The 576,716-nt window shown below is 39.2% G+C and overlaps 11 protein-coding genes and 1 long non-coding RNA gene across 33 annotated transcripts in view; 7 read left to right on the top strand and 5 right to left on the bottom strand.

The window, feature by feature from the left end:
• DDB1 (damage specific DNA binding protein 1) overlaps window positions 1-6,521 on the bottom strand; it is a 25,521-nt gene extending 19,000 nt beyond the window's left edge. The window contains exons 1-6 of the mRNA XM_034420211.3: window positions 6,363-6,521; window positions 6,053-6,201; window positions 4,921-5,037; window positions 2,204-2,425; window positions 1,111-1,225; window positions 125-222 (exon numbers count right to left, since the gene is read on the bottom strand). Of these exons, the coding sequence (XP_034276102.1) occupies window positions 125-222; window positions 1,111-1,225; window positions 2,204-2,425; window positions 4,921-5,037; window positions 6,053-6,201; window positions 6,363-6,423 (762 nt within the window). The 5' untranslated portion in view covers window positions 6,424-6,521. The remainder of the gene's footprint in view (window positions 1-124; window positions 223-1,110; window positions 1,226-2,203; window positions 2,426-4,920; window positions 5,038-6,052; window positions 6,202-6,362) is intronic.
• Window positions 6,522-6,608: 87 nt separating this feature from the next.
• On the top strand, window positions 6,609-30,122 carry TKFC (triokinase and FMN cyclase). The gene is made up of 17 exons (XM_034420212.3): window positions 6,609-7,161; window positions 11,555-11,744; window positions 11,921-12,031; window positions 12,108-12,289; window positions 14,315-14,393; window positions 15,180-15,269; window positions 15,363-15,397; window positions 15,470-15,554; window positions 16,452-16,541; window positions 19,182-19,298; window positions 19,644-19,763; window positions 20,991-21,128; window positions 22,016-22,122; window positions 22,783-22,886; window positions 23,244-23,277; window positions 26,253-26,342; window positions 28,293-30,122. The coding sequence occupies exons 1-17, from the start codon at window positions 7,156-7,158 to the stop codon at window positions 28,449-28,451; spliced, it is 1,737 nt and encodes a 578-aa protein (XP_034276103.1). The 5' UTR covers window positions 6,609-7,155; the 3' UTR covers window positions 28,452-30,122.
• Window positions 30,123-32,380: 2,258 nt separating this feature from the next.
• CYB561A3 (cytochrome b561 family member A3) lies at window positions 32,381-42,960 on the bottom strand. 4 transcript variants are annotated; one of them, XM_087883428.1, is made up of 7 exons: window positions 41,635-42,960; window positions 37,927-38,018; window positions 36,472-36,678; window positions 36,148-36,356; window positions 34,989-35,143; window positions 34,120-34,276; window positions 32,381-32,706 (listed from the first exon to the last, which is right to left on the bottom strand). In XM_087883428.1, the coding sequence occupies exons 3-7, from the start codon at window positions 36,653-36,655 to the stop codon at window positions 32,683-32,685; spliced, it is 729 nt and encodes a 242-aa protein (XP_087739554.1). In that variant the 5' UTR covers window positions 36,656-36,678; window positions 37,927-38,018; window positions 41,635-42,960; the 3' UTR covers window positions 32,381-32,682. The 4 variants fall into 4 exon arrangements, with proteins under 4 accessions (XP_087739554.1, XP_087739556.1, XP_034276105.2 ...); XM_087883430.1 differs by lacking the exon at window positions 41,635-42,960 and adding an exon at window positions 39,246-39,331; XM_034420214.3 differs by lacking the exon at window positions 37,927-38,018 and having other exon boundaries at window positions 41,635-42,425.
• Window positions 42,700-52,325, top strand: TMEM138 (transmembrane protein 138). The gene is made up of 5 exons (XM_034420216.3): window positions 42,700-42,921; window positions 43,564-43,821; window positions 44,957-45,128; window positions 51,016-51,091; window positions 51,737-52,325. Exons 2-5 carry the CDS (start codon window positions 43,694-43,696, stop codon window positions 51,847-51,849), a joined length of 489 nt encoding a protein of 162 aa, XP_034276107.1. The 5' UTR covers window positions 42,700-42,921; window positions 43,564-43,693; the 3' UTR covers window positions 51,850-52,325.
• A 2,224-nt stretch (window positions 52,326-54,549) lies between these two features.
• TMEM216 (transmembrane protein 216) lies at window positions 54,550-60,000 on the top strand. Of its 2 annotated transcripts, none has more exons than XM_034420209.3 (5): window positions 54,550-54,798; window positions 55,791-55,892; window positions 56,320-56,412; window positions 58,089-58,290; window positions 59,397-60,000. In XM_034420209.3, exons 1-5 carry the CDS (start codon window positions 54,786-54,788, stop codon window positions 59,410-59,412), a joined length of 426 nt encoding a protein of 141 aa, XP_034276100.1. In that variant the 5' UTR covers window positions 54,550-54,785; the 3' UTR covers window positions 59,413-60,000. The 2 variants fall into 2 exon arrangements, with proteins under 2 accessions (XP_034276100.1, XP_034276099.2); XM_034420208.3 differs by lacking the exon at window positions 54,550-54,798 and adding an exon at window positions 54,932-55,286.
• An 898-nt stretch (window positions 60,001-60,898) lies between these two features.
• LOC117667042 (fascin-like) lies at window positions 60,899-74,135 on the bottom strand. Of its 2 annotated transcripts, XM_034420204.2 has the most exons (8): window positions 73,653-74,098; window positions 72,714-72,963; window positions 68,851-68,907; window positions 66,981-67,262; window positions 65,829-65,947; window positions 62,983-63,136; window positions 62,052-62,225; window positions 60,899-61,137 (listed from the first exon to the last, which is right to left on the bottom strand). In XM_034420204.2, the coding sequence occupies exons 1-8, from the start codon at window positions 73,956-73,958 to the stop codon at window positions 60,938-60,940; spliced, it is 1,542 nt and encodes a 513-aa protein (XP_034276095.1). In that variant the 5' UTR covers window positions 73,959-74,098; the 3' UTR covers window positions 60,899-60,937. The 2 variants fall into 2 exon arrangements, with proteins under 2 accessions (XP_034276095.1, XP_034276096.1); XM_034420205.2 differs by lacking the exon at window positions 68,851-68,907 and having other exon boundaries at window positions 73,653-74,135.
• A 545-nt stretch (window positions 74,136-74,680) lies between these two features.
• Window positions 74,681-96,527, bottom strand: CPSF7 (cleavage and polyadenylation specific factor 7). 6 transcript variants are annotated; one of them, XM_034420203.3, is made up of 10 exons: window positions 96,283-96,527; window positions 95,718-95,824; window positions 84,315-84,533; window positions 81,844-81,947; window positions 80,716-80,861; window positions 79,697-80,102; window positions 79,269-79,387; window positions 79,012-79,186; window positions 78,634-78,807; window positions 74,681-76,788 (listed from the first exon to the last, which is right to left on the bottom strand). In XM_034420203.3, the coding sequence occupies exons 2-9, from the start codon at window positions 95,769-95,771 to the stop codon at window positions 78,639-78,641; spliced, it is 1,392 nt and encodes a 463-aa protein (XP_034276094.1). In that variant the 5' UTR covers window positions 95,772-95,824; window positions 96,283-96,527; the 3' UTR covers window positions 74,681-76,788; window positions 78,634-78,638. The 6 variants fall into 6 exon arrangements, with proteins under 6 accessions (XP_034276094.1, XP_034276091.2, XP_034276093.2 ...); XM_034420200.3 differs by having other exon boundaries at window positions 96,237-96,480; XM_034420202.3 differs by having other exon boundaries at window positions 79,269-79,384; window positions 96,237-96,480.
• Window positions 79,362-81,721, top strand: LOC148116516 (uncharacterized). Of its 2 annotated transcripts, none has more exons than XR_015731637.1 (3): window positions 79,362-79,468; window positions 80,792-80,911; window positions 81,332-81,721. It is a non-coding gene; the product is annotated as an uncharacterized LOC148116516 (long non-coding RNA). The 2 variants fall into 2 exon arrangements; XR_015731638.1 differs by having other exon boundaries at window positions 80,792-80,916.
• Window positions 96,474-99,972, top strand: SDHAF2 (succinate dehydrogenase complex assembly factor 2). Of its 2 annotated transcripts, none has more exons than XM_034420207.3 (4): window positions 96,474-96,615; window positions 96,714-96,919; window positions 98,638-98,747; window positions 99,662-99,972. In XM_034420207.3, the coding sequence occupies exons 1-4, from the start codon at window positions 96,595-96,597 to the stop codon at window positions 99,790-99,792; spliced, it is 468 nt and encodes a 155-aa protein (XP_034276098.1). In that variant the 5' UTR covers window positions 96,474-96,594; the 3' UTR covers window positions 99,793-99,972. The 2 variants fall into 2 exon arrangements, with proteins under 2 accessions (XP_034276098.1, XP_034276097.1); XM_034420206.3 differs by having other exon boundaries at window positions 96,714-96,964.
• A 4,885-nt stretch (window positions 99,973-104,857) lies between these two features.
• SAXO4 (stabilizer of axonemal microtubules 4) lies at window positions 104,858-133,675 on the top strand. 5 transcript variants are annotated; one of them, XM_087883423.1, is made up of 14 exons: window positions 104,858-104,971; window positions 109,694-109,804; window positions 110,993-111,110; window positions 113,954-114,107; window positions 116,775-116,903; window positions 120,258-120,321; window positions 122,998-123,092; window positions 125,655-125,714; window positions 125,850-125,936; window positions 126,378-126,488; window positions 126,610-126,704; window positions 127,296-127,460; window positions 127,609-127,696; window positions 133,458-133,675. In XM_087883423.1, the coding sequence occupies exons 2-13, from the start codon at window positions 109,699-109,701 to the stop codon at window positions 127,694-127,696; spliced, it is 1,272 nt and encodes a 423-aa protein (XP_087739549.1). In that variant the 5' UTR covers window positions 104,858-104,971; window positions 109,694-109,698; the 3' UTR covers window positions 133,458-133,675. The 5 variants fall into 5 exon arrangements, with proteins under 5 accessions (XP_087739549.1, XP_034276089.1, XP_087739552.1 ...); XM_034420198.3 differs by lacking the exon at window positions 133,458-133,675 and adding an exon at window positions 128,261-128,412; XM_087883426.1 differs by lacking the exon at window positions 104,858-104,971 and adding an exon at window positions 108,575-108,687.
• Window positions 133,676-134,611: 936 nt separating this feature from the next.
• Window positions 134,612-140,066, top strand: LRRC10B (leucine rich repeat containing 10B). Its single transcript, XM_034420195.2, has one exon. The coding sequence runs from the start codon at window positions 135,780-135,782 to the stop codon at window positions 136,656-136,658; it is 879 nt and encodes a 292-aa protein (XP_034276086.1). The 5' UTR covers window positions 134,612-135,779; the 3' UTR covers window positions 136,659-140,066.
• A 15,045-nt stretch (window positions 140,067-155,111) lies between these two features.
• On the bottom strand, window positions 155,112-412,053 carry SYT7 (synaptotagmin 7). Of its 6 annotated transcripts, none has more exons than XM_034420188.3 (13): window positions 411,551-412,004; window positions 267,166-267,269; window positions 231,304-231,383; window positions 226,824-226,955; window positions 225,521-225,736; window positions 216,958-217,326; window positions 204,135-204,257; window positions 196,000-196,135; window positions 177,891-178,161; window positions 174,645-174,814; window positions 172,829-172,943; window positions 170,485-170,684; window positions 156,177-159,983 (listed from the first exon to the last, which is right to left on the bottom strand). In XM_034420188.3, the coding sequence occupies exons 1-13, from the start codon at window positions 411,576-411,578 to the stop codon at window positions 159,879-159,881; spliced, it is 2,049 nt and encodes a 682-aa protein (XP_034276079.2). In that variant the 5' UTR covers window positions 411,579-412,004; the 3' UTR covers window positions 156,177-159,878. The 6 variants fall into 6 exon arrangements, with proteins under 6 accessions (XP_034276085.2, XP_034276079.2, XP_087739502.1 ...); XM_087883376.1 differs by lacking the exon at window positions 411,551-412,004 and adding an exon at window positions 242,515-242,631 and having other exon boundaries at window positions 267,166-267,182; XM_034420189.3 differs by lacking the exon at window positions 226,824-226,955.
• Between the last annotated feature and the right edge of the window lie 164,663 nt (window positions 412,054-576,716).

Genomic DNA, 576,716 nt, shown 5'->3' with positions numbered 1-576,716 from the left:
ATCAGACATAGTATGAAATATTAGAATGTACCTGCTTACTTACATCCATACTAAACCTACTGTAAATATGAAGCACAGAATTCCAGATTTAAGCAAATATCTTTCCAGGTGTTCTGCTGCTTACCTTAATGATAGGTGGGGCTATAGCCAAGTATTTATCACCATTGTGATAAGTAATGGATTCTTGCCCAATAATGATGGCCCCTCCAAATGGTTCAGGCACTACAAAGAAATTGTTGGAAATATTCATCTCAGATCCATAAAGAATAATCAATACAGGAAAGGAATACGGACCAGTTAAACAAAGTGTATTAAATTAAATTTCAATAGCTGCTGTTTATATTCATAGAATTTCTTGTTCACCAGAAAAAAGCCACTTTTCAATGTAATAAAATAGTTTTATTATGAAAATATACCACTGTTTATTAGGAGTAATTCAGATAGTCAATATCCTAACCATATTTTATTATATACTTTGGAAACAGTTTTCTGTTTCTTTACTCGCTAAAAGCAAGCAAATTAAACAGCCATTTAACTTGATTTTGGGTAGTGGTTACAAATAAATGAATAGTAATAAATCAATAAATTTCAGATTTTCATGAAAGCCGGTCTTTTTCTCACAAAGCTATCTGGTAAACTTAAATATAGATCTGTCTTTAAAATACACAAACTTTTGTGTCTTATAAGTTTCTCTATTCATTTTTTTGTTGTATATTAAATCCTCAATCACCTTGAATATTATAATTCCTAAGTTTTTCCTGCCAGCATAGTTTAGTCCAAAAAGTGCAGCTGTGCAATAATGGATTCTTAAGATTACAAAACAACCTGAGCCTGGCAAGTAGTTATCACTGGGCAGCACTACTTTCATGATAGGTACTACTCAAGTTACATAACTATTCTGGGCCTGAGAACCTGGGGCAATGAAACTTTTATATAATTGCCCCACACCTGTATCCAAAAAAGAACTGGGGTTTTTTTTCTAGGTGCAAGTTTAATACAATGGCTTAAAAACAGTCTAGGGAGTTTTTTTTTTAAATGCTGGTTTTTATGTCTAAATAATTATAATTATATTATTAGCTGGCAGAAGTATTTTTTTAGACACAAACTCACCTGCGATCACCATGGAGGCTTCAGCCTCTACATTTTCCTGTTTCCAAGGTCCCTTGTTAAACTCCTTCTCACGCAAAGACACTTCATATGTTTTGACATGACGGCCCTGTGGATCCTTGAGGGATGGAAAGTAAACTACTAAACACAAACCCATCACTGTTTAGTTATCCCCATTTAACATATGAGAAGAATCATTTTCATATGAATGTTCAAGAATCAAACATTTCCTGAAACATTTCTACTTTTATAACGTTTATGCATTGAAAAAATATATAGATGCACTTTCATTAAAAGCAACTTCAAAACCTAAGAACCACAAAATCTTCTCCCACAAAATAAAGCATTTCCCCAATTCTGAACAATATTGTTGCTGATGGAATTGATAAGTTATATATTTATCCATATATTGTTTCAAATAGTAACTGAAAATCACAGAAAAACAAAAATGTAACAAATCAGGAAAAGTTCTTAACAGCTTTGCACATTAAAGGAAAATTATTTGAATCATTTTAACTTCAAAAACTTGCTTGTAGATTAAAACTATTACAACTGAATCAAATCAGTAACCCTTAAGTCATGGGCTAGTAGAGTTATAGTAATACAAAATCAAAAATGTCAATAAATCAAAATAATGTTTGTGGAAAAGAAAACAATGCTTGAAAATTTTTATTATTCTTTTTACCTAAATGGTAATATAACCTAAAATTGACAACAGTTGTCTATAGAAAGCACATTTGGTCTGCAAGCATCATCCTGAGACTGATTTTAAACGGCAAACCACATCACTGAAATTCCTGATTTAGGTTTTGGATTTTTCTGCTTCTTTCCTATCCCATTTTGTTTGTTTTTGATAACACCTAACTCAATAAGTTCCAAAGTATTCAAATACTTTGGCACCAATTTGGTTTGTTCTAGCAACAAAGAAAAAAAAAAAAATAAATACTACCTTACTAAAGATTCTGGAATTTCTTTTCCCCCACGAACCAACTCACTGATTGTTTATAATTAACAGATAAGTTAAATAATGTTTAGACCCTGTCCCCACTAGCTCAGCAATTTTATTACAACACACATTCAGATCCAATTTGGTTACCTGGTAAACAAAACATATGGTCGGGGCCTGGCAGCCATAGAGGAATTTCACATCAATAACTTGTAGCTCCTCTAGTCGAATGTTAAAAGCCTTTAATTCTTTATTTTCTCGCTCCAAAGGAATCACTTTGAACAAGCCATCATAAAGCCTTAGTCCAATCATTCTGCACTCTGGGTCAATTATGCCAATTATACCTGTTTCCGAGGGGCGACCAATACGATCCTAGAGGACAACACATAAATCAAATATTCTTAGTACAATCTCTTTTGTCACAACCATAAAAACATGCAAGGTTAAGTCTTCTAAAATCCATTAATTTGGCTTTTGTGTATTAGCCAACAGTTGATTCACTCATGATGAATACTGTAATTTATGCTAACGTATGTTGTTCATGTATGCCTAGACTTTCAATTAGCAGCCATTTCTCTTTTTTTGTGTGTCTGTCCATATCTTATAATTACTATGAATCCTTCACTGCCATTTCAAGAACACAGTAAATAAATCATGGATCTCAGTTGACAAATCTATATATTTAAAAATTAAGTTTATGTATTTATATATTTAAATCCGCAACTTTCAATTACATATATTGGATATGTAGTTCCTACATATGTGTATGTAAATCTACTTGGAAAACATGCTAGTTTGATTTTCATACTTTAGCAGAAGTAACTTTAGAGCTTGACAGCTAACAGGGAAAAAATCCAATTTTACAGAAATAATGAATATAGAATTTTTCTTTTCCCCTTTAAAAACTGAACAGGACACATGCTATTTAACAACCCAAGATCAAGATGTTAAAGTTATAAACAAGCAGGACTTATATTACATATGCACATATTAAATTACATTACACATATACATATTACATTATATTATCCTCTCTTGACAACAGCTCTGGTTCGCAACTGTGCTGAAAAACTACCATCAGACTTCACAACTGTCATAACCTTCTCTGGGCTTACGTCACGGATGTCGATCACATCACGTGACATATCACGACATTTTTTGCCTTTGCAGAGTGGGGGTGGACGTGGCCTGCATGGGACCCATCTGGCCTGCAAGCCGCCAGTTTGACAGGCCTGGATTACGTGTTCAAAATCTAGATGCTTCACAACTGACGGGTGATTACAACCATTATAACATCCTGCAGTGACTTGATCACCATTTGCACACTTCACAGCGGCTTCCAATAACAGAATCAAGGAAGAAGCCAGCAGTAAAATTACAAGTCACAGACATGTCTTGCTTAATAACCACCACAGGTGATGTCATAAACTCATCATAGTCATGTGATGTCTCACAACACATTTAACAAATTTAGCAGTTGTCAGTCCCAATTGTGCTAATCAAGCAAGGATTACCTGTACTATAAAGCTTGTATACGTATACTGTTGCTTTTCATTAGGTTTTGAAGCCTTGTGAAATTATGTCTCAAGAACACATATTCTGGCAAGTCTGCAGGTTCTACCTTTTGAAAAATATTCTAAACTAGCTAAAGTACAATTTAGGAGAAAAGGCAATGGTTATTTTTACATGTCAATAGTATTTAAATACTATTTAAATGTAGAATTAAAAAAAATTAGAATAAATGTTCCTAGCCTTTATACAAATCACAAGAGGTTCCTAATACAACTTATAAATATTTAATCACTCTCTGCCAGCTATGATAAGCACATATTTTCTCCAGTCTTGGAGAAAAGGGGGGCTATTACCCTCATAGTCAGTGAATGGTTTCCAGGAATTTAAGAAGGATAATGTAAAATAAGTAATCTCACTTGAATTTGGAACTGGAAGGTGTATGGTGGGATAGGAGTATCTGAAATATAACTATTAATATAATCCCCTCCTTCCTCCAAACATGATAAATGACCATATTTTTAAGTACTACAAACAGACAAGGGCAGTGCAATTATAAAAATAATCCATCCCCCAGTCACATTTGGATGGAGGGGAGAGACAACTGAGGAGTCTGACTGAGTTCCAATTAGTACAATATAGAACTGGGAGAAAAAAAATGAGGACAGATTTGTTCAGTTACTAAAAATAGATCACATTTTTAAATTTTGACCCTGATTTTTCCAAGAAAAAGCCTTTAAATAATAACTGAATGCTTAAAATAAAAGTCCTCTTAGGTTAGATAGAGATCAGATAAATTAAGCTACCCGTTTCACAGTGGTCAATTAGATGTCTTTGGGAAGTGTAAAAAAAGAAACCAAGAAAACTAACCACTCAAATGATTTTTGCTGCATATAAAAATGTCTTGTTTATAAATTGCCTTTATGCAGCATAGTAGAACAAGATTCTAACAACTGAGAGATTGTAAATCTTTTTTTCTTGAAACATATTCAATGAGAGTTTGTAGATCACAAGAACATAAAATAGCTAACTGAACAAACAAGGCTTCTTCGATCTCATAACAATGACAAATGTATTTTTAATTGCACATCACTAGAAGGAAACAAAGACTTAATGGAAAAGTAGGAAAAATTTAATAGTGTCCATCCAATAATTTGATAACAAAAAGACAAGCATGGTCTCAATTCTCAAACTGCACTATTCATTAATTTCAACACACAAAAATTGTATGATTTACATTACTTAACTTGGAATATACATTATCCAAAAGTTCAAACTCGGTTTACAAAACATACAGAAAACTGCTGTGTGGTCCTGAATCACAATGTATCTATTACACTTAATGCATTTTCCTTTACCTGCACATTGCCATGGGCTCTGGTGATGATGTCAATGTTCTCTCCACTTTGTTTATACTCAAGAATGCAAGCATTATATTTTGCTGTCAAAATAAAGAGCAAATCCTTGCTTTCCCCCTGAGGAGGAGAAAAAAAGTTTTAGCTAGAAAAGAAAAAAACACTCCACATTCTGCAACACATTAGCAACAAGATATTATTCCATTTATAAAATGTGTATCTCAAATGAAAAACGTCTGAAATACAGATGCCTTTGCTTATGACAACTTCCTACGGTATTAGTGCTGTATTAAGCATTTTCTTCTGTACCTGCACATCAATAAGCTCCTCCAAAAAGTATTTAATCAGAAAGTATATTAATTAGTTTCATGTGAAACACAACATGAATTCATCAAAGAACATGAGAAGCACCAGAGCTGTTGATGTTCAAGGGAGAATTGCAGCAAACAGATGCAAACATTTTACCTCAAATGTTATTCAAATGGCCAGGCCAGACAGCATAGCTGTTTTTCAGACAGACTTACAAAAGTTGGTTGAGAAGATTACTGTTGAGAACAGCTTAACATACATATGTCTTTTCCTTCAAATATCCCCCTTAAAAAGACCAAGTTCTCAGTTTTATTGATACTCAGCAGCAATGAAGCACAGTAAATTTCAGAGTCCAATCATGGCCGTATCAAAAATGAATCATCCAGAAGAAAATACTCAGTCCACATGACAGGCCCACACAATAAACTCACAACAGACTGGCTGTGTGCAATCATCACAACCTGCTAAATTCCTGCAGGCCACCAGTCCTAAAAAAATTAAGCCTTTCGCATACCTGAACTTTTCAAAAAGGCGTATTTTCTTTCCAGTATAAACAGAATACTGGGCTGAAATGTTAACAAAACCACACCCCTCCACCTGGCTAGCAAGCCGCACGAGGCCAGGTTTCCACCGAGGTCGCATTCCCCAGAGATTCCCCATCCCCAACGACCGGGGTTTTAACCAGCATGAGGATCCGAAACCAACGAAACTTTCCCGCTCGAACCAGAAGCCCAACCCAGATCCGCTGCAGGAATCCCTTTCTGGACAGAGAGCCGTAAAGGCTGCCCAGCGGCCGCGCTGCCCTTCGGGAGGGGGCGATGCTCACCTTGGGGCGGAAGAGCTCCATGACGGCGATCTTGCCGTACATGCCCACCTCCTTGACGGGCCGCAGCCCTTCTGCGGTGACCACATAGATCTCAAGGCGGGTGTTCTTGGCGATCAACAAGTTGAGGTCCTCCGCGGAGGTGAAGTGACCTGCGGCGAAGAGGAAAGGCCCCGGGGTGAGGGCGCTCCGATTGGCAGAAGCCCAAAGCCGGAGGGGCGCAGAGACCCGCGGCCTCCTCCCTTCATTCCTCCCCCGCCGCCCGCTCACCGATCCCGGGAAAGCCCCCCCCCCCTCGTCCCAAGCCCATTACCGGTGACGCAGCTGTTGACGGCCGTGGGCTTCTGTGCGGTGACCACGTAGTTGCACGACATGGCGAGGCCGAGGGCGAGGCGGAAGGCGAGAACCGGCGGTGCCAAGCGCAGCCTTGAGGGCCCACTACCGCCCTCAATGGCACCAGTGAGAAACCGCCAGCACCCAGAGCGCCGGCGTCCCGCTTCGCGCGGTGCACGACGGGGAAACGAGCAGGCCGAGAGGATTGCTGATCTTTTGTAACCGGTGGCGAGAGCGCCCTCTTCCGGCTCGAAGGGAAGAAGCTAATTTTGGAGGACGGGGGGGGGATGTTGCCCTTTTGCCTCCTGCGCGTGCGCGCGCGAGCAGCGAACCAAAGCCCAGGTGGGAAGTGGGAGTTGTCGTGGTGCGCCAGCTGGAGGGGAGAGTGGTGGTAGGGGGGAAAGAGACCCAAAATGCTCCTAATATGTTAGCGCATCTCCCTTTGGGCTCCAGCGCGAGCTCCTCCTTGTTCCCTCCTTAGCGGTGCGTAGTTTATTCCGAGTACGTGCGCGACGCGGCGACCCCCGCGGCCAACTGCCAGAGCTCGCGCTGGGCTCTGCCAATGAGCTTCTTCGTCCCCTCCTTGGCTGGCGGCGCGCGTGTGTTTCAGCCTCTGGTCCAGCGCAGCCTTTGCATTCCTGGCCAAAGTCCGTGGAGGGTCCTCGTGAGCTCAGCTCGGCCTCCTCTTCGATCCGTTCTGTCGGAAAGGTGGTTCTTATTGTGGCGCCCAGGGACTTTGCTGGCTGGCTTTTAGAACTGAACCCTGGGACATCATGCAGGTGAGACCTGATATTTTGGGTTGAGGGAGAAGACTGGGAGGCTCAAAACATACGAAGAATCGGCTGTTTTATTTATTTAGAAAATTTATATTGCTACCTATTCGCACCTAGCGACTCAAGGCAGTTTATAGGAATATAAAACCATCATAAAGAAAAAAAAATAAAACTAATAGAAGAAAATAATCAAATAATAAATTAATAAAATAATATATGTTGTTCTGAGCTCCGAGCTTGGCAATTTGGTTGCAGACCTTTCGTCACCATTTGATGAGACTTCGGCAGTGTGCTTCCAATTAACAATTGAATTAACAATCTGAATTGACAATTTGATAGTTCAAAGGGCATTGAAGATGTTTCCCCCCCCCAATGGTGATGAAATGTTTGCAACAAAATTGCCAAGCTCGGAGCTCAGAACAACCGCCTAACTCCCAACCCAAGCTATTAATATCCAAATACATTTCAACATACAAAGAATGGTTGCAGGAACTGGGTATACCTAGTCTACTGAAAAGGACTGTGGTGACATGATGGCAGTGTTTCAATATTTGAAGGTGGGGGGGTCAACCCATTTTTCAAAGCACCAGAAGAAAAGATGAGAAACAATGGATGGAAATTAATCAAAGAGAGAAGCAACCTAGAACTAAGGATAAATTTCCTAACAGTGAGAGCAATCAATCAGTGGACTGACTTGCCTTCAGAAGTTGTGGGTGCTCCATCACAGGAGGCTTTTAAGAAGAGACTGGACAGGCACTTGTCTGGAATGGTATAGGGTCTTTGCTTGAGCTGGGGATTGAACTAGAAGACCTCTAAGATCCCTTCCAACTCTGTTTATTATTCTATGCTTTAGTCCATGAATTCTCAATCTTTTGCTCATGGCCCCCTTCTGAGCCTCATCACCCCTGTGACCCCTTTCTTAGTGTTAGTATAAAAAAGTCTTCACTATCTGAATTATTTCACATATATTGATTTGGCCCCTAGAAAAATGACATGGCTCCTCTGGATTCATCTGGTCCATGCTGAGAACCACTGTTTTAGCCAGCCTTTCCTTGGAGCAGTGTATAAAGTAAAACACCAGATATATTAGTAATTACTAGAAATCCAGCTCATCTAGTGAAGATGGATGGTACTGGAATTTCTTGCTTTTTCCAATACAGTATTCTGCTTTGTCTGCTGTTCCATTATTAATTAAAATATTTTTGCAGCAGTTATTCTTAACTGTTAACTGCAAAATAATAAGGAAACTGGCAGCAAGAAGCAATATTAAAGGAATCTGAAAATGATGGGTAGAAAACAAATGAGAAGGAGATCTAAGGAGGTAAAATAAAAATGGAATGAAGCAAGGTGGGGCTGACCATACAATGAACAGGAACATATAATATTGCAACAATTTGGGGTCAGGCTCATGTTATGTATAAATGTTAACCAACAATTACAAAACACTTGGAAGATCAGTAACAGAGTACTGTTATCACATCTCAAACACAGTCATTAATCCAAATCGTACATTTGCTTCAATAATAGCATTTTGACCAGTTGTATAAAAGTAACCAAAAGAACACATGCTTCACAAGCCAACTGTTATAAAATTTAGGACACATTTTGGGATTTTATGAACTTCTTGACATTATCAGAATGGAGCTCTATTTCTTTCCTTATTATCAAATTACCAGCCAGCAGGAAAATACTTAACAATTGATCTCCTTAATATGACTAGGAAGGAGATGAGTTTGGAACAATTAGAACACTATGTTTAGCCATCTATCAAATTAGTTCTGGTTTTGTATGGATGCATTCAAAGGACATCTGACTATCATCTGATATTGAGTACAGTAATACTAAACCCATGCCTAAAATGGCCTGATTATTAGTTGGTAAGTAGGCTGCTTTTGGACACAGGTCTGGCACTTTTCCAGAAAAATACTCAAAGCTGTTTTCAAAATCAACCCGACAACTGAAAATGTGAGGAGGATTGTGCCATGAAACAGCCATGAGAGAAAAACAGCACAGGTCATGCAGTTCCTACGCTGATATCACTGGTCAGCTGCTGTTCACATTGATATGCATACTATAAGCCTTTTAAGTTGGCCAAGTCAGGAAAGAGACTCACTAGGACTACTACCGGTATAAAGTCCTTGTGTAACAACAGAATCTTGAAAGCCTGACAAAGATTCCCCCCTCCCATCTTATACCAAAGAGACTCAAGGCAGAGTAAACATGAGTTTTCTTCCTCCCCTTTTCAGACCAACCTAATGTTTATGTGATAGCTGTTAATACTTTCTTCAAAACTGTCTCTGTACTCCTTTATACAGTAGCTATATGCATTGTTTGTGCATAAATTGTGAAACATTTTCTGTACAAAAATGTGTTTCAGACGTTCTGCCAAATAGATCTAAATAGAGAGTAATTCAGTAGAACCAGAACATTTTGACTGCCCTGGATTTTAGTCAAGACAAAATCCAGAGGCGTAAGCAGGGCAAGACTGATGAACCTTGTATCTTACTCTTCAACACAGCCTGTGCATCAGTCAGCCCAACAATTTTCCTAGCTCCTTCATTTTCCAGTCTCCTCTTAGCCATTGTAATCATTGCCTTCAGTTTCAAGTAGGGTAACATTCGTCTCTTCCCAGCTCCCCATCTTTGGATATACTGTGCTTGTAGCTAAAAATATTGGTGGCTAAGGGGCAGAAGAAAAATGCTGGGAAGGCTAATAGGTAGATGGACCAGTTGGATATGCTGTGCTTGAAGCCAAGGACATTGACAGTGATTTTTTCCTATTCTCTGTGAAGCATCTCTACTAGAATATTAGTAATTTCCACTTCCAACACTTGAATTTTAGTTCAAATCAGTTTAGAAACAGATCATCCAATCCTACCTGTTCCATGCACAGAACCCTTTACACATCAGAATTTTTTCCCTTAAAAGCATTTAAGTTAATGTCTAAACCACCAGTTCCCAAACGGGGGTGTGAGATGATATTCTAGGGGGTGATAAAACTTGGGTTTAGAAGTTTCAAAATTATAGTGTATATGCATAATTATATGCATATAATTATTTACTTTTGTAAGGGGTGCGAGAATATATCAGAAGCATTGCAGGGGTGCAGGGTATAGAAAAGGTTGGGAACCCCTGGTCTAAACAAAGCATACTCCTCAACATTGATGCATGTATACTTGACACAATTAGCAAAGAGTTTGATAATGTTTATATAGAGCTGTCATAGAATACTATTAAAAGCAGGCTCAATTTGCTCTAACAGGTAATATGCCTGATTATCTAGAGGGAGTTTATTGACATATGTTAGAAATGCATTTAATTGTTTCAGTTACACAATATATCATGCAATTTTGGCACTGAATGATCTACCACAATCCCAATGGCAATAAGCAATTGTCGCTCCTTCCAATAATCACAGGTTACTCACCAGTCACCAGTTGGTAGGTAGTGGAATACCATCTATGTGGGAGAGCAAGTTCATTGTATTTTAGCTGCTATTGACAACTCAGTAATTTTGAGAGCCTTTGTGGGTGAAAATAGTAAGCAGCTTCCATTTTAATTCCAGCAAAAATATCAAATTGAATTTCATTAGAAAGAATTGAATTAAAATAATTGTGAGATAGAATTCTGTGGGTATCGGTTCACCATATCTCACAGAGCAGGTAAATATAGAGGAAAATGATTGGGAAGTTAAAGTAGGTTTTTCTAAAAGGAAAGATTGCAATGTTTAGGAATATTAGTTTAAAATGAAGATGAATGAGATAAAGATCATGAGTAGTATGGAAAATGGAGATAGAGATAATAGTTTCTCTCTTTCAAAATAATAGAATGCTAAATCATATATTAAAGTGTATGTAGAAAGATCTAGTTATTAATGCAATATTAATTTTAAAAGTGCAGAATTCAATTGTGGAATTTGCTGTACAATACAATACAATTATCTTGAATTTTGGGAAGGGAAGCCTTGTTGGGTATTGATTGATATTAATTATTGTGGAATCCATGTTGACATGAATGTGTGCAGAATCAAATGTCCCTTCTTTATACCATGCCTATGGATAGTCCCTAAGACCCTAAGTCCAAATTCAAGTGATACCTGAAATTCTTCTATCCTGAAATATTTTCCAAGGTTTATATGTGTGTATTAATAAGCAGCTGTGTAATGTTTTGTTTTTAATAGTGCAAAGTAATCATTAAGAGATGCGCTATTCAAGTAGCATATACAATTTGTATATGTCTTTGTAGAGATAACATTTCAGCTCTCATAGGAGAATCATGATTCATTTTGACATCTAAGTAAATGATTTAATCTTTAAAGCTGCTATCCATTTGGAATTGCTTCCTGTGAAAGGGTATATGTACGTATATGTGAACTCTCTTATTATGTCTCCTTATTTTAGGGCTCAAAGAAACTAGTGAACACAATTCTGAGTTGTGCAGATGATTCATTGTCTGGAATAGTAGCTTGCAATCCTAATCTTCAACTTCTAAATGGACATAGAGTGGCACTACGTTCTGACTTAGAGAACATAGAGGGCAAAGTTGCACTTATTTCTGGAGGTGGATCAGGACATGAGCCTGCACATGCAGGTTAGTGGAATGGGCTTCTGGAAAGTTTTTCAGTCTTGAATACAAAGAAGTGAGGACTTGGACTGGGATTTATTTGTCTGATTTATGTTGAGCCTCGATAGAATCATAGAAAAATCAAGGTACAAGATACTCCAAGTGTAGATATGATACCATCCTGTCTTATCATTTTTCCACAGGATACATTGGAAGAGGAATGCTCACTGCAGTGGTCGCTGGTCCAGTATTCACTTCCCCTGCAGTGGGTAGCATTTTAGCAGCAATTCGGACTGTGAAACAAGCTGGAGCAGGTATGGTAGCATTTTTCGTGGACTGATATCCCATCTGGATAAGGAACAGAAGACAATTCAATTCTTTCTTTTATAGTTGGGACATTGCTAATAGTGAAGAACTATACAGGAGACCGCCTGAATTTTGGGCTGGCATTGGAACAGGCACAGTTAGAAGAGATCTCTGTGCAGATGATGATAATTGGTGATGACACTGCCTTTGCCACCAAGAAGAAGACTGGCAGGAGAGGCCTATGTGGCACAGTGCTTGTACATAAGGTAAGAGTCGTCCATCTTTGATCTGAAGGCAAATATTATCATTGGCTATGTTTTCATTGCACAAGAGCAATCTCAAACTACACATCCTATTGAAAAATGTTAGATAATGCCAAGTACTTTGTCTTATTTGTGCTTGCTATTCATTGCATGCAGTCTTTCAGCAACAGTATTTGGTGACTGACCACTAAGTTTAGTTTTGAGACTATGGAGAAAACTTTGTAAACTGTTCTGTGTAGATTTAAAGACAGAGATTATTCAGAAAATATACATAAAACATTTTTAATTTGATTGTTTCTGCTGATGTTTCTTATAGTTACAAGAATTCATACACTTTTAGCAAATCCTCTTATTTTTAATTTATTAAAGCAAAACAGAATAATGACTACAGAAAAAAGAAAAGTAATGTGTAAAGAAATACATTATCAGTAAATATTCAGAGTTTACAATTGTGATATTTAAAATACAGTATTTCAGTAATTGATTATATGTAACTGAGTATATCGTATCATTTTTAATGAATATAACTGCAATTCTCTATAAAACTTTGAACAGGGTATTACTATCACCAACTATTATTACTTTGAGAATAAATACACATAATCATATAAAATTAAAAAAATAAAATTCATGTAGTTTTCTGGTAATGATGTAGTTTTGTATTTCATCTACTTTTTATATGAGCTCTTTTTTGCCTGAATAAAACTTAATTTTTCATATAGTATAGACACACCTATACTGAAAGGAGGAGGTGATAAGTTGCCTGGGAAAGCAAAGGGAAATCATCAAAACCATTAAAAAGTGAAGGTAGAATATTTTGGACATGTGATGCGACATTCGGAAAAATATGCCATACTTCACTTAATCCTCCAGGGAAAGATTGAAGGCAAATGAGGTCCAGGCAGAAGAAGAACATCATGGCTTCAAAATCTAAGGGACTGGTTTGGACAAAACTCAGCAGCACTTTTTTGTGCGGCTGTTGATAAAAATAGGATCACCAACATGATCGCCAACGTCCGATGACGGATATGGCACAAGAAGAAGAATAGACAAACCTATCATACTGTTTCTTTCAACATTATACAAAGCACACAAAAAGAGTAAGAAGTATGGGCCATGAAATTGGAGACAAGATACATTGGAAAATCTAATTTAAAATGTAATTTAATTGCACTAATTTCTTTTTGACATTTTAAAACAACTTTAATCATTATAATGGATTTTTTCCATATACTTTTAAATTACAATTATACACATACGAAATGGGAAATAGTTTTATGAACTTAATGCATTTTTTCTAAGTATAAGGTAAAGGTAAAGGTTCCCCTCGCACATATGTGCTAGTCGTTCCCGACTAGGGGGCAGTGCTCATCTCAGTTTCAAAGCCGAAGAGCCATTACTGTCCGAAGACATCTCCGTGGTCATGTCGCCAGCATGATTAAACGCCAAACGCGCACAGAACGCTGTTACCTTCCCACCAAAGGTGGTCCCTATTTTTCTACTTGCATTTTTTATATTCTTTCAAACTGCTAGGTTGGCAGAAGCTGGGACAAGTAACGGGAGCTCACCCCGTTACGTGTCACTAGGGATTTGAACCGCTGAACTGCCGGCCTTTCAATTGACAAGCTCAGCATCTTAGTCACTGAGCCACCACATCCCCTTATTTCTAAGTATAGGTGAAACTAAATTGAGACAGTCCCATGGGGCGGTATGTGGAAATAAAGCCAGTTTTAAAAATCCATTTTTTAATGAATATAATCCTGAAATGACAGTATTCTATCTTGAAATTATTAAATTTTCAGATTACAAATTATTATACTCTTGGAGAGATAAAGTGTAGAGACTTCAAATAAGTTCTAGTGGATGGTGCTTTCACTGAATCACAGCTTAACACTTTATTCTCAAGCATTTTCCTTCATTTTTAGGAGAGAAGCAACTCATACTCTTTTGGGTACAGTATTGAATTGTGATCTGTTAAAACCATTATGTTAAGGGGTCCATGTAACATTTTTTCCTGTTTATATTTAGTTGGCTGGAGCTTTGGCTGAGGCAGGTGTTGGTCTGAATGAAATTGTTCGTAGAATTACTGCTGTTGTAGGAGCAATGGGTAAATGTTCACTTCCCTTTTCTAGAATAAGCCACTGGACTGAATGTAAATCATTCCTCTGTCTGTCTGTCTCTATATCTATCCATCCATCCATCCATCCAAAACATGAGGGCAATGTGACTTGCCCTCCCCCATTGATTTGTGGAATGCCAACAGGGAAAGTTGCAAATGGCATTCAGATGACCATGGGACACTGCAATTCATAAGTGTAAGCCAGTTGCCAAGCACTTCAATCACAATCACAGGGGCGTGCAACATCCATAATTTCAAGGACAGTACCACTCATTCATCACCATTACAATTTTCAACAGTTGCTGGCCAAATGATTGGTAAGCAAGGATAATGTGTAGTAATAGCAATTGGAATGAGGAAATAACTCACTCCAGATTTTAAATTCCAGTTTCAAATCTTATTAATTAAAATATGACTTTAGGTTAGTCATAATCTCTTAGATTTAGGTTATCTGACAGAGGGTTTATGAGAAAACTGGAATATAAATATTATGCATATATTTTCTTGAAATGAATAGAATAAAGCAACAGTAAGAATAATACATTTTGTTAAAAGATATACTTGATCTTGTAGTATGAATAGTATTTACAGTATTTTATATTCTACTATGGCGTTTCTCCTAATTCCATGCTACACAGTGAAATTTGAGTACTGTTTGAAATTCTGTGCCATATTCCAACACAATAAATATATTTGTTAATCCATTTTCTTACATTAATGCTGAATGCTATCTGGTATAGCTGCATTTTTTTAATATATATTTTATTTGCATAGGCACTCTTGGGATAAGTCTGTCCCCCTGCAGTGTCCCAGGATCCAGACCCACCTTCCAGCTTGCAGATGATGAACTTGAGCTGGGTTTAGGTAAGAATGTGTATATCACTTTTAGAATGGCATGTCATTTTTTTTTAGTTAAAAAAGAAACTAACAACTGAAGATACTTTGCTTTATCTGCAGGAATCCATGGTGAAGCAGGTGTGCGCAGAATGAAGGTAAGTTGACTGTAACCCATCTTACATACCTAGAAGTGTATGCTTGTCCACTAACACGTATCATTTTTACAGATGGCAACAGCGGATCAGATAGTCAACATAATGCTGGATCACATGACCAACCCTTGCAATGCATCTCATGTGCAACTCAGGCCTAGTGAGTAGCTTTGGACTGACATACCTATTATTCCCCAAAGTTCTCAAAGGACACTGGTAACTATTTTAGTGTGATTCCTTTTTTAAAAAATGTAATCAGTGTAATAACATTTTGCACAAACAACAGCATTTTTTGTTGAATTTACTACAGATATCCCTTGACTTACAGGAATTCCGGGGCCTGGAATTTCTTTTATATGTCATTATATCAATAAAGAAGAATATTTGTAGCTCAGGGTTGAAATAAGGGGTCTTTGGTCCTCTCTGAGCTTGCTTGTTTTCTTGCAGACATTTCATTTACCCAAACTAGATAACATCATCAGTGCTCATAAGGAGTTCATATGTCACCATGGTTCCAAGTAAAAGCACCAGCGTGGCTGAACTGATTTTATGACATTTTTTGTGGCAGTTATTAAATGAACACCGTTGTCATTAAGCAAACACTGTGGTCAATAAACAAGCCCATTGTCCATACCTGCTGTTTTCAAATGGAAGTAAAAGCTAGTTTCTGGCAAAAAAAAATGTCATACCCAATGCGTGGGATGCTGCAGGTGGCCATAAATGCGAGCCAGATGTTAAGAGCCCAAATGCGATCACATGATTGCGGGGGGGGGGGGGGAGCATCGGAACTTTGAATTTGAATTGTAAGTACCTTTTGGGGGTTTCACTGTACCTTCAATGGTCTCAAAGTGAACATTCATAAATCGAGGATTACCTGTATGTGATTAGCAATCCTAGGGGTATTTTGACTGTTGTGACTATTTACCATTACTACATGTACAAATCTAGTGTACTTAAATCATCCTTGTGTATTAATATTTGCAGATTATATTTATATTAGGCTTCCAGGCCATTTGAAACACCTTTCAATTATATCAATCTTTGCTTTGGCTTTCAGATTCTTCTGTGGTCTTGGTAGTGAACAACCTGGGTGGATTATCCTATCTTGAGTTGAATATAGTAGCTGGATCTGCTGTTTGTTCTCTTGGTAAGTTTTTTTTTAATTGAAAGTGAGGTAAATGAAAACAAACATCCAGCTACCAGTAAAGTATTCAAGCCTTTGAATGCTTTGCATATGTCCGCTTTAATTACTTGAGATTAAACTCATTGTCATATAAACAGCCAAGATCTTTTGGGTACATTTATTAGCCTAATATGTAAGATTTAATTTAATAAATACACAAATCCTATTTTGAAATAGCTAGACAACATGCTCCATCAGGTCATCATTTCAGAGATATTTCCTTACCAGGTTCCTTAGGACTTCCAGTGAATTCCCTTAATTGGAAATGTTGGGATACATTCAGAGATAGTTTATCTGTCTTGAAAATAGCTCATGTTGAACTACAGTATATTACACAGTCAAATATCAGCACAAGAAATAGCAATAGCACTAGCACCTAGACTTATATACCGCTTCACAGTACTTTACAGCCTTCTCTAAGGAGTTTATAGAGTCAGCATATTGCCCCCAACAATTTGGGTCCTCATTTTACCCACTTCAGAAGGATGGAAGGCTGAGTCAATCTTGAGGCTGGTGAGATTTGAACTGCCAAATTGCAGGCAGCAGGCAGGGAGCAGAATTAGTCTGCAGTATTACACTCTTAACCAGTGCACCACCATGGCTCACTACTTTATGACATTTTATTTATTTATTTTTTTAATTTGATTTATATGCCGCCCTTCTCCGGAGACTCAGGGCGGTTTACAATGTGTTAAGCAATAGCCTTCATACTTTTGTATATTTATACAAAGTCATCTTATTGCCCCCACACACTGGGTCCTCATTTCACCTACCTTAGAAAGGATGGAAGGCTGAGTCAACCTTGAGCCTTGGAGAGATTCGAACCAGCAATAAATTGCAGGCAGCTGTGTTAATAACAGGGTGCTTAGACCACTGTACTATCAAGGCTTTATTACATCATAAACTACTTTATGACAATGTTTATGTCATAAAATGTTTTATAAAATTTGCCAGATTTCAATTCCATGGAAGTCATGGGATTTTGGACATATTCTCTGAGTCAGCTCATTTGAGGCACCTTAGTTCAAAACATTTTGTCCTATGGTTCGTCATTATGCCCAGGTTACAGGAATCACAGTTTTAGTAGCATATAGGTAATGTTGATAGGAATTAAAGCATAACCTGGGCAGAAACTGGGTTTCAGCTGCATCATAAATTAATCCATAATGTTTAAATCAGCATGACAAGCTGTTTCCAGGCAAATAATTGAATATCTATATATCTATATAGAGGAAGGGAGAAAATACAGGAACTGTTATTTTGGCCTAGAGTTAATTATATTACCAAGGCAGCAGTCCTTGGAATGAGCAAAATGTATTCCTCAAACTGCATTTCACAGAAATGCAACTGGATGCTTCCCCACCAAAACTCATATCCTACTAGAATAAAAGTAGGCATTTTCCATTGGTGTGGGGATAGAAACTCATCGTTCCAACTTGCAAAAGTCTATTCAATGATGTGATGATTACCAGGAAGTGGGGGGGAGCTAAATTTTGCTCTGGGTTTTGTTTGGAGGGGGAGGCATTTTAGCTCCATTTGACAGGACTTTAAGACTGAGAAGGGGTAAGGCTTGTGTCCAGTGACTTCATTCCCAATTTTATTTTCATATTTTTGTACTTGAAAATCACACCACCAAATTTCAGGTTTGCCATTGCAAGTTTTCTAGAACTTTTTAAATTTTGAAAATTTTCATAATGTCCAATTTGTAGGCAGTGGTTTGTATAGCTTATACATTACTTTTCTCTTCCATACTACTATGATACTTTTATCAATGATACCATGTTTACTTGTTTTTTGTCTAAAGATACTTTTATGATGATCTGTGTTAATTTGCAATAATCTCTGATAGGAATTTTGTATATTCATAATGAATTGATGTTTATAACTTGAATTCATTCTTCAGAAACAAATAACAAAATTTAAGCATAAGTTCTTCATGTGGGATCTTGGTAGTAGTATTTTTTTTAATGCCAAGATTTCTCAGCTCTGTTGGAAATGCCTTAGTAAATAGATCTGGCATGGATATTGCCTTGCCTCAGGTAGGACTACTACTATTTGGGAAAGGAGGAAAAATTTAGAGGCTCAAGCTCATATGAAATGGGAAAGAATTACTGATGCAGTTCTGATACCTCCAGACTATTTTAGAGGCCCCACAGCCCTCCTCATTTCCTGGAGATGAAGATGAGGGAGGCATTTGTAAAAAAAAATAGTGAAAACATTCCATGATCATAACCATAACCATGTAGTTACATAGTTGGGTAATGAAATGTGTGCAAGAAAACAGCCAAGCTCAGAGAGCACCAAGGACCCCACATTTCATAATCAATTCCATTCATGAGGTCTTTGAATCTTATCAGACCCAAGGATTGAATTTCCTCTTGTAGTGACATCACTTTGGAAATTTTATGGACTGGTTTCTTTCCTTTTCAGTTGCTTATGTAAGATTAACCTTCTCCTGTTTTCCCAAACATTGCATTGTTTTAAATGGATATAATTTTCATTTTTCTTAATCTGGTTCATTCATGACAGTTACTTCTTTTTCCTTCTCATTTTGGTTCTTCACCCTGAAGAATGCTTCAAGTTTTCCTTGCTTCATCATTGCAGAGAGCAGAGGTTTTCGTATTGCCCGGACTTACGTTGGCTCCTTTATGACTGCATTGGAAATGGCAGGTGTCTCCCTTACCCTTCTCCAGGTGGATGAAGAACTCTTGGTCCTCCTTGGTAATTTTCTTAGATGTTGGTTTTGTTCCCACTGTTTTATTGGGAAAATATGAGTTAATTGTGGAACCATCAGTTCAAGATGATATTTTTGACATTCATAATGCATAATGCAGATACATAACTAGCATGTTCAATGGTGTACTTATCTTTTTATTTTAAATAGTATCTTAGCTAGCTCTCTACTTCTATTACGCTGGATTTGATTATTTGGGAATTGTTCACATATATGTTTCTATTTTATACAGAAAAAAACAGTGGGAATTCTCAACAATTCATTTGTTTATGTTCTTTCGTGAATGTGAAACTATCTTCAATTGTTGTCCACAATTATATTTAAATTCCTAGATTCAGATACTACAGCTATTGCCTGGTTAAAACCTGTTGGGAAGTCTGTAACAAGAGAGAAAAGAGAAAGGATAGTACCCAAAGAATGTTCTAAGGAAGAAGAGCCTGACCCAGCAAAAGGTACAGTCTGAAACATCTGTTATAGCTGCAATGGAATTTCTGCTTTGTTGGGTTCATGTCATCAGCTGAGACTGATCCAGACTTCCAGGTAATGGTAGAGACACAGAGTGGGGATAAAAGATTTGAGGCACCATTATATCATGATTAGACAAATAAGACTTAATAAAGGGTACGTGTGCAAGTCACTAAGATTTGCATTGACTTCTGTTCTCTTTTCCATCTCTGCTTGAGCCTAGCCCCCTAATGTTTTTGTGACATAGAATAGATGAATTACATGTATATTAGCTTGTGTGACAATAGATAGTGAATTGCCAGAGTTCTTTTATTGCATCTCTCTAGTTCCAGTTCTGTGGATGAATTATTTTTGTTTTAATACACCACATTTTCCTTTCAAAAGAATTGCAATTCTGTCTGGAGAGCATAAGGCTAATATACAAATCTCTGACTGATGCGCATTCTGAAGAGGGAATTACAATAAAAGGGAAGGGAGAAAAGGTGGTCTGAGATTTTTATCTTCTGTGGGAAGAAGAGAACCAAAAGCAGCTTCAGGTTTGCCAGTGTACTTCAAGTTGCAGACCTTTTATGAGAACTGATTAAAAGAAGGAAACACCCTTTCAGAAATTATAACAAAGCAATCAAATTAATCTTTCCCATTAAAGAATAAGGTTTGCAATTGGGTTTTGGTGTATGGTTCTTTATTTCCAATATATTTCCAATATATAAGAGTTATTTACTAAATTGTAAAATTATTGTTTTGTTTGATATATAGATTAACAGTTATTAAAAATAATATTCATTTTTTGCCTAACTTTTAAGTCCAATGAAATAGTTTTTTTATATGGGGCAGTCACGCAAATTCATTTTATCATTTTAGGTCGCTACAGTATGGCAAAACTTGAGAATTATCATAGAACAAACATGCAGAATATTCAGATTACTTCATTTCGAACCCAAGAATTTTTCAGTGAATTATCACAAACATTCTACTTTTTCATCATTCATCGAGTAAATAACTTATGAGTCATCCAGTACAGACTTGAATTTCTTTAACAACTTTCTGATAAAGTGATTGATTTGGTTAAGTGATCTGTGTAGTTTGATTTTATCTTTTTATACATATATTCACGAAAAACAGGTGAATAGCAGCATTGGTATTTCTGTAAAACAGAGTGCATAAAACTTCACCATTATTGTAAGAAAATAATTAAAAGTTTCCATTCCTTTTAGTGCCATCTTCTCCTCACATGAGATTGATTCTGGAGTGTGTGTGCTCTAAAATGCTTAACCTACAGGAGCAACTCAATGAACTTGACCGTGCTGCGGGTGATGGAGATTGTGGCAACACACATGCACAAGCTGCCATTGGTTAGTTCTCTTATCAAACTTTTAAGCCTTGGAGACAACTTATATCACGTGACATGACAACCTCGGATGACTCCTTTAAAAATCCAGTGTTGAATTCCTTTGAGCTCTTTTGTAAAGTTTTGTTCATTTTTGATTAGCATGAAAGCATGAAATAACCTAACCACAGCTAAGGCTACAGAGGTAGCTGTATTTCAAGTTGTGAAGTATGAACAAAATGTGGCTTTTGTGTGCTTGATAAAAATGAGAGAATTTTTTTTATGATTGCTGTTTTCTCTAAAACGAAAACAATGTGGTGAATATGAGCTGTTGCTCTTCCTCTCTCAGCATTGGAGATTATATATTCTCTGACTTTTGTATTATGGATACATTAAAATTAATAATTTGAAAGTTTGAAAGAAAAGATTTTGAAATTTTTACTGATTCTGGAATCCTTGGTAACTCTTTGAGCTTGATGGTTTGCTTGTAGATGTTTCATCATCTAATTAGATAATATCACTAGGCTGTTACCTAGTTGGTAGTGAAACATCTGGAAGTAAACAACCAAGCTCAGAGACTATCAAAGACTCTACAGTTCAACCCTGAGCTCCATAAATTCTTTTCTGATTCTGTTGCTAAATGAATGAAGAGTGTCAGTGATTGAATATAATCTGGGATGAAAAAGGCAATGGAAAGTTTCCTGCTTCTGGAGTATTTTTGCATCTTTTCTCCTGGTGCTATAAATTACCATACCAAATCATGGATGTCAGGACAGATGTTTTATAAATCTACTGTTTCCTGTTTAATAACACTTTTTGGAACTTGTTGCTTAAAAATAGGGCTTTTTAAAAAATATACAATGGGTGCCAGCTGGAGGATTATCATGTCTAACCATAACTGTTGCTTCACAGCAATCCAGAATTGGCTAGATGCTAAACCTCTGCCTCAGCGACCTTACCAACTGTTCTCGTCACTAGCCAAATTGCTCCTGGAAAAGATGGGAGGCTCTTCAGGAGCGGTGAGTGTTCGCCAAGTGGATTAGTTGTTAGTTGAAAATGAAAGGTAAATAAAACTTCTAGATCTGGAAGAAAGTTAGAAATTGAGAACAACAGTTTCTCAATTATTAGTTTAATTGACAGCACCAGACTAAGTTTTCTCAAAAAAGGAAAAACAACAAAAAGCAAGTTAGGACTTGGGTGGTACGTGAATGTGAGAACCTCCAGGAAATGAATCTCAGTTCATTTGCGAAATTGAAATAATATCTCAAAAGAAGGCAATAGCAAGCCACTCTGTTGTGTACATAGAAGTGTACATAGTTTCCCAAATTACTAGGAATCAAGCTTTAATTTTTATTATTAAGAAATATAATCACATAAACATGAAAATATGCATTTATAATAATGTTATCTTTTAGGAAAACTGGCAGAAGAATGAAACACTCAGATTTATAGTTGAGTCAGATGTCCAGTTAATAGACTGCAATAAAACAACATACTACTTTATAAATTGGAAAAACAGAGAACTTCTTAGATCTGAAGATGTTAGGTGGATGGAAGAATGTACAGAACAAGATACTATATTTTGTAATCATGAAATTTTATATGTGCAATTTCCTATTTTTTAATTTAAGACATGTAGAGATCAGCAAATATTTAGAATATATTTATTTTATTTGCAGCTCTATGGATTATTTTTGACAGCAGCTGCTCAGCCTCTACGGACTGATGATGACTTAGCAGCCTGGTCCTTAGCGATGGATGCTGGAATTAATGCCATGATGCGGTGAGTATAACTCTCATTATAGCTGATGAAGTTTCTTTATTATTTTATAACATTTCATGTGTTTTCACATGTAATAGTGGCATTGTTTTTATAGAAAATAAACCAGGACTACGGTAAGGAAATATCATCATATCGTATATGATGTGATCCCAGTCGCTTTATTTCATCATCTTGTTTTTATGGCTCTCAGCTCCTCTTCTAAACTACAATATTTTCTATCAGTTGTTTAATTGCTTGCATAAGCAAGGCCAGTTTTTAAAAATATGCTAAATGAACTACCCATGGAGTACAAGATTCGTGGAGTTGTATACCCACACATATTGTAGAAACTGTACTATTTAATATTTCCTCTGACAGGTATGGAGGAGCTGTACCAGGAGACAGAACCATGGTAAGAAATTTATCGTATTATCTTTTATTGTCTTTAAGTTTCTTCTGTTAGTGCCATGATGGCAGCCATATTTCTTTCCTTCACTAGCTATATTAATTGCAGATAATAACATATGTGATGTACTTAATGCAAGTAGAGTTATTAATGGGATTATTTACAGTGAGGGGACTTTATTGACATTGGGGAGTGGCGATCACTACTGCAGGATTAGCAATAGCAGTAGTTACTGAAACCTCCTCCCAGAGGGGAGCAACAGAAACAGACCGTGAAGTGGGTGTATGGGGTCTCTAACAATGCTTTGAGCTCTAAGCACATAGTGCTTATAAGCAGTATCCTGAATGACAGGAAGTGAGCTTCCTATAAACTTCTTGGCTGTCCTTACCACTCTCTGAATGGACTTTCTATCCGAGGCACTGCTGCCACCAAACCGAACAGTGATGCAGTTTGTTAAAATGCTCTTAATCGTGTCTCCGTAAAAAGTGATCAGGATAGGAGAAAGATGTGCTCTCCTCATCCGACACAGGAAATGCAGACACTGGTTTGAATGCTTCACTAAGGATAATATATGGAGAGACCAGTTAGTTATCTGCACCCCCAGATACTTAATACTGTTGAGCACCTCTACAACTGCATCCTTGTTACTGAGTGGAGTATGACCATGCTGGCTCTTTCAAAAATCTAAAAGATGAAAGTAGCCCGTTCAGGTGTCCTGAACCTAGAGTAGATCACTTTCCAATTTAACATTTGTAGGGGCAAGACAAAATGAGATATCATATTTTTCGGAGTATAAGATGCACTCCCCCCACCCCAAAATTGGGTGGAAATGTCTGTGCATCTTATACACCAAATGTTGCCGAAGCCCTGCCCACCCACCAGCCCCCACCCTTCAGCTGTTTTTGGCCTCTGCATGCTCCATTTTAGACCTGTTCCAGGCTGCGGGGATTGCCACAGCACATTGCTGCCTCCGCACATCATGTTTTCAGCCTCCGCGCATCACGTTTTTGGCCTCCACACACCCCGTTTGTGGCCTCTGCATGTCGCGTTTTTAGCTGGTTCCAGACAGTCCAAGCTGCCGATCCCCACCGCCTGGAAACGGCCAAAAATGTGATGCATGGAGGCCAGAAACGGGGCATGCCAAGGACGAAAATGTGACACACAGAGGCCGAAAATGCGACATGGAGGTGGTGATGTGCTGTGGCGATCCTGGCAGCCTAGAACGGGTCTAAAACAGAGTGTGCGGAGGCCGAAAACGCGATGCACAGAGGCCAAAAAGGTGATGTGCAGAGGCCAAAAACACGACGTGCGGAGGGGGCAATGGGCTGTAGTAATCCCCACAATCTGGAACAGCTGATTGGCAGTATTACAGGAAGCCAATCCAACTGTCAATCAGCTGCTCGTGCTGAATCAGGCTGCGATAACGTGCTGAAGCTGACCAGGCTGTTTGCTGTAAGGGTGCTAGCCAGATGAATTCCGATGGATGCTTGTAGGCAGAGGCAGCATTTTTTTTTTTCTTGTTCTCCTCTCCAAAAACTAATGTGTGTCTTATACTCCAAAAATACAATATCTTATTCCTCATTGTTAGGACTGTTCCTACAATGTGCAGTTAGCTTTTCAAAAAAGTCATTAATTTAATCCATTAACCACTAAAACAGCAGTTATTCATTTTATAATTGTTGTCACTGTTGGTGGAGGAAAAAAGGGGCATGGAGGTAAAGAATAATTAATTAAACATTGAAAACTAGTTTGGATGTCAGAAATGGATTTCTGCCTACTTAAGTGAGTTTACGGCTGCTTTTGAGATCTTTCTTATAGAAAGCTAAGATTCATGTTTCTAATACGTTATCTCTGTATTCTACAGATGTGCTCTCTTCTTCAGTGCACATGTTGCTTTTAGTCACATTTTCAGGCTCCCAAATTCCTTTTTGTTCTATATAAAAGAACAGCATTTGAGTTATCGGTACTATACATCTCAAATGGTACATTTGAACTATGCAGACCATAATATTTATGCTGGTAATGAGTATTTCAGAGATTTCCCTGCACTGTTTTTTCAGTTACATTTTTTACCAAGATTCTACATAGCAAGACTGTATTAAATATATACTAAATGTTAAATCTCCAGGGGCATATTCTATAGTTTTGTAAGTTTTGCCTCATTTAAGTAATTTTACATATGTACAGGTTGTCCTTGGATTATGATCATTAATTCGGTAATCATTTAAAGTTACAACAGTGCTGAAGGAATGGTAGTTATGACTGGTCCTCAAAGTTCTGTTGCAGTGCTCCCACAGTTAGGTGATCGAAATTGGGCACTTAGCAGCCCACCTGCAATTATGACCATAGCATGTGCTTCAGCTCCCTTCCCATCTTTCTTTCATCTCTGCCCTTCAGGCTGCCCTTCACTCTGCCATCTACCCCTGTCACCCCAGCTGACCTTTAACATCTTCCTTCCACTGCTGCAAGGCGGGCCAAGTTATTTGTGATGTTCCCTATTGGCTTCTACCAAACAAAGTCAATGGGGAAACCAGCAGGGCAGGTCACAAGGCACTCCTGCTTTTTCTCCTGCCCACAGCATTCTCTGGACCCCTGTGCAGCCTTTCCAAGGGCTCCCATGCTTCTTGTCTGGGACTTCCTCTGCTTTCTGCTTGATGACGTACACAGACCTGGGGTTATAACCAAGTGATATGCTCATATGATGTTATGGTTTACAGTTACATTGCTTAGCAATGGCATTCCTGGTCCCACTTGTCATTGTAACCTGAGGACTACCTGTACAGTGTTTTTCTCTGCCCCTTTCCCTTCTGGTTGGCATTTTCCCTGTTTGTCAGAGCAAGCACTTCCAACTGAAAATGTTTGGAATTCTTATCAATTATAGCAAATCCTGGGAATTTCTTTCAAAGGTTCAGTTCCTGTACAATAAAGAATAGCAGATATTGCCATTATTGTTTGTCTAATATTCCTCATTTCTTGCCTAGCTGGATTCACTCTGGGCTGCTGCAAAAGAACTCAAAGCTTTGAAGACCCCGAAGGCTGATCTGATGCAGGTTCTGTCCCAGGCTGTAAATGTAAGTTTATTAGCATACATGCAATTCAAAGTTAGTAACTTTTGCATAGTGAGAGCAGAGATGAGAACATGCAGTTTTCTTTCTGTTTCTTTATCGGAGAAATGCTTCTTCAAGGCACAGGAACAGATATGAGGTTAAGTCTTTGGAGCCTTTTGGAAAGGGGTCCAGGCAGAGGTGAAATGGTCCCGGTTTGGACCGGATCGGCCGATCCGGTAGCGATGATGGCCGGTGGTTCGGAGAACCGGTAGCGATGGCGGCGCAAACCTCTGTCCACCCGCCCAGTCGTCGTTACTTCCTGCTTTTACTTCCAGAGAATTGGTATAAAAAAATGCTTAAAAAGTTTTTAAAAAAGTTCCGACGATCAGCTGAGCAATGCCTGATCATTGGAACTTTTTTTTTTTACTTTTTAAGCATTTTTTTCTACCCGTTCTGGAGAAACAAAGCACTCGTCTGCTCTCCCTTTTCACTCACCCCAAGCTTCCTGCTGTGGATTTTCATGCCTTGCTTCACACGCCCGGGATTGTCACCCTCTTCTTCCTCTTCCTCCTCCTCCTCCTCCTCCTCTTCAAGTGGAAAAACGCCAGGAGCAAATGTAAAAAGAAGCTCTTGCTTGCTCCTGACGTTTTTCCATTTGTAAGGAAGCTTTCGTACCTGTGAAGGCGAGTCTGGCTTCCTGTGCTGCTCGCTAAAAACCTCACCAGTACTGCTGTGCATGCAGTGTGTGTGTGTGTGTGTGTGTGTGTGTGTGTTTTTGCTCCTGGTCTTTCGCAGCAGCCTGTGCCTTCCGTCCCATCCCCGGCTGGTTGAACCAGAGTTGGGGAATTCACCCCTTCAATTCACCCCCGCCTTCATTCCTCTTTTCTTTGGAGGCCAACCTGAAGGAGCCCCAAGTCATTCTAAAGATCTTTTAAAGCCTCTCTGTGTGTGTGTGTGCTGCACTGAATGTCGATGCAGAGGCAGGGAGGGGGAGGGAAATGACCCCTCCAATCCACCCCCTCCTTCATTCAAAGGTCTTTTAAAGCCTCTGTGTATGTGTGTGTTTGCTCCTGGTCTTCACAGCAGCCCATGCCCGACATCCACACACACACATACAAGCCGTGCGCACAGCGGTACTGGTGAGATTTTTAGCGCAGGAAGCCAGACTTGCCTTCACAGGTACGAAAGCTTCCTTACAAATGGAAAAAGGCCAGGAGCAAGCAAACGCTTCTTTTTGCACTTGCTCCTGGCCTTTTTCCACTTGGAGAGGAGGAGGAAGAAGAAGACGAGAGTGACAATCCTGGGCGCGTGAAGCAAGGCATGAAAATCCGCAACAGGAAGGTGAAAGTGAAAAGGGGGAGCAGCCGAGCACTTTGTTTCTCTCTTTTCCCCCCTCCATCATCTCCCAGACTGGGTGGCCGAGGTAGAACGGCTTGCAATCTTTGGGGCTAGGAGGCGTTGGATCTGGCTTGGCGAGGGGGGCCAGGCTGGTCAGGTGCTGATCATTGGAAACTTTTTTTTTTTACTTTTTAAAGCATTTTTTACTAATTAAAAATGCTTTAAAAAAATTTTTTAGAATGGCCACGCCCACCCAGTCACATAACCACCCCCAAGCCACACCCCAAGCCACGCCCACCGAACCGGTGGCAAAAAAAATTAGATTTCACCACCTGGTCCAGGTCAGGCAAGGCATGAATTGGCATTGTTTTTTGCCAGCTCATAAAAGGAGCTGTTTTAAAAGATTCTTCTTGCCTCCAGGGTTATAATCACCTAAAATCCTCCAGCCCTTAAAATCAATGATCAAAAACTATAAATATTAACAGAGTAAAGACTGTAGCAACAAAAAAGAGGTCTAAATTCCAAATGATGTCTCTGTTTACAAATTGATATGAAACATTTGTGTATTATATCTAGTGTTATCTGTATAAAGAACAGGTTTGTAGTATACACATTTATGTTGCTTTTTTTCTCCAGAAAGCAGAGGCTGCTGCTGAATCTACAAAGAATATGGAAGCTTCTGCAGGCAGAGCCAGTTATATCAGCTCTACTCACCTAGAACAGCCCGATCCTGGTGCTGTAGCAACTGCAGCCATTCTCCGGGCAGTGTTGGAAGGGTTACAGGCTAAACCATAGTAACTTCATGATATTCTTCCTTAATATAAATATTTTAATACTAGCTTAAATGTCCCATCACTATTCTATCCCTGCTGTGCAGGACTTACTAAATACTGGTACTTTTGACATGACAAGGCTTATTTTAATTTACAAAGCTTTCTTGCACATCATTTGGTATTGTTCTTGAAAGTCATGCTTGAGAACCGAGTTGTGTTTATATGTTTGTCTGGGGTCTATGTTTTTTTCATGCTTTTTGGATTTTGGCTGTTGCAGGGTCCTCTTTTTAAGTTGTTCAAGTTGTTTTTATGTACTGCATTTCTTCGCTGTATACAAGAGGTGTTTTAAGTTTTGCTGAAGCTATGTAATAGTACATTCAAACAATACTGTAGCAATATAGCTTGAACAACTAAGTAAAATGTATGCAAAGATCTTCTAACTGTAGATACCAGGTGTATAAATATGCCAGAAACATTATAAAATACTTCATAAACCATGATTAATAGTCTAGATATTTTTTTAAAAAACAACTAGAGCTGCTGAAATTAATACATTGACACGATATACCTCTAAAGAGTTGTTGACCAAAGTGATGCTGTTTTTGTTCCTTCGCTGTTGATTTTGCATAGAGATCTCACTGGCCACTGAATGAAACAAGATTCTTGACTAGTTAAATCCATTCCCTGACTCAGGAGCACAGAAAGCCCCATAATTTCGTAAGTGCAATAATCACACTTGTTAAACTACTGCATATTTCTTGCATGCAATATAACTTATATAAATATGGAACACATCAATCTAACTTGGCTTGTATATATGTAGATGCTGAGAAGAATATTGCTGTATATTCATAATTGAAATAATCTGCCTTTTAGCCTTGGCAGTAACTCACCATTCTCATAGTTACAGGAATCCTCTTTGGGTACAAGGGATCGTAAATCTAGATCAGGATTTTTGAACTGCTTACCCTCTGGGCAATATGCTTCAGCTGTTATACAACCATATCCTGCTAGGAATGTTTAGCTAGTACCTAGATAACATGAAAGGAAGTTTGGCAACCAGACCTCTCTTTTGGGAGCTTCATAAATGGGATTATTTACAGATGAGTTTTTCAAGATTGTCTATTTTGCTTCAGATGATAGTAAAGATTCATCTTTATATAATTTAGCATCCTTAAGGCTGGGACTTAAGCACTTTGAGCCAGGATTGGAAATAAGTCAAAAACATTCTTTCAGAATTGTAGAATATAATTACTCAGGTAACATGCTGGTTAACACATTAGATCTTTTATGTGGTGGGAGGTGGGTGTTATTTTCAGGAGCAACTATACAAAAAATGCATTATAGTTTAGATTGAAATAAATTATCAGGTGTATTTCTCTGCCAGCCAAGGATCCATGTTTGTAAAGGTAACTTTTGTCATATGATCTGCCACAAAACCCCAAAGTTATTTCATCCAGGTAACTGCAGGCACCATTTTTAAATATTTTGCTAATTATATGATCAAGAACTCATTTGATATAACCAGAATGAATGCTAGGTGCACAATGATAATTAAGTGAAATTACCTGTATTTAAATTGGAAAAAACCTTAATGCTGTTAAGGAAAATTTTCAAAAGGAATGTAGAAGAATAAATATACGTAAGATTTTATTCATTGTCTGGTTATTTCCAAATAAAGCCTTTAAACTAACTTTGTTTCAAGATATTTTTCAGCTATTTTGGAGCCAAGCATCTTATTTTCAAATGTAAAAGAAAAGGAAAATATCCTATTAAGGTTTAGACAAGGTAAATAATGTATGACTTCTCATTCTAGACAGCATAGATGCAGTTTAAATAAACTAAGTTCAGCATGTGAAAGGCAGAGAGACTTGGGGCAGAGTTGAAAATAGTAAATCAAGAATCATTAGTAAACTCCTAGTAATTCAAAAATGTTAGTGGACCCATAGAACCTAGTTGATACATATTATAACTCCAACTTCTAAAAACTGGATTGCTAAACTTGCAAAAGTTATTTTTTTGAAGCATTTGGGACAATTTTAGATGAGAACTCTATTGAATGAAAGAAAAGCCAGTGTATGTCTAAGATATTACCCAAAGAAAGCATGTGTTTTTGATGTTTGACGTAAGGGTTATGTTCAGCCAGCCATAGAAAGGAATTCCAGAATGTGTAACTGTAAGTAATAAATATCTGCCAGCCTTGAGTTAATACAATGATATGGAGGAGTTAATATTGCAATGCATGTAATTAGCCCATACTAGATACAAGTAGTCCTTGTTTGGTGACTGCCCTCTTTAGCAACCATTTGCAGTTACAACTGTGATGAAAAAATACAACCAGTCCTCACATTTACAACTTTTTGCAGGTCTGTAAAGCAAAGGAAAACTGAAGTTACATCATAAGCAGAAACATGATTAGATTTAGCAAGCACTTGTTGCTAAGACTAAGTTGCTAGTCCCAATTATTGCTAAATGAGGACTGCCTGTTTAGTGGTTTGGTTTTGGTTCTTTAAATAAATGTAGCTTGCAAGTAACACAAATAGGTAACACTATATGCTATAAATAGCTCAACAGAAATATTATTTTAATTATATATCAAGGGCCAGTCCGTGAGTATGTTCAGTTCACGTTGCTTGATTAAGTTCAGGAATTTCTCTATTGTTGATTATGGAGAAAAGCATAATCTTTTATTAGCATTACTAAGAAAGTGATTTAGCACAAATAAGAAGAAAGGGGCTCAATTTCCACATTAGCAAGATAGAAGATAGATATATTAGAAATAAGAAAAGCATCAAGGGTCGATTAATATTTTTTTCTAATAAAATCTAATCCCATGATTTAGCCATATAAGGTGATATATTTTGTTAGACCAGACATGTGATCCAATATAAAGTCTCATAAGCTCTAATGAAAGATGGCTTAAAATAAGGTGATTAGATTATAGCTCTAAGAAAAAAGTAAAGTTAGGTATAGAATCACATTATTGTAATGTTTGAGACATCATTGTAATATATATAATAGCCTGCTCTTCACTCTCACACAAGCACAAAGTCTATTGTTCTGAGAATAAATTTGTAGCAAACACAGGAGGCATTTTAAAGGAGCCTAACTAATGATTATGTTTTGTCAACTGTGAATTTTAATAGCCACACTACTGTTAACACAAAAGTAAGATTATGTTCGACTGACACAAATACAGAAGAACACTGTGGGTGGGAAAAATGTAATTCCGGTTTTTGACCATTTGGAAAAATACTTTTTTAAAAAAAAAATCTTACTTAATTAGCATGTCTGAATACTTAATTACAGCCAGTAATCAAATGAAAAAAGTGCTTGAAAATCCATTGATATCCTATCATTCCATGTAAATAGAAACCATAAAAAGGTAGCAAGGTAGTTGTATCTCCATAATACATTACACCAGCAGTTTTTCAAGTATAGTCAGGGATCCACTAAGTCAAATATCTTAAAATTTCTCAGTTTCAATTTCTAACACAGTAAATATTGATAGGTATAATCCATATAAACCAAAGTTCTTTGGAGTCTTCAATTATTTTTTAAAAAATAAAGTGGTCCCGAGACCAAAAACTATTGCACTGTGCCACATTTGGTTTGCTTATTTGTCCAATCATATGAATCCAGTCAATGTGTTTTATAAACCAAGTGTTAAGATATTATGGGAACCCAGTCATTTTTTTATTTGGTAAACCAGCATTAAATTATGGCTTGATGTGTTATATAAACAGAACTTCTGTAGGTGAACTGGCAAACAATTCGGCTATCTACCTGATGCATTACTGCACAAAATGATTTTTTTTCCCTGAACAGATTCATATAAAAAAAACACAGAAAATTATATCATATGCAATTAGAAAATAACGCAACACTGAGATTACACACAAAGTATCTATTGTAGCACATACTTTCACCCAAGTATCAGAAAAAGGCAGCTTTTCTTTAATTGATTATAGGATTTTAATTGGCTAATGAAAAGCACAAAAATCTCTGAACTTTATGGCACTTTAGCAAACAGATTTGTTCAAATGTGATTGAATGTCCAGCAATCCTTGATAGTACGAACATTTCAAGTTTAAAAATCAGACCCAGAGGAACAAATTCAGATGCCTGTTTCCAGAAAAACCTCTTACTGAATCAGTTCATGGTGTGAGCTGCTGTACTCATGACAACAGCAGCAAGCAAGGCTACAAATTTCAATGAAGAAACCCTTACTGGTAGCACCGCGCAGCTGCTCTTCATCTGGTTTCTTGTAATAGAGGCTGTACAGGAAGTAAATCAGAAGTTGGATTCAATAAAACATGATTTTCCTATGGTGAAAGGGGTGTGGTAGCTTAAGTTATCTTTAAGATTAGTATTCACATGTTAAAATTCTGAGAGTGCATTCCATGAAATCTTAAGTCATTTGTCTCATTTTACAGAAAAATAGAGAGACAGTCTGTATAATGAAAGTTCCTGTGCCCTAAGTCTCGAATAAAGTTGTGCCTAGGTATTGAGAAATGAATGGCTTCAACTATGAGTGATTGATAAGTGGTATTGTTGTTAAGTATTGCTAGGCTAAAATTTCTGACAACTTCAACCAGTATGTACACTGAAAAATAATGGTAGGAATTATTCTTTAATTATTATCTAGAGCAGGGGTGTCAAACTCGCAGTGTCAAGGCGGTGTCACATGACGTATTGGGACTTTTTCCCCCTTCATTAAACCGGGTATGGGCATAGCCAGTGTGTGACGCATCCGGCCCGTGGGCCATGAATTTGACAACCCTGATCCAGAGTCACAAATTCTTATTTCAGTGGTTGTGTAATTAATTCACCTTTCAGTTTTCAAGATGACAATCTGTTTAATTGGCCCATTCCATTTAAACCTAAATTTTGCCTGAAATATACAATATACATTGCAAATGTTTTGTTTCAATAATTTAATGATTATTTGAAAATTCAGGTTTGGGAACTAAATGTCCAGGTTTGAGAATTAAATGCTTTAGATTTAGACTCAATAACTATCTAATTAGCCAGAATGGTGGCTAAATGCATATGGCAGAACAAGATTAATAGGTATAATTTTAGCATTTTGTTTATGTATTAGCAGAATAAAATGAAAATTATGCAGCTATTAGTCTTTAAAATTTTTAGATTGCCAGAACTAATTTTTACCCAAGCAGCATTTACACATTGATGATCCATAGGATAAAGATTGATCAATTAAATATTTAATTCTCACTTTACCAGGTTTATATCTTATCTATGGAATTCTCTCCAGAAGAGTTTGCAATCCCTGCCCAATTCTGTTTTGTATTTCTTTTTGGGTGAAATAGAAAGTTCAGAGTATCAACTTTTAAGGCCCAATGTGGTTTAGAGGTTGAAGCACATTGAAAAAACACTTCTTTCTATTTGATTCCCAACACCACCCCCATTCAACTGAGATTGTCTGAGAAGATTTGTCTACCTTTGCCTTATGGGTGACCTGTAATAAAGCCTTCACTGTGTCTGCCCCAGTTCTTTGGAATGTAGTCGCATCTGAGTTTTGCTATAAGGGGTGTGCGTGTGCGTGCGTGTGTGTGTGTGTGTGTGTGTGTGTGTGTGTTCTGTGTATGTAGCATTCAAAAATACTTTTCATAGCACATAAAAAACCATATTCATTTTCTATAATTCATCATAGCATAATTTCTCACCTGTCTAACGTCTTGTGAATTCACATCCGGACGTTTCCATCCTGGTATGGCAAGACCCAACAACACCAACACTCCAAACACCAAAATCAGCATTCCCAGAACGTTGGCAAACCAAGCCTCTGGGGGAAGCTTGGAATATGGTATTGTTGAATTTTTTCTAAGAAGATAGTCGAACAAAGTGTTTAATGAAAACTAGTTCAATTCACATATTTCTGCAAAAATCCAAAAAGAAGAGAATATTTGGAATACATTAATAAATCTTTTGGGCCATGGGTTCTTCTGTGATCATCTGGGGCTTTATCTACCAACTTTTTTGCTCTTGCAGACTTCCCAATATTTGCTATTGACGTCATAATACAGAACCTAGGCATGCTTATGGTATTTGTTTCCAACAGATCTCCATAGTTGTTCCACATCTTTACTTGCTATGTTGGAAAAACTAAATATACAAATATTTCTATACCAGCTTTCCAGATCCCTGGTTCACCAAGAGGTGTTAAACCCCCCTTTCTGCAACATCTAAGTATGGAAGGCGCAATATTGGTGGAAACTGATGTAGATATTTCAAGAAAAATACTTGCCACAGGGAACTCATTCCTAGCGGCATCCCTGTAGCTGGATTCTGGGTGCCTGATAAATCTTTAGGAAAGTCCCCTTCATATTTAGAAGTATTTTGATTACTGTCAAAATCCATAACAATTTCAGTCCAAATCAGCTTGAGTTTTCTTTCCTTTTTTCTAGATTGAAACTGATAAACCAAATCATTAACTTTTTATAGAGATTACTTGTTACCTCACAGTCAAAAGACAAAAGAACAAGACCCATTTCACTATGTCCCGAACAACCCATAACTAAATTCCATTACTCACAATTTCATGAATAACTTTTCATTAATGCCTGAGATGCAGGATGCAATAGCCAAAACAAGGATGATGGAACCAAAGAAAACATGGACAGGTTTGTAGAGGGCTCGGAACCAGATGGGCGTCCAAGGCCACAAAAAAGAAACAAATCCCATTAACCACTGGAAAGGAGAGACATAAATTAGAAGTCTTACATTATAGTACCTGAATTGTACCTGAGCCTATAAAAATTTACTTGTACATGATTAGCAAAGTGTGATAATGTAGCCAGCGGTTCTTTTTTCCTCTCATCTCTAATTTAAAAAAAATGATAATTTTAGATCTTCAAGCACATATGGACACAACATTTGTGAAAGTATGTTTATTGTATGTGATTCCATCTCTCACAATACATGTTCGGCAGGCAACACATTGCATGTTTTTTAGGTAATATATGATTCATATGCATAATTCTTTGGTTTAATTTCAAAAGAGATGGCCACTTGCCCAGTAGGAGAAAAGTTTATAGAATTTTTATATATTTAATTTTGTTTACAGAATTAATTTCTGGTGACAAGAAACTGAGGACACACAAGATATATAAAAGTACTGTTATAGTCTTGCATTAACTTAGCATATTTTAGCGTATGTTTGATAAAACTTATACCCTGTTTTTCTTCTGGGAAGTCGGGGAGGGGGGTGGGAAGGGGGGGTGGAAGGTTGGGTTTATAAATGTTTAAATATACAAGTGAAAATGTTATTTGTTTGATTATAAAAAATAACTTTTTTTCAAAAAAAAAGATATATAAAAGTACTATCAAGTCTTTCTTTAGAAAAAGCGTAGCAGTATTGGATTGCATATTAAAAGATAAAACTATTCACATCTCTGGCTAACTGGCTATCCCTTAGAGTCCTAGAAGCTGTCTTATAATAAACCAGAGCATTGATTTTTCTCACCCACTACTATCTACATTGACTAGCAATGAGTCTCCAGAGTTTCAGGCAGGATTTCTTAATCCTTTCTGAAGATCAACTATCGGAGGCAGGTTACAATAAAAATAAAAGTTTGGGAGCTACTCTAAATATTGCTGATCTTGTTTGTTTCCAGCCTTTCATCTCTTCTCTGGGAAACTAGTGGGATATATACTTTTAACATAAATCAATCCATTGATATGTTCTTACCTACCTGGCATGAAAAAAATAGCACAGCAGAGAGCCCAAGCCAGCTATGTAGAGAATACATGTTGGGGATCTTCTGCACATTGTGAAACTTGAAGACAGCCTCCAATCCCAGAATGGCAGAGATAAATGCTATCAAAGCAAGTGTTGCATGCAGCACCTTCCAAGGGAGCTTGGAACCCATATGGGATAAGGGCAAACGGTACACTAGTGCTGCTGCAGGGGAAAAGGGGGGAAATCATTAGACCTAGTTGAAGCGCTCTGGCACTATCAACACATACATACCAAAAGGAGGGGGAAAGGACAGAGAAACTGGTGTTTTTTCACTTACCTGCACCATATAAGACCACCATGCCTGTCACCATGAGAACTGGGTGCCAATTAAACATCTTATGAGAACCATCCCAGGCCAAGCCGCCAAGCATGTGCTGACTCCAATATACCGTAAGTCCCAAACACAAGATGCCCAGATTTCCCATAAGGATTGAATATGGTAGAAATGGAATTGTAGGCATCTCAATGCTATCTAGAAGCACACCTGAGAAAATAAATTAAGATACCAGAAACTGAACAAACAGTTCAGGTTATTGATAAGAAATTAAATTCCAAATCTCCGCCAGCTTTCTATTCTTCTTAGCCAATATTGCCTTCACCCAACTCCAAATGGCATTGCTTTCTGCTGTACGGCACATGCACTTCAATTTTACTATTTTTATCATTATCACCCGAGGAGGAGGAGCTAGAGAGAAAGCGCTAGAGAAAATATTTTAATGCGTTTACCCGTTAAAATTCATTGTTCAGAAGACAAAGGCTCTACAATGTCTCTGGGCTGATTCAAGCAGATCATATTCTACCTGGGTGGCAATATGTACAAAGCTCAGTCATTACCATCAGTTTAATTGATAGGATTATTGTCTTTTTTAAGTCCAGAAATGCTATGTACTCATATCACTAAATATAGTTTATAGGGGAACCGATGAGTTTATTGTACAAAGAAGAGAAAAAGCCCTCTATAGATATTGCACCTGGAACCACTGCTTCTTGAGAAAGGCAACTGTTATGACTTCACTTCTGCTTTTCAAGCAGAAGTTGAGGCTGAATAAATAGCAGAAAATGTCCATTAATAGTTCATGATGCTGACCGAAACTTCACTCTTCACAACACACAAGTTCCTTTATAGATGGAGAAAGGAAATGGATGTGCTTTCTCTTTTTGAGTATTTTCTTTAAACCTAGTACTTTCTTCAAATTGCCAGGCAACTTTTCAATACTTTTTCTAAAAATTGAGAGTTATATTGAAATTTGTATTTATAATGTTTGTAGTATCTATACATATATGCATACACCCAACCAAATACATTAGCATCTACATCAACGTCAGAGAGTATAACCCTGAAAGCTTTAATCAGAATAAAAGCTATTTATGAGTGCCTTGTATGACAATTAATTTAGGTAGCAAAATTCTAATGCAGCCAAATTAATCTGGGTCGGCTCCTACACGTTCTCCTACGGGTTCTCTGTGGCCGCACCGACCCTCTGGAATGAGTTACCCACTGGGCTCCAGATGGCCCCTGACCTCCGCTCTTTCCGCAGTGACCTGAAGACATGGCTTTTCCAGCAAATCTTCTGATCTGTTTTGGGAGTTATAGTTTTAATTTGGGGATTTTAATTGGATTTTTAGCATTATTTATTATTTTGTTTTATTGCTGTGAGCTGCCTCGAGTCCTTCGGGAGAAGGGCGGCATATAAATATTATCAAATAAATAAATAAATAAATAAATACACACATTCTGGTTTATGTTTACTGCCTCTCTTCTCCTGATAGAATTATAGATTAATTGAATTGGAAGGAACCACAATAATCCTATAGTCCAGCCATCTGCAAAACACAAAAACACAAACCAAATGTGAGTGGTGGCTGTCCAACTTTTTTTTTGGGGTGGGGGGGGAACCATCATATGCTTCAGTGCTATATAGATTTACTGTCAAGAAATTTTTCCTGTTTTTTTAAAACAAAATCTATGAAGCTGCAACTCAATTAATTACTTCTGATTCTAGTTTCTTGGCAGTACAAGACTTGTCAACCATTTTCTGAATAAAATCTTTTTATATATCTGTGGAGGCCAGAGAGAATGGCCTTGAAAAAGAGAAAGAAGAGTGATTACCAAGGCAATAAGAGGGGCTTGAGCCTGGACAAAGAAAATAATATGAATAATCTTCTCAGAAAGGCCCTTCCCTAGTTCATCCAAAGATAAAGTGAAGGAATAGGGTAAGTACAAAGAGACTTGCAAGATTCTGTTACTATAACTGCTACAATAAAAGTAGTGATGACCTACATGGCATCGGTTTCTCAGCCTGGTCTACCTTGTAGGACTGACAATATCTAAAAACACTTTTTTATATTCCTTCTATCTTCTCTTCATTTGACAGCCTTTCAATATATGTTTGGGGATTTGAAACCTCCCTCCCTAAAACCCTTTCATGGTTTCCTAAGGTTTGGTTATTTGCCAATACCAATAAATCTTTATTTCAATTTATATGGCCACCCATCTCAACAAAACTAATACATGGTGGTGGCGCAGTGGTTAAAATGCAGTACTGCAGGGCTAAATCTCTGCTCAATCCAGGAGTTCGATTCTGACCGGCTCAAGGTTGACTCAGGCTTCCATCGTTCTGAGGCCAATAAAATGAGGACACAGATTGTTGGGGGCAATATGTTGACTCTGTAAACTGCATAGAGAGAGCTGTAAAGCACTGGGAAGTGGTGTATAAATCTAAGTGTTATTGCTCTACATCATAGGTGTCAAACTCGATCGTGTCACGTGATGTCATGTGACATATATTTTTTGCCTTTGCGGAGCCAAGGTGGGAGTGGCCTCCGCATGATGCATCTGGCCTGCAGGCCACCAGTTTGACACCCTTGCTATACATAATTGACACCCATGGTTAAAAAAATCAAAATAACCAGCAAACAAATCATCACAATCATTGCACAGGCGTTGCCATACATCCAGAACCCCAAGCTTAGTGTCACAAACATGTCTTTAAGGCCTTACAGAAGACCAGCAGGGTCACGGCTAATCTGATTTCACAGGCAAGACTCTACCTCTTCTGACTGGTTTGCAGTTGACATGCAAGCTATCCTTTCTGCTAGCTTGCCAGATACTGTCCATGCTCAGGTTGTTACCAATCCAATTGATCTATGTAAAGTTAATTTACAACTAATTAAGTTAATTCTTGACTATATAACGCTATACCATGTCCATTCTTGTACTGCCTGTTCCTCTAAAACAAAGTATGCTTATCAAGATCAATGTTCCACTGTTCCACCGTTTCTGTAATCCCTATTATACCACTTGTCGTTCTGCCTCATGATCCAGATCATCTGTTTTGTTATTAGCATGGAGCAGGCCTGCACAATTTGCAGCCCACCAAGCTGCTTTGTGCCAGTATTTATGGAAAAACAGCCAATCCACTGCTGCCAAACAAAGCTTTTGCAATTAACTTCCACCCCAAAAGACACATTGCAAAGTACCTCCGGGCCTTACAGACATTGCTAGTTGCATCATTGCCACTGTGCTGCCAGCTGTTCCTTTCTGGCCTGCAGTTACTTTAAAAGTATTAATCTACCACTTTTGACTTCCAAGAGTTCTGCAGACCTGGTATAGGGACATTTCAGATAATGGGATAACTTCCCTGTTTTTCCTTTCCCTTTATGTCTACCTTGCTCATTCATTTTATTGGCCTGAAAGACAAGATGTTTGTTGGGTTCCAGAACCACATCTTATTTGCGTCCTTCCAGCGCCTTCAGTTACATCATCAGGTCGACAGTATCAATTTCCAGAAGTGACGCTAAAGAACGTGGTGCGTAAATTCAATAAGTGATTGTTGGAATTTGGCAGTTCATATGAACAGTACGGATTTTGGCTTGGTAACCATATAAGATACCCACTTTAGGCTTGGGAACCTAGGATAATCTGCCCAATTGTCGGCTTGGGATACCCACACAAGACTTTGGAACCTCGAGGAAGAAACCAAACTACAGGCTTGGGATCCTGAACCAAGAAACCCACCCATGGCTGGTATTGCACAGCTGTCAGACATGCCCCCTATGGCGATGGGATTGCTGGTTCAAGTGACTGAACTGGTAGTGACAATGTCACCATGGACCAATGCAATATAATAATAGTAATGATGTCTATATAAAACAAACAAGACGAAAAACTAATATAATGCATGTGACGTTGCCATAGCAACGACCTCAACTTTGTCCCTATTGTTAGGGCTTTATATGCCAGCGATGAAAAACCAAGCTTATTTTTTTAGGGGATTTGAAACATGCTCTTTCTAACGAGAATGATTCAACAGAGCTTCCAGGTCTTTTTTTGTAAAAGCAGGCTGAAAAATACCCTATTTTTGGCATTTTTACAAAAAACCGTCAACTTTACACTCAATTTGTGAACTATTAGAAAGCAGTAGGAGAATGAAATTTTATATTCAAAAACCTTGTGTTGCTAAGTTATTACGCACAGTTTCACATTTATCATACCTGTCCTTCCAGAGATATAAAAAGCCAAACTTTAACCTTTTCTCAAGCTGCATTATTTTTGGCCAACTTTGCTCTAAATTATCTAGATGGCGATCGCTCACGAGAATGTTTTTATTATTTTGTTTAATAGAGCACAAAAAGTTGTACAAGATGGGCAAGTTTTGTTTCTCTCAACAAAATATTGCAGCGGATAGTATGTCTCAAAGTTGCTGGAGCCTCAGAATCCTACTGTAGAAGGCTGTGGTATGGGGGGGTCATACAAATCCCTATATCTCTGCAAGTATTGCATCGGCACACTTAATACTTTACCAATGTTCATTGGGGGCATGTGTGCATGTTAGCACAAAATTTCATCGAAATCCGTGATGGTCGAACAAGGGACCCCCAGACCACTTGACATGGAATGACCCCTAAGCTAAGATTTCAAAGCTGGGCATTATTAAAGGGCTACAAATTTTAGGGTGTTCCTGCTCTGTATTGCTCGAGGGATAAATACCAATCTTAATGAGTTAAACAATAAAATGCATCGCCCTGCTACATTTTGAGAAAAATGCATAGCCGTTTTTGAGATTAACTGGCCTCATGAACATTGTGTTGGTAAAAGTCAGACTAATTACCCACACAAGAACATACAGATTATTATCAATTGTATTAATGGTTTCTAAAGAAGCCGAGCGTGCAAAACCAGATCCAAGAACTAGCAAGCGTGCGGCACTCTCCTGGGGAAAATAAAGGAACTTTGTCGATTCGCCAATGAAAACCACAGGAAGACCGATATGCAGCAGCAACAAAATCTTGAACAAAATATCAGTAGGAGAACATGCTATGCTCCTTTACAAGAATGAGCGTGTGGGTGACTGACAGTCACAATGATTGCCGGTATTAAAGAATATTATAACTCCCTTCCTCAGTCCTATTACAACGAAAACGCAGACCACTCTCATACCTCGCTTCCGCCTAAGTCGCAGAGAGAGTCGGGAAAAGTAGTTCCAGTCCTCAACAGCCCCTTCAATAGGGCCTTCGCCGCTCATTGCGGACGAAGAATTTAAGCCCCTCTGTTCGCCCTTGAGTGGAAACTCCGCCCAATGAAGATTTCCGACTTCTCTGGATGTCTGGGAAATGTAGTTTTCTTATCCACACGTGCGGCTTGGAGCAAATCTTTTTTCTGGGATGAACAAATTTTACGCTGCCTTGCTAATTGCCTGCCATGCTAATGCACCGCATGTTAATGCAAACAAGTAGATAAATCGATGGAAATGTTTTTCAAACACTAATCGAAAGATTAAGGTACCTAGCATGAATTATTAGCTGCCTCATTATGTGCGTTAAGTCCAGAAGCTGAGCTTCCACATTACAGAAGATATAATGTGGTTGGTTTCTTTTGGGTTATATGATAATCCGATAAAGTGAGCTGCGCTTCACAAAAGCCTTTTAATAAAATTTTGTTAGTCGGAAAAGATAGTACCGGTCTTTAATATTAGAAATGGATTACATTTAGACGATTGCATTATTGTTGTTATTAAATTTGTGCATCCTCCGAATTTCCAACCGCTGTGGACGGCATTGTTGCTGTATTGAAATAACAATAACATCAACAAAACATAAACAAAGATAAAAGATGGAAGACGATTTGCACTGGCCAAATATTATTTTCACTGTCCTCGTGGAGAAAACCTATATAATAGCGGTAGGCGTCGAAAATGACTTGATGGTACATAAACAAAGCTAACATTCAATGGGAAGGCTAAATGAAATTCCTATTCCACAGAGCTCATTGTTTTGCTTAATGATGGAGAAAAAGCGGGAAGTTCGTGCCACGCCGTAGCACACACACACACACACACACACACCCCGCTCTTTAGGCTGCTTGAGGATCAAGGCGATGGTTTGTTTGTTTGGTCGGGAAGCGCTCAACCATCCCGAAGTTACTCCTCGGCCTCTAAGGCATCTATGATCTCTGCGGCCCTGGCTGCACTTCCGGGCCTGCTGGCTTCGGCGCCTCCTCCGAGCCGCTGCGCTATCGCCATGGGGACCGAGTGTGGCGGCGCAAAGTAACTGTCCTGCATCGTTTGCTCCTCGTCGGGGGCTGCCCCGCGGCGCAGCGACTGCGCTTCCTCCGGTTTCTCGTGTCTTAACACAACGCGGAGCTGTATTCGATTCCCGAGAAGGTGTAAACTCGACTCCTGTGAGAGATCTCGTAGCCTCCGGTTGAAAGGGGCTTGTTGGAGCACAGGTAAGTCCTGCATTTAGTGAAGTCCTCTATCTTAGAAGTGGGCGTTTCCCCCTTTCCCACGTAAGCGGAGGAGATCGTCAGCTGCCTCCCCCCCCAAACCCCCGTAGTCTCCTGTCCCAAGTCTAGAAATGCGGGTTGATTATAGGCCATGTTTTCGGTTTCAAAAGTAATGCAGTATTCTGTTCCGTACCAAGTATAAACATTCTGTTGGCAATTAAAAAAAAAAGAAAGAGCCAATTTGCTGTAGCTATTAAAGATACCAGGCTAGAAACCGGGAGACCTGTGAGTTTTAGTCCTCGCTTAGCGGCGCTACTTTAGGTCAGTCCCCCTCGACCCTAAAAGCAGGCAAGGGGGACCAACCTCGGAAAAACTTTGCCCAAAAAAATCCTGCAGGGATTAGTCCAGGCAATCACCAAAAGTCAACAATGATTCGAAGGCACAAAAGAAAAGGAAAAAAAAGGGGGGGATTTTCTTTGATTTAGTAAGAGATTTTTTTCCCCCTTCTTCAAGGAATAGTGCTTGATCATTTTTCAGTATTCGGATCTGACCTAAACTATATGCATCTACCATCGCAGCAGTTAATAAGATGTCTGTCTCTAGCTTTCATTGTTACTTTTCTTTCCCTTTACTTTTCCATCCCAGCAAATCTGTCTCGAGGAAGAAGTTCGCCTCTTTCGTGAGGAAGAAGCTCGCCTCTTTTGTAACATGAGTATAAGCTGGTTCTGCTGCCTGGAATGCAGACGCTGAGATCTCAGCATCTTAGGGAAGAAAGATGCTCCAGACCAGCAATTACAGCCTGGTGCTGTCTTTGCAATTCCTCCTCTTGTCCTATGATCTCTTTGTCAACTCCTTCTCAGAATTGCTTCGCATGGCTCCTGTCATCCAGCTTGTGCTTTTCATGTGAGTAGTAAAGACTTGCATATGCTTCTCAGTACATATTCTTTTCAGAATTACTTGGTTTTGTCATAATAACAGCAGCAAAGTGAAAGCAGCCAAAGAGGGTTCTGTAGCTTTTAAAACTCTTTATCAAGACCAAAATGGTCCATGAAGGGAACTGTAGATATTTTTATAAGATTCTCTATGAGATGTTCATAAAGAAATGTTTCAGTCTGTACCAGACTTTTTAATTAATGAATCATATTTATATGGCCGCCCATCTCACAAATATGACTCTAGGTGGTATACAATAAATTAAAAAAAACAAGCCATAAAAACAAGCCATTTGATCCCATATGCATAGGCCTGCAATTTTATGCTAGGAAACAAAATACTTGACAGCCAGTTTGGTATAGTGGCCAAAGCCACCAGGCTGGAAACTAGGTGACTGAGTTCTAGTCCCACCTTAAGCAGTCAAGCGGTGATTTGGAGCTGGTGACTTTCTACTGTTCCTGGGAAGGAGGCAAGCCGACTTTAAAAATATTGCACAGAAAACTGCAACAACTTGTCCAGTTGCCCATTTGCCAGAAATCAAGACTAATTCAGAGCCCCTCCCCCAAACCACTTATCAAAGAACAATGTATCCTGGGTAGATTAGAATGTACTTTGGGGTAAACATTCATAGAATTGTATTTTTAGTTTCTGCTCTTCCTGGGTTACTTTCATTCAGGAAAACAGAGAAAGCCAGACAATAGTTGATTGCTGTGAAGTAATAAAATAAAATATTTTAAAAATCTAATATCGAATTGAATAGATTACTGGTAACCTGTGCTGGTTTGAACAATGTATAAATGTTGCTATATGCATGATGTATTATTCAGATCACCGTGCTTAGGGAGTAGCAGAGAAAAATGGAAGTGATGGCAAGCAGGGAGCTCAATATGACTCTTATTTCCATGGCAGTCTTTTAAACGAGCTTTGGGATCTCCTTTTCTTGTTATTAATGAAACAGTAATATCCCAGTGGAAAAATAGGCAAAAGAGATTTCAGCAGCCCTGTTGCTATATTCTCTACTTGTAAAAAGCAAGCCCATTTTTGTAGGATGTATGCGGCTACGTTCAATCTCTGTTTCATTTTAAAAAAGTCTTTTTCCCTACAGCATTCAAGATATTACCATCCTCTTCAATGTCATCATCATCTTTCTCATGTTCTTCAACACTTTTGTTTTTCAAGCCGGCCTGGTCAATCTTCTGTTTCACAAATTTAAAGGAACTATTGTCCTGTCAGCAGCATACCTTGCTTTGAGCATATCTTTTCACATATGGGTCATGGTAAGAAATGATTATGTTTGGTTCTTAAAGATAAAATATTATCTTGAATATTGGAATTAGATAAAATTTATATTGAAATCCATTGTGTGTGAGTAGTTTATTTTCCCTTCATTGAATTCAATACACATCTGTTCAGTATGCATCTGTTCAATACACACCGATAGGTTGTTGTGTTTTCTTTGCATTAAACCTATAATAATAATTTTATTGGAGGAATGCTGGCAAGAATGAAGGTGGGTAGAAGAATGTGATTTTCCATATGAGCCTGTTAAAGGTAATATATGTTTTCCATTTGTGACTAACTTAGTAAATTTAAAAGTAGAAAAAAAATGAATTGCATCAGTGGTGAAATTCAAATTTTTTTACTACCAGTTCTGTGGGCGTGGCTTGGGTGTGGTGTGGCTTGGTGGGCGTGGCAGGGGAAGGATACTGCAACATCTCCTTTCCCACCCCACTTCAGGGGAAGTATACTGCAAAATCTCCATTCCCACCCCACTCTGGGGCCAGCGCCAGAGATGGCATTTGCCGGTTCTCCGAACTACTCAAAATTTCCGCTACCGTTTCTCTAGAACCTGTCAGAACCTGCTGGATTTCACCACTGAATTGGATACTATAAAATACAGTGCAATGGATAAAAATATGAAATATCTGAAATCCTTTTCAAAATACTGCTGAGAACTTAGTGCATGCCAGTTACCACTTCTGTACATAATCCGGGTATGCATAATTTGTGGAATAGAAACTAATTGTAAATTGGATTAGAGAATTTTCAAGTTTAAATAATTAATTATATGATTTGATTACTGTATTAGGTTATCCTTTCCTTTGTGGATCAGCAGGAACTATGTGTTACTAGTCATGTTATTGTTTTTGTTCTATAGCAAGTGTTAGGTTAGTATCCTCTCTTCAGTTGATCAGTGACATGAAGTCTGATGTGGCATGTGTGTGACTAAGATATGTTAAGATACAAATAGTTAAATTTAGCTAATCCAGGAATTTTCCTTATATTTTTTAAAAATGTAAAGTTTTAAGTTAGAAGAAATTTTACTGCCTTTTTTTACACCATATACTAATCCATGCTTTCCTGAATTAATCCAGGTGGCTAGGTTTCCAAAACACACTGAACCTTAAACTAGCCACTCTATGCTTGCGTGACGCCATGTGCATTTTAGACAAACATGGACAAATCTACCATTTTATTACTATTGACTCAGTTGACATATTTAGTTAGACCCAAGAGGACTTTCAACTGATTTTCCATAGTAAATTTCTATTTAAGATGCTTTTTTTTTTTACAGTTCAGTCTTTCAATTTCATCTCACATAGGTTCATACACATGCATTGGTCAAGTATTTTCTAGTAATTTCAAATAAATAGAACGTTTATTCTTAATGGGTACAATTTATAATGGGGAATGTCTCTCACTTGCCATAGGTATTTATGTTGGTGATTTCTGTGATCCTTAAAATATGTGCTATCTAAGGCAATTGATTGAGAGACCTAGCAGTGGTTGCATATTGTGTCCATAAATGCCCTATTACAGATTGTCAATGTTCCAATATTATGTTTAGTAAATTGGAACATCAAATACTCTTATTGATATACTGCATCCTCTAAGTGAGTTTCTCCCTTGCAGTCTTCATAAATGTTGATTTTTCTAGGCAGTATTGTTGGACATAAAACATGTACAACAAATAGAGCATTCTAATAAAAAAAAATAAAGGTTCTGTACTCCTAAAGTCAGTCTATATTTATTTGAGTTGAGGAAGAATCTATGCTGCTACTTGTATTGTGGCTCTCTAATGACCCTTATTAAGATGTAACAAATCTTAATAACAATGTAACAATTTCATTTACCATTACAGAAACCTGTGGACTTATTTGGTATAGCGGATAATGTGCTGACCTAAAAAGCAAGAGATTGCACGTTTCTAGGCCTGCCTTAGGCATGAAAGCCAGCTCGCTTTGGGCCAGTCATTCTCTCAGCCCAAGCCACCTCACAGGGTTGTCATTATGGGGGACCTCTGGGGGAGGTATGGTGAACTTAAGACATCTTTGCAAAAGTGGAGCTGAGGTCTGCAGCTGTCAAGGAACCAGTGAGTAGACCAATCCGTTTGAATTTCTTCATATAAGGAGTGCATGGGAGGTCATCCACTATGCTCCAAACAAGATCACAGGATAGTGGTTTTCCATGAACGTTGAAAGAAGAGGGGATCAGCCACCTGGCTTGCAACTGCATTGGAACCTTATAAAGGACACTAAGTTTCCAAGTCTCACTTTCTAATCTCTTTTGGAAATCACCTATTAATTATCTTAAAGCTATTAAAGACCTTTGGAATAACAAGTATGGAAAATCATTGGGTGAATTTATCTTCAACTCTGAACAAAAGGAACATTAATTAAAAAGTTAAGAAATTAAAGAATTTGAAATAAACAGCAAAAAGCTAAATAAGATTTTGATTAACAAAGTTATAAATAAATTTCGAATACTGACTTTGCTATAAGATTTTGGAATTAGCTATACCAAGTAAACAACTTCTCATGGGTAATAGATTTATTTTGATTATCCTGGTAATTGCAAGTCATAACAAAATATAAGTGATGATTTTAGAAACTGGATGTTAGAGGGGACTAACTATTTTAAGTACATGAAAAAAAATACAAAACTGTAAGTACTCAGATTTACAGAATGATAAAAAACATAACATTGGAAACATTAAAGAAGTTCTTTAAAGATTGGATCCTGAAGTTAGTAAGTATAATAACAATATTGTAAGTAATGATGTCTGCTTCTATGGATAAACTATGTCTAAAAGATGTTAATGAAGCAATGACAGGTGTGGAACAGATTTTATTTGACAAGACAGAGAAAGTACCAAAAGTGGAACTACAAATAACAGGCCAAAAGAATTATTTGCAAAAGGACACTTTATTGGATATACAAAAGAAACTGGCTGACATTTTTAAAACTAAAAGGAAATATAAATAATCAACCAAGAAAATAATCTGTAAAATATTTTCTTATTGGATCTATAAAGGAGGCTTGTTAGAAAACTGTTATGTGATGAAGAATTGAAGAGAAATCCCTCAACAATATTTGATTGGCGTAAACATTAGAACTATTAGAAGAAAAAGGAAGGAGTATAGTTTATTTGATCAAGCTTAAAAATAAAACCTTTTTTTTAACGTTCTGGCAATCCTTTATGAGCTTTTGCTGACTCCAGGATTGAAAAAGTTGATGTTTTAAAGATTTGCTTATATATAATGAATAGACTATATAATGAAGAGATATCTTGTAAGCAGTGAAGAGTTACTAAATTTGTTTATACTTGTTTGATGTAGGTTAGCAGTCACTTCTTTATATATTTCTTTCTATTTCTTTACTGTTCGTTTTCTTTATTTTTTCTTCCTTTTTTCTTGCACTTTTTATATTTTCTCTTTCTCTAAGTTTAGTTTGTATTAGTAATCAAAAATCTTAGTAAAAAAGTTAGGAAAATAGACTGGAATATAGCAGCATTGACTTCCTTGAGTCACATATATTTATAAGGTAGGATAAAATAATAATAATAACTGCACAACTAACCCATGAGATGACTTTAATATATAAATACTCAACAGCAATTGTATCTTTTCTGTAACTATTATTGAAATTGTTAAAGGGTGTGGCCAATCACATCAGGGACATTATTTTACTTTATAAACATTATAAAGTACACATTAATTGTAAGTACAGAATATATAGATGGCCCAAAAATATGTCTAGTTTTTAATGAAGTATGTCTTATGAGATATCAAAGCCCAGATCTGTGTCTTGTCATCTCCTATTTTCAGCCTTTTATTCTGCATCTTTTATTTGATTGATTTTTATCAATCAAACTATATTGAAACTAATATTTTTCATTGAGTTTGATAAAGCTGTCCCACTTGAAGAGCAGTCTAGGTTCAGTTGCTTAGACTGTTTGGGCCCAAACCTTGCTTAGTCAGGATTTTAAGAGGATTTTATGGGATTTATTGTTGGTAGCTAGAATAAGTCTGACGTGCTTTATAAATCTGATGATCCGATTAACCTTTCTATGTTCCTGGGCTTCTCTCCAGCACTCACACACTTCCCATATGGTATCTGAATGCTTAATCCTTAAAACAGATTTGAAGGAAGGGGTGGTTTTAGTTATTTGTTGTATTTGATTATAACTAAAGTGGAAACATGAGTTCTAGGGCTTCTCAGAGGAAGGAGCAATACAGGTACACAATTTTCCAGTTGATTCAGGTATTTATGAATTAAAGAGAATAATGTAATATACTTTACTTTCTGGCTTTGCATTTTATATTTGCATATATTTTAATTGAAAAAGTGAAGACCTGTTGTATTTTACAGAAGTTCTAGAAAAAAGTTGAGATGTTATAGAGCAAGAAATTGATTTATGTATTTGTTGCAAATATGTCTAGTCTTTTCTCTAAGTTTAGAAACTCAGAGCCTTTTCTGTTCTATTTGTAGATTAGACTGAGATTTCTTCAAAGTCATTTCATGGATGGGGTTGAACTATAGCTGCTACATCACAGCAATATTTACATCAATTATTGGACTGCTGCAATTCTTGCTTGCTGGCAAAGCTTCTCCAGTTCTCTTTAAAAATCTTGAATGTTGTTGCTGGCCTCTTAAATTGGCTTTTGTTCAGAGCTGTTGAGATGATATGGCTTGAAATAGCCTTACAAGATTTCATTTTCCTTCTCTCAATTTAAATGGGATCTTTTGGCATCCCATTTTCTTGCTTTTTTAATGGCTTTTTCTTAGGAATAAGGATTAAATTGGCTATAAACTGTACAGGTATCTACATTCCTGATCTTCCAGAGGGACCGGGAAAATTACTTGGCCAGGTATTACTATCTCCAAGCAATCCAGTTTCTTGAAATCGAGGCAGCTGAAAGATGTTTTCCTTGGAGGGAAATCTGTATGACTATTGCTACAATGGGCACTTAACAAAATTATCTTGAGTGGAACATTAATGCAACATTATCAAAGTTAGTTGTTTCAATTCATATTGTTAGTTGGACATGTGTATCAATTTAAGAGAAAGGATCTTATCCTACGAAATAGACCTCGCTGAGCAAGAATTGCAGACATGTTAAAGCCTAAGACAGAGGATGGCAATCTAGGATTTGAAGTCTACGTGTCAGACCAAATTAGTCCATCAAAATAAATTAATGGGGAAAAAATCTTTATCCCATTTTTATTCATTCCTGTATAACTAATTAAAAAATTAATTCCTCTTTTATGAAACTTAATGCATGGAGTAGGGAATAGTTGGGGAAACTGATATTAAGTGAATGTTAAGTTTTAGCTATAGATTTTCCAAGATTTGAAAAAAATCATTAGAACTATCTGTCAGTTAGTTAACTAATGTCCAGCTGGAAAAATGGTATTGGGAATCAATATTAAAAGATAAATAAAATTGCTGGGTAAAATCAAATTAAATCCTAATTGCATGTTTATATATAAACATGCAAAACTGTTACAATCAAACGAGAATAGATCAGTGTGTAAACGAGTGCATGATTACTTAAAGCAGATGCTATTTTACTGGGACTTATTATGGGTATATGTTTTGGTAACTCTTGATTCTGTCTTTGGCCAAACAGTAGAAATTTGAACAGTTAGCATGAGAAGTGTTTGAAGACAAAGCAATACATGGGGATTAAGTATACATTGAACTATACTGTATGTTTAATTTGTTTAATTAATGGTTTAATTCTGCATGTAGAATGTTTAATTAATTTGATTGTAAACTCTACTGACATCTCAAGAGGAAAACCTTATGCTACTTTCCAATTATGGAAAGATTGGATATAAGATGCTTTATGCTTTTTATGCTTTTCTTTTTTTAAATAGAACTACCGCTGGGAAAATTCAAACATCTTTGTATGGACTAATGGGATGCAGACTCTGTTTGTTTTCCAGAGATTAGGTAAGAATTAAGTTGTATCATTTCCTTTTGTGTCATGACTTTTGAACTTTTTAATGAAGATGGTATAGTCAGCATTTTTTCTATATAAATAAATGGGACAGCATATGAAAAATGTAGGAATTGTGTCAGATATCTACCGTATGTCAGACATTAGATATATGCATAGTCACCAGCCAATGATTCTTTCAGTTTTCAGGCAAGCTTTTCCAAGCCTTCTATGAATATGCTGGCTTTTGCATGCAAACCATCTGCACTTTCACAGATTTGCTAGTAAATACTTGTAGGGGGTTTTGGAATATTCTTCCAAACTAGAAATCCCCTCCGGAGCAATGGTGACATTTTCTTGACTGGAGGAAGCTGGAAAGCCAGTTTGGTATACTAGTTAAAGGCACTGAAGTAAAACACCAGGAGACTGTGAGTTCTAGTCCTGCTTTAGGTATAAAGCCATCTGGGTAAGTCTGAACCAGTCACTCACTCTCAGCCCTAGGAAGAACATAGTGACAAATCACTTCTGAAAAATGATTCCCAGAAAATTACATGGACTTTTCCATAGAGTCATCAGGAATCAAGAATGACTTGAAGACACACAAAAAAGGGAAGGGGGGAATTGTGGACTTTGATAACACAATCCTTTTTTTATTGCAGTGGCTGTGCTATATTACTATTTCTACAAGAGAACAGCTGTTCATCTGGGAGACCCACGTTTCTATCAAGACTCTGTATGGTTACGGAAAGAGTTTGCTCATGCCCGCAGTTGAGAGCTACTTCTAAATTATATGGAGCTGCTGGAATGTTAAAGAGATCTCAATCAGTATCCTGAAGCAAGTTTTCTTCTCATTTTTTTATAGTCTGGATATTAACTTTATATGATGATTTAATCCACAATACTATTCTTCTGTGGAGTCTTTATCACTACATAACTATCAGGCTTCTACTTATCCTCTCGGGTCTGCATACTGCACTTTCAGGAGTTGGTTACAGTTTTTTTGAGGAATATATGAAGTGCCAAATTGGTTTGGCTGAGAACTTTCAAGTAGCAGTACTGCAGTTTATTTTTGCAAATATTCCCTTAATCTGTTTGCTGCCTCTGATTAAAAGGTTCCCTTGTCTTTATTATGAACAATGTGATTAGTTCCAAACCTTCACAGTAGGCAAATGTATTCTCATTGACTTTTTTTCTTTTGTACTTATATTTTATAAGTTATGAGAAAATAAACCTGCCATTTTGCTATAATCATAGTGTGATTCAGGGTTTTTTTTTTTTTGTATGATCTAATACTGGTAATAACAGAAGGCTCATGCAAAGTTAAACTTTGGAGTAATAGAAGCATATTTAACTTGGTTAACTGAATATGCAAAGTCATGATTTATTTAGCCTTGGTTATTTGCATAATATACTAAGCCAAAAATAAAGTGTATATTATCTAAATACTAGTTCAACAAGTTCCAGAGTTGGGTATAATTCAGATTAAGATAGCAAACTTTCTTACATATTAAAACAGAAAACCCAGCTTTCTATTTTAGAATTACAGATTGGAATCCTATGGAGTGTTAGTACTAAGAATCTAAATTAAAACATCTTGGCAGGTAACTATTTAGCCTCTGCTAGAACATACCTAGTGAAAAACAGTCTATTACTCACTTGGTACCCTGTTTCTCCCAAAATAAGACATCCCCTGATAATAAGACCAATCGGGCTTTTGAGCACATGGCAATAAGGCCAAGCGCTTATTTCAGGGTTCAAAAAATATAAGACAGGGTCTTATTTTCAGGGAAACACAGTAGTTGGTTCCATTACTCTTGTCTGTAGCAATTTATTTTCTAACATTTAATTAGAATCTGCCTCCTTGTAACTTAAATCCATTATTCTAGTTCTGCACTATGGAATGAAACAGAACAAATCTTAATCCTCTGTGTGACATTCTTTCAAGGGTTTGAAGGGCACTACTCTATTTGTTGGATCCTTGCTGCTCTCTGAGCTCAGCGGTTTCATTACCAAACTAGGTAATATCATCAGTGCTAAGTATGACACCTGAACTACAAATAGAGTTAGTCCTCGACTTAAATCATTTGTTTAGTGACCGTTCAATATTACAAAGGCACTGAAAAAAATGACTTATGACCATTTTTCACACTTATGACCATTACAGCAGCTCCATGGTCACATGTAAAATGGAGTAAAACTCACTTAACACCTGTCTCAGCAACCGAAATTTTGGGCTCAATTGTGGGAATTCTCTTCTATCGGTATTACAGGTAATCCTCAGTTTACAACAGTTCATTTAGTGACCAAAGTTACAAAGGCACTGAAAAAAGTGACATGAGCATTTTTCACAATTACAACCTTTGCAGCATCCCCATGATCATGTGACCAAAATTCAGATGCTTGGCAACTGGTCCATATTTACGACCGTTGCAGAGTCCCAGGGTCATGTGATCACTTTTTGCCACCTTCTGACAAGCAAAGTCGATGGAGAAGCCAGATTCACTTAACAACCAGGTTGCTAACTTATCAACTGCAGTGATTCACTTAACAGCGGCAGGAAAAGTTGTAAAATGGGGCAAAACTTGAAAAAAAAGAGCCTTGATAGTAAGTGCACCCTGTTATTAACACAGCTGCCTGCAATTTCTGCTGGTTCGAATCTCTCCAAGGCTCAAGGTTGACTCAGCCTTCCATCCTTTCTAAGGTAGGTGAAATGAGGACCCAGTTTGTGGGGGCAATAAGCTGACTTTGTATAAAATATACAAAAGAATGAAGGCTATTGCTTAACGCATTGTAAGCCGCCCTGAGTCTCCGGAGAAGGGCAGTATATAAATCAAATTAAAAAAAAAAAAACTCACTTAACAACATAAATTTTGGGCTCAATTGCGGTCATAAATTGAGGACTACATGTGTTCTCCTGCCCTTCAGCCTTCTTCAGGTCAAACACACGAGCACTCGGCCTCTGCATTGCCTTGCTCCAGGACCAACCCGAGGGTGGGTAAGACTCCTTTGCAGCTCCAGTTATTCAGTGTAGCTCTGGGCATGGTCTAGTCTAGTGAAGAGAAGGCTCAGGGGAGAGGTGATCGTAGTGTTCCAATATTTGAGGGGCTGCCACAGAGAGGAGGGGGTCAAGCTATTTTCCAAGGCACCTGAAGGCCAGACAAGGAATAATGAATGGATGGAAACTGATCAAGGAGAGATTCAACCTGGAAATAAGGAGAAATTTTCTGACAGTGAGAACAATCAACCAGTAGAACAGAAGTTGCCTTCGGAAGTCGTGGGAGCTTCATCACTGGAAGTTTTCAAGAAGAGACTGGACTGTCATCTGTCAGAAATGGTGTAGGGTCTCCTGCTTGGGCGAGGGGGGTATTGGACTAGAATCAGGGGTCTCCAATCTTGGCCACTTGAAGCCTGGAGGACTTCAACTCCCAGAATTCCCCAGCCAGCTTTGCTTTGCTGGCTGGGGAATTCTGGGAGTTGAAGTCCTCCAGGCTTCAAGTGGCCAAGGTTGGAGACCCCTGGACTAGATGACCTACAAGGTCCCTTCCAACTCTTGTTATTCTGTAACTGACGGCGCAAGCTTCCCAGACTGAGCTTGCGTCGGGCGCTGGGAATCATCTGCCCCTTTGACTTCCGTTTCGTGAGCTCGATCGGAAGTGGGACTCTTTTTTTTTTTTTTTTGATGCGTAGCGGTGTCCATGGAGACGGAAGATGGCACCTCGGCGTAAGTGGAGAGCCTGGCGGGTAGACAGGGTGCCGGTAGGAACCGCGAGGTCATGTGACGAACGAAGCGCGGGAGGTGGAAAGTGGGGAGTGGGGGGGGGGGCGCGCGATGCGGTGTCTCGCGCTTCCAGGTTCCAAGTTCGAAGGCTCCGGCCTCGAGCAGGCAGCGATGCAGGGAATGGGGGTGGGGGGGGGGAAATCTGGCCCCGGGGCTCCAGACGCTGCCGTGGCAGGAGATCCTGCATAGCGAAGGGAAAAGGAAAAGGAAAAGGAAGGGGAGCCTGCCGTAAAAGAGCCAGCCAATCCGGCATGCCCCGAAAGCAAGCGGGGTGCACATCTCCTGTTGGGAGCATAACTTTGAAATGTCCCGTTTAATCCCATATTTCAAGGGAAATATGGGATTTTCTCCTTTTTTTTAAATCATCTTTCGGATGTCCCAATCGGGTGTCGGAAGGCTGGCTTCCGATACCCTGCAATTCGCAGCGGAATGTAGGTTTTAATCCGCGTTTCGGTTTGCACCTCTTGAGTATCGTGCCTGTTAAAAGAATATCGAAGTATTTGCACGTGGATCCGCTCTTGAGTCAAAATTTGCAAAGAAGAAGGAGGATGCCTGCCTGGCAATAAGGCAGAAGAGAAAATATTGGGGTGTGGTTATAGTAATTAGTCCTAGTGCTTTGGAATCCCAGATCTGAAAGGCAGCGATCAAGTTGCACAAGCAGAAGAGCAAGACAAAACATTTTGTGCCTTTTTCTAGCCGCATAGTACAGCACCCTTCCTCTAGTAATTGGTGTCACTCTACATATAGATATTTCAGGAGATAATCTTTAGGAATATCAATTTTAAATTTATAACAGAATAGGGATTATTATCGTTAGGTTTGCAGTATGTGAAACTATTCTTTTCAATGTATCATTGAGTAAATTAAATCCATTGCTTTTTGGGGAAAAAAATGAAAAATCACAGACATATTACTGTTTTGGTTGCACCTCTTAGATCGTCAACTTTCCTCTACACCTCTGGAAATTCTGCTGTTCCTCAATGGCTGGTATTATGCCACATACTTTTTGCTGGAGATTTTCATATTTGTCTATAAAGGTGAGTACAGGAAGTTAGTGGAGGGCATACTTTGCATAAACTCCTTTGTTCTTTTTTAGGTATCTGTGACTTACCTGAAGAAAGCTGAACATAGAAAAGAGTCTTTTTATTTCCTCATTAATTCTGTAACTTAACCTGTGATTGTATAGAGTTCAGGGTTTTTGTACAACCATTCTTTATAGTAGAATTATTGAAACCAAACAAAGAAAGATTACATAGATTTCAGACATCCTTTCCAGAAGCCATCAGAGCTTCTCACCTGGTTCCACTTCCTGCTTTGGGGTAATGCTTCCTGCTGCCGTCTTCCTGAAGGTACCTTACCTGGAAGTGTCCGTCCCCCCTCCGATCTTAATGCACCTATACACAATAGTGGAAAGGGCATCTTGCTTTCCCTTCAATTCATATGGCCATTTGTGTATCTTTATAGGTCTCTTACTGCCTTATCCATCTGCTAATCTGGCTTTGGACCTGATTATGCTTTTTCTCTATCTTGGAATTGAAGTCACAAGGATATTTTTTGGTAAGCATTAAAGGATACACAATGATACTTAAATGAATAGTACATGCATTTCAATAGTGGGTTTCAATTTCGGTCGCTACCGGTTCACTCGCGGGTGCGCTTGCGCTCACATGCATGCGCAGAGCCGTCTGGATGGGTGGGCGGACCTTCCTGCCACCACTGCTACCGGTTTGCCCGATCCGGAGTGAACCGGTAGCAACCCATCACTGATTCATTTGTCAATTAAATATGAGCTTCTTTGATGGCAACTTACTAAATGGTCTCCCCTCCACATCTTCAGGCTGTTCACCAAACTGTCAATAAATAAATCCTAGCTCCCTAAGAACAACACATTTACGAGATTTTGACAAAATGATCCTAAGCAGACATAAATATATAGATGCTGACAGCATTCTGTATATTGTGCCCAGGCTTTGTTAATGTTCCTACTCAACTGCGGTAGTGTACTGTAGATGCGGATAGCAGTGAACATCCCTTTGTGTAGTTTGGGTTACAATTATTTGGGAGTAATTAGGAACCATGGTACAATTTGATATATGGGGATAGAACTATAAAGTTGGATCAGTCAGGCTGGCCCTCTTGATCTGTGACCATATGAAACCAGATTCTGAGAATTTGTAAAGTTCAGAACCCATTCTTTCATTTCAGGAGGAGATTATTTCTAATAAGTCATTTTCATGTCATGAAAGTGTATTGGGAGTAGGATATGCAGAACATAGTGCTGTATATGCTTGTTCTGTCCCCCTTCCCCACACAGGCAAACACACAACCAGGCACGCCTGCCAAGATTTTATTAAGCAATCAGATTAGAAACTCTTGCAGATAAAAGTTTTGAAATGCCTGCCAAGTCAGTTTTCACTCACAATAAGCAAGAGAGAGTTTATCCTCAGTCCGGTTCAGTAGCAAAAAGTAATCCACTAAGCAAAAGTTAGCCAAGGTCCAATCCAAAATATTCAGAAGCCAGATTTCAGGTAACGCGGTGTGACTCTCAGGTTTTTAACTTTGACCGTCACAAAGCCTGAAGAGCAATCACACCCACTTTTCTTCCTTGTGGGGTGTGGCTCAGTGACTCAACTCAATCTCTGGCCCTCCCACGCCTCTTTCGTTGCTGCGCACAATTCTCCCTCTGACGCTGCCTGGGATCAAGCCAGGATTCATCATCCTCACTCCCTATCTGTTGTTGTTCCAATATGCTTTCCTCCTGGCATATCCCAGGCTGTTCCTCTTGGCCTTCGGATGGAACCTGAGGCATTGCCAGAGAGGAGGGTCCTGGAGAGAGAGGCCTTATCAGTTCCTCCCCATCACCTTCTGAGTCCTCTTCCTTTGTTAGGACAGGCTCGGGAGTCAGGGTCACAACAATGCTAAACTTCAACACTTGTGTGCCACTCCCCACACTTTCCTCTGTTGAGTGAAATCTGGGAGTCCTGTTTATGTTCAAATGAATATAGGTTGCAGTATCTGAGGCATCATTGACTCAAATAAAACCAGGGGCAGAAAAAATTGTGAGGAGAGATTTAAATTCAAGTTAGCATGCATTGAACTGCCTTTTGGACCTGTAGCTCAATTCTTTCTCTGGTTTGTTCTCTCAAATGAACATCTGAAAAGGTTTACTGGATTGTTTCCGACTTCTGCTGAATGGTCCATGTTTTTTGTGTCCCATATGTTATATCTGACAGGCTCCAAAGGTAACCTTTGCCAGCGGAAAGTGCCACTTGCTGTCAGCCTGGCACTAACCTTTCCAGCAGCAGTGATGGCAGCCTATTACCTACTTCTGCAGACCTATGCCTTGCGTTTGGAAGCCATTCTGAATGCCATTCTGCTTTTCTTCTATGCAATTGAGCTATTACTGGGTATTTTAACGTTAGCCTCCTTTTCCAGGTAATCTTCTTGTAAATCTGGGATTTATTGGGAGAGCCACTTGGTCTAGTGGTTAAGGCACTGGAATAGAAAGCAAGAGACTTTGAATTCAAGTCCTGCCCAGGCCATGGAAGCCAGTTGAGAAACCCTGGGCCAGGCGCTTTCTCTCTCAGCCCAACCATCTCGCAGGATTGTTGTGGGGAAAATAGGAGGAAAACGTGTTGGATAGGTTCACTGCCTTGAGGCATTCGTAAAAATAATAAAGGCAAGGTATAAATAAATAATAAAAGATTAATCATTTTAATTCTTGAAATCAAAGTTTTGGTTGTAGGTTGCCTTTACATTTTAAAGGCAATGATTGGTTTCCCTCCTCACTGAAGAAAATGTAATACTTCCTTATTTAGAATCCAATAAAAATAGTCTCTTTAGATAATTTGGGGGAGAGAAATAAAAGAGCGCAATTATGAAGGAGCAAGGCTACTGGGTATATTGAAATAAGGATAAATGGTTGAGAATAATGAGTGATCAATTCCAGTGGGCAGAATTGACAAGAACAAATGATCAAATAAAGTCCAAGTAAAACCAAATATAAGGGTTACAACCAGAGGTAGGTTTCAGCAGGTTCTGACCAGTTCTGGAGAACCGGTGGTAGAATTTTGAGTAGTTCGGAGAACCGGTAGTAAAAATTCTGACTGGCCCCACCCCCATTTATTCTCTGCCTCCCAAGTCCCAGCTGATCAGGAGGAAATGGGGATTTTGCAGTATCCTTCCCCTGCCATGCCCACCAAGCCACGCCCACCAAGCCATGCCACGCCCACCAAGCCACACCCACAGAACCAGTAGTAAAAAAAATTGAAACCACCACTGGTTACAACCATCTTAGCAGTATATCAAACTTCATCATAACATGTTGAGTCATATCGGAAATGAAGTCTTAGAACTGTTGAGGATTTCTGCACAATGGCAATTGTATTTCACTGTTTTCTTCAGAGCAGTAGCTGCAAACATTTTTGTCAACACAAGAACTAGATTTGGTTCTCATCTATCCAAGGGTAAGGTAAGAAGTGTTTGGTCATGATTAATTTCCTTATGTTACCTCCTTTTGTTTTATTTATTTATCCTTTCAGTTTGGATTCATATTGAGAATCTCTGTGGATTGCACTATGTGAAACACTTTGTGATTAAGGGAAGTTGCATGAAACCATTTCCAAGCCTAGCCCAGGATGAAGTTGACAAGCTGATTTCTTGGGCAAGATGAAAGAAGATATAGTTCCAGTATTTGCTTCAGGCATGTTGAGGTACTGTCCTGAGAGTAGAGTTTCCAATCCTAGACTGGATGGTCTAAGGACATCCTCATCATCATCCTTGTATCCCATCCTAGAGCATAATAATTGACCCACTTGGACTTGGTGGTATTCAAGACTGATTTTTGCAGGTCTCAAGACTGTGGATCGGTGAACTTCAGCCAGTGCATAGATTTTGCCTGCAAATGCTGTTCTCTTCAGATTCTTCAAATGGAAACATTCTAACACTGACTCAAGTCTTTACCATGTGTACAATGACTCTTGTTAGGATGCCTTTGTCAATTCTATTTGTTACAGCCGATGTCCTGCTCTTAAGAGGGATGTCCATTCCCTAGAAATCAGTATTGTTATTGTGATGTATTGGTAATTTGTGATTGATACTTGATTTTTTTCTACAATACCCTTGACATAAATACTTATTTTTCAACTATTGTAATTATGTGATGGTTCTAAGTGATAGAGATATGCTCAGCTATCTCCTATCTTCCATCTACAACCAATGAAAGATGTACACACACAAACACATGTGCTATGGTGGCTGAGACTTTCAGTCATGTGTTTTCAGTTCAAGGAAAATTTTGATTTAACCAGATTTATATGAAGGGGTCCTGAATTGGACCAGCCCCAACAATTTAATTTTGTACCTTTCACACATGACTGGGCAATTTTTTTGTTGTAGGTGTTGATGTCCTACTTCCCTTATTTTGCATTGAGGATGGGAGGAAACAGAGTTATTGTAATAGAGGTAATCTTTGATTTTTGACCACAATTGACCCAAAATATCCATTGCTAAGCGAGACAGTTGTTAAGTGAATTTTGCCCCATTTTACAACCTTAATAGTTGTTAAGTGAATCGCTGCAGTTGTTAAATTAATAAGCTGGTTGTTAAGTGAATCTGTCTCCCCCATTTACTTTGCTTGTCAAAGTCATAAAAGGGATCACATGACCCAGAGTCACTGCAGCTGTCATAAATATGAGTCAGTTGTCAAGCATCTGAATCTTGATCATGTGACCATGGGGTTGTTGCAACGGTCGTAAGTCTGAAAAATGGTCATAAACTGCTTTTTTTCAATGCTATTGTAACTTTGAACAGTCACTAAGTGAAAGATGTAAGTCAAGGACTACCTGTACCATTTCAGACAAATAGCTGTCCAAGGTACTTTGAGTATAGTTTGGTAATAACATTAACTGTTATTGTTGAAGTGCATCTTCAAATTTGTTTTAATTGACTGATTGATTGATCATGTGCCATTAAGTCATTTTCAACCCCTAATGACTACATAGATTTTCTCCATGACAATGTATACTTAGTAGGAGGCATTAAATGAGACACACAACAGAAGTTTAATGGAGGTTACAACCTCTCAATAATGGAACAGAGTTGCATTTGATGCATCAGTAGACCCAGTCCATACTCGGCCTCCTTGATCAGCCACAAGATATTTGTTGTTGGAAGCCTTGATTATAAGACAGCTGGAGGATACAAACTGGAGGCTGAAATTGCTAGGACGGTCACTGGTTACCAGGATTTGCCCATCTTTATCCAAGGCCCAATATCTGCCACCTAGCAGAGTTAGTGGAAGGAAGGTATAAAATGAGGAAAGACAGAGGCAAGACAAATCAAACTGTTCTGTTTTCTTAATTTTTAAGGGTATTCTGATGATTAAAGGAATCGGAGGTTGGAGTCATGTTTCTTGTAGGCACCAAATTTAATCTAAAGATGAGTGGGCAACCTTTTCGGGCCTTATCTCTGGCTAGATTGGGAACTACACTCCCCCCCCCCTTAGCAAGACTTTGCTCTTTATCAGAATTCTTGCTAAGGAACATGACTTCCTACGTGCCACTTTTAATAATCTTACGCAAGGTCGCTGGAAAAAAGTTTGGGAAGCACCAGTTCTGAGAACCGAAAAAGCTTCTTGGATGAGAAGTAAAACATTTTCAAGAAAAAAAAATCAAGAAGGTCCAGTTGCCTTTTGAAAACGCACCTTTGGGACAACCATGAGCTGGATGATTGAGAATTTCCATAGATACTAAGTTTCATCTTTCTGCATTCCCAGCAGTCCTAAAGATTTAACAGGAAGAACATCTAATGCCTAATGCTAAAATTGTGGCTGAAAAATGGGCAGAACCTTAAGAGTCTTCACTGGTATAATTCGAGGACTGTATAATTGGAAAATATGAACAATACTCAGCCAATATTTAAGAAAAACAAGTGGCCCAGAAAATATCTTACTTGGGGGTGGGGGAAGCAAGCATAGTGGCAAGATCATTTCCTTCCTTCAAGTTAGGGTAAAGTAAGTGGGGATATGTTATGGCCCTGATTCCATTTAACTCTATGGAGCTTCCTTCCATAACCTGGCCAGGCTAGAGGGGTGTATGTGCATGAAATAGTAGTACTGTATGTCAGATTTCCCTCATAATGCAGATAATCTGGGGCTCTCTGTTGCAAACGAGCTTAATCAGCTACAGTATACTAACCGATTTGGAAATTATAGTAGCCTTCATCACTGAGTGACAGGCTGCTGAGCACATAGTCAGCGCAGTTCCCTTCCAACCGCTTCATGTCAGAAGTCAGTCCAACATAACCAGCGTCACTGTGCAGGATCAGTAGAGGCCGGTTCACCAGAACTAGCAGAAAATCTTCGCTTTTACCTGTAAGTGAAATATAATCCTCTTGATGTTGTTCATCTTAGTCTGCAACCACCTGCTGCCTTTTATCCACCAGATAAAAATACCCAAAGTACTAGAATGAGTATCCTAGGAAAGCTGACTGTTGGGACTATGTGGTTTGATAGTTCCTTTTCCTGGTCTTCCTAACACAAATCATAATATTGACGCTGGCCCTAGAAAGTCTTTAAACATTGGGTGTCCAGGCACTTGTCCTCAGAACTGTCATCATAATTATTTTTATACATCTAGTGCACTTACTCTATTAAATTAATTGTCGAACAATAACTTGAAAGGTGTTTCTGCTAGAAGTATCTAAACATAGTTTGGGGGGGGGGAGGGAATGTCATACCCCAAGGCTAGCAGACATCTTGTAACCTGCTCCAAAAACAAAGAAGGAACCAGTTAGAGACCCATGTCCTACTGTTCCACAAAGGCCACGCCATAAAAAAAGCACAGGGCTTGGTTTCCTGTGCTACTTTTAAATCTAAGATCAACCTAGGATTGTGATCCATGAACTTGGTTCACTTAATGGATTTAAGAGAGGGAAAGGCATGTTGCTGCTTCTTATTGACAATAGCAATCAGCAGTTTTCTAAGAAGAGCTCTCATTTTATAAGCTCAGCCCTAACATTAATTTTCAGGTGGCCATCTGTGGTTCCTTTTCCACAATTTGCCCATATTTTAATATTGCCCACGCTGAAGCCATGTAATTACAATGAAAGCTACTGACCAACTTATACCTGCAGCTTTGGGGACTGCAAGGAGCTGTCCGTTGGGCCGCATAGACACATACTTGTCTGCCATGTGAAGCAGCACCTTCTGATCCTGATACTGGAGTTCAAACCAAACATTTTTGTCCTGTTTGGTGCTGCTAATGATACAGTCGTTGGGTCCCTGCAGGAGAAAGAGCGGTTTTACTGGAAAAGAAATTCTGCCTTACCCAACCTAGAAAAAACATTCCCAACCCTGAGGTTGAAACTTAACTTTCAGTCCTGGCTGTTTGGCCCTGCATTAAAAATGCTGATTTTACATGTCAGTCTGTCTATATATGGCATGACCCAGCCCCAAATTCAGCTACTGTAAGAGGATTGATGATAATGGCTGTGTTTGCATCACATTAACCTGCAGTGCATTTGATTTACCTACTGTGTTGCCAAATCTAAAACTTCAATCTATTTGAGTGTGACCTTAGTCATGGTTTCCATGATTTCATTGCTATTAGGACATGATCTTGTATAGCTTGACTCAGAGTGTTGTATGAAATACACACAATCACTGGATTTATACCGTGTGCTAATCTATTATATGGTTTGACAGGTTTTTGTTTAACATGTTGCATGAACGCAGAAATTATGGTCTATGTTAGTGTGTTGCATGATCCGGCCTTTGTACTATTGTGCAAACACACACATACTGGTATACACTCTGTGATTACTATCTACAGTATGTATTAGAACTCTCAATCTATAGGGCAGGGTTCCCCAACTCGGGTCCGTGGTCTGGCACTGGTCCGCAGTATGCCAGAAACACGTCCGGGCAAACGAAGCCCCATTTGTGGGCTGTAGGCAACACTTGAATCCACATCCCCTCTGGTCCACAGAAAAACCTCTCTCCATGGAACCAGTCTCTGGTGTCCAGAAAGTTGACATAGGGCATTACTTCCTAATTTAGTTTCAGTTCTGGATGGAAAGACATTTTTGAGAGAAACCTCAAACTCCCGGTCCTAGGAAAACCTCAATCTGTCAGAGTGACAGGTTTTGGAATAAGTAATTAGTACCCACAATATGATACTAGCAGCCACATTGCTTTCAGAATGTACTGTAAAGAAGTCAATCTAAAGTGCAATCTTAATGGAATTTGTTTACACTCTTCTAAAATTAGGTAATAAAAATTAATTTGATTCTCTGTTCAAACATTAAAATAATTTATTTATATTCCACCAGAAATAATAGAGGAGGAAAAAAGAATTTCCAAATCAGAAAAGGGGTTGGGTGTGGCAGCAAAATCAGTAGATCCTTTTGGGAACTTCCTAGATTATTGGGATTAGAGAACCATTAAAGGACATTTATGCCTGTTATGGTGTGCCACATATATGCAAGATTCTGCTCTTATCTCATAATTTCTTGAGGTGGTGGAAATCTAGGAAGTTTTCAATTTTGGGTTTTCATACAGTAGCAATTTTATGATTATTTTCATGAAACTCAGACAAAAATAGCTTAGTCTCCCTATTGACATTTAAATGGAATTCTAAGCTCTGGGATACACAACTGTGTTACTTAATTGAAGTTATAATTGAGCATTAATATGGAGAATTTGAATAGTATAATCTGATGAGCCAATAGTGTGAGTACAGGTAGTCCTTGGCTTATGATTACAATCGGGACTGGAATGTCTGTTGCTAAGTGATGGGGTGGTAAAGCACAACGTAAGGTGACACTTAGCGAAAGCAATCCTGACAGTTCGGTTCCACTTGCCATTTTACTTCCAGATGTGGAGGTCATTAAGCTGGAAGCAGAAGGACTCCCAATAAGGAGTTCATGGGGTCTGCAAGGCGGTGGGCGAGGACCTGGGAGGCCTAGTGCAGGCTATGCATAAATTGAGGGGGTCCTGCAGTATAGCATAAGCACAGGAGGGCAGAGAAAGAATACATTGCAGCTCAAGGATTTCTTGGTATCCTGCAGGCCTGGGGCTGCAAGAAGCTCCTGTGTTGCAGCGCAACATGAAGCTGTGACCAGTCCTAGAAGCCATGGCTGCCCCAGCCAGCTCAGCAGCACAGCACAAAGCTACCGCACCCTGGGAAGTGCAAAACACCAAGGAAGCCCCAGCTTTTTCCTAGCCCAGCCATCTTCACTGCATGGACTCTGCTGCCTTGCACTCCACCACCCCTGTTGACTTCATCCCACTGCTGAGGAGACATGGTCACGCTGGCCCTTTGTGATGCAGCTGTTGCCCACACTGGACCTTCTGCCCAAGGCTGCTGGCACTATTTCCCAAAAGCACATGGCCTTGTCCAAATTACATGCAGCCTTCTTATGAGGCTTTGGAAGGCTTCCAAGCCTTGTGAGAAGGCCAGTCACAATCTGGACAAGGCCGCATACAGTCTCTGGAAGGCCTGATGCAGCCAGCAGCTGCCTGCCAGATAGGGCATGCTTGATTAGCAATGGGAGCAAGAAGACGGTGAAGGTCAGCTAGAGCTGCAGGCGCCGTGGAGCACAGAAGGCCAAATTGCATAGATTGCAGGGAGATGATCAGGTGGGGGAGCTGAAGTGCTCTTGCGGTCAAAACACAGCCCAGGCTGCCAAATGCACAGTTTTTGATCATGTGACCACAGGAGAGCTGCATTGGCCATAACTTCAGGGACCAGTCATTAAGTCCATTTTTTCAGCATTGTTGGAACTCTGAACAGTTGGTGAACGAATGGTTGTAAGTCAAGAATGATCTGTAAAGCAAGGAAGGAAAGACAAACTACTGACAATGTCTACATTTCATTCCAAAAGGGGAAATGTCATGGCACACTTAGGAACAGATTGAAGTAGCTGATCTTTCCCTGTCTATCCCCATTCTTGCATTATGCAGATGGACTCACCAAGGACATGTATGTGCCACTATGGCCACGGAAGCAGACCTTCTTTGTAGCGTCATCATACATCAGTTGGAAGATCTCTGTGTTACTTACTGCCATTGCAGTGGCATAGAGGTCAGCACCTGCAGAACAGTAAAGCAAGTTGAGACTCATTATGGTTTCAGCCCAATAAATTAAGGCTATTGTCCATTGTTGTCAAAAGTCAAGCTAAAACAGTGCTCAACTGTATTGCAAAAGGATAGTAACGAGAACAGGGAAAGAGTATGTAATACTTCCAAAATCCTGTCCTTTTTAGGAAAACCCTAACAATCTGATCTTCATGACCTTCTCTTGGAACCTCTGTTGCTTAAGTTAAGCAAAATTTTAGATGTATCCTTGGATTGATCAAGACATTTTCCTATATATACATTTCTCAGCATGGAACCAGAATGGTGCAATCATAGTACAACTCTCCATGGGCAGCAGAGAGAGGGCATGGATAGGGGAGATTTCTGTCTGCTGCTTTCTCAAACTAATCTACAGTACTCATTAGGGTTAGATCAAATCTGCCTTAAGTCCCTTTTATTTCAGTGGATCACTGAATGTCTAAATCCAACCCAATATTGCTATTATGACAGTAGCTAGATGCTTGGGTTATGTATAGTCAAATCAATTTTTACAGAAACTTAGAACTGTAGAGTTATAAGGAGCCACAAACATCATCTAATCCAGTTTTTTTCAAACTTGGCAATTTTAAGATGTGTGAACTGGGGAATTCTGGGAATTGAAGTCCACACATCTTAATGACACAGTGTTTGAAGAACACTGATCTAATCCAGGCCTTTGCAATGTGCAGGAAAATCTGTTAAAGCATGAGATGTCCCTTTTGTTTTTCATCTTTTCTCTAGCTTTTAAAACTGCCTGGTGACCTAATAACAATACATACTCAACCAATCTTTTCTCTCTTATTTTGGGTCTCCCACCCCCACCCCCAATCGCTTTTGTAAGATCTCCGCATTTTTGCAGATTTAGGACTGTATTTGTTCCCAGGGCAAGTCATTCCACTCACCAGACTAGGCAAAATAATAAGTTACTCTTAGAGGCTATGATTAGAGGTTCAATTGCCATGATTGCCACTCATATCTAGACAGATAATGTTGCTTTCGCTCAACTCACCAGGCTTGCAACAGACGAACTTGTTGGTAGAAGAAGAACGCAGTGAAACCTGGGCAGGGCTTGTTTCCACGCTGAAAAGTTCATCCCGTCCAGGTCTGTCCATCTTTAGGGTTTTCATGTTACCCTCTCGCCCAGTCAAATACTTTCCCTCATCATCCCGGAAGGCAACCAAGCCACCATGGACTTCCAAGGAGTACATGGTTTGTGCAGTAACGTCAGATACCAGTGAACCATTGGAAGCTAAGAGTTTACCTGCCCCATTTCTCAATCCATACTTCTTCACTGGAGATAGAGCAGGAGAAGGGAACAAAAAGAGTTTGACAGGGCTTAGTATTCAATCCTGGAAAATAATCTCAAAATGAATGTCTGCAAAGCAGCGCTGCAACTATTCATTTCATTCTAGAATGACAGCAGAGGTTTTCAACATCTCTGTTCTCATCACCTTCGAATTAGCCCAGTTTCCCAAATCTATAATCTACTATTGCATTCTTATTTTTTTTTCTTTTTAAAATCAGATTTAAAGTCCAAAGTGAACTGTTCTAAGTGAGCTTCTATTCAGGACAAGAGAAGGATTTTTAAACTACTTATACTGGGATTGTGTTCTGTGCAGTACTAAGTAGTTCTCTCTTGGATTGGTTTGCTTCCTAGTTCAATAGCTGAAATTGCCTAGATCTTTTTAAAAGTATAAAACCTGTTCATCTACTTTCTGTTTTCCTTCTACCAAAGAATCTGTGCATCTCATGAGGATTGGAAAGAGTTTTCATTTTAGCAGTTCGAACTCATATTCACCTATTTGTAGAGATACGTTTCTAGAGATGTTTCAAAAACTCTGATTCCAATATACAATATCTCATCCCAACATTATTCTGATGTTATCTAGAGAGCTCCGAATTTTTTCCACCTTGGTTTCCAACTTAGAAATGGATGGTCCTGAATCTAATGCAGAACAGAGATCGGAATACATCTAGCTATAATGAGTCATTTCGCGGTTGGAACATTTCAACCTTGAAATATTTTACATGCCTTTGTTTTTCTCTTCCCAACACTAGAAAGAGCTTTGGCATACCCAAAATAGCCTCTTAAATAATCTACATGCTTGGAGTCTTGGGACCAGTCAATCTAAGAATGGAAACTTGTATAAACATGATATTAAATAACATCTTTGCACATCCCTCCCATTTTTCTTGCTTTCTAAATATCTTGCCTGATAAAGAATGTTTGGAAATATTATGGCTTGCAACTATAATGTACATTCTTCAGTTAGTCTAAGAAAGATGCTGTCTCCTTGGTTTTGGTTTTGTTTTGTGGACAATGTGGCTTGTTTTATTTTTTTTAATATATGTGTTTAGTAAAACTATATTTTTGAAAGAAATTTTTGTTTTAATGCATGGATTTTAGCTTTGCCCCCAGTTTAGGTGTTAAAATTGCATCTGTTTTCTTATCAATCTTATTTTCTTTCCAGTACTGTATTGAGGTTTTTTATGCATAGATTCTTAATATAGCTAAAGACTATGGCCCCCAACTCCAGTAAAATCAGATGCATCAAGGCACATAGTCTGAGTTAGGAACTGGAAATTAATTTGCACATCACTGTTCATGGCTAGCTTGTCCCCATATGTATTATAAAGTAGGACCAGATGGACTGCATTTGATAGAAAGAAGAATCTGAAGTGAAGGTATTTTTGTGTTGTATTACAAAGATGCCATGGAATCCTCCCTGATGAACATATCCCCCTTTTTGGCTTGTGCAGTGCAGTGCTTGTACTACTGTCTAATTGGAATTATCCAAGTTACCTAACAAATGCTGTTAAGGAAATCAAACTTTGCACTATCCATAGTGACTTCCTGGGTAAGCAGAATTTGAATTCACCTGGTATATATGGGGACAATTGCCTTCTGTCAGCATTGTGTGCCTTGGAATCCAGACCTATTGAGGAGATGCAAATGACTCAAGCTTAACTTTTTCACATATTAAAACAGAGGATTATTTTAGGGGTTTGTCTGGCTATCTTAGTAGCTTTTGGGTAAGTTATTAGCAGATATGGCAACGTTATTCAAGCACGATCATCATTCTATCTCTTACCCTTCTTCATTATGATGCTCCCTTGATATGATTGAAATATAATATAATTTCCCCTCTTAATTTTCTTTTCTCCAAGACAAACATATCCAGATTTCTTCCTAACAGAGCTTAGTCTCTACTTCTAGTTTCTAGTCTAGAAAGGAGGTGAATGAGAGGGAACATAATAGAGCTGCACAGAATGATACATGGTATGGATAAAGTGGGCAAGGAGAAGCTATTTTACCTTTTTGAAAATACCAGTCCAGAAGTCATCCAATGAAATTCAATCTTGGAAGAAGTAAGATCAATAAAACTATTTTTTAATGCAACAGGTAATTAAACTTTTGGAATTTGTTGCCATGAGACGTTATGCTGCCTCGGAGATTGGACCAGTTCATAGAAGTTGTGGGGATCAATTAGCCTTGAAGGCACTGTGGTTGCCTCAGAAGCCCAAATAATGGGAGATTAGTGGGCTTTCCTGTGCAGATGATTGGCCACTTTGAGGTCAGACTGATGGATGGGCCAGGGAGGCTATAGGGCACTGCACACCAGAACAACTAGACACAAGGACAGTTTTTTCCCAAATGCCATCACTCTGCTTAATAACTAATTCCCACAACACTGTCAAATAATTTACTAAGACTATATTACTATTATTCTTCTCTTCCTTACTAGTATCTATCTCTTCTCACTTATTACTATAACCATGTCATCTGTATCTTTCAATGTGTATTGTTTTTATTTGTTTCCTAGTACGACTTGATAGCTTATTAGTAACCTTGACTATCACTAAGTGTTGTATTTTTTTATTCTTGATTAATGTATTTTATTCTTCTTATGTACACTGAGAGCATATACACCAAAGACAAATTTCTTGTGTATCCAATTACACTTGGCCAATAAAGAATTCTTCTAAAAATAGGATCCAGTCTACCAGGTTGCTGCTCGTGCTGATATGTTATTATAAGCCTGGCCATCTGAATACTTCTTAAAATATGGGTCTACAACTGGATATAGTACTTCAAATGAAGTTTGAGGTACAGAATCCAATGGAACTATTACTTTACATGATTTGCAAATAATATTTCTACTGATGCATCCTAAATTATTTTGCCTTTCTGACAGCCATATCAGCAGATAATTACAAGATTCTTTCTCCTATGGAAGATTATCAAAGCAGATATTACCTACTCTATATCTATTCATTTGGTTGTTGTTTTTGAAATTGTAATTTGTTTCTGTTCAATTTCATGCAGATTTAGTCCCTCCCTAGCCTACCAGTATTATTTTTTAATTTTCCTTTTTTAGGCTATTGGTTATCTCACATAGGTTTGTTTCAGTTGCAAATCTGATAAGCACAGCGGCTGGTTATTTGAGGGACATCTATCTCCAATAGCTTCTGTCCACCTACTGAGACTGGGCAGAGTGGGCACATTCCAAGTCCGTTCAATTAAACAACAACACCTACTGGAACCTAGAAAGTGTGTCTTTGTTATTGTGGCACCTGCCCTCTGGAATTGCATCCCCTGGAGATTCATAAGGCTCCTAAGCTGCAGCTGTTCCACTGGCCTTGCTTGTGGAACTTGGCTTTGCTCCCACGGCTGCAGTTACGGTAACTCTTGGTCCTCTCTAGTTTTCTATTGGTGTGTTAAGTTTCCTGTTCCCAATGAACCTGTCTTTTTCATTTCATTCTGTTGTTTCCTACTTTTGACATGTAAGCCACCCAGAGATTTTGAAAGTTGGGCAACCTCTAAATCCAATAAATACATAAATACATAAACAAACAAACAAACACATTTGTTCAACTATTCATTAACAGTGAAGATTGTATGATAAACATTTTATAGATGTATATAAATGAGGGTGAAGGTTCGTTCTCCGAGCTTGTGGGTTGGTTTCTGAACATTTCTTTACCAGGCTAGGTAACATCTTCAGTGGAGTTTAGGGGAATCTCTGCAGAAGATCTTACCTAGCCTGGTAATGAAATGTTCGGAAACCAACCTACAAGCTCAGAGAATGAACCTTCACCCTCATCCTACAGCTAGAGCTACAGATATTTGCCACTATTGCAAATGCATATAAATGTAGTTTTTGAGTCAACTACACACATACTTAAAACAGTTTGTTAATCAGAATATAGGGTATTTTCTCCTCAGTTGCTTTGCTGAAATCAACATATATTATAATCATGGTATTCCCACAATCTGCTAATGAAATACCATATAAAAACTGATAAAATTAATCTGACCACAAGTCCCTCCTGATATGCAATAATAACCGCATTATTTTCAAAATGTTTACAAATTCTACAAAACAAATATTCATTTATAGATTTTTAAAGTAATCTACTCTAGAACTTTCCCAATAATCAATACCAGACTGACTGGTCTGTAGTTTCTTGGATCCTCTTTTCTCTCTGTAGTTCCTTCTGTAGTATACTATGATGCAATCTGTCTGTTTCTGAAGATTTTTTCATTCAGGGTCATTAGTTTAGTTAGTTTAGTTTAGTTTATTTGATTTGTATACCGCCCTACTCCCGAAGGACTCAGGGCGGTGAACGGCCAAACAATAAAATACATAGATACAAAAAATTTAAAAATCAGATAAAATCAAATTAAATCATTTTGGCCCAGACAGATTAAAACACCCCGATAATTTAAAAACAGATTAAAATTTACATATTTAAAAAAGGGAAGAGATTAGGCCATGACTTATTTCTATTAGCATCCAGGTGGTATTTTGCTCCTTAATTCTGTTTTTCAAAATTACCCATTATCTACTTGTAGAGAAATTAAAGGGTTGCTTGATAAAACGGGATAAGATCTTGAAGCACCAGGAAGAAAATATAAAGAATCATAAGGGAAAAGAGTAAGGTGAAGAAATGGCCCTACATTTTAAATAAGTTGATGATTGCTTCTAAGATGTACATGATTATTCCTGTGTACAACAACAGCGCAGCTTTTTAAAGTAAACTTGATTCTGAAAAGTTTTCAAAATTATATTGGTAATATTCTAGACAGGAGAGAAATGTTGGATTGCATGTCATCAACAACCACATCACAGAAGAATGTTAATATGGAAGAAATCTTTAAGTAATGAGCAAACTATTATTTTTCTGTAATTTGTTAGAATGTGGCCTAATACAAAAATGTTGAAAATACGTATTTATTTAACACTCAACTTCATGTCCTCAGTGTTTATTTTTATCAGTTTTTTGGAAACTGTTGGAAAGTTAGTCATGAACTGGCCCCAATTCAGCTCATTTTTTTCCAAATTATACCTATTGTATAATCTTATTTTTGTTTATTCAGGCAACTCTTCAACTCAGCAAATGTATTAAGGATTCTACCTTAATCATGGCTTAATTTAGGTTTATGCATGTAGCCTTTATGTTTGATATTGTAAGATTTATTTCATTTTACACCAAACCCTATTAAGAAGTATTCAGTGTGTTTTATCTCAGAATTCAAAGTTGCATCCTGCTTTTTGCGACAGTTTCAAGCGCTAGGATAGCTGCCTATACTGGAAATGAAGCAAAGTTATTCATAGACCAATCCTATCTATGTATCCCACCAGATAGTGAGCCACCTTAAAGAAGAGATATAAAGAAGACTCTGGACTTCCAAAATTCCTTATGCATAATAATTACATCTAAAATCACTTTCCCCCACCTTTGAAATCATAGTAGATACTGATGACTGATTCCGCCCCCCAAGGCACATCACGATCACAGCGCAATACCTCAGCCTTCTCATCGCAACGTACATAACGCTTCCTGTTGGGGTTATAGATTGCAACATTGGGGTGCACTGCCAGGTGCAGAGTCCACTTTTCTGTTTCACTGGAAGCCTGGGCAAAGCATGTAACATTGTCTTCTGCCCCACCCAGGTAACGCTTGGACTGCTCATTTTGCAGAGACACCTGCCAGGAAAGAAACATTACCAAGTCAACCACATCAGACGAGGGAGGTGATGAATGAAACACTCACACTAAGAATGAAAAGCTAGAAAGGCTCTCCAGCTGGATGTCAGCTAGAATTGACCTCTCTAAATGTCAGTGCAGTATCGCATACCATGGGTTAGGGAATTAAACTTGCCCTTCAGCAACTATACATCCTATGGCACATCCTGATCCAGACCCTTCTACTGTAAAGATCCAGATTCTTTTTCTACCAATACACTATAGTTGACCAGCATATTTTAGATAGTAAGAACAAAATATGTATTTGGTCCACTAGCTGTTTTATTAAGGATTATTGGAGGGAAGTGTACTGTATCAGGATACAGTAGGACATTGAAAGCTACCAACTTAATTTATTTTGGTCTAGGTACAAACTGAGAATCAAGTAGTTTCCAAGCACTGCACACATGTAACTTCTGCCACTTATAGAGACCAATGCGTTGCAACCATAAGATCACCACATATGGGCGAACACCAAATGATTTTTTTTTCACAGCAAACAACTCCAATTTTCTTTTTCTTTCTCCCTATCCTTTCCTTCCCACACTTTTATCTCAATCCAGTCCCACCAAATCCACTCATAACTAGGCTGTAATTCTGTGGCTTGGGATATATAATCAATAGGCGTGTTTGGCCCTGAATGACTGCACCTTGCCATCTGGATACTGATGCAGCAGGAAGAACGTCTGAGGCCCCGGTTTATCCTGGTCACAGGTGACTTTGCCGTTTGGGTCAGCTGCTAAGTAGCGTTTCAGGGCACTGATAAGGTGAACTTTCTGGGCAGCCCCTTCTCCTGGGCCAGCTGCTCCAGCTCCATGTGGGGTCACAAATTGCAGCACCCACACCTGGCGAGGCTTTAGTTGCTTGCCTGTGGCTGCCACCTGGAAACGGAAAGGTTCGGCAGTCAGGTATCTGTTTGCAGCATTGACAAGTCCGAACTCCAGGGAGTACGTCATGGTGGAAAGGCTCAAATGGCACCAATTCTTCAGGCCAGCTAACTGCTTGGCCTACTTGAGACTGTGTCTGATGCACAAGATCATAATGGATGCCTAGCAACTAGGTAAACCCAACCTCTTAGAACTAAGCCCCACCCACTGAAGTCCATTACTCAAGCTACCATGTTCTGAAAGCATGACATCATTCAAGCCTCATCACTTATTACTTGCAGTCGGCACCTTTTATGGCAAACCAGAGGCTTAATGGAACACTGTTTACATACAGTAAGACAAATTTTCTTTTAGACATTTGCTTTGGTTTAAAGCCTTCTTGTAAGGCGTTCTACCCTTTGGCAAAGCTTGTTCTCTGGACAACCAGTTGCCCAATTTGATTAGAAATTACTGACAGGGGTCTGTGAGAAGATAGAATCACTCTTTATACAGAGGTAGTGAAGTGCAAACTTTTATGTGGTATGGCAAAATATGTCTTATGCCCAGTTTATAGTGATCCCCCAATAATGTGAATAAAATATAGGAGTGTAGATACATCCCTCGCTCCAGCATGTTTTCCTATGTCTAAGGTAATTAGGTACAAAAAAAATTCATGACCAAAAACTAAGTCCAGGTAAAAACACCTTCCCCCCTCCCATACTGGAAATTATTACGTTTAACCAGAAGCCAATACTCTCAGGGATTTTGTCAGTCTGAAGTATGATTAGTTAAATATAATGATGAGATAGAAGTTTTATCTTTTAAAAAGGCATTTTAATTTTTGTACACAAAGTGGTTTTTGAACTAATTTAGCATTACATAAAGCCATGGTTGTACAAGGGTTAGCACCCAGCTAGAACATGGCACCTGCCTTATTTATACATCTTCACTGACGTATCTAAGTCACATTTAGCCCAATCCCTCCCCTTACAATCTTTTTTTTTAATGGAGATTTCTAAAAAACAACTCACCCTCCCTTTTAAAACTTACAAAAGGAAAAGAAACAATACAATGCAGTATAAAAGATTGACAATATCATCAAGTTTATTACACAATTTCCAACCTATCAGAAAAAGACAAACAAATCAAATCACGAAGAACAGGAGTGGGAGAGTAGAAGGGAACTGAAGTTATGTTTTCTGTTGTCTGTTTTTCTTCTTCTTTTTCTTCCATTATTTCAAAACAAAATAAAAATGTCCCATTAGGTAAAAAGCAACTTTTCCAATCCATATTGTATACTTTACAGTTTAAGCGCTCTCCGCTGGCTTACATTAACTTTTTGTTTTCTCTTTTAAAAAACATTGATCTTAGACCCTCTTGGATCAACAGCACAAAAGGAGGCATCATATCCCTTGGTGATACAGTCATCCTCTTTAATCTATCCAATTGTTCTCTGAGAAAAAGACAGATCTTTCTATGAGGAGGGCTTCGCCATGCAGTTGGATAGTCACAATGTAATAGATGCTTGGTCTTACTAAAGAAATCCAGGGTATGTAACTTGATTTTGTGTAACTGGGGTGCCAGGATGGAGCACTGAAAACTAAAATGCACACCTCAAAAAGTTCCATCACGAAGATGACACTTGAATCAAGATTTCTGCAGCCACTGTTTTTCCATAAGGATCCCCATGTAATGTGTTTCTGGTTTCAATTGGTTGCCAGCCAAAAGGCTCATTGGATCCAGGAATCCTCGTTCTAAGTTTACATAATAAAAATTTAACTTTGTCTTTTCCTAGGCTGGCATGCCAGAGACCACTAAGGTTTTATTATGTCATGAGTGATTCCCACCAAAGGGAAAATTCCAAATGAGAATGGGAGCAAGGGTAGTTTTGGACCTTAATTCAACACTTACATCACACAAAATTTAAAATGCTCAAGGTGTGCTCTAATCAATAATGTCCAGAAGCCTCAGCTTGACTTTGTCCCAATTCCATGTTTCTGTATCTAGTCACAACTCTTCCTCTACAACAAGGAAGGTGATATGCTGGGAAAGAATGGCCTTGAAAACAAATGTTTGTGTAAGAAATTACAATCAGAGCAGCTAATGCATGAAACAAAGCAAGGAATTTGTCAGAGAATCACCTGTGAATAGAGCTCTTGCAATAGTGAAAGGTAGATTTATTTTTTTAAGGGAGACTCAATTTTGTGGGCAAGCTTAACAGCACAGCCCCTCCTAAAAGAAGTTAGGTTAAACTGGTATGACAACTTTCAGGAATTAAGAAGAGGCATGACTGGAAGCAGCAAGTAGCCTGTTCTCATCCCAGAAAAGGAAAACAAAACTTTTCTAAGCTGTGTACAAAGCTGTTAGAGTGCAAGACTGAAGCTGCTTTGGAAAAAGGATCAAAAATTAAGGAGGACTCTATGCACTGATGCCTAAGAAGACAATGCAGTTTGAATTTTGAACATAAGCTCCAGTGAGGCTATGGTAATATACCTTGTGCTGTGCTGAAGCATGAGGTCTTCCTACAGGAGAGAAGTTGGATGTGTTCCTCCCCGGGTGTTTCTATAACGCCATGGAAAGGAAAGAGGTGACAGACCTCTGTGGAAAGCACCATTCTCTTTGGGTCCAAGAATCCATGGATTGAAATTGCCCCCTGGTCACAGTGGCTCAGACAACCCCTCCCAAACTCCAAGTCATTCAGTGTTCCTCCATCAAGCAACAGCAGCAGCAGCACACTTAGGAAGAACTCAAGTCTTAGTGCCATAGTGTGCCAAATGGAGTCCTACAGGCAAAGTCACTTCCAAGGGGTCTGGAAAGAGCAGAGGGCAGCGGGAAGGAGTGGGTGGAGAATCCCCCATCCTTTAGTCTTGATTAAGGACAGGATATAAGTCCATAAAAACACTGTATGCTTCTAGCATCCCTGCAAAAAGAAAAAAAAAGAAACATAAAATATTAGTCAATTTTAAAGGCATTTTTGAGAGCATAGTTTAGAAAAGTGCAATTCCAAGAGTGAATTCCTATATACAAAGGGAATTGAAAATTGTGGGTTGTTTTAGACCATAGTTGACCTGGACTAGGATTTGAAGCCAGATTTATTCTGCCACTGAATTATATAGACCAGGGGTGTCAAACTCGCATCGTCACGTGATGTATCAGGACTTTTTTTTCCTTCGCTAAACTGGGCAGGGGTGTGGCCAGCATGTGACGCCTCCGGCCCGTTTGACACCCTTGATATAGACTAAGCATAATCCAACTACTTTCTTCCCATCACAGAATGGTACCTACCAAAAGAAGACCACCACTTCAGGTCTTATGCAACTATTCAGAAACAGGTAGAAATCAAGTTTGTAGTTTAGTTTTTCTTTTTGAAGTGTCCAATTCCCTTTAACCCAGAGCAGATTACAGTAGAATAAACAGTTAAATTTGAGATTTATTTATTTTTTTTAGAAAAAAATATTTTACTGATATTTCCCCTTCTGAAATAAGATATGAATTTAGGCATATACTTCACCCAGGAAAGAACAAAGCAGATTCTGCACAAATGTACTTCAGGATTTCCTTCTTGTTTAAGTAGTTAAATTAGAAGCTCTGGTCTGATTATCTACAGCAGTGCTGGATAATCCTTTTGGGCCCAGGGGCCACAGTTCGCTTTCCTGCCTTGCCTTGGGGTCACAGGGGGCATGGCCAGCAATGTGGTCATTTTCCCTGAAAAAAAAACAAAACAGGAAAAACCAGCCTAATTTTGGAGAAGGTGCTATTATTTTTAAGTGATGCTATGGTTCCTTACATCCCTGCAAGCTCAAGGTGGGAATTCTCAAATTATGGGTTGTGACTCCCCTGGGGGAATTAACAAGCATAATGAGGAGGATCCTGCTTGCTCCCACTCTATTTGGAAGTGGGCAACTCTGCTGAATTACTGATCCTGCACTATACCATTGAAAGGGTTAGACTCTCCTTCAATCCCCTAAGAGGTGAACTATCAGACCAGGAAAACTTCACCATGAAGCTTTTTCAGCCAACGCTCAGAGATACGACTCTGGAGCTGTCTGAAAACGCCTCATGCCAAAACCCTGCCTCAGCACAGAGGTTTTTCAGCCAGCCTCCAGAGGCAAGAGGAAGTCCTGTCAGCAGGTGACAGCAGCTTGCGACCCTCCCTGCCAGCTTCCCCATAAACCTGCTGGGGAAGCCGGCAAGGAAAACTGCAAATGGTGATCACCTGATTGTGACACACTTGTAGATGGATTGCCAAGCACCCAGATCACAATCATGTGGCTGCAGGACTGCTGCAACACTCGTAACTTTGGGGACCAATCATACTCCCTTTGTTCAGCACTGTGATAACTCTGGATGGTTGCCGAACAAATGGTCATAAGTAGAGGGCTATCTGTTCTTGAAGCTGCTTCATATAAAGAGGAATTGACAATAACAGGAAGAACAGTACTGACAAAGTTATCGATTTTCTAATCCTTCAAGACACCCAAACGTCTGAAACAACTGAACTTTACAAAGCACTGAAAATTAAATGCCCATGAATAAAGAAAAGAAAAAAAAAAAAAAAAGAAAAAAAACTCCAGGATTCAAGTCTTAATTTAAATAGCTTTTCCTGCCTAATGCCTATCACTGATTCTGATGACAACAATATGGACTATGATACCCAATTAGAGGGAAGAGACAGATTGCTTTCCTTTTTTTTAAGGGAGGAAGACATAATAAAAACAGACAGGCATATTAACACTCCTTTGCCCCATCTAAAAAGTGTTCTCACTTCTCTCAATGATGCCGATCTCTTTCTCTGTCCCTGTCTCTGTGTCTCTCGTGCTCCCGGCTTCTTTCTTGGAAATAGTCCTCATGTCGATCTTCATTATGAACCACCTCTCGGTGCCTCCTACTGCTCTCACGTGACCGACTTGGCGACCTATCACGTGACCGATGTCTTTTTCTGGAAAATAAAAAGAAATATCAAGTGTGATTAATAGGTTAAACTTGCTGTCAGTTTGGTTTTTTTTTTTTTTATTTTTATTTACAAAAGGACACATTGCTTATATGGATGTACAAATCCCAAACAAAGAAAAATAGGACTGAGTCATGAATATAATAAATCCAGCCAGATAAAACACAAATAGGTTTGCTTGTTATAACTCACCTTGAGGAACTGCTGCTGCTGCCAGTGCCCATGCTGTAAGACTTGGCTTCAATGCCATGAAGGCAATCCTTAAGTGAAGAGATAAGGACTCGACACCGCTCATCATTTGCTACACGGGACTGTTTAATTACAGCAATGGCTGTAAGCAGGGTCTCAATAGCATCACTGTAATCCCCTGAAGCATAACAATATAAACAAGATGTTAAGACTGAGGCCTGAGCTAGGAAAGAAAGACAGCATTAAGCAACTGCACTTACCTGCACTGGCCCCAGATACAGCCTTAGATATGGCACTGCTGGAAATTGCTCGGTTCCTGTTCATGATATCATCAAATTCTGCTTCGCCAACAGGTGGAGGTAATGGGCCCAACTCCCTGCTGCAATACAGAAGAATGCACCCATCACTCAGCAGAACTACTTTGCCTACCATGCATAAGAGCCTCCCACCAAAAAAGGAAGTGTGTTGCTGAATATGTATCTCTCTCTTATTTTCCACCATAGTAGATATTATAGTAATTGCAAGACTCTTAAGGGATGAAATCTTTCCCTGTGTTTGGAGGCATTTTCTGGTATTTCTGTATTGCCCAACTAAAACACATTTTTATCTTAACAAATAATTTACAAAGTCCCTTTTTGAATTACACCTAGACACCCTTCTTTGTGCTTAAGACTGGACTCGTTCTCACCTGCTGTGATTATATGGTGCAGAAGCCTTGCTGTAGGCATCTGGTGGAGGCCCCATGGCTGCATTTGGGGGTGGGAAGAAAGCTGGATTGAGGTGCAGGGCAGGTGGCACTGACCCTGGAGGTGGCACAGATAAGTGGGGGGGAAGTCGGGGTGGGGGAGGCATGAGATGCTGGTAATGGATACCGGGAGGGGGAGGGGGAACTCCAAAACTTGAAGAAAGTGGTGGAGGGGGTGGTATGGGTGGAGGGGGCAGCCCCATCAGAGGAAGCGCAGAGGGAGGACGGTTGAAGAAAGGTAAAACGGGAGGTTTCTCAATGCGTGGTGGTGGGATAGCATTTTCTGTTGGAGTTGCTCGGCCATCAAGAGAGTCTAAGGAATCCCTTGAGTGAGCCATTGGAGGCACCCCTGTTAAGATATCACAAATGAGGAAAAGTATTAAGCACATGAGTAATACAGGATTTTCGTTTCATACAGCATAAATTTCCAATAAATACTTTTTGTCACATCACTATGACAAAATAAAATAAAAGAAATAAAATCCAATTTTGTTCTAATTTCTGATCGCTTATATTATAAGAAGGATAGATTCTGCTGTTATGCTCACACAGGGCTTAAACTTTGTAGAGAGATCCAGGCATCTGATTCAATGGAAACAGGCATTTTAAATTATTCCAATACTGAAACCTGACCATTGTCTAGGACAAATCACAAAAAGCCACAAAATATAAAAACAGTATATCTATTTATGGATATGGAGCATTCCAGATGACAACAATTTTCAGAGTTAAGCCCATGCAATTTGGAGGGTGGTAAGCAAGAGATTTTGATGAACTTTAATCATATTTAAATGTAACAAAGTCACCTCCCTTCCCTAAAAAGTATTCCTATTTCTGCAAACGCAAATTAATTTGCTTCTAGTCTACAGAGCTCTGCTCAAGATTTTCAAATAAACTAACCAATGCCGCCTCCTCTGCATTGCTACCTATTCAGCTAGCATAATATATCCAGCTAAACTTACGTTTTCGGGCTTGTGCCTCAAACTGTGCAAGGTTTTGCCGGGTAGCCAACTTGACTTCTATTTTATCTCCATTTAGAATCATCCCTGGTAGCAGCTCTAGAAGTTTGTGGACTGAGTTCTCAGAAGCAACAACCACTTCTGCGTATCTGTTCAAAGAGCCACAAAAAAATCATCAGAAGACTATTAGGAAACTCTTGTAAGGTGTACCATCTAAACAAGGGGAAGGGAAGGGAAGAATCAGCCATTCTTGTACAATTGTAAATTCCCAGCTTCCCTCATATTTAATTATAATGGATGGGGGAAGGGGGGGAGCAGCTTCCATCCAAGGGTTTTGCCTCATCATCCCTGCAGAATTCCACCTAACAGTAGCTTCATTTCTTTCCATTGCCCACATCATTTTTTTTAGTGCCAGAAGAGTTAAATATTTTAGATTAAATAACTTGACGCAATTTGTCTAGTTTTCTGATTCTTTTTTTCACTTGGGCTTTCTTTCTCTTAGCTAATTTCAGACATGCATCTCCCCTTTCTATTCCTTTTCAGTCTGAGCTTCCTTTCACACTCCTGATCTCAGAGGTTTGCTTTTCCTGCAAATGAATTCTTTCTTCTTTTCCTTCAGGAATCCTACGCACAGCTGGAGGGTGAAGGTTGAAGGCAAAGACAGGTTTCTTAGAGGCGATACACATAACACATGTAATAGGAGAACAATTCATTAATTTAAAATGCTCTATGTTTGAAGCACTGTTTCTATCCATTTCAAGTCTGAAATATTTTGCATATCCCTGAAGCCAAATTTATAAGCAGTCAAGCAAAACCAATTTTCAAATTAAGTTAATCAGTTCTTATTTCATTCTTTCCTTTATAACTGTCTTATCTTTGGTCTGAAGTGTGACCCAAGAATAGCATTCAAAACAAATGTAAATTTTACCAAAGTAAATTTTTTGTCAGGCAGGCATATTGCAAAATATTCAGTTTGTTCAAAAATAAAGCCAAATTCAAATAGTCAGAATGTTGTGTGCATATATTCATATATATGATGGATCATAAAGTACTCCATATTACTCTGTAGTATCTTCCTTAATGATTACCCTTCATATTTCAATCATTAACAGAGAAGCCTGCATTGCTCACCCTTTAGATTGGCCATTGGCTCTGTTCTCAGCAAATTTCAGCTCCACAACATCATAAACACCTATAGAACGGATTATTCTGGTCAATTGCTGGTCAGTTGTCCACTGTATATGAAGAGACATAAAATCACAGTATTTTATCTTAAACTTTTGTAAGATTTCTATTTGTTAATTAGTAAAACAATGCAATATTGCAATGTTCTTTTGTTGAACTCTTTAGGCTAGACTATTTCCTCTTTTTTGGGGGGGGAGTACAAAATGAAGCAGGGCATAGGCTGGTAGAATTTTGTCAACAGAATACAATGGTCATAGCAAACACTTTTCTAACAACCCAAGACTCTACACATGGACATCACCAGACAGTCAACACAGAAATCGGATTGACCATGTGCTCTGCAGCCAAAGATGGAGAAGCTCTATACAGTCAGTAAAAACAAGACCAGGATCTGACCGTGGCTCAGCTCATGAGCTTCTTGTTGCAAAATTTAGGCTTAAATTGAAGAAAGTAGGAAAAAACACTAGGCCACTCAGTATGAATTAAATCATATCCCTGATGAATATATAGTAGAGGTGACAAATAGATTTAAGGAATTAGATCTGATAGACAGAGTGCCTGAAGAACCATGGACGGAGATTTGCAACAATGTACAAGAGGTAGCAACTAAAACCATCCCAAAGAAAAAGAAATGCAAGAAAGCAAAATGTCTGTCTGAGGAAGCTTTACAAATAGCTGAGGAAAGAAGGGAAGCGAAAGGCAAGGGAGAAAGAGAAAGATACATCCAGTTGAATGCAGCATTCCAGAGAATAGCTAGAAGAGAAAATAATGCCTTCTTAAATGAACAGTGCAAAGAAACAGAAGAAAGTAATAGAATAGGGAGGACCAGAGATCTCTTCAAGAAAATTGGAGATTTGAAGGGAACGTTTCATGCAAAGATGGGCATGATAAAGGACCAAAATGGCAGGGACCTAACAGAGGCAGAAGAGATTAAGAAGAGGTGGCAAAATTACACAGAAGAACTATACAAGAATGACCTTAATGTCCCTGATAACCACGATGGGGTGGTTACTGACCTCGAGTTAGACATCCTAGAATATGAAGTCAAATGGGCCTTAGGAAGTCTGAACAACAACAAAGCTAGTGGAGGTGACAATTAAGATTGCCGGGAGAAATATCAACAAGCTGAGATATGCAAATGATACCACTCTAATGGCAGAATGTGAAGAGGAACTAAAGAGCCTCTTGATGCAGGTGAAGGCAGAGAGTGCAAAAGATGGCTTGAAACTCAACATTAAGAAAACTAAGATTATGGCATCTGGCCCTCTCAATTCCTGGCAAATAAATGGGGAAGAAATGCAGGTAGTGACAGATTTTATTTTCCTGGGCTCCAAGATCACCACAGATGGCGACTTCAGCCAAGAAATTAAAAGACGCTTGCTCCTGGGGAGGAAAGCTATGGCAAATCTAGACAGCATACTAAAAAGCAGAGACATCACCCTGCCAAAGCGCGTATAGTCAAGGCTATGGTTTTCCCAGTTGCAATGTATGGCTGTGAAAGCTGGACCGTAAGGAAGGCTAAGCCCCAAAGAATTGAGGCCTTTGAACTATGGTGCTGGAGAAGACCCTTGAGGCACCATCTATGGTGCCTTGGAGTCCCTTGGACTGCAAGGCAATCGAACCAGTCAGTCCTAGAGATCAACCCTGACTGCTCTTTAGAAGGCCAGATCCTGAAGATGAAACTCAAATACTTTGGCCACCTAATGAGAAGGAAGGACTCACTGGAGAAGAACCTAATGCTGGGAAAGATTGAGAGCAAAAGACGAAGGGGATGACAGAGAATGAGGTGGCTGGATGGAGTCACTGAAGCAGTCGGCGTGGGCTTAAATGGACTCTGGGGGATGGTAGAGGAAAGGAAGGCCTGGAGGAACGTTGTCCATGGGGTCGCGATTGGTCAGACTAACAACAACAATTTCCTCTTACTATAGTATATATATTTACTTCAACAGACGGATTTTTCTCCTTTTTTGGGGGGGAGGGATGGGGAGGACACAGCATATCTGAGTTGCAAAAGTCAACTCTTCCGCTGCTATCTAATAATCATCCAGATTTCTGTATCTTCAAAATAATAATCTTGGTTTAAAAGGCAAAACCTCTAAACCAGCTACATTAATTTTTCATCAAATCTTTGTCCACATGGATGCGAACAGAAATAATAACTATTTTTCTTCTCAGGTATACACCAACAGTGTACCTCTATATATTGTTAAAAAGAACCACCTGTACCAGAAGAAAATTATGTTTTGTAGCATAGAGCAAATGCTTCAATTAATTAGTGCCTCTATGGCTGTTATAGTTTATACCAAATCAAAGTGAACATATGACAAAAGCACATAATGCACCTTTTCTTTGAAATTATGAGTATTTTGTAAAAAGTCAACTTCTATTTATTTCCTCTTCTAATTTAGAATACTTACCCAAGAAAAGCTGCCCACATAAACAGCAGCCCTTTTATTACGCAGTCCACTGTATGTATACAAAATAGCAGGCGATTTGCTGTTTGACTTAGGAGATTGTTCTTGGCGGCTTTCAATTGGTGGCTCAGAGCTGCTAGTGCAACTTTCAGAAGGTTGTGAGCTGGCAGCTAGCACATCATCATATAGATCCATCTGGTCAGTATTACTAAATTCAGAGTCCTAGAAACAGGAAGATACCACTTAGCATTTTCAGGGCTAGAGCTTTTAAAACTTTTACTATATTTGTAAAATACACTTATATAATCTCCTGAAGGGCTATACAGCTTACAATAAAACTGGCTTCAACGATCTTTCTTCCGAATAAACTAAGGAAAAAGTCCAGTGGGATGGATTTATTTACTAATGCACCTAAGTCCCCAGTGTCCCTTTTCAAAGGTAACGAATACTTAGTTGACTGTTGTTACTGTTATAAAGATTTCGGCTTTGTTTCCATGCTCTCCTGTACTATATTTATAAATGTGAAATCAACAGCCTTATTTTTTCTTATTCCTCTGCCAAAAAACAGATAACTCAATCAGGCTCTTTATAAATATTTCCCTGCTGCCTAATCAATGATGGTAATAACTGGATTTAGCAAGAGATTGCAACTAAACAAGAGATGGAAATTTATTTCATAAAAAAATATGGCATTATCTGCCTTGATTCCATTGACAAATTCCTTAAAATGGAATTTGAAACTCAGCAAATTTTACATTAGATGAAAAGTTCTATTTGCTGCTATACTGAGAAACCAAGATCACATCTTGGTTTGTTTGGAAGAACAAATCAAGTATTGATTGGACTAGAATTTAGCTTAAATTCCCTCAAAACATAAGATTTAAAAAATGTCACACTGAATTTAATGAGACCTAATTCATCTGGATCCAACTCACTGCTCATAACACACACACACATGCATGGGCACATACACATATCTTTAAACAGTATATATACTGTTAAAATTATACATTTGCTGATATGGATGTTAAACTTAAGGGAAGAGTCAGGTCTTCAGAGTCTTTTGCAAAGCTAGTGCATTTAGAGCTATAGGAATCTGGGGTGGGAGGGTGGCAGGAAACATAAACAGAGAAGGCACACTTCCTAGACCCCACCAGGCAATGCTCTTTCACTAAAAGAACCTGAGGTACTATGCTGGATCTAGTGGAATGGGCAAAACCACTGGCGATGTCCCAGATTAACCTAACTTCATGCAATGTAGGGATTTAAGAGTAACAACCAATACTTTGAATTGCACTTGGATGCCTAGTGCAGATTATGTTGCATTAGTGTGATGCAGGTCCCCATCACACTGCATGTGCCACTGCACTGGGAATCAGCTGGTTTTCAGCATGCCCTTTTAAGGGAACTCCATATAGGATGCATTGCTATAATCCAGTTGGGAAGTGATTAGTGTGTGAGTAACTGTGAGTGGTGCCTCCAGACAACATGCAACTGACATACAAGATGTATTTCTGCAAATATCCTCCTGGCCATGGCTGCTATCTCAAGCAGGAGCAATGAGTCCAGGAGGATCTCCAGATTCTGCACTAACTCTGAGTGGCATCCCATCTGGAATTAAGAACTGAAAATTGCTAGATTCTATTCAAGTCTTGTCAGGTTTGAGGCATGCTTGTTCTTACTCATTCTGATCCTCACAACCTCATTGGGAAAACAATTCAACAACATCATTTTGATGACTTGGGGCAGTGATATATAACTACCATGGCATACTTATTATACTCAATCCTATACCAGGGGTCAGCAATCTTAAACACTTAAACAGCCATTTGGACCAGTTTCCCACAGAAAACAAAACACCAGGAGCCACAAAACTTTTTGACATCTAAAATGAAGATAACACTGCATGTATCATTTTTTAACTTTATGCTCTGTATAAAAAAACTATAGTGTGTTACAAATCAATGACCTGCTACAGAGAAAACACATTTTTATTTCTGCATGCAACAAAAACATTTTGAACTCCCCCCAAAAAAAAGATGGGTCGAAAAGCTCAATAAATCACGTGCTGGGTGTCGCACATTGTCGGTTGTGACGTATATTTTGAGCAACAGGGAGACGTGGCAGAGGGATGAAAGAGCCACATGTGGCTCCAGAGCCACAGGTTGCAGACCCCTGTCCTATACTAATAGGATTGCAAGCAGATATGTAACAACAATACTCTGTTAATATCATACTGAAATGACACGCAAAATCCATCTATTTGTGATTAGTGACATCACTGCCAATTTATATTCACATATCTATGACTGAACATGGGCAAGATTACATAATGGGGATGATCTTGTGGCAATAAAGATAACAAAATGTCAGTATTTCTTTGCTCTTATTGCTTCCATGAAAGGTTGTCCAGCAGCCCTTCTGAGGGTGGTATGATCACTGCTAGGGAGTGGCATGCTATTAGGTCATCTGCAGGGCTGCTGTGAGGAATATCTGACTATTTGCCAAATAATGAATATCAGATCCAGACTGAATGAATTCCAACTGGGCATATCTGGCCAAGTGCCAGGGGCAAAGTCTTGAGCTATGATCTAGGACAGTGGTTCTCAACCTTCCTAATGCTGCGACCCTTTAATACAGTTCCTCACATTGTGGTGACCCCCAACCATAAAATTATTCCTAAAACCATTGAAAATATGTGTTTTCCGATGGTCTTAGGCGACCCCTGTGAAAGGGTCGTTTGACCTCCAGGTTGAGAACCACTGATCTAGGATGTATCTGAGTTGGGGTTTTGAGGTTCTGTGTAGTTCCTTCAGCAACTTGTTTTCTGGAGTTAGGTCCATTCAGTGATGCTAATCTCCTTGAGGGAGGTGATGGTGGGTCTCCTTCTCATCGTTGAAACCAACTGTTTTAGACAACTATCATATCCTATCTCCAACCTTGTTAAGATGGTTGTCCTGCAATTACAAAAGACTTTGAGGGAAATGGATTATCTAAACACATTTTAGTCATGTTTTAGGCCAGGATTCAGTATTGAGATAGTTTTGGTCATACTTGATGATGACCTGATGTGGAGGTAGGATGGGAGAGTGCATCCATCTTCTGTTTTTTGATTTTTTGATACGGTCAACTACAGTGGTCCTCTGGATCAACTCCAAGAGCTAGGAATTAGGGGCGCTATATTATAGTGATCCTTCAAAATCCTTCAGTTCCAGTTGATGTTGACATGGAAAAGTTGTTCCCTAGGAAACCCCCCTCCCTAGGAAACCATTGCGAGGTGCAACAGGGCCCTACCCTCTTTCTCCTCTTGTTCAACATGTACAGGACCCGATATCATCAGCTAGTCATAATCCATTGTATCTTTCAACATCAAGCCAGCCAAGTAAGGATGTTCAAATACCTGAAGGCAGGCTTAGATGGGGAGGAACCAACTCTTGACTCTCTCTCACCATGATTAAGAAGTCATTATGGTTACCTGGACACCTAATTTTGAGGATTTTGCACTTTCCCATTCAAGAGCAGGGCACAACCCATGAGTTTTCTTAGACTTAGCTCCTACTCAGAGGTGGAAGTTATGGCCAAGGAGACCTTTGCACAACTCCATCTGGTGCACTTACAGTATGTCCTTTTCTGACTTTTGACACTCGACCCGTCGCCTTGTTATCTCACAGCTTGACCGCTGTAATGCTCTGGTCTCCATGGGGCTGCCATTAGAGATTGCTTAGAAGCCTCAACTTGTCCAGAATACAGTGGCATGTTCAATGATGGGCTTCATAATGTACACATATTGCCAGTGTTTTCAGGTACAATTCATGGTGCTGGTTATCACCCATAAAGCCTACACAGCATTTAGGTCATTATTCAAGGAACAGCCTATTCATGTTTTTTGCCTGGCTGAGTGTATGCACTCCAAGTCCCCTTGACTAAACAATGTCATATTCTGGGACCCAGGAATTGTTCCTTCTCGGTATCAGCTCCTACCCTTTGGCATGAAAGTTGTTCAGAGATTTGGATGATTCCCCCTGTTACTGTATTTCAAAAGGACTGGAAATGCTAGCTGTTCTCCTTAGCTTTGGGGTAGGCAGTTGCCTATATTAATGTATTATATGGATTACCAGTTTGTAACTATTTTGTAAATCCTTTTAGGGATTGTTGTATCTTTAGTTACTTGTTTTTATATTCTTTATTTTTGAGCAACCCAGAGTTGGTTGGAATTTGGTAGCATTAAAACTGAACAAATTTTGAACTAATAAATTACACACACATTAGAGAGAAATAATGTAATATAAATCCTCTAAAATGGTATTAAGTTTTCAGAATATATTAAAAATTAACATTTAAAAATACATCTCAATAAAGTGTGGTTGCATATTGATTATTCTATGTTTCATTCACTTACCAGACCTCCATAATCTAGTTAAAAATCCATCAATAAATCTTATTTTGTTAACAATAACCCTAATTTGCATTATTAGCTGTGGTAGGATTTTAATTTTGAATAAGTTGGGATTGAACTAAGTATTACTAAAAATGCCATATTATTGTATCAGTTTTCATGGTGCTAGCATTATATTCCATGCATAGAATAGGGCCATGTTATTTGCAGCTCTTCCTCTTCCTCGTCTATGGTAGTAGTTTAGATGACGGATCTGCATCCAGGTTCCCTCCCTTAAATATTGCCACCTGATGGAACCTCTGATGTGACCCTTTCTGATGGCTGTCCCAACCCTTTACAATACATCCGAGGAATTCCCTTTTACTCTTTTGGAGGGTGGGATGACCTGGGTCTTCTCCCAAGCATTGGACCAGGATTGGGATTGAGTTGGAAGACTGTCTAGTGATTGGGGTGGAGGTGGAGGGGGGGAAGGGTACCTGTTTTTCTTTTTATTCTTATGGACTGTTGTAAGTAACAAATAAATATGTAACACTTCAGTTATATACATCCAGATGCATCCGTCATGTTATTCCCTTTTTTACTATAAGGAACATTATTCACAAAAAAAATAAAAATAAAATAGATGGTCTTCGCTTAGCATCCCTAATTTCCATTGCTAAGCAAAGTGAAACATCACATGACCAGTCTGATTAGCAATGGCAGTTCTGGTAGTCCTGGTTGCAGTCATTAGACAAGAACCGTGCCAATGATACATAGGGGCTTCACCTTTCTGCCCTCATCTCCGCTTCAATGCCCACCAGCCGCCTATCATCACTGTCTGTTCTTTTGGTCAACTTGCACTCCATAACCTGGATCCAATTCTTCCTCAACTGGTGATAAAGCGGAGTCCAGTGCAGCAGACGCGGTGGAGTGCAGGGCAGGTAAGAGTAGACTTGGGAGGGAGATAGGCGGATGGGGGAAGCTGGAGCACACGCTAGTTGTAAATGTGGGTGGGCTGCCAAGCACCCAAATTTTGATTGTGTTGTGGGGGTGCTGCAATGTCTCTAACTTAAAGGACTGGTTGTTACTAACATTTGTTCAGTGCTATCATCGCTGGGGTGGTTGTTAAGTGAGGGCTATCTGTAAGTAGTAGTAAACCAAAGAAATTAAATGAGGCAGGGTGGGGGTGGGAGAAATGCCATTAAACCTAGTAACACCAACACTGTCTTGTCTTCCTCTCCATGCTTTTTTCTTAAATTTGCAACTGAGTCCTGCTTTATCATACTGAAATTGTTTCATGCACTAATCAGTTCTTTAAACTTCTCATCTATCAGCATTCAATAAGCTCAATTCAAATATGCCTTTCTCAATCTTCACTTTCGTCTTCCATTTGCTCTTCCTTCATACATTTGCTGTGATTGTATCCTTATTCATCTTCACTGTATGAACAAATCAAATATTACCTTAAAGATAATTCATTTTTTATTGAATATTTAGATTTTCAAGACATTTCAAGATTTGCTTTTTAGCACTTAGTGGCTACTAGGCAGCCTTAACAGTTGCTTTATCTTTTCAGGCTCATGACATTTTTTTATCATACTCCCAATATCACTTGTTACTCATCATAGCCTTTTCAAGGTAGCTGTGTATTATTTTACTCACAGTCACAAATCCAGGATTCATGCAGCTGCTACTTGCCTGCTTAATGACTCTGTATTTTGCCATATATTTAATGGAATGTAAAAAGTAAAGCCATTAGGTACAATTGATGAACCAAAAGCCATGATTCTATATAATCTTTTAGCAAAAACATGAGCTCTTTGTGGCACAATATCAAATATAAATATACAGTATTTTCAATTTTGAACTTGTATGTTTTTATAGTTTTATAAAGTTTATTTATTCATTCATTCATTTTCTATAGCCACCCATCACAATCAATGACTCTGGATGACTTACAATTCCAAAAGTATAAAACAATAAAATATTTCAAAAACAATAAAAACATCCAAAATAAATATACAGCTGAGATTCTTGGCAAATTAACAGTAAAGGCAAGAAATGAGGGCCCTTAATACTTTCTATTCTGTGCCCAGACTTGGGAACCCAACCAGATTTTGAAACTCCACTAGGGTTGGGGCCATTCTAATCCCCAAGGTGAGAATATTCTACAGAGTAGGGGCTACTGAGAAAGGCTTGTCTTCTAGTCTGTGCTTATCGACACTCCCTGGCAGATGGGGTCTGCAACATGCCTGATCTGCTAGATTGAATTGGACAGATAGAGACTCTTGGAAAAAGGCGCAGTCCCAAGCTATATACTGGTAGGTCTTTAAAGGTGACAACCAGCACCTTGAATTGCATCTGGAAACCCACCAGTAACTAATGCAGCTCATGCATGAGTGCTGCATATTTGGTATCATTTACCACATGCATTCTGTATCAGTTATAGCTCTGTATCTTTTTCCCTTTCAAAAACTAAATAGGTAGGAATGGATTCAGAGTATTGCTTCCACAAATGGACAAGCTCCTTTTATTTGTGGAAAGGAAAGCAGAGTTCCACTGGATAAAAGGATGAGAAAATGTCTTACTCTTCAAGAAAGTATTTGGGGGAAAATAGTGAAAACTGCCTTTTCTCTTTTCTGTGTGACTATTTTATGCTTCTGCTGATAGGAAATCTGAATCCAAGCCATGGCATGTGTTCCCTTACATTTACAATGAAAAGGGGGTGTTAGCATTCTCAGAATATATTTTTCCTTGAACTTCCGAACTTCTGTTCTTTGAATATTTTGAAGAAACAATTTGCTGAAATGCAGACATCTGACTTAATTGCAAAACATATTTAGAAAGTTTAGTGAATTATCTTTACAAGACCCAAGTTCTTTAAATTTACTTGTAACTCATGGTCGAAGTCACTTGTTGTAACTCATCAGAAAATGTACTCTGTCTCTTAAAACAGTAGCTTTGCATCTATATGCATTGCAAAACTGAATGCTGTTTAGGAAAAAAGAAACTGAAACAAGAAAATTATGGACACTGATATCCTATTCACTTTGGAAGAACTACATCTTTACATAAAAAGCATAACATAATCTACCAAAAACTATTCAGAACCATTAGTTACTTTCTCAGTTAAAAATACACACTGGTAATATTAAAGGGCAGTACTAGCATATACAAATTACTTAAGGGATAATTGGGAACCAAGTATTGCAGCAAATTAGAATGCAACAATAATGTATGCATGTTATCTGACAGCATCCACTGTATTTCTAGAACTCACCACAAAAGTGCATCTAAAACAATCCAGGGATCACCTGAAACACGTGTGTGTGTGTGTGTGTGTGTGTGTGTGTGTGTGTGTGTCTGAGAGAGAGAGAGGGGGGGGAGGGGGAGAGAGAGAGAGAGAGAAGGAGGAGGAGAGAGAGACCCTCAACTTGAAACATTAAGATGTTCTAAAGGAGACTGCTTAGACCCTGGAAATGATTCTGCCACTAGATTATTACAAAAATGCATGGAATCTTTACTCTAATCATTCAATATTAGATCGTACCTCTGTAATAGCAATATTACAACTAAAGCATATGGAAATTGGGGGATTCAAATTGAAGAGAAAAAAACCAGGACTCACAAAACAACATATGCAAAACTATATTACAAGCACACAGAACAAATAATTGCCATAGTAATCATTTGGAAGCCTGTAGTGAATACTTCAGAGTTCATAGAAGCATGTAAGTTCTCATTTGCCCATTTACAGAAAGAGCAGTATTGTAATGCTTCAATTTCCAGATTTTCACAGCTTCCCATTCCTTTGCTCGGAGACAACTAAGTTTTCTGCTTATGGGGACCTAGTGCTAAAAGTCAAAGCTCCTTTAAGTCAGGTTCACAGGTAATGACAAGTTCACGTCATTCTTGAAAACAGTCCACAATACTGTCTTTTCCTAATGGCGATATGGAAATGGCTCACCATTCCTTTTTTCCAGAGTACTTTTTTCAATGTTCCACTCTATACTGTCACCCAAATTAAATTCTGATGGTTTCTTATCTAAATATTAATCTGAGCTGACCTTGTTTAATTTTGTTATAATTAGCCAATATTTGTTGGACACTGCCACTTGCTGTAGACAGTTCACTCTTAGTTTATAGGCCAAAATCTGTTCAAGAATCATAGTAGTAAATGATTTACCACAAAAGCAACCAAAATCCTTTGAGGATTTATCTGTATGCCTGTTTATGTACACAAATACAAACACACAAGTTCCTATGATGTGTATATCAAGTAACGCAAATTATAGACAAATGCAAATTGATATACCCACTACTTTTTAAATCAGTCCTATAGAGGAACCCAAAGCAAGACGCACATATGGAAATATATACTGTAGCTTCAAAATGCTGCCTTTCTCCCTCAAAAAAATTGAACTAAGACAAATACATAATTACACTTTAGCAATGAAATGGATGGACGTATTATAAGTAAAATAATATATATAATGCAGGACTCCAAAAATCACAGAACACTTTTGAAGCAATACTTATTTTGTTTGTTTTTCTCTCCAACTTCACCAGGATTTAGAGAAAGAAACATACAAGTAATTCTATATCAGGGAATATATCCAATTAAAACCTGTCCAGAACAGAAGACTTCCATAAATAAATTGATTGTAAAGAACAAATAATTGTCAATTCAGAATACTATGGTAATATGAAAGACGTAATGGACAATAATCATTGATGTAATCCTCTCAGGCACGTATTTTACTTAATAGAGACGTAAAAGTATAAAGAATTAACATATGCATAGGCCAAAGAATGACATGCATTGTTTCCTGACTGTTGTAATCCAACTTTAAAAACAAACGCAAGAAACAAACATCTATGTCATTCTTTTATTATATCTTAATATCACTTCTTGGATCTTTGGAACACCAAATAATAATTAGCACAGCAGATTTTGTAGCATGCCACAAACACTTCTTATAGTACAAACCGCCCAGCCTGCTGGAATAATTACTGAAGTATTCTCCTTTGTCCTAATTGCAAATATGAGATGACTAAAAATATTGCCAGAATGAAAGTGTAAACAATTCTAACTTGAGACTACAACATGGACATCGTTTTAGGCACTTTTGTGACCCTAGAAAGGAAGCTTCAAACTGATGTCTAGATAGCAAATTTTAATTATTCAAAAAGGTTGATGACTGTATCTCAGATACAGATATCCAGAAGCTATCCATCGGGATATTTTGTGGGTTGCTGCTAAGTAAAGTGCAAGACTACCTGGGAGATATAAAGTTGCTTTGCCCTAGGATACAAATCAGAGGCACATTACTTAATAGTGGTAATTGACTTACATCATCTCAACTCAAATACCAAGCAAACATCTCTGAATCCTGTTACAAGAAGCTATTTGAAAGTATGAACCCAGAACCTTACACACACTTTTAACATTTCTAAGAACTTTGCTTAAACTATTAACCTATTCCTTCTAATGCTATCTATAGTAACAGGCATTCTCCAGTTTTAAACACAAGTTTAAGTAATTCTACCAGGAGATATAAGCAATAGAATCTGGCATCTTCTGCTTGTATATCACGAGACATATGATCTCAGATGATCTGAGGTGCTTCCAAAACTAAATGAGTGTTTGTTAGTACTAAGCAATTTTTAATGAAAGATTGGTTCCAAATCTTCTGCCTGCCAAGTTATTATTCCTCTGCTGACTTCCCAATGTTTTATTTAAAATAATGTATAGCTATGTTTGCAACACACTTGCACAGAGATTCAAACTAAACAGGGAATGACAAAGTCTGATCTTTCCTCTTCCAAAGTTTAAAGCAATATACTTCTATCAAATCTAGTAACTCAGATTATAAAGTGTCTCCTGCCTTTTAATTTATTCTTCCTTTATATTTCATATACGCAAATTACCATCTTGTAAAAGTATCAAAAGTTAATTATACTCATTGTGCTATCATCCTATCCCTAAAAATACAGTCTAGTAAATGGTAACTAATATTTGTAAAAATAGCGCTGTAGCATATTAACTGTGTTTTCCTTTTGCTGATGATAAGAGGAGTATGGATTTAATTGCATGGTTGATGGTTTGTCAGTGTTTTATTTAGCTTTATTTTGTTGCTATATCAATATGGCATCAATAGTGAGATAGAGTACAGTCCTCAAGTTACAACCATTCATTTAGCAACTGAGAAAGTTGCACGCACAACTACTGAAGGCAAGCTATTTACTGATTGTTTCTGTCAGGAAATTTCCCATTATTTCTAGGTTGGTTCTCTCCTGGATTAGTTTCCATCCATTGCTTCTTGTCCTGCCTTCACATCTTTGGAGAATAGGTTGATCTCCTCTTCTTTGTGGCAACCCCTTAAATATTGGAACATTGCTATTATGCCACCCTTAATTCTTCTTTTCATTAAACTAGAGATACCCAATTCCTGCAACCCTTCTTCATATGCAACATCCAAGTCTAAAACAAAACAAATATCCAACTGCATTTAATAGATGGAATCCCACAAAAAAGGAAAAGCACACTCAAATACAAACTAAGCTCATTGCAATATTTTTGTGTGTAAATTTGTCACTACAGATAACACATTGTTTTGTTTTCGTTTCCCACTAAAAAGTTTAACATGCACAAATCGGCCTTCCCCATGAAAAATGATGAAGGGTTTCTTCCAAACTGCACTTTTCATTTATACTGATGATTAGTACTTCAAATAAAGGAATACTATTTCTTCTTCCTCGCAGATTAAAAAAAAAAAACATTTTTGAAACCAACTGGGTGAAAAGTTTATTCCTACTCGAATTGCAAATGAAATTTAACAACCGTTACCTGGCAATTCAATCCTCTTCAGAGTTAAAATCTCTTTGGGGAAAAAAATCAGCTGGGTTAAATCAGCGCGCCGTTGCCCCCAAGTACGTAACAAGGTGAAGCTTCAGTAAGACCTGACCTCTTTTTGTGCCCTTTTGCCCTCTTTTCCCTTCTCTCCCAATGAGGCCGCATCAACACTTACCTGGTTAAACTCCTCGTCGGCGTAGATATCAATGAGGTCTACTCCTTCCGACATAGTTTCAGGAGCGCCACGGAGAGAATCGGGGGGAAGGGGGGGGAAGAGCGGCACTGCGGGTCAAAGTAAAGAACCGGGTTAACGCGGACCACACGGATAACCTTTCTGGCGCGGCTACGAACCGGGCTTGGCCCTCCTCCTCCTCCTCCTCCGCCGGCAGCAAGGCGGGCCTAGCACCGCGAAACAACCCCGCCCCCCTTCGCTCCGCGCGCATCTGAGGGCCCCGCAAGAGGAGGAGGAGGAGGAGGGGTCGCGGAGCGAAAAGGTGGGAAACGGAGAACACCCCCCCCCCCCACGTCGGCGCCATAACTGCGGCCGCTCGCTCGCGGCAGCCATCGCCTCCCGCTTTCCCGCGCTGGTGAGAAGAGACCCCGCCATTCCTCCTCCCCGCCCCCCGGAAGGGTCACCACCACACCGCCGGCGAAAAACCTCATCTCTCCCCAATGTTAGGCGTCCCCGTTATACCGCGTAAAGGCCCACAATCCCAAGCAGGCCCAAAACGCGCGCGAACCTCTCTCTCTCTTTCACTCCACCACAGTAAGGGCCTCCTCCGCCCCGCCCCTTCCGGCTTGTCGAATCCCGCCTGTTCCGGTTTTCTAATGCATCTACGCGCAAGAAAGTAACGAAGACCAAAACTTCCTATTTGGTTCCCTTTCCCGGCGGCGTTCGACGGGTGGCCGTTTTCGAACGGGACCGAATTAAGACGCATGCGCGAACGAGCTCTCTATGGCTAGCTGAAGAAAGAAAGCGCATCCTGGTTCGCGTCACCTTGTACGTCTATGGTCGAGAGCGAACGATAGAGTAGCTCGGGGAGAAAGGCAGGATGGCGGCTCTAATGGTTCGGGTGAGTGTGGGAGGCGGACCGGGAGGACCGGGGAAGGGTCGTTATTTCTGAAGGACGGTCGCTCGTATCTCTCTCTCTCTTTCTCTCTTTCCTCGCAGCGCTTCTTGCTGCTGCCCGGCTGTCTCTCCCGCTCGCCCAAGTGTGGCTACCGCGGGGATTCTCCGTCTGATTCTGGGAAGGACCTGCTGGAGATCCCGCTCCCTCCCTGGCAGGCTCGGCCACACGAGCCCCTGGCGAGCAAGCGCGCCAGACTCTTATACGAGAGCCGCAAGAGAGGCATGTTGGAGAACTGCCTGCTGCTCAGGTGGGCGGAGCGGTTTTGCTTCTCTCCTTCCCAGCCGGCGTACAGGTAGTCCTCGACTTACGACAACTCCTTTGGTGACCGCTCAAGACGGCACGGAAAAAAGTGGCTGATGACCGTTTTTCACACTTGCGACCTTTGCGGCGGGCCCCATGGTCACGTGATCGAAATTCAGATGCTTGGCAAGTGGTTCATCCCTTATGACGGTTGCTGTGTCCCAAGGTCATGGGATTCCCCTTTTGGCAAGCAACATCATTGGGGAAGCCAAATTCACTTAGCAGTCGTTGGACTAACTTAACAATTGCAGTGATTCACTTAATAACTGGCAGGAAAGGTCGTAAAACGGGGCACAGTTTGCTTAACAAATGTCTTACTTAACAACAGATATTTTGGGCTCAATTGTGGCCATAAGTTGAGGATTACCTGTACTTAGAATCGCTAGTCCAGGGTTCCCCAATTTTAATTTTTACTACTGTATTATTTAGCTGAGACCCTTTTGGGACAGGCTAAATGCTAATTTTACAATAACTATGTTTGAATATTGTGCTAATCACCACTCTTCATAACTTTTACTGGGACTCCTGCCCTGAGATATTCAGCAGAGTATGGAACAGCACTTAACAAATCGAAAAGTGATAGCAGGGTCAGATGTGGTTAATATTTGGATGGAAGACCACCAGGAAACTAAGCCAGAATAAATCAGAACTGTAAAACAGAATAATTCTGCAATGCCACAATTGCATATACATATTGCTTCTATACGAGCATAGATTAGCAATCAAGTTCAACTTGAGAAGTTTTTTCTTATTTTATTTCCTGCTAAGCAAGCTAAAGTTTTTCTTACCAAGTTTTCTTTCATCAAGTTTACTGTGTGAACTCCCTATTCAGTGACAGCTAACCTTTTCTGGACCGAGTGCCCAAAGTGTGTGCAAATACACACACGCATTCAACACCCCAAAATGGAATGTGCATGTGATCCCCGCGCATGCGCCCTGCCTGCACGCACGCCCCCACGCATGCCCCCCATGCAAGTGTGCACAGCCTACCACAGCCCCCCTGCGCATGTGCACACATCCCCCGCATGCGCCCCATCCCCTGCGCATGCGCGGCAGAGACCCAACAACCAGCTGGCTGATGGGAGGCATGCGCACATGCGCAGCAGAGCTGAACTTGGGCAATGGCTTGCGTGCCCACAGAGGGGGTGCTGCGTGCCACCTGTGGCACGCGTGCCATAAGTTCGCCATCAAGGCCCTAAGTCCTACCCCTGGAGGACTAATTTGTCCTGTAAAGCAATCTAAATTAGTAGCCATTAGTATTTTCCCTGTAAAATTTTGGGATTAAATATGTGCTGTCTGACATAATCTGTTCTTTTGTCTCCTCAAAATCAACACAGAAGCATGCATTGTGCACAAAGACTTCCTTAGTACAGATGTTTTTGTTGTGATTATAGATGCCTCTACAAATATTACTTGGGCATCTTCAGATGAGGTAGATTTGGTCTCTGCCTCTTCGAATGATAATGGACAGATAGAGTTAATTAGAATCTAAGAGAGATAAGAGAGGATTATCTATCCTATAAATATATAGGAAAATTCAGGTTGTTTTCCTGTTGGTATGTTTGAGATGTGTTTTTGATTCTTTTTTCATTTTGTGTATACTGACTTCGTATGAGCTTAGCACTGTTTTGGCATTTTACAGTACTCTTTAATTGTTTTTAATAGTTTATTTGCCAAAGAGAATCTGAATCAAATGAATGAACAACAACTGGACCTTTATGACCGCCTAATAAATGAGCCAAGCAATGATTGGGACATATACTCCTGGGCAACAGGTAATGTAGAACAGTGTGTTTTGGAGCCAGCAGACTACAGCTCTCAACGTATTTCTAATCTCACAATAGTGAGTAAAGCAGTATAGGTAATATTTGAGCCTCTGTTTCTTATCTTTATTCTATATTTCAGGGATCTTAAAGACAGACCTTAAAAAACTAAAAGATATGCATGGGCATTGAAATTTTATGGGAATTTGAAATACAATGTTACCTTGGAGCAGAATAGATACAGCAAAATGGTTAAGAACACCATTTGCTATTTTGACAAGTAAGAGACTATACAATCCTGTGCATATCTATTAAAAAGTACAGTTGTGGAAATAGTTTGTGAGTCCATTAAACTCTCCATATTATTTACAATTCTATTGTGATATACAATATTAACTGCAGGATTATAGATAGAACTGAAAAGTTCACAGATGTTTATCTTTGTAAGGTGCACTGGGTTTATTTAGAGCTTTTTCCAGGTTAAGAGGTCTAGTACTGTAACTAAAAGATTGGATCCTTATTTATGCTTAAAATATCTATCTGCTAAAATAAATACAATTTGGGAGGAGCACAGTTAATTTGCTCTACTAAATTTAGTAGTGGTATTCCTAGCATAACTAAATCAGAATCCAGTTTTATATATGTTAAGTAACCAATATTTTATTCAGTGAGACTTAGTTTCCAAAAGACATATACAGGATTGAACTGCATGATTATTATAAGATTTGCAGTGAAGGTATCCTGAATATATCTTCCCAGAAGATGAAAGTAATATTCTTCAGAAAGCCTTAAAAATGGTAATTATTAGCTGATGTTTCATTTTTTATATTTAGCAAACTAATGCAACTTGTTACCTAAAACTTAACTGAAGTTTGAAAAAAATTATTGGATCTGTGGAAAATCTCACTTTTTTTTTTCTTCTCAAGAAACAAAGCCTGCTCCAGAAATCTTTGAGAATGAAATCCTACAGATGCTTAGAGAGTTTACTAAAAACAAGCACAGAGAGAAGAGACTACGACAACCAGATCTGGAATATCTTGCTGAAGGCTCCCACTGATCTTGTGTGCATTTCCATAAATGCCCAGTTCGGAGAATCCTTTAAAATGTAGAATCATATTTGTGCTTCATGGGCTCCTCTTAAACTATGTTATGCCTAATCTGCGAATTCTCATATAAGTAGCTATTTTTTCTGTATTGTACTGCTCTGAAATAAAGCTGCTTTTTTTCCTCGACAGAAGGGCTGAAACGCAAATTAGGAAATAATGATGAGATCACTACTGCACTTTAGAAATGTCTTCTTATTTATTAGATTTTTAAACCATTGTAATCATGCAGGTCTTGGCAATTTAACAGAAGTTGAAATAGCTGTAATATATTTTTTAAAAATGACCTAAACTGGAACATATATATTTGTGGGTGTTTTTGTGGGTGTAATTTCTAAGACACAATTTTAACTATTGAAAGGGCCCTTTAACCTGGTCCCCAAAGGCCAAAGATGGGACTAAACCTATATCTATTAGGTGGCAGTAATCGTAATGAAGAAGCAAGTCCTCGTTGTAGACCCTGTAGTCCTATCAGAGATTAAGATGAGGAATGTTGGAGACAGTAGCCCTGATGCCTAACCATATAAGACATTAACAGGTTAAAACTAACACTTTAAATTGCATGGACATTTACTGGCATTCAAGGCAGGGTCTATGTGTAGGTGTTCATGGCATCAGTGCCAGTTAGCATACAGGCCATTGTATGTTGTGCCTACTGCAGTTTCAGAGTAGCTTTTACAAGCAAACTCCATGTAGAGCGAATTGCAATTGGCTAATGTGTTGATGACATTACAGTACAACCTCTGTTCACGACCATAATTCATTCCATAACTTTGGTCGCAAGCCGATTTGGTTGTGACCCAAACCTAAATTTGGAAATTTGGCACTTACAAAAGAAAGAAAGAAAGAAAGAAAAAGAAAGAAAGAAAGAAAGAAAGAAAGAAAGAAAGAAAGAAAGAAAGAAAAAGAAAGAAAAAGAAAGAAAGAAAGAAAGAAAGGCTTGGAAGGGGAAATTGGCTGTGAAAAAAAAAGGGAAGTTTTTGGTCAGAACCTGATTTAGTTGTGGTCAGAAGCATTCATGATCAGAGGTTCTACCATGGTACTATCCCCCCCCCACCTCCAGACAGTCACAACTGGTATTCCAGCTGCAACTGGGTTAAGGACCTCCTGGCTGTCACTAGAATGGAATAGAATCAAAGAATCATATGGCTGGAACGAACCTTGGAGATCTAGTCCAACTCCTTCCCAAGGCAGGAGAACTACCTTTTGCCTGCCTAATAGTATCTGCCCAGTACTAGCCATCTAAGTCATGGATTCCCCTTTCAAAGGCAATGGTACCCTTATAGGAGAGAACCCAGAACTGTGGGAGAACCACTTGTGTACAGACAGCAACTCTTTTGCTTGAGTTCAGTTGCGGTCCATTTCGCCCCATCTAGATCCTGAAAGCTATCTGTTGGTGATAGTTGATTCAAGGAATATTTCTGTTAATTCAATTGGGTATCACCAGTTCCAGGCTTTCTGTGCAGAGGTTAATATTGTATGTTGAAGATTTTGCCCCAGAAATATGCAAACTCGATAACCATTATCTTATTGGCATTTATATTAGCTTATCTATATTATCCATTTATTGACAATTGTGGCATTTTTTAACAGGATAGCAACTGATAAGTAATAATGTGCAATGAGATACCATGTGAACAAAATTACATTAATTCAGATATGTCACTGCACAGATTACTCTCTATGCAGCAACTTTATTCCTGGTTGGCCAATTTTTGCCATCTATTTGGCTCAGCTGTTGCTGTCCTAGTTTTTTCAGGAAACTATCGGGTTTTTGAGTGCATGCGCTAAAATAAGTCTCCCTCCTGAAAATAAGCCCTCCCCGAAAATATTTAAACGCAGAGCTGGAAATCCGGTAAGACAGCAAGAGGAGCCCCATCTTGCTTCATGTGCCCCAAAATAATAAGACCTCCCTGAAAATAAGGCCAAACACTTATTTCGGGGTTCAAAAAAATATAAGGCAGGGTCTTATTTTCAGGGAAATACATCAGATTTTTGTAAAGGAAATTTCACAGGCATTTTTTGTTCTTGGCTTCAGATGCTGCTCTGTTCTCGAACCTAGGTAGGGGGATTTAAAAAACAACTTGGGAGTAAGTGATCCATATTGTAATCAAACCGTCCTTCCCTGTCTCAGTGGTCATGAGAGTTTTGCATTAGAGCTCCCATCATCCCTGACTATTTTGCCTGTGATGATTCATAGGCAGAAATAAATTTTCAGAGGAGCTTGTAAATGACAGGTCTCCAAAGGATACAGCAGTGGCTATTAAAACTTTTAGCTTGCTTAATAAAATGTAATCAGAATTAGTATTTATAGGAGATTAGTTGCACTTAACAGACACATTCATTGTTTATCTGGTTACTTTAACAAGTTTGACAGATGCTAAATGTCTGCATTAGCTTTTACACAAGCCCATTTTATACATAAATTTCTTTAGATGATTTGGGCCAGCCATATGGCTTTATCAGACATTATTTTGTACAGAAGATAATCCTGTATTTTTCTTCAGTTGATCACATGCTGTCTAAACAAATTATAAATAACACTTTCAGAAGGTTAGAATTTAATTTTGTTATAGAGGGCAGTTCTAGGCAATAAAACATTGGAGTTACAATTATATACTAAAAACAGCTATTTTATTCTATGTATTTTATGTATAACAGCTTTAAGTTTTTAGTTATTTTCAAATATGGCAATTTAAAAGTTTTATTTTTTCTGAAATTTTAAACATACAGGCCAGGGTTAAAGAAAGAAATTCTTTACTGTACATCCTTTTGTTGCCACAGTATCCCTGTGGCGTTGCCTGGAACTACCACAAGGTGTCATTATATGCATATACAGGTGAAACTCAAAAAATTAGAATATCGTGCAAAAGTTCATTTATTTCAGTAATGCAACTTAAAAGGTGAAAGATAGACTCATTACATGCAAAGCAAGACAGTTCAAGCCTTGATTTGTCATACTTTTGATGATTATGGCTTACAGCTCATGAAAACCCCAAATTCACAATCTCAGAAAATTAGAATATTGTGAAAAGGTTCAATATTCTAGGCTCAAAGTGTCCCACTCTAATCAGCTAATTAAGCCACAACACTGCAAAGGGTTCCTGAGCCTTTAAATCTCAGTCTGGTTCAGTAGGAATCACAATCATGGGAAAGACTGCTGACCTGACAGTTGTGCAGAAAACCATCATTGACACCCTCCATAAGGATGTCAGGTAATTACAAAAGAAGTTGGATGTTCCCAAAGCGCTGTATCAAAGCACATTAATAGAAAGTTATGTGGAAGGGAAAAGTGTGGAAGAAAAAGGTGCACAAGCAGCAGGGATGACCGCAGCCTGGAGAGGATTGTCAGGAAAAGGCCATTAAAAAGTGTTGAGGACTTTCACAAGGAGTGGACTGAGGCTGGAGTCAGTGCATCAAGAGTCACCACACACAGACGGATCCTGGACATGGGCTTCAAATGTCGTATTTCTCTTGTCAAGCCGCTCCTGAACAACAAACAACGTCAGAAACGTCTTACCTGGGCTAAAGAAAAAAAGAACTGGTCTGTTGCTCAGTGGTCCAAAGTCCTCTTTTCTGATGAGAGCAACTTTTGCATCTCATTTGGAAACCAAGGACCCAGAGTCTGGAGGAAGAATGGAGAGGCACACATTGCAAGATGCTTGAAGTCCAGTGTGAAGTTTCCACAGTCTGTTGATTTGGGGAGCCATGTTATCTGCTGGTGTTGGTCCACTGTGCTTCATTAAGTCCAGGGTCAACGCAGCTGTCTACCAGGAGATTTTGGAGCACTTCATGCTTCCTTCCGCAGACGAGTTTTATGAGGATGCTGACTTCATTTTCCAGCAGGACTTGGCACCTGCCCACACTGCCAAAAGTACCAAAACCTGGTTCAATGACCATGGGATTACTGTGCTTGATTGACCAGCAAACTCGCCTGACCTGAACCCCATAGAGAATCTATGGGGCATTGCCAAGAGAAAGATGAGAGACATGCGACCGAACAATGCAGAAGAGCTGAAGGCCGCTATTGAAGCATCCTGGTCTTCCATAACACCTCAGCAGTGCCATAGGCTGATAGCATCCATGCCATGCCACATTGAGGCAGTAATTGATGCAAAAGGGGCCCAAACCAAGTACTGGGTATATATGCATGCTTATACTTTTCAGAAGTCCGATATTGTTCTATGTACAATCCTTGTTTTATTGATTTCATGTAATATTCTAATTTTCTGAGATTGTGAATTTGGGGGTTTTCATGAGCTGTAAGCCATAATCATCAAAATTATGACAAATCAAGGCTTGAACTATCTTGCTTTGCATATAATGAATCTATCTCATATATTAGTTTCACCTTTTAAGTTGCATTATTGAAATAAATGAACTTTTGCACAATATTCTAATTTTTCAAGTTTCACCTGTAGGTGCTACTCTCAATGCTGATGAAAATGAAGATTTTAAATACAGGTTTGATCAAATACACTATGTAGCTTTGTACTGTATCTTACTGTAGTTAGGACTTGCTTAGGAATTTGATCCAGATTTCACAGATTCTTTATTAATTCAACTAATATACAGACCCATGAAGATAGTTTTACATTCTCAAACAGCTATATTATGATACAAAAATCTGCACATGGAATTTGCTGACACTTAAATTTGCAGACTTGTAGAAAGCATTTTGCCTATATATAAATCCATTTTGTGTGATCGGTAATTGCTTCAAGTCTCACAAATGGAATAGCATAACTGTAAAAATCATTATTTCTATGAATCTAGTCTGACACTGGATTGAAACTCATAATTGGAACATTGCTAGGGAAACTCCCATCCCATTTCCCATTACTCTGAAGGTTAACTTTGAACATCTCCACACCTGATAAGAATCTGTAATGCGTCTGCCATGTTAAAAAGCCACCAAACTGATTCCACTGGCTTTTCCGCTGGGTTCTATAAATGTGGCTGTCTTGTGGACAGGTTCTCTGGAGCTGGTTGCTATGAGCTAGTTGCTAAGATACATATTGTTACTTCAGTTCTACACATTCCTCCAAGTTCCTAACTTAAGGGAATAATTTAGTCCTCTGGGACACTACAAGGATTCTGCTCACAGCAGTAAACCAATCAATATCTTGACTGGTAGGTAAGGACATGGTATTGCAAGATGTATCTTGACATTGCTTCATAAAACAAGTTTTCAGGATAGAGAAGCATTTTGCCTCAAATTTGTATGTGGTTTGCCTTCTGTTTGTTATACGAACCAAATTCTATTCAGACTTGTGATGACCACTTTATCATAGATTTGCTAGACATACTATTTGATTCCTTTTAAGGATAATATTGTAGAGACTAAACTTTTATTTGAAATGTGTACTTTGCTACTGAACTTTGAGCACTGAACTGCAAATTCAAAGTAATTTATTGAAGGGTCTAACTTAGTGCATTTGGAAATGTCAGTGCTTACACATCTTTAAATAGAACATCTGTTTAGAAGTGGCTATGTTACTTAAAACCTGATTTAGATCTTGTCCCTTAGCTACGTATATACATTAAAGAATGCCTACACATTTCAGCTGATGAGTTTTCAGAGCAGTAAGTACCTATGTCTATTATCAGTATATCGGATATTTTGGCACTGGAAAGTTCTGTGGTTGAAGTTTTAGATGTTGCTAATGTTTGTGCACAATGGAGAAAAAGATGAAAAAGATGATTCTTTTGGAGGAATCGAGCTCCAACTACAAGTTTGAGTACAAGCTCAAAAAAAGAAGAGGCTTGTCATTACATTAGAGCAAAAATTTGTTGTAATTGAACAACATGAACCTGGTCATAGAAATACTAAAACAGCACAATTGGTTGGAATGCTTTAGTCTATAGGGCACAATATTATAAAAATGCAGGGGAAATAAAAATAAAATTGCATCATCTTTTATGGTTTGCAAATACCGCATTTTAAGGAGATTGAGAGACAATAAATACATTTTTGTTAGTGTAAACTTATCTTTAGGAATGAAATTTAGAAGTTTTTTTGTTTTTATTCTGCTTTCTAAAATTACTCTGACTTGGTTTATTATAAATTTAAATTAGAAATACATTTTTTTCTTTAAATATACATTTAATGTTTTAAATTTTTTTGTTGCTTATTTCGGTTGAATTGAAATTTTCCACAGAAATATTACTTTGAATAGTGCAAATTTGAATAAAAATTCATGGGATTTATTATATAGCACTAATTGAAACCAAGCTATATGTAGTGTTTGAAGCAAGATTATCTAACATTTTCAGTACTTCAAATAATTTCAACATATCTGCTTCAAAGAGATATTCTATAAAACGACAAAAATGATTGTATTAAGTGAGCATCAGTCAACTACTGCCTAACTAGTTGCCACATAGTTAAAACAGATGAACAACAAGAAGGAATAATATACACATACTTATCAATTGGCAGCTATAAATTCTGGGCTATAAATTGTGTGTTTTATTTCTCCAAGCTCAGTAAAATATAAAGAGGCTTGCCTTTATAAAGCTCTTTATTTCAGTTGGGTTCACCCCAGTAATTGCAGTAACAATAAGAAGGTTTCAGTAATATACTCCTGGATTTACCAAGTAACTTCAGGACATGAAGCAGCAGAAGAGATGTTTAGTGGATTCTCTGGATACTAGGTTCGAACCTGGATAGAAACTCCATTAGTAGTACTTAAGGATGTCTTGCAACAGGATCAGGATGGAAGGAGCACAGCCCTTCTGATCCTGTTAGATTCACAGGAATTTCACAGGACCCATTGATAACATCAACCATAGTATCTTCCTGGGTGAGGGTTGGGGATTGAAAGTACATCTTTTACACCGATTCTGCTCTTTCCTAAAGCTGATGGTTTTACTCAGTATTGAGGGGGAAGAAAGATAAAAGTTTTGCATATTCCATGAAGTGCTTGGAACATAGCTTTTTTCACCATCCTATTTAACATCTATTTGAAACCATGAGGAGATGTTACCTGCTGACCTGAGGTAAAATATAATCACTAAAGTATCATCACTATGAGTCTGTAGAGATTCTCAGTCATCCAGGTCATGTTTGTCCCAAAGGTGCTTTTTCAGGAGGCAACTGGATTTTTTTTTTCTTTTGAAGATGGTTTACAGACTTTTAGCTATATAATTTGGGATGAACACCCTTTGAATGATGTGGGAGTAGGAATGGATTTCCAGAGGAAAAATTGCAGACTACAGCAACCATGAGTGCTACTCAGGTGACCCTGAGGACACAGAAAAAACTCCAAGTGCTTCATCGACCCGCTAAAAGGAAGCAAGCTGTCTGCAAGGAATATAAATCCTTCCATTCCCCACTATCCTGTCAGAGCTGAAGAAGCTTTTTGGATGAGAAGTGAAACGTCTTCAAAAGAAAAAACAAGAAAGTCCAGTTGTCTCCTGAAAAAGCACTTTTGGGACTATCATCACTATGCTGATGATACTCAGCCATACTTCTCTAATCTTGGCATGTACAGACAAAACTCAGAGATTTTGTTTTCTAGAATGGGTGAGGTTTTATTCCCTCTCATAAAATAGGTATATCATCTGACAATTCACTTGGACCCTGAGCTTCTGCTGGAATAGCTAGTGAAAACTATGGCCAATAAATTCTTACCTAATTTCAGCTAGTGTGCTGGCTACAACTACTCATGCTCTCATTACCACATACTTGGACTTCGACAATACATACTCTATTTGGTCTTTGAGAGACATTCCAAAATTTCAGCTATTCAATGTGGCTGACAATACATTTCCTCTGGTCATTGTATTGGCTACCTTTAGGTTTTTGGATACAGTTCCAGGTGCTAGTTGTTATCTATAAATCCTTTTATGACTTGGATCTTGGCTACTGAGGAATAATTTGTTCTAGTTTGGATCTACCCTTCCTTTGTTGTGGCTCGCCAGTGGCCTGCGCAGATCGTGGCTGATCCCAACGAGGAGTCTTTAGTCTTAGTCTTTATTTGATTTATATACCGCCCTACTCCTGAAGGACTCAGGGTGGTGAACAGCCAAACAATAAAATACATAAATACAAAATTTAAAAAACAGGATAAAACTGAATTAAACAAATTTGGCCCAGACAGATTTAAAACACCCCAATCATTTAAAAACAGATTAAAATTTACGTATTAAAAGAGAAAAAGGGGAAAAAGATTAGGCCAGGCCCGCCTGGTGGAATAAAAAGGTCTTGAGAGCACGGCGGAAGGTGCGCAGATCCGGGATCCTCCGTATCTCTGGGGAGAGCTCATTCCAGTTAGTAGGTGCCCCCATAGAGAAGGCTCTCCCCCTGGGGGCTGGTGTGGTGTTGTGCCAGCAGCCTGCGCAGCCGGCGCTTGCGTCGGACAGTGAGGAGGCTGAAGAGGATGTGGTGCCAGAGGCAGAGACTCAGCCAGGGCCTTCAGAACCTCCAGAGGCTCCTTCAAGTGGAGAGAGCGAAGTGGAGGAGCCTCTCCTCAATGCTCGAGCATGCAGGGCTGCCAAAAGGCAGGAGTGGCTACTCAGGAGGAGGAGGTCTCCTCAAGAGTAAGGCTTGAGGATAATTGGCCACTCCCTTAGCCTATTTAAGTCACACGCCGTTAGTAAGTTTCTTGCTAGAAACAACTTGTAATTATCATCAGAGCATTTTTGGAAAAGTCTTATCTATCTTGTTTTCTGGGCTGGTTGCCAACCTTTGCCGGACTTTGGTTTATTCTTTCTACTTAATAAATTTGATAAGGACCGTTGGTGTGTGTCAATATCCTCAGGAATCCGGAGCTGGGGCAGAACATCCTTTGTGATTGAAACAGCAAGTAATGCGGTGGGTTCCTGTTCCTCCTGAAGCTAAAGAGGTGGAGATCAGAAAAATATGCCTTTTCTATTACTGCCTCAGGGCTGTGGAATAATGTACCTCTTGAAGTAAATAAACAGAGGGGGTAGACATTTAAGAAGAAACTTTAAATGAATATCTTCTGCAAAGCTGCTTCAGTTTCTTACCCACTGAAAGTTGCTATTCAAATTTATTCACCGGGATTATTTATTAATTGTATTCTATAATTTCTGTTATGTGTTTATGCAGTGGTGAAATCTGAACCAGTTTGCTACTGATTCACTGACTGCACATGCGCAGACCGTGCCAAACACGTGCTGCGTGCGCATATACAATGCATACCAAACGTGCGCTGTGTGCATGCACATACATAGTACGTGCCAAAAGGAGGCTTGGGAAGGTAAGTAGAATAGTGAGGAGGGGATCAGCTGTGCTGCGCAATTTAGCTTCGCTAGAAAGCAGGATTTCTTGCTTTCTAGCAAAGCTAAACTGTGCAGCAGAGCTGATCATCGGAAATACCGGTTCAGAGGAACCGGTAGCTTTTTTAAACAGCGGTAGTTTTTATCACTACCAGTTCACCCAAACTGGAATGAACCAGTAGCATTTCACCCCTGTGTTCATGGCTTTAAATCAGTAATTATTGCAAGCCACCCATCCATACAATTAGGGAGACATAGAAATGATGTTGAATAGTCAAATAAATAAAAGCAGTATTATGCCATATAGTGTCAAACCTGAGTGCTAAGGCCATTTTGTGGTATTATGGTATCTCAATTACAGTCCACTTTAGTTTTATTAAGTTTTTCTTTAAATCTTAAGATTCTATGATGTCACAGAGTTGTGTATGAGCTCACTCTGTTTCCAGGAGATCTAAACAGTCTAAATAAATATCTCTCCAAGCCAAACTGATTTTTCCTTCTGGTACTCAGCAGCTTTCGAGTTCTCCACAATGATCAGTGGCCAGTCTTCTACGATAACTATTTCCCCGGGGAAATCTTGTATCACAAAATCTTTTTCTGTATCCACAGAGAAGATGGGACGTCTCCCCTTAGGTGCCGTTTCTCCCTATGTAAAAACAAGCTCTGGTGGAAGTATGGACCCCATGAAATTCTATTGCACCAGCTATGGGGCAGCTTATGGTAAGACTTTAACCAATATAGAAAAGAATTTATTCTCCTCAATTAATCTAAAAACTAGAATTTGAACCTTGCTTTTTTATTTTGGATTGCAAGAATGTCTAATATATAATTTATCTGTCCAGATGAAAAGTTAGACGTTAGTAACTGTGGCACATGAGCAGAGAGGAAAGGACAAATTTGAGATACTTTAGGATTTGTTCCAAAAAATGTCAACAATATGTTTGGGAATTATATCCAGAAATACACAGAATTAACAGCTAAATCCTAAATATATTTGATCAGGAGTGATTCCCATGGGGTCCAGCTTGTTATATTTGCTTTCTATGCATCATTATTCTTGCTTTACTGTCCAACCTGTGTCCCTTTCTTAGATATATTGCCTCTTATATATCTTTCTGTTATAGGCTGCTCTCCTTTTTCTACATCCATATACTGCAATGCTTGAAATTTGGAAGAAATGGAAAAAATACCAACACTAAGTAATATAATCAAAACTACAGTATATCTATATGAATGTAATAAAACTTATGTATTATATTATATGCAGCAACCATTCCATGTTATATCATATAAATTTATATTTCATATAATAATGTGTAAAATTTTGTATTTAATGATGCTTATTACTATTATCTATTTTCTTGTTTCTTTCCTGGTGCTTTTCCTTAATTAAATGATAATGTTGGGATTTCCTTTCCTTTCCTTTCCTTTCCTTTCCTTTCCTTTCCTTTCCTTTCCTTTCCTTTCCTTTCCTTTCCTTTCCTTTCCTTTCCTTTCCTTTTCCCTCCTCTCCTCCCCCTCCACCCTTCCTCCTTTTTTTTCTTCAGAAAGCAAAGTAGTAATCTGCAATATCTTTATTTCACAAACGTCTGGATCCCAAATATAGTCCCTCCCCCATGCAATCTGTAGACCTGCCCCCAAAACAATAATAGTAAGCTGGAGTCCTAGTTGGCAGAGGGAAATTCACCAAATAAAATGGTCACTCTCAACTAGACTGCCATTTTGTGAGGAAGCAATCAAGCACCCCTGTTTTAACCATTTGAGAAGATATCAAAACATGTTTTCAGCATTTAGAAGTCTTGTTGAGTTGCTGTTTCATATTATAGTTTATTACAGTGCCTTGATGGAAAGGTGATTTGGGCTGGCAGTGTAATAAGAAAAAATATTGACAAACTTTTTTCCCCCCAGGTCAGGAAGGCTTTCATCCTCGGAATGGCTTCCATTTTGGAGCAGGATATAAAAGCAACTACCGGCCTGTTGTCCAATACAACCCAAACCTAGATAAAATAGATAATCCAGCTGTGGGGTCAGTATCTCCTTTTTCAGGCAATTAAGTACAATGTTTCAGACTGAGATAGAAGAGTAACTGGGATGTTTCAGCCACCCTCTCTATAACATGAGTTTAATCTATCTATCTATCTATCTATCTATCTATCTATCTATCTATCTATCTATCTATCCATCCATCCATCCATCCATCCATCCATCCATCCATCCATCCATCCATCTATCTATCTATCTATCTATCTACTGTTTTCCTGAAAATAAGACCCTGTCTTATATTTTTTTGAACTTTGAAATAAGTGCTTGGCCTTATTGCCATGTGCTCAAAAGCCTGATTGGGCTTATTATCAGGGGATGTCTTATTTTGGGGGAAACAGGGTATCTATCTCACCTATCTAATCACTAAGACTTTTGTTATCATGACTTTTAACTGGGTGAAATGGTGCACTATAGGGCAACAATTTTTGAACCAAACTACCTCAAATGGGCTAACTTACAGTATGTGCCCAAAATCTATGAAAATGAAGTTTGGGGAAGTTATGGCTGCTTTGGTGGTATTGACTGTTCCTGCATTTGTGTGAACTTCATTTTCAATGTTTTGTGACAGTTTCCCAGACAGTCTCTTAATCCCTTGCTTGCTCCCCCCCCCCCCACCCAGCAGCAGCCACTTACCTGCCTGCTGGGAAGAGAAGGAAAATTTTCAATGCTCCTTGCCACCTTCTCACAAGGAAATTCAATGGGGAAGGTGGCAGGAAGTTGAAAGTCACTTCTGCTCCCACTGCTTTTTTTTTGTCTTCCCTCATTCTATTCCTCTGTGTAGGCAAGGAAATATATCTGAAACAATGACACAGATTGTCTAGCACTCCCATAATTCTTACTCTTCAGCAGCATGGTTCTTTTTTTCTGAAGAGTCTCTAATGTTGGCAGAAAGTGCAACTACAAAGTCTGCGTCCAGAGAACATCCACAAGCTCAGTGTGCACATCCTCCATTACTTCCCTTTTCCAGACAAATTGATATTGTAGGGTTATGCACATCTTCTAGGGGGTGCTGTCGACTAACATTTTGTACAACATAATCCACACCACTACAAATTATACTATGACAGTGCTTTACAGGATTCAGTTTTTCTGGTTAGTATTTGTTTTGGATTCTCAACTGGATTTTTTCAAGAAGATAAGAGATGTGACACACCCACCTTGTTCAGCATCAACAGCATCAATGTTTGAATCAGTGTCCAAAGTGGCCAGCTCTGGTGCTGCTTAGGTAGACTTCATCACCCGCTTCCGAAACTGATGGCTTCTCTAGCTTGTCTCTAAGAGTGCTCAGACTGATCTGCTTTTGCAGATCCTCTTCAGAAATTCTCCAAAATAATTTTCTGCTCACTTCTGGAGAATCATAATAATTAATAACCATTGTTCCTATAGAATGTGCCATTTGTTAAAAGGGTGCAAATAGCTATGTTTACCAGTAGTGGGTTCCACTTACCTTCACTGGGCGGGTGGGCGGAGCCTCCCGCTGCCGCCACTACCGGTTCGCCCGAACTGAAGCGAACTGGTAGAAACCACTGGTATTTACCCTGCTTTAGGACAAGTGTATTAAATTACCAAGACTAGTAAGAGATGGGTGCTCTCAAAAACAGAAGCAATCTGAGTACAGATACCTGATATGGGGGTATCTGATAACTCTCATTCAGAGCAGCGTGCTGCCTAGGATTTTTACTAAGTTGGCAAAAGAGATCACTCCAAGTTCTAAAAAAGTGAATGTAGTGATGTGTGGTGAACATGAGAAAAACTCTTAAACTGTTCATGTATAGAAAGTGGAATAATATGGACTATTTGCACCTGGACTTCAATGTTGAGGTTAAAAAATCAACTCTTTGTCTCAAGAGGACATCATTAAAGTGGATAATATGAAACCAGAGTGCTTTAGATGATGAAAGTCTGGATTCGGTAGATTGTCTCTCAGTCAATGGGATTCAGAATCCAGAACTGTACAATCAACAGTATTTCTAAACTGAAGTTCTATAAGGTATACTGATTTGTGCTGGAATGCTCAGGCAAAATCATGATAAAGTCAACCACTGCATTTGTCACTAGTCTACAAACTGTGTGAGTACAATCATGGGGGGGGGAGGTTTCCCTAAAAGATTTGTTGCAGAAGACTTTTGTAAAAGATTTTAGTATATTCTTCAAATCCATATTCTTCAAATCCAGGACTGAGTCATCCAGTCCAGGATCTTCACCTGCAGCTTTCTTGACTGAGTGATGAGAAGGATGGTTGTAGAGCGTCTCTATTGGAGACCTGTAGAGACAGTTGAACAGTTGCTAATTGACAACCAAGAATTTTGGAGGTTTCTCTTAGAATTAGAATTCCCTTAGAATTAATGTTGAACAATTGGGTAACTAATATACATTTTTCACATATCCTCTACCACTGGTCAGTTGTCTTTTGGAGATCCTTGATTATTAGTACCCTCAAATTGCTGTTGAACTTAGGAAACACATTGATAGATTTTCCTCCATGACAATAGTCCTTCAGGTCTTCCAATAAAACATTAATCATCACTGTAACTAAGTCCATCCACTCTGCTGTTACAGTAATTGTGCTCTTTTTCTTTCCTTCTACCTTTTTCAGCATTAGAGGCTTCTCCAGAAAGCTAGGTCTTTGTATAATGTATCTGAAATAATTTAAGTCTGGTCTTTTGTTTTAAATGGGAACTCTGGTTTGTTTGCTCGTTTTGTTTGACAGTCCATGATATCTTTAGGAGTCTTCTCCAAATCTGGGATATGAGCAAAATTCATAAAATGCTTTTGGGCTGGAAAGCAGAAATGTTCTTAAGCTGTATATTATCTTCCCTAAACCAGGAAACTCCTACAAGATAACTATGAATCAACAATCAATAAACATTTCCAGCCCCATCAGCTCCCGGATGGGAAGTATCCTCTTCCCTGGAGTGTACATCAGCCAGGCAGTGGGTATGTTCGAGAAAAGCCTCTAACTTTTCCCACAACCAAAACAGTAAGTATCCTAACTTTACATTCTGGCTTTCTCTTGTGGATGTATGTTTTCCTGAGAATGGTAGTAACAATGTCCACTGAGGAATGGGATATACCTAGTTTAATGAAAAGGATTAGGGATGACATGATAGGAGTGTTCCAATATTTGAGGGGCTGCCATAAAGAAGAGGGGGGGGTGTTTCAATCTATTCTCCAAAACACTTGAAGGCAAGACAAGAAGCAATGGATGGAAACTAATCAAGGAGAGAAGCAACCTGGAACTAAGGAGAAATTTCCTGACAATTAGAACAATTAATCAGTGGAATGACTTGCCTCCAGAAGTTATGGTTGCTCCAACACTGGAGTCTTTAAAGAAGAGCTTGGACAACCACTTGTTTGAAATAGTAGAGGGATTCCTGCTTAAGCAGGGGGTTGGACTAGAAGATCTCCAAGGTGCCTTCCACCTCTGTTATTCTGTTATTCTGTTAGGGTTCCCTGCACTGTAAATATGGATCAATGCTGAAAGATAATGTTTGTGTATTGAGAGGAGGAATGTTGAATCTTTGGATAACTGAGCTTCTCTCTACATGGTCACAAGATCTAGTGCACTCTACTGCCAAGCAAGGTGAAGACTGTGGAAGAAAAATTGCTAAATTTATAAGATCAGGTGAGAATGTGTCAGGATTCAGAATGAACAAGGATGACTAAGAGAGTTAAAATCTGATGTTGCAAACGGACCAGCACAAATGACTATGTATAGCACAATTCTATATATATATTATTCAGTTTACTTTTAATGTACAATAGATAAATGGAACAACATTTCAAAAATATCTGAGACTTGTGTAGGTTTGAATGTATGTGTGCGTCTCGGTATATATGGGGAGAAACAGTGTCCATATGTGCATCCTCAAATAACATCTGGAAAACTCATTTACCAAAACTACAATTCTACAGTCTTCCGAGTGGTTCTTCTAAATGGTTCAACAATCATGAATGGGATTCTGGGGAAATCCAATATACCTGCAGAGCACCTGATCGTTGAAAGTGGCCACAGGAGAGTTTCATAAGATTAAATCTTCCGCGAACTTGCTTACTCTTTTTTTAAAGCCAGGATGATATTGCTTCAGATTGTTCTGATTTTTTCAGATCTGGACATAAATTGGGATGCTATGAAAACAGAGTTGTTTATACGGAAGGAGATTTATTTGTTTACTTACTTATCCACCCAAAAGCTGAGTGCGCAGAATGCACTGCCAAACAAAAGTTGGCTAGCTGATTAGTAAGAGACTGCATTGTCCTGCCCCTTCCCCAAGTTCATTCTACATTCCTCCTTCTTTTCAAAATAAATAATATTAAGGCATTAAGGAATCATTCATCCAATGAGAGCTGCTGTATGTATGTGCATGTCAATATAGATAAGATTTCAAGAGAAACTGCTGTAATAGAAGCTATTTGAGTAAGTCTACCTTAATATGACCCCTGAAAACACCCAGACATAATTTTAATAAGAACCCAGCTACCAGTGGTGAAATCCTCTGCCGGTCACCACCGGTTTGCTGCCCACTCATGTGTGGTGCGCACCAGACGCATGCTGGGTGCGTGCATGTATAGTGCACGCAAAACACAAGTTGTGCACACATGCATATTGTGCACCAAATGCACACTTCATGTGGAAAAAGGGGCCATTTGACGGTAAGTAGAACAGTTGGGGGGGAACAGCTGTGCTGCGCGATCAACATTCGCTAGAAAGCAGGATTTCCTGCTTTTTATCACTACTGGTTTGCCCGAACCGGTGTGAACCAGTAGGATTTTACCACTGCCAGCTACCCTTGTGAATACGCAACTGCTTATATTCTACCTAGACAGGAAAAGGCAATGGAATTGATGCCTAGTTTTTCCAAGTACAATGGCTTCATAATTATGGTCTTTACTACATAGTTGCACTAAGAGGAAAATGCAGTTTATCTTTTATATTGTGGGCTTTTAGAAAAACACCATAACCTTATTTTTCAAAATGTTCACTACAGCAGAGATTAAGACGTTTATTCAAAAGGTATATGCTGCAATTCATACTATTTTGTTTAAAGTATATAGGAAAAAGAAAAAGAATGAGACGGAGAGGTATAACATATGTTATTTCAGTGCTTTCTTGTCTTCTGGTACCAAGATCTGGCCATAGATATAATGCAAGTCACAATTTCAGCTAAGGAAACACAGAAAATGATTTCTTGGCATTTCTGCCTTTCTGATTGCTTTCATGACTCGTCCTATCAATGGAGGAAAGCATATGCCCCAGGCAACTGATTTTGGATACAATGAAAGGCAGCAAATAGTTATCTAAATATATTGGTGTTTCTCTATCAGAAAGTGTGCGTTTTCTGCCCCAGGTGCCAAAGGAACTTGAGTAGCTTTTGAATAAGCCATTTGTTTGTTTGTTTGTTTGTTTGTTTGTTTGTTTACTTACTTATTTAAATTTGTGATAGCAGCTTCACACCACATTGTCTTAATACGGACTTTGGATGCCACTGTGTTTTCTGTCATGCAGCAAAATGTCTTGGAATGGTCTACCTTGATCTTCTTCTCTCTTCCTTTCCTAGAACAGGTTCAGCAGCATTTCCATTCCCTTCATCCCATTATGTTTTAGCTCATTGCTCTTCTCAGAGGCCAATTGGGTTTGCTATTACAGGTCAAAAGGGTCCATTTTGATACAGCCAACCAGGGACCTGAAGCTGTGATAGGGCTGGAGCCCAGACATGTCCCTGTGCTCCATAATACATTTGGAAAAGGCTCAGTTGAAGCGGAAAATGCAAGACACGTGAGTCTGTGGGCTCCAATAATTTGAATGAGATGCCATTAGAAGGCAGCAAGGGATCAGGGATTTGATATGTGGTGAAGGTGGTGATACTGAGGGAGAATCACTTATAGGGTTTTCTGCCTCAAATGTCAGAACAATTTGGATAAACCTGGATACTCAACACCTAAATATAAAAAGAGAAGATTGGTTAGGGTAGGCATTTGCTGCTCTGCTCAAACAGGAAAACATTTTGAGTAAGCCCTGGCTTTCTACCACTAAGTGATAACTAGTATTGGACTTGGAAGCTTAACAATAGCTATAAAAATAAAACAATTCCAACTACTTGCTTTGGCTTCCTTACAAGTTGAGAATTAGGCTAAGAGAACCACAGAAAATTTTTATTTATTTATTTATTTTACTTCAAATTTATATACCGCCCTTCTCCCTAGGGACTCAGGGTGGTGTACAGCCAAATAAAAACACATAATAAATACATTAAGAACAGATTAAAAGGAAATATCTCAATTTGGCCCAAAATTTAAAAAGACAAACAAATTTAAAATCATTTAAAGGATTTGTTAGGCCAGCCCGGCTTGTTGGAAAAGGTAAGTTTTAAGGACATGGCGGAAGGCACGGAGGTCTTGGTTCTCCTTATCTCTGGGGTCAGCTGATTCCAGAGGGTGGGAGCCCCCACAGAGAAGGCCCTCCCCCTGGGGGTCACCAGCCTGCATTGCTTGGGTGATGGCACCCCGAGGAGGCCCTCTCTGTGGGAGCGCACGGGTCGATGGGAGGTCGTTGGTGGCAGAAGGTGGTCTCGAAGATAACTAGGTCCTATGCCATGGAGTGCTTTAAAGGTGGTAACCAACACCTTGAAGCGCACCCGGAAGACTACTGGGAGCCAGTGCAGCTCGCACAGGAGCAGTGTTATGCGGGAGCACCATGCAGCTCCCATAATTACCCGCGCGGCCGCATTCTGGACCAGTTGGAGCCTCCGGGTGCTCCTCAAGGGGAGCCCCATGTAGAGAGCATTGCAGTAGTCCAGGCAAGAGGTGACGAGGGCATGAGTGACTGTGCGCACGGAATCCCGATCAAGAAAGGGGCGCAACTGGCGAATCAGGCGAACCTGACAAAAGGTCCCCCTGGCAACAGCCGTCAGATGTTCCTCCAAGGACAGCTGCGTATCCAGGAGGACTCCCAGATTGTGCGCCCTCTCCACGGGGGCCAAAGACTCGCCCCCGATAGTCAGCGATGGAGTCAGCTGACTATATCGGGATGCCGGGAACCACAGCCACTCAGTCTTGGAAGGGTTGAGCTTGAGCTTGTTCCTCCCCATCCAGATCCGTACAGCCTCCAGGCACTGGGCCATCACTTCAAGGGCATCGCTGGGGTGGCCTGAGGTGGAGATGTACAGCTGGGTGTCATCAGCGTACAGGTGGTATCTCACCCCAAAGCCATGGATGATCTCGCCCAGCGGCTTCACATAAATGTTGAACAGAAGGGGCGAGAGGACTGACCCTTGCGGCACTCTACAGATGAGAGGCCTCGAGGTCGACCTCTGCCCCCCTGTCAACACAAACTGCGACCGGTTGGAGAGAAAGGAGGAGAACCACCATAACACGGTGCCCCCCATCCCCAACTCTTCCAACCGGTGCAGCATGATACCATGGTCGATGGTATCAAAAGCCGCTGAGAGATCTAATAGGGCCAGAACAGAGGAGCAACCCCTGTCCCGAGCCCTCCAGAGATCATCAACCAACGCGACCAATGCCGTTTCCGTGCTGTGCCCAGGCCTGAAACCTGACTGGAACGGATCCAGATAGGACGTTTCCTCCAGGAATTGTGGGAACTGTCGTGCGACCACACTCTCAACAACCTTCACCACGAAGCAAAGGTTGGAGACAGGATGGTAGTTAGCCAATACTGCCAGGTCCAGGGAGGGCTTCTTGAGGAGAGGCCTCACCACCGCCTCTTTCAAGGTAGCGGGAAAGTGACCCTCACTCAACGAAGCGTTGATAATTCCCTGGAGCCAGCCACGTGAGACCTCCCGGGAAGCCAGTACTAACCAGGAGGGACACGGGTCCAGTAAACATGTGGTTGCATTAAGTCTCCCCAAAATCCTGTCCACGTCATCCGGAGTCACAAAGTCAAACTCTTCCCAGATAACATTCTCAAGACTATTCCTCGTCAACCTGCCCGGATCTACCCAGTCAGAGTCCAAATCCCGCCGGATCTGAGCGATTTTGTCATACAGATATCGTCCGAAATCCTCAGCCCTGCCCTCCAGAGGGTCCTCCCGCACTCCCGGTTGAAGCAGGGAGCGGGTCACTCTGAACAGGGCCGCCGGACGATTCTCTGATGATCTAATAAGAGCGGAGAAGTAATTGGACTTCGCCGCTTTTATCGCCACTAGGTAGGTCTTAATATGCGACCTTACCAGTGTTCGATCAGATTCGGTGAGACTGGCCCTCCAACCACTCTCCAGGCGTCTTTTCCGGCGCTTCATCTCCCTCAGCTCCTCAGTGAACCAAGGAGCCGTGAGAGATCGGCACTGGGTCAGAGGCCGCAAAGGCACAACTCGATCTAAGGCTCCGCTAGCGGCCTGATCCCAGGCCGCCATCAGGTCCCCGACCGAGTCATGTGCTAGAACCTCAGGAAATGGCCCAAGCTCCATCTGGAATCTATCAGAATCCATCAGGCGCCTGGGGCGGACCCATCTTGTAGGCTCCGCCTCCCTGCGGCGGGGTGTAGCGGTTCGAAGATCTAGGCGAAGGAGCGAGTGGTCAGACCATGACAAGGGTTCCATGTCTATATCCCCTATAACAAGGCCACTCAACCACTGGCCAGAGATTAAAATCAGGTCCAGAGTGTGACCCCCCCTGTGGGTGGGGCCATGAACTAACTGGGTCAGGTCCATGGCCATCATGGAAGCCATGAACTCCCGGGCCATCTCAGACGTCTCACCAACAGATGGCAGGTTGATATCACCCATGACCATAAACCTGGGTGTGTCAACTGCCACCGTGGCTATCACGTCGAGTAGCTCGGGCAGGGCCATTGCCACACGGCAGGGAGCCAGGTACGTGAGCAACAGGTCCATCTGAGCCCCAATATGAGCTTTGAGTAGCGATCTATAGAAAATAGCAGCTGGCATTACAAAGGAATTAGACATGAAATCCAGACATGAAAGGCAGCTGAGGAGAAAGGGCAATGTTTTCTAAAAGAGCAAGAGAACTAGTGAAGTATAGCAAGAATAACTGGTTTACTCACAGAGAGAAAAGTGGATGGGATATAGCTTAGCGAGACTGAAAATATATTGAGAAGATAAGGGTGGGTTAATTCCTGAGAACATGGTCTTCTTCTCTGTTGTATTTGTAGGGACCTCAGTTCATGTCCACGGAGTATGGCTCTAAGTACCACTTCAACATTCCAGGGCAACCAGGTATAATTTCTATGCATGTAATACAACATAATAGTTGCTAGATTTATGCTACTATTATGCATTAAAGCATAATTTGTTTTTTTTGGGGGGGGGGACTTGGATTATCACAACATCTGAAACTACCCTAACCCACGGTGGTTTTTATATCAGTATACCTCTCCCTTTGAAACTCATAAGCCATTCTCTGAATATTAAATTCCTAAATCAATATTTTAAAATGTAAAATTATAGTTTGGATCAGAACTTGTGAAGCTTCCATGGGATAATTTGATTTAATGAAGTCACTCTTTGAAATACTGTAGATCCACGAAACACTATATGTCACATTTAATTCTTGGGTTGCAGTAGCTAAACCATTTTACTTTAGCTGGGTCTTTGGCCCTCCAGGATTGCTTTCACAGGCTTACTCTGCATCAGCTTACTTTGGAACAGCCCCATCTCTCCCCCCTCCCAGATCCTGATTTGCTGCCTTAAAATGGTAAGGCAGGGAAGTACTGAGAGGATAGAATGAGGAACACCAGAAGTATAGAAGAAGAGTGTGTGTACTTTTAGCAGGGTCATCCAAGGTGTAAAGATCATCCCAGCTGATCAACTAAAACAAGCCAGGGATTATATCAGGCACCAATGATATAAGATGTTGGAAGCAATGGTTACTTTAGTGACAACAGCAATGGTGAGGTACTCCTCCATTTTAGCATGCTTACATTTTGCCAAGATAATTCTATGGATAGAAATGATGAAAGCAATTGATAAAAGAGTGCTGGATCTTGGGTCCCTCAAGTCAGATGGCATTCAGGTGTGATGTACTTCAGTTGAAGCCTTTGAGATGTCTATTTGATGATACAGCCATGCAGAAAAAGAAAATCCAAAGCTGTAAAGACCAAATTATGGTCGCAACATGGAATGTAAGTAGCATGAACACAAGAAAGCTTAACACAATGAAATATGAAATGAATCTTAGGCATCAGGCACTTGAAATGTACTGGAAGTAGATGCTTTCAATCAGAAGATAATACAGCAGAAATATTTCTCTTGTAACAAGAGAAGAGAGCAAAGATATTGGAAAGAATCTCAACACAGACTTTCTAACATAGCTGTTAGAAAACGCAAACAGTATTACAACAACATCTGTGAAGACATCAGAGATGGAAACAGATTTAGAAATATAAGGAAAGTCTTCCAAAAATTCTCCAAATTCAGAAGGAATTCACTTGCCATGATATTCTGCATCTACAAAGGTCATAACCAAGCAGGCAATGATTTCCCCATGATACTGTTTGGAAACAAATGTTGGAGTTTGACGAAACAGTACAGAAAAAGTATTGAGGCTTTTGAACTTTGGGGAAGACTTTTCAGAATCCTATGGAGCGCCACAAAAACACATCATTCATAGAATAAATCAATGCGGAGTTCTTACTTGAAGCACAAATTACTAAGTTCAAATTATAATATTTTGGTCCATTATGTTATCTTTGGCCCAAAGATCCAATTTCCTTGAAGAACCCATAATGCTGGTAAAAATGGAAGGAAGAAGAAGACAATCAGTAGCAAGGTCAGTGAGTGAAATATGTACAATAGAAGTGGTATACTATTGGAAGACTTGAAGGGTTAGGTGTGGGCAGATTATCCTGGAAAAGGTCTATCTATGAGGTCACTAAGAGTCAACACCAACTTGATATCACATAACTAATCACTGAGAGCCAAGTAAGAATCTACCAGCCAATACTATTGTTTTCCATAACCAATACAATAATTTCACAACCATTAGAAAGGAACCATTGAGATTACTAAATATACATTTCAATAATTATTTTCTTTCAGTTTTGTTTGGAGAGGGTTGTCTTTTGTTGTTTTTATTTCTTGTCCTATAGCATTTTAATTAGCATTTAATTAGCATTCAATTAGCATTTAAGCCATAAATTTTTTTAAAAAAATAATGGAGTTGCTTACATAATTTAAAATTGGGGATCAGAGAAATTGAGCTGTGCAACACTTTTTAAACATCTCAAGAACCGTGAGGTACTTGGAAAATTCTTGGTTTCCTGGGACAATTTCTCACAGGATGAAAGTTACATACAAATGCTCAAGTCCCCGTCCTGTCTAAAAAATAACTTCACATTACAGGTAGCAGCAATGCAAAATCCATGCATCTATTTTGAGGAACATTGCTGTGTACTCCAGATTTCTGCTATGGAATTTTGCACTTTTTAAAAAAGCATCCTGTTTTATGTAGCTTGCATGTAATATCTGTTATATGGTGTAGCATCTCCCTCTTCCCTTCCTTGATTTCACTGTTGGGTAAGACGAAAGGAGCTTGAGGAAATAGCAAATTATAATGGCTAAGCCTTCCATTATAATATGTTTATATAGAAAATGAAGCAATTTTAATCACAATTGGCTAGGCATCACCTCCAGGATCAGAGAAAAAGTAAAGCTCCGAATAGCAGTTGAAAAGAAAAAGCATCCAGAAAAGGATAGTACTATATAAGCAATTTAAGCCCTTTTAAACTTAATATTCAAAGCTAGGGTTCTCACAAGGTTTTGCATGACTCACTGGTGTTAATTTGTGAGAACTGAACAGATCAGTCCAGCTTCCCAAGATGTTTTTGAAGTCATCTACTGCATATGCTCCTTTTCCCCCCTTCAATGGCCATCTTTATTTTTCTCTCCTCACAGATTTCCTCCAAAAGAAAACAATTGGAGCCAAAGAAGAGTCAGGATTTACTGAAGGCTGCCTTGCTAACCCCATTGTGGAGAAACTAGCATCACAGGTCCTCCCAGTAGCTTTGGTTTCTTCTGCTGTTCTTCCCAAGGAGCAGATGAAGCATCATGTTAAAGATGCTGCAAAGGAGACTTGGCAAAATGGTGCCCTTCTTCTCCAGTTTTTCTTGAGTTTCAACAATTGCTCTCCCTTTATACACGGGCTCCCTTTCTGTCACTGGTGCCTGCAGGGAGGGCTCAAAAAAAAAAATGAAGATGGTGGCCACAACCATGTGATCAAAGTCCACCCTTTTAGATCACAATGCACATAAAAATGCATTAAGGCCTGTCATGGTTATAGCCACCATCTTAACTTTTTAACCATCTCCAGCAAGGACTCCTATTTACTATAGGAGCAGGATAATTTGTGAAACAAAAGAGAAAGGAGGAATCTCACATTCTAACAAAAGAGGTTTTATCAATCCCAACAGATGAATAATGGTGAAAACAAAAAGAGTACAAAAAGGATATTAAAATAACTTGGATAAAACATATATAATATAACAATATTTTTTAAATGGATAATTTGGGTACATTTCAAGTAGTTCAGCAAATATCTAAAAGAGAATACATTCAAGTTAAAGAAAAAAGCTTTTAAATTAGTCTAAAATATCTGTTTATGGAACTCAGATATCAATTTCAAGAATATTGCCTTCACGAGCATAAGAATAATTAGTTACAAAGCAAATCACCATTTTAGAAACATGTAGCAACTGTTTTATCTCTATTGGGAATGAAAGTAAATGAAAAAGAAGACAATTCTCCATTAAAGAAAAAGTAAGGCACAGAATTATTTTACCTTATGGAATTAATCAGAGTGTTTTGCAAAACCAACTGAGGTTGAGAGCAGTTCTTTGATTTGTAGTACAAAAGGGATTGTGAGCTCCAAGGGAAACCTTCTTAAAGAGAGACATGTTTAAATCAAGGGTAAGTACCAAATATCTTCATTTAAACCCTGGGGCAAAGACTATTGAGTAGTAGTATACCATGACATGGTATTCTATTGCCCACAAGCATAAATCTGAGAGGTTGTAACAATTATTCACATGTTCGCTTTGACCTACAAGATAATACATAAACCAGCACAATGACAAAAGAAGACAAGCAAGCAGATATTCTTAGTTTTAGAACTGTGACAAATTTGCTGTGTTCCTGATTGGCTTCCCTTAGAACTTTCTCTTTAAAAGCCAAAAGGTGTGGTGCGGGTGACTTTTTTCTGAAACACATCCTATCATAGCTATATATCATAGCTATATATACACACATCCTATCATAGCTGCCCATTTCACAAACCTGACTTCAGGCAGCAACAATAAACAATAAACAAACAAAATTGACTCTGGGCAGCAAACAACAAATAAGCAGTAAAATAAACAATATTAAAAACAACCCACAATTAAAAAAAATATTATTAAAAGATTAGGAGAGAGCATATTTGATGTTAAGGCAATGAGGCCACCTCTCCTTAAAACAAAGTGCATTAGAATTCTGAAAAAGTAAATAACGTCCATCTTTCTTAACCCATTATCACAATCTTTGTTCCTTATTGTTAGAAAAATTCCAGAATCCCTCTAGGATTATGTTTTTCTTTTCTGATAAATTTTTATAAATGCTCTTGCTTTGTTATACCAATCTGCCTACAGCCCTCCAATGTTGTCTGCTAGCTCCTACTCCAATAGACTTTTTATTACAAATAAATTTCAAATATTTTCATTAAGCAAAAAATAACCGCAGCTCCCAGGATTATCTTGGTTTTCCCCAAATATATATCTTTCCTATATTTCTTCTATGAAAATTGGATGGATGTAGCCTTGGATTATTTTAGAAATATTCCCACCTGCCAGTAATAGGTCCAAGGTATGCTGAGGTACCATACAGGAGCCAAAGCTAGAGGAGGGACAGGTAGCATTCTAATAATTTTATACTTTCTAGCTTGTTATATCTTTCAGGAGCTATTTTTGCTAGCACATTTTTCAAGGGTACAAATCGCAACAAATCAGGACACAAATTCCCAGACTGAAGGTTCCAGAATATTATTTTGTGTAGGGTTCTCCATACAAATAGCAAACTCATTTTCTTTATCCATATGTGGTTAAAAGAGTGCAAGCTTGGGGGAACCTCCAGATTTTAAGACACACAAAAACCATTTATGAAAAAAAAAAAGGAGGAAAGGTCCCAGTTAAGATCAATGGTATTTGAGCAATGCTTATTTGGCTTGAAATCCTGGCTGGGGGAAACAACCTAATGGAATGGAGTACTATGGAAAAGGGTTTCTGGCTGGAAACTGAAATACCCTAAATGCAGTTGTTATAATTACTACTTACGCCCTGCCATCATAATAATGCTACCGTAGTAATAATAACTACTACTTCTTATGCCTTGCCACAGCTGATCCAGATACCACCAGTATTAGTTCAGATAATTAGATAGTATTAGTAGAGTCTCCTACTAACCTGGCTCCTTGGGTTTTTTCCCCCAGCATAGTAAAAGCTATAATAAAATAAGTGTTATATCCAATCTGCTTTTTCTCTCTCTAGGTCTAAGTAGTAGTTTTCATTTGTTTTGCTTTGTAGGACAGCAATCCTGGAATCAGCATTATGAAGGCAGATTATCTACCATCTTCTGTTCCACATGTAAGAAGTGCACCTGCTGGCATGGATGGGGCTGGATGAACAAATATTATTTCCATTTTTATTCTTCAATATCTATCCCTGTATATGTATACTACAGCTATCCACACATCTTTATTCATTTTTTCTTCCTGAAAGGGGGATGAGTTTCTACCAGTCCTTTCCAAAGGCTCTGAGCGGGGCTCTGGATTTAGTCGGCAGAAGGATCTTCGCCTTGGTTCTTCAGTAAGTGACAGCTCTGTGTTGACAGAACAGTTTTTTCCCCCCATTTCATTTTTCTCTGCTTTGAACTTCTGCTTTCGTACACAGGAGAAATGTGTCCAAAATTCTTCACAGCTATTTCTGAATTATCCTTATGTTTGTAGCTCTTCTATCTGCTATGTTTCCTTGCCTGCTTTCATTTCCCCCTTTTGTCTGTTCTTCTACATTTTTCTCTAGTTGTTTTTCCCTAACAGCATCTGCAAACAGATACCTCTCTTTTCTCCACTTCTTCCTTATCAGTTGTGTATGGGCTTCCCAAACTTCCTTACACTTTTTTAGCCATTTGTCTGCTCACCTTCCATTACCTTTCCTATTTTGATTCCTATTTTTTGTTGTTGCTTATTTCTCCTATACTTCACCAACTCCTTTAAATTCCTTTGTTTGTTATGGTCCTCATTTTCACAGGGACCCAATGCAGAAGCATCTGGGCCACTGAGCCATTCTCAGTTCCAAGGCCAACAACGACAGCCTCAAACACAAACCAATCTTGTAGGACGAGAGTATGTGGGCAACAAGGTATGTTAGATATATAATATGGGAGTTATTTGGGGATCTTACAACTGTTTTCATAATCACATATTTCTTGTCTTCTTCTTGAGGCATCCTTAGTTCTGCTTTCATGCCTTTCTCCATATAGGAGCCAACGGGATTCAGCACCAACAACCTTAATTATGTGACACCTGCGTATGACCCAAATCTGCCCAACAGGTTTTTGACTAGCTATAATTCCAAGTGAGTTTGGTAGTAGTTTACCATCCATGTTAGGATAGTAACATTCAGGGAGCCAGTTTGGTCTACTGGTTAAGGCCACAGGCTAGAAACCAGGAGACTGTGAGTTCTAGTTCTGACTTAGGCATGAAAGCCAGCTGGGTGACTTTGGGCCAGTTGTTCTCCCTCTGCTCATTCAATGCCTTCAATTCAATTCAATTGGTTGATCCAATAAAAGCAGCCCCTGAACTTGCAGGAAAATGCTAAGAAGGGGAGGGGGGGAGATAGTAACATTCCTAAGCTATGGTTTTCTCTCAAAGCATATTTTTTCTATCTGTATAGGTGGTTTTGATTCTTTTAGCCATATGGATCAAGTTATTCAAAGCAAGGACTTTGGAGGATGGGTAGTGGGAGCAGAGGGCAGAAAAAAAATAGTGGCCCTGCTATTTGTAGAAAAATAAATATTCATACTCTAGTGTAAACTCTCAAATTGCAGGTCTGCCGTGCCAGAGGCAAGCAGTGCCAGAGTAAAGACATATCTCTGATTTATATTTATTAGAACACAAGAAGCAGTTGCTGAATCTGCCAGGCATTAATCATCTTTCTCTTTATCAGGTTTTATGAAACCATTTCAAAGGGAGTGGACAGGGAGGGCTGGACCCGAGGGGGTATACAGCCTCAGCAAGCAGGTGGCTTTGCTACGAACAACCACGGAACTGACTTAGGAAGTGATCCTAATGCTACAGAGACCTTGAGGACTGTTCATCCCCATGTTGGCAGGTGACATCATGGGGGCAGGGCTGTTTCTTTTTCTTTTGCTCCATCAAGTCATTTCTGGTGCTCCGTTGCCATTTCATCTCCTTCCCTCAGGTGCCTTCTACCCTCTTTAATTTATTTTTTTTCCAATGCTTGCCCTCTGCCATTATAGGACAATTACAACTGTTGACCCATTCTATCGCGATTCTCCCCATGATCGTCGCTTTGCTGCTCTTCATCAGACAACTGTCCCCAATTAAGTAAGTAACTTGGTCCATTGCATTTTAAGGTACTCCAAAAGCAGGGCAAAATATGATGCAGTGGTGGGTTGCCCCTGGTTTGGAGCAGTTCGCAAGAACCGGTAGTAAAACAGGCGGGAGGCTCCACCCACTGACCCTGACGTGCACACGCAGCCCCATTGCGAACTGGTAGTAAAGGTAAGTACAACCCACCCCTGATATGACGGTATTATCAGGTTAAGATACAAAAGATTATAATGATACACTGTATGAATTTAATAATTCAACTACTGTTGAGAAACTAAAGCTAAGTTTAGCGCCTCCTATGTCTACTCAAGATTTTCCAGTTTCAGAAAAAATGCATATATTTGATATTTCTCCCTCTCAACACACAGCAAAACGACACAGAACAATCAAGTCATTTTCCCTTTTCAAGAAATGTTCTAGGAACTTGCTACAGATCAATGTTGCAGGGGTGGGAATCTCACAAGTCATCAGTGGAGACTATTTTCACATTCATGCCATCCTTATTTTTCCTTTCAGCATAAAATCTTACTCTAATTTAATATGTTTGCCTCTTTCCAGCCTCTGTTCAGAAGTGAAAAGCACAATGATGTCTTTAGACTTCAAGGAACCACTCTGCACGCTAAGGAAGGAGCATCACTAATTGTACTGTCATAACGAATCTGTCTTATTTTATGTACTACTGTTTTAAAGAAATTAAGACATATATTCAAGCTATGTCTCCTGTCCTAGATTAGCACCTTGAAACAGGGATTTAAAAAACCTTTGGGATAGTTATGGTTTTTATAGAGTTTCTGCAGCTCTATAGCTGTACAAACTTTGTGACATGATGTGAGTATCTGACTAGCTGAGAGCTTTTTATGTCTCTCTAACCACACAGTAAAGATGTAAGGGCCTGTCCCCATGACACTGCTTTCATTTCATCCTTAATTCACAGTAGAAGCAGCTTAAATTTATATTTAGCTCTTCCAATTTTGAAGTGATACTTTCCACCTTCTGGGACTTTTGTTGTGGCTGTATATTTTCATGCTTTCTCGGTTACGTGGTTGATGGTACAGCTGGGCTGGGATTTGTCCAATTCACTTAGCCACTGCAGGTTACTGTGAACATGGCCCCTTCCCTCTGGTTGCTGGGCATGGCCCTCCATTGACACTTTGATTTGGAACCCAGGACAGACGAGTTTCTGCAGAAGTACCTTAAAGTATGCTAGATCTACAGTTTCCTCCCCCCCAAAAAGCCCAATTGACAGGTCAACGATGCAGCAGAGGAAAGCTTTGTGTACTGGAAAGTAGCACCTTTCAAAAAACAAACAATTGGCAGGGCACAGGCATGGAGCACTTCTATATCTGTGAGCCACCAACCCAGTAACTTTAAAGCTAACTAAACTCTCCATCCACACTTGTCTAAATGCATATTAAGAGGTGATTATGATTGCTTTTCCCGATGGCAAGTTAAGCTTGGTAGGAGAGGAGATGAAGCCAGGGAAAATCTATCAATCCTTTTTTTTTTTTAAACTTTAAGAGCAGTACTTGATCTTGTGATGGAAGCACACTAGGGCTTGGCAGTTGGGGCTGCACAGATTATGCCAGCATATGTTTTGCTAGTTCAAGAACTAGAAAAATGCATGTGAATGCAACCACAAAGAAGAACACTTAGTATGCATATGCCACTTGCAACATGCCTAGATGTCCTGGTTTGGGAAAAATTTTCTTTTCCACTTCCAAACAACTCATCACTATGTTTGTCCAATCTTTTCTAAAATCTGTTAGGGAAGATCAATATCTAAGATAAAAGTGCCACCTATCTGTGACATACTTCCTATATTATTCTTACCCACTATGTTCTGTTTGGTTCAGACTTTATTATTTATAAATTTTGGTCTTTAGTATAGCATGAGTCACAAGCCTAGCCATTGAGTAGGTGATGCTTGTGACCTGGTCATATATGTAAGTGTCACAAAACCAGAAAGAACTGCAGATAGCCAGATTCTCTTTTGGGAGACTTTTCTTATCACCCTTCTTCTATCCTGGAGGCCTTCATTTCTCATCTGTAGTGAAATGGTAGTTCCATTCTGCTAAAAGTGAAAAGTGACGGAATATTAGATCTAATGCAATGTGCCTTTACAAGTTGAACCTACCTAATCTGTGACCCATTGGGCCAGTGTTGAGAGAAAGGTAATGCAGTCCGATGTGACCAGAATGAACATTAAATGCTAAGCCAAACATATTTTTTGACCCCAATGTTGGATGGTCCTGTGATTATCTAAAAAGAGTATACAATTATTTTTCATAAGTAGAAAAATAATTGTAGTGGCAAATGAACTTCACTAATATATCAGTATTTACTAATCTAAACAAATGACCAGAATGACCATGGGTAGGCAAAAAAGCAGTGAGAGCAGGAGTTACTTCCAACTTCCTGCCAACTTCCCCACTGAGTTTCCTTGTGGGAAGCTGGCAGCAAGCATCAGAAATCACAATCACTTGACTGCAGGGATGCTACAACATCCACAATTTTGCAAATAGAACGGGTCTGAATATTGTAGAAATTTCAATTCCACAGGTGAAATGAATCCTGGGTTTTTTTAAACATATTTTTTAAGTTAGCAGATTTTAAATACCTTGATTTAAGAATTGTTGCAGTTTAATGCACTATTTTAGCTAACTTGAGGGAACAAACAGACAAACAGATAAACACAAGAGTTTTAGTACTATATAGATTCATTGAGGTACTAAGGATATAACTCCCTGATCTCAATCATATGCACGTACAGCATACAGAGGTAGAAGGATCTCTTGTTTCCCTGCACTGCAGGGTATGATGAAACATAATTCTTCTCTACTCCTCTTTGTGATACACAAACTGACAAACCTGCCTGTAGAGTTAAGAAGACTTTGTTGATTTCAGATTTGATGTAGTAAACATTCAGAAGTTGCAGAAAGCAAATCTGAAATTAGAATTCCTTCTGGTTTTTTGTGTGATTCTTAGGAAAAATTTACTCCTTGCAGACTTGAAAACTAAAGACACAGAAATGCTAGCCCCACTATCTTGTGTGCTGAATTCCTTTTCAGCATGGAATAGACACTGTGGCTTACTTTACCAGTTAGGTGTAATGCACACCAATTCTTCTTTTGTTCTCAGTTTTCTATCCAGTAATAATAGCTGCCATATTGTACTCTCTTTTTATATTTCCATTTCTCACATTTCTCCCAGTGGATGAGTTTTCACTCTGGTGTATGTTTCACGAGCTGGTAGTATTGCTGCTGCCTTACTGGAAAACATAGACCAGCTATATGTTCAGTGTGGGGTCATCTGGCATTTAATCAATTTTACACTGGACTTTGGATTAAGATAACACATTAATCCAACTGGAGAAAGGAGAAATGGCTTACAATGGTTGTACCCTTTGCCTAGCCAATCCCATGCTCTTGTTTTAGAAGTTATCATTTTTGCATCTCGGTATATGCAAGAGCTGGGTTAGGTTTGGTTTGTATGAGGGCTTCTGAAATTAGGAAAGAAAGCACTGTGAATTTCTATTTAAAACAACCCAGTCTCCATTAAAGTTATGCCTCAGCTGATTTTGTAGTCTCAAAATATGGTTTTTAATATTTCCCTTTTTTAAAGCTTCAGGAACCATTCTTATGACTTTTTGTTTTGTTTTGAATGTTTCTTTAATAATTTTAAGGCTTTGCGATAAGTGTATATTGCTTATTATCTAATTTAATTTTTAATTTTAATTTTTAATTTTATTAGATTTATATACCGCCCTACTCCCAAAGGACTCAGGGCGGTGAACAGCCAAAAAGATAAAACACACAGATTATAAAATTTAAAACAGTATAAAAACATATTAAACAATTTGGCCCGAGACGAATTAAAACATCCCCATATTTAAAAACAGATTTAAAATTACTCATATACTGTTTAAAAGGGAAAGTTAGGCCAGACCAGCCTGTTGGAATAAAAAGGTCTTGAGGGCGTGGCGGAAGGTGCGTAAATCTGGGATCCTCCGTATCTCCGGGGGGAGCTCATTCCCGATAACAGGTGCCCCCACAGATGGGGGCACCTTTCTTAATGAAACTGTACGATAAATTCCACCTGCTGTATCATTATTGCAAGAAAAGGGGAACATTGCTACTCACTTATCATGTGTCAGCTAGCTCATGGCCACACCTTCATCATGTTGACTTTACCATCTTTTCATACACCTTGCAAAAATGTACTCTTGGCTATGCTGTTCTGTCTGAGACATACTCTCTCTGCTTTTTCCCTCCCACTGAATATCTGTGTTTGTATTTTCCCAGATGGATTAGCTGTATTTTCTGAAGATAAGCAGTCCATGCTGTCACTAAATGAGTAGGGGGTTATTGTCTCAAATTGTGTTTTTGTCCACCATGCAGTGAGTAGACAGGCTGGCATGTTTTCCATTTTGGTAAAAGCTTGTATAAGAGTAATATGATGATGCTATGGTTATCTACAGAATGGATATTTGATGTGTGATTATATTGCTGATGGCAATGTTGGAGCCTAAAAAGGAACATAGACATGTGGATCAGCTCTATATTACTAACTGGCAATTGACTCAACAGAGAGATGCAGGCATACAGTATAATTGGGAAAAAGAATCCACATCACCTTTTCCCAACCATCTGGAGTGAAATAAACGCAGAGCGGGTGTCACAATGATGTTACAATGATGTGTGTGTGTGTATGTGTGTGTGTGTGTGTGTGTGTGTGTACCAAAATAACTAGAATACCAGTGGGGATTGGTACCAAAATAACTAGGTGGGGATAGGCGGAAAGCTCCTGGGGATGGGTGAATTGATTGACATAAATATCTCTCTGGATATAGTCTTCTCAGAGTACAATCTATTCTGATACTAAAGTTAATTCAGAAATGAATTAATTGCTCATTTCTGTGGGAACTAATTAAAGATCTTCAGTATTTTTTTCAGTTGCTGAATGTGCATGTGCCATCAATGTTGGCATTCATTTATGGTTATGGTTATGATCTGCTACTATGGCATGTTAGGCAGATGTAAAGATATTTGCTTACATAAAAGATAACATTTTACTTGCTTAAATAAAAGATAACATTTACCCAAAGAAACATCTATTTGGGGTTACTGATTCATTATGTACAACCCTAGGCAAGAAGACATTATAATGAGGCTTCATTATTAATTTGATTTGCTGGGTTATGGTAGTTCCATATCTTTATGTTAGTATAGCAGATACTGTAGACTTTTAGCGACCTCTCTAAATGTTGTAGCAGCAGTAGCTTCACAGCTACAGAAGTAATTTATGTGTTGGTATCTGTGATAAAGTAGTGTTTTCCTGTATTAAGGCAGAAAGACTAGAGGCCAGTGTTTATGTTACACCAGATGGCTCACGCTAAAATCAGAGGAAGAACAATGTCATGCACAGTAGGCTGTAAATATTGCCTTTTTCCAGATTGTTGAAGCAGGTAGAAATGCTTTGTCAGATTGGTTAAGCAGAGTACTTTGTCAAGCCAGTCCATGTGAAAATCTGAATGTGCTCTTGATGGGTGTGTACAACCTCCTTGATGTATTTTTAGAGGGAAGGATGCAGGAGTGTCCACAGGCAGAGTCAAAAAAGTCAAGATGGTGGCCAGAACCATGTAATTGGTTACATGGTTTTATGGTTACATTGCCTTTTTAATGTGTTGTGACATAAGGGGTAGTACGTTGATTGCATAGTTGTGGCCCCATCTTGATTTTTGAACTTCCTCTTGCAGATACCTGGAAGGATAGATCCGTTCTGCAGAGATTCCAGTTACTGTACTGTCACTACAAAACGAAGCAGGTTTCAACTTTGCAGCTAATTGATCTGTTTGAAATGTGGACAGAAAGCTTTCTTACCAAATCGTTTTGAACAATTTGAGGATATGACTTCTCCAATTTCCTTAACTGTATACGATATTCATTATTAAAATGATGTTTCCAGTTGACAAAATATTTCTTGGCTTTTTTCCGCAGACTACTGTCAAGTAGCAGCAAAGAAATCTTTTGAATCTTTAGATACAGGTAATTTTTGTTTTACGACCACAATTGAGGCCAAAATTGCTGCTGTTGTGAAACATTTATTGAGTTTTGCCCCGTTTTACGACCTTTCTTGCCACAATTGTTTAGTGAATCACTGCAGTGGATAAGTTAGTAACATGGTTGTTAAGTGAATCTGGCTTCCCCATTGATTTTGCTTGTCAAAAGGTTGCAAAAGGTGATCACATGACCTTGGGACACATCTGCTGCGCCTTGGTGGCGCAGCAGACTAAAGCGCTGTTAAGTAACACCAGCTGCCTGCAATTACTGCAAGTTCAAATCTCACCAGGCTCAAGGTTGGCTCAGCCTTCCATCCTTTCGAGGTAGGTAAAATGAGGACCCGGTTTGTGGGGGCAATAAGCTGACTTTGTATAAAAAAGAACACCGCTTGGGGGCCCCCCAAAAGCCCTACTAAGCAGGTATATACAAAAGTATGAAGGCTATTGCTTAACGCATTGTAAGCCGCCCTGAGTCTCCGGAAAAGGGCGGCATATAAATCGAACCAATAAATAAATAAAATAAATAAGTATGAACCGGTTGCCAAGCATCTGAATTTTGATCACATGATCATGGGGCTGCTACAAAATTCATAATTATGAAAAACAGTCACAAGTGCTGGTATAACTTTGAACGGTCATTAAATAAACTGTTGTCAGTTGAGAACTACCTGCATTAGATTTCAGTTCTCAACAACTTTGATGAAATGGAAGCAGCGTAGTTGCAGCATTAGGAAATTGTTCTTTATTTTAAAAAAATTACATGTTTTGTTGGTTTATTTTAACAATAATCTGTTAAAAGAAAACTTTGATTGGTGGGGTTGACAGAAGCTGAAATCCAGCCTCTGGAAGGCAAGAGTTGCATCCTGCGGTCTCCTCTCCTATTGGAAACATTTCAAGTGGAGGGAAGAATGAACACTGAAATTGGAAAGTAGAGCGGTCCCCTTGTCCATGTCTTCCGAGGGGCAAAGAAGAACCGAAACTTTGTTTTATGGAGATGCTGCCCTTCTCGCAGCACGTTAAAAGGACGGGATCCCCCACCCGGCTGGGCTGCCTATCCGGATGCAAAAGTAGACTTGGGAAGCTGCTGGAGGCGGCAGAGGCGGCAGAGGCTGAGCCGGGTGGGTCTCCGCATTCGGCGGGAGCGGCGGAGTCCATCGCGGCTCTGCGCGCCACCGAGTAAAGCGGAGCCCGGCCCATTTCGTCGTCTTTTCCTCCGGGAAACTGAAGCCCCCGGTTAAAAAAACAAAAAAGGCGGAGGCGGCGTTTTTGGCGCGTCTTTGTGCTTTTTTTTTTTTGCCTAGCCGGGCTCTAAACCCGTCCTGTCCCCCGGAGGGGGCGTGCCAGGCCGAGAGTAGGAAGCGCGTAGTAGACGAAAGAACGAATTCTTAGTCCCGCCCCGTCCGATCCGCTCGGCTCCGCCATAGGCGGACGATCCCGCGTGGGGGTTTCCATGGAAACGCCGAGTCGCTAGGCGCCCGGCTCATGTGTGGGAGTCTCGCTCAGACCTAGCGGGGACCCGGGAGGGAGAAAGCCCGGGAGGGCGGAGGACCCGCGGGCCGGCCGTCCGCCGTCTAGAGAAACCGGTCCTCTGAAGAGCTTGAGCTGGCGGTTCCTTTCTGAGGCCCCTGGTTATGGACGGCAGCTGGCGCGGTAACCCATCCTTCGAGGTGAAAGGATGGGCTGGTCCTCGGAGGCGGACAGGCAACCGGGCTCTTGGAGCTTAATTCATCCGATGCCCGGCGGGAACGCCCTCCGCGCTCCTCCGGCTCTGGGGTCACAGATGGCGAGTCCAAGAGCCACATCCCGGAGTCCAGCTGATTGGAGGACCCCAGTCTTCCGGTACAGGAAAGGGATTTGAAAGAGGAGCCGGCCTGGCAAGGCTCATCTTCCACCGGAGAATCCTTCCAGGAGGAACCCAGTCTCAAGGGCTGGTGGAGCTTAGCGGGTTGCCATGCCTTGGAGGATTCCCGGTGGAGGTGGTGGCGTTCATCCTGCTCACACCTTTCCTTGTCTCTGAGGATGGGCAGTGGTGGTTCCTCAGGCAGGGAGGAGCGGCTGCCATCAGTGGCTGAAGAACAGCTGAGTGGAGGGGATCAGATGCTAGAGCTCTCTGGGCGCCACCTGAGGAAGCTGCCCACGCCGGTGTGTGCCCTGAGCACTCTGCAAAAGCTCTACATCAGTGGCACAGGGATCACACAGCTGCCTGCCGAGATTGGGGGGCTACAAGAGCTGCGCATCCTGGCCCTGGACTTTAACAAGCTGGAGGAAGTGCCTGAAACCTTGTGCCGCCTTCCCCACTTGACTCGTCTCTATCTGGGCAGCAACCGCCTCTTTGGCCTCCCTGCGGAATTCTGTCAGCTCAAGACTCTCCGTTGCTTGTGGATTGAGAGCAATTATTTGTACCACTTTCCCCAGGTTCTCCTCCAGATGCCCGAACTGCAATCCTTGCAAATGGGAGACAACCGTCTCAAAACCTTACCAAGTGGCCTGCCACGCATGAAGGGTCTTCGAGGACTTTGGTTGTATGGAAACCGTTTTGAGGAGTTTCCAAAACCTTTGCTTCGCATGAGTCAGCTTCATATTCTTGATGTTGACCGTAACAAGCTGACTGAATTCCCTGACTTGAGTCACCTGGGGAGGCTACGACTTTTCTCCTATGACCATAATCCAGTTGAAGCACCGCCCTGTGTGGCTGACACTGTCTTTGTAGTGGGTGAGGGAGCACAGGAATTCATGGAGGCGAGGGAGGAACGTCTCCAGGCTCTTCGACAGCAGAAAGCAGAAGAGCAGGAAGAGAATGAATCTGAAGTTCTACAACCCAATATGAAAAATGATTCCACTGTATTGGAGGAGGAGGGCAGCTTTTCTGCTCTGGAATGCTCTCCTGAGGAGACATGAAATATTAGTAATGGCATGATTGCTGCTAAAGAAATCTAGGAGGTACGGATAGGTTTTCAAATCTGCAACTGGCTTGCAGAAAATTAAGAGCTGGGCACTCCCCCTTGTCTCAGGAGTTGCAGTCAGAGGCAGGATTGTGGGTAGCAGATGACTAAAGTAGTTGATAGTCCCTTGTAAAGAACATTGATCACCTATTCATCAGAAAGCTTGTTGTCTTGTTATTCTGAATGGAATCATGGGCAGCCTCTGCCAAAATGTCTGTAGTGCTCTATGGGTAATTTTGTGTTCTGTCTAATCCTAGGGCACAACTCCCTAATTTGAAGTATCTATAATGACCACATATGGTTGACGGAAACAGAATTTCAGATTGACATTCTATTTGTCTAGCATTGTAAAGTGAATCTCAAAAGCAAGACAGGATAAAGCCATTTTTTTTGGTTTATTCTCCAATCCATCCCCATAATAATTAACTTGCATCATCAAAATTTCATTCCTATAACTGGAATTAGATTTGGAGGGAAACCTATTCTTCAGCTGTTAGGTTTGAGAAGAAGCTCAGGTGAAATCCTTGTTTGTGCATAGAGCTATTTGTCCTGGAAAAGCTTTGCTTCTATTCTTTGTACAGCAGGAAAAAGGGTCATGCATTACTCTGTTGCTTTCCTGGACTTTCTATTCCCTTAAAGGGGCACAGAAGCAAAACGGATATGACCTTGGCCACTGCAGATTTGCATGGATCTAGAACCGAAGAGGGAGGCAGCCACAGGACTTTTTCTTGTATGGGAGTGTGACAGGTTCATTCTCCTGGGGTCCTTCGGGCTAGATTTGTATTAAATCTAAGCAATAAAAGCCCGTTAGAGAAGAGAAGGAGGGAAGGGCACACATTCTCAGGGAGATTGCTACAAAAGCAGGAGACCAAAGGTGCGAGGTATGGCTGTTTTAAAGAGAGTTGTAAACGAAATTACAGTACCTGGTGAATGGAATCATGTTTCTCAGGCATCCTTGTTACATATTTTAGAAATCCTGCTTTTGCTATGTCTGATCATGCACTTTTCTCTGTTTTCCTGCTTCTGAGATGTCTTTATTTCCCCTTTCTGATTTCCTTGCTTCCGTAGTTATCTGCTGCTGTCCTTCCCTGCCTCCCTTTTGAGAACATATTTCTTTGTCAATTATGTTCAGTCTTTCTCTGGACTGATAGCACTTTGCTCAGCCTCAATTTCAATATCTCTGCTGACACAATATGGTAGCCAGCATCAACAAAGTTAAAAGTCTTTTTCTTGGATTAATTTTAGCCATATAATGAACATTTATGCTATATTTTGTCTTATTATAGTTTATTTTTCATTAATTTTTCATTAATATATATATGAAAATATATATCTCCCCCTTCATTCTCACTGTTGTCTTTTTCTGACAGAAAAAAGAAGAAAGACTTTCCTTTCAATGTTGTACAGTGATACTGAGTGCAATTATCAGCTTCACCTTTTTTTCCTTTTTAATTGGTTGCAACCATTTACATGGCATGTTTTCACACCCTTGTTAGGCTAACCACCTAATCACTGTGCTTTTTTTGTGTGAGAAATCTCATACCATGGATGTTCAGTCACACACCTAAGTCATTCATATGCAGCTTCTGCTTCATAGCCACATGGTGCTGTCATAATTGAACTACACAGTAGCAATTTTTGTTGGCTTCCATATCCATTTTTAGCATCGCAGTGTTTACTGCAGTAAGTGATGCCATATGTTTGAAATATTAGTTCAATAGTTGAACTGTTGGAACATTTTGTCAAAGCAGACAATAGATTTGGCATGACATAGGTTGCCACCTGAACTAGGTCAGTATTTACCAAACTGGTGTTTTCCTCTTCTAAGAGGTTCCGTACAGTAATTGTCTCTGTATTCATTACAAGAATTCAAAAGTGAGAAAGAATTCATTTCTCACTTTTAAGTGGATTTTCATCATGGCTGTAACCAACTCTCTAGCTGTGTATTAACCATAAGAACTTGAAAACATTCAGATAATTAATGACAACTTTTTCCTCAGTATTTAAGAAGCAGGGCCTCATAGGCCAAAAAGTTTTGCTGGATTGGTTTTAATCTTCCATGAATGTTTCCTTTCTAGAATGTTATTTAGCATGCCAGAGGAATTGAAAAACATGCTGGCTACAAACTGGTGACGGTTCATAACACGTGTCTTTCAGCATTAAGAAGGCTTCACATTTGGCAAAGTTCTGCTTCCTTGGCAAACACTGAAAAAGTGGTGGGTTGGTTAGCAACTGAAAAATGCAGTAGAGAACGCAAATACTTAAGCCACGGAAAACTAAATTGGCAGGGTCCGTGGTAGAAAAATATTGAGTATGCTGATGATATAATGTAATTATGAGGAATGGGTGGAATTGTGTCATCATCTTTGAAAAACACAATCAGGGCTGTCCCTGTCAGAGACAGAGTGAGGCCTCAGATGATTGATACTGGTAGGAGGAACAGCTGTTCCTCTGCCATTCCCTTTGTTGAAAAACATTTGTACAACTTGGCTTGTTCTTCATTCCTATGCTAGTTTGCTACCCTCAGGTGCTATTCAGTTACCAGTGTTAAAGTTGTATTCATCTGCTAAACGAATTCATACATCTTAACATTTGCCTTGAGTAGCTAAGGCTTGGGTTAGCATCAAACTGAGGTTTTATTGCACTTCAAGCAAATGCATTTTGTCATTAGGACAGGGAATTTTCAAGCCTTGACAGAGGTTGGAGAGGGGTCTTTGCAGCAACCAGCATCCTGCCAGAGTAGAGCAGGTGGCCTACTGTGCAATACACTACAAATTATACAATAATTGTCCAACTGTAGCCCCAGGAAAGGTTGTGAGAGCCACAGTAATCTCTAAGCACGTTTTCTTATTTCAAGTGGCTGTGACCCAGGGCTCTTTAGTAATACTAAAGAACTGGTTCTCTGCAGTTAGCTAGAAGTAGAATTAAATATTGTTTCTTATGGCAGTTAATAGAAGATTGATTAGCAAAAATCCTTCTGTGATACTTCCAATGAGATTCTGATTAACAAAGAATCATTTCTAACTTTAATTAGAAGCTTCCCAGGTGTAGCATCAGTCTCTAATTGTGATCTGTTCATAGCATCCTAACTATCCCTTAATTAATTGCCTTTCCCAACAGGATGGAGCTTTAAGCTGTTGGTTTTTGGTTTCCTTGAAAAAATATTATGCAATCATGTTACTTTTAACTTAAAAATTTAAAGGGAAAATAATTAAAAGAAAATTAGATTCCTGTTAGAAATTAGGGTTGACTAATAAAAAAGCTAAAATCAGTAACACTCTGACCACAATGAACAGGAAATAATTAGTGGCTACAGCTACTAGAAGAAGCTTTTATTTAAAATAAAAATAAATTTATCTTGAAAGATGCGGTGGTGTTTTATTCATTGGAAAAAAATCAGTGTTACTTAATTTTATCGTCATTTTCTGATTTAAAATGCTACTACTTAGACCTGCAGAAGATAGGAAGACAACATAGAGAACATTGGGTTGTAGTGGACTGGCAACAGCATCTGAGTTCACCATTAAAAGAAAGTGGAAGAAGAATATCAATTCTTTTAAATTTTACACATGGTTTTTTTATATTGGTTTTTTTATTGTACACCACTCTGATTCCCGCTGTGAGGAAGATGAGCAGTTCTTCAACATGATAAATAAATAAATCTTCAAATAGCTTAGTTGGAGACATAAAACTGTTATAATAACAAAACCTTACAATTACGAACTTCATTCATTCCTATTTTCCTGATCATTAAAAAATGAGCTAGAATTGATTAATTCTGCCGTAGCAGGATTTTAATTCAGAACTGGCAAATGTTCAGGGAAAGGGTGATCCGGGTTGAAGGTAAATTCATTTCAGTGTATTTGCTGCTTCACTTTGATAAATGAGTAAACTTAAGAGGATGCCTTTAAACAATCCCAACACTTACTAATTTGGGTTATTAATCTTTTTGCTGGAAAATATACATTTACCAGATGAAGTTTTACTTAAATAATTAGGCTAGAGAATGCGATCACTGGCGGTCACATCTAAAATCAGATATCACTTGAATGTGCAAGTAGATCACATTGCTTGTTACACATTGCTAGATCATATATAACTTACAATTGACATGCACATCTATATCTTTCATATGTACTAGTTCTATATCAGTTATCTTCTACCTTTGCTGTATATTTTCCCTACCCTTGGTACTTTAGCAAAGTTTTTGATGAATATGCTATGTCTTCATCAGTGTTTCTCAGTGCTGGTTGGTAAATCACACATCTTGCTATTGCTGAGGTTAAGAAACACCTGATCTACACTATTCCACTGAGCTGCTAAGCAGATAACAAAGAATGATACAAGGTTAGTTTGTCATGATTTGTCTTTGACAAACCCATGCTGGGGTAATTGTAGCATTTCTATTCAAGTGCTCATAAAAATGGTGCTTAATAATCTAAGGACCTTATCCAATAGAGATGTCTAACATCTAGAGCTTCCCACACTCTCATTTCCCTTTTTGGAAACGAGAATGACATTTGATCCAGTGTTCTGGGAACCCATCAATTCTCCACGTGTTCTGAAACATCTAGGATGGTTCTGCTATTACCTGTGCTAATTCCTTCAGACTCCAGGTTGTAATCCATCTAGCTCCAGAGACTTAAATTCATTTCAGTTAGTTCCTTCCTACTACCTCCTTGTGTGTATCCTATGTTTTATTCTCTTACTGACATAACAATGACCACCTAGGGTTCCATTTCTTTTTTGAAGGAAGGCAGATGCAAAATAGATTTTAAAAAATATTACCGCCTTACAGTCACCTCTTTATCACAATGAACTTACAGGTGCAGTTAAAAATCTTGGTATCCTTCCACTTTTTCTTAAAGAAGCCCAATTTGCTGTGAAATAAGTTGGAAGCGACACAAGTTAATGGCATCTGCCATTCTCTATTACATAGTTCATAGGGCAAACACTTTGCTTTTGATGTATGACTTGACATATTCCTGTAATTAACAAAACAAATGAAAATGGCATATGCTTAGGATCTAACTCAAAAATTAGTGGTATTTATGTTGAAACGAGTAATATAAGTTGGCAATTATATAACAATCCTCCATGTGTTTCAAATGCAGCTAATTTAAACTGGCTCTGGTCCAATGAAATCTATTTAAATAGAGTGTTTTGAACATTTGAGACAGCTTTATCAATGTTCTTTGAATGACAACAAAATTGCTATAGAGTAAGCCCAATGCTTTTGCAATCTGTCACAGAGCACGCCTGTGTAGATTATTTTAGATTCAGATAATATTGTTTTATATTCTTTATAAAATATGTGGCTTGTGACTATTCTCAGATGAATAGTACAGGAATAACTATAGGAATAACTACAGGAATAACAAAGGGTAGTCTTGAGCAGGACAACTCCATCCTTTGAAACAATAGAATATTTGGGAAGAAGATGCACTTATGCATTGCTTCCTTAGTCACTTTGTTATACAAGAATACATTTTTACAAATGTATTTGTAAATATGAAACACATTTTTAAAATTTATCCTGCAACCTTCAGCACTGCCTGGGGTTTCCTGGTCACTGAAGCCAGTTTAATTATATCAAAGTTTCAGGAACTACAGAATTCATAGGATTTTGCAATTACTTCTCCAGCAAACCTAATATTCAAATCAATAGTGAAGGTCACAAACTAGATTGACCAGATCTAAGCTGTAAAAATCCAGATGACTAAATAAATGCAGATTAAAAAATTTTTTTTTATATTGCCATCCGGTAGTTGTCTGGATTTTTTGCAACCAAGTTTTGATAGCCCTATTCTCAGCTACCCATTCTTGATAGCCCTATTCTCAACAACTACCCATTCTTCAGTGGAAAAATGAAAAAGCAGCACTTCCTGGTTTTGAACTTCCCAGATTTCACTAAAAGATGTTCTATCTTTTTTTATCCAATAAGTGGGCATGCTTTCCTCCAGTCTTATGTAACAAGTGATTCTTATAATTATGCTTACATTGTTTCTATGTTTAGGTGCCTGCATTTCCTTCACAATATTTGAGATGATGATGTCAAGCACTTGAGGGAGGCAACCCACCAGGATATTTTTGAAAGATATTTATTGCTAGTAAGGTACAGTAACAGAAAACCTGCCAAAGCAATTCTCCAGCTTGATTTATATCTAGTATAAATAAGGAGTAATTATAAGTAAGACTCTTTCTCACATTCTCTTCCTCTGTACCCTGGAATCATTTCTGCAACAGCCCTGCTCCCTCCTAAAATGGCAGTGCTCTCTTCTTGGTCTTCCCAGGTCTGTTAGACATCCCATCACAGGTGAGAATCCTGATGGAGATCTTTTCTCTCCTATCTAAGTGGCATTGTTCTGGCAGCAGAGACTCATGAGACTCATCTCTACTCATGAGATGTTGGAACTGTGTTTGATGCTAATGTGATTTTAAATACGGTGCAGCTCAAATACAATATCAGCCCAGTAAAGATCTACTTTGGGATTTCAATAGATCTCATTCCACCACAATTCATTGTTCTTGTTTTTCTGCTTGCCCTGTTATCTCTCAATATCTCTGTTTCTAAATAATGTTATCCTTTTTAAAATGGTGTTTTCTGCCTTCCAGGTTGTCCCTTGTTTCTTAGAGAGAGAGGTCCTTCTTCTCGTATTAGATCTGTTAAGGGCTGGTTTGTCCTTTTTGCACTTACCTTTGTGGTTTGATATGAATAGGATTTCCTATATGGCTTCAGTAGAATCCTGATACCAGCCAGCCTTTTTACTAACACAGTCATAGCTCTGTGGTAGGTAATACTTTATTACAATCTGTGATCAGCTACAAAACATATGCTACCTAATCTTTAATCAAATAAGAGAAAGAATGTAGTCTTAATATTTTTAATAGTACTTTGAAAAGTAAGTAGTTATTAAACAATGGAAAAGTAGCTATCAGATGTTACATTTCTAATATTTCCTATTTTAAAAATGGAAAGAACGATGTTCAATTTTTTCTAGAGATCAGTATCAAATACCTCTTTTCTGATAGCAGTTTAGAGATTGAATCAAGAATGGAATAAAAAACCCAGTTACACATAATTTCTTCAGTTTTTTTTCCAGGAAGACTTCAATTCATTAAGAAATATTAAAGACACCATGGATCAAAAAAAAATCCATTTGTTTGTATCCAAGCAAGAGACTTGATAGAAATGAGCCTAATTCCAGATCCAGGGAGACCTTTGGAAGATACTTGGGCACCCTAAATGCAGGTCATAAAAATTTTAGCTAGTGGCCAACAGGTCTTATACAGATTTGAGACCCATATAATAACATTTGAACCAATACATTAGTTTCAAATATTCCTTGCTAAATTGCCTCGTTTAGCAACCAAAATTATGATTGTGTAAAAATACCAGCTTTGTGACTAATCCCTGCATTTATGAGTCTTATAGCATCCAATGGTCGTATGATTGCCATTTGGCCCCTTGCGGTTGGCGCATATTTATGACCATTACAGTCTAAGTCATGATCACATGATGTTTCATTTAATGACTTAATGGGAAGTGATCTATCATGGTCACATGATTTTCTGCTTAGTGACTGTGGTGCTTAATGATGGAGCTGCTGGTTCCAATTGTGGTTACTAAATGAGAACTACCTGTAATATCTAAAGATCACCCTTAGTAGGAAAGAAGCTGAGGCTAGGTAGGCCTGGTGCCTTTTTGCGCTATTTTTATTTCAGATTTTTATTGATGTACTCTAAATGCTCAAAGCATAGTAGATGATCCTGACATATTTCAAGGTCTTGACCTATTCAATATTCTATATATATTATGCTACCATTTATGTCTGTGGCTCACAAATCTGAAAAGAAACAACCTTCATTTTTTAGGATTTATGGCGGCTCTTGCCTCAACATGATAAAAAATAGAATGAGAAACATTGAAAAAAATGCCATCTTACCAGCATTTAGAAGCCTGTCTATAGTTACTGACCAACATAAGGTGTGAACCTTGTAAATCATCAAGTTAATATAGATGTTACACAAGTGGAGATGCACAATGCAAGCTGCCTCAACCCCCGTTGGGTTGGAATCTGATCAGTTGCACTGCTTGGATTATTGAGCCTGGCCTGCAAAAAAGTGGTGTTATGGGAGCAACTACCAGAGTAAGTGGCATATCACTCCATCATCTCCCATAGTCTTTCTGTGAATCAAGCCAAATGTCATTGCAAACCTAAAATACTACATACCGTAAAGGCCTCTTTGTAAGATATTCCCAGCACTGCATTCATACACAGGTTGAATTGTATCAGTTTTGCTCCATGTTCACAAGTTCATGAACCTGGTGTAATATCCATTACATATTTACATATCCAGAGATATGGTTGGCTTTGTGCACAAATGGTTATCATTTAGAAGGTTAGCAAATTTGCTTTTATACAATGATACCTAGGCCTGGAAAAAAAAATAATGATTTCCCATTTCTCAGCTCCAATGGAAAAGTGGGAAAGCTGCAGAATGGGTTCTATAACTTTAAAGATCCTCCTTGCTGGAATACAGCTAAGCAGCGCTAGAACTCAAAAATACTACCGGTAGCAGCAGAACAGGTATCAGAAAGAGGTCTGGAAACAAAAAGCTTATTAGGAAACTGAAAGAAATAACATCAGGATAGTTAGGGGCTGCATTGCCTTTTACTATAATTAAACATTGCAGTGCTTATCTTAAAAAATTGTATTTTGCAGACTCTTTCCTTGATGATTTTTTGTGTGTGTGTGGAATGGCCATCTATCCATACCTGAAGAAATAATGATAATACTTATTTACACTTTTATTTTTACATCCTAGTTTTGTGCAGTATCTGACTGAGCCACATTATGCTGGGAGGCAAGCAGTTTCATTGATTAATTGTTCTCACTGACAGAAAATTCCTCTTTATTTCCAACTTGAATCTCCCTCTGATGAGCTTCCACCAATTGCTTCTTGTCCTGCCCTCAGGTGCCATGGAGAATAAATTGACGGAAGGAAGAGTATAGTACACTAGACTTCGTGTTTAGAACATGGCCAAGAGACACACATATTATAAATGTGGGAACAGGAATAAGTGTGGGAAACAAGGTTTGGTGGGTTTTTGTTTTTGTTTTTTTGTTATTGTGGACTGTACCTTTAGTATAGAATTGTAGCTTGGGCTACATTAGCTGTGGTCTAACTTGATCAGTGACTAGAGGTAGCAATGGATTCATAAAGTGAAATGTGATGAACCAGCTGGGAAATTCATGCCATAGTTAATTCCACACAGATATTCATTTTTAAATATCATATCAAGATTTTTAAACATAAGCTACTATAGATAATAATCCCAACTCTGAAAGACCATCCACTATCATAAAAAGAAGGCACAAGAAAGCCCAGGAAAGATGCAAGGAGATGATAGATATGTTATTGAATTCCTTAGACTGGTAGAATTGTTATTTGTTTATATTTTCTACTCATATCTGATGTATCGATGCATTCAGCATTGGAATGAGCATATTGAAATCCTTTAAAAGTTTTTCATTGCATAGGGACTACTAGGCTTCCCTTCACCAATCATATTAAGTATAATGAAAATAGCAAATAGGCTGCTGTTTAAAGTCACTTGTGGATTAGAAACCAGCAGATAGTGGTACCTAATTGTCATTTTCCAGGCTGATATTCAAGGTAGGTCAAGTTAGGAAACTGCAAGAACTAGTGGCACTTTATTTTATTGTCGTGGGGTATAATAACATAATTTTAAAAGTCCATCAGAATGTTTCTCTGTCCTCTTTTCTACCAAAAAACCCCAAAGCTGCATTATCAGGAGTATTTTCCTCATCTTTTTTTCCTTTTCAGGGCTAAGTTGACATTTACTTAATGGTTCTGAAATTCCTTTTTTCAAGGCTATCTCCATACTCTTCTGCACCTAGGAAACCTAGTGAGGTAGGATCTGGATAGCACGAGGATGGGAGTCCTCCAGGGAACACCAAGGGGGTAGGCTAATCATGAAGTCAAAAAGCAACCCAGAAGAAGGCAATTGCCATTTTTTTCTGTTGCCAAAAAACCTGCTTGGACAGCTCCACGAAGTTGCCAAAAAACTGAATGCAATGTGGAGAACTTGCTATTTTACTTTGTCCTGTCCAGAGCACATTAAGTCCAATGGATATTCTACACTTCAATCATTTCCTTTCTGTGCCCTATGGTGGTTATTTTTTTCTGGAAAAATGGCGGTCCCCAAGCGGCCTCAAAAGCTCTCAGGGAGAGTGCCAAGATGAGATGACTGCAAAGAAATACAATCCTTCCAACCCCACCCCACCCATCCTGTCAGAATTAATTCTTCCGTAGATCCCTACCCCATCCTTCCAGAACCGATGAAACTTCTTGGACAAAAAGCGAGAGGTCTTCTTCCTCAAGGAAAAAAAAACCAGTCGCCTTTTGAAAAAGCATCTTTGAGAGAAAAATGGTGGATGCTTTCCATTTTTTTGAGGCAGTTTCCCTAGCTTGATAATTACCTGTTCAGCAGGTATAATTTGACACGGTATTTAGCACTCTCTTGGGGGGGAGATATACCCTAAAACAAGCAGGCTATGTAGTTGATATATGAGTTGAGGATAGAGATGGGTGGCTGCACCTTAACCCAATTATCAGTTTTTCAATCTCAAAGCAAGCTTGGGGGACAGGAGATTTTTGAAGGGGGATGCAGAACGCTGTGGGAGAACAGGGCTACCTCAGCAACTACCAAACGATCTGGGTTTTTTTCTCATGTAGTAGCCTCATGTCCCCAATCAGTCCTTGTTTAGCGACTGCTAAAGTGATCACTAGGGACAGGCTCATCCCTTGCCTCCCCACCCCAGTCACCCAACTGCACTGCAGACAGAATGACTCAGCATGTACAGCAGATTGTTCTTATTTTTAAGCCGCCATTAGTTGCTGTTGTGTAAGTGGAAAACACTGATACAGCTAACCATGAGTTCAGGTTGTCATGCTTCATGAGCTGAGGATGAGTTGAAGGCAGCATCCTTGGGATATAGAGCAAATGAAAAGGTATTTCCGGGAAAGGTTTGTATTGCAATGCAAGTAGGGAAAGCTTTGCCTGCTTTTTTTCACTGCCCAGTGACCTGGACAGGTAGTCCTTGACTGAACAATCATTCATTTAGTGACCATTCAGAATTACAAAGGCCCTGACAAAAGAGACTTGCAACTGATTCTTGTACTTAGAACCATGGCAGTATCCCCATGATCATGTGATCAAAATTCCTGTTCTTGGCAACTAGCATCTATTTATGAAGGTTGCAGTGTCCCTGGGGCATGTGATCACTATTTGTGACCTTCCCAGTCAGTTTCCGACAAGCAATGGGGGAAGCCAGATTTATTTAACAACTCTGTGATTCACTTAACAACCAAAGTGATTTGCTTAACAACTGTGGCAAAAAAAGTCACAAAATCAGGTGCAACTCACTTAAGAAGTGACTTGCTTAGCAGTAGAAATTCTATAGTCTCAATTGTGGTCGCAAGTTGAGGACTACCTATAGTCCACTCCTCAATTTTTTTAAAAAAATGCCTGGCCCTATTCTAAGAGATTTGTATAGGTTTAAATCTAGTAAAGTAACCTTTTTTTTTTGTAGCTGAATTATTGGCAAAATGGATTTCCTTTTCCAGGCTCACATTAAAATTTTACTCTAGTTGATGCTTCTGTTTGAGGCATCATTTGAGGGCATGTGGGGAAGGGGTATTGCCACCATGCGAGCTGGTGTTGAAAAGTCCTTCTTTCTCTTGTTTATTTAGCATTTTTTACATCTTCTGTGATCTGCAACTGAAAAAGCTATTTAACTACCAATGCAAACTTTATAAAGTATGTTTTTGAGTGACTGGGAAATAATATGTTCCGCTAAATAAAACTTTGCTTTTCACTGATGGGCAGTCTACTTCGGTTATTATTTTCTAGTTTACAATTTTCAATCACCATCTATCTTTCTCCACCCCCATCATAATGCTTACCATCTTGTTATATACAGAGGAGAAATATAATATACATGATGATCAAGAATCATTCAAGCAGTACGGTTATGTATTCACATAATCTGAAATATAAACATTGCTAAAACTTATTTCTTGGTGCTTTGGTCTCTATTGGCTTGATTTTGCAGTTCTTGAACAAGAATAAAAAATCAGGAAGGGTCCAATGCCATGTATAACCTATATTTTCACTGTCCACCCCTCAGTGCTTATTAGCAGTGCTTTTGTATTCTAAGTTATCAGTAGTGTTACCCCTTTGAATTTCCAGCTCTGTGTGAGGTGGCTCCATGAAAATTTTCTATACTATAAGCAGCAGCAATCTAACTGGGCCTGTTTTCTGCTTGCTGCTTCCTTTCCATTGCACCTTACCTTTTCGCTTTTGTGTGGTTTGCTCAGGTCAACTTTTTCTCATGGAGACTGACAGAGCACATTAATTCTGGCTCGGATGTATACTCTGCAAATCCTTAAGAAATCACTCTTATTTGTCATCTTACTACATGGTTTTACATATAGTCAGCATAGGGTGTCCCTCTTGCTTTTTAATGAACTGATTTGTATGTTCCGTTAGCAAACCATAAAGCATACATGTTTTTGTCCTTTTTTCCTCACGGGCCATTAGAAGGCTTTGTGTTTAAGACCATTTTCCCCAGAAAAATTCAGCCGCTGTTGACATCGTGACACAGATTTTTGCTGATGCAACACTAGAAAGTGAGCTAATGGTCCCTTCAGTCTGCCTAATTTCTCAGAGAGGTTCTTTACAAATCTTAATATCGGATGCACTGTTTTGCAACTGAACTCACAAGGAAAGGGAAACAATGTGTCATTATCCAGAAAAGTTGGCTCCACACCTTGGGTCTAACATTTGCAGGTGTGGTAGAACTCCTTTGGGTTTTGGGTTAATGTCTTACTTTTGATAGATTTGGATTAGATGAGAAAAAATTAAAACTTCCTGTTGAGCTGCCCCGGGACAGCCTTATGTGTATCTGCTATATGGATGGCTTAGACCCGTGATGGCGAACCTATGGCACGCGTGCCACAGGTGGCACGCGGAGCCATATTAGTGGGCACCCCAGCTCAGCTCTGGGGCGCATGTACGCGCCGGCCAGCTGATTTTCGGGCCTTCTGGGCCCACTAGAAGTAGGGAAACAGACTGTTTCCTGCCTCTGGAGGGCCTGGGTGGGGGGTGGGGAAGGCCCGGTTTTTTTTTTCTTACCTGGCTCCAGATCCTCTCTGTGTATCTGGGAATGGCAAAAACAGCCTTTCCCACTTCCTTGGAGGCCCTACGGAGGCTCAAAGGGCCCATTTCCCCACTCCTGGTGGGACAGGAAGTGACGTTTTTTCCTGTCCCCAGCCTCCAGAGACTCCTAGAGAGGCTCCTAGAGACTCCTAGAGAGGTTCTGGAGGCTGGGGACTGCAAAAAATATCACTTCCTGTCCCACCGGGAGTTGGGAAATGGGCCCTTTCAGCCTCCGTAGGGCCTGCAAGGGAGTGGGAAAGGCTGTTTTCGCCGTTCCCAGATACACAGAGAGGATCTGGAACCAGGTAAGAAAGAAAAACGGGCCTACCAGGCCATCATGTGCCAGGAGCGGGGAGGGGGAGGGGGTTGCACACACATGCATGTGGGCATGTGCGCACGTGACCCTCCCCCGCCCCCCCTCTCCTGGCACGCAATGGCAAAAAGGTTAGCCATCACTGCTCTAGAGGAACAATTCACGCACCTGTTAATTGTAGAAATGCATACGTATCAGCTCATCCAATATGTTTTCCAAACATTCATAGCTCTAACCAGCATGCTGTGAGGCTAAACTTTGTTTGGATATGTCAATGCTACAGGGATGGCAGAATCGAGACAATTAGTACCAGTACTATAAAAATGAGGGAAAATTAAGACTGAAGCCAGAAAACCCCTTTTTGTACTTCAGAAATTGTAAGTCCTGGGGAATAAAATGTATGGTTAACTGAAAGCACCACAAATATTCATCACATTACTTTAATCTATCCTGGTACAAAAGAGTTGCTTTGAAGAGTGCAATGGGCAGCATATAAATTTCCAGTGCAGGACCCATAGCACTTTCTTTGAACTTAGCAATTAAAACTTCCTGTTGGGCTCAATTTAAAGAAATATTCTAAAAGGAAAGGAAACTGGCATTCTGCAAAGCAAAGCACCATCCTACACTCCTGGCTTTAATTCTAAGCATGCTCAAGGCATCACGAGGGCCCCACAGGTCTTTTTCCCTGCCCCCCTCAAAGACTGCAGAGTTAGAGATGATACTAAACATCATGGTGAAATGTAATGGAGTGGAAACAGAGTCAACTGCCCAGGATGGTCCAGTGAAAGGTTGTGATGTGCCAAGTGGAACTGAAACTTTGTGCAATGACCATGTTCTTTTTTAGCCACAGCTAACATGATGTTATTTTCCTCTCTGTTTTTTTTTTTTCTGAGACAGAAGAACGAATGCAAGGATGCTTGGTTTGCTCTCCTTTATTGTTTGGATCAGGGGCCTCTCTACAAAACAAGGGGCCTGGTTCTCCAAAAATAGGGTTCTGCAAAGGAAACGATCCTACCTTGTAGTTATCAGTGCTTTTTAAGTCACACTGGATTAGTAGTTATAGCAATAACAGTAACGTTAGATTTTCCCCGCTCCCCGTTTTTTGTGTGTTTCATCAGTTTTTTTTTTAATTATAAAGCACATCTGCTTCATGAATTTTAACATCTCCAAACACAATAGAAAGAAGGTAGCAAAAGAGCCTAGCTGGATGGCCACCCTCCTTGCTAGTAACAAACTCAGCTACAATGTACTCATATATTTTTTTTTCAATTTTTTTTTCTGTTTGCACATACTATGCTAGATGGATATCATCACATTGAAGAAATACCCGAACAAGATACAGCTAAGAGCTCAAGTTAAAAATAAACACAACTCTTAAAATTTCAATTGTACGAAAAAAACCACTTCTATTTGGGAGGAGGAGTGATTAGTGGTGGCAGGTGAGGGGTAAAGATATTCCGTAGGGAGGCTGGCTGGAGCAGATGCTCAGTTTGTCAAAAGTGATCATAATACTTTGCATGTTGATAGTAGTAGCACCTTTAATCAAAGGCTATTCTAGCATTTGGGAACCAGCTGGAGATAATTTACACAAACTAAAGAAACTTCCTACCCATTAAAGCCTTGTTAAGAAGTGAAGGGATTTTGAGCAGTGAGGTTTTTATTTAACACACTCAGAGCCTTGATAATGGAAGCCTCACGTCGTCATCATCATCCCCTGTGAGATGTAGAAACATTATTCCCATTGTACAGATGGACAAACTGAGGTAATGAGAAGCTTGATAACCTCCCCTCCCCCTCAATTGTCTCCATGGCAGAAATAGAAAGAAGACCCAGTGTCCTGCCAAACTCCACCAACCCATGCAAACACACACATACATACACACAGAGAGAAACATATATACATGTATATATATATACACATACATTTCTTCTTTATATTTGTATGACCCTCAATTCCCCGTTAAGCTACTCCACCCCCATTTTTTAAAAATGCAAGCCTATGAACAAATGATTTATGATGCTGCTTTATGAGATATGGAAAGTTTATGCCCACGCTAGAAGGTGAGCTTCTTTACATAATTCTTGTTATAATTTCATACCATTTCCTTACTCTTCAATAGTCATTTGCTGAAGATAGAATTTTTCATACTGTTGAATGGGGAATTCCTCACTATGACTACCTAGCAGGACTGAGGTTGTGGGGTTCACTGAAGTCTGGAGCTGCTTTCAAACTGGCTGAGGGATTTAGGTGGAAATGCTCCACATGTACAGATGAGTCTGTCAATAGTGTACCAGCTATTTTAAAGTTTACTTTCAAGCTACGGGGCCCACCACAGCCTTTTATTTTGTTAATGTTTGACAGCTAATAAAGTGCTTGATTAATCTCAGACTTGGCTTCTAAAGGCCCTCAAATACAGTATTCGAGAAGCTGCCACATAATCAGCAAATTCTGCCTTCGTGGTGGCTTACAAGTTGTGCAGAACTGACATATATTTCTCTCAATTTATTTAAGAATATCATTACGTCCAAAATGATGGGAACAAAGTACTAGCTTGGAGCAAGCCAAAATTGTTGGCTTTGTTGATTTGGGAAAGCATATATCTGTATGTGCTCTCATGGTCATTGGGTGAGTCTATTTCCACTAATGGAGTCTATCTAACCTTCCCACTTGTGGGTGTCCCGTTTCCATTACTCCTTGGACTTTCCATTGTGGAAAGTAGTGGAGAATCTAAAATGAAAAGCTGTAATGTCATGATAAATGTTATGTTGCTTGGAGCTTACAGTGACATAGAAACTGCAAATCTACAGTCCAGGACTGTATATGACCTCTGAAGAAATGGACAGAGTGTGGTTTAAAATTTTATGTTTCATCTGTGGATTGGATTACCTCCTTTGGTGATGTTGTGGCCTGCGGAGCTGGCAGCAGAGTCGGACAGGGAGGAGGTTGGGAAGGAACTTGGGCCAGCCCTGGGGGGCTAGGGAAAGCTCGGGCGAGGGCTCTGCGTCAGAGGCAGAGAGGGAGCTAGACAGCAGTGAGTCAGAAGAAGAGTTGGAGCCTGTTCCCAGTGTGCTCATGCACAGAGCTGCCAGAAGACAAGAAAAACTAAGAAAGCAGAGTTGACTTGGGAGGAAAGCCACACCTTGGAGGTGATTGGCCCCTCCCATAGGAAACAAGAGGAGCGAATGTGGAGGGGGCTTTTGCAGGAAACAATTCGTTCAGTCGGTTGTTGCCAAAGTGGAAAGTTCTGTTCGTGACTTTAAAAGACTGTGCCAAGTTTTGCCTTGTCTGCGGTTGGAAACTAGTTATCTGGCAGCTCTCCCAGTGAGATAAGGTGTGTTAATAAATATGCCCCTGAAAGACTGTTTGCAAAGCTGTGCTGACTGTGAATGAACATAATTCACAGTCGTGTAAATAAAAGACTCTGCTTCTTGATACTTAAGGAAGCCTAGATCAGAACAGGTGGGCAAGAGGGACCAGGATCTGGGAGATGATCAGTGCTTCCATGCAAAGATTGGTGACACCTGCAGCCTTAAAAAAAAAGCTTGTGGTAACCTTCTTCAAAGGATCTCTTTAGATCCAGCTAATATTTCCTTTTGTGGAAATGCTGTTGAGTGAATTGTAATGAGGCAGCTACAAAGAAGAACAGATGACTTCAGTCTCTTATGGATAAATCTAGCAAATTAATTAAAACTTTGCAATTTCTGTCTGTCTGTAGCAATCCTGGCAACTTCCAATAAAAGCACCTTCCAATAAAAGCACCTTCCAAATGATATCTGAAGTTAGAATATTTTTTTTTGTAAACATATACTGGAACATAGCTTTGTTCCAAACTGAAGCTTTTTAGTGCTTCAGTCAATGGCTTATATTTAGATTATCTTTTTTGCTTGCATTAAATAGCCTGATATGGTCAACTGATGGGAGTTTTGAAGCTCATCCAATATATTTTTATGAATTGTAAAGGAGCAAGATGGAATTAAAGTTATATTGGGCAAAATTGACCAACTATGATGAACATATAATTAATTTAAAAAGTAGCTCAGTGACAAAGATTTTACTTTGAAGTCAGGAAGAAGCTGAGGAAAAAAGTACTGGAAACAGGATTGAAAAAAAAATACCGAAATAGGAAGTTAGCTATGTTCCAGTTCCTTTTTTGATATAAAAATTCTTTTTGTTGTTTCAGTGTCCAACATTTTGTTTTTGCATCTGATTGCATGACAGCTATACAGGTGAGGCAGAAAAATAGAAAAATAAAGCCGTGTCCATTTCAATACTCTCTTTCTCTAGCAAGATATATTAAACAAATGCCAGTTGATGCCTTACTATCACTGCTCCCCCAATAACAGAATAATAAATATATAAAAACGGGGTCTTTGATTTTAAATTCCTGGCCCAGCTAAGAGCATGCCCTCAAAAAAGCCATAGGGTGGAAACTCACTTTACAATTCAAATTTTCCTGGTTCCTGATTTGTCTAAAACCTTCTCTGTTTATTTTGAGTCTTTCTCTTATTTCTGCATGCCTTTATTATTCTTAGCAATGTCTTGATATATGTATAAAAATATGCCTGCCAGAAATACAATTCAAGCATCTGTACAACATACATGGGGAAAATTCAGTAACACACTGACTAAGTCTACAAAATACATACCTATAACTCCATCACAAACATTATGCACATTGTAAAAGTCAGTCTGCTCAAACACCTTGACAAAACAGATCCATGGATTAGCCATCTGATGGAAGAAACTAAACACTGGGACATGTGAAAGGCTGGCTCATGTGTCCTCATGATCAATGGCCAAGACTGGAGAGAGTTATTAAATACTCTACTATAAACTATTGATAATCTTTTTCTATACAAAACTTATCTGAAGAGACTTCAAAGAAGCAAGGTGCTGCAATGCGGTTGGTGATAAACTTTGTATTTGGAGGAGTCTTTTTTTTTTTTTGGAAGGGAAACAGCTGAATAAATTTTGTGTGTGAAGTGAGAGGAATGCGAGGAGAGGACTTAAAAGGACATAAGGTAGTTTAAGAACAGGGGGAGAAGGTGGACAGAGGTGTAGAACAGAGGTGATGGACAACATTGTGGAGAAGAAGCAGGTATTATGAAATTGCAGTAAGATTGTGCAAACTAATTGGCCGGGAAACAACAGAAGAATGTAAGCAGGGCCTTTCTGGATCAGACCACTGGTCTATCTAATCCAGCAGTCTATTCTTACAGTGACCAACCAATTGTACAAGGAAGGTAGCCTTCAGAGGCAGTCATCGTGGCATCAAAATTAATATCGATTGATCCCCATGATTTCCCTAATTTAGTCCAACCAGCCAAGCTGGCAGCTTTAAAACAATTCCTAGCCTTTCAACCAAAATTAATGAGTTAATGAAGACCTAGCCATTTTATATTAAACCAACATCCATTCTTTTCCAAGACCACAATTTTGGGTTTAGTCTATGTCTCTGGCATTAAATCTAGAAAAGTCTAGAAGTTGCCAGAATCCTGATATCCATTGACTTCGGTACTTAGTGCAGGTGTCACCAAGCTGAACATCCTCCTTCTACTACCATCCCTTCTGTTATCATTGATAAATGTTTGTTTTCCTTAGAATTTGATAGCATTGGCAAAATGATCTTGTCATTTGCACATCATGTTTAACTAATTCTGTCAGTTTTGGTGTCTGTCAGAGTCTGTAACAGTGCTACCTTTCCTGTCAGTTTGGGCATTTCTGTCCTCAGGAGAAATGGATTAATATGAGCTAGCAATCTGCCCTCTGGTTCTAATAAAATCATTCAGAAAAATCAAAATAGAACATTGGTGCCACCTAACAAATATTATGCTCCCTTACATTTTCCTAGATTTATCTACATCTCATCTTCCATTGCTCATAGAAGAGCAGAAGGCTTTAAAACTTATTGTTTTTATCTATGTTGCTATCAGCGATAGTCACATGTATTATCTCAAGACTTGGCATCATTTTCAGATAAGGAATGTGGTGAATTAAAAATACCCACAAGCCCATCTTCCCTCATAGGGGACCAGGTGGTGTATTTGTTAAAATTGTGTTATAGGGGAAGCAAATGAAGATTCTGTGATAAGGGTAATGTCTGAGGGAAATGTAATCAAAAGAGACCCTAAGCCTTGAATCTCCCCCATTTGAAGTCACTATTGCCTGGGGTTCCTGCAGAAAAACATGCATTCAGAATCCTTTCTTGCAGCAGAGGTAACTGCTCTTGTGTGCAGAAACGGCTTAAGAAGCATCGTAGGGAACAAATATCAACTAACACTATCATAATAGCAAAAGGTATGATAAAACTTACTGCTTTTTATTGATGCTGCAGATCTACCAGTTGCAGCTGCTTGCCTTGGGTAGGGACCAACCATGGACATTTTAAGGCAGGTTTCTCAAATAGGTTTCATTATAGGGATGCTTTTCAAATTCTAGTAAATAATAGTTTGATGGAGGAAAAGAATGAGAAGCCAAAAGCACCATTTGAATATCCTGAACCAACTAGTCTGTCTCTGTCTAGAGATAGTGGTGTGCTACTTCTGTTGGTTCAAGAGCTATACTGAGGGATAGAGTTGTATGCCAAAAGTGGGCAGAAACTATTACTTGAAGTTAATGCCTTGGGTATCTGCAAAGCTTAAGGTGTCCATTTTGTTCCTTAAGCCTCCCCCCCCAATGCAAAAGAAGATCAAGTTTTGTTTTTTCCCAATCTGGGTTCTTGGACCAGAAAAGAGATGTACATAGAGGGCACATGACCCCAGACTGCACTTTTTGCACCCTTAACTCAATAAAGATAGGAAAGAGGATCTTGTAATAGTTTATCCTAAGTAAATAATTCAAGAATTCTTATGATAACTATCGTCTTTCATTTGAAGCACTGACTCATAACAAAACAGCTTTGTTTTTGTTTGTTGTGCTAGAGAGGAAGATCTGAATCATGGCTTTAAACAATGGAGGAGATTTTAGATGACCACTGGAAAACTCCAAAGAATATAGATAAGTGAGAAGACTGCTTTGGAAGATCATATAATTTCCTCTCATGTAACGTTTAAGAGAAAGTGACCATTAATAAGGGATAAACCAGAAGTAGAATTATTACTCAAGTAAATGAGTGCATGATGATTTTGAGTTTCCTTCCAGCCGTATCATTGCAAACTGAAAAGAGAGTTCCTAGCTCTACTTTTGGAGCTATGGTATTCTATTTCTTTATCTTCTTAGTAGATTTCCTATGATAACAAAAAGCCTGAAAGAACTGGGTGGGGTGGGTGGGGTGGGGAGGAGAAACACATGGAAAAGAGACAAAGGAGACATAATCATTTGGATCTTCCATTCTGCAGGTTAAGTAGTGTGACACTGCATGGTAAAAGTCTTGAGTGGAAGCATCTTGTCATTTGATAGAGCACCTGGCAGTAATCTGGAAATGTTATTTCAGAATTGATTCATGCAATCTTGTCTATGACATATTAAAGCAGAAATTAATTGTCATTCAAGTATAGTTTAATGGATGCTAAAAAATGTTCAACAAGTGCCATCTTTGACCACAAAACTGTTTTGCACATATATCAAGGCATCCATTTTCCATAGCAGCTTAAGTTTTGAACATAACACATCAGTTATGTGAATATGCAGTTAAAAATCACAATGCTGCTCAGTCCCCACTGCACTGCACTCATCAGGAGTTGGGGTGAGGTGGGGTGGATTGCAGTGTTAGCACTGGATGCTTTATGATGAACAATTTTTAGACAATCCTTTTTTTTAAAAAACTGAGCTTTCCTAATATGGGGTGGAAAGTAGGGAAGCTGTCAAACATGTATAAAGTAGTTGTGGACTGTAGCTAGGCTCACTAGGATATGCTAAATTTGTGATGGTGAAAGTGTTGATTTTAATACATTCTATGTTGAGTGGATTAACCAGAAATTAGCTACAGTGATTCATTTTCAGAGTACCTCCATCCCTGCTTCAACACATTTGTCTTATAACTTTTTATGCTGACTACCTGGAAAAATGATAATGATATCAGGAGAAAATATTAGGAGACCATAAGATGTTCTAGAATCTGGGGGGGGGGGAACACAAGTCAAGATCTAAGTAACTAAAGGACACCTAGGGCCTCTGATTAGCAAGCAGGGGTAATTTTAGTATATAAAATAATATCCTGAGATGTACTTAGTGGAGGTGTACATTTCTCTAAAAAGTCATACACTCATGAGTGATGTAAGTTGTTAATGAGGTGTTCATTACGAGGCAATCTATTTTACAATTAGTGGAAAACTGACTGGTTAATAGTATTGCTGCACGCTTGTTCCAGTGGCAAGACTCTGGTCTGGGCAAATGCCAGCCTTGGACACCAAGATGGAGAAAAAAGATGGTGCCAGTGCAGGTTGAAATAGGTAGACTTCTTACGGCTGATTGGATGGAACAAGTTGTGAGGGATCAGTTTGATCTGCTTGCCAGAGAAAATTCAGCAGAATTTAACATGTCTCTTCACCATTAATAGATCAAACTCAAAGGAATAAATAAACATTAGTTTCTCTCTAAGAAACTTTAGTCTGTGACATGTACTTCAAGGCTTCCAGATCTGTGGGCCATCAAAATAGCTTTTTTGCCTCTCACTGTTCTCTTTTCCCTTTGACTCCAAGCCTGGAAATCAACTGCTTTCCTTTCTCACATGGCATAAATTCTTGTTCCTGCGAGGCTGACAATCCATTCTCTTAGAAAAACAATTTCTCTGGGGCTGAGGGAAAGAAAACACAAGGGACACATAAATGCTCTTCATACCTAGTTACAACACACACACACACACACACACACACATTCAGTTACTCACAATCAGTCTCCCTCCTTCACTCCTTCTCTCTCACTCTCTCTCACACACAGACAAAATGCACCCAGAGGGCTATGGGAGCATCATGGCTCCTCTCTGCTTTGCTGAGAGGCCTGGCTAGGATAAAGGTCTAGCCATCCTTGTTATTTATATTATTACTCTTACAAGTTGTATTGAATTATAATGAAGCCATCTCCACTGAAACAGAGCAAGTGATCTTGCCATTCCCCCTCTCAAGTCTGTGCACCCACAGATGAGGGCTAGCTTTCTCATGGCAGGGCAGGCTACCATTCTAATGGGCCTTTGGCTGGAAGAACGCATAGGCAGTCTTGTATGGCGATCACAGATTCCTCTCCTCCCATTATTTCAAAGTCCGTGCCACACTGCATACTCAAACAAACCAGGGCTTCACTTCTCTAGGCTGAAGCCCCTGGAGAGCGGCTCTTCTCTGTTCCATCTCTTTCTCTTGCTTGTTCTTGCTAAGCACGGAGTCTGAAGGACAGGCTAAAGCAGGAGGTTGGGTGGTAACAATGCTCCTCATAGTAGTATGTGCTGCTGAACCAGCATAAGGGGCACTGACATCACTTTCCCACACCCAGAGGTTTTTTTTTTTTTTTTAAAGTACATATTTCAGGTTTACTCTCTTAGCCTCTGTTCATCCATCCCCAAGCTTTTCTCTCACGAGGACACCTCAGTGCAGCCGCTGTGCATAAAGTCGTCATGAGAGTGTAGCCAATAAATGCTGACTTGGTGCACCGAACCCCAGAGCGAGTCCTTGGCTTCTGCCTCTCAAGCCTTCAACTGATGCCACTGTGCCACCGCCTGGCGAGGGTGTGAAATCATATCCTTCCAGTGCTTTACTTCGCCTGGTCCACTCTTCCACGATAGGTAGATCTAATGGGGGCAGGGAAACAAATTAGACGACAGGACTGGTCAAAAGCCACACTATTCATTCTTATCCCCACCTCTTCCCTGAGTTACCGCTCTGTGCACCTCCTCCTCCCGAACAGGTCAGCGTTAGCACATATCTTAGTGCTTGCATAACTGCCTGCTATGAAATTGCTAGCCCTGAGTAGATGAGACAGAAGTGGCTAAATCTATTGTTTCTTTGCTTGGGCATAAAACAAGTGGGGGTTGTGGACACTCATTTTGACAAGAAATGAGGTAGCAGTTGAAAGAAACTACTTCTCCATTGCACAGTGTGCTCTCCCAGGCTAAGGGCACTTTCAGATGATCAGGCTTCTAATTATTCAAGCTGTCTGATTTCATAATGGCATTAAAACAGAAGGGGTGCTCCTCTGTCCTGGTCCTGTTAGATCTCTCAGCGGCTTTTGATACCATTGACCATGGTATCATGCTGCACCGGTTGGAAGAGTTAGGGGTGGGAGGCACTGTGTTGCAGTGGTTCTCCTCCTTTCTCACAGTCTGTGTTGACAGGGGGGCAGAGGTTGACCCCGAGGCCCTTCATATGCGGGGTGCCGCAAGGGTCGGTCCTCTCGCCCCTCCTGTTCAACATTTATGTGAAGCCGCTGGGCAAGATCATCCGTGGTTTCGGGGTGAAGTACCACCAGTATGCTGACGACACCCAGCTGTACATCTCCACCCCAGACCACCCCAACGATGCCCTTGAAGTGATGTCCTGGTGCCTGGAGGCTGTGCGGATCTGGATGGGGAGGAATAGGCTCAGGCTCAACCCATCCAAGACCGAGTGGCTGTGGTTTCCGACGTCCTGATATAGTCAGTTGGTGCCATCACTGACTATTGGGGGCGAATCATTGGCCCCCACGGAGAGGGCGCGCAACTTGGGCATCCTCCTGGATTCACGGCTGTCTTTAGAAGAGCACTTGACGGCCGTGACCGGGAGGATTTTTCATCAGGTTCACCTGATTCGCCAGTTGCATCCCTTTCTGGATTGGGACTCCTTACGCACAGTCACTCATGCCCTCGTCACCTCCCGCCTGGACTATTGTAACACTCTCTACATGGGGCTCTCCTTGAGGAGTACCCGGAGGCTCCAACTGGCGCAGAGTGCGGCCGTGCGGGTGGTAATGGGAGCGACATGGCGTTCCCATGTAACACTCCTCCTGCACGAACTGCACTGGCTCCCGGTGGTCTTCCGGGTGCGTTTCAAGGTTTTGGTTACCACCTTTAAAGCGCTCCATGGCTCAGGACCTGGGTACTTGCGGGACCGCCTACTACCACCAATAGCCTCCCACTGGCCGGTATGCTCCCATAGAGAGGGGCTCCTCCGGGTGCCGTTGGCCAAACAATGCTGACTGGCGGCCCCCAGGGGGAGAGCCTTCTCTGTGGGGGCATCTACTACCTGGAACGAGCTCCCCCCGGAGATACGGAGGATCCCGGATCTGCGCACCTTCCGCCGCGTTTTAAAGACCTTTTTATTTCACCAGGCGGGCCTGGCCTAATTTTCTCCCTCTTTTATAAAAGAATTTTTAATTTTTAATATTTTTTAGTATTTTATATATTCAAATTTTAAAATTGGTTTTAAATTGATTGGGGTTTTAAACTATTTAATTTGATTTTAATTCCACTTTTAAATTTTGTATGTATATATTTTATTGTTTGGCTGTGCACCACCCTGAGTTCTTCGGGAGTAGGGCGGTATAGAAATCAAATAAAATAAATTAAAAAAAAACAGGGCTACAGCAGGCTGTCCTGACTATTTGACATTATTAAGAAGATGTTACTGGGATGGACAGTTTACTTCTCTGTGAGTGTGTGCTATTCACAGGGAACTGGCACGAAGCAAACTTTGTTGCTTTTCTGATTTGGGGCACTCATCAAGATTTCTTGTGGCCCCCTTCCTGATTTCCTGTTACCTGGCTGTCATCAATTTGCTTAAATGTTGCAAGGGCATCCTATCTTGGATTGGCAGACTTCTATTACTTAAAATCAGATAAGAAAAAAAAATACTATAGGGAGGAAAGCAAAAAGAACTTGGACATTAAAATTAGAGCTTCTTCCCAATCAGTACTGCAGAGGTATTGCAGGGTTGCATTAGGGCCAACTGATGGCCTAAGCAGAGCCCAACAATGGTGACCCTTGATGGAAGCAAAATTCTCATGCCAACCCTTTAAATTTTAGTCATTCACCATGATAAAGAAAACTTTTTTTAAACAATGTAAACAATATTATTTTTATTGTTTTTAAAATTGTTTTAATTGTTTTATAATTTTAGAATTGTAAGCTGCCCAGAGTCACTTGGTTAAGTTGGGCAGCTATAGAAATTGAATAAATAAAATAAAATAAAGTTGGACATTTCAGCCAAGGACTATTACAAATTTTTTTATTGAAGTTAGGTGTAGCACTAGAGATAGGAGGAACAACTCGGTGGTGTCCTCCTTCCCTTGGTGCCCTAACCATGTGCTTATTTTGCTTAAAGGGATCTTTTATTCCCAAGGAGGCAGAATATCAGCCTGTCAAGGTAGGACAGGTCAATAAACAAGACCCTGCAGGGATTCTAGGAATGCTAATTCTAGGAATGATTCTTAATTCTAGCCTATGGATGTAGGCTAGAACTACAGAATCTTGAAAACATGTCCAAGTTTCTCTCTCTATCCCATCATATACTAAACAAAATCAAGACAGAGATGTTTTGAGTTGTTTTTCTCCATTCTGTCTCTTGCCTGTTCAACCTGCCCTTTAACAGGTGCTGTCTTCCTCAGCCCCCACCCTAAACACTGCCCAAATGGTTCTTTCACATTTTCTCCAAGGTCAGCTGCATATGCCCAGCTACGTGATTAAAATAGAACCATGGCTCATTCTATGGCATTGGGATGGAAGTTGTGTATAATGTAGAAATGTAAATATCAGCGTGGTCAAGAGGCTTATCTATAGTAAGAATTCCTCTTGGAGTAGGAGGGTTCTGTCCTATGGTATAGAGAATTGGAACACAGAAGAATGGAGCTCTGGAGAGATGGAGTTAATTTTCCTGCAACAGGGCAATGTCTGAGAGGGCCCTCACACTAACTGATCGATATTCCATCTTCTCAAATGTGCAAGAGGGGATACTGAGGCTTGTTTCTGACAAATCAGTATAAAAGAAGTTGAAGAGTGAGAGAAGTAGGCAAAGAAAGCCTGGATTCTGTTTTTCTTTATGCTTAATAAGTTTATTATTTCACACGAGCAATTTAAAGGGTAAGGTTTATTTTTTGTGGTGGTTTATTTTTAAGCAAAGATTATATTTCAACTAGTTGAAGATCTTTTGTTTGGTTGTTTTACATAATAAACTAAATGTAGTCAGAAGTGCCATTTGTTGTGATGCACAGGACTGCAGCTCAGTTATGTAAACCCGGTTTAAGATATGATCAGAGGGTTATTTAGACTGGTTTTCTATATTTTATGACGGCAATGTTAGCTAAAGCATTAATTCATCTGGATATACAAAATAGAAATATGCTGAAAGCAACCCCACAGAATCCAATACAAATGGTTCTTTCGCATACGACCAAAATTGTTGTTTTCATAGGCTCCTACATTTCAAAACATAGTAACAGGAACAACTTTTTTCATTTTTAAAAATTGTGTAAAATCTATACTGTTGTAAAACTTGAACAATACATTATATTATTTCAATGCTGTTTAGTTAGCTTAAACCATTTTTTTAAAAAAAAGAGATGCATTGTATCAATATTATGATATAAAATGTCAGTGTTAATTAGCATAAGATTATTTAGCTTTTTCATCCAAAACTGAATACACCATTAAAAAGCTCCTCCAGATTGTATCACAGTATTTGTTGTAGAGTACAATAAATTTCTGTCTTGAGCTGATTACTTGGCATTAAGGTCTCTATTGTATTGTTATTTAATATTATCTCTGCATGTTGAAGGGGAAAGAGGGGGAAAAATGAACAAAGCAAATTTGATAACAATTAAAATACAGAGGAAAAGAGGAAGAGAAAAAAAGACCATTTGGCTTCTAACTTCCCTCTTTTGTGCTTTTGCTAATTTACAATATTTATAAGCATTTGGACCCCTTAAAAGCCAGACTATACAGTATGTGTTTATACTTGCCATTCTTAAAATGGGTTAAACTTCTGATGTGAATATATACTATTAATTTTGCCATTGTTGCATGTTCTCAAGTTAAGTTCCCAGTCAGATATTGTCAGAATTGTATCTTTCTTCCAGTATTAGACTAAATGTATTCCTGCTGCTGTGAACATGTATCTTATTAAAGTTTCTTATTTATTTACTGTATTTATTTTTTCTGGGATTATACCTATTGGGAAAAAAAGAGTTTTATTTTTCATTTAAATTCCACAATATTCTGCATTGTGCTTTTCTAGAAGTCAGGGAAGAGCATTTTATTTGGTGATATGCATTACTTGGAATTCTTTACCTAGAGAGAATTCTAGGTCCCATCAAAGGGATTGCCATATGGTAGAACCATGAAAAGGCCCTTCTCGGTGGAAAATTATTCCCCTGAGGTATGGTTGGCTCCTAACCTGTTGTTTTTCCAAAAGGTTCTAAAAACACAGTTTTGAGAGATGCGGCCAATCAAGTGCCTGATTTAATTGTGTTGTTACTGCCATTGAGGGAGGGGGGGAGGGGGTGTTTTTTTAAAAAGGGTTTAATCATGTGGTGAGGTTTTTAAATTTTGTAAGCCACCTGTAGTCATCTAGGCATGAGCTATGTGGCTATATACATTTCTTTAATAAATAATAATAATAATAATAATAATAATAATAATAATAATGATCAAGTCTTAAGAACAAATGCGTACAAAGCCAGAATTCAGAAGACAGCAACAGAGAGCAGGGCCACCACCTCTGCAAAGAAGCTGAAGGAACAGTTAGCTGCTCCTAGTTAGCTGCTGCAAGATCACTCAGACTGACCAGAAGTAGTGGCATGACAAAGTAGCAACAATGATGCATTAGAAGACTTGCAAGAAATACCATTTGCCTGCAAGCAAGAACCAGTGGAACCATAAAATAGAGAAAAGAATAAAGAATAAAGAAGCTAAAGTGCTCTGGGATTTTAAAATTTAAACAGAAAGGTTTAAACAGAAAGGTGTCACATAACACCTCAGAACAGCTTACATTCTGCAATGATATCTGTAAAACCATCAAACATCTACATTTGCCTATCCCAGGTCCTTGGGAAGGACTTGGTAGGTAGACAAAAATGCCAAATCCAATCTGAACATCTGGCCAATTGTGTGATGAACAATAATGCCAAATCTAATCTAAACATCTGGCTGACTGTGTTAATAATCATCATAATCTACTAAACTATATTGTTTCCTACTTCGTTTCTACCATTGGATAAAAAATATAAGACATTTTCTTTCTATTACATTCTTGGTTTTGCATACTTTTCTGGGAAAGGAATACTAAAATTATAGAAGACAAGATAAACACAGAAGGTGTACTGATCAGGTGCAGTTGAGTCACAGCTGATTATATTTCCAGTTGTATGCTGACTGTTCAGAATTGTGGGATTTCATCTGAGAGGAAAGGAAAAGAAAGGCTGAATGTGAATTTCTCAACAAAATAGAGTAGTCATGCGAAGCAGCTGCCAGTCTTCAAGAAAAAGACATAAAGATGGATTCTTCCCTTCATGAGACAGCTGCATATAGTATCTTGAGAAGATTGGTCTGCACAGTTGAAAAATGAAGACATTCAACATACAAAGAAATAGCTAGATAGAGTTACTTGGGCTTGGTCATAGAAAACTGAACATCCCTGCTCATAGATCAAATAAGTTAAATAGCCAGCGGGTCTGACGTTTAAAGAAGCATATTTCCTAATAAAATCCCAACCCTAGTAATGCATTTTAGAGAACTGCATGTTATCTGAATGTATTATTGAATACGTAGGAATATATGAACAGTATAAAATATAAATATATGAATGTCAGTGTGTGGTGCTCAGTGGAATTTCAACTGTACGGAAGTATATAGTGGGGTACCTCAAGGTTCTGCCTTGGGAGCAGTGCTCTTCAACATATTCATAAATGACCTAGATGAGGGGATTGAAGGGGCGCTCATCAAGTTCACAGACTACACCAAGCTTGGTGGGGGGTGGAATTGCTAACACTTTGGAAGATAGACTCATGATTCAGAAGGATCTTGACAGACTTGAGTATTGGGTCCTATCCAACAAATGCAGTTCAGTGTTGAGAAAAGTGAAGTTCTGCACGTAGGCAGGAAAAAGCACAGCACAGTTACAGAATAGGCAGTACCTCGCTCAACAGTAGTAATTGTAAGAGGGATCTAGGTAGTAGACCATCACTTAAGTATGAACTAGCAGTGTGCTGCAGCTGCCAAAAAATCCAATGCAGTTCTAGGTTGCATCAACAAAGGGATAGCATCGCAATCACAAGAAGTGATAGTACTGCTCTATATCATACTAATAAGATCATACTTGGAATACTGCATACAGTTCTGATTACCATGATACAAAAAAGATGATGAGGCCCTAGAAAGAGTGCAGAGAAGAGCAACAAAGTTGATAAGGTGTTTGGAGGCTAAACTGTATGAGGAATGTCTAAGGGAACCTTCATTACCCTAATGAGGAGAAGACTTAGGAGTGACATGATAGCCATCTTCGATAGCCAATACTTGAACAGCTGTCATGGGGAAGAGGGGGTTGATTTATTCTCCAAAGAACCTAAGGGCAGGATAAGAAGCAATGGGTGGAAGCTTGTTAGAGAGACACCCAACCTGGAACAAAGGAGAAATTTCTTAACAGTGAGAACAATTAGTCAATGAAATAGCTTGCCCCCATAGTTGTGGGTGCTCTATTGCTGGAGGTTCTTAAGAAAAGATTGGACAACCATTTATCTGGAATAGAATAAGGACTCCTTCCTTGGGCAGGGAGTTGGATTAGAAACCTTTCGAGGTCCCTTCCAGTCCTATGATTCTATTTCTATTATTAATCACTATGGGCCCATTAGAGAACATGAAGTTTCTACAGATCAGTATTTCCTAAACTGGTGGTTTCCCAGTGTTGTGGACTATAACTCCATCTCCCATAGTATCACACCATTTTGCTTGTAAATGATGGGCACATGGGGGAAAAGACACTACGTTAAGAAATATGAATTTCTGGATGGGTGATAGCAAGAATTAAATATGTGAGACAAATTCGTCAGACAAATGCTACAACATATGTATTTGAATTAAAAGTCAGGCTATAAATATATAATGATAACATTGGCATGGTAACATAACCATTATCATTTTGGCATCATTGCTGCAGACACAACAGAACCCAGAGATATATCTCCAGTTTTTACTCCCATGTAACTGCCCCGGGTTTCACATCTTCAGTATGAAGTTAAAGTGTTGTCCTGTTGGCTGGAATTTTTCACCCACACCAGCTACCATCCAGCCTTTATTTCTCTTCTCTTCTGCAAATGTGTTGGAGGTGTCAGAATTAGTTTACATGGCAAAGCTAAGAAGTGTTAATCCCTGTGGTAGATTCAGTTATTTTTATCAACTGGGTTTCTATACTGATGCATGGAGGATTTGTGTGTCATCTTCTCCCCCACAATGACAGCCAAGATCTGTCTTCCAGAATCTCTAATGTAGCTTTCTGACTCTCACTCAAAGCCATGTGATTTCATAACTTGATTGGAGGTTGACAATAGTAATTATTCAGTCACTCATTATTATCACATAGCTTCAGCAGAGGTTGAAGCAGCTGAGCTATTCTAATACTCAAATTGCGTAAGTTTTGTTTTTAGTTGATCTTGATGTTTTATTCCATTTAGTGACCGTGGGTTTCGTAACTGAAACTTAGCTTTAACTTTGTTCAGAATCTCTCCCTTTCTAATCAGAACCTGAATGAAACCCTTCCTTTCCCTACATTTCCCCAAATACCTTTGCAAATATTTGGGAAGATGTTAAGAGGTCTTTATTTAAAGGACCGCCCTGCAGAAAATTAGCACAGAGCACGGTCATTATTTTCCAAGCCTGAAACAGCATTGGTCCAGGCAGTCTATGAACTTCCAGATTTACTGAGGTCATCTAAACAGGTTCTATGAGATAATCTGGGGGTATCTAAAGACCCTGTCCGAGATATACAGGAACTATCACTCAGGCCAAAGCTGCTGAAACATTTTTTTTAAGCCCAGAGAAATGACATAATATTTGGAAATGGATCAGGCAGACACTTTCTTAATTCACTAAACTATTAGGAGGAGGAGGAGGAGGAGGAGGAGGAGGAGGAGGAGGAGGAGGAGGAGGAGGAGGAGGAGGTGATATAGCATAATCAGATTTGTAAGATTCTGTTACTATTGTCGATTGCAATAAAAGTTGTTTTAGCCTTCATGTGGAGTTGATTTCCTGGTCTGGTCTGACAGTAGCTGGTTTTCTACTTACTGAAATTCCATACAGAAACAATTCATGAACGTCAAGAATGGGTATTCTGTGTCTGCTTCCCTTCCTCAGTAAATTGGACTTCACTAAAGAGACTTCTGGGGTCTTGAGCAAAGTTAATAATTTCTCAAGAACCAGATCAAGCTTGCATTACTATACAATTTTGTTATGCTTAAATTGGCATCTTATTGATGTTGAATTCATGTTATGTTGATTTAATTTGATATACACGCCACTTGTTTTAATATCATGCCATATTATGGAATAACTTTCACTCTGTGGCACAAATCAAACATCAAGATTAGGATGTCAATTTATTATTATTCACTAATGAGAACAGAATGATATATATTTAATGTAAATCACATTTAAAGCTAATTAATTTATTTAAAGTGCTGTATATAAGCTTGCATTTTAAAGCAAGAAGTCAGTTCTCCAGCTATAACAAATTTGCATTTAACATTTCCTGAAATTCATTAAGCTAAATTGTTATACAATATATCATTGAATTGCAAAATGCCACAGGATAATTGACCCTGTTGAAAAAAAAATAGTACAAAATGGCATTGGGTAAGGAAGCATGACATATAATTTTGTGATTATGTTGCCAAGCATCTAGCTCGCATTATTCTACTATCCCATACTACAAATTATAAGCTTTGGGTGGATCTATTTGACTAATATTTTCCACAAATTGATTTAAAGCAGAAGTCACAATATAACACTATTTATTAGAATCACTGTGCAGATTCAAATCAGAATGCTAAACTAAGTTGTAACAGAAAGTGCTGGACATGCCAAGGAATTGTGCTAATATGTTGGTTCCGATTTGTTCTTAATTTTATCTCAATACCCAGCTGTGATATCTCTAACAATTAAATTAAGTTGTTGGCAGCACACACATTGTTTGCACATAGAATGCCCAAAGCTCTATATCCAGTTAACTGTTAATTTAAGATTTTTGCTAGAGACTCAGATTCAAGTTTATCCTAAGCAAATTTTCTCTACTCCAGAAGGATGAGGACTGCAGGAATATTTTGAGGCAAATCAAGATATATTTAGTACAAATCTCTTACTGTTCTATTCTTGTAGACATTTGAGACATAGAATTTAAAGTGGGACAAGCTGTAAGCACTACTTGTGCCAGGAAGGCAGGAGCAATGTCTGGCTATAGTAGAGTAAATTTGCTTTCTTTTTATCACATCCCACTTCAATTGTTTGTAATGGAGAGATAATTTAGTTACCTACTCTTCAGATTGGTGTGGTGGAAAAAAAGACTCAGGGCTTTCTAAGAGGACAAACAATTGGATCCAAATCTGTCTTGTATTGCTCCTGACCAAGCCATGAATTATTCCTCGGTCTTCTGCTGGTTTCTATTGCTAGGAACAATAGAAATATACTCAGGACTAAAGTGGTAGGCAGAACAATCCTAATGGACCATCTACCCCATCTGTTCTTTCCTGAAATGGCTGCTCAAGGGAGTTAGGATTGCTCTGAATATTAAACTACAACTGAATGTTTTGGAGAGAAAGTAAGGGTCAAAATGGGAGCTGGAAGCCTTTGGGAGTCAAAACTCTGTTCTTTCCACCTGAAGCACTGCCAAATATTCTGTTAAAAGTCCAGCCATGAAATTTCAATTATAATTCACCCTTTTCTGCTTTTGGCATAATCTTTTAATCCTAACCACTATATGGAACTTGTATCTTCCATTATCATTATAATTAGTTTTCATCCTCTGTTCCTATAGATTGTCTCATCTCTTCTTGTTACCTTCTACCATTGCTATTTAGCTGTGGGAGCAAATTTTCTTTTTGCAAAGTTGCTCTTTCCCAGTGATTTGAAATTGTTTTGGCTTACATTTATCATAAAAGGGGTTTTAATAAAATATATCTGATCAAATACACGTGGAGGGATTTAGCTGGTATAAAGCTGCAAGAAAACTAAAGCACTAATAGTATTTCTGACAGGAAACCATGAGTATTTGAGGAGGAACGCAAACCCTAAATTCTGATAAGCAAGGAGCTTATCCTCAGCCAAAGGGATGACCTACCTTTCCAATGACATCATTTCGGCTCAGCTTGTCCTTATCCATGACCGTAATGATTATGGTGGTCTCCCTCAGCTTCTCTGTGGGGATGTCGAACATGAAGGATTCATTGAACACTGGGTTCAGGCATCGCTTCATCACCACCGTCTTCTTCTTTTCCACCCGCTTATCTTTGTACATCAGCCACACCTTCACATAGGGATCTGATGCAAGGAAAATGGACATGATTGCCAGGATTTAACTGAGAAAACACTGTGAGTTGTAGAGGGAACATGCCAGTACTTATCACCCTTACTGAACCTGCTAAAAATCATTTGTTTCTTACAGTATGATGCACTTAAACGAAATTTGAAAGTACAAGGTTCCATTTTATTTATAGAAAAAGGTCCAATTGTAAATTTAAGTTCTACAGAGAAAAATGAATTGGTGTTAGTCCATTTGGAGCCTGTGGGGGCATGAATGTAGTATTTTTATAGTTCCTTAAAGCAGTCCTGCCATTGCCAAGGGTGCCCATACAATCCCAGAAAAGACACAGCACAGTTGCAAAAAAAGAGAGCTATGTTCAAGTTTGTGAATACTTTGTACCATTAAAAAAAAATCAAATATGAGATGCTGCATAGCAGCATAAAGGTAAAGGTTCCCCTCGCACATATGTGCTAGTTGTTCCTGGCTCTAGGGGGCGATGCTCATCTCTGTTTCAAAGCCGAAGAGCCAGCGCTGTCTGAAGACGTCTCCGTGGTCATGTGACTGGCATGACTAAACACCAAAGGCGCATGGAACGCTGTTACCTTCCCACCAAAGGTGGTCCCTAGTTTTCTACTTGCATTTTTTATGTGCTTTCGAACTGCTAGGTTGGCAGAAGCTGGGACAAGTAATGGGAGCTCACCCTGTTACGCAGCACTAGGGATTCAAACCGCTGAACTGCCAACCTTTCGATTTACAAGCTCAGCATCTTAGCCCCTGAGCCACCACGTCCCTCTCAATATTACAATATTGTAAGTTGTTTCAAGCTAGATGTAGGCAATTGTCAGCTCACCTGTGGCTTTTAACCATTCTTCTGTAGACTGGAAAGCCAAAGACAGCCTTGTCCATTTCCCCCTCTTGGTCAACTTCGTTTATGCATGGGGATGTGCAGCCATCAACCCACCACTCAGTGTCACACTGAATTCTTGAAGCTCAAAAGGTTACTTACCTCTGATATACATGGACATTTTTTCCAGCCTATTTATTTAAATAATTCATTAATTTTGACATTTCCCATTTACAGGCAGTATTCTAAAATGATGCAGAATGAGTCATGCTATTGTTCCAAATGCTTGTTCCAAATATGAGGGACACACACACACACACACACACACACACACTTTTTAATCTATAAAAACCAACCAAACAAAACCACCCTGCTGAAATTTGACGATTTTGCCACCAAATTTCAGCAACATGGTAGTTTTTGAGTCATACGTTCAATATATGGCCTGGTTAAGTTGCTGATTCCTGCAGTGAAAGATTTTGTCCAAAATTCCTATGATTCCTTTAGCCACCTTAGAGGAATTCAGGAAAGAAAGCTTCCTCCCACAAGTGCACAGAAAAATTGGAAACTACTTTTCTGTTCTCTTACAATATTTCTTGTGGTAGGTTGACAATTATTAGAAATGAAAAGAAATACTTTTGAATGTATCCTTTCATCCATGAGCCAACAAAACTCCTTGCAAAGATGGAGCTGATGCATATATCATGGGGAAAGTTCTTTGTTGTTCCCATTGAATGTTCTGAAAGGTTTATATCTACTTTTCTCCTCATAAAAGTAAAAATACTATGCACGGACTTCCCTAGTAGTTTCACCATGATACAGTAATAAGACATAACCTAATTGAAGTTTCAGTAAGGAGGACACATCGGATAATGCCCTGGACCTATTTTTCACTTTAAATTATAGAAACTAAACTAAAGTTGACGTTGTCTTTTCAGACCTTCAAAGGACTCTTCAGCTATGTGGCACCTGTTGTTTTAGGACGACCTTTGTCCTTGTAAATGGAATACTGCCATGGTAATGGTTAGTATTTTTTTCCCTTACACACGGTAAAGGAAAAATCCCTTACACATTTTCTCCTTACTGGATGAGCTAAGACGGCACCATCTCTGTCAGCCGTTGATGTAAAACATAAATAACACACAATTCTTGCACCACAGCTGGAGGAAAAAGGTCTGACCATCAAAGATATTCTGATATTTCACAGTTTTCTACCAGATTTACCACAAATACAAGTGCCCAGGCTTCTGAGGAAAAGGTTAATTTGTGGGTGACTTTTGACTTGGGGTTATTTGCTACTGTTCTGGAACTCGATACCTGATGTTCCCCCAATATCCATGGCTTTAAGATTCCGAGCTTTGATAATATTCACAGTAATGGAGTTAGCAGAAGGATTGTAGCAAAGGGACAGAAGGAGTTCTCCTCGGCTTCCCTAGAAAGAAGAATGAACAGAAATGAGGAAATCTTGTCTGATGTTGGACATCATTGATGCCCCTTCTAAAGGTTCACCATGCTCAGAACTGAAGTCTTCTGAGCATCCCTCAAGAGTTGGTCCATTCATTCTATACAGAATACAGCTTCACATGTTTTCCATCATAAATTTCATCAGGTCAACAGCCACAGCCTGCTTTGTGTGGCATAATGGAGACTGCATTCCTACAGTGAGCAAAGCAAGGGTTGAAACAAGTGTTTTGACTAGGTAGTCCTCGACTTGTGATCATAATGGATTGTAAATTGCGACAGTCATTAAGGGGGTCACCCACACAACCAAAGGGATTTTACAATCTTTTGGTAGTGATTTTGCGACTGTTAAATGAATATCGGGGTTGTTAAGTGAATGCTGTGATCATTAAGCAAACCATTTGACTGGTTTTGTGGAAAACTGGACGTAAATGCCAGTTTTGGGCAAAAATGTGGTCACATGACTATAGGACATTGCAAATGGTCATAAATGTAGTCTGGTTGTTGAGTGCACAGAATGCATTCATGTGACTGTGTGGGGGGAGGGGCACTGGAAGTTCAGAACTTGGTTGTAAGTACCCCCGGGGAGGTCTGACGTAACTTCAAATGGTTGTTAAGTGACTATCTATATACTGCTGACTATCTCTATCTGCTAATCTTAAGGGACTTTTTTGTCCCTTTAGCCCTTCTGCACTGCAGAAATTGGATCAAAGGCACTTATAAAAGAATCTACAGGGGCACAAAAGCATGTTGGTAAGACATTTGCAGCTCCTGAGCTGCTATTTTTGTACCTTTGTGCTAAATGGTAAAAATATTTCCCTGGCATTGGCTGAAATAATTATTTGTATTCATAATCAAGACCAACAATACTTACGGCTGGTAGCTGTGTTCTGGAATGCCAGTTTGGATTATAATAGGATAGTATAAATAAGCATGAGAATTCAAAAGCGAGGCAAGATTAATCATTTTGCTCTTGGATTGAGTAAATTGGAAAAAAAAAAGGAATGCTTGTTAGGAGCATTTATTATTGTCTTTTTTTTAAAAAAAATAATGGAATGCCTTTTCTTTCAGATATAGTTTCTTCATTGTAGCGATACCATCCAGCAAGAAAGATTCCCTTTGTTGTGATTGTGGGTGCTGATGTGCAAACTATTAATTATATTGTGCAAGATTGCCAATGACGTGTGTTCTCTGGTTCCCTAGAAGATTTGCATGAAGCAACTCCAGAGGCAATTGCCTGGATAGCTTAATTGGACATCCAGTTATAAAGCCACTGCCGTACCCCCCCTAGAAGTTTTACTTATAATTATGTGGACTGTGTATATATGTTTACTTCTCTTCTGTCTTGTTCTCATCATAACCTAAATAATAATAATATTAATAATTCAGTGAATATAACCAGCAAACTTCATATGTGTTTTGTGCTGCTGGCAAGTAATTACATTCAGAAGCATTGAAGGTGGGTGTTAGACTTCTCTCACTGACTGTATCTGCCTTACATGGTATCTACAACCATACTTGATATCTTGTAGGTATTAAGGTTTTATGCCCTTATTTAAGGCATTATAAAGAGAAGCAGGAAGGATCTCATCAATAGTACTTTAAAACCTTGATCTCCTCTTGCCATGCTAGGAAAAATGTGCAAAGTTACAAAGCAAAGCTAGTATCTTACACTGCCATCACTGCAGGGCTTTAGATCCTTCCAGAATGTCTGCATCTGAGTCAAGTCCACTTTGTTGAGAGGAATGGAAACTTCCCCAATTGGATCATTACGACTAAACCGATCATAATCCAAGACCTGTAGATACAGCACCCGCTGAACCACTTTCTCATATGGAAAACCTGATGAAAGCAAAGGAGCAGCAGGTGAGAAAGAGACAGAGAGAAATAAAGAAAACGAGAGATGAAATATAGTTAAAGCAGAGTAACAAGAATTTGAAATGTAAAAATGGCTTCATCTGAAGACAGTCATTCCCTTCTACACGGTGGTCTTTTCCATAGTAATATATCAAATCAAAATAAAGATAACAGCAACTATACTTACAGATAATCTTGTAGCTTTGGATAACTTTTTAGTCTTTTAGACTTTTTTTTGTCCTGTGACTTCAAGTCCATCTTGTCTCTGGAGTATGCCTGGACTAGTCTTTGCAATTTTCTGGAAATGGTTTGCCTTTTTCTTAGGGCTAAGAGACAGTGACTGTCCCAAGGTCACCTAGCTGGCTTCGTGCCTAACACAGGACTAGAATGCGTGTCTCTTGGATTCTAGACTGCTGTCTTAACCACTACACCAAACTGGCTCTCATCTTCTAGATTAATGAGTAGCAATAAAGTTTTATTAATCCAACTTGATGCTTCAGAGAACTGACTGTCTGTTCTAAGAGCCAGGACAAATCCTTAATTTGCACTTAGATTACAAGTGAAAAATTTTGTTCTTTCTATGTTAATGCAATACACTGCTGTTTCCCTGGAGAATGGTACTAAATGTAATGGAATAAGGGCATGATCTAACTTGGCAGGAGTTAAGACAATTGGATAAAGTAAAGGAGACAGAAGGTAACACAAACTGACCAGATGAAATAGGTAGACCATGCGATGACTTGATAGAGAATGTAGTATTCCTCAACTCGACATCCTTCAGTACATTGGATTACAATTCCCGTAATACTCAGATGCTATTATATGTGCAACAATTGCAGGCTTATGCCCTCAGTACATGCACATTTCCATATTTAAAATATTAAAGAAGCTTTTTTACTTCAGTTTTCATTAGGAGTGGTCAATAGCTATGGTTTTTTGTTGTTATGTAAAAAAAAAACCCTTTTGTCATAGACCACGTCAATACTGAATTCTTTACAGTTATATGGCACAAAAATGGTATCCCTATTATATTGGGAGAATGAGAACAATCTCACACAGAATCTCCCTACTGGGATATTGCATTACTTTAAACTCAGGTCTGGAGCTTCATGCTCCCTCACCTTCATCTATGTTTGGTAGCTGAGATAATATCCAATTCAACAATCATGTGTTTGAAGTAATAAAAAAGCAGTCTTTCATTTTATCTCAATAAACTCTGAACAGTTTATTAACAGTCTGTTTCTTCACAGGTGGGAAGACTTACCTTTTCTTGTCTCCTGGCCTCTAGGCTTCAGCTAATACAATTCTGTTCATGGGCTCTTAAAAGGGAAGGGTAACTTGATTGTTTCAGAAGCCTTCTTTCACAACAACTGTTCAGAGTTTTTTTTTCTCCTTTCAGCTAGTCAATTACACATTATCGTAATGATTCTATTTTAAAATATTGATGGCATTTACTTGAGCTATTCAGCATTCGAATTACTTGCAAATCCTTGAAAATATTCCCAAATGTTTAGCAGGCAAGGCAAAGGGAGCTAGAGTGAAGTCTGATTTTTGGTGCTTCAAAACCATCTCTTCTACCCAGTCATCTGCTCACCAAAAATCTTCAGTATTTTGTCTTGGTGCCAACTTGTAGGCATTGTTTAGATTTACCATTTCTTTTCCTCCACTACAGCAACATACAGCCATAGTTATAATGTTACTGGAAAAAGCACCTGATTGCAAAATTGCTTGCATGCTATTTTTTCATCATCAATGGTAGTCATAGGCTTTTAATAACAACAAGGGAATGAGAGTTTGGCAGCATTACAGTTCCTCTTTACACTAACTGCTATAATGTTTTTGTGACTGGCAGACAACACACACTCTCTCTCTCTCTCCTGAAATGGAAATTGGGACTAGCAATGCAGTTTTGGAATTTGCTACTAAGAGATGTGAGTGCTGGTTACCAGCTTGGCTGTCTTCAACAAAGGGTTGGACCACTTCAGGGAAGTCATGGGATCAATGGCTGTTAGGTTTTGATGGTAATGTGACTGTCTCTAAAGACCTTCTGCTGGGAGACTAGTGGGCTTCCTTGTGCGATTGGTTGATTACTGTGAGAATGGACTACTGGAAAAGATGGGCCAGTGGTCTGATCCACCATGGCAGTGCTTCTGTTTTTCTTTTCTTCAGTGAACATATTTATGGTTTCACCTCTCCCATGCTAGAACTCTAATATTAGTGAAGATATAAGGAGGTGGTCATTAGGAGAAACATTGGTTGTGTACACTCTAAAGCAGGGCTGTCAAACTCATGGCCCTCAGGTCGGATGAATCATGCACTGGCCACGCCCATACCCAGTTTAGCAAAGGGGGGAAAAGTCCCAATATGTCACGTGATGCCACTGTGACGATGCGATTTGACACCCCTGCTCTAAAGCCTTCAATCATAAGAGCCATGGTGGTGTGGTTAGAATGCAATATTGCAGGCTATTTCTGCTGACTGACAGTTGCCAGCAGTTCGGCAGTTTTACATTTGCCAGCAGTTCAGCAGTTCAGATCTCACCAGCTCAAGGTTGACTCAGCGTTCCATCCTTCCAAGGTTGATAAAATGAGGACCCAGATTTTTGGGGGCAATACTCCGACTCTGTAAACTGCTTAGAGAGGACTGTGAAGTGGTATATAAGTGTAAGAGCTATTGCTATCATGTTTGTGTTCTTCAGAAATATTTACACTAGTCTGATGAAAAAAAAAAAACCCGAAGAAGGGTGATGAACATCATTCACTCTTTCTTTCTGTCCCATTTGGACAAGAGTGGCTCCCCAAATGTTCAACCTTGAAACATTCTTTCTAGGACAAAAGGATTACCACAATTAATCAGTCCTCTTCTGACACACTGTCTATTTCTATTCATAGACAGATTTTCTTCCTGTCAGCAGTTTTCTTTCAACTATGTTGCTAGTCTTTAAGTTCAGGAAATGAAGACCACTACCATATACTTGACAGGTTGAAAACCGAACTATGATTTATTCAGCAAAACCTTGACTTCAGTAATTAGAATCCAGAACTTAGACCTTCTTACCTACCTTCAAAAAGAAAGGTCTCATTCCAATGTGGATTTAAGTTCTTCCTTTTCACCTTGGTCTCCAGTTTATGCTTTTTATCTGGCAGGAGATAGATTTTGACAAAAGGGTCACTTGTGCCACTGAAATCCTTGGCTGGCAGCTCCTGAGCTTTCAATATTTTGACAGTGAGAGTAGATTCCTGGAAATTATAGCCAACACTAAATTGGATGCGGCCCAGATTCTCTCGGCTGGAGCTGTCATGTCCCTCATCATCCTCAGATCCAGGGGAAAGCTATAGTGCAAGAGAAAACAGAAAGACATAGCTGTGAGGGTCTAGTAGGCGATGTTTATCTTCTGTATCCAATTATGTTTTAACACAAGAACCCTCAAAGGTATTTGCTCTGCTAGCTAATAGAGAAGAGCTAGGTTAAACAGGAGCAATTGATAAGAGCATATTTCTCATGGCTTATTACCTTTAATAAGGTAATGATAATGTTATGCTTTATATTTTATTACTCCAAGAGAACATTTTCTTTTACAGTCAGCTTCCTCCTAGCTTTCTCTTAGTCAATGATTCTGAAAAGAGAAGAAATTCCTGCAGCTCTTTGATTCTGAGAGTCTGAGACATTTCCAAGCTGTCTGATGTCCTTAGGTGAGAAACAACACTAAAAAAAACCCCCTCCCTCCAAGTATAAGCAGTGTTGAAAGGGAAAGAGCGTTGGGAAATAAATACAGAAAGGAGATACTGTTAACATGAGCTCTATTTAATCACTGACTTAACTGGGAGTGAGCCTCGGGGACAGGAAAAATTCTATTAAGAACACTGTAACGTGGGTACTCATTAGTAGGGTGTGAAGTTGAAAAGCTCAGAAAGAGTTTGTCCCACTGTCAGCGGCTCCTGTTCTAGCCTCCTTGTGAAATGTCTCACTTTTCACCTCCCATATCATTCATGACTTCATTGTAAGCTCCAGAGGCTGGATCAAGAACAGGAAGGGCTTTCTGTTTACCTGCAGCACTTTCAGTTTGATTTTATTTATTTGCGAGAGCTTCCATAGAATTTTTTTCCTTTAATTTCCCATGGTGCATGAATTGCCAAAAAAGGAATGTGTAGCATAGCTCTCTCTCATAACACACAAACAGATGGTGGTGCTATTTCTCCTGCTTATTATTCACTGGTGCAGACAAATATTTTTAGAACTTGGACTTTAGCTGCCCATTTGTGCATTAGTTTCAGTGACTCGAAGAGCTAAGATTAACTTTTCCCTACCTGTTGAGATTCCATGCTTGGCAACTGCTTTTACATTCCCTGTGGTTAAAATATCAATAAATAAAATACATAAACCCACTGATGAACCTTGTTCAGAGGAAATATTCTGAACATATGCATTTCATATTCAAATTCACTTGAATCATGATACTATCAGAGATACAATGGCGTTTGCTTCAGCTGCTCTGATTCTAAAAACAGTTAGTTTGCAGTAAGTACTATTTTCTTGCAGATGGTACCCTCTATTTAAAAAATTGAAAATAATAGAAAAATTAAGATGTACACGCTCAACTGGCATCCCTTAAACTACAACTTTAATTTAAAAAAAGGGAAAAATTAAAGGAAGGTATGAAGAGCATATGACGGCCGTGGCCAGGGGGGCCTTTTATCAGGTTCGCCTGATTCGCCAGTTGCAGCCCTTTCTGGACCGGGATGCCCTGCGCATGGTCACTCACGCCCTTGTTACCTCCCGGTTGGACTATTGTAATGCTCTCTACATGGGGCTCCCCTTGAAGAGCACTCGGAGGCTCCAACTGGTCCAGAATGCGGCTGCGCGGGTGATTATGGGCGCAACTCGTTGTGCCCACGTGACACCCCTCCTGCGTGAGCTGCACTGGCTCCCAGTGGTCTTCCGGGTGTGATTCAAGGTGCTGGTTACCACCTTTAAAGCGCTCCATGGCATAGGACCCGGGTACTTTCGAGACCGTCTTCTGCCACCAATAGCCTCCCACCGACCAGTCCGCTCCCACAGAGAGGGTCTCCTCAGGGTGCCATCGGCCAAGTTATGTCGTCTGGCGACACCCAGGGGGAGGGCCTTCTCTGTGGGAGCCCCAGCCCTGTGGAATGAACTGCCCCCGGAAATACGTAAGATCTCCGACCTCCGGGTGTTTTGCTGCGCACTGAAGACCCTGTTGTTCTGCCAGGCCGGGCTATCAACATAATAGTTTTAAATTGGGGTATTTTAAATTTCTGGGGTTTTAAATTGAGCCAAATCTATTTAATCATTTTAAATTTTAATCACTGTTTTGTCTTGTGTTTTTAAATAGGCTGTACACCGCCCTGAGTCCTTCGGGAGAAGGGCGGTATAGAAATAAAATTATTATTATTATTATTATTATTATTATTATTATTATTATTATTATTATTATTAAAAGGGACAGGAACAATATTTGTCTGCCAACCAGAATATTGTTGCTGGCTCTATTTACTCATATTACAGATCTTAAGACACCCAAATCTCTTCTTACCTTCAAGGCTGCTGACTCTGTTCTTGAAAGGCCTGTGAGTTTCAGTTCTCTAGCAATTCTGCTCAACTCAACCCATATTTCTTATTCTTGATCATATGCTTGCTGCATTATTGCTAATGTTAATTGAGACATTATTAGTATTTAATTTTTTCATTACATTCAGGCCTCATGTAATTTTCTGCACTAAGGAAATATTCCCATTTTGGTCTTGTGGAAGAACTTTTCTGTCATCTGTCAAAGACAGAATGATTCAAATTGTATGGACAAAGGTAATTTGCAAAGGATTACTACCGATAAAACATCCTACGCTACTGCATTACTGAAATTGATTCCACAAAATAAAGAGTAGACGATGTACTGGATACAGCCCTTGACTAATTTGCAACAGCTGTAGCACGATGGTCAATTTTCACTCAGTATTCTAACTTCTGTATCACCCATGAAACATTCTATAATCCATTTTCCTTATACTGATTTCTATATTCCATTCATCCTCACTCTTTTTATACTAGTAGTTAAGTTAATTATGTGTTAATTTAATTACACACACTCTAATTTAGCATCATGACCTCTTCCTTCTTGGGAAGCCAAGGAAAGCATTAAGGTGGCTTTAAAACTCTAGAAGCTGTTTAGCAATACTTCACCCCTCTTCTTTTTAATTTCAGAGAAGGAACAGGGAGACAGCCAGTTGGGTGTTAATGGCTTAGGCATCAAATTAAAAACTAGGAAAGTGTGAGTGCTAGTTCTGCCTTAGACATGAAGCCAGCTGGGAGACCTTAGGCTAGTCACCCTCTCTCAGCCTTAGGAAGCAGGCAAAGGCAAACCACTCCCCCCTCCCAAAAACAACTTTTAAAGAAAACTACAGGGATTTGCCCAGGCAGTCACCAAAAATCAATATTGAACTGAAGGTAAAAAAAAAAAAAAAGGAAGAGGGAAGACATTTGAAGGGATGTTAAAAAAAGAAGAAGTCCGTGCTTCTTTTTTCCTGGAGTTATTTATCATTACATACATAAATAGATTCTTAAGTGGGAGCAGATAAAATACTCATTTTAAAAGTCACTGGATTGTGACAGCAGCTTCCCCTGCCAAATAAGGACATTTATGTTTTAAAGCCATACCCTTGCATGCTGGTCACAAAGCCTGGATAAATGGACAGGGTTGAGAAAGGCCTGCAACTTAATTTGCAAAAAACTTTGCAAAGAAAATTTTATGGAAAAGCTCTCAAATGATATGGTAGAATCCTTAGGGCAGAAGGTACCCAACAAATATTGGGAAAGAGCAAGGGCCCACAGTAAGTGGTCAAGGCATTAATGATGTGCCTCGACCAAATCTAGCAGGAATCCTGATGCAGCCCCTGATGAAAACAAGGGACTCTGCAGCACCAAGACACTCCAGAAAGCAACATGGAATGTCCAAGGAATAAGGCAGGGTAAATTGGACATAATCAAACAGGAGATAGCCAGGTTGAAAATCAACCTTCTTGGCATCACTGAGCTACATTGAATAGACAATGTAGTGTTAATACCACTTTATAATGCCTTGGTAAGGCCACACTTGGAATATTGCATTCAGTTTTGGTTGCCACGATGTAAAAAAGATGTGGAGACTCTAGAAAGAGTGCAGAGAAGAGCAACAAAGAATGATTAGGGGACTGGAGGCTAAAACATGAAAAACGGTTGCAGGAACTGGGTATGTCTAGTTTAATGAAGAGAAGGACTAGGGAAGACATGATAGCAGTGTTCCAGTATCTCAGGGGTTGTCACAAAGAAGGAGTCAAACTATTCTTCAAAGCACCTGAGGGTAGAACAAGAAGCAATGGATGGAAACTAATCAAGGAGAGAAGCAACTTAGAACTAAGGAGAAATTTCCTGACAGTTAGAACAATTAATAAGTGGAACAACTTGCGTGCAGAAGTTGTGTATACTCCAACACTGGAAATTTTTAAGATGTTGGATAACCATTTGTCTGAAGTGGTTTAGGGTTTCCTGCCTGGGCAGGGGGTTGGAATAGAAGATCTTGAAGGTGCCTTCCAACTATTCTATTCTATTCTATTCTATTCTATTCTATTCTATTCTATTCTATTCTATTCTATTCTATTCTATTCTATTCTATTCTATTCTATTCTATTCTATTCTATCTATCTATCTATCTATCTATCTATCTATCCTATCCTATCCTATCCTATCCTATCCTATCCTATCTATCTATCTATCTATCTATCTATCTATCTATCTATCTATCTATCCTATCCTATCCTATCCTATCCTATCCTATCCTATCCTATCCTATCCTATCCTATCCTATTCTATCCTATCCTATTCTATTCTATTTTATTCTATTCCCAGTCTGATGAATTCGGTCTCTATTACTTGGGACATTATACCAGGACAATGAACGAAGTGGCATTTATCACAAGCAAGAAACTTGTCCAAATAATGGAAAGCTTCTTGACAATAAATATTTGAATCATAACCATTCAAGTTATGTCAAGCACCTCAAAATCACAATTGTCCAAGTCTAGGCCCCAGTAATAAATGCAATGGAACTTGAAATAGAGAATTTCTATGCCAGTATTGAAAATAAGGAAAAGTATCCCCAAAAATCATTGTTTACATACTGGGTGATTTCAATCCAAAAGTTGTCAGCCAAGCAGAAACAGGCATCACTGGCATTTTTGGACTTGGGGACAGAAATGATGGAGGTGATCATTTGATTCAATTTTGCAAAGGGATTTGATTTCAAATCATGGATACCTGATTCAAACAGCACAAGCCTGTTTATACACTTGGACATTGATTAATCTGGGAATAATCTGAGAGCATTCACCTTTCCTCAAAGAGTAAGGTTTAATGACTCCCATTTATTGATAGCTGAAAAAACTTCTCTGTATATTTTATTTATCTTACACATTGCTAACTGGTTTATATCTTTTGGTATATATACATTCAATGGAATACATGGATGACCCTGAGGAAAGAGGGGAGAGATGCTGCCTAGGAAACCATCAGACAAGAGAAGCAGGAGCAGCTAATGGCTTAAAAGTCAGTAACGTATCAATCAATCCTGATTTTACTAAGGAATTTTCAGAGAAAAGAAGGTTTTTTATAAAAGCTCAAAGTCTCACTAGAGTGCCACAACTATAATATTTCATGAGCTTTTCCGCTACATTCTGCATTAATAATCAAGATCAGATTCACAGATTTGGTAACACTGAATGCGAAGGCCTTTATCTTATAACTGAAATCTGCTGATGGATAAGTCTTATTGTGTTTCATTTTATAGCAATTGCTAATAGAAAAGTGTGAGTTTGCCCAAGGAGCAATGTGGAGGGGGGGTGGTATCCTCATTTGAGAACTTTTAAAGTTTTTTTTCCCCTGTCCTCTTGTTAATTTGATGATAATGAGTCTGGGCGTATTGCCAATTTTAATCTTTATCTTCATACTTAGTATCTGAGTTTAAATGATTGGTTTGCAAACTGTTCTGTATATTTATTTGTAATAAGAGAGATGAACTATAGTGCTATCTCACTAAGAAGTCATGCATTTCTTTCTTTCTTTCTATTTATTTATTTGTTTGTTTGTTTGTTTGTTTTTTTTTTAGGGTTCTGTCCATTTTTTATAAGAATGTTACTTTTTAGCAATTCTGTTTTTTTACACATCATCACATTTTTTTCTTTTAAGTAAAGATTCTCCATATGTATAAAACAAGGCTATATGAATATCAATTTGAGTTCCCATGATTCTATGTCTGTAAGCAATATTAGAAAATATGATAAATATTTAAATAAAGTTCATTATTAGAGATATGTTAAATGGCACAGGTTATAAAATAATTTGGTTTTGGGAAAATATTAATAAGTGGGCCAAAAATAAAATTAATGGATGAACTTAGTATTTTACATTATGAGCTATAGGAATCTACGATAAAAAAAATGTAATTTTAGCATATTTACAATAATTAAGTATAGGTATTGCTTATTTACAGAAGACTCCTCTAATGAAACAGTATCTCTCTATTAATGAAGGATTAGTTGGGACAAGTTTATTTCACAGATACTTCGATGGCAGAAAGATGTGACTATTTTGGTTTGAACAGGATTTTCAAGTGATATACAACATATTACTGATATAAATGGATGTTATTTAATTTCATGTGCTAAAATAGCAACAACTGTAATATTGTTATATAATATTGTTATATAACTAATTTAGACTCTCCTTTCACTTTTTATCAAGGTTTTTGACACTTCAATGGGTGCAATTATGATAAAGTGATAACAAGAGGAAATGTTTAATGAAATATTGGATCCTGAGCTAGATAGAAATAGATATACAAAAAAACCCTCAGTCATTAGTAGGGGAACAATTAAGATCTATATGTAAGATTTTAGTAGACCTTTGGCATTTGAGATATCTAACTCAAAGAGAACACAAATTTTATTCAAGTGGCACCAGAATTTTTTTAGGCTTGATTATTTTTTAAAATAACATTGACTTTCTATCATCAAATTCAAGAATGTAATATTGTATTGATGTTTGTTATTTATCAGACTATAGTATAATTATTTTGAACTGTATTTCAGAAACTAATCAAGGTATTGAGTAATTGTTATTTCAAGATTTCCTTATTGAATTATAAAGAATTTGTACAACAAATGTTGGTAGATACATCATTAATAGTTTGATTTGAATTCAGAAACATCTAGGGCTGGATTACATACAATATATTGGCTAGAGGTTCTCTACACATGATGTACATGGTAAACTCACAGGTATGGAGCCTTGTTTAGGGTTTACCCTCAATCAAATGTAATAATAAGCTTAAAGGTATAATAACTTTTTAATATGGGGCAGCTATAATAAGGCTTCTCTGATAGCTCATTCACACCTATTTCTACAATATATATGGATGTAACTAAAACACTCTCTTGGGTTGGATATCTTCAACTGAATTATCTCAAAAGTGCTTCCTACTGTAGATTCTGGAGTGACATACAGGTTTTGAACCACTTCATATGAAACACAATGGCAGCTATTCAGAAACATTGGACCTAGAGGAATTAAGTCATGTCCTTGACAAAAATTCTCTAGGGACATAGCTGGTGACTCATGAAATCATTATCAATGTTAGCATTTCCCCCCATTAGTGCTTCATGAGTTGCCACATTGTTTCTGGGGTGGAGACATAGACAAACCCTTACACAAATAAGTAGCAGAACATATTTTCCCCACAATATACATACTGGGAAGATATGAGACCATAGCAGTTATTTAGATTAATTTTTTCTATATATCATTTGGGATATAAAAGAGTTACGTAGTTCCTATAGACCTGTGATGGCAAACCTATGGTATGTGTGCCACAGGTGGCATGTGGAGCCATACCTGTGGGCATGTGAGCGTTGCGCTACCTCAGCTCCAGCACGCGCACGTTCATGCCAGCCAGCTGATTTTCGGGCCTTCTGGGCCCACCGGAAGTCGGGAAACGAGCCATTTCCAGTCTCCGGAGGGCCTCTTGGGGGGGGGGAAAGCCGTTTTCACCCTCCCCAGGCTCCAAGAAAGCGTCTGGAGCCTGGGGAGGGTGAAAAATGGGCCTACTGGGCCCACTGTGCCATTGTGTGCCAAAAGCAGGGGGAGCACAGGGGGGTCGTGTGCACATGTGTGGGGGCAGGGCACAGGGGGGCATTGAATTATAAATGTGGGCACGCGCATGCAAGAACCCCCTGCGCTCCCCCTGCTTTTGACACGCGATGGCAAAAAGGGTAGCCATCACTGCTATAGACTTTCTCATACAGTTATAAATAGATAAAATGCAGCCAAGGGTTGCAATAATACTCTCTGTTGGATTCTTACATTTCATGCCTTCCCCTAATGTGGAAATCCCTTTCATTTTGAAAAATGGTATCCACCATTTTAAGTGAAGCTATTCTAGGCATTTTTTTTTAATTCTGCAGAAACTTTTCTCCCTTCTATTCTTTTAATGAACCTTTTCTGCTATGCATTTTTACCAAATCTTGCTCCTAGGCTATTTGAGTTATTTTTTTGTGCTTACTCTAAAGATAAATCTCATGAGGTGGTGACAGGACAGAGTTGAACTCTGACATGTCCCACTTAGTAGAAATGAAAAAACAGTTTATTTTGGATTTTTTTGACCATGGTTTTGATTTTGTCCAAGGAGCTTGTCAGTTGGAATGGGGTTGGGGTCCTGGCTCTGAGCCATAGTCTTGCTTCAGGAGTGTTGCGAGAACCAAATAAATAAATCTTCCTGAAAGCCTGCTTCTCATGTTTTCCAAGTAACCTTCTAAAAAAATAATATGGCAGCATAGACACACTTTGTCATGGAATCATCGGAGACAGAAGATGACTAGAACCTGTTACATTGTCTGTCCATGGCAGAAGTGCTATTTCACTTAGTCAGTAAAACTGATGCTAATAAATAGTTTGTAGCACAGAAGGCTAATTAGCCTGATCAGGCTTAGGTAAAGGTTCCCCTCGCACATATGTGCTAGTCGTTCCCGATTCTAGGGGGCGGTGTACATCTCCGTTTCAAAGCTGAAGAGCCAGCTCTGTCTGAAGATGTCTCCGTAGTCATGTAGCCGGCATGACTAAACGCCAAAGGTGTACGGAACGCTGTTACCTTCCCACCAAAGGTGGTCCCTATGTTTTCTACTTACATTTTTATGTGCTTTTGAACTGCTAGGTTGGCAGAAGCTGGGACAAGTAACGGGAGCTCACCCCATTACGCAGTACTAGGGATTCGAACTGCTGAACTGCTGACCTTTTGATCAACAAGCTCAGTGTCTTAGCCACTGAGCTAAAAATTTAATTTAATTTAATTTAATTTAATTTAATTTAATGATTTAAGCTTAAATAGGCTTAAATCAGACTTAAATAGTGTTTCCACTTCACTTGAAAATTCAGATTCTTGAAGCTTTAACCTTTCAACTAGATTTATTTGTGCTTCATCCTCTGATTCCTCCTGCAACCTGGCGTCTGTGATTTTGACTTCAAAATACTTTACCTTGTGATAGTTGTGGTTGATTTGATGGCACTCACACAGCTTTAGATTGGAGGGGATGTAGCATTCAAGATTTCTTTTCTTTTGTTGTTACTTTCACAGCCTGCCCATACTTATTGAAATCTGGGTGATAGCTTTGAAGCTTTGGCTTCAAATAATGGACTAGCTTGTACATTCCTTGGCAGTTACTGTAGTGAGATCTCTAAACTGAGTCCCAGTTTATGTTATTTAACTGCTCATAACCTAGTAGCTGAAAACAAGTCAGTCTTTTTTTTCATCTAGCAAATCGTTCTTGGGGATGTAAAATCTTTACAACGACTATTGACAACCATGGGTAGGATTGTCTGAGCAACTGGACAGTTAATTTATTTTATTGATTTATGGATAATATTTATATGGCAACCCATCTTACAAAATGGGACAATTCAAATTAAATGGGGATGCATAGATTTTAGGCCTAAGATGCAAAACAGCCCAAAATTACTCAGATCCCCAGTGAGATACAATCTCCTTATTCATTACCTTATTATATCTGAAATATTCAGGGCATTTTAAAAGGTCACGATTTGCAATGTCGTAATACAAGTTACACAAGGGGCGAGGAGGAGGTTGGGCTGGAATGAATATAATGTAAATGTAATGTAAAGTATAGAAATTTTGTGATTCGGGGAAAAAATGAGTGAAGAATTTAAGAGATATGAAAACCTAGGAGTAGAGTTAGGATATTTATATATAAGAGAGAGAGAGAGAGAGAGAGAGAGAGAGAGAGAGAGAGAGAGAGAGAGAGAGAGAGAGAGAGAGAGAGAGAGAGAGAGAGAGAGGGAAAGAGAGAGAGAGAGAGGAAGGAAAGAAAGAAAGAGGGAGAGAGGGAGGGAGGGAGGAAGGGATGCAACTTTGCAAAAATCATGGACGTGTCAATTTATAGACAGAGATAAACATTTACCTACTAATAAAACAGACCCATGTCTCTCCATAGTGAGGCGAACTCTCACCTGATAATCTCCACTGATGGGCAACCCGGTTATTGATCACTAACTGAACTTGGACCAGACAGGTCTATAGCTATTCAGGCAGAGGATGCTCTTCTGACAATCCTTAAAAAAAATGAACAGCCTTTGGAAAGCAAGAAATATAGCTACCCTAAAGGCCCTTGTTCTTCACAGCTTTTTTTTTATCAGCCCCGTTAATAGGCTGTAAATCTGGAGGAACAAGAGTTTTTAAAAGGCACGTAAACCTTACTGAAACCACACGGACTAATGAAAAGGAGGTGTGCAACTTCTTTATTACAGAACTACACATTAATTTTATTATAACATGTTTCTGTCCAGAAGTAAGCCCCATTGGATAGGGATGTAACAGATAACCTTGGTGATTTCTTCTATATCAAAATGCTGCGATTTGCCAAAGTACACTCAGTCCCAGTTGTACATTGGAGAACAGCAATAAATGGAATTTAGTGGCATCTTCACTCCCAGCAAGGAATGTTTATGTTTATCAATCAGCAATGCATTTGGAAAGTTATGTATAAAATAATTGTTTATTTAAAACTACTGTATAAATAAAAAGTACCATGCCTCTGGGAAAGGTGCATAAAAAGACAAGCATTTGTGAATTCTGGTTTTGGAAATATAAATCCTATGTACGTAATTAAAATTATTTCTGTGTTGTGATATAGATGGATCCCTTAGCTTTTATGTATCCCCAAGCTCTTGGGCTTCTAAACATCTGCTTATTTGTACTTGCTTGAAAACTTTAAAAGCCTGCTATATTTGCCACTGCAACCTAACACTATGTCCTATCTGATAAAACCAGCCTGCATGATTTGAAACTTCCCCTTTAAAGAATGCTACTTAATATAGACTTGATTAAAATCTACCCACCCTTTTCTGGCATCTATCCAGCTTACTTAAAAAAAAGTCAACTGCCCATAGGAATGTTTCTTGCAAGAAAACTCTTGAAAAGTAATGGATTGTGAGAGGCAGAACAAGGAACAGGCTAATGCATCTCTTTGAAGTTCCTGACTTAGTCTACTTCCACATTAGTGACCTACAGTACTTCCATAGCCCCATCCAGCCATCAAAGATACAACGTCTCTTTTCAATGCTACTATTTTGGCATAATGGCGGTTGAACAGAAGAAGCTACATTTCACTATGGAGGAAACAGGATTAAATTTGCTTAATTTACATCATGGTACATAGGAATTTGCACAGGGCATCCTAGCTCTAGAAGATGAGCATTTGGTTTGTAAAATAGATTTTTAGAAGAATCAAATGCAAGCAAGCAAAACTAAATAAGAAATATTTGTGTTTTACCACCTCTCTGAGTAGTGTTCTTTACTACTTGAGGAAGACTGACTTTAGTAGAACAATGCCTCTTTTGTAATCCACTTGAAAATCAAAATGGCCAGGGCTATTTAGTCCAAGCCACATTCTACCCTCCAGCAGTTGCATTCTGCTCCATTTCCTTTGTATACTCCTGATAGCAGAAACATGGACATTACTATTTACAGCGACCTGAATAATACAAAGCTTCAAGATGAAACATAGATAGGCAGAAGATAAGGAGAGGAAACTACTAACAAGAACAGCAGCTTGTGGGAGGATGCTTTAGGAGTAAGATATTTCACTCAGGCTACTTTATAAAAAGATATGTCAAAGCTCTTAGAAACCGACTAATGCAAGAGAAAGCTATTTAGGGAGCCTGTTGAAATGCATAGGAGACCATTAAATAGCATCTTGTAAGTTTCTAATGGCAGTAAAATGAGGTAGATCTACATACTTTTTCATGGCAATATTTTGCTTGTCTGAAGGTAGTTTGAAAAGCTTCAGCTTTGCGGTTTTTTAACGTGAACGTATTTCTGTTATCCATTTATTTCAATAAATGCAATTTTGTCTGCCATTTGCTCTGCGTTGTATAACTTTTTCACTAATAAATGCATTACAGTGCACCGATCCCTAATATAAACATTTCTAGAATTGAATTTCAGTTCTTGTGTACTCAGTCTTTACTGATGTTGTTAGAAGTAGTGCGAAATAGGTTTTAAAACAACAAAACATAATAAAAAAAAAGAGTTATTTCTCCAAATCTTCTTTCTCAATAATTTATATTTTGCCTCTCTAAAAGGGGCCTTTAGAAGGTTTTTCAACTCATACTATACATTATAGTTCTTGTGCAGTTTCACAAAGTAATGGCTAAACCTTCATTCTGATGTGATCACTAGGTGGCTCAGTGGCTAAGACACTGAGCTTGTCGATCAGAAAGGTTGGCAGTTTGGCGATTCGAATCCCTACTACAGGTCTCCTGCGTAAGCAGGGGGTTGGACTAGATGACCCCCAAGGTCCCTTCCAACTCTGTTACTGTTATTTTTCAAAAGTGCTTTAAATCTTTTTCTTAAAGGTTTAACATTATGATGCTTTGCACTGATGATGTTACCTAGTTTGGGTATTGAAACATCTGCAAGAAACCAACCAAGCTCAGAGATCACCAAGGACCTCTCTGGTTTGAAATGAATAGAATCACCATCACTGACCACGTTGCTCTCCGTGTTATGATACAATTCTTCAGAATACAAATATTTAATCCAATGTCACTAAGTCACTTTTCACTTCTCCCCTCTAAGGTTACCTCTCTTCCACGGCTGCTCTTCTCAATTCCACCGCAAGAGGGGAGCACATGCTATGCATTGCCTATGTTTTATGTGAGGGAAATGTAGCTATTTCTTCAGCCTGATTAAAAACTGTCGGAGGTGTCAGCTGGTAACTCTCACGAGAGAAATTTTCCACAACTTCTCAATTCTAATTGAGGAAAAAGCAATAGAAGCAATAAAAAGATAGTCACAGTCTATGACTTTGTGTAATTGACCTCCATTGCATTTGTAACTCTTGTGGATTCACTTGATTCTCAAAGCTGTTTCACAAATGGATGTATATCACCAGCCAACCAATTTCACTTTGTTTAACCATTGGTGAGATCATTCACAAAATAATTGGCATGTGATCATTCTGAAACTGTAGATCAGCTTTATATTAGAAATTCGCTATATCAGGTAAGGTCTCATTTCCAATCCCAGATTATACGTGTAACATTCTCACCATTTAGAATTGCTTTATGAAGGAGATGGCTGTTGTCTAAATATGTTATATAAATAAATATTCTATGCTCTGTGTCCTAGTGCAAGGGTCCTCAACCCCTTGGCCACAGCCCACTACCGAGCCGCTGCCTGTTCAGAACCAGGCTGCACAAGTGGCGGATGAGTGTGACCATGTGCAAAGCTCCACTCGTGTGAGTGGTGGACATATGTGCCAGATGGAGCTATGCACATGTGCATGCCTGCCACTCACACAAAATCATGTCCTCCCCCCCTTGTGCTGGACCACCACGCCGGAAAACTTGGGACCACTGTCCTAGTGGACAATCACTTAAATATGGGCCAGCAGCATGCTGCAGCCGCCAATAAAGCCAATGCAATGATGTTCTAGTACCACTTTATAAGGGCTTGTTAAGACCATACTTGGATTACTACATCCAGTTTTGGTCACCACGATATAAAAAAGATGTGAGACTCTAGAAAGAGTGCAGAGAAGAGCAACAAAGGTGATTAGAGGGCTGAAGGCTAAAGCATATGAAGAATGGTTGCAGAAATTGGATATGTCTAGTCTAGTGAAACCTCTAGACTAGAAGTGACATGACAGCAGTGTTTCAGTATTTGAGGGGCTGCTACAAAGAAGATGTGGTCAAATTATTTTCCAAAGCACCAGAAGGCAAGACAAGAAGCAATGGATGGGAACTAATCAAGAACAGAAGCAATCTAGAACTAAGGAGAAAATTCTTGACAGTGAGAGCAATCAATCAGTGGAATAGCTTGCCTTCGGAAGTTGTGGATTTTCCATCACTTTCAAATGATGGTTTTTAAGAAGAGACTGGACAGCCATTTGTCTGAATGCTTGAACAGGGGGTTGGACTAGAAGACCTCCAAGGTCTCTTCCAACTCTGATATTCTATGTTTTAAATTTTAAAAAAAGATCACATTATAATTCATGGTTTGATCTGTTCCATTTGTATGTCTTTCCCCCCTCCCCCGTGTGCAATTGACACCTACGTACCCATTGATTCATGTTTCAGGAATGGTATAATTAAGGAAATGACATGTCAATCAACATATAAGTAATATAGTTGTTATACTATAAATGTGTCAATTTTAAAGTATTTGCATCTTCCTATAATGAAGAAAATATAGATTAATGTCATTTTCTGATTTGATCATAAATAGAATGTCAGCCTCTCCAAAAAGAAAGCTTCTAGAATTTAAAAAAAAAAATAACCAGAGTAAAGTATCTTGTTTTCTATAATATCCAAAGAGACGTCTCCAGGAAATTGAAAAACCAATCGTTGATAGTCTCCAGGGTATTATTACCTCTGACTCAGGAGATGGTATATAGGAATCCCAGTAATCACTAATGGCCTTGCCTTCCAAACATTTGCCTAAAGTCCTCTTCAAACATTGTCACAATTTGTGGTAGAGAAATTCATTAATCAAATCCTGTGTGAACTTGGATGGGAGGTTGTATCTGTTGACAATTATTAACTTTCCACTTTCTCCTCAGCTTATAAACCTCTATCAAGTGCCTCTGTGAGGAACAATCACAGATCTTCCACATATGAAGGATGCCCCCATTCTGCTGTTGAGGCTACGTGTCTCCCAGGTTATGGAATTAGCTTCATAGGGAAGTGCATTTGCCTCCTGCTTTCCCAGTATTTAAGATGTTAAAATACATCTTTCCATCGAACTTTTAGTTGCTAATAATTTTAACGACCGCTTTTCATTGTAGTAATTCTGCTTCACCGTATTTTTAATTTCTCTAAACCAATTTGAATATTGGAAATTTGGGCATAAATTCACATTTCACCAATCAGTCAATAAATGTGCTACTGCAGCATTAGTGGCTACACCAACAAAATATATCCTATCCTGCCTGCTTAGACCCGGAAGGGAAAAAAAAACCCCATTCCAAGTTCCTAGTAAAACCCAATAATAAGGAACACTATTAATGGCTACCCTGACATGCTTTGTAAGAAAAGAAACAATGAACTAAGGATATGAAATGCAAGCCTCTAGCATACTGTATATCCCTCTATTCAAATTGCGAGTTTGAGGCTACTATCTCCAAAATGGGTACTACAGTACTACAACTTCCATCACTTTCAATTTCCCAGAAGGACACCAAGGTGGGAAAGGCTGCTCTGCAATGATTTGACAGTATACCTTTTCTGTACTGATGTGCTTCAAGTTCCATTAAAAGAGGTGATGCGACACCCCCCCTCCCAGCTATTATAAAGTATAATAGAAGTTCCAGTATAGAACTTCTCTGTTAGCTTTTTTTCTTAACTGCAAACCAAAGTACAAACTAAACACAGAATTGGATCTTTCAATTTTTAGTCTAACAAAACAGTATGCATAAGAAGAGATAAAACCATACAATAATAACTTTTTAAAAAGCTGATGTATGTGAGAGAGGCGCGGGGGGGGAGAGGGGGGAGGAAGGGAGGGAGATCTCAAAAGGATCAATGTGATAAACAAAAGGTATTTAAAGCAGCTTAGTAACATATTAATATATTGTTTAACATATTACAGTCCTCATACAAATATATTACTTGGTTTAAGCTTGCTATAGGTCAAGTGCATCTGTCTTGCATTCTGTTGGATTTATTAAGAGGAATGACATAAGTGAAGGTTGCCTGTTGATCATGATATAAGGGTCTAAGTTTGTAGCCTTGGGCTCCCTTTCCTCTTCCAGCAACTCCATTAAATCGTTGGATGGGTCATTTAATGGCTCCAGAAGCCAGTTCTTTGCCTGCTGTGCTCTGTTTAGACTAGCTTGTTAATCAATTCCTAGCAAACAGGACCAAGTTAATGGGCTCTTCCTCATGGCTCATTTAAAATATTATTCACCCAGCAGAAAAGTGTATCAGCAGCATAACAACTGCTGCCCCTGTAGCCAATCCTACTTTGCTCTAGGCTTGTGACTGGCAAAAGGTGGTGTCTTCATTTATTGCATGCTGGACATGCTAAAGGACTGGCAGATTCTCCTGTTGCCCTTTCCTCTTACTAAACTTTACTTGTAGGAGGGGAAAATTCCATCCAACCTTATCCTTAACATGGGATGAGATTGGACAGTTTTGACAGATGGCTAGATTGGTGGATTTAGCCAGCCATCAAAATTCAAACCAAACCTGGGTGACAAGTGTCCCAGAGGTCTGCATGGAAAGGAACTATTCTGTTCTATTCGGCAATGTGCATCCTGTTTGAGCCTGTTATTTAGGTTACTAATACACACATGTTTGTCATCATTTCAGAGTATTAAAGTCATGTTCAACAGTAATGACAGGTGATACAGGTGAGGTCTGGGCAGATGAAAGGATAGGGGCCTCTTGTACTGTTTCACCCAACACTCCCATGTATGTCTCTTCCACTAAATCAAGACAGTTTTTAACCAAAGGCCAAACCCTTAGCAATTGATCAATGATGGTGTTGGGGGTATCGCAACAGTGAAGCAAGAGGGAAAATAAGTTTGTACATCCTCACCCAGCCAACTCTCTGGAACAGAATTTTTTGAACTTATATTGAAAAGAATAGCTAATGACTACAATAGCTGCACACTACAGTGTGTGCACGCGTGTGTGTATAGATTTTAATTTTTTCCCTGTGGGTTCTTTAATTTTGGAGTTTTTTCTGTTTTTGTTTAGTGTTTTTGAAGTGTATTCTTTATGATGCTTTATTGTTTGTTTCACTGTTTACCTTTTGTATTTTTGAATTTACTTTAGCAATCCTGCTACAAAATGTAACAATAGGGAGGAGGAAAAAACATTAAAATGGTCAATGAAGTGCAGTACAGTGACCCACAGTAAAGTGCCAAAACTCTTGCCTGATTAACAGGGGAACACTCTTTTAGCAATACAGAAACTGAGGAATAAATTAAGGCTGCCTCAAATGAAAGCAGAAAATTAGATGGGGATATCTGTGCCATGGTTAGTACAATGGGGAAAGGCTCAATGAGGAGATGAAAAAAGACAAGGAATAAAGATGCTACAGTGGAAATAGGGGAAAGAGTCAGATTTTCAAAGATGAGTTTATAGCTGACACAATATATACAGTTTATGTAGTTCTTTTCATGGGGAGAATGTACAGCTAGCATTTAAAACAGTTGAACATCCTTTTCAGGTCCATGTCAATGTTGTGCTAGCTTGTGTAATGACCAACCTTTGCAAAGTTGCTTCAAATGTTGTTGGAAGGCTACATCTCTCAAGATTTTGGTAGTCTCATTGTGAGTTTCTCTGGCAAGTCTTGCATGAATTGCACAATTTCATAAGATTTCATATGAGCTCACTGAAATCTCAAGATCTGGGGATCTTCAAACATTCTGGCCTTTCCTTTGGATTTTGAAAATATGCCATGTTTAATTTGATGGTGACAGGCACCATTTGCTGTGGGGTGGACATAGTTTGAGGAAAAAGAGGTAAAGGGATACAGAGGCCTTTCCTTTCTCCAAGTCATGCATCAACAGATATTATAAAACCAGGGGAAAACTATCAACACTTACCATCAACATCTCACTAGTAAGGGAATTTACAAGGTCTGAGACAGATGAACGGGGCTCTGTTTTGTGATCAGTGTCCTCATGTTGGGTCTGACCTAGCACTGGTGTTGTGTTGACAACTTTCCCTCCAGAGGGTAATCTGTGGGAGAGAAGGGAAACCTTTACATATGTTTTGAATATAATAAAAACTCAATATTTGTAATAGGGAGAAAGAGCATATATTATGGTAGATCCATTCAACAGTAGAAAAGTAACAAAAATTATGCAGTATTATCATTTAAACAACTGGTATATAGTTTTGAATTTATCATGATCTCTTTCATTTGTGGCCCATTTTTTTTCTGATATATACTGTTAAGTGGTATTGCTCAGTATTTTCTGGTAATGATTACTAATGAGAAGGATGATAAAAACAACATATTGTTTTCAGACTTCTATTCTGCTTTTTCTCCAGAAGCTCAAAGTAGTTTTTCAATTTATCACCATACCAAAAACTCTGGTCAGATTTTAGGCTGAACGAAAGAACTGGCTCTAAGTCAACTTGTGATGTTTCCTGGTGAACTTGAATCTGGATTTCTTTAATGCTAGTCCAGCACTTTAACCACTACACCACATTGGCTCTCATTATCTCATGCCAAATCATGAATGCTGGTTGGATTTGCTGTGGAGCTTGCTGCCAATTCCCTTCCTACCTCACAGGCCATTAACCTTCTCCAAACACAAAATCCCCTCTGTCAAAGAGAGAAGTGCTTTTGTTTACTTTCCTTGACAGGCAATTTCTGAGATGACGTACAGCCAGATGGTTTCTCAGCCAGTGTACTCAGAGCACCTAGGGAACCTGAGTGCTGGGTGACAAAGGGATATCTCATAAGGCCTTAAAAAAGGAGCAGAGTCAAAAAGCTAGGATAGATTGTCTGTGACAGATCATATCTCTACTCCAAAACATGACACAACCTGAGTTAAACCTCTCCACTGTAGCCTACATTTTGCCAGATGAATCAAGCTGTTGCAGTATTATCTTATTATCCACTGATTATGCCCCACTGAGCTGTATCAATGATAGTGTATGTAGCAACTGCCTTCCAGCTTACTTCTTTTGCAGCAGAGAGGGAAATTGCTAACCAAAAGCATCTTGGCAAGCCCTGACTTCCTTTGTGTCTCTACAACAGCATAGCTATGGACTCTCAAGTCGAGCTGAGAAGTAACACCTATGGTACAGATAAGAACTTATTTCACCTGTTAATAAAACATTCAGTGTGGATCTCCATATAACATGACTTATTCCACATGTCCAACACACCTAGTCTGAATTATAGATTCACTAAAGCATACTTAAAACCTAGCCTCCTCCTTCTTCCTACCAGGGGATTCAAACATGAAATATGTTTCTCATTGGCTTTTATTTTAATCAGTGGTCCTCTCCTCCTGACAAGCCTTAGCAAACTTAAAAGAATCTAATGTTTTCAGTTAGTCAGGATGGGATGTTATTACATCTGGCATGAGAAAGTTTGGATTTTAGGATAGAGATGTGAGATAGGAAAAAACGAGAGGAACTGGTGGGCATTAGGATGTGAAAAGGGCATCTATAGGGGGAGAGATATAAATATCTTATTGTCTGAAAAACTATTTGGGACAATGGATGCAGAATGAGAGAGCTGGTTACAATTTCCAGAGGCTGGACATTTAACAAAGACATATCGGGATTCACATATGATATACAAAGACATGGAATAGAATTTATGGAACACTTTTTTTGGATAAGTTGAAGAACAAATGCAGTATTTAGTGCCCAGTTAAATAAATAATATTCCTCTTGAGTTTAAATACATTTTACGTTTAAAGGTAGAAAGTTAGAAAACCTGCCCTCTTCCACTCCAATTTTTCTGAATGTGAGGAAAATACTGAACACTGAACAAATCTAGGGTAGATGTCCTTTGTTTGAAGTGTTAAATTTTCATTTGGAGGGACTTGCAGTATGTGTTACTTGGCCAGAAACCTGCTCTTTTGAGGCCCCTTGTGTGGATTTTATGGAAGAGTTTTATATTTTTAAAATATTTATAGCGCTCCCATAATCCACAGTTATTACTGTGTATCATTTGTGATGCTCTATATGTTTCCTCAGAGACAGGGAAAGTGCATCACAGAATGGTAGTATTTCTCTTCACTAACCCCCATGATTGGAAGGAGCAAAATGTTAAAGAAATACCTCTGTGTTGGTTGCCAGAAGTAGAGCAAGTCTATTCCCATAGTGGCATAGGAAGTGCTGGGCCCTGAATGTTAACCAAGGCATAAAAGGTCACCCATCATAAAGCCTAGTGACTGGTGCTGGGAGGAAAATAGGAATGCCACTTTCAATTTCTGAAGTCACAGTTGATAATTAAAAAACATCAGAAGGAGATTTTTGAAAAGCAATGGCTTTTATTACTCTAACATGTGACAATCAATATATCTAGCATAATCAAGAAATAACTACCCACAGGGCTGAATGTGCCCAAGAATGGCCTGGGGTGGTAGGTTTTGTTTGTCCATTCAGGGAAAAATTCTTAAAAAATCATCCAGAACAAATGAATGCCTTGAGGATGATGGGGTTATTTTTCCGTCTAAGGCAATTGCATTTGCTCTGATGGGATGCAACTTTCAGTGGTGTCCGGCAGAGCCTTTCCTACCACTTCCTACTGGGGCCTTCCAAAATAGAAGCCATGCATGCAGTCTTAGTTATAAGAATACATGCTGGGGGCTCTTCCTGCATGTTACACAAGGAGCTCCAAAAAGAGCAGATCTCCCAATGCAGAGAAAGGCTTGTAGAGCAGTAAGTCTAAAGCTGGCTGTTTTCAACCACAACGCCAGGCTTAAATCTTGTCAGCAGAAGAGACTCACTGAAGTTGTCAATCAGAGACATAAAAAGAACCGAAGAAACATATACAGACAAAGTGTTCGGTGACAGACAAATAATATCAGACAGATGCTAAGGGAGAAAACTTCCAAGACCATGATGAGATATGAATCTCTTTCGATGTAACACAAAGTGGCAGATGCACCAATGAACTGTTGCAATGGCTTATCACATGCACATCTGTAGGTATCCAAACATGCAAATGTATCTGTCACACACTCATCCTTCCAGAATCAAAAATACTGCTATCAAGAAATAGAGCAATAAACAAATAACATACAGGGGCAGGTTCAAGCTTGTTAGACATATGCAGGACAGACCAAGCCGTAGGAAATTTCAGCTAGAAAGGTTATGCTCCGAGACAGACTGGACACATGCAAAGAACTAGACATGCTACTGGTGTATACCTGGAATAGAGACTAGCACATGCACACACAGATAAAAGAGACTGAAATAGCTGAAGAAAAAGAAAAGGTTAAAAATAAGTGTGTGTACGGGTGTGTAATATTAGAGAAAGTGTAAGCATATGTGTGAGATCAGTTGTCAGAAGTTATGACAAATCCGAAGTTATTTTTGCAACCACACTATACTGAATCAGCTGCAAAGCTGTCTGGGAGTTCATGAATGCTGCAGTCATAAGAAAAGCAAAGAGACACAAAAAGGCTTAAAAGGAAGAAGGTCTTCTATTACAGGATCTGCATGGTGCCTCCTGATAGAACAGAAATAGAGTGAAAGAAGTGGGTAAGACAGAGAAACACACACACACACACACACACACACACACACACATTCACTCACTCACAAACATTAGTAAGGGAGAAACAGCACACCCACAGGACAAGGCACTGGACTGGAGTTGCCAAAGCTGACAATGGAGGAAAGATCAGGCAGCAACAGTAGAAAGACTAGAAAGAAAAAGAGAAAGTGCCAGAAGGAGATATTATAGAGAGGGGGTGGGGGGGGAGAGAGAGACACACACACAGAGGGCATGAGAAATTCATAGGCTCACTGCAAACAAGATCAGTGGAGAGAGGCTGAAGTCAGATGTGGCTGGAGTGCAACCAGAACCCTCCCAGCAGGCACCCCCACCCCCCAGACTGCATCACAAGGCTTGTTGCAACCACTGGGCAAGATCAGCATTCCAAGGGCCAAGCAGACAGAGAAGAGGAAGGGATGCAAGGCACAAAAGTGAAGAGAGACGCAGGGGAAGGAGCACAGAGGAGTGAAAACAGCATGGTGTGTGTAGGGAAGCAAAGAACAAACTGAACACAGCTGGCAAGGGAACAAGTAGAGACATGTTTCCATGAAACAGGCAGGAAAGAGAACCGAGGGTTTGAAACTGGCATCCGATTCCAATATTATCATGGCTGGTAATATTTGTCCAGTCCACAAGAGCTCCATCGCAGAAGGCTGCAGTTTGCTGGGCCAATTACATTAGTCTCTTCTACACATCAGTATCTAGAGCAGGGGTGTCAAACTCAAGGCCCTCAGGCCAGATCCGGCCCACGGGGTGCTTAGATCTGGCCCGTGGGACCGCCCTGGAAACATGAAGAACCGGCCTGTGGTGCCTCGGGAGGCACTGAACTCGGCACAGAACTCGGGAGGGCTGAGCGTGGCTGTCCCAGGCTCCGTTTTCGGCCGTGACGGCCTCCTGCAGCCCTCTGCCAGTGAAAACGGAGCTTGGGGGAGCTCCATTTTTGCTGGCAGAGCACTGCAGGAGGCCATTGTGGCTGAAAACAGGGACCAGAAGCCAGTTTTCGCTGGCAGAGCACTCGGGCCACCACAGGTGCCCCCGACATGAGTTATATTATGCTGGCCATGGCCCCCATGGCCCCCCGAGGTTAAACATAATCCTGATGCAGTCCTCAATGATATCGAGTTTGACACCACTGATCTAAAGGGAAGGGGGACATGGGTAAAGGACTGACATAATTAGCACGGCCTAATTTTGATCATTGCTGAGGGTATTCTCAGAACAATGTGGGCCGAGTAACATTTGGCCAGAAGGTTTACTGCATACATGGTACTAGTTATGAAAAGATCTCACAGGAAACCAAAGTCAAAGGAAAGGAGTAACCAAATGATTTTTGATTCAGATAACTAATTGTATGAAATTTGTTTCCCATTGTATGGGATTTACTTCAAATATCTGAAACCCCTAAGGCAGTGCTGGCGAACCTTTTAGATACTGAGTGCCCAAACTGCACGGTGCACATGCCCAAACTGAAAGGTGTGCACAAATGTGCATGCGCAGACATGCACGCATGCACAGCAGAGACCCGAAGACCAGCTGGCTGACTGGAGGCGGGGTATCCCAACACCAGTAGCACAGCAAGAGGTAAGATCTTTTTCTTTCGTGAGCTTCTGTTTTGTCGTTTGCAAGGAAACAGAAGCTCAGGAAAGAAACGCCACGGAGATCTGACCTGGGTGACGGCGCACATGCCAGCAGAGAGGGCTCTACATGCCACCTCTGGCATATGTGTCATAGGTTCGTGATCACGGCCCTAAGGTATGTCAGGGTATGGCTTCTAATCCTCTCTTACACCAATGTTACAAGATCTTTGCATCTTTGATTTAGAAGACACATACGCTTCTTGTCCTGATCTATCCCAAAATTTCCAGATGGAAATGTTTGCTCTGGTAACGTTTGCATTTAATCTGACAATGTGAATATTTTCCAGATGAAACTGAAAACACTAGCTTTACTTTTTTTAAATATAGATCATGCAAGATCCTACCAAGGCATATCTAGAGCACTTTTATAAAAAGTCTACTGTACCTGCCTGACATTCATCCTGCTAAAGATGAATTCACACAAAATACAAAGTGTGTACACTGGAATACAGTGAAGCAACTGTATTAGTGGAATATATCTAAATATTTAACCCATAATTATGGCAAGATAGATTTATTTATTAGCCATCCTTAACCCAGCTTTCAAATTACACAATGATATAGAAATTATTAAATGGCCCTAGATCTATGCTGTTACTTTGCATTGTGGATTTTTTAAAAAACATTTTGCTTTATTATATGGTCTTATACTGATTTTTTTTTTACTGTTGTTGAATGCTTAAATAACAGTAATAATTAAATAAATGGGTGCATGTTGAAGCTATCGTAAGTTCTTTCTTTTTTTTTGAGTTTTAACAAAGGAATAAATACTAAAATATGGACTTGCAGAGATACCTGATTGATTATGCAGTGAATAGAAGGACCTTCTTTTCTTAAAGGAAAACTGGCCTTCTGAAGTTGCTATTTGTCTAAGAGATAAGCCGTTAGCTTCCCTTTAGCTTGCAGAAAGGAAGACTTTTCATCAAACAATAAGAGAAAGGTTGGGGAGGATGGTATCTTCCCCCCACTGGCCTGATCTGATTAGGGCTCACTGTAGTGGCTTTCTTTTTGCTTTGTTTTATAAATACAAAAAACACACAAATATGATTTGTGAATGAATGTGGGCCCAAGGTTCTACAATTAAGTAAATTATTAAGATTTCTAAACTTGGAATGTCTTGCACAAGCCGATCTTATAAAACTGGAACTGGTCTTCATAACCAGTTCTAGAAAGATATCCTTCATTGGCTATTGCTTATTAATTGCACAACAAAGAATACTTTCACTAAGTTAAGCTTATCAAGTAAAGATGCATTATGGAATGAACATGAGCCAATGCAGGTTATTTCCTTTCCTAGAGCACTGCAATGATTTGAGAGATAGTTCACCTACTACTACTTACATTATACATTGAAAAAAGCCATGTGAAGCATGCACCTGGACCATTAAATGGGAAGTGGGAAAATACTTAATGAAACAGTGCCTCAACACAGGTAAAAATAGCTGGTAAGTGAGAAATGATGCCAATAAATTAATTCACTGATTTTGTGAAATCTGCTCCTTCACACCATTTCACACCCATGTGAGAACTATTGAGGACCCTGCCTCTAGCTAGCTAGGCAGTTCTTCTTGGACTCCCTATCGTTTAGCTCCTTCTGTGAGTTAAACAACTATATCTTAGTAAATCTCTTTAACTGACTGAGCGGAAGGTAGGGAAGAGGAAAAACAAGGAATGAGAGACTATTTATAGCTTAGCATGGAGTGGCAATACATTTACTACTAGGTAGTTTACTTTAGGTCATCCAAGAGCCAAATAACTATAACAATGTTGTACCTTAATTTGGGCCTAGAATTTATCTATCTAATGGGCTTCATTATGATGGTAATTCATTATGAAGATGGTTTAAGTTCCTCTATAGTTTACTCCAGCAAGACTATCTTTTAAAAAAAACATTTTCTTTGCCACATCTGTAAACATTATATTTTAGTTGGGCAGGTTACTGAGAAGAATTCTCCACCAAGAATTCTCACCATTATGATTGAGGAAAACTTCCTGTCCCCTTAAAATCTAGGTTCATTTTCAAGAAATTTCATTCTGATAACAGGTCATGGCTGTTGACAGGCAATAAATATCAGCTTATTTCTTTATTCTTCAAACCTATTGTTCTTTTTCAGACATTTATAGCATTTGAATATTATGTCCTCTCTATTTTTACAACAAACCTGCTGACCCTGAACTAATTTTATGAAGTAAAATCAACTCATGTCCTTTTTGGTTAAATCTTGGTAAGTAGACAAAAAATACTGTTCTATTTATTCTTATAAATATATTTGGAAGCAATTCCTAGGACATTCAGTAGAAATGTAGTTTTCAGTCAAGGATACACAAAATTCCACTCTATTTCTGAATTTACAGTACATGCAATCATCACATGAAATGGATTTATCTCAAGCCTAGTCTTAAACCCAGGAACTGAGACTTTCTTTTCTTCTTCAGTTTGTGTGTGTGTGTGTGTGTGTGTGTGTGCGTGTGCGCGCGCGCGCACGCTAGTGAAAGATAGATAGATAGATAAATTCTTGTAGTGGGACATATACTCTGTGTTCATATATTTTCAGGGATAGAAGTGAAAGCCTATATGAAATTGGAGAAATGTACTAGGATTTATGTGAGTTACTGTAAATACAAAGTATGCATTTGGGGGGGAAAAATAGCCACGAGATTCCAGTGATTTTCCTAGAGAAACTCAGCAACCAGCAGGGGAACAAGGATGCCAGCAGGATGTCTTAGAGTGGCTCAGTTGAGAATTTCTATTTCCAGAACCAGCCTTCCATTTTTTCGTTGGGCTAGGATGGAAGGCTCTCTTTCCTCTTGCTGGTTCTTGCAGCTGAAAGCCTCTGTCTCCTACTCATACCTCTTGTCCCCCTGAGAATTCTGGTTCTGCTGGTTCCCAGTAGTTTGTAGATCAGGTATATTGGCAAAGTCGTCCTGTTCTGAGAGCCCCAAAACAAGTGATAGCACCACCATACGGCCTTCCCTGTCCAGAGGTGATCCATCCAGGGGAGTGAAGAGGCCCCAGATTCAGTGAGCAGGATGCAGGTAAAAGAGGCAGACAGGAAAGAGAAAAAAGAACAAAGCATAAGACAAGAAACTAGAAAGAACACCAATATTATAAAACTACAGTGAAAAGGAGACTATAATATGTAACTATTGTTCCCACAATACACATTAAATTCTCAATGTTCTTTGACAAGATTCAGAGCAAGAATTAACAGAGGTTAGAAGATACAAAAGAATTTATTAAAAGGGAGTTGCGTAAGACAGAGGCTAAGAAGCAAATTTTCAAGAGAAAAGCATCTTGCTACATTGGCCATTCTTTGGCACAGATAAGAAACTTGATCTATTTCCAGAATCATTGGTTCATTGATTATTTTTACTTAATAGATTTATATTCTGTGCTCAAATAATATTTATGATATTTTCTTCCTCATGTTTTTATCTCCCCAATAATCTGATGAAGTAATTTGGATCGAGAGAATTACTGGTGCAAGCCATTCAGTAAGGTACCACAGATGAAAATGGATTTGGATACCACTGATTGCTGATGGCAGTTTGAAACAATTGTGTTGCATAAATAACTGCACATGTTGCAGTATATTTTACAAAATTGTAGTTTGCTACACAGTTATTAAGAAGCACTAGATATTTTGGCATTATCAACAATGATTATTGTGTGCCACCCAGAGTCACTTCTTGTGAGATGGGTGGCAATAAAAAATTGACAGATAAATAAATAATAGCTGGAAATTAGGTGAAGTCATTGGAATGTAGTTATTGGAACTGCTCTGGGGTCAATAACAATGAAGTACATTGGCAATTATTGCTGCAATTAAAACTGTTTTATTATTCGGGGCTAGGATTTCATATTTTTCCATCTTTTGCAGTGGAGAATATTACTCAAATCCTTGCATATATTTAATCTTATCATGGTCAAATAAAAAATCACAGTAAAGGATGTTATGGCCATCTGAAATCCCAAACAAAAAACAGAGATTTTCCATTTTGATATATAGGCCTTGTAAATTTGTGTCCAATGTGATTTTAAAGCTGATTTCTAAGTTTTAGAGAACTCCAGGCATTTTTGTTCTGAACAAGAATGTTTTGGCTTTTTGTTGGCCAGCAGCTGTGTTATCACCCCAAGGTGCAAAAGACAGTGGTGCATCAAAAACAATGCTGTGACTGCAGTTTCGGTGTTATTCATATATCAAATATGAGGTGTCTGCTCGCTGTCATCCAGACTACCCTGTTTGTCACTCCTTGTGAGACCTTCCACATACAATAGCTGAATTCAGAATGGGTCAAACAATTCTGGAAATAAAAGAGGCTCTGAGTAGGAATTCTGTGATAAAATCTGAAGCTGTCTGAGTGGCAATGTACCAGAGACCAAATAAACATCTGTGAAAGGACATGGAACTAGAAAAGGGAGCAATTATGACAGGCTAAATGTCATGGGGTATTAAAATACATTACAACTGGCCATCATCCTTTGTTCTTTCCTCTTTATCTGAGTTTCAAAGATGTTTAATAAACAGATAATGATGCAGTTTTGGATATGAATTGACATAGAAGCAGGATCTTTAATCAGCAGGATCTTGCTCTGGTTTGGCTCAAATTTTGTGGCCAGCTTAAAATATAACCCAGAGCAAAGTCTAAACCTGTGAGTGTCATATTGGTCTGTTTGTCCTGTAAATAATCAAGGATTTCCATAGAAACTTCAATAGTGAGAAAAATAATCTATGGCAATAAAATTAGAAGTAATGCTAAAGTACTTGTTTAAGTGACACATTATGCAATAAATTGGCTATTTTAAAAATATATTTTATTCATCATTTCTTTTACATCCCCTCCTTATTCTGGATCAGACACACAGGCCTGTCTGGGAAATTTAGTTTTGAGTAATAAGGCTCCTGTTATGTGTTTTATTTAATAGAAAGTTTCATGGACAATAAGCACAGTAAAAATGAACCGATGTTTTGTAACATCAATAAATTTTGCACAGGCTGAGATTATGAACCAGACCATAACATCATCAGGAAAATGCTACCAAAATCAGCTACAAATTCTCTCCAGCCCAATTTCATACAGGTGTATTGCTGAGAATGGATATTTGTGACTTACACTAAAATTTTGCAGTGGAATCCCATGTCATAAGAAGGGTGCTTCTGCTTATGACTCCAGCCTACCTCAAGAAGGGGGAAAAGATGGAGGTTTATATTCATCTTCTGGATGCGTCCCAAATTCTGAGCTTGCTGGAGCAGGAAATATGTTTTTGTGGGTTTGATCCAAGAATAACTTTCTAATATGTAGCAATATTGAATATTGCCATAATAAAGCTTGAACCCTCATTATAAGTAGGTTAGGGAGTGTAATTTTTACTTTCCCGAAGTTTGGCAAGCATCATCTCCTCAGAATGAGAAGCCACATTTGCAAAAGCCACCGTACATTTCTCAGAAATGATTGTATAACTCATGGTTTTTTTTGGGGGGGAGGGGAGGGAAACTCTTCAAATAGTATTAATCTATTTAAAATTTCAGTAAAAACTTTAAAAAGTGGTTTATTTCTCTTCTGTCATTTGGTAGGAAGACATATGAAGCCTAGAAATTCTGAAGGGAGCTTTGTTTGGATCAGAGATGAAGCAGGCAATTCCCAAAATAGCTAGAGGTAAAGCAACCCATTTTCTGAAATGCTAAAGCAAGATTGGGGGCACATTTTTGTTTTGATTCTTAGACTGATTTACCATATGTTTGATGAGATATACATTCAGGAGAGTTCAGTCTGGCAGCCATTTTAAAAATTAATGAAATAATAAGAAGAGTCTGCAGCTGGATGACTGAGATAGTTCATAATATCTAGAAGAACATCTCTGCCAATGATAGTTGTCTATCAGAAAAGGAAATATTTCTATATATATTTTATATATAGACATTTATGCTGTCCTAACTCCTCTCAACCTTCCTCACATTTTTGAGACTTTCTCCGGCTGTTCTATAAAATGCTTCTGTATCTTACATCCACATAGAAGGAAGCAAGGAGAGAGTAGTTCAGGAGACAGGAAAGGCACCTTAACTCTACACTTGTCTTTCAGAATAATTATAATTCACACATTAATGGAATAACATGTAAGGGACAGCTTGCTCTATCTTCAGGGGCCTTCTATGTACTTCAGAATCCAAAGTGATACAAAGGCTAAAGTGCTTGTTCTCACTTTCAATAATAGCTAAAAACAATCACAGACTCACAGACTCTTAGTTTCTCTGTGCCTCACTGTTCCACAACTGCAGTTAAAAATATGTCATATCACAAGCCCAGTCACATTGTTTTAATTAATGATTATTTTAATTCACAAATATATATGGCTCTGCATATCTTCTGCATCCCCTGAGTTTGAAAAACCAGGAGCTTAATTTGAGGAGCTTGTCTTGCTTCCAAACATAACTGTTATAGGGACTATAACAAATAATGATAGGAATGCTCTTTGAAATAAAGAGTTATTAAAAAAGCTTGATGACTTTAAAGGAGAAGATGAGTGCCATGCCGTAGGTTTAGCCATTTTTGGCTCCTGAATCCTTCAAAATGGGAAGTATTTTTTTTTTGTCTTGAGAGTGTCTCTGTGTGTGTGAGGGTTCAAAAAGGAGCATTAAGTCTCTGCTTTGTTATTTATTTTAACAGATGGGGCAATCAGAAATGTATACAGTATTCCAAATGTGGGCACACCATAGAGTTGTACAAAAGCATTGCAATATTGGCACTTTTATTTTCAAGCCCTTCTCTAATGATTTCTAACATGGAATCTATATTTTTCATAGACACCTTACACTGAATTAACATTTTCATGGGGCTTTCCACTATTAATGACCTCAATTTCTTTTTCCTGATGACAAGAGTACTCAGACTCTGTCAGTATATAGGTGAATCTACAGGGTTTTGCCTCAATGAAGTTAAACAGAATTGCATTTGCCATTTGGCTAACCATACACCCAGTTGTCAGAGACGCTTCTGAAGCTCTTTGCAAACATTTTGGTTTTTATCACTTTGAATAAATTTTAGAGGAGTGTTGGACTGGTTTGGACCAAAACCTACCCAATCCAGCATTCTGTTCCCATATTGGCCAAAAAACAAAGAGCAAAGTTGCACAGATGGTAGCTATCACATGGAAACAGGTTTGGCAGTATGAACTGACCATAATGTGTACCCCTGGATCTTAATTACATCTTGATTTATTTCATTCCTAACATCAACTTCCCTTAGGAACCCAAGCACTAACTTAGTGTAAATACATCTTTTCCTTGCAGTTATGATCTAACCTTTAGCTTCATTTCATTTATTTCAATTACAGCCATTTTCATAATAATGATACAAAATAGTTATAGAGAATACAGTAGATCAGTCTTTCCTAAGAAGACTTTCTTAGATATCTTAGACCTCAATGCTCATAATTTTCAGCAACCGTGTTAATTAGGGTCCATCACACTGAGAAGGCATTAGATTAATGGGATAGAAATTGAGACATAGGACACACACTCACTTTCACAACCACAATATTTGCTCTGTAGAATTGATGGGTTGAGAAGTTGGGAGAAAGAGAAAGTCTAGTCATGTAGACATTGCCTCAAAGATCATCCTCTCCGAAAACAATAGTTTTATGAATTGTTGTTTTATTGTACAAACATTACTGGCATGACATACTCAGATCTATTCTTAGGTTTCTGTTTATACATTTCACCACAGGGAATGGAAAAGATATCAGTTTTTCCACCCAAGTTCTGTCAGAATAGAGGATTCTTTGGTATTCATGAATGAACTTTTAATTGTGCCTGATGAATTCATGACCAAGGGCATCTAAAATTCTGCACTGGTTGAGCAACAGGTGGAGAGAGTATAGGGATTAATCACATTCAGCACAACTCAAATTTTCAGATGGCGTCTGCTACATACAATGTATAAACTGATCTATGAGTCTGTTTTACAGATTTCTGTAATAAGAATGTTAGGTTTGATTTATTCGTTCTATGAAGTCATCTCATTCTGCAATCACTAAAACTAAAGGTTTGTTGCTTACAGTTTACTGTCCAGGTTTGAAGCATTTTACCTTATACCTTATTCTATTCTAACATTTAGAATAAGTCTTACTTCCCTTGTCAAGGTTTATTCTACTGTTCCTACCAACTCAAAAGCCAGCTGAAAATAGTATTGTCAATGTTTGAAAATTAATGCCTTATTATATATTTCTAATACTATGGCTGATTTGAACTAATTCTGTACAGATATTATGGATAATAATGCAGTGTTAACCATCATGGTTATGACCCCAAGCAAAATGTCTAGGAATTTAGACCATCTTTAAGATGTGCAATGGTGGATCTTCTAGGTATGTTCAGTTTTCAGCATTGAACTGTACAGTGTGTTTTTTTGTGGAACCTTATTATGTGATGCATTCCTTAATAAACTTTCATAGTAAGTTTGGATCATATGTTAATTAAAAAAAAATACATTGGGAAGTGAGTCAGTTTTCGTTGATTGACCCTGAAGGCTTTTCTACTGAATGGCTTTATTCCATGGATTTGTTTTTGTTTATCCTGCCTTGTATTTTAAACCTCTAAATGAGGGGTGTCAAACTCAAAGCCCAGGGCCCAGATCCAGGTGCTTAGATCTGGCCCGCAGGGTCGCCCTGGAAATAGTGAAGAACTGGCCCGCAGTGCTTCTGCCAGCGAAAATGAAGCTTGGGAGGGCCACATGCGGCCCCCCAAGCACCATTTTCGCTGGCAGATGGTTGCAGGAGGCTGTTGCAGCCAAAAACGGCGCTTGGGAGCCTGTTTTCACTGGCAGAGCACCCGGGCCGCCACAGGCGCCCCTGACATGAGTGATGTCAAACTGGCCACATCCACCTAGGCCACGCCCACTCAACCCCCCAAAGTCAAACATAACCCAGATGCAGCTGTCAATGAAATCGAGTTTGACACCCCTGCTCTAAATTGTCTTAACTGCTGTTTTTTAAAAATTATACTAAGAAACTTATTAAATAAAAGATGTTAGTTGCTAACTATTGTTAGCTGCATAACAGGCTACCAAAATTAAAGGAAAACTGATTTTTAAGCATTTACTGCTTGATTCTGCATCCATTTACGAAAGCTGAAAAGGTTGGCAGCAGAGAGATAGCAAGTTCGCTATTCATTGTATGTGAATCTAAACCATGTCATGTAAATCATGTGAACTTCATTTAGTTCTCAGTGTCTGTTTTTCTCAGTTACTAATTACTACATTTACTACCACATGGGAACAGACTGCATTTTGTTTCAAATGAATTATACATTCAGAAATACCATGTGATATAGACTCCTGGAAGACAATGAAGGGTTACAGTTTTGGAGTTTGAAAACTTTCCGCAGGACTTGAATCCTTCTCCCTACATCAGGGGTGTCAAACTCAATTTCATTGGGGGCCGCATCAGGGCTGTGGTTGACCTCAGGAGGCCAGGCGGGTGTGGCCAACTGGGTGGGCATGGCCAACTTATTGCCATTCACTGGGCGTAGCCAACTGGCTGGACGTGGCCAGTTGACACCACTCCCCAAACTGCTGGCATGTTTCCTCTTCACATTGGGTAGACTGGGCTGAAGCCATGATGGCCCAATGTTCCCTCTTCACATTGGGTAGACTGGGCCAAAGCCATGCTGGACTGAAGTTTCCTCTTCGCATTGGGTAGACTGGGCCGAAGCCACACTGGCCCGATGTTTCCTCTTCGCATTGGGCAGACCGGGCTGAAGTGACTCGGGCCAGCCCCTTACATTTTCCAGGACGGCCCCGTGGGCCGGATCCAACCACGTCCAGTCTGCGGGCCGTGTGTTTGACACCCCTGGCCTACATATTCCCTTATATATTTACACTATGGGATTTTTAAATATTTGGTCTTCTCAATTGGAGTGAGTGATACATGGCTTCTCAAAGGCTGTTAGTCTGCACTTCTTATCTTTTCATATTTGGCTGGGTTGATTAGGAAAGATGGGTCTTGGAGGTAACAGCATCTGGGGTATGGACATATCTTGTAAATACAGAGGGGAAAGAATGCAAATGGAAATACAAAGGCAAATCGCATCAGGATTTGTATTCCACTAAAAAAACCATTGATTTAGCAAACTGCTCACTGTTTCTTGGCTTTAGAATAAAGCCTACTAAGTATTCACTGACAATAGCAAGAGCTGTGAAGACCAAGGAAATATTTGTTATCAATAACTTAAACCAGGGGTGAAATCCAGCAAGTTCTGACAGGTTCTGGAGAACCGGTAGCGGAAATTTTGAGTAGTTCAGAGAACCGGCAAATACCTCTGACTGGCCCCAGAGTGGTGTGGGAATGGAGATTTTGCAATATCCCTCCCCCAGGAGTGGGGTGGGAATGGAGATTTTGCAGTATCCTTCCCCTGGAGTGGGGTGGGAATGGAGATTTTGCAGTATCCTTCCCCTGCCACGCCCACCAAGCCACACCCACAGAACCAGTAGTAAAAAAATTTGGATTTCACCACTGACTTAAACCCTGTTCTTTGCCAGCCACCATGCTCTGATTTCCACCTATCAGGTGACAACATTCATATGACAATGACATTCTTCAGTTGCACATCCTTCAGGTGAGGTGTGGCACATTCAGAATAGCAATTCATTTGCTGATCTCATTCTATGAGTACGCCACCTTTTCCAATTCAAAGTAAGCCAGTTGGCAAGATTTATTGTAAAATACTGAATTTAGAAAAAGAACCTCACTCAACATAAGGGGAAACATGTAACAATGAAGAGGGAAAACTATTCTGACATTTTATGACTCTTGTTAATCTTTCCCCAGATGTCCTGCACCTGCATAAAAAATTAGGATAAAAATGGCAAGGAAAGAGATTCTCCAAAGAGATTCAATTTGCTCATCTAGCTGGAACTATTTATTAATACCATCATATATTAAAATGTACAATATGTACATTCAGATCAAGAATGGCCAATGGCTAAATGGCCTAATGTCCTCCTAGGCTGCATTATATGTTTGATAGGTACTGATCAGAGGGAGATAACGAGTGTCCCTGCCCACTTCTATGTCTGATAACAAGATTAAGTGTTTGTCATTAACTGAGATCCATTCTTTTACTGGAGTTTAAGTATCAGTTTTCTACAAAACGTTCATTAAATTATTATAAAGATTATTCTGTTTCTGGGTACTCTCAATTTCCTTGCTAATTTTAGTGAAATAAGTTTTTATAACTAATCAGCTTTCTAAAGAGAAAAATGTTTAGGGCCAGTTTTTTTTTAAGAGGGGAAAAAAAACACCCAAAGCAAGGGAAGGGGTGGGTCTATGGAACTGCTTGAGATTCATTTGTGACATTTGTGAGATCCTTGTGAAAGAATGGATTAATTAGCCTTTCTCTTGTCCGTTTATATTGAAAAGTTTTGTTTATACCACAGATTTTATAACTGGTGTACTATTTTTAGGGTTGGATGCAGAGGTACTTTGGATTTAAAACTTTGATTGTTGGTCTATTCTGTACAGGGTTCACCAGAGAGCAGCACTTAGGTCTGGTTAGTCCTTGGTTGGGAGATTTTAGGGAATCCCAGTTGTTGGCTAGATTGAATGGTTGAAAAACATCCTTGACAGTAACAGTGGCAAAACATCTCCTTACTGTTGCAAACAAACAAACAAAAACTGTGCCCGAGTGTCATTGACTCAAATGAGGTTTTTAATCTTCATTCTAAATTTGTAACATATAGAACTCTTTTTAAAAGGTGCAGATGTGATCTTTGTCAGAACGAATAATTTGCCTGCTGACTTCAGACATTAAGGCCTTATTATTTCAGCCTCCTTTGGGCCTGGAAAGGATAAATGCATCAACACTGGATACAAGGAAACCCAGATTTCTTTTTAAATATAAACCTAAAGGTATTGGCTTTTCTACTGTTTGGGCTAGGAGAGTGAGAGTATTTAAAAGCTGTAGCTTCTTGAGAAGGAACATCAATTGGACTAAGTAGCTTGTTCTTATTTAGTGGAAGCTTTTTTTCCAATCAATAAGCAAATGATGCTGTGCAGAGAGGACCACAATCCCCCAGAGCTCAAATGAAATTCATCTATAAACCAGGAACAATGTAAATGAAGAGAAAGCTAGAGGCACTTTCTACATAGAGCTTTGGCCTCGTCACTTCTCTTAGGCGATTTGAGATGCTTGGGCAAGATAGACAGATTCCTATTGTCCATCTCTCAGGCTTTACCTCTCTCAATGCCGCAAAGCCTTTGTAGGGATATTCCACCATTTCTCTGGAGTCTCAAAATAGAACAGAGGGCCATTTGGCCATTAATTTATGTAGTGCAGTTGAGCCTTTTAAATAAAGCTCCCCAAGACAACCATGGAAGGAAACAAGAATGGGGAGGGAACCATGCTTTCTTTTTTTGGCACTTCCTCATTAATTGGAGGGGAAGAGTTGCTCAGGCTATTCAGCTGGAATTCTCAAAATTGCTGCCTTAAATGATTGTAGGCTTTTCTCCGATGGTTTTTAGATGTTGAGCTGATTGGTTAGGAAGTAAAAACACTGGCTCTGTAAAATTTTATCTCTATGCCTCTCTCTATATATCACTATGTCTATCTGTAAGACAAGAGAAACAAAAATGAATAAATGAATTTGTTCCACAGTTCTTAAAGGCCCCGTCTGGCACTATCTATCATGCTCTTTCGGTAGCAGACAAACACATTTTACTTTTACTTGTCCTCTTTAAAGTCATTTTTGGACACTTCTTCCTTATCTTTTGTTCTCTTTGACTCTTCTGGATTTCATCATAATCTTATTATATGAATGCTGCATTTTATGATATTCTGTATCTTTATTTTTTAGAATTTCTTTGTAAACCACTCTGAGCTTTTTTTTTTTTGGATAAATATATAATTTTGAAAGCACCACTACCATCACTGTCACTATTGGAGTCCCTCTGTGAGGGAGACAGGAGGTTCCAAATGTGATAAATAAATTAAAAAAATAAAAATAACTGCCTACAATTTAATTAGCATGGATAGAAAAAAAATTCTCCCTAGCTCCAATGATGGAAAACTGTTTAAGGTTGGCATCGATAAAAACCAGCACAAAGAAAACATATTGAGTGGCTTGCCTAAAATTGATTATGTTGTATATACGGGTATCATGACATTGTTGTATTGATAAATCATCATAATGTGCATGTTTCGGCTGAAGACTGGAAACACTGCTATATAAATCAATTAAATATTGGACCCCATTATTGGAAATCTTTGACAAAAGTATTTAGTGCAGCCTCATTTATGCACAACTGAGTTCAATCTCTCTTCAAAATGTCTATTCCCAATTCAAGCTGGACAGATCAATCCATCCAGCTACTTTTTTCTTTGGTAAATAAATGGAAAAATCTAGCCTGGGGGAAAAAGCAAGAGATTGTTGTCTCCTGTTCCAACAAAAATCTATCTTTTAGAGAAAGCATCTATGAAGAATAGCTGCTATCTCTGTTACACTAATAAAGCACTTAAGGAATATTTTAAATGTAATAATTAATTTAAAAAAAGCTAGAAGGAACGTCATTAAACACCAACTTGGATAAGATCCTGCCCTGAAAAATATTTGTCAAGCTGTTCCCTGAAAACTTCAGAACATCAGATATTACTACCAATGTTACATTGCTCAAATGCTGATGTTAAAGTTAAAATATTAAAATATTCTACCAATATTTTGCCAAAATATTTTCTAAAATGAAAAGCCTTTGCACATTACTTTCTTTGATTTCTGTGAGTAATTCTCTCTTCTATTTTACTTCTAAATAATATTTTTCCTTCTTCTTAATCTTCTTCTCACTAAATACATTAATTGCCTCTGATTTTTCATAATGTAATTTACCTTTCAATCCTGCTACCATTCTCATAATCATTATGTTTATTTGCAACAAAGTTTGATAGACATTATACTATCAAGGGTACCTCATCACTGTCTATTAGCTCTATTTGGGAATATATGCATATCTAAAGACAACAGCAATTATTAGTAATTAACACTATTCCTATATAATACATTTATAAGATGGCTCTATGATGGCTCTGTTCTCCTAACACTACAGACACCATTTCTTGCAACAGTGTTTATAAAGCTGATTTACCGAAAGATTTTTAACAAGTTTGGACCTGTTATGCTGTTTTAATTTTATGCACCTTGAAACATAATTATGAGGTAAGGTTCACTAAACAATGTATTGTTGGCTAAACCAATTATCTCTATGTGTATGTGAATCTTTGATCTCAACTATTCCTGACTATCAGTGAAAGAAAGCAGAATATATTAGTGCTAGTAATATATAGATGTGTTTGTGTTTGTATTGTCAGTGATGTGCAGCTAGATGTAAATATGAGTGGAGTGTTCAGCTACTGGAATATAAAATACAACTTACAGATTTTCCAGGTGTGGAAACACACAAGACAAGTACAGACATGTCTATATACTTCATAGTATTTACATACTCCACAACCTCGCTTTGCTATGTCCCATTTAGATCAAAAGATGATAGAGAGAGTATTGTACAGGCAAACCAAACGTAAAGGATAGTTGACGGTACCCCATTCCAAAGAAAATAATGGACTTTGTCACACCTCTTGATAAGGGAAGAGCAAAGCTTCGGATTATTTCTCCGGGCTTGGAATTTAGAAACTGTCATCAACAGGGAAAGTATTGAAAACAGATTAAAAATAACGCACACTTCAAACTGCTCTGACAAATCTTCTTTTACAGCTCACAGCAAGAAGGACAGGCAGGATGTCATGAATAAGAAAACCAACTCTTTGCGAAGGAGAAGGAGGCAGCGAAGCACCCCTTTCAGAGACATTTGCCAGCTCTCCTGTAAAGTCAGTGCACAAAAGAGATTTTTCCTTTAGCCCTTAGTTTTCTTCTTCCCACTCAAGGCAAAATTATTCTAGGGAGAAGAGGCAGTTCAGATCCTTCAAGAGTCAGTGGCATGGCTCTGTCCTTTATCAGCAGAGGTGATCAAACTGCACTCCACAGGCTACTGGCAGACTTGTGGCTGTGGCTTCTTTCTTCTAGCCCCTGAAGCCCCCAATTAGCTTCTGAAAACTTGAGGATGTGATACAATTATACAATTCTACTGCCACCCCCACCCTCCCCCCGTGTTGCTCAAATGATGCAGAAAATTACATTACCCGGACAGAGAATAAATTAGAAGATTGTCTAATTTGACCCTTATTCTGAGACCTTGTTCTCCATATTCTAAACACTTAATGCTGTACTTGTTTTCTGAGAGGACAGCAAAGTCTTTATCTGTGGCTGTTAAGTGAAAAACATCTGAAGATTTTCACTGAGCATTTTAGAAAGGTTAAGAAATGAAACTGCATAAGGACTAGAATGGTTGCAATAGGTAAGAGTAAGGAAAACCTCCTTCTCTGGAATTAGGAAGTGTCTTTTCTGTACTGAGAGAATTGACTCTTCCACATCATGTTGCCAGTTCTGAGGAGTTTAAAGAAAGAAGTTGCTTCTCAACAAAGGACAGACTAATAAGGCAGGCAAATTATTGGCTTGTCTGCAATCAGCTTGAAGCTAACTGCAGCACAGTTATCAAGTGAACGTTCACCAAACTGAACAATAAACAAATGCAAGTCACACAGAAAGAAAGTGAAAAGAGCAAAGAAACTTACAGGAAAGATTTCATATCCAAGCCTCGGTTCCGAATCTGCCCCACCATATGATCCCAGCTCCCAGGGTTGGAGCGGCTACGGCCACCAGCTGTCCTCTGCTTGGAGCCAGCGGAGGTCCCTTGCCGTGACTGCCCACTCCGACAGCCCCGAGGGTTGCCAGTGGCTGAGGTGGAGCTGGTGTGGGACTGCAGGTGACCCAGGCTCTGGCTGGTGGTGGGCTGGCTGTGGCTGGGGTTCTGATGCTGGCTGAGTGGCTGTTGGAGGCTCTGCTGGCGCAAGAGGGTGCGCGGGCGCTGGCATTTCGGGTCTCCTGCTGAGGTGGGGATATACTCAAGGGTAGTGGCTGTGGACATGGTGGAATCCTCAAAACTTACGGAGGTGGAGGGCAAGGAAAAGGAGAAAAAGGAGAAGAAGGTAAAGGGGCAAAATTGGAGGAAGGAAAAGCAGAGTGTTAAAGAGAAGATGCCCCAGCACAGCATTCTCTCAGCCAGGCATGGTTGGAAGCGACAGACTGTCCTTGGGAGCTGTGCCTCTAATTCTGAATCTTTGGCAGCGTAGGTCTCCTGCCTTGTGGCCATTTTGTACCCTTCCATGATCACAAGATCCTTTCCAGTCTTGGGGTTCAGCATGAGAGTGCTCACAAGCCACTTCTCTTTTTCCTTCTCCCAAGCTTGTAAGGAGAGTCAGAATGCCAATCCTCATTTCAAAACTAATTAGACTGCTTTCTGAAGGCAAATTCCCTGGTGCCTGTGCTGGGTTGCTTGTGACATGTGACACTTTCCACAATTGCTTTCCCTATTGGCTCCCTCTGAAGCTGTTCCTTGAAATGGTGGAGATTTTCAGAACTGTCACACACCCTGCTCTGTTTCCCCCACCCCAAGTGAAGTTGCAGCCCCATCTTTCTCTTGAGTAGGTGTAGCACTGTCCTCCAGAGCACATCATAATATTCTTAGGTAATTACATGTAAAAATGGTGTCTATCCTCTTTACTGTCAGCTTTATATGCTTTTGAGAACTGCCTGATAACCAGAAACATACATTCTACAGCTTGTTGGAAAGCCCCAGGAAACAGTGACATCCCTACAACTAAGGCAAGGTTTTTTTATTATTATTACAGGAGTGTTGGGTTTAATGTTGCTGTTCCTGAACACTGTCCTATCTCCTTTTTGAGCAAGGAAACTGAGGCAACAGTGTGAGGGAAGAAGTAGCTTTGCTGCTAGCATGTCTGTTTCTTCAAGCTTCTGTCATTGCCAAAGAGTTGCTAGAATTAAAGGAAGACAAGATGTGTTAGCAGGAGTTTCACCATTTGTTTCCTATTTATGAATGACACTCTTCTGTAGCTACTATCCCCCTGTTCCCATCTGAGCTTAATTTTGGTCAGCTAGGGAAAAAGAAGCCAAGGAAAGGGTTCTGTAGAACTATGAGTATGTATCTATAAGTGTTTCATTTTAGCAGAGGAGTTAATGAAGAGAAGATTTAACTAATTGATTTTGCCCTAGCTCTCTTTGAAATGGACTTTGTTTACTTCTTGACTGTTTGGTAAGGACCAGAGCTTAACACCACAGGTTTCTTGCCATCACATCTTGCTCATCCTCCTAAAGCAACTCAGGAGCACATCATAAGGCAGAAAAATCTGGGCTTAAGCTTTCCTCGTAACTCTTGATAGTAAATAGCCCATTGTCTCTTGTCTGAAAAACAGTGCTACTGTTTTCTGGTGTGGCTCTACCTGACTGGATGACATTTACAGTTTTTGATCATAGGGCTATCTCTATGGATTCAGACAAATTGCAGCCTCCGCCCCCCCATTATGGCCGTTAGTGGATTTGATTTGGAGGTCATTTTGCATCTCACAAAGTTATACATTTTCGTGCAATATTGAGCATATACTCAGTGAAGAATATCTGCAGCCAAGAACAGCTTCTCAATGAGTGCACCTACATGATATACATTTTTAAGCAAATCTCTTAAGAGGCAGGTCTTTTTTGAAAAATGTAATGCTTGGAGTGGCCATTAGGAGTCTAACTACACGTGATATACACACATATCTCTATAGAGAGTGTGAGAGAGGCCCAGGGGTATTTGTCTGAGTAAGAATTACCATTTCAGAAAAGGAAGCTGGGAGTCCAAAAGCAGAGGGAGTGTAAAAGGTCTGCCTTTTAAAAACACAAGGAACCTGGATGAGCCTCTTGGTGAGGCAAATATAATGAAGAAATGGCACACCCATCTTAAAATACTTAAAATAACCTGTATGCGTTGTCAACTGTATTTTCGAAAGAGACTTTTCTAAAGTCATGAAACTAAAATGGTACTGAGACCCTTCTAATAGGTGTCTGCTCTATGTATGAACATTTTCTTGAGCAGTCAGTCCCCCCCAACTCATAAGCCAGCTACCTATACAACAGTCTCTAAATTTCAGAGTGCACTAACTCTAGCATGTTGTAATGCTCTCTTCATAGCAGTTCTGGAGGACCAATACAAAAATGTCCCATATGATCTGAGATTGTGGCCCTATGGAAAAGGGATGATTGAAACCACAACTCATGTCCTGTTATATTGTACCCTCTATGAGGATTCATGGAATCATAATTCCTTACCTGGTAAAATATCTGAGAATTCTGATCTCTTTTATTATTATCAGATCAGTGTAGGATACAGCTTCTTTAATTCTACTATATTATCTGTAAAATTGGGCAGTCTTTGGCTGCCCATTGATGATCTCACCATTAACTGTAATATAGTATTATATTTTGCTTTGTTCTATTTATTTTAATGTTTTAATTTTTAATTCTGGTCTGTGACTGTAATACAGATAGTCCTCAACTTACAACAGTTCATTTAATGACCGTTCAAAATTACAACGGAACTGAAAAAAGTGACTTATGACTGTTTTTCAAAGCTACGCTCTTTGCAGCATCACATGATCAAAATTCAGATATTTGGCAACTACTTCATATTTATGACAATTGCTATGTTCCAAGGTTATGTGATCCCCTTTTGTGACCTTCTGACAAGCAAAGTCAATGGACAAGTCAGGTTCACTTAAGAACTGGGCTACTAACTTATCAACTGCAGTGATTCACTTAACAATTGAGGCAAGAAAGGTCATAAAATGGAGCGAAATTCAGCTAACAAATGTATCACTTAACAACAGAAATGTTGGGCTCAATTGTAGTCATAAGTTGAGGACTACCTGTAAAAGATTGATTGATTGACTCTAATAGATGCATCTGCACATAACGTGTAGTTAGTCGCCTAGTTGGGAAAAAAACCAGGAGGGATAGGAGGGAAAAATATAAGATGGCCACACACCTGTAGATGTGAGTGAACTCGTGTAGGTATGATCTGTAGCCTGTGGACAGTGAAGCACAGGACAGAACGTATAGCTTGAAAGGCAATACAATAAGTACAGAAAGCTGTCACAACTAACCACACAGGACAAGCCATTGAGTAACACAGTGCACAACATAGCTACCCATACAGCCAACAACAAGAGAAAAACAGGCATGGTTGATCATAATGACATAAGACAACGCAGAAGGAAACATGCAGGGATTATAAAGAATTCAAGATCAAGGCTGTTCATTTACTATGCAGCTGCCTTTGCATATTTTGCTAGGAATTAAATATGCTGTGCAAGTTTTAAATTATTGAAATATCGGAAGAATGGTGAGGGTGGATGGGGTGAGGATGTCACCTCATATCAAATAACTTCATCATCTCCATTGATTTGCCTGGGACTCAGACAGGTTTCTTCCTCCAGCCCTACCTGCAGGGCTGAATATGGGAAGGTCTATATACAAAGCTATCTTATACATCTATTCTTGCCTCAAATACTACATCCCCCCCCCCAAAAAAGCTCCAATATCGAGATCAATGGCAGATTGCAAGGACCATTCATCTGCATCGTTTATTTGAAACACAGAATATTTGTTTTGGTAGAATATGTTTCCATTTAGCGTCTTTAAAAAAATAATACTGTGTTTCCCCGAAAATAAGACCCTGTCTTATATTTTTTTTTGAACCCTAAAATAAGCGCTTGGCCTTATTGCCATGTGCTCAAAAGCCCGATTAGTTTTATTATCAGGGGATGTCTTATTTTGGGGGAAACAGGGTAATACTTGAACTCTATTTATAAACAACCATGCTTGCAAGTAAACTGAAAACTGGACTTTTGAACAGGCCAAAAAGAAGTATGGAAAATGCACGACCAAATGTAAAGCAGCAGAATACGACGGAGTGGTTGAATAAGCAAACTGGTGAAATTATTCCGATTAGGAAAGATACTTTTGGGTACAGTATTCCCTGAAAGGCATGGCTAGCCATTTGTCTGAGTATATCACAAAGGCAGCCAATCACTGATACAGGAAGATGAACATGTGAAAGCAGAGAGGAGCACAGTCAGCTGATCACCCACCAGTCTTATTGCTCCTAACGTTTTTTTCTAGAGCAGCCAGATGGGGTGAGTAGTCACAAAATAGTCATATGTCACTTGTGTATAAAATAAAGCCAAACCAGTTCTTAAGTATAACTAAGAATATTCAGAAACTAAGATCTCATAGCAGTTGGGATCTACCCTGTTTTCCCCAAAATAAGACATCCTCTGATAATTATTTATTTATTTATTTATTTATTTATTTGTTTATTTATTTATTTAATTTCTATACCACCCTTCTCCCGAAGGGTGTACACTCAGGGTGGTGTACAGCCTGATTAAAAGCACAAAGACAGACAAAATTTAAAAATAATTAAAATTATTAAATGATAGGCTCAATTTAAAACCCCAAATTTAAAATCCCATTTTTAAAAACCCAATTAAAATCTTTACCTTGATAGCCCAGCCTGGCGGAACAACAAGGTTTTGAGGGCACAGCGAAATACACGGAGATCAGAGATTTTACGAATTTCTGGGGGCAGCTCATTCCAAAGGGCAGGGGCTCCCACAGAGAAGGCCCTCCCCCTGGGTGTCGCCAGCCGACATAATTTGGCCAATGGCACCCTAAGGAGACCCTCTCTGTGGGAGCGGACTGGCCGGTGGGAGGCTACTGGTGGCAGAAGACGGTCTCGAAGGTATCCAGGTCCAATAATAAGCCCAATCGGGCTTTTGAGTGCATGGCAATAAGGCCAAGCGCTTATTTCAGGGTTCAAAAAAAATATAAGACAGGGTCTTATTTTTGGGGAAACACGGTAGCATATTTTGCCTGCTGCTGACCCTGGCCTGAAACCATCTTTACTCAAATCAGCAGAATTGCTTAGGGAAATCATAACAAAATAATGGTTGACTTTTTATAGGGTGAAGATGTGAAGATAGATAGACAGATAGATAGATAGATAGATAGATAGATAGATAGATAGATAGATAGATAGAGGCAGAGAGAGAAAGAAAGAAAGAACTGTGAAAATCTTTGTAAGAAATGAGTTACATCTCTCTCCATTTCTTACTTTGGTCCAGGTTTTAAGTACTTCTGCTTATGTACTGGCTGCCTCTAGCTTAACCTACTCCTGCTTGGCAAAGGCAGAAATCAGCCTTTCTCCTCCCTGTTTGCTCCACATGTAGTGACCTCATTTCTGTTTTTTTTCTTTTTTATTAAATCCTAAATTAGTTCTGCCTCTCAGTCATAGGAAACTAAAATTGGCTCCCCTGAGCTGGGAGTAAGCAGAACACATGCATTTCTATCAAGGTAATGATGGGTAGGAAGAAGCCCCAGTGCTCTAAGGTCTGTACCTGCCACACCCGGCCCTCTGACATATATAACAGATACTTCTGATGGCTCCCATCCAGTTTCTATCACAAGGCCACTGTGCAAGCAGACAGACAGAAGGGCTATATCTCAGACAGACAGACAAAGCACAGTAGCACTCAGTCACAAAAACGCACATGCCAGACACCGAGACAAGAGTCTTCATTAGGAGGGATATATATATCTATATATATCAGGTTGATTTACTCCACAGAAAGTGCTATATGATCAAAAAGCCTCTAGGTCTGGGACTAAATGTCTGGAAAATATGAATATACTGCTTATGTATTCTTTTACACCTTGGATAAATACTCTCTTCCCCAAATATTCATTTACATTTTTGGCATGATAATAAATGGTGACAGAATAGAGGGAACCTGGTTTTTTTTTGCTTTGAAATAGTCCTGGAAGGTATCACAAATCCAATGGTTTTAAAAGATACAGTCTAAGAAAGTAAACTGAGCTACATGTACATTCTGGGTAGCTGTAAGACCAGCAATTGATGGTACTGGTAGTCTTCAGAGTGAATGATTCTGTGGGTACATATATCTCTTAGGACAAATCTTTGCTTCCCGTTATGGGGATGATAAAATATTCTATCACAGGAATAAGAAATCTTCCAACTTAATCTAATCAATCCAAGCCACTTCTGATAGGGACATGTATTTCTGATGATATTACTCTGTTTAGATACCATGATCTTGCAGTTGAGAATAGAGTGGGAAACAGCATTACAAAACAACTTCCCTCACACATTTCTGTATTCATTAACATATATAAAGCTATATCTTGGAAGACCTAGAGATTAGAAGAGCTGCCCAAGGGATGCTGATTCCTTACAATTCCAAAATGATCCCAGGGCACACGTTGTGTAAGTTAAGCAGATCACTGCTTTGAGAGGAAACCACAGAGATCCTATATTGACCATGCTGAAGTCCATGAACTCTATCAAGGAGTTGTCACATATGCTTAAAAACTCTTAAAAGAAAGTTTCCAAATTGTTGGAAATGAAAAAGATCCAGCTTGAGGAACCTTTTGCTGAAACTGGAATTTAGAGACACTAGTCTGATAACGGGTCTGGTGGGGAGGACAGACAGTAGAGCAAGATTTACTGGGTCACTGACAAATGTGTTGGACTCCATGGATCCTGAGAAGAGCCATAATGTAATTGTGCAAGTCATAGAAGCAGCAAGGTGAGCTTGGCTATGGTGTCTCCAAGCTTACAAGCCCTTAATACTGATTTAGCAAAGCACATTTCATTCTCAGTGGGCTAATGAAATATAATCATTTTGAAAATAACGATTGGCAGCCTAGAAATATCCATGATAAAATCATTATCCTATTACTTCGTACAGCATGAGATTTGTATGCTGTTTCCATCAAAGCAGCACATGCTGATATGGAAACTGCCTTTGCCCCAAAATGTGTCTTTGCCTCAGGGGTGGGAACTATGTAGCACAAGATATACCAAAGCTCTTTCATCATGTGCAACTTTCTCCATGTATAACTATTAATAATTTGCACTTCAGGTTTTTAGGAGGTTCTGAGGAAAAGATTCTGGAGTGGCCATCCCTCTCTAGCAAGACCTTTATTTCTGCCTGTTCTCCTTTCTACTAGCTTGATCTTTCTTCTTGGACCCAATCCGTATTGTCACACATAGAGTAAGTGGAGGCTGTTTCTCTTGTCTTCCTTTACTTAATCAAAGCACGTGAACCACAAAGGCAATAAGAGGAGTAGAGTCTGGCAATACTAAAATTGTAAGATGTTGACTACCAGTGGTCAACCAGATGTCTGGTAAATTACAAGTTATCTTAATGATTCCATAAAAGAATCCTTACTAAGAGAAGGTTGGCCATTAGGGTTTAAGTTTATATTTAACACTAGAATTTAATCAGACTCCACTTCCATTGTTTCTTTCTTCCTTGTCAGATGCTTTTTAAAAAAGTGATGAAAATAAGGAAGCAAATGCAATAAATTATGGATAACTGAGATATTTTCCAGTCTCTCAATTTCCCCCCCGTTTAGTTACAAGAAATTTATCTAACATCAAATGTACAACCCCTATTCCAGGTCATCAGTCTTTGGCCTGTGACTAAGAACATAATGCGATAATAGATTTCACAGATAAATTCCTTAGAGGGAGTTCCTTAGGGAATATCTGATACAAAAAGTGCTTTACTAGTCAGTTGTTCCTTCTCTTCTACAACAGCTCACCAGTTTTGAGATATTGCAATGAGATTCTCTTGCAAAAGAGTAAACAATGAAAGCTGGATTCAAGCTAGATTTAGAAATTGATGGATTACATGAACCCTTTTTTTTTTGTTCAAGGTACCGAATGATTTTGTGACTGCAGAAGGATGGGAATAAATCATATGACTAAAGAGTATACTCTAGAATTATGTTGTGGTTCACAGTATATTTACTCTAAAGGACCCAGCAATATAGCTGTTGATGAAAAAGCTGCTGTCTATCGAAAGACTTTTAGATTGACCCAACCAGAGACCAGCTTTTACATGCTTATATATGTGCAATCTATCTCAAAGCATTAAAAAATCAAAAAGCTCTTCTCTCAAGCCTTTAACCACCTTTTTTTTTTTTTTGGGAAGAACACAACCACCTGCCTCAAGATTTATTTATCCCCACCACACTATGATCATTCTGTTATAGTGTCATTATGACAGCCCTTATATTTTTCAGTGCTTGTCTGGGCTTCAGTAGAAAGATCATTATGGGATTTGGACATGTTTATCTTCCATGCTCCTAGCTGCAATGCCTCTGGGGCCAGCAGGACAGGTCATGCCAGGCCTGGGATGCACTCTCACTCACTTGGATAAGCTGAGCTTCCCTGCTGCTAGGTGGCTCTGCACCATTTGCCATCGGCCTCTCCCCGCCTTCCCAATGCTGGGCTCGCTGTGGGCAGACACGCTGCTCTTCATGCCGTCCTCTCGGAGCTGCTGCCTCTCTCCGTGGCATCCTTCTCGCTCTCCTGCCAACCCAGCTGTGGCTGAGGCAGCCAACTTTGCACCTGACAGCAATGAGCCACTATGGTATGTCAGGAAAGAGAGGTGGCAGGTGGCAATGAGAAGGAGGTCACATGAAGAAGAGGAGAACAGACAGAAAGAGAGAGAGAACGAGAAAAGAGAGACAGACAAGGGACAGACAGACAGACAGAGAGAAAGAGAGAGATCAGCACTGCAAAAGAAAGGGCCAATGAGAGCCTTTGTCCCAGTCAAAGGCAGCAGGCAGCCCTGGCTTGTGAAGTTATGATTGCAGCCAAAGTTAATTCCATAGACAACGAAGGGTTGAACAATGGATAAGATCGTTAGGAGAGGCACTGTGCAGGCGAAGGGAGAAAAAAAAGCAATGTTAGTGAGAGAGCTTACCACTACCATCACCACCACCACACAGTGCAGATGCAGAGAATACGCTGAGAGGGTGACCAAAACGGGCAACCCCATCCTGTGCTGCAGAAAAGGAGTGGGTGGGTGAGGGAGAGGAGAGCCAAAGGAACCAGGGTACAGGGAGGGAAGGTGCTAACCTTTCTCAGTGAGTTGCTAGGCATGGTTCTCAAACCACTGGAAGCACCATATAAGCCTAGCAGGGGAAAAGCCTGGGCTAAGACCTTAAGTAAAAAAGGAATGCAATGGCTTTTGAAATGGATTTAAGGGTTTAAGTTGGTATCCAGTGCCAACCCTTTCAGTTGGCTGAAATCATAATGGATTTGTTAGGTCCAAACCCACCTTTTAAATCGGTTGTATGATTGACTACTTCAAATTTTAATGAGTCAATTATTTAATCTGGTTTCAACAAACCTACCAGCACAATATTTTTCCATTTCACTGGGACCAAAATTTGAGCCCCAGGTAATAGGAGAGTTCCTGGAGTAATGGAAACACAAGTCTGATATTCCAAGGGTACCAACCAGTAGTTGTGAACCACTGAAAGAGCAGGATAGAAAGAGAAGGGAGGAGGGGTTGCTCGTCTCCATGGCCATATGTCCATGGGGAGGGAGTAGAGTGCAGGGGAGGGGAAGAAGAGGAGGGGGAAGAGGAAAGCAGGGAGGGGTAAGTGGGAAAGAGGTGTGCATATACTCACTATGTATGATCAAATCAGTTAAAGAGAGACTCACTTGAGGGAAAGTCGTGGATCACCATATGGGGCGTAAGGTGATATGTTTAGTATAAACTCCTTGGGAGGGTAGGAACTCCATTTCTGCTGCACTGTGTTGTCATTGTTATTCCAAAAGTCTCTGTCTAGATCACTAGATCAGCCGGTGAGAGGGGAGAAAAAAAAAACAAAGGGAAATACAAGAGAGAGAATCTAAATTCCTGCAAGGGGAGGAAGGAGAAAAAAAAAATAACCCAAATGAGAGACAGCAAGGTTAGTGTTGACTTCTCCTCCTGTGGAAGGTAAAGCTCTGTGCCTTACACCCATGTGTCCACACAAACACACATACACACTCAGATGATATATAGGTAAGGCAAAGCTGAAAAAAGATAGGAGCAGGCATCTCCAGAGCTGATGGTAAGGGAGAACGAGAAAGAGAGAGAGGGATTCGTGTTAAAGAAACCTCTGTTAAATGATTCTAAGACTGTTCCCTCAGGATTCTACTTTGTCTCTTACCTGTACTCTTCCTTTTGGGGGGACAGGATTTTTGCCTTTCTGTATTTTTTTCCATCCAAAGTGGGTAGTGTGGAAAACAAAGCAGTATCTTGGACAATAACTTTTTATAAAATAGTGGGAACATTAGCTAGAACTATTGCTGTTGTGCAGAGAATGAATCTTTTCCGGTTTCCTGTGCAGAATTTGTGCATCAAACTGGAGAAAAGCACCTCTTTGCCCAATTAGCAAAGATCCTTGAGAATAAGTTAATTGGCAAAGCCCATGAGATAATTTCCAAAAGAAAATTATCTTTAGTAGTTATTTAGATTTCTTTCATCAGATGTATAACAAAGTGATGGTGGAAAAACAGCATCAAGGTTATGGAGAAATCTTAGTCAATGCTCAATTGTCATACTGAATCTAGGATCACTTCCACAAATGGGCTTTGCAGCAGTTGAATCTGTTCTGAATCTAATTGATTTATGATAATAGTTGTATTCCAGATCCAGGTCATTTGCATGTACCTGAAATTGCAGATCAAGCTAGTATTTTTTTTTTTTACCTGGACTGCTACTGCTTTGCATTGACTCCATTCTTCTATTGCCATTCTTCTATTCTCTTTCCTTAACCATTCTCCTGGCTCATATCTCTAACAACCTTCAAATAAGTTCAGAACCTTCAGTGTTGCTCTTGGCCATTTTCAGGTGATAAGCACAAACACAACTGTGGGTTGGCTTCAAATTGTTTCTGAAGGAATGGGGAGGAGCAATAGTGGTCCCTTGAACAGGAAAAAGAAATCTTAATTGAAGCAAGAGGCTGGCTTGGAATGTTCTTCCTGTCCTTGTCATTACAGCTTTGGAACATGGGAAGTGATAAAACTTTAGGTCCTTGTCCTGAAGAAGAGGCCTACACAGCCTGGGGGACGTGGCATTTCCTTGTGTAGATCTTCTGCTCAGCTGTGCAGAAGGAGCAGAAGATCTCCTTCTGCGGAAGGAGGGTGATCTCCCTCAGGCTGGAATTTGTGGGCTCATAGTGCTTGCTAAGTAGGTTATATCACCCATTCTGTAAACAGCTAGAGCCTAACCAACCATCTCCTTCTGAATTTAAGAGTGCCTCCAATGGCAATTGAGTCACAACATATGAGATTTCACAATAGCTTTTGAAGTCAAGTGGTTGTCTAACAAATTCATTAGAGACATCAAAGGCTCTTTGCAGGCTATCTGCTTGCATCCACTTCTCTTACCACTCACCTAGTGTCCTTGCCATTTGCAGGAATTAAAAGCCTTTTGATGGCTTCTTGAGACATGTATAGAGGGAAGATGAAAAGCTTGCTATAAAGGACGGCTGAGTTCATCAAAGAACTCAAGGTCCACCCACAAGATACCAAGAATGGGGGGGGGGGGGCGGGGAATGAAAACTGTTGCAAAAAAGTAGAGAAACCAACCACTCCATTATGCCTGCCTGCCTGCCCGTTTCCTTCATCGTGTGCAAGTGCCTTTGGGCCAGAGTTTTTGTAGAACCTTTCAATATGGAGCTAAGATGTGAACATTTTGCAGCTGCAGAGTGTTGTTAAAAAGAGTGTTTCTATTCACCTTTGTAACTATTTACTGGCAAGTCCCTAGGAAGAAAGGTTTTAGGGCTATTGTTTGTAATGGTCTTGTTCTACCCTCAGCATAATTATCTGTGACCTCCAGATAAGTTACAGAGATCAAAAGCACAAGGGAAATAACTATCAGGTTCACATATTTATAATGACCTTCGAGTATGGCATCCATTGGTCTGATTTAGCTGAGGGACTGGCTAATAGTGTCACCTAGAACCATAAACTACTGATGAGACCATGCATCCAGGAATTAACAAACGACTGTATATATGAGCACATATCTTCAACATACATATATACATATTTTTCACACACACAACCACATAAATAGCTATATATTATACACAATTATAAATATATATATATATGCACAATTACATATAAAGGCATGCACAAACATGAATGCACACAGAGGGACAGAAATTTTATCAACTGATTTTATCAACCCATCTGAAGATGTACAGGCAGAATTGCAGGTGTCCATACTTTTTAAGGTAACACTTCTTTTACCAAATCACCATATCTCCAGGGCCAATAACCAAGGTTCCTTCATCCAGCTTTTCCATTGAACGTCATCAAGCAAATCTCAAAACTCTACAGCGTTCTTTAGTGTAGAAAATTAGATTTGGGAATCCCATAGGCAGATGTCAGAGAAGAACCAAGGGAAAGCTTGTGTGATTATATCAGAAGGTGAAACAGCTATTTTATGGAAATTATTACTTAATCATGCTTTCCAGAGTGTAACATTTTTAACAATTCCTGAAGATGAGATTATATTCAGTTCCACTGCAAGGGAGCTTAGATATAAAAAATTCAAATTATGGGACCATGACAGAGAAATATTATTTCACTGTGATCTGTTGCTATGTGCAATGATCATAAAAAATTAACTCACCTTAAAATATCCTTGCAATATGAAGTAAAATAATTGGGTGAATGATAATCCATTGTCAGATGAGCTATGTTTAGAATTATATTGCTCTATCAAGGAAATAACTGAGATAACCATAAGGGTTTCTAATATCCCACTGTTTGGTACAATAGCATCATATGCCAGAAGAAGATTAGTTACTATTAACATGTCCTTATTTTGTTTTCATATGCAAGGTCTAAAGGATAAGTTTGTTTCTTTTCTGTGTAACTAAACCTGTACATCTAAACCGCTTATTACAGAGGCTTCCATATAAACATCTATGGTTGCATAATAATCTTCTCTATTCCTCTGGATGCTAACTTTGACATTACAGCTGGCCATGAGATTAAGTCCTATTGCAGGAATGGGAACATATGGTTCAAATGTTGCTCAACTACAATTTTTAGCACCCTTCTTTATCAGCCATGTTCCCAGTGCTGCTTGGAGTTGTAGTCTATTAAGATGTGGAGGACCATAAACTGAAAACATCAATTGACTGCTCTTCCAGGTAGAGAATTTATCATTTGTCAAAAGATGGAAGAAACATTAATCTTTTCAACTGACCAGAATGTAACAAGTGAGAATGGCTTACACATTAAATAACATTGGGCATTTCTTAGAAAGCTTGCCATCTGTTAATAATTGGGGAAGAAGATACCATCTGAAAAAGAAGGATGTGTCTAGATGAAAAAGGTTAACCATTTACAAATTGTTTGATAAAACATGCAAAAGAGAAAACAATTTTACAACATTTGCATGTGTTAGTTTTTATATACAAATGAACAGTTTTGAAATGGTGCCTACAAGACATGTTTTACAATAGCAGGAAACACTGTTGGGGTGATTTATGTTCAGCTGATTGTTCATGTCCTAACAGTTAACAGGAAGGTCTCCCTTTTTGGACTATGTTTAAAAAAAGAAGATAGGAGATTATGATATGGGGAAGTGTTAATGGAACAGATAATAATTGTACATGGAATGGACCTGGGCCAGGATGGAAGGCAGATGGATAACAAGAATTAAATAGATTTTGAAATCGTGAGGTACGCAGTAACCCTAAAATAATGAGATATGGGATATTATAAAGGAAGGAAGGCCACTATCTAGGTAAGTCAATATGCTAAGCTAATACAAGGAAAAATATTAGTATGCTGAATAATGAAAGAAAGTTATCTGATAAGGGAGTCAAAGAACAATGTGGTCTTTATGGAAAGAGAGGAACAATTAACCCAAAGTGAACAATATGAATAATGTGCAAGAGTATAAGGAGTATAGCTGCATGTACAGTATATTTGGTATAATAAGGTTGTGGAGCAGATAGGAATGTGATTTTTGGACCACTGGAATCAAAATGACTGGAAATGCCTTGTTTTCAGATACAAGGTAGCTTGAAGGTATAATATTAAACCTATCCTTGTGATGTAGCTTTATGCAATCACCAACTCAAACACCTCAAACCCATTCACTCCAATAGTTCCTACTGGGACTTACTTAATGGCTTTCTTTTCACTCCGGCATCGGCTGGAATCTGGAGTTCCCACAGTCTCCAAAGAGTTTTTATAACGCTTGCCCTAAAATGAAATGAAAAAGAGATGTAGAAAATAAATATTTACTTGAAAGGAGTAATTTGGGAGTGACCTCTAAAAAAGCATTCTTTAAGGGAAGAAAATTCTACCATAAACCCAGTGGTGAAATTTGAACAGGATTACTACTGGTTTGCTGGCTGCGCAAGCGTAGTGCGCACCACGCACCAAATGTGAGGTGTGGGCCCACGCATGCACGCGTACAGTGTACACCAAAAGGAGGCTTGGGAAGGTAAATAGAACAGTATGCGGGGTATGTGTGTGATCAGCTGTGGCGCATGATCATCAGAGGCTTTTAAAAAACTTTTTTAAAGCATTTTTTTACGACCGGCTCACCTGAGTTGTAAAAAAATGCATTTAAAAGGTTAAAAAAAGAAGCTCAGACGATTGTGCAGCACAGCTATGATTGTCAGAGCCTTTTTTTTTCTTTTAAATGCATTTTTTTACTACCGGCTTGGGCGAATAGGTAGTAAAAAAATGCTTTAAAAAAGTATTTTTAAAAAAAGGCTCTGACGATTGTGCGCCACAGCTGTGATCGTTGGAGCCTCTTTTTTATTACTTTTTAAAAGCATTTTTTACTACCTATTCACCCGAACCGGTAGTAAAAAAATGCCTAAAAAGTAAAAAAAAAAAAAAAGTTCTGACAATCAGCTGAGTGACGCACGATTGTCGGAACTTTTTTTTTTTTTACTTTTTAAAGCATTTTTAACTACCAGTTCCGGAGAACCGGTAGTAAAAATTTTTTTTAAAAAAAGTTCTGACGATCGCGCATCGCTCAGCTGATCATCTGAACTTTTTTTTTTTTTTTTACATTTTTTACTACCAGTTCGGCGAACCAGTAGCCTTTTTTACTACCGGTTTGGGCAAACCGGTAGCATTTCACCCCTGCATATACCTGAACGACTGCGCTCAGGGAATCCTGACCCAAGAAAGGCCGCAATTGGCACACAACCCAAAGTTGTGCAAAGGCTCTCCTAGCCATAACTGCCACCTGCTCTTAGAGCAGGAGTCACAAGTCCAGGAGAACCCCCTGGATTGCGGATCCATCTGGGGCAGTGCCACCCCATTCAGAGTCAAAGAAGATAAAGTCCCAGATCCCCCATCCAGGTGCCCACAACCTCCATTTAGGAAGAAACTCAAGACTGCCTTGCCTTGAGTCTTTTTTGTATATGAGGAAGGGAAGGGAAGGGAATCTGTCAAGATTTCAAGATGCTGTTGATATAGCTCATAACAATGAAGTAGAGTTCCAGTAGTTCATAGGATGACTGTTTACTGACCTGGCCTACTTTGAAGGACTAACATTAATCTTCTAGTATGTACTGAAACTTTCTGAGTTACACACTGAATGAAACACGGTTTCTCTTTTTTCCTTTATTTTTATTGCTTCTAAACTAAGACAGAAGCCTGCAGGAGTTCACCTGTCACAGTTCCCTCTGCTGGTCTTCTGGAAACTAGACTGAATCCTATTCACAGTGAGGGATTCCACATGCTACAGAAGAAAGGGAAGTCTCCAAAGACCAAACTTGTTTTCCCTACCATCACACCCACAGTAGGGAAAGAACAAGCCATTTTTGGATTAATTGAACTCTAATTAATTACGTTTGCAGTAACAAAACACATGCCATAAGATAATGAAGTCTGCATTTTCTTCTTAATTAGGTCTTGATTACAAGACCACTTGGTTGTGATTTCTGATGGCAGGTTCAGTGTGCTTCATGATTCTAGGGGCAGATAAGAGACAATTATTGCTAATTAGGAAACCATTAGCAGATGAAAGCACAGGTGTAGAGGGAAAGCAATTCTATGCTACTCTTTGTGCATGTTCTCTGCTGCAAAATGAGTAATATACTTCACTTTATCTTAAGGCATATCAGGCATCAAACTCAAAACATCCTCCTTCTTTGGCTAGGAGGTTTGATATCAAACAGCAATACTTATAACATGAAAGGATGAAGCTTCCAGTGAGGGTTATGGTGGACTATAACATCTCCAGAGGAGCTGAGAGTTGTTATGGGCAAGAATTCTGGCTTGAGGGTAGTTGCTGACCGGTGAAATCTCTCTGGGTCAAAGAGAGACTGTGAGATAACCCACAGTCCTCATGAGTAAACTGCAGAAATGAAAGTTTTTGCAGTTGTTATGGGAGTTGAACAGCTGGACATTATTGGATTCCATCTATGCTCACAGTAATTAATGTACCCTTTGTGGACAAAGAGTCTAGCTATTCACATTTTAAAAACACCTTTGGAAGTAATTAATCTGCAGATAAAGAGAGATTTCCTTTGCAGCAAAGATTTTTTAAAATTTTTTATTGCTGTTTAAATTAATGACAAAAGACAAATTTTAAAAAACCCATAAAAATACATACATTGTCAATTAAATAAAAACACACGTAGAAAATGCTCAAAAAAAGATAAAAAAGGATATATAGTATATTATTTTTGCAGTGAATAGTTACAATTCAATATATAGTTATTTAAAGTAATTATTATTCCAGTATGTACATGTTTTAATACTTTTAAATAGCTATCTTTTTTAAACCTTTCTATTTTGTAAAAATAAGTCCCATATTTCATTATCCCTGCTCCAGATAGACCAGGATATCAGGTTGTACAGGTAATCCTTGACTTACGACCATAATTGAGCCCCAAATTTCTGTTGCTAACCACGACATTAGTTAAGTGAGTTGATGATTTGAAAAAAATAGATAATAGACAAAGAGCTTTTTTTTTGTACCCATAGAGTGAAATATAATTTTGTACTTGTACTTATATTTGCTGCAGAGAAAATCAGAAGCTCTATTTTGCTTCACTCTTTCTTTTTGCATTTTTCTTTTCTTTTCTTTTCCCCTTTCCCTCTTTTCTGCACTTTATATTAGTTAGTTTTTAATCTTATTTTCAAAAGTCTTAATAAACAATTTTACTAAAAAAATATAATAAGAAAGGATGCTAATTTGATAGCAGATAGCTATGTATATAGCAAATCCAAATTTGAAACGGTTGCAAAGGACTACAATATGGAGCAGAATATACTTGTTGGAAGTATAAAACAATTGGAGAAGTATCAGGCTGGTAAGGATAGGTGGTTAGATTATGTTTCTTTTAAATTTGGAGAAAGTCTTGAGAATCACTGGACTCCAAAGCAAAATGTTATACTGTGGTTATTGCATAGCATGTAGCTAAATCTATTTTTGTATTTGGATTTGTATCCCACCTCGATTATTTTTGCAAATAATTCAAGGTGGCGAACATATCCAACACACCTTCCTTCTCCTATTTTCCTTACAACAACTCTGTGAGATGAGTTGGGTTGAGAGAAAGTGACTGGCCCAAGGTCACCCAGCTTGCTTTTATGGCTAAGGCCAGACTAGAACTCACAGTCTCCCACTTTTTACCTTCTATCTTAACCACTAGACCAAACTAGTTCTCTGAATTTCTTTCTTCTATAGGGCCTATAGATCTCTCAAACCACAAGAATACAATTCCCCTCTGTGACTTATAACTTAAAAAAAAATACAATCAACAAATCAAATTCATAACATTAAAATATAAGACCCTTGTAATAACCTTTTCCATACAATGAGTGTCCTACTTACCCGTGTGCCTACCTATGCAGAATATATTTTTGCATTCTGGAGCCAGGAAGAGAAGAGGCAAGTTTTTTCTTTTTATGTGCTATTTTTAGGGTAAGAACTACACCACCACTTTGTGCTTAAAAAGAATGGTTTAGATGTGTGGTGTAATTTATAAGTCTCTATGTAAAAAGTGAATCTTCCAAGATGTCAGGCTCTGTAAAGTTATGAACTTGGTTGAAGCTCTCCAGGGATTTGAACAACACAGTTGGGAATGGAATCTGTATTGTTGCTCAGTTTGTATCTGGGTGTTTTATCCTTGAGGTGGACAAGCTTCTGCCTTAGTGTATTCTGGGGTTTGAAGTGTGCAGGTATGTTGTGTTGGCTGAAGATCCCCCTGAGCTTTTCCAATATTCCTGAGCTTTTCTGATTTGTGACAAATTCCTTGTGTATCCAATCATACTTGGCCAATAAAGAATTCTATTCTATTCTATTCTATTCTATTCTATTCTATTCTATTCTATTCTATTCTATTCTATTCTATTCTATTCTATTCTATTCTATTCTATTCTATTCCATTCCATTCCATTCCATTCCAAATGTTTTGTCAGAGTTGACACTGTATAAAAAACTATTCAGTGAATTGCCCAATTCTGAGATTTTTAAGCACATCAGCAAATATTAGACAGCTATGAAAACAGTGGTTCTCCAGTATGAGACTCAGCACATTGTACATGTTTCTGTGATATGGAACTTAAACAGATATAACCAATTGGCAAATTAATGATGATAATGTGGCCCCACTTATATTTTGTTTTAATTCTGCAGGTAATACTCTTTTTGAATATGAACAATGGGTACTTTTGCCTACCTAGAAAAGCCCCAGGGATTCTAATAGGAGGGAGTGGCAAGAGAGAGAGATTAATCATACCGAAGGTGAAAAGAAGTGCAAGAGGAAAGATTAATCATACTGAAGGAGAAAAGATGGGTGTTGAAAACTTGATTTTGATTATTAGTTTAAAAATAATAAGCAGAGGTTTTAGCTTAAATGTAGTTAAAAAAGGGGGAGGAGGAGGTAGATGTGCCATCATGTAGACCAGTGATAGTTAACCTTTTTGGTGCCGAGTGCCCAAAGCGCGCATGCACGCGAATGCACGCACCCATGCCCAAACCCCCAAAATGCAATGTGCCCTGTTTTGGCTTCCAGGTTGGTGCAGGAGGCTTTCCAGGCCCAAAATGGGGCACGGGGGGGCCCTCACATGCCCCCCACACTCTGTTTTGGGCCTGGAAAGCCTCCTGCCCCAACCTGCAACCCCCCGTGCATGCACCCCACCCCCCGTGCATGTGCACAAGCGCCTCTGCACGCGCCCCACCCCCCACGCATGCACAGCACCCGAAGACCAGCTGGCTGGCAGGAGATACGCGCGCATGCGCGGTGGAGCTGGGCTGGGGTGACGGCTGGAGTGCCCGCAGAGAGGGCTCTGTGTGCCATAGGTTCGCCATCACGGATATAGACTGTATAAGTAGCAGCATTGATAAAAGAGAGGTAAAAGCTTTTTTAAAAAAAAAATTGAGAAGGAAAAAATGAGAAGACATTATCAATGTAACAGATAGAGAGGTATCAGGAAAGGAAAGTCCCAGAAAATCATATGAAAGATTGCATTTATAGTGAGTTCAAGTAATAGTCTCTTAAATCTGACTGGAAGAAAATTTTTAGCAGAGGTTTTAATAGAAAATATGTGAAAAAGGATTGACTCAGGTTGCCTAAGGAAGGGGGGGGGGGGAAAGAACAGAGATCTTTGGGAGTGATGAGGGGAGAGGAACCATTTAAGGCAAAAAATATTGAAAGGGGGGTGTTAGTGATTTGGGGGTTCCGTAGGACATAAAATGAATGGAGATCATACTAAATAAATAAAAGACAGGCACTGGCAATTTATTTATTATTTATTTATTTATTTATTTATTTATTTATTTATTTATTTATTTATTTATTTGTTTGTCATATTTCTATGCCGCCTACTCTCCGAGGACTCTGGGCGGCTTACACCAAAGACAGTATACTAAATAGCATATTGCCCCCAACAATCTGGGTCCTCATTTTACCCACCTTGGAAGGATGGAAGGCTGAGTCAACCTTGAGCCGGTGAGATTTGATCTGCTGATCCGCTGAACTAGCAGTCAGCTGAAGTAGCTTCAGTACTGCACTCTAACCACTGCGCCACCTCGGCTTACCTTGGCTCACTTATCCCATGTACTATAAAGATATGGCATACCTGAGATAGAAAGCAGTTTGGCACCTGGTGCTTACCCGCACCTTAGGAACAAAACCAATTTTGGGTGACCTTGGACCAATTGTTCTTTCTTTCTCAGCCCTAGGAAGCAGGCAATGGCCAACCACTTCTTAAAATTCGCTCTGAAAATGGCAGGGACCCATCCAGGTGACTACCAGGAGTCAACATTGACTTAAAGCAAACTGAGGAGTTTACAACTGAACAAGAAGAGTCCTGTCAGTAAATCATAAGGCAGTAGGGGCACAGTAACATCTACTGTGGAATTAAGGGAGAATGTAAGAAAGACGCAAGTATTAGTGTGAATTCTGTATCTCTTCAATTTCAACTGAAAGAAAAGAGAAGAAGAGTACAACCACCAGCAAAGTGGATGAACTCAATTACAGCAGTGATGGGAGCAGCCATGGAAAATCCTGAAGGAACACGATGGAGGCAGTTCTCCTGGAGAAGTTCCAGCTATGTGGTCACTTCATGATCTCTGTGACTTACTTAACAATTGGGAGTGCTGGAATTCCCATTGCTAAGTGGTGGTGGTGGGGGGTGTCACATGATGTTGTGCTTTACGACGGCATTGCCTAAAAACAGACCCAGTTACCATCATTAACTGAGGACTACCTTCAGCTTTTCTAGGTAAATGGAGAAAGTAAATGTCAAAGGTTTTTAAAATTATGATATATTTTTAGAAATAATATGGGTTTATAATGGATTAGTAATTTTAGCCAACTATTAAGTAATAGTTAAGATTACTAATCCCATTATGAGCCCATATTATTTTTAAAAAATGTATTATAATTTAACAGTAAGAATTGCTGGAAATAGTGAGAGTTGCATTCCAATTAGTATGATAATTTGGAAAGCGTGAGTTAAGATAGTCTTTAATACAATGTATGATTTTATCAAACTTACGTGTGTGAAAGAAATTAGATACATTTTTGTCTGCAACAGCAACCATGATGGTACCTCAACAATCTTATGAATTTTGGGGTTTAGAGGAGGCGCTTTCTCTCCCTATTAGGCTTTTTTTTAAAAAAAAAAATCAGCTCTCTCAAACTGCTATTTTTATTTCAAAGGAATTTTCATTGTTGCAACAATGAAAGCTTCTTTGAAACTCTTACAGTCTGAACTTACATAATTAAACCATTGTTCAGGAATAATTTTTATTTTTTGTCACTCCCATAATAGCTAATTTTTGCTATTAAGCAAGCCTGTATCTTAACATCTCAAATGTCAGCTGAGCAAGACTAGAATTGCTCCTTTAGGCAAAATGCTTGAATTTGGCAAAATCTTGTATAACCAGGAAAAAAAAAAAAAACAATTCTGGAAAGATATTTTGGTATATGAAGATAGCCATTTTGTTAAGAGATACTTCACATTTTGTATGGTGGTTGTGATTTATTAGTGCTCTAACACTGTCTGCAGCAGCAAATCATAAACGTATAAATAGAAATGTGCTTTTTAAACATGAAAGCTGGAGTCACATATCACATGTTCAACAATCATATGATTTGCTCAGTTTGGTCTGACTGTTCCTATGAATCTTGCCTACTATGTTCAATAAACAAAGTTAAACAAACCATAGCTTAATGTGAAACATGAGCCAGCCACAATGAATCCACATCTGAGAACTATTATTGAAGGGTCACTCATGCTTCAGTGGCTGGATATATTTTTGCTGCTGTCTAAAGCAATTTTGTTCTTATTATTTGTTGTACACCGAGTACAAAAAAAACCTTGAAAAAACTGAACAAAAGCAAATGAATATGGCTGCCCTATTGTGCTCCTTTAATCTCCTGATTGTAGCACAATTTCTTGAGCAGCAAGGTTAGATTATTTCTCAAGGGCCCTGTTGCAGAAGGAGATTTGAGCCAAGTTAGGTAATTACATTTCTCACATTCAGGTTCAGAACCCCAGATCCTTCACATAATACTACTGAGGAATAATAGCCATTTTTAAATCTTCCTTTTATTATTATAGCCCGTTGCAGGGTCAGCCAGATGTTTGGACTGGATTTGGCATTTTTGTCTGCCTATTGAGTCCTTCCCAGGGGCCTGGGATGTGTATGTTTGATCGTGTTAACAGATATTGTTGCAGGATGTGAGCTGTTCCGAGTAAAGTTGCCTTTTACAATTGACTAATGCTGAATTTGTCAATGCTGATTGTGTTCAAGTGGTGCTCCAGTTAATTTGAAATTGAACTCAAGGCATCTATGACTATTTGGACTACAGATACCTTCTTTTGCCATATTTCTTCTATTTCTATTTACAGGTCTTTGTATTTTGTTATCTTCTTCAGTCCTTCTCTTTCATTCTGCTGTCTCCAGGTAATGCAATGCCTACTATCCAGATGTTTTTCTTTTTCTTATCAACAACTGTTAAGTCTGGGGCAGTGGTGAAATGTAAAATTTGTTATTACCGGTTCTGTGGGCATGGCTTGGTGGTGGGGGTAATGTGACTGGGTGGGCGTAGCCAACTTTGTTTTTTTACTTTTAAAAGCATTTTTTCTACAACCTTAAGAGGTTGCAGAAAAAAATGCTTTTAAAAGCCTCTGACGATCAGGCAATTCAGCTGGGATCGTCAGAGGCTTTTAAAAGCATTTTTTTCTGCAACCTCTTCGGCTGAAGAGGTTGTAGAAAAAAAATACCTTTAAAAATGCTTTTAAAAGCCTCTGACGATCCCAGCTGAGCTGCACGATCATCAGAGGCTTTTTTTTACTTTTAAAAGTATTTTTTCATCCGAAGAGGTTGTAGAAAAAAATGCTTTTAAAAGTAAAAAAAAAGCCTCTGATGATCACGCATCTCAGCTGGGCATGGGGGGGGGGGAAAGGGATTTTTGCTACCGGTTTTCCGAACTACCTGCCGCCATTGCTACTGGATCGGTGATCCGGTCTGAACCGGGAGCATTTCACCCCTGGTTGAATGTTATGTTGGTCTCATTGAAGAATTCAAACCATTACTTTGAGCAAGTCAAGGTTTTGACTATGGCAACAAAGAACATATACACATCTAATGTGATAATAAAGTTTGCAGAAGATACCATTGTATTGGGTCTTATTACAGGAGGAGACGAATTAGCATACAGAGAAGAAGTCCAGAAGTTATCTACATGGTGCTCAGGAAATAACTTTCATCTAAACACCAGCAAGACAAAGGAGATGGTGTTAGACTTCTGGAGGCAGAGAGAGGAACCTGCCCCACTCTACATCAAGGGGGGCTGTGTGGAGAGGTTCTCCTCTTTCAAATTTCTGGGAGTCCACCTTAGCCAAGATCTCACCTGGAAAAATAAAATGATCCAGGTGGTCAGGAAGGCTCAACAGAGACTCCATTTCCTTAGGGTCTTGCAGAAAAATCAGGTGGAACAACGACTGATGACTTCCTTTTACCGGTCTACGACAGAAAGCGTCCTTACATAGTGTGTTATGGTATGGTTTGCTGGCTTGACAGCCATGGACAGAAAGGCATTACAGAGGGTGATGAGCACAGCAGAAAAAATTATGGGCTGTCGCCTGACACCACTGGATGAAATCATCAGGACCCGCTACCTCAGAAGAGTGAGGAAAATCCTCAGGGATGATTCACATCCTGGTCAGCACTTCTTTACTCTCCTACCATCGGGCAGGAGATATAGAAACATACCCAGCCCAACAAACAGGCTGAAAAATAGCTTTTATCCGTGGGCTGTCAGACTTCTGAATGCAACGTAACACCACAATTAGGTTTAATATGATAGACCTGCAGGGCCAGTGCAACATGCAACACGTTCATACCGATATAATATAATATAATGTTACATACATATAGATATATGGGAATGTGCGTTAGTTATTACTTATTTGGGTTTAGGAATTCTATTTCTTTCATTTATTGAGTTATTAAGATGTATTTTGTGTTTGGGGGTGGGCTGCACCAAGGGAGGCTCATTCAATTTTATTGTACACATGTTGTGAATTGACAATAAAGGTTTGATTTGATTTGATTGATTTGATTTGATCTATAAATAATACTCTTCTCCCTAACTGGTTTTCTAAAGGAAACTGGAACATAGGGGCCTTAAATATCTTCATAAATATGGAACTTCTTACCAATTATTAGAAGTTCTTATGAGTCATTTAAGCTAATATAACTATTTTATAGTACAACTGTATATAGATCATTCTATTTCTACCACTGTTACCAGAATTGGAAACAGTGATAAACATTGTTAATGCCAGAGCTAAGAGTGATTAAGACTGATTTATTTTAGTAGATTTTTAAAAAAATCATGAATCTCTTTGTGTAACTCAAAACATTAAGAAGAAATAAAGGCAAGAATTTAAGTACTTAAGGTGCAAGATAGTATGACAGGAAGAGGAAGTCTTATTTTTAAATACTGGGGGAGGTACAATCAGTTTCTGAAACACAGCCCGTATCTCCTAAAGTCATAGTATGGCACAAGGAGCATTTATATTATTCTTTACCATTCAAACCACAGACAATATATTATTAGCAGAAAGAATCTCACTAGTATTGAGAACATACAATATCCTTACATTCAGAACATATCCCCAATAAGATGTTTAACTGCATACAGCAATAATATTGCAGGGTTTATATTGAGCTACGTACATGTTGGGGGAGGGGTTTACAAAAGACCAGATTAGGGGACCAGGGGACTGAATCAGAAAGGTGAACAAAGAACAAATTTCAGAAGAAGTTGCAATGATGGGCTCCAGAAACAAGACATGTCTTGCAATAACAGCTATATGCCTTGTGTAATCAAATCAGCTCCATAGGAGATCTGGAAGAATCCTGAGGAAAGCAATAGAAGACAAAGAAACTCTTTGATCAGCCAGGCTGACTCAGTCTCTTTTAGATATGCTGATTCAAAATATAAATAGAGACAAACTGCTTGCAAAAATCATGATGTCTTGCAGATTCTCTCCAACTAGGTCAGTAACGCAGAGATATACTCTGTCAGGGCAGCATGATTCACAAAGTCAGAGGCATAGCCTCTTAATATGGGATATACATAGCAATTTTCAAGCAGAAAACCCTTGGTTAGTCACTAATAGCAGTAAAACCCAATCAGCCGGGACATCACCAGCCAGACAATGATTTGAAATGATTTATATGAGAGTATTCAAAACTATGGGATATGGGAATCCCACAATGCTCTCCAGCAAAGAACAATTCATACAGTTGGACAAAGGTGAGGGGAAGCTTATCCCATCACATGCCATCTGTTGCTGCTTCTTATTTCTCTAAATGGTAGTAGATAAAGATGCTCACCTGCTCCTCCCTGTGCATAATTCATTTCTTTCCTAAATGCTTCTGCTCTGTGCCAGCAAATGTCCTTGTCAAATGAGTCCAGTTGGTCTCAGGACATGCATTGGATTAAAATCTGGTCTGCCGTATAGAGACAGAGAGGGGAAAAAAAGTCCTCTGTTTTAGTTCATAGATAAAACAATGACTGTCAATTCTGAAGACAGAAACCTTGTTGGGAACAGCAGGCTCCTCTAATCTCTGTCTCCTCCAAAAATTGTAATGCTGAAGCTAGAACAGGAGGAAGATAGATTCTGATTGAGGACAGGGTGCTTATATTTTATCTGCATTTTGCCATAAGGTGAGAATTTCACCTTCTATTATGCTTCTAAATTTAACCTGACGGAAGAACGTAACTGCCCATTGAAATTCTGTGCTATCAACACCCTATCATATGTGCATATCAATGGACCAAGGTATTCACAACTTATCTTCTTTTCCCAACTTTCCTGACCCCATAGACAGGAGAGATGTCAGCTGCTGGCTTTGGAAAAAAAAATCCTTCTGGGCTTTGAAAGAGCTGTGACCCTTAATGTAGACAAGGGAATAGGAGACTCTTGTCTACGTAGCAGATTGAATATGATCTCCTTCTCTCACAGGTGGACTAAAAAATTACTCTGAGGTGAAATGCAAAACATTTTAAAACAGTTTCTAGACTTCCAGTTTCATCCATCCATCCATCCATCCATCCATCCATCCATCCATCCATCCATCCATTCATCATATTTCTACACCACCCATCTCAGCTAAATGACTCTGGACAGCTTACAATAAAAAACATATTGCAGAATAAAAGCATAAATAAGGACAAAGTCAAAAACAAGATGTAAAAGGTAGGGGTTACAATATTAAAAGTTAAAAAGTTAGGAAGGTGGAGAAAACACCCTCAAAACCAGCACTTCTGGTTTTTGGCAAAAATGCACTGCAGCGAACAATCGGTTCGCTTAATGACTGTTGCATTTGTATTTATGGCTACCCTGTTTGTTTAATAACTGCTGCAAAACAAAGTGATAAAATTGGGTCAGTCATGTGACCAGCATGTTTTACGACTATGATGACTTACAACCATAATGGGCATGCTCCATTTTGGTTATATGTCAATGACTACCTGTATTTCAACTTCATCGCCTTTCACTATTTGTTAAACAAAGATTAAACACTTTAAAAAGTTATTTTAACTAATTTGCTGCGAACCTAAAGTAAAAGCATTTTGTTAAGAGGAAGATGGGAGCCACAAATTTTATGACCTCTTACAATTCATTCTGATGAAACAGTCTGCCATATGACACATCTTATTAGAAGCATAAGTTAGGTAGCCCATTTAAACTTCCTAATGCAGGTGCCTGTCCTGATCCCTTCCTGCAATAAACTTGCAGACTGCTTTCAATTATCTAGCAACTTCTCAGTGACATACATATGGTCTAAAGTACAGCTGGGGATGTGGGGGACAATATATATATTTATACCTTTTCTGTTGAAGTTTTTTTCATCCCTTACTTGCCCTGAAGGAAGATCCTCATCAGCCATTCTTCCCTGCCTGCAGTAAAGGTTGTGTTACAATTTACCACTACTTTTGTACCATTTCAGGGAATATTACCTATAACCTTGCAGACTTAGGGACTCTTCTGTGATTCTTTCTTTGGCAAGGAATCCAGTGTCACTGTTATTTGTGCATACCAATAAAGTACAGTTTGTTGTCTATATCTCCAAACATTTTGGAGTTCCTAATTTAAGTGGGCATTTTCCCCACAATACCATCTTCCCTTTAATAGCACAAATCTGAGGGAAAAAGTGCACCAGCAATAACCTCCATTATTGGCAAAGTCACATACATAGGCCTATGAGAATTCAAAAGTATTTTTATGTCTTGTAAAGAGAGTGAATTCATGCACACGGGGAGGGAGGGAGAGAGAGAGAGAGAGGGAGAGAGAGAGAGGGAGAGAATGAACATTCTTGGATAACTCCTAACAGAATTGTCAGGGTTCCAAGTAACACTCCCAACAAAAGAAGACTCCGAGGCTAGAAGTTCCTCAAAGTTCCATTTTATTAGAGATGTCATATTGGCACATCTGGGAAAACCCGAATCTGAAAGCTTCCAGGTTTTCCCCACCCAAAGAAAGTCCAAGACCCTTCCCCTGCACCCACATGTCCATCACATGGTCCAATCAATGCACTGTCCCAACTGGAGATGCCTCCCAGTCAGGCCACTCGAGGTGCAGGCAAAGTGTCCTTGATTCTCAGAGAAAAGAATGTTATTATGGCTAGATATCTCCCCAACTCCATGCAATCCCCCCTCCCAGTTTTCCACAGCACTAAATGTGGCAGCCCTGAAGATCCAAAGAAAAAGATGGCCTCCAGGGGCAACCCTCTCTCTCCTTTACTTGCTCCTCTCCACAAGATCAAAATGTATTTATATTTAATGCGAGTTACCTACTGCCTCAGTGCAGGCAAAATCTGTCTCATGCTGCTATAGGTCAACAAATCAGCTGGATCTGGTCAGCTAATCATCTTTTTAAAATATAATTATACCGATAGATTTAAAAATAAAAGTAAATTAAAATCAAGCAAGAGGAAGAAAAGAAAAAGGAAGAAATGAAAGAGAAAGTTCAAAAAGAAAAAAAAAGAAAAAGAAAAAAGAAGTAGCCTGAACCTCTTTACAGCTGTCACAAAAACAATTGTAGATTTATCTTTCTCCAAAATTACATTGTGACTCTTTCTATAATATATTCTGTCCAATTATCAGAACCATAGTTCATGTTCATTTTTTTCTGTTTTTTGCAAAATGTCCATATTGCCTCTTTTTCTAACCAAACAGGTCAATTTGGCCATCTCATCAAGTTATATTATCTCAATTAACTATTTCTCCATTGTAGATATTGCCAAATCTTTTCATCTTTGGGTGTACAATAATCTCACTTGATGTTATCATGGACCAATGCCACAATGTTTTTCGAAATGTTTATCCATCATCAGAAAACTTCTGGTTTCAGTTGTATGCTAAATTTAAAATTCTCCGAATTAGTACATGCATTTGAACCCAAAATTTTCTAGCTTTTTTGCATGCCCGCTAAGCATGGTAAAATGACCTTTCTTGCTGTTCACATTTCCAATATAGATTTGAAGTACCTTTATACTTTCTAGATGATTTTTCTGGTGTCATATACCAATGGTACATCATTTGATAAAATACCTCCTTCAGATTATATAACATGTTAATTTCAATCTTTTCAGCCATATACAGTAGTTTCCCTATGTAACCAAATTTTGCCCTATTTATCATACGGTCTTTCATTTGTTCTTCTGTTTCAAATTTCAATAAATGTTTATACATTTTAGCAATCACTTGTTCATCGTTTGTCAACAATTCTGTTTTAAAATCTGTCTTAGAATATTCATTACCATAAATTTTGTCTATTTGGAATTTTCTGATAACTGTAAATAGGATAAGTATTGACAATTATGTCCCTCTGCCATCCACTGTTCTCTTGATTTCATTTTTTATTACCTTTGACAGAATTCTGGTATTTCATGATATCTTAAACATTTATCGTATTTTTCGGAGTATAAGACGCACCTTAGTTTTGGAGGAGGAAAATAAGAAAAAAAAAATCTGCCTCTGCATCCATCGGTATTCATCTGGCTAGCGTCCTTAGCAAACCGCCTGGTCAGCTTCAGCACATTAGCTTGATTCAGCATGAGCAGCTGTTTGGTGGGTAGATCGCCTCCCGGAATACACCCAATCAGCTGTTCCCAGAGATGAACTTTAGCAACAGGTTCGCTGGTTGTGAGCATGCGTGTGCCTCATTGGGGCAGATACCCAGCTTCATAAATGCAGCTGATCATCACAGGGAGCTCCAGTGAGTACAGCAGGGGAAGTGCGGAACTGATCTGACAAGGCTGCAACTGTTCTGGGTTGCCATTGTGGCCTCTGCGCCTCGCTTTTTCACCCTCCGAAAGCTCCGTTTGAGAGACTGCCTTTCCAAAGAGAAGCTCCTTTGCAAACAGACCTTTTGGAGGATGCAAATGAAACCTCTCAAATGGACCTTTTGGAGGCTGTTTGAGAGGACGCACAGAGCCGACGGGTGGGGGCTGGTAGGTGGGCGGGGCTACATTCGGTGTATAAGATGCGCCCAAATTTTCACCCTCTTTTTTTGGGGTGGGAAGTGTGTCTTATACTCCAAAAAATATGGTATTTTGCTTCTTATTTTTTACCTATAAAATGCTTCTTCTGTCGAAAGCCACAAATGTGTTTCTGAGCACAAGCTCGATTAGTATCTATTCCATATTCTCTGTACGGCATATAATAGTGATTTTTAAAATACACTCTAACTTTAACTTTATTGTACCACAAATATCCATGCCACCCAAATCTCAGGTCATGCACTTCTAACTCCAAAAGTCTTCTATTTTTCAGCAACATCCACTTTTCATCCGCATCAAACAGCAACATGCAAAGTACAATTTTAAATCAGGTAAAACAATCTCTACTTTTTTTCATCTTGTAATACCATTTATTTAACTTGTGTTTTTTTTGCCATACAAACTTTGATATATTATTTTGCCATTGTTTAAATGGTGCATCAGTTGCCAAAAAACTAGTATTGTCTGAAACAAAAACATCATTCTAGGCAAAATGTCTGTGGAAATTCTCAGTCATCCAGGTCATAGCTGTCTCCAAGGTATTTTTTTCAAAAGGCAACTGGACTATTTTTTCCTTGAGGAAGAAGAACAAAATGTTTCATTTCTCGCGCAAGAAACTTCATCAGCTGTGATGGCGGAGGTGGGGGGAATGAAAGGATAGGTATAGTTTCTTGGATGAGAAATAAAACGTTTTGTTCTTCTTCCTCAAGGAAAAAAATAATCCAGTTGCCTTTTGAAAAAACACCTTTGAGATTCTAGGCACAGCTGATGAAGTTTTTATCACAGAATTTATCACAGTTTTTAATCTCAGATATTTTAATTTTTTTTTGAATCTTAAAACCAGTTTGCTTCATCAATTCTGCTTGATCCTTTATGTTTATATTTTTTGCTAACATTGTTTTCTGATGGTTAATCTTAAAACCTGCTAGTGTACAAAATTCTTTTAATCTTCCTGTTAATGTTTCCATTTCCCACAGGATCCCTCAGAATCAACAAGTCATCAGCAAATGCCCTTAAAATAAATCTTGTAAGTTTATTTTGTAATATTTACTCCCACAATTCTCTCAATTTATCTTTTATCTCTATTAAATATTTCAAAAATTAATATAAACAAGAGAGGAAACAATGGGCATTCCTATTGTCTCCTTTTTTTTTAATATTTCTTAGGATTTTGTTAAATCTCCATTGAGAATTATTTGTGCTTTCCATGAAGAGTGGATCAATCTTACCTTTAAAAAAATTTGTCTTGAAAATTCACATCTTCCAAGGCTTTAAACAGGAAGCCCCTGTCAAACTGTCAAAGGCCTTCTCTACGTTTAAGAAAAATCAGTGTAGCTTGTTTTTCATTATATTGCTAGAAGTATTCCAAAGTATCCAAAACATTTCTTGTATTATCCTTTAACTGTTTTTTTAGGTAAAAAGTCAAATTGATCCTCATGAATCCCCATTTTTTGAAAATCATTTTCAGCCATTCCCTCAATCATAAACAATTTGCCTTAGGCATGAAAGCCTAAGTAAAATAGAGTTTGTTTTATTCTTGTAAGGCTGTAAAGGTTCATCCTCAATGCATTTATAACAAGAAGCCAGTAACATCTGGTCCATGGACTTTTCCTTTTTTTGACTTTTTGGGGGGTTTCACAAACTTCCCATATTATTGTAGCTTCATTCATAAACTGTTTCTATTTCTCTGTAATCCTTGATAAATAATATTTCTTTAAATATTAATCTATTTTCTTCAGGGACGTTTCTTGTTCCTTAGGTAAATTGGAATAATATTGACAAAATACTTTTGAATAACCACATTATCTGTTATTACAGTATCTCCCTGTTTTCTTTTCTTTTTCTTTGTGTAATTAGTATACCAACCATTTCCCTGGTTTATTTGCAAATTCAGTTCTTTTGTTTAAATAATTCATTTTTGTCTCTATTTCTCTTAATGTTACCATAAGTAATTGTCACTCTAGAAGCTTAATTTATTGATAAATATTTATCTTCTCTGGAAACTTTTTAATTTCTGGTTCTTTTTTATTTCATTCAAAATAGCTTGTTTTCTCTAGCCTCTTCTTTTTGAGTTCACTACAAAGTTGTATAAAGTAACCTCTCATGAAAGCTTTCCTTGTGTCCTAAACCTTTCTTACATTTGTTAATATTATTTTGAAAGAAACTTTTTAAGATTCCTTCCACTATTGCTTCTTTATGTAGCAGCATTTCATTTAACCTCTCTGTGGAAAAACTGGATTTCCTTTAAAAACCAAACTCACTGGATTATGATCTGAAAAGACCTTTGGTAGTATCTCTACGAACCTTAGTAGTCAAATTCTTTGAAATCCAAATCACATTTATTCTTGAAAAAGAGCTGTCTTTCAGAAAAATAGTCTACTCCCCTAAATTGTCATTTTATGTCTCCATGCATCACCATGCTCTAATGTTTAAAGAGTTTAAAGTTTAAAGAGTCTAAACTGTCCATCAAATAAAATATTACCTTGTGTAATTTTAATATTTTTTCTCAAAAGTTCTTTCATTTGTGGGAAGATTACTCTATTCCAACCTCCGATTAAACACCAATTTTCATAAGAAAAGATCATTAGTTTTATTATTGTTTTATCCTCATTTGAAGTATAAAGTCCCAATATCAGAATCTTAACCCTATACAAATTAACTTCTATCCCAACATATCTACCCTACTCATGAGTCTATATAAATTTCTGGTTATAATTGGGGAGCTTGAACATAAAATAATTTCATTTCTTTTCTCCTTTTCGTTTTTAGATTTTAGATTTGCTGAGAAAAATTCTTCACCAAATTTTTTGTAAGTCAAATACTTTATATCTTTTTTCTAATAAGTTTTTTTGTAAGCAAATTATATCTTTTTATTTTTTTTTAAATAACATTGTTCTTTGTTTCGAGCAGCATTTACTCCATTTATATTCCATGTTAAGCACTGATAATCCATAAATCATAAATTTAAAAAGTCTGTATTTATAGTCACAATCACAATCTGGTTAATATTATCTTTAATTTATAAATAAACATTATATTAGTATTAAGGACATAGACAATTGGTCAGTTTTATTTTGTATAACCGAAGCAACTGTCTATCCCTTGAATGCTAAGCAGATAACATTCCCACAAAATTCAAATCTATTTATCTGTTTAATTCCAATATTTTCAAATGCCTTTTCACCAAAATTGAATCTTCCAAATTTACTGACTCCTTTATCCATTTAAAACTTTCTGACATCCCATTTTTGTCAGCTTTTTGCTGAAAATTTAAATCCCCTAAAGCCTTTTTCTCCTTCCTTCTTTAATCCAGAAAGAATGTTGACTCACCAAGTGGATTTATTTTATCCTACCACTCAGAAAATCTCTCTTTAAGTATAAATTGATTACATCCAATAGTGGCTAAAAAAGTAAGGTTTTTGCAAACATTGAGTCCATATAGGCTGCATTCAGGCTATGAGCTTGAATGAAATTCCTTGATCTCTAGCTGCTCAATTCATGAATTGACTGCAAAACCCTCAGTTGTGGTAGTTTCTTCATGAGGAGCAGCTGTCCAGAAGACAAATGGATGACTGCATGATGTCTCTTTGTCTGTACCAGATAAAATTCACCATCTGGCCACCTATCTCTGCTACAATGCTATCCCCATGTCTTTAGGGACATCTAGTCCACAGTAGAACCCCACTTACCTAACTGATTACAATTCCAGTGTAAACTGAGGGAGATCCATGTTCCAATTCCTACTCAGCACTGAAAGGGACGCCCTTTCTGGTGTCCCTTTCTGGATCGGGACTCGTTACGCACGGTCACTCATGCCCTCGTCACCTCCCGCCTGGACTATTGCAATGCTCTCTACATGGGGCTCCCCTTGAGGAGCACCCGGAGGCTCCAACTGGCGCAGAGTGCGGCTGCGCGGGTGGTAATTGGAGCGACATGGCGCTCCCATGTAACACCTCTCCTGCGCGAGCTGCACTGGCTCACGGTGGTCTTCCGGGTGCGCTTCAAGGTTTTGGTTACCACCTTTAAAGCGCTCCATGGCTTAGGACCTGGTTATCTACGGGACCGCCTACTACCACCAATAGCCTTCCACCGGCCAGTACGCTCTCATAGAGAGGGACTCCTCCGGGTGCCGTCAGCCAAACAGTGTCGACTGGCGGCCCCTAGGGGGAGAGCCTTCTCTGTGGGGGCACCTACCATCTGGAATGAGCTCCCCCCGGAGATACGGAGGATCCTGGATCTGCGCACCTTCCGCCGCGCTGTGAAGACCTTCCTATTCCATCAGGCGGGCTTGGCCTAATCTCTTCCCTTTTTAAATATGTAAAATTTTAATCTGTTTTTAAATTATTGGGGTGTTTTAATCTGTCTGGGCCAAATGATTTAATTTGATTTTATTTGGTTTTTAAATTTTTTGTATCTATGTATTTTATTGTTTGGCTGTTCACCGCCCTGAGTCCTTCGGGAGTAGGGCGGTATACAAATCAAATAAACTAAACTAAACTAAATTCTCTCAGAGACCTTGGATCTCTTAATATCTCTCAACAGAGCTTGAAAGAATCACATAGGTAAAGGGAGTGAGGGGAAGCTGCAATGGAAAGAACCATATACTTTAATACTTTAAAGACTTTAATACAGGAGATTCAATCAGTAGAAATAGGGACAAATGATTGGGCCGATCATAACCCATTAATAATAGAATGGAGAGGATGGAGAAAGGGGAAAAGCAGATGGATCATGAATACACAAGTAATGAAAGAAAAAGAATATATTGAAAGAATAGAAGAAGAACTGAAATGGTTCTTCAAGGATAATAAAAGCCAGACATCTTTACAAAATTTGTGGGACACAACAAAAGCCTACATCAGAGGAATAACACTAACCTATAATAGCAAAAGAAAAAAGGGGAGGGAAAAGGAATATAACAAAATTTATAGTGAGATTAAAAATTGCAAAGAGAAATTACAGGACAGACCGGGGGATGAACAGATAAGAGTTAATTGGACGGCTGCTAAACACAAATTGAACATACTTGAACAAGAAAAATATGTCAATGCATTAAAATTTATAAGACAAAATCAATTTGAACAGGCAAATAAACCGGGGAGGTGGATGGCTTATAAATTAAGAAAAGAAAGAGAAAAATGAATAATTCATCAACTCCAGGACAATGAAAGTAAGTTGCATCAGAGCCCAGAAAAAAAAGAAAGAAATAGCAATTCAATTCTTTCAAAACCTATATAAGCAAGAAAAGGTGGAAGTAGAAGAAATAGAGCAATATTTTAAAAAGGAGGAAATGCCCGTGATAACGGAAGAGGAAAAAAAGATGCTAAATAGGGAGATTACAATGGAAGAATTACAGGAAACTATTAGGAAACAAAAAAATAATAAAACCCCGGGAACAGATGGGCTACCAATAGAACTATACAAAGGATTAGGAACATCATTAAATGGAATATTATTAGAGGTTTACAATAAGGCACTAAAAGAAGCAAATCTTGGAAAGAATCTTAGAAAGAAGCACATATTTCATTAATCTACAAAGAAGGGACAGATACAACACAAATTAGTAATTATAGGCCAATTTCCCTATTAAATACCAACTATAAAATTTTTATGAATTTAATGGCGAATAGATTAAAAATAATATTAAATAATAGAATACATCCAGATCAGAATGGATTCTTGCCGACAAGACAAATTAAAAATAATTTAAGAATGGTGATTAATATAATAGGATACTATGAGGTGCATCCAGAGAAGCAAGCAGCGCTTGTTTTTCTGGATGCACAAAAAGCATTCGATCGAGTCAATTGGAAATTCATGACACAACAAATAAAAAATATGAAATTCGGAGAGAAATTTGAAAAGATAATAACACAAGTCAGAAGGCAAGACTATTAGTTAATGGGGAATTAACAGATTTCTTTGAAATAAGTAGAGGAGTAAGACAAGGGTGCCCACTCTCACCCCTGCTTTTTATTTTAACCCCGGGAGAATTTGCTTAGGAGAATTAGACTAAATAAAAATATAAAAGGACTTAAAGTAAAAGGAGAAGAATACAAGGTCCAAGCCTTTGCTGATGACCTTGTATTCTTCACAGAAGACCCATTAGAAACACAATTAAAATTGATGGAGAAAATAGAGAAATTCGGCAGGGTGGCAGGGTTAAAAATTAATAAAAACAAGACTAAAATACTAACCAAAAATCTAACAATAAAACAAATAGAAGAATTGGAACAACAATCAGGATTGCAAGTAGTTAAAAAGATAAAATATTTAGGTATAAATTTGACAACTAGAAATATAGCAATTAAGGATAACAATTATGGAGAACTAATACAACAAATTAAAAAAGACCTAGAGAGATGGGGGAAACTTAAACTATCGCTACTAGGAAGAATCGCGGTGATAAAGATGAATATACTCCCAAGGCTCCTCTACTTGTTTCAAACTATTCCTGTTAAATTAGATTTTTTTTTTTTACAAATTTGAATAAATTAATCACAAAATTTATATGGGAGGGGAAAAAATCGAGGATAAATTTAAAAATACTACAAGACGATAAAACCATAGGAGGCTTTAGCCTACCAGCCTGGGAAAAATATTATAGAGCGGCAAGTCTAATATGGATTAAGGATTGGGTTAATTTGGACAACCAAAGAGTATTGAAATTGGAAGGTCACGATTTATTAAAAGGCTGGCATGCTTACTTGTGGAACATCGGAAACAAAACATACAAACATTTTAAAAACCACATAATAAGAAATTCACTAATTGACACCTGGTTGGAAATTAAACATAAGCACTATATGAAAGTCCCAGGCTGGATATCTACATTAGAGGCAACATTGCACCCCAATACAATGTACCCCAACACACCAGCTACTCAAAAAATAATAACATACAAAGAAATTCTGGATATTAATGGGAGACTCAAATCTCGCCAAGAGCTCAGGGACCAGGGTATAGAATTAGACTGATGGCCATATTTACTAATACAAACTAGATATAAAAAAGACAGTGAAGAAGGAGGAGTTGATATAAAATCCAACCAATTAGATAAATTATTAGAAACTAAAGCAGGAAAATTAATTTCAAAGATCTATAAATACCTACTAGAGTTCGGCCTGGCAGAAAACATAGTCACAGGCCAAATGATAGCTTGGGCTAGGAATATTGGAAGAAGTATACAATTAGGAGAGTGGGAAATGATATGGGAAAATAATTGTAGAATAACAAAGGCAACAACGTATAAAGAGAACCACTATAAGATGTGGTATAGGTGGTACCTAGCCCCTGCTAGATTGGCAAAAATGTACCCAAATTGTAATCCGATATGTTGGAAATGCAGAAAATCACTGGGAACCTTTTATCATCTTTGGTGGCTTTGCCCAAAAATTAAAAAATTTGGATGAAAATTAGAATATGGATAACAGAAATAACAGAAGAAGAGATTGACCTAAAACCTGAAATTTTTTTATTAGGCATATTTAAAAAAAGTAGTAGAAAAGAAATAAAATACATTACATTACATATAATTACGGCGGCTAGATTAACCCTAGCCCAATCCTGGAAATTAGAACAGTTGCCAACAGAACAACAAATAATCCAAAAAATATTCATATGTGAAGAAATGGATAGATTAACTTTAAAATTAAACAACAAGGAAGACTCACAGTATTACAAAATATGGGACAGATGGTATGAATGGATCAATCGATGGAAAAAAAACTAAAGTCAAATATAGTAAGAATTTAAGGGTAACAAATTTACACCGTCATTAAGAAATGAAGGTTAATGTATATATGTATTTACATATTCAAATACAGATAGATAATCCTGTTTGTTAGTTTTAGTATATATGTAATTTAAAATTGTACTTTCTTTTTTAGAGTTAAGAACGTTTTGTACAAGCTTTTATCTTTTTATATTGAATAAAGTTTGTTTTTAAAATTAAAAAAAAAGGAAAGAATCATATACAATGCTTGAAGCTCTCTGGGAAAAGATTGTCCAACCTTGGCAACTTTAAGACTTGTGGACTTCAATTCCCAGAATTCCTCAGCCAGCATGAAGTCTTAAAGTTGCCAAGATTGGACATCCAGGACCGAAAGGCAATTAATATATAAAGAAATAAATTTCTTGTACACAAACAAACATGCCAGGAAACCAATGGGAGACAGCAAAAGAACTACAGGTGATTTGCCAATACCAGAAATGAAGCCACACAAATCAATTCTGGGGAAGATGGCTACCTCACAACTTTTATACCTGTCATTTTTAATCAGCAAGTGTCTGGTTTTCCTTAGCCTCTCATTGTTATCGTTTCCAGCTGGTCAAAGCAAAAGAGTGATTTTGTCTTTTCTATTGGTGTGAAAATTTTTTCAACAATTTATTTGGTGCCATTTTCAGTAATTGGAATGGAACTGAACTAGATAATGTTCTCTCCATTTCTTTTCTCATCTATGAGACCTTTAATTCATCTTGCTCACTCACTGTCAGTTGCTTTTATTAATTCGGCTGCCAAGTGAGGATCTTTACTTATTAATGCTGCAATATCACTGCTTAATGCATGATTGTATTACATAGACAAGCAAGCTCTCTCTTGCGTCATGGGCCAAACAAGCAGATTGAACCAGGAAGTTGCCCTTGGTTCTCCTTAGGAAGGAATGAGACGAAGTCTGGATAGAAGCTGGTTACAATCCTGATAGTAAGTCAGAGTCAGGGCAAAATATGACTCACATCTCAGCATGTAAAGTAACAGTAACAGAGGGATGAGCAAGGCAGCTGGGATGCTGCTAATGTCTGCCCTGGGATAGAGAGTCTCCTTTAAAGTAAGCATCCATCAGCTTTATTCTTTCTACTGCATTACACCTTGCTCCCCTGCTGAGGAAAAGAAAACTTGAAAAAAAAAAAACCTTTATCTTTATTTGTGCATTTTGGTATTGATAAAAGGAAAGAAATAAAGCCACATGTGAAGTAGCTAACCCAGTTCTGAATTCCCAGATCAGTTGCATGAAGGTTAAGTTCAAGGAAAAATGAGCCAGTTTGGCTTGGATAGCATGGACAGGGCAGGTACAGGAAGCAGCACTGAGCCTTTTCAGCTCTTACTTTTTTTTTAAGAGGGGGAAAAAAGCTGCAGACTATTTTTAGCCCTTGAATAGTCTTGCTACAGGAAAGATCTGGGAATGTCCAGTGTCTGTGCATAAATTCCTAAGAAGGGAATGAAATGGCTGGAATGAAAGGAAGGCCACATACATTTAGTTTTGGGTACTATCATGATCAACACAGTACATTAGAAAAAAATGAATGTAATGAACTTTAAATATTTTATTTATTATCCCACCTTTATTATTTTTATAAATAACTCGAGGTGGCAAATATACCTAATACTCCTTCCTCCTGGTATTTTCCTCACAGCAACAACCCTGTGAAGTAGGTTGAGTTGAGAGTGATTGGCCCAAATTGAATTACTTAAAAGCATTTTAGAAAGTGTAAAAGTAATATTCTATTACAATATTTTATAGTACAAGGGGGAGAATGGCACAATTTATTAATAGTAACACAATACTAAATGATTCCTTCATCCCAGCCAGGCAGATTTTTACTTGCACATAGATTATTTTTACCAACAAGCACTTCCACTAAAACATTCAAGTAACATATCTTCTAACAAGCTATAGAAACCAACAATGAAAATAACTCATTCAGCAAGAGTTATTCATTGGTTGTTACATCTTCATTCAATCACAGACCCGGTTCCCCATTACCAAACTTTCACTCTGCCAGAAGGCCAGGATTATATTCTCTATCACAAAGCCTGGATTTTGCAAGGAACTCTTTTATTACTTCATTAACACAACTCTACCCTTACCTCTCTTTTTTCCACATTGAAATGCCAAAGAATTAAGATGCAAGACTCACCACCCACCCTGGACTTCTATTCTTAATCTTTATTCTTGAAACACCTTTGACTCATTTTTCATTTTTCCTTTACAGAAATAGAGACAGTAGGATGCAAAATCATGTCCCTAGATCAGATGCATCTCAAGGGAGGAATGTATTTGATACATCTTGCCATTTGTTCAATATTTGAATGACTTATTTTTTAATTGTATTTGTTGCTTATTTCATGTTGCTAGGCACTTCCAAATGGCAAATTCCTAAGAAAGAGGCAATTGTACAATTATTATTTTGTCTGGATAGAAACATGATGGAAGTAGTGGGAAAGATGGATTTTTTTTAAAAAAAAGGAAGACCACATTATCTTGATTCCCTATAAAATGTTATAAATACAGCAGGATGATTCCTTAGTAAATGCCTTTTGAGTTCTCTGAAACGTGGTTTGCCTGCATCATAAAAGATTGCAAAAATGCTTGCCTTCAAGTCAATGCTGACTCCTGGCTATTGTCTGGATGAGTCCTTGAATTTTTCTTGACAAAGCTTTTCAGAAATGGTTTGCCCTCGCCTCCTCCTTCCTAGGGTTGAGAGAGAATAATTGGCCCAAAGTCACCTAGCTGGCTTTATGCCTAAAACAGGACTAGAACTCAGTCTCCTGATTTCCAGCCTTATGAATTAACTATCACACCAAACTAACTCCTGTTATGTATGTGACTACGTATGCATCCCTATCTATCTATCTATCTATCTATCTATCTATCTATCTATCTATCTATCTATCTATCTATCTATCTGATATATTGCCATCTAGCTTTCTTGCTTTGCCCACAGCATACAATGTTCAATAAAATAAAATAAAAACATGAAAATAAAAATTTAAAAATATAAGGCATTTCCCCCCCAAAATACAAGGTGATTTATGAAAGTGGATGCTTCAGTATTGTAATGGAAACACTATAGCTTTCAAAATATTTTAAGCTTTTTGGTTGTCTCTTTTTTTCACAGTGCTTTTTTTCATTTTGTCTTCAGCCTGCAACTTTTATTTTCACCTTTCAATAGCCTTTGAGCCATTAGGAATGCTCTTCTGGCACCATACCAGACACATGGGGATTACAGGCTATATGAGAAAGCAGCAACAGAACAGAAAGCAGAGACATTACATGGATTTCTTTTTACGTATACAATAGCTTTCTTTGAAAGCCAGTTTGATGTACAGGTAATCCTCGACTAATGACTAAAATTGGGATTGGAAACTTGGATGTTGAGTGAAGCAGTCATTACTGTATTTTTTGGAGTATAAGACAGACCTTCCCCCCAAAAAAGTGGATGAAAATTTAGGTGCGTCTTATAGACCCAATATGGGTGTTTTTGGCCTCCTGAACCCTCCGTGCGTTGCATTTTCGCGCTCCACGGTTCCCACAAGTACTCTGCAGTGCTCCGCTCTCTGTTCTTCATCAAAAATGGGCCCATTTTTGGCAAAAATGGACTTTGGGCTCCCAAGCCCTCTGTGCATCGCATTTTCACCCTCCCAGGCTCCCAGAAGGGCTCTGCAGTGCTCTGCATGGCCCGTTTTCACCAAAAATGGGCCCAGTTTTCGGCTCCCAAGCACTCAGCGCATCACATTTTCGCCTTCCCTAGCCCCCAGAAGCACTCTGCAGGCCAAACATGGCCCCATTTTTGGTGAAAACAGGCTGTGTGGAGCACTGCAGAATGCTTTTGGGGGCCTGAGAGGGCAAAAACATGATGCATAGAGGGCTTCGGAGCCTAAAAACGGGCCCATTTTTGATGAAAATGGGCCATGCGGAACACTGTAGAGTGCTTCTGGGGGCCTGGGAGGGCAACAATTGGATGCACGGAGGCCAAAAACTATTTTTTTCTTGTTTTCCTCCTGTAATTTTAGGTGCGTCTTATAGTCCAGTGCGTCTTATAGTCCGAAAAATATGGTAAGTGTCATGTGACTGCTTTGCTCAACAACTACAATATGGTATGCCTGGTTGCAGTTATTGAAGGATCTTGCAGGTCATTAAATGGATGGAGTCCCAGATAAGTGTGGGGTAGCTCAGGGGAAAGGAAATACTGGGAGGTCCAGGGCAGGCCATGTGCAAACGTTGCTCTCTGTTCAGAAGCTGCAAATTCTCCCTGCCAAAACACAAGCAGAGTTTTCAGCTCCTGAGTGGAAAGATACTTGCATGCAGCCTGTGCTGGGCTTTCCATGGCCTCCCTCATTGCCCTGAGGTTCCCTGCACTCTTTACCTTACCATGCTGTCTCTCCGTTCAGGAGCTGAAAAGCCTGCTCGGATTTCAGCTCCTTTTTGTCTCTGTGAGATGGCTGAAAGAGCTGCCTGCTGAAGGATTTCAACTTTGGTACCTGCTTGGATTGCCAAATTCTTCAGCAAGCAGCTCTTTCATCCAGCTACAGAGACAAGGGGCAGTCCGCTCAGCAGGCGGCAGCAGCAGCTTGTAACCTTCCCTGCCCACTTCCCCACTGACTTTTGGCAGAGAAGATTGCAAACAATGATCACATGATTGTGGGATGGTTGACAACAGATTATATGTGTGAACAGGTTACCAGGCATCCAGATTGCAATCACATGATTATTTTTTTGGGGGGGGGGGAGGCAGTGCAATACTTAGCAAAGGTCAGAAGTGCTTTACAAAGTGGAAAGCACCTTTTCAAGGCTGTTGCTAATTTGCACCATTGTTAAGCAAATGGTCATAAGTCAAGGAGTATGCTAGTGATTAAAGCATTAGGCTAGAAATCAGGAGAGTGTTAGTTCTGGTCCAACTCAGCTGCCATTTAATCCTGATCATATCTAAACAGAACTAGGTCCTGTTGAATGAAATATTTTTTCATTCATGAATGAAATATTTTTTTGCTTACTAATAAGGATGCTTAAGGCCATATCCTTTCATCTCCATTCTAGATGAATGATACTTTCCAGAAGACAGAATTTTATAGGAACTTGCTTGAAAATGCTGAAACTTGTTTCCCTACCATAGAAGATGCTGCATCTGTTGAAAATCTTCCCATTTATACAATTTTTATGACACAAAAAGCTTTGGCAAAACTGCATCTGAGTTAATTTTAGCCAACATTATTTCGTTCTCCTTCTCCTCAAGAGAAAATGCAAGACTTCTAAAAAAATATGTTGCACTTAGTCCAACTGCTCTCTATCATTTCATATAAATATTAAAATGGTCATGATTAAACATTGAAATTGCTGACCTGATTTATCTCAGAAGTTTTTTTCAACCCATATTTCACATCAGCCATATTTTGTGGTATTAGATTACATTAATGCACAGTGCAGTATCGTTAGCGTGAAATACCTTCTGTAAAGGGAATCAATATTGCTGATAACATCACAATTGTGACCATACCAACAGGAGAAGTGAATGATGAGTTTTTGATTCATTACGTCTGACTCCCCACAAACCTTCCCATCTCTCTTTTTATGGAAATAAGTACTTTTCTGAGGCTTCCAGCAGATGTATGGCAAACTGAAAATGGCTCTGTAAAAATGAAGCCAACAACCATGGAAAAAAATATGGAGTCAGTATGTAGACCAGTTCCTTGGAACTTCTCCACATACCTGAGGAACCATCTTACCCTGCCGACCCCATCTGTCAAGGAATTCTGGGTGGTGGGGTCCAGGAGAAGAGCCTTTTCTGCATGGCTCTCACCCTCTAGAACAGGAATGTCAAACTCAATTTCATTGAGGGCTGCATCAGAGTTGTATTTGATCTTGGGGGCTGGGGTGGGCGTGGCTAGCTTGACATCACTTGTGTCAGGGGTGTCTGTGGTGGCCTGAGCACTCTGCTAGCGAAAACGGGCTCCCGAGCTCCATTTTCAGCCGCAATGGCCTTCTGCTGCCCCCTGTTTTTGCTGGTAGAGGGTAGGAGGAGGCCTTTGTGGCTGAAAATGGAGCCTGGGAGGGCTGCACGCAGCCCTCCCAAGCACCATTTTTGCTGGCAGAGGCACCGTGGGTCAGTCCTTTGCTATTTCTAGGGTGGCCCCGCAGGTCAGATCTAAGCACCCCGCGGGCTGGCTCTGGCTCCTGGGCCTTGAGTTTGACACCCCTGCTAGAGTTCCTGAAGGTGAGATCCACTCTTCTGCCCTTTTGGAAGAGCCTTAAAACCCAGCTCTGCTAATTGACCTGGGGTCCCTATGGGAGCATTCCATACTGTAGGCAATGAGTAGATTAAGAAAAGATTCTATCTCTACCCTGCTGTATATTTCTCCTTCCTTAAAATTATTGTTAATTTTAATGGTAATATTTGTTTGAATGTGTTATATTATGATTTTTAACTTCTTGTAAGCAACTTGAGTCACTTGATGGCAAGATGGGTGGCATATAAATTTAATAATAAAAACAAGAGGATGGGAGATCAGCCACATGGATTCTAGATGGCTGCTCCTTGTGAGGAGATAGCAAAACAGTGGTTTTCCATGGGTTTGAATGCTGGGAGATGATGAGATTAGTCATCTGGATATAGGTTTCCTGTTTTGTTTTAATCTGCAGGTTGGAGGAAGATTTATCATCTCACTCTTAGGTGCTATTTTTGGTCTTCCATACTTAGTCTTCTATATGACTGCACACATATAGGGCTGAACACATATATTGGATCCTACCAGGGGTGAAATGCTCCCGGTTAAAACTGGATTGCCCAATCTGGTAGCGATGGCAACGGGTGGTTCGGAGAACCGGTAGCAAAAATCTCTGCCCCCCCCATGTCCAGCTGAGCCACGCAATCATCAGAGTTTTTTTATCATCATTTTTTTTATTTTTAAAAGCATTTTTTCTTCAACTTCTTTGGCTGAAAAAATGCTTTTAAAAGTAAAAAAAAAGCCTCTGATCATCGCAGGGCTCAGCTGGGCCCAGCTGATGATCCCAGCTGAGCCGCATGATCATCAGAGGCTTTTAAAAGCATTTTTTTTACAACCTCTTTGGCTAAAGAGGTTGTAGAAAAAATAGTTTTTAAAGAAAAAAAAAGTTGGCCACGCCCACCCAGTCACATTACCCCTCACCAAGCCACGCCCACAGAACCGATAGTAACAAATTTTACATTTCACCACTGGATCCTACCTAATTTAGCTTAGAACCTTCATTTTGTTGGAGTAGTTCATCCTGCATAGAGGACATATATTTTTCCAGAGAAAGAATAGCACTAGCACTAAAACTACTTCATAGTGCTTTACAGCAGGGGTCCCCAACTCCCGGGCTGTGGCCCGCTAATGGGTTGTCAGCCAATTGGAACCAGCCTGTGGAAGTGGTGGGTGAGCACGTGTGCGTGCACATCCCCTATTGTGCGAGCAGCAGGCAAGCATGCGTGCGCTCCATTTGCATGAGAGATAGGCACCTGCCACTCGCACAAATGGATCTGTGCATATGCTTGTGCCTGCCACTCACACAGAACCATCCCCTCTCCTCCCCTGCCGGTCTGCAAAGGTGGAAAGGTTGGGGAACACTGCTTTACAGCACTCTCTGGGTGGTATACAATGTTAACATATTGCTCCCAATAATCTGGGTCCTCATTTTACCGACCTTCGAAGGATGGTAGGTTGAGTCAACCTTCAGCTGGTCAGGAAGAAACTGATAAATGAGGGAGAGATAAATACCTTCACCAATTTTAGGATTGCATGGTAAACCTACTCATTTATTAAGTGTCACAAATAGCAAGAGAAACATCTCGGCAAAAATTAAATTATCTATTTCTAAACAATATTCTTTTCTGAACATAATTAGAGCTAACAATACACACCCATTTAAAGCCATTACAAATGCTGGAAACCAAATACCATCTGGCTCCTCTACACAGTTGGAATCTTGGTCAGCTGCCTTGATTGCCCGGAGCCTGGGAAAATCTTATGCATTTTTCAAAGCTTATTCAGTTGAATAAAATATAGCTAACTGCTAACTTTGAAAAAGACAGTTAAGGAAACATATTGAAGTAGAACATTATAATGAGTAGATATTGTAGTCAAGTAGATATTGTAGTCAAGGTGATAAGCATCCAAGATGCAGTTACCACAACATAACCCAAGTTGCACAGATATTTCTCTAAAAAAATCTATTATAAAATAGATAATTATAAAAATCTGAGCTATTATAAAATGGAGAGTCAGTTGAGGGTTGGGTATTGTCTACTCTGAATTGAATAAATTGGTTTAATATGAACACTTGGCTCTTTCTTATGTCTTCTGAGAAATAGGATATTTTTGTTGTCATCAACACTGCTTAAAGATGGAGCTCAATAATACTACATAGGTTTAATTTTTAACTATGCTTCCTGAATTCCATTTCCCATTGCCATGTGTATGTGGGGGAGGGGGGGTCTTGACGTGGTGTAATACTTCAAAAATCTAATGAAGTAAAGTCATAAAGTTTATGCTAAATATTTGTGTAGCTTTTATTGGGTTATAAGACATAAGGTGCTGAGAAGCCACATACCATATTACCTTTCTGCTGCTCTGTGAGGTAGCATACTGAGCAAATCTATGTGCACGCTGGATCACAATATCTAATCAAAGGTTTACTTAGATTGCAAATACTGGAGTTAGGTGAAGATTTTGAAATTGTAGAAACATTCAGATTACTATTAAACAATTGCACAACACTGCATCTGAATTACTATGATTTTGCTTTTCCAATCTTCATCTGTAGCCCTAAACATGCATCTCCGAAACATCAGCATCTGCAAAGTTATTTGCAAATACAGATCTTTGAAAATATATAAATTCTTGCTCTTCTCATTATTTGAGTCTCTTATTCCTTTTTCCCCCTTTGTCTTTGTTGAAGAACATGGTGGAGGGAGTTTGAGGGAGTCCACTGTTAAATTGGTGAGGGGCATGTGGGTGTCAGAACAACTTAAGTAAAACCATCTAAATCAGAGGTATCAAATTCAATTTCATTGAGGGCTGCATCAGGGTTGTGTTTGACCCTGGGGGGCCGAGTGAGCATGGCCAGGGTGGGCGTGACCAGCTCGATGTCTTGCAGCCCTCTGCCAGTGAAAATGGGCCAGTACTTCGCTGTTTCCAGGGTGGGCCCGTGGGCAAGATCTAAGCACTCCATGGGCTGGATCTGGCTTGCAGGCCTTGAGCTTGACACCCCTGATCTAAATGCTGAGACAATGTGAAGATAAATTCTGTGGGAGCATCTGCTCACGGCAGTCTGGTCATATTTGCAAGGATAAAGGAAGGAATGCAGGTACCACAAGGGTGGTAGTTCAAACCTATGTAAAGAGATCACCAGCTCGATGTCTTGCAGCCCTCTGCCAGTGAAAATGGGCCAGTACTTCGCTGTTTCCAGGGTGGGCCCGTGGGCAAGATCTAAGCACTCCATGGGCTGGATCTGGCTTGCAGGCCTTGAGCTTGACACCCCTGATCTAAATGCTGAGACAATGTGAAGATAAATTCTGTGGGAGCATCTGCTCACGGCAGTCTGGTCATATTTGCAAGGATAAAGGAAGGAATGCAGGTACCACAAGGGTGGTAGTTCAAACCTATGTAAAGAGATGTCTGGTAGGGGCAGAAAGTGCTGAGTGAGAGTGGGCTGCCTGCATTGTTACCTAATCACACTTCTCTGCCTTGGTTCTTGAAGAATACCAAGAAAGAAAAAGTGAGAAAAACATGTCTTTGTTTTTCTGGACTATCGCATAACAACTTCCATCTCTTCCCCCATCTATGACTGGAGACCCCTTTGTTAATGAAATAGCAGCACCCTTGCTTGTACTGATAATTTTTATCCTGGAATTTAAAGATTTGCCAGCCGCCAGAAAGCTTTACAGCATTTGGAAGAACTGTAAATATTGCCATTATAATTTCTAGCCATCGTGAACAGCTTGCAGAATGGAATTCTAGGAGTTACAACCTAACTTGACTGAGGGATACCTTGCAGGAGAAGAGTGATGTAATAAACATTCAAGAAAAGGCTTAGTAACCTCATTGAGTGACCTAGTGTATCCCACATGGAGGTTGCATGCATCTAGGAGCACCTTGAGCAGAGGTCAATACAAATGTGAGAAATGTGCCACATTATAGCACTTGTGGACAAGGGCACATTAAGTAATGGCCTAGCAGGCAATTCATTCTAAATTTAATGAAAAAGAGAAAGAGATTTTACAGTCTTCTTATACTGGGATAATTCTGTTCCCTTCCTTCTTTTTAATTAAACATAAATGAGGTTAGACATGCATTTCCAATTTTCCTGACTCTTTTAACAATCTTAGGTCAGTGAAATGGTTACATAAAAAATAATAATAATAAATTTCTAATGAAAATGAAGCATAGCAAATAAAATACAAATAAAAGTGGGGGGAATTATCTACTAACGCCTCTTTCTTGAAGTAATATATTGAGACAGTTTCTAATGCCTTTTTAAAAGGACACAAAGCCATAACAGAGAATTTTGCTGGAGAATTCTGTAACTATTGACAAATGCTACATTTAAAGATAGCATTAAGGAAAAAAAATACTGTATATAATTAACGCTAAATAGAGTGGATGTATGATATCTGCTACTAAACATGCCTTCAGCATCAGACCATCAATTCAACATATAGTACAGTCTGTTTAAGACCAAGACCCAGGTCTCGAAAAACTTGACAGCAGCCTTCTCCCAAAAACAGTTAGATCAGGAGAAGGAAATGGTTATGTTAAGGGGAAAAAAAATTAAATTAGATTTAATTTAAAAGAAATTAGATCAATTACTGTTAATATAGTTATCTCTTAGGCATTTAATATGCCTCCCATTCTGTTGCACTGAAAATGGCCATCTGCCAGCATTTCTGGAGTTGCTCTGAGAATTTGGCCTTATGAAGCTTACAGGCACCTGAAGGGGCAGTCTGTATTTTACATCTGTGCTTCCATTGTGACTCCTATGTATTTTAAGTAGCACTCACAACGGCAATAATGAGGCTATCTGCTGCAAAGAAAATGATATGCATAGAGGTGCAAAAGATTGTGGCTGGTGTGCATGAGAACAAAAGAGTCAACCGATAAGCAACTTTGACAAAAGAGACGTGAACTGTCTACAGATTATGTAAAATACCATTATAAGACATTGCCTAGAAAGGACACTTTCAAACAAAGGGGCAGGAGGATGTCTTCAAGACTAAATTAAATTTTCTCCATCTAGCTCCCAAATTTGGATTAAACAAAATACCAAATACTTGATTATTTAGCAGTGGAATCTTTCTTCTGCCACAGAACAGTGAGATTAATGTTATTCTTTTATCTCGGGTTGTTTGACTAATGAACTGTTGAGAACCTTCCTGCTACTTTCTACTATAGATTTTGCTTACTGACTGCCTCACTTAGCGGCCATTTGAAGTTATGATGGTTGAAGAAAGCAACAGCTTCCTGATTAGTCCTTGCATCTATGACTGTTGCAGCATCTTGGGGTCACAAAATTGCCATTCAGACACTTTGCAACCCTGGCGCATATCTATGACTGTTGCAGTGTCCCACAATCATGTGATCATGCTTCACAACTAGCTTCCAACAAGCAGAAATAATGGAGAGCTTTATCCAGCCAATTTACACATGGGAGTTAAGCGGCTTAAGGCTACAGAGCAGAAAAGCCCCAATTAGCTCATTTCTTTTTCCCCTTTCCCTGAATTCCCCTTTTACAATAAAGGAGTTATCCCTCTCCCACCCCACCCTGTCATATAGCCTTGGACTGAGTACAATTTTTCAAGGGAACGTATTAAACAGCTTAAAATTCCACGATGTCCTTATATACACTTCTCAGCCTTGGATACTGTCACTGCATTTGACATAAAAGAAGCGTTAAGGAGAGACACCTCCTTTCATTATTCTTGGCTTAGCATGTGCATCTTCTCCTTTTGTCTTCAGCTATATTAGCAAAAGGGAGGATGCCATCAGATGCCCAGGTTTGATTTCTTCCACAACCTCAATTCATGCTTTTTTTCCAGCATCATCCTCTTGTGTTGAATAAGATTACTATTTTAAGCAGCAGGTGTTAGCATATCATGAAAAGAGAGAATCCCAACAAATAATTATTTATTATTGCTGCATTTTTACTGTAAAATATGAAGATAAGTGCATTCTGGTTCATTTTCCCAAATAACATCGTCTTAATCAACATGCACATTAATTTGGGTGGCAAGATGAAAGAGCACAATGTCCTGCAAGGACTCTGATCTTTTAATCTCACATTGTTCTATCTTTAAAGGACAGATATCCCTGTGATGTTCATCTGTTTGCCTCTTTCCAACTCTGCCTTCTTTCCAATCTAGTGTTTGGTTTCAACTCTTTTTCCTGAAGCTCTTGATCTTCAATTAGTGTCATTAAAATAAATATGCAGCCCCATTGTAATTGGTGGCATTATATCCCATGATCATCATCTTGCTATTACTGGTATTTGCAATTAAACTCCTCCTTTAGTTTCCCCCCCCTTCCACAGAAGGAACTTCTCATAGCTTTTATAGCTTATTTCATAATTTCTGTGGGATCTCCATGCCTTTAAACAAATGGTTTGCCAAGGAAACACAACCGCGTCTTTTCCTACCTCTCTGGGGCTTCCTCCTTTGTGTAGCTGATCATATATAACTACAACTTACCAGTTTGCGCTGACACCACTGGCAAATTCCACACAGGACAATGGTGACACTAAGGCTAATGGTGATGATGACTGAAACCAGGAGGACATCACGGGAAGGTGTCCCTGAGAAGAGAAAGCCCAAAGTTAGCCACGTTAACCTGAAGAATAATTTCTCATCACATCGCCTCATTGTCCTTCAAAATTTTTTTACTTGCTTTTGTCCACATCTCTCAGCAATCCTTACAAAATGGAAGGTCTGCTAGCCAGCAGAACTGATGAACAGTTTCTTCTCTACATATGTGTCAAGTGCCTCAGATCCCTATTTCTCAAGGTCTTTTTGTATTTTGTTAGGATTTCTATTGGGCTTAGTACTTAGTACTATTTTCTGTTAAACTAAACTAAAACAACTGGTTCAATCAATATTTTTTTAATACTTTGTTCTAATTTCACCTTGGTGAAGGAGTGTAAGAAGAAAAAACAGCAATGAATTCTTGGCGGTTCCTTTGCCAAGCAAGATCTCAGACTGCGGAGATCAAACCAGGGATTGAAACTGCTGCTTTGGCTGATAATGGAGAGATTCAGCACATGTCCCTAACATGGACAGGGCAAGCCTTATTGCAATGCAGCACCCAGAACCAACCATAGATTATCATTATTATGCTTTGATTTCATGGCACTCCAGCTGCATGCCTTTCTATAGAACAATTATAGCAGCAAAAGAACATTGCTTTAAAAAAAAAAGTAGAGAGGAACCGCTCCTCTCTAAATTAAAAATAAAGGAAAATAAAAGTAAAGGTTGGGGGGGGGGAGATGGGATTTAAACCTACAATTTTACTCCCTGGATTCATGCTACTTTGCTGTTTTTATTCCAATATTTTATAAACATTGGAGCAAAGGATCCTGAACAAGGGCTGTTGTTTTTCTTCTAGATAATAGTAAAGAGATAAATCTGTTTTTCATTGCTGATAAAGTGGGTAGTAGAGAAAAACATCCCTAAATCACAGGCCAGAGAAAGTATCCTGCTAGGTTGTGGGTTGTCCATGTGTGATCTAGAATTTAAATAGCACAGGTTCTAATTAGAGCTCAAGAGAATGAATTCATATTCTAAAATAGTGGCCTTGATCTAGAAAAGTATGACAATATTAAAACCAGAGCTACTTTAATTGCAATTCATATGGAAGGGTCCCAGTTGTTTAGAGCTAGCTAAGGTAAGTAGATGATTTGGCTACCTCCACAAGATATATATGGGTCAGATGTTTTTGATAGCTAGCCTTAGCACAACTTTAATTCCACATATACGCCCCCACTTAAACATCCATTCCATCAAATGTACATAGTTATACAAGATATCATGACTCAGCCCACATTTAGCAGAGGAAGATAAATGGAAGAAAACAGATAAGTAGTCAGACAAAGCATGTATTGTGTAATGTTTTCTTTAACAGACTATAATTCAACATTTATTTCATTATTATTTTTCTGGTATAAACAACTATGGAAAATTTAGAGCAACCAAGCAATAAATCAACAGAAGATGCTAGAATTCAATAAATTCAAGGTAATACTTGCTGAGAAAATGTAGCACTGTGTCTTAAATAAGCAGTAACCTCTTGTGTAAGAGGGTGAAGTGCTATCATGAAAAATCCAATGGATTTCTTTCATTACAACACGGGAGATGGAAATAAAAGCAGAAGGCTAATCCGAGCATAGGTAATAAGAAATGGTACAGTGTGGCCGCATAGATTAGTGGGGTGGCTATATCAATAAGCAAATATAATGCTCACTCTTCTTGTTTACTCTAGGATCTTGCACTAATAAACAGAATATTTAATTATCTGGGTTGATGATAGAAGATTGCCCATGAAGATATAGTGCAGCTTCTGGAGAAAGAAGAGGCATGACTATTACAAATGAGCCATACAAGCCAATCAGGACTGCCACCCTCCCACTCTTTTTCTATGGATTCCTGGTGCCAGCAAACAAACCAGCAAACAAACTGAGTGAAAAGATAGAGGAACCATGAATGAAAGCAGAACCATGCAACTAAGCAAAAATAGCTCCCCAAACAAGCAGCCAAGACTGATGACAGACAAACAGATCTTTCCCCCTTCCCTTGGCTCTCAGAAAAATACATGGCTTTTATTATATTTAGAGACACCCCCTAGCCTGCTGGCCCCTAGATCCATTAAAACTACCATCAAATTGAAAGCACATCCTGATACAGCAACTCTTCCCAATATAAATAAACTAAATGAAGCCACAGGAAATTTTGCAATAGCATCACATTTTTTAAAAACTTTTCTTTTGTAAATTGTATTGGTTGTACGCTAATAAAGGAAGAGGTCTATTTATTAATTTCACAGAAGCACAGACTATAGGGGCTATATTGATTCATTATCTCCATGTTGTTCACTCTATCACTTCTTAATGTTTTCACCTCACCCATTTCTGAAATTTCAAATATGGTATTTTTATGGGGTGGGGGTGTTGTATCATTTCATTCTCTATTTTGTCATGACTAACCTGAAAAATAGCTTCAGCTCTTTTTTTTTTAATAATCTATCCAAGCTTGGATCAGTGTGAATCTATAATCAGATTGTTAACTGCATCTTTAATTGATGCTAAATCTTGCTGTGGGAAATAATCTAATATTTATTTCATTTCTGTAGCACTTCAAACCAGTGAACTCTAAGCAGATGATCCTATGGAACTCTTGCCATATTAATAAAAATGGCATGGAACAGAATGAATATGGTAGTCATTATTTTCAGCAACTTTTCTGCTCTTGTGATAACAAAAGAATTGTGTCTCTGAAATCGTGGGGGTATTGGGTACAGTTTTTGATTCCTATGTAATGATTTAAATATTATGGAGAATAAAGAAATGTATGAGAAGGCATCAGAAACAGACAGAGATTGCAATCACTTTATATGGGCTGGAATGGAAGAATTATGATAGCTTGAGGATTTAAAATAAAAGAATTGAGATGGGGGGAATTCTGAAAAATAATGAACATTATAAGCAGAACAAACTGAGTGTTCCAACATATTTTGCTGATATGAGTATGAAGAGGCCCAATTAACTGCAATAGAAATGCACATCTAGTAGCAAAAGGTATTTCCAAATCATATCATTAACCTGTGGAGAAACTCCAGGCAAATAGGAAAATCTTGGAGACAGGTGCTTATTAAAATTCAAGCTAGTTTGCTCAGGTATAAAACAATACAAGAAAGAAATGCAAGAAGTCCTTTCTCATTCTTCAGACTCCTCTTTAACTGTTCACTTTTTGTTTTATCACTGATTAGGACAATTCCCATGGGCACATTTCACTGGTATAAGTGATTGGTGTTAGGCTTGGATCTGTCACACAAATTTAATTGCCTGTAAGTAAGGCGTGAGGACAACAGACCTCTCTCCCTGCTAGTCCACAACATACTGCCTTCCCAGTAACCATCATGGCTAGTAGCTGTATCCTCCATAAAGAATTTTTCCACTCTCCCTTAAAGCAATCTAAATTTTTGACAATCACGAGAAACTTAATGGTTTAACACTATGCTGTGTGAAGAAGATCCATCTATCCTACCAAATCCAGCTTCTATAGATGATCCCACTTTTAAAACAGGGAGGGAAAGAGACCAATTTCTTCCTCAGCTTCTGTCAGCCCTTTCAGATGGGCTAGGTCAGGAAACAGACATTACAAGGACCACAAGAATGCTACTTTATTGTTGTAGGACAGGCCTGTACCAACAACATGCAGCCTGCCAAGCCGCCTTGTGAAGCCAGGTGCTTTTTGAAAATTCAATAAATCCATTGCTGTCACCGCCAGGAATGATTTGCCATCACTGCCTGGAAAGACTCCAATACCCGCTTGACATAGTCAGCTTCCTCATTGTCACAAGGCTGCTAGTCACCAAACAATTCAGTGCAATAACTATTCCTTTATGGCTTGCAATTATTTTTAATTTATCAATGTGGCTCTTTCCACCCTGAGTTGTAGAGGTCTGTTGTAGGAGGAGATAACAACAGTCTTCGTTCTTCTTTCTCTTATGCCAATCAGAATCAAAGCCTTCACTTATGTTAAGTTTCTTTCTCACACCTTCCTCTTTCCCAGGTCTGAGTTGTCTTTTATGTCTTTAATAGTTCCTGAGGAGTGCCTTTGTCAGGATTAGATTTGCATTTCTCTACAGCTTCTCCCACACTATGCTACTATACATTATGTATATGTTTTGCTCTTACTCTCTTTTTTTCCAAACTAAAATGGCAAAACATTGAAATATTTCCTTGTACACAATTGTTCCAACCTTTCCGTTACTTCAGCTGCCCATTTCTGGACCACTGCCAGGTCCCTAATATACATTTCAAGGATCTCAGAAATAAAATGGTGCAATCTTAATTCAATAACAAGATAATTTCCCCACATGTGTAGCAGCTGGGCTGCATTTGGAAAGAACATCTGGATTTCCCAAACGATTGAGCATTTATTGCACAATAAATAATGGCCTTTAGACACTCCTCTCTGAAATCTTTAGGGAATGAATCCTCTTTTGTTTACCAAAGAGCCTGGATTTCTAAAAGCTTCCTATTATCTATCAGTTGTAAAAACATCAGGCACACAGCAAATGAAAGAAATGCAAAACAAAAGCCAGATACTGCATACATACAACTGTTCACTATATTAAAACTATCACAATATTAACACGAAGCTTTTTGTTAAATTACTTGGGTTGATAGGTTAGCCAGCATAAAAGGTATTGTACAATAACAGAAATTTGATTGAAATTAAAGGTAATACATAATAAAATATTGCGCATTAGTATGTGCCTTGCCTGATAAGTCGTATTTTCCTTATATAGTATAGGAAAAAAGTACCTTTTTACTTATGAATCACTGTTAGGTTCATATTGCTGCTAACCACACAGCTTAAGATGCCCATCCATTTTGTAACACAGGCCAAAAGCTTCTATTACTTCCCTAACTAGAAATGCCTGGAATTAAATATGGACCCCTTTCTATTGATGGTAGCACTCTATTTTTATTATTCCTTAACATTGTTATAGTTCCTATTTTATGTATGTGTTTATGTCTCAGATCAAGTTAGGAACTAAGCTACAATTTGATAATTGTTTATTAAATATTTTACAATTGCCTGAGTTCATAAAATGTGCTTTAAGCTAAAATCAAACAGTCAGTGAGAGGTACAAATCAGGTCTGTTTGCCTTGTGTGTGTAATCAAAGTATTTGAGGGAGGGGAGCATCATTTTCATTTACCTAAGTAGTATTTGCTAGTGACGCACATTATGCCTTAAAGTTGAGCTAATGTAATTATCAATTATTAAGCTTAATATATCGGTGTGATAGCTCCAGCTAATCCTTCTACCAATTCTTCACCTACTTAAGTTGCTTTATAAGCCAAACATAATTGAATTTCTGTAGGGCAAACAACTATTATACTTCTTATATATGGACCAAACCTCTGGAAATGACTTCTAATACAAAAGAACCACTAAGGTTGGTCATTTCTGGAATGGAAGATATGTAACTGCAATTAAAAGCTGAAGCATGGTTCACACACCCTAGTTAAGTCATAAACCATTATTTTTGCAAACCACAATGGCTCGGTTGTTACAAAACACTAAGCACAAGGCAAAGAAACCACCCTAACATGATCTATGTATATCTGTAGTAAAATAAATGTATTCAGAATTAAACACAAGGAGGGGTTTTATGTCACAGAAAGGTTCCTGGCAAAGAGCACTCATGCATGCATACAGTAACAGAAGAGGAGGAAAAATGTAAGAAATGCACTTAGAGACCAGACCAAAGAATTGTCTACTGTAGTGTCCTATTTCTCACAGCACTCAATGCCTCTGGGAAGCTGAGAAATAGGAGGAAATAATCTCTTCTTGATCCCTCCCCCCCACACCCAGTAACTGGTTTTCATTCAGAGGTTTTGATCCTTGAGGTAACATATATCATCATGATGAGTAGCTTTTCCTCTATAAATTTATCCAAATCCTATTAAAAGATATTCATGTTAGCTAAGCATCATCTCCTCTGGTAGCAGACTCAGTAATTTATTATGAATTTCATTTTGTGTATTCCTCACATCATCTGTGAAGAATTCGGAAGAAGTAAGTGATTCTGTTGTTTCTTAAGGAGGCGCTGCGTTGTTTAATATGATGAAAATCTTCTTTCTCAGGTGCTGATCAGTAGAAAACCACTTAAGGGTATCATTACCTAAAGCAATTTCTGTTACCTTTTGAAATTGTAGCATAAGATTAGATCTCAGAGAATTACTGTAAGGAACTGAGGAAGGAAGAGCAGGAGGGATTTAATGATGACCTGATCAGGCAGCCTGATTTGATTTTATAGTATACTTAGTATTGAATTTAGAGAGCCAGTTTTCTGTAGTGGTTAAGGAGACTTGGTAGCACAGTAGTTAGAATGCAGTATTGCAGGCTAACTCACTGCGAGGAGTTTGAGTCTGACCCAGCCCCTGACCCAGCCTTCCATCCTTCTGAGGTCGGTAAAATGAGGACCCAGATAGTTGGAGGCAATATGATGATTTTGTAAGCCACTTAGAGAGGGCTCTAAGTCTAAGTGCTACTGCTATCATGCCAGAAACCAGCAGACCAGCAGACCATAGGTTTTAGTGCTAAGTGCTATTGCTATCATGCCAGAAACCAGCAGACCATGGGTTTCAGTCCCACCTTAGGCACAAAACCAACTGGGTAACCTTGGGCTGATCACACCCGCTCAGTTCCAGGATGAAGCCTTTGACGCTGTTCCCCAGCGTTGCCTGCTCTTCTCCTATTAAAAAAAAACAAAACAAACTTGCTTCTCTGCATTCTTAAACAACTACTTTTTTCATCCTCTTTGAGATAGATAAATAAAGAATTAATATATTCAAAGAAGACAATGCAGGAGATATACTGAAACCCACAACACTGTTTACTAACTAGGGTGGGGTGCAACAGAGGCCAGGGCTCATCTATCATTATTAGTCATCATGCAGAAAAGGGATTTGGGCAGATTCCAAGTGTCAAGTCCAAGCTGAGAAAAAGCACACTCACCAATTCTTCCTCTTCTATGTAATTTACATTTTTAAGGAAAAATTCTGTCCTACTTGTCTCTTCTGATATCTACGTATGCCTTGGAGACTATACATAAGTCAATTCATCCCAGCATAGACTACACACAGCTGCACGTAAAGGTTGTATTGCTGGAAGGAGAAAATACCTACGTCTAAATGTGCTACACAGCAATACGGATAACTCAAAGGATGTGTGCAATTTGCTTGAATGATGCTTAACAGATCAGATTTTTTTAGGTTCTTGAAGGAAACTATCAGTCTAATTAAATCTGCAGCTTCAGAAAAGTGAGCAAGGAATGCTAAATTTGCTTGCCTTTAAGGTCAAATTCATGCTGGTTTAGATCCAGGGTAAGTTCACTACAATCATTCAAGTGGAAATATTGTTACTGTATTAACTAACTGAACATGGCTTTATAAACAAGTACAAGAAAATCAGCAAGGCAGTTTTTAACCCAGGAGTTACAACAAACTTGCAGCAATTGGTACCGTTGTTGAAAACCCTTCCCTTGTTTCCCACCCCCCCAATTTAATTCTATGGGGCTAAATGGGGGACACCTAAAAGTCAAGAAGCATTTATCATGGGGTCATGAAGGTTCCTGGGAGCAGTGAGAGGTGGACCCTCCAAAACAAAAGCATTGTTGCTGTTGTTCTCAATGTTTTGACATCTTGATTCAACACAAATAGACAACAGGGATTTGATTATTTTTAATCCAAAGATGTACCAGGTCAATTTTATGTTTATTCAGAAGTAACTCCTACTACGTTTATAGGACTTATTCAATAAAACTACCCAACTTATCCAGGAATAAATATCCATGAAGTAATAAACAACATACATTAGTCCTTTTTTGTTGTTTTTTCTGTCCAGAGTTATTCTAATGAAAGCTAAAATTGGTAGAAGTCAGTACGGGGCATATGCGCTGCACTTTTGGAAATAATTAGAAATTGTATTTCAAAACATTCATTTTCGTGGACATGCCTATGGCAAGTGAAAAGTCCCATGGCTAGTTATTAAGATGGGGCATCTGTACTCTAACAAAAGCCAATCTATCATACTACTAACCTCCAAGCAACACATTAGTTTGTTGCCCAAATTTTGGAAGACACAACTGCAACAGTATTTTGTCTTGAAACTGTCTGAAATCAGATCACATTTACTTTCCTACTTATGAATTGTATAATAGCTTTGTAACTCCCCCCCCTTTTAGTATTAGGCTATGTAATAAGCCATTTGAAATATATGCGTGCAATCAATCAACTGAGGAATTATCCAAGATTAGAGGTAACTATAAAGTGTCCTGGTAATTTTTGATGCTGCAATCATTTTTGCATATTCTTGGGCTTAAATTTGTAAACTTATTTTTCTTTCACTGAATTGGCTTATCAACATTTGCAGCCCAAAGACATGGTATAATTTGTTCTAGGTCAGGAAACCAGTTTCTAATGGGGGAGGGGGGGAGAGCTACAGGCTCGTTTGCCTGTTTCCAAGGCTATTTTTATATGTATATATTTTAAAGATGTGACCTGATTTTATTCAAAAAGACCAAATACCCACTACTCTGAATTTCTTCAACTTGTACGTGCATGAAAGCCAGCTCTAACAAGCCTGCCTCCTGCAAGTGAGAAGGTTTTTTTTTTCTTTTTAAATTCTAATGTGAATAATCACAGTGCCACAATAAGGCTTAGGAGGGAGTTGTCATCTTTCTTTCTTCAGCCAAGTGTCTCAGAAGTGTCAACTGGAATTTTATCAAGTTCTGCACACATACATTTTAGACACTTACTCCTGCTTCCAGGAAAAGCTGGACAACTGTCTCCCATCCGGTCATTTCTCTTGGCAACTGTGAATGGAACTGCCTCCTCAGTTATCAGCTTTGTGCCCCTCATAAATCACTGGGGCCAAATGGTATTTTTCCTACAGTTTGGAAGGCTTTCAGGAGCAACGTATCAGGGCCACTAACCGAAAGACACAATTTGTCATGAAGAATAGCTACTTTTCCACAGATGTGCTGGAGAGTAACTTGTACTTATGTGCTTCTCTGAAGAAAATATACTTTTGGCATTACTGACAATTGCAGACTTGTGACATTTATTTCTAGGGTAGCTTGAAAGCAGAGGAAGCTATTAAATCCGAGCTGCCTCACAGTCTCACAACAAATTATTTAGACTAGTGATTAGGAAAAATATGCAGGCTTTAATGCTTCTTTTGAGAAGCTAGGGTGCTTAAGTGTGTAGCCCAAGGCTTAAAATACTGAATTGGAATAACAACGTGATATAAAAATTGAGAAGGGAAGGGGAGAGAATGAAAACATTTTAATTCTATAGAAAAAGCATATAGTTATAGATACAGAAATGCACTAGGTATTTCTGTATTATAAATATTCATCAATATTATGATTAAATAAATCAGAAGATAAATTTGACTTCTTGGCAAATCTGTCTGCCATTAGTCAACTTTTTCGACAGTAACAATGTGCTGCAAAAATGTTATTTTTTAAACTTTTAAAAAATGTTTTACAGTATTATGCATAAATAGTAACATAGGGAAGGATGGCAGAGCAGAAGATGAAGGAGGAAGCCCATGCTTTGAATACACAATGCCCCAAGTTCAATTTTTTCTTTCTCCAAGCAGAATGTAACATACTTCTAAAACTGTCAGTCAGTTCTTCTTGGAACATAATAACTTTAGAAAGCAATTACATGTATTAATTTGAGTTTGAGACAAGGTTTAGTATTTTCAGTGTCCATATTCTTTTGAACTATTACATTGAAATTCACAGCAGGACAATGGAATTGGATTCTCCGTGCCATTCTTATTGCTAAGAGACTAATCCTTTAACAGTGGAAAGATAAATTTATAGACCCAATTCCTCAGTGGATTGAAGATCTGATGTTACTTGTAACTGTATGCATTTTCTTAAAGACTTACATTATATATAGACAATAATAGTGAAAATGGTCATCTATTCCTGCGACTATAGTGTAAAATTTCAGATACATAATTTTGTTGTTCTCATGCATTTTTCCTTCCTTCCCTTCCCTTTTACTATTGTTTTAGTTTTTTCTCTTTATTATTATTATTATTATTATTATTATTATTATTATTATTATTATTATTATTTTAATTTGTATACCGCCCTTCTCCCAGAAGGGACTCAGGGCGGTGAACAGCCAAAATTAAAAAAACATACAAATGCAAAAGTTAAGATAATTAAAAGAATTAAATCATTGGCTACCCAAATTTAAAACCCCAAATCCATAAAATTTAAAATCCCCTCAGGGGGAGCCCCATGTAGAGAGCGTTACAGTAGTCCAGGCGTGACGTAACCAAGGCATGAGTGACTGTGCACAAGGAGTCCCGATCCAGAAAGGGGCGCAACTGGCGTATCAGGCGAACCTGATAAAAAGCCCCCCTGGCCACGGCCGTCATATGCTCTTCTAAAGACAGCCGTGTGTCCAGGAGGACGCCCAAGTTGCGAGCCCCCTCTGTGGGGGTCAGTGACTCGCCCCCAATAGCCAGCGATGGCACCAGCTGGCTATACCGGGATGCCGGCATCCACAGCCACTCGGTCTTGGAATTAAATAAAGGCAAAAAATAAAAACAACCCAACCCACTGCCAGTCTATTTAAACTAGAATACAAAGTTAGAAAAACCAAGGGTGGACTTTGTATACAAAAGCCCTCTGTATTTTGAGTCTATATGGTTAAATTGCCAGATTAGGACTGGAGAGATCTAGATTTAGATCATATTAATGTAAGAAATCAGATCAAACAAAGGGAAGGAAAGTATGTTATTATTATAGAATTATTTCAAATAATACACTTGGTTATTTTAAAATTCTGTTTTAAATGTCTTCAGCAGGTTGTTTATTTCACATATCCTCCTGTCTTAATAATGTAAAGAAATGTATAATGTAGAATTCGGGTCGAGTTTCATTTACCTGCCCTGACTTAATAGGATATGGAATATTTCCATTAGTCCATGCTCCCAAATGAAGGCAAATTAATAACAATCCAATTGGTAGAATAAAAAGCTTACATATGCCCTGTTCAAAATTTGGGACCATTAAGAGGGTTCGCGCTGCCTATCAATAATGTAGAGTTTTGAAAACAGAAAGAGAATGGAAAAGTCAGTAAGAATGATGAGTCTCTGATTTGGACAATTGTTTTTAGAGCAGACCTGTTTTAAGAGACTCCCCTGAGTCTTCGGAGAAAGGTGGCATACAAGTTGAACAAATAAAATAAATAAATAAATACATTGTATAACATTTCTGTGTTTTTCCCCCCCCACGAGCCTTGTGAAATTATTGGATGGAAAGATCGTGCTTATTTCTTCAGATGTACTTGTGTCAAAACATCCACAGGAAAAATGGGCATGGAAGAAAAAAAGAGTAAAAGAAATGAATGGAAATATTACAATTGGTTGTGTATAAGTCATTGTTGTTAATGACTTTTAATGGAACCAGGACAAGGGTAGTGAGATGTCCTACTTGATTTCTCAGTGGCTTTTAAGATCATGGTATCCTTTTGGTGTATCTATTAGGATTAGGAGTGCTCTGGTAGGTTCTCCTCCTTTCGTGGTCGTCAAACCCAGTGGGTTTTGATGGAGGGGACAGAGTTCAAACCAGAGACCCATAGTATTAGGCGTGTCTCAGGCTTTCTTGCCCTTCCTGTTTAATATCTATATCATGGATATTGAGTCATCCATTGGTTTTGGGCATGATATTATTAGCTCAGAATGATGGTAGACACCTTGTGGGATATTTTTATTATTTAAGCTGTGTGAATTTTCTCCAGATTTTCTTGTGGATTATAAAATTCATGTTTTTATTGTTTTTTACTGTTGTATCCTATAAAACAGCTGCCCAAGTTGTAAAGACTAGGGCAGCCTGTAGATTTAATAAATAAATATGGTACAAGTCAATGGTGAAATCTAAAATTTGTTACTACCGGTTCTGTGGGCGTGGCTTGGTGGGGGGGGTAATGTGACTAGGTGGGCGTGGCCAATTTTTTTTTTTTACTTTTAAAACCATTTTTTACATATAAAACCATGTAAAAATGCTTTCAAAAGGCTCTGACGATCCCAGCTGGGATCGTCAGAGCTGGGATCGTCAGAGCCATTTAAAAGAAAAAACTCGCTACCATCTCTACTATCACTACCATCGCCCGAGCCAGTCCTAACCGGGAGCATTTCAACCCTGGTACAAGTGCAGAAAGAATGAAAAAGTAGCAGAAGATAAATTCACCTCCCAAGAGAATGAATGGAGAGTAGACATAAGGAAAAAGAATGTGAAAACTGCTTGGAATAGAGTGCATTTTTTATTCCTTTGCTGAGATCTGTATAACATTGGTTATCTTCAAAAGCTGATGGATATTTACATATGCATGTGTGCACATAGTTGTAGCTGGAATTTTGAAAAGGAATCTGAATAGTGAATAAGAAAGCCAAATGCTCACACCCAATAATGACCTATTATAGGTAACAGAAGGTATCAGAGGAGAATATTTTTCCTGTAATCCTGCTATTCTTTGAACCACTTGAATTGGAAAGTGTTTGTTACAAAAAGGGCAGGAATATGGTCACAATATCACAATTCAAGTCCAGTCTTTTGTGCATTTGTGTGCAGTTGATTCATTGACAACGATGCTGGCTTTGCATTGCAAAGCCACATGTACCATCCCTCACTACCCATTTCTCTCCCTACCTGAGTTATTAGCTCACAATCCCAGAAAGATAGATTTTCCTTCCAGAATGCACCCATGTCAGAAAGTTACTATGCTTACAATATTGGTTTTAATACATCCACACTCACATCCATCACTCCCACTTGTTTTTCTTTCTTCCTTCCATCCTTCCTTCTTTTCCAAAAATTGAATGGGGCTCTACTTGCTCCAACCCTTTATATGCCCAAGGAAGTGAGCCACTGCAGGTAACTGTTGCCAGCTTGTGTTTATGAGTGCTTGGCAAGAGATAATTAACCAAGTTCCAGGAGAGGTGTGATCCTCAAGTACATTGAAAACAATTCTCTTTTCTTTAGTGTGCTAGGCTCCAAAACTATTTTGTAAGCAATACAGATAATTTTCAAGGAAACGGATTAGCACATTGCCTGAAATGCTTGGAAATTAGTAATAGCAAGGCCATGGTTCATTAAGGCTAATAAAATGGGCATAGTTGGCATTGTTGCTTATGTGATAACAATAAATAATAATAATAATAATAATAATAATAATAATAATAATAATAATAATAATAATAATTTTATTTCTATACTGCCCTTCCCCCGAAGGACTCAAGGCGGTATACACCTATTAAAACACAAAAATATACAGATATCAATTAAAAAATAATTAAAATTATTAAATAATTTTGGCCTAAATTAAAACCCAGAAATTTAAAACACCCAATTTAAAATCATTTACTTTGATAGCCCAGCCTGGCAGAACAGCAGGGTCTTGAGGGCACAGCAAAATACACGGAGGTAGGAGATCTTGCGCAATTCCGGGGGCAGTTCATTCCATAGGGCAGGCGCTCCCACAGAGAAGGCCCTCCCACTGGGTGTCACCAGCCGACCTACCTTGGCCAATGGCACCCTGAGGAGCCCCTCTCTGTTGGAGCGAACTGGCTGGTGGGAGGCTACTGGTCACAGAAGTCGGTCTCGAAGGTACCCGGGTCCTACGCCATGGAGCGCTTTAAAGGTGGTAACCAACACCTTGAATTGCACCTGGAAGACCACTGGGAACCAGTGCAGCTCGTGCAGGAGAGGTGTCACGTGGGCACAACGAGTTGCACCCATAACCACCCGCGCGACCGCATTCTGGACCAGTTGGAGCCTGCGAGTGCTCTTCAAGGGGAGCCCCATGTAGAGAGCATTACAATAGTCCAGCCGGGAGGTGACCAGGGCGTGAGTGACCATGTGCAAGGCATCCCGGTCCAGAAAGGTCCGCAACTGGTGAATCAGGCGAACCTGATAAAAAGTCCCCCTGGCCACGGCCATCATAATCTCTTCTAAAGACAGCCGTGCATCCAGGAGGACACCCAGATTACAAGCCCTCTCTGTGGGGGGCAGAGATTCACCCCCAATAGTCAGCGATGGCACCAGCTGACTATATTGGGACGCCGGGAGCCACAGCCACTCGGTCTTGGCAGGGTTGAGTCTGAGCCTATTTCTCCCCATCCAGACCCACACAGCCTCCAGGCAGCGAGACATCACATCAAGGGCATCATTGGGGTGGTCTGGGGTGGAGATGTACAGCTGAGTATCATCAGTGTACTGATGGACTCTCACCCCGAAACCACGGATGATCTCGCCCAGCGGCTTCACATAAATGTTGAACAGAAGGGGCGAGAGGACCGACCCTTGTGGCACTCCCCAAGCGAGGCACCACGAGGTCGACCTCTGCCCCCCTGCCAACACAAACTGCGAGTGGTCGGAGAGGAAGGAGGAGAACCACCGCAGCATGGTGCCCCCTATTCCTAACCCCCTCAACCACTGCAGCATGATATCATGGTCGATGGTATCAAAAGCCGCTGAGAGATCTAATAGGACCAGGACAGAGGAACAACCCCTGTCCCGAACCCTCCAGAGATCATCCACCAATGCAACCAATGCCATTTCAGTCCTGTAACCCTGCCTGAAGCCCGACTGGTATGGGTCCAGATAGGTAGCTTCATCCAGGTACTGGGGAAGCTGTCGTGCCACCACACTCTCAACAACCTTTTCCACAAAACGGTTGGAGACCGGACGATAGTTAGCTAATTCAACCGGATCCAGGGATGGCTTCTTGAAGAGGAGCCTCACCACCGCCTCTTTCAAGGTGGTGGAAAAGGCACCCTCACTCAGAGAAGCATTTATAATCCCCTGGAGCCAGCTTTGTGTGACCTCCCGGGAGGCCAGTACCAACCAGGAGGGACCATGTGATGATACAGAATGTGTGCACTTAAGATCTCTAGTTGTTGAATCACATTCATTGAGTCTCTTTCTACATGTGTTGTGTATGGACATAGATATAGCAATAACAATAACACTTAGACTTATATACTGCTTCACAGTGCTTTATAGTTCTCTCTGTCAGCATATTGCCTCCACCAATCTGAGTCCTCATTTTACTGACCTCAGAAGAATGGAAGGCTGAGTCAACCTTGAGCCAGTGAGACTCAAACTGCTGGCAATTGGCAGTCAGCAAAATTAGCCTGCAATACCGCCATGGCTTAGTGTCTGCTCTGTGGCCAGTAGTATTTCCTGAATTGATCTGTTGATTTTAATTTTGAATTACCTATGCTGTGTGTTCTACATAGCATCAGCCTTTCTCCCTCATTAGAGTATAGGATTTCTCCTGTAAAAAGGTCAACTGGTAATCTTATTTATAAAAACTTTCATTGACTTGTTTAAAATGAATCAGTTTGGTGCTCCAGCTACCTTGGATTTTCTTGACTTGTTAAAGGGTTTGGTCTTCCATTGTATAAAAGCAGCAGGGTATGTTCTGCATCTGACTGAAAAAGTAGTGAGAATAAATTATTTAAATAGCTAAAACATCTGATTCATAGTTTTTGCAAGAACTTTTGGTTGAAATAGGCCTAACACATATCCATAATTGGATCACATCTCCCTACTCCAGTACCAAATGAAATACATGAACAGAATATGCACTTTTTAAAGGTTTTATATACACTCTTAACACAATATCATAAGATAAAAATGAGAACATGTAGTTAACATACCCAAGGGATTTAAATTCAGTGTAATCACAGGCAATCACCATTTCCTGAGACTCCCATCAGCAACACAATTGCGATTTCCCCTTCATCTCTTCTTAAATTATAAGCTTTTCGGAACAGATTCCTGCCCTGTTACATGCATAGTAGTGCCTAATTTTGCTTACAACTGAAAAACACTATAAAAAGCATACACTATAAAAAGCATACACACACTATAAAAACCATGTTACTGTGAATACCTGGTGCAGTGGTTGTCAAACTTTATTCTGTGGTTGACTTAGAGATGCAGCAGGACTTCCTCAAGGAAAGATAAATAATGGAGGACAAGTTTCTCTGAAAGGCAGCTGAACTGCTATTACCAATGTTTTCCTGTGCAGTCATAGGAGAGAGTTAGCCAAGTCACAGTTGGGACAAATCAATGAAGTTAATAATCCTTGGCATAAATCCACTTGGATGCCAGTGTGGGACTTTTAATAAGCTTACTGCAATTGTGCACTTTGTTGACGTATTCTAGACAGACATTATTTATATTTCTCATAATTCCTCAGAATAGCTTTTTGCGAGCTGGGCATCTTCCAATTTTGGACATCAATTCATATAGAAGCCCCAACATGGCTATATTAGTTAGCTATTGTGGGAATTGAAGTCCACAGATCTTGGGAACCCTCACGAGTGAAGGCTGCCTCAGCATAATTCCATGTTGGAAGCACTGTTGGAAACCAATAACAAACTCCAGATACTTTTTTTTAAAAAAAGTAGATGATTATAGATGATAAAATCTACACCCCAAGGGTCAGAAATGCACTAGGAATTCCATGGAAAGAATTCACAGTATTTGCAGTGACTGGTATTGATGTTAATTGGCTGTCTTCTCATAAGATTGTCCTACTTGAATAGTAGAATCAATTTTCATTGGACTTATCTACAAAATATTTATACTGAAGAAAAATTCATTTGCAATTTCAAATCTTGGAGCTCCCTAAGACCTTGGAACATTCCAGTTTCTCATTCACCAGGAAATCCTGCTTTACACTTATTCTCTTCTGATTTCTTTAGTAGGTGCCAGAGGCAACTTCATTAGTGAATCTGAACCCAGTCCTTTTAGTTAACTTTATAATCCATATACAAGAATACTTGATTTTTTTTAAAAAAATTGATTTATATGCCTCCCTTCTCCGGAGACTCAGGGCGGCTTACAATTCACTAAGCAATAGCCTTCATTCTTTTGTATATTTATACAAAGTCATCTTATTGCCCCCATAACTTTGTTTATTTGTTTTACAAGTAGTCCTCAATTTATGACAATTGAGCCCCAAATTTCTGTTGTTAAGTAAAACAGTTATTAAACTGTTAAATGAATTTTGCCCTATTTTACTACCTTTTTTGCCACAATTGTTAAGTGAATCTGGCTTCCCCGTTGACTTTGTTTGTCAGAAGGTGTCACATCACCTTGAAACACTGCAACCCTCACAAATCTGAGCCAATTGCCAAGGATCCCAATTTTGATCACGTGACTGTGTGGACGCTGCAATGGTTATGTGAAAAACGGCCGTGAGTCACTCTTTTTAGTGCCATTGTAACTTTGAACAGTCACTGAATGAAATGTTCTAAGTCAAAGATTACTTGTATATATACTGCTCAAAAAAATAAAGGGAACACAAGCAGAAGACATCCGAGATCTGAATGAATGAAATAGCCTTATTAAATACTTTGTTCTTTACATACAGTAGTTTATACACTGCTCAAACAACTAAAGGGAACACAAAACTACTGTATAATGAACAAAGTATTTAATAAGGCTATTTCATTCATTCAGATCTCGGATGTCTTCTGCTTGTGTTCCCTTTATTTTTTTGAGCAGTGTACAATTTGTAGGATAGGAGTATTTTTCCCATTTTTGTGTGGAATGGGGATGAGGAGACTTTTGCTATTCCAAGAACTGTCTGTTGTGGCCTGTCGGCCGCTGGCCCCTCCAGCAGTTGAATCAGAGGAGGAAGAGGCATGGGAGTCACTGTCGGCATCAGGACAACCCAAGGGCTCCGAGGGAGAAGAGGGAATGGAGCTGGCAGAGAGACAGATAGAGGTGGAGTGTTGTGGCCTGCCAGCGGCCAGCAGAGCTGGCAGCAGATTCGGATAGTGAGGAGGTTGGGGAGGAACCGTGTGAGCCTGTTTCCAGTGTGTGCATGCGCAGAGCTGCCAGAAGGCAAGAACAATTAAGAAAAAAAGGGTGACTCAGGAGTAAGGCTTGGAGATGATTGGCCCCTCCCATAAGACATAAAAGAAGAGCAAACGGATGTGAGCCTTTGCAGGAAGCAATTAGTTCATATAGTCAATTCAAGCTCTGAGAACTCGGTTTGACTCTGTGCTCTGTTTGGCCTTGCAAAACCAATTGACAATTAGGTCTCTGACAGCATTTCAAGGAAGATAAAGGTGGGTGCTTATCAACCCTGAAAGACTGTGTCAACTCGAGCAGACATCTGTCGGAATCTTCACAGACTGAATCATAACGGGCTGTGAATGACCATAATTCACAGACATCTCAATAAGAGAGGTTTTTTGGGACCAAGATTGTGATTTATGCTTTCTCAGAAAGCCTGAACAAGGTCAGAACATGGCGCCTGGGTTGTCTGTCAGCCTTCAGATGGAGAGTCAACAGCCCCCACGTCTGGGGGTGGCTGATGAAGAGAAGGAACAGTTGAGTCCAGTACCTCACGTGTCCAGTGCCTCCAGTGCTGCCAACAAGGCCCCACCCTAGCTCTGGGGATAAAAGGGGGCGGAGATGAATAGGTTTGGCAGACAACTATTCTTCTTCTGGCCATGCGAGAGAAACTTTTTGCTGGGCCTGCCGGCACTCCTATTAAAGGAATCTTTTGAATTCATGTCAGAGGGTTTGTGATGTTTGGGGAGCTGGGTCAGAACACTGCCATGGCTCAGAGGGTGAGGAATTGACTGCTTGGTAGTTTTAGTACTCCGTTATTGGTCAGTTGAAAGATCACTGATTGGCTCATGGTGTCCCATGCCTGATTTTCCCATGCTGAAATGATCGGATGTGAGAACAATTGCAAATTGTCCTCAAAGTGAATGGACTGGGGAGTGAAAACAGTAAAATGTGGCAATATGGCATATTGGCACAATATGCAGCCCTTTTAATTGACATTTAAAACATGTAAGTGGCTGCTGCTGATGTAATAAACTATAATACAATCCTATGGCATGATTCAACTCCTTTCTGTCATTTCTAAATATGCCTCACTTAATGAACTGTGTATATATGCACGTGCATCTCTTGCACAAATTGAAGAACAATGTCAAGGATATTTATTAATAGTTCAGGAAAGGTATGAGCAATGAGATGGCAAATTTTGCTGCTGGCCAAACAATTAAGGTTAGGCAGAAGGAAAGAAATGAACTCTGGAAAAAAAGAGAAACTGAGCAAGACATCAGTACAAGAAAAATACAAAGAAATATACCTGACTAAATACAATTCACTACTAACAGCCACAACTTTTGCTGTGGCAAAATAATGATAATAATAGATGCTATTGGATTACATCAACATTAAATGTTGTTGGTAAGCAGGTAACAATTCTTGCAAAGAAACAGTGCAGTTCTGGGTGCAGGAGAATAAGAAAAAAAAAGAAGTTAAAATGAAAGAATTTGTAGTAACAGCAGAAATGGTAGAGAAAAGGACAAAGAATATCAAGAATTGGTGGGCACCTGATGAAAATGAGCCGAATGGTTTTTGGCTGAAACATCTGAGTGGTTTGCATCCATTGATTGCCAAGCAGTTTAAGAACATACTGCAAGGAGGTGAAACTGCCCAAACAATAGAAGAACAAAAGATCAGCTCCTAATTAATAAGATGTTTTTGGAAAACTACAAGAGAAGGAAGATCAAATTGAATTTAGCTTGGATTGGTGGCAAGAAGGCATTCCTCTCCCTGCCACATGATTGGATAATGAAGTGCTTAGAAATAACAAGGAGTCAATAGAAACACCAAAAGCTTTGTGCAAAGATTGATGGCCTGATGGAGGACATGATTGCTGGTCAATGGTGATAGCCTGTGAGAGGTTAATATCAAAAGAGAAATCTTTCAAGGAGTCTCACTATCACCACTAATGCTTGTCATTGCACTGATTCCTCTGTTAACAATACTGAAAACATTGAGCCATGGCTATCAAATATCAAAAACATCTGCCAGGCTCTGTTACAGGGACAATTTGAAACTCTATGGAAAAACACCATTTGAAATAGAATAGCTGCTCAACACTGTTAATACAGCCATTGCAATGGGCTGGACAAATGTGCCACTCTCAACATCAACAAAGGAAAAAGAGTGAAAACTGAAGGAATCAAGATCCTCTATGGAAATGACCTCAAGAGTCTGGATGAAGACGATGACTATATACAGTACAATACCTGGGCATCCTTTAAACTGACAACAGCAACTACACTGAAGTCTGGAAAAAGTTAGAAGTGAATATAACATGAGAGTGAAGAAGAGCTTAAAGTCCAAACTCAGTGGAGAAATACGATCAAGGGGATTAATGCCTGAGTAATTCCAGTCATTAGCTAAATATCTGGAATAGCGAATTGAACTCAAGCAGTATTAAAAGTCCTGGATAAGAAGACCAGAAAAATAATGACAATGAATTATACCCTTCATCCATGCAGTGATTTGACAAATTTTACTTATCAAGGAAAATAGGTGAACATGCAATATTGCAGGTACATCACACAATTGTAGAAGCAAAAAGGGCATTGGAAGAATATATGACAATGAAGAAGATTCACTGAAGCTAGTATACCATGAAGGCTTACTGAATATCAGAGATACCAAACTTGCCTACAAGAAAGACCAAATGAAGAATAGAAGAGACACACTATGGCAAAGAAGTACATGGCCGCACAGTACATTAAAAAAGTAGCAGGCAAAGCAGACACCAAGACCGGGCAATAGCTAAGAGCAACAAAAATGGGAGAAAGAGACAGAATTCTGGCAGCACAAGACCAAGCATAAGAACAAATGCATACAAAGCTAGAATTGAGAAAACAGAAACACATAGCATATGCTGCCTCTGCAAAGAAGCTGACGAAACAATGAACCACTGCTTAGCTGCTGCAAGAAGATCACACAGACTGACTACACACTGCAGCATGACAAAATAGCAACAATATTCCATTGGAATACCTGCCTGGCAGTAAGAACTGCCACAAAAATAGAAAACGAAGAAGCTGAAGTGCTCTGAAACTTTAGAATTTCAACATACAAACACTTGCCACATAATACTGTAGACTTAACAATTATAAGAAAGACAAAAATATCTGGATAGTAGATATAGCAGTATCTGGAGACAGCAGAATAGAAAACAAAACACTGGAGAAAATCACAAAATACAAAGACCGGCCAACAGAAGTAAAACTATTGTGGCAAAAGAAAGAAAATAATACCAACAAGGATAGATGCCTTGGGTGCATCCTACATTTATTTTTTATTTATTATTGGTATCCCACCTTTATTATTTTTACAAATAACTCAAGATGGCAAACATAGCCAACACAGCTTCCTCCTCCTATTTTCCCCATAACAATCCTGTGATGTGGGTTGGGCTGAGAGAGAGGGACTGGCCCAAAGTCACCTAGCTAGCTTTCATTCCCAACATGGGATTTGAATTCACAGTCTCCTGCTTTCTGGCCTGGAACCTTGATCACTAGACCAAACTGCTTGATCAAAATGCTGCATGATGCAACAATAGTACACCATCAAACAATATTTTCTTATTCCAGGTCCTTGACAGGTGGGTAAATATCAGTGGTGAGTTGCTACTTGTTCGCCACGGATCAAGCGAACCGGTAGCGGTGGCAGTGGGAGGCTCTGCCCACCCGCCCAGACGCTTCTGCGCATGCGCAGAAGTGCTGCGCGAGTGTGAGCGTGAGCGCACGAGAGAACCAGTAGCAAACTAAATTGAAACCCACTACTGGTAAATATGCTGAATCTAGTTCAAGTATCTGGCAGACTGGAGCGTGAGCGTGAGCGCACGAGCGAACCAGTAGCAAACTAAATTGAAACCCACTACTGGTAAATATGCTGAATCTAGTTCAAGTATCTGGCAGACTGGGTGATGAAATGTAATGATAAGTAAGTTAAATACCATATTATTATGAGACTTAGATAAATTGCAGAATGTGAAAATATGATAATGTACTTTTAAACCCTAGCAGTCCAAATATTCTGTGTTGGAAAGTATTTGTAACAGAATTTGTTTGGTTATTTCCATATCAAAATACTGAAGAAGAGAAGGCCAATGGTGTATTTAACAGTGTCCTAAAGGATTTCAGATGAAGGAGAAGATAATATGTTAGGGGCCAATCTATAATTATAGTATCTCATAAAAGCCAAATACTAAACATTTTGAAATGGGAATTTCTTAATTAAAGACTGAAGACCAGGATTCAAAATTCCCTTTAAAGAGTCTTTCAGAACTAACACCAAATCATCTGCAAAAGCTCTTAATTTGTTAACTTATGATTTATTATGCTCATTAGTAATTCAATTAATTGAATAATTAATGAATAAACCAAAAGTAAAGTAAATTTAGTGGATTAGTAGGTTTCGAGATCAATGAATAGAAGACAAAGATGTTAGTAAGAATATAGAAATACAAGATCAAATAGAATTGATGAATGAAATGGACTTTAGGACTGAGAAAAAGATAAAACATTTGGGTACTCCTGTGACAAATATAATCTGTAGGTTATTTCAAAATAAGTATGTTAAGACATGGAATGAAATTTAAAAAGGTAAATTAAGATGGGATGAAATACAACTGTCATTCTTGGGAGAATCTCTGTGATTAAAATGAATGCTTTACACAGAATGTTGTATTTGTTTCAGACAATACCTGTTTTGACAACTGATGTACTGTACTATTTAAATAGTGGCAGAAGGATATATCTATATTAGCATGATGGAAAAACTATGAGTTAAATATAAGACATTACAAGATGCAAAGGAAAGAGGAGGATTTGAAGTTATACTTTGCCACCGCTGTTTAGTTTAGATGAAAAAGTAGGTATTGCTGTGAAATAGAAGGCTATTAAGAGTTAAAAGGATATAATCTGATATTTGGATGGTATTTATGGTACAATAAAGCTAAGGTTAATGTAGATTTTAACAATAATATGTCTGATGTATCATTTTGACAATACGGAACAAAAACTAGGTTGTGCCCCCCCAAAACACCTTTGTGGCTTTTAATATCAAAAGAATTTTATAGGTGAGAAATTCTAAGCAAATATAAATAGTTGGTGTTATCTACTAGAACTTTTTCAAGTCAAAATGTAAAATGAAATTTAGAGAATATCTGATAACAGAATTATAGCAACTGCAATAGCACTTAGACTTATATTCCACCCCATAGTGGTATATAATTTAATTTTAAATTAGAACCAAAGGCTATTTTTCTAGCTGTCTATTTTGGAACAAATAGACAGCTAGGGAAAAAAAGTCATGGAAATTTTTTATGTATATAACAACTATAGTAAAATTATTATATGTTCAAAAATGGAAAGATTCCACACTGCCCACAATGTAAGGATGATTGATAAGAGAATGGAATTTGCAAAGATGGTTAAATTGACTTCCTTGATTAAAGAAAAAACAATATCTACATTTATTCTTAACAGTTGGTTGCTCCAGGTTCTGGCAAATGATTCTTCCCATTGTAAAGTGCCGCGCTCATACACTATGGCAGTATAAATATTAAACAGATTTAATATTTAATTCATTTGTAGGCATTATGGAGACAAAACATTTCAATGAAATTCACAAAAAGGGTAGACATTAATGTGAGTCTGCGCAGCATTAGCAATGGCAGCTGCTATCACTGAATAAAAATTGTTACTTAAAGATTAGAAACTTCCCCCAAGAATAGTAGATGGGTATTAAATATGCTATGAGATGGCTTGCATGTTTTTCCTAGCATATCAAGAGGTGAATAGGTGCAATAAGTTCCTTGTGGAAAACTACAAATATGAGAACATTAAATATTTCATAGTTATAAAATTAGGACTGCAGGTTCAGTATTTGCAAAAGATTTTCTGTCATGTTCTTTGAGAATGAGAACAATGGTTGTAGGCTTTAGAAATGTTAACATGTTTACTTCTTTGCTTATAGGGCTATTGTTTGCTTCATCTATTTCTCAGGGCTTAATCCAAGATTCCTACATAGAATTTGCAATTTATCTAATAAGCCGACTGCCTTGATCATCATGGTTAGAGACAAATAAGTAGCTGGTGTAGAAGGTTTATTCTCCCTCATCCAGTCTAGTCCCAAAACAAGAATAATTATTTTGTGTTCCTACTGCAAGACAATAAAACAAGACTGTAATATTGACAGCTGTAATAACAGTGCCTTGAGCTTAAATCTGATCCGAGTCACTGATAATATAAGAGCCTTAGGACCAGAAAATGTTCCCCAACTGAAATTGGGGAAATTGACACAGGTTGAACTTTTGTATCCAATCCTTCTTGTAGGACATCAGAAACATGAATGGAGTGCTTTGAATGGAAGAGCATCTGAGGTAGCTCAGGAGTTCATGGCTTCCATGACGGCCATGGACCTGACCCAAGTAATTCACGGCCCTACTCACATGGGGGGACACACTCTGGACTTAGTTTTTGTCTCTGGTCAGTGGTTGAGTGGCCTTGATATAGGAGATGTAGATATTGAACCCTTGTCATGGTCTGACCACTCGGTCCTTCGACTTGACTTTCTGACCGCCGTACCCCGTCGCAGGGAGGCGGAACCGACTAGGTGGTTCCGCCCCAGGCGCCTGATGGACCCTGATAGGTTCCAGATGGAGCTTGGGCCATTTCCTGAGACTCTAGCTCATGACTCGGCTGATGACCTGGTGGCCGCCTGGGATAGGGCGGCTGCCGGGGCTTTGGACCGGGTCGTGCCTTTGCGGCCTCTGACCCGGCACCGAACTCACTTAGCTCCTTGGTTTTCCGAGGAGCTGAGGGAGATGAAGTGCCAGAAAAGACGCCTAGAGAGCGGTTGGAGGGCCAGTCGTTCCGAGTCTGACTTGACACTGGTAAGGTCCCATATTAAGACCTACCTAGTGGCGATAAAAGCGGCGAAATCTAGCTATTTTGCCGCTCTTATCGCGTCATCAGATAACCACCCAGCCGCCCTGTTTAGGGTGACCCGCTCCCTCCTCCATCTGGGAGCGCGGGAGGACCCCTTGCAGGGCCGAGCTGAAGATTTTGTACAGTATCTGGATGATAAAATAACTCAGATTCAGGAAGACTTGGCCGCCGACTGGGTTAGTTCAGACGAGATGACTGAGGCAGGCCTTGAGAGTGTTATCTGGGAGGAGTTCAATCCTGTGGCTCCCGAGGACGTGGACAGGATCTTGGGGCGGCTGAATGTAACCACATGTTTAGTGGACCCGTGTCCCTCCTGGTTGGTGCTGGCTTCCCGGGAGGTTACACGAGGCTGGCTCCAGGGGATTATTAACGCTTCTTTGAGCAAGGGTGTCCTGCCGGCCACCTTGAAAGAGGCGGTGGTGAGGCCTCTCCTCAAGAAGCCATCCCTGGATCCGGCTGTTTTGGCTAACTATCGTCCAGTCTCCAACCTTCGCTTTATTGTGCAGGTTGTTGAGAGTGTGGTGGCGCGACAGCTTCCCCAGTACCTGGATGAAGCTGTCTATCTGGATCCACTCCAGTCCGGCTTCAGACCTGGGTACAGCACGGAAACGGCATTGGTCGCGTTGGTGGATGATCTCTGGAGGGCCCGGGATAGGGGTTATTCCTCTATCCTAGTCCTATTAGACCTCTCAGCGGCTTTTGATACCATTGACCATGGTATCATGTTGCGCTGGCTGGGGGGACTGGGAGTGGGGGGCACCGTTTTGTGGTGGTTCTCCTCCTATCTCTCCGACCGGTGGCAATCCGTGTTGACAGGGGGGCAGCGGTCGACCCCAAGGCGCCTTGTTTGTGGGGTGCCGCAAGGGTCGGTCCTCTCGCCCCTCCTGTTCAACATTTATGTGAAGCCGCTGGGTGAGATCATCCGTGGTTTTGGGGTGGAGTTCCATCAGTACGCTGATGATACTCAGCTGTACATTTCCACCCCAGACCATCCCAATGATGCCTTGGAAGTGATGTCCCAGTGCCTGGAGGCCGTGCGGGTCTGGATGGGGAGAAACAGGCTCCGACTCAACCCTTCCAAGACCGAGTGGCTGTGGCTGCCGGCGTCCCGGTATAGCCAGCTGACGCCATCGCTGGTTATTGGGGGCGAATCATTGGCCCCCACGGAGAGGGCCCGCAACTTGGGTGTCCTCCTGGATGCGCGGCTGTCTTTAGAAGGGCATATGACAGCCGTGGCCAGGGGGGCTTTTTGTTAGGTTCGCCTGATACACCAGTTGCGCCCCTTTCTGGACCGGGACTCCCTACGCACGGTCACTCAAGCACTCGTCACTTCTCGTCTGGACTATTGTAACGCTCTCTACATGGGGCTCCCCTTGGGGTACACCCGGAGGCTCCAACTGGTGCAGGATGCAGCTGCGCGGGGGATTATGGGAGCAACGGGGCGCTCCCATGTGACTCCTCTCCTGCGCGAGCTGCATTGGCTTCCGGTGGACTTCCGGGTGCGCTTCAAGGTGTTGGTGATCACCTTCAAAGCGCTCCATGGCTTAGGGCAGGGTACTTACGGGACCGCCTTCTGCCACCAATAGCCACCCAATAGCCGGTTCGCTCCCACAGAGAGGGCCTCCTCAGGGTGCTGTCGGCCAGACAATGCCGGCTGGCGACCCCCAGGAGGAGAGCCTTCTCTGTGGTGGCACCTACCTTATGGAACAATCTACCCCCAGAGATACGAATGATCTCCGACCTTCGGATCTTTCGTCGGGCCCTAAAAACTTATTTTTTTCAGTTAGCCGGTCTGTCTTGATTTTAGGGTTAGTTTTAAAATTTTAATATTGATTTTAATTGACAGGTTTTAAATTATGGGCCAAATTTATAATTTTTTTTAACTTTATTTTTAACTGTGATGTTTGTATAGATGTTTTTATCTTGGCTGTTCACCGCCCTGAGTCCGAAAGGAGAAGGGCGGTATAGAAATTTGAATAATAAATAAATAAATAAATAAATAAATAAATAAATAAATAAAGAGACATGTGATTCTTTTAGAGCCCTTATGCATTCATTAGAAAACAGCCCTGTAAAATATTCTGGAGAGCATTCTGCTGCAGCACATCTGATATAAAATAAGCCCCTCTTGGCTTGACTAATATTGATGCAAATGAGAAAATCTTATGAGTTTGGAGTCTGGAGTATTCATCTTCAGATAGTAATGAAATAATAGAACTCCACTATGTTTTATACCACTACAAACCACAATACATGTACCCATGAAAAATGTAATGGAATCTATTGTAGTCTTCCAGATATAATTTGTAGGCAAAAAATTATAAGCAGAAGACTGCAGTGAACATATAAGCTTCTAATAAAATTGCATAGAAGCTGAAATTATCTATGATTTTCTTTTAGGATATTTTAGAGTAGATTGTGGGATATAATATTCATATATAATATGAATAATATTTGCTGGCATAGTTTGGATAGAACCTGCACAGATATATGTTTCTATTGTGTGCCTTACTTCTGGAGATTCAGTCAATGCTTGTAGCCTTTTCACTTTCTAATGACCAGAGTGCAATTTAATTGCAGGTCCTATTACTAGAGGTTCTTATAAATAGGTATTGTGGACATTGACATCTCTACTCTAGAAAAATGTTTAATCCTTCCTGTTTGTGCGATATTATATAGCTACTATATGTTCATTGGCATCCTTTAATATACAGTACCAATTCAAGGTTGGAAATGATTTCTGAATTTGGAAATATTTTGGAAGACTTTTGAGTCTTCTAAGAGTTATCACTCCCCTTCTTCAGTTAGTAACAATTGCTTACCTACTTCAAAATGTAAGCCAGGCCTGCTGTATTTGGTCGCCTCCTTGCACCTTCTACTTTCCTATAATTTAAGTTCCAAAGCTCCACTCTTATGGCATTATTACATATTTCAATCTGCCTAGTATTTTATGTCAGCCCAAACAGGACCACACCAGATACCTTGGATTTCCTGCTATTATTTATTTTATTTATTTATTTATTTATTATATTTCTATACCGCCTTTCTCCCGTAGGACTCAAGACTCAAGAAAAATATAGATACACAAACATCATAAAATTGCTAATTAAAATTATTATTATAATATAGTTTGGCCCAATTAAATAGAACCTAAAATTATATAACATTTTAAAAATTTTATTATAACATTTTATTATGGCACATAGGCTTCTGCTCCTTCATGTTGTGTAGCAATTCATGTTAAGAAATACATTTTCTGTAATTTATGCTAAGAGAAACAGATCAATCTATCTCTGTTCCTATTGCCCCTAAAAATCTACCAATCTTCTTTGCTATTGTATAAATAAAGCAAATGCAATTTACAAATATTTTATAAACACTTTACATTGCTCTATATGAGGCTGCCCTTGAAAAGCACCCAGAAGCTTCAGTTGGTTCAAAATGTAGTGGCCCACATGGTTTTGTGCAGACTCAGGTGTGCAGATGTATCACCTCTCCTCTAGGAGCTGCCTTGGCTGCCAATTTGCTTCCAAAACTAGCTGCAAAATCTTGATTGGGAACTGGAAGTATCCTAGAATTCAAGGACACAGATTTTTCAGCAGATATTTAGAAAGAAATCCATTGCCTGTGTCAGAACTGAGGGCAGCTACTGCCTTCTGGAAGATCTTACTGCATGATTCTATGATTCTAACCCAGTATTTCCCAACCCTAGTAACTTTAAAATGTGAACACTTCCAGAATTCTCCAACTAGCCATTTTGGCTAGGGAATTCTGGGAGTTGAAGTCCGAGCTTCGTTGCCGTTGTTGAGAAACAGTGTTCTAATCTATTGTCAACTATAAGATCTACCAGGAGATTGGGATTTGTCTGATCTGGATTTTAGATTCCTTTATTTACTGGACAATAACATAGTTTGATGATTCTTAATTAGATGGTTTGTGAAGAAGTGGGTTAATATCATTGTTAAGGTAGAGGTGGGAAGAGGCTGTGCACTGACAATGCTATCAAGGAGACAATTTGAAAATTATGACAGTTCATTTGGTAAATATGTTGCTACTGAGGATGAAATGTCACCCTTGGAATATTATCACATTCAAAAACCCTCCAATGATACTTGGCCAAGACATGAAAAGTTGTCTATAGCTGTCCTCCTCTTTCCTAGGATTTTTGCTAAACCATTTATCTTTGACAATTAATAATATATCACCATATGTCCAAACAAGCTTCTGAGGGATCAGGTCTCTCAAAGAGCTTTGAGAAAATCCTAATGATAATCATACCATGGCTCTAGAGCAGAACACAGTAATTACTAGGCCACAAATGCTTTATTGCTTTTGTTGAGATGCTGAAGCAAAACAATAACTTTCGAGTGGGGGCCATTTTGTTTTCAGAAAAGATCCAGGAGGAGTGAAAAGGACTTCAAGAGAGAAATCTGCCTCATTGATGCTTCAGAATGGTGTTTGAGTATATATGGTGATCATCTAGGTATCAAAATAATTTTTAATATATGTGTGTGAGTTGTTTAAAGAGACCCAGACAGGGTTTTTATTGTAGATGTTATTTATGCTTTTCATTAAATTTCTTAAAATATTTTTAGCCAAGTAGATCAAAGAGGAGTTAAAATAGAAGCAGCAGCATTGTTGTTCCTTGTATACCAATCTCTAAAACCAAGTCCTCTCAAGAAACATTTAAAGGATAGATTATGGTGCAGTAGTTAGAATGCAGTATTGCAGGCTAATTCTGCTGATTGCCAGCAGTTCTGCAGTTCGATTCTCACTGGCTTAAGGTTGAATCAGCCTTCTATTTTTCCACAGTCAGTAAAATGAGGACCCAGACTGTTGGGGACAATATGCTGACTCTGTAAACTGCTTAGAGAGGGTTGTAAAGTACTGTGAAGTGATATATAAGTCTAAGTGCTATTGCTATGTACTTAGTTTATGTTTGTTTATTTGCAAAAATAATATGTCTCTCATCTTACATATTGTAACTCTGGTCACTTCATAGCAACAACAATAAAAACATGTTTAAAAAAACCCCAAAAGCAGCAGCAATAACAACACTCAGTTCCAGCTTCAACCTTCTTTGCACTTGGGGGAAGAGATAGCTTTCCGAGGTGTCCCAGTCACTAGAAGCATGGCTGCCAGAGGGCTCCCAGGGAGAAGGATATTCATGGGGCAGAGGGCTGCTGTGGAGAAGTTATGCATCTTTTAAAAATGGTTTTAAAAATGTTTCTGAAAATGGCAGAATATGTGTTACATTACTGTTATCCTAAGAAAACATGAGAACTCATGCATGTGGACATACAACATTTTTTACTATGTAAAGCAACATAATTAAAAAAGTTACTTCAAATAATGTTCCAGGAATGGAGACCGAAGGGAAGTAAAAACAATGGCACAATGATTGTAGAACAGACAGATTCACATTCTTACAATAAATTTATACTGGATGATTTTGAGCCCAGAACTATTTTCAGTTTAAACAATCTCGGTTTTAAATTTTTTTTAAAAGGGTTTAGGTATATTGGGGTATTCAATAATGTGTGTGTGTGATGGTGGGGGTCTCAGGTTCCCATTCCTTTTCATCATGAAGTGTAGACCCTTTCAACATTCTCTCTCAGGATGAATGCAAAGAACAAGCTGGGTGGGAGAGAGTGTTTTATAGGATCATTAAGTTCAGATAAAAGGCAGGAATGAGAAACATGTATCCCTCAAAATGTTGCTCAACCACATCTTCCAACAATTCCCAATTAACACGTAAAAGGGTGATGAATGCTAAGAGTTGTAGTTCAACAGTCTGAAGACACATAACTGTACAACCCTGTCTTACAATCGTGTAAGCGTACCATGTGAAAGAGGTATGTACAATGTGTTTTCCTCCTTAGAGATTGGTAGGCTGTACTATATATGCATGTATGTATGTATGTATGTATGTATGTATGTATGTATGTATGTCTTTGATTTCTATAGCCATCCGTCTTGGCAAACAACCCTGGGCAGCTCACAATTCCAAGCACATATTACAAATATATATTTAATTATTTATCAAATTTTATATAGCTGCTCAACTCACCAGAAGTGCTTACAACAATCAAATAAAATCACATGCCTCCCAAGTCCAGGCTGATTGGGAGAAAATGGGGATTTTGCAGTAAACCTCCCCCGGAATGGAGTGGGAATGGAGATTTTACAGTATCTTTCCCCTGCCACACCCACTAAGCCATGCCATGCCCACCAAGCCACACCCACACAACTGGTAGTAAAAGATTTTGAAACCCACCACTGGACTGCAAGAAAATTTTGGTGATCCGCAGAAAAATTATTTGCATTTTTTATATTGCACTGTCTTTGGACAAACTGTAACAATATCTTGCTGGGGGTTAGTGTCAACCAGCTTCACGTTCTCTTTCAGAAATCACCTATCCAGCAGATTCCACTTTCAATTCGTAGGAAGCACTTCATTTATTCTATTGGGGACAGCTTTCTTTTTAAAGGTGTACATTCCAGACTTGCCACCAGTACCCAGTCAAGCGTCCAGCAATTTCTACTGTCACTAGATTCTTGCCAACTCCTCTCTCCCATTATACTTCTAAGGCCGAAGCTCAGAAGAGCATTTTCCACACACATGGTTGGGTGCTATTTCTGGATGTGACGGCTTGGTAGTTTAGAACTGGAGCCTTCCATCTGGATGACAGATGCTGAAAGCAGTTCTTGCTATTGTTCCATAAGGCAGGCAGTGGAGTGATCAACGGTAGAAAGAGGCAGTTGTAATGTTCTCTGCCTGGAGCAGTTTTGGGTAGGGCTTGTGTAGATACATGCACATGTGCGTATGTCCTTGTGAGGGGGTGGTTTTCACTAAAAGCAAAATGTTCCAAAATGGGTTTTTAAAATTACACATTTTTGCATTTTTCTAAGGGAAAGAAAAGAAAGAAGGAATAAATCTGACTGATATTTTGAACTATAACTCAAATTATGGAAACCAAAAAGAGACTCAGGCTCCTTATGGTGCCATTGGCTCAGTGTCAGCTGCACCAGTGCTCCCCCAGCTAACCTTTAGCATGAGGACTGAAGAGAGAAAATTAGAGAGTATGGGGATGAAAAAGGGGATGGAGTCCCTCTCCTTCCCTTGTTTCTTTGGAAAGAAAGCTTCTAAGTAGAAGCAATGACTTGTCTTGTCCTGATCGCCATTAAATATAACTTTTCAGCAGTACGTGACATGATGGCAAGTAGTAGTGCACTGAACTGAAATGCAGAATGAAATAATCAAAAGGGGGGCTAAAGAGATCAGATCTGTAAGAGTCTACTTGGCCCCACCTGACTGATGAATATCAGAAAAGCTAAATGGGAGATGACTCTTCAAATGGTTACTATATTAGATACATGTAAATATGTTTAGATTCATCCAATTCTATTCCTCATTAATATGAAAACAGGTCCAGATTCTAGAAAGTATACAATGAACAACCTATGATATGTGGAATAATACAAGACAAATTTTTCAGAATCTATTGGTCCTTAGCTTTGAATTTGGTAAAATTTCATTTGTGCTCCCAGATTTTGGCTCCTCAATTATTTCCCCATTTTTTTTTATTGTTTAAGCTGCTCAAATAAAAAGGCAAACATTGTTTGCATGCCTCGTTGCTTATCTTGCACCTTCACTATTTCATGTATTTTTTTAAAAAAGAGATGCAAAAATATCCCATCATGATGGGGCATCTGTACAGATTTTTCTGCTTCTAAAAGAATTTTTGTTCTTTCCCCCCCTGATTATTCTATTATAGTCATTATAACCAATCAAGGAAAGACATAAAAGTGATTTCAATGAAATTCAGGCTCTGTGATGCAATTGAAAGCAAGATCAGTTTACAATTCAGGCAATCCATATATAGACTTCTATTCTGCTTTCTTGTTATCCAAGTTAAAGCCAGCCACATGAGGCCACTGCCTCTGTACTGAGGCATGGGGAGAACTATGCATAGAACTGACAGTGTTCCATCCTTTCATCTCTGGATTCTCTTGAAAGTTCTCCTGGGTTTTATAAGGCTAGAATTTATAAATCAGGCTTTATAAATCTTTTGGGTATCAACTCCCAGTACTAAGCTGAGAATGGATATTTGGAACATTTGGATAGTATCAGTTTAAGGAAGGCTGCCCCATTCTGCCCCGATGAAGCAAAGTCTCTCCTCCACTAGGGTTATATATTATAAACACACATCACGCGCACAAATAGAATAAAAATGAAATCAATGTGTCTTCAAAGCCCAGCTCCCATGTTTTTTAAAAAAATGGATTCAAGGACTCAAAGTAGACTGAAAATTATATTCCCTACCCTAATCACCAACTGCATGAGAACAGGTCGTATCCAGCTGCATATGGCACTACACATTCTCAACCCCCTCCTTTTCATTCTTTCCCAATGATCCAGGATTATACATTGACTAGAATGAAGCTCTACACTACGGGAGCATACTGATTTTTCTAGAAAAGCATTTGAGGTATTGGAGCATGGGCACCAATTGTCAGGTAGTGCAGAATAAAGGCCCATGCTTTGTGCTCCTGGACTGCATTTTCTGAATTATGAGGCACAGGATAGCTTCTTTTCACAGTCCTTCTTCTCAACTCCTTCACAGCATTTCCAAACCATTAGTCTTATTACCAAATCCAATATTATGTTAAATCATTCTGATACAACGCCTTTCCTTCCTCCCTAATCATCTCAAACTGCATTTACTAATATCAGTTTCTAATTTAGAGAATTGCTTTTGACTTGACTCTCTGCTGACTATCCCAGTCTGCCATAATTCATCCCTTCATTACTAGCTTCTCAATAGATAAGAAAATGGCCACTTTTGTGAACTGGTATAAATCAGAGGCAAAATATATGCCATGTATAATTGAAAAGTAATGTGTATCAAAGTCACTAAATGGAGGCCATAAATAGGGAGAATCAGAGAAAAAAGTAATCCTTAATTTAAAAAACAGTATTAAGATTCATCTTTGGAGGAGAATGGATGCAACTGCATTCGAGAATGTAGGAATACAGGGGGAAAATGTTTTTCTGGGGCTGATTTCTTTTACCAATATAGACAACTCTTCAAGGAAAAAAAGATGGGAGTAGAACAAATACAAATACAACTCTATGTTATCCTAAGTCCAGACATTGTTTGCAGGGCTATAGGAGAAATAATAATTGAACAAAACAACAACAACAAAAAAAAAAACCAGCAGCTTTCCCGTGATGTGATATTATAGCACAATTTCCAGGGTTTCCATTCAGCATGGTTTCTGGCAATTCTGTGGGTTGCAGTTCTAATATATCTGGAAGATACCAGATTGTGGAAGACTGGAATATAGAATCATATGTTGGTATGGTGGGAAATACATGATTTCTCAGATAAGATAATGAAGCAGAGGAGAGAGAGAGAAAAAAAGCCTGATTAAGTACTCAACTCCTTCAGTGTCATTGCCAGTGGGTTCTAAGGTGTGTTTCAACAGATGCTTTCTTTCCTTTAAAAAAAAAAAGGTGCAGTGATGGAATTAACTGTCTTGCAGACAAATGCAATGGACCAGCTCATTGTAATAATTGTACCACAGGCTATTATGATGATAGATGCTTCAGATACAGAAGCTTCTCATTTGTCTTCCTAAAGAAACGGATACATATATTAGTATATGTAAATCTCTGTGTGTGTGGTCTCTTGACCAGATCAAAAATAATAAGCCTTTGGGTAGAACACACTTAGCAACAGTTGCCTGTAAAGAATTTGGACCATCCCTCAATTTTAAATATTTATAACCTGAAACTAAATAAGATGCTATAAACCGGGTAATTCAGAAAAATTCGTCTAACCTGCATGGCAGAGCCAGCAGGAGACAAGAATCTGTCTCTCTCCATGGTGCTGATCAAAGACCGTCAGGACTAAGGACCCAGTGGTCCTGTTAATTGGGAAATAGCAGAAAACTGAGTTCTGTCCATGGTCCTGAATTACAGCTTTTTCTTTCATGAAAACAATGAGATCTGACAAAATTCATTTTCAGCAAAATGCCAAGGTGATATTGGAACAATTACCAAAGTTCTTCGCTGACCAGCAAAGAAGTGTCAGTTTCTCCTCTCTGTCCATTACTATTAAAACACTAGATTTTTGTCGACTTCAATACATTCTGTAGCTTCAAAAGCTTCCATTCTTTTCCTTGCAAACTGCTTTCATTGGATGATCACGTCATGATTAAACAGTGATGCACGGAGGAAAATAGCTATTTATGTAATAGTGATTCAGCAGTTTCACTAAACATCAGGGCCACTAGTATACATACATGCTGAATTCTCTGCAGTCATCGTGGAATCTTAATCTAGAATAAAGCTAGAAAATAGAGATAAAAAAATGAAAACTGCCAGAAACCATGCTCAGTCCCTCCAATTTATTACCCACAGAATCTCTGTTAAGTATTACCTAAAGAGTGTGTGGCACAAGTAAGACACACACTCCTCATAGATAGATTAAACATCAGCTCCCATAATTTCCAGCTAGTCAGAACAACCATTTTGAGTAGGAATTGTTTGAGACTGAAATCTAATTCATTCAGAAGTGACAATATTATCTGTGAGGAATTCTGGATAAGTGGGATAATACAATGTGGTTCCATTCTTCAAGAATGGATAAAGACAATCCCAGAATTATCAATCAATAAGTATTATCAATATCAAGATATTGGAACAGAGAATAAATCAGGCCTATGTAAATTTCTCATTGGTAATGCTATGATTGCTAAATTGCATCTTCTTTGACAAAGTAAATAGTGGACAAAGGGAACATAATCTCAGCAAAGCACTTGACAGATTTCTACATGACGTTCTTTCAGCCTTCCCAGGAAGACCAGATAGGAAACATGACCAGATGAGTTCAACTTTATTGAAGGCTATATTGACAGAATCTTGCAAGTCTGAAAGTACGTTCCCTCACTATCTGCTTTATATTCTGAGAATTTATGGGGGTATGTTCCCTTCTGAGCCTCTTTCTTCATCCATTATGACAGGGCCCCCCAATCCCCAGGCCGCGGCCTACTATCAGGCCATGGCCTATTTACAACCATGACTCACACAAGCAGTGGGCTGGCACATGCGAGAGCCCAGCCCAACTCATACAAGTGGTGGGGCATGCACACAAGCATGCATGTGTAGTTCAACTTGCAGTGCGTGCGTGTGTGTCCTGATCCTCTGCTTGTGCAACTTGAGCTTGCGTGGCCCGGTTTCTCTCTCCTCCCCAGCTGGGATGCCAAGCTGCAAAGGTTGGAGACAGCTCCATTAGGCAACTGAAGGCTATGGCCTCTCTTATATGACCATTCCCTGGGCAGCATCTTCCCCCTGTCTTCCAATGTCATTTCCAGATAATATTACATGGTTTCATTGACAAACAATTAAATACAATTTGAATGGTAGATTCACAGAGTAAGCATTAATGGTGCTATATTGAGCAGGAGAGCAGTAGCCAGTGGGATCCCTATAGGCATCTCTCTTGGGAACGTTTTTATTCATGACCTGGACATCAGAACTGATGATGAGCCAACAGTGTGAGACAGATGCCAATAGACTGCATTATACAAGGCACCATATCAAAGATATATAAAGTTCTTATTCCCCTGGGTATTATCTGGGCACTTCATATCCAGAAGGCTATTGACAAGTTAGAACACATTCCAGGAGAATGACAAAGAGAATACAAAACGGCAACTTGAAGATGTGCACTGAGAAAATAAGCTGAAGGAACCTGGGATAATCAGTCAGGAGAGAGGAAGACAGAGGAAAGATACAGTATAAGCACACAGGTACGTAAAAGGATCCCATATGGAAGATGATCAGGAACTATTTTCCATTACTACAGAAATTAGAACCAGATATAATGGGTATAAATTGCAGCTACCTAGATTTCATTTAAATATAAGGTAAACTTTCTGATCATAAGACCTGTATCACAGTGGAACAGCCCATCTATGGAAGTTGTGGGTTCCATAAGTTGTCTGTCTCTGGAAGTTTTTAACAAGAGACTGGACAGCCATTTATAAAGAAATTTAAATTGATTTTTTTCTACACACTATATCACAAATCTTTATGGTTCCCTCCATCCTCATTATCTAATTGGGGAATACTGGTATAATTATTTTTACTAGCAAGCGAATATATTACAAAGGTCATCATATATGATTCTTTTCTGTAAAATTAAATTGTGTTACTGTAAGATTTTAATTTTATTCAATCCCATTGATAGGAATGTCTCCTGTAAAACCTATTAGCTCACTTATCCATTGTTTAAATAAAAGTTATTTTATTTGTATCATTGCTATTTATTTGAATTCTTAAAGGTGAATGAGAATAAAATATCCTGTACTGCCATTCCCCCCACCCCAAATACATAAGCTTTTTTTCTGAGTCAGTTGGACTGATGGTTTAGATATTTTTCTTCTCCTCTGTACAATAACATTGTTCTTTCTTTCTTTCTAATTCAGTCTCTTTTAACACAAAGTATGTGTCTCTTTGTCTACATATTGCGTACAGCAGCATGAATGATACGAGATAAATGAACTAGGAACATCCAAATGTAGAACAGGGATGAAACACATATTGCTTATAAAGTAGCTGTAATCTCAAAAGCACTTTTTGCACAGTTCTGAATGTTTAATAGAGTTTCCCTAGATTTCTTTTGAGGAAAGAAGGTACTTTATATAAAAACAGCTACAGAATCAGACAAAAGTTATGTTGACCCCAATTTATTTATTTCTAATTTGATAATTAAGATTCTTCAATTATTGATTTAAATCAATAAAAAAAATCCATTTGTAAATGTTACATTCAAAGTAAACATATAAATCAATAATTGAAGGATCTTTATTCTTCAATTACATTATGCATAGAATACATTTGCCAAATATAGCTTAGTCAAGGTTATAACATACAACACATGTTTTGCATAACTGTGCAAATAATATAACCACAGCATTAAGCAAATATTTTCCCAGAGGTCTGAATCACCTGCATACAATGTATACTTTCTGTAAAAATATATCACATATATTTCAACATTGCAGTCCTAATTTGTATCCATGGAGTTGAACCCAATAATATTTTCCTCAGAAAGACCCTATGGTTTTTTTGGTCTGAGGAACAGGTGGATTGGCACATTTTCAACTCAAACGTGGCCCTAATTCAGATTGACTAAGAATTTCTTTGTTTGCTTGTGTGTCTTCTGTGTTAGATTTCTCATACATCCATTCTGTAGGCATTTGGGCATCTGGCTCAATGTATGTACCACATGGTCTACAGGGATCTGCAAAGATGGCTGATGAGTAAATGGTGTACATTATTGAAGGACAAACTCTAGGTCTTTCACCATTAATTCAACATCTGGAAGGGCACCAGCTCCCCAGCTCCCCAGCACCCTATAAATTCACATTAACCTTAACCTAACAGTAAGTATTCAGAACCTTCTTTTTGATGACACTCAAGCTATGCTGCCTTTGCAGTGAAAGTGAGACTAATGTTTTGCTCCAATGCAGCAGCTATTTTATATTATATATTATATTATATTGCTACTGAGATGCATTAGAAAAGATTCCACCTAGCCATTCCACCCCCAATGTATTTTTAGTAGCAGGGTGGGACACCTCCTCTGCCAAAAGAACATGCTAGGGAAAAGTCATCTCAAAAAGTTGATTTTTTGGAAATTCATCAAATGCTAAAAGTAGAAAACCTCAAAAAGGAACTGTCGCACAAGCAATAGCTGTGCCAGTAAGAATTCTAGGTAACAGATGAAATGGGACTAACTCATAAGGTTTAATTTCTTAAATATATTCTGGCATATGTATGGTGTGTGTGTGTGTATGAAAGAATTGAGTCTCATAAGATCTTTTGATTGCAGAGAGGTAGCTGAGCAGCAATCTCAAATGAAGGATTATGTCTGATTAAGAAGAGCGTGACCCAGAGAGACAACAAGCCAAAAGACTTTGCCTTCCATATTCTTATGGCTTCAGGGTTCTTCAAACATTCTCTGTACCATGTAGAGGCTAATTTTCCATGTGTGATTTCCCACATAACTAGAATAATGCTTAAACGATCATATACTCACGCTTTCATACTTACAAAGCCATAATTCAGAAAGGTGCAAAGTACATGGAAAAAACCCATGCATAGTGTTTTGGCTTACCGTAACATTTAAAAGACTTTTACCCATCAAAGCCTGTGTTCTAACAAACAAATTCTCTAAGATTACAGATTAATCCTATAATAAACAAACAAACAATTCTGTTATTCTGTCTATAAAGTTTCAGTTGGTCCAGAATGCAGTTGTATGGGTAGGTATGGGTACACCTCAATATGCCCACATAACACTGCTACTTCATAATCTGCACTGGTTTCCAACAAACTTCCAGGTGTAATTCAAGGTGCCGATTCTCACCTTTAAAGCCATACATGGAAAAGGACTTGAGGTAACGCTTCTCCTAATAATATCTGCCCATCCCACATGGTCTTACAGAGAGGGCATACTCTAGATTCCTACTTTTAAATCTTGACATCTCATGGGACACAGGACATCTTTGGTTACTCCTGATCTCTGGAACGATCTCCTTCTGATATATAACAGGCTCCAGCTCTGCTGATCTTTAGGAAAGCTTTTAAAATCTGGTTTTTGCTCCAGTCATTAGGGGCCAGTTAAATGGAGTCTCCCCTTTTTTTGTTATTTAATGGTGTCTGGTCACCTTTTTTTATTTATGTATTGTATATATTTTAATAATGTGTGTGCACTTTTTGGTTTATTGTTTGGCTTTTGTTCTTATTGATGTAGGCCACCCCAAAGCTACGTTGTTTGAGTTTAGTGGCCTTGTAAATCTAGTTAATAATTAATGAATTAATTAAGAAAATAGAAACTATTTCACTCTTTGAGAGCCAACATCAAAAGAAATCCAAAAAATGAAAGAATGAAAAAAGTTATGAAACAACTGCAAACCATCTGTCCCCTGCTGAATTAGGAAATTAAGCTACCAAACTATTTGCAGGTGATGCCTGTCCTTTGCATGGAAGACCAAATCTACAGGAAAACTAAAATAAAATGAAATTGAGTTTGTCATGTATCTTATATTTAACATATATGGAAATAAGTGTAGTTAGAACAGAAGCAGGAAAAAATACTTGGGAAATTACTGTAGACTAAAGATGAGAACCTAAAAATTCTTTGTTGGAAAAAAGCACTTTATCATATAATATTGTACGGTCTTGTCAAAGTGATCACTAAGTGATCTTATAAGATCACTAGATCTTATAAGAGCTGTGGTGGTGCAGTGGTTAGAATGCAGTACTGCACACTACTTCTTCTGACTGCCGGCTGCTTGCAATTTGGCAGATTGAATCTCACCAGGCCCTTCCATCCTTCTGAGATGGGTAAAATGAGGACCCAGATTGTTGGGGGCAATAGGCTGACTCTGTAAACTGCTTAGAGAGGGCTGTAAAGCACTGTGAAGTGGTATATAAGTCTAAATATTATTGCTAATGCTATTGCTATCTATCTGCCTGTCTATCTTTATTTATCCATCCATCTGTAAATTGAAATAAATAATAAAAAACTGATGAAGATCAAGGCACTGAAAGGATTGTCAGCTATACTAGACATCTCCTAAATTTAATATAGCATTTAATAATCTAGCACATGCCATTTTATTATCAGATTTTTGCCATTAATTTTTTCTTCTGAATTTTTGATGATTATATAGAGGTTCTCATTATTATTATGAAACTAAAAGTTGGACTTTGAAACAGCACTTATAGACAAGTGTTGATGCTTTTGAACTTTGATGTAGGAAAGAACTCCAGATAATGTCTTGAACCTATTAATAAATAAATGAATTTTAGAACAAAGCAATCTGGACTTCTCACTTGAGGCAAAAAATAACCAGTCTCAAAACTATCATATTTGGGACACATTGTGCAATATCTCTCTGTGGAGTCAATCATGCTGGGAAAGGTGGAAGGAAAAAGAAGAGGACAATCAAGGTGGATGGATTCAATTATGGCAGTGATAGATATAACAATGGAAGATCTAAGGGGACAAATCATTCTGAATAAGGTCTATCTAAATCGTTACTAGGAATCAATATTGACTTGATAATATACAATCAATCAATCCCATTATTATTGCACAGTAGCTGAACTGACACATAATCATTAACAGCTCCATGATCACCATTAATGCTCTTGGGTATATAGAAATTGGTGGCTAGATTGCCTGTTATATGGAATATTCACTCAGATTTGAAAACTGAAATATGTCAACCGGGAGATGGGGACATTGGTAATTTGTTTTACTTTCCATCTATTTGTCAAATTTTCCTATTTGCAGAAGAGTAGAAAAACTTAAGTCAGTTCCATAGTAATCTTCCATACTTTACTATATCCCCAACCCATTATGAGTGAGAGCAGAAACAATCATGCATTGAAATAATCACCGATGCTTATTCTAAACATTGTGCATGAAGATCTCCTAGTAAATTTGTCTAGTTGTAAGCAATGAATTCAGACACTGTTGAAAGTTGTCTCCAGTGGATGGGATTCTTCTCTGCCACCCCAACCAAGCCATCCACCTTGACTGTGCTATCCAATGCATATGTTCATATGCTCACCTTTTAACTTAGTTATTGAATTAATCCAATTACTGGATTCACAAAATATACTGGATCATTTATTAATCAAATCAGATCAGCCAGGCTTGCATGACACATGAAGATGCACATGGGTGCATGCACAAGCACACGCACAAGCTAGCAATAGCGTATTTGGTTCAATCTGTCATATGAACCCATTTATGGAGAAAGCAACCCTCTGCATGGGCTCAATTCTCTACAAAATACTGTCTGTTGAAAGATGTCTTTTGTTTCAGAAGCAGAATTATAAGCCTATATTTAAGTGATATGCTTTCCATGTCAACTTTCAAGTAAAGTACTATTATGCTAGGGAAGTTAGATAATATGCTCATTCCGTACATTACTGCTTCTTCATGAAAATTTTTGCTAGGCTGCACTGAAATAATCATTACCGAAGCAAAAGCAACTCTATTGCTTGTAGCTGCTGCACTTCAGATCATACTTAACACAAGCCAGAAAGGCAGTAAGAAATATGCATTCTTGTGACATATTAGCAAACCACTTAGGGTTTGATTTAAAAGGGGGGTGGAAAGCTTCATGTGATATAAAATGCATCAGGAATGACAACTATGCCACATTTGATGCTTCACATATGGACCACTTCTTTGCAGGGCTGGACACAAAATGTGTTTCAGAGCTTTTTCTGGATCTCTCCTTCAAATTTCACAGTGAAGTAAAAGAGCTCATTTAGCCATCCAGACTTCTCTGAACAGCTTTCCTTACTATTTGCTAGCATTATTCCTCTCTAGAGTACAGCGCAAACTGTTGCCCTCAGCTACTATTGGAGGAAGAAGAATACTTTCTGTGATGCTATCCTAATTGACATGAGTAATTCTTGCATAGATTACCATTTGATCAATTAACTGAAATGGCTGCATAAATATTTATCAGAGCTCTTACAATGCAAATAGAGGGATACATTGGAATTAAATTACATATAAAGAAAGCATCAGGTATTTGGAACCACATGCTGAGACTTTGTTTCTCATCCATCTCAGTGTAAACATTAAATTATTCCTTCTTTCTACACAAAGAACCAATAGTCTATTCCTACATAATTTTTAAGCATGGAGGAACACATTTTAGGTGTCTTGCTGCACTTGTCTCCTATAACATACTAGCTGGATACCTGTGCTTTACTATGAAACTATGTGATTGGGCTTGATAAATCAACACTTACAGCTTGAAAATTAATGAGTAATTACAATCAGCTTCTCCTCTCCCCTTCTCTCCCTCAGCCTTGCCCCACAGAAACATCTCCTATCCTATCCCCTTCTCTCCCTCCGGCTTGCCCCACAGAAGCCTCCCCTATCCTATCCCCTGGTTGCTACTGTGAAAGTAAAACTTAAAGTGGAACTCCTCTCCTCTGCTTGCGTTTTGCATTTGGAACAGATTTGTTTTCAGATGGGGAGGGGAGTAGAACTCCTTAGCATCAGAACATGTTAATCATAATATAGAAAATACTAATGCTCTGATGATCATTTCGAAAAATCCTTTCTTAGTGAGCACCTAGAAGCCAAGAGGAACATACATGGCAAATTTCAAGTTCGTAGGCTTTATGGTTCTGGACATTTCGTGATTACGGCATGAGTGGTTTTCACTTTTAGATAGATAGATAGATAGATAGATAGATAGATAGATAGATAGATAGATAGGATGATATTTATATCCATAATATAAAAGCATGATGTAGTACTTTCCCGTTTTCCAACTACCTAAATATATAGATCACAGATAGATATCTGATGGCAACATAATATGGACATAATTTGTGTGTATGTGTGTATAGTGTGTGTGTGTGTGTGTGTGTGTGTGTATTTCTGTAACCTAGAAAATAAATAAAAACATAACAATCCAAAGAAATCTATATAAGATAACCAAAGCTGAAAAAACATACATATCCCACATAAAAGAGAACAGTATGTAAAAGAAGGAAGGCCCATTGCTCAGGGCACAGCATCATCTTTGTATTCTACACCTGGACATCCCCAGGAAGCTCTGGAAAAGATCTCAGCCTTCAGCTATCACCCCATACAGTTACAGACCTCTTCTTCTGATGTCCAATTACATGAGCTTCAACTCTCCAATTTGATTCCTTCACTTTGGCGTGTGGCAGAGGGTGCTAGGAGCTGTAGATCAGCAAAACTCAGATTCCCATCCCTAGTTCAGATGCTCTCTCTTTTATGCTGTTTATTCGCAGGCCATTTGGCCCTCTATGAGAAATGTAGATGGTGCTCTCTGAGCTTGGTTGTTTGCTTGCAGAGGTTTCACTACCTGACTAGATAACATCACTTCTAGTAGGGAGTGAGGTTTGCTCCTTGTTTATATACAGTAGCTTGCCTTGCCAGTGTTGATAGGGGTCTGGTTTTCTCCTTGGTAATTCCTTGATTACAGTATTATTTTCTGTTACCTACTCAGGTAATGAAATGTCTGCAAACAAACAATCAAGCTCAGAGAGTACCAAGGACTCCACAGTTCAATCCTGAGTTGCCTATGTTCTCTTCTGTTGTAAATTTAGATATTTCAAGTAGGATTCAGATCAGAGCTTAACAACCCCTTTGTGCTCATTAATCCTATTAAGCTCATTCATGCAAACTAATGCATTCAGAGGGATCTCTAATAATCTCAAGTGTGGTTATATCTCATTTCTATCTTCCAGCAAGCTGCATGATAAGGAGATGACTTACCACTTCACTGATAGTGGGAACTGGAAAAAAAAAAACCTACCTACAGCTGAGATGATGATGAAGTATGGAGTGCAGAAGACATAAATTTAAAAAGAGGTGAAAGAAAAAACGAGGCAGATACCTGCAATTCTGCTTTATAATTAGCAGACCCAGTCCTGATTGAGAACCGAGAATTGAGAAATGAGAATCTAAGGCAGAGGTCTTCAAACTTGGCAGCTTTAAGACTTGTGGACTTCAACTCCCAGAATTCTCCAGCCAGCATAACATAGCTGGCTGGAGAATTCTGGGAGTTGAAATCCACAAGTCTTAAAGCTGCTAAGTTTGAAGACCTCTGATCTAAGGTGTCTTATTTGAGTCTTGCGTTAGTAGGCAACTGGCAAAGAAGCTTTTTTTTGGGGGGGGGGGAAAGAAAGTACAGTATCTGTCTCTGATCACTTGTGGAAGAGAGTGCTTGCATACATTTGCTCTCAAAAAGTGTGGTTTGCTCCGTCCCTTACTGAAAATCTGGAGGAGAATGAAGAGAATGTGTTACCTCTTTTAGCAACAGCCGACGTCAAACTATCATAGGATGCTCTGCTGGGGGAAATAACTAAATTATAAATTATAAGAACAGGTAATTCATCTATCATAACAACTTTTAATATTTAAATGATTAAGGGAGAAATTTGCCAGTACAAACCCATTCTGCTTGTGGAGTAGAGGTAGCCGGCTAATCCCAGGGCTTTAATGCCCGGATAACTATAGAATCCGAAGTGATACTATCTGCTTGCACTCTCTCTTTTTTTTCCCCCATCTCCCCCTCTCTCTTTCTCTCTCAGCAGTACATTGATGTCCTCTTTTCTCTCATGCACACATGAACATTCCCTCACACTCACATATATTACACCCACACACAATCACTCATAGAGTAAGAAACATAAACATGCCCTCCTACACTGCACTTTCAAAACCTGTATTTGACGCCCATGTGCTTGGCTCCAGTTTTCTGCTGGCAACAAAATATGCTTGTCTTATGCTACTCTAGATGTGGAGGAGGAAAATATATGGGATGAAGCTTGGACACTGCACTGGGGTTGTGTCAAAAGTGCCTCACATGAGGCTGAAAGGAATATATAAGAGTCTTGGGCAGCACCCTGTGAAGTTGTGTAGCAGAGTTGAATAATGCTGCTCTCTGTAGCTTTGTTTCACTTACATGTTTCCTCCCTCCCCTCTATCCTTTTCTTCAGTAGTGCTTTTGCTCTATCTTGGTCCCTGCGGCTTTTCAGTCTTAACTGTAATCTCAGAACAACAGTGATTTGTCATTCCTTTATTGTCCTGCTCCGCATGATTTCTTTCTACTTGAAAATTAAAAGTACTCAGCATTAAAAACTCTCATTTCTCAAATCCAAGAAGTGAGACTTTACAAATCTGAATTGCCACGTATCCAACTTTTGCCTTCCTTGCCCCCAAATTTCTCACAGTCAATCTCCACCTCTTAGCTTTACTCTCTAACTAGAGCAGAGTTGTATTTGTGCAGGAATGCAGGCATGCATGAAGAAACTGATGCTCAGGGTTAACTAAGTACTCAGATGCCAGCAATGTACTACCAATATGAAACCAATTCCTGCATCATATCTTAATGGAGCTGCAGAGTTATTTGGGTTAATTGGCCCTGGCTTGCTTCTTCTACTCTTATTTCCTCACCCAAACTGTGCCATGGGTTCCAGATGAGTATTCATTAGAAGAAAAATAAACAATAGAGAGTTGCCTAGTTCTAATGCAACCCAGGAATAGAAGGGAAACTGAAGCAGAAATAAGATAGGAGGACCTTTTCTAACCTCTAGAGGTATAACGGAATAGTCTGGATTTCCAGGAAGAAGAGGTTGCATTCCAGTGGCCAAGGAGGCAGAAAAGCTTGGAAATTTTGGTAGGGAGGAAGAAGGTTAAAATGGCTCCTCCCTGGCCATTCCCAGAGTATATCTATAGTTATGCAAATGGTTGCTTTAGTCTGGCAAGATTCTGTTTATAGGTGAAGAACAATAAAGGAAACTATTCAGAAATAACGTCATGTGTCATTTTTGGTTCTTGGGACCTGACAAGAGGAGTTTATGTACTTACCTTCCTGTTGCCTTAGTACTGACCATGTATAAGTGCATATAAACGCCTTGCTAATATGAACTGGAAAAATTCTAAGTTGAGAATCTCTGGATATCAGGTATAATAATACCTTTCATTTCTTTATCAACTGAAGTTCATTCTAATACGAGAGGTAAATAGCAAACTGAGTGATGGTTTATGCTGATAGTTATCTCACTTCCAAAGTGTTCCCAAAGTCTGTGTCTCTTCAGGGAGATTGTAAGCCCTGCAAGTAGTTCAGATAAGCAGCATAACCAGGAAAACTAGCTCTATTGTAAAGACTAAATAAAAGAATTTTGCAAATTAAAGGATTTGTCCACTCCTTTCCTTTTACTTTCCAGAAAACTAAGGAGGATCCCTTCCAAAACATTTCCTTCACCATTCCCTCTTCTGTGGGCTCACAACATGTTCTACATTCTACCTAGAGAATGAGAAGATGGGGAAGAGGGAGCCCGCAGCTGCCTAATGGCCAGAGAAATAAACTCAGAAAGGAACCTCTCTAATGTATGAGGTGGTGCAAGATTCTGTAGCCTTACAATAACGTAGAATTAACTCATCTGGTCATGTTTCCTATATAAACTATCTGGAAAGTTGACAATTACAGAAACTGAGAACCATTTTTTTTTCTTGTATTCCATACGTCAATCAGAGGATTGCAGGTGAGATGGCTATCTAAAGGAGAAGTTTTCTCTTGATGTAATAGGACCTATCATTTTAGATATCCAATTGATGAGCAAATGAAGTAAGGACAATAGCCTACTGACTAAATTCATCAAAGGGAACAGTGGGATGTATTAGGAATGATAGCTTGTAATTATGAATACCCATTCCATCAACTATATAACACTGAAGGTATTGTATTTACAAAGCTTACCACTGTCCTTATTGGATTACAAATTTTTAAAAAAACATGTCCATGCAGAAACAATGCTGAAGTATGAAGTCTGGTACTTTGGGTTTACCAAAATTTTTTGCTTCTGTTTGCTTTTGGGGAGTTCTCATATATTTTGTAGGGCATTCTGCAACAAATGAGAAGCTCTACCACTTACATAAATCTCTTCAAGCAGAAAATGTTTTATGGTAGAGTAAATCACACGCTCTCTCTGTATGCGTGTATGTGTGTGAATAAATTTCCATGGATGAATGCCAGCAAAATAACAAAAATGTCATGGCTAAATCTGAAAGGATTTGTCTGTGTGTGTGGTGCTGTAGTCATACAATATTTTGCGTACTTATTATCTAGGCTGAACAGCATTCTGCCACACCCTTTCACAAAAACAGAAAACAACGTAAATAGAAAAGGGCATTTCAAACGGCAAATTGCCTCTTGGATTACATTTCTGGGGTCTGCTGATGTTTTATTTGCCTTCTCTTCCCTTCCCTTATGCAAATCAAAAAAAGAAAGCCTGAGAAACAAAAGTAATTACAGAGACTGAGGCATGTGAGAGGAAGAAGATAGTAATGAGGAATAGCAACCCATGATGTGATAATAAGATGGAGGACAAGAAGACAGGAGTTGGTAAGCTCGTAACATTGATTGAAACATCATTTTTAGTATCTCTCTGATCTTTTTTTTAGCCCAATTCAGTAACTTATATGAAAACTCACCAATTTACTAAGGAATTCCAGATTTGTAAACTAGATTAGGATTAAAAAACAAACACACCAGAAAAGGGTAATGGCAAACCAGTCCCATGTTGTAACCAAGGAAATTACATGAATACATCCATGATATCACCAGGAGCTGATTTGAATACTTAAACAGCATCAGGTTCCTGATTTCTGGTCAAGTAAGCATGTAATTGTAGTCTAATCCTCTTCCATCATTCTTGAATAGATTGTACTTCTCTAGCATCTTTTTTTGTGAACACTATTATTCTCTAACATTCTAGGACATATATCAGCCACTCATCAATCATGCCATACATTTCAAAGTCATATTTTTTGTCTTTTGTGCCCCATGGGCAAAACTATTAAGCATACATTGAAGCAATAGTAGTAGTAATAATGGACGGTACTTAGAAAATCTGCACATTGACAAAATTTCGATCTGTCAGTTGCAAAAGACTACATTGCTTACATCCATACATGTACTAACCAAAACATTATGACATCCTAGGTTCTTGGAAAGGACTCGATATGTATGAAGGTCAATACCAGCTAAAGAGCTTCATCTGTGACTTCATATTGTTGTGAACTGATTAATAATAATAGTTATTACAGATCAAGCCCAACAAGAGGCATTGACAAAATCACCATCAGTCAATTGCAAAGGCAGCTTTACTTGGAACAGCTTATATCCTGCAACGATATCTTTAATAGCATCAAAAAAAAAAAAAATCTGCCTTTTCCAGGTCTTTGAGAAGGACTTGATAGCTAGATAAAATGCCAAATCCATCCTAAACATCTGGCCTACTGTATGCCAAATCATAATTCTATTTTCCTTTGTTGACCTTTGAGTCTCCTGTAGCCTTGTCTCTCACTCTACTGTAGAATCACAATATAGCTAACTAAATATTATTAAAGGGCAATGATCCAATAGAACTGTAGTGTAACTTCCAGATACAATGAAGCAGGTTCTTTCCAAGTTAGACCATGCTTTACTATTTCTCCCTTACCATTTTTTGGCTGGGTCACAGAATATGCTAAACCTAAGTGAAATAAATCACATAATGGATGCATATAATGTGTCTGTATGAATTGTACCCAATTAGAGTTTGTTCAGTAAAGCTTAGAGGGACATGTAATCTAAATAATTACTTAAAATTACAATATAGAATTTTCCTGACACAATTCTCTGACATAGGTAGAATAGTAGCACTCAACCATTTCAGTCTTAAATAATTCATTGAAATGCCTTTTTGAAATGATTCTGTGATTGTAAGCTTTTGGGAAACAATTCAGTGTGCCAGCCATGTAGCCCTTCTTCTATTGCTCTCAGAAGCAGGATGTTCAGTTCCTGTTGAAAACTGTTCATTGATTATTTCCTGAAAAAAATTACACAGTTAATCATTTCAACTTTTCCACAAGTTTGTTTCAGTGGAATTTGATGTATTACAGAATTATCTTTATGGCACTACAGTCAACTCACAGTATGACAGATACAAATTCCCAGAGCTCCTCATTGAGTCAATTCCTATTAAGCAATGTTCTGGTTTCTTACCTTAATAACATTAAAAACATAAACATATAGTGAGGGGAAAAGATGGGTTCAATTCTATCCTTTACTATCATTCTAGATTAATTAGCCTAATTCGTTTGTGAACGTGTTAGCACCAAAACCTACCACTTATCTGTATTTCAATTCTATGAAAAACTGGACTAGGTTTTCCTGCAGAAACCAGATAGAAATATAATTAAGTACAGCAACCTATTTGGCACACCTGTCAAATGATCAGGATACGTGGTCTTTTGTTCCACAGGGCTTTAGCGCATAAAGATAAAGACACAATCCACTGGTACCTAGGGGAGATGTTATCAAGAGGAACTAAAAAAGAGCCACAGTTAAGAAGTATCTGACATCAATATAGGAAGATTTCTAAGGTAAGCATGGTGAAGTAGAGACATCTCTGCAAAAGCGGAACTGATGTTTGTGACAAAGACCAAACAACTGGTGAATAGACCAGTTCTTCGGAACCTCTCCAGATAAGGAAATGACAGGAGAATAACCACATGTACTCTGGATGACTATTCCTTGTGAGGAAACCGCAGCAGTGGTCTGCAGCACCAGGAGATGAAGAAATTAGCCTTCTTGCTCACAATCATGGTTGAGCCTCTGAAAGGACATTAAGTTCTCAAGCCTTATCTTCTAATCAGTTTTGGAAATTGCTTATTAACCATCTTAAAGCTATTGGAGACCTTCAGAATGATAATTTTAAAAAATTGGAAGGTGAGTTTAGTTTCAACTCTGAACAAAAGAAAAATTAATTACAAGCTTAAGAAATTAAAGAACTTAAAATAAACAGCAAAAAGCAAAATAAGATTTTGATCAAAGAAAGTTACAAATGCATTAAGGGTCCAGTCAAATTTGGAACATTGACTTTTATTATAACATTTTGAAATCAACTACAAAAAATAAATAGGTTATTGTGGGTTCCAGAGTTATTTTGGTTGTCTTGGCTCATAACAAAAATAAGTGGTTTTATGATTTTAGAAACTGGACACTAGAAGGGACTAAAGATTCTAAGTGGAAGGCAAAAATATAGCCCAGTTTTTACTGTCATTTAATTGGGAGTTACAAAGTGATATAAAATATCTAAGATTGTAAATATTAAAGAAAATCTTTGAAGAATGAAATGTGTTGAAATGTAGTGCAGAATTGCAGGAGGGAAGGGCTCATTCCAAGGGAGTAAAGAGACAACATAGCTTGGAATTTTTGGTATGTAAAATAGGGTGAAAGCAGACCCCCTCCAGTAATTTACAGGCCATATCTTTTAACTTATATAGATAAGTGCTTTAGTCAGGCAGGATTTCTGTCTATAAGCAAGAGCAATAAATAAACTACTCTGAAGTAACTCCTGATGTCATTCTTGAGGGGCTTGACACGAAGGCAGAAATTACTAGCTATAATATCAGCAATGCCAATGATGATGTCTGATTATATGGATAGATTATGTCCAAAAGATGTCAGTGAGACAATGACAGATGTGGAAGAAATTTTATCTGACAAGACAGAGAAAATACCAAAAGTGGAACTATAAATGACAGGCCACGGGAATGATTTGGAAAAGGACTCTTTATTGTATATACAAAGGAAAGTGACAGTTTTAAAAATTAAATAGGAAATGCAAATGACATATCAAGAGAATGACCTGGAATATCTACAAAAGAGGCTTGTTAAAGCCTTGTAATACTATAAAGAAGAACTGAAGAGAAATCAAATCCTTTGACAATATTTGAGTAAACTAGAGATTAAACTGTTAGACGTAAAAGGAAGGAATACAAAGTTAGTTTATTTGCTCAAGCTTAAAATAAGACATTTATTTACAAAGTTCTCTAACCCTTTAGAGACTTTTTGCTGATACTAAGATTGAATAGTTGATGTTTTATGGATTTGCTTATAGATAAGAGATGGGATATGCTTGGAAGCAATGCTTGTTAGTAACCTTGTACGGGTTGAATTTGATTTGTCTATAGTTGTAATGAAGGTTGGAAGTTATATATACACATGCTTTTCTTTTTTGTCATATTATTTCTTTTTCTTTTTTCTTGCATTTTTTATTCTTTCTTACTATTCTATTTTCCTAATTTGAATTAATTTTTACTATTGTAATCAAAAACCTCAATAAAAAATATAAAATAAGGAAATAAACATAGGCAGGCATTATATAATTAAGCAAGCATGTAAATATCAGCATAGCCAGGAAGAATGAAGTGATGTAAGTGAAAAATAGGAATGAAGAAAGAGAAAAATCATACTACTTAAAGACTACACAGTTGCTGGAGTACTATGAATGGAGATGACATGGGAAAAGACAGCTTCTTATATTTCCATATAACCAGCATAGCACAAAGCACAAACACAAACAGCATGAGCTCATGCTGTTCAAAAAAGGCTTTCCCCCCTTTGTAATACATGTCAGAAATATTCAGTTTCTGCCTGTGAATTTCCATAATCAATAATCTGAACTGTCTGGAAATGTAATGGACTATAATAAATCAAGTATCTGGACCAAGTTTCTAATTTTGAAGTTCATGTATTTCCTGAATAAGCATGCATATTAACCATAATGCTAATCTTTGCTTTGCTTTACTGTTAAGTAAAGTTTTACCTGCCCTAATAATAACATTCAATCCCTTTTAGCCACAAACCAGATGCACTGCAAAATTGTATCGACTTAGAGTCATAAAAGGCAAGCGAAATGTTTACCTAAAAGAAATGCTCTTAATTAGAAAATAAGACCTACTGATTATAGATGATTTACTTTTAAACAACAATAGGCTGTTAATGAGCCTCACTTCTCAAAAAACAAAGGACTAATAATTATTAAGTAGGACTGTGTTTGTGAAGTGATAAATCCATGTTGCTGGGCTAGCAAAATCATAAATACTGATAATGGTAACCAATGGTAACTCAATACATAATCAATGGTAACTCAATACATAACAATATTTAAATAGCAACATAAAATATTACTACAAAAGCACTCACAAGAATTCTAGGATGATTTTAATTAGATGCCATATCTAGGAGGATGGACCCATGAAGATTGCTTGGTCCAGTAGAAAGATTATAATGATATGTTTTAAAAAGTTACTTCTATACCATTTCTCATCCTTGATTTTAGATACAGATCTCTGCATTCATAGACTGGAGCCTTCTTATGTATGACATAATAATGAGCCTGTAGACATTTATTCTAAAGACAGGATTTAATATTTGTTGTGTTCATTTCAGTCTCTCTGAAAACAAGTTCATTTCAATATGAGGTACTTATTCTAATGCACACACAGGGTTCTAATAGGAAAGATGCTTTAAAGCAACAGTAACAGTACAAAAATCATGTCACCAGTCTGGAAAAATAAAGACCCAACCATCTTCTCTTGAAGGCATTGGCCGAAAATTCTAGGATTCCAGTCCTATCATATGCTTATTCTATTGGTTTAGGGAAGATTTGGTCTAACCTCTATTTCAAGGGTGGAGGTAAGCATCTCAATGTAAAATATGACTCAACCATTGACCCCTTCAGTATGTCCCTTCAGAAAGAGGTAGAAGAGCATAGTGCTCCTTAGCTCTACTCTCCGCCATGTAGCCATTGGGGAGGGGGTGGGGTGTCCAAATAGATAATTCCTAGCACTACATTGAAAGCCCCAGGGAATTTTTCTACCTTTTCCTCCTCTTTTTCTATTGTGTAAAAAAGTAATTGGAGGCAGGAGTAAATATGTCAGGGGGTTCCAAATGGAAGACCTTGTACAATTCTGTGCATAGGGTTCTGCAAAAATCATCTCAAATGTATGTTTAATTTCATTTTTATCCCACAACTCAGAGCAGTCTGCATGTTCCAAACACAACTCTTCTATTTTATCATTGCAAGAACCTTGTCGGTTTGGCAAGGCAGAACAAGTTCACTCAGTAAATTTGTACTATGTTATTCAGACTTAACCCATTTATATAAAGCCACTCAAGGGTTTGAGCAGAAGGAAATAGTACCCTCCTATGGCTCTTTGCAGTCCAGAGGATTTTGCTTTTCCAGACTCTTTTGCTTAGAAACCCTACTCCAGGGACAATCTATATACCCTTTGGCATAGAAAAAGAGGACAGTTGCTTTATAAGGACTCAGACAGCTTCACATACCAGATAAGGCCCCAATGCAACTCCAACTTGCACTTATTTAGTCTCATAGCTTAATCATTAGACAATGGCAGTATTTGAATGTACTTGTCTTTGCTTGCATCTCCCTAAGGAACTCTCTGCCACATTTAGGGAATTACTGCTTTATACTACATAGAAATGTTTCCAATTACACAACCACCTTCAGTCAGTAGATACTAGATATCAGGGGGGAAATGTAAAAATGTTTGCTACCGGTTCTGTGGGCATGGCTTGATGGGCATGGTGGTCATGTGACCAGGTGGGCATGGCCAACTTGAAATCACTCACTGTTAGAGCCAGGAGCTGCATATTTTGAAGCACATTCTGCCCTTCTGAAGCCCCCAACACTTTGAGTTTCCCTCCGCCACCCAAGCGAACATTGGAGCCTTCTCTTGCAGAAGCAGAATCCAGGCACAGAAATGGAAAAACGCGGGGGGGAGGATGGGGAGGAGAAGGTGTAAGAAATGGAATCCAGGCACAGAAATGGAAAAACGAGGGGGGGAATGGGGAGGAGAAGGTGTAAGAAGATGTTTCCTTAGATTGCTGACGCTCCCAACAATGAGTTTGGCGGCGATCTAAGGAAACATCTTCCAGCTCTTCAAGATTGACTTTAAGAGTGCTGAGAAGCTGACAGCAAAAGTAGTGGCAGCGGGGGCAACAGGAGCGTGTGTGTGTGTGTCCCTCCACAAGGACTTGGAGGCAGACACCGCCCCTCTGAGGAAAAGAAGAGGTGGCGAAGCCCTGGCTGTCACCTAGGAGAGGAGGACCGCAGAGGGACACATACACACCTGTCACCCCCGCTGCTGCTACTTTTGCTATTGGCTTCTCGGCGCTCTTAAAGTCAATCTTTAAGAGTTGGAAGACATTTCCTTAGATTGCTGACACTCCAAACAATGAGTTTGGCAGTGTGGAAGGCAGGCAAGCATGGCAGGGCTGCAGGAAAGGGAGTAGGCGCTAGCTCCCTTCCCTGCAGCCCTACCATGCTTGCCTGCCTTCCATGTGGCCTTCCGCTTGCCTGCCTTCGCAAGCTGGCCACGGAAAAGCCGCATGGAAGGCAGGGAAGAATGGCAGGGCTGCAGGCCATGGACTGGTTCGGGGGCGTAGCCAGCCACCAATTGCTACCGGTTCAGCGAACCAGCCCCAATCTCTGCTACCAGTTCTCCCGAACCAGTCTGAACCGGTAGCATTTTACCCCTGCTAGATATCTGTGGAACCCTCAGCATTATAGAACTTTGGGGAAGCATAAAAAATGGTATCCATACTAAAGTTCAGTTTTAAACATCTCTGAAAACCGAGAGCAAGTATGCATTCCAAAAAGTCAGGTTTGCCTTTAAAACTAAAACTAAAATAAATAACTTTATTGTCAATGTACATGTATACACAGTATACCCATACAACAAAATTCACTTAACACCCAAAGACCAGGTCCAACACACATAACAATCCCCAAACACACTCCCACCCACCACAATTCTCCACCCCTAAACCACCCAAAGATCCACACAACAGACTAAGCAATACTGTCCAACAGCTCACTGATGGTGGCCCTTTAAAAGCAAGCTACTAATTTTTTACTACCACATCTCTATGTCAGAATAAAATACCTGACATCAGTTTCAAGAAAGAAAATGTATAGTAGAAAATTGTTGCTGTGTTACTGCAAAGTGGCTTTTCATTCACAAAATGTGAACATTTTTATAAACAGCAACGATTCCACAAGAAAACCTTTACCTTATCTTGTTCCCTATGCCTCTTAGAAGATGAGAGCTGGGCGCTGCAAATGAGTATAGGAGTGCAGAAAGAGGCATCTGGGTGATTTTTTACTTGGTGTTTTAAGGTTTTAAAGTTGGACTTAAAGTAACCTACCTAAGCAGCTGAAAAATTGACAGACTCAAACAGGAGCCTTGGTTTTAGTGCAAGAACCTCTGTTCCTCTTATATTTATTTATTTATTTATTTATTCAAATTTCTATACCAGAATATCAGAATTATATTATATTAGAAATTATATCAGAATTATCTGCCTTGAAAGTGCCACTGATGGGATCTTGAGTAGGCAAATGAAGTTTGGAATTTAGATCTGTGATGGCAAAGCACAGTAAAGATCTTCACTCTCCAAAAACGGACATGCTTTTGGCCAAAATGAGCTTGTATGGAGGAGTAGCTGTCAATTCAGAGGAGGTACCTTCCTCCCATTCATCAAACTTTTATGACACTGCATATCTATTTCAGTCTTCCATCACTTTTACACTTATGCATCTTTCTCTGTCTCATTAGGGAAAGATAAAAAGCAAAAGAAAAGAAAACAGCAAAGAAGGGAATATTGAACCACAAGGAGGAAAGGAACAGAAGCAAACTGAGAAAGTGTGCAGGCTGCAGCAAAGAAGTCATGCTTAGGTTGTTTGTAATAATGTTCAGATTGCCTGCAAGAGTTGATTCACACATGAATGAATAATGAGCAGAAGCTAAATATGCAGACCAATTCTATTAAAAAGTATTATATGGCTTTTCAGTTTGCCAACTCGCCCATTTTTCCAAATCTTTAGAATGAACCAGTAAATGACTTCAAAATACTTCCAAGCTATCTTTACCTATTATAGATCTATGCTGATATTTATAGAACTATAATTACGGACATGTATATAGTTATGTGAATCTAATGGTTGTGGAGATCAATACAACCAGTCAATGCTTTCCCTCCCCAAGCAATAATGGAATGCTGTGGAACCTGCCTGCAAATTCCTCACCAACAAGTTGTGAATTAACCAAAGGAAAAAAACAAAGCTGAATTTTATCTCTCCTTCATAAAAGGAGAGCCTTGGTAGTACAGTGGTTTAATGCACCCTGTTATTAGCACAGCTGCCTGCAATTTACTGCAGGTTCGAATCTCTCCAAGGCTCAAGGTTGACTCAGCCCTCCATCCTTTCTAAGGTAGGTGAAATGAGGAGCCAGTTTGTGGGGGCAATAAGCTGACTTTGTATAAATATACAAAAGTATGAAGGCTATTGCTTAACGCATTGTAAGCCGCCCTGAGTCTCCGGAGAAGGGCGGCATATAAATCAAATTAAAAATAAATAAATAAATAAGACAATTTGTTAGCATTTTTGACTCTCCCCCAATCTAGATACTGATATTTGTCTGCCTCTGTCCAGTTATTGAATGAACAGATCAAAGGCTTGAAAAAAATACTATATGAATGTTAGTGGTTAGGGAAAACCAGTTATAAAAAATATAAAAGGACAGCTCTGGACACAGAAGCTTAATGACCATAAGGATATACTAGTAAACCTCCATATGGAAACCTGCCATGGAGATATGACAGCATGTAGAAATATGAGAATATTGGAAGCTCTATGGGAAGAGGAAAGAGGAGATTTATTGCATATGGCTGTAATGCAGTGGTGAAATGCTACTGGTTCATACCGGTTCGGGCGAACTGGTAGTAAAAAAAAAAAGCTCCTCTGAACCAGTATTTCCAACGATCAGCTGTGCTGCGCGATTTAAAATCGCTAGAAAGTAGGAAATCCTGCTTTCTAGTGAATCCAAATCATGCGGCACAGCTATTTCCCCCCCTTGCTGTTCTTCTTACCTTCCCAAGCCTCCTTTTTCTGTGCAAAGCGCACATACTGCACATGCGTGGCCAGCGAACCGGTGGTAAACTGGTTCAGATTTCACCATTGCTGCAATGTCCTGATTTTACAGAATGCTGAAGCTGCTAAGGTGTAGGGAGGGGAAAGGTGGGTCAATACATCGATCCTATGTGCTACCACATGCCGCAAATGCACAACAAATGTTTTCACTATAACAATATTAATAACCTCTCTCTCTCTCTTTCTCTGCAATTACTAAAGATCTTTTTAAAAGTCTGCATTCCGCTGGCAGAAAAAGAAGTGAGGAATGCCTCTAATTTTGAGAGAATGCCAGAATATTAGGAATCCTGTAAAGCAATGTTTGATATATAAGGGTTATAGATGAAGTAATTATTTTGCGAATGTAATGGAAACTGATTATTTCTGTATGTTCCAGAACTCATACAAAAGAGAAGAAAAAAATGTGTTCTGAAGGCTAGGGAGAGGGCATCTATTGTTACAGGGGAGAACATATGACAAATAAGGCACTTGATTATAACCTTCTTTCTTCTTTCTCCAGCTCTCTCAATAAATTTCTTTTATCTGCTCAAGCAGACAGAATCAGAGTACAAGTGTGAGAAACAGCAAGCTCTGGGGCCTGCAAAAGTCAATGCATATCTGGGTGCCAGATTTAGTGGTTGCTGGTTACACGATTTAGGTCGCTTGCTTGAGACAGAGTGCTATGTCCATCCAATCAAGGAAAAATTCATTGTAACAGTAGGCTGCAAAGGTTCCATAGCTAGTGTAGCTTCCCTCCCTGTTATTTTGTCATATACACTGCCCCTCTGGCACTGCCTGATACACAGACAGTATGCCCAAGTGGTCTCAAATAGGCCACTGCCTCCTTCCAGAGACCAGAGGAAAGAGATGAAATGAATAAAATGCTTGAGAACAAGAACGGCAGAAAGCAGCAGGGAAACTTAGAAATCAGGATTGGTTTTGAAGGAATATAAATCTGTTTTTAACTGGCTCTTATCAGTCGCTGGATTTCCTGCTTTGCTAGTTCTGCAAAAGCTTAGTACAGAGCTTCCTTGCTATTGTATGATATGCAATTCACAACCAGTTAGATGTCAAGTATTTTGCATTCTCCAATGCTGCCTTAAACAACATCTTAAATATTTAGATTCACCTCCACTCTTCTGTTTGCAAGCAGGTAACTGGGGGAAAAATGGACAGAAAAAGAATAACTATTTGCATAAATCTGCCTGATGGCTTGCTGATGCAGCCATTTTGACACCCCACACATATAATTACCAGCAGAGATTCATACACAAATTTGCACATGATTCTTTAAGCACCAATACTTTTTCTATTTTGTCCCCAAGAAAATTTTGTGTACCTAATGTTTCCTTTGGTTTTTTTCAACCTAAAAATTCTGCATCAAAGCAGAAATATGAATTCTACTATCAATAAAAATCCAGAAAGTTAAGATACTTTCCATATGATTACTGACTGTGCCTAATTTATTTCACATTTTCCAGACTAGCATGAAGATGAAGAAGAATTATGCTGAACCCCAAACTAAAATGGTAATTGGCTCATTCTAGATTTTGCAGTTTCAACAGTTAAGTTACTCTCCGTTTTTATGCGTATAACTAAGAAGGATCTGTAGCCTCACACTACATGATTCTAGCATGCTAGTGGTACACGTGAATTATCAGTGACTGAAAATATTTAAAAGCAAAAATATTCCCAGTGCTGACTTATGGTGTGAAATTGTAGGGCCTTACAAAACCTACCTCACTTGAACAAGTTCAGACTATTTATTTAAGAAGCATCCTGGGAACTGACAAGAACACATCAGAACAGGTTATCCACAGCATATGTAGCCACTCAATAATTAAAGTTTTCATATTAATTAATTAATTAATTAATTATTTATTTATTTATTTATTTATTTATTTTTATTTTATTAAATTTTTATACCGCCCTTCTCCTACTGGACTCAGGGCTGTGAACAGCCAAGAATAAAAACATCATATACAAAATTTAAAATGTTTAAAAGAATTAAACAAATTTTGGCCCAATAAATTTAAAACACCCCAACTAAAATCAATTTACAATTAAACGTATCTAAAAATATCTAAGTGGGGGGGGGGGGTTTACGCCAGCCCAGCTTGATGAAATAAAAAAGTTTTAAGGGCACGGCAAAAAGCACGGAGATCTGGTATACCAGATCTCATGTATCAGATCTCATGTATCAGAGATCATGTACCAGATCTCATGTATCTCCGGGGGCAGGTCGTTCCAGAGGGCAGATGCTGCCACAGAGAAGGGCCTCCCCCGGGGGGTCGCCAGCTGACATTGTCTGGCCGACGGCACCCTGAGGAGTCCCTCTCTGTGGGAGTGTACAAGCCGGTGGGAGGCGGTCCCGTAAGTACCCAGGCCCTAAGCCATAGAGCGCTTTAAAGGTGGTGACCAACACCTTGAAGCGCACCCGGAAGACCACCGGAAGCCAATGCAGCTGGCGCAGGAGGGGTGTCACATGGGAGCGCCCCATCGCTCTCATAATCCCCCGCGCAGCCGCATTCTGCACCAGTTGGAGCCTCTGGGTGCTCCTCAAGGGGAACCCCATGTAGAGAGCATTACAGTAGTCCAGGTGGGAGGTGACGAGTGCCTGAGTGACCGTGCGTAAGGAGTCCCGATCCAGAAAGGGACGCAATTGGCGAATCAGGCGAACCTGATAAAAAGCCCCCCTGGCCACGGCCGTCATATGCTCTTCTAAAGACAGCCATGCAACCAGGAGGATGCCCAAGTTGCGAGCCCTCTCCGTGGGGGCAGGTAACTCGCCCCCAATAGCCAGCAATGACACCAGCTGGCTATATCGGGACGCCGGAAGCCACAGCCACTCGGTCTTGGATGGGTTGAGCCTGAGTCTGTTTCTCCTCATCCAGACCCGCACGGCCTCTAGGCACTGGGACATCACTTCAAGGGCATCATTGGGATGGCCTGGGGTGGAGATGTACAGCTGAGTATCATCAGCATACTGATGGAACTCCACTCCAAAACCACAGATGATCTCGCCCAGCAGCTTCACATAAATGTTGAACAGGAGGGGTGAGAGGACCGACCCCTGCGGCACCCCACAAGCAAGGCGCCTCGGGGTCAACCTCTGCCCCCCTGCCAACACCGACTGCAACCGGCCAGAGAGATAGGAGGAGAATCCACCGTAAAACGGTGCCCCCCACCCCTAACCTCTCCAACCGGCGCAGCATGATACCATGGTCGATGGTATCAAAAGCCGCTGAGAGATCTAACAGGACTAGGATAGAGGAACAACCCCTATCCCGAGCCCTCCAGAGATCGGACGTTGTGATCCTGAATGTCCATTTTCGGGGCGCTGCGACTCCAATCCATGGACGGGTAGTATCTCCTAGTTGCTGGGCAGAACTGAGTGCTAATCACTTCCCTTAGTTAGGCCACTCCCACCTCCACCAATCAGCATCAGTCTTTCTTCACGAAGGCGCTGGAACCAGGCCAACTATGATAACTACAACAAAGCAAAACAGACAATAACATAACAGGAAGCCGAATGGGTGGGTATGGATTGGAGTCGCAGCGCCCCGAAAATGGACGTTCAGGATCACAACGTCCGTTTTCCATTGCGCTGCTCCTCCAATCCATGGACGGGATGTACCCAAGTTCAATTGCCCCGGGCGGGAGGCTGACTGGAATCTTCTGTCTGGGACGTGGCCACTTGTTGCAAGACTCTACGTCCAAAGGATGCGTCCGACGAAGCATATTGATCAATTTTATAATGTCGGATAAAGGATGACTCAGACGCCCAAGACGCTGCTCTACAGATGTCAGACACCGAGGCATTCGTAGACCAAGCCGCCGACGCAGCCGCGCTTCGAGTTGAATGAGCATAAATCTTGGACGGCCGAGGACGTGTTTTTGCATTGTAGGCCGTTGTGATGCAAGCCTTAATCCACCTGGCGATAGTATTAGCTGACACCTTCCTCCCCATCGAAGAAGGAGTGAAAGACACAAGCAAGGATTCAGTCTGTCTAAAGGACTCCGTACGCTTGATGTAGCGCCGGAGGGCACGTCTAACGTCCAAAGTATGCCATAGGGATTCCAACTGATGGCGAGGATTCGGACAAAAATTAGGCAGGACTAATTCTTGAGCGCGGTGGAATCTGGAGTTTATCTTTGGTATGAAAGATGGGTCCAAACGCAGAACCACTCTATCGCTATGAAAAATACAAAGATCCTTGCGAACCGACAAGGCAGAGAGTTCAGAAACACGTCTAGCCGATGTAATAGCCAGTAGAAAAGTGACCTTAAGCGTCAGAAATTTCAGAGACACTGAGGCTAGGGGTTCAAAGGGCGAAGTGGTAAGCGCTTGGAGCACTAAGGGAAGATCCCAAGATGGGTATCTGTGTATTACAAGCGGAGAGATGTTGGAAGCTCCATGTAAAAAACTCCTGATCCTAGGATTGTGAGAGAGAGTCCGATGTCTCTCGCACGAGATGACAGTGGATAAGGCTGCCACTTGTCGATGAAGCGTGGCGGGAGCTAACCCTTTAGCTAAGCCATCATGTAAAAAAGCTAGTACATCTGGGACATCTGCCGATGTTGGGTCCACGTGATGGGACAAACACCAGGACGAAAAAGCACGCCAAGAAGCTTCATAGATCCTAGTAGTAGAGGGCCGTCTGGCCGCTTGAATCACCTTAATCACATCCGAGGATAATCTGTCCTTTTGTAGCTGGAGCCGCTCAAGCGCCAGGCGGCCAATTGGAGCCAACCTGGGTCGGGGTGGAAGATGGCCCCCTGGTTGAGCAAGTCCTTTTCCAGCGGAAGCGTCCACGGAGGAGCTGTAGATAGGCCCATTAGGTCCGCATACCAGGGCCGACGAGGCCACTGAGGTGCAATCAGGATCAACTCGGCTCCCTCCGATAACATCTTCCGAATTAGCTGTGGAATCAACGGTAGAGGGGGGAAGGCATAGAGGAGGCCGTGAGGCCACCGACAGCACAGAGCATCGTAACCTTCCGCTCCACTGGTTGGGTAACGTGTGTAGAACCTCGGTAGCTGGGCGTTCAGGGGCGTGGCAAAGAGGTCCACCTGAGGACGACCGAAGTGACGCACAATCTGTTGGAAAAGGGCAGGTTTGAGGGACCACTCCGCAGGGTCTATGTGTTCCCTGCTGAGCCAGTCCGCCATGATGTTGTCCTGACCCAAGATGTGGTCCGCCACTAGAGATGCTGTGTGTCGTTCCGCCCAAGCCAACAAACTTTCCGCCTCCACCATCAAGGACTTGGAGCGTGTGCCTCCCTCTCGATTTATGTGTGCCTTGGTGGTAACATTGTCCGTTCGGACTAGCACATGTCTCCCCTCTAAGTCGTGGACAAAATGGCGTAAGGCGAGACGAACAGCCCTCAGCTCCAGCCAATTGATGCTGTTCGCCCGTTCCGCTGGAGACCACTGACCTTGAATCACTGCATTCTGCAGATGTGCGCCCCAGCCCGAGAGACTGGCGTCGGTAATCAGGACCACACGATCCGTCTCGAGAAAGACACACCCCTTTTGTAGTGCAGGAGACCTCCACCATGTGAGTGATAGACGTATCTGAGGAGGTAAGACAATTTGATGAGTCGATGTGCTGCGGTGCGCTCTCTGAAAGGGAAGCAACAACCATTGAAGGGGCCGGGAATGTCTGCATGCCCACGGAACGACATGGATGCAGGATATCAACTTTCCCAGCAATTGAGTTAACTGCAGTAGGGAGACCTTTCTCTGAGATTGAATGTCCTGTACCGTAGATCTGATGTCTTGAACACGATCTGGGGATAGAAACACCTGGCCCCGCTGAGAATCGATCACCGCTCCCAAGTGCTGAAGTTTGGTCGTAGGTGTCAGATGGCTTTTCTGCCAGTTGATGGTGAACCCGTGGTTCTGGAACGTTTGGAGGACCACCTCTATGTCCTTGCGTGCCTGCGACTGAGACGTCGACATCACTAGAAGATCGTCTAGGTAACAACTGAGACGTACAGAACGCAACCTGATGGAAGCCGCGACCACCGTCACCAGTTTCGTGAAAGTCCTGGGGGCCGAGGACAGTCCGAAAGGCATCGCCCGATACTGAAAATGCATGTTGTTGTATTCGAATCGGAGATAGCGACGATGCAGCGGGTGGATAGGCACATGCAGGTATGCTTCCCGCAGATCGACAGATTGAAGGTAGTCCCCTTGCCTGATGGACGCCAGGATTGAACTGAGGGAGTGCATCTTGAACCTGCGATATAAGATGTACTGATTGAGACGTTTCAGGTTCAATATGCCCCTGTGGCCCCCCGATGACTTGGGCACCAGAAATAAGGTAGCGTAGAACCCAGTTCTCTCCTGGCCTTTCGGGACTGGCTCCACTGCATTGATGGAGAGGAGGTGTGAAATTTCCGATTCCATGAGTTCTCTCTGGACCTTGCAACGAGGAATGGGGCAGCGTCGAAAATTGGTGGGTGGCAACGTAAGGAACTCTAGTCGCAGGCCTTGGTGAATGGTAGCAAGGATCCAAGTGTCTGTTGTTGAGAGGCCCCACTGGAGGGAGAATTGCTGGAGCCGACCTCCAATGGTGCCTTGGCGCAACAAGTCATTTCCCCCTGCGGGGAGGTCGATAAGAGGAGCCTCGGAAGGGACGCCTCGTTTGGGATTGGCTCCGGGCTCTGTCTCGAAATGGCTGTCGCTCTGATGTCCGGTCAGATGCCTGGGAATAAGAGCGCTGATAGTATGAGCCTCCTGAACCCGAAGATCGAAAGGACTGACGCGGAGCATAAGGCGTATATCTCCTGTCAGAGTGGCGAAAGGAAGATGGTAACACCTTGCGTTTGTCTTTATCCTCTATCAAGATTGGATCTAGACAAGGGCCGAACAGAGACGAAGCTGTAAAAGGTGCTGATGCCAATTTCCATTTGGCTTTGTTATCTGCACGCCAATTGCGCAGCCAGAAGAGGCGTTTGTTGGTAACTGTTGCAGCCATCGCTCTAGAAGCAAATTTTGTCGCCGTCAAAGAGGCATCTGCGGAATATTCTGTTGCTGCCACCAGCTTGTTAATATCCTGGTGCAGCCTGGTATCAGAAGAGGGAAGCCTCTCTTGCAGCTGGCGGAGCCATATCAGTGAGGCCCTATTGAAAAATGACGTAGCTGTGGCCGCTTTTATAGCCCAAGCCACCGCTTGGTGCGCCTTACGAAACCCCATCTCCTTTTTGCGGTCCTCCGCCTTGAGACCATCCACAATGTCCGCTGTCAGCAGGGAAGAAGTAGATAGGGCAGCGACCGGAGCGTCCACAGAAGGTACGGCCAGAAGCTCCTCCAGTTGTGACTCAGCAGAATAAAGACGTTTGTCCAGGCCACTTGGAGCTGTCAGGGAACCTGGTTGGCCAAAAGCTGATTTAACGACGTTGGAAAATAAGGGAGGACACGGAATCAAATCCTGGTCTTGGTGAGACACTTGGAAAAGAGCATCGTGAGGGTGCTGCAGGTCCGCTGGTTTGTCTGCAGACCCGTCAGCAATACCAAATCCTGTAGCAATCTTGGCTTTATGCAATAAAGATTTGAAGACAGAAGGTCGAAATAAATTTGTGAAGGAGGGCTTCTCGGGGGGAAGATCCTCATCCTCTGAAAATTCGACATCCTCTGGACAAATTTCGCCCTCTTCAGACTCCTCTGAAGAAGATTCAACCGGTCGCTGTCTACTGGTACTAGGAACAGCCTCATTGCCAGAAACCTGAGCTTGAGAAGGTTGGCAGGGAATATTAGGTCTAGCAGTCTCATGTTGCATGCCCGCTGCCAGAATCTTGGCTAGGGCATCTGACAGCATGGCTTGAAAGTTCCCAGAAGTGTCAGGCACCTCAGGGCGGAGCCCCGCCGCTGTAGGTGTAAAAGTAGCCTCTGGCATCCGCCTGCCGGCCAAGGATGCATCCAAATGGCTAGATACATCTGGCAATGACATTGATACACCTCTGGATAGATTCGATGTTGTGAGCCTTGCTGATGATTCTGCAGAGGGTCCGGCTTGTAAAGTACCAGAAGGTTCTGCAAGGCCCTCAGCCGTGGAAGCCTGCCTTGACAGGGCCGCCTGACGTTGTTGGGCCCTCTCAAATTGTTTCTCCAAGGCCTCATGGCGTCTCTGTTCAGCTTTATTGATATTAGAAGATTTAGAAGCCAAACCTGATTTATGGTGCTTGGACTTCACTTTCTTCTTGCCTGCCTTGTGATGGGATGTAGGGTAACTACAGGCGCCCTCTGAGTCTGATGACAAGGGTATGTCCGCCATGGAGTATGAGGGCAGGGTACAGGGCAAGCAGAGTCACAGAGGAGACACAAGAGTGCAACACCGAGGCCCCTTCAAGGGAATGCCCACAGTGAGGACTTCTCTGAGTAGGGGTTAAATTAGGCTCAGAAGTCGCTGAGCTCAGAACCCAATGAGGCAGACAGGCAATTACTGAGGTAATGACTCAAGTCAATAAGTGCAGCTAATAAGTCCCCAAAGTCACTGCTGCTGGCCAGACCTTTGATTTTATTGCCTCTCTTTTTTTTTTTTTAATTAGCTGCCTTCAAAATGGCGGCCGCCACGCCGGCAAAATTTGAAACAAAATGGCGACCGGCCACAGTCTGCGCTCCTCCTGAGGCGCCGGACAAAGTTCTGAGGGAAAGGAGGCTTTTAACTCACGCCCTGCTAGTCCTCTGACTGGAGCTGCAATTTCACCAAAGAAAAACGCCGCCGAAGGACTGCTCTCGTCAAGCGCTTGCTCCCGAAGCCGCTGCACCCTCCTTGCGCCTCACAGCTGACTCGAAATCATCGGAGGCCGCCCGATGTCAAGGCAGGCACTCCGGCGCCGCTCGAAGGTGTTGAATGAGGCGACGGCAGCTCCACCGGCTCCCCGGTAGGCTAGCGCGTCGCCAGCGGCAAGAAAAGCACGGATCCGCCCAGCCGGGTCGGAATCCGGCGTGCTGAAGCCCCGATCGGTGGGGAGATAGGCCTGACGGCTTGGAGCCCCAAGCTCGCCCTCAGCACACAGCACCACAGGTTTTTTACTTAGAGGCTTAAAATAGCACTGAAGAGAACAGGAACAAAATAATAAAATAAAATAATAAAGGGAAGGATTGAAATTCAATTGAAGAGCACTCAAATTGCCAAGTTCTCACAGCAACTGAGTGAGAAAGACTGATGCTGATTGGTGGAGGTGGGAGTGGCCTAACTAAGGGAAGTGATTAGCACTCAGTTCTGCCCAGCAACTAGGAGATACTACCCATCCATGGATTGGAGGAGCAGCGCAATGGAAAACATCCACCAATGTGACCAATGCTGTTTCCATGCTGTGCCCAGGCCTGAAGCCGGACTGGAGCAGATCTAGATAGACAGCTTCATCCAGGTACTGCGGAAGCTGTCGCTCCACCACACTCTCAACAACCTTTGCCACAAAGTGAAGGTTGGAGACTGGATGGTAGTTAGCCAAAACAGCCAGATCCAGAGAGGGCTTCTTGAGGAGGGGCCTCACCACCGCCTCTTTCAAGGCGGAAGGCAAGACACCCTCACTCAAAGAAGCGTTAATAATCCCCTGGAGCCAGCCTTGCGTAACCTCCCGGGAGGCCAGCACCAAGCAGGAGGGACACATATTGGCAGAGGATCCATTCAATGGTAGGTTGAATGGCTAGATTACCCAAAATATGCTTAGTAGAACAAATAAATATGGCTCAGCCCACCTCCTGGGTAAGCCGACTTATCTAACTTACTTCACAGCTTGGGTTTTCCACCCAGTGTTTACTCTCAACAGCCTCCTAGGCAAAGAAAATTTTTAAACAGAGAGTCCTAGATATCAGTACCCAAGCAGACATCGGAGCTATTTGGCAAAAAAAGAAAGAAAAAATGATATTTAAATTGGCTGAACAAGAACAAAACAATTTCAAATTTGAAAAATAGCCCTCAATAAGTTCGATGCAATTCTTAAGAAAGGCCTATTCTAGAACAAGATTTGAGTTGTTGGATTTCATGGTCAAATATGGACACTTTCATCACTTGTCATACTGAGAGGATGTGTACATATGGATGCCCTAGTCAACAAAGATATTGCTCATGTTTTGTTCGACTGTTAATTCAATGCCCATTTTAGATATTTACTTGAAAGACCAGCCCACTGGGACCTGGATCACAGATTGTCCTATTTCTCTTGGGGTCTAATATATACATTGTGAACAGAACTGCTAATTTGATAGTCAAGACAGTTCAGCTATTATACTGAACAGATCAGGGTATCATGTAAAGGTGATATATTTAGAAATTATATGTCAACTAGAAGCCCTATAATCTCTGATAAGGGAAGGGAGAAGTGACTTTCAAGGAATCTAAATCTGCCCTTTTCTCATCTATGCCAGTACTAACACTGAAGAAATGAAGCCAGTTACCACCGCTATTAATTAGATATTATGTCTTCATAAAAAAGTGTTTGGATGGATGGATGGATGGATGGATGGATGGATGGATGGATAGATAGATAGACAGACAAACAGGCTGAAAGTGCCAAAAATAAATCAACAATTTTGTCTTAGATCTTCTAAGATTTGGTGATTTTGGAAAATCTGGGGCATTCTTGGGGGGGGGGGAATTTGTCAAAACCTCAACAAGTTATTAGCTTCTTGATTACTTGATAATTTGTGTGCTTGGCAGTTGACTATATGTAATAAATTTCCAGTTTATTATGTAACTGCAAAATATGTAATATAGTATTGATTTGATTTTTCATCTCAGGCTATTTCAAATGTAACCAAAGTCTTTTCTCTAGGAAATGCAATACCCCAAAAAGTGTATGTTATTTTAGATATGAATTATACAAATATTCTATATATGCAGGACCCAACTAATGTTCTTATGAAGATAATTTCTTTGAAGGTAATTCTGAATAGGTAAATCACAAATACACATATGAATAAATAACTCTTTGGATTTATAACTTATTTGAACTCTTCTATTTAATGTGTGATATTCCGGTGGGTGTGGCTTTGATCTCAAAACAGCTACTCTAAAAGGAATATTGTTTGTTGATGAAATGCAACCACAGTATACTGTTGTATCTAGCCAAAACTGTAGATACAGTCATTCCCTACAGGGAAAAAATAATAGAGTCCCTATCCAATAATGACCCAGCACATGAGAATCTAATTGGGTTCCTCTCTGAAAAATGAAGTATCTTGAGCATGTTTGCAATGCAACTGCTTATTAATATGTTACTCATGGGACAAAATTTGTCAGAGCTTGGTATATGATGCAGAATTGCTTCAAGGTAGAATTATGGAGAAATGCTTGCTCTGTTTTTTTAAAAACACACTCAAGTGTTCAAAAGATAACTCTTTCCAAATTAGTGTTTCATTTTGTTTTTACATCCAGAATGCCTCCCATTTTGTGCTATCCTATTTAGTAGTATAAGATTTCAAAAAGGCAGTGGATCAATACACAGAGAGGACAGAGACACAAGCTTTCAATGAGAAAGGGATGTAAGTATAGTCAGTTGTTTCCAAAAAAAAAAAAAAACTGTTTTAAAAATTGCTTGTCCCAGTGGGTAGAATGTTTATTTTTAGAAATAATATCTGATCTCATCTTCCATTCAAGAACACATAGGACATTTTAACAGCAGAACAAGAATCCCCAAATTTGGGGAACTGACTGGAATATTTGCAATTTTGAGTTTGTATTATAGGAACTCTCACAAAATGGTTGGTTGATTGTTCAATTACTGGCATGGGAGAGGAGGCCAGCAATTTATTAGAATGCTACTTGGCAAATTTTATGCTATATTACAAAAAAATATATAGTGCATTTAAATTTTTCCAGAGATTCAACAACACAATGGTTCTAAAAATTAAGTAGGTTGCATATTTAGCCAAGTTTGCTTCAAAAGTGAGGTACTTGGAAAAAAAGGCACATATTATTGTGAGATATGACATTGGAGAATTGCAACTATAGTTCTGAAACTGGATTTATATGATGCATTTTTCTATATGAAAGCAACCTGAATAAAGAAACAGTTGGGAGAACTATATAGAACCCATCTATGATTCATGAATAAGCTTCAAGGCCAATGAATCCAACTCAGTGCTGATTTTTATTGGTTCAGAATCTGTTTTAAGTCTCATCTCTATTTGCAAAATTTAAATAATTTGGATTGTAACTCATTCTCTATACATACAGTTGTGGCTCTATTGGTCCACAGAATAAGAAAAACAGTGCAGACATTATATTTTATTGGACCAGTGTTTACAATGAATTAGGCTTTACAGATTCACACATACTTTGCAGATATTCTGAAGCATCATACCAATGTACAAAATTTGTGTGAATAGAGGTAATAGAAGATAACTGTTTCCATCCCAGATCCAGATGCCTCTTTCACAGCAAGTCCAGATTGTTCGTTTGGAAGCAGGAAGGGAAGGGAGATGCTGGACTGAGTATTACCTTTTAATTGTGCTTAAAAGCTAAAGCATAGCATCATCTAAGTCTATAAAAGCACTGAAAGAAAAATAAATAAATAACCTGCTGTCTTATTTGCAAGTCAAAATTATTCAACTATGGCTGTTAGTTCTTCTGTCAAGGACCTGTAACAAGCTGATTAATGCTGATAAAAAAGAAAGGCTCAGTGTGCCACTTTGCCGTAGAGAAACCAGGAGACTACAGTAATACATTCAAGTGTTCAAGCTACTATGTGAATTATTTGGCAGCCACTGTTAACCCCCTGAAGGCAAAGGCTGGTCTTCAGCTTATTGTTGTAGAATCCAAGATCAGAAGGGAGGCGCTATTCACAAACACAAAGTATACATATGGAAGGAATTCTCTCAGTATCAGCTGCAAAGCGTAACTAGGACAATTCTCATAGCTAATCAGCATTCTGTTGTCATTTCAGTCACCAGTTCACATTATTCTTTATATATATATATATATATATATATATGTATGTATGTATGTATGTATGTATGTATGTATGTATGTATGTATGTTTTTCTTTCTTTTTCATAGGTTTTATGTATATTTCTCTTTAGCCAGGTTCTACCTACGTAAACCAAGATATTATGCAGCCCTAGTTCAGTGAAATCACAATTCACTAGTTTCTGGGCTTTTTTTTCTTTATATGTATATGTATATGTATATGTATATGTATATGTATATGTATATGTATATGTATATGTGTGTATATATATATATCACACCAGTAGGGGGGAAAAAAACCCTCAAAGGAGCTTGGAGGAATCAGAATAAGAGATACAAAGCAGTATAGAAATCTTTTTAAAAACTCCAAATATTTCTGTTTGACTACCACTCATGTATTAATGAAGTTGATGAAAGCAATAAGAGTAACAATGGTTTTTGTACATATGTGCTACTATGTAGACAGACACATGATTATACTTTATAATTCAAGTGACCCAACAGCAGAACAGCAAGTTTTGCTTCAGGTCTATTGCTGAATGAAAAACAGTCATAAAAATAACACAAGAACAGTTGTATATACAGTATACAAAATGAAGTGAAACATGTTAAAGCATTATTCCACACTATTTCAAATGCCTATGTAAATAAATTAACACAGTAAACTACATTGAACAATAAGCTGCTTTCACAGATTTCTAAGAAAAGATTGGTAATTGAGTTCTCAATACTGAGAAGAGCCCAGCTTGATTTACCCCACAGACCAACTAGCCTGTCATTTTATATCACACATTACCCAGCCAGTATTCAAGAAGACCTCAATCCAAATACCACAATAATCTTTGATACAGAAGACCCCAGAGGTGCTGTGTCTGCAGTTCCCAGAATTCTTAGCCATCATGGCTTCTAACAAGATTTGAAACAGACCCTGCTTTGTAGATATGATATCAAGCATCTATGTGCATGTTCCTATATATCTGAACATACATATGCACAATTAATCTCATCGGTACAGCCATGAATGCTAGCTTCTTAAAATTAAACCTGGAAATATGTTCCATTAGATGCAGCGAAATGTTCTTGAAATAATCGTGTGCAAGTTTGCAGTGCACATGATTAATTCAGCCTTTAACGCTCAGAATCCTGAGCTGAATCTAAATGACCCCAGAGCACAGTGTGTTTGAGGGAAAGTGGTGGGAAAGATCTCTTGATGTTCTATTTCATTGATATTATTTTTAAACAAGAGCCCTCTGTGAATAAAAGCAGGCCCTCAGCAATGACAGCACTCAACATCCACACACACACCCATCTTCCCAGACACTAAACATACTGGGAAAGGATTACAACTAAGTGGTAGAGCATCTCTTTCACTGTGGAAGATCTCAGGCATTTCCAACAATATTGGATAAGGTAGACAAGCAGCCCAGTCCAGTACAGGTAGTCCTTGACTTACGACAGTTCACTTAATGACCATTCAAAGTTACAACATCACTGAAAAAAGTGACTTATGACCGAATTGTCACACTTTACGACCACTGTAGCATCCCCATGGTCACGTGATCAAAATGTGGATGCTGGGCAACTGGTTCATATTTATGACGGTTGCAATGTCCCTGTGGTCATTCAATTGCCCTTTTGTAGTCTTCTGACAAGCAAAGTCAACGAGGAAGCCAGAATCACTTAATAATCCTGTTACTAATTTAACAAGTGCAGCAATTCACTTAACAACGGTGGCAAGAAAAGTTGTAAAATGGGGCAAAACTCACTTAACAACTGCCTCACTTAGCAGAAGAAATTTTGGGCTCAGTTATGGTCATAGGTTGAGGACTACCTGTATAAAGGAAATTCCCGGATTAAAAACAGCCATCCCAGTGCACTTACTGGATTGTGAAAGGCTGGTTCTGCATAAGAAAGTTCCAGGAAAGAGGGCACTTACAAACATTTACAATGGCTTTTTCCCAGTGACCCCCCTCCATGCCGAGACACAACTCAGATTCATTTCTTTTCTCATTACAATCCAAAAGCTCCTACTCTTCTTATCAAGCTGAGCCAGCTTTATAATTTTAAAAATGTTCCCCCCTGGAAGACTTCATTGATAATACCTCCCATGGTGTGATGAAGCTGGTATTTTCAGATCAGCAGGGAATTTTAAAGGAGTCCATAACAGAGAACAGAATGGGTACATTTACCAGGCTGGAAAGCCCCACAGTAATGGGCTTCATTTCTTAGTTTTGTTGAAAATAATATTTCAAAAGTCATTCAGGGTTTCAACAAAGCTTGGTTGTTGGTGAGATCAGTGGTCAACCAGCTGTCTTAATATTTATTATGCTACTCCAATTACATGCTACACCTAACTAGGTGAGAGTAAAAACTGCTGCATAAGCACGAGGAAGCTAGAAAAAAGTCATTCTGAAAAATGTTGAGACGGGCATGCAAGATTAATATGGCAGAAATCTTAAACATCCTTTGTTCTTGCTTCCATATCTCTTATAACAGAAGTGCATAGCATATAACCCAAAATAAAAATTACTCTCCTTTAAAGAAAACTGAGTATCATAACAGTAGCCTAAGGCAGGGGTCCCCAACTCCAGGACCATGGATCGGTATCAGTCTGCAGCCTATTAGGAACCGAGCTGCACAAGCGGCGGGCAAGTGAGCAAAGCTTCAACTGCGCATACGCAGGATTTAGGTTGCATACAAAACTGTTTCCCCCCACCCTGCCTCCAGGCCATGGAACAACTGTCTTCCATGAAACCTGTCCCTGATGCCAGAAAGGTTGAGGGACTGCTGGCCTAAGGCCAGAGATCACTGTGGGTGAGGTGGGAGGCAGGCATCAAAAAACGTAAGATAAAATGGTGGACATGGCTGTGCAACTGAAGCCTTGTCTGTTAGTAATTTGCATGTGTGACACATATTTTAAAAATGGTGCCCATCTTAATTTTTTATCACCATCATCCCCACCCAAGGCTATATATAGATTCAGTCAGTGGTGAAATCCAAAAATTTTTTACTATCAGTTCTGTGGGCGTCGCTTGGTGGGCATGGTGTGGCAGGGGAAGGATACTGCAAAATCTCCATTTCCACCCTACTCCAGGGGAAGGATACTGCAAAATCTCCATTCCCACCCCACTCTGGGGCCAGCCAGAGGTGGCATTTGCCAGTTCTCCGAACTAAAAATTTCTGCTATCGGTTCTCTGAACTACTTAAAATTTCCGCTACTAGATCTCCAGAACCTATCAGAACCTGCTGGATTTCACCCTTGGATCCAGTTCATCTTTTTGCTTCTCTGGTAAAGAAATTAAATCTGACCAAAAGCAAAACAAAATGTCATTCTTATCCCAATGAATAGAACGTTACATTTTTCTCCCAGTACATGGTGGAAGAGAAGATGTCAGGTAGATAATTGAAATTTAATCCTCTATTTCTCATCTACTGTACTACAAAATCTGCCCCATTACTCATAATGTTTGTGACATATACAGAATAACACACATATCTTAGGTGGCAATATTTGTGCCTGAACACTGAACTGAATCTCCTTTGCCTACTTTGTTGAATGACACATGATGAATTCATCAATACAGCTTATTTGCACTGCCAATTGTCCCGTTGTCAGAACAGTCTAGCAACCATTTTTGAACATTGCTCTATATTCACTTCACCTGATCAGTCCCTTCTGAGAGCACTTTTCTGCTGTGATTTTAATATACAGATGGCCTTTCCTTACCAACTGCCTCGTTTAGCAACTGTACAATCTCACTGAAAAACCAGGTTTACAACTGTTTCTCAAACTTGTAGCCATTGCAGAATCTCACAGTCATGTGATTTCCACTGGTGAGCTTCATAGCTGGCTTCTGACAAGCATAACCAATGGAAAAGTTGTCAGTAAATCATAAGTTGTGGTTACATGGTGTCTCGCTTAACGACTAATATTGTAAGTCTGGCTCAGTCATGTGACATTTCCCTTAATGACTTAAGGATAGTTGCTCGTCCCAATTGTGGTCCTTAAATGAGGATTACGTCTACTCCTTTCACACTTCTACTCATTTCTCCCTAATATTGCCTTGAATACTGCTATTCAGTTTGGTACCTTATTTCATTGCAGGCTAATCCATCAGATCACTGTGCTATAGAGAGGCAGAATTGCATGGTTATCATGGTGTGCAATGTCTACTATTCTTTATCAGGAATACTATAATAGAGTAATAGTTACTATACAACAGCATTTTGGGCACCAGGGACCGGTTCCGTGGAGAGAGTTTTTTCCATGGACTAGAGGGGGTGTGGTTTCATTTGCTGCCTACATCCCGCGGATGGAGCTTCCCTTGTTTGCATGGCCTGGTTTATGGCATGCCGCGGCCCAATGCTAGTCCACGGATCAGGTATTGGTGACCCCTGCTGTACAACACTTGCCTTGTAAAGACCAAGTTGTTGACTTTGAAACCCAACAGAATATTTGTTTAAATTCCTATTTTTCTTTCCCTGAATTAGCTATTTTTTCCTAGATTTTTTAAAATAAATCCAGCAGTGCACTGTTTCATTATCTTTGAGTCACAAGGAAATAAGCGTTTCTCCCTCAGCTCTCAAACCCTCTTGACTCAAATTAATGGAGAAATAATGAAATAGTACCTTAGTGGACTTGTGCTATTACAGCATTTTTTTTTTTTTTTGGAGTGGGGGAGATAACTATACAAAATCTGAAAGATCAACAGGACAGCATGAAAGGAATTTTATTTAAAGTTAGCTGTTGTGTCGGCATGCATATGTATTTTTATGCTTTCATTTTGTATATATAAATTTGATTTAATGTTTTGTATACATATACATATGCACATAAACATAAAGGTATGTATATCCAGTGAGACCTACACTCAGGAATTCGGCAATATCTGGAACAAAATGGTCGTTGCTTACCTGAACGACCCTTTTATACTCGACGTTCAGACACTCCTTATTCTGGGATACGATCACTCCTATTTGCTCAGCTGAGTGTCAATCAAATCCCTCTGGAGCTGCATCCTCCTCACTTCCTGCTTCCTCCTCAGACTTTTCACGAAGACAACTTGGCTCAATAGCAGCAGAATCGACCATTAGAAACTCCATCAGGTAGACACACAGGAAGCAGACAGCTACAGAGGGAGAAAAAGCAGACCTCCACCAAAGCCAGGCACGGCCAAGAAAGGGAGGGACGGAGTGTCTGAACGTCGAGTATAAAAGGGTCGTTCAGGTAAGCAACGACCATTTTCCTACTCGCCGTTCAGACACTCCTTATTCTGGGATATACCCAAGTTAGAAGGAAAAGGGAGGGAATTAAGCCGTAGACTGGCCTTGTGGAGAGATTACAGCCTGTAATACCCTTCTGCCAAAGGCAGCATCTGCAGAAGCAAACTTATCCAGCCTATAGTGACTTACAAAGGATGAAAGGGAAGACCATGTGGCCGCCCGGCAAATATCATCTACCGAAGCCTGGGTAGCCCAAGCCGCAGAGGTTGCGGCGCTACGGGTAGAATGGGGCAATATACCACCCGGGACAGGGGCCTCCCTTAAGTCATATGCCTTAGAAATACAGGCTTTGAGCCACCTCCCTACTGTGGTTGAAGAAACCTTCTGACCCAGGGAAGAGGGAAGGAAGGATACCAACAGAGCCTCAGTCTTTCGAAAAGGGGCAGTCCTTTTAAGATATCTTCTCAATGCCCGTCTCACATCTAGAGTATGCCACCGCTTCTCAGCCGGATGACGCGGGTTCGGGCAAAAGTTAGGCAAGACAAGTTCTTGGGCTCGATGAAAACGAGTATTCACTTTGGGAACAAAAGCCGGGTCGAGGCGTAGAACAACCCGGTCAGGATAGAAGATGCAGAGATCACTTCTCATGGACAAGGCCGCAATTTCGGATACTCTGCGCGCCGAAGTTATTGCTAACAAAAAGGCCATCTTTAAAGACAAATAGCGTAGACTGGACGAAGCGATGGGTTCGAACGGAGGACCCGTCAAGGCCTGCAACACCAAGGTAAGGTCCCAAGTGGGGTAGCGATGAATCGGTGGAGGCCGCAAGTTTGAGACCCCTTGGAGGAAGGAACGGATCCTGGGGTCCTGAGACAGAGGAACACGAGATTCTCCTGACAGGACAGTGGCTAGAGCCGCCACCTGTCGGCGTAGAGTCGCGGGGGCCAAGCCCTTGGAGAAACCCGCATGCAGAAAACACAAAATGTCCGGAACAGAAGCAGTTGTGGGGTCTACGTGATGATCTCCGCACCATCTCGTGAAGGCAGTCCATGAGGCATTATAAATACGAATTGTTGATGGCCTTCGAGCTGCCTGAATGATGGAGATAACATCGTCAGACAAATTGTCCTTAATGAGCTTTATGCGCTCAAATGCCACACGGCTAATTGAAGCCATTCTGGTTCCGGATGACGGATGGCTCCTTGAGTTAGTACTACCCTGTCTGGTGGAATCCTCCACGGTGGTTCGACTGATAAGTTCTTGAGATCGGCGAACCACTCTCGACGGGGCCAATATGGTGCTACTAGTAGAAGGTTCGCCCGTTCGTGAATGACCTTCCGCACTACCTTGGAGATGACAGGAAGGGGAGGGAAGGCATAAAGAAGGCCCCTGGGCCACTGACTCCGAAGAGCATCCAGCCCCTCCGCTGCTGGACATGGATAGCGGGAAAAGAATCTCGGCAATTGGGTGTTCTTTGCCGTCGCAAACAGGTCCACTAGGGGAAGGCCGAACCTCCTGGACAGGTCCTGGAACAAGCCGGGGTCCAACCTCCACTCGGCATGATCTATTTGGTCTCTGCTGAGCCAATCTGCTTCTCGATTGAGAGTCCCCGAGATGTGTTCGGCTTTTATCGACGAGAGGTGGAGCTCTGCCCATGACAGAAGACGCTCCGTCTCCTGCATCAGTGCCCAGGAGCGGGTCCCCCCTTGTTTGTTGATATGGGCCTTGGTGGCCACATTGTCCGTTAGAATCAGAAGGTCCTGGCGATATACAAGGCGTTTGAAGTGTATCAGGGCGAGACGGACCGCTCTGAGCTCTAGCCAATTTATATTGTGCAGCTTTTCCGCCGATGACCAGGCACCTTGGGCTAGCTGACGGTCGAGGTGAGCCCCCCAGCCTCGCAGACTTGCATCTGTAGTCAACACCATCCGAGCTGGTTCGAGAAAGGGAGAACCCTTGTTGAGGGCTGGAGACAGCCACCACCTCAGGGAAAGGCGAACTGGAGCTGGAACCTTTACCTTGAGAAGAGACTCCGCTCGACCTCGTCTCTGGTAAGGGAGTAGGAACCATTGGAGGCGACGAAGATGGAAACGCGCCCACGGAACAATGTCTATGCAAGATATCAGCTTCCCCAGAAGCTGGGAGAGAGACAGTAAGGTCACAGTCCGGTGTAGTAAGACTTGAGATGTCAGTTCCCGAATGCTGACTTGTCTGTCGGGAGATAGGGAGACCACACACAGTGTCGAATCTATTGTTGCTCCGAGATGTAGGATACTCGATGTGGGAACAAGATGGCTTTTGGCAAGATTCAAAGTGAACCCGTGGTTTTGAAGGGACTGAAGTACTAGCTCCCGGTCCTGGGTCGCCTGTTCGGGAGAAGACGACAGGATCAAAATATCGTCGAGGTAGCACGCCAGACGAACAGGAACCTTTCTGAGCGACGCCGCTACTGCCGCTAGTAACTTTGTAAACGTCCTCGGAGCGGACGAAAGGCCGAAAGGCATCGCCCGATATTGAAAATGGTGGTCTCCAAACGCAAACCGGAGGAACTTCCTGTGCGACTGATGAATAGGGACATGCAGGTACGCTTCCTTTAGATCTACAGATTGCATCAGATCTCCCGGACGAATGCAACCCAGCAGAGACTTGAGGGAATGCATCTTGAACCGACGGTACAAGATGTGTTGATTGAGACGTCGAAGGTTCAAAATGCCTCTCCAATCGCCCGAGGATTTCGGTACCAGGAATAGTGTTGAATAAAAGCCGGTCTTGAGTTGATGCAATGGAACCTGTTCTATGGCCTGGATTTGCAAGAGATGGTGAATTTCCAGCAACAGAAGAGACCGCTTCTCCGGCTGAAGTGGCCAAGGGCATTGAAGGTAAAAATCCTGTGGCATGGTGGTGAATTCCAAACGTAACCCTTCGGTGACAGTTTGGACAATCCAGGCATCCGAGGTGGTAGATGGCCACAGGTGAGAGAATGCCTGGAGCCTGCCCCCGATTGGGACCAGAGGCGGTGAGTCACTTACCGCGCCTGGAAAAACGGCCCGCTGACTGCCTAAAAGGTCGCCTGAAGTTGGATTGTCGGCGACCGCGGTCACGAAAGGGCGCCCTGTCCGAAGTTGACTGGTACTGGGACTGCGAAGATCTGTAATAAGAGGCGCCCCCGGCGCCGTGGTCTTGTCGAAAGGGCTGTCGATTATAAGGAACATAGCGTCTGTCCTGACGTCGGAAGGACGTGGGTAACACCTTCTTCTTATCCCTATTCTCGACCAGCACCGAGTCCAGGGATGAGCCAAATAAGGCAGGGCCCTTGTAAGGGGCAGCAGTCAAGCGCCATTTGGACTTGGCGTCAGCTCTCCAGTTACGGAGCCACAAGAGACGTCTTGAAGATACAGTTGAAGCTAAGGCCCTGGAAGCAAACTTAGCTGCGTCTAAGGACGCGTCAGCCGAATATTCAGCAGCTGCGACCAGTTTGGCCAGGTCCTGCTGTAATCGTGCGTCCTCAGGGGGAAGCCTGTCCTTCAATTGACGTAACCACACCAGCGATGCCCGATTAAAGAATGATGAGGAGGTTGCAGCACGAATGGCCCAAGCCGCCGCTTGGTGTGTTTTGCGAAACCCCATCTCGGCTCGTTTGTCCTCAAACTTGAGACCATCCCCAGCCTCACCTACCAGGATGGAAGACGATGTAAGACTCGCCACCGGATCATCAATTGAAGGTAACTGCAGGAGGGCATCCAGCGCAGGGGCCGAGGCATAGAGCTTACGATCAAATGAATTCGGACCCGACAACGAGGCGGGGCGGTCCCAAGGCTTTTGAACAACCTGGCAGAAAAGATCTGGACATGGAACAAAGTCCTCATCAGGTTGAGGTAGATTGAACAGGTTACTGTTGGGACCAGATGGATTAGAAGAAGAGGAGCCCTGAAGAGGTGTGGAATCCATATTAGTGGCAGCTTTTGCCTTGCGTAGGAGAGAGCGAAACAAGGAAGGCTTAAATAGACCGGGAAATGCCGGCTTGTCCTGAATCTCTTCTTCATCCTCCGACATCTCAAAATCTTCCAGGAAATCGTCCTCCCGGGCTGATTCAGGCACAAGGCTACAGTCAACAGACCTCTGCTGATGTTGTGCACCAGGGGGATGCATGGAAAAGGCCGAGGTGGTAGGGCACGTAGGAGCAGGGAAGGCACCAGTGGCTTGTTGCAACCCCATTTGATACATATGGGACATGGCCTGAGTAAAAAAGGACTGAAAATCCACAGGCTGAGGGAACCCTGGGCCCGCTTCAGGGCGGAGGCCGGCTGCAGTGGGTGTAAAGGTAGCTTCAGGGCCTGGCCTAGAAGCTTGAGAAAAATGGCTTGCAAAACTAGAGGAACGGGACCTAACACTGGCCCTTGACTGATTAGTTGCAGACATTGGAGCCTCCTGAGAAGTTGATGGGCCTTCCTCCCTCAGACCACTGGCCAACAATTCTACATTATGAGAGGCCGAGGGCTCACAGGTCACCTCATGGCTCAAGCCTTCAGGAATTGGTCCTTGACCAGGGTCCTGGGCCCGTTGCTTAGCCTTAGCAAACTGCTTTTCTAATGCCTTATGCCTCCTTTGGGCATCTTTATCTGCTGTGGCAGATTTGGAGGACTTTGCCTGCCTAGAAGCCTTAGATTTCTTCCCCCTGAGCTGTTTAGGGGAAGGTACTGGGGAGGGGGAGGAACTCCTGTCCATATCAGAAGAAAGGACACCTTCCTCCCTGTCCTCCATGATCAATCACCCCAATGAATTATTAATTAGTAATTAATTAATTGTAAATAGAACTTATCAATTCTATATATATAATGGAATATTAGCAATATAAATTGTAATATATATATCTATATGCTCTGTTATTATTGTAATCAGTAATATTTTTTTTTAATATCTATTAATTGTAATAAATGCAATAATTATGAACAATCACAACCAGTTTATCAATATAACAAAGCAACAGCCCCCCCCCCTTTTTTTTTTTTTTTTTTTAAATAAGAATGTAAATTAATTTAAGCAATGTGTACTTCCCTGAACTTTCAGGCACCCCTCTGCAGGCCGTTGTGAATTGCAGGTACGATCAGGACAGCGTCCCCACCTGCCAGCAACCTAGCGACCCTGGAAACCAAAGCCCAGGTCGCTATGGCCACGGAGCTCCAAAAACTGTGCCGATGGTCAGGGCTCAAAATGGCGGCCCGCGAGGGAAAGTTCCAAAAGTCCTAAGCCAGGCGAAACACAGCGCCTGCGGCCGGACTGAAGCTGCAGCTAAAAAGCAGTCACAATTTTCAAAGGCAGCTGATGAGTATGCCAGCCGGCAGGGACTCAAGCTGCTCGATCAAGTGGCCACTAAGGCAAACCGGAGCCTCGCAAAGTGACTGGCAGCAAAATGGCGGCAATGGCGGCAATGGCGGGAAAAACGTTAGAAATACAGCGCCAGCCAAGCCAAGCCGCAAGCGGCGGCCGGAGCCCCGAACCGCCGCTACGCGCTTAAACCTTCTCCAAACGAAGGGAAACGAAGCGCAGCTCTTTAAAACAGTAAATAAAAAATATTTAGCCAATTCAGAGAGGAAATAACTCAATTTAGAACGAAATGTAATCAAGAGAACAGACACTCGATGCTATAGCAAAGGCTGAGTGAAAAAGTCTGAGGAGGAAGCAGGAAGTGAGGAGGATGCAGCTCCAGAGGGATTTGATTGACACTCAGCTGAGCAAATAGGAGTGATCGTATCCCAGAATAAGGAGTGTCTGAACGGCGAGTAGGAAAAACAGGAGGGCACAGCTGCAGTGAAATTGGCAATGGGAAGATGCTGTTCAAATTGACTATCTTCCAACCTGCTGTAGTCCAAGAAAGATTTTCTTAAAGACATTTTAATCAAATCAGCATACGCTCAGGATAGAAATGCTTAAGAGTACAATGCAGATATGCCCTTAATATTCAGAATCCTATGCTGAATCTAAATGCCTAGGAACAGCAGCATGTTTATTGGGAACTGGTTAAAAAAAAGACTCTTGAAGTAAGAATGATTGAAAGACAGAAACTTCACTCCATCTTCATTACATTTTGACCACTGGATGCACTGAGTAATGGTCCTATCAATGAAACCCTTACGGATGACCGATGGGGATACAGAAATGAAGAGAGTGCAAGTGCAACACACATGACTCCATGGGATCTAGATGAAGGACAATTTTATAATTGTTGTAACAAGGAAGAGATTAAAATTCAAGGACACTTCCTTCTCTGCTTTTCAAAATGTCAAGAGATATCAGAAGCATTCTTGGGCAATGAGAGCATCCTTCCCCTGGGCAGAGAAAAGGGAAGAAGCAGTAAGAAGAATGTCCATTTTGGAAAAAGTAATGGAGACATCACCAATAACCAGACAATACTCATTAACAGACTTTTTGTAAGTAATAGCAGCTTTAGCCCAAAATTTAAGCCTGTATAAACAGAACAAATATGTGTTATAGGATCTGTGCCAAATAGGATCTATTGTCAAATCATTAACATTCAACAAAAAATGAAAAAATAATAAATGAAAAAATAAACTACAATTGTTCTCTATTATGCTCCCACAAAGAAGGTACTTAGACAGCTCCAACTTTGCTGAAATCCTTTCCATTGTTGCTTTTCCCAACAGAATACAGATAATATGCTAACTGATAAATGTAATAGGGTAGGACTTGGCATAGATACCGTAATTATCATTATGTACTCATAAAGAGTCAAGTTTTACCTTTAAGAGTCAGTAAAATAAACATGTTCAAGAAATACAATGCCGAATATTACTTTGTAAGTAGCAATAGAAGGCTTAGAAAAGTTGTTCAGATGCTATACTATATCTTTACTTTCAAAGATCAGCACCCTGCAGGCAATGGTATTCCCAGTGACATTCTATGGATGTGAACTTTGGACTTTGGACTTTGAAGAAGCAGGCTAGAAAGAACATTGGAGCTTTTGAACTTCAGTGTTGGAGAAGACTCCCTGAGAAGAGAATGCACAGCCAAGAAAACAAACAAATGGACCACAGAATAAATCAGTTCAGAATTCTCATTCAAGGCACAAATGATTAGACTCAAATGATATATATATACTTTGGATATATTAAGTGAAGATTAATCTCTCTTGAGAAGTCTATAATGATGGGAAAGGTAGAGAAAAAGAGGAGAAGAAGACATCAGTTGCAAGGTGGATGGATTCAATCACAGCAGTGATGGGGACATCATTAAAAGATCTGAAAAGCCAGGCTGGGGACAGATCACCCTGGATAAGGTCTATCCATCTAGTCAGTAAGAGTTGACACTGACACATAATCAACCAACCAACCAACCAACCAACCAACCAACCAACCAACCAACCAACTCAAGTCTGCTGTAGTGTTATAGACAAATGATGGGCAGTTCCTGGTAACTTCCATCCAGAAGTACTCATCAATTCTCTTTTATCCAGCAAAACTACCTTTAACATAAATTTTTAAAATATAAGGTAATCCTCAACTTATGACCTCTTTATGAGCATTCATTTAGTGACCATTCAAAGTTACAATGGTGCTGAAAAAAAGTTTGATCCTCCCACATTTATGACTGGTTGCAGTGTCCTATAGTCACATGATGAAAGCAACTTTTTTTTGGGGGGGGGCAATTCTAGTAAAAGAAATTCCCATTTTGAAAAAATGGATTTGCATTTATGACAGCAAATTCACTTAACAATGATGGATTTGCTTAATGACCAAAGTCAATAACCACAGTGATTTGCTTAATGACTATATTAAAATGATCATAAAATTGCATACAACTCGAGTTATGACTACAACTTATAGCTGGAATTCCAGTCAAAATTGTCATCATAATCAAGAACTACCTGTAAAGAACAAGGCAAAAAAAAGGCATGCTTTCTGCTAGTGATCACACAGATGAATGTGCTCCCATGAAGCAACACATTATGTGATTCTAGACAAAATTAAATTGAACTATAAGAGTTTAGTTGGAAGATAAGAAAAGAAAATGTCCAAATTCCCTCAACTTGCTGCCTTCCAGGGTAGACTACAATCCTATCATCCATAATTCAGCATGAGATTGGTCCTGTACCAATTCAACTGAAAAACAAAAATTGGGAATGTTCTCTCTTGTGAAGATTAGATCTAAATTTCCATCTCTCTATGTTTAAGAATGCTTCAAGTGAGCATTCAAACTTAATCGGCATCATTATTGCTAAGCTAGTAGTCATTGTGGAAAAAAAGTAAAACATGATCCAACATACAATTTCAAACATCTGTATATAGTCAACTTTCTTTGTGTAATAAATCTCACTTCTGTCGTAGTGAATACCTTAAAAACAAAAACAAATTCTTTTATTGTCCTAAGAAGTTTCCAGTTTCAATATTTGTTGTTGCTCAAGCAACCCACGAGCAAAGATGATAAGAGAACAATCAAATAAATATTTTGAAAATATACCAACCAGAGGAATTACCACACCAGCCAAATGCTTTATCCTAGCCCAATGGAACAGGATGCTAATCATATTTTCTTGCCATGTGAGATTTTAAGGTAAAGAAAGTAGCTCCTGGATTCAACACCAGAAAATTATGACTGCTGAGCAGATGGAATGATGTAATTTGTGGCTGCTCAGGGTGATTGGTGGGCCAAGAGATTGCTCTCAAGTGTTCAAGAGGCCTGGCTCTAATTTGCTTCATGCCACGATAAAATGATATAATTAAAATACACAGCTATTCAGTTCTTAAAATCACACAAATAAACAGGGGCAGATTTTAAAAGTGCATAGTTCCTCCAAGCTTGTTTTTGTTCCAGAGCACTATAATATAGATTAGCAAAGAAGTTTGGTAGTCTTGACTATGGGACACTACATTCAGATTCAATATCAAGGCTGATTTTGCAAAGGTCATTTTTCAAGGTTTAAGCTTATTTTTGTTAAATGAAAATGATTATAATGCTATTAATAACTGCATGACATAAAACCATCCCCAAAGATAAAATGAAAACACACAATTCTCATTTGAAGATCTGTATGCTTGGCTTGGAAGAGCAAATACCAGCTGGAGATGAATTGCATATTTATCAGGAAAATAGCATGGGGAAATGGTCAATCAATCCTCTCCTCTCACACCATAAACCATCTCACTCCCCACATACTTATTTATATTTTCAGACCAACTATTCCTTGACTATTTGATTTAATTTTGCATACTTATAAAATGCATCTCTCTCCTCTCCTCTCCTCTCCTCTCCTCTCCCCTCCCCTCCCCCACCACCTCTCTCTCTCTCTCTTTCTCTCGGGAACTAGCTGGTTATCACCTGGGCAGATGTGGAAGGAGATTTTTTTTATTGTTAGGTTCCCCCTCTCCCAAATTCAAATTAGTATTTTGGAGGATTCTCCCATTTCCTCCCATTTTGGCTGGGGAATAGGGGACCGGAGGCTAAAACCAGTGCTGTGGAGTCGGAGTCGGAGTCGAGGAGTCGGAGTAAATTTTGGTTACCTGGAGTCGGAGTCAGAGTCGGAAGTACACAAAACTGAGGAGTCGGAGTCGGAGTCGGAACATTTATCTCCCGACCCCATAGCCCTGACAGTGCTGTGGAGTCGGAGTCGGAGTCGAGGAGTCGGAGTCAGAGGAAATTTTGGGTACCTGGAGTCGGAGTCGGAAGCACACAAAACTGAGGAGTCGGAGTCGGAGTCGGAACATTTATCTCCCGACTCCACAGCCCTGGCTAAAACATATAAAGGACGGTTGCTGGAATTGGGTATGTCTAGTTTAATGAAAAGAAGGACTGGGGTGACATGATAGCAGTGTTCCAATATCTCAGGGGTTGCCATAAAGAAGAGCAAGTCAACCTATTCTCCAAAGCACCTGAAGACAAGAAGCAATGGATGGAAACTAATCAAGGAGGGAAGCAACCTAGAACTAAGGAGGAATTCCCTGACAGAGCAATTAATCAGAAGTTGCCTCTAGAGGTTGTGGGTGCTCCAACACTGGAGGGTTTTAAGAAGAGATTGGACAACCATTTGTCTGAAATGGTATTGAGTTTTCTGCCTGAGCAGGGGGTTGGGCAAGAAGACTTCCAAGGTCCCTTACAGCTCTGTTATTCTATTATTCTGTTATATGGGGTGATATATCTCCCCAAGTTGGTGTAGGAAATAACAGAATTCTATTCTGCCACAAAACATTCCATGTTGGAATCTGGTCCTGGAGTATTGTGGCCCGCCAGCGGCCAGCAGAGCTGGCAGCAGATTTGGACAGTGAGGAGGTTGGGGAGGAACGTGGGCCAGTCCTGGAGTCTGGGGAAGGCTCGGACAATGGCTCTGAGTCAGAGGCAGAGAGGGGGCCAAGGCCATCTGCTAGTTCTTTACTGCCTCTGGAGTCTCTGAAGTCTAACATCAGTGAGGCAGAAGAACAGGGGGAGCCTGTTCCCAGTGTGTACATGCGCAGAGCTGCCAGGAGACAGAAACAATTAAGGAAACAGGGTCGACTTGGGAGTAAGGCTTGGAGATGATTGGCCCCTCCCATAAGTCATAAAAGAAAAGTGAATGGGACGTGAGCTTTTGCAGGAAGCAATTAGTTCATCTGGCCGATTCAAGATTTGAAACTTCTGTTTGTGACTCTGTGCCAAGTTTGGCCTTGCCCTGCATCTGGAAATTAGCTCTTTGGCAGCGTTCCACATGAGATAGGTGGGTGTTGATAACCTTCCTCTGAAAGACTGTTTATCAAGCCTTGCGGACTGTAAATGAAAGTAATTTACAGCCATATGAATTAAAGAGGTTTGCCAGGACTAAGTTGTGCTGTTTAATTTCTAATTAATTTAATTTCTAAGGAAGCCTAGGTCAGAACATGGAGGGGATGACTCTGTATCACACAAAAAGCATGTCTGATTCATCATAATCCCACTTAAACAGTACTAAGAGGGGTGATTAGGGTTATTTTAACTGTCCTTGGGATCTAACTGACCTTGTCTGATCTTGAAAAAACTGAATGAAGTGTTCCACAGTCAAAGCTCTACCTCTTCTTCCCTATCTTTAGGATTACTTTTCCAAACAACTACAAACCTGCATTCATGCACATGCATAAATTACATGACCCATTAAATCCACACAATCTCCCCATTATACCCCGCCATGGACCTTCACAACATACTGGATGCTTGTTACCGTTCTTTTCACTGCAACACTTGTTTTTTTCTTATTTTTTCTTGCTTACTCTAAGCATCCTTTTGCAAATTTACAAAAATTGACAGGATAATTAATGCTTAATACTCTCATAAATATTGGCATAATAGATTTTTAACCCCAACTCCATATAAATTAGATATATAAACAAACTCCCTGCAAATCAACCCTAGGCTGGATTTTGGGCCCACTTATTTTTGGGAAATACAGTATAATTCTTTTAAAATAACAAAAATTATATATCTCAAAGCTACATTTTGGGATATACAGTTTTGTTTATTATTGGAACTGTGTGCTTAACTACTTTTCTCCTCTATCCTGTTAGTATTCCTCCCCCCACCCCCATTATTGTTAAAATTTAACTGTTATGTTGATATGGATTACTTTGCAACCATGTGTAAATTTGTCCTACTATGTATGTAGACTGTTTGGAAAAGTTTACTCTTTGTTTAACTAATCCCACCTATGGGAAAATAAGTGAAGCTGGCAGAGTTCCTTTGCATTACTAGCCTACTAAGAAACTCAAAATTTTGGAGAATTCCTAGCTCCAAAATAGATTGGTAGCCTAATCTAGTGTTTAATTCACATATGTAGCATACCTCACAAAGTGGTCTGCAGATGGATGGAGACACCCCCCTTCTTCCATTACAATTTAAGAATGAATCAGTGCCTGGACCTCTAGTGACTCTCACATAGTTGTGCATACAAATTCCTGCACCAATGTTTATATTGGCACACATGCTTTGCAAATAATTTAAAATAGCAATTAACTTTAAGTATATGAATTCATACTGTAATCACCACAGGCAACAACATACGAAGAAATGACTAATCTTGTTATTCTGCATACACTTCCAGAAGGCATCCTGGGGTTACCATGTTTCCCTGAAAATAGGACATGTTGTGAAAATTAGGCCAAGCCTGATTTTTAGGGTGAGCCTAAATATATGCCCTCTCCTGAAAATAAGCCCCCCTCTCTCTCACACACACAGGTCCCTCACCCCCTCACCCCTCCCAAGGCAGCCACATCCCTGAGAACTCCTGCGCCCCCTGACCTTTTTGCTGCCTGCGGCCCCAACTGTAGACCTCAAGCACCTGCTCCTGCGGCATGGTGGTGGCCCGCCGCTCTCACTCCCGCGCTGCATCTGCATAGCCCGCGCTACCAAGTGTCTGCCACAGCAGCCCCAGTGCAAGCATCGCCGCCCCGGGGCTTCCTTGGCAGGGTGGCCACTAGCAGCAGAGAGGCCTCCATGTGCAGTGGGCAATCGCGGAGGACTACAACGGCAAGCCTGGCGCATCCTGCAGCTGGGCACAGATCTCAGCGGGGATGGCTGAGGCACTGCAGGTGTTGGTGCTGCCACTACCGCCGCCTCAGAGGCCCAGCGGCCCCCTGCGGCCAAGCTCAGTCGCGGGCGAGGAGTGTTGGCCATGGCTGGGCTGGCCAAGCTGTGTCTCTTGGGGCTGCCCTCAGCACGGCTGCCCAGCGTCTCACTGCTCGGCGTCTGGAAAGAGTAAACTGGACCTGTGGGAGTAAACTGGACCTCTGCTTTTGGCTGCATGCAAGGAAAGCAGCAGAAGCAGCAGAAGTCTTTCTTTCTCCCCCAAACTTTGCCTCTGCAGCTTCCAAACCCCAACCAGGGCAGCGGCCACTTTGGGAGTGTGCTTCCCACTCTATGGTGATGGCTGGAGCTGGACCCTGCAGGGAGAGCTGGCCCAGGCTGTGGCTTCTGTGCAGGTGCTGGTGGTGGGCGCCGGCGGCATCGGCTACGACCTCCTCAAGACCTGGTGCTCACCGACTTCGCCCACATCAACGTGGTGAGGTGAGCGAGTGGGGGGTAGGGACAGGCACTCGTGCGGCTGGATGCCTTTGAGCTGCTCGCATTCTATACACACACACTACGGGAGGGGAGGGCCTTGATGGTGGTGCGTGAAGGGAGCCTTTCTCTGCCGGATTCCTGGCTGTCAGTACACAGGCCACCCAGGGCCTCCTGCACCCCCGAAATAATAAGACCCCCAATAATAAGGCCAAGGCAATGTGGTGAAGATACTGCTTCACTACATAGCCCTCCACCATTTGCCAGCTGTTACCTTCAAACATGTAATTGTTTAGAAGAATGTTTAGAAGAATGGTGAACCATTGTTAGAAGAATGGTGAACCCTAATCTAAAACTAGCCCACAACACATAACAAGGAAAATGGTTTGATTTAAAGAGAACACAATTTCCCAATTCATCACACAATCCCCACTCCTAAATTTATGATCCATTAAATTATTTTCACACATGAGCAGTAAGCCTATGTTGAAATGTAATGAACATAAGTGAACTGGTTGTGCCATGAAGTGGCAAAGATAACATGATCTCTCTTTCCATTTCGCTTTACTTTATATCCTCCATCATCACCATCACTTATCAATTGCTATACAACTAACCTAGGTCATCTTGGAGCCCAGATGCATATGGACGAGAACCTAACTTGAAAAATTTGGACTCTCCTGCTATCTAAAAAAAGAATGTCCGAATGTCCCCGGGTGGTAGTGCCCAGGAACCAGAGGGAAGTTTGTATTTGTCACAGCCTACAGTGACTTATAGGTGCTAAACTAATCCTACCTTCTGGAGATTACTTGGCTTCAGCGCTACCCAAATGGTCAGTGAAATTGTACCCCTAGCAAAATTATGATGACCTGTTCCATCTTTACATAGCAAATCTCTATTTTAACCCCAGACAACTGAGGACCATTTTAGGTATTAGGTGGGGATGAGGTAACGGTATCATCATGAGGACATGGAACGGCAGAAGGACATTTTCATCCATAGATAGGTCCAATTGCCCAAAGTCTCTATTCAATTGCACTTCACTGTGGCTTGTCTAATGAACACATCAATGTACTTTGGTTCATTATTGACCTTTGCAAAGGTTTCCCCCCCCCTCTAATTCTGCATCTATCTAATAGCTTTGGGATTTTATAGTGTCTTTGACTTTTCAGTGTAGTTTATAGCCTCATATGTCCTGTAGGTCATCCATCCAAGAACAAACCAGTCTGGTATCCCATTTAATTTTTTCAGGGTCCTCTAAGGTTAGATGGTGCTGCCACCTATGAAAGCCTTGAGCTATAAAAAGATTTGGTTGTAAGAGTTACAAGTCTGTTTTTTTTCTTATTGCTGTTCCTAGGCTAACCTTACATATTTTCTTTTCAGCACATAAATGGGAACACAATAACCATTAAAAAGGTTTGTGCAGAAATATTTTTTCTGAACCATATTTTTAAAAGTTACTTATTTTAATGTGAATTAGAATAACAGATTAATATACCACCTTGTCTTTGCAGTGTCATTATCCATCTGTTTCTGAAGTCACCGATAAAATTTCTGATCTGTTAATACAGTAATAGTGGGCACATTCATGGATCTCCAATATTAGGGGAGGGGGAAAAGATACAATTTTTAAATATTTTAATAGGAGTTTTTTGTTACAACTACTTAAAGAAATTAAATAGAAGTCTCATTGAGAGCTAGTTTGGTGTAATGGTTAAGGCATCTGGCTAGAAATGGGGAAATCATGGGTTCTACTCCCAACTTGTGCACAAAGCATGTGGTTGATCTTTGATCTTGAGTCATTTTCTCTCAGTCATAAGGAGGAGGCAATGGCAAAGCACTCATTACCATGCCCATTTGTTATATTTAAAAAAAACTCTTCTAAACTTTCTATATTCTGAAATAGTACAGTAGTGCAACTATAGCTCCATTACATATGCAAAAAGTTAATATACAGACAGTGACATTTTCAAGCAAATGTATTGTTTTTATTTGATTTATAATAATGGACAGAAAGTACCATTTGTTTTGTACAAACTAGACACAAGACGTAGCAGCTTCTCCACCAAGCTTTGAGAAGGAAATGATAAAACAAACATAGTATAGAAATATTATTTCTATTAATGGGAATTACCGCAAATAGTTAAGTAACTTTAGAGTGTACTTAATGATCTTATTGTGGTGGGGCAGCAGTATATAAAATATATTTAGCAAGCACAATTGGGATGAACAATTCCATGGCTAAGCACCGTGTTTGCTAAGCGGAAAATCACATGACCACAGTGGAATTATGACCTCACTTCCCCATTAGCAAAACATTACATGTCTGTGACTTACAATTTTACTTCCCCCTTCTCAATTAACTCTGTATGTCGCAAGCCAGAGGTGAAGCACACAAATGGTAATTGTGTGACGGCAGGATGCTGCGATGTTTATAAATGTAAGAATCGATGAAAAGACTTTTTTGTTTAAATGTCATAACTTCCAACAGTCACTAAACAAGGACTACTTGTAACAAGCATCAATTTATTTCAAAATGTGATAAATCAGCCCTAGTGAAGTAGGCTTGCTTCCTTTCTTCCCCCTCCCCACCATTCCCTCATTCTGGATAGGAATGAGTTGACTTGTGTGGTTCCGTTCCAATTTCTGTTTCAGATGAAAGGCTATCATCTTTTCCTGCGCTAGCAAGATGATCAACCTTATAGTAAAAAAATCTGGAACAGACACATATAGATGCAAAATTTTATTACCACGAGTAAAAGAATTTACGCATATCATTTAAAATATAGAGTAACATTATGAACAGTATACGCTATCCTTGCAGTTTCTAGAGTTAATTCCAGCATTTAGGATAATTCTATTCATCTGAAAAAATGAGAGAAACAGCAGACAAAAAATGAGATAAAGCAGAGAGAAGGTTTAGATGCTATTTCCACACTCAGTCTGAAGTAGTAGGTTAGTAGGTCTCTTGAATTTCTGCATAAAACCTTGGGACAAGTAGAGAGGCTGAATATCATAGCAATCAAAGTCTACACAATGCAATCCAGCAACAGGCCACGCAAAGGGAATAAACACAGGTATGCAACTTAAGTGGTAGCTTAAGATTGTAGTTATCGCTGTAGCTAACTTTTTCATTCATCTATTTCTCCGCCTCCTAGAACAGAATAGGGCTTGTAAATAGAGGCAAGACGCAAAAAATAAATGTTTTACACCAGCCCAACAAATGGTGCAGGCACACACTTTGGTGCTGCTCTCCCTCCCTCTTTCCCATGTGGAATCAAGTCTGGACAAGGCCACAGATGACACTTTTTTTCTTTTGGCTGGTGTGTGTGGTTGCCAGAGGGATAATTAGAACAAGATTATTTGTGTACTCTTCTCACCGTGGGGACACGGAGGGCAGGTGGTGACTGCAGCATAGTTAACTCTTTAATTGGACACACTAGTCTTTTACTTCTGCCCGCTTTCATCACCACCAGGGAATTGATTTACCTCATCTAGTGCTCTCGGAGCTTCCTTCATCAGCACCACTGGTTGTGCTGCAGCCTGGCACCAATATACATTGTTCCTTATATCTTTAGCCATTGTTTTTACCTCAAGAGCCCAACTCTTTTTATACGTGTGTGTGTGTTTTTGTCAGAGGCTTCTCAGTAACTTTCTCACTCCCCATGTCATGAGAAATTTTATACATTTTTAAAAAAACATTTTCAGTTGCAATCGAACATATCAATCATGAAATCTTCTCTGCATTGCTAGAGTGATCTTCCTAATGTACTATACAGAAGAGAAATAAATATTCCATGATTGTCCACATCGGCAGTTAATCTTGAAAGCTGGCCACAAGGCTGAGGTACTCCTGTTTCTAAAGATTTGGCCTGCACTTGGATAGGGCTACGGTTAAGTCTCACTATTGCCATTCGTTTATTTTTGTGTAAGTTGGTGTTCTTCAACTATAACATAAGAATACTAACAGCCTATGTACTAGGTTGTAAGACAGACAAGCAAGCAAGATTTCAATTTATTTCTTACAGCAATCTAAACACAAGGTTCTAGGTGCACCCTCTGGTAAATTGTCATCATAAGACTATAAATGATAACCAAACTCTGAAAAACTGAATGTAGTCAATGAATGTCATGTTCCATTTACATTTTCCTTGTTTTGAGAATACCAACACAGAGACTGTTTGGTCCTTGTTCTAAATTTTACCAATGAAGGAGAATTTGTGTTCAAACATGTAGGATCTTATAAGCATTTATTCAATTAATTTTTATCTTAACAGAACAGAATAACAGAGTTAGAAGGTACCTTGAAGGGCTTCTAGTCCAACCCCCTTAGGCAAGAAACCCTACACCACTTCAGACAAATCCAATATCTTCTTAAAAACTTCCAGTGTTGGAGCATTCACAACTTCTGGAGGAAAGTTGTTCTACTGATTAATTGCTCTAACTGTCAGGAAATTTCTCCTTAGTTCTAAGTTGTTTCTCTCCTTGATTAGTTTCCACCCATTGTTTCTTGTCCTGCCCTCAGGTGCTTTGGAGAATAGCTTGACTCCCTCTTCTTTGTGGCAACCCCTGAGTCCTTCTTTTCATCAGATTACCCAATTCCAGCAACCGTTCTTTATATGTTTTAGCCTCCAGTCCTCTAATCATTCTTTGTTGCTCTTCTCTGCACTCTTTCTAGAGTCTCCACATCTTTTTTACATCGTGGCGACCAAAACTGGATGCAGTATTCCAAGTGTGGCCTTACCAAGGCATTATAAAGTAGTATTAACACTTCACGTGATCTTGATTCTATCCCTCTGTTTATGCAGCCTTCACATCTGACCACAATATCTTCACATCTGACCACAATAAAGAATGCAATCTAATATTCTCTATTTCCAGATGATATGGAGACCTCTCTGAAGAAAAATTAAAATCTGATTTGTCCCCACCCATATGTGTTGAGCCAGTTGCTGCTTGGGACAAGCCCATGGAGGTCATGAATATTGTCATATCAATGACTGCAGGAACTGTCCAGGGTTTGGGATAAATGTCTTTCCCAAAAAAATCTCCCTTTGCCAGAGGGGGAACCTGAACAGATAGAGAATGTGTGTGTGTGTGTGTGTTTTCAGAAAATATTTATGTTATGTTAAGGACTGCTATAGAATATTTTTTGTTCTGCTTTGTAGTATTTCTAAGCTACCTTGTATGGCTTACAATACATATGGTAGTATATTTTGTTAGATTTTCCTTTTGTTGCTATGGCTTCTAGTTTATTTATAAACAAGCTATTACTATATTTATGCCACTGTTCCTAAGTCTAGGATAAAATTTCTGTACTGTTGCTAAAAATGTGAAGGCTAAATGAACACTTTCTCCAGAAGCCACTTTCTAACTGAGATTTTGTTTGTTGTTAATCGTTTATTGAACAGAAGCAAGTAATATCTGCCTTTATGTAGAAACTTCAGTTGTAACTTCCATTTCAATTTCTTGGATAACCCAGTATCCTATGCTTGCAGCTTTATCACCTGGGGCTGTGATCCTGTCATCTCTCATAAACTGTACAGGGAAGCCTGGTCGAGTTCGGATGTCAAGAGGCCCGCAGGGAAAACTTGAGTGGTTAAAAAAAAAAAAAAGTAATACTGGTGCTTCAGGTGATTGAATTCATTTCATGGCATTCACCAGGACTATTTGCCAAGAGATGTTAAGTTTACACTCCTAAGAAGAAAATCAGGCATAATGAGATACAGTAACCTTCTTACATTACTGACATTAACTCTGACTCATTTAACTGTCTATGAAAGTTCCTGAAAGACATAGGTTCAGTTACTTTTTTTTTTTTTTAAAGCTATTTGTGTTGCTATTTTCAACGCGGCTCCACATGGAGTTGGCAACATTATGTTGCTGGATTGATTGAACTCCCTTGAGATGCTGACTGGTTCAATTCTTCATTCAACTACAGCTGGCAAGATGGCTGAGCAGAATTGGGAGGCCCGGGGGAGGGGGACATCACTAAATTTCTTACTCTGCACAGGAAATAAAAGCCTTGTCTATGCCACAATTTAGCAAGTCATTCATTTGTAATGGGTAGGCAATGGACTAGCTTTGTACCAGTGTGTCTATTCTCCTTAAATGTTGTTAAATTACAGATGAGTATATAGAGCTCTGCCCTCCTATACAGAGAGAATTCATCTCAGCCCAGAATATACCGTATTTTTCGGAGTATAAAACACACTTTTTTCCCCCCTAAAAGGGGGTGAAAATTTAGGTGCGACTTATACACCGAATGTAGCCCCACCCACCCACTGGCCCCTACCCTTTGGCCTCTGCCTCGCAGCAGTTATCTCCTTGCAAGCAAACAGCAAGAAAAAACAGCTTCTTTCAGCTTCAGCACATCCTAATTAGCACAAGTTGATTAGATCGGCCTCCCGACTCTCAGCTGATTTTCTCTCAGCTGTTTTGTGCAGGGCTCTACTGCTTGCTGGAAAGAGGTAAATTGCTGGAGCAGATTTTTTTTTCTTTGTGCTAATCAAGCTATGCTGAAAACGAAAATGAAAGTAAAGCAGGCTGTTTGCTGCAACAGGGCAAAATTGCTCAGAGGCAGAGGGAGATTTCTTTTTCTCCTTTTCCTCACCAAAAAAGGTAGGTGTGTCTTATACAGTAATACTGGAGGATAGGATAAGGTTGGGGGTAGAGGAACTGCAGTGGTTGGAAGCAATCTCTGGTGGGGAGGAGAAAAACTCAAGATCCTTGACTTTTAAAAATATTCCATTTAACTTTTATATGAAGTCACTGGTTTACTATATTACTAATAGTAATTACTAACAGAAAAACAATTGCTACCAACCTTCCTTCCATTGAGGACCTGTATACTGCACGAGTCAAAAAGAGGGCTGTGAAAATATTTACAGACCCCTCACATCCTGGACATAAACTGTTTCAACTCCTACCCTCAAAACAACGCTATAGAGCACTGCACACCGGACACAACTAGACACAAGAATAGTTTTTTCCCAAACGCCATCACTCTGCTAAATAAATAATTCCCTCAACACTGTCAAACTATTTACTAAGTCTGCACTACTATTAATCTTCTCATCATTCCCATCACCCATCTCCTCCCACTTATGACTGTATGACTGTAACTTTGTTGCAGTTGTATCCTTATGATTTATATTGATATTGTTTCCTGATTGCTTATTTGTACCCTAGGACTATCATTAAGGGTTGTACTTTATGATTCTTGATGAACGTATCTTTTCTTTTATGTACACTGAGAGCATATGCACCAAGACAAATTCCTTGCGTGTCCAATCACACTTAGCCAATAAAAAATTCTATTCTATTCTATTCTAGCATAAAAGATGAGATTATAGGAAAACTCAAATAACTCCCGAGATTCCTAACCTCTTTAAATATTCCACGACACAAATACAGTACTCTTAAACACATCATCATGATCTATCAATACTGTCAAATCTATGTAACTTACTAGCTCTTCAAACAAAGGATTATTGCTTTAAAAAAAGATGAATAATAACTGCTGAAGACAAACATAATTTAGCTAACACCCACCACAATTTGTAACAGCCATGCTTAGGTGCAGGTTACAAGGACATACATTTAATTTCACAATCACTAAGATTGTTGACCAGAACAGTTACAAAGATAGCCAGGGAAATGATTGAAGCCTGGGAAACTCTCCTCAGTCAACAGGAGTGCTGATTTACCATCAGTTTATCAGGTACATAGGAGTTGTGGACTTGCCAGCACAAGGAAATAACAGCCAACAATTTAATAGTCAGTCATCAACACCCCAATCAACAAATAAAAAGCCATACATTAGCAGGCACCACATAAATAATATGCATAGAATAACTCAAAGCACACATTCTGTAGTTCTCTGAGGATGGGCTCTAGCAAGAGTCCAAAAGCTCAAAAGACTAAACTTCTGATCCCTGTGGCTGACACAGATTGGATCTTGCAAGTTACTGTACTGACGGATGCCACATTGCATTGAAGTCATATCATGAAGTGACGCTATGAAGCAGGTATTTTATTTGCTCTAATGTTGACACGAAGAAGGAACCAGTAGGTTTTGGTTTTTTTATTGTTGCAATGAAATGTAATACATTTTTAAAACTCTGTTTCCTGCTCCATGATCCTCATAGAACTTTTACCCTAATTACACTGAATTTTAATTTCACTTCCCTCTTTTATTATAAAAGTTTAGAATAAAATATATGTCATAGAAAATACAGCATCTGGAAATTGAATGTCCGTATTATCTGCCTTTTATCTGGACAGCCCTGTTCTTTGTCAACATGCTACTTCTTTTTATCATTTTGAGATTTCTTTATGGCCAGTTTTAATTTTAAAAAAATTCATTTAAAAATTAAGAAAAAAACAAATGCTTCTTAGAAAGTATGTCAGCTGACTGTCTTCTTAAGGCAATTCAACAGATTTCCTTCCATGTCTTCATCTGTTGCTTGTTGATAGTTTGTGGATGGGTGTAATCTACAAATTCAGTTGTTTCCTGCATTCGGTGAAGTCGTAACTGTGTGTAACAGCATACAAATGAATTCAGTTTCCTTGAACTGGAGGTCAGCTCTTCATTTTGCTTTTAAGTTGAAATAACAAAGGACAGTAAAATGGGATGTGAAGTTACCTGATAAGCAGCTTCAAAAGATAAAGATAGCAAGGGCAAGGATAGAAAGCAGGATGGATAAAAATCAATTATTTAAAAAAAAAAAAATCAAAAAAATCAGATTTTTTTGATTTAAATTGGATTTTTTTGATTTAAATTGGATTTTTTGATTTTTATAGAATTTATTTTAATAAAAAACTTTTGGGGTAAAAATCTATCGTAAGATAGTTTTCTATTTAAGATACATAAATAATTTAGTTTATTCAGCATGAAATGGAGCTTAGTTATGTAGCATGAGGCTGTATATTCTGCAACACTAGGACTATCGGTGAGTCAACAGTGGGTCAAAGGAGTAGCAGAGATGACAGTTGCTCTTTAAAAATTATGATTTAAATCAAGTTGATTTAAATCAAGCCTTTTTACTAGCAATTTAAATCATGATTTAAATTGTGATTTAAATCAACTCGATTTAAATCAAATCCACCCTGATAGAAAGTGATTCCTAGCTCCATTGTACAAATATTTTCAAAGCCAGTTAAGTTTCTTTAATGTCAAGTAATTTATAGAAAAGTTTATTTAATAATTGACTCACTTACCTATATTGATTGTCAACAAATTAGGGAAGAAGTCCAAAGTGGAACAATTAAACCAAGAAAAATGTAAATTTTCCACAAGATACTTCAGCCAATTACTGTATCCCATAATTATATAATCAAAAGGTATGGATTTCATATGCTTAATGCTAAATTAAAAACAGTTCTTATTTTATCTAAGTTGAGTGACCTTCACATAATCTTATTATAGTTGAGAGTTTTAGACAACTCTCACTCAGTTTCCCTTTAACTTTTACTAAACTGTCTGTAGTACAATAACACAATATTTTGAATGGCAGTTATTATTGCCATTATTTTAAAATATCCAAAATAAACAAATAAGCCATTTATTTCCTATATTAGAAATATTTATGATTCTAATACTCAGCATCTAAACAATCACACAATCCCAAAGTTTCTTCTTTTAATAAACTTCAGTCTAATTCAGGGATGTCAAACTCAAGGTCTGGGGACTGGATCTGGCCCGCGGGGTACTTAGATCTAGCCCGCAGGGCCGTCCTGGAAACAGCCTGCGGTGCTTCTGCCAGCAAAAACGGGCTCCCAAGCTGTGTTTTCAGATGCCACGGCCTCCTGCATCCCGCTCCGTTTTCACTGGCAGAGGGTTGCAGGAGACCGTGACAGCCAAAAATGGAACTCGACAGCCCATTTTCGCTGGCAGAGTGCTCAGGCCACCACAAGAGCCCCCGACACGAGTGACGTTGAACTGGCCACACCCACCCTGGCCCCCCAAGGTCTAGCTCCTTCATTTCGAGCCATAGAGAGGTATTCAGGAACAAAAACACCAAGCAATTGCCAAAGATTATTACCACTTCATTTTGGTGGCTTCTAATCACATCTGACTAGTAATATCTCAGCTGTAAAATTAACCCTATTAGATAAGGATTTCTCTATGACAATAGAGAAAGGGGGGGTTGGATAGTTAGTATTCAAAAACTAAATAGAACAAAATAAAGATCTGTTTGAAATAAATTATAAGTCAGTGAAAGATTTTGATAAAGTATCTAGCTACTCTTGTCTCTATTTTCTTAACTGATAAATCAAAACAGGGAAAAATATTTTTGTTTATTTCTAGATGTTTGGAATTTTTAGTCCCTGACAATCAGAGATACAGAATCCAGAAATAGTTGGAGGATATCAAATTATCCACACTTGATCTAAAGCTATGGCAGTTATTACCATATTTATATATAATTTAGTATATGTAATATGTAATTTAATATTACCATATTTAGTATATGTATATTGCATATATTATGTACACAGTATATGTATCATTATATATTTAATTAGATATTTAAGATAATGAAAAAATCACAACCAGAGAACTCAGAAGCAAAACTGTGAATAAATTATTAATTCACAAGTCTGTAGCTTGAAATTGAATAATTTTATTTACTAGATTCACCATGGAAAAAGAGGAACAGAATTTCAAAAACAAGATACAAAAAATTCTTAAGTTAATTATATTACTAACAAGCATATGTTTATATGGATAGTACTGCAATTAGTTCTCTTGTAAAAATCAAAATATGACTTTTCACCCACTTCAAGTAACAACATTTCTGATGCATAGTGGGAGGAGTTCATAGCTGAAGCATATATTGAACCGTGACAGAAAACTTTATTAAGTCACGCTTATCACTGCATATTTCTATTCTTGTGTTTTAAAAGTCAGGTCAGGAATAGATCTGATTTGGAACACATGTTAGATAAGCTGGAGCAATTACTGAATCCATGACAGGGAGAGAGTAAGGTGGGGAGAGAGCAGTAGAAAGTGAAAGAAAAAGAACAGCATGTATCTCATAATGTAACAATGGACCTTGAATAGTTAAAAAACCCATACATAATGAAACCATAAGGAAAATCCTTTTACTTCTAGGACAATGTTTCACAATGTGTGCTCTGGTAATGAGACTGGTGATTCATAAAGGTACAGCAGATGATCCCTAGTGTAGGTACCAAAATAATGTTTTCATTCATCTATTTTAAAAATATTTATGTCTATAATTTCAATCTTGTCTCTCTAGGCAGCTTACAATACAAAGCATAAACCACACAATATCATAAAATTGAAGTGGCTGTCCTCCTAAAAAATATATCCCAATTAAACTCATATGCGTCAAGCTCTATTAACAAAGTCCTTCAGAAATTGAAGTATGCTTCAATATTTTTTGGAAGGCATATTTGGTTGGGACTATCCAGATTTTGGCAGAATGCTGTTCTGTAGGGTAAATGCCTCAACAAAAAAAGGGACACTTTCTCGATACAACTAGGTCAGCGGCCCCCAACCTTTTGGGCACCAGGGACTGGTTCTGTGAAAAGAAGTTTTTCTGTGGAGTGGGCGTGGTTTCACGTGCTACCTGCATCCCACAGATGGGGTTTCACTTTGTGCGGCCCAGTTTCTGGTATGCTGCGGCTCAGTGCTGGTCCACGGACTGTGGGTTGGGGACCCCTGCACGACGTGGCATTTTTAATGGCCAAAATCAATAAATTTCACAAAAAAAATAATATGTCATAATTTTGGGGCATTAAAAACTGATGTTTAATTAATGTGTATTTAATTTGGGCATCCCTCTAAGAACTAAGAGTTGGCAATGAATATATTTAAGTGGTAGACTTCTGTGTTTGAGGATCAATCATCAACAGTAAAGGAACAAGCAGTATAGAAATACACTACTTGGTAGAGTAACCATGAAGGCATTGGAGAAAATATTCATATGCTGTGATGTGTCTATATCTATGAAGATCAAAATAACACCAGCAATGAAATTTCCTGTGACATTATGGAAGCAAAAGTTGGAATTAATTTTTTTTAAAAAAATTGGGATTGAAGAAGACTCCTAGGAATCCTATGGACAGCCAGGAAAAAAACAAATGGATGATTACATAAATTGATTTTTACTCTCAAGACACAAACGAGCAGGTGCAAATTATATTTCAGATACATTACACGAAGATCTAGTGGAGAACACTCTAAATGGGAGGAAAGGGAAGAAGAAAGTGACCAGCAATAAGGTAGATGGATTCAGTTTTAGTGTTGATAGGTGCATCACTGGAAGACTTGAAGTGACAAGGGACAGATCATCATAGAAAAAATTATCTATGTAGTTACTAAGAGTCAACACTGATTTGATGGCAAATAATCATTCAATCACTAAGAACCTACAGTGCAAATAAAGTACATAAATCCTTAAGTAAACCTCAACTTCTGGTGTCCACCTTTATGACATTTCTTTGAGGATGTTATAGAAGGGAATTGCTGTTGTCTTTTTTCACAATATTTTTTTTCAATGCCCCAAACCCCAGTCTTGCCAAAAGTCCTGAAATTTCTGTTAGGTTTCCAACCTGTAAAATCAGTCAAATTCATGCAGATGCTGCAGTCAGAAGCTAACATAACAGGATAGTGGTCCATTCAGGATTTTCTATCTTTGGATTCCAAGGTACCTGACTCTGCTTCTCCTGATCTAATAATAGTATTTAGGTCTACTGCAATCACTATATTTCATATTGACCTAATGGTGTAAACAAAATAATCTTGGCCAATTCTCCTCCTTTTGGTCTATTTCACTGAGAATTTAGCCCTGTAAGTGGACAACCGGTGAACACTGCATACTGTATCTATGGCAGAAATGTCTAGATTTTCTCCTCTTCTAAACCTAGATATAATCAATGCTCTTTTCTAGCTTTTCCTTCAATGTAATGGCTAATCACAAAGGTTAAGGAGAGGCTTGTTAGGAACTCTCCAACATTTGTTTAGGGCCCTTAGAGTTCTGTGTTACATTCATCAGCATTTGCAGTAATATGCACAGCAAGGAAAAGGGAATAAAATCATGAAAAAAGGGGAGCCCAGAGACTAGGCTGGTAATCGGATTTCTTCCACCCAACTCTCCATTGCTTAAAGTCTATACATATTAGAAACACATGTGAATTTTTAACAGCTTTTGCAAACAGATTTTTGCTTTAATCCCAGGCAGAGAAAGCTGCGATTTCTTTTGGGATCTACATGCCATTAGACGCTTTGTTGCTTAGTGTTGACTTTACACAGACACCCAAAATAAACACACTAATTAGAGCACAGGGTTTTTAGCTCCTGCAGATCACTGGTGAGCTTAGAGCCAGGTGGGGCTTGTCTGTATACATATAATGTAACAATAAGTATTTGTCACTGAATGGTATAGCCGTATGTACTGATGCACATACCTTAAAGCATATTAGTTTTCTTTTTAGATAGGTACCATTCTGTTATTTAAAAGTGGTATTTACAGAGAGCAAAGGTTTTGGTCAGATAAACGCAACTCTTCTAAAATGTATTCTCTCATAGGATTTCCAGTAGTTTAATTTACAAATTTATTCTTATAAACTGGATTGTGAGGGCCAGTGGTCACTATGAAGTGGCTGACAGTGACACACATTCTAAATCGAGAAAGGGAATATACTAAGATATACATGGTGTATTTTAATTCAAAATGTACCCTTTCATAAACTGCTATTGTTAGGATAGCAGCATGTTTATCATACCATTTTATTTGTCCAAGTACAGTATTGCCTAAATTGTACAGAATATTTTTACAATAATTCATATATTCAGGAGTTATATACCCGAAAGGCCTTGACTTCCTGGTTTATTGCTATCTTTTTATTTCACCTTTTTTCTGGGAGTTCAAGATCCACAGGAATTTTTCTCAGCAGAAAATTGCTGAGGTAGGTTGGCTGAGAAGTAGTGAGCTCCATAAAATATTTCTATAGAATATATGTGCACAATGTAATGAAGGCAATATATTAAAGGCATATTTTTGTCTGTAAGAATAATAATAATATTGAAGGCAATTAGTTCTTCCAGGAGGATGCTCTTTCTATGGAAACATTGCTGTCGTGTGTACTTACTACTGGCTTTGTCAATGAAGAATTCTCAAATATCTTATTTTGAGGCCCTGAAGGTATAAAACCATGACCAATGAATGGACATTACTTCTCTAAGAGACTCATGCCATCTTCTTCCAAAGGTGTAAATGGTCAACTTCCAAGTGTGATAACATTGTTTCAAAATGTGTAAGCCACATTCAAGAAGAAATATCTTCAAACTTTAGTTGAGAAACTAACAGGGAAATAGAGATCAATATATTCATGTAATCAGTTCTCACTTTGTGGACTTAGACCAATTCCAAACATCTAACATTAAAGCTTTGGTACTTTCCAATTCATTAGAAAGCTGAAGAAACAACTGAGAAGAGAGAATCTTGTTCTACACTTCTGGGGATAATGTGCACTCACCTACTCTGGTTGTCACAACCTGCAGCCTTTTCCTGGGAATAGGGGAGGTCTGGATATATGAGAGAACCAAGTAGACATCTTAGACATCTAAGACATCTACCATGAACAGCCCCAGGCAAACAGTAGACAACTACCAGCAGGAGGAGATTAATTGAGTATGCGAGTTTAAGATAAAAACTGAATCTTTGAGCAACTGGGAGTAGAAGGGTTCCCATTAAAATGGTAAAAACAGGAAGAGACAAACCTCTCTACTGCTTCACAGTACAACTCTCTCTGCCCCTTATGAGTACATTGCTGATCTAGACAGTACTAAATCGATGTTACAAAAGACTTTGGCTCTCAATTGATTCTAGAATAGGCCTCTTCTGCAATACAGTAATATTAAACCAGTAAAAAAATCTACTAGCCAAATGAAAACTCATCTCCTTTCCCATCCCAGTCCATGGTCATCAAGACTAATGGGTTTTGTTTTGTTTTTCACTGGCTGGTAATATTTTGTGAGAGAAGAGAGAAACAACAGCACAGAAATTTATTTCCTTGATGTGCCCTGTAAATTATAAATAAGGACAGCATCATGTCTGTGGTAGGATAGAGATCACCAGCAGAGACAGCAGATTCTATGCCAATATTGTGTTTTTCCTTTTTTTTTTGCAACTGAAGAATCCAAGACATAAGTAATTGCCAAAGATTCACTTCTTAATTCAAATTAATATATGAGCATCAGCTGATCATTGTCAGATGTCGTTCTAACCACCAGTCTCTCTTTGATAAGCAGATAGGGAAGACAAACGTAACCACAGGTAATTTGGATGGATCTGTTTGGGAAGAGGTGCCTTTGTTTTGGCTTTTGATAAGCTGGCAAATGAGTCAATCACTGTCTGAGGCTTTATCAGTGCTAGCAGTGCATCTTCAGAAAATCCTTGTGCATTACCATACAAGAATACTGATGGCAGAAAATAGTACAGAATAACTAGACTGGTGACCTTTGAAGAATTAAGTTAGAATTTTAACTTAGTGCTGAGGGAAGCAATTATTTTTCAGCCTTGATTTCCCACCTGTAAAATGGAAATGCAGCATCCAACTCACAGGGTTGCTCTAATGCTAAATTAGATAAATATGTCAAGCACTTGGCACATTAATGATAAATAAGTATAAGCTCTCCTAAGTTCTAGTCCTGTCCTATGTCTCTCCGAAGAAAATTGTTCTCATTGCACAATAAGTGTCATGATTTATCTCTCTGACAACTGAACTTTCCACTTTTTCATTCCAACACTGAAATCTGCCAAGACAGTAATTCCCAAAAGATGTGTAAAGAATACACACATAGCATTTCCTCCTCCACTAGGCTAATAAAAGAGCAATCTATTTCAGGCCTGTATTCTAATGAACCTTGAATCTGAGCCTTTCCTCACTTATATCTACCTGCAGCACAAATATGCCTAACATGTCCTCATGTTGATACCTTCAACTGATCCCCAGCCCATACCAGAGATAGATTTAAGATGCCCTTACTTAACTTTAAGCAGGGGTCTGCAATCTTAAACACTCAAAGAGCCATTTGGACCCGTTCCCCACAGAAAAGAAAACACAGGGACCCACAAAACCTGGGTGGGCGTGGCCAACTCAACATCACTCCCACCCAGTCCCATGACACCACAGCCATGCTTACCCAGGTTTGGTGGCTCCCAGTGTTTTCTGTGGGAAATGGGTCTCTCTCTCTCTCCCTTGCTCCCTCCCATTCCTGTTTTTCTCTTTCTCTCCCTCCATCACTTTCTCATTTCTCTCTCTCTTTCTCTCTCTTGCACGCCCGCATGCACGAGCGGAAATACCCTTGCAATGCCGTCGGTCTTCCGGGCAGCTTTAAATCTTGCATAGAGGACTTTCACCACTTGGAGGATGTTTTTCAATCAACGCCAGCGGCAGCACCGCTCACCTGGAGGAGTAAAGCAGTTCAGGACAGTGGAAAACCCCCAAAACTTGCAAGCCCAGCCTGGGGATCAGGCTCAGGGAAAGCCAGAGAGCCCTCGCCAAAGACGCTCCCCTGTCAGCAAGTCAACCTGCCCACTCTGTGCACCTTCACTGTGCTTTGGCCAAGCCTGGCCACTTGCTTGAGGAGGGTATTCTCACCTGTGTGCACCCTCCCAGCCCCACAACAGTTGGCCAGGGGGTCATGTGAGGAGGAGGAGGGTCATCTTCAGGGAAGCCACCACCGCAGCTCGTGCTCACTCCTCACCTGCGGGCCTGTCTCCCTTTCGGTCATACCCTCCTCCAGGATCCCATTCCCATCCTGCCAGCCCTCATGTTAGCGAGGTTGGCGTTGGCCACAGCAATGTTGGGCCAGTGTCTCAGGGAGGAGAGCAGGTCACATGACTGGGTCGGCAGAGAGATGCAGGCGAGGAGTCAAAGAACCACATGCGGCTCCAGAGCCACGGGTTGCAGACACCTGCTTTAAAGCATGGCTTTCTCCTTATCCCAAATATATTTTGCTTTGGACACAATCTGATGTGCTTCTCCAAACCTGTTTTAGTGATACAGTTCAGGTGATTCCCAGGACTCAATTTTAGCAAGCCCAGACCTATTGTCCACTTTAAACTGGAGCGGGTATACTGCCTCCTCTTCATTCCCTGCCTGGGCACTATCCTCTAGATCCATTTTGCTTCAGGCAGTAAAAGAACCTGGTTCTTTCAAATTAAGTTACCCCCATACTTTCTGCAGGTATTCCTGCAGGTATTTACAAACACAGCTGAGCCAGTGGTGAAATCTAAAAAAATTTCCTACCAGTTCTGTGGGCGTGGCTTGATGGGCGTGGCTTGGTGGGGGTCATGTGACTGGGTGGGCGTGGCTATGTAGTCATGTGACTGGGGGGGTCAAAAGGCAGAAACTCACTTTAACAATGTCCTGCTGGAGCAGGGGGTTGGATTAGATGACCTCCAGGTCCCTTCCAGCCCTGGACTGATTGCTGTGCTCTTTCAAGGTATCTTCTGAAGCTGCGTCTAGTACCAGGTTTGTGGTCCTTCCTTCCTCTCCTTTTTCCCTCCCTTTCTCTCTTTCTTTCTTTTTCTTTCTTTTGTTCTCTTTCTTTCTTCCCTCCCCCTTTCTTTCTTTCGTAGCACCCCCCCATCCCCCATTTTTGGCCTAGCAGGCCTCAGGGAAGCCTCCTGGGAGCAAAAACAGACTTCCCCCAATAGGTAGTAAAAATGCTATAAAAAGTTTAAAAAAAAGTTCCGAGGATTGCGGGACACAGCTGATTGTCGGAACCTTTTTTTTACTTTTGTAAAGCATTTTTTACTACTTATTGCCTGAATGGGTAGTTAAAAAATGCTTTAAAAAAGTATTAAAAAAATTCAGACGATCAGCTGTGCCGCACCATCTTCGGAACTTTTTTTTTTTACTTTTTAAAGCATTTTTACTACCGGTTCGGTGAACCAGTCATACTTGTTACTAACGGTTCCGGTGAACCAGCCCGAACTGGTAGCATTTCACCTCTGAGTTGAGCCCAAAGTTTCTGTTGCTTAGCAAGACAGTTAAGTGAATTTTACGACTTTTCTTGCCACAGTTTTTAAGTGAATTGTTAAGCTAGTAACATGGTTGTTAAGTGAATCTGGCTTCCCCATTGATTTTGCTTATCAAAAGGTCACAAAACATAATCACATGATCCCGGGACACTGCAACCTTTATAAATACCTGCCAGTTGCCAAGCATCAAAATTTTGATCATGTGACCACAGGAATGCTGCAATGGCCGTTAAGTGTAAAAAATGATCATAAGTTACTTTTTTCAGCACCGTTGTAAATTTGGTCACTAAACAAACAGTTGTAAGTCGAGGGCTACCTGTACTCTTTAAAACCATATCCGAGTCAGACACCCAAATCAGCCTGAACAGAGGGTGACCACTTTCTCTGCTGCTTCTTGGTGGAACTCAGCTAGTCAGACTCTTTTTGAATACAGTTTATCATTCCATTATGGGAGCACAACAGTCATGTTCAAATGAAGCCCAAATGCCGTCTGGCTGCTAGTACAGCCATCTGTCAAAGCTCAATTCTTCCCCCAACCCTGATCCTAACACACATTAAAGAGAGGGACTGGTGAATATTTTCCCACTGGCTAGTAATGTTTGGTAGAAGTGGAGAGAAACAAAGCTGGTGGAATCCATGAATCCATGCCATTAATATGTAAATAAAGACAGCACTAATTGCTGGCACTGTGCCTGCGGCAGAAGAGACATGGCAATAGGGGCAAATGTTACATTGGTATAATTTTTCTGCCAGCTCAGGGACTGAGAAATAGCACTTTAACTCAGCTGCAATGAAAAGTCCCTATGACTCTTTCTCTCTTGACTGCCTCCTTGCTGAGTCCTTTATGTTGCAAAGGACAAAGAGCTTAAGAGAACGACAGCAACATTGCTGCACTAGCTCCAAGCTGTGCTTCTGTGTTGCTTAAGGACAAAAAAAAAAAAAGAAGTAAAGCTTATTAGAACAATTTGAATCCCTATCAGGGCAGATCTTGAATTTCTTGATTATCAGGCCATATCATTTTATGTTCCGTGCACATCCATACAACACAAGCATGTCACAGAAAACAGAACTTTCATTGCTTGTGTGACTTTTAGTTTGCTAAATACAACCAAAGGATTTTCAAAGAGGAGCTCAGTGCCAGGGGTTACTCGGGAACCCCTCATAAATGTGCTTATATAGTGGATGATATCCCTACCAGCAGGGGAAGAGGGGGAGCATGAAGTTCATGATGAGTCAGAAACACATGACTGACCAATGACACTCTTCCTATGTCCTTCAACCATCCATTTTGTACAAAACTGGCCCACATAACAGCCTATTGTATTTGCATGCAGGAAAGAAACAAATGGAAATGATTTCCATACTCATCCTCTACCTTTGGCTGCCACTTACTGTATCAAGAAGCCAGTCTCACTGCAAATATTCTGTCAACTTCAAGTCACAGGTGATTTCTCTGATTTTGCTTAACAGAATGTGAGCTATATGCATAGTGACTGATGACTTTGCACTGGATAAACTCACAGACTGTAGTTTATTCAGCAACCTATGACTAAGATAAAATATGAATCCTAATATGAAATCCTCATTTTACAACCACAATTGAGCCCAAAATTTCTGTTACTAAGTGAAACATTTGTTAAGTGAGTTTTGCCCCACTTTATAGTTTTTCTTGCCACGCTTGTTAAGTGAATCACTGCAGTGTTAAGTTAGTAACATGGTTGTCAAGTGAAACTGGCTTCCCCATTAAATTTAATTATCAGAAGGTCGCAAAAGGGGATTACATGACCCTGCACAACTGCAACCATCATAAATATGAGTCAGTAGCCAAGCGTCTGAATTTTGATCATGTAATCATGGGGATGCTGCATCGGTCATGTGAAAAACAGTCTTAAGTCACTTTTTTCAGTGAAGTTGTAATTTTGAACAGTCACTAAATGAACTGCTGTAAGTTGAGGACTATCTGTATATAGAATATGAAATAACAGAGTTGGAAGGGACTTTGGAGGCTTTCTAGTCCAACCACCTGGCCAAGCAGGAGACCTCCTTAGTATAAGGAGGCTTATACTATTCTGGACAAATGGCTGTCCAATCTCTTCTTAAAAACCTGAAGTGATATGAACCCAGGTATCATGGTTTATTAACCAACATTTATAGCTTAATATTACTGTGTTTGCAAACCATTATGACTTGTTCAGCATAACTTAGGGTGATGCTTAGGCAATGTCAGCAAGAAAAGAAAAGAATTTTGAAATTGCATAGGAATTGAGAAGACCAATAATTTTGCTTGGTTACAAATTTATGATTAACCTATGGTTGTAGGTTAAACCATAAAGAACATGGTTGTATATTCAATTACATCACCAGGATCCCCATCTACAATTTCTTTTTCTTAACGTTTTCTATAAAACGTTAGTTTTATAGAAGGATTTTACAGCACTTAATGGATTGCCCATAATATATGGTAGTCCTTGTTTAGTGATCAAAATTGGTACCAGCAACCTAGTTGTTAAATGAAGCAGTCACTATGTGAAACCACAACTGTGCTTATGATCTTATTTCAGCTTTCTTTTGCCTGTGAAGGTTGTAAATGTGAGGATTGGTCACAAAGTTTCTTTTTCAACATGATTCTAACTGCAAACAGTAGCTAAATGAGGCAATCACTAAATGAGTGATTCATTACCCTATTCAGGTTTAGCATTCATTATAACTTAAAGAGGCATATATCTAAAAAACAGAGCCTTTGAAGATTAAACTTTCAGTCTGGACCTGTAATTCTTAAACAGTAATGATGTTATGCCTCTCATTTTGATCTCTGCTTCTCTAAAAATATATATATATATATTAAAAGGAGTCTTATTAACATTATTGCAAAGAACCAAAAAATATTTAAGCAAGAATCTGCATTTCTAATTCACACAAACAAACACAAACTGGAAACAGCTTTGATCTCAATAAATATGCTTATAATTGTATTGTTGGAGAGATATAGTTTTACCACTAAGGTTAGAAGTATATCTAAAGGTAAAGGTAAAGGTTCCCCTCACACATATGTGCTAGTCGTTCCCGACTCTAGGGGATGGTGCTCATCTCCGTTTCAAAGCTGAAGAGCCAGTGCTGTCCGAAGATGTCTCCGTGGTCATGTGGCCGGCATGACTAAACACCAAAGGAGTACGGAACACTGTTACCTTCCCACCAAAGGTGGTCCCTATTTTTCTACTTGCATTTTTTACGTGCTTTCGAACTGCGATATTGGCAGAAGAGAAATGTATCTACTTGTATTAAAAAAAACAAAAGCAAAGAATGTTCTACAATGTTGCAACATGCTGCTGTTTGGAGTAAAGAAAAATAGGGTACCCTAATTTCATTCTATATTTAGACTCACATGGAATTAAGTATATCATAAACATGGTTTGACAATACCTTCTTTCTTCTGCTGCTTTGTCTCCATGATGTGGAGACCATGCAGCAGAAGATCTTGTTCCCAGCCCATGAATAAAGACAGCTTTGACAGATTTTACATACCTCAAAGTGTTAGAATGAGGGCGAAATTTCTACTTGAATTCAGGTACAGCCATGAATGGCGCTTAGCTTTACATGTGTTGAAATAGCATTTCTCTCCTTAGTTTAACATTGTTCAAGGGCAACCTTGAGATTTGTTAAAATCTGACAAGCTTTCTCACTCATTAAAGTGGAGAGAAATTAGGTAACTGGCACTGTCTAAGAATAGAAGCAACAAGGACAGGATAGGGATTGGCAATGGGAACAGTATGTTTCATGCAAGAATAGTTTTCTGTCTATTTGGAAGTGGGTGGAGTACAGGGTAATTTGATAGTGGGGAAAGGCCCATAGAAGCTGAGAAGTTGAATCACACTTCAGCACTTGTGATTTTCTGGATAAGTAGATAAGGATATGGTTTTTCAATCAGCTTTTTAAAAATTTACTATAAACAGAGTTTTTGACATGAGTGCTATACCATGCTTTGTGTTAACTAAGTGGCAAATTAATAGTGGTACTATTAATTTTTAAAGTTGCAGGATCTTGCCATTCTTCTAGTACAGCGGTTCTCAACCTGGGGGTCGCGACCCCTTTGGGGGTCAACGGCCATTTCACAGGGGTCGCCAAAGCCCTCTCTCGCCCCCCCATGCCTTCACTCACCCTCACTCTCTGCCTCTGTTGGATCGCCGGCCGTTTGCTTACCCCGCCCACTCCCAATCTATTGCTGCCTCCTGAGTCCCAGCTGATGGCTAGAGGGAAAAAACCTGTTTAAATTCTTGTGCCGGACTTCAAAGGGCCGCCCTACAGCTGATCAGTGTTAAAGAAAACAAATGAGTAGACCGGTGCCTGCAAAAATAGAAAAAACAGCCCCTTTCAGCTTCAGGATAGGTTAATTAGCACAAGTTGATTAGATCAGCCTCGACTCTCAGCTGATTTGCTCTCAGCTGTTTTGTGGAGGGCTCTGTTGCTAGCTGCAAAAAACTCTGGAGCAGATTTTTCCCCCCTACCTATGCTGAAAAAAACGAAACTGAAAGTAAAGCAGGGTCTTTGCTGCAACGTGACAAAATGAGGCAGAGAGATCTTTCTTTTTCTTATTCCTCACCAAAAAAAGGTAGGTGCAGAACTGCAAACAATGGGAAATTTAGGGCAAAAAAGGAGGTTCAAGATTTTAAAACACAAAAGAAAAAAAGCTCTATTTACCTAGGGAATTGTAATAATTGAGATACTATTAATTGTATATTGTGTTGAAAGCAGAAATGGTTAAGTTGTGGTTTGGAGGAATATGTGGGGGAAATTATTTGGTTTATTATTATTGGTAAATATAATTAATTGATTTGTAAGAAATTGGATTGCATGGAAATAATTGGAATATTCATGTTCATATTGATTAATATACAAAAAAGATAGTTATATAACTAATTGATTTATATTAAAATGCTGAATTTGTATTAAACAACTATTACATAATTACATAATTAACCAATGTGAGGATGGATATAAAAATAGATGACAATGCGAAGGTGTATAATATAGAATAGAAGGGAAAAATTGAATTTGATTAAGATTAGAGATGAGGATGAAGGGTAATATTGGTTTTTTTTACAAAAATAGATGAGGAATAAATATGGCAAAAAGGAAATAGAGAAATTGTAAATTTAATTGAAATGACTAAACACTGTTTAAATTTGTGAACAGGCCAAATACTCTGTTCAAAGAAAATACATTGTATGTTTGTATATGTGTTTCTAATTATTGTTATTTATTCATATTTGTTCTCTTTTATTCTTTAAAGTTTAACAATTCATTCTTTATCTTAATATCTTTGTATTTGTTTGGGGTTGGCTTTCTTCCCTTTCATCTTTTTTATTGTACAGCAATCTTTCTCCTCAAACCTACCACCTCTCTCTTTTCTTTCCTTCTTACTTTCTCTTCCTCCCCCTCTTCTCCTCCCTACTTCCTCTTCCTTTCTCCTTCTCCTCCTCTCTTCCTCCCTCTCTTACCCTCACTCCTACTCTAATTTCCCTTCCCTTCCTTCATCCCTGTCTATTGCTGTATCCTTTTATGCATATGGACTACTCAGAGGGCTGAAAAAGTTATTTCTGACTGGTCCTCGCACTTTTGACCAGTCCTCAAACTTACTACTGTCCTCACATTTTACGTTTTTGCCCTATCTGGTCACCATGGTGAAGAGAAGCAGTTGTGAAATGAATGACACGGTTGTTAAGAATGCTACAATGGGCATAAATGATGACCAGTCATAAGTGTGAGGACCAGTCAAAAGTGTGAGGACCTGTCAGAAATGACCTTTTTCAGCCCTCTGAGTAGTCCCTATACACATAGCCATGGCCACCCGGTCACATGACCAGCTAGCCACACCCACCCAGTCACATGATCTCCAAGCCACGCCCACAAAATAAGCCACGCCCACAGAACCGTTAGTAAAAAAATTTAGAACCCACCCCTGGTTGGGGGTCACCACAACATGAGGAACTGTATTAAAGGGTCGCGGCATTAGGAAGGTTGAGAACCACTGTTCTAGTATAAGCAATTTTCTACACAAACCAAGTCTTCATGCCAGAATTATCCACAAAGTTCAAATGTTCAAAATTCAAATGGTGAACCTTTTTCCTGTCAATAAGTGGACAAAAAACATGATTCAGTCCTAAAGGTGATGTAATAGCTAATTTTTAAAACAAGCACATTGTGTGTGATTGGACTACATCAGGAAACAAGCTCTTCCTAAGACTGAACATCTGAGCAATATGCACAGGAGGTAAAGTGCTCCAAAGAGCCTCAAAGAAACTACAGAAATACTCATTCAATCATTCAAATCTGTCAAAGGTATGCAGGTGGAATAAATTACAGTGTCACCAAAGGGCTTACTGATGATTCTGCCAGGTTTAGTATATTCATATAACCAACCCATCAAGAACATCGTGGCCCATCTATGCTGCCATAATTTTTCCTATTGTTTTCTTCCAATATAGGTAAAGTGATGAAAAGGATAAAAATATAATTCTCCATTGCCTCACCCAGTCCCAAAATATAAGTCCAGAAGCTAAAACGAATTAACTGTTACGTGCAACATCCAGGTGGGGCACTTACAACTCAATCATATCCTGCAATTTCATGGACTCACTCAAAAGATAAATTGCCACCCAGGTCCCCACAACTCTGGGTTACTGACAAATAATATGTTTTTTTTTAAATAATACAATAAAGAACAAACATAAAGAATAGAAGACACCTATATTGTCCAAGAGAGCTTCATTCATCCTTGCTAAAGCCTTGGAATAGAGCTGCAAAATCCCATAAGGGTGGGGCACAAAATGGATCTGGGTGGAAGCCTCTTTCTTTCATTTAAATGTTTGCACAGGAATCAATTTACAAGTTCTACCTGAGATATAACTGTTGCATATGTATAATGTCTTTTTCCAAGATTAAATGCCAAAAATATTTAGCAGTTCAGTGATAATCTGATAAATCAGTTCCTATGTGGAACAGCTTTACCCAGAGAAACAGTCAATATGAAACAAGATTAGGATTAAATGTACTACCGTGTTTCCCGCAAAATAAGACCGGGTCTTATATTAAATTTTGCTCCAAAAAACACATTATGGCTTATTTTCCGGTTAGATCTTATTTTGGGAGAAATACAGTATTAAACGCCTCTGTCTCAGTAGTGGGTTTCAAATTCCATCATTACCGGTTCGGTCATGGACGTGTGCGGGCTCGAGCGTGTGCAATAGTTCTGCGCATGTGCAGAAGCTTCTGTGCATGGGCAGAGACATCCAGGCAGGTAGGCGGAGCTTCCTGCTGCCGCCGCTACCAGTTTGCCCAATCTGGGGCGAACCAGTAGAAACCCACCACTGCTCTGTCTGCTGACGGTCTTAACTGGGGCTTATTTTTAGGCTAGGGCTTATATTACGAGCATTCTGAAAAATCATGCTAGGCCTTATTTTCCAGTTGGGTCTTATTTTCAGGAAAACAGGGTACTAGGAGCTGATACTAAGCCTGGTGGGGTAAAATGCTTACTAGAGGTAGCAACATGGGTTGTTTTATAACTACTGCCAGTAAATGACTTGGCACCTGTCTCTGTTGACACTTGCTGACGTAAGAACAGGGGGAAAGTCTCTGTTCCTTTCACCTTTCACCACAATTTACTCACAGTTCCTCTGCTTCTGTTTTTTCATTATTTGAAACATCTGGGATATTCTTTAAAGCATAGTTTTAAGTCAACTATGGGTTGTGATTGGAAGCTTTTCCAATCACAACCCATGGATAAAACTACAAATTGATTTGTCTCATTCTATCTCATCACAAAACTGAATGCAGCCAAGAATTCTGCTTGGATTTCTGCTGTTGCAAGGCAAAATTCTCACCTAGGCCACTCTCATTCTTAAAAAGTAGTGCTCATCCTTGAAGGATGTTTAACTATAGTTAGAAGGTCACTTTTCACAAATACCCAATTCTGTAATTTTACCTCAAAAATATATCCTGGACTTCAATCCACCTGACTAGCTAAAGCAGGGATGTCAAACTTGATTCCACAGAGGGTCGCATCAGGCTTGTGTTTGACATTGGGGGGCTGGGTGGGCATGGCTGGGGTGGGTGGGGCCAGGGTGGGCATGGCCAGCTCAATGTCACTTGTGTTGGAGGCACCTGTGGTGGCCCAGGTGGGGCTGGGAGAATTCATTGTCTCCAGCACATGGCCCTCCCAGACTCCATTTTCGGCTGCAATGGCCTCCTGCAGTGCTCTACCCGTGAAAACTGTTTTTGCTGGCAGAGGCACTAAGGGCCAGTCCTTCGCTGTTTCCAAGGTGGTCCCACGGGCCACATCTAAGCACCCCGTGGGCCAGATCCTTGAGTTTGACACTCCTTAGCTAAAGCTACCGCTTATGTTGAATAGATGTTTAAACTTTCTTCTCTGCTGGCCACCCAGCTACTTTTTCTTAACTGCAATGTTCTTATGCAGTCCAATCGTTGAGTTATAATGCTACACAACCTATCTACCTGTAATATAGGACGCTGCAGCAATTATATGTATCAATTAAGGAATGCCTGTTATTGCACTCTTGTAACAGAAAAAGAGGCAGACCTGTAAGTAGGATTACAATGATGATAATTAAAGAAATATTTGAGAAGTAAAATACATTGCCTGTTTCTAGTTGTTTTTATCCAATATTCACTGCTTTATTTCCTCAGGACCTACAAGCTTTACATTTTCCCTCTTCCTAACACTCCCAGTTCCTGTCTGAATGTCCTAGATAACACAAAAGCAAGAGAATAAAACTTGCTTTAAAAATTCTGCTGCCTTTGTACTATATAGGGAAAACCAACACAAATAACTCAGAGCTCAACATTTTAACAAGACATAGTATTATGGTAGTTAAAGATACCTCAGATATGTGAGGGAAAGAGGGGTTTAAAAAAAAATCTCCATTTCATTTTTAGAAATTTGTTATTAGAAATATAGCTTATGCCCTAATTGTTACATACGGGTAGTCCCTGTTTAGCAGTTGCGTTGTTTGGCGACCATAAAGTAACTTTATAACCAATTCTTGCTTTTAGGACCTTCACAGGTCTATAAAGCAAAGGAAAACTGATCATAATCAAGATCATAAGCACAGTTGTGGTTTTACTTAGTAACCACCACTTAAGAACTGAGTTGCCAGTCCCAATCCTGGGCACTAAATGAGGACTACCTTCTATCTATCTATCTATCTATCTATCTATCTATCTATCTATCTATCTATCTATCTACCTACCTACCTACCTACCTACCTACCTACCTACCTACTTATCATCTTTCTTCTTGCTTATCTTTTTTATTATTATTATTATTATTTATATGCCGCCCTTCTCCGGAGTCTCAGGGTGGCTTACAAGGCATTAAGCAATAGCCTTCATACTTTTGTATATTTATACAAAGTCAGTTTATTGCCCCCACAAACTGGGTCTTCATTTTACCTACCTTAGAAAGGATGGAAGGCTGAGTCAACCTTGAGCCTGGTGAGAATTGAACTCACAGTAATTGCAGGCAGCTGGAAGCTAAATACTACCTTTAACAGTAGCATTAATCTGCTGCGCCACTCAGGCTCCTTGAAGAAGGTTGGCAATTCAAGAACACCATAAGAGATCATATCAAAAAACTTCTGATTGGTTTCAGTCAGAAGATCATATTATATATTACCCAGAACACCAAAAAAAAAAAAAAAACCCCAAAGAAAAACAATGTCAGGAAGGAAAGGATATAGCACAAAGTACTTATGTATAATGCAGCCAGTGACTAATAAATCATATTAATCAAATTTTGCAGACAACCCTTCAGCATGGTAATTATTCAGGTTTTTGCTTAAATATTGACGCAGACAAAAAGGAAGTTGATGACTTTCATGGTCAAGTGCCATTGAAGTCAACAGAATATGCAAGCAAGATGTGTTACTAGTGATTGGAGCCTAGATTACCTAAATTGGAAAAAGTAAGGAGGAAAGTATAGTTGGATTCTATAGCCCAGAAAACAGAAATGAAACAGGGGAATGACTAATCAATTTCTGCCAATCTTATTTCTTCTATGACAATACTTCTTCAAACAGGCAACAGGATTTCTACGTACATGGATATCATCAGATGGAACACACAATAAAATCAAACTGATTATATTATTGGCACAAGGAAATGGAAGAACTCAATTATAACAACACAGATTTGTACAGCAACTAATTGGGATACCAGTCACAAATTTCTCATTTGTAAGTTCTAAGTCAAGATAAAGTGGAAGACCCAGCCAGTTTCTACAACACATTTTTGCTAATATAATCGTAACTTTCAAGAAGAGTATCAGTGACTGCTTTGAAGCTTTGAACCATATTGAGAGAGGGTCAGAGGAACTGTTGATTATACTCAACCAAGTTATTAAGGATGGATGTGTAAAGCCAAAGACCAAGAGACAGAACACCAGCTTGGATATCTAATAGATGGAATGGAATGAAACAAACAAAATGTTTAAAAGTTATGCTAGCACATCTAGATTATAGTAAAGTAACAAAAATATCTTTACAATCCCCAATGCATGTCACAACCTTTGAGCACCTAATGTTTGGAAATTGAAAGTTGAAAAATTTGACGCAACCTAAATTGTGTGGATTGCATATCCACACAATTTAGATTGTGTCAAAATTTTCAACTTTCAATTTGATAGTTTGGGGAATGAGGGGAAAGAGATGCTGCCTAGGAAATAACCACGCATTGGGAGAAGGAGCCCTCAGTGGCTTAATGGTCAGAGAAAGAAACTTAGAAAGGACTTGCCTTGATCATGGATCAAGCAGTTAAAAGTGTCGGCAGGAAATTATATTTGCATACTAGGAAAAATGATGTCAGATATCCCAGGCAGGAAACACCACTAGATGAAGTAATTCTACTTTATTGTAATCTTGCAAGTCTGAAGGTACAAACTTCCTGCTATGTTTTCACTTGTAAACCACTCAAAGTCTTAGATAGTGAGATGGCTAGTGTATAAATTTTATTAATAAATAAATAATAATAAATACTCTCTCCTTATTTATTCAGTCCCTATGCTGAACATACACCAAGCGAAGCATTTTAAAGTTTGAGGATAAAACATTAGTACTTCCACTGTGTTGATGACACTACTCTAGTAGTTGAAAATGTGACTTGATCTGAAAGTTCTAATAATGAAAATCAAGGATCACAGTGAAAAAATGGGGAAAAAATTAAATATAAACAAAACTAAAATAATAACAACTATAACCTCAGAATTCTCAATGAAGACCTTGTACTGGTGAGTAATGTCTGTCTTTAGAACCACCATCCACAGTAAAGCATAGAGTGATTAAGAATAACTCCATTGATTAGCACTGGGGAGAGTACAATGAAAACCTTGGAAAAGATATTCAAGTTGCCATGATGTGACTGTATTCATGAAGCTTAGAATTTTCAATGTCTTTTCCTAAAACATTTTATCAATGTGAAAGTTGGAATGGGAAGAAGTAGGATAGAAAGCGTATCAATGTACATGAACATGAATGCTGCAGAAGTCTTTTAAGGATTACTATTAATATAACTAGGGAAACCAACAAATCAGGGGTGAAACCTAGCAGGTTCTGACAGGTTCTGGAGAACCGGTAGTGGAAATTTTGAGCAGTTTGGAGAACCGGTAGTGGAAATTTTGAGCAGTTCGGAGAATCGGTAGTGGAAATTTTGAGTAGTTCGGAGAACCGGCAGATACCACCTCTGGCTGGCCCCTGAGTGGGGTGGGAATGGAGATTTTGCAGTATCCTTCCCCTGCCATGCCCACCAAGCCACGCCCACCAAGCCACGCCCACAGAACTGGTAGTAAAAAAAAATTGGATTTCACCAGTGCAACAAATGGATTATAGAAATCACTCCAGAATTTTCACTTGAGGTATGAGTGACCAGCTGTAAACTGTCATATTTTTTATACATTATATGAAGGCCTAGTTCCCTTGAAAAGTCCTTAATAGCAGGAAAAGTTGAAGGAAAACGGAGAGAATAACCAGCAGCATCTTGTTATGTTTGAAATCCAGATGAAACCTTCCCCTGCCATGCCCATCAAGCCATGCCCACAGAACCAGTAGGGAAAATTTTTGAATTTCATCTCGCCTTGCCTTCAGAAGTTGTGGGTGCTTCATCACTGGAGGTTTTTAAGCAGAGAATGGACAGCCACTTGTCTCAAATTGTATAGGGTCTCCTGCTTGAGCAAGGGGTTGGATTAGAAGACCTTGAAGGTCCCTTTCTTCCAGCTCTATTCTGATTGATTGAAAAGATATATTTTCATTTCATAGTTACTGCTTTTGCACTAGTTTCTCACACTTGCATCTGAGAAATGGTACCTGCCCAACCAGAAGAGAAGAGCATGCCCACCTAGCTGTTTCCATTAAGGTATAACTGAGCTACTCATTTTGACATTATCAGGCTTAGGCTTCATGAATATTAACTGGGAAATTTATCATCAATTTATATGCAATCCAGAGCAACAAGAAAAATGTAGTAAAATGCTATGAATATCTTGGGATTAGCTCCCCCAAAGTAGTTTTCACATGAATACAGACACATATATACCATCCTGTATTTTTAGCACAAAATAGTACACTGAATTGATGTTACGTTTTCTTGCTTTGTCAGCAATCTTACAATCCTCATAATTAATTTTGTGCTGAAGATTGTTTTCCTGTATAAACTGGTGAGAGTTGCCATTTAAATAGTGAATACAATTTTTGCATTTTTTCTTCTAGGCCTAAATTATGTGTCATGAAGTATCTTCTGCAAACCTGATTTTATCCCATCATTCTATACACACTAAAGCTGATTTTCTCCTGCCCCATCTCACTCTCATTTGGGGAGAAGATCTCATCTTTGAACCTTGGGACATTTCCTGCAGTAGACCTATATTTTCAATGTTGAGATTCAGCAATGTTCTGATGCATTCGATTTTAGTACAATTATCTGAGATTCAGCTAGAATAGACTATGAAAGATCTCTAAAATGAATTGAGTAATGGCATGATAAGACATGTCCAGCTAATAAAAGATTGGCTCTTGGCAATCATATTGATATTTTATTGCCAGATGCTCAAGAGAAAAATAATAACCTGCATCCAGACACCTTTACTATTTACTTTACTATTTAATCCTTCATTCTTTCTTCTTATTTCTTTGTGTGTGTATTCTTCGGTCAGGCAAACTTGTTGCAAAGTGACTCAGGTCAAGAAACAATTTAAAAATTATGCTATCTAACCTTGCTGGAATTTCAAGTAGCTATGCAATGCATCTTTTGGCAGGAATTTTATTCCAGCAACTAAACTTCAGACACAAAATTACAAAAATTGTCTCTCCTTATCTTGGCTGTTCTTTTCTTTCCCTCTGCATGTGACTTTGGTCTTTAAAAAGCTTCAGCAACAGCTATTACCTCAAAGTGACTCTCTGTTCCTAATAAGGGCTTTTAACACCTTCTAAAGAACTGTTGATTAACAACAAATGGAAATGGAAAGTGGTAAATTCAGAACTGATAAATGAAAATATGTCTTTATGTAATTAGTCAGCAGAATTTATTGTTTCATCATTGAAGCAAGAAATTAACAGCATTAAATAAAGGGATAAAACAATCCTTTTATCAAGCCTCCCTAGCTATAATGGCAAAATCTCTGCTTCTCATCCCCAAAACACTCTCATCAAAATGCTGATATAAATCAGAGCTGAAATACATATAATAGATAATTGTGTTATCTATGTGTAATTATTCTAGGAAAATTATAATCAAAATTATTTTATTTTGAACACTTACGGTCAAAGGCTGAATTGGAATCATTAACCTAGATCTGGCATTCATTGCTCATGCAAAGTTGATTGTCCATTGACAGGTGCCTGAGAAGATGCTCCATCCAAAAGATTAAGTGAACCCAATGAAAAATATTGGCTGTGTTCACATAATAATACACTAAGTTAAAGCTGGCAGGCTAATTTGCGGGTGGTTTTGTATACTATATAAACCCAACCATGTGTTTAGTATATGGTTCACTGTGTTTTGCACATCTGGGTAACTGGGTTAATTCAATAAGTCAGTTAAGCAGGTGATATGCAAAGAAGTGATATGGCAAAGTAGAATCACTTCAGGGAAATGGCCTCATGTAAGCTCTCTTTTTTATATAAAGATTAGAGAACTTTTGCCTGAAAGCTAATTAAACAGCTAAGATATGACTTCTTGCTTTTTCATTCAATAATTCTTTATAGTATTTCTGTGCTTCACCATATGAGGAGAACTAAAGAAGGAAAAGGCAAAGAAAATAGGTGCACTGCAGGAAGGGGAAATGTATTTAGAGGATTTTAAAAGAAAAAGAGAAAGCAAACAGCTTGTAGCAAAAAGAATACACAGAAACAATAAAAATTAAAAGGTCAAACAAAGAATTGCTAGAGAATTTGGGCTTGTCTAAAGAGGCCATGGTTCTATCTCAAGAAAATGAAAATATGTTTCTTTGATAACATTGTTTTTTCTCTTTGGGTATGGAATGCCCAATGAAAAAATATGGGAAACCTATTTGGACATTAAGTTGGGAAGACCACTTTAAGGCATTAATTATGTTTTGAAAGACTAATTCCTTTTAGAAGCTCAGGAGGTCCCAACCATGGATCCAAAAGTTCTGAAGAATTTTGTGCTCGGCACTCTGCTAGCTAAAGTTCTTGTAATAAACAAGCTTACTCAACCAGATGATGTAGCTGCAAGTTAGTTAATCCACTTTTGCCTTAGGACCTACATGCAGTGTACATTTAGAACCCATAATATGCATGTACTTTGTAGTGGGGATAAATGAATGTTTATTTATTATATAGGACATAAGGAGTTTGTTGGATGCTTATCCTACGGTTGGTAGGTAATATATAGAAAACTATGTTCTGTAACTTTAACTGCTACAAGATGACTAATTGGCTGTGCTAAGCAGACATAAAAGAAGGCAGGAAGTTCATTCACTTCTGCTCCTGCTATTAGAAGGTTGAACTGCTGAAAGGAACTGTGTCTGTGTTACTGAAGAGAACTGGAATTGTAAGCAAACTATGTTTTTGTTGAACCGTGGTTATTTGAAGAAGTGTTATCTTTGTTTTGAGAAGCCAAGTTTGTTTTTTTCTACTACAAGTAAAGACTGTTTATTTTTCTTTAAATGTTCAGTCTGTGAGTATCTCTGTGTTTTGCTAAGCAGCATATCTATTCGCTGTCTGGTCCATTGTACCACTTTGCAGAGGGCAGTTTTACCCTCAATAGAGTTCATGTTGACCAGCCTCTCTAATCTTCAGAATACATAAAGAAATGTAAAGTTTTCAGATTTTCTTTAACTTTATCAGTTATGGTTTTATCACATAGATAGATTTTCTCCATGACATTGTGTCCTTAATCTGGTCCTTCAGGCCTTCCAACAGTACTTGTGTTACCACTGTAACTGAGTCCATCCATCTTGCTGCTAGTCATCTTCTTGTCTTTCCTTCCAGCTTTCCCAGCATTATATCTTGACATAATATGTCTGAAGTATAATTTGAGCCTGGTCATTTTTGCCTTGAGAGAGAACTCTGGATTGGTTGGTTGGATAAATCATGTTTGTTTCCTTGGCTGTCCATGGGATACTTAGAAGTTTTGAATGTTGAACACCAAAGTTCAAAAGTATCAATGTGCAATGAACAAGGACATACATTCAATTTTGCAGCTACTAAGATTGTTGGACGAGCAGGCACAAAAACAGACAAGGAAATGACTGAAGCCTGGTTAATGGGCCCCTCCTCAGTCAACAGGAGTGCTGATTTACTACCAGTTTATCAAGTATTTAGAAAACATGGCTGGGGAGCATAAGCAAAAGACAGCCAACAACTTAATAGTCAGCCATCAACACCCAAATCAACATCTAAAAAACCACATACAACAGGCACCATATAAATACCACACACAGAACGCACACACTCTGCTAGACAGAGGTTCCCTACAGATGGGCTCCAGCATGAGTCCGAAAGCTTGGAAGACAAAACCTCTGATTTTGGTGACCGACCCAGATTGGACTTTGCAATATCAATGTTCTGTCTCTCCTCTCTCTTCAAAGTCCAACTTCCACTTCCATAAAATATCAAGAGGGAATTCCACTCCCTGTACTATTCTGATTTTGTAGTTATAAATACATTGCAGTAATATCTTTTCCAAGGCCTTTGTGACTACCCTGCCAAGTGCCAGTTTGAAGCAAATTTCTTGAATACTTGTTTCTTTACTGTTGATGCTTGAGTCTCACAGGCAGAAGCTATCTACCACTTTAGTATCTTCATTGTTAATCCTAAAATTGTTGCACCTCTTGTCATTAGTCTTCTTTTATATTTAGTTTTAGTTCCATTTTTTCATTGTACTCCTTAACTTTCATTATAAGAACTTGCAAATCTTTTGTATTTTGGGCTATAACAGTAGCATCATCAGCATAACATAGGTTATTAATGTTTCTTCAACCAGTTTTAAAAACACACCCATCTTCTTCCAATCCAACTTGTGTTTATATTCTTTTTTAAAAAAAATTATAAAAATTATGTTTGAGATTATTCTGGATTTGCTGACTATTCACACTTTTACTGCCTATAGCTATGTTATTAGCATAATTACTTTTTAATTCTGACTGAAATAAACAATGGGAGGAATAATACTAGCTGTACCTCAATGACATCAAATGAAGGTTTTTGAACCTGAATCCTTGGTGCAATTCAGAGGTGGTATTCAGCAGGTTCTGACCAGTTCTGGAGAACTGGTAGCGGAAATTTTGAGTAGTTCGGAGAACCGGTAAATACCACCTCTGACTGGCCCCGCACCCATCTATTCTCTGCCTCCCGAGTCCCAGATGATCAGGAGGAAATGGGGATTTTTGCAATAACCTTCCCCTGGAGTAGAGAGGGAATGGAGATTTTACAGTATCTTTCCCCTGCTATGCCCACCAAGCTATGCCATGCCCACCAAGCCATGCCCACAGAACTAGTAGTAAAAAAAAAATTAATCCCACCACTGGTGCAATTGTATGTGGGAAAGACCTTGGGAAACAAAGCAAAGAGATGTAGCCAAGAGAATGGTCAGATAAAAGGCAGCTAAGCCTACTGCAGGAATGATGGCCGGGCAAGAGACTCATAAGGGGCCTTTCCTAGTTTCTTGGGCTGTAAAGGAGATGGGTGGGTGGAGGATTGTACTTTTAGACTGGCAAGATTCTGTAAATGTAGCTTTACAATAAAGTAGAATTAGCTCATTTGATTATGATTTTTGTCTGGTTTAACTTGAGAGGCTGACATATATGCCGCCGTGGGTCTTCGGAGAGGGGCGGCATATAAATTGAATAAATAAATAAATAAATAAATAAATAAATAAATAAATAAATAAATAAATAAATAAATAAATAAATAAATAAATACATACATACATACATACATACATACATACATACATGTATGACCGTTTTTCAGAGTTACAGCCTTTGCAGCATCCCAATGGTCATGTGATCAAAATTCAGACGTGTGGCAACTGGTTCATATTTATGACTGTTCCAGTGTCCCATGGTCATGTGATCGCCTTTTGTGACCTTCTCACAAGCAAAGTCAATGGGGAAACCATTAATTTACAGCTTATAAACTGCGGTGATTCACTTAACAACTGAAAGCATGAAAGATTGTAAAATGGGGCAAAACTCACTTAACAAATCTCTCACTTAACAACAGAAACGTTGGGCTCAATTGTGATCTTAAGTCAAGGACTACCTGTAATAGCAGTGATTCCCACCTCCAGATGTTTTAGGTTATAATTTCCACAGTCCTTTGCTAATTAAGTGTGAAAGATGGAAGACAAATTCAAGCAGCCGAAGCTTAAAGTTGTAACATCCATTGGAAAACTGCAGAAACAAACCTACCTTTTCACCCAGACTGTATGGAAACTTAGAGACTTTCAAAGGTTTCTGTTTGAAATCATTATATTTGTTTGCTGTGATTATATTAATTTATCTCTACTGTATCTTAATTTCATTTTTTTTGTAACTTTAAATACTTCTATGTGTTACTAAAAAATTCCTGGCAAAGAAATAAACAAAGAAGTTTATACATTTTAAACAGTCATATTCTGACCTTGGTCTTCAGTGAAAAAGGATAAACCCCCACAGGATTAGTCTGTGTCTCTGTGACCCACCCTGTCAATGAAGGCACATGCTCCCAGTCACAAATTAACCTCCTCTCTCCCCCTGCCCCCGGCCATTAGCATGCTATAGCAAAGGGGGGGGGAACCACTTTGATTTAGTATGGCAATATGATTAATGTGCATTAATGTGTAATTAATCTATACTTAGTGATCTGTCATCCTCAGTTCTTATATGTGGAGTTGGAAGTAGAGTAAGGTAACCATTCAGGTAGCACTGCCTGTTTAATTTGTTGCTGTTTCATAAGAATTCTAGAGGTTGATGCAAAATGAATGGATCGTTTACTTTCATTCAATGGTCCACTGAGTGCAAATATTTATATGAATGCAGGAAATGAACTGGAACACCACACCCAAGCTACTAAAGTCAGCCCTTTACTGACTTTGCAAGAAATGCAGTATCACCTCTAGCTTAACAGCCAAAGAGGCTACAGTGCCCAATTCACTGTCAGTTTATAATGTCATGTAAAGTTTTAGTTCCAAAGCACAATGTCAAAATTAGGGATGGAAAGAAGATTTGCTACAAACATCTCTAAGAAATAGATTTTAAAATTTAAAAATAGGTATCACTTGAATGGCATTGGCCAAAGATTCTTTGCATACAAATTAATACATCACTGCTTTGAACACAAATCAGACAATCCCCATTTTTATCTGAAAAACCAGTTATTTAAAATAATTTTCAAACTAATGCTTGCTTCATTGGTTCAGCTCCCAAAAATAATACTATCCTCTTTAATTGCTTGGGATGCGTTTACGGTTGGCCAAACTTGGCTTTACCTTCTAAAAGTTTCCCAGGTGGTGCCCATTAGCTTAAATAATAAATCTTCCTCTAATCATTTCTGGATTTTGTTTCCCACTGGATCTACATGATCATCCCTCTCTCTCTCTTCAACGTTTGTGCTTGTAAGATATCTAATGCCAACAGGGAATACTAATACAAATATGGGAAAAATTCTAGGAATAATTTTAAATCCCAGTAAAATTGCATTGTAATGAGAGCAGTTATAATTTCAACATGGAATTTTACCCAAGTGTACAGAATGAAAGGTCTTAAAAGGTTTGCAGGATCACCAAACAAGAATTTGGTTCTCTCTCTCTCTTAAATAACACCAGACCATGATTTCACCCAGACCAAAATCAATCTTAGTACTAGTGAGTGATTATATTATAGTATTCAAGACTGGCCAAAGACTATAATAAAGACATCTGAATTTGAATTATATATTCATGGGAGTCAGATGAAATTATATATATACATATATTTGTCCTTCGTAAGAAATATTCTTAACTGTATGCCATTTAGAAGGAGTATTTTTTTTTCTTGTCCTGGATCTCTGAGGAAATGGGCCCTTAGGATTTCTAAAGGAATATTCTTGGAACACTGCTGTGTCTTAGAATGGCTTGAAGAAAGAAACCCCCTCTTTTAAGGCCATTTTCTTGATACATCAAATATCCAGTATTATAGGGAGAAAGAATTGGCACATTTCTATCTTAAAGCACCCAAGAATATGCTGCCATTAAAGGCAAAACTGCAAAACAAAAACAGTAAACTATGTCACATAGAAGCAAGTAGAACTACAGAGGGCAGGACTGTCATCATCCTGGCCTTGAGCAACTGCCATAATTTGGATAAACAGCATTTAAATATCAATGGTCCCCATTTTGATTACTGGTTCTGAACCCAAAATTAAAAATGTTAGAGTCTTTAGAGTTTGAGCCCCTAATATCTGGAGTCTCAGGTTAAATGAACACCACGGAACCCCAATCTCTTTATTTCCAAATGCCAGTTCATCTCCTCAAGAATAGCACCACCAAGAAAGCTCTGATCCAATCTTACAGACTGCCCCTAACTATCTTCACTGAGTCAGGGGTTTAGCTAAATACCTCCTATCTGGGTTTGTTTGTTTTTATGCTTTCCCCATTCTGCAGACCTATGTAATAGCCCTTTTTTCTCTGACTGCATGTATGAAACGCTAAGCTCTTCTACATCAATCATTGTGGACTGTGGGCTGGATATCCCTTCCCCAATTGACTGTGAGGTCTGCTTCCTCAGAACCAAAGGCAAGCAACAGCTGCAGAAGGCACAAGGCTCCTTATTACTATTGTCAAAGTTTAATTGTAGTCCTGAGAGCAATTGTACAGCTTGCTTGCTTTATAAATATTAATGCCCTTTTTTTCTGCATACAATCATTCCCATGAGGAAAGGGCTTTTGGGTAGCACCACAGAGTGAGCTATGTGTAAAATCAGTGACCTATGAGGAAGAAACTAGTCCTCTGATTGTGGTTCCTCCAGCTTTGCTCGGTCAGGGGTCTCATTAAACATTTAAAACAGCTTCCAGATAGTCTGCATATTTCACCGTGAGAGGAGGGAGGTACAGAAGCAGACTACAGCACTTCAGATATAACTTGCGTCGCCATCCCTTTAGGGCAAAATTTTGAGTGAAATCCTTGCCCTGCTGGACAGCTCTCTAAATGGTTTCTATGTGATAGGAACAGCCAGAAACTGCCAGCTGCCTTGGACTAGCCCTCACACCTTGGCAGCATTCAAAATCACTTTTCCGTTCTGCTTCCAAGGATTTCAATTATTTATATGCATTTATCGTGACAGAGACAGGGGTAGCAGGGGAAGAGGGGGAGATGTGAAGCTGAGAAGAACAATTAGAGATACTTCTTGATTTCTTAAACAAGGATAACCTAATCCAGAAGATAAGTTTATATTTGAAATCAAGTCTGAGCTGCCAAGCTTGTTTTTAATGCCATAATAATAACATCAAAAATATTCCTGACCAAATGTCCGATGTGTTTCTTTCATTCATCAGCAATTATGGACATGTCTTCTATTTGGTGGATTAGAAAGCAGCCTTCTGAATAAAAGACCTGGTTTTCAGACAGGTTAAGCCCAGCTTTTTTTTTTTTTTTAAGAAATTAACTATTGCTTGTATACAGCTGCAATAGAATATTGCGGCTAGACTAGCTTTTGCGAAACTCTGGAAAAATAAATCTACGCCCTCAGAGGAAATATTAATAAATAAAATTCTAGAGTGCGCAGAAATGGCAAAATTGACGAGCGAGTTAATAAATGAGGAGAATTCTAAATATTATGAAGTATGGGGAAATTGGTATAACTGGTTGAAGAACAAGATAAAAGTAAGATAATAGGTTATGACTTGTTAGGCACTAGAATTGGACTTAATTGTATAGAATTGTATAGTATATTGTATAGTTATGGATGGAATCCATCCAACGTTTGATTCACCAATTGTGTAAACACTGTACCTCGGATCAAGATAGAGATTGTATATTATCTTTTTAATTCTGGAAAATTCAATAAAGTATTTAAAAAAAAAAAGAATATGCTTTCTGGGTCTTTTTTATGTGGCTGGGAAAAAGGAAGCACTCATTCAAATATCTGATTAACCCTGTGCCTTTGCCTACACTAGGAGATTCTACCTTAAGTTAAGGGGGAAATGCAATTACAGCCAAACTTCTTTTCTATCTCATTGTGTTCTTTACCACCTCTTGTGTCCATTTTTCTACTTTGGTAGCAAGCACCTTAGGCCATCAGTCTGATCTGACTGGCACAAATAATGGCTCCTGTTTGAAGTGTCCACAGAAAGTAGGTATCTTCCTTCTGTAATTTGCTTGTCTCGTATGAATTGAATGACCATGCTTCATAAAATATGCAATCCTGCAATCATCCAACAGTTTCATAGGACTCATGCTCCAGTCTCGTCCCCAATTCCTAATGATGTAAGATTATGCTTATGTTTTAAACTATGTTCTGAATCAAGGCTGCTCTATTTTCCATGTTTCATCCTTATTCTAAGCATTGACCAAAGATTCATGGCAAATTTTCTAGCAGAGAATTAATTTTATATTATTCATGCCCCCTATTAAAAAGGCATTATTGCCACCCAGTCAGAGATGTGATGAATTAATATGAAATTACATGCACTGTAGGGAACCATGCCAATAACATCAAAGGAAAGGAGATCATGAATCTTAACCAGGTTGTGTGCTGCTGGAAAAATTTAACACTAAATATGATCAGTTCAGGCTTTTTACCCAGTTAACATCAAGAACTGAGAGTGAGTGTTGTATACTCACAGTTAGTCAGATCTAAAGCAAAGAGGCCAAAGGGATCACTGAAGACAGTTCTGTTGAAAGGAAGACTAGAATAGTTCACAGTATGGATTATTGCATCAAGGGGATTACAGAATAAGAAAAGGTGACAACTTGCACAAGGATATCTCAACATTTATCAGCACATGGTAACATCTTTGAGTTATTATTAATTTTATTACATTTATATATTTTCAGGATTGTTTTATTACATGGAAGTCCAAGGTAATCCTGCAAGATGAAGAAATATGTGGATGCCTTGTAAAGCATGAACAAAATTGTACAGAAATAAGATGGAGATCTGTGATGGATACTGTTGGATGGAGGTACTGTTGAAGGAGATGCTTCATCCTGCTTTAAATAAATTTGCACTATTCTAGAAGGGGAAAAAATTTGCATCTTGGAGTTGTTCCTCAATCGATTTGGGCTTATATAATTGTAAATTACAATAGTAGAAAAGTATGCCTCCGATCAAATCTATCTACAGATTAATTTGTTAATGAATCATTTTTTTCTCAAAGATCAACTTAGTTCTGACTATTCATACTGCAGTTACGCCTACGTTGAACTATTGTAAGGCACTTAAAATCAAGCTGCAATTGAAGTCAATCTGAAAACATCAATAGTTTCAGAAGACTGTGATTACATTTAGTGTGGAATCAGTGAAATAGCTCAAATAATGACAAATTCAGTTCTGGGTTCAACTTAAGGTGTCAGTTACACTTTTAAAACTTGATATGACACAACACCAGTTTATATTCACATCTGAACTTCTTGAGATCTGAGGCTCTCTACAATATAGTATCTCATTAATGATGGAACAAGAGTTGGTAAAAATAAATAAGATGACACTTTGTCTTGGACTGCTCAGCCTTCTAATGGAGGTTTGTTTGATGTCATTATGGTCTATTATCAGTCTCTTAAATTCATCTTATTGCAGTGTGCATTATTTAGTTAAAGTGCATGAGTGTGTTATATATATGGCTTATTGAGAGGTTTTGCTGTCTATATGTATTATGATGTTATGGTCGCATTTTAACTTGTTTGGGGGTTTAGATTTTTATTTTGTAAGCCACCTTACAAAGATGTGCTTCTGAAATAAAGTAATATAAAAATGTGAAACTATTGGATGAATCAGATAATTTTATAAGGAGATACGTTCCTTGATTCATTCATGTGCCTCAATATCCCGGAACAAAGATTAGTCAATCTCTTTTAGGTCATTCATATTCATATGTAAATCGTGCAAATATTGTCCCAGTACAATGCCAACATCAAACCAAAGATCTACAATATTCAGTCATGAGTTATCAAGAACACTGCTTCCAAATAACTACCAATACCTTGTCTCTCTGCTTTTCCCTTAGTGCTAGCCTGAAGATACTTTTAATTGCTATTTTTCAGTCAGATCTTTATAATACATACTTGTAATTTCCTTCTCATCCAAGAAGCTTCTTCAGTTCTGAACTGGATGGGAAGTGAAACATCTTCAAGGAAAAACAAAGAAAGCCCAGTTGCATTTTGAAAAAGCACCTTTGGGACAATCATGACCTGGATGACTGAGAATTTCCATAAACATTCCTTCTCATATATTAAGAAGACCAGGGAGATTCATTTGACCAGACTTTCTAATAACTGCTTTGAGTCTTGGGTATTAAATTTTGTCTGTAGTTCCAATGATTGGTTTTACACACTCTACAAAATAGAGGTTGCAAATTACTGGTTAGACTATGAAAAATATGGTAACATTTCTAACATACATTCTCCTTCTATTTCTGGGAGGCTTCCCCAAGAATGGTATAAATTTGGCCAAAGTTTCCCAGAAAATCAGTATGACATGACGAGGAGTAAATCTTTACTGTAACTCAAATCGTTACAAATAACGTAGTTTGATATAAAGCCAAATCCTGAGTTTATATTTTCTCTGGCTTTAAAAATAATATTTTCTCTATGTGTGTTTCACAATGTATAACAGCAAATTGGTTATTATTTCTTTTTCCATACTTGCTTATAAATATTCTGCATTCCAGGCCTGGAAATTTATCGCTACTAATGGAATCCTGACAATTTCTGAGACAAGATGCTTGAGGGCATAGGAACAGCACTCATGAAATGTTATCCTTGATGACAATATAAGTACTACATTCTTTAAGTTTTAACTCACTTCAATTAGAAATATATCTATTAACTGTAAGTTAGATTGATCTTCCAAGAGGAGGAAAAATTGCTTCCACATGCAATTCCTCTGTAATTATAGTTTTCTTTCTTTTAAAAAATCAATTTATTGTACTGGAATGACATTTTTGGTAATTAAATTCCTTTGCATGTATAAATATGTATTATATTAGCATTAGTGAACATTTCCAGGTTTTTGAAAATATATGTATAATTCTTACCACAGAATCACTACTGTTAAATGCTGTAGTCTTTTAGTCATGTAAATATTTGTAACAGGAAAAAAAAACATCTGTAAAACGGGGCAAAGAAAAAAGAATATTTAAAAGAGCATGAAAATCCCCATGTCTGTTCCACCAACTCCTTGGACTTAGATAAGACCTACCTTATCTGCTGTTATGCAATTGGCCATTTCCATCCAAACTTGATTATCTTAATACAAGGTCACCTTTCCCTCCTATAAATCCTTTTTATTCTGCACTGTGAGCGACAATCTCACCTGGGCCCATCCTCTTCATTGCAATCCAAATACATTAATCACAGATTAGAATTTTTAGGAAGGCAGAGAAAGGAAGAAACAGGAATAAGATAAATCAGGATAAAGGTGAACTGGATGAGGTGAGGAGGTGCTCCATAGGCCTGTGCAAAGCAGGCATTGCCTACTGCTAGAATTTAAACTTCACTTTAAGTTCTAGCAGTTAATACAACCTGCCTTAGTGTTCAAAGGGAAGTATTAGAGGTTGGGCTGATCCACCTCAACCATCTGCTTTCTTTTGAAGCAAGGAGATTTTATGCACAGGCAGGAGATCCCCAAAGGGCAGGAGAAGCACATGGATGTCTCAGTTTGATAAACAAAATACTGCACGTCTTCATTTTACAAATCTGCATCAATGTGATGATTTGATCAAATAAACTTTAAATTGAATTAGCCCATCAAAACTCTGCATTTGTTTTTAATTTATAGTAGTGTATATATGTATATTTGAACTGTCTTTTGCTCTTTGAACTGGTGAAGTGGGGATTGATTTTATGAAGAACCACTATAACTTAAGTTGGAGATCATGAAATAGATATGAGCAGTCCGGACAGGAGCCTCTTTTAGTTGCTTTAATTCCTAGAAAGTCTGATGACTCAGAAAGGCAAATCTGTTAACTCTAAGACGAACTTCACCAACCTTCAGCCTTTCAGATGTTTTGAACTATAATTTCCTTTATCCAAAATTAATGTCTATGACAGCCAACAGTTGTAATAATTGTAATCCACAATGTCTGGAGAGTGTAAGATTATGAGATACTGCACCATGCAGAAACTTCTTCACCTTCTTTAAACTAACAACATATTTAGAATATGAGAAACATTTTATGTACAGGTGGCCTTCGTTTAACAACCACTCTTTCAGTGACTATTCAAACTTATGATGGTGCTGAGCAAGTGGTAGTTACATTTGATGTTGAAAGCAGCACCTTCACAGTCATGTGATTACCGCTTTCAACTTTCTGTGTTGCCTTCGTACAAGCTAAGTCAATGGGGAAGCTAGAGAATATCTCAAATGGTGATCACATGAAATCCTCAATTAACAACCCATGGTGATTTGCTTACCAAAGAAAACCAAGGTTGCCAGAATCTCCATCACAAATCAGTGCAGTGAAGTGATGTTGTGAAGTGATGCCACGGACAGCCATCCCAAGCTCCATTTTAGCTGGCAGAGGGTTGCAGGAAGCTGTCACAGTTGAAAATGGAGCTCAGGACCAGTTTTCGCTGGCAGAGCGCTTGGGCCACCAGAGGTGCCCCCGTTACGGGTGACATTGAGCTGGCCATACCTACCCTGGCCACGCCCACACAGGACCCCAAGGTCAAATACAAGTCTGATGCGGCCCTTAATGAAATCAAGTTTTGACCCCTCTGATCTAAAAGAAATACCATTTGCCTGAAAGCAAGAACTGGTGGGATCATAAAATAGAGAAAGTCATAGAAAATGAAGAAGCTAAAGTGTTCTGAGACTTTGCAATTCAAACAGACAAGCATCTGCCATATAACAAGACACCAGACATAACAATTGTTGATAAGAAAGACAAAAAAAGTCTGGATGATGGATGTGGCGGTACCAGGAGAGAGCAGAAAAGAAGAGAAAGAACTGGAGAAGATAACAAAATACAGAGAACTGCAAGCAGAAATGGAATGACTGTGACAAAAGCAAAGACAGTACCAACAGTAATAGGTGCCTTGGGTGTAATCCTAAAACAACTGGAGCACCACTTGAACACCACTGGCATTGACAAATTCACCATCAATCAATTGCAAAAAAACCTGTTTTACTCAGAAGGAACAATTTACAGCCTGTGATGATACTTGTAACACCATAAAACATCCACATCTGCCTATCCCAGGTCCTTGGGAAGGACTCGACAGGTGGATAAAAATGCCAAATCCAGTCTGAACATCTGGCTGACTATGTGATGAATCGTAATACTAATAATAATCCAATTTTAGATTGCTATGAGCAGCAGAAGCACCCCCCCCTTTTTATTGCACTTTTAAGATTCGTAATTTCTAAGTGCAAGTGTCATTGTGGCAAACTATGCTAAAGGAAGGATTTTTAAAAAGACACTTTGATCCAAATCTTTCCAAGTCAATGGATATTGGGGTACACTATCTCTTACTTTCAAGAAATCATGTATAGAAAGAAGTAATGTGTCTTATTCTGCACATCTAAAAAAGAGATGGAAATCATATCTAATGGTATAATTTAAAGCATTCCATCTTAAAGCAGATTGGCAAACCAACTTCTTCCCAAAGTAGAGAACAGCCGTGAACAATCCCAATGAAAACAGAACTGGCCTTGCATTTTAGCTTTTGCACCATAAACTTCTACTGTCAGAAAACGAGTTCTTTGGAGAAAGAAAGTAACACCAAATAGCTTATAAATTTTGCTGTTCTGAATGTCCACATCTTCTTCAGTGATGTTTTACATATTGTGGAGTACATGTTAAAATGTAACCTATACAACAAATGTAGCTGAACCGTGGCTTATAATGTATGAAGTGGTATAAATTGGGGTGGCAGGGTCAATCGCTGCATGTTTCTGCCAGAAATACAATGTGGGAAAAAGTGCACAATAATCATTGCACATATTATATGTCAGAAGACGGTACCCTACCCACCCTTACAGAAATCTGAAGAACTGGATTAGACAAAAAAATATCTTTTATGTTTATATATTCTTAATCGCTTATGATTTATTAGCTGCTTTTGAAATTGATGGACATCGTAAAGCAATTTCTGGGTATGGCAGAGGAAACTGAACTTTTTTAAAGGGATTAAAATCTAATGAACGAGTAAATAAATAACTAAACCTTCAAGGTCAGAACTGTATTTTGTTCAAACTACATGTAATTGTGCTTCATCATTATTAGCCAAAACCACCTTGAAAGACTGAATCTGAGTGAGATAAAGCGATTGTCATAAAGGATATATATTCAAAGTTCCTTCTTTTCTTCATATATACAACATTGCACAAACACAATCATAGGAAGGGCATTCTAGAAGCAAGATTTTAATGTCCCACTCTAATTGTTCACCAGCTGATTATTTTGCTCTGCTTATGCATGCTATTTACTGACCACACAGTACAGTTCTTCCTGATGGTGAGCTAATGGCTATTCTTTATGGATATTCTACTCAAACAGAAGTGGTTGTAAATTTGGAACCAATCAGAAATCTGTTATTTTAAATGCACATTCGTCAATGCTGAAAGAGAGGCAACATAATTATATTGTTTACTTTTCTCTGCCTCTCCCTTTGATAATGCTTTTTACAGAGTTATTGGTAGCATGAGTGGTTCAATTTTGATAGATAGTCTTGGAATAATAATAATTTCAAGTATCATTAATACTTCCCCTGCACTCTCAAGCCTTTATCTTCTCATTAAAACAGGGGAAAGTGCCCAGCATCTTTCTTCTTTCTATACAAGTTTCCCTTAATATCTGTGGACTAATTGAGAAGAAAGCTTGGGGGGGGGCTCTTTTCTCTACATTCAAACAGGCACTTCTCCTCTTACTCTGCTTGTCCTTTTTAAACAGAGTTTCTCCATGGCAGCCTTACTGCCTGTCCTTTAAACCCTGCTCCTGTTACATTCATCACCGATACAGTAGTCAGATCCTTGGGGACTTGAAAGATGGCAGCAATTATATTATCTCCATCAATCTTTATCACCCTGTCAGTCTCTGATTCTCTCTGGAAGGTTAACAGCTAAGAGGTAAGTCCAGGGGTATTTTTTTTCCCCTGTTCCCACCCCCTTCGGATGAAGAAACCATCTTCTGATTTCAAGTCTGCACCGCACCCCCAAATCTTTCCGCGATGGAAGATTCGCTTTAGCAAGAATGTGTTCCTATTTTCTAACCCAAACTGGTCTTAATTTTAGCTGCCTGGCCTCACCTGCCGCTCGACTGGGGAGGACACAGGCAGGACGCACGACAAGAGCTATTCCGGGAGACTGCTAACACCTGACAGCATCAAAGGAATTTTACAGCGAGGGGGCGGGATCTAGACCACAGACTGGAAGGAAAAGGCGAGCGGTCTGTGAAAGCAACAGTTTCATTCCTCTTACGCCCCAAGGACTCTTGGCCTCCGTCCCTTGTTAGAATCCCAAGAATGCGAGCTTCTAGCGATCCTCCCTGAATAGTCCGTGCCCCACAGCTTAAGGATAACAGATAACCGAGAGTGTTTGCTCAGCACCGTGTGATCGCTAGAAAGACCCCGAGACAAGCATCTCGGAGAAGCATCCTGTGCCACTAGCTTTAAAAAGGATGTGTGTGTGTGTATCAAATGTATCAAATATATATCAAATATTTTCATATAGAAACAAAAAAGGAGCCAATTCCGAGAAGCCATGTGCGTGAAAAGAGCCACCTCGGTAGTTATGGCTGGGAGCGGCAGAGGGCGTGCCACTCAGCGAGGCAAAGACGGTACCGCGGCTGCAGTGCCGGCTCCGCCCCGCAGGCGAAGTCTGGCCGTGCTCGAAGAAGCGCCTAGCCCGCCGCAGCGAGGAGGAGATGCGCTGCGCACGCAGACCCTTTTCTCTCCCGGGAACCGCGCACCATTTCCGAAAGCCCGTAGGGAGCCGTGCCCAGCCCTTCCTCTTGCTCGTCGACCTTTCCACACACCCCTCTCCGCTCCTTACAATACAAAGCCGGTCAGCTACATTTTCCTCCCCCCCACCCGAGACCCCGGTGTTTCCGCCTATTTTGAACCAGCCGGGCTCGAAGCCCCCTTTTTTGTCCACTCTCCCTCCGACGCTTTGCAAGAGGACTCGGATCTCTTTCTCCTCCGGGAAAAGGAAGAGCGGGGGTTGATTCGGGCACCCTCGAGGCGCTTGGTTATTCCATATCCGCCTCCCCACATTAGCTCGGGTCAGAAAGCCTCTTTGGGCCCTTAAGGGCAAACAGCGGGAACCAGCCAAGCTCTGCGGGGCTCGCCGTCCAATACCGGCGGAGCTGATCAGCCCTCGGTTGAAGCGAGCGAGCGAGCAGGCGTGCGTTTCTGTCTTGGCTGGGAGGATCGTCGGACATGAGGTGCCCTCTTAATGAAAGGAAAGGAAACTAAACGGATAGCAAAGCGACTCTGATAAGGTGGCCTTTATCTTGGGAGAGGGCCGGGCAGGGGTGGGGCAGGAATCCCACGCTCTCTTTTGCCCACAGCAATCTCTAGTGGGTTGTTACACTGCTCTCCCTCCCTCCCTAATTTGTCTCCTCCTGGAGTCAGCCGAGCAAATACCCCCAAAGCGATTCAAATCAGCACTGGTCACACAATTTGCAGCAGGCACGTCTTTCCTAAAATAGACAAGACAATCTGGGTGGCAGCCTATGAATAAGTAGCAACACGCCCAAGGGGGTCAAGGATTGTTTCAACACTTACTATTTGTGACCATCCAACAGATATTTGGGTTCCTCAATATGACTGCTTTTTTAAAAGCAATATTTTAATTAAAAGGAATGTTTATTCTGGACTCATTAATCTATACTAAGGAGCAATCTTGCCAACAGCTAACTGGTTTTTTGGATCCTAGTGTAAAGCATTACGGTAAAGGCAAAAGTGATAATTTAAACCTGTTGTCTCTGGACCACTTTGTCATAATTTGGCATGCCCTTGCTCAAGCCATTTCAGACAACATTTGATGGTTGACCTAATGACAATTTATGCATCCATTGAGAACATTTCTTGGCAATCATGCACAGGAAGAGGGGTGGAATTATTTTTGACTTATAAATGGGGGCAATAGGCAACAGATATTAATGCACATATGACACCTTTCCCAGTAACACCTCTCGTTCATTACCGTATGACTGGGAAAACGTCAGGTGAATTTCTAACTATCCAGCCTTTTCATTTTGTAAACATCTGGCCAGATAAGGACTAAAGTCTTTTTACAAAGTATAGCTAGCAAGGGGTTGAAACCAATACTGGTATTCTTCGACTTCCAATTATGTGCTTAATGACAGTTTGAAGTTATGATGGCACTGAAAAAAGTGACTTATGACCCAAGAGTTACAACCATCACACCATCCCCATGATCATGTTATCAGGATTTGGGCACTTGGTAGTCAATTCACATTTACGATGGTTGCAGCATCCTGCAGTCGTGTGATTGTGACTTTCCCAGCTGACTTCCAACAAGCAAAATCATGGGTGAAGCCAGATTTTTCTAACAACTGTGTAATTCACTTAATGAGTGCATGATTCGCTTAACAACTGCTGTAAAAATGATCATAAAATAAGGTTCAGTGATGATTTGCTTAACAACCGCACCACTCAGTGACCAACATTCACTTGGTCACACCACTTAGTGATCAAAATCCAACCATGGATGTAAATTGAAGATATGCTAAATGGCTACTAGCCCCTGCACCCCCCCCAAAGTATTCAGATGTATCATGCAAATGAAGGGAGCAACGGCTATATTTCTGGAGAGAATTGGGGTGGGGGGGAGTAGAACAACTGTAACCCAAAAGTGGCCACCCTAATGCTAAGGCTGCAAGGAGCAACAGGTAGAATCTTCAGAGTAAAATGGGGGGGCGGGGGAGAGAGAGAGAGAGAGAGAGAGTGATTTGGGAAGAAACTGCAGGTATGAATTTCTTAAGTAATGCAAGTGAGATGCAATCTCCCTTTTGCTATGCATGATTACATCTAAGATCTTGATTATTTATTCTTTTATGTCACTGGTTGGCTTTTCTATGGAATGTCTGTTGCTTTTACTAGCTCAGTGACAGCATTGCCACTATGGTACTGTCCATTATACATCTTCAAACTTTTCAAAAGGTTGAAAATCTGAAGCAGCTTTATGAGTAAGTTTCAGTAGCACACCTAGCATCTTCTATTCTTCCAATTTATTCTTCACAAAGCAAGTCTGCCAAGAATCTAAAAAAGGGGATGTAAACTCAATGAGATGGCCATGTCCAGCTTCCATTTTCTCCATGTAAATTACTTCCCCACTTCTACTCCTGCTTATCCACTTTTATGTTCTGCATATGTGTTAATTCTGTGGTCAGTTTTTTTTCACCTATTGCTTTCTTCCCCTCTCCCTTTACATATTTATATAAACTACTAACTCAGTCGTCTCCTCCTCCTTTCCTAAATCCCACACTTCCCACAACTCTCCTTCTGATAATTCTGTAATTCATTTGCATGTAGCCTACACCTGAGTTCACCCATACTTGTTGCTAATGCTTCAAATAAACTCCATGCCACCACATTTTTTGCAGATACTGAAGTAGTGTGAATTGAACCACATTTCCAATTGACATACAAGTGAAGCTAAAATTAATAATACAAAGCCTTGGCATCTACAAAGACCTGACGTTTTTGTGTAACATTTTCTGAGAAATGCAAATATAATACCGGTAGTCCTTGGCTTAAAACCATTCATTTACAAAGTTCTGAAAGTTAAAGTACTGAAAAAACTCACAACTGGTCCTTGTACTTTCAACCTTCACAGCATCTGCATGGTCATGTGATCAAACTTCAGGCGCTTGGTAACCAGCATGTATTTACAATTGTTGAAGGGTCACATTATGCCATCTGCGAACTTCCCAGCTACCTTCCATTAAGCAGGAAACCAGATTCATTTAACGACCACTTGATTTACCTAATAATTGCAGTGATTTGCTTGACCATTGCAAACAAGGTCATAACATTGCCACAATTAACTGAACAACCAATCTGCTTAACAAAACTTCTAGTCTCAGTTGTGGTCATAAGTCGAGGACTATCTGTATTCATTTCAGCCTTTACCACAGAATCCAGATAAGACGTCTTTATCCCCAATGAATTTAGCGTTCTGTATTCACGTGTGACAATGCAATGGCCACATACCACAAGCAAGAGGACATCCATCTGCTGTGTCAAAGAAGATCAAATGAGGACAAATCGAATTTGGAGAAACAATTATTTGAGCTAGAAATTCACAATCTTTGAATAAGATTGATGGGACCTCTCCTGACATTTTATTCTCTGATTGTTGAAATAAAGTATCAGTTATTCCCATCCAAAATAACAAGGAGGGTGAAAAATGATACTTTTTTTAATCAGTTATCAATCATTAACTGATCAATCTGATCAATTTCTTGCTTTGGAATAAGAATTGTAATTGAACATATTTGGAGTCATCAGACCGGGAGAGACTAATCACTCTTTAGTCTACAAATCTAAAATGCAGTTGTGTATGACATCCTACAACCTATATCCTAATGGTGGCAGTTGCATTCTATTTTCCCACATGCCTGCTGAATTTGTTTCTGAATAGGTCAAGTTATCTTATATTTTATCCCTGGTGTAACAGATTATACCTACAGCCCAAAACCAATAAGCAGCAAACAGGTGGGAGGAGGAGGCCCTGTTTTCTGCTTTCTTTCCAGTAACTGAGTATGTCAGTTGCACTATATGCATTTATGACAGTGTGTGTAATTTCTATATAACAATGGAGCAATCCATGTGGGAGAGAGAAAGAGAAGGGGAGAAAGAGTAGTTACAACTGGATACAGACATGCATTCAGCCTCTACCCCAACCCACTAGTTCAGGGGTGTCAAACTCACAGGCTGGATGTGACATGCACTGACCACACCCACCCGGTTTAGTGAAGGGGAAAAAAGTCACGATACATCACTTGACTTGATGACTTGAGTTTGACACCCATGCACTAGCCCACAGTCCTTAAAGCTAGAATGGTTGGCCATGCCAGTTCTTCAGGCTTAATTGTATAATTTAGCTATCACAACGTTAAGATTTTCAAATTCATTATTTTGTTTTAGATCATCTATGACAATGTTGGTGAATCTTTTTGGCATCAAGTACCAAAACGGAAGCATGCACGCATGTGCCGAAAACCGGAAGAGCAGCCGCCTGGTGTGAATGTGCGCACCAGGAAGATAATCTTCCGGTTTCCGGCGAAGACCAGCTGGCCAGTGCACATGTGCATGCTGGAAGCTGGAAGACCATTTTCCTGGTGCGCGCATATGCGCTGGGCGGCTGCTCTACTGGTTTCCGGCGCTCCCACACGCGTGAAGACCAGCTGGCTGGCACGCCAGAACCCTGAAGAGCAACAGGCAACCGCTCATGTGCAAGGAGATATGGCTCTGCGTGCCACTTCCGGCACATGTGCCATAGGTTCACCATCATTGATATATGCTGTGAAGATAGTTTGAACTTAATTCCTATCTATTCCTGATGGATTTCCAAGGTCACAAACAGAAATGTGTAATACATCTGGAGTACCAAATTGCAAATAATTCATACAGAAGGATGAAGTTTTTTTCTGTTCCCCTACCAAACCCCTTTCCCCCTCCCATACACTTTCTGTGCTCGTGCATTACAAACTCCATCTTTACTTGTATGTCTCTCTAGAAGAAAGTTTCACTGAAATCAATGAGATTTATGAGCAGAAATTCTTAGAATTGTTGTACACAAAATGAGCTCTGGAACTCAGCTATCAACCAGAATTAGACTCATTAAAAACATTCAACCTAAGATTGTTTATATAACATTAAAGAGTGAAATAGAATACACTAAAAATAAAAGTGGTTGGCATTAATTAAGGCACAATGTTCCTAGTGCATTGATTTCTATATGATTAATAGAGTGCATCAATTTCTGTGGAATACTACAATTTAAAAAACATAGATTTTCTTATGTTACAACTTTTAAAGAATCTGTATGAGGACACTTTGAATTCTGAGAGAGATGGCATACACATACATTAGCTTTAAAAAAACCTATGGGTTAATTAAGATATTAGTTAAGAAGTGGGGAGGATCTGCAGGTAAACAGGTGGTAGAGACAACTTCAGTTTTCCACAAGATTTGAATACATCAAGATAAACAAGCATCACTATGCTATGGAATTCCGTGGAGCACAGCTAGCGATTGTCCACAGTCGCTATGCTAATTATTGGCTATAGTTAATATTGGAATAATTATCTTTACTGAGAAAGATGTATGCAGACTTTAGAGAACAGAGTCTGACCTTCATTGATAAAAGGAAGGAGAGAGTTAAGGTTTACATACTTACAGGCCATGTATATGAGGAACAGAGTGCAAAGAGCCAATTCAACTTAATCTGATCATCAACATGAGGGGTTTTTTTTTTAAAGGAACTGGGAAACAGGATTATGCTAAATGACACCTTTAACATTAAAACTTTCTCTGCACTTCTCTTCCCAGAGCAAGAGATCCTCATGGCTATAATGGTTTGAAAATGAATTGCCAACCTAGCTATTGAAGTGCTACAACCTGTTTAAATGGAAAGATACCACAGACAAAAAAGTACTTGAGACAACGCAAACTAACTTAACTTACTTTTCTGAATTGTGTAGTGCAACTGTGAAAAATAAACTGGCAAGAACATGGAAAATACGTCTCCATGTTTTGTTCTTCAGCAGACTCCCTTCTGACTTGGCTCAGTACAGAGTTTTGACTTCTCTATTTTCCAAAAGAACAGGGAAAAATGAATTTAGAGGCCTACAAAGGCTGAGCTGAGACTTGGAAGAAAAGAACAGCTGTTCTGAATAGAAAATTATACACATAACACTAGCTATTAATGATGAATACTATAAAGGATGGTTCCTGGGTGTTCTTTCTGCTTCCACCTGAATAAAAGTAAAAGCAAGTCTGGAACATTCAGATTGAAGTATATACAATATAATTATTTTGTGTTAATGGTTGCCATAGGATATTGCCAAGGGTGATTATGGATTACAGTTTTTTCAATGACAGCATAAGAATAGCCTTGCTGGAACAAACTTAAGTTCTATCAGACCTTCATTGTTTCCCAATAGTGACCAGATCTGATGCATCTGGCAAATACATAGAAGCAGACAGGAAGCCAAGAATATCCATTCCACCTAATCAAGTTGTTGCTTTTTCAAACAGCTTTGGTATATACAGGTTTCATCTATCCCTACATTTGTAATTCCATCAACTCACTACAAGTGTATGTATTTTTCCCTGTCTTATCATTGCAACAATCTACTGATGTAAACCAGGTCAGTGATTTCATCACTAGGGATTCATAGCATCACCCTGACATTCTTGTGCTAATGTAACAATAAGAGATCAGGCTTTGTATCTTCTCATTGATGGCTGTGTAGTGATAGCCTCTAATAAACAGTGTCTTTTGAGATGCTTGTAACCCAAGGAAATTCATAATTCAGACCCATGATCTAGCTCTCTTCTTTTCAATTTGATATACTGATCACACCACTCTGGCACTGGAAGGGCACCCATGTCATGAAAAGAAACAAACTTTTTTGGCAGTTCAGTAAGTCACTGTGAAATCATATGTAGTCTGTACCTACAGATTTTGTTCAAACTAGAAGAAACAAACTTGCAAGATACCCTTAGATTTTTCACAGGCTGATCTGTTGTCAGAAATCCCAAATTTCAGCACTGGGGAGTCCTTCCCAAGTCCTTTCTGTTTTGAAGGCCACATAAAGAAACCACTAATGACCCTATTAATGGGCAAAACCTCCTTTAGTTGTGGATTTTTATACACACGTTGATAGCAGAAGCAGCACACAGTCAGGACTTTCCATACTTTTGGTGCCACTTTTGATTGGGATTTAATCTTTCTCTTTGAATATAGAGGCAGATAATGATTAGGGAGTACTGCCAAATTAAAACGCGTGTGTGTATGTGTGTGTGAGGTAGGATTAAATGTAAGTACGGTTTGCAATTCCACCAAATTAAGCTCATCGGCACTGCCTGCTCACAGCAGGGCAGCGGTGGTCGCTACATTCCTGGAAAACCAAGCATTCGAGCATCTCAGGGACACACACACACACAAAAGGTTCGCTGGGGAAAAACAGGAGCTGCGGCCAACCAGATGCCTGTCTCGGACCAGGAGGAGAAAAGTCGAGGCGAGGCGAGGCTGCTCGGGTCAAGCACTCGCGCTGGGAAGCAGGCGGCCACGATCTGGGTCATACTTTAGCCCAGGAATACAGTAGCAGGTGCCGCCTCCTCCGCCGCAGCTCCGAAGGGCGGTGGATTCTTAAGAAAAGAGGAGGCGGCCGGAGAGAGTCTTCTGCCCCAAGCTATGGGCCGGGAGAAACTCCGTAAAGTCTAGCTAAGCAAGCCAAGGGAAGGGGGCGGCGGGCGGGACGGCAACCCGGAGCAGGGCCCGACCGCATAGGCGGGGAGCTCAACTACGGAGAGGGAGATCGGGAAACGACGCGCGCGCTCGGTGGCCTCTTTTTCTTTCTCTCTCCCCCCAACCTCTCCTCCGTTCCAAACTCCGGCGGCGGCAACAGCTCCACTTGCCAGTCTCCGGAAGGCAAGGCAGTTATGGAGCCGGCTGGGCTCCGCCTCCCTAGGCGGCCCTGCTCTTCTCCCCAACCCCCAAGTTCCCGCCGAGCCAGTCGACTCCAGTCCTGCGCCCAGCGCACCCCTCACAACCTCCTCCCAGCAGGTCGCCGCCGAATTCGCTTCCCGCCACCACCCGCCCCGCCTCGCCTCGCCTCGCTTCGCCGCCGCAGCTACGAGACGCCGCGGAGCCGACCCCTTCTCGCCGCCTCCTTAGCGAAGTGCCGGAGCCCTCCCCTCCCCTCCTCAGGCTCCCCGCCCAATCAGCCGCGGGGAGTCATCCTCTTCCTCCTCCTTCAGGTGCGTGGAGCGGCACCACGACCTCCGCCCCCCTCTTCCCCTCTCGCTCTTCTCCCTTCCCATAGAAAGGGGGCAGCTCCCCCCGGCCCGCACCGTCCGCGGCAAGTGCTCGGCGGTGCCCGGGAGGCGAGGGGGGGGGCGGTCCCTGCCGTGCGGCTAGTTAGTCCTGCGGGGTCGCTTATTACCTTTGGCTGCGTCTGGGTCGAGGAACATTTTCTTCCCCGGCGTGCGGCCAGCCCCTCGGGCTCCTCCAGACGAAGTAAATCCCTCCGCTGTAGGTGTGCGAGGTGGCGGCGAGGCGGGATGCTTCTCGCTTAGCGTAAAGCTCCGAGCCGTCTTCTCAGCGGCAAGCCCATCAGGCGCCGCACGGCAGCGAGGAAGGGGAGAAGCCACAGGCTGCGAGCGGCCCCGGAGTGACCTCCACAAACAGGTTGGCGTCCCAGGCGGCGGACGGCTGGGAAAGAGCGGGAACCGGCATGAGGAGGCTGGATGGATGGATAGACGGAGGCGCCTTGTAGGCTGGGGCTCGCTGACTGATTCTCCTCCTCCACCCAGGAACACACCAAGCCTCCGGAGCCCTTCCCTTCCCCTCCCCTCCCCTCGATGTCTGTGTGTGTGTATGTGAGAGAGAGGGTGTGTGCGTGTGAGTGAGTGAGTGAGAGAGAGCACGCGCGCGCGCGTCGCAAGCCTCCCTTCTCGCAGGCGTCCGGTTGCTGCTCGCTGCTGGTGGGAGAGGAAATTGCAAGGCAGAGCGAGGGAAAGACGCGGCCCGGAGCAGCGCGAGAGTTTGATGCTCCTTTGGATTGCTCGCTCGTCCTCCCGAGGGGGCGGGGGGGGGGCGGCCCGGCGGTTTTACTCTTCGGCTAAGGCGGCTTTGCACCTGAGCGTTTAAATGCCCCCAGTCTGCCGACAGCAGCAATTGAAAAAAAAAAATCCCGAGAGTTGCCCAGTGCATCGCGAACTTCACGCTTAGAAGGGGCTCTGCCTTGAAAAAGGGTCTCCTGTACGCGTACGGTGCTTTTAAAAAAGCCCCAAGCAAAAAGCATCGAGACAGAAAAGACGGCTCGGAGAGGGATCTGTCCAGCTAGTAGTTGGCATGGGTGGAAGCCCTTTTTTTTTTCTTTCATCCTCCGCGTGGTACTAAAACTTACTAAACTGGGTGGGGTGACCCAAAAGCGAGCACCATCCAATTCAAGAGCAGGTGCCTAACGAACTTTACAACCTCGCACCTGCAAAGGTAGCTCTTTCGTTCCCATTGCTTTTTTTTTTTTTACGACGAGGACGTTTGTAGTCTGTTCTGACTCCCTCAAGCATTTTGCTTGTTCCGTTCACGCCCCGAGTGATCCCGGAATGATGTACTATCCTTCTCGAGGTTTTAATGGTTTTAATTCGGGTCTTTTGCGCAGCGTGGACAGAATCCACTGGAAATAACCAGCAGGTTCAAAAATCAGCTCCAGTGTATATGCTCCAGTTCAGGGTTTCTTTTGTTTTATGCCTTTAGTAAATTAAGAAAAAGCATCATCCCCTAGACTTCATGATAAGGATAAAATTTCTTGCCTGAGGAATCTCACCTAAAAACTGGCCTGGATCTTGGCTCTGCTGAGGATGAGAGAATTCTAACTGAGGCCAAAAGAACAGGGCTCTGATTTCTTGTTAGAGCAAATAAATGCATAGTATCTTCTTCCTGTTTCTTAGGGTTGCATTAACGTTTGATAAAGATACTTGGAGAGGTTTTTGAAAACAAATTTGTCCAAATGTGTGAAGAAGTCTAAATCATACAGTACACATTTTCATTACAAAGCTTTGAGAAAAGTAATACTGTATATTAGAACACAGAAAAGTAAGAAAGAAATTGAGCACTAAAAACAGCCCCACTCTAGTATTTCCTTAGTAATTTAGTTCAAACTCATTCTGAATTTTGGAAGAATTATTCTTTATTTAGCTGGACCTTAATTCCATGCTCATGTAGTTATAACTGCAGTTTATTTTACCCTATAGCCTCAGAATCTTTGATTTAGATTTCACCTTCCCTTAAATATCTTGTATTAAATTCAAATTTGAGTTTATTTGTGAAAATACACATCGGGTGTTTTTTTTTAAATTATCAACCTCCTTCCCCTTACCTCCCAAATGAAAGTCTGGAGTAGTTGCACTGTCCACTTGACAGGGTTATTAAAAAGAGAACAGTAGTGACATAATCTACATACCCTTTTGAAAAACATTAAGTGGATACCGTAATAGTTATCAATAATGCTGATAGAGACATCCAGGGGCTGTTGCTTAGTCACTTCATGTGTGCTGTCACTAGAGTTTTATATATTGTACGTGTATAGTTTTTTATATGAAAGATTGTATCATATTAAAGTGTTTAATTGCAGATTTGCACACATTTTTCTTCACTGCTGGAATCTTTTTTGAAAAATAAGTCATTCACACACACTACAGTTCTATGATCCGGTTCAGCATAGATATCCTTCTGTTTGTTTGTTTTTTTAAATTCTTCCATGTACAGTAACTGCTTCATTACCCTGTTTCCCCAAAAATAAGACATCCCCTGATAATAAGCCCAATCAGGCTTTTGAGCGCATGCGTTAAAATAAGCCTCCCCAAAAAAATAAGCCCTCCCCAAAAATATTTAATCACAGAGCTGGAAATCAGGTAAGATGGCAAAAGGAGCCCCATCTTGCTCCATGCACCCTAAAATAATAAGACCTCCTTGAAAATAAGGCCAAGTGCTTATTTTGAGGTTCAAAAAATATAAGACAGGGTCTTTTTTTCGGGGAAACACAGTATCCATCTCAAAATCCCCTCACCTCCATAACCTTTCCCAGTGGCTGTTTGTATGAGTTACTTTGTAGGAAAGATCAGAGTGAGAAGGAGACACTATGAAATTGTAGTCGAGGTAAGTAAGGACATAACTAAAATTAAATGTGATCAACCAGAATGATAACTGGATGTCCCTTTGGGCTGCAGTCTCTGCACATTATGCTACTGAACTAAGCAGCTTGAATATAAGGTTGTACCTATATAGCTCAATCCTGACTACATTAGGATTTTCTCCCAACTTTATAGATAGTGTTGCAATCCAATTCTGTACATATTAACAAACAAATAAATCCTACTTTACTCAATGGAAGTTATGTCATAAATCATTATTAAGTAGTAATTAGTGTTTTGGATATTACCATTAAATTCTTAACCTATTGCAGAAACAGTAACAGAAATCTGTCTCTTTGGAAACAAAGATAATATTGTTTTTCTCAGATGATATTCACTTTGTCTGGATATTCTAGGACCATTATTTAAAAAACCCAGTTGTTTTGGAAATTGATAGCTAGAATAGCTTTCTTAAAAAGAATGTCTTCATTACTACAGTTTGGCAAAGCTATTTCTTTCTAAGTTGCATTTCCTATCTCCCTGATTAACCCAATTTTTTGGGGGGGGGTGTGCTTGAAAAAATAAAGTAAAAAGGAAATGCCAAAGTATATTATACATAATTACAATAATATACAATATATTATTTCATAATGTATTGTAATTATAACAATAATTGTAATTACAATATGGTAAGGTCTTTGAGAAAACTGAGTAGATCAATTGAAATACACTCTTTAAAAATGACTTGAATACGATTTACTTCTTTTTGAAGAAGTAAATGTAATAGTAGAAGATTTTGATTTCTTCATCTTGTGTTTGCAGTTTGATCTGGAATAAGCATTTGTTTGCCTTTCTACAAATAAATTTTATTTTTGTACTGACTGGGAACCAGATGAACTGCTTGTATTTCTCTCCCAAATAAGTTTGCCATATGCCAACCAAGAGGTAACAGGAATGAAGGAATATTAACAGGTTACATTGTGCTGCATATGGCAGGTGCCCCCAAATCATAGACATGTGGCATTTTATAATGTAACACAAGTTGTTAAACACTGCATTGGATTATCAGCAAATGCACTACTTTTTTAAAATAATAATGAACAAATATTTCTAGCAAGTGCACTTAAGAGTAGTTTGTCTAACAATTGATTTTGTTTGCTTCCCCTGAGGCTATGAGAATTCACTTTTGTTCAAATGAGGAAGGCAAATGAATAGCTTGTCCTGTCCTTAATATAATAAATATTCCCCACCTGGTGCTATCTGCAGAGAAACAGGGAAGTTTTTGGTGGGAACCTTTCTCTTTTAACTATTGACCGAAACTTAATTGTTCCAGTCTTTCTCACTACACTGTAATTTAAACCACAGACTGAAGCACATGCTTCTCACTGATCATTGTATATATAATGTTGCAGTTACCTCCCTGTGTGATGATAAAATACTGCAGTTCGGGTGGCTGAAGCCTTTTACAAGCTCCTTGCCTAATCCAATCTCAGGATGGTTAATGTTTGATGACCTAAGGGTGGGAAAAGTCTGCTAAAAACCCTAGGAGCTTCCGCAGTATAAACAGGATAGCCTTATGAATACTGGAATAATAAAAAAAAAGAGGCGACCATTCAGAACAATGAAAGTTAAAGGTCATGTGGTTAGGGACAGATAAACATTTCCCCCTATCAGCTGGAAACAGAAAAGGAAGGAAACTGTAGCTCTGATTGATCACACTGCTACCAGAAGTAATTAATAGGGTGAAGCTGCTAAGAAAAATGAATTGCTGTACATTAGGTCTAAGAAATGTTAACAAGGTTAACCCTGCCATGTACTGTATTAAGGCTGGAAAGAAGACATTTCTTTAGTTCTACATATTTAAAATGTTTCTTGCTTTTGTATAATTAGCTCCTGCACAAGTGGGACAAGCTCTCCTGTAGATAAGATGCAACATAGATCAGATTTCTTTTGAATAATTATCCCAATATCAAAGCATTGCTCAGTACAGGCTGGTGAAAATGTTTAAAGATGAAAAGAGGGTGAAAGCAAGAAATGGTATATACAGTAGATATAAATCCTAACCTGAGTGGGAATCACTCAACCTGGTGGCTGCCGGACTTCTACCTGGGAAGCCTATTGATTTGGTTTCAGATCATATATGTCCTACTCAGACCTTGCATGTGATAGCCAAATAATTAAGTGTACTGCTTTCTTTGGAAAAAGCACTCATGTAGTTGAGTGCTTCTTCCACTCAACTGTGTAGTTGCAGTTATAACAAAGTTAGAGCCCAGCTGAATGCTTACTTCACACTCTGACTCAGAGGCACATGTAGATATTCCAGAGCCAGCAGATCAAATGTACTGAAGGAAACAATCACCCAAATATCTTTTGTGTGGTGAGGTAGTCTAGACAACTAGGCAAAGATGACAGTCCGATGTGAAAAAATTAAGTGTCGATAGAACCAGCTAGAAGTCTCTTATCTTTTAGATCAGTGTTTCTCAACCTTGGCAACTTTTAAGATCTGTAGACATCAGTTCTCAGAATTCCCCATACAACATGCTGGGGAATTCTGGAGATTGGTCCATACATCTTAAAGTCTAGATTTAGAAAGCCCCTTTAGAAAACTACCTACTTCCAGAAGAGACAGGGTACCAAAAGAAATTGGGAAAGCTAGAATCAAACTTAACAAAGAGAAGTTTGTAGTATCAAAAAAAAAAAAAAGTGGGGGGGGGGGGGGACAGACTGAAGAATAAGTATACCAAAACACTCATCCAAGACATTTCTGGTTCTGTGAGTGACATGGCAAAGTGAGCAAAGAAACAAAATCAGAAGAGGTTAGATACAACTATGCTGCTTCTTCTGACAACTATAAGTACGAAAATAAAGCATTACATTGTGTGCTGCCCTGCATTTATTAAATTATGACACCAGTGTGAATTTTGCGCAACAATTCCAACATGCGAGCCTGGGTTTCTTCAAACAGAATGCCAAAGAAGCATGCATTGCAGTCTTCTATTCAAAGCCCCCTGCAGAAGCCCTCATACAGAGTCTTGTCTCACAAAACAATAGTCTGGGCTCCAGCATTGATAAGAAGTTGTAGTCAAAGCCATTTCTTCAGTTTCATTGGAGGCAGGTATTAGGATCCTTTCTCTCAGCAGAGACCTGGCTTCTGACTGCAATTTTAAAAAGGCTAGTCCATTTCATCAATATACTGGCACTCATGAACAACATAGTCTTCAGAATCGTAGTCAAGTCTTACGTTGCAACCCAGCTAATGAACAGTTTTCAGTGAGGCATCCAGAGTTCATACTCTGCACAGAACCTTCCCCACATCTTGTCTGAGGGCTTGGTACCCAGAAGCACATTCTGGTTGCATTCTATTCTTACCAGAATTGAGGAGATTAGAGCTCAAAGCAAGAGGTCTCCATCTTTAAGGCACCTTATATTCTTCAAGATGTGGTTCTGGAAGCTAGAAAAGTGTTTGGTACAGTGTCAGATTTGGTTGAAGCCACTGGGATTCTCTGAGCTTTCCATGGTGCTGATTATACCACCCATTCATGCAGAGGAGCTCTATATAGTAGTCCTTGACTTATGATCACAATTGAGCCCAAGATTTCTGTAGTTAACTGAGGCATTTGTTAAGTGAATTTTGCCCCATTTTATGACCTTTCTTGCCACAGTTGTTAAATGAATCACTGCAGTTGGTAAGTTGGTAACATGGTTGTTAAGTGAATCTGGCTTCCCCATTGATTTTGCTCATCAAAAGGTTGCAAAAGGTGGTCACATGACCTTTGGAAACAGCAATGGTTATAAGTATGGACCAGTTGCCAAGCATCTGAGCTGCGGTGGCGCAGTGGTTAGAATGCAGTACTTCAGGCTGCTTCTGCTGACTGCCAATTGTCTGCAATTTGGCAGTTCAAATCTCAATGGCTAAAGCCTTCCATCCTTCTGAGGTGGGTAAAATGAGGACCCAGATTGTTGGGGGCAATATGCTGACTCTGTAAACCTCTTAGAGAGGGCTGTAAAAGCACTGTGAACCAGTATATAAGTCTAAGTGCTATTGCTGTCTGAATTTTGATCACATGATCATGGGGATGCTATAAAGTTCGTAAGTGTGAAAAATGGCCATAAATCACTTTTTAAAGTGCCATTTTAACTTTGGTCACTAAATGAACTATAGTAAGTTGAGGACTATTAGGGGCAGAACATTTAAATAGAACCTTATAAATAAATTTAGGCTCTTGGGGCTTGCCTTTAAACCTAGGTTTTATATCAAAGTATTTTGATGTGAAATTTTCAATGAACATTTCAGACATAGCCTTAAAATGCAGTCTTTTTGTTGTGAGAAAAATGCCCACCAAACTATTTGGAGATAGATGCAACAGAATATCTTTTATTAGCATGTACAGCTACAGTGATCACTGGACTCTGGCCACAAGAATTACTAAGGAAGGCTGTGGTTTATATAACCCCAGAAAGGTTACATAGGAATGATAAAGCAATGTAAAACATATGGTGGCTTTTGTGGATGGAATATAGCATCTGATAATACTATGAGATGTCCTTACTATGGCTATCCCAGCATCTCTACATTCTTCTCTACCAGCTGGACTCTAATCCATGCTAATTACAGGTTCAACAATGACATTTATTTTATCCATATACAGCCTCCCTTCATGCCAAAGAAATGATAATGATTTCATTTATGTTCTCTTTCTCCTCTCTCTCTCCAGGTTCATCAAGTGGCTTTGATTTGCCTGCTTATTTTTGCCACCTTTTCTTATATTTATACCATGTAGAAGGCTTCATACATGGCAACCTCCAAAGCTTTTGTCAAATGATTCCATTTCCTATTACTATTTCAGAAGTATGCATTCATTTTAGATTTATGTTTTCCTGAAGAGATGTTGCACACTATTATTAATATTGTGAAATTGGAACATAGAAGTAGATAAACAGTTCCTTTTAGTACTGCGTAATGCTTGAGAAATAATTCAGAAAAGATGCTTCATTGAAGAGGGAAACATACAGGTAGTACCTATTGACAACTCTTTAAAGCCACTTTCCTTTTCCCAGCTTTGGACAGCTGCTACACAATCCTGGGAAAAGATGCAGCTGTTCTGAAGAGTTGTGTAGTGCTATACTTGTATATTTACTTTCTGCCATGGTCAAAAACAGTGCTTGGTGGTTTATAAGATATATAGAAAATAACTAAAACGTCCATGGTGAACATAATTTTAAACACCCAGATCAATAAAACCACACAATAATCAAATGTCATGGATCAAAACAGTTGCACCATCATGTTGAATCAATATATTCATTGATGGCTAATTCTAGTTTATAAATGTTTTACAAAAGAGCTCAGTTTTAATATTTGGGACCTCATGGGATCTGAAGCAGCTTTTTTTAGAACTGAACCAGAAACATTGCACAGTCATAATATCTCTTATCCTCTATCCCAAAACATGGTATAATCATTTGGGTTATTAACTAATAAAATTAAGATTTTTTTGCATAAAATAACAAAAAATAATAAACCTTATTTCTCTATAAATTTCCTGGATTGTGCTCCAAGCATGGAAGCTATTTTCCAGGCCTGCTTTCTGCTGATAAATCCTCTGATATGCAGACACACAACATAGTGTTGTTCACAGAAAACACTATGTATTAGTGTATTAGTATTTTAATAGTATTAGTATTAGTACATAGTATTAGTTCACAGAAAAATACTTCCAATAGAACATATAGGAAGGAAAAATGCATGTATTTAAAGATAGATAGATAGATAGATAGATAGATAGATAGATAGATAGATAGATAAGAAAGAAAAAGAAAGAAAGAAAGAAAGAAAGAAAGAAAGAAAGAAAGAAAGAAAGAAAGAAAGAAAGAAAGAAAGAAAGAAAGAAAGATCAATCTTTGGAATTCTTCCAATTCTCGTGGAAAACAGTTGCTATGAGCTCCATCTAGAATCTTGTTCTGCAGCTACAGTCTGATATTTAGGAATTCAGTCACTTCAAAATAAGTAAATTCAGAAAGGTGGCAGGGAAGCTCACAGCAGAAAAACCATTTCTTGCTTAAGAATGCTGTCACAATAGCAATATAGGAAAAGCCTTGTCATAATGCAAGCAATAATTTAGGCAATCGTCAGCAAAGAAATGCCAAAAAGTATAGTTTCTTCATTTCAGGCAATCATCTCACAATTCCTCAGCAGCTCTTAACCGCTTTCAACCAGGTAGCAGAACATTACCTTTAATTAACCCAACTGTGGGTGAAAATCCTAGAGAAGTGCAGACTTTTCAACCTGTCATCCTTCCACATTTTGCTATCGTGTATACATCCATATTCTCCTTATATGAAGGGCGTGTAGCATCATAGTGGTCATACAGCATACAGCCGATTTATTTGATTTATAGTTTGTTCCTTAACAGGTATGCAGGGCAGTGAATAAAAACATCAGAAAGCCCTGAAAAGAATAATATATATATATATTAAAAAATACTGCAGAATCTAAAAGGTAAAGAATTACCAGCAGAATAGAAGAACAAAAGGACATCTGTCAACATGAAAGTGATATACCAATGAATAAAAGATCTGGAAGAAAAATAAATTGATTTACTGCCTAGGTCTGAAATGATCTGAAGATAAGAGGTCAGATGAAATTTTGGGGAGATAGAAAGGGGCCACTTATGGGGAGTCTCTTTCCCTGCAGTCGGCCATGACCTTCAGTGCAAATGAACAGGCATCTGGAAAAGAGATCGGTTGGGAATAGAATTCTGGTGTCCTCTCCCAAAGCTGTGAAGAGCTTTCAAGATCAAAACTGGCACTTTTATCTGAGCTCAGAACCAGTGGAAAGTAGCAAGGCATGAGTAATACATGTTCAGATTGCTCAGTCCCAATTAATATCCTCACAACCACATTTTGAACGATTTGCACCTATCTAATATTTTCAGCCACAGCTATTCATGATGGCATTCTGGGTGTTAAAAGCCAGCATTAGGGGAGTCAACAGTTAGAGGAAGATTGGAGGAGTACAACATTGTCCCCCGCCCACACCTTTCCTTTAATAGAATGATAGGCTTGATTAAAGCCTAATCACCAATACCTACTTTCTTCCACTCCATTTCAGTGAGGGGCACCTGCCAATCTATTAGGTTTTCTATCCTGATGCTGAAAGAAAGAAGCTGCCTGTAATGGCACGTGTGAATGACTTTGAAAAATGAGGGGAAAGAGATGCTGCCTATGGAATGATCAGATAAAAAAAAGAGGGGGGACTGCAACTCAACAATCTGTAAAGAAAAAAAAACCCATCCTATCTTATCAAGCTATAAAATGAGATGGTGGGAGATTTGTATTTTCAAACTTGCAAGATTCTTTATTTATTAAATTCATATGTCACTAGCAACATATAAATTTAATAGATAAATAAATCTAAATTTATTTTTGGTAAATAAAAATAAAGATTCTATTAATATTAATAGAATATTCTATTAATCTATTGCTGAGCACATTGTAAGCCGCCCTGAGTCTTCGGAGAAAGGCGGCATATAAATCAAATTAAAATAAATAAATAAATAAAAAATATAGTTCTACAGTATAGTAGAATTAACTCAGTTTGTCATTGCTTCCTGTCTGGTCTACTTGGAAAATTGACATTGCCGGACACCTGTCTTGGTTCCTTCCTCACCATCATTGTGTGGTTTGCTTATATAAAATAAAAATAAATGAATAAAACAGTACAAATGCAGAGACCCAGTGTTGGCTAATGCTACCTATTGAGAAACCTAAGTGTTACTCCATAGTAAACAGAGGAGCTTTAGTGTTTTCTTAAAATAGTTACAGAGAGCTCACTGCTATAGCTTATTCCCAAGTAAATGTGTCTCATCTGCATCATAAAATTTAAAAGAAGTGAAATAGCTCTTAGTAATTAAGCTAAAAGACAAACCACATGAAAAAAAATCTGTCCCTGCTGAAAGATGAATGTGGGGATCATGGCACTATCAGCCCTCACCAAGTAGACCAGAGTAGGAATCAACTTCACAAGAAAGCTGTGACTGCAATAGTGGCAGATATCTGTAGCTCGGGTGTAGGATGAGGGTGAAGGTTCATTCTCTGAGCTTGTGGGTTGGTTTCCAAATGTTTCATTACTAGGCTAGGTAACATCTTCAGCAAATTTAGGGGATGTCTGTGTCGGTGTTTTTCTGTTTATAAGGGCTCCATGTAGTCAGTAGGTCTTGTGGTGGTGAGGTCACCTCAGGTGAGGGTCCCATCAGGTCAGGGTCTTGTGATGGGTCAGGTGTAAGTCACCAGTGAGAGTCTTGTGATGGGTCTTGCAATGGGGAGGTTACATCAGGTGAGGGTCATTGGGAGGTGAAGTGGTGGGAGGGCTTGAATGGGTTGGCTGAGGATCGGTGCTGTCTCTGGTTGGCTGTGTGGTTGATCTGGATTCTGAGGGGTTCATAGGCTGATTGTAGGTCAATGTGCCTAATGATGAAGTTGCTTGTGGAGTGCCAGGCTTCAATGAACTCACGAGTGTGGCGGGTGATCGTGTGACAGATGATTTCTGTGTTCCCATCGAACTGGTGCTGTTTGGTGTCGGTGTTGGTAATTATAGCCACTCCCAGCTATGACTTACTGGGAATGGCTATAATCATAGAATCTGGCAAATCAGATTGTGCTGTACTCCTCCCCTTCTTATATCTATGTGAATTAGGTAGGGGGTTTGAGCCACATATCCATATTTTCTGTTTGTTTTGGACTCAAGACATGGCTTTTCTTGTGCTGCTTTTGTAACAAATCTCTGTCAAGGTCATCCTCCTTGAATTGTTCCTTGAAGGAACGGTGGTGGCTATGGAGTTAGAACCATGGACTTTGTTTGATATGAACACAAGGAAGTCCACAAGAATGGGTCCTAATCAATCCTGCATATTAGCTTGGAGAAATTCTAGCCCATTCCTTCTTACAGAAGAGCTTGTCAAAAGTTATTGGCAACATTTAGTTGCAGTTATTGCTGCCCAGAGAGGACACACCAAATACTGAAAGCAAAGATTCACATCCCTTTGCCAAACACAAATATGTACTTGGATAATTTTCCTCAATAAATAAATAAACAAGTATGATGATTTTGACTCGTTCATTTAATTGCATTCTCTTTGTTTATCTTTAGGACTTGTTTGGGAACCAATTACATTTATCCAGAAATATTGAAAAATTTAAAAGGGTTCACAAATTTTTAAGCACCGCTGTACTTTTCTAGCCTCCAAAGAGTTAGAAATTTCCCATTCCTATGCTAGCGACCGAACCCAAAATTTGCCATATACAGTACCAAGCATGTTCTCACCATAGAGCCACTGTCTGTCCCTCATTAGATTTAACTTGCATAACCAGTGATACAAATGGCAAGCACCGAGTAGAAATACTTATTTCAATGAATGTGTGCAGTTGTCAGCTTTCAAAGTGCAAAACTGTATTAAACTGTCATTTGTCAAAATTAGTGTTACCTGAATTATGCATTTCCTATCTTTGTATTTGTGATGAGATCTTTTATGTCAGAGTTTCGTTCACTGAGTTATGAATATCTATTTCCAAAACAATACATATGCATAAGTTCCACCAAGATCTGTGGGAAGTCTTGGCACACAGTAGGCACAGTCCAGAAAAGCATACAGAGCTTCCTTCCTTCCTTCCTTCCTTCCTTCCTTCCTTCCTTCCTTCCTTCTTACCTACCTACCTACCAACCTTCGGCTGTCCATCTCAAACAAATGACTCTGGGTGGTGAGTAATCATAACATAAATTAAAAACAGTGATAGTCATATTACAATGTAATTCATATAATAGTCAAGAATTATTAAAATCTGTAAAGATAAACATAACCAGAAAAAGGGGCCCATCATACACTTGGGATCCAAGCCTGGGCATATAACTAGGACCTCAAGACCTTCCAAAAGGCAATAGGATTGGGCCATCCTAATCTCTGGAGGGAAAATGTTCCAGAGGGCAGACACTATGGCATAGATGCCATGCCTTCTGGACCCTGCCAGCCTATATTTCTTGGCTGATGCAACCCAAAGCATGACCATCCTGCCAGACAGGACTGGGCAGGTAGAAACAATTGGGAGAAGATGGTTTCTCAAGTAACCTTGTTCTAAATCATGAAGGACTTTAAAGTTGACACCCAGGATTGGAGGAAATTCTCTCTCTCTCTCTCTCTCTCTCTCTCTCTCACACACACACACACACACACACACACACACACACACCCTTCTCACCTTAATGGAGAGTCTGTGTCTTCCTCAATCTCGGATCCTCTACCAAAAGCCTGGGAGTTTGAAGGTTCTGGTAGGATCTTAGCTGTTCCCAGCATGCATTCTTCTGGACAGAGAGCTCTGATGTTATTCCTGGGATCAGTTGGAGCCATTCTCCCAGCTTAGGAGTCACAGCCCTGAGTGTGCCTACCACTACTGGGACAACTTTGGCCTTTACTTTCCACATCTTCTCCAATTCCTCCTTCAGGCCCTGGTACTTCTCCAGTTTTTCATACACCTTCTTCCTGATGTTACACTTGGCACTGCTACATTTATCACTGCCACTATCTTCTGGTCTTTGTCTACTACCACAGTGTCTGGTTGATTGGCTAGACTGCCTGTCTGTCTGGATCTGGAAATCCCATCTGATCCTAGCTCTTTTATTTTCCACAACTTTCTGTGGGATCTCTCATCTAGACTTAGGAAGGTTTAGCCCATGTTCTATACAGATGTTCCTGTACACAATGCCACTCCAATGCCATTCAGTGTATGCTGTTCCTGTCTCTTAAACACACACACATGCATATATGTGTATAAGTGCATACACACACACACACACACACACAAAATAAGAGGGCTTTTCACTTTCATACTATGTTGGAGTGCATGGACTAAATATGAAATGTAGTTTAAATGAAACTGAATTTTAAAAATGTTTTCAATCAGTTATTTGTGTGTGTCTGTGCATGTATTAGGGTTGACATCTTTCTTTTGTCCATCAGAAATGGTGGTGGAGATTGAAAAAGGGAGTCTGTTTCCCAGTTGTCTCAGTTCTCTCTAAGGCAACACAAAGAGCTTTGTTTTCTAAGCACTGCCTAGAGTATTTAGCAACCTTGAAAACAGAAGGCTATATTCATGTTATAGGATTCACTTTCATAATCTATCTAAGACTAAAAATTCAGATACAACTGGAAACATAGGTTGCTGGTGTATGAATGACATGAATGAGTCATGGTGTATTTTGGGCTTTTGAGTTAACTTTTCATTTAAAAAGTTAAATTCACCTGTACTCCAGAGGAACCAATCCAAATGTTTTGCTTCTGAGAGATTTTGATAGCAAGATCAATAGTTAGATCAATAAATTGATCCATTTAACTTCCAAACTCAAGAAACTGTGATTTGATTTAAGGTTGTTATGGGAACCAGGCAGGCCCCAACTGTGATTTAAAATCTTTGAGTTGTTTCATTGACTTGAGCAGGGGTGTCAAACTCGTGATGACATGTCGTCATGTGACATAACACAACTTTTTCCCCCTTCGCTAAAACGGGGGTGGGCGTGGCCAGTGCATGATGTATCCAGCAGTTGACACCCCTGGACTAGAGTATAAGAAAATCATAATTTTTCAAATTCATGTTTCTGTTTAAAATGTGGAATGGCTACCTGTATTCTCATTTTTTTTCTTAAACACTGGGAAATCAAGCAGATATCATTCTTCAGGATAGTATGATGAGAACATATTCTATGACGTGCCACAGTTTCTTCAGGAATATTGGCCTCCACTTGGATAAAAGCATTATTGCTTTCTATCTGGATACTGTCACCATCTGATTATGAAATGCCCGAAAACAGTTTGAAGTACTGTGGTGAAATTGGGAATCTACAAGTGGAAGGACAGTTGTGCATAAAGCAATTTGTTGTATCTCTTCTACACTAAAAGATTTCTGGTCATGCCTTGCTTGTGTGAACTGTGTCAAAAGTACCCATATACCTTAGATTACATTAGTTCCTAACGATGTGACTATATTGCCCCAGTTCACAAGACTTCAAAGGAGACTAGCATAACCTGAATCACACTATCTCAGTTTGTGGTTTATGCCATGCCAAGGTCAAAAGAGAGATCCTGTAGATTTAAGAATGAAAGAGTTTTCTGAACAAGCATAATAAAGCAGGATTTGTAGCTAAGAACATTTCATATTGGAGCATGTGAGTTGATATGATGTAATCTACTTTCCTCTCCGTGGGGCCCTCCACATACATGGCTACAACTTCCAGAACTCTGAAAGGGAAGATCAAAACTATTTCATTAATACCTTGTGCTCCGCCAAGTTTATACAAGGTACCAAGTAAATAAACTCCGGGTAAATGTATTTGTTAAATCCTACAGTATTTAACAATATCATAAAATTCTCTCTCTCTCTCTCTCTCCCCCTCTCTCTCCCCCCCCCTCTCTCTCTCTGTCTCTCTCTCTCTCTCTCTCTCTCTCTCTCTCTCTCTCACACACACACACACACACACACACGCATGGCTGCAAGCAGAGAAGGACAGTCTAGAAAGAGGAAGGAAGCATCTGACAACTTTTAATGAGTGATAATTAACAAGGGGAGTGTGGGCCACAGTCAGATGACTCAGAAAAATCCATTATCTGGCCAAGTTTCCTTCGAAGTTCTTATATCAAAAACATAAATTTCTTCTGGTTTGAAAATAAACTGTAGATCACAAACAAGGAGCAAATTAAAACGGGAAGAAAATGTAACATATCACTAATCAAAACATGTTTGGAGACTTGCAGTAAATTTTAGGGGTTGCAATGAAACTTAAGCCTCTTCTATGGATAAGGGAAGTCCCAGGCTTAGATCAATGCCACCTTTTTACAGTGTAGTGGTGGAGCTTATGGAAGCCTTAGAAAGCTAAACTGGTCATAATTCTGTAACTTATCAGCTCTGCTTCTGCCCCAGAGAAAGATGTATTTTTTTCTTAGCACTTTCTCTAGACCTGAAGGATTTTTTGATTTCCCACTGGAAATAATTCCCATTTCACCTTTTCTCCCAGCTGTTGGGATTTTCCCTTTTCCTCCAGCAGCCCAGATCCTGTGATGCTTTGGGGCTTCTGTCTCCCCATCCCCAACAGTTTCTGGCCTTTTTGCAAAGTCATAAAAGTTAACAGGCTAGCTTTTTCTATGCCAGGTTCGTGATCTGTTCTTATTCTCAAAGAAAAAAATAATTGGTGTTTTCATTTTGAAAACTCATTCTTTAAGTAGCTCAAGGAAAAGTTATGGCTGCAATAATGCTTCAAGCAATTGCGTCAATAGCAGTTGTTGTTGTTTTTTGTTTTTGGCAATTTCAATAGATAGGAGTATTTATAAAACGGATGAGCAAAGCATGCCACAGGTTATCTCTCTTTTTCTCCCAAAAGACTGTCCCCTATGGCATTATCCTATAGACCCCCTATAGATTCAGGGCAAAAACATTGCCTTTATTTTAGAATCCTGGCTCTGTGTGATATTTTCTTCAAGCAAGCCTGTATGCTATTATTCCTTCATTTTGGCTACACTGGTTCTGAAAAAAAGGCATTAATGTAGAAACCATACTTAATATTTGCTCAAGAATGAAGAACTATATGGCAATTAAAAACAATATCTTACAAATCAAGTGACAATGAAGCAGCAGCAGGAAGAACAGAGTATCAGCAACTAAAAAATTCTGAGTATGGATTAATAACTGGCATCGTATTTCATGGACCATGAACAAGAAGGCGTAATGTAAATAGTAATATAAAGAACAGTGTTTCTCAACCTTAGCCATTTTAAGATGTGTGGGGGAATTCTTGGAGTTGAAATCCCCATATCTTAAAATAGCTAAGATTGATAAACACCGGAACAAAGTGGCATTGTTCGGAGTTATTACATGATGCCATTATAACATTCAGCAGTAAAAAAAAAAGTACTTCCACAATTTTCTCTAGTTGTCTAGCTAAAGTTTCCCAAAGATTCTGCACAACCTCTTTGCCCACATCCCAGAGGGATCATGTAGGGTCCCTGCCAGTTGATCCATGAATTTTTATGTCAGGGTGCTCCGTTCCAAGTTAAGAAATTTCACATTTGATTTCTTTGCCCTTTCATTGTTCTACTTTTTCTTCTACTTCACGCCCCCCTGCTTTGACCTCTCTTATAAGTGGTCTTCCACAAGCTAGTTTTCCCCAATTCTGGATCATAAGTAAAGAGTTTAAAATAATTTCAATCTCTCCATTAATGTAGTAGTGTAGAAAAGGGAGATAATTTGGCAATGCACGGCCCTTTTCTTTAGGCTTGTCCAAAAGACCTTGGGGCAAGCAGGGAAGGGCCCAGAAGGAAAGAGCCAGCATGTTTAAGAGGTTTATTGAGGAGATTACTTTAACCTCCCAGGCCCTGCAATCTGAGATGACCCCCTCATGATGATAACATTGGCTCCATATGTAGCATGCTTTCATGTTAAATTTCTGACCAAAGACAAAGAATAGTCCAATGTTAAGGGGAGAGGGTGCACTATAAACTGGTTACACGTGCGAAGATAACAATGCACATTGCACAGGAAAAAGGAATACAGGTAATCCTTGAGTTACAACAGTTCACTTAGTGACCATTCCAAGTTATGTGATAATCCTCCCAAGTCTTTACAATCCCCAAATTACAAATGTTGCAGCACCAAGGCAGTCATTCCCTCTTACGAACGATCGCAGAGGCACTGCAACATTCACCCTGCCTACTTCCCTCCCTCCCCACAATTGCTTCCCCCCTCCTATCCTGTCACGCCGCACTCACTTACCTTGTCTTCTCTCTGCCACGGTTTCTTTGAGAGCGGGACGATTTTGCTTCTAGCATCCAATTGGCTTGCAAACGGTTTTCGCACACTGAGAGTGAAATGTTCTGGGCGCCGTGATCTCACGTGACTTCAACCCGCCATTCTCTGCAAAAGCGGATGGGTGCCACAAGATCATGGCACCCAGAAGTTTCCAGTCTCCATGCAAAATGTTTGCAAGCCGATGGGACGCTTTGTGGCAGTGCAATTTCACTCCCTCAAAGCATCCCGTCAGCTTGCCAACATTTTGCACAGAGACTGGAAGCTTCCAGGCACCATGATCTTGCACGGCAGAGAGGCTGGAGAGGAGACAGCTCACTAAATCTTCACAAGGTAAGTGACCTGGCACAGCAGGATGGTGAGGGGGGGGGGCGGGGAAGCAATTGCATGAGGTATCTCAGTGGGTCAGGGAGGTCACTGAATGAGTGATTGTTAAATGAGGACCACGTGTTCTAAGCCTGGTAGTAAACCATATATTATAAACTACAGTATAATAGAAGTGTAGACAGAGCACTGTGGGCCGATTTTCCCTACTTCTCACATGCCCTTCTTTTCTGCAGATGTTAATAGGTTTTGCCATCAATTGTATTGCAATTTGCAAATTCTGTAATATCTTCCTATGAAGTTCTTCAGGGAAGATGGTTTATAAAGGCTTCTTCCTCAATGAAATAGTAAGGGTATGTGTGTCAAAGGGCAGCCTTGTAAAAGTCATCAGGTTTCTTCAGGTTTCTTAACCATTCTGGTTAAGTGTTCTTCAAGCATGAATTAATGCAATGGCAACCTATTGCTTATGGAGACATTCAGATTTCAACAGTGATGTTGAGATGGAAAGTGCTATTACCTTCAATGGTTAAGTCTCCAAGAGTAAGAGAAAGGCCAGCAAGGAGGAAGAGATAGAAGAGGAAAAAGAGTGCTTATTCTGTGTTCATACTGGAGTCCTATACTCTGCATGCAGACGATAGAGTACCGACAGTCATCTCTCTTGCAATATTTAGCTTTATTGACAGCAGGGTGCTCCAAACAATCAACTGTCCTAAGTGATGTGGCAAAAGAAAAACTGTCAGCTGTTTCCAATCTTAGATTCACATAAGATAAAGATTAGGATTCATAAGAAAAGGAGAGAGACTTAGATATTGGATTATTCACAGTGACTTATGCTTGCAGTTTTAGCTATTTGCTGTATTTGGGCTTAGAACTTTCTAAGTACATGATTAATTTTAAATGGAAAGTGGATAGCACCCAAAATTAAAATCATAAAAGTATTCAGTGTCATGCAGGCAAGAGGGAAGAAGAAGGCAGCAGAGAGTGGAAGGGAATAGAAAAATGAACAACCAAAGAGCAGAAGGAGGTAGAGAAATAAAGGAGAAATGAAAGCATATTATCAGAACTGAAAGTTTCCCACTGCCCATGCGTAATAAATAGAGGGGGCTGCAGTTATCCCTCGATGATGATATCCGTTCAGTCATGTCTGATTCTTGATGATTCTAGGGATCAGCTGTCTCCACATTTATATGCTCTGACTGGTGATGGCTTTGATGTTGTTTAGCCACTATGTTTTTCTGATGGGCTTGTTTCCTTCTACCGCAAGCCATGCCAACCATATCCTGCTTACTTTTGATGAATATATCTTGATGCATATCTTGCCGAAAGCTAGGGTTGTAACTAAGACTTTTGCAGACAGGATTCAGATAATACTTGTGCCTTCTGTATGTTGATTATAGGAATGTTGTTAATGTTGATTAAATGGTGTAAGAGAAGCCATATTAATAGCCAACAGAAATTTCAGTCAGTACACATTTTAGATTCAGATTACAAGAATAATACAGATGCTGATAAAATATTAAATCATTAGTGAAAGTGCCAAATATTTCAATGCCTGTTTCCAAGATTTGCCTTGATAGTCACCTGGTTTGGGAAAGAATTTGACATGATTTCATTTGTCTATACTCATGGCACTTCCCCTCCTCTCCCCATCCCGGATTTTGTACTGCTAGCAGCAGGGAGGTGTTCAAATAGCATTATCAACATTTTGCTGAAGCTTGGAAGCATCTGTTTCTTTTTCTGCCTCCTTCTATTTTCATAGGGAATTACATTTAGGTCAATGAAATACAGTCTTGCATACAGATGTAATATCACATTTGTTCTATTAGTCATGGCTATGAAGTCTCCTTATCCAGCAGAGGAGCATACAGTAAACCTGATTTGTGATTATGCTCCTCTTTCAGCAGAAATGGAGCCCTATCACACCTGACGACAAAGCATCTTGTTTTTCTTTCTGGGTAAACACCAGGCTTGAAGTAGAACCAGTCAGGTGGCTAACTAGAATGAAGAATTATTTAACTTGTATGATAAATTAGATACACGGGCATGTATTCTAACACGGGCGTCTCTATTGAAACAATTCCATGTGATCTACAATACAATGAGAAAGGCATCTGATTAATTTTCCCACTTAAAATAAACTGGTGCAATAAGGAAAACCTAGATGACCAGGAGCAGACTTTGGTGTGAATCGATGCTGAGTCAAATGCAGTGATGCTGCTAAAAAAGAATCTTTAAGATTAATCTCTGACCTTTAGTTCTGCATGTATTTTGCACTGGGCAAGGTTGCTTTCAGGTTTTCAATTCCTGCATGGCCAGAAAAGAAGAGCAGGCATGGAAGCATTCTGCCCCTGGGACTTCAGTTGGTTATTTCAATTTGCAAAATTTTCTCATCAGTAAATTCTTCTCTGCTCATGGCCAATTGAAGCAATGGCAGCTAAAATGCAATACGTGTGATCCCACAAGCACAGTTGACAAACCACAGTTCTCGTCAACAGTCAAGCAAACTGGAAACAACCACCTGAGCTTCCTGCTAGATAAGCTCTGGCCCATTCAAGTTCTGCTGGGCAAAGGCAGGAGAAGGGAAGAGAGGGACGTTTAGCTAGGCACTACTTTAACTTTGTAAATAAAGAACAATCATCATCTTCATCATCATCACTGAAATTATGAGAGAAGTAGCAAATGAATAATTACTTTTCTACACATCTCTTTAGAATGTATTTATGAATAGTAATAATATACATTTATACATTATACATTTATAAAATTTACAGGCCACCTATCTTACTTCAACAAAACTCTGGGCACCTTAGAATAGAATTGTATTCTATTGAGTTCAGTGATCTTATTCCAAGTAGGTCGGATTATAGGATTAATTGCAGAGTGGTTAAGGGTTGGACAGCAAAAACTCAGAATTAACTCCATCCAAAGCATGGAAATGCTCTGGATAACATCTCTCTCACCCTCCCTCCCTCCCTCTCTCTCCCTCCCTCTCATCTCTCTCCCTCTCTCTCTCTTCTGTTTAACTAATGAGCCCCTGTGGCGCTTCTGCTGCCTATTGGCTGCCTGCAATTTGGCAGTTCAAATCTCACCAGGCTCAAGGTTGACTCAGACTTCCATCTTTCTGAGATCCCAGATTGTTGGGGGCAACATGCTGACTCTGTAAACTGCTTAGAGAGGGCTGTAAAGCACTGTGAAGCAGTATATAAGTCTAAATGCTATTGCTATTGCTATTGCTATTGCTATTGCTATTGCTATTGCTATTGCTATTGCTATCTATCTATCTATCTATCTATCTATCTATCTATCTATCTATCATCTGGCTATCTATCACGTTTATATGGCTATCCATCTCACAAGAATTGAATCCAGTGCTGCAGCTGCTAACATGTTCAGGGGTTGGGATCTGCCAAACTCTTATTAATCACTTTAGGCAGAGATCCCTTCACAGCAATTTGTCCTCCATGGACACTTTGGCATAGGGTGTAGGAGAGACCAGGCATCTGGTCCCCACAGAAGCATCTGCCCCAGAAACAGAGAGCCCATAGTGCTAGTCAGTCGTATGTGGGAACTTTCTAAATACAAGTGTAGTGCTCTTTTGAAAAAATATTGAAAAAACTGGACTAGTGCAATCCCATGCTGCTCAGAAGGGCAATTTAAACTGGGAATGAGAACTAGATTCTGTCAGTGGTGTTCCATTATTTCTTTCCTCCTCAGATGTATTACAGGTTCTGCCAATAACTGGTTTTGTATGGGCAAACATTTTACTGCTTTAATTCTGTCTATTCCATTTTGGCTTTGGCAGCATAAAGTGTTGCTCCTCACAAAGTCAACATTGGATTCCTTGGAAATCTGCCCCAGAGACCACCACCCCTGAAGATCAGAATGAAGCTCATGCATCCTAGTTCCTTCAGCTTCGCTCTATATACATCCTCCATGCTTGTGACACGTCACCTGGGCCATTTGGGAACATGTTCTTAGTGCTTTTTCAGAAGAGAGTTAGGCCACTCCTCCATCCCTGCCACTTCTTACAGGTACTACTCAACTTACAATAGTTCATTGTGTGAGATGCAGCAGTAGGCATTAGCATGCAGATATTGCTTAAGAAAGAGCATGCACACATGCAAGCATATGGTCAGAGGCTTCTGTAAGAACTGGGACTATATTGCACATTAATGGGAAAGATGATTAATAATTTCTCTAAAATATTAGATAAGCTTTTTGGTTCCTTTTATGGTGCTTATTTAAACCTCTGAATCATAATGCAGGGGTTTGTGGCTATTGGGAGAAATGTTGATGCAAAAAGGGGAGCGATTATTTCTCAGATGATTGCTGTGGCCGTTTCTGTGTTCAGGAGAGCCGAAGAAAGTGCAGTAGTCCTGACCCCTGGAAATATCAGTGATTGTCAATGATTAACAGATTCAATATGTAATTGCTGTATAAGCATAGCATATTTAAAGAAGATGCAAGTAGGGTCTCATTTCCTCCCAGCCCAAACATAACCTAAACAAAGCTAAATTGATGTTGGAGGTAAAGCAATGGATTTTATTCCCCCCATATGTGACATTTATATTGATCTGGCATTTATATTGTTCTCCACAATATCATCTTCCTCAAACAACATAACCAACATTGTTTTGGCGTGGCTGCAGCACAGCTCAAATGGCAAACCCCAATTCTGTGATTTGAAAGGCTGGAGCTTCCCAGGATTCGGGAGGATCAGATTCCCATTTATATAAGGTTACCAGAACTGGACTGCAAAAATCTGAATATCCACAAGAATGGCAGAAAAGAGTTAGATCTCTTGCCGTTATTTTCTTGGCTAACTGCATTGTTGCAATCTTGGTTTGGTAGCCCTAATGCTTCGTCCCATTTATTCATTAAACTCTCCACGAGCTTTTATAAACAACCTAATTAACAAACTCCATTCTTTATTAGCTCTGTGCAAAAGCTGGGCTTCAAAGGGTAAAAGTGTGTTCAAACATTCATGGCTACATGAGTTGCAACTTGCAATAGTTCCTTTAATTAAACATGTATTTTTTTGTGTGCTGCTGCCATGAAGTTAGTCAGGAAAAAGTGCAAGCAAATTTCCTTTTTCATTCTGAACCCAGATCTCTGCACAACTCCAATCTTTATCATTCTGCAATAATCCATTTCTAGTTAGTTTTACCATTTCTAAGTAGTTTTACTGCCTGGCTTGATTTTCACTGCTTATATAAATAGTGTGTTCCAAATTGTAAGTGTTGTAATAATCACTTTACTTAGAAAAATCTCTCTCTCTCTCTTTTTTTTAATTTGATTTATATGCCGCCCTTCTCCGAAGACTCAGGGCGGCTTACAATGCGTTAAGCAATAGCCTTCATTCTTTTGTATATTTTATACAAAGTCAGCTTATTGCCCCCACAAACTGGGTCCTCATTTCACCTACCTTAGAAAGGATGGAAGGCTGAGTCAACCTTGAGCCTTGGAGAGATTCGAACCAGCAGAAATTGCAGGCAGCTGTGTTAATAACAGGGTGCACTAAACCACTGTACTATCAAGGCTCTTAGAATCTATCCCTGATTTTTGTATTCAGCCTTGACTCCAAGGAGATCTAACCCTAACCCAGGGGTCGGCAACCTTAAACACTCAAAGAGCCACAAAGGTCCTAACCGGAAGCCCCCAATTCTGGCGCCAGACAGAAGTCCAGTTCTCCCACCATAGAATCTCCTCCTAGCGCGGCATCCTTTTTCCCCTGCTGACCGGAAGTCCGGTTCCCCCACCATAGAGTCTCCTCCTAGTGCGGCATCCTTTTTTGTCTACTTGTCCTAACCGAAAGCCCTATCAATTGTGGAGCCGACCGGCAACAGGGAGCCGCAGCAGAGGGATGAAAGAGCCACATATGGCTCCAGAGCTGCAGGTTGCTGACCCCTGGCTTATACCCTTTCCCAAGCCTGCTGTATTGATTGCTCTTCCTTTTGGTAAGGCAAGTTCTACAAAAGTATGGGTTTCTCAAAAAAGATACTGAGTTAACACGAGGCCTTCAGGTAACTATCAGTATTACTTTCAGTGCCAATGTACCAAAATCAGCTCATTCTTAACCAAAACACGCTCATTCTCAGATAATTGTTCAACTTATCTTTGGGGAGCATAGCAGAGTTCTTTAACTGAATTGTTGATATGCTTCTTTCTGCATTTTATCCTTCTGTCTTCCATTCTCCTATGAATGTGGTTACCCCAGAAATGCAAGTCTATTTTTATTATTTTTATAAAGGCATATTTGTGGTTGTTCACGGAAGCAGATGAGAATTTACCAGGTGACTAGTCCCTAGATTCTTTTGATCTATGAATACTTCTCTAAAAGTATACTATTGTTACTTTAATATCAGAGCCTCTAATGAATCCAATGCTTTGTTAATTTGATCTGAACAGCAGAGAAGAGAATGTCCCATCTCCACTTCCTCATCGGGTAAGATAAACTATTTACACCAAACTTAGTACTCAGAAAGAACGATGCCTGTGTCTTGAGTTTTGTTCTTTCTTTGTCAGAATTCTGATGCTGGAAAGTACTACTCAGAAATTTCTAGGAAGCAGCAGGATAAATTTTCTGAAATTCGATTTCCTCTCTGAAACTGGAGTGCTCTCATAAAAGGAATTCTGAAAAAAACCCAGGCTCCTTGACTATTTTACCCAAGAAGCAAAAGTTAGCAACTAGGATTAATGTGACCAGCTATGTTTGGGTCCTGAAGGATATTTGTTTATAGTGCTTAAAGATTATAACCATCACTAAATGATTCTTATTTTAACATTTTTATTCCTAGTTTGAGTGTTACTATATATGAATGGTCCAGTAATTTAGATGTCTAAGCATTTAGAGGAGCAATTGTTTCCTACCTCCATATTCTAATAAAGTATTGTTGCATTATTTAATATTTGAGAATTATAATTTAATACTCTGTGCATATTTTCATTACAAGTGAAGAATCAATCACTTCTGCCATTGCACTATTCCTATGTCACACTTAAACTGCTAGGCTGTTTGCATATTTATAAATGAAGTAATTCCACAACACCCAGAAGAACAGAGATTGAAATCATCGTTAGAATCAAGACAAGGACTTTTCTGGTCTTTGCCTGGTGATAACTGGTAACTTCTAAGAAACAGGAACAAAATTTCATGCTGGCAGGGAGCGGGTGGTGGTGGTAATAATTAAAAATCACAGGAAATGAAAATGGAAATTATACTCTCCCAACCTCCTTTGTAGCAGCTGAGAGCATTAAAAAATGGCCAACAGACACCTGACCTAGTTGTTCCAGATGATATGCTGCTGGCACATGGAGGGAGCTTGGTTATAATTCCAAGGCAAGTTTATTTTCACAGGTGATATCACAGTTGTATAGCTTCATTACTTTCTTTTAAAGGCATGAAATAAAAATATCATCTGCTGGGATATTATGAACGTAATTTTAGTTTTGAAATCCTTTAACCAACAAAAGTGTCTCAGTTATTTTGGACATAATGTACATATCTCAAGTGTATAAATGGAAAATGCACATGAATGTATTTACAAATGTGGGAGTCATCAAACTCAGCTGTAGTATTGCAATATTTATTTAGGAAATAAATATTGTCTGGCTAATCACTGAAGCAGGTAAGATTTAGCAGGTGGACATTATGTAGATCCTTCTGATCCATCTATGTTTTTAAACAGCCTTAATATCAGAGCTGTTTGGATTCCTGTGAATCTAATCATTGCTTCTATTCCCCCCCCCTCTCAAACTTAATAGTGTATGCCTAAAATTATAACTCTGAAGGAAGTATCACTAAGGTCAGTGGGATATGCTATCAAGAACACATGCTGACTGCTACAGCCTCAGGCTACAATCTTGTATATACATTTTCTTGAAGGAAAGCATACAGAACTCAGATGGACTTCTCATCATACATAGGCTTGTCATCTTGCCATGATCACTTTCCTACAGAGCTCAGTGGAAATAAATGCTTCAGTTCAGATGACGTGCCAGTTTCAAAATCCTACACTGACTCTTGGATGTGAAGGTTTCCTCCCAAACTAACCATTTTGGGCCACCTTGTTTTTTCCCTTGTTGTCCTTAGCCAGGATCACTGTGGATTTCAGATACAGAGTTTCATTAAGGCTTCTAGGAGCTGTCCAGGTGATATTTTAATTCTCTTTGGATTGCTAAACCAGCCCTACAAGGGTTTTGATTGTTTATTCCAATTCATATTTCCTCAGCTTGGTGCCTCCAGATTTGCCAAGCACCCTGGCCATCCAATATCAGATTGAGAAGAATTGTTTCAACTCAAAACTAAGGTCTAATTCTAAAGTCAATATTTTGAATTTTTACCTTATGTGTTCCTAACACCAGATTGTTTTCTTTCCCTGTTATTCTTCTTTGCACATCTTGTGAGAAATGTCCTCTTTGTATTAGCTACTATTTTGTGGCCACTCAGCTACTTTTTAAAAATAGGTCCAACATCCTGGTTTCACTTAACCTTTCCTCAGGGGATCTCCTTATCACTTTTGATGATTTGCCAGCCCATCACATTTAACTGTGCTACTAAAAAGAGGGAGACTAGTGCCAGACTATGGGTCTCCTTCAGAGTGAAAAAAAAAATCTAGCTGTACACATGACTTTCCCATAAATGCAGCCCAATAGAGTGCTGGCAATTTTTGCAAGTGCATCACAATTCAAGATCTTCAATTTGTTATTCAGTCCCTTCTTTGCAGCCTGGTTGACTGCCTCATAAATTCATCCTACTTCATGTTAGGTGCTTATAGTTATTTTTTTCCACATAAATCAAGTAGCCTTGAATCTGATCTAAATGATCCTACTCCTTGTTTCTACATTTATCAGAACTGTTTGCATTTGAATCCCACCTCAGCCATTTTCTCCCATGTGTTTCATTTTACTTAGAATTTGCTGTCATCGTGACCATTGCACTTAGGATTTGCTGTCTTTATAGCACCATATTAATCAATTTTATTACTATCACCAAATTTATATTATTGGACATTACCCTTGTTCATCGAGCCAACTGTTCTATAAGCTGGAATAGTAAAATATATGACAATCATTTTCCAGTCCATCACCAGTTGTTGCTTTGCCAAATGTACTTGGGATCTTGGCTCAGACGACAGAGACTATATATGGTCAGCCACCGGTTAAAAAAATGACCCACAATGCGCCAAATGTTTCAGCCTTGCCATCTCTGCTGATGCTACTACATTATAGCCATACTCACTACAATCTTCAGTGGCATTTTTCATGAGATTTTCTGCTCATACTACAACTATATTTCTTTGGATCAAAAATTTTTAGAGAACCAAATGAGTTTGCCTTTAATTCTTGGTGAAATAAATTTAACGTACAAGTCTAAGCAATTAAAACATTATTTTGGAATAAACAGTGAAAGATTAGAACTTTGATTTTGGAAAGTTACAAATGGATTAAAGATCCAGATGGATTTTGGAATTAATTATAAGAATCATTCCCATAGGAAAATACAGTACTTTTGTTTTGAATTTTCATTAAAAATGATAGACTGTGACTTTGAAGGTTTGACACTAGAGGGAACCAGAAGGAACTAAACTTTACAATTAATATACAATGAAGCAAAATATTTTAACATTGAACATATTGAAAGAAATTTTTGGAAAATGCACCAAAAGTTAATTTAAAAGTGTTTGCCTATATCAATACAGGTAGTTCTCAATTTATGGCCATTCATTTAACAACCATTCAAAATTACAACAGTGCTGAAAAAAAAAAGACTTACCATCAGTCCTCACACTTACAACTACTGCAGTATCTCTGCAGTTTTGTGATCAAAATCAGATCACTTGGCAACCAGCAGGGATTTGTGATAGTTACAGTATCCCTGGATCATGTAATCACTATTTGTGACCTTCCAAAGGGGCTTCCAGCAAAGCAACATCAACAGAGAAAGCTGAATTCATTCAACTACTATAGAAAAAAGGTTGTAAAACCAGGTGTGACTCACTTAATTATCACACTGCTTAGTGATGACTAAATTCTGGTCCCAATGGTGGATTAACTCTAAATGTAGGTAAATGGAAGTCTCCTTGTACTCTGCATTTAAAAGATTTTATGAAAGAGGAACAAATATTACCTGACAAGACTAGACTCTCAGATTGAAAATGGCTTTAAAAATGACAAGAATAATATGGAAAAAGGTGCGTCATTGGACAAATAAAAGAAGCCAGGTGACATCTTAATAATTAAAAAAAATACATAAATAACAAACCAAGAGAGTGACCTGGACAATTTTGCTAGACTGGACTTACAAAAGAAGCTTATTAAAGTTTTTAAAAATTGTATGAGAGGGAACAAAGATAACATGAAAAGAAATAAAGTTCTAGGATATTGTTTGAGGTGACTAAATATCAAGATTATTAAAAGTAAAAGAAAAGAATATAAAGTTGATATATTCGATCAAGTTTAAAGTAAATATGTTGTTATCCTGGGTAATTCTTAATGGACTTTTGCTGATCAAGACTGAAACAAGAAGGCTTTAAGAATTTGTTTATAGATAAATGTTTATTGGTTTATAAGGATATGAAAAGAAGAGATCATTTATTGTATTTTAAGAGAAGCTGACAAGTGAGTAAGATTCTTTATTCTTTTATTTTATATTAGATTTTATCTTTTTAACTATAATTTTAATAAAATTATAAACATTATTAAAAAGAAGAGGACAAAATTCAAAAGATACTATTTTATATACTTTCTTAATGGTTATAATTCTGTAGATAGAATAGCTAGGTAGGTTAGAAATATGCCAGTCTTTATTTAAATTTCAGTCAGATTTGCTTTCTTGACTCACTAAAGAATTTTCCATTAATCTGTTTTTTTCAGAACAACATTCTTTTCTTCTAACCTAATTTCTGCTTTAATTAATATTTATAATCAAGCTTATGAAGGTTACATTTATACAAGTTACTAGTACAGCATATTCACCTCCTCATACTAACGTTGATAGAAGAGCATATACATTTTTTCCCTGACATTCAAGTGCCACATCAAAAGTTCTTCCTGGGACTATCACTTAATTCTCCATAATGGGGCTTTTCTTTTTCCCATCCACAGTGTTTGATATCACTGGCTTACCAATTGTGAATTCAGATCTTTTTTTTATTGTTTTCAGAAATGTATTTTATTGCCTCTGTACATATTCTGAGTCTTCTGGTAATCACTTCCACTGCTCCATTATTTCCTTAAACCTTGCAATTTTCTATTCAGTTTTTGCTTTGAACTATTTCTCAGCTGACTGACAGCATATCTTGGAATTCAGTGGTTCTTAACACAGTCTTTTTATTGTCTACTTGGACGCTAGACCCTACAAAATTTTTGTTTCCTGGAATAATTTTCCACTGGCTGAAAAATATAGGGTATTGATTCTCAGAATTGTTATACATGGATGAGTATAAAATCCCTCAGTTGGTAAATTAATCACCTACTTGAGTTCTGTAACTTCAGTGCTAGTAAAGGCATATAAATAACACAGCCACAAAACATAAAACAACAAATAAGGATATATTTAAAGTATATCTTTGATTACAAATATGGTTTTCTCATGGGAAAATCATATGGAACAACAGTGAAAATGAAAGTCTTAGTTTCAGGATTTACAGATTTGAACTGACCCTTAGAGCTGTATGGTAGATTCGTATCACTTTGCAGGGAAATATGGTCCATCCTCAATTTGCAATTTGTAATAATTCGCGTAGTGTAGTCTTGTTTCAAAGTTATAACAGCACTGAAAAAGAGATTTATGATTAATTCTGACCATAAATGGCTATTGCAGCATCCCCATAATCATCTGATAAGAACTCAGGCACTTGGCAAATAGCAGTGTCATTTGCAATCTTCCTAGGGAACTTCTGACAAGAAAAGTCGATGGAGCAAGCCAGATTTGTTTAACGGCCACATGATTCACAGAAATTTTGGGCTCAATTGTGGTCATAAGTTGAGGACTATTTGTACATCTTGTTTCATACTTCCTTGTTATGATGTGGCTGCTGCTTGCATGGTAAATTAGTGCTCCGTTTTTCAGACTGGGCTTTTTTTTCTTCTCATTTAAAAGTGCTAGCTGCCTGGATGAGGAGAAAACATGATTTTCTATGAACCAAAGACTGACAAATGAGTGAAACCCCACAGAGTCCCCTGAGACTCTTCTAGTGCTTTAATGTTTCACTTTCATTTGACTAAATGGAGGAACAAACTAATAGAGCATCTTTAAGCTTGTTATACCTGGAATATGGAGGCTTCCTTGAGAGAAACACCAAAAGCATCTCTTTCCCCGTTCTAATCATATTTGCCCTCAGAGAAGTTTACTGTTTTCACGTTTGTGAAGGGGGGAAAGCACTGAAATAAAACTTGATACATTTTCCATTGACAGAAATGAAAATGGAGTACTTCTTAGTCCTGGTAGAACACAGGGACTATAGGCCATTACAAGATAATAAGATGGGTTGGAAAAACTCAGAATTTGTGAACAATCAGGATACAAGAATCATTGTTTTAAAGCTAGCAAATTATAGTGAGTCACTGGTCTCTTGCCGTTAAAACTAAAGAATGCTAGAGACTGATTCACAAAGTTCTTATATAAGATTTCAGAGACTGAAGGTGAATATACAAAGACACACACCCGAACACACACACACATATGACCACTGACAATGAACTGTTTTACAACTAATAAGACACAGGGAATTCAGAGGAACTTGTGCATCCCTGTGTCCAGAAAGTGAATTCTTGTAATGCAAGTTACTTAGCCTTTGGGAAGTTTAAATGTCAATGAGGTTGACAGTTATTCTAACAATTTAATCCTACATCCCACTTTGAATAGGAAGGGTTACGGTATAAACAAACCTATTATCAGCATCCTTGAGAATGTTGCAGTGTATGGAAACATGCAGTTTTTGAATTAGAAGACATTCACCGATGTAACAAAAGTTACAAAAAATTCTCTACTTTAAGAATACATGTTATGAGGGAGAAATCGTGGTATGTATTTGAGAAAGATGGCTTAACAATTAAGAATATTATCACTACAGTAGATACTGTATTTTTACACGAACAGACAAGCAGAGGTGGCGATATCGAAGGGTCACTAATACTCCAGGCAGAAGCAAGTAGGAGGAATGTAGAAAATTCCTCCACAAAGATAAAATAAAGAGACTTTGAACTAAAATCTCTTCCAAGGCTACCTGATCCTGTTTCTAAGTAGCAAAAATGTCATGCCTCCCTTGTAGAAAGTGTATTATTAATACTATTTCCTCCTCAGCCTCTTTTAATATTGTTCCTTTCTGCTTCTTTGTTATAGCTAAGATAGAACATAAATAAAAGAATGTGAAAGGCTTATTTACTGATCTACTCTTCTGATTTGGCTACTTCTCTGTAGTAAAGCAAATACACATACACCGGGGTGGGGGAGAGAAATATATAAAGTTTTTTCTAGTTCAGGCAGGGGTGTCAAACTCATAGCCCATGGGCCAGATGAGTCACATGCCCACCCCCAGTTTAGTGAAGGGGGAAAAGTCGTGATAATTCACGTGATGACAACGTGACGCCATGAGTTAGTTCTAACTCTTCCTTAATCTAACTTGGTGGGAAGCTCCTGTTCAAGGGTATTATCTAAATTAGTGAGTGACCAGTTCTAATAATAGTTTATCATTACAAGATGAGAGATTTGGTTCATCTCTAGCATTCCCCATTACCAGCTTTACATCCTATATCCTGGCCTGGTCTCCTACCACCATTGACAGTAGCAGTTTTAGCTGGTGGGCTAAGCTTGCACCCATTTTCTGGTGCTCCTCGCATGGAACCATGGGAGAGTATTCTGGAGGCTCAGTTCAGAGACATCCCTGCAGCTGGTGCAAGCTCTTCCGACTGGAACAGGAAGGAAATGTTTGCCACTTGGCTTACTAACTCCTGCCAGGTGGCCTGGGCGGAGCATTCCCAAGAGTGATAATGCTGGTAGTCGTGATGAGCTGGTCCTGGGCTCCTCTTCAGTTCACAAAGGAAAGAAGGGACAATCTCAGGCCATGGTGTGAAGAACAAGTCTGTCACACCATCCTCAACTGCACTGGCACACTTCTTTAGTATTTGTTCTGCTTTGATTGTTTGGTAGGCTACCTATGAGCTCCTTCTCAAAAAAGCCTTGTCATACCCACTTTAAATCTCAAACCTCCTTTTCAGGCCCTCAGTGCAAAGTTCTAGAGCAATGTATTTATACATTTATTACTTTATTTGTTGTTACTTGTTTACTCAATTTTTATTGTTATTTATTTGCTCAATTTTTATGGCCGCCCATTCAGCACATGACTCAGGGTGATGTACATAATTCAGTGCAACAACTGCATCCATATAAAAAATAATGTAGCAAATAATTATTGCAAAACAAAAGGACATAAAATGCATGCATAAAATCATCCAATGGGATAATATCACTTCCCGATTCAGTGCCTGGAGAAAGAACTTTAATGCCTTGCAAAATGCAGACAAGGTCAAGGCCAACAGACAGGATGGTATTGCGAAAGGCAAGGATGGCAACCGAGAAGGCACGCCTCCTGGGTCCCATCCGGTGACATTGCTTAAGTGATGGGACTGCCAACCGTGCAAAATGAGGAAAGGCACAGCTTTTTCAATTTTAGAAAAAAACTTCAATGCTGGTTGACATGAACCATATCAAATTACTAGATAAGCAATTTGATATGGTTCATGTCAACCAGGGATCTTTTGGCTTTCCCCCCAGAGTAGCCTTGTCTATGCAGCATGACTTAATGGACTGTTGCATGGTTAGGTATTATCAGTTGGGGAGGCACCATGTGGCTTCAATAGATGAAGTGTGCAAGTGTAAATGGAGCATGGTGACCTAGCCTACGACCCTGATTTTTCAATCCACCCACTGGTCCTGGCCTCCTTGAAACTGTAGGATGATCTAAGCTTATGTATTAAGACTGACTGGCATTGGGGAGGGAGGGAGAGAAGGAAGGAAGGAAGAAGGAAGGAAGGGAGGGAGGGAGGGAGGGAGGAGGAAAGAGGAAGGGAGGGAGGAAGGAAGGAAGGAAAGAGGAAGGGAGGGAGGGAGGGAGGGAGGGAGGGAGGAAGGAAGGAAGGAAGGAAGGAAGGAAGGAAGGAAGGAAGGAAGGAAGGAAGGAAGGAAGGAAGGAGGGAAGTCATCTCCCTCCACTGATGGATATATATTTTATATATAAAAAGAATATATTGTGAGCCTTGGTGGTGCAGTGGTTAGAGTGCAGTACTGCATGCTGCTTCTGCTGCCTGCTGGCTGCCTGCAATTTGGCAGTTCAAATCCCACCAGGCTCAAGGTTGACTCAGTCTTCCATCCTTCTGAAGTGGGTAAAATGAGGACCCAAATTGTTGGGGGCAATATGCTGACTCTGTAAACCACTTAGAGAGGGCTGTAGGGCACTATAAAGTGGTATATAAGTCTAAGTGCTATTGCTATTGGAGCACTTAAGGAGGATTTACTTTTGTTATGAGAAAAAATACCACATTTCTTAATAAACTCTAACATTGCAGTTACTAGAGGATCCACACTTAGAATTATCATAAGTTACCATATGATATGGTAACTTTTTAAAGGATGCTATAGAATATTTTTGAAGATTCAGACATTTTCTCATTGACTTTCTCATTGATCTCTGGACTGTGTCAATGATACTATTTTAAATAAAAGTTTGGAAACATATTGGCTCTTGGATCTGCTGAGCCTTTTAACATTGATTTGGCAAATTTGAATAATATTCTCGATCTTTCTTGTCATGAGGCCTGAAAAAGTCAATTTTTTGTTTTCATTTTCGTTGCCATGTATTCTGAGAACTAGGAAAGTCTACAGAGTAGTGTGGCTGCCAGCAGTTGCTAGTTTATTTAGTTTACACTGTCACGCTAAAACAATGCTGCGCTTCAATGATTAGATGGCCCTAGACCAGTGGTGAAATGTAAAATTTGTTACTACTGGGTCTGTGGGCGTGGCTTGGTGGTGGTGGGTAATGTGGGCGTGGCCAACTTTTTTTTTTTTTTTTACTTTTAAAAGCATTTTTTCTACAACCTCTTTGGCCGAAGAGGTTGTAAAAAAATGCTTTTAAAAGCCTCTGATGATCCCAGCTGAGCAGCACGATTATCAGAGGCTTTTTTTTTAATTTTTAAAAGCATTTTTTTGGCCGAAGAGGTTGTAGAAAAAATGCTTTTAATTTTTTTTTTAAAAGCCTCTGATGACTGCGCGACTCAGCAGAGCATGGGGGGGGCAGGGATCTCTGAACCACCCGCAGCCATCGCTACTAGATCGGGTGATCCGGTCCGAACCGGGAGCATTTCACCCCTGCCCTAGACACTGATATTTGAACATAGTACTTTTTAACATTTATATTTTATTGGGTTCTATTAATTTAGTTGAAATGTTAATACATTTTGCTAGTCCATGTATATATCATACACTAATGCATGCCATACGCTAAATAAATAAACATATTTGAATACCTGATTTGTATTCCATTGTATCCTATTGTTCATGAAGCTGATGGAGTCATGGCACAGTAGATAATATGCCCTAAAATGGAACAGCTTTAATGATAGGATTGATGTTTGTTCCTCATGATAAAGTTGTGTGTGTGTGTGTGTGTGTGTGTGTGTGTGTGTGTGTGTGTGTGAGAGAGAGAGAGAGAGAGAGAGAGAGAGAGAGAGAGAGAGAGAGAGAGAGAGGGAGAGAGTACAAAATTGATGCCAGATTTCATTAAAGAGATTAGTAATATCCTGCTTTTGTAAACTGTTTCTGTAAATAGCAATGGATATGAACTCACCTAAGGATGCAGTAATGGTATTGACTGATATGTGAATGGGGACAAAGGGAAAATAACCAGCCTTGTTATCATTTGCAGTGGCCATTTTAGCTGGCTGAGTTCAGACATGATTTGGATGATATGAGAAGCAATAGTTGAAAATGTTTAATTTATTTATTTCATTTTAGAAAAATACAAAACATAAGCAATATAAAGTAAAAAATTAAACAAACTATCCTTAAAAAATCCAGAAAACTGATATCTATCCTTTCAAGTAAATTATTTGGGGAATCCAATATACTCTAAATACAATATTTGATAAATAAATATTATTCCTAAATCCGTTGGTACCATTTTAACATTTTTAAGGATATGAAACCCATAATGGGCAAATATTGGAGATTGCAATTCTTCAGTCTATGTTTGGAATAGCCCACAAATTCCACTTTAAAAATATTATGGAGCTTTCACTAGTGATATGTTATGGATTTTACTTCTGTCGTGTAGTCCATCAAATATGAGAGCATCTCAAGTGCCTCTGAAGCAGCCAAAATGTCTCCCCCATATTGATCCTTCAAAAATGCTTGAGTTAAAAATACTGGCAAAAGGAATGGTAACAGAGAATTTAGTATTTTATTAAAGAAACATGGTAGACCATGAGGATAGCTTTTATGATACATTTAAAAATTGGAATAAGACTCTTGACGTTCCATTCTTCTTTCAATTCTAGGTCAAATTTTGATATACCAAGATTATACTTTACACCAACAGTCTTCATAGTCTCGATGTTTATATAATGATATTGTGAATCCCTCCAGGTCAGTATGAAAATATAGCTGATAATGCCTAAAAAGCAAAGGTTATGCTGAAATGGAGGTTATGGAATAAGAGATTCAAAATATCCGCAGTAAGTTGGGCAAGGCTGATATATACCAATAATATTAGTGGGTAGGAAAACAAGGGGTATAATAACATCATTTCCTGGTCTCATTCTCCCTGAATAATTTCCTGCATGAATATACAGTGTTCCTTGGTATTTCATTTGAACTTTGAGTCAAGGCAAAAGATAATGACCTACAAGTTGCTCACCAGGGCCAGCTGGCAAGCTTAGTGAGGGCTCACACTGGAAAGCAAAGTCATTGGCTTCAGCATGGGAGACTGGCTGGGAATGAGCGCAAAAAATAAACTCTAATTATCTTGTGTGCAGTCTGCTCATTAATACTGGTAATGAAGCTCTAGGGTGAGGTGGCAGAATATCAGTCAACATTGTAATATTTTAAGCAGCATTTCCTTCTGTGCAAAAGACTTCGGATGGCTCCATAAGTGAGCTAACATTCATTCATTCATTCATCCATCCATGCTGTCCTATATTTCAAAAAAGAATAGGCTTCAACTGCTGAATAATCCCACCCACCCACCTGGGAAACGTCCCATGCAGTGCTTGTTTCTACTTCTAAAGAATAAAGAGTAACATCTTTCATTAATCTTGGAAATGATTATTTTCCTTCTGTAACTAAGAGCCAAACAATCTGATTCTTGAAATACATAATGAGCAATTGTTCTACTGATTCATTTGATGGAAATCTAAGCATGAGGAGGGGTCTAAATATGAGGATGGGGCACCAAATGAGGATAATATCAGCGAACTGCCTCCCCCAATCAACTTGCTTTGAGCTTAATATATTTATCTCAAAATAGCTTTGTTCTTTGCCTTCTTGTAAGAAGGGTTAATATATCTTAAAAGTGATAAAAACAAAATAATTCTCAGTAGTCAGCCATTGTTTGTCTATAAAGTATTCTGGAAAAAGAGGAGAACTTGGTTCAAAGCATTGGTTTGATAGACCTCCACTTCCTCATATGAGCCAAGATACTTTTCTTGAGCTGGTTATTCTGCTGTCACATCCTTCTACAGTTCCTGGAAGGTCCATATGGGGACCCAAGGACAGACCTTGGGACAGACCAGTTGAAGTGCACCCCTGGAAACAAGTCTCACTACCTTTGGAGGCAGTAACTTCATTGTATACACTTCAGTGTATATTAGATGGCAACTTTATTTGTGTCTTCTACAACTCGGAAACTCTATTATTTTACTGGGATTTAACATATACAGTTTATGGATATAATTGATAGTAACTGAGGAGCTGTCCCTTTTTCCTCTTGCATCTGTAATTAATTTCTTCAATCAAAGTGATAAATTTGGGACTTAACGGGTCCATCATTTCTTTTCTACATCACTGAGGTTTTGTACAAAATGGATGTGAGTGTTAATATTAGTGAGTATTCACTCACTTTAAAATAAGCATTTCCCTCCCATCCTTTCTTTCATCTTTAGAATCGGGTATGAGGAAAAAATGAAAGCGATATAAAGACCAAGGTCTCTAAAGCAACCTAATAAAATAGACATTTTATTTCTTCCACCTGTTCATTTGGGCAAAGTGACTAAATAAAACAAAACCAGGTATTCTCTGAATGCTCACATTGGTGTCAGCTTTTTACACCTTAAAATATACCATCTCTCTATGTGTGTGTTTTATATGAATGTTGTTCTGGGGTCTCCTTTTCTTCCTAGCTGTGGTTTGATTTTGTTCTTGTTACATCTTTTTCAGTTTTTAGACTCTGGTTGCCTAATTAACAGCTCATGGTTTTTATAATATAACACTGCCTCTGACCAAGTACTTACAAAACACATGTAAAAGGATAAGTAGTCATATTGGCTAGTTCTGCCTGTAATTTCCACATTATCACTATATGTTATGAGTGTCAGCCCTGGAGGCCATCTTTCTCTTTGGATCTTCAGGGCTGCCACACTTACTGCTGTGGGAAACTGGGAGGGGGGATTGCATGGAGTTGGGGAGATATCTAGCCATAATAACATTCTTTTCTCTGAGAGTCAAGGACACTTTGCCTGCACCTCGAGTGGCGTGACTGGGAGGCATCTCCAGTTGGGACGGTGCATTGATTGGACCATGTGATGGACATGTGGGTGCAGGGGGAAGGGACTTGGACTTTCTTTTGTGTGGGGAAAACCTGGAAGCTTTCAGATTTGGGTTTTCCCAGATGTGCCAATAATAAAATGGAACTTTGAGGAACTTCTGGCCTTGGAGCCGTCTTTCATTGGGGATGTTACTTGGAACCCTGACAATAAGATGTTTATAAAATAGGCTGAAATATGTCTATGCAAGCAAGAAGAGGAAGAGAAAGTGAAAGACAAAAACAGAAAAATTGAAGTGATATGTGTCATCTTCCAGCACTGTATTTCTCTTGACTCCTTCTTTGAAACTGTTGAAATTTCTCAATCTATGTCATGTGCCATAAATCACCCATTTTCCTTTTCTTGATGGTGTTCACAATTTTCCTACTTCTGCCTTAGCAGGCTTGAAGTATATCTTGGAAATAGATAGATGTATCAGGATCACTATCAGAAAAGAAGCCATCGAACTAGTAGGATTGAAAAGATTTTCAGACTTTCACTGTTGGCACTTTGATACTTAATATTTATCTCTTCTTGGTTGATGTTCATGAACAGCCCATCACTATTAATTGTGGTTGGCTCATGAATGGTCTGATTCCAGTGGAGTTTTCATGAGCATACCCTACATTTTGGATCAAGGATGTTCTCATAATGTAATATTCATATATCTGGGAAGCTGGATTTCACCTTTAATGGTGCCAACAGTAAAATTTATGGGTAAGTTTCTTTTTCAGCAGTACACTTGAGAGGAAAATCTCTACTTGACAATTGAAAAAGACAATTGGAAGACAGGGAGGATTTTTCCCATATTTGCATAGAAAAGTAGATACTGTCTAGACTTGAGGGAACAAAGAGAAAGGAGCTCTTGAGGTACTAGGTAGGAAGCAGAGAAGGACCAGAATTGCAATAGGGATAAACAGAAAGGTTCATGGCATAGTTTTTATTACTTCATTTCACCCATTGCAGCTCTTTTAGTCTCACTTGCAATTTTGTTTAAATTATCTTTCTTTTCCCTTTCTGGAAAATTTGCCACAGGCCCTTTTGCAATGGAGCTAACATACAAGACTTACTGTATTTTTCAGACTATAAGAAGCACCGGTGTATAAGACGCACCAAGATTTTGAAGAGGTAAGTAAGAAAAAAAAAGAGGGGTTGCCCTCCCCAGCCCCCAGGAGCACTCTGCAGGCCTCCCAAACCCTCTGCATGCCCTGTTTTTCACAAAAATGGGATGAGCAGGGCGGAGCTTCAGGAGGCCAAAAATGACTGTATTCGGTGTATAAGACGCACCAACATTTCCACCCTCTTTTAGGAAGGAAAAATATGGTACATCTTTATTTATTTAACAATTCAAGCCATACCTTTCTGACTATGACTAGAGTTTATCTTCAATTTTATTTATTTATTTATTTTTGAGTAGCTCCTTCCTTGTAGAATTTTCTTTAATGGAGGCAGCCTTGGTTTTATCTTTGGTTTTCAATAGTACTGTATATCAGCTTCCCTGGATGAGTTAATACCTAGCTGATGCAATGTTTTATCAGCTAAGTAATCAAATCTGGGCTCAGTTTTCAACTCTTTTTTCCCTATATGCCTCAATCTTTGTGTGTTCATTTTAAGGACTACATTCTCCTTCTGCCTACTTTGTAAATATATCAATGTGTCCATCTGAAATAATGCTTCATTTACAATGTATATGTTTATGCATTTGACATATTGCAGTTGATACACCCAGGCTTATGGTCATGGGTGATTTCAACCTGCCATCCGTTGGTGAAACGTCTGAGATGGCCCGGGAGTTCATGGCTTTCATGACAGCCATGAACCTGATCCAGTTAGTTCATGGCCCCACTCACAGGAGGGGACACACTCTGGACCTGATTTTTGTCTCTGGCCAGTGGTTGCGTCGTCTTCTTATAGGGGATATAGAGATGGAATCCTTGTCATGGACAGATCACTCACTTCTTCGCCTGGACCTTTGAACCGCTACACCCCGCCGCAGGGAGGCAGATCCAATAAGGTGGGTCCGCCCCAGGCGCCTGATGGACCCTGATAGGTTCCAGATGGAGCTTGGGCCATTTCCTGAGGATCTGGCACACGACTTGGCCGAAGACCTGGTAGCTGCCTGGGATCGGGTGGCTGGTGGGGCTTTAGATCGAGTCGTGCCTTTGCGGCCTCTGACCCAGTGCCGATCCTATGTGGCTCCATGGTTTACCGAGGAGCTGAGGGAGATGAAGCACCAGAAAAGACACCTGGAGAGCGGTTGGAGGGCCAGTCTCGCTAAATCTGACCGAACACTGGTAAGGTCGCATATTAAGACCTACCTAGTGGCGATAAAAGCGGCAAAGTTTAATTACTTTTCCGCTCTTATTGCGTCATCAGATAACCGTCTGGCTGCCCTGTTCAGGGTGACCTGCTCCCTGCTACATCCGGGAGTGTGGGAGGACCCCCTGGAAGGCAGGGCCGAGGATTTCGGACAATATCTGTATGACAAAATCGTGCAGATTCGGGGGGATTTGGACTTTGACTGGGTAGATTCGGGCAGGGTGGCGAGGAATAGTCTTGAGAATGTTATCTGGGAAGAGTTTGACTCTGTGACCCCTGATGACATGGACAGGACTTTGGGGAGACTTAGTGCGGCCACATGTTTGTTGGACCCGTGTCCCTCCTGGTTAGTACTGGCTTCCCGGGAGGTTACACAAGGCTGGCTCTAGGGAATTATCAACGCTTCGTTGAGTGAGGGTTACTTCCCCACAGCCTTGAAAGAGGCAGTGGTGAGGCCTCTCCTCAAGAAGCCTTCCCTGGACCCGGCAGTATTAGCCAACTACCGTCCCGTCTCCAACCTTCGCTTTGTGGCGAAGGTTGTTGAGAATGTGGTCGCACGACAGTTTCCACAATACCTGGAGGAAACGTCTTATCTGGATCCATTCCAGTCGGGTTTTAGGCCCAGGTACAGCACGGAAACGGCATTGGTCGCATTGGTAGATGACCTCTGGAGGGCTCGGGACAGGGGTTGCTCCTCTGTTCTGGTCCTGTTAGACCTCTCAGTGGTCTCTCAGGGGGGCACCATGTTACGGTGGTTCTCCTCCTTTCTCTTGGACTGGTCGCAGTTTGTGTTGGCAGGGGGGCAGAGGTTGACCTCAAGACGCCTCATATGTGGGGTGCCTCAGGGGCCGGTCCTCTCGCTCCTTTTGTTCAATATCTATGTGAAGCCGTTGGGTGAGATCATCTGTGGCTTTGGGGTGAAGTACCATCAGTACGCTGATGACACCCAGCTGTACATCTCCACCCCAGGCCACCCCAATGATGCCCTTGAAGTGATGTCCCGGTGCCTGGAGGCCGTGTGGATCTGGATGGGGAGGAACAGGCTCAGGCTCAACCCATCCAAGACTGAGTGGCTGTGGTTTCCGGCATCCTGATATAGTCAGTTGACACCATCACTGACTATTGGAGGCAAGTCTTTGGCCCCCACGGAGAGGGCTTGCAATTTGGGCGTCCTCCTGGATATGCAGCTGTCCTTGGAGGAACATCTGACGGCTGTAGCCAGGCGGGCTTTTTATCAGGTTCGCCTGATCCGCCAGTTGCGGCCCTTCCTAGATCGGGATTCCTTGTGCACAGTCACTCATGCCCTCATCACTTCTCACCTGGACTACGGCAATGCTCTCTACATGGGGCTCCCCTTGAAGAGCACCCGGAGGCTCCAACTGGTCCAGAATGCAGCCGCGCGGGTAGTTACGGGAGCCACATGGCGCTCCCAGATAACACCTCTCCTGCGTGAGCTGCACTGGCTTCCAGTGGTCTTCCGGGTGCGCTTCAAGGTGTTGATTATCACCTTTAAAATGCCTGGGACCTGGATATCTTCGAGACCGCCTGCTGCTACCAATGGCCTCCCACCGATCTGTGCGCTCCCACAGAGTGGGCCTCCTCAGGGTGCCATCGGCCAAGCAATGTAGACTGGTGGCCCCCAGGGGGGAGGGCCTTTTCTGTGGGGGCACCTGCCCTCTGGAATCAGCTGTCCCCAGAGATACGAAGAATCCAAGACCTCGGTGTCTTCCGTCGTGCCCTTAAGACCTTTCTTTTTCAGCAAGCTGTGCTGGCTTAACACATTTTTAAATGTTTTTAATAGGTTTGTTATTGTTTTTTTAACTATGGGGCCAAACACATCTATATCTTTTTAACTGTATTTTAATGTTTGTATTTATGTTTTTACTTTGGCTGTGCACCGCCCTGAGTCCTTCGGGAGAAGGGCGGTATATAAATCTGATAATAAATAAATAAATAAATAAATAAATAAATAAATAAATGTGGGTGAGCGTAAGCTTCTGTTCATGTGATATGCTTGTGGGTAGCATATGAAAGAACCCATAAACTTTCTACCTAACTGTAATCAAACGGCCCGTGAATAGCTAAAGAGAAGCAGTCATCTATCCTGATTTTTCAGCTATCCAACTATTCATATTTTTTTTCTTAGAAGGGAAGAATTTAGAAGGGGAGAGCCTTCTCTGTGGGGGCACCCGCCCTCTGGAACGAGCTACCCCCAGGGATACGACTGATCCCGGACCTCCGTACTTTCTGCCGGGTCCTGAAGACTTTTCTATTTCAGCAAGCCGGGCTGGCTTAAAATTTTTAACTGGTTAATTTTACGGGTAAGGGGTTTTAAATTGGGGAAGCCAAATTGATTTAATTATGTTTTAAATTATTTTAATTTTCATATTGTATGTATTTTAATCTTGGCTGTTCACCGCCCTGAGTCCTTCGGGAGAAGGGCGGTATAAAAATTTAATAAATGCTACTTATGGTAAACCAGTCTGATTCTCTTGGGAGGGATTTCACAGGAATCTGATAGCCATTCATGGTTCTCCCAAATGTAACTTTTTCATATGAATCTCATCTGCTCATCTGTCCTAAACTGAAAAAAAGGAGCAACAATCACAACCACAGCCAAAACAAGCTTGGAGACTTTCAGACAGAGGTCTTTCAAAGCTTTGGCTGTGGCTTCCAGAATCCCTCTTAAAGTTTCCAGTAGATTGTAATGTTTAATGTGAAAGATGGATAAAATTACTAAATGCAAGTTGAGCTGTTATAGCAACTATATTTCATTCAATTACAATTGCACTTAAGTCAAATTCAATGGAGCTATCCACATTTTTTTTCAGGGCTTCAACTACATGTTGGAATAACATGCTCTGGCACATTACTCAAGAGCAGGCTGGCCCTCAGAGCAAACACTCACACCTATGGTTTAAGACATGGGTGTCAAACTCATGTCGTCACAGCGGCATCACATGATGTATGGGGACTTTTCCCCCCTTTGCTAAACTGGGCGGGGGCGTGGCCAGCACATGACGCATCTGGCACACAGCCCGTGAGTTTGACAGCCCTGGTTTAAGACATCTGTTTTGCTCAGTTTTGTTTTTACTTATAAGCAAAAGAGAGGGAAGGGAAGGGAAAAGAAAGAGAAGGGAAGGGAAGGGAAGGGAAGGGAAGGGAAGGGAAGGAAAGGAAAGGAAAGGAAAGGAAAGGACCCTCCTGCATTCTTTGATCTTTATATTCTATAATTATATTCTAAATTGGTAAATATGTATTGAAGCAGTGTCTGTTCTTTGAATAGTATACTCTGCCTAGGATTTTCAACCAAGGAGCAAATATCTTGTTGACATCCTTGTTGACAGCAAGATGACACGTTTGTTCTTTTCCAGGGTCAGTGCTCAGAGAAGGATGATTAAATTTACCAAAGGACATGAAGAGGTATGTGTGTGGGGGGAGGGGGGGTTTCAAGGAAGCCTTCTTGGTTCAGCACCCAAACTGTGTAATAGCTTGTTCACAGAAGTCAGTTTGGCTTCCAACCTGATGATTTTCAGGAAGGCAGGTTAAGCTGTTTTCTTCCCTAAAGCCTTCAGCAAGAAGAACCACTGTAGATTGTTATCAGGCCTAGGGCTCCCAGAGACCTGGAGACATACTTAGATGCTTCCATTGCTGAGGAAATTATTTTTATCCTCTCATTGCTTATTTTTATAACATTTTCATGTAATTTTTATATTTGTTGGTTACATCCCATAATCATTTTTTGTGAGGGGTGATTGTGCAAATTTGATCAATCAATCAATCAATCAATCAATCAACCAACCAACCAACCAATAAATCTTATTTAGATAATAATAATATGAGAAGAAGTGAAGGCTTGTGAGGTTTTTATGGGTTTTATCTATTTGCTATTTATATGACTGTAAACTGCCTAGAACTGAAGGAGTACCAGGCCTACAAATGCTTATGATAGATAGATGGACAGATGGCAGCAAAGATAGATTATTATCCAGGCTCAAGGTCGACTCAGGTTTCCATCCTTCCAAAGTCAGTAAAATGAGGATCCAGAATGTTAGGGGCAATATGCTGACTCTGTAAATCGTTTAGTGAGGGCCACGGGGTGGGCTTTAAAAATTTTAGCAAGGGGTTCTCTGCCTGGTTGCTGGGTGGGCGTAGCCATGGTGGGCATGGCTAGTCAGCCTCCTGCACCACAGCGGGGTGGTGGTGGTGTGTTTTTGCCCTCCCCGAGCTCCGGAGGCTTTCCTCAGGCCTCTGGGAGGGCGAAAATGGCCTCCCCAGGCTCCAGAGGCCCTCTGGAGGCTGGAAACAGGCCTATTTCCGGCCTTCCTGAACTTCCGGTAGGCCCATTTTTTGCCCTCCTCGAGCCTCTGCGTGCACCCTGCACTTATCTGCATCCAAAACAGGCGGCGTGGGACTCCGGGGAGGGGAGGTGCAGGGTGGGCGGGGCCACACAGGAGTGGGATTTGGGGGTTCTCCAAACTGCACAGAATCTTAGCTAGAGGTTCTCCTGAACCCCTGCAAACCCTCAGAAGCCCATCCCTGGTGAAGGCTATAAAGCACTATGAAGTGGTATATAAGTCTAAGTGCTATTGTTATTGCTATTATATCACTTGGTTATCATCTACTAGTGCTCCAGATTCTTGTCATGCAATATGGAAGCCCCATCCTCTCTCTTTGCTCTTCTTTCCTTCTCCAGATACACCCTGGTTGTAGTATTCATGCAAATATACCTTTTACCTGCATAAACACCTTTTTTTTTTAAAAACCCAAATTTTAAAATAGTGCTGGTATTTAGCATGTCTTGTTCAGTCCTACTGTTATAATATTGGCATATGTGAGTTTTGTACCAATAGTAAACCATTAATAGCAGATTTTATTAAGTCAGCTAAAGCAAATGAGCGGTTATAGGAATTGGCCCTAGCAGTGCTAATGTGAAGAGAACAAGCAATATGTCTACTCATAATTTCAGCAGGAGGCACGAAGCACAAATTTCTGTTTTGCTGAATATGAAAAGCCAAATATTGGTATCTTGCAGAATTTCATGACAAGAAGTCATTTGTTTTGAATAGACAGTGGTTTGTGGGTAGCTACACAACTTCTTACATATTATTTTATGCAGATGCAAAATATTCATTTCATTCTGATGAGTAAAATAGGCAGAAATAGGCACAATTTCAAAATAGTGAACCTGAAGTATTCCAAAATTTGAGAAGCCTTATTTTTAAGAAGGGTGGGCTCAAATGCACTAATGTTGCCCCTTAAACCTGCTGTGTTTAGGAATATATAAAGCAGAAGGAGGAAAGGACATTAGCTGTTGAAGGTAGGCCAGATCAAGAAACAGACTGCACCAAACATACTGTAGTTCTACTCTATTGATACAAGCTATAGTAACAGGTTCTTGGAGGCCTGATAACATTTTCCCTTCCTTCCCTCTTACACCAAAGACAGTCAAGGCAGGATCACTTTACATTTCTTTCTAATGTCTTTTTCCCTTCCTGAATTTCATTTGTGTTTTGCTTACAGCCTCTGCATACCTTCTCCAGGATCATCTTGGCAGTTCCCTACAGAGACAGAAAGGTGTTGAATGTTAATGCAGATATCAAAGTTGCTGTTGAAAAAAAAGTATGACTATTTGGTGGTATGGAATATTCACTAGAAAAGTGTAATTGGGCTGAATCTACTTTGCCAAAATGGAAAGAGCAAATGGGCAGCGCTTTCTGGGGGCTTTGACAAGGGCATGAGGACATGAGACCATGACAATATCCAATTGGATCAAGTTTAGGCTCACTTAGCCTTCTGTCGTACAACTAAGAAATCAAGGCAATGTTCCAGCGGTGGGTTTCAGATTTTTTTTTTTACCGGTTCTGTGGGCGTGGCTTGGTGGGCGTGGCAGGGGGAGGATACTGTAAAATCTCCATTCCCACCCCACTTCAGGGGAAGGTTACTGCAAAACTGCCATTTCCTCCCAATCAGCTGGGACGCGGGAGGCAGAGAATAGATGGGGGCGGGGCCAGTCAGAATTTTTACTACCAGTTCTCCGAACTACTCAAAATTTCCGCTACCGATTCTCCAGAACTGGTCAGAACCTGCTGAAACCCACCTCTGCAATGTTCCTATTATTGCTTTTCTGCACCTATACATAGACAGCACCCATCCTTGGAGGCAGCACTCAGTTAGCCAAGCTTACAGTAATTGATAGACCTGTCCTCTAGGAACTCTTGCAAGTTATGTGGTCTAACATTCAACAAAATATCTTATGGCTGCATGTTCTACAGATTGATTATATGGTGCATGAAGAAACATTTTCTCATCTCTGTTTTAAATCTTTTATTAATTAGTTTCATTGGGAACAACAGGATTAACACCCATCAAGGACCATTAAGTTTCTCTCTGTTTTGTGTTAGGGCATCAGATGAGATGTTGTTATGCTTGGAGTTGTAACAATTCCCATCGAAGCAAAAGATGACATGAAAGGCGCAGTAAAGTCAACTTTGCTATGCTGCACTCCTTTAATGGGACCTAGCTTGAGGTGTTTACTTGGGAACAAGAATAAAGCAGCAGCTTTGAATGTCTAGTCATTCAAAGAGGAATGATCCTCGGTCCACATGCAATGAAACTTGTCAGCTCCATAAATTCTATCTCCTAATACATGATTTTCTAAGTTCTTCTTTTCTTCAAATCATAATTATCTAAATTGCTGTCTTCTTTTTAATGTCTTCCTGCTGGTCTTTAACACCTTTAAAGAACTATTTTTTTTGATTAAGAGTTTGCTTTAGGAAATGTAAATTCCTTGATTCAGTAGGATAAGAGTATTATACATTTGGAAGAATTACTTTCAAAATGTCTGGTTTTAAATCTACCAACCGCACAATCTTCTTTTGTCACATTGAAAGATAAATTATATATCAGTTTGAAACCAATTTTGTTTCTAATCTTAAATAGGGTGTTTCCTTAATCATAACTGTCTGGTTCTGGGGACAGAAGGAGCTTGATGAAGCAGGCTTCTACAAATACACTGCTACATAAGCAGAAAATAAGACATGGGCTGAAACAATCCAAGTAACCACAGAATGACTGTCCAGGAATACAGAAAATTCTAACTCCTTGCTGCCATCTAGTGGTCACCTAGGGTACTCTGCCTATAGGTAACCTTTCCTGGACCAGGAAGCCTTGTTCCCTGTCACACAGTGGCGGGTTGCTACCGGTTCGCCCCTCCGCCCGCCCGAACGTCAGCAAATACGTTCTGCGCATGCAAGCGAACCGGTAGCAAAGGTAAGTGAAACTCACCACTGCTGTCACATATGCCTTCATCACCTCCCACTTGGATTACTGCAATGTAGTCTATAGGGGCTACCCTTGAAGACCAACTGGAAACTTCAACTGGTTCAGAATGCAGCAGCACACACAGTAATGGGAACCCCTAGGTTTGCCCATGTAACATCTCTCTTGCTTTTCAGTTTATTTCGGGGTGCAATTCAAGGTGCTGGCTATCACCTTTAAAGCCTTATATGGCACAAGACCAGATTATCTGCAGGACCAGCTTTCCCCCATCTATCCATCCTACCATGTCAGTTAGGGTGGGCACATTCCTAGTCCCTTCCCTTAAATGCTGCCTTCTGATGGGAACTAGGAAGCATGCCTTTTCTATGGCAGCCCCTGCCCTGTGGAAGACTCTGCTCCCTGAAGTTCGGCAGGCCTCCACCCTTTTAGCCTTCAGTAAAGTTTTGAAGACCTGACTTTTCCCCCAACTGCTGGAATAAAATGAAATGATAGCACATCAGAAGTTTAACTTGGTACCAGGGCTTTTTTTTTGTAGTTGTTTGTTTTTCATGTGTTTAGCTTTTATAGTTTAAATATGGCTTTTATGCTGTTTTAACTTTTGATAGGGTGCCACCCAGAGTTAGTTATAAAATGGGCAGCTATATAAATGTTTTAAATAAATAAATAATAAATCTGTCGGTATCCCATGACCTCATTCTGTTAAACCTTTCTTATGAATAACTGGAATCCAAAAATATCATACGGGCGACTGATTCTTTAATTATAACGCCAGACGTTAGGGTACATTTTGTTGTCAGGTTTGTTTTTGATCTATGAGCTTGTTCTGAAATATCACCTCTTTGTTTTTTTCCTTTCTAATTCCTGTTCTGTTTATAGCACATGGATTACTGTGGATATGTAGGAGGAGGAAGACTTCCGAATGGTGCTAGCCTCATCAAACATTCACAGGCCATGGGATGTTTTGCTTCCCTGGTTCCCTTCAGGAGGGAAACAGAGCCAATTTTGGCAGAACAAATGCAGGATTAGTGCTTGTGTTGGAAAGTTAAAAGAAAAATTGTACACAGGTGGGAGAGACTCGTTATTAAGAATAATGATAGGATGGGTAGCAAACATAAAAGTAATGTTTGGGGCTAAGCACTAAGTGAGATTAGAGAGATATGAACAGATGGAGATTTTAAAAATGTAAAGACTGATATAGGAGTGGAAAGTTGTGCCTTTGTGTGCCCTACACACACACAAACACACACACAAGTGCCTCCAGTACACTTTCATATTGTTTATGCTGGTAATCGGTACTGGAGCGCAATAATTCATGGAAGGCCAAAGATTTCCTGCCCCAGAGTGAAAGACAGCAAATGGCCAAATCAGGTTTGAAAGGATCTAGACAGGCGCCGAACTCAATTTTCAGTTCGCAGCTTCTCAAGATTTTTAAGGTGCTAAAAGCCTGTGCATTAAATGTTGGATCTTCCAATATTCCCCTTCTCAGTGGTTGCTGCACTACTTTACAACACCCATTGCTTCATGAAGATCCCGAAACTGGTCTCTTGGGGATGGCTTCTTGAGTACATCTGCTTCAATTTCTTTCCAGCGAGGAGGGAGAGAAGGAAATATTATTTCGGTATAACAAGTTTATTTTCCTGCATAGCTCACACTTAGCGATATTTGGCATCAGAGCGCTTTGTATACAATGTAACGTTCTCTAATTTGGAAGGAGAATGCAGGTTTGGTTTATTAGTCTCAAAGTCCAATCGTAGTGATGTTGCTAGGTTAGCTCTTCACAAACAAGCTGCTTCCCAATTAATCTAGTACCGTATTTTTAGGAGTATAAAATGCACCTTTTTCCCCCCAAAAAGAGGGTGAAAATCTGGGTGCGTCTTATACTCCGAATGTAGCCCCACCCAGTTTCTCAAACGAAGGTTTCAAAGGCTGTAAAAAGCGTCAGAAACGAAGTTTCAGAAAATAAGCTCCCAAACAGAGCTTCAGAAAAGAAGCCCCCAAACAGAGCTTCAGAGGCTTTTTTTCTGAAGCTCTGTTTCGGAGGCTTTCAGAGGCAGGAAAAAAAGTTTTTTCTGAAATAGAGTTTCAGAAGTTTCAGAGGCAGAAAAAAAAAAGCAAACAAAAGCAAGGCACAGAGCTCACAACCAAGGAACTGTTGCTAAAATTCACCTCTGAGAACAGCTGATTGGGAGTATTCCGGAGGCCGATCCACCTGCCAATCAGCTTTTTTCTTATTAAAACTAAGGTGTGTCTTATACTCCGGTGCGTCTTATACTCCGAAAAATATGGTAATTTGGGGGTGAGTGGGTTGAGTGCCCTAAACAAATCTAATAACATTTTAAAAATTAGAGCAGTGGACCTATCTTCAGTCCAATTTTCATTTTTATAGCTTATCAATCATGCTATTCTCTTTCAATATCTTCTTATCCTCTTGACAATAGTCCAATCTTGTGTTGTTGATGTATTCATCTTTCTGCTCAGCGTATCTATTGGTGATATAAAATCTGACTTTGCCACTATTTATATAACAAGAAACTTATCAACTGCATTGACTGTTATCTTACAGGTGCACGCTCATTTCCTTGGCTTTAAAGAAACTTTTCTATTTGGCAGAAGTATGTGGTGCCTACACTGAATAAATTAAATTACATTTCTCCTTATTAGACTCTGACAATCGTAGAAACCATGTTGTCCAATATTTTCTATTTCTGGTTACAAAAGAATCTTCCTCCCCCCCCTCCCTTTCAATCTGAGTAATAATGAAACATCTCTACTGGTCATTTTATTTCTTCAGATAATCTATAACCTACTGGTACTGTATCCCTTTCATCTTCAGAGCATAGAATCAGTTCATTATTATAAGTCATTTGTCTTTTGCTCTTGCAGTTGTGTGAATCCTTACTTAAATAGCACTAGCTTTTCATTTCAGTCTTTACTGCTTGTGTGAGCCCACAGATTGTACTTTATAACTTGCACATTCCAAGTTCTTTGAATTTTGGTCACTATTGCATGTATATATATATTTAAATAGCTCCAAACAACAAAAATAAACTGTCTTTATTGCCAGAAATTAAACATGCATTCTTCTTCTGAGACTGCAGAACTTAGAAGTGTTCTTACTGAGCACAGTGATCAAGCACACTTCTTACTGAAGTGTGCTTGACCACTGATGTAAATGTCTCATCAAAATCTTCACCATAATATTCAGAGTATCCTTTGCCAACTGGTCTAGACATGTAGTACTGTGGACATAGTATACTTGAACTTCAGTAAAGTAGTAGATGAAGTGACGAAGTAGACCACAACCTATTTCTTGGTAAAATGTGGGCTAGACACACCACATTCAACATTAGTCCTCAATGGAACTACATCTACATGTAGGGAAATATGCAGAGGGGTACTCTAAGGTTCTGTCTTAGGCTCAGTACTCTTCAACATCTTCATAAACAATTTAGATGAGGGATAGAAGGAGAACTTACCAAATTTTCAGACAACACCAAGTTGGTGAGAATAGCCAATAGATAGATAGGCTCAAGATCTAGAGGGATCTCAACAGACACTGGGCCCTATAAAACAAAATAAAATTCAATACTGAGAAAAGTAAAATATTACACTCATGCAAGAAAAAACAGAAACCGTTTTGGCCATCAGGATGCTGCAGGAGGCCGCCTAGGCTAAAAATGGGACATGGGAGGCACATGTGGCCCAGTGGTGAAATCCAATTTTTTTACTACCGGTTCTGTGGGCATGGCTTGGGTGTGGTGTGGCTTGATGGGCGTGGCTTGGTGGGCATGGCAGAGGAAGGATACTGCAAAATCTCCCCAGTTCAGGGGAAGGATATTGCAAAATCTCCATTCCCACCCCACTCTGGGGCCAGCCAGAGGTAGTATTTGCCGGTTCTCCGAACTGCTCAAAATTTCCGCTACCGGTTCTCCAGAACCTGTCAGAACCTGCTGGATTTCACCCCTGATGTGGCCCCTCTGTGCCCCATTTTGGCCGGCAGAGTGCTACAGGAGGAATCTGTCCCATCTAGAACAACTTATTTTTGGCTCAGGGTCTTCACCATTTCTGGTATTTCTTGTGCAACTATTCTGTATTGTGGGAGTCAGTTTCTTCCAGCTGTGAATATTGTTTCATTGCTTTCTAAATTGGGATCCCTAAATGAAATGCTGACTTTTCATTAGTGTGTGCCCTTTGTTTTTAATCAAATTATCTTTATCTATATCATCTACATGCCTTCCATACATTCACTAACTCTTGCAACATATTTTGAATATTTTACAACTATCTTTAGAGCTGGTCTTACACTTATAAGTGATATGATAATTATTGCTTTTTGACATATATAAATAAGTCATTTGTTAAAAAAAAATACAGATTGTTCCAGTAAAAAGGAGGTGGGAAACCTGCTTATTTGTGTATAAACTTCTGTCTAGAAAAGGAAGATTCAGCTTATATTTTTTAATATTTAAAGGACATATTCTGAAGATAGATGGAGTAGTATGCATTTTCAGAAAATTCAGACAGTGTTACCTTTTGCCTATGCAGCATCCTTAGAATGTTTATATATATATATAATAATTTTATTAAAGGGTTTGATTACAGTAATAAAAGACTACAGACTAAAAGAAAAAGAAAAAGTTCAAAAAATCAAATAAGAAAAAAGTAAAAAAATAGGGGGGAAAACCCTTAAAAAGCAATTTCCCACTCTCATTATTTCACTATAAACAATTTCACCGACTAAACCTCTGGTCCTACTGAGTGACCCAGATTGGATCCTGCAATCTCACTATCTCTTCACCTCCTCAATTAACAAATGTAAAACTCTCCATCCCATATCACTTAACTGTAGGCAAATCCAATAAGTAGCATCTTACATAACATTTTATGTTATGTTACATAACATACATACAATTTTTCCAGTCCCAGATATCAAAAAATCCAAAATGAACCACCCAAAATAGTAACATGTCCCATTTTAATCCTTATCAAATAAACGAACTTTATCTTCCTTCTTTTTGCCTAAAACATTTTAGGTTTATGACTGATTGATTGGTTGGTTGGTTTTTTTATATAAGTAAATAAATCAACCAAAACAATCTTGATCTTTAATCCATTTAAATAATTATTGATCTGTCTTTCAAATTTCTTCAAAACTTTAAACAGCCACTTTTGTAAGTGCAAAAAATAGAAACAAAAAAAAAAAGAAATGATTCCAGTTGCTCTCTGGAATTATCATTTCTGTTTCTTTCTTAATTTTTAAAATTTCATCCAGGTTTGTTTGTTTGTTTGATCTGATAACAGATTCAACTACTTATTCAAGTTGTTTTTGGGTGTAGTTTTCTACATATCATTTTCTGTAACATCTTCTGAGAATACCCAAAAAACACACAACATAGCTGACCTTATTAATTCAAAGCCCCAATGCAATTCCTCAAACACCATTATATTGTAAATTACTTGCTATGTCTCAAGTATTTAAAAAGAAATCTTCTTTCCCATGAAAATGCAATTCTTTAAAATTAATTACCAAGTCTTAATATTCAAAATTCAATATTCCAACATTTTCTTAGCCCTTAATCCGTTTAAAACTTTCTAAATCCATAACTTTGCCTTGTTTTTTGTTGCTTATTTTAAATTCTTAAAAGTATAAAAATATATCTTCATTTCTTATATTAAGAATCGAAGGCATCCATTGTTGTATTTCCAGCCTTGTCATTTTGAAAGTATCTGCAAAACAGTAAATATGCAGTTTCCAAAAATAGTTATCAAGGGAAATGTGAATTTAGAGTCCTTTGAAAACACCCTATTTGTGGCTGGAGCATGTGTGGCAAATTCCCTCAGCTCCTGATTCTTCCACCTTCTAGAGACTGCTGCTTTGCAGTTGCCTCATGAGAAACAACTGTATGGAGCATAGCTGCACAATCTCATGTCCTCTCTTTATCTAGAGAGAGTTGAAGGAGTCAATCTTTTGCCAAAAATATCAGGTCCGTTTTTTTAGTTTGCTATTCTTCTCCAGAAGTCCTCAATACCTTTAAAATTTCCAAGAGAAAGTTCACGCATGCTGAAAAACTGACTCCATGTTTAAGTCTTTTTTCCCCACCACATAATTGGAGCATTAAAGGAACTTCTGAAATTATACTGTTCCACTGAAATCATTGGAAATCATTCTTCGTTTTTTTTGCAGATTGCTTATCGTCTCTATATACAAATATATTATCATCTATAGTTAGAGATATATTTGCCATGGTTTTTGTATTTGTGGAACCCTTCTTGTTTCTTTTCAATCTCTTTTGTTCTTTGTTCTTCCAGAACATGAGGTAGCCCAAGGACATTCAGCAATATCTTCTCTATCTTCTGTAGTTTTTATTGTACACCAGTTTGATTGAGTCAGCTCTCCTTGCTGAATACATGTTGCCATTCTGTCTTACTTAAACTGTCTGCTTTACAAACTCACAAGCATTCATTCTCTTAGGAAAAAATATATTTTTAATTCTTTCTAATCTTAATTCTTCCTCTGTCCTGGGCACATAATTTAATGTTCACAGATAACTTTAGACAGTGATTTTAAAAAGGATAGAGGAAAAAAAAACCAAAATTAGAATTATGTTTGAAGAAAAAATTCAGTAGATTCAGAGCTTGCACCAAAGAAAATATCATATTGATAATCTTTATTTATAAAATACAATTATGATAAGAAAGCCTAAGTTGCCAGTTTACCTATACAGGTAGTCCCCCATTTAGCAACTGTCTAATTTAACGACCTTTTGCAGTTATCATGGTGATGAAAAAGTATCTTTATGACCAATCCTGTTGCTACCACCTGCCTTCCATTGAGGACCTGTATACTGCACGAGTCAAAAAGAGGGCTGTGAAAATATTTACAGACCCCCTCATATCCTGGACATAAACTGTTTCAGCTCCTACCCTCAAAACGACACTATAGAGCACTGCATGCCAGAACAACTAGACACAAGAACAGTTTTTTCCCAAACGCCATCACTCTGCTAATAATTCCCTCAACACTATCAAACTATTTACTAAGTCTGCACTACTATTAATCTTCTCATCTTCTCATTGTCCCATCACCCATCTCCTCCCACTTATGACTGTATGACTGTAACCTTGTTGCTGGTATTCTTATGATTTATATTGATATTGTTTCCTGATTGCTTATTTGTAACCTATGACGATCATTAAGTGTTGTACCTTATGATTCTTGATGGATGTATCTTTTCTTTTATGTACACTGAGTTACATAATATGCACCAAGACAAATTCCTTGTGTGTCCAATCACACTTGGCCAATAAAAAATATATTCTATTCTATTCTATTCTATTCTATTCTATTCTATTCTATTCTATTCTATTCTATTCTATTCTATTCTATTCTATCCTTGCATTTCTGATCTTCACAGGTCTGTAAAGAAAAGATAAGCTGAAATAAGATCATAAACACAGTCACAGATTCACAATTGGGACTGGAAAACTCCAAGTTTGCTTAATGACAGAGTTGCCAGTTCCAATTGTGGCCACTACATGAGGACTACCTGTACCTTAGCATTAGCAGGGTGTTTTGTCCATTGTCAGATACACGGCAAAGAGGACTGTGAAGAGAGAAACAAAAGTCAGTCGGCAAAACTCAGTCTGACCAATATAAGGCAAGCTACAATGAGAAAAGGAAAAGTTCCTATGGGATGAAAGGAAGCAAAACCCGAATCATACTGTTAACCATCATTACATTTCATTTATTGACTCTAATGCTGAATAGGAATATAAGGTTCAGAAAGCCAATGCCTGTGTTGACTCTTCCCATAATAGAGAGGAGACCAAAGCAAGGGCAGGGATTGCCACACAAGGGATTAGCAAAGGAGTTGCTTTTGAATGGGGCAAAGGGGGAGACAGCAGAGAAGGGGAAGAATCGCCTGTATCTTGCCTCCCCAACAGAAAATGCAGAGGTAAGGGCAGGTATTCCTGGTAGGATCCATACTTGGAAAGTATGGAGAGAGAGGCAGGGAGAAATGTTTCCTTCCTTTTTCTTTGCAGGGAAGGGGAAGCAGCAAGCACACAGCTGCAGAAATGGTTGACTCCATCCTTGGGCAAAGGCATCAATTTTGCTAGCCTCATTTTCCTAGCATTGCAAAAGGACTATTGCAGGTACAATCAGGGGTGAAATGCTACCAGTTCGCACCGGTTCAGGCAAACTGGTAACAGCAGCGGCGGCGGATGGTTCGGAGAACCAGTAGCAGCGGCAGCACGAGGCTCTACCCACCTGCCTGGACGTCGTTACTTCCTGGTTTTAACCAGGAAGTAACCTGTTTTTTACCCTCTGTGCATGCACAGAAGGCTTTGCGCATGCGCAGAGGGTCCAAAATCGCACATGACGCGTGCACGCACTTCCGAACCGGTAGGGAAGGTAAGTAGATTTCACCTGGGTACAATGCTTTCTCACTTCTTCCCTGTTTCAAGGGGGCAGGTGGATAAGAAAGAGCCCACAAATAAATTTCATGCCAGGTCTCATTCTCTCTCCCTACCCCAGAGAAAAATGGCAGTTCTTAATCCTGTGTATTCTGAGATTTGTGAAAGGCAGCAATTCCTCTCTGAATCAGACTTTTTTCCCCAAAAGGTTAAAGGTAAAATGGGAACATCTATTAAGGAAAAGGAAGTAACTATTAAGCATAGCTTCCTCCTGAGAAATTTCCAGGTATTTTTTTTTTTTCGTATGAAATAACGGAAGGAAAGGGTGCACTTTAGCTGCATAAAAGAACTCAACTTATTTTTTATTTTTTTTAGGCAGCTAAAAAGCAAGGATTCACAAAATATTTGCAAAAATGGTTACTTGGTTTGGAATGTCCTCCGCCAAATGTAGTTAGCAACAATTATTGGTGTTTTTCATATATAACCATCTTTTAATTGTTTATTTGTTTCAGCAGTTACGTGTTACAGTGGCCAAGGATACCGATAGCATTTTATTTTATAAACTGCCTTCTCTTTTTTGAGAGGTAATCTATAGATCATTTTAATAAAATGATAAGTGATAATGTGGAGCTCAGATATTTTAAAATAGTAGGAAGCCCACTGTGAATTAAACATATGGTGTATGGCATCCTTTGATACTGATGCAATTTGATTTCAAAAGATAGTAAGTAACTCAGAAACTGAGAGATTCATTAATCTAAAGATGAAGTCAGAACAAAGTTTCTTATTCTCATAACTGTTATTTCCTTTTTAAAAATTTATTAAAAACATGAAAAATCCATTTTTATCACAAGAATTTTTTAAATCACAATACGGTATAGAAATTTATTTGCAATAGAGAAAAGAACATGCAAATTGATTTCTAAATTGTAGCCTCTTTTCACAAAGGGAAACATTTGCCACATCCTAATCAAACATGTTCCAGGAGCTTTGACTTTTTGACTATTTTAGCTATCTATTTCTTCCCTGAAGAAAGGGAAGGTTCATTACACTTTTACCATCAGCATCTTTGTTGCATTTAATAGGTTTCTGTGTTGATGTCTATGTTAATGTTTCATTGGATTGTCCTTGAAAATGCTGGTTCCATAAAATCTTTGTGTGATTCTAAACTCTGGACTATCTTCCTATTTTGAATTGAGGCCAGCTTGCAGGAGAGAAATGGTTGAAGACTTCCTCTTCCCTTGCAAACTTTTCTTCCTATAAGAAGCATATTGTTCCAGGGAAAAATGCAAATGCAGTAATTGAATCATTTGTTTTACTAAGACCTATTTAATACTTGAACCTAAGTATTAGGAGCAACCAAAATGCATAAGAATTGGCAAACTTTAATGTTGTCTTCAGGCAAGATATGCAAGAAAATTATTTGCAATCAAGATAAACACTTTTATAAGTTAATTTTGAAATTAAACCAGATGTTTCAGCGAGGGAATTTGTAGAAGATTGGAAATAGTGCCACTGAGATGAAAGATTTCCTGGATGGAGGGTCTGTATATCATCTCCTACCCTATTTATATAACCCCGGGAATTTCGTATCAGACAGATACAAAATTTTCTGTAATTGTAAGTGGTAAAACCGTGGCAAGGTTCTTCACCCAGAGTGCCCTTTGCTAAAATAGGATCATCCTGGAAAGGTAGATTAACATCTTTATGCTGTTGGAAAAAATATCCTTCTGGGTTCAGTTCCAAGTGGGGAAAAAAGACACTGGATTCATGGAAGTTGCTTGGAAAGGTGGTTTATTGATGAACAGGATCACATGGCTTGAGTTCCTGAGGAGAAAAAAAGGCAGAGATGCTGAGAGTGCCTTGGTTTTATGCCCTCTCTGGGCCCCACCCTAGAGCTTCCTGTTTCTGTGTAAGAAATACACTCTGATTGGTGATCAGACTCCCAGGGGGCGTGGGTCTTAGCTAACTTTGTAGGCTGTCTGTCTCCCAGGCTTGGTTGAGCCTTGCTGGCTGATGTAAACTTCCCAGGTGCCATGTGGTGAGATGGGTAGAGGGATAATCCTACCTTTGTTGGATCTTGGCGAGGGCATTTGCCTATGAATAGACCTAGCTATCTCTTTGTCTCTAAAGTGCAGACAACTGCTGTGGGTTATTGAGGACAGTGGGGGCTATTGAGTCTGTTTCCTGCCTAAAAACATGTTTCTCCATTTCTCATCCAGGGAAATATAATATTCTGCCTTCTTAATATTTCCTAGAATATTTCATTTTTCTAGGAGAGGGGTGGGTGCTAATTTCCTACAATGCATAAATAAAAGTTAAGTCTCCCACAAATACAAGGTGAGAGGATCTTTAAAAAGCTAAAAATTACTTATAAACAGTTCAAACCTATTAGATTTGGAATGTATTCTCTCATTGGCTAGCATAATTTGAGTTACTAAGCATGCTCAGTAGCCTCATATATACTATGTAATATTTGTTTCGTATCATCTCATAATATTCTTAGCACGATCTTGTTAATAACCAAATTAATATTCAAGAGGTGTGTTTCGGACATTATAATGAGTTTTCAGGTTATTACAGTTCAACTTTCTGTACAATTTTTGTCTCTAGCCTGTTTGAGCAAGGTTTTATCAGCATTTCATATTCTTGCTTCAAACAAACTAGAAACATTAATCAAAGGTGTTCCTTGTTACTGAAAACAGTTATTCAAAGAGGGCCACTCTCTTACTCCCATCATAATAGAAAAAAAAGACTGTTTCATTTTTGCTTGTCCTAAATATATCTTTTTCTTAACAATGAATTAGGCAAAAGTATCTAGATGCTGATTAGAGTGGCATGGTGGTTTTGTGATGAAGATGCTCGCCTTTCACTCGGAAGGTTGGGAGTTCAATCCTAGGTAGATGTTTCTCTCCTAGGACACACACACACACACACACAAAATATGTTGCATAGGTTGTTAGGAAAGGCATCCAGCTAGTAAATGCTCAGTTCCATCTGGTCATCCTCACTCTACCCCAAATAGGGACTGGAGGGTCATAAAAAGAGAGTTTTATTTAGATGCTAATTAGCTTATGTTTATTTACATCATATGTTCATGTGCCAATGTGAATAGTAAATCAGCTCTGATCCAGTTTAATTTGGAAAATTAATCCCGTTTGATTCAACAATTTGAATCAAGTCAGAGAAACAATTTTAATTGGATCAGAACTCAGCCTAAAACAGGAAAACTAGAATAGTTGTCTTCAATAGAACAAAACTGAATAACTCTTGTAAAAATGTAGCCATAAAATATGTTACCATAGAGGTTTGTGACTGTTCCTTCTTTTGGCTATAGAGAAAAAGGAGAATATGGGCATTGATAAAATTAATTGCATTTCTGGCAAGTGAGTTCTATCCCAATTATTAGTATGTTTGCTTAAATATGCCTAATGTCTTTCAAAGGCCTTTCGGCTAACAACTGTAGGAAGTTAGACCCCCACCCCCTGAGAGTCTGACAACCAATCAGGATACTCTTCCTGTGCTCCAGGAAGTTCAAAGCACAGAGAGTGCATAAAACCAAGGCACGCTCAGCATCTCTCCCCTTTTCTGCTCAGGAACTCAAACCATGTGATCCTGTCCACCATTAAACCATCTTTCCAAGCCGTCTCCATGTTTCCAGTGTCTTTTTCCCCACTTGGAGCTGAACCCAGAAGGATATTTCTTCTTACACAACAACACTTTTAAACAGAAATCAGTTTCCCAAAATACAATAAACCAGTACTTCTAAAGCTATTTTACAGTGTGCCTTTTCATCTACACGTACACACACCCATACACACCAATGTTTTTCCCCTGAATTTGCTCCCTAAGAGAGGCTGTTCCAAACAGAAGAACAAACTCTCATCTCACTCAAACAATATTACAAGAGACCCAGCAGTGATTATGATCTATATTTTTCCATTGCTTCATTCTAAGGACAACTCCAACAGTTACAATTAAGATGCCAATATGGAGGAGTGCTGGGAACTGTAATTGCAACTCTTGCAATCCCATATTGGTCTCTCTATTTGCCAAAAAAAGCTCTGTCCTATAAAAAAAAGGAGTTAAAGTGTTTTAGTTTCTTGCTAATGGACAAATTGTCTCTCCCTTAACTCCAACATCAGCTGTCATTCACTCCAGAAAAATGAATCACAGCAAATATAACTAGGACCAAAGAATCTTTGTAGTGATAACTCCCAATCTTTATACAGTTTCTTTGAGCATTATCCCAAAAAACCCGATCCTATCTAGACACTGGATACTTGGACAGTGCCATTTGATTTAATAATAGAATATTATTCTATTATTAGAATAGAAGGTCATCTTTAAAAAAAGCCATTTTAAAATAAGTGTCCATGGCTGGATCATTTTTGCTTCTAAAGGTTTGTTTTCTCCAAATCAACCTTCCTTTTTTCCCAAATAATTATTGTTTTGTTTTGAACGTAAATCAACAATTGGCCAAGTAGAAAGAAAAGATTTTAAGAATGAAATATGCCAAGTAAAGTTCACCGAACAGTAAGGTAACTGATCTTATTGATGACATATAAGCAAAGAATAGTCCAAGCACTGTAGATTTATTTGAGGGTTGGAAGTGTCCATTCATGTTTGCACAGAATGTAGCAGATTGAGGAACTGGTCTCAGCTGGGACTACAAGGAGCTGTTGTTATCCTAAGAATTACTGTCTGATTAACTGTCTGATTAGAACAGCTTGTACTGCTTTTTGCAAAGAATCCACATAGGACTTTATCATGTAACACACAGATCTTTCTTCATTTAAATTAGCCAGAAGAAGAAATCCAAAACAGGTGACATATTTTTAGTCCATGCTATTTAAGAAGATAAATGAGGTGGGATTGTACTCTGGTCTGGTCCTAGCTCCTGTGCATGGATGTGTTCTCAAAAAATGCATACGTACAAAAAATGAATTAGTGTCAATACCATATAACTTCTGATCCTTGCCCCACTCATTCATATATGCAGGAAAATGCATGCTTGCTGTCTGAAGAAGCCTAGGATAGTGGATGTGATTTCATTGAGCTATGGCTGCAATTTGAGAAACTTGGTTTACGTAGGAAAATACCCGGTTGAAGAAAATATATATATATATTGCATATATTATATACTCTGTGTGTGTGTGTGTGTGTATATATATACTCTCTCTCTCTCTCTCTCTCTCTCTCTCTCTCTCTCTCTCTCTGTGTGTGTGTGTGTTTGTGTGTGTTGTAATTGCAAGATCTCATAGAGTGATGTTAAATGCACACAAATTGAGGTTAATCCATATGTGTGGAAGTCAGAATGAGAACTTAATTACTCTAGGCTGGTGAATATAGAATAAGAGTGTTGATTCACTGTTGACTGTTGACTAAAGATCTTTCAACACCTCTCAGCCAAATATTAGTCAGAAATTCATAGGCAGGACAACAACACAAACATTCCCGCTGTGTCCTTCAACATCTGGTATTAAGATGCCAAAGCCTCCATGAGTCGAAGTAATATATAACCCTCATACTAATAGCCCTTGAACTCATGCAGATATTCTTTTTTTTATTTATTTATTTTTTATTGAAAAGTTTTACAAAAAGTTTACATATTCCCCCCCCCTTCCCTACCTCAACCTCCCCCCTCCCCCCCTCCCCTTCCCAGAACAAATTACAGGGTATAAACTTCAACAATCATAATCAATCCTAGTCTAAACAATTATGACATTCCACATCTCTTGTTTCTTCAATTCCCTAATTACCCGCCTAGCTTTATTACTTAAAGACACACTAAATATCTATATAATCATTCATAACCTATCTGCAATTTCTTATTCCGATATTTATTTTGAATATAATCTATCCATCTTCTCCAGTCTCTTAAATATCTTTCATTTGAATGATCCTTCAGGTACGCCGAGATTTTTGCCATTTCCGCTAGATTTGTAACTTTCATTGTCCACTCTTGGATTGTAGGTAAATCTTGCTTCTTCCAATATTGTGCCACCAACAGTCTTGCTGCAGTTATTAAATTCAAAATCAATTTGGTCTCTATAACTGTACAATCCGTAACTATACCCAAAAGAAACAGCTGTGGTGTAAATTTCAACCTCTTTTTAAGAATATTTTGTAAAATCCACCAGATTTTAATCCAAAACGCTTTAACCTTTTTACATGTCCACCAAATGTGAAAATAAGTAGCATCCTCACAATTACATCTCCAACATTTTGGTTGTACATTCGGATACATACGAGATAACTTTTTTGGATCTAGATGCCATCTATAAAACATTTTATAGAAGTTCTCCCTTAAATTTTGCGCTTTGGTAAATTTCACATTTGTTACCCATATTTTCTCCCACGTTTCCATCATTATTGGCTGTTCAAAATTCTGCGCCCATTTTATCATACAGTCCTTAACTAGCTCTGTTTCCGAGTCCATCTCTATCAATATATTATACAATCTTTTTATATGCATTGGGCTTTGATCTCTAATTTGTTTAATTAAATTTTCATCACTTTGTATAACACCAGTTTTCTGGCCTTTTCTCCATCTGGCTTGTAATTGTACATATTGAAACCATGTTTGAATTATTTTCTCCTCTTTCAACACATTCACAGATTTTAATTTTAATATACCTCCCTCCATAATGAGAATATCTTTATACGTAATTACGTCCTGTCTACATTCTATACTCGTATTCTCTATTGCGTGCCTGGGTGCTGTCCATATAGGTATTTTTTCATTTAACTTATATTGATATTTCTTCCAGACACGCAATAAAGCATTTCTCAGTATATGACTCTTAAATGCTCTATCCACCCTTTTTTCATACACTAAATAAGCATGCCAACCATAGACCAGATCATACCCTTCAATATTCAATATCCTTCCATTTGTTAAATTAATCCAATCACCAATTGTTGATAGAACAGCTGCTTCATAGTACAATTTTAAATTTGGCATTTTCAATCCTCTTTCTCGTATGTCCTGCATTATTTTCAATTTTATCCTTGGTTTCTTACCTTGCCATACGAACTTATTAATACCTTTCTGCCACTCTTCCAGGTTGGCATCCTTTTTTAGTATTGGTATCATTTGAAAGAGGAACAAAAACCTAGGCAACACATTCATTTTTATAACTGCTATTCTACCCAACAAGGACAATTGTAGTTTTTTCCATTTATCCATTTCAACTTGTATTTTATGCCATATCAATTCATAATTATACTTATACAATTTACCATTAGAAGATGCAATATAAACTCCTAAATACTTGACTTTTTTAACTATTTCACATCCCGTTACCCTTTGTAACTCCTCTTTTTGATTAGCTGTCATATTTTTAACTATCATCTTTGTTTTTCCAATGTTTATCTTAAACCCAGATACTTGACCATACTGTTTTATTATATCAATCAAAACCTTTGCTGATTCCACTGGATGAGTTAAGGTCATAACCAAATCATCTGCAAATGCCCGTATCTTATATTCATAATCTCTAACTTTGATTCCCTTTATCCCATCTGCATTACATATTTTATTTAACAGCAACTCCAAAGTTAATATAAATAATAATGGCGATAAGGGACATCCCTGCCTCGTGCCTTTTTCAATTTTAAAAGTTTCTGTCAAACTGCCATTAATAATTATCTGAGCTGTCTGTTCCTGATATATTGCTTTTATGGACTGCATAAAGCAATTCCCAAATTGCATCCTATTAACCATTCTCAATAAAAATTGCCAATCTAATCGATCAAAAGCTTTTTCCGCATCCAGAAATATAAGCACCGCAGGGATTTGGTTATTCCTTTCCAAATGTTCCAATATGTCAACAATTTGTCTTACATTATTTTTCATTTGTCTACCTTGTATAAAACCAGTTTGGTCAGCATGAATCGTCTTCTGCATTACTAGCATTAACCTATTTGCCAATATCTTAGCAAATATTTTATAATCTGTATTCAATAAGGATATAGGTCTATAATTTTTGGGTTGTGTCAAATCTTGATCTTCTTTTGGAATTAACGAAATAAAAGCTGTTTTCCATGAAGGTGGTACCCCTTCACCCAGCTGAATTCTATTGAATAATTCTTTAAGAGGTAAAACCATCTCCAATTGTAAATATTTATAGTACACAGCTGTTAATCCATCCGTACCAGGAGCCTTACCAGTTTTTAACTGTTTAATTGTTGAGAGGATCTCCTCCTCTGTTATTAATTGGTTTAACCGTTCTCTTTGTTCCTCTGTAACTATTGGAATATTCTGTCTATCCAGATATGTCTCTACCTCTGCACCTTGTATTTTGTCTGCAGTATACAGTCTTACATAAAATTCTAAAAATGCCTTTTTAATCATATTTTGGTGATACAGCTCTTTACCTTTATACTCTATTTTCTCTATGGTACGAGATTTTTGTTTTTTCCTCAGCATGTATGCCAACCATCTACCTGGTTTATTTGCATTACAAAAAGTATTATGTTTAGCATATTGTAGATTGGTTGCCACTTGGTCTGAAAGCATCATATTAAATTGCCCACGTAATAAACTAATCTCTTCTTTAATTTTCTTATCCCCTGGGTTATCAATTAACACCCTTTCTTTTTTCTTAATCTCTTCTTCTAATTCCCTCCTTTTCTCCACTTGTTTACGCCTATAAGCATTATTCATATTTATCAGAACTCCTCTCATATATGCTTTACTAGCATCCCATACCATATCCATAGATGTTCCCTTGTTCATATTAAAAACAAAAAATTCCTTCATTAGTTTTTTACATTCTATTACATTTTTCTCGTATCTGAAAAGATTTTCATTTAACCGCCAAGATCTCCTAACTCTTTCCCCACACTCCAGTTCCATCCAAACTGGGCTGTGATCAGTTAAAATTCTGGGACAAATCTTTATCTTCTTTACCCTGGAAAAAAAATCATTTGTAATTAATATAAAATCAATTCTTGAAAAGGATTGATGTCTATCTGAAAAAAATGTAAAATCTTGTTCTCTATAATTCCTTTCACGCCAGATGTCTCTTAATTCCATATCCTCCATCATATCAAAAAAAGTCTTAGGCAGTCTAGATCACAACTCATGCAGATATTCTGATAGCAAAGTGCAAGTCTATGAAAGTCAGAATCATGGTGATTCCTTCAAGGAGAAAACTTTAGGCCTGGGCCAATACGGCCACTTAAAACCTGGGCGTATTGGTCCAGTGATGAATGCTTTACTATTAGAAGTTGGGAACCTTTTCCAGGATCTGGTCCACGCTTAGCTTTTGGGTCTTGCCTGGGAGCTGCAGGGAATATTGTTAATGATATTGTGATTTCTAGAATGGGCAAGGGTGACATCCTTGTGAGGAACTGTGGATGGTTTAAAGGTACTGCAGATAACCGAGGCACCAATGCTGCCTTTTAAATCTTCCATAAATGAGAATAAGAACCCAATTTGGAGGATTTTCTGGAATTTGAAGGTGTGCAACAGGTGACAATATTCTGCTTGAGTTGCACCCATTTTGCTTCTTAAAACCACCTAACCCCCCCCCCCCAAAGTTCTCAAAGATAGGCTGAGGCAGAGCTATATGTGAGCCATCAGTTGCCTGTCTCTTTCTCATGCAGTCTGATCCCCAAGTTTTAATTATATGTATTGTGGCATGAGGAGAGGGTACTAAGAATCACTGGGTTAAATCAGGCTGCCTTTGGACTTTGGACATAGGAACAGTCAACATTCGAACAATGAAACTCTCTGATATACTTTATAAATTAAAAAGGTCACTTTTTTATTATGGCTGTAAAAAAAAGGCCAAAAATGGCAGTAATTATGGATTTTCCATTTAGTGTCCCTTTGGATCTGAAAGGCCATAAGGGGATCTATAGTTCAAGGGCAACTGTGGCTGAAATAATCTCAAATTCCATATTTGTCTGTCTATCATCTATCTGCCATACTTGTTTATTTGTACTCTCAGCTGTGTATGCATAAAACATCCACAATGAAAGAATTGTGAATCTTACATAAAATGAAAGAATTACAATTAAATTAAAATAGACGATATCCCATTATACAGAATATCAGTGGTGTTTTTCAACTAATTAAAAGCCCCCCAAAAGGGCTTCATTTTAATTTGCATCTATAAAACAAGGTCGGGGGAAGTCTAATTTCCTTAAGAAAGCCATTCCATAACCTGAAGGCTGTCACAGAAAGTACTGTTCCTGGGCTTGTTCCCCATAAGTACATTTAATGAGGGATTACAAGCATTGTTTCCCCAGGAGCTTCATTTAAGGATGGATTGATTCTAGCTGAAGAAAGCAGTCCCAAATCTAATTACATCCATAAGGCAGCTAGGAATGATCATACAAACTTGCCCAATCCTCCTATGAAGTGATAGGTAACAGCCAATCGTATCTGGATCAGAAAGTGGTCTGACTATGACAATAGGCTACATGTTATTCCCTCCATATATAGGTCACTAAATAAGTGTTCAGAGGCAGACATGAGTTCTAATTAAGGACCATCTGTGTGGGATACCTAAGATTACTTGTAACAAGCCCATGGTCAGCATGATGGCCATGAACTCCCAAGCCCTCTCAGATCGAACTCCGAACAAATGGAGATTAAAGTTGCTGAATACCAATAAGCAAAGATACTCCATCACCTATCTAAATATTAGATCTAGGAGCTTGGGGTGGGATTTATGCTAGGTGTAGAGTACAAAGTATACTCAACTTGTCCCTTCTTAATGTACAGACATTCTTACCTGACCAACTCAGAAATGGAAGCACTGGCCTCAGAAAGTCCCCAAAGATTAGCAACTGGAATTAAGGTTAGCAAAAGAACTGTAATTTGAATGGGCAGAAGATCTTCCTGAAAACATTGTCATCTTCACTCAACCAGGAGTTGATAATGGTCTTCCTGCTTATCCTCAATCAGACTGTATATGAGCAAAGTCTTATTACAGACAGACTTTGCATTTACCACCAGCAACTTGAGGTCAAGATCACTACCAATCTGGTCACCAGGTTTAGAACTGGGATCATCAGACTAGAAGTAGAGATTGCCACCCAAATGCCTCAAAATGGCAAGCCTGACATTTTCCACCAAGTCTCTGACCTGTCATAACCAGGATCATGTTATGCTCACTTTCATTGCAATTTATCCCTAGGAACTTGTGGTCAGTGATGAACTCCAGCCATCTCACTGACATATTCACAATCTCCCGTAGGTAGCCAACAACCTGGAAAGTCATCATGCTGCCTCTTCGTGAATGAAATACTTCTTCTCACTATTTTATAAAGCAAACTTCCAAATAAAATCCAAATGGTCTCCTTCAGTCATTAAAGCCTTAGATTAGATTACACCCACACACCGCTGCATTCTCATTTCAGCTAAGACTAACAATTTCCCATTTCATATCTGGAGAACTTCCTAATTCAAACTGGTATTATTCCATTCTTGAAGGACAATGCTCCACCTTGGGAATAATGTACAGATTGAAAATATAAGGGTACCAATTTCTTCTGGAGAGTTTTTTTTTAATTATTAGAATGAGACCCCACTGACATCAGAACTCAGGTGCACCACAATTCCTGTTCACTGTTACTTAGCTCTTTTGTAAGACAGTCCACCCAATTCTGCACTGCAACCTGAGAAGTTTCTTTCCCAGGCGGCTCTCAGCTGTTTCTTAAGTCCACTTCAGACATTTGTATCCAAATTGCAGCATGTTGGCAATTGGGCTGAACTGGTGTTCATTCCAGACTATGGTTACTACAGGACCTCATTCCCATCAGGTGCTGTAATAGCCATGTTTCTTGCACTTCTCATCCTTGGAGGGAGCACAGGTCTTGCTGGCTGGTTCCTAAGTGGACCAGTCTAACGGTGCTTGCCTTCTCCTTTTAGGAATTTTTCTCTTCTCATTAATCCCTGGGCTTTTTCTTTGTTTTCCTAGAAGTTTGCACACATGGCTGTCTTCTCATCTCCTTACCATATTGTCTCCTTTGACACTAATGAAGAGCTTTTCTTTGTTTTTTCCCCCCTTAATGTACCATTCTAACTCTGATGCTACAATAAAACAACAGGGAACAAGTTGTTCTTTTGTTCACACTTTCCTCTGTAGGCCCATGGCTTCATAGAAACAAATTAGCAAGCCTCTAAATCTAATAAATAGTGTTGTCGTTGCTGCTGCTGCTGTTGTTACTATTTAAAAAAAAAAAACAAAGAAAAAAGAAAAGAAGCTTTGTAGTACTGTGGGGCAGGGAGTGGAATAGCAAGGAGAGCAGGCTTTATCCAACCTGGAGAGAAACCAAAAGATGCCGATTGAGAGATGCAAGAGCTGAATGGAGCATAAGCTTCTAAAATTGAAGATTGGCTTAACAGTCCTTCATTTGGATCAATTGCAGGATTATTTAAAAACAAAAGCCAGCAAGCGTCAATCAGCGGAGAACACAGTAGCCCAGCAACTCAGAAAGAAATTGCTGTCCAAGAGATTGGCCAGCTGTTAGATGGGAAGGGGTGTTCCAGGCACTGGCACTTAGAGCTGTGGATAATGTTAGAACAGAACAAAGATGCGGGAGATCATCCACTCTGAAGGGCTTCAGACGGTTTTGGTTTATAAAACATCTATTTTATCAAAGATGGAAAACACAGGCGGGATGCATTTGCAATAGGCTAGGAGTGGGAAGAAGAAGAAGTTATCTATTCCTGCACCCAGGAAGCCATGAACAAATGGCTTGTACAAGCTGGGCAGAAAGTGTGGATCCCAGGTGGTCTGGCACACATATTACGAGTGCTGATGCTATTTCCAGCTCTCTTCTCTCAGCACCATCTCTGCCGGAAAGATGGGAAAACTTTATTCTTCAGTTTGTCAATAAATCATTGGCCAAAGTACCCACTGCCACCCCTTTCAGCTTATTGAGTCAGTAAGCTCTATTCCACTGATAACACTCCTCAGTCACTTCCCAATTGTGTTATACAGTATATTTATATGTACAAATATACATTTTGGAAAACTGATTTACTTTCTTGAATGAATAGCACTAGGAACACAGGGAATAACAATCTATGAACAAAGCTATCAATTGCAGGGATGAAGACATCCCTACTTCTTATGTAGCAGCAGTACATATTTACATGCTGTTCTGTGCAGATCATCCTTGCTTCTACCATATCCGTTGGCTACTTCCCAAATTGTCTTTTGTCTTTTTGGTCTTTAAACTTCTCACTTTTCTCCTCTTGAGTAATTCATCAGCTTCCCTCAACCATTCTCAGCCTTCCCCTTCCCCTCAATCCATTGGCTTTTAATTCATATATTTGTTTTGTGAGTTAATCTCTCTCCTATATGATCTCAACATCCTTCTACTGCATTACATCCACATTCATTCAGTACGCATTCATTCATTCATTTTTTATCCTCTTTTTTTTTTGCTTCATCAAACATACTTCTCACCTATCCCATTTCCACTACATTCAATTTACTTCTGTTTTTCCTGATAAAAGCAACTCTAACCTCCCATAACTAAGGGAGGCAAACTTAGCACACTATTATACTCAGGAGGTTTTCCTTCTTTTATTTCTTGCAAAAGATCACATGTTCCCTTCTACTTTTCCACCAGGATTAGCACATCTTAATATTTCTCTATCCATTCTCCCGTTTTCTGTAGAAATTCTATCATGGGAGACAAATATATTTATTTATTTGAACTACTTTTTGCTATTTATTTATCACTTGAAATTGTTCGTTCCATTTCCTTGTCAATCACAACTTTTTTTTGATATTTGATACATTAATTTTCAAATCCCCAATTCCTTGTATCATACTGTCTATCTTACTTGTGCTGTGTAAATAATTTATGTTCTCAGCTAAGAACATTACTCATCTTTATACAAAAGTACATACATATTTATATATTCCAACCAACCCACCCATCTCTAATGTCACCAAAAGCATTCTCTATACATTTATCTATAAAAAGATTATGATATACTGTACTGTACCTATTATATTTAACAACCAAGGATACATCCCACTGTTTGGCTTAATCACTGTGCAGTGTTGGATCACTTGCTGAGCTCTTCATTAATTTTCATGCATGCTTTTTCATCATACACCGTTCTTATCACATTCAGCAACTAAGCTTCAACTTTACTTTTGCACAATATATTCCGTAATTCATAATTCACAATATATTCCATTTATGTACGCTAGCATATCCTTCAATCAACAAACATGCATTTGTTTCTCACAGTCACATACATTTCTTAATGATTTGCAGAAGAGCAAGAATCTGGTCTATGCACACCCATAGACTAGCATAAAGCTTCTCTATTCCTCCCAGATTTTACTCATTTTAACTTTCTTCTCACCAGTTATTTTTTCTTGGACATTAACATTAATAGCATTTGTTCTGATTCCACTCTCTGACACAGTGCTATCTTTTCTAAACAAATGTTTAACATATTCCTTCTGACATTCCCTCCCTTCAATTGTGTCCCAAATAAATTTGTCACTTTTATTTTTAACTTCATTCATTACGTGGGATGTTCCTTGTTTAAACCTGTTCTCCCACTTCCAAAATATTTTGCTTTTTAAAATTTCCATCAAAATCATGCTGCATTTTCTCTTCATATTTTAATCTTAAAATATCCCTTGATCTATTTGACTACATTATTTGTAACTACTGTAACGTTTCCTCTCTATGCACATTATACAATATCTGTCAGGTACAAGTGAGCAGGAATAGGAATTGAGTTCAAAGCACTTCAAGTTTATTACATGCTACTTATATACAAGAATCTGATCTACTAATGGTCAGGACAAATTGGTGCTAGATAAGAGTCAACAGAATTCACAGAGGAGGCTGGACCTGGGTCTCTTTGGGGACATAGCGACTCTAAACTGATGACACATTTGACCCTGCCTTCAGGCTCCACCTGATCATCTCCTACAGTATCTTTCTTTCATCATTTCCCCCAGAAACTGTTTATCTATATGCACTTTTTATATGCACTTAATACTCCACATTCAAATCTCTCCCAACCATCATTGTCTCTCCCCTTGCTACAATCGACTTGGCTACTCCTATGTAGGTTGAATTACAAACCTCATCATCCACAATCAAACAGCTTCCTTCTCCACCCCCCACCCCCGCATAACAGCCAGATTAATAAAAATCCTGTTTTCTGATAGAAGCATGTTTCCACACAATCTTCCATATGTCCAAATATATGATGGCAAAATCCTGATGATTACTTTCAAGGTATTGAAATGGCCACAGCATTGAGGAGCTGACTATGCAAGATGCTATAAAATTCACAAGGAAAATTTAAAAATAATGGATTCACATATGGGATATTACTTATAAAAAGTGACATTTAGAAGGTACACATGAATTGGTTGTTCTCATTGTATCTTAAAGTCAAGCACAGGAAATAAAAAAAAACACACATTTTGTAATGTACTCATAAAGAACACAGACAGACACATACAAATACCAGTTGTTTAATATGACTGTCATCTTTAGCACTCTCCAAAAATTAAGCATATTGTCAGGCTTTAAGAACAATGCAAACAAGTTTGGTATAGTGAGTGATGGCTAACCTTTTTGCCGTCGCATGCCAAAAGTGGGGGGAATGCGGGGTGTCCACACCCATAATTCAATTATGTCCCCACCCAGCGCCTGCGATGTGTGCATGACATCTCCCCACGCTCTCCCTGCTTTTGGCACACAATGGCACGGTGGGCCCAGTAGCCCATTTTTCACCCTCCCCAGGCTCCAGAGTCTTTCTAAGAGCCTGGGGAGGATGAAAACGGCCTTCCACACCTTCACCCAGGAGGCCCTCCAGAGGCCAGAAACAGCCCATTTCCTGACTTCCAGTGGGCCCAGAAGCTCCAAAAATAAGTTGGCCGACGCACGCATGTGCGCTGGAAATGAGCTAGGGCAATACTTGCGTGCCCACAGAAATGACTCCACGTGCCACCTGTGGCACATGTGCCATCGGTTCGCCATCACGGTTAAAGCATCAGACTAGAAACTGGAGAACTGAGTTCTAATCCCACCTTGCTGCTGCCTTCTGCCAAAAGAAAAGGAGGAGTTTTTCTTTACACTTTGCATTAAACCTCCTTACATTGAACGTTACTGTGGCAGACTGGGCCACTTCTTGGAGATCCATTTGCACCCAGTATTTGTTGGTACTTGCATAGCTACACCTTAGACTTGCTTTTTTCTTCATTATAAAAATCCCACGGGAAAATGCCTTATTATAAAAATGCCTTGGGAATGGGCCATTGCAAAGAAACCACCAAATAAATACAAAGGTCAGTTGCAAGGTTTCTGCTTGCTTTCAGTAGATGGTACTTCTGGTTGTGTCACCCTGTCTCAGCATCTCATAGGAATTTAAACTGACCATGCTACAATGTAATGGCAAGAGACCTACAAAGAATGAATTTGTAACTCCCAAGTCACTTCAAAGCCAACATGTTGCAGACTATGCCATCACCTTCAAGTGAATACTATGCTTCCCTCATACTGACTGAAGGCTCTCTGTGAGTAGCAGTATAACTGTTAGTAGGTTTAACTGAATAGCAGGAGTAGGACAATGGCCAAGTACAGCTTTGCAAATAGAGGGTACCAGTTTCAATCCTTAGTCTCTCCTGGTGAGGTTAAAAAAAAAATCTTAGTTAAGGTTTTGGATCATCTCTTACAGGCAATATTAACTATCCTAAATGAAAGATATAGCAGTTTTCTGTATTTCCTTGCATTTGTTCCTTTAGATCATGCAGTCAGAGCCTTCCTATGGAAACTAAGACCATGGCATAGGTTAATTGGGAGGCAGCCCCAAATTCTGAGCAACTCTGGGCCTTGAGGTGCACACCTCATGCTAAACCATAATAGGGTTTGACTAATTTTTATTGAATGCAGTGTGTAAACCTATTATGCTGCACAAACAGGGTTTCTGGCTCAGGCTTATCCGTGAACTATGACTAAAGAATTACAGTTTAGACTCTAAGACTGACAGCAATGGAGAAGTCAGCCAGCTGAACTGGCTGCTGACCACATAAATAACCAGAAGTTTCAGAGTCCAGCCTCATCTGTCACTTAGCTTTGGTTTAGATACCAGAAACAGCAGAAGTCTTTCTCACTGGTAGCTCACCATTTTGAGTTTCCAAATGTTGGGAAGTATCTCAGGACTTCTTTATTCAATCAGGCTTGGAGATAGCAACCAGCCTTATTCTCTGAATGGGATGAGGAACTATATACCTTTCCTAGATTGCCTTTTGCTTGTTTGGGGAGTGTTATTTGCAGATCCCTTACCCTCCTTAAGTTCTTGGAAGGTGACGGGCAAGAAAATTAGCCAATAGTCAAAACAAATGGCATGTCTGTTCAATGTCAATGTCTGTTTTGCCTACTTTTCATTGTGAGGACTACCTTTAAAAGGTATCACTGATTTTCCTGTATTATCATCAGCCCTGGATATCTTTCTTCTATATCTGAACCTATGAAGTGTAAGGAAAGTAAATTCTTAAAGGGCTAGGCGCATACTAGCAAAATAGAAACATAAAAGGAATGTATGGTAATTGGCACATACAAAAGGCAAACTTAAAGTTTCTGGTTTTCAGTAAGTCTTACCAAAATGTCTATGTCAACCAACTGATATGTTTCTTTTATTGATAATAATTCATTCTTGAAGCCATTAAGAGTAGAAAGAATGGGGAAGTAACTTGAGATTTGTTAATATGCATGGTTACATCGTCTATTACTTATGTATGTGTGTGCATTTATTTATCATCTTCTGCTCCTTCTGAAATGTATAAATATTTGTACATCCTTTTGTCTGTAGCTGCTCCTCCCACTGGGGCTAGGACAACTCGGTGCGGCCAACTTGGCACAGCCAACTCACCATGGCCAACTCATCCCAGCCAATTTGCTATGGCCAACTCGCAGCCAACTCACCATGGCCAACTTGCTGGAAGACAATTCAATGGAGGACAAGAGATACACTAATATGGAAGAAATGGTGAAGTAATATTGAAGAAATGGTGAAGTCCTTTTTAAAGAAAGGATGCAAAAGCAGGGACAAAATGAAATGTGAATGACAAAAATTAAAATATTTTTGAAATTATTTTAAATACTTAAATTGAATTGTTAAATTGTTCTGCAGCAAGTTATCCCACAGTGAGCTGGCCAGAGTGAGTTGTCCCCCCCACACAATTTGGCCATGGTGAGTTGGCCATGCCAAGTTGGCTGTGGTGAGTTGGCCACACTAAATTGTCCCATTCTGCCTCCTACTATTCTCTGGAGCAGGGTCTCCAACAGGGGTGAAATCCAACAGGTTCTGACAGGAAATTTTGAGTAGTTCGGAGAACCAGCAAATACCACCTCTGGCTGGCCACAGAGTGGGGTGGGAATGGAGATTTTGCAATATTCTTCCCCCAGGAGTGGGGTGGGAATGGGGATTTTGCAGTATCCTTCCCCTGCCATGCCCACTAAACCACACCACGCCTACCAAGCCACGCCCACAGAACTGGTAGTAAAAAAATTTGGATTTCACCACTGGTCTCCAGCCTTGGCAACTTTCAGCTTGGTGGACTTCAACTCCCAGAATACCCCAGCCAGCAAAGTTGGGAGTTGAAGTCCACCAAGGCTTAAAGTTGCCAAGGTTGGAGACCCCTGCTCTGGAGGAAATCCTCCAGTGTACACTGTCAACAATAAATACTGCAGCGAGTCTTGTTTATTAGCTTTGGGTCCTGTGTTTTCATTTTACAGAAGCCAGGTCTTTTTAAAAAGCAGTCAGTGGATGGAATAATGGCAACATTGAGTTTGATGTAAATCTGACAGCCAGTCTGGAATATATCCAATAGCCTATTTTTAGGCAGAGTGCTTTACAAATAAAAATTATCTATGTTTAGTAAGTCATGGGACCGAGGAGAAAGGCACAAAACACAAGAAGAGAAAGAAGGGAAGTGCACCAAGAACTATAAGAGAAATTAGTCAAACTGGAGCAAAAGTAGCTGGACAAACATAATCCATAATGTAAATCTTCAAGACAAGTGAGCCAGTGAATATGACTACGATTGTATTATGATTGAAAGGCAGGAAGATAGTGTCAAAGTCTACTAATGCTCTGCTTAAAAAGTAAACATTGATTCACCCATGAAAAAGAATGCAGTGCAGGCAATTTGTGTGGATTGAATGAAAGCTGTGGTTTAGCTTTTTCAAATCCAGAGCCCTTCATCCCCAGCTGATGTGTTAGAACTTTATTCCTGAATCCACAGCATCCTGGCCCAAGTGAAGCATGAGAAACGTTAATAACTTGGGCTACTTCCAATGCAATGTTTCCCCCCACCACACACACACACATATTCCTACCAAATGGTAGATCTGGATCCTTCCAGCCCCATGGGTATATAGAGTGCCACCAGGTGCTTGCCAATATCCACCTTCTGCTTCTGCAATCAAAGCTAGGCAGCCAAAACCAGAAGCTCTGTAAGCTCTGATGTAGCTAGTGAACTGTGTTGAATTTAGGGAGCCATCGGACATACAGGCTTACCCTAAGATTTATTTAAATCTTTCCTTTCCAAATATAGCAAACACAGGAAAGAGAGAACAGAGCTGTGGCCATGCTGGGATGCTAATATGCTACACCACAGTTGTATAGTGAGTGTCCTATAGGACTATGTACATTCAGACTATGTACTTTCAAATCAGCATAATTTTATCTCTGAAAAGAATGATAGATGCTGATTGGTAGCAAATTTTATCACCCACTGTCTTTGTTTTTTCAATGGTGTGCCAAGGAGCCATGATCCACCAGCTGGACCAAGGAAGGCAAATTTGATTTACTACAAATTTATTAAATGTCCTATAAATGTAGAGTATATTAAGTGCGGTTGATAGGATGACTCCTCCTGTATTAAATATTTTTCCCTTCTGTTTCTTAAAAATTGCCGTCACCTCTAGCAACTGAATGAAATTGTTTTCCTATGGAGGAGCAATATGAACTTCAGAGTCTGCTCTTCCAACCTGGTATGCAGCACATATGCTTCCCAGCAGAAGGAGACCGAAGACTGCTAGTGCAGCCTGTTCATTCTCTCCTGAGATGAGATAGGATTGCTTATTTTTGCTCTGGCCCTGAGCCAAAGCAGTGTGTTGGGTTTGTTCCCAAAAGGTTTGGGAGGGACACAAAGAAAAGGGCATAACTTTAGGGATGACTGAGTGCCTACTGAGCAGAGAGAGCTAGTAACGGGGAGATTAGTGCTTATTAAATGGTAATGACTCTGCAGTTGAGCAATAATGGGAAACAGACACTTCTGGGAATTTTAATAATCCATTCTTACCCAAAAGCTGCTGATTTCCAGACCTGCGTGTCCATCTCAGGCCGCACATGTGCAAACAGGTTGTCGGGAACTCCCTGGCTAACAAGACGCTTCAACACCAAGCCAGAGGCTCAGTTTGCACCAAAGGCTTTCTGAGCTTTGGTCAGTCTTTTTTTGAAACATGAGCTTGTCAAGGAAAATATAAAAATGATATTCAGCCACATGAAACACTTCTGTCAGAACAAGAAGAGCCCAAAACAGCAGTGCTGTAAATTAGGAATTGCTTTTTATAACTGCATTTGCCTGAAAGGAACATGATCACCCTGTATTCAAAACAATCTACCCTACCTTGTCAATTGTAGGTTGGTTTATTTATTTTATTGATTAGATTTTTATCCCGCCTTGATTACTTTACAAATAATTTATGGCAGCAAGCATACAGTATATAATGCTCGTCTTTTTTTCCCACAACAACCCCATGAGGTAGGCTGGGCTGAGAGAAAGCGACTAGCCCAAAGTCACCCAGCTTTCTTTCATGCCTAGGGACTAGAACTCACAGTCTCCTGGTTTCTAGGTCAACACCTTAACCACTACAACAAACTGACTCTTGTAACACAATGAAAAACAAGGGCAAATTCTGGAGGGAAAGAAATGAACTGATTTATAACTACCAATTAAAATCAATTGCCTGTAAAATGAGACCCCACTGATAATGTTGATCCCCATCTGCATACACCAACCATTCTTCCTCTTGCACACAAAACACTCTCAGTCAGAGAGATAGAGAGGAACAATTAGCATACGTTTCCCTCACTTCTTGTAACAGAATCTATAGAAAACCCCAAATGGAGTTGGGGTGAGAAGAAGGAGTAGTTGCACAGAGTGGGAAAGAGGAACTAAACAGAATGAAGATGAGGCCAAGGGGAGGGAAGAAAAACAAAGAGAGAGCGTGAAGCCCTGGGAAGCTTATTGCAGTGTGTTTTTAATGGTTATTACCCACCACAAGAACTTCTGGATAGTGGGGAGGCTATAAATATTTTACATTAAAAAATGAAACAAGCCTTCTCCCAGGCAATCAGTTTCTCCCAAAGGACTACTCATCTTCAAAGGCATCCCTGCTTTCCCACTGCAGTGTCTGCAGTCACCTGCACCTCTGGCTGCCCATTTGTTTCCTGGTCTTCTAATCTTTTCAGATAATCCAAGATGACCCTCCCAGAAACCAGAGTTGTTGTTTGGGATTATAATTAGACACTTTTTCCCCCCCTCAAGGGGCTTAACCTGAAAGCATTAGAGCTCACTTTCACCCTTCCTAGAACATTGTGAAAGTTAGATAGGAAGCAAGTGTCTCTTTGTAAAATGTCTGAGGGCAAAAATAGATCTTTCCCATATGTACCTCAAATCTCTGCATGAACCTTAATCATCTGCTTAACTATCTGGAACAGCAATTTTGCCTTAGTTCATTTCCTTAGCAGCGACTTATATAGTAGAGTCTTCTAGAGACATCCAACCATTGTTGTGCCAAACTAATAGTCATGAAGACAGGCTCTATATCACTTCAATGATGGCTGGGTGATGCCAGGATAATGCTTTAGACCACTGAAAGGGCAATGTTCTTCGAGTGACTCAGAGATAATCAAAGTGATTATTGTGTGGGTAGAGGCTTTACACACATCTGTGGAGCCAAGCCTTTATTTGTTGTCCACAAGATTAAGAATGTAATTATTGGCATATTTGAAATCTGCCTATATTTGAAGCCTGCAAAGAGGGAAAATGATTTTCAGAGGAGTAAGTACAGGCCCAAATCAACTTTGAGATACTCTTATAGATGATAAAAAAAGATGGGACAACAAGTGGAAATAAATAAACAGAAGAGTGATCTTCATCTCCGCGTAACAGATCTGATGGAGCATACCTTCTCACATACTCTTATCTGTTTTCTCACATGACAGAGATGTAGAAGAAGTGCATATATATATATACAATGTTACACACCCTTTGTGCATGCAGTGGGTTGCACACTCTGTTAAACCATAATCTAAACCCTTGTTTTGGTTTGATTGATTGAATAAAATACAAGTAAACAAATCCTCTAGTTCATGGGTGTCAAACTCACTGCATCATGTTGCTGTCACGTGATGTTTTGTGCATGAGGCATCCGGCCTACAAGCCGCCAGTTTGACACCCTTGCTCTAGCTGGAGAGACAGAGAGAGAGGGAGGGGGGAGAGAGGGAGAGAGAGATATCATACAATACCAACCAAATAATCTCTTATGTTCTGAATGGTAGGAGTTAGAACTGCATCTAGTAAAACTTTACATATGGATTAGAAACCTGAAACAGTTAATGGAACAAAACCAAATTTACACTTCTTGTATGTGTTTTTTGTAATCCAGTTTTCCTATTCTATCAAAATCAGAGTCAAAAACTATCATGCCAGTCAGTGTTGACAATAGGACTTTAAAGTACTGAGGTCTGTAAGCAATTTCTGACTGAAAAGTCATTCCATTAATCAAACAATCTTAAAGCAAAGCAAACTTGCTTTCCCCATCATTTTGTAAAACATGCAGTATAATTATCCAGCTACAATGTAATTTGCCATTCTCCAAAGAGATGCTCAACAGACATTTTTTGGCCATAGGAACTGTAAGAGGGGGCTCTTCTTTTTATGAAAAGATTCTAGAAAAACTTTACCGGGGGGGGGAAATCAGATTTCTCCCCCCCCCATGCAATGGCTAATTCATAATTGATGGTTTAAAATAAGAATCATTTGAAGACTTCATCCACTAGGATTCTCCACATTCTGTGGCCACCTCAACATGTGGGATGGTTTCTTCTGAAAAATCTACACAGTTTCAATTGTCATTTAGGGAAACCTTTAAAATGTTTCAGCAGGCTCTGGGCAAGGTGACTTTGACCCCCTACCGATACTGGGATTTTATTCCTTCATGCTTTGTTTTTCCTTCCTGGAGATGCACATGCATACACTACAATCAGCTTTTTGTTACTCTTTTGTACTTGTTTCTATTGATTTAATATTTGCACAACATTTAAAGTTGCTGGGACATTTGAAGCGGTTTATGACTTGAATGCTTAAATATTGTTAGCCCTATACTGTGCATAGGTGAACAATCATGACTGCAATGAAGAGTTCTGATCTTCTCCATAGGTACATTATCAGGAGTCTTGTTCTTCCTCATAACAATGGGTTTGCCAAGACTTCTTCTCCTGAATCTTGAAGAGCTTATATTCTACAGCAGGGGTGTCAAACTCATGGCCCGTGGGCCGGATGCATCACACACAGGGGTGGGTTCTATTTACCTTTACTACTGGCTCGCAATGGGTGTGTACGCATGCACTTCTGCGCATGCACAGATCACCCATGATAACATCATTGTGGGTGAGCAGAGCCTCCCACCGGTTTTACTACTGGTTCTATAGAACCAGGCCGAACCGGTAGCAACCCACTACTGATCACATGCTGGCCATGCCCACATCCGGTTTAGTGAAGGGGGAGAAAGTCGCGATACGTCACATGATGATGCAAGTTTGACACCCCTGTTATACAGGAATCCCCAAAAGTGTGATGTCAATGTAGGGAACAGGATAGCCAAGAATATAGATTTGGGTGTTGATATAGATAAAAGACAATTTGGTCTAAAGGTTAGGTATTGGGCTAAGAGTAAGGAAACTTAAGTTCTTGTCTTCCTTTTGGCATGAAGCAAATGGGTGATTTGGGGCCAGTCATTGTCTCTCACTCCTCCCCATCCCACATAGTTGTGGAAGCATTACGTATATCTTGAGTTGTACAATTTAAATGTAGGATATAAATCTAACAGCAGCTAAACTAGTGCAAAAATATAGAGAACCACTGAACAGTAGCAAAGTATTTTATTTTTCTGTGTCTTTTGGCTGTCATGTAATAGCCATGTAGATTTTTTCAGCCTGACTGTGACAGGGCTACCTATCGACTGCTTGTCAGAAAGGAAATCTTCTCTATCTGTGACTCAAACAGCAGCTGCTTCCCATGTCATGAGTCTTCCCCCACTGACTGCTTTCCTTCTCTTTCAGCTATTAAAGTCAGCCTCTGAAGCAAATCCTCCCACCTACCCCTCCTCAACCCCCCCCCCAAGAGACAGATTTAGAATCCTATTATTAACCGTGGTGAGTAAGACTGGGACACACCCCAGATGCTGATGATGGATTGGAGGTTTTACTGTACCAATCACATCCCTGATCCCTGCTTTCTCAACAGAGGAAGGAAAATTCCTCTCAGACACTTGAAACTGACCACATGAGCCCTGCCAGAAGGAAGAGATGGTAGCCAGAGGAGAAGTGTGTCTGATGGAAGATGTCTGCATTTGACAAGATCAAGACACAGCAATACGCTCCAAGGAAAGCTGCTGTGGTTGGACTACTAGCTCAGCTAGAGCTTCTACATTATGCTGGATATAATAGCGTGTCCATGGTTCAGAAGAAGTTTAACGGATGGCTAATACGGTGTAGTGGTTACCATTCAATTGGGAGATCCAGGTCTGGTTTCTGTCATGGAAATTCAGTTGGATAAGGCCCAACTCCCATTTTAATTCTCTTATACATTTTATTTGGGGTAAAATTAGAGGAGGAAGTATTATGTACCACAGTCAACTTCTGAAGGAAAGTCAGTATACAAATATAAGAAATAGATAAAATAATTCCACACAAGAAATAGCAAAGAGTAGGTTTTCTTTGTTTCACAAAGAAACAAATAGTATTATTTTCTACTAAGGGTTAAAAAAAATCCCCACGCAGAATATGAAATGTCTCAATGTGTTCTTAGATTGATAAAAAGTTTATAAAAGGATCAAACTCCTATCCAGCATATGTGACATAGCTCTCACGCATCACAGTTGTGAAATCTGAGTGGTTGTCCTTTAGGGGCTGGTAGATGCCTAAAAAGGGAGGGTCCAGGATGAAATGCTCCCAGTTTGGACTGGATTGCCTGATCCGGTAGCGATGGTGGTGGGTGGTTCGGAGAATTGGTAGCAAAAATCCCTGTGCCCCCCCCCCCCATGCCCAGCTGAGCTGCGCAATCATCAGAGGCTGTTTTTTTAACTTTTAAAAGCATTTTTTCTACAACCTCTATGGCCGAAAAAATGCTTTTAAAAGTTTTTTAAAAAGCCTCTGATGATCGTGCAGTTCAGCTGGGATCGTCAGAGGCTTTTCAAAGCATTTTTTTCTGCAACCCCTTCAGCTGAAGAGGTTGTAGGGAAAAAATGCCTTTAAAAGCCTCTGGCGATCCCAGCTGACTTGCCTGATCGTCAGAAGCTTCTAAAAGCATTTTTTTCTGCAACCTCTTAAGGTTGTATTATATTATATCCTTAAGAGGTTGCAGAAAAAAAATGCTTTCAGAAGCCTCTGACGATCAGGCAAGTCAGCTGGGATCGCCAGAGGCTTTTAAAGGCATTTTAAAAGTAAAAAAAAAAAAAAGTTGGCCACGCCCACCCAGCCACATTACACCCCCACCAAGCCACGCCCACAGAACCAGTAATAACTAATTTTAGATTTCACCCCTGGGAGGGTCTGTCTTTTCCACATCAACATATGCTGTACAACGTCTTATAGGGAGAATCTTAGTACCTAAAACTCTATCCTATAACTGCCTTTTGCAACATTCTTCCTTACACTCTCATTATGGTCTGTAAGATGATTGTAGAGTATTTGGGGGTAGGTGAAAAAGGTGCAGCTTAGCAAATATTGGAAAAATATTCCCATCACCACATCTCTTGTGGGGGAAGAAAATCTGATTGCCCACAGTTCCCACCCTCTGTTTTTCACTTGGAATTTGCACCCTTCCCTGCATTGGCCCTGATTTCAAACAGCAGCAGGTAAGGGCCACATAGAGGGGGCGGGGGAGGGAAAGGCTGGGTTTACTCTCCATTGGGTATCACTTATAGACCCAACACATTTTAATGGGGCAGGGATAAAGGTTTCCTCCCCACACTGCCATCTCCGTACTTGCCTCATAATTAGCCAAGTGATGCCAAAAATGCTAGTGACCATACCTTCTGGGAAAAGAATGTTTAATCGAAGACCAAGAGGCAAGATAAAAAGAGAACATTAGCATAGCATGCTAGTGAGGGGAGAAAGAAAGAGCACTGCCTCCAATCTCTTTGCCTTTAGATCATCTCCTAGTATCCCAAGTGACATTGTTTCAACGGCTGCCTGTGGCCTCCGTGACAGCCTCCTGCACATCTGTCTTTTTAGGAAGCTGCATTGAAACTCATCAAAATCAGTGAGAGGTTTTTTTCACTCATTCCCATGGACTCTGTCTTAGATTTCATTTCATCTTTTCCTTTAGGGTTTCCCTCCTCCTCTTTAGCATTAGCGTTGTTGTTAAGTCACATTGTAGAAAAATTGATTCCTGAAAAGAAGCAACAGGCAAAGAAGGATGAATGGTTAAGGTGTCTCTGACTGATAAGCTTTCCAAAATGGGCTTCCAAACACAAATCAGGGTTTTCATTGCAGAGGATGGGATACAGTGGTCTTCTAGCTTTTAGGTAGAGCCTAGGTTATCACATACAAATACCCAAAATCTGTTTTTATCAGGGCAGGCAATTCACACAGAATATGAAATCTTTCGGTACAGGATTTTTCATTTCCCAATACTTGAAATGAGAAAACACAATTCACCTTTTGGAGCACTGGAAGTGTTTTTGAGTTGGAAGATTCAATGTTCCATTTCCATTTCCATTGAGATTGTAAGTGGTGGCAGTAAAGCAAAAAAAGGAAAGAAAGATTGAGCTTGTTAAACTAAACAGCAGGATGCAAGCAATAGAGGTATTAGATAAATAGAAGATCAGATTTTTTAGAACGAGTTATGCTAACTCTTGCTAGGGCTGCTGGCTCCAGATGATAATTTAATAATTTTCAGATCTACAGGTCAAGTAGTTGAAGGGGGGTAAAAGAAGCTACCTGTGGTTAGGATGCAGAGAGCTCAGAAGCATATATAGGACCCCTATGTTGGATGCAGTGAAGCAGAAGAGGAAGAGACAGAAAGAAGAAATGGATACAGAGGTGGAATTCAGCCAGTTTGGACTGGTTCAGGTGAACCAGTAGCTCCGATGATCAGCTGGCCCCGCCCACCTGCCTCCATCCTATCCTGTCCTTTATTTCCTGCTTTCTAGCTCATCTCGATTGCGCGGCACAGCTGATTCCCCCCCCGCCCCCCGCTTGCTGTTCTACTTACTGTTGCTGACTTGGAAAGTAAGCTGCTGAGCTTCTAAATGCTCCATGTTAAACCAGCAGCATTCCACCACTGAATGGATAATATTTGTAACTGGCAGGGCAGGGAGCTAGCCCTCTGATTGTAGGAAGACGACTCATGAGCCAGAGACTTTATGTGATGAATTCCAGCGCATCATGTCACAGCTCAGCCAATAGGGAGCGCATAGAAACAAATCAAATTTCAGCAGCAAGGAGATCAAACAAGGGATTCCAATTCTGGAAAGGCAGGAATGGACAGAGAGGAGAAAAATAAACTGAGGACATCATGACCAGGGGTGGGTTCTACTTACCTTTACTATCGATTTGCATCATGCCTACGTGCTCACTTTGCGTGCAAACCCACGCTGCACATGCGCAGAAGCTTCTGTGCATGTGCAGATCACCTATGATGACGTCTGGGTCAGTGGGGAGAGCCTCCCGCCAGTTTTACTACCAGTTCTTGTGAACTGGGCCGAACTGGGGGCAACCTGCCACTGTTCATGACCCATCAAGGCAGGAGCAACTAGACAAATTCATGAGACTCTCACCAAACCTAACTAGAATGCAGTTACTTGTAAGAGTTCATTGTATGTACGAGCTCCCCAAAAGTATTGTCTCTCAATAGAATAGTGTTGTTTAAAGTCCCCATTTACCCATGTATTATATTTTTCATATGGTTGTATGCTGTTTTGTTTTTTTTAATAATAAGGAAAAATTACAGAAATTCCCAATTAGAGGTGGGAGATTCTTTTTTCTATTGGATGCCCAGAAGGGAGGGACATTTCCTTATTACTCCTCCTGTTGGTGGAATATTTGGCAGCAGGTTTCAAGGGTGCTTTTCCTCCTCCCCACAAAAGGCAGTGGACTGTTTTTTCCTTGAGGCAGAACAGTCCAGTTGCCTTTGGCAAAGAAAAAAAAAGCACCTTTGAGACAACTATGACCTGGATTGATTGATTGATTGATTGATTGATTGATTGATTGATTGGATCGATTTATATGCCGCCCTTCTCCGGAGACTCAGGGCGGCTTACAATACGTTAAGCAATAGCCTTCATACTTTTGTATATACCTGCTTAGTAGGGCTTTTGCCCCCCCCCAAGCAATGTTCTTTTTTTATACAAAGTCAGCTTATTGCCCCCACAATCCAGGTCCTCATTTTACCTACCTCAGAAGGATGGAAGGCTGAGTCAACCTTGAGCCTGGTGAGATTTGAACTCGCAGTAATTGCAGGCAGCTGATGCTACTTAACAGCACTTTAGTCTGCTGCGGCACCAAGGCTCTTGAACTGAGAATCTCCATAGACATTTGGCAGCAGGCTTTGATGAGTCTAAATTCTATTAGAGGTGAAAGAGATTCCACTTAAGAAATGTCTGAGAAAGAAGCTTTCACGCTCAGGACTGAACCATTATTCAAGAATATGGCAGAATGGTAGAAGTACAATTAGAATCCACTCCATTCCTTTTTATTCTCCGCTTCAACTTGTTGCATTCTTGCTGGCCTAATGCAAACATTACTGTTCATTGTGGGTGGGTTTCTATCTGTTCATGAAAGCTCTTCCTGCAACATGAGGTATTTTGGAAACATCGCCCGGTTTCTAATTTATTGTTAGCATTACCCAGAGCAGAAACAGGAGAGAGAAACAGTGGGAGAGAATTCTCCATCCAGGTATTCTTCTCATTTGTACTTTCCTACCAGCTTTCTGTGGGAGGGAGTCTTTGTCAGCTTCACACAGCTAGTGGAAAAGAGCTCCTAATGTCCTTTCCCCCCTCCTGTTTCTTTGCAGAGCTCCTGCTTTTTCATAGCTCTTCTGCTCTTCAGCTTCTGCCATTCTGTGTCTTCATGCTTATTATGTTGCCTTCTGATCTTCCCATTCCTAGGGCACCAGGCTAAGCAAGGATCTTTCAGTCCAAACCTTTGGGGTTACAGACAAATCCCTGAAATCTAGGGGGGGGAGAGTTTATCTCACATGCCATGCCAAAGGCATTGTAGCAGATATACTTGGATAGCAAAAACACAGGGAACCGTCTGCCAAATGAGTTCAGTTCAGGTTCAGTTCTGGCTCTCAAAATCAGATTAAATGGAAAAAAAAAAAGTGGATCCAAAACAAGTTCCCAATCTATTATGCTTTCAAATTCGTTACTATGAAGAATCACAAGCAAAACCCCTGGTTCTCTGAGACCTTGTTTGCTCTGTCCTTTCTATCTTTGAGCCAAACACCCCATGTCAGGAATAAACCCTGAAGGCATTGACAATCCCTGCTTTGAATGACATGCCTTGAAATATTTCCCAGTTTAGGTAAATGGAAGCGAAATGAATAGAGAAAATGACGTGTCATAGAATGGATACATTGTGCTGCTTAGTTTAGGCAATCTTCCTATAAGCAACAGCCCGCAAAAGAACAGTTTCCATCACCACATCTCATTAAAGCTATTACTACCTACCCATCATCCCCCAGGGGGACAGTTTCACATCTAGCAGTCCTATGATTTTGACAGAGGTATTTTGATGTATTAAAAATGAGTAATTTTATACATTTCTGAATCAAGATGGAAACCCTTCTTAGCATTTCTCTGATTAATAAATTAATACTGAAATCAGGCTCCTTCTGATCCCATCTCCTTTACCCCTTTCTTTTATCCCTTTTAGTCTTCCTAACAGGCAAATATAATAATAATCACATTGCTGCATCAAAGGTTATATTATGTGAAAATTGGAGAGTTGGAAGGGAGCACAAGGCTCATCTAGTTCACTGCTTCTCAACCTCAATAACTTTATGATATATATAGACCTCATCTCCCAGCATGTTGGTTGGGGGATTCTAGAAGCTGATCTAGACCAATGCTCTGTAATGTGTGCGGAATGAATTAATTCATTCTTAAGAATTGGCTATCTCAGAAAGTGGCTATTCAGCCTCTTCCTAAAAATTACTTTGAATAGAATATTCCACTTTTATACAGGACTTACTTTCAGCTAATACTTCCTTATATTTAAAAATATTCTAGATCCCCACAATGTGTTCCTATTGTCTCTAGTCTTAGCTTTTGTTGGTCATAGAATAGCAATAGCACTTAGACTTATATACCACTTTACAGTGCTTTACAGCCCTCTCTAAGAGTTTACAGAGTCAGCATATTGCCCCCAACAATTTGAGTCCTCATTTTACCCACCTCGAGTCAACCTTGAGCCTGGTGAGATTTGAACTGCCAAATTGCCAGCAGACGGCAGTCAGAAGAAGCAACCTGCAGTACTGCACTCTAACCACTGCGCCACTGTGGCATAGAAGAAGGTTCTTGACTATCTTCTCTGTAGCTTTGCTTTATGTACAGCTATCATGTCTCTCCTTATTCTTCTTTTTTCCAGACTTTGGAAGAGGTTCATAGATGTTAACAATTTGGACTCCATTTCAAAGGTGATAAACCATTTTGTTATTTCTGTGTTTAACTCTCAGTCAGGCGCATCTGCAGAAAATCTGCATAGGTGCAGCATTGAAATCCACTGAGCATCTTTTTCTCACCTGTGAGGCTTCATTGATGGGTACAATTTCCTAGTCAGAGAAATAAGAAGTTTAGTGTATGTCTTTATGGCAGCCAAGGACTAATTGACCTGCTCTTGTGAGCAAGAACCCACCTCATCAGTTGCATGCATGCACGTGGTATAAACAGAGGAAATATAAACTCAGGAGCTAAATGTTAACATAAATTACAGCCTGTGGCAATTCTGATAGCTTAAATGTATGCAAAGTGCCCTTTGCAGGAACTGTAAGAGGTGATAACACCATGCCTCAGTGTTGCTAAGTAAAATAACACCTGTATCATGAGAGGAAACAAAGAATTTAGGAACAAACCAGTGAAGACTAGCAGAAGGCAAATGAGTGTGTGTGTATGTTTGTATGTATGATACTCAAAAAGGAGAAATCGGATAAAGAAAATATTGGCTATTCTGGGACGATGAGAGATCTATAAAGCCAGAAAAAATAGCTGGCCTTGGTAAAAAGAGAAAAGTTCTTTTATTGGGCAGTGGATACGGAGAACAGGAAAAATATTGAATGCAATCAACAAAAGGCCAAAGTGGTAAAAATATCAAGTTTTAAGACAGAAAATAAGAGCTAGGAAGGAAGCTGCAGAAAGACTGCTAATTAGTCAATATTTACATTACCCTCAGTTCAGATTACTTTTTAGGTCAACCTCAATGCCTAAGAATGAACAGTTGTAAATTTACAAAGTTTAAATGAATTAACACATCTAAAAACATCATGACAGTTTCTATTCTCCAGGAAATGTGAGAAAATGCCCTTCCACAGAAGGTAATGAAAATAAGTACTGTTATTTTAAATTCCAATGAAAAGGTGGTTCGAGGTATGGTAACAAAGAAAGGCTATCAACAAACCATAATGGTGGAATCTAGCTAAAGAAACCACACAATAATTATTGATTATTCATTTTCAAGATGTATTTCATTTTTCAGATATCAAATGGCTATTTTTATTAATACTTGGCACTTTGCTTCATAAGGGCTACCACTCAGAATACCAATATTCAGTTTGTATGGCAAAAGTTGTGAGGTTTTGTTCTCAGGGGAAAAATGGTATTGTTTGTCTTGGGGGCATCGGCCATTAATGCTCACATAGAAATCATATATGGTTACAGTAATCTGTCAAGTGACTGAATAATTTACAGTCGATACGAGAATCAGGGAAGAATGATCTGCAAGTGACATACTGTATATAAAGATGAAATAAGGTTGAGAATTTATGTAACATTTGAAACTTCACTACAGTGAAGTTTGTGGCAACGGATGACAAAACATAGCTAACCTAGGCTGATCACATAAATGTTAATCAGTTATCAAGAACTGATTTAGTTATTGTATGGGAGACCAGCAAAAATTAACTAGAGTTACCTGAGAAGTAACAAAAGTCCTGGCAAAATGTATTGGCAATCCCTTTATTTTTGCTGAGATGAATGTACCCCTGTATTCACCAGAAGTCAAGGCTTCTGTATTTCACCTTGAATGTTGCACCATAAGTCCTCATTAAACATAGTCTAGAACAGGGATGTCAAACTCACGTCATCACGGCAGCGTCACGTGATGTATCGGGACGTTTTTCCCCCTTCGCTAAACTGGGTGTGGGTCAGAGGTAGGTTTCAGCAGGTTCTGACCAGTTCTGGAGAACCAGTAGCAGAAATTTTGAGTAGTTCAGAGAACCAGGAGTAAAAATTCTGACTGGCCCCGCTCCCATCTATTCTCTGCCTCCCAAGTCCCAGCTGATCGGGAGGAAATGGGGATTTTGCAGTAACCTTCCCCTGGATTGGGGAGGGAATGGAGATTTTACATTATCCTTCCCCTGAAGTGGGGTTGGAATGGAGATTTTACAGTATCCTTCCCCTGCCACGCCCACCAAGCCATGCCATGCCCACCAAGCCACAACCACAGAACCAGTAGTAAAAAAATTTGAAACATGCCACTGGTGTGGGTGTGGCCAGTGCATGACTCATCCAGCCCGTGGGCCAGAAGTTTGACAACCCTGGTCTAGAACTAGGCATACAGGAAAGCAGTTATAGCAATCTAGTTGAATCTTCTTCAATTCCTGCCTGCTTAATTCTGAAGCATTATTCCAGTGCCAAGGCTTGGAATAGCTATTCACCTGCTGAGAATCTCTCTCCATCTGTAATAGCCACCACCAGTTTTGCCTGTCTCTGTGATTCTTCCTCCTTGGTATTATTACCTGTTCACTTGCCCTGGTGAGCAGTTTCCATATTCCTTGCCCTTTCATTCTGGGGACTAGGCATAAAAGAAAAGGCAGTACTGAAATTGTTCTACAGAAGGCACCTGAACAAGAAGGATAACATCTATAACAGTTTTTTTTTTTTAATTTTAATTTGATTTATATGCCGTCCTTCTCCGGAGACTCAGGGCGGCTTACAATGCGCTAAGCAATAGCCTTCATCCTTTTGTATATTTATACAATAAAGTCAGCTTATTGCCCCCACAACTGGGTCCTCAATTTACCTACCTTAGAAAGGATGGAAGGCTGAGTCAACCTTGAGCCTGGCGAGATTCGAACCTGCAGTAATTGCAGGCAGCTGGTCTTAATAACAGGGTGCTTTAGACCACTGTACTACCAAGGCTCCTTCAAGTGTATTTTGTCAATACAAAGTGATATTCTCCACTTATCTCCACAAAGAGAAAGTATGATTGTGTTTAGGGTGTATCTCCAATCAAACCCCATAAAAGTTGCTTGAAGATTTTCAATTGTCTTCTTTTCTCTTTTGAAGAAAGCAGAATGCCGTTTTTAAAAGATTTTTTATTCTACTTCTTTTTTCATATACAACTCAAGATGGAAAACATTCCTCCCTCCTTCTATCTTCCCCACAATAACACTTCTTTGAGTTGGGTTGGACTAAGAGAAAGTCCAAAATCACTTAGCCGGTTTTCATGCCTAAGGCGGAACTAGAACCCACAGTCTCCTGGTTTGTAGACCAACACCTTAACAGCTTGTTACAGGACATCAAAAAATTCTAGAGCTCCAAAGAGTAATCCCTTCATCAAGCCACAATTGTTACACTATCATAGGCTGTTGTCCATTCCATTGTCTGTTCAAAATTTATTGCCTCTCATTTCCTCATTCTGGGGGCTCTACTTGTCAACTTACTACCATTATTGCTCATAGAATATCATTTGATATGGTTATTCTCTTTTTTTTCCTGCTAAAATAACTCCAAGGTATCTTATTGGACTTTCAATATAGAATATAGAATATATTTTTTCTCAGTTCATTTACTGGAGCAGAAAGCAGACTATGTTACTCCAATCTTCTCTCATAAGAAGCAGCTGCATTTTGCCTGCCTTCCTTTCCCTAAATGCGCTTCCATCTTCAGCTGTATTCCCTTTTTCTGAAGTTCAACTCACACTGAGGTGTTGAAATTAATGCTATTCTCCAAGTAGGATAATCAGTAGCACAAAACCTAATGAGAAATTCTGCTTTTTTTCTTCACTGCAAAATGTGTGAATTTGTATTTAAATATAAAAGTTTCTGCTTCCATTTAACCACTTCCTTACTCTCCTTTTTCTGGCTATGGATAATGTTCAACTTGCTCTTTTTATATAATAATTTTAAATTTCATTTTCTGTAATAATTTTATTTTTTTTAGCATGCATGGTAGATATTTACCATACTTTAGGGTTTCCCTCATGACATCATTCTGCTGAACACCTAATTATCACAGTACTGTCTTATGTCTAAGGATATTTACCAATGTAGTGTGGTTGTATTATTGTTATTATTATCCATCTCATCTATTCTAGTACTTCTCCAATTGGTATTTTATGATTATATTACCTTGTTGTTTGTATGTACACTTGTTATTTGTATGTTTTTATGTTCACTAATTATATTACCCTGTTGTTTCTATGTTCAAGAGCTTATGCACTGGAGACAAATTCCTTGTGAGTCCAATCACACTTGGCCAATAAAGCTATCCTATCCTATCCTATCCTATCCTATCCTATCCTATCCTATCCTATTCTATTCTAAGGTTTCTGAAGTGATTCTAGTTATCCCACTTCTTGTCCAGCTACTTCACAGGAAAATAGTTTTTATTAAGTATATCACAAGTGGTCCTGGTCTATTATATAAAATTTGATGTTTTCACATGGAGATAATCTCATCATCAGGATACACACTAATAAAGGCTATCACCCTGTCAACATTATTTCGGAGTAAATCTCATTGAGCTCAAGTTAGAATTTCAGGTCAATTTTGCTAACTGTTGCTCTCATGCCCCATGATCCTCCCACACAGTTTGGTTGGCCAGTCTTTGAATGAGATGCTAAGATGACATAAAATATAAAATGATAGATAAGATATAAGTAATTTGATGGATATAATGTCAGATGAATAAGATGATAGGAGCCAAATTTCACATGACTCTTCTTAAAATCCTGAGGTTTGTTCCAATCACAGTCACGTTACATTCTACATCTTTTCCTTTTATACTCTCCCTTTCTATTTGGATCAATAATTTCTTCACTAGGATCACTGCTAATATTTTTAAGAATAACTAAGTCTGAAGAATGCACTAAATAGCCTTGCCATACCCACATCTCCTTTTTATTCTTATTACGTACCTCCCTCCCTCCCTTCTTCTGTTTAATGTTTTGTTGATATTGATGCAACTTTAAAACCAGTTCTAATCGGTTTTAGGCATGAATCCAAGCCTTTATATCCCTTTTACAGCTCACTCTATTTCAATATGTTCTGACCTCTTCAATGGAAACTTTAATGATCAATTGATTTTTTTTTCTCCTTATTTCATATCAGCTGCTTTTAAAAATATTGTGGAAAAATATGTTCACTTAAAACAGAAATATTTTCTTTGAAGAGTTTCCATACTGTGAGCCATTTAGAAGGAATGTTTTTTCTCTTTATTTTGAAAGTATGTCCTCGTGGTTTTTACAGTAGTACAGATATTACAAGTTGCTGCACAGTGTAATAGTAATTTTAGTAGCAATTTCAGCGGAACCAGTGCTATTGTTCTTATTCAAAACTATATATATATATATTGATTAAAAGATTCATAAACTATCTTTCTGTGCATAACAGGACATTTAAATGCAGTGAATAATCTGTATACAAGGCATAAAAGCCACTTACCATCAACTAAGTGATTAAACCATTGCTAAATACAGATACCATTATCTTGACAAATTGTATCAACAACTCCAACTCACTCTGACTGCAAATATTACTTTAAGGCAGCCTTCCCCAACCTGACTGTCTCTAGAAGAGATGAATTACTACTTGATGATGGAACTTGTACTCCAAACATATCTGGAGGGTGCCAATTTGGGGAAGATTGCTTTAATGGATGTCTTGATCAAGTATTCTGAACATCACCATTATTGCCTTATTACTTGTAAGGAGGAGGCAAGATAGGCCAACACGGATGCTGTTTTTGTATGTGACATAATTATTTGTTATAGCATTGGTTGTGTTAATGCACAATTCCTTCTGGCTTCCTAATATTGATCTTACATTATACTTCTGAGCAGTTGTCAGTAGCCTATTATTTTAGCCCTTGGAGATGGTCATGTTATGAGAGAGCTGGGCCATTTGAATTCACTCTACCTTTTTGCTACCAAGATTTTCACCCTCCTCCAACCCAAAGCACCCCTCAAGTGTAAGGTGGTGTTTCTGAACTTGATGTTTGCCAAAGAAGCCAAACAGTGATAAGTACAGGACAGATAAACGGCAGCAATTCTTCACATTGATTAATTATGGAATTTGATTGGTGATTGCAAGAAGGGATTAAGGAAAATTCATGGAGGATTGATAGCTGATAATTGGCTATGTCAGCCTCGAAAGATCAGGTCCCCATGTGATTTATTGCTAAACAGCCTACAGACAGGAATGTTCTCAAATAACAGTTAGCACATGCTTAGAGTTAAATAAGGGTCCATGGAATTCAAGGGGGTTGGTTAAATCCACTCCTAGGTTCTGACATTCCTTCTCCTACAGGCTATGTAGTATTTCGAATATAAGCGGCAGTATGACCTGAATGCCATTTACTAAGGAACATGAGTATGAGTTTTATCTGTGTTGTTGGGGGTGATGGTACCTCGGCTCTTTGTGGGATTTTCATCAGGAGCTAGGCAGTGGTGAAATCCAGCCAGATCTATCCGGATCATGCAAACCGGTAGCGCTGGCAATGGGAGGCTCCGCCCACCCAGTGGGACATCATTACGTCCCGTTTCTTACCCTCTGCATAGTCCTTAGTTCTCCATCCCTTAATAGATTCCTAAGTTCCTTGTCATAATATTAATGATTTTGATTTGGTTACGTCTATGACAGACCTCTGCCTATACCTCTGACCTTAATGCAGAATTCTATGTTTACCTTCTGGGTATAAACTGATGCTATATGCAAGAAAAAGTAAAACCTCCCAACGTATATAAATTTGAAGTAGAGTTTAATCTGCAACATAGAAAAATCATTCCTCTAATATATTTTCTAGTAAGCATTTTTCTTTTCACAACATAGTATAATTTACTCCTTCCCTCCCACATTTTCTTACTGTTTTTGATGTATAATGTCATTTCAGTATTCAGCTTTTTTTCCATCTCGTTCTACCACTCAAGTTTATGATCTTTTTGAGCACCCTTTCCAGCTCATTAAGCCTTCATTCTTTGTAAAAGCTGACTGGCTGTGACATATGATTGGCTAAACCCGTAACTCAACAGATGTCCATGTTGTTCAAATGAATCATGAATATCTCTTGTTTTGTGGCAACAACTGTTTGATGAGTTGTTCTAGAATGCTTTCGTTTATGTTGCCTTCCAGCCCTTAATAATTACAGGAGAGGCCTAGAATCTCTCCATCTGTATTTTCTTAATATCTTTATTCCAGCAATTCCAAAATAAAATTATAGGTAGAACAAACCTGAATATATTAAGAACAATTAATGCTTTTGTTTAGTAAGAAAGGATAATATTTATAGTAGGAATTGTTGAGCAAAAAAGTTCCTTCCAGCAGTTCAGATGAACAGATTATCACAATGTGTCTTCTGTGTATCAATCTACATTTAAAGAATACATGGGGAGAAAATGACACTATAAAAATGAGCCCCATTCACCAAACTACCGGTAATTCTCCTCCACTTTTATTTACATTATTTTATTAAAATAGTCCCAATTCACATGGCAGCACAAAGTGTGATTTAAGAGAACACCTGAATAATAGTCAAAGCACACAAATCAATTCCTACCAACATCATTGGTATTGATAAGCAAGCCGAAACACTCTTTTATATTCAGTCAGCTCAAATTCTTGCATAAATTATGATATTTTAACATGACACTAAAAATGAAATCAAAATTGGTAGAGCACCAAAGTCAAGAAGAATCTCTGCTTCAAAAAGTATAATTCCACCTGTAAGATGCAAAGGAGAGCCCTCTGTAGACCTTAATACTTGGAAGATACATAGAAGTAGAGACACTCAGAACTGAGGTCTGAGTCATTTAATACTTTAAATGTAAATATTCCTTCTTCAGCTTAGTACAAAGTCCATAGGCAACCAATGCATATATTTCAAAATGCGACTTATATTTGAATTCTCCCAGTTATACCTGGCAGCAAACATCTGCCACAGTTTGTTCTACTTGCCTCTTTCATAATAAAAGGAAAGACAGTCCTAAGTGTGGTTTATTGCAATAATGGACAGGCTGTAATTCAGTAATAAAATGCTTTTTCTGCATGCAAAAGGTTCAATTTATCCAATTAAGTCTGAAAAAAGCACCTGCTCCAACCTTCAGACAACTGCCAGCAATTATTATCAACAGTACTGGTTTCATGATTCAGTAAGTTGGTTCATTGTAAGATCAGTTTCCTGCTCCAACCCTAGGTGGAAAATTACCATAAAATAAAGTCTTCTGGCTGGGCCTGTCCATGGATCTAAAGAATCTGATAAATCAGTTGAAAATGTTGAAACCATCAGAAACATCCAAATTTATTACAGTCAACAACTAAGAAAGATGAATCAAGGAGCATTCCAAAATTATGTATATGTTTCTTCCTTGGCCACACAATGACCTTATATACCGGTACACCTATCATTAACAACAGAGATATCCTAGTTGGTGAAGTCACTTACTAAGGGAAAACAGATTCCCTTCTTACTTTTTTCCCTAGAAAAAAGATAGTCAGGATGGATTCAGCTTCCTTTTTGATCCTGAAATGAATAGTGAGAAGAATCATCTGAACTCAGAATCAACATGTCAGGGAGAAACCTTACTCTGAATCAAAACCCCAACTCTCACACAGTCACTCTATAAAGTTTTTAGGATTCCTTCTGTGACTGAGCATTGACATCTTGGTGTTCATGATGGGATCAAATATGGGAAGAAGCAGAATGAGTTTTCAAAAGTTTTACATAAGTTTAGAAAATCTTTACCACCAACAGAAACTATTTGTAAACTGTCTTCCTCTCATATTTTATCTTGCAGAACTTCTGTATTTAGACCAAGCCTGCACAACACGGAGCCTGCCAAGCAGGCTTGTGTGGCCCACTAGTGTTGTTGTTTTTTTAACTCTGTAAATCCGTTGCCACCAAACATTGTCACCACCAGGAAGGATATGCCATTGCTGCCACTGTCCCAATAAACAGACTGCCAAGCATCTCCAATTCCTCCAGGCCACACCAGCACTGCCACCTCGTTGCTATCCCTGCACCACTACTCACCACACAGCTGACAGTCCTACCAGGCATTCCTTTATTTTTAATTTATCAGTGGGCCCCTTTCCTCTGAACACTGGAGGTTTTAAGAAGAGACTGGACAACCATTTGTCTGAAATATTATAGGGTTTCCTGCTTGAGCAAAGGGTTGGACTAGAAAACCTCGAGGGTTCCTTTCAACTTGTTATTCTGTTATGCTGTTATTCTGAATGAATCATGTAGGCCTGTATTTAATTCATTTGTATGAATTAGATTCTGAGATTAATCATGATAAACCTTAATACAAAGGAGGACCACATTTCACTGCTACCCAATTGCATTGATTTGGTACCATAGTAATTTCTGACTTGTTCACAAGTATGTTTCTGGAGTAATAAAAAAAAACCAGAAGTCTGGTGGTGCTTTTTCAAAATGAGACATTTTATTAAAAGACATACACTTTTGTGAGCTTCATCTTTGCATTTGACGAAGTGAGTTCTGACTCATCAAAGCTTATGTGAAGGTTATGAAAAGATCCATCAGGCTCCATAGACAAAAGAAACTGGGCACTTAAAATGAGAATGGACGCACATCCCAGCAGACATTCAACTATCTAGCTTCCTGAAAACTGACCTATTAGGTAAAAAGAAGTAATGGTAATAAATATATCTCAAACTCGGGGTGTTGAAATGGTGCATATCTAACCAAACCATGTACATTTTGGCTTCCAGACTCATTCCATATTCTAGCTTATCCCAGAACACTGAGAGCAGACTTGACTACATCTGCATAAAATTTGATAGGTGAATCATGATTTCAGAAAGTTTCTCCCTTTGCCCCTTTAAATCTATTAGCCCTGCCCAGGAAAAATGCAGGCTGGGTTCCTACAACACCAATGATCCAGGAATCACTTCCTGAAGGGACATGCTTTATCCTTGTGGGCCAGCAATGCAGGAACCCAACATCCCAGTCAATCAGGCAGTGGCAAAAGAGGCTGGGAAACTTAGGGGGAAAAAAGAAAAAGAAAGAAAAAGATAAAAAGAATTAGCTTCCGATTGTCTTTATCACAGTTATAAATGCATTTATATCCTCTCTTTCAAAGATTACATCATGGCCCCCTTCTTTCCAAATTCTACCCTTTCGAATAATCAAACTGTCAGATATAAATGCCTTATTCTCCAATGTGTAAATAGTGTACAGACAGGGTATCAGGGGTTAACTTATTCTTCACTTCTTAATGTATTCATAATTCACCACTCCCACATATAGCTCCACCCATTGTATATATAAGGAGCTACCTACACCATTTCCCTCGCTTCTATCTGTGAATATTCAGTGAATATAGAATGCCTAATGTAAATAAAAGAATATATAGTTAAATCTTTAACTCTCGTTGATCTTATTGAGTCTGATCCTGAAAATATTGCAACAAACTGGTAGCAGAGGATGGTTAATTGACTCAATAAAAAGCTTTAAAATGTCTAAGAAAGATAGGCCCAACACCAGGGCCTACAGCAAAGAAATGGAAACGGAACAAGAAATAATCAACGAATCCACGAATGCAATTTCGAGAGAATCCGAAGAATACACCACTGAAGACGAAGAAATAATTGATGACCAGGAGGAAATCGAAATAGAAAATAACGAACTCAGGTCAGAGATATTAAAACTATTAAAAAGCCAGAAGAATGATGAAAGCCTCATCGCGAACCTCCAAGATATGCTAAAGAACAGCGGAGCAGCGAGAGAGAAAAACATCACCAATGAAAAACCCAAAGATCCAAAAATAGTGAGTAATATGACTGCGGAGAAAATCATTACAAAGAAGAAAAACGATGATCCCGCGCAAAAATTTGAATGGCAGCCATCTTGGTTTCAACCGGCCTCCAAGATGAACGAAGAAGAGCCAATCAGCAAGCTCAATTCAAAATTTCTGGCGCGAAAAATATTATCGGACAACGAAAACGAAAAGGAAGATTCAAACACCTCAGAAGAATCAGAACCAGAAAGCGAGGAAGATCCAACAAAACACCAAATAAGATCAGCGATGAAAACGCTCTTTGCTGCATTTGGGCCAAAACTGAAAATTACTAAAAAGACACCAAAAAAGCGAACGAGCAAGCCAATGACTCAAGACCTGCCCGCTCCCATCCTGACTACTAGAGCGCTGACGCCGGAACCCAGAGAGCCCTGCCGATACCGCCCTACGCCGCAGACCGAAGCAAGCACCAACGCTTTCAATAGAAGAGGAAGAACAGCCACCGTCGCCAGAACCCCCAAAGTCGAACCAGAGACCGACTCATCTGAAGAAGAGCAGAGCGAGCAAGCCGCAATGAGGAGAACCTTCCACGACGATGCCGAAGAAGAAATGGGCAACGCGCATGCGCGAAACTACGCTGACGATCCGGGAAGACATGAACAGGAGAGAAGATCATGCAGACTCGTAGCGAGCATCCCCATGCCGTTTTGCAATTTTCTGCATTTACGAGACCACGGACTACCTCAGGTTGTAAGTAATGGACCCAATAATGTCGAAAATTTACCCAGTGACTTCCCAAAACTAAGGGTTGATGGCATTAATTTACAAGAATGGTATCAACAGCTCCAGGTTGTCTTTATGAAGGAAAACTTACTGTTTTTTATCACTAGTCCCCCAAAAAGACCTTGGACACTAAAAATAGATTGTTTACACCATAGAGCTTTTTTCTTAATAATATCTAGTGTGTCTCCTGCAATGTATCACAGCATTAAGCCAAATTTGACTGTTTCAGAAATTATTCAATGCATGTTTAATTTGTTTCACAGTGACAGTGTAGCCACCACCACAAGGATATCTAAAGACTTCTTTTCATCTAGGATAAAACCAGGGGTTTCCATAAGTGAACATTTAATATCTTTGAACAAAATAAGAGCTGAACTGCATTTGAGGGGGGAAGTGATTTCAGACCAAACAATGAAAAGTGTCATTATCAACTCACTTGACCCATCATGGGACAATTTTATGTCACATTTAGACACAATCAATCTAGGGTATTTATCCATAGAAAGTCTATCTAACAAATTGATAACAGAAGATAATTCTAGAAGGAATCGTTCTAACAATCACACAGAACATAAACCATATAGGAAAGTAGCTTTCCAAGAAAAATATAGTGGAACATTTAAATGTCATAATTGTGGATCCAGGGAACACAATAGAAGAGATTGCCCAAAATTCTTAAAAGAAAGATATAGATCAGAATACAGAAACAAATACGATTATAGACAGCCTTCCATAGAAAAGCATAGATATAGGAGCCCACCAAATCACAGAGAGAATAGAGGGGGCAGAGACAATTCAAAGGATAGAAAGTCTGGTTCACTGAATGGATTAAATAAACAAGACAACACTAACACACAACAAAGTGAGAACAATAATTGGCTTATTGATTCTGGAGCAACTAATCACACCACTAATAACAAAAGTATATTGTCTTCATTTGCAGAAGATAAATTTGTAATTAAGGTAGCTAACCAAGAAAAGGTTCAAGTATTAGGTAGAGGAAATGTAACCTTGCCTGGTTTAGGAAAAATAGAGGGGGTATTACTAATACCTGAAATACCTCATAACATATTAAGTGCCATAAAACTAAGCAGAGATTCTGACATTAACATTGTCTTTTCAAAAGGAAAGGCAACTTTGGAAAAGAATAAAATAAATGTAGGCACTGTGGTGACTAAAGGAGGACTGCCTTACCTAATAACAAAAGAAAAATGGTTACATAACATTGATTCAAATATGGAAGATTGTATTGAAATAGATGATGAGAATGTTAGCAACAGTGACAATGATGAATGTAAAATATCTCATGATCACACAGATGCACACAACGATAAGAAGCCAAAGATAGGTAAACCAATTCATGATGAGTGTGCTCACATATTGCATAGGAAGTTAGGACATGCCAGTTTTCCTGTAGTGCAAAAAATGACTGAACACGCAGAAGGTGTTAAAATAAAAAATTGTGAAAATTATCTGGAATGCTCAGTATGTAAATCTACAAAACTAAAAACTAGTCCCAGGCCAAGAAAATCTACCAGATCAACTAACAAAATTTTTGATTTAGTACACATGGACTTAGTTGGTCCATTAACTCCATCAATCACTTATAGGAAACGTTACTTCCTGACAATAGTGGACGATTATAGCCGCTATGGATTTGTTTACACATTAAAACACAAAGATGAAACATTTCAAAAATTTAAAGAATTTTACAAACGCATAGAAACACAACACAACATCAAAATAAAACAAATTATGACAGACAGAGGATGCGAATTCATGTCTAAAGAATTCTCACAATGGTTAAAAGACAAAGGAATGTTACATTACACATCTAGTCCATTTTCTCCGTTCCAAAACGGGATTGCAGAGAGAAAAAATTCCACATTACAAACCATGATTAGATGCACATTGGAAGATGCTGGCTTAAGCAAACAATTCTGGTCAGAAGCCCTACATTATTCAAATTACACACAAAATAGAACATGGTCCAGCATTATAAATAAGACACCATATGAAGTGATGTATAATAGAAAACCAAAATTAGCACACATGCATATATTTGGAGTCACAGCAGACGTACACATACCTAAACAATTAAGAAGAAAGGGAGAAAATGTGTCCAGGAGACTCAGATTTATGGGATATGAGACTGGCACTAAAGGATACAGATTCATTGATAGTAACAACAAATTTATAGTTTCCAGAACAGCTGTGTTCCATGAACAAGCTAACTGGTCTAAATTACATCTTAATGAGATATTCCCAAATAAACATGAAGATACAAAATCTCATGAGAAAGGGACTATAGAAAAACAAAATATCAACAAATATAAAAACAAAACCAAAACTTGGACAAATAGCCAACTCAAAATAAAGACAGATACACTAACAAAAAAGGAAGCAAGATATTTGCATGATAACGATAGTAAACCCGAGAAAATCATTAGAAACACCAGAAATCAAATGCCAAATAAATACAAGGATTATGTAATGCACATGAATGGTGAACCAACAACACCCAATACATACGAGGAAGTGTTAAAACTTCCTCACGAAGAAAAAGAAAAATGGGAATTAGCAATGAAGAAAGAGATGGAAAGTTTACAAGGACTAAATGTATTTACACCTGCATCTGCACCTAAAGATAAGACAATTATTGGTACCAGATGGATATATAAAATTAAGAATTTAGAGGGAGGAAATACTCTATACAAAGCTAGATTGGTTGCACAGGGTTATGCACAGAAATATCCAGAGGACTATACTGACACGTATTCCCCCACTGTAAGAACAGAGAGTGTCAAAACAGCTCTAGTGGTAGCTTCAGCACTCAATCTAGATGTATTCCAATATGACATACAGACTGCGTACCTACACGCAAAATTAGATAAAGAAATATACGTGAGAGCACCTCATAGTCCATACACAAACAGAAATGAGACTTGGTTGTTAAACAAGAGTTTATACGGGCTAAAACAATCTGGTAAACGGTGGTATGATTGTTTAGTAAAAGTACTTAAGACCATGGACTTCAACGCTACCACTGCTGATAATTGTTTCTTTGTCAAGAGGGGTGATGATTACATTGAATTTGTATTGATTTATGTGGATGACATCTTATACATAGGAAAACATAAAGAAAGAAGAGAAACTTTTGTAACTAAACTAAATGAACATTTCTCATTGAAATCTTTAGGCAAGGTAAACAAATACCTTGGTGTCCAAATTAATAAGACAAAAAAGGGATTCAAACTTACCCAGAGAGATAAGATCATAGATCTTTTAAATAAATGCAACTTAAACAATGCCAAACCTTGTGATACCCCTATGCAAACTGACTTTCTAAGGAATTCTGATGAATCTTCTCCCGAGTTCAAGGACAATACATTCTATAGATCAATCATAGGTTCACTCCTTTACATATCTAATTGGACTAGACCGGACATCGCTTTACCACTCAATTTATTATCTAGGCATGTCAGCAAACCAACAATGTACCACTGGGAAGCTGTTAAAAGAATTTTAAGATATTTAAAAAGTACACTAGACTTTTGTTTAATGTTAGAACCTAATGATATTAAAGAACCAAAGCTTACGTGTTATGCAGATGCAGATTGGGCTGGAGACACCTCATGCAGAAAAAGCACATCCGGTTATGTATTTCTCTTAAATGACTGTCCAGTTTACTGGTACACTGGTAAACAAGAACTAGTGGCTACTTCAACAACAGAAGCGGAATATGTTTGTTTATCCAAGGCCGCAAATAATCTTGTATGGTTTAATGATTTAATTTCAGATGTCTGGAAAAAACCTGCTCTGCCTTTTGTTATGCATGAAGACAATAAAGCAGCCATTGAAATATCTAGATCTGATGCCATTGGACAAAGATCCAGACATATAGATATAAAATTTAAACATGTGAGACAATTATCTCAGGATGGATTTATTAAAGCAGTGCATTGCGACACTTCAGAACAATTAGCTGATATATTAACGAAACCTTTACCTTCTAAACAGCATAAATACTTAACCTCTAAGTTGTATGTTTTGTATTGTCCTGAATCTGAATGTAACTGGTGTTGTATAACGAATCGGCATTTAGAGGGGGATTTGTCAGATATAAATGCCTTATTCTCCAATGTGTAAATAGTGTACAGACAGGGTATCAGGGGTTAACTTATTCTTCACTTCTTAATGTATTCATAATTCACCACTCCCACATATAGCTCCACCCATTGTATATATAAGGAGCTACCTACACCATTTCCCTCGCTTCTATCTGTGAATATTCAGTGAATATAGAATGCCTAATGTAAATAAAAGAATATATAGTTAAATCTTTAACTCTCGTTGATCTTATTGAGTCTGATCCTGAAAATATTGCAACACAAACCTATAAATCACAGGTACATTTTTCTTCTGTTATCAGCAAATGTCCATAAAGGTTTCCAGTCTCTGACAAATGTATGATTGTCTTTTCTCTAATCAAACAAGTCCATTTTGCCATATCTGCAAATGCTATCATCTTCACTAATCATTCTTCCACTGTGGATATTTCAGAGTCTTCCCATCTTTGTGCATATGATAATCTCACTGCAAGAAACAATCATCCATAAATCTTTTCTAATTGTCTCTCCATTAGTCCCAATAAGAAAAGTTCTGTTTTCTGTTGAATATTAATCTTTAAAATTCTTTGCTTCACTGAGTGTATTTGAACCCAAAATTTTCTAGTTTTTTACAAGGTTTTTTTTCTAATGTAAAGAAAAAAAGACAAGGTCACAATTAGAGGGGAAATTAATGTACCCCTACCTCTTTATATCTGTAGAGGGCTTTAGGATTTTGTCTCTGTACCTATAGCTGGAAGAGCATGTTATTCATTTACTTTCAATGCTTGGAATGATATTACTGATTCAGGAAAGTTCATTTTGATATAGAGAATTCCAATTTATTTTGAAATAAAACTAATTGCCTTCACTTTCAACACTGAATTATGATATTTCCTAATTATTTATCTACTTTCCAATGCCCCCATCCCCTTGAGCCACCTCTTGTCTTATAAAACAGAGCTATTTGTGAGTTTTTCACCCTCAAAGTTTTTGTAACTACACAGGCATATTCATACACATATTTGAAATATGGCAATCTTCATCTGAACAGTCAAAGATTGTCACATTACAAAATGAAAAAAAAAGAACAGCATTAACAAAATTAAATCTCCGAGGTGGAATTATTTACTCTGGTAGTTACTAGCCAATATAAATCATTTTTCCTTTCTTTTCTTTCTTAAACTTGCCTGATACTGGAATGTTTCAGTGGCTATCTTGTATGGTATAATCACCTCCTGTGCTCATATAACAACTCCATTAGATGAAATTGGTTGCCCTTTTAAAGGAGTTCCGGCTCATCCTTCCAATTTCTTTCCTACACAGATTGTCTCCACCACACAGAAGGTCCAGATGGCTGCAGGCTGCTCATGAGCGATGTGACCATGACTCCTTTTAACAACTTTCTGCTTTATCATGCAGGGAGGAGAATGGAGTCGCTCATGAAGACGGCTGCAGTATTTTGGGTCCTGAATCTATGTGGAAAGGCACTTTCAGTAGATGGAGTTTTGAACGAAAGGAAACTGAATAGTCACCATGGATTTAGTCTATTTACCTTTCTATCTGCATTCCACCATCAATCCCCTTTGAGTTACGGCTTGCTCTCCGATGCTTTCAGGGGGCTTTTGGACAGGATGCTCTGCTTTGCCTTGTACTTCTTACATCTTGTTTGTTACAGACTCTCTTTGTTCCTTTACCCTCAATATCTCATCTGGGTATGTGGCAAAGAAAGGAGATGAACAGAATAATTTAAAAAGCTGAGGTAAAAATGAGAGATAGGGGCACACAATTGGAGTCACAACCTAAAGTGCTTCCTCATTCTGCCAATATTGTGCAGCTTAATTAGGATTGTTTCTGTGCTTGCTTTAGGGCAAGGCTTTGCTACTCAAGAAGGATTATTATGGAGATATTTGGATTTATGGTGCTTTATATTAATTAGCCTGATATGGTAACTTAGTCCACCTTATCACATCTCTGCTTCCTGTATCTCTATATCTTTTCTGATTTAAATTACATGAAAAGGGGATTGTTTTCAGAGCTGAGTAACCCATGCTAGTACCTGCAGATATTTTGACTGTTGCTTCTATTATTCCTTTCTATTCTCATTGCTAGTTGGGGCTGATGCAAGTTGAGTCCAAAATATCTCAGGAGATATTTTGATTGCTTAGAAGACAAGAAATATTCATTTCAGACAAATTACTGTCTGCTAAACCTGCTTCTTTCACATGTCCCACTTATACCACAAGCCTTCAGTCCTCTCCCATTTGCATAAATAGGTCCCGTGCCAAAAATATGATTAAGACTACCAAAATTGTCTGATTTAAAAAACACTTCTCTCTTCCTTATTAAGTTCATTATTAAGCAAAATCTTGAGAGGATACATGCTAGAGGAAGAAAAAATAGTAACTTGATGCTAGTAGAAGTTGAGAAAGAGAGACACTTTCCCACTCTTGCCCGTGTTCTGTTCTGGATGAATACTCTGGTTTTGCTACCATACCAAAGTAAGACCACGTCCACTAAAACTTAATGAGCTATAGAAGTATGTGCCAGCTGTAGAAAAAGGACAGGGTAGGTCTAAAGACTCCAGATGAGCCTTCAGGGGGGAAATAAGCAGAATTCTCTAATAAGCACAATCAGTTTTATTTCTTCAAGTTTCTTAGAAGCAAGAAATGGTCTGAAGACTTTGTGTATCTTTTCACATAAGGAATTAGAAGTATGTTCTTGGACCTTACAGGCATCTTTTTCCTTAAAAGAATCTTAATTGGCAGTCTGCCAGTAAAATCCTTGTCTAGTGTCTAATTTCATGAAATCAGTGCAGCCTCATTTCTAAGGTATTTAATCACTCGTCCCATATTTCTTACTGGTTTAAAATGCCTCTTCTTCCTTTGAAATACGTGCAGTTCCTGGCATTCATCTTATGGGAAACTCCTCAGTGTTTCTGTAGCTCACAAAGATGGCCTGATTTTATACCACACCCTCTCCAATCTCTTGCTCCTGTTGCATTTTAGCACCCTCTGAAACTAGGACATATACAGCATCTGTAATCCTTCTTCTTTTCCTCACAGACATTTGGGTCCTCTTTCATCTCTCAGGCCTTTTGAATTATATTATTATTATTATTATTATTATTATTATTATTATTAGTAGTAGTAGTAGTAGTAGTAGTAGTAGTAGTAGTAGTAGTATTGTTGTTGTTGTTATTTATTTTAGTCATTAAACATGAAACTCAGTCAACTGAACATTCAAAAATGCATCACTTTGCTGACTAAGCTGACTTTGTATAAAAAGAACACCGCTTGTGGGGGGCCGAAAGCCCTACTAAGCAGGTATATACAAAAATATGAAGGCTATTGCTTAATGCATTGTAAGCCGCCCTGAGTCTCCGGAAAAGGGCAGCATATAAATCGAACCAATAAATAAATAAAATAAATCACAAATACCATTGACTGGTTGATGGTTGATACGGGTTGCTGCCAGCATCCTAGATATCAACCAAGAACCATCTTAAGATGTATGATGTTCCAAGAAGCACAGTTTTTTGCAGTTCCACTGGTGTTATTGCAGGAAGCTGCAATTTGTTGATGTATCTTATAAAATTCTTGGACATTGTACCAAGTGCCCCGATGACAATGGGTATCACATACAATGGGTATGTTTCATCCATAGCCGTGTAGTTTCGATGGCCAGGTCACGATATCTCATGATTTTTTCCAGTTATTTTTCTTCGACTCTGGCATCTCCTGGTACCATTATGTCAATAAATTGTACATTTTGGTTTTCAACAACTGTGATATCTGGCATGTTGTGTTCCAAGTGACGATCTGTCTGTATCTGAAAGTCCCACAAGATCTTCACTTTCTCATTTTCTATAACTTTTTCCACTTTATGTTCCCATGACTTTTTGGATACAGGTAAGTCGTATTTTTTACATTATCATCATTTGCAACTTTTCTCAGAAATACATCTAGACAGATGAGATGAGATTGTCATTTTCTTTTTATGAAATAAAGATGAAGGATTTTTTTTTAATCAATTCACATCTCTATAAATTGGGCAAAACCTACAGATCAAAGGACAGATCCCAGTACTTGGGTACCCTTTTTGGGAGACAAAAAGAGTAAAATGATCAGTCAATGTTCCCTGCAGGTTTTAATCTTGAAAAAACGTAAGACATTCCCTTGATTATAGCATTGTGAGTATTGGTATAGCTCTTTGAAAGATAAAACTCGGAGCTATGTTGTATTTGGTAGAGTAAACAGAGATTGGGAATAGGGAACTGCAAGAGCATTTATATTGAAAATTATAAACATAGGAGAAGAACAAGGGATTTCTATAGAACAAAATGTTTATTTCAATATCATAGCAATTGCTAACAATTCAGTCCTTTAATATCCTATTTAGATTATTTTTGCTTCCAGAAAACCACTATTATATTTTTCTGTATACATCTCTGCTATAAATTTGCTAAGGGACCTGTTTTTATGTTGAACACCTCATAGACTGCACAACCATGGACACAAAATATATAACCCAATGCTTCCCAACTTTAGGAGGAATGGACCACCTGCCTGAATTCCCCAGCCAAAATAGCAATTGTTAAGAATTTTAGGAGGCAAAATCTACATACCTGAAAATTGCCAAGATTAGGAAATGCTACTTTAAGTTCTTACTGTGAAAGAGAAAGACTTTCTGCCTATTCATTAAAATGAAAAATATATATGACATTTTAAACTGAAGTCAAAGGCATCTATTGACCTCAAGATAAAGTCTAGACTGAATAAAAGGGCATCCTTGATCAAAGCAGGATTTTGCACAATTTATCTCCAACAGATTTCCTATACAAAGGAGGCGCCATAGAGAGAAATCAGTTATTGTAGTTGTGCAAAATGTCTGGCTGGGAAAAGCTAGTAAGAAAATAATTTTCAAGGGTAAAGCATCTCCTCAACTTGTAGAAGATGAGAGAATTGGAGGAGAAGCTCTGATTCACATATTTTCAATCTCATGCTGCCAGACCTATCTTGCATCTACAGCTCCTACGTAAGTACTGTGGAAAACATACCAAGGTGAAATCCAGGAAAGGCCTTTTGCCTGTACCCAGAAGGTGACAGATCCTCCCACCCTTTCCTTCATGGCAGAGCCAAATTGACAGTAATAAATGCCATCCACTCCCCATCTTCAACCTACCAGTAAGAAGGCCTTTCGGATCCATGACTCAGACACCAGCTGTTTCACATTCCAGAAGTCCCTCCCTACCCCCAATTTCTACTCTCTTTGCTATAAAAGTCACCCACTGACGCAAATCCACCCACCCCACCAAACTCAGTGACAGATTTAACATCTTGTTATTGATGATGAAGAATTGGACACCCCAGGTGAGAAAAGGAGGGTTGCTTTTCCTTTCTCCTCTGGAGCATTGGCAGAAGAACATGTTTCTAATGGAAGAATGGTCTGATCCTTCTTGAGGATGCCACAAGATGACTGTGGATAGAGTAGAACCTGGACCTGAACCACAAATGCCTATGTAATCATTGGGTGGCTTTGGGGAAATTGGTATCTTCATAACTAAGCTTTTTGGTGATGTAATTCCACAGATGCTATCTTCAGATACAGGACTGAGTGAAGGAGAATAAAGAGGATCAGTTTATTTGTTGAAATAAAATAGTAAGAAGTGGGTAAGTGATTTGACTATTAATGTTTGAGATGATCATTCCTGTTTGGTAACATTCAACTAAAAAAGGCAATTGTAGAAAAATAGAGAGCCCCAACCTAACAAATTATCACAAAAGACAAATAATCTACTGGAGATTCCCTCAATTAATAAGGGTAAAAAATGGAGAAGAGGAAGAGAACAATGTGGCTCAGGCTTTTTTTTTTTTTTTAAAGGTGTGTGTTGTGTTGTATCCTCACTGAACTCCCACACAGTTGTTTCTACAAGAAGATCATTCAGACAACACACTCTTTTTAATTTATTTTTAATTTATTATTCTTACTGCAACTTTCTTTGTAGGGTTCAGCTAAGCAGGGTCAAGCTACCAGGAAATATCTAGGCTATTTGCTAGGCTGGCAATCAAAGTAACATTCTGGAAGGAGGCAGTGGCAAACTGCTTCTGTAACACTGCCATGAAAACTGTACAGTCATGTCTATGAAATCATCAGGAGTTGATCCCAGCTCAAGAGAATCTTTACCTATAGTGCTCTATTTATTTATAAAGGAAATGAGATAAATCAGTCCATTAGTAAAATAAAAGGAGATAACATGCTGAGTGCTGAGGCAGGGTATAGTTTTTAATTCACCCTGAAGCAATGGTCAACCAGATGGAAATGATTAAAGCCTCCTCCACTTTCTGACCAGGCAGTTCAGAAGCTGTGACCTGAATGTACAAACAAGCGCTTCGAGATGTGATACTGCAGATGTCCCTTCCAGTCATCATTGGCATTTGTCAAGAGTCTACATAGGTCAGCATCATGAAAGTCAATGTTGTGAAAAAGCTGACAGTGGCAAGAATAGCATATGGAGTTCTACTGAGCTTATTTGCTGTATTTCACCATCCAGGTGGCTCTGCAGGAGTGTCACGTGAGTTTGTAAAAAGTAAATCCAAATGTCATGTCTCACTTTAGGGCTGATCCTTAGCTACATTGTACAATGGGTGTTTCTAGATCAGTGAGCAGCCCAGTAGCATCGAACGCTAATGCCAGTTCTTAGATGACTTATTATGCAGACCTAGGCTTCTGCCACATAGTAAAAACAGTATCAGTCAGTAGCAAGTTTGGACTTGTAATGTCAAGTTCAGTTTTGAGGCAAGGAACACATTTTAACCAAACTAAAAACAAAACAAAAATGAGAGAATTATATCCCCCAATGTGTTTCCATTTAAGTCTTTTGTTCTAAAGTAGCCTCGGCTCAAACATCTGCAGCAAGATTTTAAAACCAAAAGTATGCTGGAAAGATTGGTTTACCAGATGTGAAGCCGGATTAGTTTTTCCATCTTGTGAGCAGAGATTCCCTTTTCAAACAGCCTCTCCTCTCTGAAACATCACTGTCCATTGCCAGCTTATCTGGAACAGTTTGTAAAGAAAGAACAAGGGAAACAGTTATGAGAATAGGGTGATGATGATGATAATAATAATAATAATAACAACAACAACAACTTCTCAAAAATAAGAATAACTTCTCAAAGTTATAGAAAATGAGAAGGTGAAGATCTTGTGGGACTTTCGAATACAGATGGATCGTCACTTGGAACACAACACACCAGATATCACAGTTGTCGAAAACCGAAATGTACAATTTATTGACATTACGGTACCAGGAGATGCCAGAGTCAAAGAAAAAGAATGGAAAAAATCATGAAATATCATGACCTGGCCATCGAAACTACACGGCTATGGATGAAACATACCCATTGTATGTGATACCCATTGTCATCGGGGCACTTGGTACCATATCCAATAATTTTATAAGATACATCAACAAATTGCAGCTTCTTGCAATAACACCAGGGGAACTGCAAAAAACTGCACTACTTGGGACATCGTACATCTTAAGGAGGTACATGGTTGATGCCTAGGATGCTGGCAGTATCAACCATTAGCACCAGTCAATGGTATTTGTGATGCATTTCTGAAAGTTCAATTGACTGAGTTTCATGTTTAATGAATAAAGTAAATAATAATAATAATAATAGAGAGACTAGGAAAGGAAAGGAATTAGGTTAGGGGTGACAAAAGGACATTTCCAAGGTCAGGGAGAGCAAATAATAATGTGTGACAAACATGCGATGAGGTCATTTTGCAAATGTTCATTTACTTATTTTTACATTTATATCCTGCCTTTATTTTGTCTAACAGGCAACATGTATAATACATCCACCTCTTATTTCCCCACATTAACAACCCTGTGAGATGGGTAAGTCTGAGAAAGAAGGATTGTCCTAAACTTACCAGCTGACTTTTGTGTCTAAGGTAGAACTAGAAATCATGGCTTCCTTTTATAGCCCAGTACCTTAATCACAAATGTAATGTATTGGCTTGCATCGAATATGGAAGTACGTAATTGTAGCCTTTGTATGATGTTATTCACACACAAGTCATCATTCAATTTGATGCCCTCCTTCTTTGTAGTTACAAGATCAAGACAAAACTTTTAAATATTGAGGGTAGAAATCAGCTTCATACTCATATTATTATACATATGTGGCTAAACTCCAGATGACAAAATGTTTCTGTAGACCTAGTACTTGCACAGAATTCAATGTCCTTGAAAGAATGACATGTGCCATTTAGTATGATATAGTGTTTAGCAAGATGTCTATGGAGCCTGACCATGTTAAGCTTCATAGCACTATTGCCATAGATTTCTGTTTCCATCAGAGCTGTAAGAAGTGTTGTCTGATCTTCCCCTCCCTCCCCTCTCCCCCTTCCCCGCCCCCCCAGTGCCATAGGATCATTTGCACAGAAGAAAGTCTAATTGCCTACCTTTCCTTCAGGCCCAGTTCCAGGACGTATCTTCTCATACCAGCTAGAACTTCATTCATCCTAAAAGGGGAAAAGCAAGCAGCCCATAATTACTTCTGTCCTCTTGCTCTCTAAAACTGCTTTTTGTCAGATTTTGCCTTGACAAGGTCAAGAATAACAAATTTGGAAGAGATTGCAAGGAACGCAGTCTTGACCAACTCTGAAATCTTCAAGATTATAAAGAGCAGTTGGAACTTGGAAGCCAATGAGACATTCTCCTGAAGCAGAACTAGGGTGCCTGGGAAAAGAAAAAACAAACAGCTGTTCAGAGTCATCATAACAAGTGGGAGATTTTCATACAAACTTCCCAGTGCAGGTGGGATAGGTATAGCCAAATCAGCAAGCATAATTCAAGGGCCATCTGCCAAGGATGGCTTCCAAATTGGCTTTGGCTGAGTTGCAAATATGCCATCTGAATGTGCATTCCATCGGATTACCCACATGAGCCTTTTTGCAAGCTACAAGCTTTTGCTGTACTATATTTATATAAATATATACTACTTATATATGGTATGCTATAAACTAGTATAATAGTGTAGCATTATACCCTATTTACAAAACTATATTCTTTTCTTTATTATATGAGAACATTATAAATACTTATTTAAAACATGTAGCAATTGTAAGTCATAGAGCAAATTGGTGGTGAGGGAAGAAACATTAGTCTTTAATTGTGGGAACTTGCACTCCATTACGGTAGATAATGTTCATCAGGACTGGTTGGGAGTCAGGCAGCATTGGGCATTTGATTAATAAATACATAAATAAGATAGCGGGATTTCCTAATGGCAAAATCAAACAAAGAGAAGCAGAATATGCAACATGGAGGCTGAGGAAGGCATTGAGAGTGCCTTGCTACAATTTTATAAGCAACAGGCAAGAGCCATCCGGCATTTCTGTTGTGGGAAAATAATTGTTCACAAAGTCTGGCTTTTTGCTCTGTGAATAGCCATTATTATTCCCCTAGTTTAATCAAGATGCCAGGAACCTGATTAGCAATTGATAATTTAAAGAAGCACCTGCTCAACTTCCCACAACTTGTAATGAATGCCTTCTGCTGACTGCATTAATTCCCCAGGCAAGATGACTGGGGCCAGACCAAGGTTGAAAACTGTGGAATTCCAGCAGTCCCACTCACACATCTCATTTTACTGGTGAGCTCAGGGCCTCCAGGAACCCAGCTCCATGGATTTATATCTGCCCATCCACACTACAAGATTCAGGCAGTCTGGATTGTACTCTCCAGGAAGCCTCCTTCCCAGGCTGTAGCAGACCTGCAAATGCAAAAGCTGTTTCTGTAGCCGAACCCCTGTTTAATAAATTAGCCTAAAGACAGCTCTAATTCCTCAGAAGAGTTTGAAAGTGAATAATTAGAGCAGAGAAGTGTGTGGATGCAAGCTGAGCAACTCTTTTGCGCTCTCTCCCACTCCTTGGAAACCTTTTTCTTTTGGGAAACCAGGCCTAGCCAATTTAATAGGGAAATTTGAGGGGGTGCTGTATAACTGAAGAAACCAACAACAAATGAGGGTGCTATGGGACAGGGGTATTTTCTCCTGGGAGGTGTGGAACAAAACAGAATTACTGTCACAGATTTCCAAAGAGGAGGTAAAGGAAGAAAAACCACGAGATGCTGGAAAGAGATAGAAAGCTCTAAATTTTTGCTGCTGTTTAATGGTCATTGGGATTTTTGTATCCTTGGGTCTGATAGCTGTAAGATGAGGGGAAAACAATCTTTTTAAAAAAGTAGCTCAACAACCCCCGTTACAATCAAGATCCTGTTAGAACATGATTTCCAAGGAACAGCAGTGCAGCTATAGTGAATTACACTCCCACTCTGCTGGAGAAAAATTTGGAAGCGATACATTATGGAAGAATGCTACTCTGGCAGTAAAATGGCTTTACATCCCACCCTTTTATTGGACTTAAGCAGCACTAGGAAATACAAGAGACATCACTAGTAGACAATCTCGGTATCCATGTTTTGATGGTAGCTATGGAACCCAAAAGGACTTAGACAGCCTTAGGTTGCCCATTCTGTAAGGAGTAATGATGTGTGGCGATCATTTGGTTCCTTTCATTTAAGGCTGTTTGTCCTCATGAACAAACTGTGTCATGCTTAGAATTTTAAAAGTTTTCAACAGAGATTTGCTGCCTGGATTGAAGGACTAAGAAGTGTTGGAAGAAATGTCCATCTGGGTTCAGTTTCAAGTGGGGAAAAAGACACTGGAAACATGGAGACTGCTTGGAAAGATGATTTAATGGTGGACAGGAATCACATGGCTTGAGTTCCTGAACAGGAGCACATGGCTTGAGCTCCTAAGCATAATCACATGGCTTGAGTTCCTGAGTAGAAAACCAAGAAGAAGCCCGAGATGCTGGGAGTGCCTTGGTTTTATGCCCTCTGTTGGGCCCCACCTCTGAGTTTCTTGTTCCTGTATAAGAAATGTATCCTGATTGGTTATCAAACTCCCAGGTGGTCTAGGGGTCTCAGCTAACTTTGTAGGTTGTGTCTCAAGCTTGCTTGAGTCTTGCCATGTGGTGAGTTTCTGTTGCTAGATGGGTCCTATTGTGTTGCAGATGATGGCCCATTGACAAAGGTGGGGGGAAATGAGTGAGTTTGGCTGAGGCCTTAATGGCTCATTGACAAAGGTGGGAGGGGGAGGCAGGAAGCTTTGTCTTTAAAACATGTTTCTCCATTTCTCATCCAAGGAAATATAATATTCTGCCTTTTTAAAATATTTATTAAAATATTTCATTCTTCTAGGAGAGGGGTGAGTACTAACTTCCTACAGAAGCTCATTAACTGACTTCTGGGTTCAAAAAACGGTGCAAATGCCGCGAATTAAACTCCTTTTGATAGCGCTGTTTGTAGGTGTAAGCTGAGTGGATCAAAGTATCCTAAAACAGAATGGAAAGAACATTATTTGGAAAACATTTCATTTAAAATGATCAGGAGTAAATGCTCTCTCTTCAATTTAACTCCTTTGCTGGTTAGGATAAGGAGTTAAGGACCTGGAAAGCTGAAGTTACATTTTGGACCTTGCTGTTTCTCTCAACCTAAATTCCAAATTGCCAATGAATCCTGTGAATCACATGGCCCTCCCCACTTTGCCTTTCCTAGCCTGGCAAAATATTTGTCATCAGCCCCCACTGTTTGGCACTGACAGCCTTGTGAGGAGCTGCATGTGGGGTTGCAGAAGGCTAAGGGCGGGACTTCACCCTCCACAATCTCCTCTCTGACAGGATGGATTACATGCTTCCTCCTCACTTTAGGTAGAAAAGAAGATAGTGACAAAGGTAATTAGCTCTATTCCTTCTGCCTGCCAAGCTGTTCTTCAGCACTGGAAAGCCTTGAATATTTCTTGCATGTCACAGAAGCAACAATGATCCGTGGGCTTTAAAATCCACTTTTTACAAGGACCCTTTCCAGGTATCTATTGAGACTCCTCCAGTTTAAAAACTCTAGTCTGCGGAAGAGCCATGGTTTCCTTGATTTACAAAGATGTGTTTCTACCATTGCTTCACTTCAGTCTATAACCAGCTTTTCTTAGTTTTTGTTTCAGTCATCTTTTTCCCACCTGGAGCCCTCTGATGTCATCACTCCCTGGCAGGCATTCTCTCATCTCACAGATTCTCAAAGCCTGGCAGAAAAATAGAAGAACAATTACGAAACCTTTATAAATCTTTTACAACATCCTTATGGGGTGAAAATGATATTGTAAAAAGGACCAAGTAATAAGGTAATAGAAAGATGTCATATTCATTCTCCAGCTTCAAAAGTAGCCTGCAAAGCAAATAAAATTACATTATCCCCCTCATCTCAGATGTTTTCCAAACATGTAGGCCTACAATTCCCAGACATCTGAAACAATGTGGATTATGGGAGGTGATATCCCTGTTCGTTGTGGAAGGCTATAGCCCGTTCTCTTCCTGGGATTCTCTCAGATGACTCTGGAGAGAATTTGGGTTGAGGCATCATACCTGCCTTTCCCATCTCCATCTTAGATTTAGAAGTTTGTGCCTTCTCACAGCTTAATTCTGAATCTTCATCCTCTGACTTGCATTAAAAACAGGAAGCATAAAACTGAGTTGGATATAATAATGTCTAACTTCATTCCCGTAACTACTTTAAATATGAGGACTGTTTCCATAATCAGCACTTATAGTCTCATTTTGTATATGTTACACTTGTAAATCTATTTTGCATTCATTAAAATTTGAAATCTATCATTTACTTTCTAACCTGCAAGTGCAACATTCATACTAAGAGTCTCAACATTGTGGAAACATTTTTGAACTTACTTAAAATAGTTTGTGGACACAGATACGACTGCATAGAGGACTGTATAGACCTACAGTAAGACTGAAATTAGAAATTTTACATATCAAAATTAATGAAAAATCAGTCAACCAGGTGTATCCAACAAGTTAAACAAACAGAACCAATCACATTTTAACTCAGCATGTACGTATATCCAGAGAGATAGTTTTTGTTTTTGTTTTTGGGGTTGGTTGTGTTTTTTTTAAGGTTGAGATTTTCCCTTTTCCTGCGCTTCCTTCCTATTGCATTATTACAATAGTAAAATAAGGATTCTTAGGAAGGGAATGAAAGAATAGTAGTATCACCATTCAGTCAGTCATTATGACTTGTCTGCATTTGAAATAAGCAAAAGAATTATTAGGGAAAGTGCCAAAAGGAAGATATAAAAATCAAAGTAGAAGTGGAATAAAGGAGGATAAAAGATATTTGTTTGTTTGTTTGTTTGTTTTACAGACCACCCATCTCACTCACAGATACTGTACATGTATAAAATTGTAAAGCAAATTATATAGAGAAAAATACAAAAAAAACCACACCCCAATTATATCATAAGAATAGAATTTCCAGTCAGGATACATTTCCCTACTAGTGACACAGTGTCTCTTAGAATCATCCAACCACTATTTTGGCACAATGGGGGCAGGATGTATCTTACTTCAGTAATGGCTTGGATGTTGCTATGAAGACATTTTAAGTCATTAGTGGAAAAATGGCCATTGATAGGCTTCACAGTGCCTGTTAGATATCCATCAGTGATAAGTAATTATTTTATCTAGATGACATGTTTCTAAACGGGATCATTCTGAAGATCCAATTGTGGAGAGGGTGACTATTAAGGAAGACTGTAGCCTCTAAGCATTGTTTGTGAGCTTGCTAAAAACATCTGCCTAACCAGTAGCAGAAGCAAGGCCTTTAGCCCCAACTCTGATTTAGCATGTTGTTGTAGATCCTTAATATACAGAGAGTCTCTCATATCAGGATAAGTAAGTAAAATCAAAGAGTTGTAACACTTCTTATCATAGAACTGGCTCAGAAGCAAGAGACAATTTATTAGAGAGACAGCACTTCTTTAAATATTTTGATTAAATTTTTCATTTTTGTGTTAAGAAATTGCCTGTTGATTTGCTTCTAATTTTCTGCCATAAGATCTATGACAGTCTTGTCAGAACATGGATCTGTCTCTGCATTTGGCAATCAGCAACAATGGAACATTTCTGAATGAATATGTATTAAGCTGCTACATCCATTGTGGCTCAACATAAGATCTGTTTCTCTATCATGGCCTATCTCATTGTGTCCTACCACATTGGATGTTTTTCCTGATTCTTTTCTCCCATATTGTTATTGGCAGGGTGGCTAGATAGAGCTCCTAATGCATAGGTATAACATGATAAAGAAAAAGGGCATCAAGATCAATAAAAAAGACAAAGCAAAGCTTTGGAAAACACCACCTGAAGGGAGGGACAATTGTTGATACAGGCATGATGATGTCTTTACACAAATGCCACAATGTCCTTGTACCAGCTTTTTCAAAACAAGTGCAAAATCATGGCATTTGCATCATGGCATCAACAAGTGCATTTTGTCATTTTAATGTTATTGCAGTTTGTTGTAGATGCTGCCAGCAGTGGTATTATGGATTAGTAGAAAAGAACCAAGTCACCTGTTATGGCTTCTGACTCTTTTAATCACCAGGTTACTGACTTCTTTTCGTAATTAAGCTTGTGGACAAATGTAGCTCCTTCAATTCTGCATTTGTGTTAATGATTTACAGTGCATGTGGATTTCTGTATGTGCACAGCTGAGTATATTTTGCTTTCCCTGGCCTAAATAATCAAGAAACTGTTCTGGAAACCCTCTTAACAGAATACAGTGAACCCTTCCCTCTCTACAGTGCACATCATGTTTCCAAATGGGCTTCTTTCCCTTAAGCTGTCAAGTTTTCAATGTATTCATTGTTTTTAACAGGGCTGGAAGAGATTTGATTTCAAATATTCCATGTTTACACAGAGCAGGGCAAAGATATCTCTGTTCAAAATCTGAAATTGTAAGAAGTTTATATATTTGGAATTACCCAGATGTCAAATGTTTTCACGACTTTGCTATTTTGGTCATGCCTCAAAGAAAATAAGAAATATAAAAAAAATAGCACGAGGGTAAAAAGAACAATCTTGAGTTGGAAAATTATTTAGAAGACCTGGAGGCTCTCTGTGAGTGAAGAATGCAATATAGATCAAAACATTAAACGTTTTAAAATTATCAGTTGGCTCCTTTGTATGTATCAGCTGTTGTTGCATGCTTTTTCAAATGGATTATCAACACCCATTTATCTTTTGCTGCCTTTCCCCATTTATTTAATTATTTATTCATGCATGCTGCAATGGTAGGATTAGCAATCATTGGCACCATTTAGAGTGAAACAGTAGTCATCAATTCATGTATGCTTACTTAAAACCATATAGGGTGAAAATAGATGATTATCTCATTTTCTAGCCTTGTCTACCTGATAGGAAAACACATGTGAATATTGCTCTAAGGACAAATACTCCACAGTTTTTCATATAATAGCATTATAAAAAGGGCTTCTTTACAGTAGTGAGCCTAGCAAGAGTCAAAATACTTGAATAAGAAAAATGTTGTACAACATCTTCTGTTTTCTTGGTAGGATAAGTCAGCTCCTTATAAGTGAAATGTATATTAGTTCATTTTTTAAGGCTATCTGGCTATGATATATTCTTGTAATAAATTAAATTAATAGCATTGACTGATCTATTTAAGATAAGTAATTTGTCTAAGAACCATCCTTATTGCCAGCTATTTGCATTTCATCCATTGTCTTGCAAATTTTAATGGTTTGCACAAGTGTTTAAATTTAATTGATTAAATAATTAGCTGACAGAAAGGCAGGTAATTAGTAAAAAATTATTTCAGTGACTAAGACAACTAATATATAAGTTCAGCCAATATTCTTGGTATGGTCAATTATCTCTGCAGGTTTTGCTGTTTCTATTTTAAAAACTATACAAATACACATGGCCCATTGTGACTTCTACACAGCTATGTCACAACCGAGGCTGATCCTAAAAAGCTAAGCAGGCTTGGATTTGATTGGTCAAGCTATACAAAGTTCTTCCAGAGCTTCAGTTTGATGAAGTGTCACTCAAACAGCCCCATAAAAGAAGAGGTCCAAATCAAAAGAGAAACTTGCTTGAAGCAACTAACTGAAGCAAGCGACTTCAAAACAGTTCTTAGCCTTCGTAGCGTTACAGATTCAAAGCCATTTCTGCTACTTTTAGGGATATTACAATATTACGGATTCAATTCATGTATGGAGAAGGGTGGAAAGGGGGATATTAATATGATTAGCCAAACTTTAATCCTCATTTAACTCCCTGCTTATCACAGCTCTTCTGGGATGCCAGGGGTTATGTTATTTTGTGCTTCACTCCCTGTTTCAGTTATAAAATTCAATTTATATATCTGGCTTGGCCCTGTCAACAGAACTGGAAGTTCAGACTGGTCTGGTTCAAGTTGCTTGATAATAATCACTTGTTCTCACATACAGGCCTCAAGACAACATTCTTGGTGATGTAAAAGTAAAGATAAGGTAGTTAGACTACAAGTCCCTCTTTCTCTGGGCCAGCCCCCTCCTTTGCTGCTTGCCTATACCCTGGGATCTTACTGTGTCTATCTGCTTCTGCTTTCTCTGCCAAATAATGACATAGAATATTGGCAGCAAGCCCCAACCTATATGAAACTGAGACCTACCACTGAGGAGAGAGTTCTTTCTGAGGGGGCAGTTAAGCATGCCAACAAGTTGCGTCTGCCTCCTAGGAATCTCAGTGATCAGAGAGAGCAGAGCTAATATCACCCAGGAGAGCAAGTCTGAGGTAATTCTTTTGAGTCTTGCTCAACATAGGTCAGGTTTTGCCAACATGTCCTGCCACCTCCCACTAGTGATACTAGCCTTTTCCAGAAGAAGCCCAACTGGTAACTAGCTATGGCAACCCTTCTAGGTACTTTTGGAAGAAATATCCATCTGGTTCAGTTCCAAGCAGGGAGAAAGACACTGGAAACATGGAGCTGCTTGGAAAGATGGTTTATTGATGGACAGGACCACATGGGATTGAGGTCCTGGGCAGCTGACCACATGGAGTGGAGAGAGAGGGTTATTTATACCCTCTCTTGGGCCTTGCCTTTGAGCTTCCTGTTCCTGTGCAAGAAATTTATTCTATTGGCTGCAGTCAAACACCCATGGGGCTATGCAGGGGTCATGTTTGTCTGAATCAAGTTTGGTTGAGGCCTGGAAGGTGATGTACAGTAATGTTCCCAGGTGATTTTGCAATGCAGTGAGCCCTGCTGCTAGATAATCATATTATGCCCTGGACCTGGAGGGTCATGTCTTAATCCCATCACCCTGGAGCTGAAGGTCTTTTGTCTTGTAGAAAGGCTGGCCCAGTCCTGCTGGGGCTATTAAGAAAGGTGGGGGCTGCTTTCCAAGAGCATGTTTCTCCTTTAGGAAAATATAATATTCTGCTTTTTAAATATTTCTCAAGATATTTCATTCTTCTAGGAGAGGGGTGGGGGCTAACTTTCTACCGTACCTTAGAAAATCCAGTGACCTGAAGCAGAACGTTCACAAGGAGAAGTCAGGGAAAAGATTTTTGAAAATGAATGTTTTGAAATAGGATATTTTCTGCATTGATTCAGTCAGCTTTTTTGTAAGTATTTTGCTGGACAAGTTGGAAGCTTTTGTGTTGTCTTTTACTCATCATTGCCTTCTTTTCTCCCCCACAATAAAGATATTGTGGGGGAGTATTTTTTAAAATGTATTGTGGTTAAGCTCTTGAAGATATTCATGTGAGATGTGACAAGATTTATGGTCTATTATTCTAGTATATTCATCCCACAGTGCTAAACTTTGCAGCACTTGAGACTTTCAAATTTTCCTCCTATAACTTCTATACAAATCTTTGTTTTTAAATAAAATATTGACTCTTGAAGTGACATGAATTCAATTGCATAACTCTTGAACGCAAATTCAAATAAATTATGTCATTTTGAATTTCAGATCTCCAATTTGAATCAAATCAGGACTGATTCACACATCCCTACTCATGAGAGACAACCAGGAATCTCTAAGACTGAAGGCTACACTGGAAAGTTATAGAAACATTCTGGATGAAAATAAACTACTACCATATTATTCCAAGAATAATACCGTACATAAATTAGTTGATAAAGCCAATAGGAGTCAAGGCTTACCTTTTGTCATGGTTTCTACAAATATTACATTCAGAACCTGGAGATTTGGTTACTATCTGCAATCTATTTCCTTGATATATGCCCATAATCACATTGGAACTTCAGGGAGGCAGCAAAAAACCCCAAGGAAAACCTATAAAGAATCTAGAATTCTAAGTTACCCTGGAAATGAGAAATTGGATTGGCACTGTCTTTGAGGAATGTCTTTCATCTTGCAGGCCAGTTCTAAACCGTTAGATCAGCTTGACCAAAATCAAGTGCTATATAATTATATCTGGTTGACTCACAGTGGCTTAGTTTTCTCCAAACCTACTCTCCCCAGAATGTCCACATTGATTTTAGCTGATCAATGTGATTTTGGGTATTATATATGGTTCTATACTAGAACTGCTCTCTGGCTATAATGAATGATGAATATCCGTTGGTGTAGGAAGAAAGAAATCAAGGTAGGTTGGACTTGAAGGAGTCATGCAAACTGAGTAAATGAGAAGGAGAGGTTTTAAAAGGATGTAGCTCTCTAAACAGGACCTGATAATATCTACCGGTAGTTGTTTTTCTTCCCATACAGATTCTTGCTGCATAAGATGCCAAATAAGAGAAATACACATAGTTCAGACTGGTAAAATATTCATCAGCTTGGATCCAGTTCCCAGAAGTTCTTATGTAGCCAAGAAAGGTCAAGACAGAGTTGCCAATGCTTCAAAGCAATAAATAGAGACAAGTGATAAGTAGCAGCTCTTGAGTTCACCACAATTTTGCACAAGTTTCCACATTAGAGAACAGGAACTATAGGCCAGAGAAACTAGTAGGTGAATGCAAATCCTCTCCTTGATTGACATAACAGATTTCTTCCTTTTTAAAAATCACTATTTGTCAAACTTTCAGTTCAGCATGAACTCTGGTAATGTAGGAAATTCCCATGCACACACACCCTTTGGTTCCAGTGGGGAATGAAATATAATTTCTTCTTGGTTTTGGAAGAATGAGTGATTGTGTTCTGAAACAATGTGCAATTGAAATTTAGTTCCTTTAATTCATGTGATTTACCAAACTTACCAACATGAAGGCAAAGGGAAGTAAGCAGTGGTGGGATTCAAGTAATTTAACAACCGGTTCTCTGCCCTAATGATTTCTTCCAACAACCAGTTTGCCAAACTGCTCAGAAAGTTAACAACCAGTTCTCCCGAAGTGGTGCGAACTGGCTGAATCCCACCACTGGAAGTAAGGAAGTAGAAGTAGAAACAAGCTGCTGCTTGCTGAATTATTGTCTAAGCTGCTGGAGCAGTCTCAAAGCTCCCCCTGCTGGATACATTGAGGAGATTCTCAAGGTCATGGATTAGAGCTGTCTTCATGTATTCCACCTCTCTATCGACATAAAAAGAGAATATGGTATTGGCCATTGAATTCATTAGCATGTGACTATATTAGGTAATAGAATAAGAAAGATAAGTGGTATATGACATTGGCAAGCCTGCCATAGTGCAGAGGCACCTTGCCTAGAAGAAAGCAGTCTCCCTTACTAGAGGTTTCCATGGTTCTTTACTTAGCAACTGAATAAGGGAGAGAAGATAGCATGGTCTGGGAAGTCGGTGCTGATGGAGTGTCAAGCCTGACCTAAACTAGCAAGGAGGCTATGCTATTTGGGAATTATGGGAACTAAAAGCCAATGGCCAATGCAAATTGGGGAAGGAAGGGTATGTTTGAAGTTTATCTGCTAGGTCACTCTGTATATTTAACACGTATTTTATTTTATTCCATATTCATACAAAATAAGGTGAAGAGATTACACAGCATAATAGTATATGTTTGAGAGCAAGAGATTCTTTCACTGGGATCCATGGCGAACGCAATTTCTGAGTCATTTTAGGATTATATTTGACTGAATTCTGCCATTATTTGTTGACATTAGGAATTCTGAATTGATGAAACTTGCCATAATAAAAGATAAATGATGGTGTGTAGGTTGACCATTCCCCCGGTGCTGAGTCATCAGGTGAGCAGAGAGGTCTGTTGACTGCTTGCTGCTATCCAAATTGCAGCTGTAAAAATGGACTGTATGTTCACACCATAATTCCCATAAACAGCTCAGAGCTGTTGAGTAGCCTATGGACTAGACTGCACTTTCATAGACATGTGACTCCATTCTGGCTGGACCCTGAAGATGGAGATCACGGTAATTAACAGAAAATATTTTCCCCCCCTTTTTTTTAAAAAAGAAAAAAAAACAGCTCTTTGGATCTCTGCACATACCAATAATAATGATTATTTGAGTCTAGAAGTCTTGAGTACTAGCCTAGCAGAATAAGATAAACTTTCTGGAATGCTCTTCTTCAATTGACTATCTTCCATGGGTGCAAGGTTTCAGCTGTTTGCTCATTCCACAACTGGAAGAAAAGCATAAATTCTTAATTTTTAAAAAAAAAGACTAAGGCAAAATTCTCCATCATTGGGACTGACAAATAGCCATGTCAAATTGCTATCCATTACTCCATCTCATTATCTAATCTTCCTGGATGCAAGACTGATAACATCATCTGCAATAATGTAAAACAGTTATGCCAATTTTGCCTATCGACTTCAGACGATTTGGAAACGACTGGTTTGAGGAAGATATTTGTGATACTGTATTTCTGCTATTTCACTTCTTAGCCTGACAATTATCCCTGGCTTCTATGAGAAAGTAACTTTTGATATGCCAAAAACAAATCTCGGTCTTCTTGTAAAGGACATTTCTATTGAGCAAAGCTTGATGCTAACTTATTTCCATATTCAGTCTGCATTTTTAATAGATCTGATTAGAGAACCAGAGTTAATTTGTTCTTCCCGCTCTTCCCATTTCTTTGAGGAAATAAGTATATATTAGTAAGAAGCAACTGTCTTGAATATGAGTTGTAAAAGCAAGGGATGTGCTTTAAATCTAATCTTCTTGTTAGCTCACAGTGTATGAGATGATTCCTTGTGATTTGACATGCACAGAATGTGATAGAATGAGGACAAATTCCTTCAAGATCCAACTTGACTAATTATGACAACTCCATCTTAAACCTACATGAAGGGTGGCATCATCATGTCTGAATTGCCTGAAGTGTTTCTTCCATTCCATTCAGTTCTGCATTCTCAGAGGGAAAAGGCAAATGCCCAGGACTTTTCAAAAACAGAAATTCAATGTTGGGCCTGGCCCAGAGGTCAAGAAATTTTTGAAAATCTGAAGTGACAGTTTTTTCCTGATGGGAGTTAGATGGGAAGTGAGGCATAATCATAGGTGCTGTAGCAAAATGGCTGCCATGTCTAAAATGACTTTGTGAGAAAGCAAGCTGGTGTGGTTGCTCTACCGTCTCTGCTCAGGATGTTCTCTATGGTTGTAAATTCTCTTTATTCCTTAATAGGTGAGCACCAGTGGTGGGTTGCCGCTGGTTTGGACTGGTTCGCAAGAACTGGTAGTAAAACCGCCATGAGGCCCCGCTCACCACCCTGGATGTCGTAATCAGCGATCTGTGCAGAAGCAAGGTGCGCGTGCGAGTGAAGCAACAATCCCGTTGCGAATTGGTAATAAAGGTAAGTAGAACCCACCCATGGTGAGCACCTATTCAAATTAAGCAGTAGGCCACACTACTGATCATTTTTGTTTCCAAGAATGGTTCTGGACTTGGCTCATTATTATATAAAATTCCAATTATTTGGGGTTGGGTTTTTTTGAGGGGCTGGGGAAATTTAGATATTTTTTTAAAAAATAAGTGAAACAGGATGCTTTGTATCATTCTTGGAAAATACCTGTGGGTACTTTTCCATCTACTGGCATTTAGGGAAAACAAAGTTTGTCTCTGATAATGTCCAAAGAAGTTATAAAGCTATGCTAATCTTCCTTTTTACAAACCTGACAATTATATACTGTCTGCCTTTAAACTTTTTAAAGCCAAAATAACAAGCCAAATGTTGTACAGCTCCTAGGTTTATATCAATAAAGATTGTAAGTTGTTGGAAGGTGCCCAATCAAAAAAACATTATGGCTTGCATTTTAGGCCCTTTGATGTATTCCCAGTATGTCTTTGTACTTGGCAGCAAGGAAGGTCTCATTTGAGGTGTTTATCATTTTAATTTTTGGCTTCAGCAAATCTTTTTTACTAGATGTTTGGTCTATCCAGCACATCTATATTTCATCCCAGAAGAACATAAATAGAAATTATATTTACAGTAATATTATGGGATCTGTGAGCAAGCTTTGATTGTGCTGAATTCTGAACAAATGAAGTTAGGCAGCAGGAGATCCTATGACCACCAGAAAATTGGGGAAATCAAACATTTCCAGTGAGAAGACAATGTCAAAGTGGTCACAAAAACACTGGTTATGTCCATGAAATCACCAGGAATCAAACTCAACTCAAGAACACCTCTACTCATGATGCAGCACTGATGATGTTACCTAGTTTGATAATGAAACATCTGCAAGAATACCATCAAGTTCAAAGAGCACCAAGGACCCCACCTCTACCTTTTACCAAATATAATCATCAAATAGAAGTTACTGTATCCTCTATGTCATTTAAGGGAAGTGGCCAAAATGATTTTTTATAACTGCCAACTACTTCATGATGCCTCTACACTGTATCAAAGAGCTTATTTCATAACAGGGAAAATATGCTTTATTCTCAGTATTTTGGGGAAGGAAATGCAGCAATATGCCCAGATAAGGATGGATTTGTCTAGGTAAAATTAAGGAAAGAGAGAACGACATATGTACCTCTTTACTGGTCCTCCCTTAGTCTACAATTTTATCAGTTAATAACCCTTCTAATAATCTCTAGGTAATTCAGCTACTGGTATATCAATCCTCATTAATTATAATGAAGTTTGTTAAATTTGACTCTCTTTTTTAATTTATTTTTTCAATATAATACACACCATACATATTTTGTGGACAGTGTATTGACTGGGTCAAATTTTTTTAAACAATGCTAACAGTAATAATACAAATAAGTATGCATAATCTTGCTCTTCCAACTTCAACAGTACCATTCTCTCTTTATAATTCTTTATCATTTTTTCCATTAATTTATTTAAACATAAATAACATTTCTTTGTTATCCTCTACTAAGTTACTAATATTTAATATTTTGAAAATTACTCATTATTCCACCATAATTTCAATATCCAAAATGTCTAGGACTACTAATAAAGCCAAATATTAACAAAATTTAATCAATCCCAGGAATATATCTCAAAATCCTCACAATTTCTAATCCTTAACAGTTTAAATTCACAATATACTTTAACACACTATTAATATTAATAATACAATTAGATTACCTAATCCTAAACTTCCACCTACTAAACTTAGTTTATTTTAATAATAGATTCTACTATCTATTAATATGTATGCTACTATTTTCCCTATTTGTATTTTTTTTCTTTTTATATATTTTATCATTATCCATCATCTCTTAGCCTTTTTGGAGTTCCATCATTTATTGACTTTTTAATCACCCTTTTATTTCCCTCTCTTGGAGTTTTATAACTCTTTTTGATATTTTTATACCTACTGAACATTCCCTTTGGGTTGCCCTTTGTCTCTTTCTGCTATATTATTTGAACACCCATCAATAAGACTTTCTTTTTTTAAAAAAAGATTTTTTTCCCCTCTAAACCTTTCTTTTTTAAAAGAGATTTTTCTTTTTCCCCCCTCTGTTCTACTATAAGCTTTTAAGGAATTATCTGATTGATTCCTATTTATTAATCCTTTCTCTTCATTATCTTTATCTTCTTGCTTGTTGTTTTGATTTTTTTCCTTCCACTGCTTCTTCTAATTTCTCATCTATTTCCTGAATATCATGTTCATCTTTTCCCACAAATTGTTGAATGGCTTCTACACTCATTTCTTTATCTTTAGACAATCTCCTTGTCTCCTTATTGTTCTTCATAGTTTCATGCATGTTTTTGAGAATCAAAATTATTTCTTCATTTGCCTCTATTATCCCCTGTAGATCCATTTTGTAACAATTTAATAAAGATTGCTCATTGTACCTCTTTGGTTCCAACGTCTCAATATTTAAAAACTCCAACTTAATAAAATTCAATCAGTCCCAGCCTCCAAACCCCCTAAGTTTATAATCTTTAAAATTCTTTAGTAGTTTACAGCCTTGTGGTTTTCCAATTACATATCTTCCCAATTGTCCAAATTTTTAAGTCTTATTTTTCTTCTTTTCTCTTTTCTTCTATCATCTTTCTTCTTTTGCCTCCTAAAATGTTCTGTCAAATAGCCTTAATAATCTAAATCCAAATTAATCCACTAGGTTCCTCCAATCTTTCAAATCCATAATCCAATAGCCAGTTTCAATAAAGTTTAGTTATTTGCAATTTAATTCATCTTAGAAATCTTCAAGAGGAAAAAGAAAGATGGCTAACCTTTTTGCCGTTGCATGCCAAAAGCGGGGGGAGCATAGGAGGGTTGTGTGCATCCCCACACCCATAATTCAATGCCCTCCATGCCACACACCATGCGCATGCATGCGCAACCCCCTGTGTTCTCCCCGCTTTTGGCACACAATGGCAAAAAGGTTACTGGTGGGCCTAGAAAGCCCGTTTTTCGCCCTCCCCAGGCTCCAGAAGCTTTCTTGGAGCCTGGAGAGGGTGAAAATGGCCTCCCCCTGCCTCGGAGGCCCTCAGGAGGCCAGAAACAGCCTGTTTCCCAACTTCCAGTGGGCCCGGAAGGCCCAAAAATCAGCTGGCCGGCATGCCCATGCACACTGGAGCTGAGCTAGAGCAACACTCGTGTGCCCACAGATATGGCTCTGCGTGCCATCTGTGGCACACGTGCCATAAATTCGCCATCATGGCATTAGGTAGTTTCAAAATATCCAAATTGTCTTCTAAAATAGAGTCAGGCCGCCTTCCAGGTGTTATTTACTTTCTTCTATTTTGTGTATTAGACTTTATGTATATTGGACCTCACTTTCACTAAGAGTATTGATGCTGTACTGCTGTAGTGCTCCTCTTCTTCCTGTAGATGGCTTTCCTGCTCCCAAGTCCAACATTAACAATGTATGTCAAAAACAGCTGATTATCCAATAAGTCCAGGGGGTTTAAAAATACAGATAAGCAAGACAGTTTCTCCCAAAAATCATCTTTCAAATTGTTTCAGTTTTTTCCAGGCTTTCTGTATTTTAAAGCTTTCCTTTGGGCATTTCTTTTGCCTCTTAATTTTCAGTCTTTAATCTTCTCCATGTGTCTAATCGCTGCTTCCTTAATGCTTGGAGATTATCTTTTAAAATTCTTGTACTTAAATTAAATCTTTGGAGTAAGAGTTGGAAGTTATCTCACCCAGTTTCAATGCTCTGTCCACGGACCACTCCAGCACAAATATTATAGTCCCGGTTGTCCCAGCTTGTGACTGCCAAAAATGGTCGTCATCCCTGCTGCCGTTTGGGAGAGTTTGCTTCAGACCTAACTAGGAATTTGCGAGTTCCTCGTGGTCCACGAAGTGCCTCTCCTTTCTTCACCATCCCTACAAGGTGCCTTTGACCCCGTAGGGTCTCCCGACAGCTGTTACTGGCTGGATTTTTCAGGGCTCGGCAGAGTCCTCTATTTTCCAAGCTGTTCTCGCAGCAACATCAACCGGAAGTCATTAAATTTGACTCTTGACCATCCTTGCATGTGATCAAATGTTCAAAAATGAAATGATAATGCTCAGCTGTACATCTCCACCTCGGATCACCCCAATGATGCCCTTGAAGTGATATCCCGGTGCCTGGAGGCTGTACAGATCTGGATGGGGAGAAACAGACTCAGGCTCAACCCATCCAAGACCGAGTGGCTGTGGTTTTCGACATCCCGATATAGTCAGTTGGTGCCATCACTGACTATTGGGGGCAAGTTGTTGGCCCCCACGGAGAGGGCTCGCAACTTGGGTGTCCTCCTGGACTCACGGCTGTCTTTAGAAGAGCATTTGACGGCTGTGGCCAGGAGGACTTTTTATCAGGTTCACCTGATCCGCCAGTTGCGTCCCTTTCTGGATCAGGACCTGTTACGCACAATCACTCATGCCCTCGTCACTTCCCGCCTGGACTACTGTAATGGTCTCTACATGGGGCTCCCCTTGAGGAGCACCTGGAGGCTCCAACTGGTCCAGAATGCGGCCGAGTGGGTGGTTACAGGAGCGACGTGGCACTCCCATGTGACTCCCTTCCTGCACGAGCTGTACTGGCTCACGGTGGTCTTCCAGGTGCGCTTCAAGGTCTTGGTTACCACCTTTAGAGCACTCCATGGCTTAGCACCGGGGTATCTACGAGACCGCCTTCTGCCACCAATAGCCTCTCACCGACCAGTAAGCTCCCATAGAGAGGGTCTTCTCAGAGTGCCGTCGGTCAAACAATGTCGACTGGTGGCCCCCAGGGGGAGAGCCTTCTCTGTGGGGGCACCTGCCATCTGGAATGAGCTCCCCCCAGAGATACGGAGGATCCCGTATCTGCACAATTTCCACCGCACCTTCAAAACATTCTTATTCCAGCAGGCTGGTCTGGCCTAACCTCCCTTTTTAATTGTTTTTAAATTGGTTTTATAATTGGGGTGTTTTAAATCTGGCCAATGTATTTAATGTATTTTAAAGGGTTTTTAATGTTTGTATTATGTATATTTTACTTTCTGGCTGTTCACCGCCCTAAGTCCTTCGGGAGTAGGGCGGTATATAAATTTAATTATAAATAAATAAATAAATAAAATATGTTTCAGTAAAAATATTAGTATTTCCTGTCAATTATGGATATTAATGAGTGCTGTTTTTGTAACCTATGTCAGTTGATTTTATATAGCTGATCTATAACCATAAATCAAAGCTATCTTCTTCTTTTTTTTAATTTAGTGCCACCGCTTGATACAATCGGGGAGGGGAAACTTTCTAGGTATTTTCAGACAGATGGCAAAATATCATGATTAATTTTCAACATTATCCACTTTGACTTGGTGGGATTGGCTGCTCTGCCTAAGGCATCCAAATATGCTGTCAAGCCCTGAATTCATCTGTAATATTTGAGGCAAGCCTTAGCACTCTAATAAAAACATTTGTTTGTTTGTATTCCATCTTTAATATTTTTACAAATAATTCAAGGTGGTGAACACATATCCAACATACTTTCCTCCTCCTATTTTCCCCACAGCAACCCTGTGTGATGGGTTGTTCTGAGGGAGAGTGACTGGCCCAAAGTCACCCAATACTGACAGGCCTATGTCTGTCAGTAGTACCATATCTTGTATGAATTGCATCCTACATACTAATTACATTACTTTTATTGAAAAGTGGGTTATAAGAGAGAGAGAGAGAGCTTTTTAATTAAAGTTAAAGTTAATTTAGTAACTGAGCTGTTCATTGTGAGGCTCAGAGAGAGGGAGATTTTGCTCCACCAGTGGCCAGTTTAAGAAAGTCCTCTGAAATGCGTCTCTTGCTGTAAGTGCTATTGCTGAAAGGGAAGGGACTGCCAGTAAGCAAACCCTTAGAGTGGAATACATGCATGAGAAGTTTTCCTGATCTTGGGATATGTAGCATATTCCTACTGCTCTTATTTGTCAGCCTTTGGAGGTTGGCCAGATCAGAAAACACACTCCACAGGAAGACTTCACAATAAACTTAATCAAGACAGCCTAAATTAACAGAATTTTGCAAGGCTGCTTTGTGTTCTTTCCTCTTTCTAACAGAAGAGTCAGCTTGAGTCTCTTCCTAATACAAGGGTGTCCAACACTGGCAACTATAAGAATTATAAACTTCAACTCACAGAATGTCCTGACAGAACAATTAATCAGTGGAACAACTTGCCTCCAGAAATTGTAAATGTTCCAACACTGGAAGTTTTTAAGACAAAATTGGACAGCTATTTGTCTGAAATGGTACAGGGTTTCCTGCTTGAGCAAGGGGTTGGACTAGAAGACCTCCAAGGTCCCTTCCAACTCTGTTAATCCTATGGCTGGCTGGGGAATTCTGGGAGTTGAATTCCACAAGTCTTAAATTTGCCAATGTTGGACACCCCTGTCCTAATACTATCACCTTTTCCAGGGTTTAAGGAATGCTTATGCCCTTTTAGTTTCTATTACATAGTCATAGGCTGCTGTTACTATAGCCTATCTCAATGAAACATAGTTGTAGTTTCTCAGTGGTGTTGATTTCCTGATTTAGCCCACCTCATAGGTCTGACACTTATTTCAGAATTGATAAGCGCCTGACTTTGAAATCTGGATTTCTATTACAGCTGAACTGGCTTGATGCTAACTCAGACCTAAAGCAAAATTTGAGTCTCAGGCTTCAAAGGTGGAAGATCAATTACCACTGCAGGCAGTAGCATATCTTCTCCTTTTTGAAAATTATAATCAAAGTTAAGGCTGTTCAAAGGGCTTTCTTTCTTCATATAATCAAAAAAAAGTTTCCAGCACAAATGTTGCAACTCAATTATACAATTAGTCATTAAAAGAATTTAATTAATTATTTGAATAATGTTATATTCCTATATAGGAAACTGATGTCATTATCCCTACCTTACTATTGAAAATAGTGAAGTCTTCAAAGTTATCCAGTCAATTTAAAAGCTATGAGCTGAGATGTTTAGCTTCCACCATGTTTTTTTTAACTGATTTATCGCCTAAATTCCCTTGTACAGCAGAAACCAGCTAGCTAATACATTTTGTGATGTTTAAAGAGGCAACTTTTTTGGTAGCGATGCAGGGTAATTTGTCTAGAAAAAGTGGCAGCAAAGAAAGGCGAATAATTTCCTGACATTTGGGTTTTATTTTTCATTGACGTCTTTATATTGCCCAGAACGCAATTCTGTTTTTGAGAATATGCTACCAATCAACTTGTAGAGATAATAGCTGAGATAGAGACTCACCCACTGAGTTTCATAATTCCAATTGCCCTGCCTGATGTAATCTGAGAAAGATTGCACAGGCTCATGAACTGCAATGCTGCTGTTGCTGGCATCTTTATAAACAGCTTCTGTCTTTGTTCCAAAATAACCCCTCTGTGAATTGCGTCACAAGGCTAAAGTTTTTGGCTGCTTCTGTGAGACATTTAAGTCAATGCTTAAAGTATGATTCTCAGTCAGGCGGCTAGGAGAACAGACTGAAGCTACAAATAGAAAATTCTACTGGTAACAGCAATTTTGTCCAGCTTAGAAAAAGCATATTTTAAAAAAAAACAACTCAAAAAACTGGTGGTTGAACAACTAATGGCATCAGAGCTGAGCTCAGATGTATTTCAGAATGCCATAAAAATAAAGCCTCATTCCAGTGCATAGATTTGCAAATGGCTCTCTTGCTTGATTATGGCTACTCTGTTGGTAAAACCTCTCCTATGGAATAGTTAACTAATCTCAAAGTACCGAACACCTGAGGGCCTTTACTCTGGCATAATGTCATACCCTCCACTCAGCTGTCCTTGAAGGCTGATATAAGAAGACTCCTTACCCAGAGAGACAATTCATTCCCCTGTGACTCTGGACACACTGAAACAATAAAGCATGTACTTTTTCAGGGCCTGTTTTACAGAGACATCCATTTGGTCATCCTGACTTCATCATTATTGCATAAATAAGCAGGCCACATAGGGCAATTCTACAAGTGACAAAACTTGATGAAGGCCCAGTCCCTCATATTTCCAAGTAAGCTTAGGAAAGACTCTTGTCTGGAGTCTCAGAAGGTAGTGATATTATATAGACTAGGGCAGGGGTGGGCAATTGTGGCTCTTTTACAACCTGTGGACTTCAACTCCCAGAATTCCTGAGACAGCTTGCCCACCCCTGGACTAGGGCATCTAAAACCATCACCCATGGGCCACATATAGCCCTCCAAATCCTTTTCTGTGAGTCCACAATATTTTTGTAATACTAATAAGAGTAAGCCCAGGATATATATGGTATGGTACATGACTATCTCCAGAGCATAAATGTCTATGGAGTTTCTCAGTCATCCAGGTCATGGTTGTCCCAAAGGTGTTTTTTCAAGTGGCAATTGAACTTTCTGGTTTTTCTTTGAAGACATTTCGTTTTGCTACCGACCTGCCTTCCACTGAGGACCTGTATACTGCACGAGTCAAAAAGAGGGCTGTGAAAATATTTACAGACCCCTCACATCCTGGACATAAACTGTTTCAACTCCTATCCTCAAAACGACACTAGAGAGCACTGCACACCAGAACAACTAGACCCAAGAACAATTTTTTCCCGAATGCCATCACTCTGCTAAACAAATAATTTCCTCAACACTGTCAAATTATTTATTGCACTACTATTCATCTTCTCATCGTTCTCACCATCCATCTCCTTCCACTTATGATTGTATGACTGTAACTTTGTTGCTTGTATCCTTACAATTTATATTGATATTGTTCCTGATTGCTTATTTGTACCCTGTGACTATCGTTGGGTGTTGTACCTTATGATTCTTGATGAACATATCTTTTCTTTTGTGTACACTGAGAGCGTATGTACCAAGACAAATTCCTTGTGTGTCCAATCACACTTGGCCAATAAAAAAATTCCATTCTATTCTATTCTCATCCAAGAAGCTTCTTTAGCTCACAGCTGAAGAAGCTTTTTGGATGAGAAGCAAACTGTCTTCAAAGGAAAACCAGAAAGTTCAGCAGCCTCTTGAACTTATTTGCTCCTAAAAAAAAAAACTCATGTATTGGGACAAGGGAATAATTTTAGATAGATTGGAGATGAAACACTTTTATCCCAGCTTAAAGAAGGGACCTTTTCTTCATTTCACCCGTTTGTTCTCTCTTAAATACCCATTTTACAAAGAGCAGCCTAAATTTCAGTTTCTAGTCTAGACAAATGTCTGTACATGCTGAAGCTTTAGTTCAGGAGCTGAGAATAATGCAGGTTTTTTTTAAAAAAAAAAAATCAAAAGCATACATTTATTCAGAGGAACAAATAAGAATAAAGACACTAAGAAAAGAAAAGTCTGCTAAACCATTATATTGCTTTTTTAAAGAAATGGGTGGGTGAATCTGTTAGAACAAAGCAAAGACTTAGTGGCCCTTAGCACTTAGACAATAATAAAGCAATTAAACCCTATGAACCAACTAGACTGTGAGCACTTCCCTGATTATTTTTCAAGTTATAAAGCCTGAGATTGAATTTATCAGGTGCTTATTACAAAAGTATTCCTAGAAGTGTTAATAAATAAGATGATGTATTTCGAAAAAAATATTTTTTTAAATTGTATTTATACTAACAAAACTGAAGGCTTTTTCAAAAGTCTTAATGAGCCAGATTGCCAGTGCTCTATTCAGCATTATAAAAGAGTAGTTAAAGCATTAGACTGGATCTGGGAAGACTGAAATTCGAATTCACCCTCAACTATGGAAATTCAGTTGGTGATTTGGAGCCAGTCACACTTTTTCACCTCACATAGTTGTATTATTGTGGTTGTGATAAAAGGAAAGGAGTTCTCTATGTAAGCCTCCTTTTGCTTTTGGAGAAAAGGTGGGATATACATTTAGAACATGGGTGTCAAACTCATGGCATCATGTTGCCGTCATGTGACATATTGCGATGTTTTCCCAATTCACGGAGCTGGGGTGGGCATGGCCTGCATGTGACGCATCCGGTCATGGGCCACTATTTGACACCCCTGATCTAGAAAATAAGCAAACAGAATAAATAACACCACAGAAGATTGATGATTGCCATTATGTCTGTGTTTACATTTAGCAACCACAAGATATGCTACCTGAAAATCGTGGAGATGAGAGGCAGGGAGACAATTAAATTATAAAAGCACTAAAGTAGAAGCAGCAGCAAATTTGTAATCTGATCACTTCTTTGGCAGGAAAGAATTCTTAGCCTACACCAATGGAAGGCAATTGAGTTTTCTTGAGTTATTCTTATTAAAGGCTAATGTAATCAATGCTTTAGCATGTAGATAGTACAGTAACTGTCTTTTGCTGTTTGGCCATTTCAGCTCATGACCTAGATGGAAATTAAAACCTTGCTTTTAATTACAAATACATTACCATTTTGGAATCTCAAAATCAAGTATTTTCTTACAGAAAGCAATTCAGGACAAGTAGTTTCATATGACGGATTAGCTAATGCTATAACAAATTATCATACTTTGTTTCTGAAAACCATAAATTACTATTATCATTGTTGTATAAATCATCTGTGGAGGCGACATCACTCACATATATATTTTAGAGTTCCAAAATTGCACCAAAGTTGTTTTAAAGAAGAACTTAAACATCTCCCTGAGTAGCAGATGTGTTGCAGAACAAGTTTCAACAATGGCATTAGCAAAATAGCTGTTGTTGCCATACATTTCAGGATAATAGTGCCATCTTCCTGCCAGATTGATTCATGCGATGAACTGCAAACTAAAATGAATAAGAAGCATCAATGTTGTTTCTCCTTATAGTGCTTTCATATACATATGTATACATATACGTATACGTATACGTATATGTATATGTATATGTAATATGGGAGAAGACTAAGGTTTCTAACACATATTTCTATGTCTCATTTCCCCCACCAAATCTATAATGCTGTAGTTGCAAGCACCAACTGCTGCAATTTCTGTTTATGTAGTTTTAAAATCTATTAAATGTCTGCAAATTTATAGAGCTTTCAAGAAATGAAGTTCAAAATCCAACCCAAATCTTTGGTTTCATACTCACCTTTCCTTTTAAAAAAAACTGTCAGCTGTTTCATTGTAAGTGATTGGAAAGATAATGGAACAGAGCATTGGGGGACTTACTTTTAAAAACGACAAACATAAAGTAAGTAACCCAAGGAAATAATAACAGCAGCAGCATTCCTGCTGAAGTACTGCATGCTGAGGAAATGTTATCAGCACAGCACTTCTGAAAAAACACGTTGCAACGTATCTTATGAAAGAATACTAGAAAAATAAAAGAAAATTTTATTCTAAAGTCAGTTGTGCTTGTGTACATGCCCATTTCAATGTTTTATCTTTGTATACCTAAATTTAATTTTGTATATGGATTTTAAATGTGTAACACTTTATGGAATTTGGACTTTGAAGAAGCAGGATAGGAAGAATATTGATACTTTTGAACTTGGAGAAGATTTCCATGGACAGCCAAGAAAACAAACCAGTGGATTATTGAAGAACTCAACCCAGAATTCTCACTGAAAGCCAAGCTCAAATGATCTTTCTTTGGACACATTATGCAAAGTCCCAGGTCTCTGAAAAGGCTCCCTATGAGCCATGGTGGTGTAGTGGTTAGTGCAGTACTGCAGGCTACTTCTGCTGATCAACAGCTGCCAGCCGTTTGGCAGATCAAATCTCACCAGGCTCAAGGTTGACTCAGCCTTCCATCCTTCTGAGGTGGGTAAAATGAGGACCCAAATTGTTGGGGGCAATATGCTGACTCTGTAAACCACTTAGAGAGGGCTGTAAAGCACTGTAAAACGGTATAAGTCTAAGTGCTATTGCTATTATTTTATTTATTTATTTATTTATTTATTTATTTATTTATTTATTTATTTATTTAATGCAATTTATATGCCGCCCTATCTCCAAGGACTCAGGGCGGCTCACAACAGTAAAATGCATAATTCCTATTAAAACGATATAGAATTAAAACCCGGTTTTAATTGCTATTGCTATTGCTATTGCTGGAAAAGATGGAAGGAAAGAGAAGACGACAAGCAGCAAAATGGATGCACTCAGTGATGACTGCACCACTGGAAGATCTGAAGAACCAGGTTAAGGGCAAATCATCATGGAGAAAATCTATATGGTTGTTAAGGGTCAAAAATGACTTGATGGCACATAATCAATTAGTTCATAAAAAGTATAAAACTATGCATGTCACAAGACAGGTAAACAGTTGGTAATGGCTTTTCTGGCAGAGAAAGTTGGGGTGAATGAAATTGTCCAATTGTAGCTTCTGTCAGCCAGCAGCCTGGATTTCTAAACACTGGAAACCAGAGGTGGGTTTCAGCACGTTCTGACCAGTTCTGGAGAACCAGTAGCGGAAATTTTGAGTAGTTCGGAGAACCAGTAGTAAAAATTCTGACTGGCCCCGCCCCCATCTATTCTCTGCCTCCCAAGTCCCAGCTGATTGGGAGGAAATGGGGATTTTGCAGTAACCTTCCCCTGGATTGGGGTGGGAATGGAGATTTTACAGTATCCTTCCCCTGCCACGCCCACCAAGCCACGCCTACCAAGCCATGCCATGCATGCCATGCCACGCCCACCAAGCCACACCCACAGAACCAGTAGTAAAAAAATTTGAAACCCACCACTGCTGGAACCCACTGCTAAAGCATCCCAATTCAGCCTGAATCTACTTCTGCTGGATGAAAGGCCCAACAGGATCATCACAAAATAGGAATATCTTAAAGTTACAAAGTAGAAACACAATAAAGCAGAGGTCTTCAAACTTGGCAGCTTTAAGATTTGTGGACTTCAACTCCTAGAATTCTCCATAGCTGGCTGGAAAATTCTGGGAGTTGAAGTCCACAAATCTTAAAGCTGCCAAGTTTGAAGACCTCTGCAATAAAGGAATGAATAAATTAAGATTCACTAAACTGTAAATGTCATCATTAGCCACAAGGAGGCAGCAACAGTGGAGAAATGAATTGAGTATGGAAGCAGTGCTACTGCAACTATAAAATGAAAAGCTGAAGAATTCAAAACGTCAATAATTCAACAATGGTATTAATTAGAAATTAATCTGAAGAAATTGAAATGAAGACTCAGAGCAAGTGTCTTTAAATCTACCTCTGTGGTATTATTGGGAGAGAAGAAGAAACACTTCAGTCAAAAGTTGAAAATAGTGTCAGATAAAAGAGCTCACTTTTCTGTTTCCCACTATGAAAAGGCTTTATAAAAATTGTAGCGAACTGACTATTTATAATAAAATATGAACCCATCCAGTTTTTGAATCAAAAAGGATAAGTTTATATATATGTTTCACTTTCTTTTAATGTACATATCTAAACCATTCTGTATTCAGTGAAATGCGGTTTTCCCTGTTTACCATTCTCAGGGAATATTATTGGACATAATATTCCAAACTACTCAAGAAAAAAATAATACTCTTTTTGAATGGGCAAATGGATATTTAACTCGTTGTTATTGCTCAACAGCAGACCTCTGTGGAGATCAGAGCTGCAGACCTACCTGTTCTCAAAGCATTTAAAGGGTTTAGCTGGTCTCCCTATTGGAGAATGGAATAAAGATTGAATAGCAATAGCAACGGCTCTTACACTTATATACTGCTTCATAGTCCTTTATAGCCCTCTGTAAGCAATTTTACAGAGTCAGCCTATTGCTCCCAATAATCTGGGCCCTCATTTTACCGACCTCAGAAGGATGGAAGGCTGAGTCAACCTTGAGCCTGGTGAGATTTGAACTGCCAAATTGCAGACAGCCAGCAGGCAGCAGAAATAGCCTGCAATACTGCACTCTAACCACTGTGCCACCTCGGCTCTGTGAATGCTGTGAAACCCTTGTGGTGCCTGAAAGGTAAATGCTAAAGGAAATTTTTTTTAAAAAATTGTCAATATTTTACTATACGTTAAAATGTTACTGATGAAATCAAGCATGCATTCTAGTTAATTTTGCATTTTAAATTCACAGCACACGTATGAGATGGGCATAAAACGTATTATATCCCTTTTGAAAACAGCCTTGCTGGTATCCTCAGATCAGCAGGCAACTCCCCAACCTTGTCACTGTTTCACATTCCAGGAGGGTAATTGCCAGCTGGCAGTAAAAGGAATTCTGGGAATTGACTTCAAACAATGGCTGCATTATGACTGCATAATCACTTGGGTTTCCATATCTGTTCTGTTTTATTAATAGTCAGATGAGCAGCTATCCATTGGTGTGACAAATTACTGATAAGAATATTCAGCATTTGACTAGCCTTTTTAAGGATCCATTGTGCAAACTATAATAGTTTGTGACAGGCCTTAATAGCAGCTATGTGAGAGTTACACTGCGAGACAGGGAAAAGTGAGGCTTACAGAAGGTCACCAAATTTGCAGATGTGCCCTACTGACTTAATCAATGTTCACATTTCATTTGAACATTGTATTGGGTAGAGAGTGCGGGGCTCAGAATTCACGAGCACAAAAGACTATTAAATTTTATAGACAGTATAATGAATTCTCTTCTATATTTTTTTTGAAAAAAATCTTTATGTTGCTCTAGTCAAAGTAGCTATCAATACACCAGAAAATGTTTAGTTAAGCAGCGTAGTGATATTTGTATACAGTTCCAAAATATGAAATACAAATAAAATAGATTTCTAGCAATAGATGAACAAAAGAAATCCAATTATAAAACAGATATCTGGAATGGAGAGTAAAAGAGCTCTGGGACATAGCAATTATGTAGTATCCAAATAGGAAAGTTTCATCAATCTCTAGACTAGCTGCTCTTTCAGTTGTGTGTTGGCCGATCAAAATTTGGGAGACTGCTCCAAGGTTTGTAGGATGTATGCTTCCAGTAGTGTTGCTTCCTGCAAAATGAAGTCTACAGCATGGTTTACCAAAGTGCAGAAAAATGAAGAAGAGTTTGGGGAAATGCTCTTAATATCTTGGTAGGCTTACATGGGACAAAGTAGTGCTTAAGGATATGATTAAGTGGAATTTGGATGACAAGTGAGAAGCAAGAAGCTGTCCAGCCAAGTAGATTCTCAGAGGAATCACTTCATTGCAACCGAAGACTGTAAGCAATGATCAGAAAGTGAGATTGAGGGATGTCTATAACCTTTGCCTTCAGGCTGCTGCCACTGCTGTTTCACAAGACATGATGTCTGGATGACTAGCCACAGGGCAAGTGGGAAAGCTGCCAAAATAGGAGATGAAAAGGAACAGAGGTGGACCTTGGCCTTCTCTGCTTAAGTTTAACTTGGAACTTTAAATTATGCTCCAGTAAGAACTGGAGAATACTGCTGTTAAGGCTAGCAGAATATTCCCAGTATTTTGCATAATTCCAAGTTTCTGATCCGTCTTTGGACATAGTTCCAACCATCCATATTAGTGGTCCTCACAATTTCTTAAAATAAATTCCACAAATTAAGTATTTACCATGAGAATACATTCTTTTCTGTATCTCCTAAATCTTCATATAATCTGCTTCGCTGGATGGCCTGTGGTCCTAGCCTTTTGAGAGATGGGGGGAAATTCTCTCTGCCCATTTGTCCATGCCATATCATGCTCCTTTCACCATTAGGTTGTCTCATCACTTCTGAGCTTCCGATGGTCCCTTAAGACCTTGTTATGCCAGCAGAGATACCCCAGAGATGGGTGAACTAATATGAGGTGTGTCTTGGTATACAATACTCAGAGTTGCTTTTGATGAGATGGGCAGCTTTATAAATTATATAACTAGCAATAAGATAGAGGATAGACAGACAGACAGACTGACTGACAGACTGACTGACTTTAGGTAAAGTTTGCAGTTTTATCCAAAACATGAAATTTGTCTAGGAAACTACCCTGACATCAACTGGGAATCAAATTCTGTAGCAAGTGAAAGATCAAACAGGTTCCTGATGTGCCTAGATGACAACTTTGTCATAGAAAAAGTAGAAGAGGGAACTAAAGGGACAGCTATACTGGACTTAATTCTTACTAATAAGGACAAAATGGTTGAGGGAGTAGAAGTTATAGGAACTTTGGGGGAGAGTGACCATGTCATACTAGAATTCACCATAAGGCAACCCCTAAGACATGATAGCTGTCTTCCAGTACTTGAGGGGCTGTCACAGAGAAGAAGAGACCAACTTTCTCCAAAGGACCCGAGTGCAGGACAAGAAGCAATGGGTAGAAGCTTTCAAAGAGAGATCCAATCTGGAATTTAGGAGAAATTTCCTGATAGTAAGAACAATTAATCAATGTAATAGCTTGCCTCCCAGAGTTGTGGGTTCTCCATTACTGGAGAACCTACAGGAGAACCTACCTCTCCATTACTGGAGAACCTACTATTTTCAAGAATAGACTAGACAAACATCTGACCAGCGGGGGGGGGGACAGAATTTAAGGCCCCCTCCTTGAGCAGGGGTTTGGACTAGAACTAGAAGACCTCCAAGGTCCCTTCCAGCCCTATGATTTTATGGAGTATATAAAGTACTATGTATTCCTAATGATAGTATTTAAATACAATCCACAATAAGGTAATATGTAGATCTATATCAGACCTGATGGGTTGGTCTACTGAGGATTCAGTCCATCAACTGCACTATAAATAAATATGAAAAAAGATATTTTATTTAGCTAAATTAGGATTTCTCACAATCTGAGAAAGATACTGTTAATGTATCTAATTTGCAAAATTATTATTGATCTTATATTTTATCAGGTATCACCATGTGGACTGAAAATAAAGTGGAATATTACTCTCCATGAGCAATATTAGAAAGCTATTAACTATTTCCCATGTCATCACAATATTTGGAACAACATATTAAAGAAAATATCTTTTATTTCCAAGAGTATGGGTGGTAAATCTTTGGGTCAATCAGGACATAGATTGGGTTTTGATAATGAGATTCATGAATATTTCATTAATTCTTTCATAAAATTTTCTTTGGAAAAAATCTACTCTGAAAATAAGTGGTAAAATATTCCAGTGGAATGTTTGAGGAGAAAATGAAATTATGATGTTAAACCAAATAGTATGTGATGACTGTTTTAAGGATTTATTCTGACTTCAGATTTAATTTGATCTTCCCTGCTCACAACATTGACAGTATCCTCAATTTAGGCATATTTTAAGGAAATCAATATGGCCAGAACACTTTTCAAAGACACCTGGAGTGGAATATATTTAATTTTTTATTTAATGGAATATAATTTATCTCTATTGAAAGCTGAAGAATATTTTTAATATGGACATTTTTGGAATATGGCAAACATGGACTAAAGAACAAGAATCTGTGATATCCTCCATCAATGGTTTTATGTCCTTAAAAGTGCTTAAATTGTATCAACAGATTTGAGATTAATACTGATACATCAAAAATAGTGTGTTTAGAGCACACTAGAGTTCCCAAAGTATGTACTTGAAAGAATGGACATCAAATTTAATTTGTTGGAGATATAAAAAATGTTTGAGGGTTTATTGACTCATATGATAGGGTCATGTAATTGTCTGAGTTTTACCATATATAAACCGACTTATGGAGAAATATTTAAATGTTAAATATTATAATGTATTTAGTTAAATACTAAAGTTTTGGAATCTGATTGTTTATCAGGAGTTATTTGTAATGTACATGGGGAGGTAAATAAAAGAATTGTACTGAGAAATTGGATAAATGATATTCATATGTTAAGGAAAGTTTTTTTGGAAATATGGGTCTTGGAAAATACTATATCATCTATTAATCAAAGGATGAAACAAAATGTACTTCTTTGGCAAAGATTCTGTGATATTTTACAATAATATTTTGTATTAATTATACTATGTATAGTATAGTAGTGCTATTTACTAATAAAATAATACTTGTAGTATAGTACAAGATTATATTTTGTAAAAAAGATGTTGAGACTAGAAAGAGTGCAGAGAAGAGCAACAAAGAAGATTAGGGGACTGGAGGCTAAAACATATAAAGTACAGTTGGTGGAACTGGGTATGATGTGTCTGATGAAAAGAAGAACTAGGGGTGACATGATAGCAGTGTTCCAATATCTCAGGGGCTGCCATGAAGAAGAGGGAGACAAGCTATTCTCCAAAGCACCTGAGGGTAGGACAAAAAGCAATGGGTGGAAACAATGGGTGGATAGAAGCAACCTAGAACTAGGGAGAAATTTCCTGACAGTTAGAACAATTAATCAGTGGAACAACTTGCCTCCAGAGGTTGTGAATGCTCCAACACTGGAAGTTTTAAAGAAGAAATTGAATAATCATTTATCTGAAGTGATGTAGGGTTTTCTGCCTAAGCAGAGGGTTGGACTAGAAGACCTTAAGGTCCCTTCCAACTCTGTTATTCTATTTCTATTTTATTACTATAATATTTTCTCTTAGTTTGATCTTTTATGCCTTTTTCCCCTATTTTTGATTTTCCATTGGTTTTTCTTTCAGTTTAAAGGTTATTTCATTTACTTTTTAAAAAGTTATTTAAGTATTTTGTCCATATCTTATGTTTTGAAAACTAATTTGATTTTAAATGAGAAAAGATAACTCGGTGAGCTCCAAACTGGGTGTCCTCCAGTTATCTAAGCTTCAGCTTGGAGGATGTTCAGCTCTGGCCCTACTGACTGGTAATTCTGGAAATAAAGTCCACCTATCTGGATGGTGTCCAGTTTGGGGAAAGCTGCTCTGTAACATTCTTACATCCTGGCTGCCTCTCATGCCTGAAGGTTTGTTTATAAAAATACTTAGTTAAGGCTGTGCTGACAATGATCCAGGAAACAGCTTACAAGAATGAGTCCTTTTGTATTTGGTAAACAGGAATGACCTTTCTTAGTCTTAAAGAGCAACCCACAAGAGGAAAGAGAGATCAGTTCCTAGGATGGTGGTTTCCAAGGAAGATAATAGCCCCAGGACCCTGCTTGGCAAGCTGCCACTGCCTTTTGGGACAACATACTCCTCTATGCCTCTTACAGGGTACCTTTCTCCAAACATGTTCAAATAAGGGCCCTTGTTCTGCAGCAGAACTGCACAATCCCTTGTAACAGCGTCTTGTGTTCTTAAGGCATCCGGGATCCCTTGGCAACCAGGGCTCTTTGCCAGCCAGCCATTGTTCATCACTTGGTGGATTTGAATGATCGGCATTGTGTAAAATTCCACATTCATTATGTTGTACCAGAGCTGTGTTTCCATCGCTTCTTCAGGAAAGAAACAAAACACAGTTCTATACAGTCTAAAAATGGATGCCTTAGTCAAATGGAATGCACAGATTGCATTTAAAAGATTTATAAGTTGCCAATTGTAGTTCCATTAAATGAGAGCTCCATCTCATTCAGGACTCAGATTTAGGAAGGGTTGGTTAGAGTCTCCTGAGAGAAGACAAACAAGGGCTTTCAGATATGCCAGAATTTCCTGAGGTGTGTGATGAAGCCTGCATTTTTTTAATGGTCTGTAAGAATAACCTTAAGAGACAGGAGGAAGAAATGCAGCCTAGACGCTTGGTGGGTGTGGTGTGGCTTGGTGGGCGTGGCAGGGGAAGGATACTGCAAAATCTCCATTCCCACCCCACTCCAGGGGAAGAATACTACAAAATCCCTATTCCCTCTCCACTCTGGGGCCAGCCAGAGGTGGTATTTGCCAGTTCTCTGAACTACTCAAAATTTCCGCTACCAGTTCTCCAGAACCTGTCAGAACCTGCTGAATAGCACCTCTCCTACAGAACCCAACTGGCCAGGCAGCTGGAGCCTATTTCAGCATTATTAATGGGATGATGTCCATCTTCATAACTAGGAGCAATAGGGTAGCATAGACGACAAATGGAAATACATCTTCAATTTGTAACATAAAGAAACAGCAAGGGATTGTCTGTACACCACCACACGTTGCTTGCTGAGAGAGGCAATCACTTACTTTATCTAATGTTAGGGCTGGCTCTGCTGATTTCAGTTTAATTAGCTGCTAACACTAAACTAACTAGGGTCAGTAGAAGGAGTGTAAATTCAGTGGACTCAGTTCCTAAGCAGAGTAAAGATTACCTTGATGAAAACAGGGAAAATCTGGCATGAAGGAAATGAGTGGATAAACATTGCTTAAGCCCAGGCTGGGAGGTGAAGGTGGTGGTGGGAGTTATGAAAATGTCTCAAAAGGGCATCCCCCTAATTCACATAGACATACAAGTGGGAGGAGGAGAAGGATATTCAGATTTTGCAAGCCAAAAGTAATAAAAGTAGTTCTAGGCTTACAGTACATGGACTTCCTTTCTTGGTCTGGTTTACCTTATAGGTCTGATATGTTTACAATTTTGTCTCTTTTTTTCTAAAAATGATCCCAAGAGTTTTAAAAATTCATTATTTAAAATATACACTAGTAAATAGCAAACAAGAAAACCATAGTGCTGGAAGTATTACTATAACAAATGAAAATAATACTGTCAGTATTTTAACTAGCTTTTAAAAATACTGGGTTTATACTAAGGCAAAACTTGTATGTAAATTTAACCATTGTTGTTTGTAAACTATAATATATAATTTATTATATTATGCAAATCTACACAGTTGTTTTATTGAATAAATATTAGCTAAACAAACTGATTTGACATGAAGTTAGAATCCAGCCAGCATTTAAACTTGATAAAGAACACAGTCAATAAAATCTGCTCCTGTTAACTGTCCTGCTCTGCCCCATATGGTTGAACAATCTGCAGTGTGCTCTGAAACACTTAACACAACATGCAGAAAAACAAAGGATAACATTCAAAATACCCAAGCCACATAGGACTTTAAAAAGTGTCCCAAAAATATATTTTGCAAGGAATCCTTTTTTATGAGCCAGGGTGGCACAGTGGTGAGAATGCAGTACTGCAGGCTACTTCTGCTGATTGCCGGCTGCCTACAATTTGGCAGTTCAAATCTCACCAGGCTCAAGGTTGACTCAGCCTTCCATCCTTCCGAGGTGGGTAAAATGAGGATCCAGATTGTTGGGGACAACCTTGTCAACTGTTTAGACTTCAACTCCTAGAATTTTCCAGCCAGCATGGAATTCTGGGAGTTGAAGTCCACAAATTTAAAGTTCCCAAGGTGGGACACTCCTATGTTAGACTGCTTTAAGTTAACTTTTGCCATTAAGGCCAGCGCATGTCTGCAGTTTATGAAGCCAGACACAAACCCTGGGAATCGCATTTCAGCACGGCAGACTGTGATGCTGTTTTCCACCAGCTGCTGTTGTCCTTCACACATTCTGGCTGACCATATCAGTCTTTTGCTGTGTGCCTTAGGGAACAGTACCTGAGAAGCTAATTTCTGATTCCATACTCCTTCTGGTAATCTCTCTGCAGTAAAACTGTTGAACTGGGCTTCTGAGAACTGAAAAGTTATTCCAAGTTCAGAATATTGAGACTTCTTCCTAGGCATATAGCTGACCAGAGCAAGTATGCTTGGTACTATTGGATTATTTTATCTTCTCTGACCGAGGGGGGAGGGAAGATACTTCTGTGAAACATGCTCTAACTTGTGATCACTCTTGGAAAAAAAGCAGTTCTGTGAGTATTATCAGTGATTTCATTCTCTGAATAGTCTGGAATTTTTAGAGCTGGGCTAAACTAGGCCTATGGGTGGATGTATTAACTTTGAAATTTGAAGGGTTATGCATTCTACCCAGGATTCCTGGAAATACAATCAAGGAAACTCCAGCCTGAAAAGAGCAACAGGAGGCTTGTTTTACGTAGCTTCATTTTGATTACTGTAGGCAATTTTCAATATTTGTTCACTGTACAAGATAAAATACTGCTATGAACAGTGCACGGTGTTCTTCAGGAGTAGTTTCAGCAGGATGAAAAAAACATTCTCATTACTGCTGATTTTTCAGGTCACCAGTTCAGGAAGTCCTGCTTGGAAGTGATTTTAACAACAGTATGTAGCCATATCCGATTGGCACATCTTCCCATTCAGTGAATGAGCCTTGTTGGATAGAATCATTCAAGCCACGTCAACGTTTCTATTCTGTTTAATTTTAGCATTATTGAAAGCTTTTCTGAGAATTTGGTTATAGCTGCCTTGGAATAATAATAATAACAATAGTAATAGTAATAATAACAATAGTAATAATAGTAAAAATGTTAAAATGTAAATAAATCTTCTACTGTCTACAATATTTACAAACACATACACAATATTTATTTAAAAGAAAGTTAGTCTTGAACTGAAGACAACCTAACAAAAAAAGAGAAGCAGCTTTTCTGTCTTAACCTAAGGTTGCCAACTCCAGTGAAATCAATCTTGGGAATGTTTCGAACCTTGGGAATGAACGTGTGATGACACTAACCTTATGAATATGTAAATGATTTGATGCTGCTTGTTTCTAGGATATTTTTGTTAATTTCCCAGCCTGAAATGTCCAGTAGTGTCCTACTAACTATAACAGATACTTCCTACTTTTTTTCAAGCTGCTATGGTCAGCTAGGTCTACTGCCTCTAGTTGCATACAACTATGCATATGCATCTGAAACACATTTTTAAAAAGAAGAGGAGGAGTGGGGGAGAGAATGCAGGGTGAGAAGAAAACAGATGATGTGTGTGTGTGTGTACAATTGTCTTTAAAAAACCTACCCCTACCAGATATGTAAACCTTATTAATGCCCATATGCATAAAGTGTTCACTTTGTCAGAAACACACCGCATACCTATACACAAAGAAACTTCTGCCTTTCAGCAGAAAAGATTAAAAATAGGATAAAAGTTGGATTAAGGGCAAGGGTTAACTTCAAAGAGAAGAAAAGAGAAAATAAGAAGTGGATGGAGAAGAGGCAAAAGGAAAGTCAGGAAAGAAGTCATGTGTGGGCATTACAAATAGAAATAATTGTACTAGGCAAGTGATTCTTCTGAAGCCATGTTGACCTTTGGAACGATCTTTAAATGCACTCACATTTTCTAGCAGCAAAGTCTACAGCTATTTGCTTCTGCAATACTCACTCCAGTTTGAAACCACAATAGTTGCACAGCAAGAGTCCAATTGTCCATCATATACTAGCAAAGAGTCAGAGCTTTTGTCTGTCTTGGTTGCTACCCTGGGATGGTCTCAGGTGTTGCAGCCCAGATAGATTAGCTCTAACCAAGAGCCTCACTATGGAATATAAGTTTTGCTTCCAATAACTTTGGGCAGACTTAGGTTTAATATTAGTCCAGCCTAGTATTTGTCCCTCATCTTCCTCCTTGAAAGACTGGGAGTGCAGTTCGGACCTCAGTGTGTGCTTCATGGACAAATTGACTTCATTTCTTAATCACAGAATCTTCATCCAAGCCAGAGAGGCTTGTGAGCCAGGGGGGCTTTGATACCACAGCATGGAAGGAGCCCTCGTGGCGTAATGGTTAAAGTGCAGTGTTGCAAGCAAACTTTGCCCACAGCCTGGAGTTCGATCCTGACAGGGCTCAAGGTTGATTCAGCCTGTCATCCTTCTGAAGTCAACAAAATAGGGACCCAGATTGTGGGGGCAATGTGCAAATAATGCTCTACATTGTAAACCACCAGAAAGTTCTATAAAGTGCTATGGGGTGGCATATAAGCCTAAATGCTAAATGCTATAATGCTATGAAAAAGCAGAAACTAAGGAATCAGATGGCCTTAAATATCATGGAATGTACATATATTCCCCAGAAGACTATATATTCTAGGATACATAGAGATATTCTCAGTTCCAGAATCCCCATTTCATACTCTCTTACGATTGCAATATCCTGGAGCCACATCACTGGTAATCTGCTATTCCCAATTGAGCAGTTTTATCCGAAAACATTATTATCTTGTTCCTAAATATATTGCCAGGAGAAAGACAAAGCGCAAAAACAGCCATTTAAAAGCCAAGCCAAAATCTCTGCAGGCAGACAGTTGAATGAACCAGTCCCTGCTGCCTTCCAAGGTGACCAGGAAAGTAGTGGAAAGAGCAGGAAATAAGCACATGGGGAGGGGGGGGAGGCAAGAGAAGTAAGGAGGACCCGGATTGTGGGGGCAATAAGCCAGCTTTGTATAGAACAACACCTCTTGGGGGTGGGGGGGGCGAAAGCCCTAATAAGCAGGTATATACATAAAAGTATGCAGGCTATTGCTATAATGCATTGTAAGCCGCCCTGAGTCTACGGAGAAGGGCGGCATATAAATTGGACTAATAAATAAATAAAGGAGGGAGGGAGGGACAGGCAACAGAAGCTGAAAGCCATAGATATGATAGTTTGCTGCCTGTCCTAATCTTGGTTGAAAACTGTGAGAGAAAAGTTATTTCTCAATTGCTGTGCCTATTAATGGCTTTTGGAATGGACAAGTGGGTGAGCCAATCAGAAGGCAGCTGATGGATTTGAATCTCCAGGGCTTTTATGTTCCCTCCCCTAACTGTCACAGTTGACAGTATAAAAGGAGATTCTTGACAGAAAACCGTTGGCAGTCTAGAAAGTAGTTCAGAAGGCAGTTGGCAGTTTGGAGAGTTCTGTTCAGCTCTTCTATTAGAAAACTGTGGGCAGTTTGGAAGTCAGTTAGAAGGGCAGTTCTGATGGTGTACAAGACTCTTTCTTCTGAGGAAGAATAGCCAGAACTAACATCGCTTATATATATGACAGGATATTTATTTTTATGTAAATAAATATATTTATTGTTAACTGCTTCAGAGGCTCATTTGTTAAAGTAGATCTTAATAGAGATAAAGGTTTACCGTACATTGATTTATTTCCTCCACGATAAAAACATAAAATGTGATTTTAGTGTCATGTTGCACATGCAGCTGAGTTCCTCCCAATCCCCTTATATAAGCTGTGGAGAGTTTCAGGGCCCTAAGGAGTCAGCAGTTGTTTGTTCAAGCCATCTGTCTCATTTCCCTTAGCAACAGGGTTTGTCCTTCTCATTTCCTTGATGAAGTCTCTGAAGCAATCTCTGAGACTCCATCCTCCACTGCCCCTCCCACATCCCGTTGGTCTTGTTTGATTCTCTCTAGAATATCTCCCTGCTCACTTCTACACCTATTCTGTACTGTATAAAAACAGCAGTATCTAGTTTCTGTAAACACTTTGGAGATAATGCCACATGTTGCTAATGCTTGGGCAGGGTTGTGGGGTGTCCCAAATGTGATATAACATGTACATTAGCATTCTGGGGAGGGATCTATAATATATATAATAATCTTACCACATGCTGGTACTGATATTGGCTGAGACTTTTACTGACTCATATGACTCATCCACTTGTTATCAGAGAGTGAATTTTCATTGCACAAATGTGTCCTGATCTGGGAAAGAGACATAAAATATGTGCTCTAAGACAGAAAATCTAAAATTTACTAAGTACAGAGATATTAAGTTAATTAACAAAATGTTTTAGTCAGTTAAACAATTGGGACAATACCAACAACAGCACATTTTTGTTACAGACATTGCAATTTAAGGGAACAATGTGGTGTGGATTTTTATAGGCCTTTTGAAATGGAGCATGAAGAATTAAATGTAAAGGACAAGGGGCCTTTTTCCCTTTGTCATGAAATAATTTGCTCTGCAATTGTAAGCTGGCTCAAATGCTGGATATAAATATTTTAGAGGCTGTGTTTGTTTACTAAATTATATATTTCTCTACACTAACTTCAGGAGCTCAAAAGGAATCTCTGTCAATATCCTGTTATTGTAAATTCTTTTCATGTCATCAATCATCGGCTTTTGGCTGAATAATCAGTGTTTCTCTAGCATTTCTACATTAAGAATAGATAATGGCAATTAGGCTGCAATCCTAATACGGAATTTGCATCCTACCAGATTATGCTTGTCATTGACCCAGGTGCCTTGGGGTGGTTAGAAGTTGGAGTTCAGCATGATTGGAGGTAAATGAGCTGCATTTCGTTGCTGTAGACATTGAATTGGCTCCATTCAACACACTGACTTATTTCTTAGGAAATCTACATTAGATTAGATAGGGATACCCTTACCATATATGGAGATATGCAGACATGTGACATAGTACAGGTAATCCTCTACATACGACCACAATTGAACCCCAAATTACTGTTGTTAAGTGAGACATTTGTTAAGTGAGTCTTACACTTACACTTACATTTTACATGCTTTCTTGCCTCAGTTATTAAGTGAATCACTGCAGTTGATATGTTAATAAGCCGGTTGTTAAGAGAATCTGGTTTCCCCATTGACTTTGCTTGTCAGAAGGTCACAGAAAGGGGTCACATGACTCCGAGCAATGATCGTAAATATGAACCAGTTGCCAAGCATCTGAATTTTGATCACATGATCATGTAGATGCTGTAAAGGTAGTAACTGTGAAAAACAATCATAGATCACTTTTTTCAGTGCCACTGAAACTCTGGTCACTAAATGCACTGTTATACGTGTTATCTTAATTACTCTGCCACGACAATTATTACATGCTGGAATTGTTGCCAGTATCATGTCATGTTTATTTTCTAGAGTACTGTGTTTTTGATAGATAAATTATTCCTTAAACCAGTTTACTCTTACTCCACTAGAGTAATAAGCATCCTTAACTATATAATGGCTCCTGCTTTTAACTGTTTTAATTTTATTTTGAATGTTCTAAGCTGGTTTAAGGAATAATTTATCTATCAAAAACACAGTACTCTAGAAAATAAACATACATGATATTGGCAACAATTCCAGCATGTAATGACACTGATCAATCAAAACTATAAAAGTCAACAATTCATTACTCAAAGCAAAGTCTATTTTCCCTGTGGCTTTCTTTAATTTAATGATCATGCCATATGAATTTAGAATGTGAGGATATGTATTGTGCAACTAGTCATTTCATTTTGAAACATTAACATCAGAGAAATAAATGCATTTCAGTACTGCCTTTCTTATCTAGTAGGAAGAGGCAACGCTGACAGAAATGTGGACAATACATACTAAGGCATAACTAAGCCTTACCAAATCCTTCTCCAGTTTTGGGCAATGGAAATTGTAGTCTTGGGTATCCAGGAATTATGGTCTTAAGGCTAAATTGTTATAAGAATTTAAAAGGAATCAGCAAAATCATGCATGCCTACAAAATTATGGTTGCTAAGTAGCGATATAGATAAATAGTGAAGAATGAGAAATTGGGGAACTGAGAAGTTGCAGGATCTAATATTTTCATTAGAGAAAATTAATTGTCTAAAGAAAATGCCTTAGACGTAGCATGTTGGGCAATAACAAAATTAGTGGTTTTTAAATTTAAACTTTAGTTTGCTTTCTCACTCTTCTATTCAGTATGATTCAGAGTCTGAAGAATAGTTTCCGTAAATTGAGCTATTTGTATATACAGTAGCATTATTAGTAAATAGTATACAAAATAGTATCAAAAATAGCCAATGGAGGATTGTGGCTATAGGCCAAAAGCTTGGGAACTACACATAATATTAAAAACAACAGATCCAAACTTCTGTTGTAAAAGTAGAGTCTAATAGGAGAAAAATAATAAAAATGCTGGCTGAATTATTCTCCTTGCCAAGTTCAACACTGAAAAAACCATTCATTGATTCATAACTATGAATATGTGGCTACTACTTCCAAATGTGATATAGATCTAAATCTGGTATGATAGGATAGGATAGGATAATTTTATTTCTATACCGCCCCTCTCCCGAAGGACTCGGGGCGGTGTACAGCCAGGTAAAAACACAATACACAATTTAAATTTAAAAATTATTAAAAGTATTACATTCAAGGCCAATTAGCTAAAAAACCCAAAAATTTAAGAATTCCAAATTTAAAACTCAATTATGAAGCTAGCCCTGCCTGTCGGAAGAGCAGGGTCTTAAGAGCACAGCGGAAAACTCAGAGGTCAGAGATCTTGCATATGTCCGGGGGCAGTTCATTCCAAAGGGCAGGTGCCCCCACAGAGAAGGCTTTCCCCCTGGGTGTCGCCAGCCTACATAATTTGGCCAACGGCACCCTGAGGAGTCCCTCTCTGTGGGAGCGAACTGGTCGGTGGGAGGCTATTGGTGGCAGAAGGCGGTCTCGTAGGTACCCAGGTCCTGAGCCATGGAGCGTTTTAAAGATGGTAACCAGCACCTTGAATCGCACCTGGAAGACCACTGGGAGCCAGTGCAGCTCGCGCAGGAGAGGTGTTACATTGGCGCAACGAGTTGCACCCATAATTACCTGTGCGGCCGCATTCTGGACCAGTTGGAGCCTCCGAATGCTCTTCAAGGGGAGCCCCATGTAGAGAGCATTGCAATAGTCCAGCCGGGAGGTAACAAGGGTGTGAGTGACTGTGCGCAAGGCCTCCCAGTCCAGAAAGGGACGCAACTGGCGAATCAGGCGGACTTGATAAAAAGCTCCGCTGGCCACGGCCATCATATGCTCTTCTAAAGACAGCCATGCATCCAGGAGGACACCCAGATTGCGAGCCCTCTCTGTGGGGGGTAGAGATTCACCCCCTATAGACAGCAATGGCGTCAGCTGACTATACCGGGACGCCGGTAGCCACAGCCACTCGGTCTTGGAAGGGTTGAGTCTGAGCCTATTTCTCCCCATCCAGACCCGTACGGCCTCCAGGCAGCGGGACATCATGTCAAGAGCATCATTGGGGTGGTCTGGGGTGGAGATGTACAGCTGAGTGTCATCAGCATACTGATGTACCCTCACCTCAAAACCACGGATGATCTCGCCCAGCGGCTTCACATAAATGTTGAACAGAAGGGGCAAGAGGACCGACCCTTGCGGCACCCCCCAAGCGAGGCGCCTTGAGGTCGACCTCTGCCCCCCTGCCAACACAAACTGTGAGCGGTCGGAGAGGAAGGAGGAGAACCACCGCAACACGGTGCCCCCTATTCCTAACCCCCTCAACCGCTGCAGCATGATACCATGGTCGATGGTATCAAAAGCCACTGAGAGATCTAATAGGACCAGAACAGAGGAACAACCTCTGTCCCGAGCCCTCCAGAGATCATCTACCAATGTGACCAATGCCATTTCCATGCTGTACCCCCGTCTGAAGCCCGACTGGTAAGGGTCCAGATAGACAGCTACTGGGGGAGCTGTCGTGCCACCACACTCTCAACAACCTTCGCCACAAAGCGAAGGTTGGAGACCAGATGGTAATTTGCTAATACAGCCAGGTCCAGGGAAGGCTTCTTGAGTAGGGGCCTCACCACCACCTCCTTCAAGGCGGCAGGAAAGGTCCCCTCACTCAGAGAAGCATTTATAATCCCCTGGAGCCAGCCTCATGTAACCTCCCGGAAGGCCAGTACCAACCAGGAGGAACACGGGTCCAATAAACATGTGGCAGCACTAAGCCTACCCAGGATCCTGTCCACGTCCTCGGGAGCCACAGGGCAAACTCTTCCCAGATAATGTTCTCAAGACCTACCCCCATCTCCCCCCCCTGGATCCACCCAGTCGGAGTCCAAATCCGAGTGACTTTATCATGCAGGAACTGCACAAACTCCTCAGCACGACCCTGCAAGGGGTCTTCCCACGCTCCCCCCCAAAGAAGGGAACGGGTTACCCTAAACAGAGCAGCTGGGCGGTTCTCTGCAGATGCAATAAGAGCAGAAAAATAGTTAAATTTTGCCGCTTTTATCGCCACTAGGTAGGTCTTGATAAAAGACCTCACCAGTGTTCGGTCGGATTCAGATTGACTAGTCCTCCAGACACTCTCTAGGTGTCTTTTCTGACATTTCATCTCTCTCAGCTCCTCGGAGAACCAAGGAGCCAATTGAGATCGACATCGGGTTAGAGGCCGCAAAGGCACAACGCGGTCTAAAGCCCCGGTGGCTGCCCTATCCCAGGCGGCCACCAGGTCTTCAGTCGAGTCGTGTGCCAGAGTCTCAGGAAATGGCCCAAGCTCCGTCAGGAACCTATCAGGGTCCATCAGGCACCTGGGACGGAACCACCTGGTCGGTTCCGTCTCCCTGCGGCAAGGGGAAGCGGCTCAGAAGTCTAAGTGAAGGAGGGAATGATCTGTCCATGACAAGGGTTTAATATCTTAATCCCCTATTCCTAGATCATTCAACCACTGACCAGAGACAAAAATCAAGTCCAGAGTGTGTCCTCCTGTGTGAGTGGGGCCTTGAACTAACTGGGTCAGGTCCATGGCTGTCATGGAAGCCATGAAGTCCCTAGCTGCTTCCGACGTCTCACCGATGGATGGCAGGTTGAAATCCCACATGACAATGAGTCTGGGGGTATCCACCGCCACCCCAGCAATAACGTCGAGCAGCTCGGGTAGGGTTGCCACCACGTGGCAGGGAGCCAGGTACACAGTCAGCAAGCCCATCTGCACCCCACGACCCCACTTCACAAAGAGTGTGTGGTGATCATACCACACTATTAGCAGGAATTGCCATTGCATAAGATCAGGGGTCTGCTCTGCAACCTTAAACACTCAAAGAAACATTTGGACCAGTTTCCCACAGAAAAGAAAACACTGGGAGCCTCAAAACCCTTCCCATGCCTGACTATTTCTTGAGTGGCTACAAAACTAGTAGTTGAATTAAACATTCTGTTTTCTTCTGAAACTTTTCTTTTCTTGGATTTATCCATGGTTAGCCTACTGGGGGTTGAAAAGCTCAATAAATTGTGTGCTGGCGGGTGTCACACTTTGGCGGTTGTGACACATATTTTGAGTGACAGGGAGCCGTAGCAGAGGGGTGAAAGAGCCGCATGTGGCTCCAGAGCTGCAGGTTGCTGACACCTGCATTAGATGAAGGGGTGTGTGTGTGTGTGTGTGTGTGTGTGTGTAGTTCCCACGGGTATCAATTTTTGTCTGTATTACATCCTTGCAAGGAAATAAATATGCTACTATCCAAAGAGCCCTGGTGTCCTAAAATAACCAGTATAGTTTGCTCAACTTCTGCTTTATGTTGATTGTGAAATCAGTCCTTGGTAAGGAAAGGTTAGTTGCCAAGAAGAGCTAACATTTGTAGCAAGCTTTATGTTAAGAATGACAACAGGAGGGGTCTCAAATCTATAAATACAAGTTTGAGAATATACTATTTATTTATTTATACATACATACATACATACATACATACATACATACATACATACACTGCCTATCTCAGTAAGTAAATGGTTTACAAATAAATAATAAAAGTATAAAGTATAATAATAAAATAATACTATAAAATAATAAACAATAAACCAATTCTTGAAAAGTATTCCTATAATATATTTCAGAGTTATTACTGGACAGTGGGAAAAGAACCTAAAATTGAATGTTGTACTATACTGTCACATGAAGAGATTGGTAGATTGAATAACAGGAAATTATGCTATTTACTAATATTAATTAGAAAACAAGGCTGGTAAAATACAGGTAAAAAGTTTAGGATATTATTAGATTATAATGAATGCTGTTTTGAAAGGTAGGGATGAAAAAATGGGGTATCCATATTTATGGCCTTTAATACTAGTTTTAAAGTAAACATTTTTTTAATTCAGACTAACATGTAGAAAATATTTAGGTTTATAAGTATAGAAACTAGTATAAGAATCATGTTCTAAATCAATGTACCAATAGTGGTTTAAAAAATAATAAAGCCAATCTGTTTTCAATACCATCAAATTAATTGATCTTAATATATATTAAAACATTTTGCTATGTATGAGAAATTAATTAAAATGGGAAAAATGTATATGTTACATTGCTTTGCATTTTATTAAATTGATTCTATGTGTGTGCGTGGGTATGAAAATCAGACACATAACTGACACTTTGCATTTATCCACTCACAGTAAAGCAAATGATTTCCTGAAAAATGCAGAAAATGCAGAAAAACACATTTTGAAACTCTATCTCCCTATTTACAGTAACTTCAAGAGCATTTGACTTACAAAGATGTATATAGAGATAAAATATATGAATAAAGAAAATATATACAAGGCAGGGAAAAATGCCACAAAGCCCTACATCCTCTTAAGCACAGATTGAAAATGCAGAGATAACTGTGTGGAGGTGACATATTTTCATGACATGGTCTTTGCCTCATCTGTAGCCCCAGGTGAGGCAGCTTAAAGGAATGCTCCAGTTTTTAAAAAATGCTTTGCCTCTTCTCCTCAAACAATCTTTGCTTTGGATATAATCCAGCATGCTTCATTAACGATATGGCTGTTGAAGCAGCGTGGGTGAGAATGTGAGATATTCGCAGTGGGGTCCTGGAACCAGCTCATAGAAGCTCACAAGCGCACAAGAGCCAATGGTTAAATTTACTGAAATTTGATGAGTTGGTTGATAATTATACTGATGGGTCTTAACATCTAGTTTGCCAATCAGCTAGGTGTGGTGCACTGATAGAATAGAATGATTAGAGCTGATTCTTCAGCATTTAGCAGCATATATACACTCAGTTTTTCTAGCTCCTATTTGTCATTTTAGGCTGCTTGAGTCCTGCCTTCTATAGCCCCTGAATCTTCTACTGTAGGACAGACTAATCTGCAGAAATGTTGGCTGTTTTTTCTGAAAAGGTTGTCAAATGTATATGCATTGGCTTAGGGTGCTTGTGAGTGATGGATCTGTGCTTAAAAACAGAACCAGCCTGCTTTAAAAGAACACTAGCCCTGTGAAGGTAAAAAAGTTGATTTAAACTGGGAAAGTGAGCCAGGTTTATCAGCTCAGCAGTATGTTGCTGTTTTTATCATCACTGACGGCAATAAAGGTTTCCCAGTGATTCTGCTGAGAAGGAGCTTTGCTTGGCTGAGCTTGTTACTGCCTGTATTACGTGGAAATAGAAGATGATTTTGCTTGCTCCACAGGCTATTTCTAAGGGCTGCTGCCTGCAAGGGCTTACTGCCAGCATAGGCATTCCATTGCAGCAGTAACTGAGGATGGAGCCTGCTGGTTGTCCCCTCCCACTTTATCCTACTTCTCTTTGTCGTCCAGGCTATTTTTGAGAAATGGGTTTAGTGCTCTTTCAATAGACTTCTAGTCTTGTCTTCAGAAGGAGCCTGACAGATAACAGATTTAAAGCAATTTGACAGGTGGCTAAACCAGCCATTCTTACACCCACACATCTCTTCCCTGAGCATACCATGGACTGTAGTTGTAATTTTGTTTCTTGCTGGCAACTGATGCTTGGTGGTAAAGGAAATGAAGCCAGGGAATCCACTAATTAGGTTCCTCAAAATATCCTACATTAAAACAGTAAGGACTATACCACTCATTAGTCTCATTAATGAGGCAGAATAGGGATTAGTAATGAGGGTGGCACAATTACTGCCAGCCTTCCTTTCTGCCACTATACCTTTCTGGGCTGAAGTAAAGCTTTTTAATATGGAGCTTTGGCTGTCTGCTGGTATTAATCTCTTGCAGCAAAATCTTCAAATCTGTTTAATTTAGGAGTATTCACTGATGGCAACCAAAATTTAAATAGAAACAGGATAGCTTCAAAAATTTGTATGGCTGACTTAAAATTGGAATACTGTATCTGGATGTAGTCTGATTTGTAGACAATTCATAACATGGATATGTTAGACTCAGGGGGTGGGCTTCAAAAATTTTAGCAAGGGGTTCTCTACCTGGTTGCTGGGTGGGCATAGCCATGACGGGCATGGCCTAGTTGGCCTCCTGCATCACAGAGGGGGGCGTTTTTGCCCTCCCCAGGCTCCGGAGGCTTTCCTCGAGCCTCCAGGAGGGTGAAAACGGCTTCCCCAGGTTCCAGAGGCCCTCTGGAGGCCAGAAATGGGCCCGTTTCCGGCCTTCCCAAACTTGCGGTAGGCCTGTTTTTTGCCCTCCCTGATCCTCCCTGCGTGCCCTGCATTTACCTTGCATCCAAAATGGGCCACGTGGGGACTCCTGGGAGAGGTCGGGTGGGCAGGACCAGCCAGGAGTGGGATTTGGGGGTTCTCTGAACTGCACAGAATCTTAGCTAGAGGTTCTTCTGAACCCCTACGAACCCCCAGCAGCCCACCCCTGGTTAGACTGTGGGGAACTTGCTGCATGTGGAGACAGTTGGTGCACTTTCCAAAAGTAGACGTGTGACTCTGAAAAAAAAATGTGGTAGCAATCTGAAGGAGGTTCTTCCTTCACACTCCTGTGGTTAGTGAAGCACCACTTTGGAAGGATTTGCACAGCCCTAATTTGCATATTCTTTCAATCATCTCGGATTCATAAAGGAGAAGAATTTCTAGAAACTAAATATTTCCAAGTAGTTCCCCAAGAAGGAGTCATAGTAATAGAAAACAACAAACCTCGATGTCATTTGATATTATTACATTTCTATATAATTTAATATAAACAACCCAATGAAAATTATTGCACGGGCAGAAAATAAATATAAAATTAAAACATCAAAAGAAATTATACTGCAAGAAAGAGAGATTTATTACAGTTCAAAACTACAGGGAAAATTCATATTATTGGCAACAAGTGGTACATTTGATATTGCTTGGAGAAATATGTAAGCATGCTCATTTGGGGAAAACTTAAACTTATGCACCAAAAGCCAGCTAGAGAATAGTTGGCTTTTGGTGCATAAGACCAAAATTGTACTGTATATATATTATACCTGTTTTGCTATTGCATGATAATAGGAGTTCTAAGTGTGAGAACAGGCAAGTTCTGAACAATACTGGTAGTCCTTGATTTAAGACAATTCATTTAATGACTGTTCTAAGTTATGACAGCACTGAAGATGACAGGTCCTCACACTTATTGATCTCAGCACCCTGCAATGACATAATGAAAATTCAGACATTTGGTAACCAGCATGCATTTCTGACAATTGCAGCATCCAGCATTGTGTGACTCCCATTTATGACCTTCCCAGGAGGCTTCCAACAACCAAAATCAATGGAGCAGGCTGGATTTGATTCACTATTGCATGATTCATTTATTGATTGTCGTGATTCACTTAACATTCATGGTAAAAAGGTCATAAAATCAAGCATGATTCACTTAATGACCCTCTTGCTTAGATGGAAGTTCCAGTCCTAGTTGTGATCAAATGTTGAGGACTATCTCTAATGCAGCTTTTAAATAATTGTTTAAAATTGAAGTAGCTCCAAGGCTTTCTCCAATTGTCCCATGTAGTCTGAATGTTGCTTGTTGATCAAGAAATTGTGATTGGAGAGAACGGGGTAATTTTAAAAAGATTTTATACAATTTATGAATTTATTGTTTATGTTATTATAAATCTGCAACTCGAGTTTCTCCAACTATAAGCAGAGTTATGGAACAGCAGCCAGGAATAGGCTTTTGAATACCATTGAGATCTCACTTACAATCTATAATTATTTCTAATTTTGGGGTAGCAGGAAAAAGAAAAAAAAGCTTTTCAAATGGAACATATCTTGGTTCACCAGAAGATGGCACTGGCAAATAATTTTTCCTTAAATTATTTCTGTACAAGCATTTAGGGTTCATTATGTTCCCTACATGAAATTCCCAATATTTTGCAAGATTTTATGCAAGCACAGCCAACAAATAAGCATAATAAACCTTAACAAAAATGTTGCTTCTACTAAAGTGACCAAATCTGGCCTGTAAAAATCCAGATGATCAGCATAGAGTTCACATTTTCTGCATGGCTGCCATCATCTGGATTTTTGCAGCCCAGGTCTGGTTGCCTTAGCTTCTCTATAACAACCTCCCCAATTAGACCCTGGCAGAGGCAAACATCAGATTCAGTTCTTACCAATTCAAACGAAGGAAATCCTAAGAGTAAAGTATATTTCAAGTAGAAAATCACAATAAACTATCATCTTTAAATTACTGAAGTCTTGGCCTCTTGGCAAATCATATATAAAAGATCCAAATAATGTTCACCTTATGCACCTCTATCAAGCCATAGCAACAAAACAAAAAAAAACCCAACTCGACATCATAAGCTTTATATATGGGCTAAGGATTAATGAATGAGAAAGTCTTGAGAGATTTCTGAATAGAAAGACAATGTTTTAATGATGAATTATGCTCTTTGAATTGCAGTTATGCAGGCACTAGAATAGAGAAATGACATTACCATATATACTGTGTTTCCCCGAAAATAAGACCTGGTCTTATTTTCTTTTCAGCTCCAAAATAAGCAGGTCTTATTTTGGGGGGATGTCTTGCCTGCTTACTTTAGACTACCACAGCCACGTTTCCTATGCCCCGACACCTGTCGTGCCAATGCTTGACTTCAGCAGCTGCTTGTTGTGCTGGTGGAGCTGCTCGCGGCAGGACACTGTGTGGTGCGTTGTGCTTTTGTGTGTGTGAGTGGCTGCACCAGTGTGATGAGCTGAGCCTCACAACATCCTGCCATGAACAGCGAACAGTGATACCACAGATGTCCTGTGGCATTTGGCTGCAAGCAGCTACACAAAAAGTCAGGCAGTGGCACAGGTGTCCAGGGGTTGGAGGCCTGGGTGCATCAGTCCTAAGGTAAGTGGATGCTGGGCATGTGGGGTAACTCTATCCCCCCACCCCCACCCTAGCTTGATTTTGATGCCTGCGCCTTGCCCCACCTTGTACAACCAGATGGTGGGCAGGCTTAACTAGGGCTTATTTTTGGGGTAGGGCTTATATTAGGCACAGGCGTGAAAATTAGACTAGAGCTTGTTTTCAGGGTAGGTCGTATTTTCAGGAAAACATGGATAATACCTCTCAGCAGCATTACAAGGGAGAAACTTTACTATCGGTACATATTTTTGAAGTAATAGGTTTACACACATATAAGGAATGTTTATTGAGAATAAACAGGTTTAAGATAAACAAGGGAACTTGTTAAACATGCTTTAAGTTTCCCATGACAGCAACTGTGGCATAATGGGCCTTACTTTCAGACAGTTTATAATCCTCTATCATGTTTATCCAATTTCAGGTTGACAAATCTTAACCTCTCCAAACTCTGCTAGTTTTATTTAGATTTTTAAAATCCTTTATTATTTTTATAAATAACTCAAGGTGGCAAACAAATCTAATACTCCCTCCTATTTTCCTCACAACAACGCTGTGAAGCGAGTTGGGCTGAAAGACAGGGTGAGTAGCCTAAAGTAGCCTGCTGGCTTTCATAGTTAAGACTTGAATTTGAGGACAGTGACAGACCTCTGCAATGCCATAATTTTGGGATGTGAAAAGAGCCTTAAACTGTTGGATTTGAATTATCTATTTTGGATTTCTTTCTTGTATTGATAAATATATTATAACTATTCTGAGCTACAAGGCAAGAGAGTTACGTTGGGGCATGCAGAAGATCTGGTTGTTACCCATTAGGATGATGGGAATTAATAATCCTGATGAAAGCCACAATTACAACTATATGGAATATAATCATAATGTCACTCGGGTGGTTGTTTTTACTTTTATATATATATGAGGATATTCATTACTGATGGGGGCAGATGATGACTGAAGACTTTGAACAAACTGTTGCACCAGGATGCTACGTTACCCAATTATGGATGAGGGACTCAACAATCCAGTGGAAAGACATCAAAGAAGATATTATATGGATTATAAATTTAAAGTTATTGTCTTTTCTTTTTTTTAAATAACGGAATATATACAGATATATATATATATATATATTTTAGCAGAGTGGGCAGTGGATTAAAGATATTAAGAATTGTTCTGCATGGTAATTTTGTAGGAAAGTGGGTGGAAATATGTTAGTCTACTGATGGATTAGCTTAAGAAAAGGGATGTTTAAGTGATATATTTAGGGCAGTGGAGGAAATGGATAGAGTTGAATAAATGTTAAATTAGGATTTATGGGGAAGGCTGCTTTGAAATGTTATATTAATATACACAAAGAATAAATGTTAAAGTAGGATCTATTATACAGTCTTAAAGTGGAAGGTTGCTTTGAAATGTTGTAATAATATATAGATATAAGTTTTGGGGAGGACAAAAAGGGCAGATTATTGCTAAATTGGGAGTTATAATAATATTATGCTAAACTAGAAGTTATCATATAATGTTATAGCAGACTGCTTTTTTTTTGAAATGTATGATAAAAGGGGAAAGTAACAATATTAATAATATTTTTAGTAAGTAAGGGTCAGTATATAGAGGAGGGAGTAAGGCGATGTTAAAATATTATGTAATCTGTTATGAATTAGGTTTTTGGTGTGAAGAAGTCACGGGGGGATGGGTGGCGAGGGGGGGTTAGGGAGGAGGAGGGGAAGGAAAAAAGGGGGAAAAATTTGTATCTGAAAACTTTTTCAATAAAAAAAAAAAAAAGAGACTTGAATTCACAGTCTTCTATCTTCTAGCCTGCTGCGTTAACCCCTAAGACCGAACTGACTCTTTTTAGTGTTACATTCCATAGGAGAAGCTTCTATGATATTAATACAAGTAACATTTGTTAAGCCACTTTAAATTAATTAAATTCATTAATCAAGCAAAAATATCGTGAAATGCTGATTCACAACAGCCAAGAATGACAAACTCACTGTACAATAGTAAGAAAAAGCAACCCACCATTTTACTATTCTATTTAGCAGTGAATAAGAATGTATGTCTTTGAAGTTAATATGTACTGCTTCTTAAAAACTTGAACACCTGGTTTTATAGTTGTAGAATGGTTTTGGCACTAATATTAAAATTGGCAAGGAAGCTATACCAGTTCCCGTGAGAAATTAGAACTAAGTAAATATTTTCCTTATCAATTGTCTGTTACCTATGGAATTTTGCTTGCAAAAGTCTCATGAATTCATTTATGACAATGGACAGTAAAGTTTGAGTTTGAATGGCAACTATTTTTCTCAGTGATCAATCCAAAATTAAGAAAGTGGTTGTAACCTTTCTTAGAGGGTTCTTAGAATAAATTGTAATGTAAAACTTTATAACATAGTATTTTTAATCAGGATACTGACACATTTCCCATTTTGTCTTCTCTGAAGTCTTTTCTTTCCTGGTGCAATATATCTTGGGACTTGAACTGCTTTATCACATTGATGATAGGGCAATGCTTTGATTCCTTCTCTAATGTAAATTTCCAGCAAGTTTGTTACCATTGATTCCTGTTTTTCCTTTTCTTGGTCAACCTGAAAGCCAGTTGACAAATAGCTTCAATAATTTATAACAATTTTACATTTTAGATGTTTTGTGATCAGTTTGTTTTTCAGTTTTGCCAAACTGATGGTGCTTGATTTCTCAGTTATTACCAATCCTTGATTTGTAATGCCAATAGAATTGGCAGTATTTGAAGTTTTTATTGAAATTTATCTTATTTATCTCTGTAATTCTTATTTATGAGTTGAGGATCTAGTTTAGGACTGCCGCCACCGCCAAAATGCTTGTGTAAAACAACAGACTCCTTTAAGAGTGGGGAAGGTGTATTATTCAAGACCTAGAAAGTGGGTAATTGGGTCAAGTATTTTTAAGGACCATTGAGCTGTTTCACTACAGATGAAAGGAAAATGAAAATACCTTAAATATTTACAGTCATTTATATTGTGCCTTTTTTAGGTACGTGCATAAGAATGTTTAAGAACAGTTTAGAACCACAACATAACATAATGCTTTTATTTAGGAAAATAACAATTTTAATCAAATAGAAACTTTTGAACAAGCTATGCTCTAACCATGGGAGTAAGCTACACTGAATTCATTCAAATTTTTGAATAAATGTATATGGGATCACACTATTAGCAAGCAGAAATTTGGCAGAATCGAAATGTCTTTATTAACCAGTAAATGAATTTGGAGTGCTCAAAACTACATAGAATAAACCATTCTTGCCTGTGTGTTTTTTTTAGACTTTTTACTGCTATACAAAAAATTAGAGTTAGAGTTATTTATTTATTGTAGCCTAGTATCAGCATCTGGGATTGTGAAGTATTAGCTTTTTCAAAATTATCTTGTAGAAAATTACATTATATTATTTTATATTTTATTTATAGATTTCAGAATTTGTAAAAGCCTTCCAAAATATCTAGTTGTTTATTTATGCAACTCTCAGCTTGACTGTTTTTTTTAAAACTTATTATTCAGTCCAAGGGGCTCACATTTAAATGTTCTACATAAACTAATATAACTTAAGCATGCATTGCTATATTTAATCATTGTAAAATTCCAAGGCAGAAATATAGTACTGATGGATTAGTTTCGACTTACAGCATTATTCAGTATAATTGGCCAATTACAATGAGTGTGAGTGGTCAGCAGAGCAATTGATACTTATGGTGGTGGTAAGAAAGAACACATTTTCTTTAATCCTGGTAAAAGAACATGGCACTAGTGAAAAAAATGTGTATGAATCTATATTGATTGCAGAATGCTATTCGCCTTAGAAAGAATAAGAAATTTCTTAGTGCTTCTCTCCACACAGACAGTATAATTTTAATCTATGGATTTAAGGTATTATAAATCATTTTAACATTGTGCAGACTTGCTTCTTATTATCAAGAGCTGAATAATGCAAAGGAGGTGTGAATATTTCCCAAATGTGTACATAAATTACCAGATGTAACACTAAACCTAAGTTGAGGCAGCAATGCAAACCTATAGCCCCAAGGTTACATAAGGCCTTCTGAAGTTTAGGGAATGCCTTCCAGCCAAACTGTAATTTTTAACGTGATGGAATGGGGAAATTATTAAATACATGGAGTGTTATCACATAAATTAATATCATTTTTGACTTGGCCTTACCCACTTCTTAGTCCTGTCCCTGTCCAGAATGCAGTTTCTAGCATTCCTTCAAGGGGCAAGTACTATATTCCCTAGGGTGGAAAATGTTTACAATTTTGATTTAAGGAACAGGGACAGGGAGGACATTTGGCCAGAAATGTCTGTGACTCTCATGAACATTTTGATACTTTGAGGATGTGAAGGCAATTAAGTGACTGGATTACTGGATAAAGCCCAGGTAGTTGAGACTTTACAATGAATATGCTCTGACACAGACAACCAATCTGTACTAATTTTTTTAGAACTTTAACAATGATTACAGCTCAATGTCTTATTTTTCTGTCAACACTTATCTTCGCAATGTCATTTAGTGGAGAGCTTTTTTAAAGTGATGGACAGCCTCTTTTGTGTACAATCTGAGGGTACAAGATCTGGTATCTTTGCTTATTGTGACCAATTTGCTGGACATTTTTTATGGATAAAATATTCTTACCAAGTTGACTAAATATTTTTGACTGTCAGTGATAGGTGATATATTAGGATACTTTTTTTAAAAAAAAAAAACCCTTTATATAAAAATATGTGCAAACCTGTGCAAATATTCAAGCTGATTAGAGTTATTCCAAAGAGAACATCATACACCTGTGATAGGTGTTTCTAATTCACCCTGTTCTAGGTAAAAAAAATTCAAAGAAGCTGTGCCCCCATTATATCTTATAGTGTAAATGTGCCATTGCACAACTGCATTAGAAAAGAGAAAAATAATAATTTTAATTCTTATATAAAATGCTACCAGACAAATCTATCTTCAAATCAGAGTGGTATTTGTGAGTAGATCGGAGTGATCTTTACAAACAGTCCACCATTAATTA

This window comes from Pantherophis guttatus, chromosome 1, assembly GCF_059756535.1.
Source record: "Pantherophis guttatus breed Tessera chromosome 1, ASM5975653v1, whole genome shotgun sequence".
Taxonomy (NCBI): Eukaryota; Metazoa; Chordata; class Lepidosauria; order Squamata; family Colubridae; genus Pantherophis; species Pantherophis guttatus.
The sequence above is the reverse complement of the archived record's forward strand: the minus strand, read 5'-3'. Positions and strand labels throughout refer to the sequence as shown.

Coding starts and splice junctions, on each gene's coding strand:
- TKFC (XM_034420212.3), top strand. Junction 12,032..12,107: donor TGTGAAACAAGCTGGAGCAG/GTATGGTAGCAT, acceptor TTTCTTTTATAG/TTGGGACATTGCTAATAGTG. Junction 14,394..15,179: donor TGCTGTTGTAGGAGCAATGG/GTAAATGTTCAC, acceptor TTATTTGCATAG/GCACTCTTGGGATAAGTCTG.
- CYB561A3 (XM_034420214.3), bottom strand. CDS start 41,719: ATGAGCGGCGAAGGCCCTATTGAAGGGGCTGTTGAGGACTGGAACTAC. Junction 36,357..36,471: donor GGTGGTCTTATATGGTGCAG/GTAAGTGAAAAA, acceptor TTTCCCCTGCAG/CAGCACTAGTGTACCGTTTG. Junction 34,277..34,988: donor GAAAAGTTATTCATGAAATT/GTGAGTAATGGA, acceptor CTATCTTCTTAG/AAAAAATTCAACAATACCAT.
- TMEM138 (XM_034420216.3), top strand. CDS start 43,694: ATGCTCCAGACCAGCAATTACAGCCTGGTGCTGTCTTTGCAATTCCTC. Junction 45,129..51,015: donor CTTTTCACATATGGGTCATG/GTAAGAAATGAT, acceptor TTTTTTAAATAG/AACTACCGCTGGGAAAATTC. Junction 51,092..51,736: donor GTTTGTTTTCCAGAGATTAG/GTAAGAATTAAG, acceptor TTTTTATTGCAG/TGGCTGTGCTATATTACTAT.
- TMEM216 (XM_034420208.3), top strand. CDS start 55,229: ATGTCCCAATCGGGTGTCGGAAGGCTGGCTTCCGATACCCTGCAATTC. Junction 55,287..55,790: donor CCTGCAATTCGCAGCGGAAT/GTAGGTTTTAAT, acceptor TGCACCTCTTAG/ATCGTCAACTTTCCTCTACA. Junction 55,893..56,319: donor TTTCATATTTGTCTATAAAG/GTGAGTACAGGA, acceptor GTATCTTTATAG/GTCTCTTACTGCCTTATCCA.
- LOC117667042 (XM_034420204.2), bottom strand. CDS start 73,958: ATGACGTACTCCCTGGAGTTCGGACTTGTCAATGCTGCAAACAGATAC. Junction 72,964..73,652: donor ATCAGTATCCAGATGGCAAG/GTGCAGTCATTC, acceptor CTTTCCTGGCAG/GTGTCTCTGCAAAATGAGCA. Junction 61,138..62,051: donor CTACTATAATTTCCAAATCG/GTTAGTATACTG, acceptor TAACTCTGCTAG/GTGGCAGATATTGGGCCTTG.
- CPSF7 (XM_034420200.3), bottom strand. CDS start 96,480: ATGCGTCTTAATTCGGTCCCGTTCGAAAACGGCCACCCGTCGAACGCC. Junction 95,825..96,236: donor GGATTGTGGGCCTTTACGCG/GTATAACGGGGA, acceptor TTTGACCCGCAG/TGCCGCTCTTCCCCCCCCTT. Junction 79,187..79,268: donor TGTATCTGGGGCCAGTGCAG/GTAAGTGCAGTT, acceptor GTTATGCTTCAG/GGGATTACAGTGATGCTATT.
- SDHAF2 (XM_034420206.3), top strand. CDS start 96,595: ATGGCGGCTCTAATGGTTCGG. Junction 96,965..98,637: donor CCTTCCCAGCCGGCGTACAG/GTAGTCCTCGAC, acceptor TGTTTTTAATAG/TTTATTTGCCAAAGAGAATC. Junction 98,748..99,661: donor CATATACTCCTGGGCAACAG/GTAATGTAGAAC, acceptor TTTCTTCTCAAG/AAACAAAGCCTGCTCCAGAA.
- SAXO4 (XM_034420197.3), top strand. CDS start 109,615: ATGATCAGTGGCCAGTCTTCTACGATAACTATTTCCCCGGGGAAATCT. Junction 116,904..120,257: donor AAGCGGAAAATGCAAGACAC/GTGAGTCTGTGG, acceptor TTGTATTTGTAG/GGACCTCAGTTCATGTCCAC. Junction 126,705..127,295: donor TTGACTAGCTATAATTCCAA/GTGAGTTTGGTA, acceptor TCTCTTTATCAG/GTTTTATGAAACCATTTCAA.
- LRRC10B (XM_034420195.2), top strand. CDS start 135,780: ATGGGCAGTGGTGGTTCCTCAGGCAGGGAGGAGCGGCTGCCATCAGTG.
- SYT7 (XM_034420188.3), bottom strand. CDS start 411,578: ATGTTCCTCGACCCAGACGCAGCCAAAG. Junction 231,384..267,165: donor AGTGGTGTCAGCGCAAACTG/GTAAGTTGTAGT, acceptor ATTTCATTTTAG/GGCAAGCGTTATAAAAACTC. Junction 170,685..172,828: donor GGATATTGGGGGAACATCAG/GTATCGAGTTCC, acceptor TCCTTGCATCAG/ATCCCTATGTGAAGGTGTGG.